Genomic DNA, 539,420 nt, shown 5'->3' with positions numbered 1-539,420 from the left:
ACCTCTGCACGTGGGGGAGGCGGAACAGGAGAGCCTGACCATTGCTCCCGCTCACTGTTCCGAGCCGCACTGCCGAGAATCCGATAATCAATGCCGTCGCCGTTCGAAATCAGCAACCGGCCCGATGGTGGGCTAGTTGTCTGTTGCTCCCCTGGGGACGATGGATCGCTGCATGTCGCGGAAAGTATCGCTGCCAATTTCTCAAACCGAGCAAGTGCGTCGTTCTTGAACGCGCCAAGTTCACCGGCAGATGCCGAGTGTTCCAAGCGCTCAATGATTACCTTCATCTCATTGTCCAGTCTCGTCTGCAAAGAGCGCACGTTGGATACAAGAGACTCCAGCTTCATGGACAATTCGGAAACTTGATCGGGCTCCTTCCGATTCTCAATTTCAAGCTTGATTTGTTTCCATATATGGTCAATCCGCGAAGACTCGGCCATGCGCTTGCCTTGCTCGACGCTGATGATTTCATGTTGTGCCTTGAGACTGGCCTCGAGATTTTCATAGTTGGCGGTCAGATGATCGATTTGATCGGAGAGACGGGCGCTGTCATTCATGTGATTCGACATTGAAGAGTTGACACTCTGTGATAATGCTTGTAGCTTTTCCGATAGTTGGTCAAGTGTCTCGTTTTTGGCCTCCTCATTCGCCACGTATTCCTCGAATTTAAGAACCTGTTGAGAAATTTTGCCAAAGTTCGTCAAAGCTTCATTCATCTTCTCCGCTTGCCCCTGGGCTTCCGGAATCAATTCGGCGAGTTCAGAAAAAGCGTCCGCGTGGGTCTGAAACTTGTTCTTGAACTCCCAGGTGTCTTCAAGTTGCTCTTTGAGACTATCGCTGAGCTGATTGACACTTTTCTGAAGATGGAGGAGCTTGGCATCGAGGCCCGTCTGAGCCTGCTCGAATCTCGAATCGACTGACGCGTGGAGTCTCTTTTCATTGGCCCTGAGTGCAGATATCTCCTGAGTACAATAAGATTTGAGCTGATGAAGCTGTTCCAAGGCTTGCGGCATACAAGGATACATCTCTGTCATGGCAGAGGCCATGTTCTTCACCAAGTTTTCGGAATTGATGTTGGAGTATCGATTTTCCAAAGAGCGCACAGCGGCAACTATGGACTCCTGCATAGCCAGACACTTGTGCACTTGCGGCATGTCCAAGAGCAGCTTATTCACGGTATTCCGTAATGATTTATGGCTGGTTTCAAGGTTCTCGACGGCGTTCTTGACATCATCAGGAAGACGACCTTTTGAGGCAGCGTTGCTCTGAGAGTTTCTGGCCGCGACCTCTTCCGTGCGAATATCGCTTGCAAGCTGATGAATCTTACCATCATGGCTTTGCTTGAATGCCATGAATCGAGAGTCCAACGCTTGAATTTTCGCGGTAATGTCTGGAACTTGCTGTAGAATTGACTCCGCGGCTTTCATGGTCTTCTCAAAATCTTGGCGAGAAGGAGAGTAAAGATCGATCGAGGTTCGTAGGGACGTAATTTCGCGTTGAATGACAGTGAGGCGATCACCCAACGCCTCCGCGCGCCTATGTGCCTCAACGGCCTTTCCGTCGGCCGCTTTCACGTCATGTTGGAGCGAGTCGAGATTCATAGAGTGTCCTGACAATGTCATGCCATGTCTTTCGTTTCCGCCCTCCATGTTCTCTCTCCATTCTTCTAGTCTTCGCAACTTTTTGTTGATCATTTGGTTACTCACGACCTGATTTTCAACGGACTTTTCAAGCTTCGAGATGGAAGCTGGCGACGCGGCGTCTGTCTTCAGACGTTGTTGCAGCATCTGATCTTTTATTTCCTGTAACTCGGCCTTAATTCTTCGATTCTCTGCCTCGAGCATCGCGACCCTGTTCTCCTCGTCAGGAGCAACATGAGAGACGAGAGCTAAGCTGGAGTCTGATCCTGGTTTGTTGGAAGAGAGCTCGCGTAAAGACTCATTCAGAGAGACCGCGACGGTTCGTCGCGCCGTCTCTGCTTCGTCTATCTTAGATTGCACTTTTCGCAACTTGAACTTCGAATTGGCTTCCTCGGCCTGCGCATTCTCGATTATGATTGGGAATGCGTCCCTGGATTGTGCCTTTTCAAGGCGCCGTTTGATGGAGACGTTCTCCTCCAGTAATGCCTCCTTTTCTCTCTCGTGTAGGGCTTTTGTAGCAGCAAGACCTGAAAGCTCCAGAAAGATTGACGCCAGGGAGTTTGGCTGTAAAGTGCAATCGCGCAGAGCTCCAGGGGCCGAAGTCCATTCGCTATTTTTCATACGCCCCAGAGACTGGGCTTGATCGGTGTTCTGTCCGGCGCAGTCGGAGGCAAGAGACGTATTGGGCGTTTCTGCTGGAGTCGCAACCTGCGATGCGAATGGGCTGTGAAAGGCATTCATGGACGGTCTCTGAGTCGCGCGGCGTAATCGAGGATCTCCTTGACAGGACTTGGCACTTGACGTTTGGTTTGAGTGTCCTGAATAAGTCGAAGCATTATCCATTATGGAGAGCAAAAACTTGGTCCTGGAGGTGTGTCCACTGGCTTCATTTTCTTCTCTACCGGGTACCTCAGGGATTTTCCATGTGTAGAAGGTACGTTTCTTCTCCCACAGCAAAGGTCCCAAGTTCGCGCAGTTTTCGAGGCCTAGCAGCCAGTCTCAGATGAGCTGAGCTCACGATACTACCGCGACTTGCAGTGTGCGTGAAGCCGCTAGATATTCGACGTGAAATTCAGCCAAGCAAGATTGAAGCGAACCAGCCGAAACAGCGCAGATTTTCTCAAATCGTCTGACTGATGAACACACCCGAGAATATTCGGTCAGAGGTCTCTAGCTCGTACTGTATTGAATGTCAAATCGACTGGCCAGGCAAGAACCTTTTCTTTGAGAGATAATTGCCGGGCGGTGAGGGGCGAAGGTTCCGCGCGGCGGTGGCTCAATTCTTCGGAGGAGCTCTGTTACGTTTTTGGATTCCAGTTATACCGACAGATTCAGCGAAGGCACATTCGCAACAAAGTATTTCACAATGGCTGTGGTAAGTCTCGCACTATCTCACACATGTATACGTACGCTGACGGATGAGCCTTTCATCAGCCAATTTCCACCGTCGCGGAAAGCAAGGAGCTCCGCGGTCTCAATCTTATTGCGGCCCATTCACACATTCGCGGTCTTGGTGTCGATGCCGATTCTCTACAACCTCGCGGTGTCTCTCAGGGACTTGTTGGGCAAGAGAAAGCGCGCAAAGCTGCAGCTGTCATTCTTCAGATGGTCAAGGAGGGCAAGATTGCAGGTCGCGCGATGTTGATCGCAGGACCCCCTAGCACTGGTAAAACTGCTATTGCGATGGGTATGGCTCAGTCGCTTGGGTCTGATGTACCATTTACAATGCTGGCATCGTCGGAGATTTTCTCAATGGAGATGTCGAAAACCGAAGCTCTTACGCAGGCCTTCCGAAAGTCAATTGGCGTGAGAATCAAAGAGGAGAGCGAAATCATTGAGGGCGAAGTTGTTGAGATCCAAATCGATCGCAGTGTCACTGGTGTGAGTGAGGCTATAAGAATTAAAAAGTTCCGATCGAGTGTGAGCACGCGCTGACAAGCCTAGGGCAATAAACAAGGAAAGCTCACGATCAAAACCACCGACATGGAAACGATTTACGACATGGGAACTAAGATGATTGACTCCATGACCAAAGAGCGTGTGATGGCAGGCGATGTCATCTCGATCGACAAGTCGTCTGGTAAGATCACTAAACTCGGTCGTTCGTACGCTCGCTCACGCGACTACGATGCTATGGGTGCCGACACCAAGTTTGTCCAATGCCCTGAGGGTGAGCTGCAAGTTCGCAAGGAGATTGTTCACACTGTCAGCTTGCACGAGATTGATGTGATCAATTCACGCTCGCAAGGCTTTTTGGCTCTCTTCTCCGGAGACACTGGCGAGATCCGCAGTGAGGTCCGGGATCAAATCAACACAAAGGTTGCCGAGTGGAAAGAAGAAGGCAAAGCCGAGATCATTCCCGGTGTCTTGTTCATCGACGAGGTCCACATGTTGGATATTGAATGTTTCTCGTACATTAACCGTGCGCTCGAGGCAGAGCTTGCCCCCATCGTTATCATGGCAAGCAATCGCGGCCAGGCCAAGATTCGCGGCACCACATACACATCTCCTCATGGTCTTCCTCTTGACTTCCTTGATCGCGTTGTCATTGTGAGCACACAACCTTACTCGGCCGACGAAATCCGTCAGATTCTGGCAATCCGTGCTCAGGAAGAGGAAATCGACGTCTCACCGGATGCACTCGCGCTCTTGACGAAGATCGGGCAGGAGTCAAACCTTCGTTATGCGAGCAACATCATCACTACCTCGCATTTGTTAAGTCAGAAGCGCAAAGCGAAGGAGGTCAGTATTGAGGACGTCCAGCGCAGCTTCAAACTCTTCTACGATCCCGGACGGAGTGTGAAATTCGTGAATCAGTACGAGCAACGGTTCATTGGCGATCACGGCGCTGTCAATTTCTCAGCTCCTAGCAACGGCGATGCCATGGAAATTTCCTAATTTAATGATATCGGACGCTCCACTCTGACCTTGGTTTCATCCAGGCAGATCTACGCAATTGGTTGAGCGATACAAGAGACATGTGCAGGATCCGGCGCTTGATTGTTTATTTGCTTCTTTCTTTGTTCCACATCTTCTGATGTATGATAGGCTTGGCGCTTCGTGCGGTTTCATTCGTGTTCGTCATATCAAGTTGAAGCTTGTTCTAACAGCCTCACTTCATCAAACAAAATTTGGTGACTGACTCCATTGTTGGGTGTCTCCCACCCGGCGAAATTCCACACCTTCTCCAAAATAGCCAGCGTCCTTCCAGGATTCCATAGTAGCAGTGTCGTACGGACCATGGGGATTTCCACCGTCGCGAGCGTCAGCCCATCGAAATTCCCACATCGTCGCGTTGGCCTCTGACGGGCCATCCTTCGATGTCACCGGTGGCTCTACCCAATCGTCACCGGTTTCGTTGCGATATTGCCGTGTCAAAAGCTCTCGCTCGGTGTCATAAATTTCGGGCTGACCCCGGCCCATAAGAATGTCGGCTGCTCCTGTGACAGCATCGATTGCTGTTCTACGGAGTTCATCATCGGGGTTTGCTTCCGTCATTTCAGCATCTTCTGAGGCCACGTTCTTCATTTTCTTTTTCTTGTTCTGCCACTTGGGCTTTCGCTGCAGGCCCTTTCCGAGTCGAGCCAAAGCCTCCAGTATCGTTTCACCGCGTTCAAGATGTGTGATTATTGTTTTCAGGGCGTCCGCTGTGAGAATATTTTCGTTGATGCGGTCCTGCTCCTTTCTCTCTTCCTCGCGCTTCTCGGCGGCTTCCTTTGCTTTTCGAATGTCCTTCTTAGACAGACCATCTAGCCAAGTATCGTAGACAGCATCTGGGTCGACGGCTTTACGAACGTAGTTGCCCTGGTCATCAAAACGACCCTCCTCTTGCTCCGTCCTCATGTTGAAGGCATCCAGCAATGGAGCGTTTTTCTTTTTGGCGCCTGCACCTAGCTCCTCGTCGATTTCTTCGTCGATCTTTGCGCGCTCTTCCTCCGCGACATCGCTCTCACTTTGCTCATCTTCGTCAACGTCGATTTCATCGGGACCTTTGCTCAAGTCTGCATGCATAGCCTTTCCGCCTTTGGAGGTCACATCTTGGCCTTCGATCTCGTCGTCGCGCAAGAAACGGACGTTCTTTTTGTTCTTTCGCAATGCTTCATCCGCGTCGATTTCCTCCTCACCAAAGTCATCCTGTAACTCCGCGAACATATCATCGTCCTCGGCGTCATGCTGTCGACGCTTCTGTTCGGACTTCTTTTCGATGCGCGCCGAAAACCCCTCGTTCTCACTGTCTGAATCGTAGCCGTCGATATTGACTGCCTTTCTGCGCACTTTTTGTCCTCTTTTTCCAATCTCGTCTGCGTCTAGAAATTGATCTTCGTCGAGTGTATCAGGCGCAAGCGCGGAAGGATTACGGAGGTCGAAACGAGGCTTCTTGCTGTCCGGGCTTGTGTCGTCATCTTGTGCATGATGGGTTCGCGTGAACTCCTCTCCTGCTCGTTTCGGACGAGGTTGAGTGCTGGCCATGACAACGTCGAGGCGCTTCCTGTCAAAGTTGTTCGTGGAATGAATGCGCCGAGTCTGGGCAAGCTCCAGGTGTTTGTCGTTTGGTTTGCAGCTCCGCCTGGGGACGGAACGGAACGGAAAATTAGCGCGGAGCCAACTTGCGTCACTCATCCGCGGCTTTGGCTAAGCTGTGACTAGCCAACTGCAAGAGCTTGATCCTTTACTGATCCTCTGATATTGCCAACGCACCCGTCCCCCACCTTGACGAGGTGACCAGCTTGAGATCTTTCCCTTGAATCATGGTGAGCTCAAAAAAATTATATATATGTGATTATTGATTCGCGCACCGCCTAACTGTTCCCAGTTTCGACCTGGTTATTGGCCGGACGACCCCATGGAGGGCGTCCTCGGTGGCAGTATGATGCGGCCAGGTGCAGCTCCCCGTCGCTTCGATGAATACTATCGGTGCTATCCCGTTGCCATGCTTCCCGGTCCTGAGCGAGAGAACGTCAACCATGGTGGCAAAGTCATCATGCCGCCAAGTGCTTTGGACAAGCTTACTCGACTCCATATCACATACCCGATGCTTTTTGAGCTTCACAATGGTGCCAAGGAGAGAATGACACATGCTGGTGTTCTGGAGTTCATTGCCGAAGAGGGAAAGATCTATCTACCATTCTGGGTAAGCTCCGTAGTTTCTCCCAGCCAAAGCGACGGGTGCTGACAACCATCTGCGTCTTCCAGCTTATGCAAACCTTACTTTTGGAGCCGGGTGATTTGCTACAAATCAAGTCGACCGACCTTCCCCGGGCCAATTCATCAAGCTTCAAGCGCAATCAACGGCGTTTCTTGACATCAGCGATCCCAAGGCCGTTTTGGAGAACGCCTTCCGCAATTTCTCCTGCTTAACGAAAGGGGACGTCTTCACCTTTGCATACAATGACCAAGTCTATGAGATGGCAGTATTGGAGACCAAGCCATCGGGAAGCAAAAACGCGATATCTGTTCTCGAGACCGATCTGGAAGTTGATTTTGCCGCGCCGGTGGGATATGAGGAGCCACAACGAACTAGTGGAGCTAGTACACCGGGAAGTGTTGTCAAGAAAGGAAAACTGCCTGCCGGAGGGCTGCTACATCATCAGGGTACCATGGCACAGTCGATCAACTATGCAGCCATTGCACCGGAGTCGACAGCTGCCGCATCTGGCGCCAAAGCTGTGTCCTCTAATTTCTTGTCCGAAGGTCAACGATTGAATGCCAAGAAGGGCAGCAAGGCACCAACTCCACAGGCTAGCACTCCCACTCCAGGCACTGCAAATCCCCAAAGGCCTCCCCCAACTCGTAGGACAAATGGCCCTCAACCTTTGCGACTACCCCCGAATCAGCTGTTCTTTGGATACGCCATCAAGCCACCAAAGCGCCGGGATGAGAACGGACGGTTAGTTCCTGAAGATCAACCTAAATTCCAAGGAATTGGACAAACCCTGCGTGGGAAGAAGAAGGATGAGGGAACCATGACCCCAACTTCGGGCAGTGAAGTCGACAGTCAGGCAGGCAAATCAAGCGGCCGTACACTTGGTCGCAGAAAGCGGTAAATGTGTGTGTCTTGAATTTTTCTATCTTTACCATTCCTTTTTGGAACACGAAATACGAAAACATCGCAAAGGAGACGCTCTAGAACGCGTGGTCGAGGGTTTATTTGCGCTGGCATAGCGAGGATTGGGCGTTTCCGGGTCTTTACGATATATTGATGAATTCACAAACCTCGATACTAGTCGAGATGAAAAGCTTCCATTGCTGTATCTAGCCCGTTTTTTCCGAGGGGCATACATGCCCCTAACTGGCGAGTCAAAGCGTAGGCATGCTATCTTGCTGTAGGCTCGAACCATTAAGCTTGTAGTTAATCCAGACTCTGCGATAAGTCAATCTGAGTCTATTTGACATATTGAGAAAAAGTACACACACACTGCCTTCAGGCAATTCCCTAGCAAATGATAGGACTGGATGTACTGGTTGCCGACTACTTTAGCGCGGACGGGAATACGACTAGTCTCGCCACTCGATTTATCCCCTTCTTACTTCTTCCATATACATCACCCAAATATGTTGGTAACAAGCGCTTCAGAGAGTTTGGTGGGTGATCCCCTGGCGCTTTTTGTTCAACTTGGCCCTTCGGTCTACATGCATGATCCGAAATCGGGCACTGCTCCCAATGATGGTCAGCCGGTGATCCTCCTTGCATTCTGGATGGATGCGCCCGCTCGTGCACTATCCAAATACGTCGTTGAATATACTCGCATAGTTCCATCCGCGCGAATCATATTCCTGCGCAGCGCATCCAATGATTTCTTCCTCCATGCAACAGCTAGAGCGCAGCAGGCTCGACTGGGGCCCGCGATCGCAGCTCTCCGCAGTTCCGTGACCCCCGACTGTCCCGTGTTTATGCATATCTTCTCCAACGGAGGTTTATTCCGGACTACACATCTGCTTAAAGCCTATCGTCAGGCTACAGGGAGACCACTTCCGATCTCATCCATGGTCATTGATAGCGCGCCCGGCACTGCGAGTATAATAGCTGCAATGAAAGCATTCTCCTTTGCAATGCCCCGATTCTGGATCTTGCGCTGGTTGAGTAAGGGCATCTTGTTGATGATGCTCGCCGTCATCAAGCTCTATCAGACAAGTTTCCGGATTCCCAATGCAATAAAAGTTGCCCGGGAGGAGATCAATGATCAAAACCTTGTTCAGCCTGCAAATGCAGAGGGAACACTCACTCGGTGCTATATCTACTCTAGTACTGACGAGCTCGTGGACTGGCGAGATATTGAGAGACACGCGTCAGATTCGGAGGCTTGCGGTTGGACAGTCCATCGCGAGAGATTCCACGGAACGCCTCATGTAGGCCACATGCGAGTGCAGCCCGAAAGATACTGGTCCATAATTCGGGAGCATTTGCAACTGAAGAAGCCTAAGCAATGACAGGCATTTGAGCATAATGGATGATAATCGAGCAACTGCGACGGGTTTCGGTACCCATTCTCCACCATTCTGCTGTTCTCTGAATCGACAGCGTCATGTCGGGAGCTTGGATGGGTGCGCTAGGACAAAGTTGTTGCGCTCTGGCTGGCATCTGGCACAGTGGCGAAACTAGAGTTATACTCCCCTGACGCTTTGGCCACTCACGATGCTAATTCGAAGCAAAAAAAGTACACTTGGACGTTGTCTGGCAGATCAACTCTGAGAGACCTGCTCGATCTATGCCGGATGTGAGTAGAGTGTTGCCGCAATGAAATATTCTCGAATTTTACCAGCGTTGAGCTTCTGTTCGGGCTTGGCTTGGACTGTGCCGTTCTCCTCGAACTGCAAATCATGTGCAACTCACGTCCAAGTGATCTTCTAGTGTGGAGACCCTGGAGTCTTCTTTGCGGTTTCTTCTTTAAACCCTGGAGTTAGTTGACTCCATCCACCGGAGCTGAAACCCGCTCCCTTGCCCAACCAACAGTCTTCGGGCCTTGACGTAGTCGGATGTCGGTAGAAGTAGACATGACGACGAAAGTGATACATCATTGATGGCGGAATCAGTTGAGAGATGACAAACTACTTTCCCTCGACGAGGCTCGTGCTGTTTTCCAGCTCTCCTCTCATCGACGATCGAACATCTCTGCCAATCCCTCACTTTTCTCTACGCCCTTACCCCGAGAAATTCAACCTTGTACCTGATTGTTTTTGCTCCCAAGCAGGCTTGGGCAGACGAGGTGATCCTTTCCCCCCACTTGTTGCCTTCGGAATCAATAGTGACTTGCTCACAATTCTGGCTTTCAAAATCTCGGTCAATCACAACCAGCACCATGTTCCAACACAGTGTCAACGGCGACATCTTCTTCAAGGACAGGAAAAGCAAAGGGAGTCGGCTTCTATTGCCTGGATATGGCCGCCCCCTGGACTTTTCGCCCACAGAGAAAAACATATACGGTGTTGAAAGCCGAAGCATGTTTCCGTCCGCTCTGGACGATCGGGACATCGAAAACGGCTATACGGAGTACGGAATGCTTTTGACTCTGTTGATGATGGAACCAGTACTGATTCATCCCAGACTACCGGCTCAGACGTTGCGTGAAATTGGGATGATGCGGGTGATGGAAGACTTGACCGATATACCTGAATGGTGGGAAAAGGTATGGTCATACACGAGCCTTTCTGCTTCAAGGCTGGCTATCTGTCACTGTAAATGACGAACTGACTTGCTCATTGCAATTAGATTAATGACCCACGTACTGCTGACAGCTGGAAAGAGAAGGCCTTGGATAGTGGAGCTGACATCACCCCGAACATGGCAAATTGGATTATTGATGAACTCAAATTCAAAGCCATGGTCTACGCTATGAGTCAAGCTGTCGGTTTATATAACGGTTCCATTACCAAATCCGACTCGGTCATGCTCCAGTCACTCCTTGAGAGATTGCGAATTGATGTCAGAGAACTGGATTACTCTGAGCCCGAGCTTCAATTCTTCCACCCAGGTATTTTGGGGAGGCAACGAGACCTTCTGGCAGTGGCACTCTACCCACTTGTGTACGGCAAGACTCGAATACTGCCGGACCGAATCCTGAAATTGGATGAGGCCTTGACTTTCGCTGGTCAGGGCGAGGTCATTGGTGTGCCTAGAGAGTCTGGGCTGACCCGAGAGGACATGGCCTGGCGAGTAGCGGCAAGAGAAGATATTCAAGTGCGGCCTTACAGTCGTAACTTTCAAATGTTGCCAGCAGACCTCGAGCTTGGAGAAGACAGTCGTTGGCATTTTGTTTCATATATCAACAATCTGCATCCGGAGAAACATCGCCATATTTATAAGCTCATTGAGGATGCATTTAACTGTATCATTCCGCAGTTGAACATGGCCATGACACCGCTCAAAGATCCCCTCCACTCTCGTGCAAGAATCGAGTATCGCAAAGCTGAATACCATCCCATCTCTGAGAATGTTCGTCATTCCGAGCCGCAAATCAAGCCCAAAGAAACACAAAGTGAGTTTGAACAACGATATGAAACGTGGAGAGGTGAGAATTTCGAAGCTGTTCAGCCTGATGTGGGCACCTTTATACCTTGGGCTGTGCCGCACGGTCTAGCAGGCAAGCTTCCTGCGGACTTGCCGAGCGCGGTTCGCATAGAGCGGGAAGTGTCCTTGAATGATGACTACGGAAATCGTGGACTTCAAGTCATCACAAGAATCATCAGTATTGATCTCAACCCGGGCGAGCCCTACTGGCAATCGGACTGGCACCTTGATGGGCAAATGGTGGGTACATGGAAAGAACCCGTCCTTCCGGAAAGGAGACTCAGGCTTGCAAAACTGACGGTGGGAAATTCGCAGAACGAACATATATGTACCTCCGCATACATCATGTTCGAAAATGATAACCTCGAAGATCCTGTCATCGAGTTTCGGAGCCATGTCGAAAGAGTCGCACTAAGCGAGGTCGAACACGATCCTCAAGACTTCATCTGGTTGAAGCAAGTCTTTGGTCTCTGCAATGGCGAACCGGCAATACAACGTCCAGGATCTATCAAATGCAGGGTAGGTCGCTCGGTCATATTTCCTAGCACTGTTCAATATCGATTCACCCACTACGAGCTCAAAGACAAATCGAGGGCTGGACATGCCCGTGCATTGGTCTTCTTCCTGATCGATCCCAACATCCGGATCATCTCGACAGCTAATTGCCCGCCTCAGCGGCTTGACTGGACTCTTGACATCCGAGGGGACGAGGAGGATAAGAAGGCGGCAATGGTTGCCATTGCTCTGGACAACCGTGACAAGAAAGACGCCATGCCAATGTCGTTGGATGAGGCTTTGAAGCTAAGATACGAGTTCTTGAGCGAGCTTATCGAGTTCACAAAGTACCAGCAGGTCGCATTTGAATCGCCAATCTTGGAGCTCTGAGACGGCGAAAGCTTGGAAGAAGCTGCAATGGCGTGGACGAGAAGGGCACGCTGTGATTGGACTCAATTGCTCGCGTGCGTCGGTTACCGGTTTCAACTTTCTGGCTCTAATACGCGTCCAAGGCTAGATGTGAAGCTTTACAAGATACTTTGTTTGAAGCCAATAGAGTGTTTAAATCTTCGAATCGCCGCGCTATGCCGTTTCGCATGGGAATATGTGTACACATTGAAAAAAGAACCTCCTCCATGCGCCTGTGGTTTGCAACGTTATACAAAACTTCAGTCGGGAACCCAAAGCCAAAGATTGTTGTCTTATTTAACAGCCCTTCATCTCAGGGAACTCGTCATCAAGCTTGAGGCGAGCAGCAACGTTCATACTCATCAGCTCCTGGATTAGAAGTTTCGCGGCGTAAGGGATGGTCATCTTCACGACAGACCGAGATGACTTGCACCCGGGACACCAATTGAGGTAGCCCATGAAGCCGCACTTCTCACAGATGTCGACTTCGTGAACATCAGAAGAGATCATCAGACGCTCTAATAGAAGCTGACTGGTTCCGTAGGCAATAAGACAGTCACGTTCCATCTCACCGAGACGGAGACCACCGTCACGCGAACGTCCCTCCGTGGGCTGCCGGGTTAATGTAGCCTTGGGACCACGAGCCCGCGAGTGCATCTTATCCTGCACCATGTGCTTGAGCTTCTGGTAATAGATAGGACCAGTGAAGACGTAGAAAGGCAAGGGCTCGCCTGTAATACCGGAGGTGAGCATGTCTTTGCCACCATAACTGAAGCCGTGATCAATCAAGATTTGCGACATCTCCTGAACAGGACTGCCGCCAAAACAGGTACCGTAACCGTGCTGGCCAGATAGGACACCGGCCTTGCCAGCGACCAGCTCCAACATTTTGCCGACTGTCATTCGCGAAGGGAAACCGTGGGGGTTCATGATGATATCAGGGTTGATGCCAGAATCAGTGAACGGCATGTCCACCTGGTCAGCAATAATACCAACCACACCCTTCTGTCCGTGACGAGAGGAGAACTTGTCACCAACTTCGGGGCGACGAGTCTGCCGTGTCAGGACCTTGAGCAGCTGTGTCTCACCTTCTGTGGCCGACACCATGACTTTGTCGATGTATGCTGGGTCGGGCAGTTTGTATGTCATGGGTGTTGCTTGCCAGGTGAGCGGCTTGTTTGAATCACCGCCCAAGCCTGTCGTATGAGCTGAGTCCGGGGTCACCTTGTTGATGTAGACCTCGCCACTCTTCACCTCTTCACCCACTGCAGCAAGACCGTCGCTCTCCAGAAGAGCGTGCTTACGAATAGGGGCATCGTTCTCAAACTCTGGTGGGTTAAGTCGATCCTTCAATCCGTTGGGATAACTCTTGAGATTTGTGACGTATTTCTTGTAGACCTGGCATCGACCGAATCCGCGGTCTACGGAACCCTTGTTCAAAACAAGAGCATCCTCAATATCATATCCGGAGTAACTCATAACAGCAACAGTTGCGTTCTGACCGGCGGGCAGTTGGTCGTATTTGACCAGCTCAATCGTTCGCGACTTGACCATCGGTTTCTGAGGATAGACCATGAGATAGAGAATGGAGTCAATTCGCTGGAATTGGTTCGAGGCAATCGCTCCAATCGCTTGTTTACCCATGGCACATTGGTAAGTGTTACGAGGTGACTGGTTGTGGTGAGGGTAGGGAATGAGGCCAGCTACGGCACCCAAGACCGTGAAAGGTTCGATTTCGAGATGAGTATGGGCCTCGTTGATATCTTTTTCGTAAATTGAAATATACGAATCGTTCTCTTCGTTCACGTCAAGATATTCGACAAGACCTTGTGCAAGAAAATCATCGAATTGCATCCTGCCGTCTCTTAATTTCTGCAGGTGGTGCCGTCGGACGCGTGACTTCCCATTCTCAACGATGATGAGAGGTCTGCAAATCCGGCCGTCGTCGGTCGCAAGGTGGACGGCACGCTGGTGGTGATTGATGTAGATACTGACAAATTCTGAAATTCGACCCATCCGACGAAGTCGACGGAAGGCATTGAGGAAGTATTTGGGTCGTCGTGTCAAGGCCGTTGGTGTACCATTAATGGAGATACTGTAGCTCCCCGGGGCGTAAATTTGCATTCCACTGACGGTTGAGATATCTTCGGCCCCGAGCATGAAAATTAAATTTCTCACGGGGCCTTCCTCGTCGTTGGTGGTGATATGTGTCATAAGAGCCAAGTTTTTGACCAGACCGCAAGCTTCACCTTCAGGTGTATCTGCAGGACAAAGCATACCAAACTGTGACGGCTGCAAGGCACGAGGACCGGAGACCTTACGGGTCTTCTCGAATTGACTGCTAATTCGGGTCATCATACCAAGCGCAGCGATATAGCTGAGTCGGCTAAGAACGTGGGTCACACCAGCACGTTCCATGCGGAAACGCTTCAGACTCCAGTTGCCTGTGGAAATTGCCCGATTCATGCCCTGCGTGATGTGATTTCCGTGCATACTGACAACACTCCACGCGTCGAATTGCTCCGCTCGATTGCGCTTGTTGAGGACCTTGTCAATGTTCATCTTGATATCGAAACAGAACTTTTTGAACAAATCTTCGAAGAGAAGTGCCAGTAATTGACCAGCCAACTCCAGGCGCTTGTTACCCAAGTAGTCGCGATCATCGACCAGAGCTGGATCATTCTTCGCCATCAGGACACGACGAGCCATGTGGGCCACGTAGATGGCCTTTGGACGGAAGTTCATGTCCTTGACTTCGATGTGGGAAATAATGACGGATGCGATAGCCTCAACCGCCTCCTGCACATGAGTGCGCCGGTATGCACCAGTCTTGCGGTTGATCTTGATGCGAGCTCCGATCCAATCCAAAGCCTGCTGTTGCGTGAAAATGCCAAGATTGAACGCTTCTTCAAAGTTGATGGCAAAGTCGTCCTGATACAGGCTGTCTGATCCGGCGACCAGCTGTAAAATTTCTTTGTCGGTGTGGATGCCCATGGCTTTGAGTAACACCACAATGGGAATGTCATCACTTAACACATTGTGTTTGACGTAAAGGCGATCCTTCTTGAGAACAATGTAACTCTTGGACTTGCGCTCGTTGGAAGAACTGGTGACTGAAGCTTGAACTATCTCTTTCTTGGGGTCCGTCTCGACGATGATTCGATTCTTGCTCAGCTGTTCCTGTACGAGAATGACCTTCTCGGTTCCATTCACGACAAAATAACCACCAGGGTCCAGGGGACACTCGTTCAAGACTGTCATCTGTGCAGGTGTCTTGTTCGCCAGAACGCATTTAGAGCTTCGCAGCATGATCGGCATACGGCCAATGGAGACTCCGCGACGGATGACGCGTTGCCGGCCACGAACATACTCAAAGTCGACCAAGATGGGCGCGGCGTAAGTGGTGTCTCGGAGGCGACACTCCTGAGGAGTGACGTCCGACTGAAAGTCAATGCCCGCGTCTTGGGTCTCGTCTGCACGTCGCGGAGATCCGACATAAATGTCCGTAAACTTGATGTAAAACTGATGGTCCACATCGCTGCGAATAGTAGAGCTGGACTCGACGATTTTCTTGAGCTGTACTTCGACAAAGTAGTTGTATGAGTCGATGTGCTGTTTCACAAGACCCTTCACCTTCAGAAACGCCGGCAACAGGTTCCACTTGTCCCTAGCCGTGTCAATCGGGTCTGTGAGCGATTTGTTGTAATAGAAGGGCTCCAGGAGTGCATCAAAGGGATCCTTGTGTTTGTAACTGGATCCCTCCTCTTCCGTCATTTCGGGCTTATTTGCGTCAGCCTCGACATCGGCTTCTCCATTTTCAGTCTCAGCGGCGGGCAGGTGGGATTCTTTGGCGATAGAAGAGCGCTTTCGCTGTGCTGTTGAATTAGGCGCATTCGGAGTAGCCTATTGTCGTGCAATCAATCTTCATTTAGCATGCTGCTATTTCACATCTAGCGCAGTTTGACGGAGTGGAAAAAAAAGTTTTGCTACCTCTGAGGACCGCCTCGGTTTGGCCGTTGGCGGGGCCTGTGGCCGCCTGCGTGCGGGTGGCATAGTCGTTGACTGACTGAGATATGAGGCCTGTGAATTTACGACTCTCTCAGTTCGTCAAGGACGTCGAGTAAGCCACTCAGCTTTTAATCAATTTGATGCTGGTGGAGGGGAAAGCCGACGGGACGGGGAGAAATTTGGAGATTGCTTTGCTAATCGATCAGCTATCACCCCGAAGCGGTAACAGGGTGCCCACTTATGTTGCCTGAGGCGACAAGCCCACCGCGAAAGCCTTATCGCTTCGACCAAGCGGCAACCGACGCAACTGATAGTCCTGTAGATGTTCGATGGCTGCGCCGAGGTATTTCTACGCGAGTCAGTGCTTGGCACTTCAATAGTATTTGGTCGTCTAGGATTTGCGAAAATCTGCAGTGAAATCTCTAAAAATAAGAGGAGCGTCGGCGTCGTGCCGCAACTCTTGATTATGTAACTAGGGAAGTCATTGCCAACAAGCATTAGCCACATGAGGTCATATACGTGTTTGGAATTCTGAAGAAAGTCAGACAATCAATCTCACGAATAAGGTATGTTTCGAGAGATGGCCTTGACTGATTCAAAATTTGCTTTGCCTTACTTGTGCTTGAATCGTGGATGCGTGGCCTCACCTGGTTACCAGACCTGGCAACATGCGCACTATTGGAATCGATCAGCTCACAGGGGCGTGTCTGGAATTGACTGATGAACGGCCATATGGTAGCATGGATTGAAGAAAATACCTACCCTACCTCAGTCTCTCGACCGTTTGCGGCCGCAAGATAACGATACTTCATGCTTTATACGATCTTGATGTCAGCACAGCGATTATGGGGCGTCCTTCGATATTTTGTCGATCCATCCTTTTTCCAAACTATTGGCCAGAGGGCCATCGAGTCCCGTCCACCTGCCATTATTGCTGATAAGTTACAGGCACCTAGATACTTGTAGAAACTTACCGTGCGTTCTCATCGTGTGTGATCAATCGGATATATTGGCCCTCGAGGTCAACCAGTCAGGTAGGTCCTTCAGTACAACGTATCAGTTCAAGTCGTGGCGTTTCGATCTTGGAACAAACAACTTGGTTGGACTTGTATCGAGTCTATCGACTCGGTCGCTTTTCAGAACTCCCTCACGTGGTATGCTTCCAATTCGTGCCGCCACATTTCAATATGGCTGCATCCCTGCGCTCCTTTCTGGGCTTTAACCCCGAAGTATGCACTGTTCGGGCCATCCGGTCTGAGACCTGTCACTTCCTCCACGGCCCCGGTGATTAACGTGCAGCTCTACGATCGTCATCCCCGAAAGAGAACACGATCGGTCAAAGCGGAATAGCCAAGCAAAACTACCAAGCTCCAGTGCCTCAACAGAATCGGTGAACTTTTCTCCCCGGAAGTAGCTGGAACTACTTTGGAAATGGTGGCCATACGAGGACCGGGCATTGTACAGTACTACAATCTGCGCTATGGCCAGTACACATTATTGAGGCAGTCACTTGACTCACTCAACACGACTAACTGATCGTGTTCCAGGATGGACGAATATCCCACTAAGTAAGTCACCGAGAAGTTCAAAGCTAGCCATGTCTTTAGGCCGACAGACAGCCATTTCTAGCATTCGGTCTCGATGCATGGCGTGTGTCTGATGTCTGTTAGGTGTCAACTGCATGAGTGTTAGGAAAGCCAAAGCCGGAGCACTGGGCCCGACAGCCCTAAGTATTCCCATATTGTACCCAACCGATTGCTTGCAAGATAAAGATTGAACGTTCTCCACAGTCCACAGTCCACACACTCATCAACTGTGCATTAGGACTTGAAACATTCTAAGCGATTAGAATAGAGGGGCTCTTGCCTCGCAATGGAAAAATCACATACAGAACAACGACAGTGATTGGTTGTGGCTGCTCTTCTCTTAGCTGGACTCGAGTTCCGCTGTTGAGGGTACTGTAGAAGCACAGAAGCAAAAGCGAACAACGAGGGGTTATCCTGCAGTATCTCCACCTGAAGTTATGCTCGTCATTCGGCGGATCGGGGAGCTCCAAGCGCCACGCTTAGCATGGATAACTGGCCTTGCTTTCACCGCTTGTCTGACTCAAGTGGAGGAGGGTTCTCATATGTAATGGACCATCAGTTGGCGAGAAATCCGAAGGTTCCAGCCTGTCGGACGCTCCAATGTGGACTTTCTACCGCACTACTACCGTATTCTTGCTTCGATGAGTGTACCGCAGAGTATCGGAGGAGCTTGTCGGCCGTCGAAGGGTCCAAGACCAGTTGTAATGGGTTGTCTTTGTTATTTTCCCCTGGGAGATCAGAGGAGCACCCGACCGCTTGTTCGGCGACCCTGGTCATGAACAGGGGATTAGCAATCCATGGTTAGGTCCTGTCTGTGTGGCAATCCACGTCCGCTTGGCTTGACCTTTCACGCCAACGACTGTACTCATGTACTGAGAGCTGCGGAAGCGAGTCTCCACGGGCGCAGCTCCACCACTGTCCAGGCCTCCAGGTTGTCTTCACTCTTCAGTCTCATGGAACTGAACACATCTGGACTATGAAAGAGTTGATTCAGGTAGACGACAAAGGACTATGAGATGCTCATAGACGAATTGTCTAGTGCTTTATAACATGATCTGTGTGAGAATCCGTGAAGGTTCGAATTGGTATATAGTGCCCACCGTTTAATTGTTCTAACCTTATTGCACTTCAGTGGCGTGGAATCAATATTACTTACATATTACAAATACGTGACTCCCGTATAAATCATCAAACGAGCTATATAAGTGCGACTGCATACGATAAGATCAACGTACTGTTAATACATTACAAATTTAGCAAGATCATAAGCGGTTTGGTGTCAAAAGTGGATTGAACAATAATCTGGTGGGCACTGTATACTCCTATTACCTACCTTAGTCAGGTAGTCATGCACTAGTGGCTCACACGTGACACGTCAATGGACCGGGAGGACGTGGCATACTTTAACGAAACTGCTTCGGCAACATAATATTACCTGATCGACTTGAACCCCCTCCTAGTCACGGTAAGCAGTTTCAACAGAACGGATACGAGGTTACACAGGGGACCTCCGATGTTTGAGAGTAAGACAGCAAATTCAGTTCATGTCAAATCTCAGTGGAAGTTATGATCTACAGATCTAGTACATGTTTTCAGAGACAATACCTACTAGTTATAACTTACCAGTAACTAACGTACCTATACTACCTCTTACTACTTTAGTACTTAGTATGTAATTAATACATGTATTTATATACATACCTACCTTACCCACCTACATAAGTGCTGTCACTGACTCACTCCTGTGTGAGTGTGTGCTAGTGTGGTATGTAAGTGTGTATAGGTACGAGGTTATGGAGCAGTGGAGCATTTGAGTGTGTTCTAAGCGCGCCCTTTGATCGCACTCGATCTAGAACTCAGGCTCTCTCTCTACCCCGGGCGTTGGTTCGTTCACTGGGTAGCCGTCTGACAAGACTAACCACGACTAAAAAGAAAGTGATCCGCCGTGATCTCTGCATCGTCGTTCTTGTTGGTCAACACCGTCTTACATTTGTCACACTCCCGTGGGTCTCCACTTGGGCGTGCAAAGAGTGAAACTCTTACTGTACTTGCAGCATTGAAGTGCAGTGGTGCACTACTGCAGCACACACGGGGTGACGGGGCGACCTAGCAATCACTAGCGGTCGTCGTCTGCTTTGAGTCATACTTCGACCGGACTCGAGTCGAGGCTGGCTGGTGTAATCGTACTGGCCACCTCGTCTACCACCCGGCAGGGCTGGTGACAACACATTCTGACGACGTTGTCGATCCCACTGGTGAATGACTGAGTTTCTGGTTCTAATGGTGTTCAAATTTTATTGTCTCGCTATGATCCTCATCACGAGATGTTATCACATTTAGATCTGTGCTTTTCTTGGATCCCGTCTGGGGTGGTGAAGGACCGGAGGATCTAAATACTTGTATCGAGTTTCCCCGGTCCCGGTAGTAGTTCATAACTTCATGGAAACGCAGTTTTCAGCAAGCACAGTAAATATCCACACGCAATCGAGGGCTGTATCTTTCAGCATCGCGGCTCTTCAGAAGGAGTGAGGTATTTCCCATGTACTAATCCCCTCGTTCAACACTCTCACAGCCGCCTAAAATTCCATGGAAGCTATAACGGTAGTATATTTATTACTTACTCACTAAGGTTACCCTCTACTATACTTTACGGCGTGAGCCTACTATACTCCAGTACTGCCCGCCACTCCTAGTCTTACTCTACAACCCTCTCGCCTCAAGCCAGGAGCAGCTCTTTCCTTGCGGCATAACATGCCCTGCGTAGGGCCATCTCCGATTCTATCAAATTCCAGTACAGAGACTGTAAATGGGCAAACCCCCAATGATGAAGCTAATCTCACATCCCGGCCAGGGTCAGGGAGGTGGTGAGCACCGCTTTGTTGTACAAGGCGGAACTACTCCAATCAAACTGCCTCGTTGGATGCCTCCGATCAGCTTCCGACAGCAGTAGAGGACGGACCCATCCAGCTGCAGTAACCGTTAGAATCTTGACCCTGTGCACAGGAAGCAGACAAAGACCCCCGGGACCTCACCAGACGAGAACCCATGCTTCATCAGGTGCCGCCATACGGCTCCATGACCGCATCGCCCTTCACCCCAGGGCCGTGGCGAGTTGGCCGGCTGTGCTGTAGGCTTAAGGCGTGATTGGAGAGCACGTCAGAGTCCCTTCTGTGTGTGAAAGGACTGAAACTCCATAGAATGACTACAGAATAGTCCATATTCAGTACTACTTTGCCAGCCCTCCTCTGGAAGCGATTGATTGATCTTCAAACAAAGGTCCGCCCGTCCCAATTCAGCGGCGGAGCGACCAACCAAGCCATAAGTCGGAGACTCACAATATCAGACTCACCAACACTGGCCAATATCGCCCTCCACCGATTGACAACCTCAGTAAAAGACGATCCGTCGACTCCAGAGGGGAAAAAAAGGGAATCACTTGTGTATGGCAATTGCCGAATAGGGTTGATCAGGTCTCCCCGCTTGCCGCCATTATTCACCCGATCCATCATCAACGCAGCTTTAGCCTTTTGGGTCCAATCTAATCTCTCCGCCCCCCCTTTCTCTTTCCTCTCGGCGCCGCTTTTCGTTTTTGTTCAACACCGTGTTGGCTGTTTCTTTTTCTGTATAGTGTGTGGACTGTGGATACTGTAGACCACTCCGACGACTCTCGGTGATTTTGCATCCCCTCTGACCCCCCCATTTTCGCCTTTCGCCACTCGCCAAAGGAGAGAACGAGGTAGGTTCAAGCTCCGGTCCCACACAGGGAGAGAGGCCTGCGGCTGATCTCCGCACTCCGCCAGGAACACACCGCGGCCGACTTTTGCAGCCCAACGATTCTCGCCTCCTCCCCCTCCTTCGATGACCCCCTCGACGGTCGTTTTGTGCGATTCTGGTCTGTCTGTTGGATCACTTGGTGTCTGTCTTTGGCCCTCGAGGCGTTCATCGTGTAAGACCTGCACTCTCGTGTCCTCCGATATCCCTCGCCAGTCGATCATTCAGACCCCTCAACCCCTCTCGACTCCCCTTGCGTGAGCCGAGACCCTTCCTCAACGAACACGCTCACCGCCAGCCTGCCAGTCCGTGCCAGCCATCACACATCACACTGAGCCCTAGCCTTGGTCCTGTCATTGCTGCTGCAGGCAGAAGACGCTATCTAAAGGGCTTGTCCGGCGCTGTGACGGTGGTTGCGGACTGGATCTTTCTGGTTGGAAAGAGGCCCTTGAGACAGATTGAGCGGCACAATCTGAAAGACATTCATACTGAGTGATCCGCGATGCTGACTGAATCTGCTTGCTCTTCTACACAGTTGGAACTTTCCACACCGTTGCCTACCATGGCCTTCAAACATGGGCTGAGTGAACGCCTCGATGAGCTTCGGTTTCCGTCTCCTCGCTCTCCGCCGTCGGAGTCGGTCTTTCCAGGATATACTTCGCTCTCCCCCGGTCATTCCAACTTTGGCTCGGGGTTTTCGCGACCATCGGCAGACGTAAGAGGTAACTTACAGCGCCGATTCACCACGGATTCCAGCAAATTGTCATCATCATGGAACTATCTCAGTTCTGGCCCTGCACAGATGCCAGATCACCTTGATCTGCTCTCTTCAGTGAGTGCCACCCCTGCTTCTGCTCCCAGGTTCCGTTTCTGCTTTCTGGTCCGATGCTCCGCCTTGCACTGGCTGGGAAGCCCTGTCTCAATCGCACAGCGGGTCTGAAGCCCATTGCCGTTGCGATGGACGATCCAATATGTCATGAATTTGCTGCGTGAATGATTGGAAGACATATGCTTGTCCTATATGACACGTCTCACATACTGGTGACCCGGCAGTACCATAGCTGCCGAGATCGGTCCTCTGCACCAGACATGCTGAGAGTGTCCCAATTGACACTGGCTTTGGACAATCTGGTTCACCCCATCTTCTGAAAATAGGTGCTTCGCTGTGGAGGCAGACTCGCGACTCAGTACGCCTCATGCTTTCTGACGTCCGAGACGCGTTGATCTTTGCGGCTCTTTGAGCCTATGTCCCTTGCCCGTGAAACTGAGAAGACCTGCAGCACGCGAGTGGATCTTGACCTCAAGCATATACTAAGATATTGTGGCTCAAGATCATGTTTGTTGTGCTTACAAGGCCTTTGCATATATCAAATCAGTCATGGTTGTTGTGTCGTATACAGAAAATAGGATCGTCCTCTGACCTTCGCTAGTTCGAGAAAAAACGCCAGCACATTGAATATATGAGGCAGCAGAAACGCCGTTTCGAAGAAGACATGAAGCTTCTAGACATGCAACATGAGAAGGAGAAGATCGAGATGGATCAGCTTGCCCGGGATTTGGCCAAAGCTGGGCTTTCCGGGCCAGTCAGTGAACCAAGGACCCCTCCAGAGCACTCGGAGTCTCTCGCTTCTTCCATTGCTCGCCCCGGACGGTTCGCCTCGTCGAGCGTGACCTCTTCCCCAGGTTTCTTCTCAGCGTTCGCTCCCTCTTCACAAGTCACGTCCCCTCAGGCTCTTTCCCAGCCAAATCACCAGACCGTTGACCGCTTTGCTGGCCACTCGCTGCCCGGTTCCCGTCGAAATTCAGAGAAGGAAGAGATTGCTATCGATAGCGGTCCCTTTCGTCCAGGACCATCGTAAGCCATTGCACCCCCGTTTGCTTTGATTGCCTTGGGTTACGCGTCCCAGATCGCTCCCCTTCCCCCGGGGTCATGCATCCCAGCTTGTTCCCTTTTGTCCCAGGCTGTTCATCTCACCCTCCCATCTTCTCGAGGAGTCCATCTGATTCCAAATACACAAACAATATCTGCGTGTCTGCCCTTGACGCGTACATTGCATGGGCACATGATACACCACTGACTATTTATTTCACGATTCCTCTCTTGGAAACTTTCTTCCTCCAAATTCCTTTCTGACTCCTCACTTTCGCACTCTTCTTAGATTACATCGATACTCACTTCCAAGCAATAACTTCAGCACCACCTCTCGACAGTCTTCCACCATGCCGGGGTATAAACCCAGCTCTGGTGTGGATTCTTTCGCTGCTACGAAGCATCTGTTCCCGAGCGAAGATCACCACTTGCAGGTTCTGAGAGACGACGAACGCCTGTCCACCCCTGATATCAAAGGATACATCAAGATGACGGAGCCGAGTGATGATCCGTACCCCGCGCTGACTCGAGAGACAGGTTCCAACTTGGTGAGTTCAACTCCATGGAACAGCTGTGCCGACGCATCTAACCAATCTACATCCATAGCTGGCTACATCCGCTGAGCCCCGGGAATTCGTCATGACTCGTGCTAACCCCAGTGGTGAGAGTTTTGCTCATCATAGCCGCCACCGCCTGAGTCACCAGAGCATGCCCAGCATGCCGCAAGACTTCATTGGCAACATGCGCTTTGATATGACGACTACTTCTCCTCCTGGGGACCGTAGCAGCGTAGCTCATGCCCGTCACATTTCACTGGAAGGGGGCGGCGCGAACGTTCCCTACCCGATTGGGCAATCCTCGCCTGCAGCCCTCGCTGCGCTCTCGTCACCTCGCCCCGCCGCGCCGCAGGGTTCGTACTCCACCAATGACCTGCCAACGGTCAAGGGAGGCTTCGATGCGCCAGTGATTCCACGTAAAAGAACCCTTGAGTCCTTCTACAGCCCTGGTCACCAAGGCCACTCTGCTACCGTTGGGTCGCAAGCCGCGAAGAATCTGAAGTCCGAGACCAGCAATGACCATATGTCAGCTCCAACCACTTTGCAAGCGAGCGCCGTGCCTTTCGGTCCCCAGTTGACAGCTGTCGTTCCCGGCCACGGTATGGCACAGGCCATGGTCCCTGCCGGGCTTGGTTTCACCCCGATGTTCGGCTATGGACAGTACACTGCCCAGCCCATGCAGTCTACCAACCAGCTCGCCGCGTTTGGTCAGACTGCTGCCTACGGGGCCTACCCCGGTCAGATCTATGCGCCAACTACGTATCGATACAATGATACTGTGACTCGCGCTGTCCCTGCTTCGCGTCGCCAGCTTGACAGTGATGCTGGGCAGGCAACTCGATACGGAAATTATCCCCTCGAGCATTACGAGGGTGAGTTGTACAACCTGTGCAAGGACCAGCACGGTTGTCGTTACTTGCAACGCAAACTGGAGGAACGCAATCCTGAGCATGTGCAGCTCATCTTCAACGAGACCTACATGCACGTGACCGAGCTTATGACTGGTACGTCTGATAATCACGTCCTCTTCAGCTTACTTCCCTGCCTACTCCTGACTCGCTAACCCGGTCACCTTCCGCCGCCGTCTATAGATCCCTTCGGTAACTACCTGTGCCAGAAATTGCTCGAGTATTCGAACGACGACCAGCGTACAGCCTTGATCAACAATGCTGCCCCACAGCTTGTTAGAATCGCACTCAATCAGCATGGTACCCGAGCCCTTCAGAAGATGATTGAGTTTATTTCTACCCCCCAGCAGACACAGACTGTGATTGCTGCCCTGAAAGACCATGTCGTCGATTTGGTCAAGGACCTGAACGGTAATCACGTCATTCAAAAATGTCTCAACCGTCTGAATGCGGAGGAAGCTGAATTCATCTACGAGGCTGTTGGGACGCACTGTGTTGTTGTTGGTACTCATCGCCACGGCTGCTGCGTTCTTCAACGGTGCATCGATCATGCGTCTGGGGAGCAGAAGGCTCGATTGATTGCGCAGGTCACCGCGCACTCATTCACTCTCGTGCAGGACCCGTTCGGTAATTACGTAGTTCAGTACATCTTGGATCTTGCCGAGCCGTGCTTCACCACTCCTCTGTGCCGCGTGTTCGCGAACAACATCCCCGAGCTGTCCAAACAGAAGTTCAGCTCAAATGTGATCGAGAAGTGTCTTCGAACTGCGGATAGCGACACTCGCCGAGCCATGATTGAGGAGATTCTTTCGGGCAATGAGCTGGAAGCGATGCTGCGCGACTCCTTCGCCAACTACGTCGTTCAGACCGCGATGGACTTTTCTGACGCCGAGACACGCCAATGCATCGTCGACGCCATTCGCCCGATTTTGCCGTCGATCCGCCAGACCCCCCATGGGCGCCGAATCGCCGGCAAGATCCTGGCAGCGGAGGGCTCTGGCCGATCAAGCACTCAGGGAAGCGGACAGGTGACACCGAACGAAGTGACTCCGTCCGCCCAGGCCGCGAACATGGCCTCCAGGCACTTCTCCGGCTATGCGGCCGCCAATCCCACTGGCGCCCCGCAAATGGCTGCCGGCACGGCCGCAGCGGGTGGACATGGCTACGCCCCTGCTGCGCCTGAAGCTACACATGGAGGTACCGTTGAGCGCACCGCAGGCTTGGGCGCGCCTCTTCCAAACGTCAGTGGACGCAGCAGTTCCAATCAAATGTACGCCGCTTACTACTAAAGTCCGACGTACCAGTCATGCCAGGCCAGTGCTCCCTACTGGCACAAATCACCCTGTACCCATATTCGACCCCGACAACAACCACGAAGCCACGAATTTTTGATGATTTAAACGGATTTACCATTCGACGCTGTCAATGTGCCCAGGCTACCTTGCATTTGGCGCTATTCCTTCGACTTCGGAGAATCTCCGTTCCTCCACCATGCATGTAGCAATGCGTCATGATTTCGCTTTTCTCCAGGCAATTTTCGCACGCGTGGCACACCCCGCACATCATTTGCCCCAGTGCAGCTTGCATGGTACAATCAGCGCCTCAGATCATCTTGTACCTTTAAGCATCTCCATCATGTTTTTCCCCGTTTCCCAATTCCCCCTTTCTGCTTCCCATCTTTCCCCTTTTTTGCTTTTTCTTTCTTTTTCTTTTGGCCGTTGATTCCCTTCGTTATTTGTGTACTTTTTCTGGACTTGCTTTTGCTGGTTTTCAAGCTTTACATGACCTCCCTACATGACAATTGAAGGTTCAGTATCCTTAGCTGGATATCGAGGCTTTCGACTGTTTTGGTTTTAGTTAGGCTTGGTCACTTCAGTCAAATGCCCTTCTTTTCCACCCTGTTCTTTCCCAATTTGCATGCTTCCAATGTATTCGCCTTCGATCCTGACCCCTTTTCCCCTGTATTTTGGCTCGAATTCTCACCACAATCGGAATGAAGTTCTGACAGATTTCAAGCAATGGTATTCAAACGACTTGGTGTAACTTTCCATATTTTTCCTCTCTAGCATCTGTATTCGTACAAACAAGTTGAGAACTAAACCATGCCTCACGACCAAATCAATGCTTTCAGTTCAATTTTTTTTTGTTACTCCGCTGCAGAGTTTCTACGCAACACGAATAGCTAAACACATAATAATGCAAAAAGGTCCTCGGGCGCTTCCAAGTTGGCGGCACATACATAGTCACGTGACACGTTGCATGGCCCAGGTGACTGGACAGGCACTTCATCGGGGCAACATTGGAAAGTCGATTCGTTTCTGAGCTCGCGGGTCTGTGGCTCGAGACGTGTAATTCACGGACCCTGATGCAGCCGGCAGATGTGGCTCGCTCACTGAGCGCGCAATGGCCCTGCCGTCAATCACAGGCGAAGCAGCTTGCAAGTTTACTGCATGTAAGTCAACAGTTTGCGGAGACCCTTGAGTTATCTCCGCATCCGAATGTCATCGGGTATATAGTTGGCTCTGGGACCAGTCTTACTCACACGCCATTTGTGATATAGCCGCGCATCCCTAGTGCTCCAACGCTGGTGGTACATGGTGTGTCTGCGACTTGCAAAAGCACCATTCTTCGTGGGGTGCTCCAAACACTGGAGGTGCCGCACGCCTTTGTCCGCAGCTCCGAATGTATCACGGCGCGACACCTACTCACCAAAATTCTCTGGAACACGCTTGACGCGCTCGGTCAGAGAGACAAATGGGAGCAATATGGAAAAGGCCGTTGTGAGCATGTCAGCATGCTTGCTGTCCTTCTTGAGGAGTGTCTTGCGGCGCGAGATGAGAACAAACGCGGGAAATTTGTCTTGGTGCTGGATGAGATTGATCGACAGCGAGAGGCGCCTCCGACGCTCTTATCCGCACTGGCGCGCCTGGGAGACATTGTACGTTTTGAACAGAAGCTGCACCATCCGATTCTTGAAAGTGACCAATTGCTTACCTGCATTTTTACCCGTTGCCTTCTTCACAGGTCCCTTCGCTTTCAGTCGTCCTCGTTTTGAGCTCTTCACCTCGACCACTTTTCCTACAGAATGCCGCGGTTCCACATATTCACTTTCCACCATATACCCGCAAAGAGGCAATTGACATCATGTTGTCGTTCCCGACGCCTGTCATTGAAAACCTGCCAGACGACGTTACGACGCGGGTTTACCCACACTTTGTGGCCACAGTTTACGACACCCTTGTCGGTCCAACGGCCGGCTCGATTCCAACATATCGATCAATTTGTCAACGACTCTGGTCTTCATTTGTGGCGCCTGTGGTCCAAGGCGAAGCTCCCCCCGGTGGCAACGCTGAATGGGACTTTACAAGGCTGCTGGTCAGGAACAGAGCTCTTTTCCGTCACCAGGGAGAAGCCGCATTAGTGCATCGAATCGTCACCGAGGATGCTTCACCCTCGGTCTCGGCTCCTGCGTCAAGTCTCACCCTGCAAAAGCCCTCAACGATATCAGCGGCTGCGTCCGCTCTCCCTCATCTACCTTACTTCTCTACGTTAATCCTCACATCGGCCTATCTGGCCTCTCACACCCCGCAGCGCTTAGATACCATCTTTTTCTCCAAATTCTCGTCAAGCTCACTATCTGCCCGAAACAAGCGCGCTCATCATCGCCGACGGCTCAAAGTCCTCTCCCAAGCTCAGGCCGAGGACCGGGCCGCTGCAGCTGACGACCCATCGACCCCACGCAAAGGCAAGCGCACCAAGACGCGAATCACCAAATCCACACTTTCCTCGGCCTTTGCAACATCGTCAGCCACCACATCAGCCGTGTGTGGTGCTGCAGGTATCACGGGCCCGTCCACCATTCTATCAGCTCGTCCGTTTCCCCTCGAGCGTCTACTGGCAATCTATCACGCTGTGGACCCCAATCCGCCCGAGAACCCGATCAACACGCCTGCTGTGGCTGATCAGATTTATGCGGAATTGGCGACTCTTCGCCGTCTGCGTCTCGTTGTCCCCGCCTCTGGACATGTTGGTTTTGCGAGTACGGGACCGGGGAATACCAGTGCGGATGCTGGAGAGAAATGGTGTGTGAATGTTTCGGGAGACTGGATTGGAGAGCTGGCCAAGGGTATTGGTGTCGAAGTCGGCGAGTGGCTTGCTGGTGGTCTGGATTGATGGAACTGTTGGATTTTTGAAATCTCACTGGCGTTCGAATACGGGTCAGTGGTTTGACTTGGGCTTCAAGGTGGATGCTTATTGGAGTTTTGCGAATTTCATCATGCTGCTGTGTGGTTGTCAATGTGGTATACATAAAGCTAGAGCTTACGTATCATAGACCGGCAGAAAGATGCATCGTTTATGTCGAAGCAAGATATCGCAGCTACCAATCGCCTTCCATGTCAACATACGAAAACAGCAAAGACAATTTTCACACGCCAAGGGTATCCCAAAACCAAACATCTGCTGCACGCCTCGACATGATAAAGCAAATGCAAGTAAAAGCCCAAATCATGCATAACACCACCCAGAGAGAAAAATGAAAAAATAAAAATAAGAGCCCTATCACCAGACCCACTGATCCACAGACCCTTGCGAACATACCAGCAAACTAGGCGTCTGGGGTCCATGCGAATTCATGAGCTCACCGGCTGTTTCGAAGCACATGCTCGTGATAGGCCTTTTGTATTGGAAATCTGAGAAAGATGATGGGACCAGTTCGCCTGTCTGAAGGGAGAATAGGCGCACTTTTCTGTCATGCGAGGCTGTTGTCGCATCTGGCGTTAGAAACATATTGGACGAGAGAGGTATTGTGAAGGAGGGAGAAAGGGAGGGTATAAATTTTACCGCAAGCTAATAGTCCCAACTCAGAGCTCACGTCTAAGTCGGGGATCTCTTCTGGTGTAAAGTCTTTGAAGGAGAGATATGGACGAGTGGAGTTGTGTGAGCCAGACATGGGCTTTGGTTTCGAGTGTAGACATTTGGCCACGTAGCGAAGATCGTACATTTCCACCTGCATGGAAGGAGCGTGAGCTGGATGAGAGGATGTGCGTAATTTGAAGAGATACCCATCACATACCGTATTATGACCTCCAACGACAATCCGCCAAGGATCTGCCTTTCGAATCTTGGTGACTGATTGGGAATGCTGCAATCGTAATGAACTCTCGCCGTTACGTACGTCGTAAAGAAACACATTCGAGTTGCGCAGGCCTGACACGACCACGTCTGGAGAGATCCATTCAACGGCTTGTACACTAGCATGCGAGGAATTGCCGTGTCGACGGAACCCTCGCGCGCCGTTACTGTCGTCTTTTCTGAATGGTTTCTGCGAGACAGTCCACATGCTCGTTAGACCCTCGAGGGTATGCAACCCGTCGGACGTGCCGATGGCGAAGAGGGCCTTGTCACCAACTGGACATGCGGCAGAGCACCAGAGGGTTTGAGGAAGATGTATTTTCAATGGATGATGGACTGATGTGAGAGAGAGCATGTTAGTTGTAATGTCCGTGGCCCGACTAAATGGGGAAAAGAATAGTGAGTCCAAGCAACGTACATTCAGATGGCCAGCGATAATCACCACCTTCATCGGGGTTTGGAAGAAGCCTTGGGGCCAAGAAGGAGTCTCCATCCGGTCCACTGTCCAATGTCGCTCTGTGACGCGACTGTTAGCGCCTCACGTAGTATTGGAGTATCGTAGTACCAAATACTAGATGGGATAACAAACAAGAGATACCCAGTATGGCTGAGCGAGATTGAGGATATCTGCCGATCAATATTTCAGTCTCGAGGCTCAGCCACTGTAAGGTCATCGAGTATCTTTTACCCTGTAACTCTCTCTCAGAAGGATTCGTTCCATCGTCCGGTGATATGTCCATTTGTCTCCATCATTGTCTGGGAAGCAGATACTTGGATCCATCAGCAACGCGACGGAATGCAGCAAAGCAGGAGGGGATAAAAAGCATACGAGACGGAAGATTGGCTTCCTTGCAAGCCGGCTTCATCGACAGTGAGGAACAATTAGTCAGGCCGTCTCGGATCAAGGGACTCCATGATTTCACGTACTAGTAATCAGCGCCCCCGAACGCGGATTCCGCAGCACATGTCGAATATTAAACGGACTGGGCCAGGGCTCAAACTTGTGCAGTTTCCGCCGTTTCAACTGACTCACGTACACCCGAGCCTGTCGTTCCTTCATCACGGCCGTTGAGGACCACCTGGATCCGAGCTCCCGCTCAACAGCCATGAGTGGGTGATGAAGAAGGCTAGGCTTGCGGACAGTTTCGCGCTCCAGTCGCTGGTTTACTTTGGCCCGCTTCTCTTGCTCCTGTAAAATGTTAGCCGCGAGCACCGCGTATTTGGCCATCGGTGACCTTGGTTGGAAACCAGCAAGACTTGCCTGGTGCTCATTACGCTTTCGCTTGACAGACTCTTTCGAGTACTGGGCACCAGGTGGTGCGACATGGTTGGCCTGAATTTTGAAGTATTTTTTCTTTTCAGGATCTATGTTGATTAGTTGGTGAAGAGGTCAGGAGGCATTTTTTTGATCATCGTGGTTCAAAGAAACACTCGTTTGGACGATCCACACTGCTTTTAATACTCACCATAGTAGAACCCGGGGATCTCGACGTTCATTGTGAATAGCCTGAGGCGCAAGAGGCGTTGCTGTGGGAGAACACAGTATTCACGACAGCCTCACAATGCCGTCAGAAAGTTGTCGAGTTGATAGCTCACAAAGAGTGATAATAGACAAAATCTGTTGTAAGTCCACTGCCGCAAATATCATCGAAATAATTGTTCAATTTTCATGTCTCCTATTATCAAGTCGACTTTTCTCGAATGCCGCTCAGGTGATGACGTTCCTAACGATTATGTAATCCTGGCCTTCGACTACGACCCGACTCGAAGTCAACCAGCCCGATGCCCGCCATGCACCAGCATAGAATTGGCTTTATACAGGCCTTCTGGATTTGACTATACGATGCAATCGGCGATAAATTCTAGAAATAGGAAACAATGACGGCGGGCTTCGTGTGAATTCCACTTGTACATTTGTGAGGTATAGTATAGCTGGAAGTGCGACTAACTACACAGCGGGCTACTGAAGATGCATTTAGCCAGAGGTACATGATGCTGACTGCAGGTGCCTCTTCGGAGGAGAACATTTAGGAACCAAGGACGTTCTAGACAGAGAGAGCAGGCTCACAGTAGAACCGCGCCGCGAAATCGGCCAATTGATCGTAGCAATTAATTGAGAGTAAAAAAAGGAAAAGGAGACGGAGAAGCAAAGGGGAAAGGAGAGAGATTGTAAATATCGCCAATGGGGATCAACAAGACAAAAGGAAAATATATTTGGATAATATGTGCAGAAATAGAATGATGGAAGTCGGAATCGAGAGCCACTACATCAAGCCTTGGAGGTCAAGTAGTCGACAGCCTGTTATATGTCAGTCATGCTTCTCGCGAGAGTCTCCCCAGTAGCAGCTTTTAACAAAGAGTGGCTCACCTTGTCAATGTTGTAATCGAACTTCTCCAAAGCTGCAAGTGAGTCCTCACGAGGGAACCCCATGCCCGTCAGTCGCTGCAAGAGAAGGTCATCTTCTCCAGTTTCAGTTCCGAGGGCCCAGCCAGGTGCCTTCGTGTTCGCGTTGCCGTCAGATTCCTCTGGAGCGGCCTTGGCGCCTTCGAGTGGGGCAAAGAGGGCATCCCAATCGTGTCCAGCCTCCTTGCCGTTACCTTCGTTGGAGGTAGTAGCATTTGTGGTCGTTGCGTGAACGGGCGCAGTCGAAGTATGGTCATCAAACGAGAAGAAGTTCGACGATCCGGCGTGAGCGACATCGCCGCTGGAAGAAGCTCCATGATGAGTCTGGGCCGGCGAGTCGAACGAGAAGTCAAAGTCATTGGCTTCCTTATGGTGAATAGCATCAGCTTCATCGTCTTCGTCATCATCGTCAATTTCCTTAGCGGGTGCGAGATTGAGTCCAGCAAAAGCCGCGTCGAAATCAGGTCCGCCGACCTTTGCGCCACCAGTCACAGGTGCCCCGACCTCAGGCCCAGATTTTTGCTGAGACTCATCAGGGATTATGGGCTCGCCGCTGCTAGATTGAACTGAATGAGGCGCATCCGGCGCAGTCGTGGGATCTGCGCGCTCAGGCAACAGGTCTTTGTACTCGGCTGGCAAATTGCTTGTCTCCCCAGCCGTACTATCTTCGTAATGAGGCGGACTGAGCTGAGCATCAGCCGCTGGAGGAGGGGCGGATCCAGGTGTTGGGAACGAGGCCAATTGAGCGGCATCAATTGCGTCAAGCTTCTTCTCCGCATGCGGGCTTGAGGGAGAAGCAGGGTTAAAGTTATCGTCAAAGCCAAGGCCACCCTCGTCATCTGAGCTTTCATCGTCCTCTTCGTCATGGTCCAGCTCCTGGATCGGGGGGAATTCAGAAGTCGAGGCGGCAGCGGCGGCTGGCCCGCTAGGTTTCTCGCCCGACTTCTGCGACATGGAAGCAAAAGCCTCTTCAAAGTCATTTTCTTTCTGGGACTCGGATCTCTTGTGTGCCTTGCTGCCAAATAGCTCATCAAAGGACAAGTCCTTAGTGGGTTCCTGATTTCCAGTGACATTAGGGGAGATTGAAGAGGGAGTTTGCTTCACGCCCCCAGCAGCAGCACCCGGTTCATCAAATGGCGAACGAGCGGGCGTGTCTTCCGACGCAGAAGGGGGAGCTCGGCTGTAGTCACTGGACTCGGCAATCGATGGTGTCCCGGCCCGATCACTGGCGTCCTGAGAAGGAGTCGCGATTCCCGTAGTATCAGGACCACCAAAACGACTGGCGGGCGGCGAAACCACGGTGGACGAAGTCACAGATTGATGGTCGCTTGATTGAGGGAAGCCTGGTGCAAGGTGACCGGCTGAACCAGCAAATGGGCCTTCAAACGTAGCATCGGGGAAGGCCCCCGGGACAGAGACTGCAGGCACCGGGGATGCAGACGGTGTAGGAACATTCGAAGTGGCAGGCGCATTTGCTGCGAACGGCGACTCGGCACGGAATGATGTTGGAGGCGGACCGCCAGTAGATTGAGACGCAATGGACTGACCGAAGAGGTTATCGAATGCCTTTTGCTGCTCGGTTGTGGTCTCAGGAGACATTGCCCGCTCACTCGAAGGGGCGGTTGTTGGACGACGGAAGAAGGGGTTGGTGTTCTGACTGGCAGTGGACAATGCAGGACTGGTGACATCCGCAGCCGAGCTGACAGGCGTTGGAGATTCAGTGTGCCGAGGAGTCTCTTTAGCCAAAGAGTCGATCTCGCCTTGAATCTTATCACGGTCACCCTCGACAGTGGCGAGCTGCTTTTTATTGATAGCAACAAGGCCCTTTTGCTGGCGAGCGTCTGAGCGAGCCTTTTCCAAAGCCGGTTTCAATTGAGCAACCTCGGCGTTGGCCTGGCGGATCTTCTCCTTCAGGCTAGCATTCTCTTGCTGATCAGTAGCGAGCGCGCTGGACACTTGACTGTACTGAGTCTGAAGGTCCTGGCGGCTCCCTTCAATCAACGCATACTCTTGCTGCAATTTGGCAGTCTCGGCTCTCGAGACCCGAAGGCGCTCTTCAAGAGCCTTGAAGTTTGCAACTTCCTGCTCGTACATGGCGCGAGCTTGGGCTAGACGTGCCTCAAAGTCCCGCTTCTGCTGAGAGGCTTGCGTAATGCTCTGTTCCGCTGAGGTACGCTTGCCCTGCACAGTATGCATCTCCTTGGCTAGAGAGCCTATCTGGTTAGAAAGATTGGCAAGATCACTGGTTTCTTGAGTAAGCTTCTTCGATTCCTCCGGGTCATTATCCCCCAGCAGGTCGTCTGAAGGAGGAGGCGGCGAGCGGATGGGAGCTGGTGTCCCTGAAGAAGCCCCCGTCATCTGGGGTTGCAGAGTCTGGCCAAAGCTTGATGTCGGAACAAAAGGCTTGAATTGGGTATTCGGCACTTGAGGCGAGCCTCGCGAAGCTGGGGAGCCAGGTGTCTGGAACGCAGTATTTGAGCCACCAGTGGATTGGGGGAATTGAGTCTGTGCAACTGGCTGCGGTGGAGAGTCAAGGCCAAACAAGTCATCCGCAGCCGACCGTGGAACAGGGGCAGGCGCAGGCGGAGGCATGGGAGCCTGCGGCTGAGCAGCAACAGACTGTGGAGCTTGACGGCGCATTTTCGGAGGGATGAGCGCTGGTGGCAGCACTTGGGGAAGAGGCTCCTTTCCACTCCGCTGCAGCCGCACCAGATACATGGCCACGGCAAACTCATCATGGTTGAGCTGACCGTCGGCATCAATATCCGCAAGATCCCAAATTTGCGCGAGCACCTCCTCAGGAAGCTGAGCCTTCATGAAAAAGGCGACAGCCTGGTCACCGGTAATTGATCCCAGCTTGGCGGTATCGACCGTCTCAAAGATAGTGTCAAAGTGTGCTTTCTCCTGGGGATTGATGAGCCAATCCCCTGTAGGCTGAGCTGGAATTGGGCCACCGAACGCTAGTCGGCCGGTATTATTAGGGCTAAGAGGAGTGCTAGCACGCTGGGGACCACTGAATTGCTTGGGAATATTGGGGACAGCGGGGACGTTCGCACGCGCACCAAAGGAACCACGCCCCGATCCTCGCCGAGCGGCAGCCTCGTACAAAGGTGGAGGCAAAGTTTGGGGAATGACGCGAAGAGTCCCGGCCTTGTAGGACGTGAGAAGGTGCATTGCGATGATGAAGTCAGTAGCGTCAAGAGCACCACGCTGTTTTGTATCTGCGAGATTCCATATCCGACCAAGGACCTCATTGGGTAAACGCGCGCGCTCAAAGATCTGTTTCGCGGTTTCACCTGTCATTGATTTGTCAGTACCTCAACGGGTTACTTTGGACGCCTATCGCTTTTGGTGAATGTCTCGTACCTGATATCATGCCATTGGGGGTATCTGACTTCTCAAACAGCGAGAGGAACTTGTGAGCATCTTCTGGCTGCAACGGTGGTACACGAACTGGAGGACCAGCACCAGGCGGAGGACTAGCAGTTCCAGATTCACTGGGTGCTGGAGTGTTGTCGACAACGATACCGTCAAATCGAGGAATCGGTCCAGCTAAAGCAAGGCCGACATTTAGCGAAACGATTCCGTGAAAGCTCGAACTCGACCACGGAGGTCCCGTGTCGAATATCTCAAGATATCCACTCACGCTGCAAAGCCAATTCATCGGAGGGCACACGCCCAGCTTGTGCATGTCCAATCAACCGAAGGACGATCCCGAAGCCAGAGGGAGTCAAGAGACCCCTGTTCTCTTTGTCTGCAAGCTGCCATATCTAGTAGAGGCGTTGCGCCAAATCGTGAGCTTGACTTCGCAATCTTGGTGGCAGCGCAACACATACCTCGCCAAGCACACTGGATGGCAGATGTGTCTTCTCGAAAAATGGCACCGCAATCTCGCCAGTGATCACGCCGAGGTTGGTCGTGTCAGCAGCCTGGAAGAGCTGGTAAAATACGCGCTTCTCCTCCGGCGTCAAATTTAGATTCGGGTGCCGTTGTGCTATATCGAAGTCGACAGTTAGCAATCAAATGTGATGGTTCAGAAGCCTTTGAGCAAAGGCACCATGCGCCTTGAACACCGGGCAGGGGGGGGGGGGGGGGGGTGGGCTCCATGACGAGGGTGACATGGGGATGGAGGTCTCGGGGACACGCCAGAGTTGCATTTGACCCATAAGACAGCCAATTTGACAAAGAAATTGATTTGATGAGATTGTGGGTTCACTTACGAGCATCAGCCATGATTACACGTCGTGGGGAGCAACAGCTCTGCGGTATTTGGGTGATATGCGAGCTCTCCGGAGCTTTCGGGGGTAAATGGCGTATGTATGGGGAAGCTGTCAGTTCAGCCACGGGCTACAGGCACCGAGGAGAGACACGCGCAAGTTTGACGATCACTGGTCAGCGGCCAAATAAAAGCATGCGCACTCGGCAATGCTACTGATAGACCACCGCAAGGTCAGACTGAGGTTTGAGGGGAGGGCAATACAGCTTCTTAACGGGGAAGCTGATGGGGTCGATGTCGTAAAGGCGCTGCCTTCCAGGGCGGTCAGTCGGTCTTAGCGTTCGTAATACCCGCCTGTCCAGACTCCAGTGTCTATGCAGGAGCACTGAAGCAGTAGTCTACCTCCTCCAGGGCTCACCCGGTTCAGGTTTGATAGAACAGCAATCATATCATGGCACGAACCCATGTCGTTTAGGAAATTAGACACTTGAGTAGCTATTGCAGTAGCGCTTGGGCCGTAGTTCTAGCCCATTGAAAAGGCGCCCGAGAAGTTCAATGGGGAATCAACTTATCAAGTCATTCCAGACTGGCAGACACAGGTCGCGATGCCCGCTGACCAACCTTAATACTTGTCAGATCAACCCTAGCCGATCGACGACCGGGGCCAATGCAATGAATGAGGGAATCCGATCCAAGTGTGAACTACTGATGCAAAGATATCAAATAGTAGATATCGCACAGCCTGGGCAGCATCATTCAGATTGACTTTGACTAGGGGTCTCACTTTTGTAATTACACGCTTGGTGGAGGCAGAAACGCCAGTGGTAAAAGAGAGAGCGGGAGAGGGAACATAGAACTGGTGAAAAACGAGTGGAAAAAAAAGACTTATCGCTGCTTCAGGGATATTAAAGACATATCGAACAACAAAACCAATAAGCATCATCGGACCTAAAACTAGACAATCCCTTCTATTTGCAAGGAGGTCCGGGAGATGTAGGCTAACAAAAACCCAACCCTCAGTGCCAGGAAGATCTGTTTCCGACAGGCGAAGGAACCAGACATCCGGACCTTCGGTGGCTGATCAAGAAGAGGAGATTGTTTAGTACTCGGGCTCCAAGTCCTCCTCCTCCAGCGAGTCGCTGGCAACCTCCTCGTAATCGCGCTCCAGAGCAGCGAGATCCTCACGAGCCTCAGAGAACTCACCCTCCTCCATACCCTCACCAACATACCAGTGAACGAAGGCACGCTTGGAGTACATGAGATCGAACTTGTGGTCGAGAGCAGACCAGGCCTCGGCGATGGCGGTGGTGTTGGACAGCATGCAGCTGGACAGAGAAGAATTAGTCAATTTACTTCCGAATCGGCAGAAAGAGAAAGCTACGAGGAAAAGAAGAAGGGATACATACACGGCACGGCTGAGGTTGGCAAGGTCGCCGTTGGGGACCTGAGCAGGGGGCTGGTAGCAGATACCGAGCTTGAAGCCAGTAGGGCACCAATCGACGAACTGGATGGTACGCTTGGTCTTGAGGGTGGCCACGGCGGCGTGAGCGTCCTTGGGGACGACGTCACCACGGTAGAGCAGACAGGTGGCCATGTACTTGCCGTTGCGGGGGTCACACTTGACCATCTGGTTGTTGGGCTCGAAGCAGTTGGAGGTGATCTCAGTGACGCTGTTGGCCTCGTGGTCGGCCTTGGCGGCAGAGATGACGGGGGAGTAGGCAACCAGGGGGAAGTGAATACGCGGGTACGGGACCAGGTTGGTCTGGAACTCGTTCAGGTCGACGTTCAGAGAACCGTCGAAACGGAGCGAGGCGGTGATGGAAGAGACGACCTGAGCGATCAGGCGGTTCAGGTTCTCGTAACCGGGGCGCTCAATGCCGAGGTTACGACGGCAGATGTCGTAGATAGCCTCGTTGTCGACCATGAAGGAGCAGTCGGAGTGCTCCAGGGTAGTGTGAGTGGTAAGGATAGAATTGTAGGGCTCAACGACGGAGGTGGCGTTCTGAGGGGCAGGGTAGACACAGAACTCCAGCTTGGACTTCTTGCCGTAGTCGACGGAGAGGCGCTCCATGAGCAGAGCACCGAAACCGGAACCGGTACCACCGCCGAAGGAGTGGAAGACCAGGAATCCCTGGAGACCAGCGCAGGAATCGGCCATGCGGCGAACCTTGTCGAGGACCTGGTCGATCATCTCCTTACCGACGGTGTAGTGACCACGGGCGTAGTTGTTGGAGGCGTCCTCCTTGCCAGTGATCATCTGCTCGGGGTGGAAAAGGGAACGGTAGGTACCGGTGCGGACCTCATCGACAACATTGGGCTCGAGATCGCAGTAGATGGTGCGAGGAACGTAACGGCCGGCACCTATCCAAGCACAAAGACCCAAGTATTAGAATCGCAAGTTGCCAAAGATTTCACCATGCTCTTCTACGGGTGGAGGACTGGGAAACGGGGACGTGAAACAAGCAGAGGCCGGAACTCTGGCATCATAATTCCATCAAGGAATCATTGAGCAACGACCATCATAGGATAGCCAAGGTCTGCTTTTCCTTTCGTGCTGGTCGCAGTCCCTTGTCGAGAGTTGAAATGATTCACGTACCGGTCTCGGAGAAGAAGGTGCTGAAGCCGTGGTCGGGATCGGCCTTCTTGCGCTCATCGGTGAGGTGTCCATCGGGCTATGATGAGTGTTAGACCATGACAATTCAGTTCCCGGATGCGAAGGTCAGGGGGAGCCATGCCGCCCCTCCTGTATCTGATGCCGAGAATAGGTCGAAATTAGAAATTTGCAACATACCTGAATACCATGCTCCAGACAGTACAGCTACACAATGGTCGAGTTAGTCCGTTTATCGTTCCCACGAGCACGCAAGGTCAATGGCGGAGGAAGCCTCACCTCCCAGCAGGAGTTGGCAATCTGGCAACCGGCCTGGCCGACTAGAGAGGGTCATATGTGTTAGCGCGTCTCAGGTCCATTTAATCACCCACGCAGATGGAAAGTTGGATTCGCCGTCAACGTGACCATACATACCGTTCAAGCTGATAATCTCTCTCATTGTGTCGAATGGGTGTTTTTTTGCAAATGTGAAAAAGAAGGAGGAGGGGGTGGTGATGGAAGGACCCAATAACAAACACGGGACCTGGGACACGATTCAGGGGGTGTTAGTGGCACGGTCTCGGTTGACCAATTTTGATACGGTCCGAGTCAAGATCTCCGTGGGCAAGATGACTTCACGGGATAGACGCCTGACAGGTGAAGAGGGGATGGGAGGGGGGGGGGAAATAGGAAGGGAGGCAGACTCACCAAGAATGGGTGAAGAATGGAATCACACTTCTCGTCGAGTCGAAGAAGAAGAGCAGAAATGTTGTGGAGGACGTCTGTGCAGCCCGCAGGCAGAGGGAGGGGGGACGTTCGTTGTTGATCCGTTCGTTGGGTCGCGTTCTGAGCTCTGATTGGTGGTCGGGCTGGCAACTTGGCCGGGGGTCACCGCCTTTTGTGGAAAGTCATGTGACAGGATCAACAAACAGACAGATCAGCAAATGTACACAGTCAGCATCACAATTGAATCCATCATGAACATGAAAGAAATTTCTAAAAGGCATTGTCCATGGAAATCACTCATCAGAGGCTTAGAGAGCTTGTATCAAACTAGCCACATGCATTCTTACTTGCTTCCTCGTCATTGAATACATCTCTCTAACTTAATGTAGGTCCTTGATCATGACCAAAGACCAGGGTGCTCCGGTCCTGCACGGGAGCTCTCACCGCCAAATTGTGCAGAGCTTAGAAGCACACGTCCCAGACTTTTGAGGGTTTCCGTATTACACGATTGTGCTCTATTGTTGTGGCCCGATCCCTCAGGCTTCCGTCGACTCGGGCATCCACATCCACATCCGCAAGTAACCTCCAGCTTTATGGTGTTTTTTATGAATGCCATTGAAACGTCTTTGGAAATCTTCAAAAGTTGACCAAAAGTACAGGGGAATTTTCAGTCACTGGAGCTTCGGCCAGGCTCACACACAGTGCTTGGCGAATAAGGCGACGACAAACCAAAACTCAGAACACCGAGCGTATTCGACCTTCGGTGATCTGCTAGTCATCCATTATCAGACGGGGTTCGTCGACAAAAAGCAATCCACACGCGTCGGCTCAAAAAGCCTCAATTTCTGCAAATTATGAAACGCAGTATTCCCACAGTTTTGAGCTTGCTCTCATTCTTCACAAGTGTCGCCCAAGCCAATGTTGAAAAGACCATCTTCTTGGGCCCACCCGCTGTCGCGATCCCTCCTGATACGCCGCACTTGGATCCTCTGGGCATGATGCACCTCTCGCCTCAGAATTCTGTTGTACGGACCTATTTGAATGCTTCATTCCCCACGGTCGAAATTCCGCAGGGGATTGAGTCATGGTTTTTCTTGGAGGATTTGACTCCCGGGCAACGATATGAAGCTCGCATCTGTTGGTTGGCGACGGTAATTCACCCTTATTCCAATTTGCGCATCCTGCTCTCGACTTTGCTCTATGTATACCCTACTGCTCGCCTCTTCTCACGTCGCTCGGAGACGGGGGCGTTGCTTTGACCATACCCCAACCATGAGACGGACCTCTTCTCGAAACCTCGTGGTGTATGAATCAGTTGTACCTTGATATCGTCCACTGATGGTCTTCGTGTCACTCCCTCTATCACGATCACAAACATGTTTCCATATCGCCAGCTTGGAAGATTCTCACTAACAATCATTTAGCAACCAACATCCTTCACTCTAACCACATACACCCTCTCCCAAGCAATGAATGACCCAATTCTCCTCTCCTCCCTAAGCAAATACTCAACCTCCCACCTCGCAGCACTAGCAGCATCAGCAGCAGCAGCAGCAGCGATAGACGACAGACCTGTCGAAACATCCCCTCTCACCCAACAACGTCCCCAAGAAACCACCCTCATCAACGACTCGATTTTATTTCTGCGCGTCCAGGCTGCCGCGGATTACTTCTCACCAGATCAGGCGTTGATGCAACGAGTCCCACCTGTGGTGGTGGATGTCATTCTTGATCCGTTCTTGATGAACGTCTTTCCAAGGTCCCTGGTGCCGACGGCGGCTTGGATGGGAGTGGTGGGTGTTGTGGCGGTGGTCGTTGCGAAGTGGGTGGGTAGGGAGCTGGGGCGGTTGATTGACGACGCGAGGGCTGAGAGGGATGAGGTGGAGAAGGAGAAGAAGGAGATTTGATGGGTGATTTCTTCAGTAACGGGGATTGGGTGTTTATAAGCATGCTGCTTGTGTATATATTGACTTCATTTGCACCCGGTCCAGTATAGTCACTGAGGCTCGTGACAAGCGAGTCACGACATTTGAGAGCAGCAACACGGATCACTGTTGCAGTGCGTCAGGATGAGTATTGGATTTGGCCCATTCAGCAAGGTGCCGGAAAAACAGACCACAACCTAATTGGGAGAAAGCCCCCCCCCCCCCCCCCCCCCCCAGTAGCATCAGGAGGTTTGCTTCTTCAATTGGGATTTGCTTCTCATCGATATCTATAGAGGCCTGTCTATCTATTACGGGTCTGACCATGGCGCAATATCCATCCTCCTGAAGTCCGCATACATGGACATTTCTCAAACGATGCGAAATGACATGAAACAACCCTCTAGAGCCCGTGCACATGTAAAGTACGAAAAATAGTATTCATTAAGCGTGGACGTGCAAAGATGCAATGGACAATTACAGTAGGGGGAATATTCGACCCAGACACTGAACGTAGCAATGTCGAGCCAGGGAACAAAATACGACACGTCAAAAGCCAACAAGGGAAGACCCATCAACAACAAGGAGCCAGGCAACAAGTGCCCATGAGAAAAGAGCGCCAGGACACGCCCGCGATCAAGCTAAATACAATGACAAGTCAAACGAGCCTGAACTCACTCGAGAGAACTTCCTTGATCATAGCTTCCTCTTTTGTCAACGGACCCCTCGCTCTAATCTATGAAAGAGGTCTCGCGCCGCAAAGTCGAGTCTCCGCCCGATCATTAGGTCGAGAGGAAGAATCGAAAAGAAAAAAATCAATCGGTCATGACATGCCATGAGTTCATGATCTCTTTCGAGTCGGCAAGAACGAAGCGAATTGGGAAACCGAGCGCGGGTGCGTCTAGTCTTCAAAGAAATTGAGAATAGCACGAATACCCTTGGAGCCAAGACCGTGCGCCGGGTAGGAGATGTAAAGCGGCTCCTCAGTCGCACCGAGCTTGGCGCGGAACTCGCTCTTCCGCACGAGATGGAATTGCTTGGCAAGAGCCTCGTAAGTACGCTCCAGCATTCGAATCTTGGCGCCGTGCAGGTTGTGACCGGGAGTCAACTGACCGGTAGCACCGGCACCAAAAGTCAGACCCTTGACGCCAAGTTTGCCGGCAGTCTGAATCGCCTCAGTGAGGATGTATTCAATGGCACCGTTGGGGGAGTTGGGGAAGTCCAAGCTGTACTTGACTTGCATGCCCCAGGCGGGTGAGATCATCACAAGCGCGACAAAGGCACAGATGGCGCCTTCTTTATCCACAGCATAGAAGTACCAACGATGCTCGTGATCAACCCAAGGACGGATCTCAGAGAGGTGGACCTGAGTGCCCTTACGGTTGGCGAGCCACTCGGCGATGCGCTTGTCGATGCTCTGGCGAATCTCCTCGGATGGCAGCTCGCCTTGGTTCAGCGAGACGACCTTGATGCCTTCATTGTCGGCACGGCGCAATTTCTTAGCCAATTCTCCATCGGAGGCAGCTTGGTTAGCGGAGGGCTCCACCCGCTCCTCTGCAATGCAGGACAAGCTACGCCATCCGAGACGTTCACCGAGAATGGTCTCGATCTCTGGAGAGCACAAGATCCAGATGGGTTTGAACTTGGTCTCCCGGCGAAGCCACTGCAGAAATTGCGTGATGGTTCGGGTGTACTGTGACGGGTCACAGGCTGGGTTTCCGGGGATGATCACGTAGTTGCTGCTGCTGGGCACGTAGGAAACGGCAGCACCAGTCATCATGTCTCGCCAGATCTTAAAGCGTTCATCGAACCAAGAGGTGGAAGTGGCGTCTCCGTAGTTGGCAATCAGCTTCTCCAAAGGCTGTAGCTCGCTCTCATTCTCGGCAAAACGGGAACGCTCAAGCCAGGGCGGCTCGATGGTGGAAGCTTCCGGATGACGCAGCGTCGAGACTGGTGGCTTGGCTGGGAGACTCTTGGGATCGCGATGGAAGAGAGAGGTGAGTCGAATGTTGCCCACCTTGAGCAAGAGCATCAGCATGCGCTCGAGACCGATACCGGCGCCGGCGTGAGGCGGGGCACCCCAGCGGAAAGCCTCCATGTACTCCTCCATGTCGTCCGGGTTGATGCCAACGTTGCGCATGTTCTCCTCGAGCATGTTGGCATCGTGAATACGCTGACCACCAGAGACAATCTCTTGACCTCGAATGAACATGTCGAACGAATTCGTGTACTTGTCATCTTCGGGGTCGGGCATGGTGTAGAAGGGACGCGCGCCGCGGGGGAATTTGTCGAGGACGTAGTAGTCGGTGCCGAACTTCTCCTTCACCAACTCACCGAGACGGATTTCGTCTCTCGTCGCAAGATCTTCGTCGAGGGGAAGCAACTCGCCCTCTTCGTTGCGCCAGCCCGACTCGTTCAGCATCTGAATGCCGTCCGAAAAGCGAATGATGGGTGTTTGTTCCAGCCACACAACATCATCCGATGGGAACTGATGCTTGATGGTTTCGATTTCGCGGCGGTATTTGCCGTAGATACCACTCAGGATATTCTTGATGGTCGCATCGAGAACTTCGAGCATTTCATGGTAATGCTCTTCGATCGCCATCTCGATATCGAGACCGGTGTATTCGGTCAAATGTCGATGAGTGTTGGAGTTTTCCGCACGGAAGACCGCACCGATTTCATACACACGGCCAAAGTCGGCCGCGATGGCCATCTGCTTGGCCAGCTGAGGTGATTGGGCCAAGAATGCCGGGCGACCGAAGTAGTTCACCTGGAACACGCTCGCACCGGACTCGGTGGCGGCGCCCTGGAGCTTGGGGGTGTGAATCTCGATAAAGCCTCGCTCATCCAGAGCAGCTCGGAAGAGGTTGCAGGTCGCGGACTGTAAGCGGAAGATGGACTGGGAGGTTGGGGTGCGTAGGTCCAGGAGGCGGTTGCTCAGGCGGGTACGATCCGGGATGTGACTGCGACGACCCTCGGCCTTGTCCTCCTCGTTGGTCTGAATCTCGGCCTCGTACACACTAAAGGGGACGGGCTCCTCTCGCTTGACAAGCAGGTGCACGGAATCGATTGCAAGCTCCACGTCGTGGATACTGCAACCCAGGACAGGGACTTCGGGCTTCTGCACCCGGCCGCGCACGCGCAGGAATGATCCCACTCGCAGGTGTTCGACCCAGGAGATCATGGCGATGGACGAGACGCCAGGCCGCTCATGCAGCACGGCTTGGAAGGTGATCAGCTGCTGGCGGAAGACGAGGAAGACCAACTTTGCGCTCATGCGGCGAATGACGTGTAGACGTGCGGTGAAGAAGATCTCTTGGCCCTCCAGCGCGGGCGTCACATCCTCCAGCGCGGTGCGCAGCTCGCGTGGCCGACTCTGCGATTGCATCAGCGGCAGTTCGCCATAGCGCGCTTTCATCTCGGCGGTCTCCTCTGCAGCTGCTTTGGCCAGTTCTTCTTCCTTGCGACGATGGTCGGCCTCGGACACGTGGTCCTCACTCAGGCGACTCCGCTCGTTGCGGCGTTGTTGGCGTGCCAGTCGCTTCTGTTGGTTCTTGCTCAGATTGCCCGTCGCGGCGGAGTCATCTGACTGATCTTCTGAGGAGGAGATGTAGTCTCGGTCACGGAAGAAGGTGCCCAGAATGCTGCGCCGAGGAGAAGCCGAGGGCGATCCATCGAGCGATTTTCGCGAATCGAGCGAGGTCGATGTTCGGGCTTTGGAGCGGCCCAGCGAGAGAGATCGAACGTGACTGCCTGACGAGGCGTCGTCACTGTCGGTGTTGCCCCGAATGGCTTTGGTGAACGCCCGTTTGATGGACATGGTGGGCAAGAACCGCCTCGGGAGGATCTGTGAGCAGGCGGGCAGTGGGTGGGTGTTGGGGGGGGGGGGAGGTTGATTTCCTAGATTGGCATGTGAGAGGGGCACTGGGCGAAGCAGGAGAGGCAAGGCGAGGAAGGTGTAGGGCACGATGCAGCGATCAATTGGGGACCCGAGTGAGATCTGACGAAGGGGTAAGGTGCGGGCCAGGTCCAATTGATCTGGCCACGGACTGTACACCACGACTTCTGAGGAAAGACGCCGCAATCGGGCGTTTCGGGAACGTCTGAAACGCAGGACCACGCCCAGACAGGCGGGTGAGCGGATTGTGCCACGGCTGTGGTAGAAGGCGCTTCCTGGAACCGGATGGCAGCACGAGCCGGCGGGGGGAATGACATGGGCAACAACGGATCCCCGGGAAGCTTATGACAGGCTCGACAAGGCTGCCAGCGGCAACCTTCTTTTGCTTCGGGAGGCACGCTACCGGGGCCGGACGGAGGAGAACGCTGGAGGCTCGACGTACCTTCTGGTCAAGGAGTGGGCTGCACAACGAAGTAGTTTTGACTGAGTACCTACTTGGCGCGTTCCCTCTGGTCAGGTCAGGTCCGGCGATGGTCAAGAAGGCGCAAGATATGGTCGGTCAAGCACCAGTGAAGTCGCGGGTGTAGAAGTGATGTGGTGATGCGACTAGGATGTGCCGGAGACCGGAAGAAGGAGGAGGAGGAGGAGGAGGAGGGGGAGGGGAAAGGAAAGTAGACACTAGATAAAGACAAGATGTCGAGGGGAATGTTTATCGGCGGGGCACTGGTGGCATTTAATGACAGTTCTTGCACGGGGCCCAAATGAAAGAAGTGGTCGCGACGAGGGACCAGCCGACGGGAATGAGTTCGTAACTTCGTACCGCAACAGGTAGGAAGAGGACTCGAGGAGTAAACCTGTCATGAATACACATACTATACGAGGATACTGGACTCATACACTCATGAATCACCCGCGCTCGACCCAAATCAGGCGGGGTGTCAGACCAGTTGAGGAGCTCAGTACGAACCAAACTCGGTCCGTTACAGTTGGGCGGAGGCGGGGTGTTCCGCTGGGGTCTCGTCCCAAAAGACCATGTTATGACATCATCACGGACCTTTCTGGATTTCCGGATTCGTCGCCGGATTGACTGCAATCCAATACAGCAAAAATATTACATGATCTGAAATAAGAATAACTGTTAGAGGACAACCTACGGTAAGCTGGATACCACACCGTGACAGGCAGCCGCAACGATCAGAGATATTTCTATTTGATATAGACCGAAAGATTTTCCAATCATTTGCTGTTCTTTTCTCGTTGATCAAGAGTGCGATGAGTAGATTTGTAGATTTGTAGATTTGTAGATTTGTAGATTTGTAGATTTGTAGATTTGTAGATTTGTAGATTTGTAGATTTGTAGTTTTGTGGTTTTTTTTTTTTTTTTTTTTTTTTGCTTGTGTGTGTAGGTCTCTCTGTAGCGACCATATCACCACAATGGCAGACTATCTTCCCACAGGGCATCCATAATTGCATGGAGCCATAGAATTACCGGCAGTGATGCGGACTGCGACTGGCGTGTCAATTGGTTCAGTCAAGTAGGTATGGTATTGTATCCTGCGAATCGCCGAATCGAAGGCCGAAAAGAGCCCGTCCATGATGGTCATGGAGTTAGTGTGGCTTCCCAGTCACAAGCGTTGATCTTCTCCTGGGGCCCTGTTCCGTCAATCAGTGGACCGCAATTATCTTGTCCCAATTGCATCAATGCCTGACAGCCTCATCGGTGGTCCTGGACCTCGGATGAGTGTTCTCCTCGTGCGTCCGGGGCATTCTGACTTGCTTCTCTGGTGGTCAGGACTCAGGACAAGGTGAGCTGGAAATGATCGCTGACCGTGGCTGAGGTCATGCAATCATCCGTCGGCCTGAGCAACCTCGGTATGTACCTCGAACCCTGGGTCAGGTTAGCGCCGACGGGGAGGTACCACCACGCGATTACCGCCACTGCCACGGCGCATGCAAGCAACGTGCGGGCATGCGTATTCCGCAAGTTTAATGACTTGTCTCCTAATACCATTAGATTGCCAATGCAAGAACAACGTCCATCAGAGTCGGTACTTTCCTACTATGGATGCCATCGCGATAGATTAGCCATACCGCACCTTCGTATCCTTATCTGATCGAGGGTGCCTCGCCCACTCTGCAGGACGACCCGACCGAGGCTCAGGAACAGCATGCAATGAATGACACACCGCATGGACTTGAATCCATGGGAATCAATCCTCAGACAATGTCAGACTCTATAGGTGCAGTTCAATCACCTACATCACTGTTCGTAAGCCATCGTCCACTGATTGATATCATGAGCCACTACCCTTGACAAGTTGACACAGATCCACAGCACGATTAGAGATGGATCTGTGCCTTGCGCATGGCGTAGGCCAAGACGGAACGTAGCCGGCTTCTCCGCCTTCGAGTCTGCGATTGACGGCGTGGGACCACACACTCTGCCGAACTGCACCTCTCACATAACTTCCACTTACCTGGGGGTCCCTCTTCAGTATATTGTTGTTCCTCGAATCAGGAGTTCAGGACGTCATCTCATCCCGGCAAACTTCTTACATCCTATTCTTTTAGCAAGTCTGATACCTGTCAAACCACGCAACGTCCCAGCTTGAGGTGCGTCCCACCCCAACAGTACCCACTACCCACTACCCATTACCCACTACCCATCACCACCGTAGGCGGCACTGCAGCTGGTATTCCAGGACCTTGACAACGATCCGGACTCAACCTGTGGAGGTCACTCAAGGCGCCGGACCTTGCCGGACGCTGCCCACTGCCCACTGCCCACTGCCCACTGCCCACTGCCCACTACTATCCAAAGTGCTCTCTCAAATGCCAGTGTCCTTCCCCATTCCTCGCTAACGGAACCGATTGAGCCGAGCCAGAGCCCCGGACAGTGGAATAGCAGTTGCCCGAAGCCTCGAGATAGCTTCCCTTCTTCGTCATTCAGCCAACATTACCTCTTTGTCGCGGAGGAGAAGATAGCCTTGCAGAACTTTGACTGGCAAGACATTGATTTCCAAACGTTTCTCCCCGTCGCGCTCTTGCTCTCCGCCATCTGGATTGGACTCATCATGGCTTCCTCGCGCTGGTGGCTTTACATCCAAGCCGTGGTCTGGCGCTTCCTCATGGGTATCGGCATGGTGCTGCACACACTGGCGCCGCCTCGACCTCCTCGGCCCACGTTCACTCGCACCCTTCACTCAGAAACCTCTACTAGTGTAGTGATCCATTTCTATTGCCCACCGGATTATCATCAACAGCGCCGCCAGGGTCATCGCTACCCCGTCGCGGTCAATTTCCATGGTGGAGGATTCACTCTGGGGTCTGCGACCGACGATGGCCGCTGGTCGGCCGCAGTCGTGGAGCAAGTTGGTGCTGTTGTCGCCAGCGTGAGTTATCGCCGCGCACCAGAGCATCCATTCCCGACCGCGGTCGATGATGGTGTTGAGGCTCTGCTTTACTTGGCTGCGAACGCCTCGGATTTGGCGTTGGACGTGAGTCGCGTGGCATTGAGCGGGTTCTCAGCGGGTGGCAATCTGGCCGTCACCGTGCCTCTACGACTCCGGGGTCGGATCGTGAGCGCCATCAAGGAGCAATTGGGCCGGGCGGACTCGACCCAGCAATTGATGAATCAGACCAACGAGCTCCGGATCGTGGCCCTCTTTTGCTGGTATCCGATTCTAGACTTCCTCGAGTCCCGTGACCATCGCCGTGCGATGAGCATCATGCCCAACAAGACATTACCCAAGTTCTTCACGAATCTCTTCGATGAAGCATACCTGCCCAACATAGAGGACCGGTCGTCTCCGTATGCATCGCCAGTGCGCGCATCTGATGAAGCTCTTCATGATGCCTTACCCGACGATGTATTTTTGTTCATTTGTGAGTGGGATATGTTGATGAAGGAAGGGCAAACTTTTGTGCGACGGCTGGAGGGGTTGGGTAAAAAGGTGCGGTCCATGATGATTGCTCAAGCGCAGCACGCGTGGGATAAATCCGCCAATCCCTTCAGGGACCAAGGCAGCGTGGACATTCACTACCGTGACGCCTGTGCTGACATGAAGGCCATCTTCGACCGGTGAATGGCTCCTGTTACTAAGTATTTTGTTCCGTTCGCATCGACTGTTCTCCGGCTTGGATCATAGCGTTTTTGGGTGTGGCATTCCCGGGAGTATATATTCGTGATATTAGTTAGCGGGTTGAACTTGTCGAAGGGACGTGCTCCCTTTGGCAGAGCTCATGTACATATGTTTCCCCCCCCCAGGCTGGACTTGGCAGCCCTGTATCAAAACGCCTGCAGGCCCTCGTGTGACTCGATTTGCTATGAGGATTTTTCCTATTTGGCAACGTCCTTTGCCCTGTGTTTGGCGATTATTTACGGGCACGTGTCCGGCAATCAGAGATGGAACACTCATGCCCTGTACTCTGAACTGACCCCTCCCTTCTCAATGACCCCAGAATATCCTCGACATTACAACTTTGAGTGAGACCTAGCCTTTTTAACTTTGAACGTATTGCGTGCGCCTAAGACCCTGGCAGATGCATGCGCTTATATCATAGGTCTGGCCAGCCCTGAGTGACCTAACGAGGAGATATCTTGAAAGTTATTCTCGTTAGGGACATAGGCAAGCGTTGGCTGTCGCGTGATTGATCTTCTCCCCGCACCAGTTCATCTTCCTGTGGAAACCCCGTGTTTTTTTTCTTTTGCGGGGGGGGGGGTTTCACCATCTCTCTCTGGAACAAAGCCCAACCTCATACTCATGAAATTATTTGGATGACAATTGTTTCTGGTTACATACGGAAGAGCAGCACCCAGCTTTTATTTCGTCTGACCCGCAGTATGAATACACTATCCTCTGTATAGATTATACCGCAGGACCATGATGTGGTCAATTTGATCCCAAGTGAATTTGACTGGTCCTGAAGATTCACGCACTGAGCCACACTGCCACATCCATTTTTGTAGCGCATTCCACTGTACAACTCATTGGCTGGCCTGACAGCCCGTCAGATCGGCACTGTCTAGTCTTTTAGTGTCCAGTCTCTTAGTGTTCAGTCTTTTAGTGTCCAGTCTACTGTCCAGTCCCGTCCTGGAGCCTCCCGGGCAGCTCCCCAAAAAAACAAAAATAAAAACAAAATTGAAACCCAAGCAATAACAGCCCTGTCACCCTTCATCCTAAACCTGCTGGGCTGTAGTCCCCGTATAATCAGCGCCTCAATTCTCATGGTCTAGGATGGGGACCACTACCCGGCCAGTGGGTAGTGGGTAGTGGGTAGTGGCTGGTGGTCACTGGCTATGTAGGTAGTGACTGCTTAGTGTACCAGTGATCAGATCATATCCCGAAGATGAGGTAGACATGATGTCATTCCTCATTTCTCTCCCGCGGAGATTTCCTCTCCTTTCCAAGGGCAGAATGAGCAAGAAGCTCCAGTAGTACCAGACCCGACAAAGAGGAGATGGCTTCAAGAACACTACAATTTTGAATCACCCAAGTGCAATCCACGCATTCGTGCTAGGGAGAGTGGTGGGCTCGCAACGGTAAGGTACCTACCTCTTTGCAATCTGATCAAGGTTGTTCCTTATAATATGTCTCAATAGGTAGAGATCTACGATTCCCGTCAACCCGTGGATGACTACAACCTGCAACCCTGCACCTTACAGTACCTTCCACCCCGTATACTGTATAGACCATAGACACTCCCAGGTCCTGCCCTGTTGGGTCGATTTTCTGTCCGGGACACTCTACCTATTGATGTAGCACACGGGTAGGCGTCATGTAAATAAATAAGATTATGCCAATATGCCATCCATAGCCCAGTGCTAGGCCCCCCCATCTAAAGGTACACGAGAAGATCCAGGACGGGAGATGCCCGGCATTCTGAAGAAATCGAACGGGAACAATAGATCGAACCAAGGAACAAGGAACAACGAACAAGGAACAAGGAACTTGGAAGGAACAACCCCAGAAAACACGAGTCCGCCACGGGGAAACCACCCTGTCCCCCATAACAGCGCAAAAAGACGTACTGTTACACTGTAGGTGCTTGAAGATGGTACCAGACCTAGTAGGTACAGGTAGGTACCTACCTTACCTACTCTAGCAACTCTCCAAGTCTCCATCGTACCCCTGCCATAAACCTGTCCACGCTTATGGATCACTCGACTGTGGCCGTGTGGCGTATCAAAGATGTTTATTCACCTGTCATATCGACGGATGTGGCTTGTCCCGAGCAGATGGCAAGGGATCCATTTCAGATTGCGCTGTTTGGTAGTTTCTGTTTCGAAGAACGCCGTTCACTCAGAGAGCATCAGGGTCCATGGTTTGGACATAGTGAGTTCTTCGTGTCAGAGCGGCTGTCGACTCGGGGATTCGCTCCTAGGTGGGTAAGTAACTACAGTAAGTAGTACATAAGTACTAAGTACTAGGTGGCAGGTGCTGACGGGCATACAAGACTGCACAATACACACAAGCTGAGGTAGGTACGAACCTCACCTCGTAGGTTCATGAGGAACTTGTGGCAAGGTTCCAAGATCTGGCAGAATCCTGTCAAGGTGCCAACCTTGGATCTGCACAATTACAGAGTCCATGAGTGTCCCGTTGAGGCACGGGTCAAGGACCTATAGGGAAGGGGGTTCCAGCCCGGACAATACGCAAAGCAACATTGGCACGACACGACATACCTCCAAAGTTTCCATCGACTGGAGTAGGTATGAAAGGCGCCGGTGATGAGGTCACGAGACGCGATTATATTGGTTGTTGCGGATTGACCCGGGAGTTGATCGAGCAGATTGGTGGTATATGAGTGTATATGAGACTTTGACTATCGTCGAGTTCTAGTTTGAGTGTCATTTACAGCATTGCTTGGTAGTGGCGGGCACTGGCCCCTCATTCGAGGAGCATAGAGGTCAACATGCAATGAGCAAGTTGACTACAATCTTCTACTGTGGATGACACTCTCGTTTTGGACAAACTTCATCGACAGAACACCCTCGATAGGATGCAAACACAACACGCCAGTGTAATATGTCTAGAAGCCATACGCGTATCCCAAAAAAGAAATCAATAAAAAATCAGAGCGATTCAAAGGGAATAATAGAATGGTATCAAGTATTTCCGAACAGCATGATGGAAAAAAAAACAAAAAAACAGAAGATGGAACCACCTAACCAGTCTCATTATCAGGCTGATGCATTCCAGACCCCAGACGCCGCGCTATGGAGATTGAAGAAATTTGAACTGCGCTCGCCGAATTTGAAGGAGCGCCAAACTGGCCCCATAACCCCTTGAGAAGGCGAAGAAAGACATGAGCGTAAACAATCGGAGTTTTGTGAGGCAGCGATGAACTATGAAACCGTGATGCATCAATCACTCCTCATCTGTCGCCGACTCATCGTCATCACCGGAGTCATCGTTCTCCGCATCACTGTCCGAGTCATCATCACCTTTGTCAAGCCCGGGAATGCCGCGCCATTCTACATAGTCCCCTTCCAACCAGCGCCGGCTTCGGGGCAGCTGGTAGGGATCAAAGGGGAAGTATGCATCGAGTTGATGCCCCTGCTGATCCCCGGCGCGGATCTCGCGTCCCATCTGAATTTGGCCGGAAGACATGCTCCGGAAAGCGCTGATGCGGACACGCTTATTCTTCTCGATGAGAGGATAAACGTAGAGCAGTTGGAAGTGATGAGCGATCCGGGCAAACTCATTCACAATTCCAGGCGAACAGATCTTCAGCGGGTTCAGACGGGAGTAGATCACCTTGCTCAGTGACTCCTTGATGTGTGGCGGGAACGCAATCTGGCTCGGCTCGAGCTCGTCAACTTCCTGTGGGCTGTCCCCTGCGATGGAGGCAGTGGTCAGGTCTCGCCATCGGAAGCAGAAGATGTACAGAACAGCTTGAGCAGTGGCGTAGAAGGCACCGTATCGACGAAGATCCGGACCGCGGCAACCTGGATCATGTTTCTCATGCATGTCCACCAATTGCGAAGCCATCTCGTTGAAAGTCTGGCGAACCACGCTACTGGGAATGTGAGCTCCTCGGGCAATAAAGCTGGCCAGGTATGCTGCTGCAGATTGACGGATGATGCCTGATTGAACTTTGCCGAAAATCAGGTCGGAAAAACAGGTCGTCGTTTTGGCGAGCAGATCTGGGTGTAGTTGCGAAAAGTGGAACAGGAGGAATTGCGAATGGCGAGATTTGTAAGTGGGGAGAATGATGGTTTGAAAGTGGCTGATGATGAGATCCAAGCTATTTCGCTTGTCGGCGAGGGTCCCTTTCGTGAAGGACAAATTGTAGAACCAGAACAGGACGTCAATCATGCCGTCGACTTTGTGGATGTTGCTCTTGATCTCAGCCACTCGAGAGTTCTCATCTACCTCGTCGTCACTGACATCAGAAGCGTCGTCGGCATCATCAATGTCGTGTTCCACGTCCGGATCTTCTGAGACACCATTGAGGAGGGTCTCACCAATCTCATCTTCAAACTCTTCCAAGTCGACCTGGATTTGAACGTCAATTTTGACAAGTTTCTCGGTGATGAGAGCGAGAATATCGGACTGCAGCTCGGGGGCGTAACCGATAATCTGAATGAGATTGCGCGTGTAGGCCACAAAGGATTGGGCAGAGTCTGCCTCGTAGGGAAAGGAATGGGAAAGCACCTGAGACAGCATTCCGCTGCCGGCTGGCACTTTGTTGATGATGCTCCGCAGGGCCATGTGGACACGAGAGTAGATTGCAGAAGCAGGCACCGCCGCATGTCCGGGCAAGGTACCGGTACCACGAGGGATCGCAGCCAGCTTTCCGACAAGCATCTTGAAGACGGGGCTGATATACGTCCCTTGTGCAACAGCAAGGAGCTCAAGGAAACCGATAAAAGTCTTCACATAGGCAAGATCCCGACCGAGCCACTCACTTTCGACAACCGCAGTGACAAGGCTACTGCAGCCGCGATCCAGGTCAATCACATGAGCACGGAGACCCAGCAAGTATTTCATCAATGTGGCTGGCTGGGGAAGATCGTATGCATAGACGGTGTCTTCAGCTTTCTTCGGATCGGCGGTGAACATCTCCTTGATTCGATCATAACCTTCGTTGTCTTCGCTGGTGACGGGATGACGGTGACGGTGAATGGCTCGACGGACATCTTCAGAAATCATCTGCACGTTCATGAGGTCGGAGTCTGTTTTGTTCGACTTCACCCAAGTGTACGTCTCGACCGTGGGGTTGAAGGTCACACGAGCACGTTTTTCCAAAGGCAGGTCCTCGACGGTGGGATGGTCCCCTAGCCAATCTTCGACGTCGGACATTTTGCGCTTCGAGCCGGCAGACTTGGAGCTCTTGAGGATCGATTTGGGAGATGAAGATGGCTGCATCTCTGATGGTGGCATGGGAGGAGGAGAGGTAAGCGCCGAGGGCTGAGGCATGGTGGCAACGGGAGCCATGACAGAGATGTCTTCGCAAAGCACAGCGCAGACGATGTATTGTTCTGAAAAAGTGTTCTATGAGCAACAGGATGAGAAAAGCGGACGGCTCGAATGTCCGCAAGAGTCAAGACAGACGAGCGGATGTAAAGACGGTGGCAGGAGCCAGCTTATGAGGCAACTCGACACACGACCTTGCTGGACCCTGGGATCCGGGAAAAGTCTAGGCTACAGATCTGAAAGGATCGACCACAGGAACTTGTCTGCACCCATCGGAGGATTTTCACTCGGTCAAATGCGCGATGATTTGGGCGCGGATAGTGGTATGTCGAGATTCAACAGACTGATCAAGTTGACTCTGCCGGAACGAAAAAAATTTCCCATGCGCTCGCTCCTTGTGGGGCTGCGGAGACCAGGCCGACGAGGAGCCGTGATGGATGAGCGCCCCAGCTGACGCAGTAGTAAGAGGATGCGAATCTCTTGGTCTTGGGTGTGATATTCCAGTGAATACGTCAAAGAGGTGATTGAGTCCAGGTATGAGAATCAATTTGGTAAGAAAGAACGTTTGATAGCGATAACGCCGAGAAAAAGTTGATGGAGAGATTGTAAGATGGTAAAAGTGTGGGCGGCGGAGGTAGAGCTAAGCCTAATACGGAAATGTTTGGCTCACCAATGTGATGTGTGGAAAGCCGGCCTCCTCGAGCGACTGGGCGCGTCATCTCGTGTCTGTCCCCTGGACCGACGCGACTTGCGACGGAGAAGCCTCGTTCAATGCAAAAGGGCAATGCCAGATACGCCAATACCATGAGTACCCACGTCACTTCATGAAGCATGACATGACTAAAGTGGCATTTGAATGTACTGACAAGAAAGATTTCATTTGAGCCAACCCGTGGCTTAAGGTGAAAAATCATGACTACTTTAATAAATGGAGTGAGTGGTGGGTCATCTTGGGGGTACTTTGACACGAGCGATGAGGAATAGGAATTCAAGGAATAGATAGAGATTCATCACCACCCGCTCTACTCCACACAATTTGGCATCGGAGAGTACCGAACGCGTGGTCGCTGGCCCAAGTCACTCGAGAGGTAGATACACACGAGTCACGAAGAGGATCGATCGTAACAAAATAATAATCAAACATCTCCAAAAAAAAAAAAAAAAAAAAGAAGCCCTGGAATGGCTCATCGCAAGACAGGAGGGGGAATAATCGAGGGTCGTAAAAGAAGGAATCAGAGTTGGTCGTCGAGAAGCAGCGCTCAGGGATTCTTCAGCCCCAGTCGTCATGCTCCGCATTATGGTTTGGTCATCGAGCCGCAGATGGCCCCCGGATCAACCGGAGTGAAGTCAGGCCCAGTTTCGCGACAAGTCGTAACATGAGGTGCGAGAATTGGGAAGGAGATTTACCCGCTCACAGCCACGCACTCACGCTGGCCGGCCCCACGCGATCATCGAACACGCTCCCATAGACACTTTCGATCTCACTGAGGTAGTCCTCCACACTAAACTTTTTCAGCCCCTTGCGCTGCAGGAGAAGTTCTTCCTCATCCATAATATGAGTAGCGCCAAACTCTTCGGCCACCTCGTTCACTTGCGCCAGCTCCTTACTGAATGGATGGTTGTCCGCAAAAAAGACATCCTGTGAGGCACGGATGGTCGGGTTACTGCGCGGGGCTGCCAAAGGCGGGGGCGACATTCTGTGCTGGGAGCGCTGGCGAGCCAACTCTTGGTGCGACCGCTTCGTGTGAGACAAGGCCCGCTGAGGAACTAAAGGGGCTTCGTTGGACGAGAACGAGGTGTTGGACGAACGAGGCTGGCTGGTCACAGTCGCGGAGCGCTTGGGGAAATAGGATCCCGCATTGGCAGCCACGGGGAAGGGGTCACTTGGCGATACATCAGGAGTGGTGATGGAGGAGGAGTAGCTCTGAGGGGATCCCGTGTCGTAATCGTCTCCCGATCGCAGCGAGGAAGATGAGGAAGAGGTAGAGGGTAGGATATCGGGCGCATCGTATGCCAACATGTTGGTCGTGGAGATTAGCTGCACGGGGCCTGAGATGTTGCTGCGCTTGATGGAGCCCGAGTTGAACCGCATGTGCCCTTCTTTGCGATAGGGCATGGGGGCGGACACCTCCGGTCGCTTACTCCGTTTAGTGAACGCGCGAGTCAGAGTCGACATGTTGACTTGACCGGAGTCTGGTGATTCTTTCTCAAACGATCAATGGAGGTATATGAACGGTTGAAGTGCGTCGATGTCCGATGCACAATTCTCTATAAATGCGAGCTCGTAGAGCGTCGAAGCTTCGAAGCTTTCGTCAAGAGCCGAATGAAAGGTACGGCGGTCCGATCTGACAGTCTCCGCTACGCGTGGCGAGATGGTGAGGAATGCGGATGACGGCCCGGTGGGTTCCCGAATATCAGATCGAGACTTGGACGTAATGGGGACCTTTGGGAGATGGACGAGCGACGTGTTGCTTGGAAGACAGATTTCGGAAGGAAGGTTGGTCGTCTTGCCTGGATATGAGGCTTTTTGCACAGCAAAAACGAATCGCAGACTTGGACAAGATGGACAAGGGGATCTCTTTCACGGTCGAGGATCCAAGGCCTGGAAGGGAAGGAATGGGGGCGTACAACCAGGACGCACTCCCTAGGGCAATCAAGATCGAAAAAGTAGGGAAAGAGGAGCCTGGGATCACAGATCACAGATCACGGATCACGGACGGCTGAGACTCTCTTTGATTGAGAACTGAAGAAGGAAGGAATGAAGGACTCCCGAGAAATGAAGGGCTCGTGGATGGAGGAGGGAAGAAGAGAAGATGATGCGGGCGGCGAGTTTCAAGAGGCAGGGGGGTGAGGACAAGACGTCCCTTACACCACAGACGGGGGGTTGCCAAACTCTGTGCTGGGCGCACATCGTCCCGGCGCCAGCAGAACCGAACCAACAGCGGCGGCGGTACATCGCGTGGTCTGGACTTTGCTTGAGTTTTTCTGGACTTTTGGGAGCCGTCGTGGACTCCTGGTACCCGGAACCCGCACTGTACGTGTACGGACTCCTGTAATAATGTGGTCCGTAGGCCGTAGGCCGTAGGGACTACTAGTACGGACTCAGGGAGTCTAGGGACCGCACGGTACTGGTACTGGTACTGGTACTTGGGCTCCGCTGGGCCGCTACCAAAAGGACTCGGCGCCTAAAGGAGGAAACGATCGAAACCCGGAGGGGGTTCCCACCCGACTCCACTCCGTCGACTCCGTCTGGTTCCTCTCAGCCAAACTCCTCAGATGTGAGTTTTTCCATCTCCATCTCCATCTCCACCAGTCAGACAGTCAGACCAGCGACGCAGACTCGTTCCCTTGAAGATCCCCGTCAATCAGGGGCCAGCGTCGGAGTGGGAAAGGAGTGGATGGGTAAATGCGCTACTGTTCGGAACCGCGACGGACGATCCAAAGGGACAAGAGGAGGTCGATAAAGGTTTTCATCCTTTAAGGTTTGGTTCAGTCCCCAGGAACCTTCTCTGCCTTTAGGGCTCTCGAACACTCGAATAATCGGATCCTCGAATAATCCGACGTTTCCTGCAATTTGCAGTTTGATCCGCATGTATCTTGTACAGTAGCCATGTAGCCATGGACGAAGTACTACTTAGTCAGTAGTACTGCTGTAGTACCGGAGTCTGTGAATCACGGCCCGTCTAACAAATGAGATTCTCTTCATCGGCTAGACCCGATACTCGACGACGTTCGTGGTGCGGTGGATCGTTCGATCGCCACCATAAATCCCAGACAGGATTCCAGGCCTTTCTCGTGTTCACATGGCATGGCAAAGGCCATATAGGCAGTGTCTGAGTGTAGTAGTAGTGCACCGTTCCTCAATAGTACTGTGATACCCTCGTAGATCAAGCGACTCAGGGCCCATGATGACCTCTGGTCAGCTCACCCACCCGGGACAAGCACCACGTGAACTGTCGATGTGGTAATCCGGCCGAATAATCTGGTTGAGGAATCATCTGGCCGCACAATTGGGTCGAATACTCCGCCGGTCGGTGCTGCGGAGGACAACTCGACTGCTGCAACGCTGGACTCCCACTTCGGGGAGCCAGTCCCGTGCCCAAGACGGGACTGAAGGGACCTCCGTGGCGCCACCTGATGAACACCAGTCCGTCCTCTATGACCCTTGGGGGTTCGCTCAACCCTGGCTCTGCCGTGCTTGACGCAGGAGGTACCTCTGTCCTCGGGAGGTTGGTACTAGGTAGGTCAACACGATTAGTAATAGGTAGGCATGTTTTTAAGACGTCACGTCACATCAAGGTCAAGGAAGGCATATCACTTTTATCTTTTATCCCTGGCGATCAAATTGGATACATCCATAAGAGTTGCTTCTCAGTGACAAGTGCACAAGCCAGGTGCCTCGCCCCACGTGCGTTGTGAGATGGGTCCGAGTCCCTCTACTATTCCGAAAAAGTCTTAGTCGCTCAGATATCTTATCCTGTTGCCCTGGTCTTTTACAACTGGCACATGCAACCGGAACAACATCACAGTAGCATATTAAAAAAATTCCGATGCTTGAAAGACAGTGAGCAGAGCCTTTCAGTAGTATGATACGTTTCCAGAAAAAAAGAAAAAAATCATCCGGAACATACAAGTTCTTAAGAGACTGTGAGGTAGTTGTTCCATTTATCCCACTTTGAGCGTTCATTAGTGGTGTCAATGCTTTCAGAACGCCGGAAATCTGAAACAGCCGGGGAAGAGTCCTTCCCCGCTTCTTGTCTCAAATCTTCGAGATCGTAATCCATTCGACGGTCGCACGGATATCAACTCCAAATAGGGACGTTTGGTTTCATCTTCAGACGGCGCATCCGACTCCATCGTCATGAAGGGACCCCTGTTACTGTACAGAACTTCACAGTTCACAGTTACACTACTACTAGTGACACTACCCTTACCACAGTACTGACTGTACTTGAGTTGTGCAATGGCTAGCGCCCAGAGACTACTACCGGATGAGAGTCTGGTACGAAGCAATGCTTAATTGACGGTGGTGCTATGTATTTGTGGCAAGGGCTCACAAATGACTGGAGTGATCGCAGTCCAGGACCTGGTACGTGACCGATAAAGGATTGAGTAAGCGCCATGCTTCAAGGTCACCACATGATCACACGACTGTTACAGTCACTCTATCTCGAGTTGGGCAGTGATTCCCACTAGAGATATTCCTTATCGTGTATGACTGTCATTGCTCTCATCATGCCGAATTTCCACGCCGGTCCGGTCCCACCGATGCCGCAAAATGATTCAATCAGATACATTCTCCGAAGCCCGCCGTAACGCTATCACGACACTCATGGAGATTCGAGATACCTTATGTGACAGGTACCGGTCATTTCAGGAGGAGATTCCCAGGTGATATGGCCTGCGCCTCGCAGACAACTGGCCCACATTAAGGTTGATGTCATACAACAGTTCATCCATTCAGTTGAACGCTTCTTCAGAAGTATATGTCTGGTCGCTCTTCAGACAAAGATTGCGCTTGGGTGACCGGCTCATTCTTTCGTAGGTTCTCCCGCCCGCCTTCGCTGGACAAGTCGAAAGGTGCAGTTTGATCCGAACTTCTTCTTATGGATCGGAGCACCTCGGGAGTACTTTCATGCAGTACAGTCTGCGAATACTGTGTACTTGGAGACAACGAGGGTGGAGCTTGGGCTCGGCTATGGGGAGGAGCTATCTCTTGTGACAAACGCTCATCAGCGATCCACGTGTGTGAAATGGCTGGCCCACGAGGATTAGAATCGAGACAAGAATCAAGACGGTTGCAGCTGTCTTGACTCTCCAAGAGTCCCTGAGTGATGTGTGCTTGACCTGATGGCCTCTTTGAAGAAGGTCCGGAAGCTGACTGATGTGCACGTGGGTCAAAGTGCGGCGATGCACCTGCCATCCAACGCTCCATGTCTGACCACCCATGAAGTGGTAGCCTATGCCATTCTAGAACACGATCTGCTTTCGATTTGGGAGACGATTTGTGCTGTGAAAAAGGGTGTGGTGTGGTAGGTGTCAGTCCATATTGTCGCAACGTCACTAGAGCGCCGTAGAGCGCCGCCTCGGTGTCGGCCAGCCGCTGTTCCAACTGGTTGAGGTATCCAGGAGGCAGGCCCCTAAAGGAAAGGTTAGAAAAGCGCGGCCTGGACTCGCTCCATCATTCCTGCGGTCAAAGTGAAAACGTGCCGCTTGCCACTTTCGTGATATACACATCTTGAGGGCTGACTGGAGCACTGTTTGCAGGCGGGTCTGATATAGATGTCAATTTCTGACCATCCTATCCAATGGCCTCGTGCGTTGCTTGCTCCGAACTCTCTTACAATTCACGATCGCACTAAAAGTAATTGTCAGTGCCCGATTGCATAGTGCTAATATCCACTCTCGTATACTGACTTTACATTTTCGCTGTCTACAAGGCTCACATGATATGGCACTTGAACCTTGAATCTCTGTGAGATTCCGTCTTTTGTCCGTGTATTTCTGTGAGAGTACCAATCACCAAGAAAAGACTTACCCAAACCTGACGACATGATGCAAACCCGAGTAAAACACCCAGCCCTCTTTTCGTTCGCGCTCAAATGCTCATGACGTTATGAGTAGTCCAAACACAGTAGCTGGCGCGGCCGGAGAAAGACACTCCCAGATCACGTGACCCAGAGCAGCGACACCCATTGTCTGATTGCTGAACTGGCTGATATTGTTCAAATTCGACCTGGCGACTCTTGCCAAGTTCAATCATCAAGGAGAGAAAAAGTTGTCAAAGTGACTGTCTGGAGTATTGGAAATGTGTCACGTACTATGACATCTCAGCCCTCTCCTCGATCACTTACGGAAGAGAGCGGCTTGGACTGGCACTATGAATCAAGCGCCACGAAGCGACGGCGGCGAACGTCTCCAGCGGAGGAATCACGACCCTCTCCTCGTGAAGTTGGTGTTATGAGAGAATCGAAGAAAACTGGCACCGCGACTTTCTTAGGTAGCTCCAGCGGGATTCATTTCATCCGCCATGTCTACAGTGCCTTTGCTCGACGATCGACAAATGTGCAGCAGAGTCAACAGCGTGGAAAAAGCTCTGTGCCTGGTGAAGACGATCAGTTACAAGGTGAAGGCCTCACTTTGACTGGAGAGCGTGGTTTTTGGAGTTCTCGCGAAGTGAATCCGGACCCCACTGTGAAATTCAGTTTTGATGATTTGGTAGCATGGACTCGCGACTTTTTTGAAATTTGGCATCCGTGTTTTCCTTGTCTCCACGGACCAACTGTTTTGAAAACTATGGAGCAGCTGGCTTTTCACAGTTCAGCGTCTATCAATCGCCTTGACATGGTTGTGATCCGCTCGATTCTCTCAATATCCCTCGCAGATAACCGACAACGTCGATTAGAATCTCCTCGAAGAGGGCCAGTTCCCTCAGATCTTGTTTTCAAAGACGTGACTCATGTGATGACGGAAAGTCATAGTCTCTTGTCAGAGCATACAACACTTCAAACTCTGCAGGCTGCATTCGCAGCTCAGCTAGTGCTTGTCTCATCCTTGCGCTTGAACGCAGCCTCTCGGCTCGGTGGTGTTATTATCCGCACGGCGTTCCACTTGGGTCTACATCGCTGTCCAAGCCGGTTCACTTGTTTTACTGTTGACGAGATCAACCTTCGAAGCCGTCTGTTCTGGTCCATCTATACACTAGACCGATATTTATCTCAGGCCCTCGGTATCCCTTTGGGAATTCGAGACGATGATATTGATGTGTGCTTTCCAAACGCCGAGAGACACGACAATCCTGACATGAACGTTGTTCGCGAGCCACGCTTGGTTCTGTTTTCTCATCTTGCCCGATTTGCCCAAGTGCGTGGGCTGATACTGGAGCTCCGAAACAAGTCGATATACCATAGCAATGCCACTCCAGCAGAAGTCTCCCGTGTGAACGGAGAGATTGCTAAATGGTGGAACCAGGCCTATGACGACGTGTATTCAGCGGAAGATGGCGCAGATACGCAAGTCAGCACGCCTTCAACCTTGAGACGATGTCACCAGTTGCTATTAGAGGTTTTGAGGCACGAGGCAATCATATCGATGAATCGCCCCGTGCTTGCTGTAGAGAGACCGAATCCGGAATACAAACTTGCTCTTCAGGTATGTATTGCATCCTCCCGTTCTCTGCTTTTGGCATTGAAGAATCACCTCTCTTCTGCTTTCGATGCTCCACTCGCTTGGCCATCTTATACCTGGATCACATGGATTGCTTGTCTCATTCTGATGTACGCCTCGTGGGAGGGTGAGATCTCTGTCACGATTGCTTCAAAGTATGCCAGGACCGCAATTCAGATCCTCGAGCATCTCTCGCTGCGCGGGAGTAGCTGGCCAGAAACCTGCATTGATGCCATCAAGAGCATGCAATCTAACTTGTCCGCAAACTCTGAGGCTGCTAGTTGCCGAAGTTCCAAAGAATCTGAGGGTCTGGAATTCCGAAGTGATATGAGTCGGGTCAATCAGGGCTTATCGACACGAGACTTCTCTCCCCGGAGCGAGGAAAGAACCCCCCATACTTTCGCTAAGAAGGCAGACCAAGCGCCAGAGTCTCGCGATTGTCGTGGCCATCAGACAGAGACCGTCTCCCGTCCTGGAAGATATCGTTCTGTTCCTGCATATTCCAGTTTCTCCGCACAGAGATCACTCCAGGATTTGGGCAATCTGTCAGCGCCTCAAAATCGTGATTTGCATGAATCTAGAATCTTCGCCAGTGAAGACCAGACGGTGGATTCGGCCCACGGTGCAGGACAGCTTGTTGGTGATCCGATCGATAACAGCGAATTGTTCGCCACGGGGGACTTTGGGTCTTCAGCATTTGCATTTTCGGATCCTTTCTCATTCACAATGACGGATGCTTGGAGCGTAGCTGATCGGCCATGGATGGTCCACGAGAATCTGTGGTAATAGAAACATTCTTTCCGAACCGTGCGCGATCAATTACCTGCAGGACCTTCTGAGCACGAAGAGTGGCCCAGACAGTCACTCTGCTTTATAAATGTTGTCATTCTTATTGTCCGCTCATCAGTCAACTCCCATTGGCTTGATCCAATGACTTCTGGTCCTCTTGAATTCTCGGGCGATACACATACATCCCGCAACCCTCGACCTGAGGAGGCTCATACTTCCCCGCCCGGACATGTCTTTGTCCGAGTGGGTCTTCTCCACGACAACCTCCCGCTCGATCGCCCGGACATTCATACCTCCGAAAAGGGTTGTAAGCTCAGTCCTATTGGTTTCACGACCGTGTGCTCACTTTCCAGAAATCGGATTGATGTGGATATATAAAGGCTCATTCGCATGCACTTTGCGTATACTGCGTTCTTTTTCCAGTATTGTTCGAATAGTTAACTTCACATTTGTCGAAAGTGGAAAATCCTCTTTCTCCAACAACCCCAGAGCCCCGCAATGTCTCCCTCAATCACATCTGCAAACCAGACGTACAGCATCGCGTCCATCCCGGCCGATGGTATCGGTCCGGAGGTCATCAGTGCTGGGATCACGGTACTGAAAGCCTTGACCGAGACTCTAGGAACTTTCAAGCTCAATTTCACAAACTATGACTGGAGTTCCGAAACGTACAAGAAGACAGGGAAATACATTCCCGAGGGGGGGCTTGAGGAACTGAAAAAGCATGATGCTATCTTCTTTGGTGCCGTAGGCGCCCCAGGTTAGTTTAATCACACTTAGCCAGGCCGCCGGATCTAGGATTCTAATTCTCTGTTGTGCTTACATGAGTGATCATCAGACGTACCCGATCACATCTCGCTTTGGGGTCTGCGTCTGGCCATCTGCCAAACCTTCCAACAGTATGCCAATGTACGACCAACCCGTGTATTCCGCGGTACCGAGTCTCCGCTCCGCAACTGCAAACAAGGGGACCTGGATTGGGTCATTGTTCGCGAAAACAGCGAAGGTGAATACGCCGGACAAGGCGGCCGTTCGCACACGGGAAAGCCATGGGAGGTAGCGACCGAGGTCGCGATCTTCTCTCGTCATGGAGTGGAACGGATCATGCGATTTGCCTTTGAGACCGCTCAGCAACGTCCCCGCAAGCTCTTGACGGTCGTGACCAAGAGCAATGCGCAGCGCAACGGGATGGTCCTCTGGGATGAAGTTGCCCAAGCTGTGGCGAAGGAGTTCCCGGATGTCACCATGGACAAGATGTTGGTCGATGCGATGACAACCCGTATGGTGTTGAAGCCGGAGAGTCTGGACACTATCGTGGCATCTAATCTGGTCAATCACCCGCTCCCCCCCCCCCTCTCCCTCGTCTAGCCTTTCATTGATAAGAACATTACCCCAGAAGGATTTCGAACCTGATCAGCTGACATCTTTCAATTGTAGCATGCCGACATTCTCTCGGACTTGGCGGCGTCGTTGGCTGGATCCATTGGCATTGCACCCACGTCCAATCTCGACCCGACCCGCGAGTATCCGAGTATGTTTGAGCCTATTCATGGCTCTGCGTTCGACATTACGGGGATGGGCATCTCCAACCCTGTCGCTACCTTTTGGACCGCAGCCGAGATGCTCGCGTGGCTGGGCGAGCAGGATGCGTCGAAGCAGCTGCTCGATTGCGTCGAAAACGTGTGTGAACAGGGCGTCCTCACCCGCGATTTGGGCGGAAAGGCAACCACCAAGGAGGTCACTGAGGCTGTCGTGGCTGAGATCGGAAAGCTTGCGACCAAATAGGTTTCTGTCCGATCCGAAGCTCCATCACTTTGATGACGACAGTCGTAAAGACGAAGTTTTCCAACTAGCGGTCCCACGTTCCCGCTATGAACAAAACACTTTTACGATGGCCTCGTTTATCTTGAGCAAAGTGCATAGAATGAGTATCTGCCGTCACCGGTGGTAGAAATCAAAACGGTACCAAACATAATGTCCGTACTATACATCTTACATCGTATTCCTTGAAAGACGTCAAACAGATTGGCTGTCCCAATGCAGACGATGTGTTGAGAACTTGGTCTTGGGATGATCCAAGACTTAAGTACCGACAACCGGGCGGACATCAGATGAGGTTCGGCTTCCCACTCTGCAACTACAAAGTACCCCTGCTAGTGCCTACTGCCTAGTGGACTCTAGACTCATTATCGGTCCAGTGGCTTCCAATTGCGACTGCGAGGTGTGAATTGAGTTTCAGGTTTGTATTCAGATTTTTAATGATCTTGGTCAATATTTTGCTCGTTTAATGCGTCAATGCTTCCATAGAAACACATAAGTTACTGCGGAGATGAACCCGTAGAACACGAATCGTGGGTTCCGCGGTCTATATACGAAGAGATGGGTCCTGGCTGTGTTCTTGCTGATTGCCAACTACAGCAGGAGTAACAGTGCATAGCTTGGACACTGTCAACAACCGAAGATCCAGTTGGCAGTGATGGCTGATGAGTAGTTATCCAAGACCCACACGGTGTGGTCGAGTCCTCCGTATATCGGCACTTCCATGACCCCCGAAGCTGTCAACGTGCCTCCGATGTTTACTCCACCACCCACGAGCCGCCATATCAAGACCTGGACCTTTGCAGCTCTCCATTTGAAATGTCATAATCGGCACTATTGCGCAGGACTCCACGGCGGTCGGTTAGTGGGCGCGGGATATTCTGGTGCCGTAGAACCCTCTTCTATTGGACGAGGGAAGTATGAGGGCGGCAGTCCCGATGAGCGTAACCGCGGGGAGGAGCAGTTCGGTGCGAAGGATGGGTTGCCGATTGGGATGATGTTGGATGCTCGGACCGAATTGACGGGGGTTGCTTAGATGCTAGCTGGTCTTATTCGAGGAGAAGGATCACGGCGATAGTGGATGCGGAAAGGATCGGGTGGTTGGGTTATGGTGCTTTCTACAGCTAAGCCTGCTTCAAGAGGGGCAATATGGCAGCCGTCTTGGGAGGAGGTGTTATAAGGGACGCATGTTCCGCCATTCTGGTGCTGGAGAGAAATTGGTTTTGTATAGTCAAGCTTGTTTCGTGGCCAAAAAGAAAGAGCGATCAGTAACTTGCCCGTGACGTTTGTGCTGAGATTTATATCAATCATACCAAGCAGTGAGATCTCGGTCCAGCATGGCGCCTTCAATCAGCGACATGCCCATCGCCAGCCCTCATGTCTCGGGCCTTTCTAACTGCAAGATTGGAATCAATGGATTCGGACGTATAGGTGGGTAACGTGGAAAGATGCATGAGACTGATACCTGGATCGACCGAATCTACTTACACTATTCTTATTGAAAACATCTAGGACGCAATGTCCTCCGTGCTGCCCTAGTCCGCTCAGATATCCAGATCACAGCCATCAATCACACATGTTTGACCGTTGAAGACCTCATTTACCTGATCCGTTACGACTCCTCCATGGGCAATCTCGACGAACGAACCAACATTCAAATCATATCCGACAATCTCATCACGATCGACGGGAAACAGATTGCACTCACCTCAGAGCGAGACCTCAAAAAGCTCAACTGGGCTGCTTTGGGCGTCGACTATGTGCTCGAATGCACCGGCAAATTTACAAAACGTGACCTCGCGATGGATCATATCACATCCGGTGGCGCGAAGCGAGTGCTCATCTCTGCGCCGAGCTCAGACTCGCCGACCTTTGTGTACGGCGTGAACACGGATGCGTACACGTCGGATGAAGAGTATCGTGTTGTGTCCAATGCGAGCTGTACGACGAATTGTGTCACTCCTGTCTTGAAGGTGCTGCACGAGACCTTTGGTATCACACAGGGCTTTCTCACTACCATCCACGCCGCCACTCGATCTCAACAGGTGCTGGATGGATATAGCAAGAAGAATCGTCGTTTGGGTAAGCAGCATAGAGAAGATCCATACCAAAGTCTGATTTGGATGAGCTTCACAGTGACAAGCAACTGACCTCTTTTTAGGACGCGGTGTCTTCAACAACATTATTCCTACTACCACAGGCGCAGCCAAAGCGGTTGCGGCTGTCCTACCCGAATTGAAAGGCAAAGTGACAGGTGTATCCATTCGCGTTCCAACGTATGTACAACTACCTCCAAAGACAAAAACAAAATGACCTTGCAGGTTACCTAGGACCATGGACTTCAAAGCTGATCGGCTATTCTATCAGGCCCAACGTCTCCATGATCGACCTGACCATCAGCACGGAAAAGGCCACTTCTCTCAATGAAATCCTCTCTGCTTTCCGGCTTGCTGCCAAATCCGATATGGCCGGTGTCTTGCAAGTCACGGACGAAGAACTTGTCAGTAATGATTACAACGGCAGTCCATACAGCGCGATCATTGACGCTCCCGCGTGCACCGAACTAAACCCCCAGGTAGGCGTCTCTCCCATCATGTAGAGACATTTGCGTCTTTGCTCACGACAAGTCTCTTCCAGTTCTTCAAAATAATGGCATGGTATGACAATGAATGGGGCTACTCGAATCGCCTTCTGGATTTGACCACCCTTGTGCATGCCAAAGAGAGTGCGTAAGGGCCCTCGGTTCCACGGATGGGCGTTTGGGTGCTGCAAATAGGCGTAGCGTTTCTGAGTTGGATATAGAATAATTCACGATACACATCATTTGAGAATGAGGGAGTCTAGTTTTTTTTTTTTTAGAGATCTTGCGCTACTGAATGAGGATGAAACTGTCGTGGTTTTAACCATTCACTTGCCGATTCTCCGCAGTGGGAGACAGTGTGCAAATTGTATGGCAAAACACGAGTATACTCGCTAGTGTCTATTTTATTCTGCCTTGCATCAACACTAAAAACTTCACGGGTATCTGGCATCGTCATCGGGCTCATCTCCTTCTCTCTCCTTCTCTATACAGTTAGTCCTCATCCATGGACTCCCAGCCGTCAGGCCCAGCGGCGGCACCATCAGCACCCTCATCGGCGCCCTCCTCATCATCAGAGTCGTCATCGTCCGCACCCACACCGGTGATGCGCTCGGGCACGTCTCCAGCCAAGTCGGGCATACGAGACACGAATGTTCGGCGCACAGCTCCGTTGGTGGAGGCATCCCAGATCTGGACAATACCCTTGCTGCCGGCGACAGCTAGGCGGAAGCTCACCTCCGGGTCGGGAGCAAAGCCAGTAGAGAAGACCTTGCCGACGTCGAGCTTTCGAGTGACGACGAGACTGGGCTTGTCGTTCTCGACGTTCCACAGCTTGACCTCCTTGTCCGTTGAACCGGTCACCAGGAATCCAGGGATACTGCGGTTGATGTCAAAAGACGAGACGGAGGAATCGTGGGCCTGCAGCGACCAGACGGGCTTGGACTCGGCCGGAGAGGCGGGGACGTTGCGGACATCATAGCGATAGACCATACCACCGTCAGTGGTGACGTAGAAGTAGTTAGGGTCATGAGGGTCCCAGCGCACGTTCTCAACATCAGTATCAACTCCCCAGCGAGCCTTGGCATCAGGAGCACGCATGTCGGCAGCGACCACGGTGCGATCATAAGAGCCACTGAGAAGGATTGTGGACTCTTTGGGGTGCCAGTCGAGCGAGCAGACCTTGTCGGTGTGGTGTGTGTATGACTTGGCGCAGCTCGTGGTGTTCAGATCCCACAGCTTGACTGTGCGGTCTGCAGAGGCGGATGCCAACAAGTTCCGATGCTGGCGATTGGCGGCAAGAGCCAGCACGGAGTCGATGTGGTACTCGTCATTGGCCTTGGACTTCTTCTTCGACTTCTTTTTGGACGAAGAGGGTGCGGTAGTGTCCTGCCCGCCTTGTCCCAAAATGGCGTTGGGGTACATGCTGTCCACCACATCCAAGTCCCAGATCTCAATGTCGGGCTCCATTGTGCCGACGGCAACAAAGTTTCCTGCCTCACGTCCCTCGCTGCCCTTGCCGACGGGGATGTCTAGCCATTCCACGCAGAGAGGAATACCTGGGAGCATGATATCGTGGTGAACGTAGAGATTGTCGGCACGGTCCTCATAGACGTAGACCTCGAGGTGGGCGACTTCGTCCTCGACTTTTCCGGCAAGGAGCAGGTTGTCTGTTGGCAGAATTTGAAGCTCCTCGCGCTCCTCATCCTCCTCGTCCTCGGGAATAACCAAGTAGGGATCAGCCTCGTTGGGCTGGTGGTAAGCAAGCGACTGTACGTTGCCGAAGCGAGTCACTTTCTCTCCAGACTCATCCACGTCATCGCTGTCGTAGTGATCCATGTCGAATTCCTTCAGAACATCGTCGTCACTGCAAGCCGCGCATCAGTCTGTGTCCCAGCTCGTTCTTTTGTAACGCTGAAACCTACTCTGTGATTGCTTTCGTCTCGTTTCCATCTTTTGTTTTTTGCTTCGCACCATCCTCTTCCATGCTATCACTGTCCTTCGAGTCATCTTCCATGGCGGCATCGTCGGCGTCGTCGTCATTCGTCTCGCCCGCCTTTGCGGCACTCAGGTCATCTTGCGCATCCTCTAGTTGCATTCGAGCAAGCTTGGAAATGCGATTCATCTCGTCCTCGTCGATTTCATATTTGGTGGGGAATTGGGCAGCGACACCCCGTCGCACCCACGCTGTGGTCGTAATCATTGACGACATTATGAATGACACCTGATTGTGATGAGGGGACTTCGATGTACTCTCTTTCTTTTTATCGGAGTATATTTTTTTTTTATCGGTGAGTGGGGAATCTTCCCGGCAGAATTGGATAATGTTTCTTACCGCCCCGGAGGTCGGGATTTGGGTGGGTCGATTGAGGCGCATCGGAATATGGAATGCTCTTCGAGGTAAAGATTAATCTCACCTGAACATCAAAGTTCGAGCCTCGAATCAAACCCGCAATTTCTCGCCTTGCAGCACACAGCTATACAAACCAAATCATGCATTCTCACCTTCACACTCCGTACAACGTCAGTAAGTCAGCTCAAACAGACCATCAACCTTCCATTATACCTTCCTCGATTCGCCGCAATCCATCACGATGCTTTGCTGACTATGCACAATATCAGACTGCGAGGAAATCATGACAGCCCTCGATGAATGTCACGCCCGTGGCTTTATGTGGAAAGCTCTCGGAAACTGCAATGACATCAAGATCGAAGTGAACAAGTGCCTCTCCATGGAACGATATGACCGGGCGAAGAACAACCGCGACAATGCACGTGATAAGCGGCGACGCATCGAGGACATCTGGGCCAAAGAGCGCTCTTTCAGTCAGCCAGGTCAGGCCTCCAACGCCGAGGGTGCACCAGATAGTGCCAAGCAATGATTTGCAATGGGCATCTCACAGACAAATCTATTCATGGGGAAGGAGTTTGGCGCTTCACTTTTTTTAGGCTGCCATGGTGGCCTGTCATCTTCCTCTCTTCTCTAAGTTCTTGTACGATGTCCTTTATTGGGGAGGTCATTTCTATATGATACGACAGATTGACTGTATATATACCTATCAATCTCTTTGTGGAGTCATATTCGCGTGGTCTGGTAGCAACAGGTGGTTCGAGCTGCACACTGGTAGCAACAGGACAGGAGTAGCTCAACGAACTTGATTGAGTGGCTTTCATTCAATGAGGTACCTTAACAGAATCTTGCCTACCTAGGTAAGTAGTAGAAGCCCGTCTGTTATTGTTTACGGTATACCTGACATTACCACCCGCCTCGTACTCACAGGCACAAGCTCATTCGGCCATTCGCAGCCACGTCGTTAGGTTTTGGATTGATTGGATATTCGTCTTGGGTTTGTGACGAGAATACGTATATGTGATCAACTTTTCGACAAAGAATGAAACATGCCCTAACGCCATGCCGGGGTGATATCGTTTGAGAAGTATTGATGCAAGGTAAACCAGCGCACTCGGAGAAGAGAGCCCACCGCTCAAGCCTCCAACTCCATAGCCTGAGCAGTCTCCGTAGAGTGAGGGCCAGCTTCGTTTCCCTCACGAGCTCCGCCCTTGTGATGACGCCGTCTCCTCTTGGTCTTAGGAGCATCGCCTTCTTCACCACCAGCCTGCTCAGTGGGATTGTTGTCTCTTGAGGCCTCCGTAGCAGCACCCTTTTGTGATGGCTTTGACCCTGTTGACTCAGCTGCGCGCTTCTTGGGCTTCTTCACACTGAGTGGGTTCGGTCCCTTTGCTTTTTTCAACCCAGGGATCTTCTTCTTCGCCGCACTTTCTTGCCCATCTTCTGGCTTCGACTCCGGCTGGGGCAAGCCCACGCGGAACTTGTCCCTCTCCACGCCTTCACGCACATTCTCTGATGGTGTACTCATAGGCTCCAGGACCATGACGGAACGCTTCACATAGATGATGGGCACACCGGGGATTGAGCGCGCACGAACGCGCAAGTTGCGAGCACGGCGCAAAGCTTGTTCTTCTTGTCGCTCCTCATCTCGCTTGCGCTTGCGTTGTTGCGTATCATTATTGTTGTCTGACTTTTTGACTGCGGGGTCGGCTGTTGCTAGAATATAATGCTCCTTGTTCTTCTTGGCCTCTGCATTGGGCGAAAGCAGCGAAAGGAGGCATTCGATCTCGTCAATAGGCTCCGAGGCTGGGTTGTGTGAGCAGTGTCGGAGGGGCAGTACTGTTGGCGGTGGAAGATGATAAGGACGGAACGGCTTTCCAGTCTTTGGGTTGATGGGCTGTGCAGCAGTGATGGCAGCCAGAGAGCATTTCGTCAAGACTATCGCAGGCGGTTAGTTTCTAGTAGGCCCCAATGACCGACATTTACAGAAGAAAAGCGCAGCTTAGTTCCAAATGAGTTCCTGGCTGAAAACTTACGTGGTTTGATCTGACCCTGCACTGTCCTCTCTAACGCAGGCATCAAGTCCATCTTGAAATTGTGTACCTGCTGCAGGAAATTCGAGTCCACTGGGCATTCCTGGGTCAGTATAAAGCTCGCAAGCATTGATCAGAGAGAAGCTTACCCAGGACTTGATATGGCTCACGGAACCCAAATGTGAGTTCATACTGGTGCATAAGCTTGCGGTACTTCTTTGAACGTTTCGCTCTCATTGTGTCGGACAAAGGCTCTTGTAGGCTTTAATTTGATTCCGTCAGAGCGTGTATATTGCCGCGACGCTGCTACGATGAAACTTTTTTTTTGTTCTGCCGGGCGGCATTTCAAGCGGTGTTTCGGATCGGGGCGTGTGGACAGCGGAATGTGGGAAGGCTTGCTAAGTTGCTACAGCCGACCGATGGCTTCAGCCAACCCGCGAGACCTACAATATGGAACCGACCTACTAGTTCATGTCATTTGTGACGATTGACTACTCTGCATTGTCCAGGTTTTTTTTTGGGCTTCATTTGTAAGAGAAGCTCAAGCTTTTCGCATGAAGCCCTCAGTTACACTTATCTCCATATAGGCATTTCAATGCAGTGGAAATCAGAACTAAGCAAGCACTTATTGTCTCCAGAAGTAAGTCTCAGCACGACATCAGGAGATAATATGAACATATCCGTATGCGATAACACACTGAACTATTGACTCGCGAGATCTTACGCGAAAATGTCCCGGCTTCAAGCGGTCACTGTGAGTCAACTGTGAGTCAAATGACAGGACTTTCCGGGATAGCATTGTAGTCATATGTAGATGGCAACCTCAAATTGAGCCAAGTGTGCGCACCCTTGCTAAACGGTAGCTTTCATAACAATTCCATCGCCATGTCTTAATAAGCTCGATGATATCATCACTGAATTATGATCCTTACCATTCAAGTATGGATCGGAATCCCGGGATATACGGTAGAATCACTATGTGGTTGAGAGCCAGCTCCGCGGATGTTACTTGCTCATATACAACACATGTGGAAACACGATATGTTTGACAGTATTCGTCGGAGGAACAGGCCGTTGCATCCCTGATGCAAGGCACAGGGCATGGTGAATAAGGGCTCTTCAATGCCACCACGTCATGGACCGAACTTGACTGTGGGTTGACCTGATCGCGGTTTGCAAAAACAATCGTTCATGTTCGCTCTCGGTAGAAGGAAACCAATTAGTCGATGTACCTCATAGACCGAGTTCATATCCAAGATATGCATGGTTGGTTGAGGGGGCGTGAGATTGGACTATTGGTCGTAGGTGCTTTCACCCGGCCCGTCTGTGGCAGGAGGCGATCACTACGGAGATGTCGTCCATCTTGCCTGTTTCCAAGTCAGCTTCTTTCGTGGCTCAGTGCAGTTGTGCAAAAGAGCCGGTTCCTACCTCCTTCGATGGCAAGACCCTCGTCCACCGCCTTTTCCATGAACGGACTCTCTGCGAATGGATCTCGAGCGATATTCAGGGCGGCATTGAGAAGTTCCCTGGCGGTATACACCATCCGTGGATCCGCAAGGTCAGACGTAGGAGACACATTCTGATTCTTGCAACGACTTTCGTCCCACTTCTTGGTGCTGTCCATGACGATTTTTAGTACCTCGTGCTCCCAAAGATTGTCCATGACCCCATCGGACACTACAAGCACGATATCATTCTCTTGAAGCGGAACCTCTGACAGGACAGCATCCTTGCGCGGAGTATCAACACTATTCGTACCCAACTGCATTGGGCAATCGAACCAATGCCACTGTTCCGCTGTCCGAAAGATAACTTTGTCTTCACTTGGCCGAATGACCAAGACCTTGCAATCGCCCAGGTTGGTCACGTAGAGGAGCGGTTGCAGGCTGCTCCCCTCATCTCCAGTGAAGTGTAAGATTGCTGTAGCCGAGGTTGTGGTGCCAAGCCATTTGGTTGGTTTTTCAGTGGCAAGAATTGTTTGTTCGTAAGCAGTCTGCAGGTATTGAATAGGATCCAGTGCGGTGTCATTCTCAGACACGAAACGCTCGACCTCGAGAGACCAGAAGTGAAGGAGAAGACGAGACCATAGTCTAAAGGAACTGGGTCAGAGCTATCGCAGCAATCCAAACGCGCACACTCGGTGTAAGAGGGTAGGCTTACGCTGCATGTCCATGAGGCTTTGTCGCCCACGCACCAACCCCATCGTCTACCCCCAAAAAAGTTTCCGCAGCAAGTATTGCGTCGTCTCCATTTGTCAAGCCACGAATGGGTTCACCCCGTACGGATAATCTCTTATCCTGGCTCAATGAATGCGTGGTCAAGGGATCGGAAAAGGACGATGAAGGGGGCGACAAGAAGGGCGGGGGAAATGGACGTGGCGGCCGTTTGGCGCAGAAAGCATATCCGGTCTCGAATCGAAAAGGCGATGGCGCAGGTCCAGCGCGCTGCCGATCAGGACTGGGTGTGGTGACACCGTAGGATGGCCACACAGCCGTGTGGAATAGCCGTCTGGACGGTTGGTGGACCAGGCTTCGCGCTAGGTGGATTGGGTCGCAGAGTCGAGAAGCTCTGCGACAAAGGAGACCTGAGACCGAAGCCCCAGTCACGTTCCCCACGATCCACCGTCTAGTCAGCCTTGGGAAGGATGAAAGATGTGAAGGTGGGACGCTGCCGACCGTGATCACCATCCCTAACTCGACGCCTCTCCGCAAACCCACTTGGAGCAAGTTGAGGGATGGTTGAGGTTCTGAGACGATCAAGTAGTCATGGCCTACACGAGGGAAGAACAGGGAGAGAGAAGGTTTTCAGCGACGAGGCTTAGTGGAGAGATGGTAATCTGCGCGCGAGAGTGTCAAGACACGAGCGGCATGGAGTGTAGAAGGAAAACTGTTGGCTGTGCTTCGCCGGAGCCGCTCGAGGTATAGCGAAGTCTCACGGGCTTGCCACACCGACACCTGTTCTGTGCTCTACATGGTATCGCGAGTCATAGCTTGCGTCAAAATGTCTATTTACTGCTCCACCAGGTGTCCTCATCATACGAAATCTTATGGCGATATATAACTTGACAACTTCTCGTGTTCCATGCCACATGCAAATTGGAAGCGGTCCGATGATCTTCCCTTGTTCCCGAAATTTTCGTGCGAAATCGGATGTGGCTCGATAGTATAAGCACTCGGATGGGTGACGGTGTCTGATTTACGAATTTATGCACGGCTGTGACTGCTTCCCGCAGGACGAAATTGGGCGGACGTGTACTAAAAGGGATATCTTAAAAAGTGTCAAAAGCTTGTGGTGAAGAAGAGAGTCATCATTGCCTCAGAACCATGTGTCACGTGTTAAGGGCGCATCGAAGTCGCTGTTGAGGTTGAAAGTGACTATATCTTCCGGACTTCCATGACCATCGCATCTGCGAGGAGAGGTCAAGAACAACAGCGTTTTTGCTCTGTGTGTGGAGGAGATAGATTATGGAGAAGCTAGAGTATGGATTATATTGGGTATCATTGCGTAATTGATATGCCTTGCCCGCTAATGCTGAAATCGAACTGTCAAACACGTCACCTCCACCCGAGATCTCACATTGTAAATGCCCGCTTACACCAAACAGTCGCAGCGGTGATCACTTGAAGGGTACCATTCACAAAGACCTGCCCCAACGCTCCTTCTGAACCTCGAGCTCGAAGACTGAGAACGTCTCGCTCCACTCGAACATGAGAGTCTCGGTGGATACATCCCGTCGAAGCATAGCAAGCCCTTGCCAGCATGCACGTGCTGCGGTGGTGGTGCGAATGCTGAATTGGAACCGACCTGGGCTCTTGCAGAGACGAGAAGTGATGAGGCGTACGTACCGCTCAGAGCATATGCAGGGCTTCTCAACTTCGATTGTGCAGCCTCGTGCACATCCACAAGTTGATGGGCATATGCATTTGCGGCATTTCGCGAGGTTCAAAAGTCGACTTCTTGGGTTCTCGCGTCGCACATCCCCGATCGACTTGCCTTCGAGACTCGCCAACGCTGCGAGGCGATAGTCTAGCACGAGGTCCTTCTCCCACAGCACTGGGTTTGCCACCCTGAGATCGGTGAAAGGCAGGTCAGACGCAGGAATGTCATCGGGCATTGTAGTCCGGTCAGCCACGGTAAACCATTTTTCAGATATTGCGATCAGAATATTTGGCGGGATCGAATAGAAAAATGGTACCATACTGACCCATCTAGTGACGTATTCTGACTGATGGTCAGATAGGACGTTGTAAGTGAACTGCCGATAGCCGATGACATTGTCAGGGTAGGAAGGTGAATAAAGCCCCTTCACGATCAAGCGTTGAGTCAGAACCTCTTGCCACATGCTGACGACCTCTTGGTCAACGTACCCACAGACATTGGTCTTGTCAAGAGTTTCCTTGCAGGCGAGCAAGAGTCTGTGGATGTGATCTGCGACGGGGAGGGTTGACAGTGGGGAGTACGCCGGAGGGACACTTCTTGGTGGATGCTCAGCCTGGTAGAGAGTGACAAGTTCAATCCCAGCCAATTCGAGAGTCACTCGCGAATAGAGTGCATAGAAGAGATTGTTCACATTCTCGACCAAAGTTGCGAGGTCACCAGTTCGGACCTCCTTTTCAGCGCGCTTGATCCAGAATGTGAGACTGAATTCGGTCTCGTCGAGTTGTTTTGAGTGAAAAGTGTTAGTATATCAAAAGATGATGTGAGGCCAAATTGGCTGGACTGTGAGCGAACCTCAGCGCCATAACTCAGACACATGGCCTGCACGACCTTGGCCATTGCGTACACCCTGGGGAAGACCCAGAGCAATCTCTCGAATGAAAACTGTCGCGACAACTTTGGCAGACTGTGGGCAGATATTTCCCCTGCAGAACAGCCAGGAAGGTTTGGTGTAGACGCTAGCCCCCCTTCATGGCAGCCAACCGCGAATGCAGAAGCATCCCAGGGACACGGCGCTTTTATGGTACCAGCCGCAGCTTGCGATTCCTGAAAAAACGGTTGTCTGACATGGGAGAAAGTGTCCAAGGACTTATGACCAAATGGGTATCCTACACCTGGGTGCTCTGTAAAGAAGGGCTTTCCGGTAGGCCCAACAGGGGGGTTGGGATCGTCATCTTTCGAATACAACGAAGACGAGTATTGAGTTTGATTGTCATTCTGTTCCCTCAAGGTGACTTGTGATACCCTGACAAGATCGAGGGCTGGAGAAGGACGTGCAGAATGAAAGTCCTCATCAGTACTGATGGCTGACTGCTTGCGGTACTTTCGCTTCAGCCGAGCCTTCCAAGAGGAGACGCTCCAGAAGCTCTTGGAGCTTGATCTTCCGGAGCTGGATCTCATCTTAGTGCTGTGAGCTCACACGTTTCTCTTGCGTATGTTTTAGGTGCGTTTGGTTTCTGGTGCGTATGATGTGCGTAATTCGAGCATGAAACGATTATCGGACCCGCGTCGAGGCTGAAGAAGATGATGTCGTCCAGGATAGCAAACGACGCGCGAACGATGCCATCGGGGTGGTGACTGATATTGCCTGGTGTGCCAATGGCGGTGACAGCTTTCATGACAATGGTCAGCGAGTGCATGTAGGGAAGGAACAGACATACAAAAGAGGAAGGTGCACATGCGTGATAGAGTATCTGAAGTGTAGCACCAAGCCCGCGTCCTTCCCATGGCTATCATACAACTAGACCTCGCAGAGAGTCGATCTCCCGCTTGGCATTCTGAAACAAGGAAATTTGTCACAGGCATGGCTTGCCTCAGACTTTTACTCAAAGACAATAGTAAAATATGGAATCGAAATGCTTTGCTGTCATGAACGCTCGCCTCCAGGGTGATATCACAATAGTCAACGAAGATTCTAGTTTTGAACACGGAATGTTCGCCCACTCGCTGTCTTACGCTCCCGATCTTCATTCTCAGGTCTAGCACGGTTGAGAACTGAATATTGTCAGATAACAGGCTGACTTCAAGCCCAAGAGACCACATACCTTGCAGGAAATCAGCTGTGCGCTTCCTCATGCGCGTGTGGATATAGGCCTGTCGTTTAGTGTCAGCGTCAGGGCGAATGTTGTGGCTTTCCAATGTAGTCGTATCAGCTTGTCTCACCTTGGATGCTTTGATGTGGTAGTGAAAGTAATCGCGGAAGGTCTGGATGTGGGAAATATTCTCATAACGGCGCTGAGGCGTCAGGTGTCGAGGGAATAGCACTGTTCAACCAACACTTAGTGCGCCATCTTAATAGCGAGGGGTCCATCAAGAATAGACTGACCGAAAGTGACGTAACTCATCTCTCCCTTGACCGCGTTCTCATGTCCTGGCAGGCCCTGCAGCTCAAGAGGTGGATCGCTGCGGAAAAGTACCTGAGGAGCGTTTTGCAATGTAACGACTCGGCGTCGCGCATCGACAAATTCCTTAAAAAATAAGAACATGTTTGCCGGGAAGAGAGGTGGCAAGATGCTTTGCAAGGACGAGGAGTATAATAGTTACCTGCAGGAAGACCTTGCCAAAAATTCGGTCTGTTTCCTCCCGGAACACAGTGCTGAAAATGACAGTCACACGGTCGTAGCTCGCCTTGATGTAGATAGCCTCCTCCTCACGGTAGTGAATTGCCATTACTTCTCCGCCTTCCTGAACGCCCTGCGGTGCTGATTCGGATGTATAGCGCGAAGCCTCCTCCTCAAGCTTCGCAAACTCGTCAAACGCGCGCTCAAAGGGAGCAGCCATGGCATTGCGCTTAAGCAATGCGAGTTTCATGATCAATTCATCTTTCGCTTCCTGTTCCGCGGGCAAGTTTTCAAGATCGACCTGAACCGAGAAGTCGTAGCCGGGTTCGGGAGAGACGATGTAGGGACCGTATTCACGCTCAAGTACTTCCTGGGCGCCATACTGGACAAGCTCCTTGAAACACTTGACATTGATCGAAATAAGAATTTTCGTCTTGGACTCAGGGGTGGAAAGGTGAAAAGTCACTCCATCGAAATCGGAGACCACTTGGTCAATGGAGACGGGGGGAGCACTGCGGGCAATCGTCAGCTAGGTGGGACGGGGTATCCATTGTGCACAATGAGTGGAAAGGTGAGGAGACACGCATGGAGGGGAAGTGAGCAAAGTACCCAGAGAAGCGCTCTGTAAGAAGAGACTGAATCAGTGCGTTTTGATAGTCTAGGAGAAGCATGATGGGCAAGTCAATGCAGCTTAATGCAGGATCACGACAACGTGTGGGCTGGGTAGTTTGGGGAAGGCAGCTATACGATCGTCATGGGCGGTGGGGGAGCCGGATAGGTCGCTGCCGCCGCCCGTAATAATTTTTGTGCTATCGATAGCAGATCCCAATCTCCAAAATTTTTCCCGACAACCCTGCGACGATGGTGAAATCGTACCTGTAAGTGGATCATTTAGAGGTGTGATGAGATCGATGGTCTAATCTTGCTCAATCTACAGAAAATTTGAGCAGTCCGAGACTTTTGGGCTCATTGCCTCAGCAACGTCCAATGCCATTTGGGCAAAGGATGAGCAAATTCCAGGCGCTGCTCGTCAGACAGGCGCCGGTCGGGCAATCGTTGGTGCAAGTGAACAGGTTTTATGCTGGGATGTGAAAAAAGGTGAACTACTTGGTCGCTGGCGAGACTCTGCCTGCAGGGCACAAGTGACCGTGGTCACTCAGAGCAAGACAGACGAGGACTTGTTCGCCGTTGGGTAAAACTTGTCACATCAATCGCCCCCATGCATTGAACACGCTGACTGATTGTATCTACCTTGAAATTAGATATGAAGACGGCAGCATTCGAATCTGGGATTCCCGCACGAGCACAATCATCATCTCCTTTAACGGCCACAAATCTGCTGTTACCCAGCTTGCCTTCGACAATGCCGGTGTACGCTTGGCAAGTGGCTCGAAGGATACCGACATCATTCTTTGGGATCTAATTGCCGAGGTTGGAATTTTCAAACTTCGTGGACATACGGATCAGATCACCTCTTTGAACTTTCTTTTTCCGTCCCAAGACCTTCTGAACGCTTCCGGCCTGAGCGAGCATGCTGGATTCCTCCTTACCACCGGCAAAGACTCCCTGATCAAAGTTTGGGATTTAGCCTCGCAACACTGTATCGAAACACATGTGGCGCAAACAAATGGCGAATGCTGGAGTCTCGGATTGTCTCCAGACCAAGGCGGTTGCATCACCGCTGGAAATGACGGCGAGTTGAAAGTATGGTCCATCAACGAAGGTGTGATGCTCGAGGTCTCAAGGGAAAAGGTAGCTCAGGAAGGACAGCGGATCCTCACGGATCGAGGAACCTTCTACAGGAATGGTAAAGATCGCACTACTGGGATTCGATTCCACCCACGTGCGGACTACGTAGGTTTTCATGGCTCAGAAAGAGCCGTGGAGGTTTGGCGCATCCGTTCCCAGACCGAGGTCCAAAAGGCCGTCGCCCGCAAGATGAAGAGGAGAAAGGAAAAGGAGGCTAAACGCGAGGGCAAGGACGACGGTGCCGAGGCAGAGCAGGTTATTTCCGAGGATCCTGCAGCGGCCCCGGTTACGGAGGTTTTCGTGCCTCATGTCATTGTGCGGACTACTGGCAAAGTTCGCTCTTTCGACTGGATGACTACAAAGATCAGCGGTCGCCTCAACCTCCTTGCCGCAACGACAAACAACCAGCTTGAGTCCTACACTCTGGTGACGGCAGCGAAGAAGAACAAGGAGGAGGAAGATGGCGATTACACCAGGACTCTTGCCGTTGAACTTCCAGGCCACCGTGCAGATATTCGATCAGTTGCGCTGAGCTCCGAGGATCGCATGCTTGCTTCGGCCTCTAATGGTAGCCTCAAGGTCTGGAACATCCGTACTGGCACTTGTTTGCGAACACTGGAGTGCGGTTATGCTCTCTGCTCTGCGTTCCTTCCGGGTGACAAGATTGTGGTGGTGGGTAACAAAAATGGTGAATTGGAAGTGTTCGATATCGCGTCTTCAACTCTGCTTGACACCATCAAGGCTCATGACGGGCCAGTCTGGTCTCTTCATGTTCACCCCGACGGCAAGTCCATGGTTAGTGGCAGCGCGGATAAGACTGCTAAGTTCTGGGAATTCAAGGTTGTGCAAGAGGAGATTCCCGGTACAAAGCGCACCACGCCACGTCTGAAATTGGCACATACGAGGACACTCAAGGTGAACGACGACATTCTTAGCCTGCGTTTCTCCCCCGACTCACGGCTGCTGGCCGTGTCTCTATTGGATAACACAGTGAAGGTGTTCTTCGTGGACTCTTTGAAGCTCTTCCTCAATCTCTACGGTCATAAGCTTCCAGTGTTGAGCATGGATATCTCCTTCGACAGCAAGATGATTGTTACGTGCTCTGCCGACAAGACTGTCCGACTATGGGGTCTTGACTTTGGTGATTGTCATAAGGCATTCTTGGCCCACGAGGACAGTGTCATGGCAGTCGCATTTGTCCCGACCAATCGGGAGCAGAATGGTCACAACTTCTTCAGTGCAAGCAAGGACAAGATCATCAAGTACTGGGATGGAGACAAGTTTGAACAGATTCAGAAACTGAGTGGACACCATGGAGAGATTTGGGCGCTGGTCATCAGCCACGACGGCGAGTTCATCGTGAGCGCCAGCCACGACAAGAGCATTCGTGTTTGGAAGCAGACCGATGAGGAGCTTTTCCTGGAGGAAGAACGCGAGAAAGAAATGGAGGAGGCATACGACAGCACTCTCACTGCCTCACTCGAACGGGATGAAGAAAATGAGGATGGTGAGAAGGCGGAGGCAGCAGATGCCGGTAAGCAGACCACGACCACCCTCATGGCGGGTGAGAAGATTATAGAGGCGCTCGATCTCGGCATGGAAGACCTCGAAATCATGCGTGAATGGCGAAAGGTCCAGGCTAGAAACCCCAAAGCCGGTGCTGCGCCACCCGACCGCAACCCAACTTACATCGCTCTGGGCAACATTTCTGCAGAGCAGCATGTGTTGAACACTGTGCAGAAGATCCCCGCTGCCGCCTTGCAAGACGCCTTGTTGGTTCTGCCGTTCTCCAAGCTACCCTCGCTCTTCACCTTCCTCAACATCTGGGCGGAGCGCGAGTGGAACGTGCCTCTTACCTGCCGTGTGCTTTTCTTCATGCTTAAAACACATCATCGACAGATTGTGACGAGCAAGTTGATGCGACCCATGCTTGACAGCATTCGCGTCTCTCTCCGGAAGGTTCTGGCACGCCAGAAGGATGAAATGGGTTTCAACCTGTCCGCTTTGCAGATTATCGGCAACCAAATTCGGGAGCATACTACAAAGGATTATGTCGACGAGGAGACATTCACACCTGTCCAAGAGAGCAGCGGCACCGGCAAGAAGCGTCAATTCCGGAATGTTGCCTGAGTTGGCCGATATTCTCGAGCATGTCAATAGGCGTTTTGGTTCACCCCGTGGTCATTTTTTCATTTTGGGAAGTCGTTTCTTGCATATTTCTTTCGTTTCACAAAAAGTCCTATATCCTTGCGAGTCTCGAGATCAAGATTATGGGATGTATGATACTGCATTATGGCCTGAACATATAACTCATTCTAATTCAGAATTACCCACGTCTCTGTCAGTGTTTATTGGAATAGAGTAGGGTTGTTCATTCATCATTTATGCTAAATTTCGAATCTATTTGAACCGAAAAGGGCATTCCCCCGCTTATCCTATACACACTCGCTCAGGCTGGTTTATCTCGAACGGTATACTTATTCACTGAAAAGCAACAGAATGTTAGCATGTTGCTGATCCCTTCCAACGGAGACAAGAGTTTGCCCGAAGACCACGGCAGAGGATAACTGAATCGCGAGTGTCAAAAGCTTCTTCAGCCGAACCATTATAAGCATCGACGACAGACGGTAACCACTTTGGGCCCTAACTGCCATACCTCTTCCGGCTCTTCCTAAAAAAATTCGGTTCATTGATAAGGTCTCATCATCGAAGCTTTTTCTTGACGTGCGAGTTTTCATCTTCTTTTTCCAGTTGTCCCATGCTTCGGTCTTCGTCAGTGACACATGCGATTGTGATTGTGAAACGTACCTTGACAGAGCTTGAAGCTTTAGGTCAGTGACTTGAGCATTATCAGTCATGATCCGTACTGCTTGGAGTATTCGGGAAAAAAGAAAGGGCACTCGGGAGAAGAAGAAGAGTCAAGGAAGCGAGGATTGGCGAAATTAATTGGTGGAGCTAGTGCGGATTAGTCATTGTCACTACTACGGCTGAGTACAGAGACCACAATGGGAAATCAATACATGCCTCGGCATTATTAACGGCTGTAATTGATTGCATGCAAAAGGGAGCCCTGAACGAAGCGACATGGTAGTCTAACTGTCTACCTCATTTCAAATTCCTTCTCCTGTCCAGTAACTGCGAGTTTTAGAATTTGACTCTACATATACGGAGTGTAGTCAATTTCCTATGTGATGTATTTGATGCAGTTTTCATCACTGGCTCGAGGGTACGTAGTCTTTGTCTACGAAGTTGTTGGGGCAGACTGCAACGTATATTATAGTAGCTGTATCAAGATTCCGACCACGCCCTCCAATTTCATGAATCTCAGTGGTCAATGCGCGGTTTATTGCCCAAATATAAGAATCGTGTGCACGTCCAGTATAGGGAGAAGGAGAGTGAACTCGTCAATTCGTGAGTCCGCGTCTAATTGATAGGCAGTATCATAGTATCATTATATCATATAGTACAAAGTGGGTACAGCCGAACTGAATACAATTAGGATGACACTTTCAATTTCCCACAAGCGGAACAAGTCCACCAGTGTGTCTCCATAAAGCTCCCACATCGATCGCATAGCCAGCCAAGTGGTCGCTTGCTCGTGTTCTTCTCGATTGAGAGTAAGGAATCCATAGCCCGAGTCCTGTTTTTGAAAGCAAAGTTTCCTTTTGCAGTGCCTTCATCTTTGCCTTCGTCGCGATCATCCTGCAAAGGTCGTTTCTTTGCGTTTTGAGTTGCCGTGGCTGGGTGTGAAGTTGCCTTGCTTTGGGTCACTGTATCTGCAATCGCAGTTGTAGTTGTAGTAGTTGATGGCAGGGGTCTTTCCGCGGCACACGCATCACAGCAAAGAAAACTAGGAGGATTCGTTAGAGTGCAAGTCGTACACGTCCACGGCGAATCATAGGAAATGTTGTCTGCACCGGAGCGCTGTGGTAGGGCTTGCTCTGGATCACGGGCCGGCCGTAGTTCGTCATCAGACGTCCCTGTCTCAGACTGATCTGCAGGATCATTCTCTCTTGGACCGGCGGGATTCTCACGGCTAGGAGGTATATAGGACTTTCCGTATTTCTCTCTTTCTTCCTCTTGGATTAGTTCAATGAAGGCTTGCAATATTGCCTGCTCATTGGCATCATCCTCTTCTGCTTTGGTTTTGAATCCATTCCGTGAAGCTTCTTCGGCAAGCTCGTCGCTTCGATCCGTGCCCGAGGCGCACCCATTCGTGACTTCGAGGCGACGTTGGGCTGCATCGGCACGCAGCTTGCGCATATCTGTGCCACGCAGAACCGGTGCACCACCGAGTCTTTTGCCAGAATTCTTGGCCAGAGCTTTCCGCTGCTCAGCAGCTGCACGTGCTCGTCGACGGGCTTCGTCAAGAGGAATTCTACTCCCACCGAGGCGCTTGCCTTGGGATAAGAATCCCTCTCCTGTATAGCCTTTCATGACGAGCTCCTCGTGCTCATCTCGAAGCTGATTCCACAGTGCATGAAACTTTCTGTCATGCGGCCCGTGTACAATGTGACATAGCCTTGGAAAGGAGGTTAGAAAGGAGTGCGGTGCCACGGCATTTTCGAGGGTCACTCACTCATGTAGCATGGTATCTACAACTTGCTCGATGGGTAAGAATTGCCGCTGGTCTGAGGAATACCGTAGCCTCAAACATATTTTCTGACCATGGTTGACATTCAGACCTAAAAGATTTCTCTGTGAAGGATAGAATTCGCACAGAGCGCCAACTCTCCATGACCGCTGACGCATGATCGGCTTGACAAGGGAGGCGACCTTGCGCAAGATGAAAAGTGCCTCGGACTCGCGCGGACGTTTTTTCTCATGGCGGTATTCTGATATCAGTGGATCCAACTCGAGCATCTTGCAGATGTGAAACGAGGTTCGGGAAGTTGACGATGAACGAGGGACCCAAAGTGTACTCTAGGCAAGCTCAGGTTCCGAATTCACAACGCAGCAGCATTCCTCGAATGACTTGAATGACCTAGATCTGCAACTCCAACAAGTCAGCAGACTGACTTGTCAAAGCACGCGGTGTGAGACACTGATGGCAAGCCAGGAAGAGAAGCTGCAGCGAGAAAGACCCTTGATTTCCTACTGAACGGGAAAATCTATGGGCGCTATATGAAGCTAGAAAAAGAAGCTTCCAGGAAGGAAGGAACGCTCCTTGAGGGAAGACTTCAACAGAAACATCTGAGAGGCTTCCGTCAGAGTTGAAGAAAGCCTTTGACAGGCTGCATGTCGGTGGCGAGCTGGAGCCTACGATCGTAAATCGACCTTGCTGGTATGTGAGGCCTAGTGCCTTGAGCCTCAGGCAGAGATCGCGGCTCTCATCAATGTGGGTCAGTAACCACCTGCATATGTACATCTGATCGGGCAATTCCAAGGTCTATTTCCAGGTCGCATGCAATTGGAAATACACTGTTTAGGTAAGAAATGCACTGTTAGAGACGGGGGACTGAGTTGAAGTAAATCATCGATTGAACTGAGTTCTTGTCTGATTCTCACTTGTACACACGTGACACTACACAGTCTATGTATATACTTGCACTAATGAAATAGGAGACACTTTGAAAAGTAAGGTAGGTACTTATCGCTCATGAGGTTCGTCCTTACCATTGACCTGGTCATGGATAATACCACTTTTTGTACTCTAAATTCTGGTGCTATCCATCCACACAGGTACCTGAATGGTGGTATTGCATTCGACAATACTATCTCCAAACTGCCAGGACGGGATTCACCACGTAATATATCTTGCCAGCGGGCGGCACCGAGTACCCATATCCGCATACTTTATGAGAACTAACTTCTGGAATAGCAGTCCATCATCGCTTTTTTTTCGCATGAATCTAATACTCAGCTCTTTGAAATTGCGGATTCGGACGCCTTCCAATGCTCAGAGTGTATCATGATCTATTGCCAGCACCAAGAAAACATCGTTCAAAGTGGTAGTTTCATTTTGGCTGATTATCGCGTGCGATGTCTCCAATAACATTCAAGGTAGATCACATGATGCGACGGCAAAGTGGGGATCTATCAACTTATCGGCCGCTTTGAGCTTATCGACTCATCGATATTTGCTCTGCATTCCAGCCAAATCACGATGACCAGCGACGACCAATTTTTCTTTGATTACGTGAGTAACTAAGGACCTCATCGGAGAGTTGAGAAGTATCCAGCTATATCTGACACCTGGTGGACTCGCAGCTAGCGTCTATACCCCATGACGTAAGACGATATTCGTTGCAAGTCGCCGACTCTATCGACCGCCAGTTTGACCGCGCCGCTGTTGTGATTCGAGAGACACTTGGCCAGCAAGGATGGCTTCCGGCTTCAGTCCGACCGGCTGTCCGCACGAGGGAGATACGCGCTGCATCTACGGGTCTGTCTGACCGCATACAGGATTGGGTGACTCGGCACCGTGCGCTGAGCTCGGCCCTTGTCGCATTCGTTGGTACTGGGTGCGTTTTGCTGTACGGAAGTAAAAAGTTGAACGGCAAGCGCAGAAAGGCTAGGAGAGCAGGCAACGGGTCACGGAAAGAGGTTGTGGGTAAGACAGCAAAGAACAGAACGATGCATAGGTTGATAGCAGGGGCGCGGGCTTGCTGACACAATGTACCAGTCGTATCCGGATCACCTCACGAGCCTATGACCAGAGCGATCGCAGCAGACCTAGAGCGCCGAGGATATATTGTCTACGTGACGGTCTCGTCAGCCGACGAAGAGATTGTTGTTCAATCTGAACACCGAGCGGACATCAAGCCCCTGTGGCTGGATTTGACTACGGTCGGTTTCTGCGCACCATGCACCAATTTGGGAATCGCGATTCTGACCACTTGCAAATTATTAGACAGCATCGAACTCATCTGACCTGCATCCCTCACTCCACGAGCTCCGAGCCCTCATCACACAGCCTCAATATCCCGTCCCCGGCGTCGCACCGCACACATGCCAGCTCAGCGGTGTCATCATTGTCCCCTCACCGAATTACTCAGCTGGACCTGTCGCTACGATACCAGCGTCATCGTGGGCTGATACCGTGAATGCCCGCATTCTGTCGCCAATCCTGACTGCCCAGATCTTCCTCCCTCTGTTGACCCTCCGCAGCAATAGCAGTGCGCTCATTTTTGCGTATCCCTCCATCTCCTCGTCCCTTTCCGCACCGTTTGCCGGTCCGGAGGTGACAACGGTACGGGCTCTTTCGGGCTTTGCAGCCTCGCTCCGCCAAGAACTTGCTCTTCTTGAGAAAGGCAACGTTGACGTGGTCGAGCTTCGGCTGGGCAATATTGATCTCGGCCCCTCATATAAACCCGGACAGAGTCAGGTCGCGGGGACCGAGGTGCTTGCGTGGAACGCGCAGCAGCGAGCGCTATATGGCTCCCGGTATCTGAACAGCGTTGAACAGCGTCCGGTTGCTTCCGCCGGACCGGCTGCTATCCGTGGATCCTCGGCGCGGGTCCTCCATCATGCTGTGCTGGATGCGCTGGAGCCGGCATCGAAGAATATTTTTGGGCGCCGTGCCCATAAAAGTGCTGTTGTCTACGTTGGTCGTGGCGCGCGTTCTTACAGTCTCATCGGGGATTGGGTACCCAGCGGCCTGGTGAGCTTGATGATGGGTCAGCGTAGCGCGAAGTGATGCGGCCCTATAGTTCCCACCGCGAGATGGAAATGTGGTGAGACCGACCCGAGAGATCACTCTGCCGGTGACGGATGTGACAGCTGTGCTGTTCTTGATTACATGACATTCTTTCAGCCCCAGGCAGAGAGACGCGGGTGTTTCTTCCCATCTACCCACATGGAAAGTCTTTCGGTTCCCCCATTATCAGATTGGAACTACCTATACCCCCACCCTTTATAGCCTTATAATACAGCAAATCTTCCCTCTGATATCCATGATGGGTCAAGATGATTCGACAAGGAGCGGGCAGCTCTCATAAATTAAAGCTTGATATTAGGGTAGCCCCAGGTAGCTGGTGGGCAAGGTATTTTAGGGTTGACAATTCACTAGCCTGACAGCATTCCACGCTTTTGGTCCAGTGATGGAGGAGGCGTCCCAACCCCGCATCCAGATTCTAGTACAGCTCCCGCCCTTGGACTCAATCGCGAGTTATCATCTGTTGTTCGATCCCACAACGTTCAAGCTCACATATTTTACACCGCCGAAGCCTGCTTCATCTCCATCGATGCATCGCGCAATCTCGTCGCATTGTCAAAGTCCCCCGGGCCATGGCGCAGGGGATCCCGCGCAGCACGCTTGATCCTGTCTCCGGTCAGATAGACGCGCAGACGGATCAGGCCCCACGAAACCAGGAACAGGATGAGGATGGCGACGAGGATGCCGAAACAGTAGCCGGTCACGAGGCCGCTCTTGTGGCCGTCGACGCCCGGGTCGAGGAAGGAGTAGGTGTAGAAGCCACTTGTGGCGTGGGTGATGTAGGCGACACAGAGGTAGAAGAGGAGTAAGAGGACGAGGACGGGGATTGCCATCCAGGGGTGAGGTGCGGTGGCGGGCAGGATGATTTCTACCAGGGCGTGGAGAGAATTTAGGCCATGTTGGGAGATCTAGGAGGGTTGTTAGTGAATGAAGACATCCAGATAGCATTAAGAGCTGTGGAGCATCGAGGCGTCGGCAGGTGCGCATGGATTCTCGGATCCTGGGAGATCGATTGGGAGTATCACGCGGGTGGAGGTGAATGTTCTGACGCAAGTGAGGATAGGTGTTACTCACGTTGGACCATCCAGGGAAAATCTCCTTGTAGAAAGGTGCCTTGAACAAGATCGCCCAGAACACGATCGTGACCAGGAACGGGAACGTCGTGATGGTCGCATAGAACAAAACATGCAAGACTCGAAAGACACGCGGCCAGCGATCAAGCAGCACTGACCGACCTGTACGCGCATAGAGTACGGTGTGAATGGTCGCCGTGAGATGATAGAAGCCCAGTCCCCAGTAGGTCAACCAGGTGAAGTAGCTGAAGGACTGGCCGATGGCAGAAGAGTCATCGTGCGATCCATACCAACCCCAGATGGTAAAGATCGTGGTGAAGATGTACAGGGTGGTGAGGGCACGCACTCCGGCCAAGGCCATGGGTGAGAGCAGCCATGAAGTCTCGAAGCGATGCAAGTTGTCGAGGCTGGGATCGGCCCCGAACAGTCGTGCCCAGGAGATGGTCATGATGGAGGAGATGTGCGCAATCCGAGTGTGCTCTTTTACTCCTGTAAATTATGTTTCACTGGATGGACTGGCTGTAGACGAGGCCTTTGGCGGATCTGGAACCCAAAAATGCGAACCAGCTCTGAAGCTCAGCTGTCTAGATCACCGCCCCGGTCTTATCAGCCTCGAGCAGTCAATGCCACCACACTCGAGAACTATACACGAGCAACAACGATGGTCAGTATTCTCTTCCGGCAATATGAGGAGCGAATGAATGGTTGATATAGGTGATCATATGCCGGTTGATCGACCATCGACGAGCAGAAGAGAGAGAGAGGGGGAGAGGACAGACAGAGACAAGGAGAAAAACGAAGTGGTCAGGCGACCATCTCATCGTGAATGCCTCGCAAGCCCCCCAAAAGAGCGCCGTTTCCCGTGGATTGAAGGGAAGCTAAGCCGCGGTGGCTACCGTGCAATGCGGTTTAGGTTGGTTCCACCCTTTGTGCGCCGCTCCAGTCCGGACATTCCATCTTGCAGAGAGGATTCGATCGAGATGCACCGTGTCGGAGGCGTGGTGGATAAGCTTTTCGAACTCTCCGGATCATTTCTCGTGAAGACACTTTGCCTGGCGGACCCATCGTGATAGTCACATGGGGCTCCAGGGAGGCAGGACTCGAGGTTTGTGGCATGTGGCATACATCCTTGCCAAATTCATGCTCTGGGGATAGATCTCTTTGACTTTGGTGTCAACCCGATGTCTTGGCGATTCTCGACTGCATCCTTTCACGGTCGCTTGAAGCCGACCGTTTCAGCCAAGTCGATTGAGACTAATGCAGGTCCGATCCATTTTGCACTGTCGGCGTGGGCCTCACGCTCGGGTGTAACCTCGATCGGGTCTGATTTCCGTCTCAAAGGACCGACCGTGTTAGAGGGAAGGAAAGGGTTTTTTTCTTCTTTTTTATCAAATAGAAGTTTTAGTGGTACGTGGACCATTCGATTGTTTTGCTCCGAGGTCGCTATTTCTAAGCAGCAAACACATGATTCAGGGGAACAAACAGAGCAATCCTCGGTAGAAGACCTGACGGCTACCTATAAAACGTGCTATTCTACTGTAGCCAGAGTAAAAACAATCTGTCTAGGTAGGAGGCAGAATCAGGTACCTTCTCCATGATGATAAGTAAGGTGGGATGTGCATTGCGCTTCCCATTCCTCTCTTACTGAGAACAAGTACAGTAGGAATGTAGAGTGACCGTTGCGCAAGCCTAATTATTTCAGAGTTGAAAGCAGGATGGCAAGCCTCCACGTGAGGAGATGAGCTGTTCTGAGGAAGAAAAGATGCTTGTGCTCCATTTTGCGAGATTCTTGGAGAGTTGACTCAAGTTGACGCGTGTATGTCAATATGGACTTGGAAAAAAAAGCTCGATGAGATGAAGCGAACGGTATAGTAGTACATAGTTAGTGGTACCAGTTTCTGACTGGCCACCGGAGAGCCGAGAGACCAATTTCTCAAGACTGCCTGCTACCATCTTCAACTCCGAAGGAGTCTCCGGACAGGATCCGGCGCTAACTGCTCAGTCGCAATCCAAATTAAGAACAACAATCACAGATCCAAGCGTGAAGAAGACAGACGTATCACAGTAGTGGTAGTTGTCGTCGGGCCAGCATGCCAATTGACCACGCGGGCCAGCCCCATGAGCCCTCAGCAACGCCAGCCTGGATACTTTGGACTCAGGAGACGCGTGGGGCAAGACTGCCATCGAGATGAGGACTGCAACTGGCTCTGCCCGCCCGAGGAGGACAACCTTTTGAAACCGCCCCATCGCCCGCGGTGGGAAGCGGGCCGAGGATGGATGGACGGGAAAGAAACAGGCGCTCTGGAAGAAGCATTCTCCATGTGCCTGATGTTGTAGACTAGGGGGAAGACCCGGTGGTCAATCATCACAATCACCTCTTGCTGTGCTTGGAACCGGTTGTTGACTGATCTGCCACACTCGTGGGTCAGATCTGACGTGATGACGAAGGCGTCGAGTATCCAACCTGTCAACATGGGATTGTAGACGGCACTCAGTGGTGCACCACTGCCCTGGAGCTTTCGCTCCTGCGTCCAGCGAAAGTGACGTGAGTGAACACGTACCACTCCTGATGTCAAGTACTCAGGAGTCAGTACACTGAGTACAGTACTGGCCTGGAATCTCTTCGATCGTGCCCGGTTATTGGTGCTCCTTTAGGCATGGACGGGCATCTCGGTCACAGGGAACTCTTGCCCTGCAATAAGGTCGGCTTCATTGAGGTGGTGAAGCTGTTCAGCGTCACTTGGTCTGGAATATAGTCCGTTAGTCACTACCCCGTGTGTACTACTATGTAATATGTGCTATTGTAGTTTGTACATACTCACTGGGCCATTACCCAGTACACTGAGTACTGTACTATAAAGTATAAACGGCCAACACTCCAAGAGTGTAGCCGCTCTCCAGTCTACACTTTATCGTAGTACTACTCCTAGTCTCCTCCTGAGTAAACAGAGTTTCAAGCCCTGAGCCGTGAGCCGTGAGCCGAGGGGACCCTTGCGCGGCGCGCGGCTCGATGGAATTCTAGAAGAATGCCGATCTTGCGTTTCATGCTCGAAATGACGGAGCAGATAGGAGGTGCGAGCCAGCGTCTCCACTTGATCACCGTCCCCAGAATATGACACGAAATGCAGTCTATCTCATCCTCAGTGCAAGTGCTGCGAGGAGCTGGTCATCAAGAGTGCGAGCATTTGGATCTCTCTCGTCCATGGGTACAGATGGCTGCGCAGTGGCCAAGTTATGGACCTGTGATGCGTATCGGTGGCGCGCCGCAAAAAAATGTCTCAGCGCCTCCAGACTGGTCGGCAAGACTCAAGGTTTTGTTGACTGGCTCGATGGGCCTTGAACTTGATGGAGGACCGACTCTATCGAGTCTCGAGGTGGAATTCGAGTTCGTCTTCATCCCAGTCCGCCCTTCTACGCATCCGCTCAGTGGTTCCCCTCCCAGTTGGACCTTGGTCACTCAAGTCAGAGTCACTAGTATTCAGCAATCTACTGACCTTTGCCATTCGGTACAGTGCAAAACATATTCCGCCCTCTCAGCCTGTAGGCAACATGTTGCATCGGGATAGCCTCGGAGGAGCGTGTTCCTCCAAGACACACCAAGCAGTGAAGCACTACATCCACTACACTGGAGGGGAGTCGTAGCGGATGGTGGAACAATAAGCGAGAGCCAACCGGAATGGCCCAAGAGGACATGAATCTTGGCAAACCACCCCTGAATGAGAGACTCCTGGGCCCAGACAACAACGGCGACCGCTTGGGATGTACACCAAGAAGGGGAGAGATCAATCGAAAGCGTGGAATTCACTCGACAAAGTATCTGGAAAAGCTCATAACCGGTCATAGTGGTCATCACGATATTGTGTCAGTACCACTACTGAGTAGAGTGACTCACTGACATACTACTGAGTGGTGGAAGCATCCTCCTTGAAGCTACCTAGTACAGTACCTCAGGGTAGAGGCCTGGATATCAGGAGTTCAGGACAGTAGCAGGACTACGACCCCCGACAGAGACGCTCTTGAGTGGACTTTAGACAACTAGACACTAAACACTAGTCAAATGGACCAGTGGACCCCCAAATCACTTCCGGTCACGATTTGGGATGTGAGGCGTGAGGCGTGAGGAGTTGAGGAGAATCAATCACAGCACAACAGTAGTGGTCATGTTCGTAGTCGTAGTAGTGTGGTGATGATTACCCTCCTTCTCTGCGTGGAGACCATTGCAGTCCTGATTAGAAAGAAAGAGAGAAAGAGAGAGACTCGGGGCTCACAACTACGACGAGGAACTTGTGGAGTGCACGGGACCATCGAATGATGATGACCTGACTCCCGCAGCGACTGCCTCCTCTTTGGTGCATCGGGGGATCGTCAGGGCCTCGACTGATTCTAACTTTCTGCCTACCGCTCGCCTCCTCTTTCTCGCTGCCCTCTTCGTAAACACGGCCACTCTTTCTTTGTGTCTCTCCCTCTTTCCCTTCTGCGCTAGAATCAAAGCGCTCTCGTCATCGTGCCTTGGGGTCATCTGCGAATTCGACTCGCAAATTATCCCATACTTGTTCAAGACACCTGTGCGACTCGACCCGCGCAAGTCGTCGTTGTCGACTCTACTGTCTTGCCGCCTCTCCCTGTCGTCTCTTCAGGGCTGTCATTCCTTTGGCCTCGTCGCCCTTCCCCGCCCAACGAATTCGACTTGGCCTCCCCCTCCCCCCCCCCTCTTGGCGATTCCTCAACGGAGACAGGAACTGCTCCTGAGTGACGAACGCAGAGTCCAGGGCTGGTGACATTCGCTTCGCCCAATGGGTCCCATGCATGAATCAGATCTTTCGGATTCCGGGTGATTCACGTTACTCAACCTCGTCTTCGCAACCAACCCTGACCCTGCCCTGGCCATTCTCGGATCCACGTGGAGAAGGCCGTACCTGAACGAGCCAACGATTTGGAGAACCAACACCGCACCAGACGTTCGGTCGAACTCGTCTCGACGAAACGAATCAAATCGCCCTTGCCTCTTTCTTCACCACAAATCTCCATGTCGTTCCGCAGGAACTTGGGCGACATCCGCTCCACCTCTCACGATACTTTGCGGGGCGGCTTGCCATCTCCGCGCATCGAACACTACGATGGGGAAGTCCCCCCACGCTATCACCGCTAGATGCCTTCGCAGCACAAGGCCGGTTACTCGCCAAACAACTGGATGAATCGCGCAGACGAGATCGGCGCATGAGCCGATTACCACCCTCGAGCGTCGCGCGATCGCTTTCCATCCCGCGACCGGGATACTTTCGCGCACCCTCGAGCGACTCTCAGGTGGACACCCTGACCCGAAAGCCGACATTAAGAGCTCGCCCCGATCCTGAAGAGCCAAAGTACAGACCCATCTCGGAACACCCCCGCTTCAGTTCCATCTCACACCCCAGTCAGGACGGCGATCCAGACGAGGAGGGGAAAGATGAGTTGGACCAGGACGGGAACGAGGACGAACAGCAGGACACTCCCCGCACTATTATGGTGCAGTCGAGCGCAATGAGTTTCGATATACCTCGCGCAGATTCACCCGAGCATGACCCTTCCTTGGCAACAGGGATAGATGGCGCCTCGCCAGAGTCGGAGGCCAACAATTCACGCATGTCGTCCACGGATTCAGTAGGCCGACTGCTGATTCCCCGCAACCTGGCACCGCCTGTATCTCCCGGTTCTCGTCCGCCGAGTAGGACTCGAGTGCTCAACACCGAAAGCTCCGATGATGACTACAGTAGCTCAAACGGTGGTTCGACGTTTTCAAAGCCGCGCAAACTCTCGTCGGGCAGCGCTGTATCGGCGCCGTACTCGCCTATGTCTAATTATCCCTTCCGGGTTCATCCACGCTCGCCCTCGTTGAGCTCAGAGACCTCTGTCGCGAGCTATCTTCCTCGCCCTTCATTCAATTTCTCACGACCTCTAAGTCGCTCAAGTACAAGTCTCTCAGCACCGGGCCCGTCGGCCACTTCCGAGCCCGCGACGACGCCGACGATGGGCTCACAGCACCAGCGTTGGGACCGTCAGTCTCAGCAATTGCACCGTCCAGGCAAACCGGCGCCCATAATAGTTCCAATAGCCTCCGATGGTACGCCCAAATCCCCTGGTGATGAAGACCAGCCCTCATCAGCCACCTATACCTACGCCAAATACGATCTTCCACGCGGCCGCGCCGTCTCACGCAATTCAGTGGTCTTTGCAGGATTGCAAACCCCTCATTTTGAGTGGCAGGAGCCTCTATTTGAGAATTCGCCGCCTCGACATTCCGAGGAGATTCCACGCTCCGCTCGTACGCCCCCTCCCTCTCACACTCGCGTCGAGAATTCTCCCAAGCCCCATTCCATGTACGAGGTTACAGCAGCTCCGGTGGCAGTGTCGGTGTCAGGCCCGTCACAGTCCTCTGGCGCTGCCCAGGCCCCGGAGTCCCCCCCGAGAGCCGCACCATCGCCCGCGATCGTTTCGCCTCCTCGACCATCGACCGAATCCGCTCGGCCCAAGACGAGTGAAAAGGACGAGACAGTGTCTTCGGCCGACTCAGCTAGCACCCTTCGCCCTCAAACGGCGATGACGCAGGTCAGCAAGACCAGCTCACTCACCTTGACTGCGGACGATCACGTCACCAAGGGTATTGAGTTGCACGAAGCGGGCTCGCTCAATGAATCGACGTACCATTTGCGCATTGCAGCGAAGCAGAACAGCCCGAGGGGAATGCTGTTGTATGCGCTGGCTTGTCGCCATGGCTGGGGTATGCGCGCCAATCAACAGGAAGGCGTGCGGTGGCTGCGCAAAGCCGTGGATTCTGTCGGGCTGGAAATGCTAGCGAATCCCGACGCCCCCGGTGCTTCCCAAGCCAAGGAGCTTGAAAAGGCTTTCAAGACCCAGTTCGCCCTGAGCATCTATGAATTGGGTGTCAGTCACCTTAATGGATGGGGCACCGAGCAGGATAAATCGCTCGCATTGCGATGCTTCGAGATTGCCGGTCAATGGGGTGATACGGATGCCATGGCGGAAGCTGGGTTCTGTTACGCCGAAGGTGTGGGTTGCAAGAAGGATCTGAAAAAAGCCGCTCATTTCTATCGCGAGGCTGAGGCTCGAGGAATGAGCATGGTCGGAAATAGCTGGTTTGTCTTCCGCTCCTGACGTGATTCAAGCACGAAATTGATGTCTGTTCCCTGGTCTTGTTCTCATACTAACGGTCGAACAGGATCTACAAAGCCAAGTATATGGGCGATAATGAGGCCCGTGGAGGACGCTCTCGTGGACGCACTGTCAGCAGTGAGAAAAAGTCAAATAGCGAGAAGAAACCACGCAGCAAGTCGCGCACACGTGGTTTGTTCCAGCGAAAAAAAGTCTGCCGCTGAAGCTTAGTACAGGAATTTCCAAAGCCCTGTATTAGCTTTTCTTTTTCCCACGATCATTCGACTTGACTTTTGTGCCGCCACAATCAGGCCCTCTGCATACGCGGGTCTATTATTTTCTGTTTTTTTATTTTCTGATCTGATGCTTTGTATTGCGCAGCGCTGTTTGTCTCTTCTGGAAACTTTTCAAGTCTTCAGTCGTTCCTTGTGAGATGACCGGTTGATTTTCTTTTCTTTTCACAATTGGCGGATTTATGCGCATCTTTCGCCTTTCCTTTCTTGTCACTTCTTTTTTTGTTTTTGCCTGCTCTCACCTTTTGTATTCATTCCATCCATCTTTATGGATCCTTTTCTGCAGCGCAGCGCTCGTCGAGACCGACGATTAGGGTGCGAGCTCATCGACGTTTTGGAGCGACAGTTATTTTCTTTCGATTCATCCTGGATACCCAACATATTTTGAAAACCCTTTCATCCTTACCCAATTGAGGGCATTGCTCTTCTTTTCCCTTTTCACTTTTCCATTTTGGCCTTCAATCTTGTCACTTTTCTATTTCCGAGACCTGTTGATTGGGATCCTCTTGATCATACTCGACTCCCTGGGACCTGCTCTTTCCGACTCCACATATGAATATTTTTCTTCATTCTCGGCCCTATTCTTTCGGCTCTTCTAAATTTTATTGCGAGGACCCTTCCCGCGAGTCGAGACATCGTTTGAGCCTTGTCGTATATTTCATCTCTTTTTTTTTTGTCGTTTTCACGGTGTGCATATACCTATTACCTAGTCCTTCGTGAAAAAAAATCTTCATCCTTTCATTTGCTTGGGCCGCACACTTTCTCAATTTTCAACTCGGGCCATCCATTCATCTATAATCGATAAGTAGAGTATACCTTTTGAGAGACACATCTCTCTTATAATGGACGAAGACTACGTTTCTCTATCTTTCCCCCGTTTACTTGACCGTTACATTGACGTAGATTGATATAGAGACTCTAGAATGCCACTATGGAAAGCCGACAGTACTGATGGTAAGTAGGGGCTTCCCAACCGAAATGAGGCCAACGTCCTCGATCGCCGATGGATCCTTAGCGCGATACTCAAGTCAGATCTGGCGACATGGACATGACATACTGCTACCTGCACAGGATCGAGGATATCCAAGTGGCGAAATCTGTCTTGATTCATCATAGGCTACCCGACGACCTGAACCTTCCGGCACATCGTCATGTGCATGCGGTGTGCACACGCATGGCAGTGTTCAGGCATGACATGCATTTCGGGGTAGTACTCCAGCTGGGATCATCGGATCACTCGGCGGTCACTTGAACTTTTAGTCGTGCGTGTTCTTATGGTGGATCTTTGGGCTAGACAATCTCTTTCTGGATCGGCGGTGGTGCTGCGTACAGTAGTGAGTAGATACTAGATTGAAGTGGTTATTTCAGCAAATATGCAGCAATTCGTAATCTAAGTACTTGGTGGCAAACTTCTCACTTCCAGCCTGGAGTATGAACATGGTCGTGAGGGTTGTTCCCGCAGAATCAAATTTCTTTTGGATTGGAGTGCCGCCTACTCCTAGTCCTAATGGTAATATGTACATGTATCGAGGTAAGAAATCTGGGGCGATGCGCGACGAGAAAGAAAGGCGTCCGTGGCGAGGATGTAAATTCAAAATTGTAGCGTCTTGTCGATCTGCTGGACTTGCCTACGGGAAGAAATTGGAATCCTCGCAAAAAGAAGCAGACCTTAACAACGTGCCATCGTGAAGAGATAATCCCCAAATCGAATGGATACCGACCGATTCATGTATGTATATACAATTGTACATACCAGATACCTACTACAGTACACACGGAGGACTCAGTCAGGCAGTAGGTACTAAGGTAGTCATGGCAGATCGTAGGACCACCGAGTTATCCGTGACAATAGCAAAGCTCCCGTCGGACAACAAACAACCTCCGGAACGATCTCTGGCCCCGTCCCTCGTCTACTTCTCCTCCCCTTCCCGACAAGCGAATGCCAGTCCCCTGTTTCCCAAACACCTACTGTGCTAGTCTGCAAGGACATGCAAAGACTCCAATGGGTCTATGCTTGCTCGCCCATTTGTTGTTTTTGTCTCTTCGCCGCCGACGGTTGCCCTTGGCGGAGCTCCACCCCATGCACATTGCAGTTTGCACGGTACACTACTGGGTGGTAGTGGTACAACTACATTGGGTACACCGACGGCTGTATGGTCCATGCCCAATGACAATCGATCATAGTTGAATCATTTCATCGAAACCCCAGAATGGTCGGTGCGACGACCAAGAGGAAGTGGAGAATACCATTTAGCGATGGGGGAAGACAGACTGGGGAAAGAATGATAGATTGAGCAGGACGTGTTCTTCAAATGCAAAGTGTGACATGGGACAAGTGACACTGACAGTAGGACTAGGAACGAGGAAGATCCGTCTCCCAAGCGCAGGCCGAGTCCGTTTTGACACTTGACAGTGGAAGGACCAAGTCAAGTTGGACGCTCTGATTGCCGACCTGCGTAAGCGCAGTGGGGTTGCCATGCGTGAGTCGTGGAAAAACCAAGTACACAATACACACGAGATACGATAAATTGTGAGTCTCAGCGCCACATGACCGGGTGCTGGAGAGGTCCTGAGTACTTCCAAGCTGTCATCCCAGAACGGTCGCTCAGTCCCCAGGTAGGTGACTTTCAAGGTGTGGTAAATGCATCTCATTCTCAATCAGTTCATTCTGGTGGCAAGTCCAGATCGATCCCTGTCAGACCTGCAAAGGTGGATCCCGAGCATATCCACCCCCCTACAGTCAGTAGAATCTCACGAGGACCATGATGGTTCTACCAGTCTGCCAGTGGTGTTTTTGATCTAAGCTAGACGGTCGGTGGCGACGGGCCCGGGTCCGTACGGCTGTTTCTTCTCGTTCTTTGCCTCCACGCTTGTCTCTTAGTGCTCACTACAGGTGCTGACGTGCTGACTCGTTCTAGGCACTGCTGTCAGTACTGCTATAGGACTAGTAGGTACTAGGTACTAGGACCAGGCACTGGGTAGCGGCGCTCGTTCGAGAAACTCTTGCACATGCAACTTGGCATCTGTAGCTGAGCCTATCTTTAAGCTTTGGGAAGGCGGACCGAGGTATAGACTGCCCGTGGGTGCTGTGTGCTTCACGGTCCCTACTGGGATCCTCGAGCTACGGGCTTTCTATCCCACGGTAGGTGTGACTTGGATCGATTTCGCCAGGGTCTTGGAGGGTCGGTCTGTCAAGGTTGAGGGTGACGGATGGTCGCCAGGAGTGAAGGAATGTAGATGTCAGTGATCAATGCGTAGCTAGGTATGAGATATCGGAGGACTGGAGAGTGTAGACTGTAAAGCGTATACTACTACTACTGTACAGTGTACACTGTACAGATCTGACAATGCAAGCTGCAGCTGGCACTCAGGTACGGTGCCTCGTGCGCAGTTAGCAGTGGTTCTTCCATGTGGATGTCTACCGCGGTCAGACTGACCGGTACCAGTGTCCTCACTGGGCAGCTTTGGCGTTCATAGAGCATCGAAGATGTTGTATTGTTCTAGTAGAAAGTGTATGTCCCTATACAACTGATGCTATGTCTGGCGTCTTGACCTACAATACAATGAATACATGGTGCCTGAATAAAAAGCCAGTTACTACTAGGTAGTAAGTACTAAGTAGTCACTACCAACTACTAATGGCATTGTATCTCTGAGTCTGACTACAGTTGGGCAAGAGATTATCAACACGGGCGGTCACGCGATTCCGCTGCGAGTCATTCATTCTTCGGCTGGAGGAGTCGCTCACGACACATCGTGCCAAGTTACCACCAACGGGGACCACAACAAGAATGAAATCCCTGCAAAGGACATGAATAGCAGCAGATCAGATCCCTCGGTCCCTCGTTTTAACGTTGACCGGAGACTTTATGTCTGCGTCACGAGTTGGTCGCCTCTCCCCCGCCTTCGGGAAATCAGCCACAGGGTGGAAATGCGGATGAGTCCATACTCCGTACTCCATACTCCATACTCCGTACTCCATAGTCATTGACATATCATAGACCCCTGGTTGGCATCCAGTTCAACCCGGATTTTGACTTTCCCCGCAATCGCGCTCCGAAACCTTCGTACGTGGTAGACCAGGAAATCCTTGGAAACTGGTCAACTAGGATGGAAAAGACCTCCTAAGTGACAACGAGTGCGAACCATGAAAAGTGAGCGACCGAGGCAATCATGTGCAGAAACTTCTCACGAATAAAGTGGATATCCTGCTACAGTACTTCTCAGTTGTCAACGGTCTTGCACGGTTTAATAGGTATACCTTGCTGACGCACACGCGCAGGTTACCTGGTGCCAGTGGTGTACTACTGCAATATATGCCCACCTACCGACTGACATCGAGCAAATCAGCAGTTCAAGAAAAAGGCAGCAAGATCAGAATATCATCCCAAATTACATTCTCGAGAACATCCAATCACCCTGGTTCCAGCACCGCTCGCTGCATGCACGACGGCGCCCATCGTCAAAGATGGTCTTTCCTCCGCGCCGGACCCTCCCCACTTGAGGCGCATACACTAATTTAGTTTCCCCTTGCGACTCCTGCGACTTTCCTGCATCGGCCATACTTGGTTACCTGCTCCATCCCGCTTGGACTCTCTTCGGGGGAAGAGACAGACCCACCATTGGCCAGCTTCTCATGCCCATTTGGTCTTGCTTCCCTCTTGAGCCTTTTCCGCCATTTTATCTCATTTGCCCTGTACCCAAGGGTGCGTAGGTGTGGGTGCATGACATGTGAAGATCTGCGCCGAGGGATGGTTCCGAGTGACCACGCAGCACAAGACCGCAGGAGGACTGCAGTTCAACGACTGTGCCACAACAGTCCAACTGCTCCAGTACTGCGAGTCGGATGGCCCCCCCCCCATCCATGTCAAATCTCGGTTCCGCAGAAAGAACCCATTGGATTCGGGCGTGGAATAACAATGGTGGTCTAGGTCAAATGGCATACATACTACCAACTTGTACCAAGTACCAACTAGTCAGATCCACGTTACTGGAGCCTCCCCCCAATTGGCAAAAGCCAAGACTGTGTCGACTCCAGAATCGGGTCTCCATCGCGCCGCTGCTGGCTGTTGGCCTGGCCTTTTGATAAAAAGGAAATGCTACCCTCCACGGGATGGCGACCCCCGGGTTGATCGGCTACTGGGAAAGCTTTGAACACTGAACACTGCAGACGGGGCAAAAGACGTCGGCAGATTACATGGACTATTCCGATCATCACCTTTTAGTCTCTGGAACCGTGTTGCCACTAAACTAGTGCTCTTTTCACTCTTGTACGATCCCATCGGCCCTATGCTTTCCTTCTTTCTTCCCTTCTTTCTTCCCTTTTGCTTTCGCGTCGCTCGTTTCACAGGGTGACCCGCTTCCTCAACCACCAGGCTGACCGGAGGGATTCAGGATACCAAGAATTTGAATATCGTCGCTCGAAGATTGACACGTCGGCTTTCCCAGGCAGGTGGACGACAAGAAAATGTCGACCGACAAGGGCGAAGTCACGGCGATGGAGTTCCCCACGGGGAGCTCAATGACAGCCAAGCCGAGCTTCGGGGCGCGGATGAAGGCGCATTTTAAGAAATGGTGGTGGGTGCATTTGATCGTCTTCATTGTGGTCTTCCTCGTGATCCTGTTGCCAGTGTAAGTGCTTCCATCTCGACGCTCAAGGTCGCCTGACCCTGGATATCACATTTTCCAACGTAGTTCTTCCTGTACCCTAGTCAAGTCATTGTCGCAGCTTTGCTATCAAAGACTTGATCGCTAATTATATTGCCAGAATCTTTGTGGGCTACCCCAACATCGCCCAGAGTCAAGTCAACGACTCTACACTCAACATCACGAGCATGGTCATCGACGATCCTACGCCCAAATCATTCCGCCTCATCCAGACCCAAGTTCTGGGCTCCCAGAGCTCATTCCACCCTAAAATCTACTCTTTCCTGGCCTCCGTCTCGCTGGTCGGAGCCGCCCATGCTTTCACCTCTGTCCAAGTTCCCGAAACCACCTCCCGCGACGGCGTCAAGATCAATCTCGACCAGACTGTCGACCTCAGCAATGCCAACGCTTTTGGCGACTTTGCCAAGGCGGTCATGCTGCAGAAGGATGTTGAGCTGGAAATTTCGGGTAAACCTGAGTTGCAACAGGGTTCCTTGCCCAAGACCACCGTCAACTATGATAAGACTGTCACCATGAAGGGTAAGTTCCTTGCATCAAAAAAATAGAAAAAGAGAAAAGGGCTGCGTTGGTCTTCGTGTCTGGATGGATTGACTGATCATTTGAATCCCAGGCTTGAACAAGCTGGATGGCTTCAATGTCTACGACGTGCATACCATGAATCCGCCCAAGAATGGCCATAACTTGCGTGGAACTGTCTACATTCCCAATCCGACGGTGATGACCATCACTATGGTAAGATAAAGCCCGTTGTTGTACTAAGACTTGCAGATGGACTCTGTCCTCGTCCCATTTGCCTTGCCATTTTGGTCGAAACTAACATGTCTCTGTGCTAGGGTAACGTGACTCTGAACCTATACCAGGACGGCACATTGATGGGCTACTCATACATCAACGATCTCATTCTCAAGCCAGGCAACAACACCCTGGAAATGACTGCTGAGGTCAATTACGCCAAAGTGCTTGGCCTAGTCCTGCCATCTTCGACTGCCAAATACGGCAAGACCGGTATCGCTCCCTTTACTATCACCGGTAACTCGAGCGTCTACAACGGCCAGGAGCTGCCGTATTTCTCCAACGCCTTGGCTGCCAACAACCTGACTGTTGATCTGAATATTCTCGCTGCCATTTAAGGGCAGACTTGGGGAAAATAACCATTCATATGGGGAACTTCCTTGATCCTTTTTTCTTTGCTTGTGCTGTTGTGGGATGAGCTCCTGTATGTTTTTTTGGGAGGTGAAAGCTATCGAGGTGATAGCTGAAGGGTGGAATGATTGACCAGTGACCGGATACCACTTTGTTTGATGTTTTGATGTTTTGATCTTTGATTTTGTTACCCTGACCTGTCTCTCCTTCTTCTTTATATTCTTTGGGCTCATGTGAAAGCCATCTTCTACAATCTAATTCTCTCGTTTGGGCTACAATAGTACTCAACACAAATTTGGTCCACAGATTTCTGCGTTGAAAGACTGGGCAAGGGCGATCTCTGCCCATGGTCTCAAGACCAACACGTAGCGGGTGCTGGACGTAAACCCACCACGCAGTGTCTCGGTGGGCATGAAGTCTGTGAGTCCGCCGGGCTATGCCGACCCCGTCACGTTGACATGGTTGAAGTCTTTGACAGGAAAGAAAAGAGACCTATGTGTCACTTCGCTTAGGGACGTAGAAGATACAGAGTTCCAGTCATCCATAGCCCTGAAGAATGTCTGCCAATCATCTATGGAATTATGGGGGAATACGGATCCATGTTACTGTCAGCGAAATTCAGTATAAAGTGTTCAAAGTCCCAGTCGATGATTGTTTTGCTGATCGGCTTTTCCATGTCTAGAAACTGAAACCCTCGCTGGTTTGAACTCGGCCGACAACGGCTGCTCGATACAGATATTCTCGGTACCGATCAAGGGGAGGGGTCTTCCGTCCCGGCTGGAAACTTAAAAACGGGACACCATCAGTAGGTGCGTCTATATTTGGATGATGAGCATCGAGATGAAACAAGAGAGAAAACACACTGACACAGTATATACGCCGATGCGGCGCTCGTGGGGCTACTCCAGATGGGGCTGGGTTGATGCCTCAGGTGGGAAGACTGACAGACGTTTGCCAAGGCGGTATGGAAAGCGAAGATACAATCGAAGATTTCTGGCAATTGGGTTCCGCCGAAGACGTGCTTTGATCTGTAAGCGGTTGCATCGACGATCGAACTCAGGTGCAGAGGGCTCAATCTCCAGCAGGGATTGTAAGGTTATCTGAGAAAAAGGACCAACGAGACCCGGACAATGCCCGTCGATACTCGGCAGACGGATACGCCGCACTCGTGTCCGAATGAGGCGGCCCCCACCGGGCCCAACTCGGCAATTGGCCTCGTCGACGAAGATGAAGTCGTCGACGAAACCACAGCTCTGCTCCGGACGAAGACATCCGGAACGATCAATGGATCTTTGCTGGATTCTCAGACTGACGCGTCGCAGGGGGACGAGCCACACGCAGAGGATAGACCACTGCCGAAGACTCAGGTATTGTTGCTCTGCTTTGCGCGGGTAATTGAACCGTTGGCATTCTTCTCCATCTTCCCATATGTGAACCAAATGGTCCAGGAGAATGGCTCAATCAAGGACACGGACGTTGGATTCTATAGCGGTCTGATCGAATCATTGTTCTCATTGACACAGGCCATTGTGATGATCTATTGGGGTCGAGCAGCGGATCGGATTGGCCGCAAGCCCGTCTTGGTGTATTCCTTGTTCGGGGTCACGCTTGCTACAGGACTGTTCGGCTTCGCAAAGACGATACCGCAGATGATCCTCTTCCGATGCATTGCGGGCGTCTTTGCTGGAACCATTGTGACGATTCGCACCATGGTTGCCGAGCATAGTACGTCCAAGACCCAGGCGCGAGCTTTCAGCTGGTTTGCTTTCAGTGGGAACTTGGGGATCTTCCTCGGTCCATTGATGGGAGGAGCTCTAGCTGAGCCTGCCACTCAGTATCCCGGAGTTTTTGGCGGTGTGAAGTTCCTGGAGAAATACCCCTATGCATTGTCCAGTTTAGTGGTGGCTCTCGTTGGTGGCATGGCCGCCATCATCAGTGCAGTCTTTATCGAAGAGACTTTGAAAAAGGAGCCGCTCATCGCGAATGAGGCAGAAGACGGAGAAGCCGGACAGCAAACCCCATCAAATCGCCGTTACACTCTCACGACTCGGGAGCTGATCAAATCACCCGGCGTCGGCATGGTTCTCTACGTCTACGGCCACATCATGACCCTGGCGTTTGCTTACACGGCCATCGTCCCAGTCTTCTGGTTTACCCGCATTGACCTTGGTGGCTGGGGATTCACGCCTTTACAAATCTCGCTGATGATGGGACTGAACGGTGCTGCGCAAGCATGTTGGCTCTTGCTGGTCTTCCCTCCCCTACAGCACCGCATCGGCACAAAGGGTGTGATTCGTCTCTGCGCACTCGTCTACCCCTTCTTCTTCCTGACCTGTGTCGTCGGTAATCTCCTCCTACGCGCCGGAACCGAAGCCTCGACCAAGGCCTTTTGGGTATTGGCGCCGATCATGCTTGCCATTGGCTGCGGCGTCAGTATGAGTTTCACCGCAATCCAGCTCTCGCTAAATGATGTGTCTCCTTCGCCGCAGGTTCTGGGACTTTTGAATGCTATGGCATTGACGGGTGTGAGTACATTAAGAGCGTTTTGTCCAGCGCTGTTTTCGAGTCTGTTTGCTGTGCAGCTGAACTTGCAATTGGTGCATGGGTATGCTATATGGATATTTTTGGCCGTGCTGGCTTCTGGGTTGTCCGTAGCTGCAAAGTATTTGCCCGAGCCCCCGGAGCGGAGATGAGAACGTGGGTTCAAAAAGACCCGGGCTGCTTCACACTTCTGTCTATTCAGCTGGTGCAGCCCCTATGTGGCATGTACATGTACATGTTCATGGTGACTCAAGCAATAAGATGCGATAAAAGTATATAAGAAGGGCTCGCCCGAGCTCTGATAATGGGAGAAATGTAAATCGACGACCTCCATTGGTATTATCAGATGATGAGAAACGGTGCATTTAATACCAGAAAGATAAAAGTTCCAATCTCAACCTCGACCACCTCCAGCTCATGGCTTTGAGCTCATGGCTTGGGGAGTTGCCCGAAGATCACCCTTACAACATCATCCGGGTGATCGCTAGGGAAATTCAAAGCCTCCGCCGCGGACACCAAACCTCCCTCCGCCTTATTGATTTCCTTATACAGGCCCCCCGCACTGTAAATCACCTCGCCATGCCGATTCTCATCCGCAAACAACAATGCCACGCTTTTCGCCACCGTCGCGGCCGATTGCACCGGAACCCCCAGATCGCGAATCGCTTGCGCCGGTATCATCCCCGTGTCCGTCCACGATGGAGCTATGGCATTCAGTCGGATCTCACCCTCGTTCTCCATCTTGACCATCAACCCGCGAACCATGCCGACAACGCCATGCTTGGCGATCGTATAGTCTCCCGCCGTGAAGGTTTGATATGAAGACGCCGAGCCCGCCAGGACAATACTCCCGGTCTTGTTTACTGGACGACGACTAGCGAGCTGCTTCATGTATGCCGAAGCCAGATTGATAGTGTACAAGACGCTGATGAGATTCACGTTGATCGTGCGCAGATTAGGGGGCTCGAGGTGACCCGCTTCATTAAGGGTCACGTCCAGGAAATCGGTGGTTGGGCCAACGCCGGCGTTGGCAAAGACGTGGTCGATTCCACCGAAGAGCTGGTTCGTCTGATCAAATAAATTGCGCAGACTTTCCCACGAGGTCACGTCGACTTGGATGAATTTGATGCGGTCGGTCTCTTGGAAGTCGGAGTTGGAGTCGGATGGAGGAGGGTTCAAGTCTCCGATGACCACTTTGGCACCTTGATCGAGACAGACTTGGGCGGTCGCTCGACCGATGCCAGACGATCCACCTGGTTGCGAAGATTAGGGTTTGGATGTTTCGATGTATTGTGGTTTCTCGGGGGCCAAGGAGACTTCGTCAACTAACCCGTGATCAAGATGACTTGGTCTTTGATGTTGGCAAGAACATCATCGGAAATAGTAAATTCGGCCATTTTTACCCTCGGGACACAAGATGGCGTGCACTGTTCAGTTCAGGTCTTGAAAAAGAAAGAGGAAGCATTGGGAACCCAGCGACGAAAGGGGCATATTTATCTTTAAATTGTCTACTATCCCCCGGTCCACGTTGTCAGCTGGCCAAGTCCTCGAAATAGTGATTTTGGATTATTGTTTTTATCTGTGTTTTCAGCCGAGTGTCAGCGCAGCTCCACAACAAGAGGGTTGTCAACGCCACAGCTGATTTCAGCCCAGCTTCTTTCTCTTAATTTGACTTTTAAAGAGAGAACAATCAATTCGCTGCTAGGAATAGAGTATCTCCAACAGTCGCGGGGCGCCTGGAGCGGGGTATGTGTTCTGAGGGAGGGGGCGGTTTGTATAGAGTTATGAGCCGTGTCACTCACGGGAGACTTTCGGACGATCTTTTGTCTGGCAAGTCGTGCCTCCTACTAGCCTTAATTGGTGGGACCTCCGAGAAGGCCACGATGCTTAGCTCTGGTCGGACTAGCATTGACGAGTTTGAAGGTGAATCGGTAGCGCACCGCTTGTGAGATACGGGAAATACCCTGACCGCAGTAGTCAATCACATCGACGTGAGAATGTATTTAGCGAAGAAGCCCCGACTCTAGAGATTACATGGACGCGAGTTGTCCGTCAACGACTCGAGAACACTGTACATGGTAGTCCTTGCTCGCTGGGCTTGTTCCGGGATATCCAGATCCCACAGCCATCGGAATCGAGACTGAAGAGCCGCTTTCAACCTCTCTTCATCGTCTTCCACTCCATCCAGGCACAGACAAAAGAAATCTGCACCCTCCCTGCTGCTACTGACCACTTTTTGGGTCCGTGGGCGACGGACATGGTCATACGCTTTGAAAGCAGCGACGGCATCCTGACCGGTCTTTACTCGCTCATCACTGAGAAGCTCAGCCAAGACATGGGCATCTTCGATGGCCTGGCCGGCGCCGGCACCCTGGTGCGGCGTAGATGCGTGGGCTGCATCTCCCATGATGGCAACCCGTGAGCGACAGAATGTGGAAATTGGAGGATGCTCAAAAAGAGCCCACTGTGAAGCATCGGGCATGTGCTAGAGATTGTTCAAGAGTGAATGTCAGCGCAAACAATAAACATACATATCCTGTCAACATTGCTTGAGAAACCTCGGGACCAAGTGGAAATTGATGTCTGACCTCGATTAAAGACCGTACAAATCGGCCCATGTTTGTCGCATCTTGCTGCATTCTCTCCCGAGTGACAGGCTTAACCCAGGTATCATGGTCCCAGGTTGGGTCAAGCACATAAAGTCCCGTATTGACTTTCTGTGCTCTCATGATCGGATATGAAATCGCGTAGGCTCCCTTGCCGATATAAATGCTCGAGACTCGAGCACGTTGATCACCGACCGCCTTCACCATCGTTTCCATGTCAAGAACAGCTCGATAGCAGTACATCCCGCTATACCTCGGCTGCGTGAGCATCGACTCCTCGGCCGACAACATGGAGTCTTTGACTCGAGACTTGATTCCATCACAACCCACGACCACATCGGCCTGTACAGCGGATCCATCATCAAAAACCAGTTCGACACCGTCCTGGTTCTCCGTGTAATGGTCCAATCGTTTTTTGAAATGCACAATCTCCTTTGGAATCAGTCCCACCAGTGCATCCAAAAAGTTGGCTCGTCGCAGCGTGGTCTGTCCCGAGGGCAAGGCCTTGAGATCCATCAGCACTTCTCCCTCTTTCCTCCCACTCGCCCACACGATTTCGAACCAGGTCTGTCGATACTCTTCATACCCGGGACTATCCGCATGCGTGGTCACCAAGGAATCGTAAATCTCTCGAATTTGCGGATCAATCAGGGGCATCGCACGATGCGCGGCCGGCCCAATAGACAAGCCTAGTCCGATTTCCGTGAAAGCGCTGGCGGCTTCGTAGATCTGAACAGGGACCTGACGTCGTAAAAGGCCGACTGCGAGAGTAAGACCACCGATTCCTCCACCGACGATGGTCACCGTGAAGGTTTTGTCCGAGGGGGCCATATCCTTGCTGAGTGATCACATAGGTTGGTTCGGATCGAGTGGGTTGTTTTGCATAGATTGTGAGAATAGAAGGGTTGCCTCGATTCCGCAGAATTGATATTTTTGACAGACCCTTTCGGCCCAGTCTCGGAGGTCCTGCTGTAATATGACAGACTTGCATTAGCTTGATCTTTGTCTTACGAATACTGCTCGTGTGGGGGGGTCTGTGAGTCTCTGGAAGGGGAAAAGTACCATGCAACATGCAGTAGAAAGCGGATGCTCGAGCGGGACGGCATTCGCTTCTAGAGGTTGACTAGTCTGAACCCTTGACAGGCGCTAGACTTTCAGCCAGCCCTGGTGCTGGTCGATAAGTAATCACAATCAGTATGTGAGATAGATCAGCGAGATTCAAGCCCATCGGTATTTGCCTGAGAGAATGCCTCTGTCCAACATGGGTCATGAACTTGAGATTTCGTATTTGCGATCGTCACTGGTGACTCGGCGAGAGAGGACCGAAACAGAATGCAGTTGATGAACAATGTATAAATTTCACAGAGATATCAGGTGATCGAGACAAACATGACAGTGTTAGGGTTACCTGACAGCAGGGTAGCAGAAGTGACATGTTTACATCTCCCCAAATATCAAGCTCAAATGTTGGTTTGAGCATCAGCTCCTTCAACCCTCCCAGATCGGGAAAATCTGCAACCTAATACTCCTGTAACCCGACATTGGCCATTCACAAGATTTATATATTTTTCAGTGAACGTCCACTCAGTTGCGGGCCTGCCTTCTCACGGACACTCCTCACAGTCTGATTCGCAGTCAGTGTGACACCCATTTTCACCCCCTCCTTCAAATCGCAAGTACGCTCGCAGTTGTCGTTCAGTCAGATATTCCGGCCAACTGGCGTACCAATCGAGGAATTCCAAAATAGAGTCAAAGCGTGCTTTTCGACCATTAATCACAGTCGCTGCAGGAGCTGATGGGCGTGCGCTCGACATATCACCATCGTAAATGACCACTCGCCATCCCCAATTGGCGATATTGGGCGCATCGGGGATGGTATCACCTTCGCAGGATACCTCGCCACTGTCCGGACTTTTTCGACAGTAGACATACGCACTGCACCACATGGGATGTCCCCATTCTTTCCTATAAGTGATGCCAGTCGCAAACCCGGCTCTGACCTCTAGATCCTCGTCCAACAAGAGTTGCAGGACCTCGAAAGCGCCGAAAGCATCGGTCTCGTGATCCACGCTCTGTTGTTCCAGGTACATTTCCAGTCTTTCTTGAAGACGATTCGCTTCCTCGTCTGGGTTCTCACCATGCACCCAATATGTACTGAGGTGACCATCTCCAGGAATGAAGGGTGGGATGTAGGAATAGCGAAAGTCGACATCTTCAACTCCACCAGCATACTTCAGAAATAAAGCCAGTTCGGTACATGGGGGAATAGGGGGCTCTTCGTCGTCGTCGTCATCGTCACCGTCCTCGTTCTCATCAACCTCGTGACATTCGCATCCCGCACGCTTGCAGACGGGGCAATAATCAGATTGACTCTGGCATACCCGCTGCATAGTGTCGAGAAAGACCTGCCGCATCTGGTCTGTCTTTAATAAGGGTGGGTATATGACTCCGTGGACTGGCACATCGGAGACCAGCCCCTTTTCAATCATTGACATGTCGATATCCTTGAACAAAGTATTCGCAGGTATCACAACGTCGTGCTCTCGCAGAGGAGTCGGATTCTTGTCGTCATTCTCATCTCCCCAGACGAGGTTGTGAATTCGATATTTCCGGATCAAATAATCGAACTTGGCTTTTTCAGTGGCCAAGCCTTTCCTTTCGATCTCATTGATTTGGTCCTGCAGAAACCTTTCATTTGCAGCGGTCATTCGGACCTGGAACCGTCTAATGCCTTGCCGCATGTTCTCATCTGTTTGGAAGAGCACTGGCTCTGGCTCCGGTGTTGAAGAGAGGACACGATTGCCCATGGTGACAGTAAACACGAATAATCTGGATAGAGGTGCGTTCCAATACGCGTGGAGTGAGAGAGAGAAAACGAAGACAAAAAACCCTGAGCCTCGTTCGAAGAGAAACCTGATCAAGCGATCGTGACCCAGTATTTTATATTGGGATTCCAGGATATTGGCTCCGTAATGGCCTCTCACTTCCTAGGCGACCAGGAATGCTGACCACAACTGGCAAAGTTAGCTCAGCACATGTGGACGGGGACGCTGAACATCATGGTGCAATTCAGCGCTAACAGGCAATCTGTAGGCTCCAGCGGGCTCGAACCCGCCGCCCGAAGCTCATCGTGGCATAGCTTCGACTGCGCCAAGAGACAGCCCCAGTAGATCTCTGGACGTCCAGACGGTCAGGCCAACTTGCGTGCCAATCCAAGGACTCTTGGATGGAAACAGATCGTGCTTTGAAACCATGTACAACATCAGCCAAGAGGCATCTGCTGTCCATTTCGCCTACCCCCAGTCCCTGATCTCGAAAGTATCTAAACAGGCTCGACCATCGGCTACAGCGTTGTCTTCTATTATTCGACAACCTGAATACCTATCGACACTAATCCCCATTGACCGTCCTTTGTGTACATGCCACTTGACATCAGTGATGAAACCGGCCCCGACGTCTAGGCCATCGTCAAATCATTTCGAACACTCCCTCGAGCGCTTCATAGCCTTCCGGCATGGAATGCAGATGCTGCTGCTTTCAGTCATCGTGCACAGTCTCCTGCGGGCATTGAAGCTCTTCGTCAGGTCTACCAGAGGAATCGAGAGGAATCAGCCGAGTCGACAGGGGTGAGTGGCGGGATATACGAAACAGAAGGTCAATATAAGTGAATGTATACTTTAGGAACAATGCGAGCTCCTCAGATGTAGCGATCCGAATGCAAACCGGACTGCCGTCCAGACACGAATCCATCGGCTTGCCTCTTACGCCATCGTTGAACGATTTCGAGAAACCCCCTAAATTCTGCCTTTGTGCTCAAGAGCCTGTTGACGCCATCCGACCGTCCCCATTCATCACGCCGAGAAAGCGCAATTGAAAATGCGCCGACACTCAAAATCGTTGACCGCACTGCAATGCCATACGAAGTTTGCGTCGAAAACGCGATCGATAAACACTTCGCCCAATTTTCGGAAATCAAAGTAGGAGATCCCCCATTTTTCTCTTTTCCGTAGACCCCTGGCTTCAACTCCATTAGTTCGACCCTGACGGAGCTTTTCGCTCGTAGCGGTCATTCGCGTTCAAGATCGACAAGTAGTATTGCGCATGATTTGATTCCTTAAAGTTTCTAAACCCCTCTTTTCTAGCTTGACTGGTTGCTGGTGGTCTGGTTCGCGTCCAGACTTGGCTTTGCGCCAGGCTGAGAGATATTAGAGGGGATTCGTGGTGTGGACCAGATCTAATTGACACGGCGTATCTGGGTCTTTGAACAAACAGGCCCCAGATTATGGACGTAATGAAGAAGCACCGAGCAGAAGCCGGAGATTCAACTCGCTATGCGCAATGGAGGTCGGGTCCCATACCACGTAGGGCTAGACTAGGTAATGATTACATGATGGGAAATATGGCGCGCAGACAGTGAATTTGCGCACCGGAAGCCATGCGCGTTTCTGGTCAACGAACTCGAACGATCATTTTTTTGAAGGAGGTCAAGGCAGCATAATAGGTCGCTAGACCCCGTCGACTGAAAAAAGTGCAATTGAATCATACTCGTTTACTACAAGTCATACTGTGAACGTCTCGGAGATCAGATGATTGACTGAAAGTAAGAATGTTTTTGAATATCATGAGAGTATGTTTATCAAACCCACTCGATTCAAAATATATTTCAACCCATTGCAGTCGTGGCAAGTCGCTTTCCGGGTGGACCGAGCTTCAGCTCTTGTACCCTGCCCTTTTCCCGATCCATCTCCCGCTCCCATTTCGGCGGTCCATAGGGATCGTAATCAGACTCGGTCTCATAGGCACTGTTCATCCCTTTCTCATCATTCGCCCGCCTGGGGGAACCACACTCTGATCCGTCTAGCGCCCGCCGAAAACGAAGGAACTCTTGAGAGTCGGCATTTGAGATGGGATACATGGTACCTCCCATCTCCATCGAGTGCAGAGCGGCGCGTTGCATTTGACGAATGTCCTTTTTGAGGCTAGACACCTGGCTCTCTAGGTTTCGACGGGCGGTCTGCTCGCGACGGAGCAGAGTAACCAGAGCACTGTACTGCTCGATAGAGATACCGTTGAAGTTGTCGACGGAAATGGTAGACAAGTCTGCGCGAGAAATTTCGGGCTTGTTCGGCTTTTCCGTGTCCGTGCGGTTGGGACTGGTGCTTTTGGGTTGGCCTTTAGGCTCAGTTGTGCTAGTCGTTGGGACTTTGGATTTATCACGGTTATTGGAGATGGAACGTGAGGACTGTTTCGGCACTTGCGGCAATGCTTTCTCTCTGCGCCGAGGAGTGCTTCGTTTGCGCTCTCGCTCTGGGTGTTTTTCGACCGTTGGCGTAGAGGACGTTGAGGAAGTCTGCATTCGTGCGATTGCGAACTCGAGGTCAATCATTTTCACCTCGATTGTGTTCAGCCGCTGTTCCACAGTGAGACTGTCGTCTTGCTGCATGGCTCGGACCAGGTTGGCCATGTTGGGGAGGAGGCTGACCCGATCTGGATTGATTTCCGGGAACGATGACGTTGGCGCCTCTGAGCCTTTGGTCTGGCTCGTGAAAGTCGTTCCTGTCGAAGGACGACGAGGCGCCCGTTCGGTCACGGGGATCTCTTGTTTAGGAAGAGGGGATTTGGGACCCTTCGTTGTCTGAGGGAATGATATGGTCCGGGATACCCAAGGGGAAGGACACCCTGGTTGTTCGCGTGTAGGGGAACGTAAGGCACCAATGCTGCGTGAGCGGCGCCGGTGTCTCAGCGCCGAATGTTGACTCTTCCGTGCGGAAGTGACTGACTGATTTTCTTGGGGGTCTGAGACCGCTGATGCCACACCGTAACGTGACTCGTCCTCGGAGAATATCACACTCGGCAAAGATGCACGTCGCGGTGGTAGGGCCAGGCCTGCCGGCGCGAGAGAGCTACTAACTAGACTGTTGGGCGACAGGCAATTCGTGGCTAATTGAAGATTGGCCTCTGATAAGGGGCTGTTGCACTTGGACGGCGGGGGGGACGGCGCTGCCAAAAAGGACTTGCCCACGATCGGCTCCGGAGAATTTCCTTGCAAAGAGAAGTAGGTCTCGGCGGGACCTACTATCATGCCTTCTCCCTGACTCTGTCGCTTTCGGTTGAAGATTTTGCGCATGACTGTTTTGAGGGTACTTCCCGTCCGGCGGTGCGTCGTGACAGGGGGATGTGCATGAGTAATTGGGGGAAGTGCGGTGTCGAAGGGATTTACCTCCGATGAGAATGACTTGGAATTGGATGCCGAGTGATAGCCCTGGGCAGAAGATGATCGTAATCTTGTACTGTTGTTTGACTCGCTGCCGGTGCTGGTGATAGAACGAGGAGGTGACTGTGACATGCTTAGGTAACTGCAACAATGGAAAGCGTCGAGTTTGATTCAGCATGTAATTGAACGATGACTGAACACGCTGAGAGCGGGAGGAGATCTGCCTAGTTCATCACAATGATAAGAGTTGTTGCGGGCAATGAGGATGTATCTTGAGAGACAAAGTGGCGTAAGAATCGAACTTTGGAACAATAGAGCGAATGGTCAGATGAAAGATCGAGTTGAGAAGATCACACAAGTCCGGCTTTTTGAAAACTCGAAATCGACCGAGAAGCACTTGAGACTGATATAGTCGGGACCGCACAGCGGAAGTGTCTCAATCGAGACGAGAGGAAATCCGGTGGCTGAATCAAAGCTGGGAAACGAAGGCGAAGAGCTGTCAAACAGAGTTAGTCTCAGCAGAAAAGCGCAGCCTGACAAACGGATGGGAGATGAGACGAGAAATCCTCACCACGTCTAAGTCGAGGTGAAACATGATACTCAATCACGGAAAGAGACTCGTGGTTGGAATGACGGACTGGCGTTTGCCTGAGGATCACGGGAACGGGAATGAGTAAACGTGCGGCGGTTGCGCGAAAGTGGGTAAGCGGAGATGAATGAGGATCTCGAAAAGAAGGTGGGTGGTAAGGGGCAAGGGCCAGAAGAGAATGTGCAATGTAGAAGCGAAAGAGACGACCCAGTCAAGTCGAAGGGCAAGAAAGAACGGTGAAGGTCAATGGGGAAAAGAAGACAGAAGGTGAGAAATGGAGAATCGAAAGACCATGACGAAGAGGTGAGGAGAGGATAAAAGGATAAAAAGGGAGGGGGATCTCGTGCAGCTTTTTTGGAGAGGTGGAGATCCGTTTCGGAGGTTGCCCTCGAGGAAGAGAGGTTCCCAGTTGGGACCTCAGAAACCCTTTGTGTACAGCGAGTTCTGGACCTTCGGAAGCACCACACGGGACTGATGCAAGTGGGGGTGCGCCAGCGGACGTGCTGTGGATCACAGAGTCAATTTCATATCGCCGTTGGCGGTATTACGGGCGTGGTGGTTCCAAAAGGAGTAGCTTGTGGACGTGGTGCTACGTACTACGAAGGTATACTACCATGTCAGGTTGAGATAACGACCTTGCTGTCCAAGCCGATCAATTAAAGCTGAGGGCACAGGCGTAGCTTGAAGATTTGACCGGGTACGTCGTCTGGGCTCGAATCAAGTAGAATCAATGAGTAGGCTCCTAGGAAGTCCTGTAAGGAGCAGGCTCTACTACTCCTCTAGTCTATCCAGCATGAAGACCAGTTCCACCGATGCCAACTGCAAGCTAAGGCACAAGCGCGGCGGGACCATCCTGTTCCGGGACTTGACCATGGCACTTTGCATCTCCACACTCGGGTCTTTGGTCTCTTGATCTCTGCGATTCTTAATTGCTATTCTCTTTTTTGAGACCTCATTTGAGGCACGTCAGAACCGAGCGTGGTTGTTAATTATTATCTAAGGAAAACTAATTAATGAGGCCGAACGAACGTTGTCTGGACTATGTCGCAAGCTCAGTTCAGAACCACGAATCAGAAGCGATCACGAACTCGACGAACTACATAGGTCGCCAAACTCCTCTCCTCCGTCGAAGAGCGATACGCAAGGGTAAGCGAACAGACCTGCCACAACAAGGCGGTCCCATGTGAATAGTCCCATGTGAATTAAGGTACTACTCTAGTCTCGAGCACACTGCAATGCGGCGACCGTGCGATGACTTGAGACTCGCGGCTTACATGCCATGACTGATCCCGGCCCACTGGAGGGTTGGATGATGATGCCCCGAGCGGCCAAGTGTAGCCGGTCATGGTTTGTACTTTGTTTTTGACCCTGGAGGTGTACCCAACTTCACATGCACGACAGAGTACAGACTACAGAGTGAGCCCTGTATCGAAGCAAGATTCCAAATGCCCAACCACCCAAGTATGTGACGGTAGCAAAGATGACGAGGGCAGGCAATGCCCTCGTCGTGGATCACAGTCAAGGTGAGGAGGGTCATCACGAAACCGGGTAAGAGACCCTCTCCGAGCAACGTTCCACGGATCACGGCAGGACCGGAAGTCTCCGTAGGGAAGTTAATCCAAATTGTCCCGCTGTGGCACCCAACTTTCAATCCCTTGAACAAGACTGCCTTGATACGGTCAAAAGGCGATCGTCAGACAACAACGACCGAGATAGAGCGTTGCCTTCTCTTCCCGTATATCACGATGATCCGCCGCTCGGGCTTAGTCATGGCCTGAGGTCGTTGTTCGAAAGCATTTCCCAGTGTCGCATGTGCGGCGCCGAGATGATTCTGCAGCTCAGGTTTGCAGTCGTCTTAGACAACAATGCCTGGGTTGTCTTGACTCTTCAGTGCGGATGCAAGGATCATGGAAGCCGTCGATTCGCCCGCTAGCTTGTCGCCTACTATCCCGTCCCACGTCGCTCGGAGCGAAGCAGACTCACGGATTATCAGACATAATCAGACTAGTCCAGGGGTCGGGGCAGATCGCGGCTGGTCAAACGATCGCTTTCCGTCCTTACTCGTTGAGGTACTGAAAAGTGTCCCAATCGGGCAGTAGCCGAGTCGTGCAGCTTGGGTCTTGCCGGTGGGGGGAGGTCCACGAGCCGAGACCGCCCTTGCCGGTGGAGCGGCGTGAAGGAGGCATGGCTGTTTCAAGATGCTTCTAATTCGAGCTTGATTCCAGATTTGGCTGCCGACGTGCCGCCCCACAGCCCGCGTTTTTCGTAGTGTACCACAGTAGTTCCTAGGAGTACTACTGTTAACTGTAGTAGTGTGCTAGTGTATGGCCAATTTCCCCGAGTGTTCAGGAGATGTGGAGTTGTTGTCAGGTAGGTAAGGTAGTCGCTCCTTTTGGCCTGATGTTCCTGCAAGTCTCCCCAGCGAGTCTTACAACCTTTCTGGATCCATTGCCGCTCGAGTCTTCCTTCCAACGTGGCTCCATTCTGAGTCGCGAAGAGCTCAACCACAGCTCAGGCCTGCCACACGGTTTGAACGGAGAAGGAGATTTTTCTGGAATTTGGACGTAAGACCGCCGTTCTAGGATCCCAAGCGCCGAGCCGGAAGCTTGAATTGCCTTTTCGGGGGAGATAGCACATCACGGAGAGCTCTTCTCAACCCGGTCGCTGAAAAACCAGTGCCGATATCCGACTACATACATGGCATCATGGCATCATGCCATGATGCCATGATGCCATGATGCCACCAACAAGGCGCAAATGACGAGAGACACATCTCAAGAATGGTCCGGAGCCGGAGCCGTCATTCTCGTCACGCTCACGCAAATCTGCGCTCGAGCCTGGCCAGAAGACATACCGACGACATGCATGGACCACCGTCTGCCTGGTAGGCTCGTCCTACTACTGGGTCAACCCAGCCTTCGTCCGTTTGTGCTGCGGGTCACTGGGTACATCACTCTCGGCCCTCCTCAGTTCGTACTCACTACCAACCGTTGCGGCTTGACAGCAAACAGAGACGCATCCCTTGACAAGGTCTCCTCCCTAGTGTTCCCAACCTATTACGGGTGATCGACAGGTACAAGTGCCGGAGATGAACTCACTCGGACCCTTGATCGTGAATAGACTTTGGAAGCCGTCGTACCATCGACCCAACATGAATCGAGCCATTCAATTGACGCAAAATTGAGATACCGAAGACGACCGCCGGCCCATCATCAAGGGTCCGCGTTTTACACCGCCTGCTTCTTTTTCCAGTCGTCCCTTGCAGAATGGTTGGGCGTGGAGGTGATCTTCCACGCAGACTACTGTGAGCTGCAAACTCAATTGCTGCCGCTTCTCAACTGTCCTGTATGCCTGCCTGTCTGTTTGTCGATCCGAGCACTGTATCGCATACAGTCATACTCCATCGTCTATACACGCTCGGGGTAAACAAGCGCAAAGATTACAGTCGCGATGGGTCGGTGGGAACCGCGCACGGGACGAGGCGGTCTCAGATCTGCCGCAGATTGTCTTGTACCCCGCCCTGTCGCCCCCAAATGCAGTGGTGGGACTTCGACGACGTCTCAAAGTCAGTCCAGTATCCGCTTCTCGAGAAGAAAAGTGGCTCGTGGAACACGACAGGATATGGCCAAGGTGTTGGTGAGAGGTCACGGAGCTTGTGACTGAGATGAGACGCTGTCAACGGTCCTGGTCCTGCCTCATTCTTTCTCTCTCAGAGAAGATCGCCGGCATCGGGATAGCGCAAGTCTGCATGTTCCTCCAAGTACTTCATCCAATGATTGAGGAATTCACTACCCCTGCAATGCGCCGCAGATCCAAAAAGGGTCAGCATCGAAGCTTTCAAGGCTTTACGCACAGACAGCGCACCCACTTACCGACTGATAGTCTCGGAGTCTCCACAGATACAAAGATGCCTTCTGGGGCGTGTCATGGCCACTAGTGAATGCGGCCCCGGATGGACCTCCGTTAGCCGATTTCATCTATCTCAAACAAGATGCAAAAATGGGGGTACCAATAGGAAATCCAGAAAGACGACAGAGCAATGGAGGGGTGTTTCCCGCACCAATTTGACGTACCATTCAATCGACGTTTCTCTCCTAGGAAGCCGACCTCGTGCTCGGGATTGCTTCGCACGAGACTCACGACCACGGCTTCCTTTTCCCGTCCTTGGAAGCCGTCGACGCTGCCTATTTCTAGGCCATGGTACTTCTCGCGCAACATCTGGGACAGCACTGCAAGTTGGCCATTGTAAGGCGTGATGACGGCAATGTCCTCTGGACGAATTCCCGCTGTGATCAGGTGATCCACATGACGGGCGACCACCAGCGCTTCCATCTCATTGCTTTTGCTATCTCCCAAAAGCGCTTCCTTCTTTCCCACATCACAGTCTTCGGTTCTTTCAGGGAAGTCGCCGCCCTGTGTATCCCAGAACACGAGTGGCTCCTGTGTATCGTCGGTACCGTGGACCTCGTATGGCAAGTCCGCCAGTAATCGATTCTTGACCGAGTCGGCGGCAATCAGTCTAGAGTCGTACAATTCATCTGAAGGAAATCGCATGATCATTTCATGCATTCGATATTGTGTCGTCAGCATCCGCTTGATCCCTGGCCCGTGCAAAGCCAACAGACGATCAAAGAGGGTTCGCTCCAGCGAGACGCCCTGCAGGATCTCCTTCTTGCCAAACTCTGCCAGATCCTGTTGCGCCAACCCTTTGCTCTCGCGATCTCGAGTATTGATTTTGGAGGACTTTACGGTTGGCGGCAATTGTAGATGATCACCTGCGAGGACAACCTTCTCCGCAGAAAGCAGTGAAATCCAGCATTGAGCCTCAAGGGCTTGACTGGCCTCGTCAATAATCACGACATCAAATTTCTGATTCTTCAGCTGATGGCCACCAGCGCCGTGAAGAGTTGCCAAAACCACGCTACTCTCGCGGACGAGATTGTCAACGCATTTGGATTCCCGTTCTCGGTATTCCTTCCGTAGAAGTTTCAGATCATCGTAAATAGCCCGACGCTCACGACCAGTCCGCGTTTTGCGAATGCTGGCCTGCTTCTCGTCCATCTCTTTCCGAACATCTTTCACGATGCCTGCCGCTTCGGAGGTTTGGGTGAGCACTTCCAGGGAGTGCTCCATCACTGAGGGGAGTAGACGGGCCGGATGGCCGATTCGGATCACGGGCACTTTTTTCAGCGCAAGACGCTCGACTATGTTGTCCACCGAGATATTCGAGGGCCCACACACCAGGATTCGCTTGTTCTTCTGGATCAACTGTGTGATCAATTCAATGAGCGTGTGGGTTTTACCAGTGCCAGGTGGACCGTGGATCAGAGCAATATCCCTGGCAGCCAGCGCGAATCGAATTGCATCCTTCTGTGAGTCGTTTAAAGTGGGATCGGTGAATTGGACGTCTCCAGTCCCCTCGTAGTCGGGTTGTAATGGGGTCGTGTGTCCGAATGCAACGCGCATAAAGTGTGTGTGATCCCCTTCGGTCATCTTGACCATCTTTTCCATGGTCTGTCGCATTCTAGTATCACTCAGTCTTGCATTCGTCGGGGATAGATAAGAAGTCAGTAGCTGTTCCACACGCACCGTCGATACGTCACGTCGTTCGCAAGCTTGATCCTAGAGAAGCATAGAACGTAACCATCAGTGACCTGAAATCATGCCCATCTCACATGGTCACACTCACGCCCAAAGCTTCTTCCCCCACAGCTCCTCAATCGCCTCATCGTCCTCTTTCGAACGACCACCACCACCACCACCTCTTTGTCCAAAGGCAATCCAAACCGCCTTCTCGCTCACTCTCGTAACCACACCCTCCGGACCTCCCTTCCCCCCATCCTTGCCACCCTTGCCCTTATCCTTATCCTTCCCCAACTTCTTTCCCGACCCCGCAGAAACATCATTCACCCGAACAACGTCACCGACCCGAATCCCATGCGAGCCCAGTCTTAGCTGTCCGTCCAAATTCCGCGCATCACCACCATTCGACCCTGTAGGCGCAATCGCAGGATCGGGCGTGAATTCGCCCACGACACGACCTCCCAACCCTGTACGGCATGAAGACAGGACTAGACCAGTCAATGCGTAGCCAGTGGCTTGGAGAGTTCGTCTTGTGGACGGCGAGACGGACGCTGCGGTGGATGCGAGGGAAGAGGAGGCGACTTCGGCTTCGTGCTCTTGGAGGAGGAGCTGGAGCTGGGTCTCGGCGAATGCGGAGATGGAGATGGGTGTTGGGGCGCTCATGGTTCAGCGCGGCGGCTTTGTATGCTTTGGGTTTTCGAGGTATGAGGGAACACTTGGAAAAGTGGAAGTTAATTGGGATGGATTCGTTCGCGACGATATGTGGCTTGCTTGAAGCTCTATAGACACGGGCCCTGATCGTTTTATGCAAGGCAGAAGGCCACATGCTTCGGTGATAAAAGTTGGTAAGCTCTGTCTATCCCCGCCGCGGCGGGATCCACATTTCGTCATCTGCCGCGGAACGAATTAAATAGTACAATGAACAAACCTTCAGACCATATAGTATGGATGAAAATCGTGTTTTCTAAATCTTGGTGTGTCGGCAGACCACCTGTTGTCTTGACTGCATTTATTTCATGAAACCGATTTATACGCGTGACGCGTTGAAGTACAAGTTTTGAGTTGTTAGATCGTGAGGTAGTTTTCGACGAGGATATATGTGAGCGATTCATACGTTAGTTGAAACCACAGATTTTTTTTCCGGACAACCTTGTATGTCTTTCTATTTATTTGGCCAATAAAGGCCAGCAGCCACTGCAAAGATACAGGGAAATGCGACGAATCCTAGAGTTATGAGATCATGGAATACATATACACAAGGAAATAATCATCAGGGACAACCATCAGACTCAAGATCAGGAGAACTTGATGCTCAAGGCAATGCCTCAACCTTGATCTTTGGCTCATCAAGCGAGGGACTCAACTTCAATGCCATCTCTCGCTTGACCGGACTCAATCCCTTGATCTCGCTCTTGCAAAGCTTGGTCCCTGCCAGATAACACTCCCCACACCTCCTCTTCACCGGCTGACAAGCAGTCTGGCCCAATCCAACCAGCAATTTATTGATTTCATGCCACTTGTCCCTGGGTAACCACGACTGCAGCGCAATCCTTGTCTCCTCGGGCGTCTTTGTCTTATGCCACCCCCACAAATTCGTGATGCGATGGACATGCACGTCGACGCCGATGCCTTCGTGTTTACCCCATGCGGCACTCATACAGAGGTAGGCCATCTTAGGGCCGACGCCGGGCAGCCGCATGAGGCCCTCTGGGGTCGATGGGATGTCACTGTTATATTCGTCGCGGAGAATGAGCGCGGCAGCTTTGATGTACTTGGTTTTGTTGTTGTGGAAGCCGACTTTGTCGATGAGTGAGTTCAGGTGGGTTGGGGAGACGGCGATGATGTTTTCCAATGTAAGGTCACTGTCCTTTTCAGGCACGGCGAGAATGTTGGCAGTCTCGTCGGATTCAGGCTTAATCTTGATCCTGTTTGGTGACACGGACTCTTCCTTTTTGACCGCGTGACTTCGATCAGGAAAGTCGTTACAAAGCTCAGTATGTAGGCGTTGCATCGCGACAGCAGTGACAGTGTCTTTCGTCTGAGATGAAAGCATCAATGCGATGAGAGTCTGAAATCGACGGTCCCTCGGCGATGAGGCTCGCCAGTATAGATCCGAACAGCCCATAGTATCCACCGGCGCGGTGGGATTGTCCTCCCGCATCTTCTTGACAATGTTATACATTGTCTCCCAATTTGAGGGTGGCTCAACCACAACTTCTCCGTCTGCGTCGCGAGTCTTTCGAGCCGGCATACGCCGAGTCTTTGACGAGGGTGCTGGTTTCTTGTCCACCGCTGCTTCTTCTTCTTCCTCTTCTTCTTCCTTGTTCACGGCTACCTTGCGACGACGCCTCAATGATGTTGTAGGAAAACCAGTGACTTGCTCTTCCTTTTTCACAACGACCTTGCGGGGAGTGCGATGCGAGGCTGATGAGCTATTCGGGGCGACGTTGGGTTTGCGACGCTTCGAGGGAGGCGCAATGTCGTCAATCACATCCTCAATGTCGGCGGTGTGTACGGATGAAAGGGACGATTCGTCATCGCTCCGAGGAGTCGATGTCATGGCCAGCGTTGAGATCTGCTCAAACTTGACGGTGGGATCGCTCTTATAGGCGAAACTGCTCAACGCCCCCGTACCGAGCGCCGAGCTTCGAGTCTGACGTCGAGTCGGAGTTGACAGGGCCTGCAGGACCCTGGCGGTGTCCTTGGATGCCCGTGAAGTGCGCATCTTGAAGACTTGGCGGGAGGTTTGATGGATGCGAAATGGTTTGAAAAAGACAATCGCAAGAAGATCGATTGACGCCTCGTCGGGGAAAATTCACATGTGGACTCCGATCCGTGGATGCGGTCTGGGGGGTGGCCGATGGGACCAAGTTTCCCGCTGGATCTCCAATCTTCCCCCCTCAGCCTCGGCGACGATCGCAGTGGACCGACTCCGACTCTTTTAGCTTCGGTTTGCTCGCCCGAGGCTCTTTCTCTCTTGACCTTCTGCACGTTCGCGTTGTGCTGCATATGCTTTGGGTCGCACCCTACCAGACCGGCACTATATACACCTATCGTCTCGTCGCACTTTAGATAGCCTGGGCTGACCTCATTGACCGCCACATTCTTCCACGATCCATCCACAGCAAGGTGGACACGCAGTATACATTCCCGAGGCAGAAATGGCCGCACCCTCCACCAATACGACGCAGCGCTTGATCCGCGAGTTGAAGGAATACTCCAAATCGCCCAACGAGGCCCTCTTACACCTCGGTCCTGTCGATGACGAGGATCTCCTCCGCTGGGAGGCAGTCCTGAAGGGCGTCAATGGGACACCCTATGAAGGTATGCGATGCGTCTGCGACGCGATACGAGAAGATCTCAAAAGGCAATCCATTTGCATATCATCCAACTCGCGAAGCGCCGACATCCATTCCATCTCTCTCAGTTTCTTGCCTCTGTTCACTGCACCTTCACGATAAGACTAACACATTGACTGAAACCCCCAATCTTCAGGCGGCCTATGGCATCTCCGGATCTCCATCCCACCCAACTATCCTCTCGCGCCACCCACAATCCACTTCACCACCAGGATATCCCACCCCAACATCTCCTTCACGACGGGCGAAATCTGTCTGACGCTCTTAACTACCGAACACTGGAGTCCCGTCTACACGCTTTCCTCCACGCTGACCGCAATCCATCAGCTCTTGACCGATCCGCAACCGGACTCGCCGCTGAATGTGGATGTGGCGGCGCTGCTTCGGGACGGCGATTTGCCCGCGTGGGAGAGTGTGGTGCGGTACTGGACGGGGGAGGAACGGTGGCAGGGTGATTCGGCTGTGGGTCGGTGAGAGGTTGAGCAGAATTGGAAGGGAAGACTGAGTAGAAATTTGGTTGAAATGCAGACGGCGACCCCCATCCGGGGTATAAGTTCTCGGGCCTGCCGCCAGTGCCCCCCGCCGGTATATGTATGAGATGATATAAGCATGTGTTTACCCGGTGCAACCAGAAGCGGACTTGATGAGCGGTAGCTCACTTCAGGGTGTGTGCATAGCCTGTTGTTTGTTTTGGCGATATACGGCTGATTTGGATAAATATGAAGAATCAAATCCTACACGAGCTTTTGAGAGAGGGTTGGAGGTTCACCGGTCAATTGAGCAGGAGCAGGAACGCCATGGACATTGAAAGCATCTTCGAGGGTTGGGGCAAATGAGATGTTCGTCACTCGCCCACTCCGCATCGAATATCTGTAATTTCATTTCAGAACCTCGCGCAGTTTCATACGCAGTAAGAAAAGACTAAGAAGCAAGATTACCCAGATGGCCCGGTCCCCAACCCAGGTATGCCCTAACGCCGAATAAGAGAACCAATCTGAATGGGAAAAGGAGAGACATGAGTAGGTATCATAAGGATCGTAGAGGGAACGACAAAAGGTCGCCATGGAGGAGAGAAAACGCTGCAGAATGTAAATGATGCACGATGCAAAGTAAGATCAGAAAACCAACTTTTCTGAAAGGGGGGGGCAAGTGGTGGAGATTGGATGACGGAAAAAGGTAGCGTTCCAATCAAGGGACGGCGGCCAGAAGGTTGAAGACCACAGGGAGTCGATTGGGAAATCAAAGAACATTTTCCCCGATTACAGTGCCATGACAGCTACCAGGGCGCCCCAGACCATGGCCATCACCTCCCAGGAACGATTGACGGTGTTGATGGACGCAGCACCGGTAGTCTGCAAGCCGGGGGCAGAGCCGGTCTTCGTAGGAGAAGAGCCAGATCCGCCTGTTGGACGCACGTGGACAATCGCGGTTGAGGTGATGGTTTCCAGACTGCCGTCGGGCTTGGTGGAAGTACTCTTGAAAGTCGTTGTGAAAGAACTATCGGTACTTTCGGCGGTGTTGGACGATGACGACGGAGCACGACTGGTGGTAGTGGAGAGAGTCGATTGCGTCGTGCTGGTCTCAGAGGTAGTGCGAGGAGCCTCTTGCGACGTGGACGTGGAGGAAGGCGCTTGCGCGGTTGTCGACGTGGTACTGGGAGCTGCCTGTGTGGTGGAGTCGTGAGTGGAGCTGGAACTGGAGGAGGTCGTGGTCGAGCTGGAGGACGTGGTGGGCTTGACCGTGGTAGGTTCCACAATTGAAGTCGTCGACTGCGTGGTGACGGGGGCAACCTGCGTGGTCGAGTGCGAAGTGGTCACTGGGGCGACAGTGGTGGTGGCAGATTCCGTGGGAGGAACTGCGGTGGTGATGGGGGCAGGCGAAGTGACGGGCTCTGGGGAAGTGGTCACTTCTGAGGTGGTGACCGGCAAGGGAGAAGTGGTCGAGTTGCTGTCACGCTTGGCCAGACTCAGCAGAGTTGCGATTCTCTCGTCCTCGGCTTGCATGGCTTCGGCGGCGTTCATGTCAGTCTCGAAAATGCCATGTTGAAATCTGCGAGACAGGACGTGCAGCGCCTCGTGGAGGGAGTTCGCGTTGATTTTGGCTAGAGCGTCCTGGAGTGACTCAGACTCACGAAGCATTGCGCGGTCAGTCGGTCGAGGATCTGTCGCGAACGCGAGCGACAGGATCGATAGCGACACGGTCAGGTATTGAAGCCACTGGATTCGAAACATCTTTGGCAGCAATGTCTGTGATCCGCTAAGATGACGGATTGGTGATTGGGACCAAGTCGTACCGAGAGCAACGGGGAGTCCACCGGATGTTGACTAAACAGCGATGCAATTAAGAAGGGGTGGGAGAACAGGATTGAAGATGGTATGAGGAAAGATGTAGGTAGGACAAGTGAAAGGTGGTGGCGAAGAGGGAAAATGCCGTTGAGAGGGGGACAAGGTACTAGATACAGAAAAGTGGGTACAAGAGAAGGGTAAGCGCAGGAACCACCTGGAAATGTAGCCAAGTAACACAGGGACAAACAACTTACATATAGGATCAAGCAGTATGAGGCACTGTAGCAAGGCGCAGAGGCACCGAGGGACACCGTCTGCAATGGAAACGCGAGCCACGAGAGAAAAAAAAAACAAGAGCCGTTCCCTGGAGCCACCGGATGAGGCAATCCGATGGAGCTTGACAGCTTCCCGGTTTTCGGGGCTGACCAGTGACTAGTGACCACTCTGGAAGGCAACTGATACCCAAAGTGGGACTTTCATTCAGGTCTGCAGCGAAACAGTCCAGTAATCCACAAGTGATGACGATACGAACAATAAGAATGAATAATCATCGAGTCATAACTCAGAGACATTGGCGAGCGGCAATGCTGAATCGCTTGGTCGATGGAGATAAATTTAGATATTTCTTCATTTTATTGTCTTACCCACCGAGGTTTGCACAGTATGTAGCAAGTATCCCATGTACACCCACGGTCTAGTGATAGGTACACAATCAAATGTCGAACTTACTGCAATCATGGATCAGGTCCCTACCAGAAAGACACATTGTCTTCTTCGCCGACCGAATTGGTCAAGCTTTCGATGGTATGGACGCACATTCCCCACGTATGACCGGTGCTCGTGTAAAATTGCAGATTGGGTACTTTTGTCTTTATCTTGAGCACGGTTTCTATTCTTCACATTAGTACTACTCGGTGATGTATGGGCGGCCAACAGAGACTAGTAGTACGTCCTCAATTCGATGCCGAGTTAGGTAAGCTACACCGAGGGAGCTCGCCGGGTGGCTGGGTAAAGCCTCGTTCTTCCGCCGTCGGGATTCGTCCACGAAAGAGCTCCGAGGGCGCAAGTGGACTCGAGAGTGGGGAACATATCGAGGCGATGCGATCAACGTCAGCCTGTGGGAAGTTTCGTGAATATCACAACATGGAATAGGCTGTCCGCCACGATCCTGTCGTTCGGTGCTGTGCTGATGGATTCTACGCATGTCCTATCAATTCTGAAGCCTACAAGAAAGAAATGGTTCCAGGTCCCCTAATTTGGATTTCTGTTTGTTGCTGGATTCTGATGAAAATTCTCTGCGCCCCCTTCATACCAGACGGCATCCGTGGTTAGGAACCCGAGTGTTTCTGCTCTTCAGGTCCAATCAGGGTTATGGTTCCGCATTACAAGACAAGATCGCAGTACCCATGGTTTTGCAAGGGAGTAGATTCCGCAAACTGAAAGGAACAATAGGATCAGACTTCAGAGTCCACCTTCATCGGTACGGAAAAGAAATCCTGCTAGATTCCTCGTGGCTCGTCCGTCAACCACGTTCCTCCAAGTGTATTGATCTCTGGTTTCACCCCATGATCGATTGCAGCCATAGAAAGATCGCGTTGCCTCCGAGAATTCTCACTAGGAATTATCCCGCTTTGATCTCTGTTCATCGCACGTTCCGAGGATTTCGATTTGTGTACACTGTGAGTACCAAGTACTAGGTAAGGTACTAACCACTAGTTTATGTACTACTAGTAAATTAGTAAATGCTAAATAGCCGGCCTGCTATTCCTTCGCTCGTCATTGGTTCAGTTTCAGTCTGGCGAGGCTGAAAATAGCGACGGTAGGCCCCACTCCGACTCGGCATGATGTTCGGTTCATCGGAGTCATGTTGTCATACGTGAAACTCTACACTCTTAACACTCTACAATTCTACATACACTGGGTCTGATGGGGCCTGTACGGATTGTAAATAGTGCATCGAAGTCAACCAACATAATTGGCAGCCGAAGGTTCGTTTGATTCTGAACTGACCTATGAGCATGCAATCTTACAACATCAGTCCATCTACTACTACATTCATATATTGTGCGTTTGTGATTGATGTCCAGTGAATTCGTATCTACCAGCTGGCTTCCCATGGAGGCTGGTTGAAAGATTACAGGGTCGAGCAATGTCAAGTTTACAAGCAATCTACCAAGGTTGATACGAAAGTTGTAGACAATAAAGACTTCCTGGTCGATGACTTTCCGATAAGTCTTACTCTATCGTGTATATGAGTTTGCCATATAATTTTGACTGGACATTTGTTTTCCAGGATCAAGGATCGTATTAACAAGTGCGACCACCGTGCGGCCTCACAATTGAAATGAGGCCACAATTGAAATGAGGCCCCCTCAAAGATAGTCTTACCTTAGTCGTGTAATTCGTTGAATCCACGGCTCCCTACCAGTGCATTTGGAATTTATTAGGGACCTCCCCAAGTCAGGCGTCATGCACGCAGCACTAGCGAATCTGGATACAGCGACTCTCAACATCCCCGAGAATGTCAACATGGAATGCAATTCAACATTGTAGACTATCATCAGCCTCGCGTAAACACTGAGAAGCGGTCAGTGCCACGAGAATACCATACACGGGGCCTCCAATTAAATCCAACATTCCATAGAAGAGAGCCTCTCCATCGGGAGAGATAACGTTGCCCCCCTCACTCAACCCCCAGGCAATACCATAGCCGCACCATAGAATCGATATGTCTAAGCTGCAAAGGAAGTACATCCGCTTCATTGAGTTCCCATGCCGCGACGCTAGCCGGTGCCCGTGAGCCAGTAAGGAGGCTATCCCAGCGCATGCAATGGCCCCGTAGAAACTGGTCCATTTGTTGTTAGCAAGAGCTTAAATGGAAATGGTGACAACAAGAAGTTTTGCGTACTAGTAGGCCCACTTGTATGTGCTGGGAATGATAGCCCCAAAAAAGCCAGTCCCCATCACAATCAGGATAAGGAATACATCCAGCAGAATCACCTCGATGGAAGCAGACACCAGCAGCAAAAGCTCGGTCATCAATAATGGTGTAGCAACAAGCCTAACAGTTCATCAGCCCCTGATTTTGTGAAGGTTGTTTCTCAGTGTAAACATACCACGATACGTAGCGAGCCCAGAATACCTGGCGGGTGGGATTGCTGCCTAGATTGGCGTGCCAGCCCTCACGCACAAATTCTACTTCCACAGCGACCCAGCCAAGATCCGCAGCCATGGCAAAGTAGCCCATGGAGATGACATAGCACGCCAATGCTGACAGATAGTAGAAAATTGGCAGGCTTTTCCTTTGGGTGAGGAGAGCCGCTGCCAGAAACAGAATCCCAGCGACGGCAAAGGTAGCTGTGAGTATCCAAAACCTATTGGATTGTTAGACCCGCTAAGGTGCGGCTGCGGTTGCACTGACCATATCTGCCCCCAGTGTGTGACTGCAATATCTGGTCGCTGTACGTGGACACTGATCGCTCGGCTGAGGAGAGAAGGCATATTTCCTTAATGTAGGACGCAGAATGAGATTCTAGAATGAGAGACGAAAGGGCTGTTAAGGTAAACAATAAGTTGTATATTGGACAATCTTCACCGCTTGTTGGGCCTAAGGAGGGATATCGAGAGATGCAGGACTCGTGGTGTAGTAAGTGAATGGTATATGTACACTGCCAATAATTCTTGAATGGAAGTCATCAAATCAGACCGTGAGCAACTCAGTACTTCTCTCCTTGCTCTAGACCTCTTGAGAGTACTCCTCATATCTGTCTGTAGACGGTGATATCGCTTCTTTTCTCCCATTCTAATGAGTGATTCGCACCGGGCGGCCCTGTTTAATATTAAATTTACACCACAGGTTATGCAGCCTCCATACAGAATCCTCTCTTTTTCCCTTCCCCTTACTTGATACTTTCTCCAACCACAGGGTAAAGCAACTACTGACTAGGCCCTCTAGCTGCACGCTATTCTATAGAGCACTGTGCCCTTGAAAGTCTTGACAATTCAAGCTCTCTCAATGCATGTAGCTTGTGCTACCTCAACTCTAGTTGGGATACTCAGTTGGGTAGATAGTCCCTCCTTTTATTCTGGACAGCAGGACAGTTCACACGCCCACATAATGAGAAGGCAGTTTTCGATGTGAAAGTCGTAACCCCAGTAGCATTTGACAGTCACTTGATTTGAGATTATAGAATTAGCAAAGAAGGTCCCATATACGCCCATTTTACTTGCAAGCGAAGACCATGTGGAGCTTTTCCAACCTACGTGGCTGCTATTTTGACTTTGCTGATTTTACCATCCGACTGAATGTTTCATTGCGCCTGCTACTGATGACGTCCAGGTTCCACTTTGATTGGACGAACCGACGCAGTCCTTCCCTTAGCCGGTGATTCTGGCTGTTTGCATATAGCCGACCGTCAAGGCACCTCCAGCTGTTCTTAGGATGGAGCGATTGGATTGGAGGTTCTGTCTGCCGAATTGCTTACTCTTCCTTGACTTCAAGAAATTGACTCTCCCTGACCCATCGCTTGGTCGCGGAGGCTTAATTGATGTTATAATGGTGGTCTGTCGCATACTTCGTTGAATGTATTGTGTACTGCACTAGGCAAATGCCGCGAGATACAGATCTACGACTCCACGTAATTACATCCAGTTGCCAACGCATCGGCCTTCGACCAGTCCCTGAGCTTACGCAATTTCTCCTCTTGGAGTGGTGGCCAATGGATCTCATCCCAGCCACCCACTGTCTTACATCTCCGCACCCACGCCGACCATTCCATGCGAATACCTTGGCTGGCCACCTGCACCTGCACCTGCAGTTGCGGAAGATTGATAGTGATGCATGCAAGTTGTGGAATTCCGCGGGTAGTTTTATCTCCTCCAAAAGTATCGTCCAAATGATTCCAGCTGACGTTTCAGATTGCTCGGCTAGGCTGACGAGGGATCAAATCTACATCGATGATTGTATGATAGTGCGTACCATAATCAGTCTTTGGTCTCGTTTGCCTTCCGGTGTGAGATGATCGAGGGTTTAGGATTGTAAATGTGAAACATTCTGCGTGTACATTAAAATTATATAATATGAAGTCACTTGCCAAGTTTCCAAAGCATACAACCAATGCTCTCTGGATTTTCGACCAGCATTCATCCATGCATGAGCATTACTCGAGCAACCCAACATCATCCTTCATACACATCAATCTCACGCCTCTGCGATTTCATGGATTTTGCTCGCTCATCTCTTCTCAGGTATACCGATAGCACATTCCCCCGTTCCATGGACTCATCACCTCGCCCACTGTTTTTTTTTCACCCAAGATCCCAAATTCCATCTTCATCCCAAGAGTCACGGGCTCTACCCAAGGGGGATTAAGTATGCGATTTGTCCCATTGACCGCGTACCGCCGATGCTCCTCGTCCGCAGTCTGCCAGATACCCCACAGACGATCGATCATCGCGTGGTGAAGCATAAACGCCGGATCCTGCGGCGAAGAGAACAGATCCTGCATGGTTGACCCAAGACTCAAATGTCCGCCACCATGCAAACCGAGCACTCCGCTCGGGCTGGCTGGCCAATGGTCCAGCGTCAGTTGGAAACTGGCAATATCTGGAGTTGCAAGAAGACTGGCGACATGGGCTTGATTGGTGAGATGGGCAGAGACGAAGTTGTTGAGGCTTCGGTTCAAGCATCGTGGGTTGTAGTCAAATTGAGGAGCCGGGATCTCGGTCAGAGAGAGGATGGTTCGAGGGAAAGGGCCCAGATTGATAATCGTGTTCTTGAATGGCCCGTCCTTGACACATCCTCCGCCGGAGCCTCGAGGAAGGGTGACGTCTCCACCGGAGATGTCCTGCTCGGCGGGATTGTAGCTCCCATCGCCAGACAGCGATGTGTCGCTCCCGTCAAAGAGAGGACTTTCGGCAAGTCTTCCTGCCCAGAGGGGCCAGTTCCAGTAGCTGCATCGAGCCGTAAGTATCAAGGACTTCACACGAAGGCATGATCAATGAGACATGAGAAGAACGTACGGAAGATGCGCCTCGAAGTTACATTCGTCTCGAAGGGCTTGCTCGAATAACCAAAGAAATTGCCTATGCCACGGTAGGAATAGACCACTATAGTGGCTGTTCAGAGTGTAGTTGATATGCGTTCTATGGCAACATAGTCAGCCTGTTGTCCATCGGGCATTATTCTCTCCATTGAGGCTTTCGCACGCGACAAAGTCGTCGAATCGGCTTCGGACACCGGGAAAGCTGCCCACAGCGGCCAACTTGGGCGGGAGACGCATCAAGCATCGGACAGCATCCGTGTAGTGAATTCTCTCGGCAGGAGAGAGCTCACCCCTTGAGATCAGCGCGAGGATCAGATTTGGCTCTGTATGCTTTGACACGGATCACTAGGGCAAGTTTCGCTCACCATTCCCTTCGAACGCTCATCTGATCCGGATCGCAGGGACATGCTTGCGATGATTGAAGTGCAAGACAAAACTCTATCGAGATGAAGATACAGAAGAGGATTCCCAGCTGCGCGCCCCGAAAGCCGAGTCTCATTTTGTCTTCAGCCCGCAATTAGTCAACGGATTGTCAGCTCTAAGAGGTACGAAGAATTTAAATTCATATAAGCGAGAGTGATCGAGCAAAATCTGAGCACATTGAGACGGCAAATATCACAGCATCGTTGCTCGAGCCCAGAAGAGTGCCGAAATAACTGGAATATGCAGGTTTCGTATTGCATTCGGCGTCGATTCCCGCCTGGATCATCCCGAATTCTTCAAGCACAATTGGAACCCGCTACAGCAGAATGACGACGAGCACAATGCGTTGTTCAACGGGTTGGCAGACCGGAGGGTTCTCTATCTACATAGGACATGATCGTGCTGATTTCAAATGCGACTTGGATCATCCCTGAGCAGGATAGAGTGCAACCCCCCCCCAATGGATGTGTCAGTCAGCCACTTCTGCGGCATTACTTTGTCAACTTCTTCACGTAAATACCAACCAATTGCTCCCCGGAACAATTGCTTATCGTCAAATTTCATGGCCATCTCCTCAGAGCTTGGTTCAGTAATCCATCTGGACCTGCCTTAGGTGAGCGGAGTGACCCAAAGACAACGTCATTGTTGTTCGAGATAGTGCTCCTATATCTCGGGGCTTGGGAGCACAGACCGCTCCAAAGCCCAGGGTTGTTCTCAGTCGATTCTCAAGGTCCACGTTGGTAACACGCGGCACGTTTCCGGATGCTACTTTCAAGGCTTTGAATGATCGGTGATGGCAGTAGTGCGTCGGGGTTCTCGGCGAACAGGAGGTACTGAATGGTTCTGTAGCCTGCTGTTGGTTAGTTGAGGGTTGGAGAATGGCCTGCGCCGTCGGCTGTCAGGTGATTCACGGGCAATCTTGATCCACTCGGACACACTCCCTCGCATTCTACTGGGAAATTTTTCTTGAATCGAAACAAGCGGGAGTTGGTCATGGTCTCCATATCGAGATGCCAGTACCATAGCCACTGATATTGGCCAGAAGGAGACAGATGGCATAGTCGATGTATTTCATCTTGAGTGTCCGAGAACCAGGTAAGTAGCAGGCTCCGTGTTTCGGAGTTCTCGAAAGAGTCTGGTCTCCGGGTCTTTCCAGGATAATAGTCCTTTATGGATAATCAGTGTGATGATCACAAGGTCCAGTTTTAGCATGTACCTACGAAGCAGTGAAGGGCTGCCAAACGAGCATGCGTGGTTGAGGCTGTTGTGATATCTGCTGACCTTCATGCAAGCGCACGATAGCGGCGCAGAATCGGTTCGTGAGTAGTGGATTCTTATTGCAGAGACCTTTCTTTGCATGACATCGTACTAATCAGTAGCCTTCTCCAAACAAGCTCGACTACTATGTTCGACTGCTCAACTCTTGGTTGTACGCTCGCACCAGACAAAGTTTATGAGTCGCGTTGTCTTTGTCTTCCTTTGCCCGAAGCTCATTTTGACCCGTGACCTGGCCTGATCTCTGTCAGCATCGCAAACGTACATTGATATGGACCTCGTCAGTGTACTCATCTCGTTGCCACGACTGTGTGGAATGTGTAGATAATGCGTCGTCACATGGCAGATCTCGTCCCGAGACCCGATCGTAGGAACCGGTTCGTAGCGGCGGATCCAACCCCAAGACGGGGCAGGCCGCATGGACCCTTTTTGTGGGGGAAAGGGAACCGAGGCTTCACAATTTAACTTTGAAGACTCGAACGTACTTGCAACGCTTGACCGCGGGGAAAGTGGAACAAGTATTTCTTTCTTCAATTGCATATAGCTGGGAGCACATCTTCCCCGCAGCAAGAAGAAGAATTGACAACAGCTTCCATGAGGACTTTTCGTCGTCGCCGAAATGGAAGCCGTTAAAGAATATGGCAGGCCATTCCTCGGGCCACTGACAGCCTTTTGGGCGGAGACGGTGGCCACATACTCTGCGCAGCGCATCGAGTTCGTAGGCACGTTCATGATTCAGATCCTGTTTTTCTGGCTGCCATCCATGCTGTATCTTTCCTTGGACGTTCTTGCACCTCGCTTCAGTCAGCACCACAAGATTCAACCAGCTCCAAAACAGCCCACCCGCAGCGACATCGTGCGTTGTTTCAGTGTGGTGACCCAGAATCAGATCCTCTCGTCAGCTCTGCATCTGGCTCTTATATATCTTAGCAAACGATCGGGATCAGGGACATCCTATCGAGTCACCACCGCCTTACCAACAATCACTGAATTTATCCGTGATATCGCCATCAGCCTCGTCCTACGCGAGGCCCTCTTCTACTATAGCCACCGACTGCTCCATGTCCCATTTCTCTACCGACGAATCCACAAGAAACATCACAAGTTCACCGCCCCTATTGCGCTAGCAGCTCAGTTTGCGCATCCCGTCGAGCAGATCTTTGCCAACGCGCTCCCGATCTCGCTTCCTCCCCAGCTATTGTACAGCCATATCTTGACCTTCTGGGCGTATCTCGCCTGGGAACTCTTCAATACAGCCACCGTTCATAGTGGATATGATTTCTTCCACAATAAGGCAAGGATGCATGATCTGCATCATGAGAATTTCAATCTGAATTATGGCTCGATTGGGCTTTTTGATTGGCTTCATGGGACCGATACTTTAGGTAAGACCCATCGTGAGTGAACAGGTGCAATGTTCCGAGATGATATCGAGGATGTATTGCACGAGACACGGAGGCAATGAAGGAAGCTCAAGTCTGGTGCTTGGTTCATCAGCCGAAGATTTCTTTGTGTTCTGTAAATAAATCACTTGTCTTTCAAAAAAGACGTTGGTCAAAAATGGCCTTTGCCGAAAATTGAAGTTTCTTCATGGTCGATTGACGAAATAATTTCACATTGACATTTCAAATTGATACTGACGGCTAGAAAAACAATTTTCAGGACAGATCTTCAGCAGGCCATAGAGACTACAAGTCGCCCAAGCATCTTTTAACCCATCAGAGCCCTTCTTCCGTTCTCTAGGTCTTGAACTTCTTTCCGAAGCTGCAGTCTTCTGCGCTTCGTTGCTGTAGATTCACCAGCCAACCTCTCAAGACTACTGTCCGAAAGACTGATGACCCAGGAAGGATTGAACAGGCGAAGAGGGGATCGCGGGCCAGTAATGAGATGATGATCAGACGCCTGCATACAGATGTTGTCAATAAACCGCTTGCAAGAGACCTTGTAGTAGGCGCGCAAAATATCGTGAATATCTTGTACGGTATGCTCCGAGTTGCTCATGTGAGACTGTTGTTGAAGATCACTGAGTTGGATCGCGGGGCCATGATGCTTGGAGGTAAAAACCTTATTGGACAACTCCTTTTGTAGTCTTTCCTGTCGGCTGTGGAACATGGTTCGATCAGTCTTTTTCGGGGAGCGCTCGATTCTTTTTCAGGAAAAAACTCACCTTCTTTGGAGGTTGTCATTGAGATAATGATTAAGCGTCATTGGAGTACCGGCTCTCTCAATATCAAGGAGGAAATCGGCCGCAGAGATTGCTCGACGGTATCTCTCGACCAACTCATCCATCATCAGGGACAAAACATTGGTAGACAGCTGCCTATCAGAACATGAGGCCAGCAGTGCCTTCTGAAGGAATGTGTGGACGTAAACAATAATATCACTAACGTAGCCGTGGACAAGAGCGGGCCACTTAGCCGACTGCCTTCTCATGAGGGTTGATAGCAAATTATGATTGAACGTTCCAATTTCAAACCCCTTCGAGTCCCTGTACAACTGGCTTATCCAAGAATTGATACCACTTATGACCGAGCATTCGATCTCTTCGTCGGCGGAAAGTATATCTTGCAAAGCCTCACAGCCGCCCGTTTGGCGAGTTGAGTTTGACGTTGGCTGGGCCGCGGGCTCCGAAGGATTGAGGCTGTCTTGAATTGATTCTGGCGTGGGGCTTGGAGGGGTAGCAAGAATTTCGTTCTCATTGGGAGCCTCAGAATCAGGTGAGACGTCCTCTTGAGAGCAACCAGTTTGAAAAGCATAAATATGTCCCCGAGTCAGAAAATCCTGCGCAAAAGATATGTTCCTGGAGACAATCAGTGTCGCCAGTCGCAAATCGGGATCATCAAATGCTTTCAGGGAACCATAATTGGCCGCCAGTGCGTGTTGCACGATTTGCTGGAAGTTTGAAATGACATCTAGCAACAATTGTCGCTGCTGCTCGGCGGTTTCCCGTTCTTTGCCCAGAGTCTGAAGAGCATCGCGAGAAGATGCAAGCTTTTTGCCTAGCTCGATGCGTACCTTTCAAGCAGTGCATGAGTCCTCGGCGTCAGAACAATCATTTTGGCTTCTCGATGTTGTACTTACAGCCGGAAATTCACGACGTGTGATCGAAGAATGAAGTTCCTGAAGACGATCTCTAAGTGCGTTGATACCGAAGCACCCAGGCGGGAGCTGATTCCATGGACTTGACATGAAAAACGTCCTTTCCTCCGCATCGCGATCAGTTTGAGGATTATCCAGTTGCTGCTGCCCAGGATTTCGGACTACAATCCAACCAAGCTTCACCGTCGTCGCTTGGCTCTCGAGGAAAGAGATAATTCTGCTTTCAGCTCCTTTATCAACCAGGTCAGGCTTAGTCAAGATCCCCAACGTTCTTTCCCCAGTTGGGTCGTATTCTTTAGCCAACTCGACAATTTCCTGAGTTGCAATGTCGACATTGGCCGGCACAACGGTCAACATAATTGATCGAGGATTTTCCATGTAACGAAGCACCATGTTTCGGACCATGGTAATATCCTCTTTTGTGGTCAATCCAGGTGTCGTGTTTTTGAAAATACCAGGTACGTCGATCACGCTGAGATGCTCTTCTTCCGGACCAGAAATTTGCAGACGCAGAACACTGTTGGAAAATGTTGGCTTCCCATCGTTTGGAGATGATGAGAGACCCATCAGCTCGTGTACCTAGTGCCAGTCAGAAAATTTTTGAAACCCAACCGGAAGACGATAGAATACTTCTTTCATCATGGATACAAAATCCTTTTGCTCAAGAGCCTCCGCACCAGACCTTTTCCACGCCCTTAACTTGTCTGCATCTGCTGCTTCAAGATCCGAGGACGGAATGATGGAGACTTCGATATCTCTCTTGCTCATATGCGTTTCACGCCGAAAGATAATTTGAGTCGCAAACCGAGTACAGAGGCCGCTGTCTCTTGGAAAACTAAGTTTTGTCAAACCCTCAAGAACCGAGCTTTTCCCACTCGACTGGTCACCGACAACGACAAGCTGTGGAAGACTGATGTACTCTCCCACATTGCACGCAAAGAGCTTGTCGATGATCTCCAGATAGGCTGGGTCGGCTAACAAGCTTCGCTTAGGAGGGTCAGAAGTCATCTTCGTCAGCTTGGTGTGGATATTCAGAGAGGCTTGAACGTGACTGAAGATCCACAGGAGAAACTAGCGGTGGGTATTTGGAAGGCGTTCGGAAAGGGGTTGGGGAAAAGGAAAGATGGAGGGAAGAGGGTAGCAAAGAGAAGATAAAGGGCGAGGAGGGCAACATCAGTTCGGCATTTCCCATGGTCTAGTATAGCTGCTCGCTCTGTGCCTACGTGACGACGCGGAGAAAGCCTTGAGACTCTCCAGTGAACCGGTAACTTCCCTTTGAATTGTCTGTCTCACGCGCCTCCTTGTGTACCTGGGGATCTGCCGTATGCTCGTCTTCTCCAAACTGTTACCTACACAAAGACGTCCTTCTCAAGTCTAGTAGTTCTTCGGCTCGTGACCTATGTAGTCTCAGGCATAGCTTCACAAAAGACATGTCTTGTCGAAAATGCTCCGGACTAATACTTGGCTTCATCTTATTGTTTTGGTGCCGAAGGGGGGTAAATAGAATGACTATTTGTGTGGGGCGGGAACTATTACAGCACCGCTCAAAGTTTGAAGTGATATATTGAGGTACGTATGGCTTGGATAGTAAATTGAGACCGATTTTGAAGGCACGATTGTAGCGCAGAACGCGGACTGTTTGGAAAGCGTTCCAAGACAAAGAGATGGCCGCAATTGGGGGGGGCTTTGAGGACATACCTACTCGCAAAAGGAATATAAAACATGGGGAGAAACAAGAAGAAGAACGTCTCATGAGTCTTGACTCCCAATCGTGTCGCGAACAGGAGCCGTTTGGGGATCATGATCCTCCCCAAACACTTCACAAGGATAAATGGCGCCATGAAGTTTTCTAACCCAGCAACAAAGCAGATATTGTTTGTCGTTCACACCAGGTGGAAGCTATGGTATTGCCAGGTGGTCAGAGTCACTCTATTACCCTCGGAGCGAAGGAAGCATCTATATTCGGCAACGTTCAGGATAGCGTGGACACATCCAGCCTTCTTGTTGCAGAGCTAAACAGACTTCTTGATATCATCGAGAGGGATATTTGATCCCCAATTTTAGCGTCGTTGGTGGCTAGGTTAGGTGATGTTAGCTGAGGATATAGAGAAGTCGAAGATATCAGTACTTACCTGCGTTGCAGCCGACTCTGTGTCTACTGTTGGCAGTAGTGTGCTGCCTGGAAGATCAAAATGATTGGACGTGCAGAAGATCCGTTAGCTTTCCATCTGAGCATCTGCATCTGGGATTCAAGAAAGAGAAACGGCAGTATAAGATGGAAGAGAAGAAAACGCGGCGAATTTGGAGCTCTCTCCGGTGGGCACTTGACTACCGGTCATGAGCAACACGAGAGCAACATAACCAGCAGCTGGAGAGAGAGGCAATGCTCTAACAAATCAAAAGATCAGCGTTGCTTTTGAACTATTGTTCATTGAGCGCAGATCATTTAAGTTAGTCAGTCATGGCCTTTTTGGACAATCTGCACCGTGGGTCGAGTAGGCTCCCAGGTACTTAGGTAGTATACGGGATCAAACTTGTACGACACAGGTCGGTGTGATTCCCTAGCTGTGGACCTACAGACTGGTGAAACCGCCCATAGTGGTGATCAGTCCCGGAAGACGCACGTGACACACACGGTATATCTTCCGATGCGGATTCAAGTTCTCGACACTCGCAACGGTCAGTACGTAACTATGAACTACTACAGTCACATGGGTACATACTGTACGAGTGAGGTAGGTAGCTCCTAATCATGACTCGGTCTCCATCAGTTGAAAGACAAACCTCCACCAATCCCACAACTCGATGGAGACGTCAATAGCAATGTGATAAGAGGTCATGGATGATCTCACGTATTGTGCTTGGAGAGAGAGAGAGAGAGAGAGAGAGAGAGAGAGAGAGAGAGAGAGAGAGAGAGAAAGAGTCGTCTATCATGATCAGCGGGCTCTCCACCTCTCAGCATGGACGATCCTATTCTCGATGGTTAAATGGTCAATACTGCAGAAGAGTACGCGTCCTCGAAACGATGATCGGCCCATCGACAACAATATCATCAGGATCCTCCTTGTCGGTTTGGCTTTTCGGCCGCCGTGGGGCGAGTCCTGATGGACATTTTTCTGATCAACCGCGCATGGATCCCCATGATCAAAGAGTTTCGATGAAACATTGACAGATTCCTAAAAATACCTCTCGCGTGTGACTGTGACCCGAAGCTGAGCGCTGTTGAACCACCAATTTCCACGGCCGACCTGTTCTACGGTAACTTTCCTGGACACTTACCATACGACACTGAAGACTGAATTTCGACTGAACTTCGTGAAGTAAGGTTTTGTCTGCTGCGATACAATCGTAGATTGATGTGGAGATGAGCTCGGAGCAGATTCTTCTCTCATTGATCTCAATGACCCTTGGTGGCTCCTCCCTGGGTGTTAATTACGGGGTCATTACAGGGTCCAGACAGGGTCCAAAGTTCTATGACAGGACCGTACCGAGATTGATTGGGTGAGCCCATCGAAATTCGAGGGGCCCCTGCATGTTGTGATTGTTGATGGCTTGGCGGCTCTTTGCCGATCGCTCAAGACTTTTCAACCCGGCCGAGCATGAGCTTTTCGTTCCACCCGATGCCCATTGCCTCTTCTACTGGATGATTGGGGGATAATTCCACGACGGCATAGTTGAGCGGGAGCGCAAGACGTCACGTCCTCGCCGCACTGATATACATTCTGAGTCTATCTCTGGACAAACTACTCTGCTTCAGGAGAGACCACTAAAGGAAGGTCTCGTGTTCACGGTGCTGCCCATTGCCCTATTGCCCTTTTGCCCTTTTGCCCTAATGCCCTAATGCCCTACTCTGCCGTGTCGCTCGATGCTGTCTCGGTGGTGGAACCATTGTCCGCCATGAGTCTTGGGTCCATGATTGACTGCGACCCAAGACTCTCCAAGAAACTCTCCTTGTTGTGATGATGTGCCAACCGGCCGTGGTGATGCCCTGGCAAAGATGGGCCTGGCCCATCTTTGCCTGTTTGAACGGCGACTCCACTGTACGCCACCAGCCGATCAGGGCCGGTGGGAGTCCACCGAGGACCCTCTTGGGTGGGCTCGTCGCCTCGTGGGACCGTCTCAAGTGGTGATTGCGATGGGTGGACGGTGGGTACCGGCCACTGAGGCAGTGCTGCTGAGATCAGGTCTTGGAAGGTCTTGGGCGAAGAGGGTCCCCTGCCCCCGTCATGGCAAATGGCAAGCGGCAGAGTCCTTCACCTCCCGCAAAGCCCCGGAAGACCCAAGAGCGTCAGGGACTGGTCCCTCCCGCCTCCGGACTCCTGAGTGGTGTGGTGGTGGGACTTATCGAAGGTGGTCGGAGTCTCCAGCCGCCCTGGCCGGTGGAGAGGAGAGAGGAGAGACCCTCTCTCCAACTCTGAAGGGTCCAAAATAGGGAAAGCTGAGACGCTGCAAAGCATCCAACGCCCACGTCCGCAACAGTAGTAACTACCTAAGGAACAGCGAGGTCACGGAGGTACCTGCTAACTGATCAGCTGCCCGCTTTTCACCTGACCTCATCATCCCTTTCCTTCCATCCCTTCGTTCTTGATCTTCCTCCTTCTCCTTCTATTTCTGCTTCCCACTCGCTCTTTCCCTCTTTCTGCTTTCCCATCCCCCATTCCTCAATCCCCCCCCCCCCCCCCCCCCTTCAACCCGTCATTCGTTTGGGTTTTTGATACCTTGACCTCTTTCGTCCTTCACTTTATCGACATTCGTTCACACTCACCAGGTGCTTCTTCATCATCACCTCGTCTTCAATTGCATCCTTGCCCACCTCCTTTTACGCCTCAAGACCTTTTAAGACACCAATCTAGACATCATGAAGGGCGCAATTTCTTCCGTGGCCGTGGCCCTCTCCTTGGGTGCTCAGTTCGTTCTGGCTGCCCCCTCCGACGTTGCCAAGCGTGGCAGCGGTGTGACCCCCATCACCGTCAAGGGTAACGCCTTCTTCAAGGGCAACGAGCGATTCTACATCCGTGGTGTCGACTATCAGCCCGGTGGCTCCTCCAAGCTGGCCGATCCCATCGCCGATGCCGAATCCTGCAAGCGCGATATCAAGAACTTCCAGGACCTGGGTCTCAACACCATTCGTGTCTACTCGGTCGACAACTCGGCCAATCACGACGAGTGTATGAAGGCTCTTGCTGATGCCGGTATCTACCTGGTGCTCGACGTCAACACTCCCAAGTACTCCCTGAACCGTGCCAACCCGGCCCCTTCGTACAATGATGTCTACCTTCAGTACATCTTCGCCACCGTCGACATGTTCTCCCGCTACGACAACACTCTCGCCTTCTTCTCCGGAAACGAGGTCATCAACGATGGCCCCTCCTCTGTGGCCGCCCCCTACGTCAAGGCCGTCACCCGTGATCTGCGCAACTACCTCAAGGAGCAGAAGCTGCGTCAAGTCCCGGTCGGTTACTCTGCCGCAGATGTCGATACCAACCGCCTGGAAATGGCCGAGTACATGAACTGCGGTACTGCCGACGAGCGCTCCGACTTCTTCGCCTTCAACGACTACTCCTGGTGCGATCCCTCCAGTTTCACGACCTCCGGCTGGGACCAGAAGGTCAAGAACTTCACCGGCTACGGTATTCCCCTCTTCCTCTCCGAGTACGGTTGCAACACCAACAAGCGTCAGTTCCAGGAAGTCGCCGCTCTCTATAGCACCAAGATGACCGGTGTCTACTCCGGTGGTCTGGTCTACGAGTACTCCGAGGAGGACAGCAACTACGGTCTGGTGACCATCAAGGGCAGCGATGTCACCCCCCTCCCTGATTACAAGGCTCTCAAGTCTGCCCTGGACAAGACCGCCAACCCTCAGGGTGATGGCAACTACAACAAGACCGGTGGTGCCAACCCATGCCCCAAGAAGAACTCTCCCAACTGGGATGTCGATTCCACCGGCTCTCTGCCCACCATTCCCAAGCCTGCCGAGAAGTACCTCAAGGATGGTGCCGGTAAAGGTGTTGGCTTCAGTGGCAAGGGCTCTCAGTGGGCCGGTACCGCCTCCAGCTCCAACTCTACCGGCAACGGATCCAGCAGCTCCGGTTCCAGCTCCGGTTCCAGCTCCGCCTCTACCACCTCCGGTGCCGCTGGTCAGACTTCCTCCGCTGCTGCTTCGGGTCTGGTCAAGCCCTTCACCGTCAGCATGGCTCCCGTTGCCGTCAGCCTGGTGACCATCGTCTCCACCCTATTCGGTGCCAGCTTCATTCTGCTGTAAAAACAAACCACCTTTTTTTGGATCCTTGACCCTTGCGCGGTTGCTCAGAATGTTGTGACTTGTCTTTTTGTGTTGACTCGTCTTTTCTTGTTTTTTTATAACGTGGACGTCGGACCCTTTTTTTTTTCTCGATCATTTTTCCCCGGCGTATTTCCCCATCGTTGTTAAGTTACATGGTCTTAAGTTCTTGACTCGAGGGCATAAGTGAAGAATCAGGCATTATTTCTATTTCAGAGAAAGCCAAAGCATGACCTTGCCCCGTCAAGTATGTGTAGATTTTGATGACGTTGAAGAGACAGCGCCGAATCTGTTCCGCGCAGGTTATGTCTGACACAGGCACGTGCAACCTTCTGTCCCGGAAGTAGATCTCAACCCACACAATTAGTAAAGACTTCATAATGGATCTATTTAGGTACATGTGACGAACGTGGACCCTGAGTCTAGAGTGTATGAAAACTAGTACACCATAGGGTCTCAGCACCCAGTACTTTTCAGGACCGAAGGCCTCCTGGATTCCTCCACCACCTCAAGTATCATGCTGGCGTTGAATCCCTCGACACATCAGTATCATTCTGCGGTTTGACGTGCGGTTGCTCATAACGCACTCCCTCGTCTGAGTACTCTCTGCGCCGGTGTATTGGAGGGAGAGCCAGTAATAGCCGGCTGTTCTTTTATGCCGTGGCTTTCTCCTTTCGCAGTGACAACAGTGACGCTATGCGTCATTCGTGGGCATGTTCGATGTGATGATCAGAGTGTGTTCCTCGGTGTCTTTACACACAGTGTGATTCCGAGGAATCTCCCGAGAACAGAGGGGGCCTGGGCTTCTGAGTCTACCCTTAGCCCTTGTCCTCGGCGTCGTGTGTGCTCCGTTAAATCGACCGGTTTCACGAGTCAGACGTCGAGTGCGAAGAGAGGGTCAGCGATTCTCGTCGATTAATGGAATAGGTGGCCCTTCCCCGCTGGAATACCGCCGCTCTCGCCAGTCGAGTCAACTATATCGGGCGATCTCGGGTGTTCCTCTCACACACGAACACTGCTACATGACGGTCTTCGCAGCGAGATCCAGGCTCGTGCCGATGATGTGGACTGCGGCTGGGACGAGGACAGTGCGGCTTTCTCCTGGTCGGGATCCTTGGGAGGAAGAGTTTGCGAGACGTTGTCGGTGGAGAACCGATTGTTTTCCATGGATGGTTTGGAAGATGAAGACATCAAGGTCCATTTCAGGGAGAACTGTGCGGGGATTGACATTGTGCATGGTGTGAATTTCGCCAGAGCATCGTTCAGACTCGACGTCGTGGTCGTCGTCGTCGGCGATGGCTTGTCTTGCGACATTCGAGTCTTGCACAACAAGGCCCTGCCGACTCGACTCGAATTGGTCTGCCCCAGCTCATTCGCGACCCATTCGCCTGCTTCGGCCAATTTCGTCAGATCGACACCCGTACTGATCCCCGCATTCTGGAACATATACACCACATCCTCTGTGGCGACATTCCCCTTTGCTCCGGGGGCATACGGACATCCGCCGAGCCCGGCGACACTGCTGTCAAATACGCGTACGCCGTATCGATACGCTTCCCAGACATTGGCGACTGCTTGGCCGTATGTGTCATGGAAGTGACCGGCTAGTCTGGTGATAGGGATATCATGGCCTGTCAGATACTCGAGGAGAGAGTGGACATTGGCTGGAGAACCAACACCGAGAGTGTCACCGAGGCTGACTTCGTGACATCCGGCGTCTAGCAGGGATTTCACACCATGAAGGACTGCGTGATGGGGTGTTGGACCATCGTAGGGATCTTCAAAGATGCACGATACATATCTGGTGTTGATTGAGTCAGTATATGCGGAACCGAATCATTGTGTCATCCAAAATCTGTGCAAGGTGTTGCACCGGGCTTGACTGACCCTCTCACTGCGAGACCGGCTTTAGTAGCGACACGAGTAACCTCCCTTGCTCTCGCTATTCCTTCCTCCACCGAACACTTGATATTCGCTTGACTGAATCCCTCCGTGGCACTGATAAAGACCGCGACCTCCCTCACGCCATTCTGCACGGCAATTTCCAACCCCTTTACATTCGGCACCAAGACCGGCCATCGCATCAAGCCAGCCTCCGGAGACGGCTGCCTTGGACTCGACAACAGATCTTGCACGAACGAGTGTCCGAGCAGATCTCGACAATCCGCCAATTGCGGGACCGCCCGCGGAGAAACCACCGAGGTGAGTTCTATCGCGGTGAGACCGGTCTCGCGTAGCCGTCGGATCAGCTCTATCTTGGTCGAAGTTGATATCTTGCCGGGAATATTCTGCAGACCGTCGCGGGGTCCGACCTCGACGATTCGGACTTGAGCAGGTGGAATTGCCATGCTGATTGAGGCTTATGCCTGGATAGAGAGAGAGACGAATGCAGTACAAGGCAAACAGCTCGTCGCGTGGACGTGGAATTTTCTCAGAGTAATACGGAGCGATGACACCACGCCCCAAACGTGCGATCTGCACTGCACTGCACGGTGGTGTTGAGTCGAGTCGAGACGAAAGGAATTAGGCGCCCTATCCACCCGTCCTACTTGTCTGAATACTTCAAGGAAGAATGAGATGAAATGCTACAAATACCGCGCTTAAAAAGGAGAGGAGAAGTTTGAAGAACAAAAAATGGGTAGAAAGAGCACAGAACAAGATGTCGCGCAAGTCGTATATATGACCTACGTGGTATTGGGTCAAGAGAGTACAGTCTAAGTACTTCAGTGAATCAGGACGGATAACGTCATGTCTTCCCGAACATTCCTCGTTTTCCGCGTGCGGTTGAATCAGTCGGGCCTCGGCTTCGGCTTGCGACTGGCGACTTGCGACTTGCGACTTGCGACTTGCGGCACTGCGGGAGAGGGCGAGGTGATTGATGAGCCTTAACCTACCTTACCTACCTTCTATGATGAACTCAAGAGATTTGTAGCTTATAAGTCTAGTGGAATGGTTGCGAGTGCGTGCTTATTCTCTGGAAAGCGCCGTTTCCAGGGAAGGTCTGTTGCCGATCGAGTGATAGACGGATGAATGCACGTCCCACGTGTCCACCTATATTGATTTGGTACACCTAACCATCGAGTGAAGAAACAACTTTAGTCCAAAGTCACATTGACAGATAGCCCGCCGGCGTCTGTCGGCTGGCCGGATAGACATTATTTGGGGATCTGGCTTTACACGGTGGAGACGATCGATTGCCCATGGGACAATGAATACCCCCGACCTACTATAGATGGGGACGGTGGATGTCCCTTCTTCGGAGACGAGACGAGATGAGCTAAGCTATCATTCAATACATGCATATCATTTGTTTTGAAAAGTCCTCTTTGCTCCATTCATCTCGAGAGATATTTCAATTCCGGTATGGTCGAGTCAGGTATAAAGTATTCAAGTCGGTGATTCCTGCGTGTCTACCTGAGTATCTCTCTGCGTGACCTAGCGGGCATTGAACCCCATCAAGACCAGACTTGGTCCACCTTACCCTTAGTAGCTCCCATTGCACCCATGCCGTATTTGCTTGCGCATCCGGATACCAAGGCTGTATAGATCGGTCAGTCCATTCGGCAGATACCTAATTCAATCGTTGTACCTTACTCACGCGCGGCAGCGCCGCGGCGCCGCCCATCGCTTTTTGCCTTCTCGTTTACCCTTGAACCACGTTGTCTCCTTTAAAGCAACCCGCTCTACGAATTCCCGTGGTGATCTCCCTATCGCGCGATGATTCAAAAAGATCTCCTGAACTTGTGCTTGTGAGCTCGGAAATCGAATTCGAGGCAAGGTTCCACAGCCATTCATGCCACGACATCGGCCAGCCAGGCTGTATTTGGTGAGTCGGGTAGGTATTGAGGTCCGAGGCGATCACCTAGCGAGTTGAAGAGTGTAGGTCAAATGAAGGCATCACCTCGAGTACTGCAGAGAACAGCTTCACCCTATCTATTCCCGTCTGTTCGTCGCCATTTTCCAAACCTCCAGCTTCCCCAAGTTTATACAAGCAAGAAACACCGGGACGAGCACGGAGCCTCTCGGTTGAGGCCGTTTTCCACGTGATGTACCAAGGTTGCATGAAGATGGAAGTAAAAGGTAAAGCAGCATGCTAAAATAGAAAACATAGAAGCTACCAGCATGAGACTTGGCGGACCTACGTTGGAAACCAAGATAGATGTCTTTCCTAAGTGCGAACAAGAATGGAATGAGCACGCGTGGGAGTTCATGACCACGAGACGGGACAGCCGGAGGAGATAATACTGTGAGATGGAGGTCCCGCTTCGACGCTAAAATCTCCAATTGAGTACTACCTAGGTACCTCTTATTTGATTACTCGCACTTATTGTGTCGCGCGGGTCGATCGGAAGGAATTGAAAGTCAGGGGCTGGTGGTCTTGGGTTTGTAGATTACATAGCTACGACCTGTGTGGTTTCATGTTTAGACTGGTGCTCTGTTTACTTGCGTTTTACCTTGGCTACTTCATTGTACCATGTGAAGGTACATGAACATGATTGATGATTGCGAATTGATACCTTTCGAGACAGACATTTACAAAAGAGTTCAGACTGCATTCGGAACGAAGGTATGGTTGAATCGATGTTACCAGGGCAGGACTGTAGGAAAGATGATTGGGTTTCCGACTAACATGGAGACTATCTGAATATCAAAAATGATAAAGTATGTTTGTGAAGGGAAAGAATTGCACGTCTTTGAGTTCTGTTCACTACATGGAACCTGTGATACTCTAGTATGGAAGAACCGTAGCTTCAACCTGAGTCCCGGTCAAATGAAGCCCGAGCCATGAGATCAACCATCATTTGTTACCTTGGTACACTTACATACCATGAATGGATGACCCCAGGAAACGGTGCTCTGCCCCGGATGCTTGAACAGCAAGGTTAACAATCCAGCCAACGCCGAACGAAGCCGCCCAATCAGATGACCCATGCAGCAACAACTCGGAGGCATCAGACCTCTGCTGAAAATATCTATCCCGTCCAGACACACCCCATCCCTCAGCCGGAAAAGGAGTCCTGATGCAGAGCTAGATCGGAGCCGAGACGTGGTGAAGAGCTTGATTGCCGGACGCTATGAATCCCGGTCAGCCACAGCCAGATCGCGGGAATATCCGGCAGCCATTCAGAGCTTCGAAAGACGCTGGCGGGACAGAATGCGCAATATATCTCCACGAACAAGATCCAGACTCTCGCGAGTTGGAGCCTGTACGCAGTCCTGGGGAGACGCGGATTCCTTGCGCTTTCGGGTATCATGTCGAAACGTATACATTGATTGACCCGCGTCCTTTTTGGACCGTTTTCTCTCCTCCCACCATAAAGATAAAGACGACCGCAGACATGCGACACAGAGTGAATGACCTCGTTCGGCTCTTGGCCAGGCCCCATTATGAGGAAGTTGAGAGCCAGTCCTTGAAACGGGAGAGCAACCTTGGCTGCTTCAGTCCCTTTGATCATAGCAAGTATCCCTTGCCGCGTGCGCCTTCGGCCGTGTTGGGATCATCCCGTGACAGCATATGGTGTTGACCGGAGGCCTCCGACACATTCGATTGAGGATGCGATCAGGTTGGATTTGGTAGATATCTCAGGGAAGACCTCTTGCCCCGAGAGGCACCGTCCTCGGTCCCCTGTGGACAAGATCGCGACATCTTTCGCTCGTTTCGGAGTGGCGGTCATTTCAGTCAGATCTGCTCAGAGATCCCTCGTCGCGTTTGACGTGACACAAGATGACCACCAACATGACCCGACTTTCGACTGCAGCTTGGTTGTGAGCACCGATGCTGGAGGTATTGGGAGATGGTCCTCGCAGATACCCCCTTCGAAGACGGGACCTTATCGACCGTGTGATGACACCCGCCAGCGAAAGAGGAAAGACGGTCGGGACTCTGCGCTCTCCGATGTCTCTCTCTCTCTCTCTCTCTCTCTCTCTCTCTCTCTCTCTCTCTCTCTCATGGAAAGCACATGTTTGTCTGTCCAAGCTGACAGCTGAAAATGGCCCCCTCCAGATCTCTCTGATCATGTCTTGCTGCGTTGGTTTGCATCCGCCGTGCACTAAGAATCCGTCTTTTTTTTTTCCTCCTATTTTACCTGGGGGGGGGGGGATTCATTGTCTGCCTGATTCATGGCTTTTTCCCGATTCCAGTTTTTCACACTCTTGGTCCATCCTTTCTCAACCCAATTCTCCGATGCTCGAGTGGATAGGCTGGGAAGAAAATACGGTGAAGAGAGGTTGTGAGGAAACAAGGCTGGCCCTGACCAGCAATTGGAACAGAAAAATGCCTCAGGTATTCAAAATGGCGCATACTGAAGAGAGACTTGTGGGAGTCAGTGAACGGATGCGAGTGGGGCCGTCCCTCGGTGACCTCGACTTTCCCCCCACATCGGCCAAGGACCTTCAGTCACGGGAAAGCTCGTAAGCTACTCCTGGAACCGCTGCCCCCCCCCCCCCAATCGAAGGACTGTAAGAAATGACGACCCTCTTCTTGTGGCCAATCTGGTGCTGAGCTTAATGTTCCTTAATTTTGCTTCGGCAGTTTCATTCGCTCCGGTGTCCAGATGGTCCGTTGTGATATTCAACCGAAGTCGGTGATCAGGAAAGGGGAACAGAACAAAAATGACACAGACCGCGGCAAAGGCACGTGGACGGCGCGATATACCAGGACAAGCCAGATCGATGATCCGTCTGTGCCCGTGTACGCGACGGATAGAGCATCAATACCTCGTCGTCGCGATAGAGCATCTTGATGCTTCCCAGGTGGGAAAGAGAACCCCCACGATGCGGACGGATGGCCCGAGCTGATCCTTCGAGGACGCTACGCAAGTCAAATGCAGAGTCAAGATTCTCTGAAGTTGGAAATGGTGCCTCCAGTCAGACGATCGAATCGGACTCGAGCTGGTGAAAGACAGGCAAGATCCATCTTGGGATTACAGAGGCTACTGCGCCTGTGTGGAAAAAAAAAAAAGAGAAGAAGAATCAACTGACGCCTAAACGAGGCAGTGGATGGCTCGTCGATGGCTTGATCTGACACCGCGAGCCTGGTGCGGTCAATCGACGCCACGAGATTGGGGACTTGCGGAGCACAGCCACCTTCCCAGGTGCATCGTCCTTTGTCCGGATGTTACATGCAGGTCAATGCATGGCGTCGGCAAAAGATCGCTTCCCTAGGGACGATCATCTCACGAAGCACGGCCAGAGAGAGGGGGAAAGGTCCAAAGTACGACTCTGATGACTGTTCCCCAACCGCCATGGGGTGGCCCGGTTCATGCTGACTGCAGAGGATGGCAGACCTCTTTTCAGGGATATTGCCCCGGGGGTACTAGTCACTTCGTCAGTACTGAGGTTCCTGACAAAGTCAAGACTGACCCTCAGGTACAGCCAGTCAGTCACCAGGTCGGGACCGAGTGCCCGCGTCGGTACGACTACCGGCGTGCTCACGGTGGTTCTCCTCGGAACCGCTGGAGCTGGGAAAAGCTGAACGTGACAATGGGAGATGGACGGATGTATGAGGCATTATCGGTCGGCCTCGTGAGAGTCGTTGGCGCTCTAGCACCGATCTGGCAGTCCGGAGGAGTCCGACCACCACAGGACCACTGCCAGTAGGTACTCGCATTTCAGTACGTACTAGTAGGCAGGCAGTCGTCGTCAACGCTTTCAACCCGGGATCATTTCAAACCAAGTTGCCGGATATGATGCATCTTCCAGAGGTGCTAGATTCAGCAATGATCTATTCCGGGACCTTTGTTCCACGATCGAGTATGGACGGGGCTGCCTTCGATCGCATCTTCTATTCACGCTCACCCATCGGCTATTTGGCCAGCAGTCCAGCACTGGAGCCTGCGGTGGCCTCAGGTTCTGATCTTTCATGCACGGGCAACCCGGCTTCTCTCAAGTTGGTCCAAGAGAAAATGGAGTCCAGCCGCGTGGGGAAATACTTCGATTTGACAATTTTATAGCAAAGAAAATCCCTCACACAAACACGATGAAGGAGTTGACCGTCGAAAATGATCGCAAGCACTACAGGTACTACTTGTACTCAGTCCACTGAACGGGGGTTTTTGTTTTTTCTTTTTTTCCTAAGATGCAATCTTGTTCCCTAATAGCTTATTGCCCATAGGCTTTCCGCTGAAGCCCAATCATAGCAATTTTCCTCCTCCCAACTGGCACCGGCACCAGCATCTGCACTGTGCGTGGTGCTCCGTGCCCACGGGACCCTGGCTACGGACCCACGCATCCACGTCCATATCGAGGTTTGAGGGGAGCCTAATTGCGAATGTGTCCCCAGAGAAGTAGAGGGTCGAGATGAGGGCATAGCGTGCCCTCCTTGAACTCCTTTTCCCAGTGACGAGAGTCTATGCTGAAACGGGACACCGTGAAGACTAAGGTACTCCTACCTACATAGCAGGTACCTTAGTTAACTGATGTACAAAGTACATACATCCAGGAGAACTCCCACCCCAAAATTATAAATTCGAAATTGCAGAAATCCCGCAATCACGCACCTTTTAGTCAACCGACCAAACCCTTGAAAAAAAAAAAAAAAACTCTTGCCTGGTCCAAGCTTTTCGCTTTCGACCAGGGCGGGAAATGGGGGCAAAGGCAGCCTGGGAGGATCCACGGTCTAGGGTACAGTGCCACACTGGCACACTCCGTTGCTGGGAGGGAGGATAATACCACCGAAGTTGATTCACCCGCATCACATCCTCCTTCCTTGGTTCTGACCACCTACCGTACTGGTACTGGACCACTGGTAATAGGACTTGGTAGGTACCTAGGTACTGAGTAGTGAGTACGAGAGTAATGCATATTCCTCACTAACATACTAAAGTATACATAAGTACCATGTCCTCTTCAACCGTCGTACCTTCAACCAATTCTGAACTGCACCGAGGCGCCATATCCTCGCCGCATGCACCGGCATTCCAAAGTACCCAAATCAACGCTCGACCCCAATTTCAGCGCGTTCATACTACCTCCCACCTATCTGCTTCTTGTCAAGCCTTTGTACTTTGGGCAATCAGCGCAGGATCACCTTCCTGCGTATGACTTTATGGCCAACACTATATCATCGTATGGATGCACATTCAAGGTCTGACGAGCGTTTCTGCCTCGCTTCTCTTTCTCAATTTGGAGAATTGTTGGTCATATCTCTGGAGTTCTGGACTAGTAGAGCTATCAGCATGTCCTGTCATCCCATAGTACTACCACATAAGTGCTAACAAGCTAAGTTACGTACTACGAGTACGCTATGTACTTATGTAATAGCTCGCGCGTCATCACGAATCCATCTCCACACCTTCAACTACAGTGCTTCTACTCTAGCAGCACAGTGAGTAGCGCGTCTCAAATAGTGTCGATGCCTTTTGTTGTTCTCTTCAAGTTCTGGATTTTCAAATTTCTGATTTCAGAGATATATTCCATTTTTCGTATTTCGATTGTTCCCATCACTACTATATCACCTTACCTACCGCGGTAAAAAAAATCCTCGTGGCAGTTAAAAACCTCCAACGTGAGCAAAACGGGTCGCACCATTCAATTTCCAGCAATCCGCCCGTTTCCCAAATGAGGTCAACCGGTCCCCTTTTGCCCCTCTCCCTCACATCCCAAAAGAGACCGAACAAAATAATAAAACGGCAATTCCCAGGTTGCCCAAATTTTCAAATCCTTATTTCCTCTTCCCAAAACGAGAGCACCCCATACCTCACACTCAAGAGTGACCCAAAGAACCTCGACCCATGGCGGTTTCAGCCGATTGATGGCGGGCTCCACCCCCCTCCCTCAAGCGTAGTATAAAGTCTCACGAGCCCGACCTCATCCTTTGCTTTCATTTCATTCTAACAAGGGATGCTCATCGACGGTCAGAAGTGGGCTTGTGAAGCTTGCATTCGAGGTCATCGAGTGTCCAGTTGCAAACATCATGGTATGTCTGAAATTGGAGTCCTTGCCACCCCGTCGAATAATAACGACCCGGAGGATGTCTGTTGTGTTCAATGTGGTCCAGTCTCCGGTGTTCAGATCCTCTTGGGTGGTTGCTCAACGTGTGGTCTCTGCGGTGTCACTCTTGCTATTGTGCCACAAAGCGTCAGGTTGCTGGAACGCTCAAGTCTGGACACTTCCCAAAGTTCTGAAATTTCCCTTTGTTTCCCCATTTTTACCACGATCTTGATCACCTCAAGCTCCTGCTGCATTCTTCTTCAGCTTGTTTCCCTTTCTAACCACTCGCCTCCAGATCGACCGTTGATTCGGATCAAGCGCAAGGGCCGTCCTTTTGCTACCTGCGCCATCTGCCACGCAACTCCGTGCGAGGCACCGTCGGAACATGCGCGACTCAAGCGCGAGGCGGAGCTGAAATCTCCATCCTCATCATCCTCAAAAGTAACGCAATTGCTCATCAAAGGGAGAGCGGAAAAGAAGAAGAGAAGAAGAAGCCAGTGGCCGCTTTTTGAACCTGTCCCCCTCAATCTTTTTTTTCTTTCTTCCCACTTCGTTGACTCCGGATGTCACCCTGACAGATGGACCGGATCGAGGGGAAAAGAGAAAGGGACAAAATCGAGGGTGGAACAAGAAAATCCAGACAAATTATATACAGATACGCATAAAACAGACACACGCACCTATGTGAAACAAAAGGATTCAAAAGCGGCACAAGATGGCATGGTGCTGATGTTACTCTTTTGGTTTCTTAGAAAGCAAGCCATGGCAGGCTTTACCCACGCCACCCCAGTTCCAACGGCTTCCTCCCCATCGCGCCACGACCCTCGGGCAAGTGTCGAAGCGCCAACAAAGAGGCCGGTCCATCGTCCGTCTCCGGTGCAGAAGTTTCCCCCTCGTCGGCCGCAGTCTCGCGTTCCGGGTCGGTCTCTGCGGCATCCGTGTCGTCGTCGTGCCTGACTCCTCCGATTCGCGGCTCGAAAGCTTCTTCGTCTCGTCGCCCCAAGACCCGCGGTAGCAGTGTTGGGGAGTGGTCCGGTTCCGAGGGTTCGGGCGCAGGTTCCGGTACGGAATCGTATGGCGAAAGTCTCGTTCACCTGTTGCCCTCGACTTCTTCCTCCATGGCCGGTGCCAGTGTGCCTCTCCCCGTCTCTCCACCCGAGATGACGAGTCGGGCTGGATCATCCGAAGCCATGGCTCGTCCTCCAGCAGCAGCTTCCTCCTCTTCTTTGGAGCCCACCACTTTGGATCATACCACCATGTGCGAAACCATCTTTGATCCCATGTACTCGCTGGACGCGACCACCTCGGCGGCGGCCGTCTCCGCCGGACTGGTCGCGACAATGCCCATGCTCAGTCCCATGGAGGGTGCCAATCCCTTTGATTTCCCTCTGGATCCATCGCTCCGTCTGGACGAGCAAACGCTCGGATATCTGGACGATTTGAATCTGGACGTGGATCTGTCCGAAGGACTGGCAGATGAAGTATTTGCCGTCGAGGATTGGTCGAGGTATATGTGGTCGCCGGAAAATGGGTTTGAGCATCTCGACACAGACTATCCCCCCGTGTCTCAATAACATTGGCTGTGCTGCCGATGTGGCAGACCTTGATGCTAATGTTATGACTGAACGATCACGAATATCCCCCCCCCCCCCTCTTCACCTTCTTTCTCCCTTGCATGTCCATAAGTGCTTCCATATTCTGTTCTCTAGCGATGACAACCAGATTAAATGAGCTTGAAACATGTCATTTCCGTTCGACGAGCGGGTGTCATCACCCCGTTGTTTTTGCGTCTTGAAGTCTTGAGTCCGGGAAACTTAGGATCCTGGGATTTTAACACGGAATTCACATCGACGGGGCATCTGGAGGAGAACTCCCAAAATATGCATGGCGACCGAAATCCTTCAGTATCTCCTTGACATAGCGTACATTGATGGCCCGAAGATTGTTCACCGACAGCCCGGAGACTGGAAGCACAGACAGGGACAATGTCTTCCACCTCGACGCTCATCGACTCAACGTCTGTCTCCTACTAGATGCCCGAGGAAGCTCACAGCACCGCCGAATCGAACAAACAACGGAAAAGAGACAAGATCACAGAGTTTCTATGTACACACACAAAAGCAGGGAAATTCTGACGGCTATGCCCTCGTGCTCTGTACCAGGCTGCCATGCACCGAATTAGACTTGTACACTGTCTTGGGTCAAATCCAGGGATGAAACTAACAAGGCGGTCCTTTGACCGTACTTGGTCCTATACTTCCTGGATGTAGTTGGCGGGAACACTCTTCGTGGTCCCACCTCGCTCGACATCTGCCCATCCATCTCCACTATCTCTATTTACCAGCACAAATCGATCTCCCTCCGTCATCGACCACTCCGCATCACTTCGAGCTTCGTAGTCGTACAGTGCCTCGACGTACTGCAGCTTCTTGGCGCCGCGCCGGGGCGCCACGGCTGGGCCTACGCGCTTGGTGGCGGCGCTGCCGGCTAGCGAGGCAGATGAATTGGAGTACGTTGAGCCCGGTCGATCGGTCATGCCGGGGCTGGCGGAGGGCACGGGGGATGGTGTCGGGGCGGCTTCGACGTATGAGGATGGAACGAGGCCCTCCTGGGAGCCGACGCGGACGCGCATCCAGCCGGAGCCATCTGGGTTTGGATTAGCTTGATAATCCACAAAATAGTTGGATGATGGGCATGGAGCAAGGGCAAAAGGTTGAACGTACCATCTGGCTCAACAATGCTCACGTCGTCTCCTTCTTGTACTGTCAACTCGTCGGCTCCAGTTGCTTGGAATGCGTAGACCATCTTTCCTCTGGGTTCTGAGGATTTGAAAGGCGAAAGAGTATCCGTATCTGCCGACGGACTCACGTATGTCGTCGGGGGCGGAGCAAGGACTCGGTTTCGCTTCGCACCACCGGCGGACTTGGCAGCCGGCGCGGGAGCTGGAGATGAGTCCGGCCCAGTCTCAGTAGGTGCGGTGGCTCCAACATTCAAGGTCGACATGGAACGCGCCGTGCTGGCAGCGTATCCGGAGCTGAGCGAATTCATCGTATTCTGCCGAGTGAGAGATGGTTTTGCGTGTGATTGAAGAGGAGACCCATTGTCTACGGCCGGTGCGGCACCTGCCTGTTCCTGCCGGATGACCTTGAGCTTCTTCTTCTCTTCCTTGGTTTGTTCCCCGGGACATTCGGCGGGGACTTTCATCTGGCATTTGCTGTGGCACGTGTAGCCACAGTCCAGACAATCAAAGCCCTTGGCGGATAATCCCCAGATCCTCTCACCACAGAGATCACAATTGGTGGGGATCTTGAAGGTCTGCGAGCGGAAATTATGATTCTTGGCGCCGAGAGAGAGATCTCCTGCCACGGAGATGATGGTCGACGTCTCAACCTCAGCCGTCACCCACTTGCGTTCAATCTCGTGCAGAGCCTCCTGCAGGTAGAAGATGCTTCGAACTGCCTCTACCTCGCTGCGCTTGTCCTTCCCTTGCTGAATAGCCTCGCGTGCCTTTTTACTATTCTCCACCTCGCGTTGCTTCTTGTCCGCCTCTACCCGCAACTCGCGGACGTGGGACTTGCTTTTACCCAGCACATTGCGCAAGAAGACTTTGGCTGCCTCGTCTGTGATGATGGAGGCGTCGTCGTGCCAGACAGGGCTGGGTTCGAAGCCCATATTGGCAGGCTCTTGAATTTGAGATACATTGTGCTGGAGGAACATCATAGAATCGAGGCGCGGGTCATTGCGAGGGATCTCGGTGAGCAGATTCGAGCAATGGTTGAGGCTATTTGTTAAAGACGATTTCTCTAGCTGCGCTGCGAGACACCACAGGGCATTCAGCTTCTTGACCCTGATTTCATTGAGATCTTGCAAACCCTGATTCTCACGCGTTAGAGCTAGTCTGAAAGACCGCGAATACAGAGTCAGAGCAAAGGATCAAGCTCACATTCAGAACATCGGGGACGTATTCGTGGAAGAACTTTTCCTTGAGCTTGTTTGTCACATTGATACGGATGAGGTAAAGATTCTGCATATCAAAATTAGTATGACGGCACAATATATTTTGCAATCTTCTCACTAGCCTCACCTTGTAGTTGTTCATTTCGAGAATTTGCTGTTGATATGCCGCCTGGGCTTTGACTTTCCCATGATCAAATGAGGACTCGGTCTTTTTACGTCGCGATTCGACTTCCTGGCATGCGCCATCGTATTTGCCCTTTGCCTTCTTCAGCTCCCCATAGGCCGCATCACGCTCTTTTTCGAGTTTGGCGTGGTAGTCTGCATGGGACTTGCGGATCTCTTCGAACTGAGCGGCGGCCTGTTTCAAGGGTTCGGCCACATGTCCCACCAGCTCCGTTGCATATTTGTCCCGTTCAGCCGCGTGCGATTCTATGGCATTCAATTGCGTTGTCCACGTTGTCAATGATGCGCTCTCGAGGGACCCGGGGGTCAACGTAGGGGTATCGCCAACGCTCAGGGAGCTGATCTTCTTCGATTTGCGGTCTTGGTACTTCCGGCATAGTCCGCTCAATTTGGTCGCATACTCCTTCTCAATGGCGCTGCGCTCACGGTAAAATTGCTGGATCTCATCGAGCCACGCGATACCATTAGATACCTATGCGACGAAAGCCGTGTTAGCTCCCAATCCGCACGAGGGATAGCGACACGAGGGGTCTGCGGGGAAGACGGCGCAAGGTGCGGGCAACTGACCCAAGCATTAACCGGTTTAAAATTGTCCTATGTCCGAGTCTCAGATCAATGACTTTGTTTGTGAGTTCAGAAGTTTGTGCATCAAGCATACCTTGAGCTCCGCCCCGAATTGGGGAGCAATGTCAGCTGCCGCCATGGCCGTGGTGAGGTCGCGATCCGATCACGCATGAGCTATTGCGCGAAGCTGAGGTGCTTTGGAGCAGATGCTATTCAGCACCAGTAGTCCCTGTTTAAGGCAATTTCTAGACTACGACGAGCCTCTTATCCCCAGAAGAGAAATGTGTCGTGTTTTGTTTGCCTTCAGTGCCAATCAGGACAGAGTGACGATGATCGCAACGCCCAGCTTGGGGAGAAGGCGGGGAACCTCGCGGGTGCCTGTAACCATACGATACAAGGATATTGACCGTCAGCACGGGCGTCATTGGGTCCGCTTTAAACTTTCGCAGGCAGATACCATACCGTTTCCAACTTTCCTAAATAGGCCAAGCTTAAGTTTGGTCCCTCGTCTCGCCGCTCGGCGTCATTTCTGCTCCGCCGCTGTTTGCTTCCGCGGATTGCAGGAGTCAGAATCGCATCGCGTGTTTTCCTCTAGATTTCCACTTTCGGGATTCAATTGTTTGGCTGCTGTCCTTGTTCTGTTGTTGATCTCTACCTCAGACTGCACACACCTCGTCCCTGCGGCAGAGTACAAGAGGCCTCGATTGTCCCCTTCAATCGCTCGCATCCTCTTCCTCAAATTTCCTTGCCCCGCCACTCACCCCTCGTTACCAAGTTGCGTCTCCGCAGTCACGACCTTGATAGCTCTCGCTACCTGTGTTTTTTACATCATCTGCTCGATATCTCGATAAAGTTACTCGTTTGAGCTTTCAAGATGTCTTCCGAGAACACTGAGACCGGCGGTTCCCTGGCTGATCGCATCACCAAGCCCGAAGAAGCTGCGCAGCCTGCTCCAACTACCGGTACGTATTGAAATTCCTATGCGCAGCGCATCTGAGCACATTGCGCCGACTCTCCCTTCACGCACTCTGTGTCTATCTTGTGTCCAACATTTGCTTGAATGGTTGTGTACGCCAGATGCGATAGAGCGGTCCTGCCTTGCGCTTTGCTGCGAACATGACGAGATTTGACATGCCAACTAACAAATTGCTTGATGGTACAGAGGTTCCCGAGGGCTCTTTGGTTGAGGACGGAGCTTCCAAGAAGACCCAGGGCTCCGGTCTGCAGGAGACCGACTACGATGTCGAGGTTAAGCTGAGCGACCTCCAAGCTGATCCCAACAATCCTCTGTTCTCTGTGAAGAGCTTTGAAGACCTCGGCCTGTGAGTCCATACTCAACAACGTCCTCTGTCGACGTGCATCACTGACGACTTGCGAGTCATATCTAGTGACCCTCGTATCCTGAAAGGTCTCGCCGCAATGAAGTTCCGCAAGCCATCCAAAGTCCAAGAGCGCGCCCTGCCCCTGTTGATGCACAACCCTCCCAAGAACTTTATTGGACAGTCTCAGTCTGGTACTGGAAAGACTGCCGCCTTTGTCCTGAACGTTCTCAGCCGCATTGATCTCTCCACCGAAGAGATGCGTCACACTCCCCAGGCCATCATCCTGGCTCCTACCCGTGAGCTTGCTCGTCAGATTGGCAGTGTCGTCAATGATATGGGTGCTTTCCTTGAGGGGCTGGAACTTCAGATCAGCGTTCCTGTTGAAATCGCCCAGCGACCCAAGCGCGTCACTGCTGCAGTCGTGGTTGGTACCCCCGGCACGGTCGGCGAACAGATCAAGCGACGAGTCCTCAACCCCACCGCAGTCCGGGTTCTTGTGCTCGACGAGGCCGACAACATGCTTGAAGGACAGGGCCTGCCCGACCAGTGCCTTCGTGTCAAGAACATGCTACCTAAGACTGTTCAAGTAGTTCTCTTCTCTGCTACATTCCCTACCGAAGTTCGCCTGTATGCCGAGAAATTTGCCTTGAATGCCAATCAGATCAGCCTTCGCCAGGAGGAATTGACTGTCGATGGTATCAAACAGCTCTTCATGGACTGCAATTCAGAGGAGGAGAAGTACAACAACCTTGTTCAGCTTTATGGATTGTTGACGGTTGGCTCGTCTATCATCTTCGTCGGAGTAAGTAACTGTTCCCCGAGGTTGCGAATGGTCCCTAGGAGTATTTGACTGACCTGTACTGTGAACCTTAGACACGTGCTGCGGCCGCCGAGATCGAAAAGCGCATGACCGCAGAGGGACACACTGTGGCTTCGCTTACTGGAGCCATCGAAGGCGCGCAGCGTGACGCCGTCATTGATGCCTTCCGCAGTGGCCAGGCCAAGGTGCTCATCACCACCAATGTGCTTGCTCGTGGCATCGATGTCTCCACTGTCTCCCTTGTCGTCAACTACGACGTGCCCGTGGTCTTTGACCCTCGCTCCCGCCACCGTGAGCCTGACTACCAGACCTACCTTCACCGGATTGGTCGTACTGGTCGTTTCGGTCGCATTGGTGTGGCCATCACCTTTGTGGCCAACCGGGAAGAGTGGGGCTGGCTGAACGATATCTCGAACCACTTCTCGTGCCATATCGACCGCCTGGACACGTCTGACTGGGATGAGGTCGAGCGGATGATCAAAAAGACCATCAAGAACACTCGGGCGCAAGCACGTTTTGCCGTTGAGCAGTGAGAGATGATGGGGTTGGTGCACGCTGCCCTGGGTCAAACACGTTCTTGATGTCATGTGATTTGATCTGAATGATGATTTTACGGTTCCTGCAGATACGAGGGGGGGCCTACGCGCCTCTATCTGAAAAAAAAATTTCAACAATCGAATGTTAATCCCACCATTCGCCTTCCTGTTCTACAAATTAGATGTAACGTGGGTTTCTTCATCAATGGGACGGAGAGAAGACACTGGCACCGACCACAACAACTCGGTTCGTTCGTTCATTCGACACTAGAAGATCGGCTATGACCCGTCCTGTCGCGAGTCTCTCCGTGGTGATGACCTGTGACTCGTGAGTCCGTAACAAGAGATGCGATAGGATTCATTCGCTCGCTTTCGGTTCATTCGTGCACACGCCAAGGAGAATCAGGGGAAACCTCGGGTGATGCCGTATGAGAGAGCGGGACCACCCCCGTAATTTGCGTCCATGCGGGTGAACTCTAAGCCCTGGTGGTTCCTGAATCAACCGGCCGTTCTTGGCGGACCTGAATCTCCAGGTTGCGCTAACTCTATTGAGGGCGGGAGCCGATCGCAAGCGCCGGGCTTGTCCTTTTAAGTGTTATACATCACAAGATTCACATTCGCTATGGATAAAGATCTCAATTGAAGAAGTACAGTATTGTGTATGCAGGATGGCGTTCAGGAAGAATCACCAACTCCTGTGTGGCCAGACAGCAATCATTCTCTCCTACACTGACTGGTAGCAGACTTGGTATCAAGTTATCTTCTGTGTACGCACTCAAATCTTATGACTCACAAATATGAGCAAGGTCACACCGGTCAAGCAAGCTAAGGCCAAGCGCCGCCCAAGCGACCGCCACAGTCCGCCCAGAGTCTTGGCATGGCATAAACTAAGACCGACCCTATAGAACCCCTTCGGTCTCCGATTAATAAAGCGGGACGCAATGCAATCTTGACCGAGCCAAGCTGCCCCAGCACTAGAGAATTCACAGTACAGACCCTGAGGGTGGAGCTAAAGCCGGACTAACGAGATATGGCCAGGGTTGCTATGACTAGGGACGAATTGAGATGGGAGAAGATAGGATGCTAGGAAGCCTAGGAGCTGCTGGTCATCTTAGTTTGCAGGGGGGAGGGAAACAGTTGGTGCCACCTCGGAGGTCCGCCGGTTGTATCTGGCTAGTCTCGATTTATGAGATTTGACCCTGACCGTAGCGTAGGGCTGCTCTATCTGGAACAGGAAGAAAAAGTTTTACTCCTACTGTATAAGAAGCGAGGAGACACCCAGCCTATCTGTCTCTCTGACTCGGCGGACTTTTCAATCGTTTTTGCTGAAACGTAAATTCTTCGTTTTTCTGACCGTCCGGGTCCAGCTTGTCGGGGTTGACCTACAAGATGAGGTTGCTCAATACTGGCGGAGTCTCTTGTCTCGCTCTGCTGAACCTTGCTACCCTGTCTCGTGCGTCACCGTGGTTCGGAACTCAATATGTCGAGCTCGTGGCCACGACCGACGCGTACTATGGATGGCCGGTAACCACCGCCATTCCAGTCAAGCCAACAGTAACGAACCCCGTGGTCTTGAGCACAATGACAGTATCTGATTTTGAAGATGATGTCACGGCCGTTGACCTCGTTGTGGCGCCTTCTGCTGCCACTCCAATCCATGAGAGTAATACTTATTACATGGTTCTGACTTTCACTCCACCAACGACATGCTCCTTCACACACGCACCTACTCCGACGACTAAGACTTGCTATGTCGATATACCCACGGAGGCTCAAGGGTTCGCTAGCCCAACCGCAATCGTCACATCGACTGCGACCGGCGGTTACTTCTCGGTCACCAAATCGCTGGTAGATCCAAGCTCCGTTCCTACAGGCGTATACGACTATTACAGTCTCGACTGTTATCCGTACTCCTGGAGAGGGTGCGACTCAAATACGGGCATTTATACTGGTTCATCTGGTACTTCTGGTACAGATAGCACATATGAACATTGTTACGATTTCACCGAGACACTGTTCGTCTCCACCAACGCGATAGGAGGTGGGCGGTGCTGCAATGGTGACTGCAAATACACCTGGGGTGTCTCGTTCCTTCAATTGATTCTGATTGTCGTTTTCTCGTGGACTGGGTTCTGGCTCATCATGAGCCTGTGGGAAAGCTGGGTGATCTTCAGACGTGCCATGGTGGGCAGGAAGAGTCGCCGCGGTGTTCCGACCTGTTTCATCTTCATCTGGTCCCTCCTGTTCTGCATCATGGCTCGGTGGAGGAGAAGGGTTCCTGAGAAGACGCCCGAGCAACAGGAATGGCTCACGGAGAGATGGAACGCAATGTCCCTTGGAGCCAAGATTGGTCTCTGGCTCAAAAACATGTTCAAGGTCACCGATCCGTCGGCTGCGCTCTTGAACGAGGCCGTAATGCGGTATACGCCTCCATCTCAGGATGCTCCCCTATCTTATCCTCCGCCCTCGGAAGCTCCTCCAGGCGGGCCCGGTGCCCCGGGTGCTACTGACCCTACCCTTCCTCCTCACCCTGCTTCTTCGTCTTCGCCGTCGATCTCCACCGATGTGAACCCCGGCGAGGATCATGCAGAGAAAGGTGCACATCTCACAGTGGCCCCGGTCAAAGATCATGATTCTGACAGTGATCGGACCTTGGAACCCAAGGATGAGTCCCGTGTTACAGCTGTCCCTGTCCGCGAGATTTGAGACACTCACGGAAACGCCACACGAGTCAACTGCGCTTTCCCTCTCTCCTCATGCTTTCTTGCGACCGGCGCATTTTGATGATCTCTGTATTAATATTGAATCAAGACATGTACATTATCCCTAATGAAGTTATCCCCTGCAACAAGATTATTGATTCTCAGAAAAGCCACTGGTTGTAGGCAACTCCGCAATCCAAGGAATCCAATAGGTCAAGACCATCCGCTGACAGTATCTGGTCGAATTCGAGGAACGAGGCATCATTCATGTGGCCTTCAATGCCCGGGTAGGAATTGTGTGGCTCAAGCACCTCATCGATGATTTCGGAAAATATCTTGGCGGCTCTTTGGAAAAGCGCATAGTTGGGGATATTTGGGCGGGCAAGCGTCTCCAAGTGGAACACGAATACACTGAGCTGGCGGATGAGGGCAGATCGGGAACCTTCATATAGAAGTGGTTCACCCGTCCTTTTTTGGTGCTGCAGTGCCTTGACGAGTAGACTCGCGCTTGGGAAGCCATATAGCAAGATCTGTGAGACATGTGCATTCGTATTAGTTACTCGCGATTCGGAACAACGAGTCCAAGGTCGAAAGACCTTCGTGCTAAGTGGAGATGAATCACTGACTGTCCACATGAGATCTCTGCGAATGAGACCGGCCATTTGCTCTCTCTGCGAGTCCATCGCCAGGATTGAGGACAGAATCTCCGAGCTCACTGCCAATAGCGCGGGGGAGCCACGTGGGTTTTCTCTCCCGGCCAGTAGTCTTTGAATGAGTAAGTCATTGTAAAGATGTGCCAAGTAAGACACGGAGAGCATAATGCGCGCAGCAAGAGGATGATCCGTATCCCAGCGTTGCGGAGTATATTGTAGATGAGCGGGTAGTGCCTCCCACGCGAGACGTGAGCGGCGAGAGATATCGCTTGAAAGCAGTCAGCCTGACCGACCTGAAACCGACTATTGAGTGAATCATGTTGCTTACTTGAGCACATTCACGACATGCGGGGTCATATTCTGCAGGGATACCTCAAGTATCTCTTCGCGGAAAGTGCTAACAATAAATCGCACCCGCAACCAAGATGCTCGCCGATATACGCCACGAACATTCCAGTTGTCAGGATCTAGATCGCTCGACCCATACTTGAGTTGAGCTTGATCAGACACAAATGCGTCATCCGGCAAGTCCAACGGCATGCTGCAATCTGAATATCGAAGAGGGATTCTCGTGGGTCGACCCAAAAACGTGGCAACGCTTTTGTCCAATTGGTAGGCTGCCGCAAATACTCTGCGTCTCGTTTCCATCAAGAATTGAGGAACTTTATCATGCTTTCTACTCTCTCTGTGAATACCCAAAGCAAAGATGTCTGTCGCAAGCTCGCCCAACCGGTTCCAGCATCTAGGGCCTGTGGGAATCAGTACTTGTACGCGCCATCAACCCGACTCTTAGCTTTCGAAACTTACTGGAGCTCCAATTGAGATTATCCGTCAACAGTAAGTTTTCATGTGCCAGCCATATTGAGAGATCGTTCAGAGGAGTGAGCATTTTGCATATTTGAAGAGCAGCGTCGCTTGCCGCGATGAATCTGCGAGCAAGATCAACAGTGGATGATCGACTTTTCGACTTGTCTGAGGCCAATCCCATTTTGCTCGCTCTACCCGCCACAGAGCAGATAACTCCGATGATCTCAAGGCGGATTGCAGGTCCTGTGAAAAGGCGATGAAATGTCCCTGCAACAGTCTCTGGTGGAACCGTGAACGGCTGGACGGTGTTTTGTATTATGCGAGCTGTCAGCGAGAAAGCTCCGTTTTCAGAGGCCTCAAGATGGGCGCGCTCTGTGCACAGTGCTGTCAAGGGGCCGATTGTGTTCAGAATCAATGGAGCTGGAAGTGAAGCGCTCTGGCATAGATCAAAATACTCATGGAGTAGAGACCCAATCAAGGAAAAGTCTCCCAGACTAGAGACAATCTCGGTCACCTTCTCGGTCCAGTACACGGGCAACACGCGCTGTGTAAATTCCTCTTCACACTCCCCCTGCTCCGCAGCAAGAAGGTCTACATCGTCTGTGAGTGGGGACACGAAGCTTGTCGGTCCGAAATAGCCTGCCAGTATCGGCTTTCCTCTATGTTCAGCGACTGGAGTCTGAATATAGTTGATGGATGGCGGAGTGTTAAGCACCTTCTCGGGCTCCTGAGCCGGCGTGCTAGACTTGCTATGTTGGATGAGCGCCGCGACTTCTAACCTGAACAGAGGTTCTTCTGCGACTAGAGTCATGGACATACCTCGCTCGAAAAGCTCGTTCGGGGGGGCCATCTTCTGTCACCGGGTCCGCGCGCCTGGCTTTTGCTCGGGTCATGGGTGCTGGATGGTACAGACACCGTGAAGATATCCCGCGAGCTTGACATCGGCTGCAGACCGGCAGGGCATGATCGCACCTAACCTTGTCATGACGGCAAGGCTCGCACGAGGCTGGCTTCCCATTTCTTCGACGAGCACTACTCCCGGCAGGTTAGCAGTTAATAATGCAACCGTTCCTAGTGTGCTTATCTTACCTCATAGCTTGATCTATGAATGTTGTCACGCTTATATGGGTGCTGGACTCTCCCACCTCGTGACATTGTCAAAAAGTGAACATGCTGTAATGCGTAAGATGTCTCAACACTACTTTGAAAATCGCGGAGATGGCCTTTCGGCGTTCCCAACTCCGGCCAGACTGAGCAGAGCGTCGAGGGTATCCACTTGAACTCCGAACGCCGAAGATCACAGCGGGGAGTGGATCGTCTCTCTGGGGCGGCCCCATAATAGCAACCATGAGATAGCAGCATCGGGTGGGACTGTGCCGGGAGGACAACAATAACGCCTATTGTCTCTCTTTCTCCAGGCTTGGTCTGCGTAGACGAGGACCCACGATAGCCATTGAAAGCAACAAGGAAGGTGATAACCTGCAGGGAGATTCCACCCTCGCAGATAACAACGCGGCGAAGGTGACCGCCGCTCTGTAAACGCTGCTGATAAGCTGATAACGTGCGGGGGAAGTCACCTGGCCTGCCCTCCCGTCGTGCTGCATTGCTACCCTTTGAAACCTTCGTGCAGTTCGTTTTGTTCTTAAGAAGCCCAACGGAGCTCTGACCATTCGATTACAATTCGACTTCAATCATGCTTGAGACTGAATCCATCCCCAAAATGCCAGAGCCAACCGTCCCCTCGTCTGTATCGCCCAAGTCGCATTATAGCAAACACATCATTGTATGTATGAGGTGCATGTTGATCGGATTCAAGTTCCGTAGGAAAACCCCCGACTGATCATCAGCAGTTGACTACTTATCCCGGTCAAAGTGGGATTGATCCTGTTCCGCTGGAATGGGGCGCTGCCGATGCCAAATCTCGTGGTCCGGTGGTAGTTTCTCGCAGCAATAACCTCGTCAAGCGCCGAAACGCGATCGGCGCTCATGGTGGAAGCTATAGCATCTACAATGCATTGGCCGTTGCTGCGGGCGAGCTGGATGCGGACTTCCGGCCCGATCTTCGCAACAGCCAACCCACGTTCAATTTCCCCTGGCAACAGGCATGGGGAGACAAGACGAAGATTGTGTCCATGGACCCTTTTGGCCATGACATTGTCAATCAATATAAAGAGGAGCTTGAGGCAGGCTGGGACATTCGGCCTACCATGGCCGTGACACGGGCCAACATGAAGTTGGCCGAGATTGCAGATGCCGTTCGGGACGGGCAGCTTGAAGTGGACGGCTCAATCGTGGTAGATTCGTCCGGTGAGGTGCGCGTCACAAAGGTTGCCGTTGAGCCGGTTTGGTATCTACCTGGAGTCGCCGATCGATTTGGTGTGGATGAGGGTACTCTTCGTCGCGCCCTGTTTGAGCATACAGGTGGCAGCTACCCCGAGCTCATCACTCGTCCTGATTTGAAGGTCTTCCTACCTCCCATTGGCGGACTGACCGTTTATATCTTTGGGCCCCCAGAGCGCGTGTCAGACGAAAAGGTCAAGCTGGCGCTACGCATCCACGATGAATGTAATGGTAGCGACGTTTTTCAGTCTGATATTTGCACATGCAGACCCTACCTCGCTTTTGGTATTCGCGAAGCAATTCGCGAGGCGCAGAATGGTGGAAGTGGCGTGGTGATCTATTTCCGAAAGGAAGGCCGTGCCCTTGGGGAGGTGATCAAATATTTGGTGTACAATGCGCGGAAACGGGGCGGAGATACCGCCGATAAATATTTCACCCGAACTGAAAACATTGCTGGTGTGAGAGATGTAAGTCATCCGTTGTCTTTTTCGACTTTGATCACTTCACCAATCATTGAAGAGTTTCTGACGCTGTCCGTTGGTAGATGCGATTCCAAGCTCTGATGCCGGACATTCTTCACTGGCTGGGCGTCAAGAAGATCGACCGAATGTTGTCCATGTCGAATATGAAGCATGATGCGATCGTGGACTCGGGCATCAAGATTCTGGAGCGAATCCCTATTCCCGACGAAATGATACCAAGCGATTCTCGTGTTGAGATCGATGCCAAGATCCACGCTGGCTACTTTACCACAGGCAAACAGGTTTCCGCGAGTGACCTTGCTGCTGTGAAGGGTCGTGGCTGGGAGAAATGGGAGGATGTCGAGGTACGTGCACTAAGCGAAAGGAGCTACGATGATGAGAATGATTCGACTAACCGACTGTTCAAGCACTAAATGATTTTCTGTATCTGCGTCCTCAACTCCAGCATCTAATTCTGACCCAATGGAACTTGTTGCTTGCAGTGCTTCCTATAGAACAACACGTCTACTGGTCCTTGGCCGTGACTTGGATCCTCGGATGCGGATGTGAACTGCATTTCATGATCTAGTTTGCCTCTTGGGAGCAGCAATAGTTTCCCGCACGTGTATCTGATTTGACTCGTGTCCGGTTAGTGGATATCAAGAACGTCTCCCGGTAAATGTATCTATCTCTTCAGCTCTTCATATCCCGAGTATAGGTCCCTTGGAATGGAATTATTATTCGTAAAAATGAAACCCTATGAAAATATGTTCACAGCCGCAATTCCATCTACAGACATGAGATGAACAGTATTCTCAAGAGGATTCAGTCCGAACCCGCTCAAGTCATAGATCTATTTCATCGAATTAAACCCGAACATTCTTCCCTCACTGCAGATGCTTCTTAAGCAACTGCGACAACATCTTCGTCATCTGCTGATACATCTCCTGTCTGTTGTTCTCAAAATTGGCAAATGCGTTCTTAGCACTTCCCACGGGGATCTGATCTTTCCCCTCACACAGTGCCGCCCACGCCTCCTCCGTGAACTCATCCAGCGGCATTCCGATCAAATGCCCATCCTTTAAATCCGGCTGATGCTTCGTATCGTGCAATTCAGTCTGCACGGCGGGCGGATACAACTCCATGACCTTGATATTGCCCGGCCCGCCTTCGAGCTGTGTGCGCAGCGCCAGAATGAAATGGTGCAGCGCGGCTTTGGTGGCGCCGTAGTTGGGGCAGCGCATCATGGGGACGAGAGCGAGTTGGGAGGTGGTGAAGCCGAGCATGGTCGGAGACGACTGTTGTTGGAGATGCGGGATGAAGGCTTTGGCGAGATGAACGGCCGAGGTGTAGTTTGTGGTGAGTTCGGTGTCGAAGACGTCCATGTCGACGGTGTCGGGCTTGGAGAAATCGAAGGGGCGTTGGATGCCCGAGTTGACGAGGATGCAGTCGAGATTGGGATTCTCAGCGATAATCTCGGATGCGAACTGGCGGATCTATCTCGTGAGAGCGGTGGTCGTGAACGTTAGCTTTCATCCGAGTGTGACGGGTGGATTTGATTTCTCCATCTCATGGACGTAGGTTCGATGCTGTTCACGAGCGAGGTGATAAAAGGACCGACCTTGTCCAGCTGCGTGATGTCAAACACCTTGGTTTTGACCTTGTCGGAATCATGCTTCTTCGCAAACGCGTCCAGATTCTCCTTGCGACGACCCGTGATAATCACCGGCGTACCATTCTCGACGACTTTGGCAGCCAGGGCTTCGCCAATGCCGGAGGTGGCGCCGATGATCAGGACCTGTTTGTACTCGAAAGGCATTGTGTGGGTTTGCGCTTCTTCGTCTATGTGTGAAGATGAAAGTGACGGTGAGAATAATGTGAAATGGAAGCTCTATCAGACCCTCTCTGCTTCCGGTCCCAAAGTTATACACAGACCTATAATAAAATTTAAAGTGCTTCCCACATACATTTTCTCAGAGTATTTGATTTCAAAGCAGGAACAGACCGGAAGAATCAAGTACCCCGCCTAGCTATGACTGACGACGCAAACTATGACATCCATTACATCTTTAGGCGTAAAGTGGGGCCGATAAAGGTAATCGAAAGCGATCCAGTGGGTCCTGAGGTCAGAAGTCACGCCTGAGCGTGGCGGCGTGAGTAGTGAGTAAGTCTTTGATGAGTTGGAGTCGAGTCATGAATTATCCGGAAAAGAATTAATGCGCCACCTACACCGACTACACCAAGAATTGTCGAGGAATTGAATGGAAGCTCTTAGCAATGTGACGAATCATGGATGGCTCTGTCAGCCATGCTTCGCTTTAAAAAATTAGCGTAACGAAAGGGATGTACCAAGACTGAAGACTGGGGAAAGACATTAGGCAATAAGCCCAGACAAGGCTTAAAATGTTAGCTTGGAACGGATGATAATGGAACACCTTAAGGATAGTGGCGGGGCAGTGTGCTTGCTACGTTTGCAGACTGTGAGTAGCAACGGTTGCATGGAGAGACTGATCTTCCTAGCCACCAAATTTCAATGTGATGATATGTATACATTCCAATGGGTATGTTCCCTCTGCGACTGTGCTCGGCTGTCGACAGTCACATACGGCACAGCGAAAATGAAGCAAGGGAACAGCCGAGACGAAGTGTTGATCAAGGAAAGATGAGGATCATTCAAGGGCAGGAATGAGGCTCTACTCTACTTTTGACAAGCTTGTTCGAGGAGTCGGTAGCCGAGTTTCCAAAAATTATAATATAGCACCATCGAAGAGTACGGGGAGTAATTCTCGTAAGAGAGGAAGTGAAAAGGTAGAAATAGATATCTTTATCGTTCAAGTAGGTCATAACTTCGTACCTGATACAGTTCAAGGAGTCTCGGAAACGTTGTAGACCAGCTTCTCACCACTGACCTTGTCCTCCTTCATCAACTTCATACCCTCAATGACACCCTTGAGGCCATCCTTGCCGACCTTGGGAGGGTGAACCTTGACCTTGCCCTCAGCCAAGAGAGTCTCCGCAATGGGCACGAACATCTTGGCGTGGGCCAGATCCTCTGGCTTGGCGGGAATGTCCATGTTGCCAAACTTGAAGGCCTCGCCCATGGCAGTGTAACCGAGAGTCGAGCGGCTGTTGACATTGTCGCGGGGTACCTTGACGGAGAGCAGAGCGCTGTATTCACCACCCTCGGTGGAGATGGCCTGCTCGCAGAACTTGGCGCTGGGCTCGAGGGAGATGCAGTCGAGGACAAGCTTGAGCTTGTTGTTGGTCTCCTCACGAATCTTGGCGGGCGATTCGGAATCCTTGTAGTCGTAGACGGAATCGGCACCCAGGCTGCGAACCAGGTCGAAGTTGTGCGGGGAGCAGGTGGTAATGACCTTGTAGCCGGACAGCTTGGCGTACTGAATGGCCAGGGTACCAGTGGCACTGGAGCCACCGTAGATGAGGATAGGGGTCTGATCCTTGATGGGCTCGGTGGGCAGAGCGAGCTTCAAGCTCTGGTAAAGAGCCTGGCCAACGGTGAGGGTGCCGACACCCAGGGTGGCGGCCTCCTGGAAGGTCAAGTTATCGGGAACCTTGATCTGGACGTCACCCTTGGCGACGATGTACTCGGCAAAGGCACCATCCTCGGGCTGGACAGCATTGCCACCGTGAGCGAAACCGCAGATACGGTCACCCTTCTTCCAGGGCTTCTTCACATCCTTGCCGACCTCCTCGACGACACCGGCAAAGTCGCAACCGACCAGGACACCCGGGGGGGACAAGAAAGCAACGTGCTTCCAGTCAGTAGGGTTCAAGCCAACACTGACGTTCTTGACCAGAACGTAGTCGTCACGCAAGGCGGGGATAGGTCGGTCGGTAACGAGACCCTCCTTCTTGGGCTCGACGACAATAACGGCTTTTTGGGTAGACATGATGAGGGAATTTGTACGTGAATTAGAGTGAAATCAGAAAGAGAATTGATCGAGAAGGCACAAGCGACGGATGGATTAAATAAAAAGCTTGCGAGGCGTCACCGATGGAGCCCACGTGCTCAGAATTAGAGCATTTGGAAGAGAAACGAGACTCTGACAAATCGCCGCTCAGACTTCCACCAGATTTCAAGTTGGAGAGAGGAGCTTTCACTCTCTCCGGCTGTCCCGCCGAGTGATGACGAAGTTGTGTTCCCCACGGCGATGGTCACCGAGTGGGTCTCTCTTTGGGAAAAAAGCTCCACCAAGCTGCACACCAAATCAGATCAACGATCTTCCACGCTTGAAGAATTGAAAGTTCAATTGGGCCAAGAGATGGGCAAGTCAGATGAATGGTAGGGTGTTGAGGGATTGCTGAAGGACCCTGTCCTTTCCACTTGCTGCCCCAAAGGAAGGTACCTACTTCCTCTTGCACGATCGTCCCATCTCGGCGTGAGAAAAAGCCTGGCGTCTCCGACTTGTTTCAATGAATTTTGGGTGCATCTCCAATTCTCCATCCAGCCCGGACACGGACGATCTATCGTCTCCATCAACCGGGACGACATTATCCCGGCGGACAGATTGACAGCTTTCAAACTGGAAGTAGAAGAATTCCTGAAACGTGCCTCGGCTGAGGACGTGAGCAACCAAAGGCGGTGAGCCACAGTTACACGGCGAAAGCTGCTACGACTCACGAGTACCCCACCAGGTCAATGGCAGAAAAGAGAGTGCTGAGTCGGGCTGACCAAGCCCCATCCGCAGCTGCCAGAGGTCCCGTCTTGAAGATTCTGCGGACGATTCGTAAGCAATCCCATTCGGTAACTTAGTCTCCAGACTATCATTTCCTCATGACTCATGTAATCAACCCCTTTGGATCCTCTCGATCCGAGGATGTGTGCAACGTCACAGGGATTCAATTCATAGAATCACCCATTCTTCGGCTTGTGAAACAATTCGGCCGCACAGCTCTGCCCGACCTCGATGCATTGTTGATTTTCGAGCTTGTGTTCGCCATACGGTTAGCGTCAACCTTGCGGCGATCGATCAGGAAGCAAGAGAGGCATACCAGGGTATTCAATCAATGACGGATTGCCTGTGCTCTGGTGGTGCAAGTGCTCTTTCGCCTTGTTCCACGATACGCTCTCAGCAAGTACCTAGAAACCCCAGTATAGATCGGAGCATGTTCCCATTATCATAACCAACCGCGCAGTCCAGGGCGGGTTGGACATGTGCTTCCCCCGGTGCGACCGCAAGCACATAATTCAATTGCCTCGTCAGATCAAGCTCCTGCGGATCACACACATGAACCACATCCAGACCTAGAATTTCCTGCCCAAAGTCCATGCATGATTCATAGAGAATCTCCAAATCGCCAACAGCCAGAATCAGCTTTTGACTGATTGAATCAGCGGGTGGGCCCGGGTATAGTTGCTTCCACACAGAAAGCAGTTTGTCTTTCTCGCATTGCAGAGCCCAGATGTCGTCCGTCGGCTCCTTGGCCATGAGATAGAAGTGCTCGATCGCGGTCCGGGTCAAGTAGTCGCCCTTTGCGGAGGGTAGTTGTTGGGCTTGGGGCCAGCTGAGTGATGCCCACGGGGACACGAGGACGATTGCTTTCAACTGTCGACCCTGGAGATCAAGCGAGGGGGCATACGGCGATGGAGAGATTAGATGTGTCAGAAGGCTCAGAATCAGATGGCCGCCGGCGCTGTCACCTCCTAGGATCATGTCTTCCACTGACAGCTCCTTGTCCAGGAGCAGATACCGGAGCGCTGCCACGGCCTGAATCAATTGACAGGGGAACGGGTGCTCCGGTGTCAGTGAGTATTCGAGCATAACGACTTGGCGTGCATGGCAAGCTGCTGCGCATTTTAGCACGAAGGGCATATGGGCTTTGGCTACAATTGGCTTGTGGAATCCACCCCCATGGAAATAAAGTAGCGTCGGTCCGTCCGGCTGTGGCTGTGGAGAGGCCACGAAATGAAGCACAGGAACGGGTGTATCGTGGGGATCTGCGCCGTCACGTCCAAATGTGCTTTTACCTAAAGGGATGGCCTCATGGTCCAAGCCATGGCTCTGACAGTATCTCTCGATTGCATGTCCAGTGAGCAGCTTGCGAGACTGTGCTAATTGAGCCGCTGACCAGACTTCTAGGTTCGCTTGCAGATGAGCGATAGAAAATCTCTGGCGCCAGTGGAGTCTGGCTACCGCTTGATGGGACAAGCTCAGTGCGACAAAGTTGGACAGTATTCGAGTCGCTGTGCTGAGCCGTCAGAAGTGCTTCACAGGATCTTGTGCGCGAATCTCATGTGATTTTGTCTGGACCGCGGGCTCCCGGCGGGGTGACGCGGATCACGATAGCTGGGCAGGACTAACCGAAAAGAGGATATCTCCATATCACAGACAGCCTGTCGATGATAGTTAAAGGCTCGATGACGAGATTCGTCGTTGGGGACACAGCCATCACGACAATGAAGGGCGCCGGCAGGGCTCTGGGTTTTCATTTCTTTTTTTTCCCCCACGACGTTTTCAGTCACACGGCGGGGTGTGAAGGGCGACGTCCGCTTTTATACATGTTCAGATATACAGCTCGACATGACGAGTGCGCTTGTGGCTTCGCCTTTATGAAGCAAAACAACTTCCGGTGTTTTGCGAGCCTCATGCGCTCGCTCATGCGTCTATGCATCTTCGATGTGTTATTTCGTGTAACGACCGGATCAGACAGTGGAAGTGGCCGACGCAGCATGACCTGGACGGGCCGAGCCATCGTGTGGCTCGCAAGGACTACCCAATGCGGAAGTCGTGGTTTGTATGAGACCGCAACCGTCCGTCACCAGCTGCACGACACATTGGGGCCAGATCATGGCTTTCGGAATGGATTCTTGCGAGAACGATAGAATTGCATGTGTCTCGGGGTCGGGATTCATCTGGAAGTCCGAACGCCGTGACTTGATTTTTGGTGATCCATGTATATACAGCGGCGGAAAGTATCACGTTCTCACCCCTTGTTGAATCGACATCTGACATCACAGCATGGATCACTGACTCGCGTGGTCTGCATGCTCTCAATTACCAGATCGAGTAATGAGTATGCAAATTGATGCGAGGAAAAAGCAAGAATCAAGAGCCTTTCCAGAAAACCCCACCAGATTTGAAGATGACTGATGGGGTCCATCCACCTGCATAAGCTGCATGTAGACCAGCCCACGGCCTGCCCCCTTGACGGGCAAGTGGACGATCAATTCAGCTGACAGGTCCAACCTTCTTTCAATCCACAACCACACACATCTACAGTTGTACATCGCACAACTTGACACACATCCTGTGACATTCTCCGATTGCGAACCCCCGACTTGAATCACGGGACCGTCAGCCCCAACATTGCAGGATGAAGGTTCTCTGTCTTCACGGAAAAGGCACTAGCGGCGCCATCTTCCGATCTCAGACGTGTAAGAGCAGCGCTCTGACTTGGAGCTTTGCCTCTAGAGCTTCTTTCTTCTTTACCCCCCTCTCTCCAAAATCCCTCTCCCCAATCTTCAATGTCCTTGCAACCCTCACAAAACATAGCATCAGAACCGAGCTTTTTACCTAATTCATGTCATCCTTGTCTTCCCCCCCTCCCAGCTTCATTCCGAGCCAAACTACCCGACCAGTCCATCGAATTCGACTTTCTCGATGGACCCTTTGAAAGCACAGCCGCGCCCGGCATCGACCTCTTCTACGATGGGCCCTACTACTCATGGTGGACCGGCGACACCGTCGAAGATGTCCGAGCCGCGGTCGCCCGACTCAACAGCCACATCGCCCAACATGGACCCTACGACGCCGCCCTGATGTTCTCCCAAGGCTGCGTGCTCGGGTCCGCAGCCCTACTCCTCCACCAGGAAGAAACGCCCCATCTCCCACCACCCTTCAGATCAGCCATCTTTATCTGCGGTGGCCCCTCGATGCCCGTCCTCGAAGAACTCGGATTCCAAGTAATGGCCGGGGCGCGCCAGCGCGATATCGCCTCGCGCAACGCCCTGGCCAAACAGGCCGGGAACGCGGCGATCCTGAGCCAAGGCAATAGTCGGTGGACAGGGCTGGATGCGTTGACGGGTGGGTTATCGGAGGAGGAGTTGCGGAGGGAGATTGAATGTCCGTTCCGAGTGGTGGTTCCGACGGTGCATGTTTATGGTTCCAAGGATCCGCGGTACTCGGCGGGGGTCCACTTGTCTGCGATCTGCGAGCCGGAGAAGAGGAGGTCGTTTGATCACGAGGGGGGACATGAGATCCCTCGTAATACGCGCGTTAGTGACTCGATCGCTGAGTTGGTGCAGTGGGTTCTGGGCCAGAGTGCCTGAGGCCTGAAGCGGGACGATGAGAGGTGCGTGCTCGCATGTGTTTTCTGAGTTCTTACTCAGAACTCAGCATCTCAACTTGCGTATTACGGGCTCGGTCATTGTCCAGGGCTTCACTCAGGATAGAAGTGTTCATGACTGCTCGATCTCAGAGGAATGCATCCCATGGGAAAGTTACAGTTTTGTTCTACTTCCTTGTATGTATGGCATGTCTCCAGGAGCCCATCATATAGCTAGCATAGATAGTCCTCTTAAGTTACGAGACGGACGAAGATCACCCGAAAGAACAACCCACAATCTGAATCCACAATTCCACACTCACCGAGCTTCATATGAAATCGTCAAATTCGAACGATTATTTATTAACATTATGCAGGTTTTGGAAAGATGCTCAATCCAAACCTTCACCATGAAAACGTCTCCTCGTAAAGGTCAACGATCTTCTCCCCCCTGAATATCCCGAACAGCATCCCGAACACTGTCCCCAAGACTTCCCGGCCCGCAAACACTAACCGCCATCGCACCAACCTGATCCTTTTGCTCACGCTGGACCAAGGTCTTCATATCCGGTCTTTCTTGGTCAATGGTGAGCGGAATATGTTTCGGTGCGTGAAAGACCCACGTGGGTTTGGAACCGGGCACGTAGTCTTCCAGGTCTTCTTTGTGTCCGGTGACATAGATGCTGATCGAGAGGGTGGCGCCGAGGTTTTCGCCAGAGGCCTGGGCGCCAGGATGAGTGGTGCGACTGAGCATGTCGTGGTTAAAGATCTCGTTCATCCATGGTTGGATCCACGTGAGATGGCCTGATGGAGGGATGAATTAGATCGCGATCGATTGGTAAGGGGGACAGCAATGGCCCATATAATGCGTGGTATCAGACTTACTCATGTTGCGGACTACCCAGACGAGGTGCATTCTGCGGGTGGCTGTTTTGTGGGAGCTAGAAGGGTCGTCGATCAACTTGCGCAGATAAGACACGGCATGGGTGATGCCAATGCCGCCAGCCACGAGCAGAAGAGTGCCATAAGACTCGAGAGAGTGAATTCCACCTGAGACCAGCCAATGCGCATTAGAACATCGTCGTATGCAAAGCCACTCGGGACAGAATGCGGATCTTGGGGGAAGCATCTTACCGAACGGCCCCTCGGCCAATGCAGTAGCCTGTAACCTGCCATCAAACGAGGCTTCAACTTTCCGATGTAGCTTCTTTGTAAAGCCATCTTGGCTCTTGATCAGGATTGACATGGTCTGCCTATCTGACCGATTGACCAAGGTAGCAAGGGAATCCTCAGAATCACGTTTTTCAAGAGAATGTGTCGAATCGGAAGACGCCCAGGCAACGGTGAATGGGTGTGAAGTCCAGAGGCCGAGACAAGGAAGATAAAGGTAGAGGTATTGCCCAGGCCGGAATGTCCAAGCTCGGCAGACTTCGATATCGACACGGGCAACAGAGCCAGGGAGGAGTTCCACGGTGGCGTTCGTGGGCCGTTTACCAAGGTTGCGCCAGAGAAGAACTATAAGACGACTTGCGCGCTGTGAGAATTGGTCAGCTATGCCGGCAAATTGACATTTTGCGGGAAGGAAGAGGATAAAACAAGACTCACGTCAAGTCCCCAAAGAATCAGCGTGCCTAATAACACGCGTTGCTGCAAGAGATTCTTCAGGTGATACCACAGCGCGACGAAGGACATAATCGCCAGAGCAATATGAAGGTGCAGGAAAAGCTCATAAAAGGCATGACGAACCGGCGACCATGACTGTAGGACGATGAAGACGAAACCGAGGACGGCGATCAACCCATAGATGTAGAAAGGCATGCGCCAAATTGTGTAGGCGATGTACTCTTTCCCGTCTGTGCAGTAGTGTCAGAAGCCCACGTTGTCAGGAAAGGTGTTCTCGCAATCCCGAGGCTGGAGGGGAAGTAGGTGAACTTACGCAAATACCCTTGGTTTGCCAGAACCGCGCTCATATGGACCACTGCATTTGCGGCAATCACGCGACCGACCCAGCGGTGCATCAGATTGAACGTGTCAAATGGGATCTCGAGCAATTGTATTAGCGGGTTGTTGCGGCCAGCGCTCAATACCAGACCCGGCGTGTTCATCACGGCCAAATGGCCGGCCGCAAACTTGAGCTGATACATCTTCTCCGAGTAATCTTCCCACCAGTCCACCATGACAAAGATGAAGATCAGATTGAGACCGAGGTATATTATGAGGAGTATCATCTCCAGTCGCAAGGGAAGAGTTCCCATGTGCAGGCGGCCAACACGAAGCTCTCGGCTGTGACGGGTGCCGTAAAAAGGAGCATAGGAAACATGCTTCTTCAATAGTGAGGTCAATTGATTAGTTCCCGCAAGTTGTATTTGATCAGTTTCTTGTTGAGCTCTTAGCCTTCGACGTCGATGTGCTATGCGTATGAGCATTCGCCAAAAGAACAAGATCGAAACAAATCCCGCCATGGCGTACAAGGGGACCGCCAATGTCGGGTTCATGGGTGCCTCGTCAACCCCATTCCCTTGAAGCTCGACACCCATGATGATGATCAAGTATATGAGACCCCGAAGTAGGCTGATTGGTGACTGGATTGACCTAGTACAGGTGAGTCGAAGTTCCCTCAAAGGGTACCTCTGTCTCGCGACTACGTACTGAGGCCGTCTTGATGTGACTCGAGGAGAAGGTGGCTCACTGGTAGACTTATGTGCGTTCAAATATAGGGCCGATCAACAATCACGAGGACAAGTGCTGGAGGTTATTACATCAGATGATTGAAACTTGTTTCCCCTTCATCCCACGTGGAGGTGTTCGACAAAGACTTGAAGAAATGTCAGTGAGGAATGCCGTCATGGACCCCCAGAGCACAGAGCGAACTTTGCTTATCCAGGAGATCTAGCAGATCCAGGAGACGAAGGGAAATGTTGGTCATTTTGTCATTGTGTCCCAGCTATTATCGCGAGACACTCTCTAGAAGCGAGCCCTGGAAAAAGGTACCAGTCAATGTAACCAGCCGCTTGAGGTGACTCTCCCTAAGCAGCTTTGACCTGAGGGCATGTCAAACTCAAGCGGTCTCTAGCGGCCCGAAGCCACGAGCCTGAGGATCATCAAGCTTATCCGATTGCACACAGGCAGTCGGTCTCTGGAGAAGCTCGTTCATCAAGGTGTCCAACTGGTGGAATAGCCTCTGCTAGCCCACATATCCTGTGGTGGCAGCCTGGTTCAATCGGTTGACGTAGCCAATGTGTCAGAGTTCTGTCTGGCATCCATCTCCATGGCAGGTCTGCTTCAACGGGCTCCAACCTCAACAAGATGAATCGCCCCGGTCTAGACTCTTGTCTATGTTCCAAATGATCTTTTCGAAGGCCGAATTGACATTGTTCTAACGCACATCCGGAAGCGGGCTTCGGCAACTCAAATGTGGTGATAGTGCGGAAACTTCAGCCTCTTCCGAAGCGCTACCGTTTTAGGTAACGTAACCCAAGGAATGTGTGACTCCACCACCACATTCCAAGGGTTCTCGCACTGACTTGAGGTGAATGTGTCAGAAGGTTCACCATTGGCACGCAATCAGCGAGTCAGTTGTTGTCGGTGTGAAGTGATAATCCCCAAGAAGTTGAACATGTCATAAATAAAGGACAGCAATCACACGATGTTTGCGACGTCACTTTCGTTCAAAAGTCATCGAGTCCTTGCGCGGACGACCCCAGAAACGTAGACCACAGATCGATGTGGGGAACATTTGCAACGCAACGGTAACGTTGCAAAAGAAGAATGGGAGGACAGTCGTCGAAGTTGCTTTGGTGGAGACCCGAAACATGACGGCATAAGTTCCAGTGCTGCAGGTTCGAGATTCTGGAGTGATGATGTTCTATGATGTCTACGTGAAGAGGTTCTAGAGTCTATAGTCTATACGATAGAGCTTCAACCCAGCCGAGATTCACGTGCGTGACAGCTGACGATGATCTGTTAAGCCAAGATGCACCTGGCTCGATCTTTGGGCAGATCGGCTTGATAAGAATAACCCTATATCATAAGTCATGGATTCTGGGCGCCGTCCACTCTTCACTTCAGTCTATTGTCTGCTCCTGAGGCGAGTGGGAAGAAATGGCCCTGGTTGCAGGGTTGCCAATAGCCTGATCTAGACCGCCGTTGACACACTTCTGTATTTCATTGCGATGACTGCTGTGGCAAGTCTCGAGTGTCCAGTGAGCTCGACGATAACATTCCGAACAATAAGATGTCATGCGCTCATACAGTGTACAGGGCATCTATGAAATGGGTTAGGCTGGGACTTGACTGGGGTTTTCATATCATCACGGGCAGCGGTACATGATTCTTTGAGTAAGTGGTATTCGTGTCCGTTCACCTAGCGATACATCACTGGCAAAGCTGCCCTACTAGTCCCAGAGCATGATCCTAGAGATTCATGGTAATGGATAGGTGGAGAATCACGAAAGCAGACTAGGTTCATGTATCTGTTCTCGTTCAACCTTTCGATAGGTCCAAACCCCCAGGCAATCCACGCCTGAGGAGGATCTCAATGTAGTTCGAGGACAATGATGTGATCTATAACACCGAAAGAGAATATCAAGAGGTCAGATAGGATATCTCATTGCGTTCCTGTGTCAGGCTTTGCTTCCTCCCCAGGGCTCAAGCTGCCATAACCGGTGTCGTTACTCGCGGACCTTTCTCGTCGTAGGGGCTTGCCAAGAAGCGACCCGCTCGCGTTGGGGCTCAGCTCTGTTTCGGAAAATCGACGCGTTTCACGTCGACGGCGACGTTGACGACGTTTTCGAGCTGGCACCGGCTCTGGAATCGCCTGTAGATAGTCTTCCACATTGACGCCTGCACGAGTGCAAAGCTCTGTGCAGGACTTGACGATGATCTCAACGAGACGCGACGAGAAGCCATAAAAAGCTGGATTGTAGGCATTTCGAGCCCAGTAAATGAGTTGCGCAGCGACATGAGCCAGATTGGGAAAATCTGCTACTTGAACAGCGGCTTTGCGCTTATGAGAGGTTGGCTTGACTCTTCTATCGTTGCCCGAGGACTCCGGATCAGACACCGATGATGCCGTGGCAGAAGAGTCTGACGAGGCGATATAGTCCACATCAGAGGCCAGGAAATGCAAAAGATGGTAGACAGCGGAAAATCCGAGCAAGCTCAGGTCAACAGGATCAACGGGCAACTTATTGAACCATTGAATCGCTTTGTGGACGCTAAAGGACTCGGGAAGAGGTTTGTCGCCTGGTTTGCGAGGAGTGACGAGCGCTAAAATCATGGCGCAACGAACGGCAAGAGAAATCTCATCACGGACAGAGATTGGCAGCGAGGAATCAACAAAATTGGCTGCATGACTCATTCCAGATTTCAAGCTTTCTCGAGGCAAAGTGGCAAGCACTGCACCGATATTCTCAGTACGATTGTTGTCAAAGAAAACAGCCTTCATGACAAGGGCGCGAGTGTATGCAGCAGACAGTTTGGGCGCCACGTCGAGGGCCATTCGAATCTTTTCCTTGAAAATGTCGCGGCTTCTCTTGGAAATTGATGCCCCCTCGCTGGCCTCTAGATATTTGAGTAGGGCGTTCTGCAGGAGATGGCTGGACCACCACGCTGCCAGGGCATCAACGGAGCACTGAATGGCAGGGTCTTCTTCGACGACATCTAGTAGAACTTCATCGTCGATAACACCCTCTTGCGTAGGTCTGTTCCAAGTTAAATTGGCAGCACGTTGAATAATACTGTCGATCATAATATCCTCGCAGTCAACGTTGACTAGAGCAGCCAGATGGCTAGGCAGCAGATCTGGATGGCCAGCAGGTAGGGCGTTGTTTATTGTCCGCGCAATAGCCCACTGATATTTGGCCAAGGCGCGTGCAGCATCATTGGACACTTGGGAAGTCCATGATCCCGGCTGGCCCACGTGCCACAAAAGGATACGGATATGAATAGCCTTGAGCATCATCCGCATGGGACTTCGTGGCAATGTTCCAGCCGCAAAGATGGTCAGTACAAGACGACTTTTGCTGATTTCCACGTCACCTCCTGTGAGCTGAGCATCGATGGCGATGTCCCATGTCTTGACACGGCCCTTTTCGTCCTCCTCCGTGATGCCAGTGGCCCAGGAATACAACTTCCAGCCCATGAGACATCGAAGAACGTACTCGAAGCATCTGGAGGTGACGACGTACCATTCTCGGAAGAATCGGTGACGTGGAACGCCAACGCGCTGCATGCTTGTGAGCCACGCCTGTCGCCGAAAATCGCTAGATGCGAATGGTGCGTGTTGTCCTCCGGAGACAGTCTTATCAGGACCACGCTGGGTCACGGGCTGCGCGTTGAAGAGATACACGAAAACAACAAAAGCACTTCCTACCACGAGGCCAGCCAAGACAAGCACGTGAAAGACGGCTCGCGTATGCCAAGAAGCCCACAAACTCTTCATGTAGAATTCAACATAGGGGAGTCGCAGGCGACTCAACAAGTTCAGCGGAAGCGACAACAATCCCTTTTGCTCCGTGTCTGACTTGTCGGATGCCAGGCCATCCAAGACCATGAGACCAGCTAGTGCGCCGATCATATACTTGTTAGGCATCCGAGATTTTCGGCGCGATCCTCTGTCCCCAGACTGACTTGTGGACCGCGTGGTGGACTGCATATATGATTGCGAGAAAATACCTCCACTTTTGGCACCCTCATCGCGTAAGCGCTTGAACGCATCCGGTACTTGAATCAGGCCCTCAGGAGGATGTGAAGTTGTTGATGTACTTTCATGATGTTCCTCAGGGTTGGAAAAGACACTAGGCGACGTGCTAGGATCACTAGACGCCGTGTAATTGCTTGGAGAGGAAATGGATCCGCACGAGGTTACCCCTTGGTCAGCCGCTTTATCGGATTCGCGAAGTCGGTTTTTCAAAGCAGTATTTTCGTCTTCCAACCGCCTGTTCCTGAGTTCTAAGTGCTTGATGTATTCTGTTGCTTTCGATAGGATCGATGCCTTGTTCAGCTTGTTGGCAGGCGTGTTGCCATCAGGTTCATCTTCATCTTCATTTGAATCACCCGCAGCATTTTTCAAAGCCCGAAGACTCGGCACACTGTCGCGAAGCTCGGCGATTTTCTCATTGAGATTGGCTCGATATCTTTTCTCGATGACATTATGCGCACGCTTCTTTGCGGGCATCTTCTGATTTGATCGAACTAGGCCCGTTGTGGGGACTGGCAGGTCGTCACTGCTCGTCTTTCGCTTTCTGTTCGTTTCATCGCTGCAAACCAGAGGAACTTGGCCACCCTGTCCCTGAGTTAGGACCGAAGTAGGCCTGGCAGAATCGTTCGTGTGGATCTGACTTGGTCCAGTTGGTGCGCTAAGGGGCATCTCCATGTGGCCAAGCGGTAGGTTGGGGGAGAAAATTATCGACTTGATCTGATCCGGAGAGCTGGAGGTTGTCTGTGGAGACGGAAAGAATCCAGACAATGATGAATTTGCATCCTTGAGATTATTGTCTGTGAATGTCGGTTCATCCCATCGCATCCACTGGGTCCAATCTTGACTGGCATCTCCTGGATGAGGATCCATCCCTAAATACTCATCCCCACCAGATTGGCGGCGGGGAGAGAACAATTCAAAGTCGTTGTCCATCCGTGGACAACCGCAAGATCAAGACATTCACAGTCGGGATTGCGGATGAAAACACAGTCGAATTTGTCCTGTCAAAACAGCAAAGCTGATGCAATATGAAATGTTAGAATGCAGGTTTGTCACAAATTACAGGGCAAAGATGAGTGAAGACGATAGTATGTCGAATAAGGCCAATCTGCAGAGACGACGAGGACAAGGGAACTTCGAGGACCGTGGATGACAGGCGTACTTACTTGTAGAGAGTGTAATTAGGATGGAATTCGCAGGATGAGGAAACGCTCGCAAGGGCAGTCAAAACTTGTACGAGAACTTCGGGGAGGGTGGAAAAGGGGAATCAAGATCTGGGGTCCAAAGTCCGCGTTCAATAACGAAGTACAACTGAGTCTGACAAGCGATGGATTGGCCTGATTGTCTCGATCACAAGCTGGCCCTGGCTTGGGCTGGGCAAATTATGGAGATCAGGTGGATTCCCCACGCACTTGGCCCTTCTTTTTCGGCCAGGCGGCGATCTTCAAAGTCTGCGAAGGAGCAGAGCGTTGAATGAGGAGTGCAGGATGTATTGATTGGCTTGTTCTCCAAAAGCAGGATGGTAGTAGGGAGTCAGGAACTGCCTATACGATGCCCAATAATCCGAGTCCACAGTCCACTGGTATTCGCTCGCCAAGATGAGATAATGTTAATGCTGAAGCCTGATCGTAGTTCTCTCCTTCGTCACGAAGCCACTCTGCGGCGTCGTATGATCGCGGCTCGCGGCACTTCCGGGCTGATGCGCCGAGAGAGAAAGCGTGACTGTATCGTATCGGTAACACTCCCGATCGCAAACACGGAACCCATATTGCAAGGGCCGTATATTTGGTTATACGAGCGTCTGGAAAGTAGTGATTATGATTGGTCAAGCTATACACGGCCCCGGAACGGAGCCGCGAAGCCGATGCACTTCCAAAGCTCCAAGTGTTTTGAATTGCAGTGCCCTTGTAGTCTTGCTGTAGTCAAGACTCAGCAGTGGTGCCTGGAGACCGTATAATCTACGTTTGGCCAAATTATCATGACGTTATCACATAATCACGAGAGAAGCGATCCCGGGGGGGGAGCCTTTGAGGCAATGCTTTGAATAGTCCGTACAAACTACAATCAGTATCAGGCTGACGTACCCCCGTCCGGTGCCGAGGAGTGGACTACCTGAAGGACTAAGTGAGGTCCGCTCTTTCATGACTCAGCTGATCTCACGTGAAGACTGGTAATTAAGGGGAGAGGTTTGGTCCGGTCGTGGTCGCGAAATGGCAGAACAAGAATGCCCTTGCACTACCCAGGGCGCCGACATTCGGTTCTGAATACTCAATGTACTCTTTGGAAGGGATTGAGATCTCGTCTTTAAGTCGTCAATTTGTTCAACACACACAGCGGTCGTCACGCTCAGTCCTAGCGTCATGAAAGACATGCTAACGGACATCATGTACCTGGCAACCTGCTGTGTCGCGAAGCGAAGCGGAAGCCTTCCGGTAATCTTATCTGATGGTGTTGGTCCCCACTACACTGATCTCGGAGGCCATACTCCCAAATTCAAGAAAACTCCACTGAACGGGGATCTTGGCTGGAAGAACGATGCCGCATGGATGATCTTGCAGTCTCGCCGGACGCTTTTATGGGTCTGAACAATGTGCCGTCGCACCCTACGCAATTGAAGAGAGGGATTCTGTTGGTAAATTCGTAATCACAAACCGTCAATACACGAAAAACCAAGATGACGAACATGTGGAGAGGTGCAAGTGATGGAAACGAATGACTCTTGCGGTGTGCTGTCCTGTTCTCCAGTCACAGGGAGGAGCCGAGTTACGTAGGCCACTCCGTTTCGAAGACCCAATCCGACAAGCATATGTTGAATAGCTCGAGATCTTCCCAGTTCCACCCAACCCGCGAGACAGGCTACTTCAGTTCGACACTGGCATTGGCACTCATCGACAGCGGACTCAAAGTATTCAGACCAGCACGATCCTCAGCATCTTCCAAAGTCATGATCGCAGTCTTTCCACTACCGATGCCAAACGCTCGCTTGATAGCCTTCCAACTTTCCACGCAGACGAGATACGCAGCTGTGCAGCCAAAGACGATTCCCCACTCCCAACCGATAGCATGGTGCTTGAAGACGAGCTCATTCACCACGGGTAGATAGATTACCGGGAAGGCAATCACAAATCCTGCCATCACAGCCCCAAAAAGGAACCGATTCTGCCAAACGGTGGGGAAAATGGAGAATCGATTGGGAAAACGGACTGGATTCATGTTGAAAAGCGATCGTGAGAAATGTTTGACCTCCCAGGCAGTCACCAATAGGAGGAAAGTCAGCGTGGCATAAGTAGTAGCACGCGCTCGAAAGACCGCATCGCACGTCGAGTTGTAACCCTCATTGCACCCATTGCCCAGGTCCGAGGTGCCGCTACCGACGGCGTAGATGACGCACACAAAGGACACAAGACAGAGCGTGCCCATGAATGTGCCATATACCATCTTGTCAACAATCAGTTCGGTCGTAAAAACACCGACTCGAAGATCGTGAGGTGGGCGGTACATAATGTCAGGCTGAGATTCTTCCAAGCCCAAGCCGACAGCCAAGAAAGACGAGGTCACCAGATTGGCCCACAGGATTTCCAGTGGTGACAATGGGAAGACTGAGTCGCCACCCGCGTCCTTGAATGCTAGGGCTATCAGGAGCAGAACGACTTGCGCAATGTTGGAAATGAGGAGATGCAGCAAAAACTAGAGATGATAGTCAGCTAAAGGACATCATCATCATCATCAGGTCTGGGGTAGAATGGACCTTCTGGATATTATCAAACAGACGTCTTCCTTCCTCGACAGCCGTCACAATCGACGAGAAGTTATCATCTGTAAGGACCATGTCGGCTGCCTCTTTGGCCACGTCACTTCCATTCTTACCCATGGCTATTCCTACGTCAGCTCGTTTCAGGGCAGGCGAGTCGTTCACTCCGTCGCCAGTCATGACACAGAATGCTTGACGGCGATGCATTGCCTCAACCATGCGGACTTTCGTAGCAGGACTGCAGCGAGCGATGACCAGAGGTAATTCTTCGATCTGGTCAATTTCTTGGTCCGACATTTTGTCAAATTCCTCTGCGGCCATGACCAGATGCTTGAACTTTCCATGTGCTGTGACTTGGTCAAGAATGCCGACTTCTGAGGCAATAGCTGCAGCAGTCTTGACATGGTCGCCTGTCAACATGTGGACTTTAATGCCAGCCATCTGGCATTTGCGTACTGCCGCTGCAGTCTCATTTCGAGGTGGGTCGTAAAGGCCGACAAGCCCCCCAAACTCGAGATCAGAGTCAGCGGCGCTACGAGATGATACTTGTTGCTCGTCCTGAAACTGTACCTTTTTGTAGGCTATACAAAGAACACGGAGGCCGTCTCCAGCCATTCGTTCAGCGGTCTCCTGAATGACTCTCTGCTGATCCTCGGATATTGACAGCAACGGGATGACAATCTCAGGTGCCCCTTTCGTGAAGATCTCGTTGACTTGTTCGGCTCGGTTTTTGTACACAACTGTCATCTTCTTGATTGCAGAGTCAAATGGATATTCAGTGTGCAGCTCAAGCCCTCGCTTCGTGATAACTTGGTTCTTTCCGAAGTCAAAGCGCATGGCAAGAACGTGCAGGGCTATCTCCGTGGGCTCTCCAATCGCACTCCACACACCATTTTCGTGGTGAATTGTTGAAAGATTGCACAGCGAGATGGCCGACAAGAAGGTATGTAGAGCCGGATGCTGACCCACCGCATACTCGGAGCTCCAGTCGATCGCGTCAAGTTGGACAACACCACTCGTCGGGTCAAATGGGTCAGTGGTCTGGCTTACTGCCAAGACTCCCACGTCAGGAATCCATGCCGAGCGAGCTATCATTTTGCCCTGTGTCAAAGTTCCAGTTTTGTCCGAGCAGATGTTGGTTACCCCACCGACGGCTTCCAAGCACTGTAGCTTGCGAACGATAACATTGCCGCGAGCCATCGCTTTAGTGCCTACGGAGATTGTAATTGTAAGAACTGCGATCAAGGATTCAGGAATCACGGCGACGGCCACGCAGATGCCATAAATGAGCACCTCGCCTTGAACATGCCACAGGTTGACTGAGAAGACAATGATGGCCAGGAGAATGGCGAGGGCAAACAGCAACAAGGCGAATTTGCTCAGCTTTACTTGCAGGGGCGTACCAACGAGACCTAGAATATTCATAGCCGAAAATTTGACTCGCCGCCAGAAGTAGGCAACGCGGCTTTTGTCGTCCACGGTGTCATTTGCTTGAAGTAACTGTGCAATCTTGCCAACCTCGGTGTTCATGCCCGTCGCGACGACGACTCCTGTAGCACGGCCTTGGCTCGTGCTGCATCCGGAGTATGCCATGTTGGTGCGATCCCCGATGGGGATATCGGCACGAGGCAGGGTCTCGTATGGGGTTTTCAGGACCGGTAGAGATTCGCCCGTCAGGAGTGCCTCATCCATGCTTGCGTTCATTCCCTCAAATAAGCGTAAGTCTGCGGGAACAATATCGCCCACGGCGAGCTGGACGACATCACCCACCACCAAGGACTCCGCCTTGACTGGGCTTACCCGGCCATCTCGAATGGCTTTGCAAACTGGTGCAGACAGGCGTTGCAGTGAGAGAATTGTCTGTTCCGCACGATAGTCTTGGAAGAAGCTATGGAATCCTGTCAGCTTCACCCCCGGTCACGAGTCGTACATCAGGGCAGAGATCACCTACCCAACAATGATGTTCAAAAGGATCACCGCAGTGATCACTCCCCCTTCAATGTAATCATCGATACCAAAGGACAAGGCCATGGTTATCAACAGGACCTGAGGTCATTATCAACAACCGGTGGAAGTACTACTTTCGAATCTGTCCCGACACTTACGATAGTCAAGCTGTTGGAGACTTGTCTTAGCAGTATCCCCCAGACGGAGACGCCCTTGATCTTTTGCAGGGCATTCGGTCCATGTCTCTGGAGGCGTTCCCTGGCGTCGACGGTAGAGAGTCCATTGCTGTTGTTGGGGAAAGAAGACGCAATATGGTCAGATCAAAGATGAATAGCGCGCGATATCGCGTTTGTGATTGCTCAAAGCCGCTCACCTCAGGCTTGTTTGAAGAAGCTCAGCAACTACTGTGGGCTCGAGAAGATGGCTTTGGACAAGAGTATCGCTTGAACTATGTCGGCGGTCGGGTGTCGCAGTTAGATCTCCGTCAATTGGTGCGTTGTCACCAGTGGCAGGTAGAACGACTTCCTTCTCGTGGGAGGTACAGAACTCCAGGGGTCCCTTCGAATGCTCCCGCTGGATTGAATTAGGCTCCTTTAGGGCACATATAGAGGGCTCTGCCGATTCCTCGACATCTGGAAGCGTGTCAATGCCCATTCAAGTATCGTTTGAAAAGTGAGGTGATCGGCAGGCCCAAGCGAATAGAGACTAGCAGAGAGTGATGGAGGGAGGAAAGAAGGAGAATGTTGATTTGCTTCCAAGGAACCTTGTCTGATGCTGAGATGAAATCCGTCCAGATTATATCGTCATGCACTTGATTCTCAATCAGAATCTTATCGCCAGGAGGATCTCAAGATCCGGGGAGGGGAAAAGGGTTCGCAGGGATATTGGTACCCTTCTGGGTTTCATTGCCGACTTCACCCAATGAGTTCGATGCAACTCGCAAGTGAGGGGAGCTGTACCGTCGCTCATGCGGGGGGTCAACACCTTTACTTGGTCCTGTCATCATCTCCTGGGGAAGACCACCAGCTCATTGGGGGCTGCGCGAGGCGGGAAGCTTGGCTATCCAACACACTCTCACGCCGAGCGGCCCATTCGCCCCCGTGGAGGAATCGATTGCAGGAAGATAACACACGATCTGAGGGTCGAGCGGAGCGGAGAAAGCATGATTGGGTGGCGGATGCTGGTGGAAGAGGTGGCTTCGTTCGCAGAGATACCAGGGAAGATTCAAGACACCCAGTCTGGAGTCCACTAGTTACTGAGTCCAGTAGTAGGAAAGTACTATAGTAGTACGGTGATACCTACGGTGAACTTCACAGGTTGCCCATGACTTAGCTAATTAGACGTACAGTCGGATACCAAGTCAAGGGGTGAGGCGCAGGATTCTGGAGTTTCCAAGACTCGGTCCATCTTGGAACTTTGATCACCTTGCAGCTCCTGTCGGCTCTCATTCCCAAATCAATTAAAGCGACTTGACTTGGGGCTCATCCTGCAGGATAACTTCGGGGACCTATATCCGCCTTCTAACGATTGACACTTGCCACAGCTCGAAGTGCCTTGTGCTACTAGTTAGTAGCTTTGATGGAATTTTAGAACCCACTGGTAGTCACTCCTATATTACTACGAGATCATCTTGATTCTTATCGATCATGACCATACGCATAGTACTTATCTACCAGTCTGACGCTTTTTCTATTCCATTAGGAGGAGGTACGTAGTTGTGAAGTGAGTACGTAGGTATACAATCACTCCTGGATAACTTACTCTCAACTTGCCCACAAAACTTGGGACCGGTCTATCTGGGTACATGCATCATTTGCGAAAAGGCGGCCAGTGAATGAATGGTACATGATTCAGAATGATTTCACGCTATCCGGAAAAAGACCATACGCGTCCTCAAGATTACGCGGTGCTAGCCTCGTGCATTGCCACGTTTCCAAGCCCTTGGCGGCGTCACAGACTCCGGGCCTCCTCCTGTGGATACTGGATGGATGGCAAAGCGAAGGCCTCATGATTCGACTTATTGAGGCAGGACTCAACTCTGACAGCAGGTAGACCGTAGACATATGATCGAGATGAATTTCGTGCTCCAGGACCGGGATCGCGAGGGTGTGACCATGGGATTCTGGGTGAATGTCTCTTTTCGTCCTACTATTCACCGCTACTAGTAAACGGCGAACACGCTCAGGCCTGGATAGTGTACCTCCTGGCAGGTACGGTACCCCTGCCGCCTGCAGTTCGAGAGGTACTGTAGTTCAGCAGAGGACTTATGAGGCCCTAGATCACGAGACCCCAACGCATATGATTATGTACAAGTCCAGACTCGGTAGTCGCTCTGCCGGCAGTCGGATGTTCGGCCATATGAGTGAGATCGATGCCAGTCGGATATTGGAGTACATTCAGTCTTGGTCCTAGGACACTGATAAGAAAAGTATTTGACATCCGTTGCCAAGATGATCATCAAAAGACTCCGTGCTCAGCGCATGGTGATCAAGATCAACGACTCCTTGAATGTTTCTGTACATGATCCAAATCAAAACAAAGAGATGTCCACAGAGATGAACCTCGTTCGTACTCTTACCTCAGGTAGTAAGTTAACTAGTTACTAGTAGTCACTTAGAACTTAATAAGTTACGGCTGTCCTAACTAACTCACAGTCTCACACTCTCGTGGTTTCCGATCTGTCCGCCAATCAGCGCATGTGGGGCCCGCGGTCGACGAAAAATCGCGAGAGCTTCTTTCACGACGCTGCTAGGCCATATGCTTCCCCATCCTCTCTACGCACCACGAGCAAGACAGACACTCGCTCTCCGTCTCGATAATCGAACTCCGGCCAAAGAAAACATCCCCCTTGGCTTTCTTTCCCACTCGAACTCTCATTCTCCACCACGATGGTCGGCCCAACTGCGTCCCTTTCCAACCTGAGCCGTGCCGATGGCTCGGCCTCCTTCAAGTGTCCCACAACAGGCTACAAGATCCTAGGCTCGGTCAACGCCCCAGTTGAGCTTCCCGGACGTCGCGACGCTCTGAAGCCGGAGGAAGCGACCGTGGAAGTTTTCATCAAGCCTGGAAACACTACTGCCGGAGTGGGGGAGCGATATGTGGAAGGCATCATTCGGACGATGCTCCAAAAGCTGATTCTGGGCCGCGAACGAGGCTTCCCCCGTCGTGGTGTGGTGATCACTTTGGCCATCGTCGGTGGTGGTGCGATTGCGCGAGGAGATTCGGTAAGCAGATGGCTCGGCATTCTGATGCCCACCTCTACGTGATGTACTGACTAAATGGATGGCGACAGTACCTCACCTTGCTGCCCTCATTACTTCACACTTCCTTACTCGCCTTGCTCTCTGGGGCCGTGCCCATGTCCATGACCTATTCCACCGCGTTAGTGGCCGTCTCCAAATCCAACGTCATCATCAGCAACCCCACCCTTGTGGAAGCCAAGGCAGCTTCCTCCTTGCACGTGCTGGCCTTTTCCTCCAAAGGCCACCTCCTTCTGAATGAGAGTCAGGGCCGCTTCGACTTTGATACCTGGAAGACCGTACAGCAGTGTGCCCATGCCCTGTGTCGGGGCGTCGACTTGCCTGAAGTAGACGGAGACATTGCCATGGAGGCCCAAGGCGACTCCGGCACTGCGGAGGGCTTTGTCCGTGAGACTGTGGAGAATCATTTGTATCGCGATTACGCGTGGAAAATCGACACCGAGTGAATATTTGTCTCTGGCGATCACATTCCGAGGCTCTCCAGCATACAGAGGGTTGATGTTGGAACGCCTTGACCACCCTTCGGCTACGAGTCCGGCGACCGCATCTGAGGCCTTCATGAAACAAATCGGATTACGTCAAGTGCGGAAACCCCAGTGAAACTGGGAATTTCCCATATCAACGGTGCACCGGGCAGGCTTTGCTCGAGATCAGAGGAACATTGACTGCCTTGTTCACCGCGACAATGGAACTCCTGAGGGGGGGGGGAAGGAGAGTCGTTCCTCGGTCTCACTATTTCCAACAACAAACGAGCAAAGTACTGGGACATGGGGCTACAAAGAGGCGTTTCTGATTCGAGTTAAGCCTTCCGGGCTTTGTCGCCATCATACACAGGGGCGAATGGGTGTTACAGAGATCAGGTGACGACTAGACGTCGACTCGCCGAGTCCGCCGAGGTGGCAGTTTGAGACCTCGATCGTTTCCTATTTGGCTTGGACAGTGCCGTGCTCAAGCCTCCCGATGTACGAGCGGTGCATCATCCGATTGAGGCCTTGTGCAGCTTATCCTCGACGCACCCAAAAATAGACATCAAATAGACCGTTCAATGGAAAAGCACTTACGTGAGTTAGCGAAGCATCTAGCTTCCACCTGAGATTACCCAACGCCAAGGTAGACAACTGAACTGAGTCTTGTTTACCACTGTCAAGGTCGTATTTCCTCCCTTGGTACCTAAGCGTAGACCAGTAAATAAGGTCCTTGCCCAGGTCTCTACAACGGACTTGTCTGAGGAATCTAGTGGTCACTTCACTCAGCATAGAGGCTGTACCCGTACGGCGACGATCACTTCAGTCAGGCATTATTCCACGAATGGCGGCTACGTTGCAGTGCAGCAGGATCTCTCAATGCTTGTCTGGCCAGTGTAGCATGTGCAGCATGATGCTGGACATCGAAGCTGAATCCTGCAAATGCTCCTAGCCTCGGTCTCTCGAAGCAATGAAAAATTATTGTGGCATTCGCGAATGTGGGTGGTAAAATGATTCACGTCCTTCTTATGCACGCTAAGTAGTCAGTACTGTCATTGCTTGAACAGCTGCTACCGCATGCAGTTGTTGGGATGTGAACTGATCGCGATCTGGATCCTGACCTGCCACGACTTGGTACTTCACGACAACAACGACGACGGCAGTCCTATTTCCTGGGGGGGGGTTTCCAGCCCCAGAATGAGGCCGATTCCCCCGTCATTGCCAGTCGGTGTTGATTTGAGTTATCTGGCTCTCCACTGGGGACTTTATCCGACGAATGCCTATTGGGGCTTCGACCTTCTCGAAAATGCCAATCTTGGGCGAGTCGGTCCTTACGCAGCTAATCAGCTACCGTGAAGGTTACTGCGGCCGGCAATCTCACTACACGAGGAAGCCACTGAAGAACCACGGTCGATGTTGGTGGAACTGGGCGGCCGGATGAAACTATCTTCTGTAAGTGTACCGCACTCGCTCGAAATTCCACGACTCTCCTAAACTGGGTCGTCGAGCGATTGCTCCCAGGATCGGGACAGATGACATCCAACCTGGCTTTGTCTCTCCTCAATGAGTGTCGCGCGCCTGGTAGTTCATCCGAAGGAGGTGCTGATTACTCTGTCTGACATGCAGACCACCGAATCATGCATGACCAGACAAGAACTGGGTTATTGATAACTTGATATTATCAGGATTGCGAAAGGGGCCCGCCCGTCGCGGTTTGATCACTTTTTAGACCTTCCGCAATCCCCGTTACGTCCGCGAGCCGGCTTCCGTGCTGGTTAGCGGTGCTTCCGCGACTCCCACGTCTTTGCATCCTCGCTGCCCGTTATCATCCTGCCAGATCACCGTTCTCTCCCACGAACGACGATTCTGTTTCATCTCATGGCATCGTCGACTAGGAACGGTCGCCAACCCGACTTGCCTGTGACACAGCCTGCCTCGTCCGTCCATCTCCCTGCCGTCAACACCGTCAACACCGTCACGGCCGAGGCCAGCTCTAGCGCAAGTGCCCCACCTCGACCGTCTCGAACGAGCTCGGCGACCGTCAGCGCGGCGCTCCTGCGCGACTATGCTCTGCACATAGAGCCATCGCAAACACACCACGAAATGTCCTTGCACGAAACCGCTCCCCAGACAGTCGACGATCCGACGTGTTGTGCTCTGAAGAGCGGTCCACCGACCGAGGAAGCTGCGGGCGTACAGCTGGCACCCTCGAACCTTCGGCGTTTCCACCAAAAGTCCATCGGCGGACCTCGGTCATTATCTACAGACTGTATACCCAGGCAGACCATCATGAAAGCCTTGGCTTCGCGCCCCTGTCTGCCCAGCAACAGCTCCAATCCAGGCTTCACCAATCCTTGGGCCAGTCTCATACCCACGAACACGACGACGACGGAAGCAGCAGCTTCCGCAACGTCATCAGAGGAGAGAGAGCGCCGAAGTAGCAACGCCTCCTCTCGAAAGCTATCAAATGCGTTGTCAAGTCTACAGATCAGTGGATATTTGGAACGATCCCCTTCGACCGCGCGGTTGATGCTCCAGACTCCGTGTTATTTCCATCAGCGTTTCGATGACGCTGTGAATATCAAGAAGGTGCTGGAGGAGATCGCGGATGATGAGTGGTTGTCGCATTCCCGTCTGGTGCAGACGGCAACGGGTGTTCGTGAAGTCTCTAAGCAACTACAGCGTCGGCCCATCAAACGCGCCGTGAGAACGATCATGATCGTGACCAAGGCACGAGACAATAGTCTAGTACATCTGACCCGTCAAGTGGCGGAGTGGCTGCTGGTAACCCCGCGATATGGAAACGATCTTGGGATCAATGTATACGTCGATGCGAAATTGCGGAATTCAAAACGATTTGACGCCGCGGATCTCATTGAGAAGGAGCCGCGATTTGCTCAAATGCTCCGTTTCTGGACCCCCGATCTCTGCTGGACATCCCCGGAAAAATTCGACTTGGTCCTGACGCTCGGGGGTGACGGCACTGTTCTGTTCACCTCCTGGTTGTTCCAGCGTGTGGTGCCGCCAGTGTTGTGCTTCTCGCTAGGAAGTCTCGGCTTCTTGACCAACTTTGAATTCGCCGAGTACAAGACTCATCTCAATGCCGTCATGGGCGATGTTGGCATGCGGGTCAATCTACGCATGCGGTTCACATGCACTGTCTTTCGGAAAGACCGAAGTAAGGGAGCTGAAGCTGATGCTGTAGAAGAAGGGGAGCAATTCGAGGTCTTGAACGAATTGGTGATCGATCGAGGCCCGTCCCCGTATGTCTCGAATCTCGAGCTGTACGCCGATAATGAGCTTCTGACCGTCGTGCAAGCCGACGGTTGCATCTTTTCCACTCCCACTGGGTCCACTGCATATTCCTTGTCCGCTGGCGGCTCGCTCATGCACCCATCCATTCCTGGCATCCTTCTGACTCCCATCTGTCCTCATACTCTCTCCTTCCGCCCCATGGTTCTCTCCGACTCCCACCTCTTGCGCATTGCCGTTCCCAATGCCTCTCGATCTACAGCCTATTGCTCCTTTGACGGCAAGGGCCGCGTTGAGCTTCGACAGGGCGACTATGTCACCGTCGAAGCCAGCCAGTACCCATTCCCGACCGTGGTCTCTGACAGCGGCGAGTGGTTCACCAGCGTTCAACGAGCCCTTCGTTGGAATACACGCGGTGCTGTGCAAAAAAGCTGGGATGGCGGAGACGGGGCCGACGCGGAAGATGACTGGGACATTGACACTGATGCTGGACTCACCGGTACAGACAGTGGACTTGGTCCCAGTGAGGACGGAGACTCTGTCTCGCCCAATCCAATGCGGCGCCAGATGAGTCTCTTGAACATGTGATATGTGATTTGTTCCAGTCAAAGTGTACATATGCATTGCTCAGCCACTTGCGCCGCCCTCGCGCTGCAAATCTCATCCACACATGAAATATGGAGTCGCATGTCTCTGAACTTCCAAGCAGAGGCCCAAAGCTGCCGCGACCAAATTTGCTACATTCTGCAACTCATTCTCCGGCAACATCATCTTCTTCCTTCTTTCTCTTGTTTTCTTCCCCACATTGAATCATTCCATCGGTGTTCTAGAATTATTGAGCGGTCATTACATACATGTATCTTTTTTTTCCTTTTCCCATGAACGGATATGCATCATTTTGCTTTTCTCTATCTATTTCTCTTCCCTATTCAACTATCCCCTACCTCCCTTTAGCTCTTTCCCAGGCACACACTTGGCTTGGATCCGGGACCGGACAAAGTCCTCTCGTTGCTCGAATAGAGGGGGAAATCATCATACAGTCGCTACCTGGCGTGGGGACGCACAACCCCACATGGTCTTTACACCCTTACACCCTTACCCCCCTAAGGCTAGCAAGAGACGAAGCCTGGTTTCACACACCGAACAAATTCCTTCCTTTCTATATTGAAGAATGCAGATCGCATGGCCTCATTCCCAAAATCGTGCTCAATGTCAAACCTATCAAGCTGTTTTTCCGGCTCATTATAAAGTCTACTCGAGTACACGCTCACTGGGACAGTGATACGGAAGTTATCTTTGATCGTGGAGCCTCCCCGTACTGCTGTGTTCCAGTTCTTGATGGATTATCGTTGCTTGAACTGGAAAGACTCACTCGAGTGTGCTTGGCTAGTGTGCACGCCTTATCGACATGCAATTGAATCTATGCGGTGGGTAAGTGTCAAGAGGTCAGAAAGACCAGTCTACAGCTGAGCATCACTTAGAAGAAAAAAGGGAGCAAAGTCCAGCAGTACCAACCATGTCAAATTTGTCACTCCAGTATGGAAACACCCGCAAGGTTTTCAATCAATAATGAGGAGGAGATAGAAGATGCAGTCGAGACCTGGAGAAAAGACTTCCCAGGCACATATCCACCAGAGTCACGTCGTTCCCACGGGCGATCACTGAAACGGAAGCGAGGGAGGAAATCTCTAATCAAAAGAGGAAAGAAAAAGAAAATGAAAAGAAAAGACAACTTTTTATCACGCGTTTCCCACACATAAAGACGCCATCGGTAGCCTTGTCAAGTGCTTTTTTTTTCTGGCGTTATTCTTCATCAAGACAGTCGTGTCGAAGTCATCTGGTCATGACACTTGGTTCTTTGCGATCGCGGTCGAACAGATATAATCCCGACCATATACTTTGCGCTCTGCAGACAGATGTTGTTCACCAGTCACAGCTCTCGGCAAGGAGCTCGGCGAGTTGCTCCAGATATTGCTGGTCTTCCTCATCAAAGCCTGATGGGAGTGTGCAATCGATATCGATGATGGCAACGGTCTAAAGAAGAGAAAGAAATAGAAGTGAGCACTGTTGATGTTCTGGACGATCGCGCCGAGAAAGTGAATGGATAACGAAGGACAGCAGCTGACAGTCACAAAAGGAAAAGACAACACGGCCCTTAAGCAGGAAAAGATACATACCTCTCCACGGATGATGATGGGGACCACAATTTCACTCCGACTATCGGCATCACAGGCAATATGACCCGGGAATTTCATCACATCAGGGACAATGACCGTCTTCTGGTTGGCCGCAGCGGTACCACAGACCCCCTTTCCGAAGCGAATCTGCTGGCAGGCGGGCTTGCCGTGGAAGGGACCCAGCAACAAGATTTGATCTTCGGGGTGGGCGTAAGTCGTTGAGATGGTTACACCACCGAATCCTGGTGCGCCGGGCAGCGGAGGCGAGGAGACGGGCGAGGCGAGGGCGGGGAACTTGTCATCACGAATGTAGAAACCGGTCCAGTTGACGGCCGAAGATGGGGACGGAAGAGCGGCGTAGGCGTGCCAGAGAAGGGAAGAGATGTTGGACAGGTTGCTAAAGCGCAATGCGAAGAAAAGCCATCAATGTCAATTTCCAGTTCAATGAATTGTCTTGCTCGCCGTGTCAGTCAAGGCGGAGCGAGTTGCTGCGCAATTCGGAGGTGATGATAGTCTTGAGGACATCCTGAGGTCATGTGCGAAGGAGGGATGGCGTAGAGCGTGCTCACCTGACCTGAAATGGTGACACCGAGTTAGCTTCGCATTGCCTATTCGGGGGGGTTGACTGATCCAGCAAGATCCATTCACGGCATCGAAGATATGGGCGTGGCAGATCGAGAAGATGATTGGGAGGGTTGTCTGTATACCCATCCATCCTCATCCAAAGCTCGCGCGCATATTCACACACTTACCCAATTGCGTTGGCCGTCGAGAAGACCTTTAGCTTGGTCCAGGAGTTGTGAATAGACCTCGGCTTTGGTCTTGCCCCAGAAATAGGAGGAATCGGCGTGAGGCTAGCGATGTGGAGAACCAGGTCAGCTTTGAAGTTGTCTCCATGCGGTTCGTTTTCCCATCTCTTCGTCTCCGACCCATCTGACAGTAGAGGCAAGGCACTCGGCAGTTGAACTCGCTGTCGCGCAGGGCTGCCAAGACACTGGCAGTGGCTGGCCAGCTGCATCTTATCTGTGCCCTCTCCCCGCAGCCAAGCCAGTGAGCGATGCAAGAATTGTCAACATACCATTGTGTTGGGTGGAGAAGACTCGACAAAAGAATGAAGACGAAATAGGTCAATGGCGCGATTGCGCGGTTGTGTTGCGGGATTGGATCGAGGCAGAGGTCTCTTTTAAGGTGGTCCAGAGATCCTCCACGACGAGCGCGCGGAATTGAGTGACGGGCAGATCCACCGGCGGAACGCAATCAAGCCACTCGAAAGGGAAAGGAACCCCCAAGAAGGCGAAGTCCAGGTCGGAGTATGGGAGGGGAAAAAAATAACATTACTTAACTTAGTACTGAAGTTGCTACTGACTACTGAGTGCTGACGGCCCCGAAAAGGAAATTCTCTCTTGACGACCTTGCAACCGTCAATCTCCGTCACACTTTGATTCCTCTCGCTCTCAGGATCATTATTTTGACATTTGCCTCATTCCCTTGATCCAATAATTCCGGCTCATGGAACTTGATCTCGTCGGTACGCCCGAGACAGGGTTGCCCGACATATTTCGAATCCGGATTGACTTTCCCAGCTGATGCAGAGTGCAAACTACGTGACCAACCGGCGCTTTCCCGGCGAGGCAATCGGCCGCCGGGTCGGGGACTGTCGCCTGCATCTCAAGTTCAAGTTGATCAACGGCTGCGGTTGTGTGCGCGACTAGCGCATCTGGTGTGTCTGACGGCGGTCCATGAACAATGATGATTTTCAAGTTTCGTTCAAAATGGGACTTTGGTCGACCCCCGCTCTTGGACAACCTTAAAGCGCCGCCCCCTCTTTTCGTCGCTGTTCGTGATGGGCAAAAGCCAACAAAAAAGTTTCTTGGGACCGAATGCCTCTTCGGTCTGTTCTTGAGGACGAGATCTGGCCAGCAATATCAGACCCGGCCAAACTCTGGAGCTGTTGAGCCGTCCAGCTGCTCCGGACTGTTCTCGTAACGGAAAGTCTAAAGCACTTTCGAGGTAATTTGGATCGGGACATGTCCATAGCTTTCTTCCCCGTTGACGAGGGTACACCACGGCACCACCATCACGAGGGCAGAGGATGATCTTACCGATTTGCGGCAGAACCTTCTAGCGATCTAGAATATTTGTTTGTCCCCGCGAGCTGCGTCGTTACCGCGCGCATCCATCCTCATCATTCGCCCGGATGGCGAACGGCGATAGAAAGTGATCGGCCGCGAACTGAACTGGGGACTGTCCTCGCCGCAGTTCCCCCCTCAAGATCGCTTGCCGGGGATTGGTCATACCGCAACAGAAGACGAATGCCAAGGATCTCGTTACCGGAGCTCGAAGCGACGGTTGCCGCCCGTCGGCGGGACTCGTTGTAGTGGAAATGCTTCTGAACCAGGTGCTGGACAAATCCAAGCATCTCGGCATGCAGAGGGCTCCGAATCTTCCACCACGACCATCGTCGAAGACGATCCAAGGTCGCCGGGGTCTGCCATTGCCACGATGGCGTGTATGACTCTAGGTGCCAAGAGTGGCAAGCCACGTCGGCACCCTTGGACTGATAGAAGTCATCTTGTATGTGAATCTCATCGGGATTGATGCGAACGATGGGGCCTGGTCATCTTGGTGGTCAGTTGCCGCCATCCGGCCCGAATTGCGCTCATTGCGATTGCAATCGCAACCGAGGAATTGCAACACTACTGACCATAAATTTGATGCATTCGATCAATCTCCTCGTCATAACTGGTGCAGCTCCATGCGATCCAGAAGACTTCGTAGAGGCCTGTCACCGCGGCCAGACGGGGGCCGGGCACTTTCTTGAGCGGGTGGACGAGGAGTCGGTAGAGTGCAATGATCAGACAACCGGCCAGGGTGCTTCCAAGGAGAAACCACACAATCATGATTGAGAGAGGTGATGCCGACCTCGGTATGGAGTAGCCGGCGAGCCCTCTTGAGACTACTAGAAGCAAAAGTGCTTTAGAGAGTCTTGCAAATGGGAATCGATCAGTGCCACGAGCCGATCTTTGGGTTTTGTGGTTTGAAGAAGTCGCCCAGGAGCTTTCAATTGTAGAGTCCTGGAGGCTTATAAGATCTTTTTTGTCTCCGCACGAGCTCGTCTACTACCTTCCAGTTTCCGTTCGAGCACTCCATAAATGCACTAATACTACTACACTACTACTGTGTGTGCTTCCCAATTTTCGCTTCCCATTCACCGACACTAGAACCAAAAGGAACGCGGGATGCGAACGGGCTGGGAGGGCTGCAAGGAATAAGCCCCCCCGGCCCCGCGGCCTCTTCCCTGACCTCTTTCCCCGGAGGCTCAGAGGTCGTCTGGCGATCACAGGCGAACCGTCATTCTCACCGGGGGTTCTCCCATTCTCATGCTTCCGAGTTGGTTTTTTCATTTTCTTTCCACAAAGACATAAAAAAAAGAAGTACTACGCAGTACGCAGTACGCACTCAGACTTTCGAGAAAGGGAGAGAGGGTGAAGACTCCCCGATTGGTTGGTTTCTAGAGACTACTTACTAGTATAGTAGTAGTAACTACCCACTTGAGGTAAGTATCTGACCGCTTAAAATCCGTTTTCTCTCCAGTAGAACTGAACACTAGAGTCTGCACACTTTTACTTGAACAAGCATACACAAGGGTGGGGAATTGAGTCGAATGACGGTAGAAAGTCTATGACCATGATCGGGGGCAGGGTTCAAGAGTGCAGCAGTGAAGCATCACTCTTACCATGGACAAGAACCTGGACCTTAGCAATCATTAATGTGAGCCTGACTTTATACAACGTTGAATGTTGATCCGCAAGCATAGTCAATGTTGAAGGTAGTAGTACTAGATAACTAAAAGATGGTAAGTTGGTCGGTACCTAGACTCGGTACTAGTAGGCTGAGGGGCTCTAGCTCATGATATCAATAGTAAGGTGCCCAAGACAGCTGACCGCTTACCAAGATACTACTGACTCACTGAGTAACTTCTCTCGAATGTTCCACGTCCAAAGTACACCGTAGAACCGGAGTATGACCCTGCGACTGTCACTGCGGTGTGCCCTACTGCGTATTGCGGGGGAGGACCCCAGCCCATCGGCGGCCGGGCCTCCAGCTCCACTTTCAAATCGGTAGAGAATGAGACCGGCCACGGTGTATGGGCCTTATGGGCCTTATGGGCCTTGCTACCTTACTCCCGGCCGAAGTAGCACCGACGGGAGTCACTACTACTGGTCGATCCCTTGAGTTGGGCATACCTTACCGCATCGTCGGAGGACTAGACCGCTACTTGATGTGGCGCTTGACGGGGTATGTCGATTGTCCACTGGTCCACTGGTTCACTGGTGGTTAGGGAACTAACTAGTATTTGGTAATTAGTTGGTTAACTAACTAGTGTTACTGAGTTATTAATACAAAGGTGGAGCATCCCATTTTTAGCTCCGGAGCCCGAACTAGGTAGATTACTAGATTCACAACACGAACAAGTCAGTATCACAATCCACTTATCCAGTGATTCCGGTCACTACTGTCGAGACTGTCGACTATCGAGTATCGAGTGATGCGGATGGATCACGATGTCTGACCTCGTACATGGTAGTATAGCATAGACTATAACTGAGATGCCTTCGACTGTCAGTCGAGGGGGGTAATACCACCCTTGACTTTTTGATAATCCAATCTCACTGGAACAGGTTGGGAAGGTGTGCGTACTCCGTGCTACTTGATTTTACCTAGTCAAGCAGTTTGTTATGTCTTACGAACTACGTAAAGGTGCTGGGAGTATTTTCTCATGGTCCACTTGACATGCGTCTTGAAGATGGAGCTCCACTCCAGCGTTGATCTCATAGATTCCAATACGACGACCACTACCACCCTGACGAATGGTCAAACCTCAATCTCGCAATCGGGCAGATAGGCAGACAGGCAGTTAGGCACATAGGCACTGATTCATTGACCCTTACGTCCCTCGCTCCCCGAATACACATCAGCGCCCTGTGCAGCATGAACATCCCGCATCGTGCTGCTCTGTCCCATCAAATAACTCAGAGTCCCGGGGCCCGGCAAAATTCCGCGGACCAGTCGTGAACCAGGCGATGATACTGATGAGACCAATGATACCAACTGCAGCACTAGTGTAATTCATTATGGATTCGGTGACGGGTGAAGTACTGGGGAAGTTGAACGTGATGGACGCGAATAGGAGGAAGAGCAGTCCGATGCAGTTGAGACCGATCGATATTGGGGTGAATAGTGCAAAGGGGCCCTTGGGCGTGGTGACGTGGCCGGTGAAGTATCCGACAAGGCGGCTGAACAAAGCCATTGCGTAAGAGAGATCTGTATGTTGTTTTGGCGGAGAAGAGCAGATGATGAGCACGTGCTAGCATCAGCCATAGCGGATAGATGGATAGGGATTTGCAGGACAAAGAAAGAAGAGGTGGTACTTCCAGAAGCCCGCCGTCGAAATTGAGACGACCGTCGGCAAGCCAGTGACAGTGCCAAACTCGATGGCGCCCAGAGCCAGTTGAACTGCCAAGGTAAGGAAGACGGCGTTCACGGGGACCTGGCTCTTTCTCTCCACCTTGCTGCAAGTGGGAGAAAAGGGCAGCCCGTGGTCACGAGCAAAAGCAAAAGTGGACCGAGATCCCTCTGCAAGAATGTTGACTCCAGCGACGGTCACGATCACTGCAATCAAACTGGCGAGAATACAGGTGGCAACTTTGCTCCCCGTGGAATCGTCCATGATCTGAATGACGGGAACTCCAGTACTGCTCTGTGCAGTGGCGGCAATGTCGCCGATGCAAAAGCACAGAGTGAGAGAGAAAGCAAACCCAGTGACCGTACCAAGGCACACGGCAAGGATGATCGTCTTGGGGGCCTCTGTGGTAGCCGAATTCATCTCCTCCGTCATGTGCGATGGTCCATCGTAGCAGCACATGCCGAAACACGCCTGCAGGATGCCAACGATCGCCGTCACGGCTGTTCCAAGGCCCGCGGTGTCTTTGGAAGTCTTGAAACACAAACGATACGGACTGCTTGTGATCGTTGAGGTCGTGGCGAGCAGAGTCACTGTGATGATGACAAAGGAGGGCACGTTCCAGATCAAGATGAACTTGGAGATCTTATGCAGCAGGTAAGAGACCCAAAGATTCACGCCGGCAGAAAGGAATGCCACACAGTAGGCTAACAGGACTGTATGCCATCTCTCAATGATATATGCAGGGTAGACCACATTTGCCATTCCAAGAAAGAAATTGGATGCGATGGAGTTGTTCGTGGCGCCCATCGCGAGGAGGCCTACCGTGGAAAATCCACAGTTATACACGGTTCTAGACGATCCCTCGAAATGGATGGAAGAATGCAAATCGAGTGGGTATGCTCGATCTTACCTATGAGAGTGGTGTACGACAAACCTCGAGCGAATCGAGGAGGTGCCGGGGCAGCCACTCAAGAGTATTGACCTTTGGCAACAGGATACATAGAGCACATCTCTGCCATAGGAATGGCAACGACCAAGGTAAGTAGACTGACGCTGATGAAAGCGAAGATCATGACCGGCGGACCTCCTGATGTCACGCCGACGATGAAGACTCCACTGAGTGCGGTCCATCTAGTAACAATGGGCGATCCGAAGCTGTATCACTTGGCGGCGTGCTCAAGGAAAATACAGGTGACTGACGATGTGACAACACTGAAGCTGAAACCGATCATAGACAATAAACCAAATGATCGCTTCAGCTCTGAGAAGTGATTAAGAGTCAGCCTTGAAGAACAGCCAGAACAAATTGTCACAAAGAAGCTTGAGTCAGAACATGGTGTGTACCTTGCTCATGACCTAGATTTTCTAGACGACCGTCCTCATCAGTCATATCTCCAAACACCTCCAACCTCTTCTGATTCTCTGCCATGGCTCCAACCAGCGTCGTATCTGCGTTATCATATAACTAAGAGAAGAGAAGTTCACCCTTGTGACATCTTGAGCGCAGTCTCCATGCATTGAAGAATCCGATGGTGGCGTTGACCCTCGTCCTCGAGGCGGTTCATTATCAAGTCGCCTTGATTCATAATGCAGTAACCCCATCTCCAACACCTTCCCGATATTGAAGAAAGTTGAGATTTACTTACTTATCGTAGAGATAAGGAACGATAGGCTCCCCGGATTTCCCAATCGAGAAGGTCTGCGCGACAGCACGAGACACTAGTCGGTCCTCTTTGGCTGGTGCAGAAACTTGATAGGCACTTCAACTGCCATTTTGCGGGGGTAACGTGCCCATCCACGACGAGGTTTGATAGCTGATTAATTGCGCAGCCGAGCCGATCATTGAATCAGGTAGTTGATGCAATAGAAAGAAGAATCTATGCAGCACTACTGCAGCCTATCAGTCGCATTGCTTCCTAAAAGAAGGTTTCGGGATTTTTGAGGTCCCCAGCACAGCGATCGGCCTTGTCAAACCGTCTCATCCAAATTCCATGCGATGACGGATTGAGGAGCATTCAAGTGTCTAGGGGTTGGCGCAGTTCATGAATCAGGCTTATCACCACCATCGCGTAGACGGAAACTAGAATACTAGATCGTATTTCCGTTGGAGGCACTAGGCACAGACCTCGTTCCCCGATTCGAATTCATGAGGGTCAACTTTGTCGACTAGCCTCGATCACAGACTCAACATGAGGAACACTGCGAGTTAACAGGAGCATTTGATAGCACCATATTTCATGATGCAGAAGCGACGAACAGTGTACCCTTTCCTCCGGGACCGAGCCTTTCAAAACCTATACATCTTGCAAAGAGCAAGATGACGACGACCCGGGAAAAGTCCCTCTGGCGAAAAGTGATTCGCCATAGCAGATCCAATTCGTGTGGTTTGAGAAAGCTTGCTGGTTCCAGCCATCACAACTCTATTTTTTGCACTAGAATAGTAGAGTAGGATATGAATTGGCAGGATGGTCTCATTTTTGAGGATTAAGATTGTTCACAGCTACCACACACGGAAAGAGGGGAGTAGTCCGGGTCAGGACTCAGTCCGACAGTAGTAGTAGTTCACTACTGCTATTCCAGTGGACACTGGCTAGTAGCTACTAGCCTACTAATCTCCCCCGATCTCGGAAGTCGGACAGACTCTGGCCGAAGCGACGGACGAAGCATTGACCAATATGGAAATAGGGTCTAGGGCTTCGGATGGGAAACGTCCGAGCAGGTGATCGAGTGGTGCGGCCTCAGATCTTATCTCCTGTAGCCTGGCCCGGAATGGGAGGAGTAAGGGGGGACGGGACGGGACGGTACTCGAGATCGATTCAGTCGGCAGTGGATGGCGGACGGGGCCCTTTGCGACGCTTCATGCATGGCCAAGTGGGCTGTCTTGGGGCTTGGCCGGAACCCCTGCTTTCCGGAGGAGACCAGACCAGGCTGAGTAAGGAGTGGTTTCTGCCTGTATGGCAGTCGTTGGTCAATGGCAGTACATATGTACACTCAGGTACAGTATGGTCGCCAAGTCGCGTTTCTACATGTGATCATGAAGCATTGGTGTTTAGTCTGTTCAATACTGTCTAGTTTCCAATTCCTGTTCAGTGCTGGCAATGGTTTCGTCGAGGCAATTCACTTGGGTACTTTGCTTTGGTTCTTCCAAAGTGTAACCATGAAGATCATCCATAGGTAGTTCCATAGTGTAACCAGTATTCACTTTGTATCTCCTTCCCCCCCCCCAGTCTGACACTCTCTTCCCGTCTGACACTCTCTTCCCGTCTGACAACACGGTCGGACAACAGATGAACAGACCACCTCCCGGAAGGGCCAATGGCCGAGGGCACGCAATGGTGCTTGTATAGAGCTCCAGCTACCTTTTGGTCGGGGGCACTTAGAACCAAGTTCCCGCAGTCAACGTGGCCACCTCAAAAGGGGGTCGGGTCCAGCGTGAGAAGGTGGAAGCATATATAAACTAAACGGCCCCGGGCTTTCAATCGCCCATCATCAAATCCAGCAAAAGATCTTTCCATCACCGGCGAGCTCACCTTTCCAAGGCCCACCGCACCTCTTCCAGACACCTCACACATTCCTGGCCCTCCTTGTACACTCAACACCATGTCGGAACAACTTCTCGCAGGCAAGACGTGTCTCGTCACAGGTGGAGCAGGCGGCCTAGGCAAAGCTATCGCCACGCATTTCCTCGACGCGGGCGCCAACGTGGTCATCTGCGATATTCACGAGGAACGACTGCAAGAGACTGCGAAGGAACTCTCTCCGAAGGGCCCCTTCCGCGCCATCAAGTCCGACATCACCCAGGCCGAGGAGCGGAAAAACTTGTTTGATTCACTGATTCAAGACTTCGGCAAGATCGACGTGTTGGTGAATAATGCAGGAATCATGGACCAGTTTGATCCCGTGGGCGATGTGAGCCTCGAACAGTGGGATCGAGTCATTGCGCTCAATTTGACGGCGCCGATGGTCTTGAGCCAGATGGCGGTACAGAATATGTTGCAGCAAACAAAGCCTGATGGACGCATCATCAATATCGTTTCTGTGGCGGGTCAAGCTGGTTGGGCTGCTGGTATGTTGAATTGCTGCTTGCTGCAATTTCGTTCCCGTCATATGATGTTGCTGGCAGTTCTTGTTTGACATCAGAACCGAAAGATCCTTTGCTAATCAACAAATACACTTAGGTGCGGCCTATACCGCCAGTAAGCATGGTCTCGTGGGCCTGACCAAGAACACAGCCGCGTTCTATGGCAACAAGGGCATTCGCTGTAACGCTTTGATGATGGGTGCGATGCAAACCAACATTGCCGATGTGTTCAAGACAGGCATGAATATGGAGGGTTACCAAAGAATGAATGCCGTCTACGAAGCCGTTCAAGCCCCCGCGTGCGACCTGAACGAGGTTGCCGGATTCTGTACAAATTTGACCTATGGCAAGGGGTCCAGCGTGATTAACGGGGCTTGTATTGCTCTCGACAATGGCTGGACCGCAGTTGTTGGTTGAGCATGGAGATGCTGAAGCTTGGATGAATTGTGAATATCCTTTGATTTTCGTATTTGATTGTTTTTTTTTCTGGTTCATTTTGAGTCGCTTTGATATCTCAAGCCTCGATGGGAACGAACGGAAAAGAAGAGAAGCTATCTGTGTGCCGCGGTGATAAATATAGATCTCTTTCTCTTCGAATAATTTTGTTTCCGCAACCTCAGCGAGAACGCGCACCACCTTTCTTTGTATATGGACGCGGTGGCTAGTTTGCTTTGGGTCGATATGATTCCGACGGCTTCTTCATGTAGCTTTGGCCATTCGGCACCGCGTGGCTGTGGACTTGATCGGGACCTGCATGAGAGGTTGTTATGCTTGGTCCATGAGGACTAAATCGCAAGACTCCATTGTGATTCTGGACGCACTCGGAAAGATTCACCTAAGATCCATCCATTCGACAAATCAGAAAGTGGGCATCCACAAATTCTCCATATCGCATCGAAACCTACCGACGCACACTGATGCACACCATCATGGTCGTTCAACTCCGCATGCAGCCAGGCCCCCTTTCCAGGTCCCTCTAGCGAGAGTCGAATGCCAGTAGCGCTGTGGGCGAAGCTGTGCCCTCCCCAGAAAAACGCGCCTATTCATAAGTAAAGGATCTGTTAATCTACACGACTCAACCGGATACCTCTAAAGCTAAATCCTGCTGTGCCAAGATCGAGCAGCAACACTTTGTACAGACCGTTTTCGTTGCCCAGACAGTGATTCAGATCGAGCTGGGAGAATGACCAGGTGCCATTTGGACGTTCGCAGCGACAGCACAGGGTGTGTTGTTGCCTGAGGTTGATGTTGACTGAATTCTTGTGGAATGCCATCATCTCTGTACGTGGTCAGGCCGAGGTGGGAAAACGTTGATGGTTTTCCAGCACGTCTGGAAGCTGGTGATCGGGAGATGAACTCAACTGGAACTATTGGGTGCACACCACAAGGTGAACCGGGTTATCCCATCTCGCCTCCTCTTTGTCGCTGATCTGGTGCCCTTCCGCCATTGCCTAGCTTAGCACACCGAATATGAGTTCATCATGATCTGATCCAATGTGACGATATGAGAACGTCAGATCGCATTTGTACAGCAACGATACACCATGTCTCAACAAGACCCACGATTTCTTTCTGAAGTGCTACTACCGATGAAGGACATTGGAACTTTGCTATAAAAGCGTTGCCTATCAGACCCCCTCGAGCCCAGAAGCCCATAAAGTGACCGGACAACGCTTCCGTTGGCCCTTGCCGAAGGACAGCACCGAGCGCATGACTTGAGTAAAGAGGTTCTGAACCGCTGCCGTTCGAGCACATGGCATCACACGTACTTTGAGTCCGTGGCTCATCCTATGTGACATCCGTCCGGCTCTGAGACCATCCGCTAAATTGTGAAATGCTTCCTCAGGGCTCTGCTCCGCGTATTAAGCACCGCGAGCAAAGTGTGTGTAGAAAGGTCGCTCACGAGACGATTCCCACAGGTTGATGACTGTTCACGTTTTGAAAGTTCAACGAGAGGCATCCATGAAACGTAATCAGGAGGCGCGAGTCGACATTTTCTCAGCAGGATGTTCGACGACGGTCGCAAAAGAGTGCGACTAGGTTCGGTGCCTGTCTGGATCATGAACTTCCGTTGCAGTGTATGAAAGCTCCCGTCGGCCTCGGAGCGTACGGATGGCTGCAGCCATCGATCGACGTGAACAGTCGACAGAGTGCAGTCCCAACTACATCTAAGATAGGTTTCTTCAGCATCCCTTGGCCACTGGAGGCATAGTTCTCAATGAGGAGTGGAGACCCGCAGAATCGCGTTGCATACTCCACACTCAGTGGACATGGACGACGTCCAAGCTACCCCGAACGCTCTCAGCTGATCTATCAGAGCAAGGAAATCCTCGACAGTGATCCAGATCAGGCTTTCGAATCAAGAGTTGCTGTCTGCTGCCGTGGTCGTCAGGTTCCTGTATCCATGTCTCATTCTGCCAAGCTCAGCCTCTTCCACCACCCTATCACGCTGGCTATCACCATCTTCCAAGTGACCATTTCCTCGCCCCTCGAGAAGCCAGTGGAGTCATATTGGATGTCTCGACTAGTGCAGAACTGGTAGTCGTGAGTCACTCGGTCGACAGATGACTGCAGGTAGTGCTCGCATGGTGTGTTGCATCTGAGCTCTCCTCTCGCCGCGACTAGTGTCGCTTGAAAGGGGAGGACGTCTGTAGAGAATCCCCGGTAGATCTGTTGATTGGGGGGGGAAAGATCCCCCCGATGATCCCGGGGTCCCAAAGAAGATAGATGTGTGTCGGAAACCAAATCCACTGGCCGTTCAGTAGGTGGTGGATACTAGCTAGTAGCTAGAAGCTAACTTACTAGTGAGTAGTTACACCCGCCAAAGCTTTCCCCATGTAACCAAAAAGAGCATACCCGCTGCAGTACGCAGGGGTCTGGAGAGGGGACGGTGCAAGAGGGAAGAGGGACGGGACGCTCAGACGCAGGATCGATATGCACGCCATGAAGACCATCCTTGCCACACCTTCTCGGCCACGGATGCGCATGTATATCAATACATGCAGCCGAGATCATGCACATCATCTTCAAAGGTGGATGAGTACAGAGCCAGATCCAAACACCGTAGTTGAACCCCCTTCTACTGCCCGGTCGTAGTGGCGGAATCAAGATGCTCAATATGATCAGTCATGATCCATCATTAGGTAAATTGAACATCTGCCTTGTACTGTGCCTTGCCTTTGGAGGGTGAGAAAGGGAGAATATTGCAGCCTCAAGACATGACTCTGTCTCCTGCCTCTGTACCTCCTGACTCGTGCCAGACCGCAATCTGTGTGGCTTGAAGGCGCGGGAAGGTTCAGAACTTCCACCTTGTCACCCTCCACTCGTCTCAAGGCAGTCATCCCCCATCCGAGACAAGTCCATTCTTGCGCCACTCTCTTGATCTGGGATAGAACCCTCTCTGCCGAATCACAAGGGAAAGGTCAAAAAGAGCCCAGCACAAAAGAAGAAAAAGACCACGAAAAAAGCAACCATCGAGAAGCAAACGACCCTCGCAGCGGTCACACAAGACATTCGAGACTTCGTCAGCGATCTCAGCCACTCAAAGGCACCGCACAGATGATCGTGAGGATGTTAATAGGTGCCGATCCGGATTTGGGGATCGGAGGGAAGGTGGACGGGTCTAACTCTACGGGGGAGGGGCGGAAGAGGGTGAGCTCCTACTTGAAGCTTACGAAGTTGGAAAGGTGGATGGGGAACTGCCCTCTGGTCGGCTGATCGCCTGCGCTACCGTCTATCTCCGGGGCTCTCGTTGGTCCCAGACACTCCATCCGAGAGTCCATTTGAGTTGACCTGTGCGTACTCGGTGCCGTTCTGTGGCAGTCTAGGGCCCAAAGGGGTAATCGCCATCGGAGACAAGGTTCTTTGGAGCGACGATTGCGAGTTTGTCTACGCTTTCTGTTCGGATTCGCATCCACGGAGAGACGCTGATGGTGTCGTCGACGCAGCTGGAACAGTCCGAAGTCTAGGTAGGAAGGCTACATGTGTCCATGGCATGTCTTCCGTCTACACGTCTGTCCTTCTCCCGGGCCACGACGTCTAGACGGTGCCGTGATCACTACAGCCTGGATGATGTTCCAGGCATGATCCAGGTCACTCATGACTATCGTACCTGGTCTTCCGTTGTGATCGCTGCAGAAGACAGGATGGTTGAAGAATTCCCTGATGGTCCCGCACTCCCGTTGCCCGCGATTGGGGAGCTCGGGAGGACATGGATGATCCCATCTCAAGGACGTGATAGCAAGCACCACTCACACGCTCGGCCGATGCCTTGGAACGGGCAACTTCACGGTGGTCACCAGGCGACGCCGCGTGGAGTATGTCTTTGTGCAAAAGGAATCCCGGCAGCGTGTCGATAGGAGCTCCAATCTGCGTCCTGCTAGATCTCGCTCTCAACTCGTATTCGATCAGAGAGAGGCGAAGACGGGAATAGATCCCTCCGCTAGTCATCTTCCCAGTGACTGGGGGGGGGGGGGGGGGAGTTCCTGTTTCACAGGTGCCTGACCCACGCTGTATGCTACCTCTGACTTGCACCTTCCAACCTTGTACCCTGTACAAGTGTACAGTGGGATGCACGGTGGTTGTGGTCGGTACTGTCCAAAAGAAGGGCATGACCATCACCAGTACCTGGTACCTAACCACTGATAGTATCGATATCTGACACATGGACGATCGGACTCAATATTACATTATAGTAGTTACTTACTTTTCTTAGTTATAAACTCACCGTCATCCTCCCTCTATTCACTTCCTTCTCCCTTTTTTCTTTCTCTTTCGCCCTCCTTATCTTCATGCCTCGATCTCCTCAGTACATGACGTTGCTTCAGGCCCGACTACAATCCAGCAAGTTCCAGTATCCGACCGTCGGAGAGCTCGCTCGATTCTGAATAACACCAGGCCACACCTCAACGCGAGACAGATTTGACCCTGTTCACATTTGGCAATCATCCCCGGTCCACCGAGTCTCCGATCTATACGATTGGACTGTCTAGTAGAACTATTCCCAACCCTTGCGATCACGACTGCGGCGGACCGATAGCACTCCATCCACCTGTCATCCTTCCTGTATGCCATTCGCTGCGACCGAACAGGAGTTGAAACCAAGTCTCTCGCGAGGCAGCACCGAGTGCCTCCGACCTCCGTGGAGGATCGAAGGGAGCGGGTATTCCTGCCGAGCGGATACCTTGGTATCGATCTACTGTGAAGGAGGATCACCACCGATCTGACAGGCCCGTTCAACGGTCAGTTCCTTTTTTTTTTTTTTTTTTTTTTTTTTCGCTTCCATTTTCACTGTTTGTTTTTTGTCTCTGGAGCAAGTTCCCTAGATGTCTTCCACACTTCCAGTCTTGTGATACATTCCATGATCATTCAAATACCCGGCCGTTCATGGCTGGTACCTCTTTTTGCTTCATTGCCCTGATCGAAGAAGCCCCTGGCCATATGTTCACTGGCTCTGCAACCGATGCCATCCGCGGCGAACCGTGGCATGGTGGGCGCCTCCAGTGGAGCCTCAAGATTCTTGTGCATCGCGTTTGACGATCCACATCGGATGACTTCACGGGAGGACTGGATCATGACCCCTTTTGGGGTGCAGCTTTGCCTTGTTTTCTTTTCGGAGGCTTGCTGGCTCCGCCAAAGGGGGAGGTTTCACGATTACGATCCTCCCCTATTTGGTGCCGGCCCTGGTGGCTGTTCTCATATTTCCTCAATTTTTCCTCATCTCAAGTCCACACCGTTCCCGTGTCCCTTGCGAATGACGACATGCCGCTGAGGCGGCTGGTGGAGTCCCCCCGCAGGACTCTACAGTCGACGATGCATTAGCGACCCGAAAAAATGGATCAAATGACTAACTTCTTCAAGAGGACAGTGGGCAAAAAGAAAAAGCAAGAAAGAGAGGACAGGACAACGGAACAGAGACACCCAGAGAAAAGCACACGAGACCATGCGTCGCAAACAATTAAAGTCGGAGTCCACCTCCCCTTTCTCATACTCTTCGTCTTCTTCCGCTTCCCGATATCCCTCGTCATTGAGCAGCAATTCCGACTATTCTGACAGTAAGTAGAAGTGCGCTAGCTACCTTAGTCCATGTTTCTCGGTTTTTGCATATGGCGCGAGATGACTGGATCTGAATCTGGGAGTGATTATCTTCTTCTCTTTGACTTCACCCTCTTGTTTCTGTCAATGGTTCCTGCCAATTTCTCAGAATGCATCCGCGCTTCAATGCCTGTCATGTCCTGCGAATATCATTCGTCTACCGACGAGTTGGAGGGACTGTGCATGCGCATGGATGGAATCAGTTCTGTGGATAAAGCCCAGTCGGGTGCTTTCCCAAGGGCCTTGTCCCAGTCACTCACCTGCTCTGCATGCTATACCACTCGGTTGTGTACGACTTGCGAGGGTACTAGTGTACTTTGTTCCCTTGTGCCAACGTCCATACTCTGGACTACGGAGTCCTCCTTCCATGCCTGCCCCTCTACTGCAGAGACATTGGCTCATCTCCCCCTCCACCTGCTATCCCAATTTGTCCTGCTACATTCTTCCACGGAACACGTGTGACATTCCGTCACCTCTCATTCCCACCCAATTCTCCCCCCAACGGAACGGCTGTCTGACACGATTCACCCTTGCACTTTTAGGCGTCTTCTCCGGATCGCGCTCTCGTTCGTCCTCGTCCCAGCCGCGGGACCATTTAGACCATCTGATCCTCAAACACGGCTACCCCACTCCCGTGTCGCTGTCGTCCCTTCGGGATTTGACGGCTACTTCTTCTGCATATAATCCTCCCACCTCGACTCACCTGTCTTCTTCTCCTCATTCTCGTCCGCCGCCTCGACGGTCGGAGTCCATACCATTTGATCCGGTTGATGCTCTCACCCTCTCTGCCTCGTCCACGCGACCCATTCCCATTCCTCGGCGCCGCATTGAATCCGATTACGACGATCATCTTCCCGTGACCCCGCTGACCGGTCGCTTTGATCACGACGATTACATTGAAGATTGGGAGCGTGCCTCCTTGTCTGCACGGTCTCGACATTTGCGTTCTCCGCCGCCCTCCTCGCGGACTAACCGACATCGTTCGGCTCCTACTGCCGCCACTGTTGCTGCTCCCACTGCTGCTGCTCCTACTCCTTTTGCCGCTGCGGCTTCTACTTCCTCTCGACATCATTCGCACAGATATTCCAGCATGCGTGCCGATCACTCCCCATTTTATTCGCCGGTTGCGTCTCCAACCATGTCCCCTCGTCGTCCGAGCTCTCCACAGCCTCCACGCTCACGGGGTCAAAACACTCCCACCAAGGCCATTCCTGGTTTCTCTCTGGGCAGTCTCCCCCGATTCCATCCAGCAGTCTATCAATCGAAGCCCACCAGCCATGCCAGCTCGGGCCAGCCCCCTTCTCCGCGCCAGTCCCGGCACCCAGCATATCGCACATCGTCCGGGTCTCGCGACATGAACATGAAATGGCAGTACGGGACAACGCTCATGGATGCGGCCACACAAAGCCCCTCGGCACCTCGTCTGGACCCCTTACTGAGTCCGGGGCCCGTCACCCCGCTCGCCCTCGAATCGGCCGATTACTTGACTGCCGGCCATTCCGGGACGACCCCCCACGGTCTCCGTGACGGTGTCGGTCAGCACTCTAGCCCATCTGCGGATCTGGTGGACAAATTGATCACACGGGAGAACGAGAAGGCCCGACAGAAAAGCCGTCAGACGGCCAAGGGTCGGTGATGAACTCGTCCTCCCGCATTCTGCAACCCGACGTGCCGCAGTCGACCAAGTTCTGCTCGTTCTCGTTCCTTGTCCCTGTCCATTTTTTTTTTACATGGGATGGTCACTGGCAGATTCTCACTCTTGAATTTTCCACATGAAACCTCATGCACGCTGAAGCTCAGATTTCCCCATGACATCCAAGGCCATTACGCCTTGCTCGATTATCTGGTCCAGAAGAGTCGGGTTGTCCTGTGTGCTCATCCACTGATTTTGCATATCTCAGTCTGTCCCAGCACCAGGCCTGGTCCTTATATATCATCCAGATCAGTGATGAGGCGGAGTTTGCGTTTCTGTTTTTTGCCCTCCATCTTTGCGTCACAAACTGCATCTTTATACCCCCAACGCTGGCACACAGTACAGCGATCATAGCTTTAGTCCTAGAAACCGTCTGAATTCTCGACATTCTTCATATGCATCTTGCATGCGCGTTATTTCCGTAGATAAGTTTGTTCTCAGAGTTTCTGTCAGTCATAGATATCTTTGCTGCCTCGTTCATGTATCTTGTTGGCCGTGGCAATGTGAAGATTGCTCGCCTAGAATAGAGATTCCCTCTACGCACCTCTTCATAGTGTCCCAGATTTACATACTTGTCTGTCAGACTACGCAGATTGATTAGGGCGTAAGTTAGTATAGATGTCTCTTGCCGAGCTGAGCACACTCAGCATGGTTGGAACGTAAGATCGGGGTGCGTCTGGCTAGGTACAGTGCCCGGTACCTCCTATTGTCACCCCTTCCCGACCATCGTCTCGAATTGTTCACCCATGTCACGTCTCGTAGCACATGACCCGCCTCTGATCTTACCAGCAGGGAAAGGTAAGATAGTCAGGTCATCTATCCATCTCTCCGATGATTCACCCAAATCTCAAAGGATCAAATCCGGATCTGAATACCAAGCTCAACTCCATCATTCGATCGATCGATCCGCCTCATGAACAATGAAAGGTGTCCACCGCAGCGGATCCCGGAGGAGAACCACCACTCCCCGAGCTCCGACAAGCTCGCGCGGACTGCGGGCTGCGGGGCTCTCGTTCAAGAGCGCGGATCATTTGCAAGCCTGTCCGATCTCGCCCTCGATAGGAACCGATACAGAATTTAGTATTTACCTTGAATCAATCTGGAGTGGAAGAACCTCGCCGCATATCTCATAGTTAGACCGATTTCCATTCGAGCAATTTTTACCCCCCCCCCCCCCGACTCTTTGCATCCTACCGTCCTTTCCAAAAAAAACTTCGCCAAAAATCCACCTACACAACAAAGCTACACTTTCGATTTAAGCTAAGCTCCGGTCGGCGCGACTCCGAACACGCGAAAACGCTTCCTTTCTCCCGCCTTGGATCTGGCGCCGCTGACGCACGCGTCGGCATCTTTCTCGCGCAAGTTCATTTGCAATGACATCGGCGCCGGCGCCTCTGAACATGGTGCCAGCACCTGCTATGACACAGTGCGACAACATTCAAGGCCCGGGAATCGGCGGGAATGGCACGGGCACGGGTATGAGCACAGGCAGGGGCGGAAGTGGAAGTGGAAGGGGGACTGGGAATCAAGCGCCCATAACACCGGCGTCGACGGCATCGAACAAGTCGAATTATAAGGGATTTGTGGCGGGTGTTTTTTCAGGAATCGCAAAGTTGAGTGGTGAGTTGAACGTTTTCACTGGCACATCTGTTGGCTTGGGGGTTTACTGTTGATTGTGGAGTTTTCTGTCGGTGGACGCAATGCGAGCTTAAAACTACTTCCGACTTTGGCATTGACTGACTGTTCTCTTCATGTTCGCGCAGTTGGTCATCCGTACGTTAATTCCGCGTCACTCTCGTTAGGAGATTAGCCGGGCTTTGTTGACTGATGATGGTATTCAAACAGATTCGACACTGTCAAGGTTCGATTACAAACGAGTCCTGATGCACATTTCAAAGGGCCGCTGGACTGCACGTTGCAAACGATTCGAAATGAAGGTGTCCGAGGACTATACAAGGGTGCATCACCTCCGCTGGTCGGATGGATGATGATGGATTCTATGTGAGTGAGAAGCCTCTACTCCAAGAGCACGAACATAGATTTCAGGCCATTTGTGGGAGGGATCTCAAAGTGCTAACGATCGCCTCTTTTTTTTTCGGCTCGCAGAATGCTGGGGTCCTTGACATTCTACAAGAGATTGTTACTTGAAAATGTTTTCTCGAAACCTGAACTTCGTCGATGGATGCCCTTTGCCAGCTATCAGACCGATCTTGCAACGTTGCCTTCCTTCGGTCACGGAATCGCCGGTATCATGGCCGGTACGACGGTCAGTTTCATCGCCGCCCCGGTCGAACACATCAAGGCCCGATTGCAAGTCCAATATGCGGCCGACAAGTCACAGCGCATGTACGCAGGGCCGATCGACTGTCTTCGCAAGCTTGTAAGTACATGGATATCGCACGTTTGGCGAAGCACTTGTATTGGCAAGACGGAACGTTCATCTAACGCAAGTCTCTTCCCCCGGGGGTTCACAGCTCCGAACACACGGCATCCGAGGGGTTTATCGCGGTCTATTCGCAACCATGTTCTTCCGTTCATTCTTTTTCTTCTGGTGGGGGTCCTACGATCTCCTTACGCGGTACATGACAAATCATACGAATATGTCTGCGCCTCTGGTCAATTTCTGGGCAGGTGGTATCTCCGCACAGGTGTTTTGGCTCACGTCCTACCCATCTGATGTGGTCAAGCAGCGGCTCATGACCGATCCCATGGGTGGATCCCTAAATGATGGACAGCGACAGTTCCACCGCTGGCGAGATGCGGCTCAAGCAGTTTGGAGAGAGCGTGGGATGAGGGGATACTGGCGAGGGTTTGTGCCTTGCTTTTTGAGGGCTTTTCCGGCCAACGCGATGGCCTTGGTAGCATTTGAAGGCGTGATGCGGACGTTGCATTGAATGGAGAGAGAGAGAGAGAGAGAGAGAGAGGAAGAAAAAAAAGGTGGGGGGAGTGTCCACTTGACCATGCCTCTTCACTCAATGGCTTTGTACAAACAGTAAATACCATTAGTTACGCCTCTATAGACCACACGGGAAGGGTGGGAGAGGGAGATGACCATCCTGAAAATCACCTACTTCACCTGAAATTTTCTTCGCTGCGTCCAGTTGATATTCCCGTCTGTACAGATCGAGTCCCTTCGCATGAGTCGATTGTGAGCAATTGTCTGTGCAACCAACCTTGGCAGTCAAGTGCACGCATCATATTGGGGCTAGACGGAATGTTGACGTGCCGCCGCATTCGGCCAGTACAACTTGCCGCGATGATCAGGTCGGACAGGGCTGTTTTAAGAAAGATAGAACAGTACTTGCAGTGTACCATTGAATCAAAGCCTGAATCAGCCAGCATGCAATGATGGTCCAATCCACTCCCAGATAGCGCATCGGCTGGCTGCATTAGAAAAGGTACAGGAAATGGAGTCGCACATGCAACGCCCAAGCTGGGACACGGCCTTCCCTGCTGGCGTTTACTCTTTCCGGTTGACAACCTTATCACGCCAAGGCTAACCAATCCAGATCTCCACACATCAGCCTCAGCAAAGAGACAGGGTCCCTCTGTGAGCCTTGTTCTCATGGATCAGTCACCCGACTCCAGCCCCAACATAGATTGATTGAGACTCGTACGGAACTACTGTGTCGTCGACACTGACATTGTAAGATCTCTCAAGTGTCGATTTGGCTCTCTCATGCAGCACAAGCACATTCCTTCGATTACCGCCAAGACCGTCGAGATCGTCCGCTAAAACACGCCATCTTGCCTGAGGCCGACCACGACGCAACGGGAATGGTGATTGGCTTCTCCAACTGCAGAGCTCCCTCGGGCGATTGACCCGCATCGTCACCTTGTCCTTCAACCAGCTTCATCACTTTTGACTCGGGTGGACGAAGAAGCAAAAAGCTTTCAATCGTAGAGCTGCTGCGATTTCCAGACTCGGCCATGGCCGTCGCACGCTCCATGCGCCGTACGAGTCCGATCAGCATTGTGCTGGCCGCCGTGCTTGCATTTGGCTTCATTATCTTCGTGCTGTCTCCGTCCTCGTCGTCCGTCTCCGCATCCGCATCCGCAACTTCGTCTCAACAGCGCCAGGACGACGCAGCCGAGCATCCGCTCTCGCCCCCTACAAAACCTTTCTTGAAAGACCAGCGTCTTCGCAGTGATGGTCTACGGGCAGCTCCTCCGGTCGTGCACTACAACCTGAATAATCTGACTAGCTCGAATAATGCGCTCGCCAATCGCGAGCGAATCCTCATTCTCACTCCCTTGGCGCGCTTTTATCCAGAATACTGGGAGAACTTGGTGCAATTGAACTACCCGCATGAACTGATCTCACTGGGCTTCATCGCGCCGAAAACCAAGGACGGTAATGCGGCGGTCTCCGCACTGGAACAAGCGATTCAAGTCACGCAAACGGGTCCCGTTGACAACCGCTTCGCCAGCATCTCCATCCTTCGCCAGGACTTCGAACCGCCCTTGCATTCACAGGATGAGAAAGTCCGACATCAATTGTCGTCACAGAAGGAACGACGAGAATCCATGAGTCGCGCCCGGAATAGTCTCCTCTTCACTACCATCGGACCGAGTACATCCTGGGTGCTCTGGCTCGACGGAGATATCGTCGAAACACCCGCTTCACTGATTCAAGATCTCACGTCGCACAATCAGCCCGTCATCGTTCCCAACTGCTACCAGCGATACTACGACACCAAAGCCAAGAAATGGGACGTCCGTCCCTACGACTATAACTCGTGGATCGATAGTGATCAAGCGCAAAACCTCGGCGCCCAGATGGGACCCGACGAGATCCTGCTCGAGGGCTACGCCGAACTACCCACCTACCGCACTCTGATGGCCTACCTGGCCAACCTGAACTCGTTGGATCCTCGTCGCATGATCGAGCTCGATGGCGTGGGTGGAACCGCACTGATGGTCAAGGCGGATGTACATCGCGACGGGGCCATGTTTCCGGCTTTTCCCTTTTACCATCTCGTTGAAACGGAAGGGTTTGCCAAGATGGCGAAACGTCTGGGATATACGGTTGCAGGTTTGCCGGACTACTTTGTACGTTTCTAATGTTCCAGCCACCCGATCCCCGAGAGTGTTGCTATTAGTTTGACTAACACTAGCTCTCTCTCTTTCTACAGGTATACCATTACAACGAGTAGTCCAGGGCCCTTAGTACCTAGGGGGCTTTCTGGACATGTTTCATTTCTGCCATTTGCGTCTTGTTTCGCCTCGCTTCCACATCAATAGGCTGGTTCTAACGTGGTTTATTCAACTCACGCTGAGCGTGAGACGTGTCTTATTTCTTATCAACTTCTTTGACTTTAGAACGCGCTTGTCTTCAGTCTCAACTATCGGACTGTCATTGTGCTTAGACTTGTTTTGACTGGCATTTCCCAATTGGCTCCGAAGGTCACCTTTCTGATTACTCTGCTGGACTTGTGATTCGAGTAATGATGTCTTTCCCCACAACATGGATACGAAGTTGTCCTACTCATGACGTGAGGACAGAGTGTTTCGAGCGACACCTTTAATTCAAATTCTTCGGCCCTGGTCTCGAAGTCTCCTTGCGAGTCAAGTAAATGCAGTCAAGCTACCTTACACCGTAGGTCTGGAGTGCAATGGTAGGTAAATGAACTCATCTTGCAAGATCATAGATGACGGTTTAAGGTTGGTTCTGGAAGCCAAGGTATCGATTGACCATGCACAAAAGACACACATTTGCGCTATGGAAGTGACGCGACTCTTGATTTCTGCGTCAGTCATACAAGTGATGTCTAATGTCTCTCGCTGTATATTCTAGTATTCCGTCGGGCGAGGGCTAGGTACAAGAGGAGACGACACAAACCCCTGGCCGGATCTGGACTGCCTCCATTGCAGACGCCAATGCCATAATCTATCTCCAAGTCTTGAACACTGTGACTATCCTGATTGCCCAACCCCTTGCTCCAGTCTGCCTCGTCCAGCTTTCGATCAAACACGGTTAGATTCCCATGTCTGAGAGGATCAATCCCAGGAGATCCTATATGCCCAAATTAGTCACGTCTGCTTTGTTTTTGTGATAGAGCCCTTCTTCCTCCTCGATACTTACAAGAGCATGATGCCGGCACCAACGGCCACGGCCAGGAATTGCGTCAAGGTCTTCCGCACCTCGGCGCCCTTATCTTTACCTGTCTCGAGCAACTCGGGAATGACGGCAACGGTGCCAACATACAGGAATGTACCCGCGGTAAATGGAAGCAGCATATCACCCCATTGGAGACTGGTACCCCAAATGCCCGCTCCCGCAGCGGCCTGGGAGACTGCACTGTTGCCTCCGAACTCCTGCACCGCAATACCGATAAAAGTACCCAGGAAGGCACCGATCGCAGTGACAAACTGAGCCCCCATGGCCTTGCGCTTTGAAAAGCCGGATTGGATGAGGAGTGCAAAGTCGCCCACCTCGTGAGGGATCTCGTGGAAGAACACGGCCACAGTGGTCGTCGCGCCGATGGTAGGAGAAGCGTAGAAGGACGAAGACAGGGCAAGACCATCGGTGATGTTGTGGGTGAAATCGGCGATCAGGTTCAGATAACCACCCAGTTTCACACTGGGATTGATATCTTTCTCTGCGGAGGAATCCTGCACGGAGAGCTCGGTCTCGGACTTGGGGGACTTGCGCTGCTTTAGTTCGCTGTTGGTGGTGCCGGTGAGTTGGGCGCTTGTGGTGCTTGCATTGTGGTCGTTACTGGCATGCGAGTCGCCGTGGGTATGGTCATGGCCGCCTTCGCCGCCGGTAGCAATGCGGAGAGTCTTGTCCATTGCGACAAAAGTGAAGAAGCCAACCATGATACCTAATCCAAGAAGGGGATTCTTGTTGGGCTCAACCATGACAAAGCTCACATGCTCTGGAGAAGCTTCACCCAAGAAAATCTCAGGAAGCAGATGGAACAGCGTATCGCCGAGCAGGCCACCCACAGCGAAGGCCACCATGACTGACAGGGAAGAGGGATCGATGTTCGGAGGGCATAATGCGAGAAGGAAGTCTGATCGAACCAGTCAGCTTTACATCCGATCGGTAGTTTCCAGCAAATGAAGCATTCGGTCGAGAAGGTTCGTCGCCCCAAGGGTGGTGTCTAGACATACTAGGAGGGCCAGAGATATACAGAGTGGCTAACAGAGCATTCACGGCTGGGCTTCCTGGGAACAAGACAGCGAAGATTCTCGCAGTGAAACTGGCCGTTTCCGGTGCCGAAGCTCTCTTATGCTCATTGAGAGCTTCGACTAGTGGACAACGCTGGAATCAGGTGTCAGCAACTGTCGGTCCATTTTCAAGGTGTGGACTCGGGGTCCGATCCACCAAGATACATGGTAGGCATCTTATACCTGCAATTGCTCCTCAATCTCGCCAACAGACAAGTCATCAACATGAGCTGACGCAGCTACTACAGCAGAGAAGAAAATGCATCCTGCAAGGAGCGCAAGCCCCGTCCGAGACGAATTCATCAATCGTGGAGCCATTGACGCCAACACTGAATCAAGAGGAAGATAGGTGAGGACAACAATCGATAAAGAGCAGCCCGCAAATAGATAAGACGAGTCTTATCGCCGTGGTTGTTTGTCCTCCCTTTCCCCCTAATCTTATCGGTGGAGAGCCCTTGGGAGCAAACATGCCAAGACTTCCGTTGCGGATGGAGCGCAGGTTTGCAAACATTTTCAAAAAAAAAAAGAAGTTTCGATAACGCCGATACTACTTTACATGGGAACCTCTGATTCAACAGCCGTGAACTTCTCCCTAAATTTAAGCGCAACGTCCCCTCCAGTCATACAATATGGGCAAGATCCTCCAAAAGAAAAAGGCGCGCTCTGGTCTTTCCAAGGCCAAGGCCAAGAACAACCGCCTGAAGAATGGCAACAAGAAAATTAACGTGCTGGGCAATCAAATTATCGCCCAGAATTGGTTTGTTCACTCTCGGATATCTCGAGGAGAAAGCACGGGGTTGCTAACAAAAACCTCGATCAATGTTCTCAGGGACCGTGACTTGACTCTTACGCAAAACTATAAAAGACTCGGTCTCCTGCACAAGTTAAATGCTCCCACCGGTGGCAAGGAACGTATACCCGGACGCAACGACCTCGAGGAAAAGTCAAACTCGCTCCACATCAACGGCAGTGCCGTCGACGCAGCGACGCATATTGATGTCGGCGAGACAAAGGTCGAGCGCGACCCCGAGACCGGGAAAATTCTCCGAGTCATCCACGATGTCGACGAGATCGAAGTCGCAGGCAAGAAGCGACCACGCGCAAACCCGCTCAACGATCCATTGAATGATCTTTCGGATAACGAGGACGTCGCCATCAAGGCCATGCCCGCATCGAAGGTGGTGCAACAGTTGGAGCGTCAGGCCGATTTGGAGGGCGTCGGAGAGAAGGCCAAAAAGCCCCGCCACCAGAGCACACGTGAGGGCGAATGGATCTCACGGCTGATTGAGAAGCATGGCGACAATTTGTCGGCCATGGCTCGGGATCGCAAGTTGAACCCTATGCAGCAATCAGAGGGCGATATTCGCAGGAGAATCAACAAGTGGAAGAAAAGCCAGCAGGCATAATGTCCTTTTTTGTCGAGTGCACATCATTTCAGCATCTGGATTAGGCGCGTTTGGCGTTGATTTTCTCATACTTCTCGATCCCCCTACCTTCAGCTCCCATATGTTATTAACACTGGGCTCTGTGGGCTGTGCTCAAAATGTAATCAACCATGAATATATGTTTTTGCAAAAAATCACAAGAGATCCCGAACATCGGTCTGTGTTCCCAAGTTTTACTGGTAGAGAGCTCGGTCTTCGGGTCACATTCGTCACCGTCTACATAATACAGGACTTTGGGTCCATTTCCGTGATGTCTGGTGTCCATGTGTCCTAACCCTGACGTAGTGTGGAATATGTAACGGTGCCTGTGCCCGAGACCGGACGAAGGTTCACACGCTGCACAATGCGCACCCACCGCCGACGTCGCCAGTCTCCCACACCGTAGAGGGCCGACGAAGCCTCTTCCCAATCTTTGGTAGGCCTTGCTCGGTGCTTGCCTTTGGAAGATACTGCATTCGTAGCCCTCGAGACAGTGCTCGATAGATCTAGATCGCCGTACTCTGAGGGAGTGACGCCACGATCTGGCTCATCGCGTCCCGTCGACTGCTCTTTGCGCAAATCCCATACCCATCCTCCAACCTCATCAATCAGAGCACTCGCGTTCGGGTCCGCTTCGGGAACCTCGAACCCTACGCCGGTGATCATTCGCTCGACTACCCATTCTCGACAGTCCATGTCAAGCTCCCATTTCTTGCCCTTCCACTTCCAGCCTGATGGAGCCTGGACGTCATCGAAAAATCGACATCCACGTGGCCGGTCACCTGCGATCCGTGCTGGCGACAGAGGGTCATATGGCTGGGGACTAAAGATGAAGGTTTCCCAACCCGGCTCGGCAGACTCGAAAGCGCGATGCTGGAGCTCAAAAATCTCCACTTCACGCTCCTCTGGTTCCGTGTCAAGTGATATGTCTGCCAGCTTTTCCAACGCAGACATAGCAGCAGAGGGATCCTGCGGGATGGATGCCACAAATCCAGCTGGGCCCTCCAACGCACCCTCGTTTCCGATGTCTTCTTCTGGGCCCTCGCCTAACACATCGAAAATCAACGCCTTAGCCATACTTCGGATCCTCGGATTGATGGAGAGAACAGCGGCGTTCCCAACGGCTAGCATGATCAACTTGAGGGGCAAGAGATGCGCCATGAGAAAAAGCACGGCCGTGGCCACCGTTCCACCGAGGAAGATGGTTGACGACAACTTCTCATTGGAGAAGTTTGTCAAAGGCGCAAAAATGCCGATGATCGCATCGTGGGCGTCCGAGAAATCTGCCATCACGTTCTGGAGATCTCGCATGTTGCGGAAGAAATCTTTCGAGGTCTCCGAGGCGGGCTTGATGGTCTTTGCTGGCGCCAATGCGGGACCATCGTAGGAATAATAAGGGATGGTGCTTGAAGTGGATGTAGAGGGTGGCGGAGGATGACGAGCAACAAACGCTGGTACCATGATGAACAATAGAAACACCACGAGCGGTAGAATGAGGATCAGGTGCGGATCCAAGCAGATGAATGAGTACACAAACAGGAGAGATATTGTGTGAGATGGGGTTTCCCAGCTGAGTACCTGCTCAACCTGGGTTTGAAACAGAAATACTACGCCAATTCTGAGGATGTCAATTAGCCCTGATCTTTCTAGTCTGGCTGCGGGAATGTTTGATTTGGATTTGGTCATTCGCTCACTTACCTTGCATTGAATCTTCGGAAATTGTTAGACATTGCCGGTAAACTGAAAGGCGGTCGATGGGACGATGCCACCGAGGCATCGTCGTCTAAATCCGCCCCATCGTCATCGTCTTCAGCTGGGATCACTTGCTCTAGAATCCTGTATTCACATCAGTCAGACATTCGATGTGCGCCTATAAGATCGAAAGAGGGACCGATTGATTTACTTGGAGAACAATCTGTCTTGTATTGAAAATTTTGATTGCGTTGACATCCGCGACTGCGTGCTGTCCTCAGAGCCGCTTCTGTGTCGCCTCGGCCTCTTGATACCGAGCATGGACACCGCATCATCACGGGTTTTGAGGATCTCGGAGGTCAACTGGCTCATGATGACTGGCAACTGATCATACTCAATACTGGTTAGCGATCAGACTGATGTAGGAGGCGATCTCGAGAAGATCAAGGTGATCAAACTCGGGGAACCGAACAAGGCCCATCAGTTGCAGCGGCACATGCAGAGAGCATGTGCTTTTGTTGATGCCTGCTCAATCAGGCAGTAATATTATCATTTTGTGGGGAAAGGTGGCCGACTGACAGCCTCCGGTGATTGGTGGCGTAATTGCGTGTGGCTAACCTAATTGAGCTGGGGAAAACATTCAGGGTTTCGGTCGCCGATAGCGGTCATTCAAGAGAAGGAGCCCAGGCTCCCCTTTCCAAATAAGGGAGCATGATACATGAGATGATCGGTGGCAGTAACTAGCAGTCTGTTGATTCGATGGATACCACATTTCATTGCGTCTCTATCCTTACGTACAAAGGAAGCCGTCCTGTTAGTCTGATATGCACTCATATCGAGGGAGGAATCGGTTGTCTTAAAGCTCTGCGAAAACTCTGGTCCATCCGCTTACAATCTTAGATCCCCTGAAGGGCTGTTAAAGTCAAGGTTGATATAACGATCATGTCGGTCCTGAGGTACCGCATTCGCTTCCAGTCACAGCTTGCCTCCTTGCCATGAACGGGCTTCGCTTCATACTGTCTATGTATACTTGTATACGATATCAGCAAGCTCAGTGAGGTATTTCAGGGCTCTCGGTGCATCTTCCCGGATGGCCGCTATCATTAGCCGTATCGAGCATCGCACTACCAATAGGTCATGCCGCAGGCAAAAGGAACGGCAAGAATAAGGTAGCGTACTAATTCGGCAGGACGTAGTACTGATCGCAACCAGCGGAAGTCGGACGGGACCAGCTTGGGAGCTGCAGCTCCCTGGACTCGAATCTTTTCAAGTAATTTTCATGTACTCTTTGATCTTCATTCACGGGTGACCTTGCTAGGAATCTTTCTCAAAATCATTTCACCAAGTGTCAATCTAAGTCTTTTTCGGTGTTGCTTGGCTGGTGGTGGACCCTCTTTTAATTATTTCATCGCGACCGCCTTGTGCTCTTGCCCCAGCAACACGTTTGGGAAAGCTACGCCGAAATTATTTGCCCAGCAGGATCGAAGACGAAAGGAGAACAGCCCACCAAGCACTTTTCCCCCTCTCCTCCCCCGGCCTCGCTTTTCAGCCACCTCATCCATCTATCTCGCTTTCACAATGGAGCGATAACCGCCTGTCGACGGGTCGCGCAACATCGCCAACGGCTCTTTCGGTCTCCTTATCGTTGAAGAGGCCCGCTTTCTCCTGAATGTTCTTGTTGTTGAATTTGACTTCACCTGCGTGTCTTCCGTAGCGGGCGGCCAGTTCGACACGAAATAGTCCAATTCTCCAGCTTCTTCCTTTTACGCTTTGATTATGGATTCCTGGGCACTCCCGGCCAAGCCGGCACAGAATGCAGCGCGAGTTCCGACAATGCCGTCCCTCTCTCACGCATCTAGCCCATCTACATATGACGATCCGAGCTCTGGATGTAAGGACCAAAGACTCCTCCGCGCATCGACAACAGGTCAACATAGCTAATGCTAAAACCTAGTGGATTCCTCAGCCCGCAGACGCCTGCAAAAAGCCGCATCAACAACCTTCCACATGAATACCACCAACTTTGAGCAACAGTCCCAAAGAGGCGTCGCCGGCATGCGCTCAGGGGATCTAGGTGGAAGAAGGCTTTCGATTAAAGGGCCCAGGGCCCCTCAAGGACCTCGCCCCCAAGAATCTCCGCGCATGAGGTGAGCCCAAACCCGGACATACTTGGACCAGTCTCTTTCCCCTTTTTCGGTTTCCCACCAGAGGCCGAGCGAAGGAGATTGGAGCCGCAGCAAGCTGACCTCGATTTGTAGCAAACTTCCTGCGACCGACTTTCATTCCGAACCTTTTCCACCGAGCTCCATGCAATCTTCGACCAAGGGCCTGAATGATCGCTCCGTCAGTATCGGGAACCTTGCCAAGGTTGACGCATGCCAGCAAGCCACGGCGACCGAGCGAGACGATTTTCTTTCGCCCATCAGCTTTGACGACTTTCACAACAGTATAATGGCTGAGCCAAGCCTGAATCATCTTCCCATGCCGGGGTCGGCGAGTAAGCCAAACGAGCTTTCTATCGATACTTCATGGATTCACCAGAGCTATGACAGCTCTGCCTCAGAAAGGTCAAAGGGTCCAGCATCCCGGCGCAAGAGTGAGGTCAATCGGTTCAACGGCCCGCCTCCGACAAACTCGAGCTCACCGAGCGTCTCTGTCGGTAACCGAAACCGTCGCCAAAGCCTCGCTCAAAATGCTGCCGGTGCCGCTCTGGGTGCGCGCAGTTCTCGCAAGTCCATCAGCTCGGGTGCCGTCGCTCCCACGAACGCGTCGGCGAGGCGTGCTAGTCTCAGTGCTCGAAAGGCCAGTGTTGACACCTCGCGATTGGACATGAATAATGTCCTTCGTACACGGACTCAAAATATGGACCTTGGACGGGATGAAGGCAAGGTCCCATCAGCAATGCGCAGTCTCAAAGCAAAGTCTTTCCAGCCAGCACCCCGCGAGCCTCGAAGCACATTTTTGACCACGACTCAGACTATAGATCATACACGATCGTCTTCAACAAACGCAGTCCGCACACCTGTCAAGAACACTCACGGTGTAGAGACCGTCGGTGAAGGTACAGCTGTACATACAACACCTTCCTCGTCTTCCAAACGCGTGTCCACAATGCCACATGCGACTGGTTTAGGGGCGCGAACAATAAGTCCGACTGACGCACGTCGAATGAAACGCATGTCCGTCGCCCCGACTGCTCCCCCTATGCCACATACGCCTCCCATGCAAACGGAGCCTCTGCCCACAAGGCCCGTATCGACAAACCAATCTCCATCCTTGATTCCGAGAAAAAGCGTTACCCCTTCATCAACCCGGACGACGCCTGATCCAAATCGCAAGTCATATAGCTCCGGCTTGTCATTATCATCTACCACCAGCTACAATTCTATTCGGAATTCTAGCCACTCCTTGCAACCTCGTCTGTCTCAAAATTTCTCATCCTCACGATTACCAACTCCCAAACCCCGCACGGAGCAGTCAACAAAGGAAGGCGAAGAAGTACCACCTGTCCCTGCTATCCCGAAGGCGTACGAGTCTCCTAAGAGTGAATTGGATGCGCCTTTATTTCCAACTTCTCGGAAATCCAGCTTGACAACCGACTTTGTTGCCCCCGCTGTTCCGCAGGATAATGACACAGCTGCTGTTGAAATCAACGACAAAAAAGCGGAAGACCTACGCGGGCGTGCTACAAAAACACCTGATTCACGGGTGCGAAACACCACGGTGCTCGGACGGAAGGGATTGCAGCCGTTGAAACTACCCCCTCTCAATTTACTACCATTAGGAACACCAATGACGACTAAGATTGAGGCGCTGAGAGACAGAGAAGCTGATGAACGGAATACTCACACCCCCTCTCACCAGATCCTTTCCAAGACTCCGAGCACTCCCATGACTGCTTCGAAGGCCAATTTCTGGCAACGCGGAGATGACGAAAAAGTGTCAGCTACGCAAATTCGCAGCAGCACCTCTCATTTTGGTCTCAGCTCAATCTCATCCGGCGGTCTGCGCACCTCTAGTAGTACTGGGACATTCGGACAACCAGATGGGCCTATTGCAACCCGCAATATCTCACCTTATGCCTCGTCCACGCTGCCAAAGCCTAGCTCGGACTTGAGCTCCCTTCACCAGCAAGCTGGCGAAGATTATACCAATCATGTCTCGCAGGCCCACAAGATCAATGGGCCCCGTCCTCAGACACAGAGCGCTATCTTCAGCCCGTCTTCTGAGACTCTTAGCCAGATATCGACGCCGTCCGAATCTGAATCCACCACGGTGGGGGCTAATGCTTCTCTTAAAGATCGAATAAATGTTGCCCGGCTCCGACGCAACTCAAAGGCTCAGCTTACGTCCGAGATCGATACAGACCGCACCAAATATGACAATATGCCGCCTCCAAAGCTCCCAGCCTCAGCAACGTGGAACAATCTCTCCGCTGTGAAGTCAAGCAGCCCCGTCACGAAAACGTCCTATTTGAAGCCTCGTCGCCAAGCCTCTGTGTCAAGTATCACCAAGCAGACGTCGCCTCGAAAGCCAAGTGTCAGCAGTGACCGTAGTCTGGTTCTCGAGCACAGCACTACGAATGAGTCTGTTGGTAGCGATCATTCACAAGTGCGTGCAAGCAGCTACGCTTCTCCCGTCCATAGGATTATCAACACTGCCAGATCTAGCGCTGCCATTAATCCACGATCCGTGGATGTGGGTGTTGACGCGGACATTGCCGTTGCAGATGAAGAGATGAGGCGTCTTGGTGCGAAACGAAAAGACTTTGAAATTGCCGCGAAGCAGCTTGATGAGTTGCGCCGCAAGGCCGAGCCCAAGGATCGTGTTGGCCCTGCCCATGCTCTCAAGATGGCCAATTTGAATATCTTTGAGCGCGGTGAAATCATCGACTATCGTGATATCTTCTTTTGTGGTACTCAAAACGCGAAGAAACACGTTGGAGACCTACACTCTTCAACTGCAAACTTTGGTTACGATGACGACCGCGGCGATTACAGCATCGTCATTGGCGACCATCTTGCCTATCGTTACGAGGTAGTTGATGTTCTTGGAAAGGGAAGCTTTGGACAAGTCGTGCGCTGCGTTGACCACAAGACCGGTGCGCTGGTCGCAGTTAAGATTATTCGCAATAAGAAACGCTTCCATCAGCAAGCTCTCATTGAAGTGAATCTACTCAAAAAGCTCAAAGAGTGGGATTCGGAACGTCGACACAGCGTTGTTGCTTTTGACCAAAGTTTCTACTTCCGTGGTCACTTGTGTATCTCAACGGAATTGCTGGGCATGAATCTCTATGAATTCATCAAAGCGCACGACTTCCGCGGATTCTCGCTCAAGCTCATCCGACGGTTCACAAAGCAGATGCTCAGCAGCCTGGTGTTGCTGCACGCTAAAAAGGTCATTCACTGCGACCTCAAGCCGGAGAATATTCTACTTGTCCATCCACTAAACTCAGAAATCCGAGTCATTGACTTTGGCTCCAGCTGTTTTGAGAACGAGAAAGTTTACACCTACATTCAAAGTCGCTTCTATCGCTCCCCTGAGGTCATTCTGGGAATGTCATATGGCATGCCTATCGATATGTGGAGTCTGGGTTGTATTCTAGCCGAGCTTCTTACGGGCTATCCCATATTTCCTGGTGAGAATGAACAGGAACAGCTCGCCTGCATTATGGAAGTCTTCGGTCCGCCCGAGAAGCACCTGATCGAGAAAAGTTCTCGCAAAAAGCTCTTCTTTGATTCTCTTGGCAAGCCACGCCTCACGGTCTCGTCCAAGGGCCGTCGCCGTCGCCCCAGCTCCAAGGAATTACGGCAGGTTCTTAAGTGTGATGATGACGCTTTCCTTGACTTCATTTCCCGCTGTCTGCGCTGGGATCCCGCTCGTCGGCTCACGCCCCATGATGCTCTCAAGCACGAATTCATCACCGGCGTCAAGCTCACAGCGCGACCGCGCGTTTATGCCACCACGACTCCCTCCAAGCGTGGGGTGTCGGCCTCCAATGCGCGTCCACTCCCTGAACCCCCAAGCGGAAGTCTGAAGAATATTCGTACTCGCGATGTTTCAGGGACTTCCCCTGTGAAGGGTATGAATGGGAAACGCCATTCGACTGTTACTGGTTTGCCGCCCGGTAGCCCTGCTAAGCGAGGCTCGACTCTCTCGGCTGTCTCCGGCACTGGTTTGCCCCGTGCCTCAGCACGCAGTATCAGCGGGAAGCCTGATCTCGCGACGGCAGCGGCGGCCACCAGTCTGGTAAGTCGAGGACCTCCGCTAAAGCGTGTCGAGAATCATCCTGACAGTTAGTAGAGGAGTAAATGAGCAGTTTTGACCCCGGTCTGGACTCATTCTTCTCATCTTGGTAATGAGAAGGCTTCTTCCATCTTCTGATCTTCCCTGTCTCTTGCCGTCCTCCACTCACTCCATAACCTACCATGATATCCCTCTGCCTTCTTGCACACAAACTTGTAATAATAATTGCCTTGTGTTTTCCTTGCTCTGTTTTTTTTATTGCCTTGTTTATCTGCATATGTCGGTTTGTCATATCATCTTACGTTGGTCAGGTTCAGGTGAGCCCATGAGGATGAAGCAAAGACGACATGCATCCTATACCCATTTTATGTTCTATGATAGCATTTACATCTGGGGCCTGATATGATCATTTTCGGCGGTCATTACAATCATGCCCTCCAAATTCCTTCACATTCGCTTTGTCTTTCGCTATTAACGACCCTCCTTGCATCTCCCCCTGGACCCATGGCTGTTTGATACCTGAGTTTAATCGATTGTACATTTTGTCCCGATTCAATCTTTGCATATTCCCGGGAGGACATCTGCCACTCCGGTCAAACTGAGGCGTTTTTTTTTGGACAAGCTCGTCTGGCTTTGCATTCACGCGTATATTTTTTTCGACTTGTGAAACAGCTTTGAGTAGCTCTATCGCAATATTGTTGCTGTAAAATCGCAACTCAAACTCTAGATTTATCATGCATCCTGTAAGACTTCAGTGTCAATGGACCGGTAGTGGTCTCTGAAGGAAATGCTGCATATCCGGAAGTTACGTAGTTTACTGGCCGGTATTTGCTCACCAACTGGCCGATCATGCGGCAATCGGGCTACTTGGCCACATCGCCTTATCTAAGTTCCTGGCTCCACACCTCAAAGCATTCCCCAACTTTCTTGACCTTCGGTGACAACTGTCTCCCTTCATGTCGTTGTCGCACGTATAGAATTGAAAATGAATGGGTATGAGCCTAAAGGTCTCGATGAGGACGCCTTTGGGGACAAGGGTACACAGTCTGGACTGAAGACCTTTGATGCCTTCCGTAAGTCTTGTTTACCCAGATTGTATCCTATACTCGGCAACACCAGCGCAGCACAGGGACCAGAAACCCAAAGTGATCATTGTTCGTCGCTCATGCGGGCGCAGTTTGTCTCTTTCGTTCGCTCAATTGAACGTGCTCTCTTTACTGACCTAAAATTTGTCTCTTCTTATTAGCCAAGACCAAAGCGTCATACACGACACCGACCACACGCGGTGGGCAATGGACGGTGCTGATCCTTGCAATTTGTACACTCCTCAGCTTTAACGAGCTGCGAACATGGTGGCGTGGCACGGAGCAACACCAATTCAGTGTCGAGCGGGGCGTTTCTCATGAGCTCCAGCTGAATCTGGATATGGTCATCCATATGCCTTGCGACACCCTCCGTGTCAACATTCAAGACGCTGCAGGTGATCGCATCCTTGCCGGTGACCTCCTCCAGCGCGAAGAAACGTCCTGGAAGTTGTGGATGGACAAGCGCAATCACGGCTCGCATGAGTATCAGACTCTAAATCATGAGGAGGCCGATCGACTCAGCGCGCAGGAAGCAGACGCACATGCACACCATGTCATTGGCGAAGTCCGACGCAATCCTCGGCGGAAATTCCCCAAGGGTCCCCGGATGCGCTGGGGTGAGAAGGCGGATGCTTGCCGGATATATGGAAGCTTGGAAGGAAACAAGGTACAGGGTGACTTTCACATCACCGCGCGTGGACATGGATATCGTGAATTGGGCGAACATCTGTCGCATGAAGGTCAGTGTCGCACTTCTTTGACTTGGCGGACATGCTCTCTGGTCAATTCTGTCGTCTTTGAACTTTGACTGACAGTTTTTCGGACGCCAGTTTTCAATTTCTCCCACATGATCACCGAGCTATCTTTCGGACCACACTATCCTAACTTGATGAATCCACTCGACAAGACCATTGCCGAGACCGAGAACCACTATCAGAAATTCCAGTACTTCCTCTCCGTCGTGCCAACGCTTTATACAAAGGGTAGATCTGCCTTTGACGCCTATACACGCGATCCATCCTCGCTCGCCGTTCGAAAGAATCGCAATGCCATCTTCACCAATCAATACGCGGCGACCAGCCAGTCTACACCTATCCCGGAAACCCCATACTTGATCCCGGGCATCTTCTTCAAATACAACATCGAGCCGATCATGCTGCTAGTCAGCGAAGAGCGGACCGGATTCTTGACCCTTTTGATTCGAGTCATCAATACCATTTCTGGTGTGCTGGTCACTGGTGGCTGGGTCTATCAGATCTCGGGCTGGGTGGGCGAGTTCATGGGGAAGAGACGCAGACAGAGTGAGGGAGTTTTGACTGGAAAGCATTTCTCGGATTGAGGGGGGTGATACGGTTTGGCATGTGTCCTAGATCCTGACCATTTAAGCTGGAGTTTGATTTGATTTTGCAATTTGAGATTCAATCTACATTTCGAGTGCCTTGAAACTGTTCGATTCCATGTGCCTAAGGGGCATTCCATTGCCTCTTGGAATGTCGCGTGACTGGTGCTAAATCGTTGTAACTTTTCAGTATATTGTCGAACCTCGCTCCCATGCTCAGGCTGCATGGAGATAAGGACAGCCCGCACTGTAGAATCTTCAGCATCATTCGGGGTGTGAGATCTACAAGCAATACCAACCAGCAACGTGTTATAGGTTAGCGTCAATTACAAAGTACATCGTTTCGGACCCGCCACCTCGATTTCGAACATCGTGATACTTGTCATTGACCGATGACGACGAACCATTAACCAAAAAGTCGCATATCTAAACCTCAAAGATCTGACCCAAGGCCAGCCCCGGTCCCTCTGCACCGGCGCGGCTATCCACAAGATCCAAGCGCCAGCCCTGCCAGTCACGTAACTTGCGTTTAACCTCACGAACCCACTCCACTCTCTTGCGTGCCTCCTCTTCAGCTTGGGCACGGGCAAACTCAGCCTCGTCAAACTCATCCTCCAGATTCTCCTCCGAGAGCAACTCCAGACTACCACGAGTAGCAGGGCCATGCGGGCGCGGTGGGTTGCTCGAGCCCGATCGCGCACGATTACCACCTGCAAAGGCGGCCAAGCCGCTGGATATTACATCGGTGAACGAGGAATGCTGCTGCTGCTGCTGTTGTTGTTGCTGCTGCTGCTGCAAGGCCATGCTTCGACGCCGAGAGTGGTCAGGTCGACCACCGACCAGGTCAACATCATCGAAGGCGTTGGCGCCAGGATCACCAGTGCCCGACAACTCATCGTCCGCGTGCTGTTGTCCAACTAGCTCCGAGCGTCTCTCTTGCCAAACGCCGCGACGCAAGTCGAAGTTCTCGCCTTCGAGTTCACGAATTCGACGCTCTAGGCGTTGGCGCTCTTCATCTTCAAGCTCATCGAGTGCGTCATCATCCGTACCACCGGCATCGCGCTTACGCATGCGATCAAGTTCCTCATGTAGACGAAGATTTTCACTTTCGACTGTCGCTAGCTTTTTTCGTAAGATGGCAGTCTCTTTTTCCGCCTTTTCAATCTCGCGTAGGCGAGTCTGATGCCGAGTTTCGGACTCTTTGTGCAGATTCCCTAGTGCCAGCAGTTTCTTTTCCAAGGTCTCGATTTTCTTCTCGCTTTCGGCTTTCTCACTCTTCAGCTCCTCGACTTCGCGCTCGAGGGACTTAATCAACGTCTCGGTCGATGTCTTGTCCACGCCTTCCTTCACGGCTTTTTCGGAAGCGCGATTCAATGCTTGTTTGGTGTCATCGAGTTCGCGATGAGATTTTTCAAGAGCCTCTTCCGCCTTCGCAAGCTTGCTTTCGAGAGCGGCAACTTGTGTTTCGTGTGAATCATGTGAGGATGTAAAAGATGTTACTTGAGCGCGCAAATTCGATATCTCCAGCTCCATGGACTCAATTGTGGCGGACTTGGACTCCAACTGTCGTACGAGATCTGCTGGCGGAGATTGCGAAGGTGGGGGTACTGAGACGCTGGCATTGCTGCGATGTGATCGAGATTGAAGCTGTGAATTTTGTCGTTGGAGTGATGCGACCTCTTCTTTCTGCCGAGGTTGTCAGTCAACTGTTATACGCCAAATCAGACGTGCAATATTAAAGACCAACGTACCAATGCGTCAATACTCGCGACCTTCTCCTCTGCCTGTCTCAGCTTTTCCCTCAACTCTGCCCCGTCCACACTAGCCTCTCGCAGATCTTCAAGTTGATCCTCCGTCTTGCGCCAGCGAGCGGTAGCATCCGAAAGCTCTTTTTCGAGCCTCCTTCGATCCGCCTCCAATTCCTCGATCTTCGTTGACTGTTTCCGAAAGACCTCGTGAACTGACTCGCCATCTCCTGTGAGAGGAGGCAAAGGATGCGGGGGTGATTTCAGAGCAGGTGGTGATGGACCCCCTTGAGATATCGACGATTTTCGAAATGATGATGATCGAAGCTTTGACTGAATCGATAGAGAGGGTTGGCGTGCGTGCCCAGCTCGAGGGGTATCTGTCTCCAAGCGCGCAGGTGGTGATTCCGTCTCGCCTTCAGGTGACGTGGGAGCCGGCGGCATCGGCTCAGTATGTGATTCACCAGATTCTTGTTCGTCGTCTGAGACTTTCTTAGAAGCGTCCTCTGCGGGTTGCTCTGTGGTCGCGATGTCTGCGGGCGTCTCTCCTTGTGGCTTCTTCTCCGCGGGGTTTGCCTCCGAGGGAGCAGCTTCGGTGGTTGTTTCGGGCGAGGCATCTGGCGTAGATTCTGACTCTTTGGTGTTCTCTGTCTCTTTGGCAGCGTCTGGGGCGGTCGAAGCTTTTTTACTGGCCTTCTTCTTTTGTTTCTGAAGCTGAGCCACCTGGAATGTTGTAAGAGTGTCAGCCCATTAGTCGCAATGACTATGTAGACGGCAGATATGACGCACCCTTTTCTTAGCGGCGGCCAGCTTCTCGGCCTTGATGCGCTCTTCCTCGTCAGCCATGATGCAGTATTCAATAAGAAGTGCAACAGATGTGAGTCTGTCTTGGGAAAGTTGACTTGGGACGAAGAACGGACAGCTTTCCCCAATACATGGCGCACGGGCCACCCCCGAAGTACATTCAATACTGGAGCACGGCTGGTCGGAAGGTATGAACGTCAAAGGGTATCAGCTTCGTTCAACGAATGGTCCAACTCAAGTACCAGCAAGACATGCAGAGGCTCTCCTGAGCGGCGCTACTTTCTTTTGCGTAGTTCATTGCAAGTCAACCCTGCACGATTCAATGCCAGCAAGGGAAACATTTTTGAATCCTAAGAGGAGGGTGAAACAAGCTTAATCAAAGGTGGTATTAGAAACTATTCAGAGCTATTGAAAAATGGCATATCCCCAAGTCACAGGAGACGGCTAATGGCAATCTTCGTTACTGGTCACGTCTCGCATCGTGACACTTGTAGAATGGAACCGGAGAGCTCCAGGGCGCGGTGCTTCACGTCTCGTGGCCCCAAGGCCCCAAGCCGAAAAAAAAGAAACAAGCCAAACGTAGGCAAAGTGATAATTGATGAAAAGAGAATCGCCGATCAACGGGATCTGAACGAAGTGAAACACAAGCGAACTAGATAAAAAGCAGAATTGCCAATTGAAAGAAGAAAAGGGAATCACGAACGGCACACATCAAATTTCCATCATCTCCACGAGCTCTTCACTCATCGCCCGCACCATACCCCTGCTTCCCCGACGGGAATGATTTTCCTCGTCACTGTGGATATATTGATCGTCATCTTCCAGGTTTTCAGCGCGATGCAGCGATGACTCTGTATGGGCTCCAAACCAGTACCGGGCTCGCTTGCTGGAGCTCAGATCTGGGGTCAGGTACCCATCGTCGAACGTGCGCTTGCCGATCGAAGTTGAGATGAGTTCGTTATCTTCGGGAGGCGTGTGGCTCAAGATTGGGATCGCACGAAGGTAGAGATAGCAGACTCGCTTACGTAGCGGATTGAAGAAGAAATAGTGCAAGCTCCAAATCGCACCATCATCGGCATCAGAAGGGTCTTCTTCGGGAGAGTACGAGTAGAGGGCGCACTCTTTCAGTGACATGTGCTCATCGATACTCTGCCACATCCGAGAGCCCCACGTGGTCGAGCCGGAGTTGTACGAGCCCGGAAGAGTACCCGGTGATGAAGGAGACATGTCTATTGACTCTCGAGGGCGAAGATTGAACAATGTGGAGTTGACTGTGTTCATCACGCGTTTGAGGTGGCGCTCCCGTCGAAAATCCGTAGGTCTTAGCACGTGCGAGAAGTCGTAGTCTGAATGGCTCGCGTTGAGCGTGGCGATGAGGTAGGCAAACGTACGGCGGCTGGAGTGCTCGCTCAGAGGGCCGAACGGGCTTGATCGCGACAGGTTCAGTGTCTCGGCGGCATCATGGGCATTGGGTGGAGACAAAGAAGCCGACAGGCGAAGGATGGATTCGTATTGAGCCTCCAACGACTGTTCGATGTGATTGTACAGTTTCCGGTCGGACCGGGCGGCCTTGGTGGTGTACAGGTCGCAACCTCCGGTGATGTGGCAGTCTGCGGTATCGAAATTCAAGGAACTCGTGATATCCTCAAATTCAGGGAGCGGTAAGAACTGAGCATTCGGATGGACACGTTAATGGTCACGTTAGATCGACGATGGCGTGATGAGCCGTATCATGGCTACCCCCACGGCAATCGAGGATTGACGAAAACCAACCTTCATCTTGTAGGTAGGAAAATGACACGACGACAATCAATCGATGTAGCGTGAGCTTCGGGTTCAAGAACGCGCTGAAATTGATCCGGATGCGCAGTCACCTCGCTGGCGCAATGAAGTGACGGTGAGATCACAAGGAGCGGTCGCGCCGGAGACGGATATGGGGCCGATCGGCGATAACCGTAACAAAGAGAGATAAGGGGAATTCCGGGGAAGAGCGTGCCTCCACGACTCAGTTCAGGATGAAGCCGGGGATGTTCGAAGAGTCCAGAAGTGTCTCGTCGCAGGCGGATGGACTAGAGAAATGAAGGGTCGATACAATCTGCCTGACCCGATCCAAAAGGCAGGGGGAGGGGACGAGGGAGCATGAGTTGCGATCGAAATCACGTGTTGGGATCCGGGGGGCCAGTGAAATGGCGCAGTGACCTCACGGGCGGGCCAGACCTTGGGTGATCCGGTCGGATTCGGATTAGAACTCCCAGTGCCCAGCGATCATACATCTCGTGGGGCAATCTGCGTAGAATGAGTGGCCGGAGGATCCAGCGTTCATCCGGCTGTTGGTAGACTGCATCAAAGACGTAAAGAAGCAAAGATGAAATGAAAGCAAGACTTGCTGAGCCTCGGTCGGAGGGCAGAGGGGGGCATTCTCATTCCAGTCAGGCCAAGGCTAGGGTCGGCGGCAGACAACAGGTGGTCTGAGCCAAGCGTCCGAAAGCGGGCGGATTCAGCTTGCCTCATAACATGTCATAATCCCACACGGTCCAGATTGCGTGACATCTCATCCGAGTCCTGACAAGCCCACCACGAAAGGAGGATTAGTAAATGAAATAGTGCAGGGAAGACGCTACGCTTCACGGATGAAAAAGAAAATGTCTGAAACGACGCCATGTCGAAAGTCACAGCAAAACCAAACTCCCAACCCCCAAAGCAAATTGCCAAGTATACGAAGAACAAAAAGAAGATAGTGGGTGCGAATCGCTACATGATCTTGGTGACCACGTCTTCCTCAACCTGGGGGCGAGGAGCATTAGCCCGATTGCGCCTGGGGATGGAAAGAAAGCCGCACAGGGCCCATGGGAGAAAGGGAGAGGGAGAGGGAGAGGGAGAGAGACATATGATAGCCATGCGCCGACGGAGGTTGATCGCGTGTTGTTTGCGCCAACTACCGCGAAGGGAAAGCGTGGAAGGGCAATAAAGAGAGGATGCGGTCAGTAACTTACCTCCATGTCTTCCAAGCTGTCCTGCTGACTGATGCATCGAAGCACATTCTTCTTGCTGCTTTCTTGCATCTCGCCTGCAAGTAAGAGCTCGTCGAGGATAAAGTAGGCTTTCTGGAAGTTGAAGATAATGTCCAACTCGCACACGTTTCCGTAGTACTTGTCCATCTGTTCCACGTAGCGATGGACGATTTCCAAGGTGATCAATTCATTGTCGGTCGATGCGCAGCCGGCGATGAAGAACAGGGATGCATAGCGGCGATAGACAACTTTGGAATCTGGAAGCAAAGGATTGCGGTCAGTAAACTGCTCGCTGGGGACTGCAAGGATCGCGAAGCGAAAGTTGGGTACCTTTATATTCGAGAAAGTTGCACATCCGCGTCCGACGTGAGAGCACAAGTTGAGTCACATCCTTGATGATCTTCGCTTTCTCCTTGGGTGACAGGGTCGTGAACCATTTGGCGAGACGCTGAATGAGGGAAGAATTGGGTAAGCAAATGTTGAGGGGGCGCAAATCTCAAGACGGTCGATGGGATCGGGGTGGGTGACGAGGGGGCGAGGGACGTACCACTTTGCCCTGTCGGGACAACAGAATCAGGTAGCTAGATCGTATAGATATTAGTATAGGATATTCGTATCTAGTCTGATCTGCATCGCCTCACCTAATGGGCATGTTGAATGATGTAGTTGGGGGGTGGTCGAGACGATTGAAGGAGAATCGTGAACAATCAGGAGGATGCAAGTAGCTGTCCGAGGGTTTCGGAGATGACGGGCGGGAGCTTCTGGAGAAATTCTTCTAGTGGAGCATAAGGGAGCTGCCCCGCTAATGAGCCCTAATCGTGAAAGATCCGGACATGAATATGGTGAGTAGGGAGGAAGCGAGTCGATCAGTTCGGCATGTGAGCAATGAAAAGGGAACCAAACGGCCGCTTTAGCACAGATGAGTCAGGCCGGTTTGAACCTCGATGATGGTGAGATCTTGTTTCGCGGCGCCGGCAACAAGCGTTGATGTACCTGTCGCGACTAAGCAAGTACCTCTCGCTCTCGGAATCAAGCTTAGAATCGGAAAGTACGTACAGGTACTAACTGTTAAAACAGCACGAAATCACTAGTAAATAATCGAGAGTAGTACTACTGCCGTTGTATTCTCGTAATCCAGATTTTATATACAATACTAACGAAAGCCATAGCTGCTATTCACAGTTTCACAGCAGGCTCAGTACCGTACCGTCAATCGGACTGAGTACCTGTGTCTGAATTTGTCGTACAATTCAAGCATGCCCAGACGAGTCCACCCCAGATATTGACCAAGGCGCCTGTTCAATAACAAGTCCCGTGATGAAAGAAAGCCTGAGCACAGTTTGAGACATGTCGACAAGCGACCGTCAAGAAACATGCCCTGAACCCTGGTGGGCGAGAAACAATCTTGCCTGAAAGCCGAAACATGGAAGTGGACCGACCTGCCAAGAGCCCAGACTCGGAAAGCATACTCCGGCCTCAGGCAACAATATCCGTCCCAATGGGTCGGGCCGTGTTCTCACCGCCTGCCTAAACTGTAATCATCGCATCAATTTTTGGAGCAAGCAACTAAGCGCATGGTATCTCCGATATCCCGACGCGTCTACCACCTCAATTTTCCATGCCCGGAACGAGTTAGAGGGTTTACATTCCTCATGCTCTCGCGTGGCTGCTCATGTCTAAGAAGGCCTCTGTCTGCCGCCTTGGATGCTCTCGCGGCTAGCCCCGATGAGCCTCTGCTCTTCCTCTACCCCCGATGGGCTGCCTCGGCAGTTCGCCGAAGACGCCCTCTTTCTACCGTCCCAAGGACTTCACCCCTCCGACTCGAAACGCGAATCCCATGCAGCGCAAAGGTGCACACAAATTCTGGCGGGAACAAAGGTAGTCGCCATCTTTCAGTTCGCGGGATCGCTCATCATACAGCCTCAAGTCGGATCGAGGCCGATCCCAATGAACTTGCAGATGATACAAAAACCGAAGATGGTCAGAGGAGCGATGTACAAGTCAAATTAGGTTCGCCAACGTTGATTCACACCCAATCCAGCCCGGAACATCCAGCGCCGCCTTCATCTCAACTCAGCCGCGTCGTCGAGCGAGCAGGCAAGAAGCCGAAGCGACAAGAATTTCTCGAATCTGATCCATGGCCGATGACACCGGGCTCTCGCGTCCGTGTACCCAAGAATCTGTGGGAACGAAATTTATCGCCTCGCAATCGGAGGCAGATTCGGTACGGGGAATTCATTCTTGCCAACGAGAATCGCGGGGGAATACCCCCCGATTCAAAAACATGGCTTGACATGCGCGATCTTTTGAACTCAATTCAACGTCAGGTCAAAGGTGTCAATCGAAGGGGTACAAAGTTCAAAGAGATGCTCGTTCCCGAGGAAACCGTCGCCCTCCTGGCGGGTGCGACCAGTCCAGGCAAAGCCGCCGAGGAGAATATGTGGCATCTGCCCGTCCGTCATGGATGTCTAGTGCAAGTGTTACCGGCAGAGAAGGGTGATGGTATCTATCGAAAGATGGTTCTTCATGGCTCAGAAGGTACACTGGAAGCAGTTGAGGAAATGGTCAAGCGACAACAAGAGCGACAAGCAAAGGGGGATCCACTTGTCGAGATTCAAAAACCCCCTGTACCTATCGTTGCCTCGACCCAGAAGCTTCGCAAGCTGAAGCGGCCCGTACCATTGGTTCGTGCAGTGTGGACGACACCGCATGACGATCAACAACCGCTCGACATTACGAAAGTCATGGAGCAGAGCTCTACAATCTCGTCCGTGAAAGACTTCGCTGATCATATCGAGGATCTGACTTCTGCGAAGATGACGCATCCCGTTAGAGCAGCTCGACTGGAAGGCCCGACTGCAATCCCTCTCCCAAGACGAGTGGCAGAGCATATTGGTCGTTTGTTTCGACGGGACTCTCTCCGCAAGTCCTTGTCGACCGCTGCTCTGAATAATGCCCTCCGATATCTCTACAAGTACGAATTCCTTCACATTGCCCGAGATGTGTTTGGTGCTGCAGAGTATCTAGCCACGGTAGATTCATACAATGTCCTGTTGCGGTCCGCGGCCTTGCGACAGGATCGTCGAATGTTTGAATTTTTCCTGCAAGCTATGGCCAAGCGTCGAATTAGTCCCAATTCAGACACTTGGTTGGTACTGCTGCAAGCCATGCTCACCCAGAAGTCCAAAGCTGCTATCATCAAGGAAATGGCAAAGAAGGGTTATATGAAAGATATCAACACCACACGCAGCGCCTTGCAATTGACCATTTCTGACTCGTTCTTCGTGCACTTGGAAGGGGGTCAGGATGTTTATAGCTTCTTCGAGCTCATGGTCAAGACGAACGGGGCCGACTGGTTTACTGCGTCCCTATTGAGCCAGATGTTGAACGTGACTGTCCGACTCAAGAATTACTCCGCGATGCAGGAGTTGCTCGACATCTGTGACAAATACCGTCTCGATATGAACAGTTCTTGTCTCATGCAAGTCTTGCACATGACCTCGGATGACATTTTCACCGCTTTGGAACATACGCTCAAGATCATGAAGCGATCGAGCTTCAAACTCAATCGCGAAGCTATGTCCAAGCTTTTTTCAATTGCGTTTGACGGCTTCCACTACAATATATGCCGTGTTCTCTGGCATTATGCTTGTCTGCAGGATCTCGTGACCCAGGACATGCGCAATCTTGTTTTGGACTCGCTTGTCCGTAATGCCTCTCTGGAAGCGTCCTCGGACGATATTCGCAAGATCTGGCATGTCTGTGCTGGAAAGGTGGTTATCCGCCGTGACTCACGCGCCAGGTTCAGAATCCAGCCGGAGTACCTCCAGAGACTCCCCTCTGAATTCCATGAGAATCCCTTCCTCTACTTGGTGTCCGGCTACAAGAGCTTGGGTCCTGAGCGAGCTCTCCAGCTCCAGCTTGCCAAGATCTTTGTCAATCGTGATGTTCTAACCAATTCTCGACCCAAATTCCCCTTGCCTCTCATGCTGGAAGCTGCCGCCGTCATGGATCAGGAATGGCGCGGCAAGCCATGGCCTTTGGCATGGATGCTGCAGAACTCGATTGGTATTCCAACCACGAGGCAGGTTTGAATGGTCAGCAGTGCTCTGCCTCCTACTCCCCTCCTTCTCCGGCCCCTTATTGCTTCTTCTGCTTTCTCAGCGTTGTGCATAATATATCCCATTTCACGATTCTGAATATCGTCCCGACCATCACCTTGATCTCACTCTTGTACCAACACTTCTGTACATCAGCAATCTCACCTGTATACCACCAGTCACTAGAATATAGAAAGAGCCGCGACCTATCTCCGTGACGGGCCTGTTCACATCAGACCTCAACGTATAAGTTCCCTCAGTCTCGTTTCCTTTCCGTCCAATTGGCTTACGACGCGTGCGGTCCGAGCAGTGTCGCTACTGAGCTTGACTCAGCAGGGGTATGCCGCACCGTCGAACAGCAACCATCAGCCCTTTGCGCTGCATTCAACACCGTTGGAAAGTCACGCTCGCGCTACGGACGATGGATCTCGGACATCGGGGCTGTTGATGGGCACGGCCCTCGTGGTACCTTTTAGACGCAACGAGATAGAAACGTGACAAATCTTCAATGAGCGATACCATCCATTTAGAAGCAACGAGAGGGAAGCGTCGCAAATCCTCAATTACCGTAGCGAATATGATCCATTTTCTCGTTGCCATTAATCGCGGAAAATTGCACGTTCAAACCTCGTAAGGTTGTCGATTAGATTAGTCCGTTTCACACATCCCCAATGACCCTTTGCAGACTGCCACGCCACCAGCACATGCTCTGGACAATAGAGACTCGCGGGTACTGCGGCATCGAATCAGGCAACCTTGAAAGAAAGTGAATGACGCAGGATAAAGGAAAGTAGAGCCCTAACTCCGAGGTCCCACGAACCCTCCATACCTCGTGGCAACGCGCTAAGCTTTTTTCCAAGCGTTCCATTACTTCCAACAAGGCTTCTAGCTTCCACTGGGCATGAATCGTGCTATCCGAGTGGCGCCTATTCCCAACTGGATGCATTGTTCCAATCAGCGTCTGCGGCGTGATCAGTGTGCCTCCGTGACAGGCGAGGAGCTCTCTACACTTTTTGCAGACTGGTGTGGTCTGTCGCCACACGTGTGTGTGACCAACGCCTTCTCACCTCCACTTCAGTTGGAGCTCGAGGTCCCACAACCTTACCACACGAGTGTACGTTTATATCACTGGTTCCTGTAACCACATCAAATCAGTACATAACTACATAGTCATACTACATACATAGGATGCGTGGATCATTGGAGTAGTCAACTCCGAGGGCTCAAGCGACCATCGACGTTGCTTGTTCTTGATCGTCAAACGAGAAATATTCCCGCATTTTTCAAAGGCTCTGATCAGAGAAAGCGTCCCCCGAGCTATTCGCGGTCTTTTGGTGTCGTTCAATCGCTCGAGTCTTTTTGAGCATGTGGTGTGGACTGTGGTGCTCGTGGAGGCTTTGGAAGTCGTGGACGTCCTCCATGAACACCTATGGAGCTACCTAATATTTGATTTTGATAGCGGAGGCCTCGACTGGGGCACATTTTATCAAATGATCGCTCTCAAGCAACTCGAAAAAGGAAACTCAGATGTCTCCTCTCCGAAGCCTGGTCAATCTTTAAACTACTGTACCACAAGTCTGATCGTTTACCCACCATGAGGTTCATCCAGCCATGGAAGTAATCAGTCACTTCAAGGTTCGGGGCGTGAAGAGAGCCGCGCAGTCGATGACCGCTATGCTGGGTTGGTGTTATGGGAGGGGCAGGATGATTCCCCTGCGCCAACGCCATCACCTCATGCATTCTACAGTCTACAGTGACACGTACTTTGGCGTCCTCTATGCCCATACATCGATTGCCTGTTATGCACGTTGAGACTTCTCAGACTCATATCGTTTCGGTGTCGTTGGTCTAGAAGGGAAAAGGTGACCGGTAGGCAACTGTACTGGACCAGTGGACACTGGACGCAGCTCCGCGGGGGTCCAGCGGGAGGTGGTAGGGGCGTGGTCCAGTATATGCAGTTGATTGGGCTAGAGCCCAGTAAGATGTTCCCATCTCTGATGATCCCGAGAACAACCTCACCACGTCTTGCGTGGAAGAATGCGGGAGGAGGGAAGTACAGATGGTTCAGCCCGGTGGAGTGGAGTGGATCAGTGGAGTAGCAGTGCTTCTGGTCTCCACCCATGACACGGCTGTATCCGAGCACGGGGTCTCAGCTCGCTGCATGATTGGCTTCAGTAACAAGGTTAAATCGGCGGGACATTTGCGCATGGAGGCTATTGAGAGCATGTGCTCATTGCCCCGAAGTGACGGGCCGAGAGCAGACGTGATTGATTTTTTGGGGTTGATGACCGTGGATGCGATGGTTAGGTATTTTCCCTCGCAGAAAGCGTTTGGCGTGTCCCCTTGTAGACTCTTACGCCGAGCCCAAGGCAAATTGGAACTACCCCCGAGGAAGCGACACCGGTGGATCCATGTAGATGGAGACTGTCGGTATGCTGTACACTAATACACTTGTACCGCTGCTACCGCACTGCTCTGGGCTCTCGGTGCTCTCGGTATGATGACACATGAACTGCTCTTCTGTGAGACGCGACAAGCAATGCCCAGACGACGCCGAGGCAGTGCCCAGCCTGCCACAACCATCACCCCAGCTGCGGCACCAAAGGCTTGTCTGGGTCGCCAAGTCTTGCTCGTCCCTTATCACGTCCACAAGAGGCAAATCGGCAGAAGACAGTGATATCGACGGCCAGCGTCAAGTTCGAGGTCAGGTCAGAAACTGAAGATCCAGTTGAGCGCTGGGTGCAATCAACAGTCACATCACTCTCATCGAATGAGATGGCATAAAGCCCAACTGCTGGGGAAGGATGAGACCCCGTACCCAATAGGACCCACGTAATGAGAGAGCGCCCTGCTACCGGCAGCCTCGCTTGACTATTGTGAACTTTGCAACCCTTTCTGGAACCATGCTTTATTGCGTTGTAGCTTGTCTCCTCTCTCACCAAAGGAAAGGTGCTTCCTCCATCACCCACCTTTGGTTTTAAATTTGGTTTTTTGGTTAATTTGCGTTTTGTTTTTTTTAAAGTTCTTTTGTACAGGATTACCAATACCAAGAGCATCGGGATAGACAGGAATGATCGGTTGGGTTCATGCGCTCGTTCACCCTCGGCTGGACGGAGTACGGACTACGGGCTCGTCGGGGCCCTAGTTGAATTTTCACATCGCCTGGCCCGGCAAACTTGTTTCACTGGACAGGCAGAGTTCAAAGTTCTTTTTTTTCTGGGCTTCGGGATGGCTCGATGGAGCGCTCCACCCACGCGTGCCAGATGGATCCGGTCATTCTCCTCGGTCAGTGCACCCGAGATGCAGAGAAGCCCCACGAGCGACGGTGGTCGTGAAATTCGGATGGTCAGGGGGGTCCACTGGCGTAGGATATCGTGCGTGCTTCAATGCCTGTCATAGGGCAATCTCATCGCAATACTTTGGCGTACCTACTCTTCGTGTCGTGCGCTTGGACCGACTGCGCATTTCCTTTCGTCGAGGGTGGCGTTTGTTAGTCGAATGGATACCGACCTACTTGCCATGGTCTGTCGCTGACTACCATTGTCGAGCCGAACACCAACGATCGGTCCAGGACAGCATAAATAAGATCTCTGGTGCCGCTCACCGTCGATCTTTCTTTTCTTCGTCGCCGTGCTCGAACCAAAGCCTCTTCGCTCTCCGATCAGAGTTGACGTCCAAGTGTAGTCTCTGAACCGTGCCAAGTTCATTCACTACCGTCAGCCATGGGTTCTGTCAACAAGGAAGCTCTTCGCTTCGACGAGATGGAGGTCCAGGAGAAGGCCGCCTTCGACGATGTCATCCGCCCCAAGGACTGTTATGCCGCCGACGGCACCTACTGGGCTGATCTGCCGCTGAGCCAGCGCATCCGATTCTGCATGGATCAGGATCGCACTGAGGCCCGCAAGGAGTTCTCCTGGCTCTGGACCGAGTTCAAGAACGATCCTCTGTCCCCCATCTCTCACTACTTCAAGAACTTCGTTCTTCCCGGTGCCGGTCTGGGTCTCGAAGGGTATGTTCATGCTCTCTCAGCTTGCCCCGGAAACAGTGATGAGGTCTTATATAAGAGACATGAGAGGGTCCCCATTTGCTAATCGGTGATTTCTTCGCTGTCACAGTTACGTCCTCTTTTCCATTGGTAACAACTCCGCTCTGTTCAAGGCCTCTTTCAAGAGCTGCTGGACAGGCAAGACTTGCGACCCTAACTGGATTGCTGCTGTCAACTATATGGAAGTTGTTGGTATCTTTGTTGGTCAAATTCTCGTCGGTTATCTGGGTGATGCGTATGTCTCTCAATTCGTTCTCCGCTCCTCACACTCTACCTTCAGAATCCATCCACTAACCCTCGTCGCTTGTGTCATTTAGTATCGGTCGTCGCTGGGGTCTGATTCAGGATGCCGGCATCATGTTTGTGGGTCTCCTCATGCTGGTCGCTGCCTGGGGTGTCACGGAAAATGGTTGGATTATCTGCTACGCCTGGTCGCTCTTCTTCTACTCCATCGGTGTTGGTGGTGAATACCCCATGACTGCCACCATCGGTATGGAGAATGGCTACGGCTCCGGCAAGATTGTCACGTCGCAGGATCGTCTGCACCGTGGCCGCTCTGTGGTCGGTGCCTTCATGATGCAGGGTTGGGGTCAGTTCGCCAACCAGGCTATTCTCATTCTGCTTCTGTTGATCTTCCACTCCGGCTCCGGTTCCCTGCCCATCTCGGCCACCACTACCCAGTGGACCTACCGTGTGTCGTTTGCCATTCCGGCCGTGGGTACCGCCTGGCTCGTGTACTACCGTACCTACCACATGCGCGCCGCCAGCAAGCAACTGGAGGCCAACAAGAAGAAGTCCTCCGTGACTGGCTACGATACCGAGTCTCTCAAGCTCACTTTCCGCCACTTCACCCCGCGTCTGATCGCTACCGCCGGTGGCTGGTTCGCCAACGATGTCTTCTTCTACGGTAACAAGCTCTTCCAGGGTAACTTCATCAAGGTTATCAGCCCTGGCCACAGCAACAATGTCATCACCGACTGGCTCTGGAATCTTGCCAATATCGGTGTCAGTCTGGCGGGCTACTACTGTGCGACCTGGTTCGTGGACACTAAGCTCTATGGACGCAAGTGGATGCAGATCGTCGGTTTCCTGATGTGCTTCATCCTCTTCGTGGTCCCCGCCTTCAACTTCAAGTACTATACCGAGCCTGCCCACATCCACTCGTTCCAGGCGATGTACTACCTGAGTTCGTTCTTCAACCAGTTCGGACCTAACTGTATCACCTTCCTCGTCGCTGCCGAGTGCTTCCCTACCCCCATTCGCGGTACCGCTCACGGTCTCTCTGCTGCCGCCGGCAAGCTCGGTGCCCTGATCATTGCCATTATTGGCTCCTACACTACCACCCAGCAGCAGTTCTACATTGTGCCCTGGTTCGGACTCCTCGGTGTCTTGGTCACCTGGCTCTTCCTCCCCGATACCACCGGTCTGGATCTGCGTGAGCAGGAGCGTCGCTGGCGATACATCCGCGAGGGGCGCGAGCACGACTACCACGGTCCCGCCGTGCACTCCAAGCACTTGTCCGTTTGGGAGCGCTGGACCGGTAAGGGTAAGCACTACGATGCTGATCTCGACTACCAGATGAAGGTCGAGGAGTTCCGCGCCGAGTGGGAGGCCGCCATGGCTGCTCGCGGTGAGGAGACCACTCTCTACGATCTGGATGACGTTGATGAGAACATCCTCCACGGTGACATGCACAAGTACTTTGAGCGTACTAGCCCGGAGATCCGCGGTATGCGCAAGGAGATGCCAGAGCCTGTCAGCCTTCCCGCTGCTATGGCTTCTTCCACTGAGGACCAAAAGACCCTCGGCGAGCACTAGATCAAGTGTGAAGAAGGTGGGAATGAATGTTTCAAAAACTTGATGTGAATCTCCTGATGTTGAACATGTTGGCCCTGTCGAGTGTTGGATGATGGCCTTTTTCTTTTTCTCTCTTCTTCTCCCTGTTCAAGATTACTCAAGACGGTTATCTTTTTTTGAGCTGTTCTGAGCCCCATCTTCACTGGCGGATATTACTACCCCTCTTGCATTTTAATTTCCTCCTATTTCCCTTATGTCCTCTTTTCCTTGTCTTCATTATACCATACCATACCCTTGTGACTCGCTTTTACAAAAAATGAACTACTCCTGCCACTTTCTTCAAGAACTATTAAATATTGATTTCGATATTCTCACTTCCCACATATTGTCCCGCCCTAGAGCTAGTTAGTCTCATTATCTGTAGGCCCCTCTATTCCAGTCACAAAAGTCCTGTCGATTGAAGCTCGGCTAAATTTCTCAAAGCTTTCGTCCTCCCGCCTGGGTCGCAGCATCGTGAATGATTGGCCGCCCGAGCCTGGATGCTTAGTCTGGACGGAGGGTCATGAATGGATCCTGGCAGGTCTCACGGTATGTTAGGTGGTTGATAGCCCTCAGGGAGCTTAGTCTATCCAAGGTGCCATGGAGCATTAAGTTGGGGGGTATCAGTCCACGGACAATATGATCAGGAGTCAACGACAAGTCACTGAATCGAGTGGAGGGCTTGGAAGTCAGGGAATCTGTGGCAGACCTCATTGATGGCTCTCACATGCGATCACAAGTAGGGCTATAATTACTTCCAGTCACGTCGCCCAAGTAAATATACACACGTGTCTCACTGAGAAAGAATTCCAAATTGGATCTCACTGTATAGCTCAATTTCAGATAACCCATTGAAGACGGGAATATTAGAAAGCCTAACACTGTCTCGGCGCATCTCATCATCATGGGTCTATACGCAACGGAGGAAGTCAAACGACCAAATTGATCAGAATTTGCAAACAATACCCATTTTGATACCTCATTGTTGTTGATTTATTCACCTGCTCCAATCTGTTGCTAGTTTGTGCAGCTCGAGCCCAATTCCCCTCGTGCTTAATTCCTGATTGAAATATCAAAGGCAAGGATGCCCAACTCCCACATCACGCGAGGTGGAGAGATAACTTAGGGCAGGTGGACATGTGACATGTGAGACGTGACAGGCTGACTATCGGAATAACCATGGCACCGAAGAGTCCCCACACCAGCCTGGCCTTCCTCCAGCTTCTCCGGGTTCTCTGGTCGAAAAAGTCCCCCTCAGATCGAACAAAAGTGCCCAGCTTCAGGATTTCCCCATTCTGTCAGCTGATGTCTCCCGGGTTATCATCACCAAATTTGCCATCGCCATCATGAAATTCTTTGAGAACGTGTTTACCTACGACTACTCCTTCCCTGCCGTCTCTCTCGCCTACTTCCTTCGCTATCCTAATCCCTACTCGCGCCATGTGTTGACGACCGACGTGATCGATCGTTATGTCGATCCCCAAACCCAACGCCTGCACACCGTTCGATTGCACTTGAAAAAATCCAAAGTGCCCTCCGGAATCCTCAAACTTCTTCCCAAGGGAATGAGTGGATCCGACAGCTCTGGCCAGAGCTACATCCTCGAGACCACCATCGTGGATCCCATTGAGGGCTGGATGGAGACCGAGTCGCGTAACATGGAATGGACAGGCATCTTGAGTGTCGTGGAGAAGCAGCGATACCAACGCCAGCTGACTGATGGGAGCGAGCAAACTCTCGACGGTCTCTCAATCGATAAAAAGGAGCAGACGACCGTGCGAACAACCGTCACGTTCTTATCTCGCCTCGGTCAGGGCAAGTTGCTCACACGCAAAAAAGCAGACTCTGCGGATCAGTCGGACTCGGAGGAAGAGGCGCCCAAGAAGGGATTTTTCTCTTCCCTCTCCACCGCCGGCATTCAGCGGACCATTGAATTGATCGGCGTCAGTAGGACTCGGGACGCGATTGTGAAAAGCAAGCAGGGCATGAATGTGGTCCTAGAGCGACTGCGCCATGGTGGCATCGTTGGTGTACTTGAAGGCATGCGTCAAGATCGCGAAGCCATTCTTGGGCCAGATGGACCATGGAAACGCGTGTGGATGCAGGGCAATGGTCGCGTCTACAATGATGATGACGATAATTGAGACCTCGACCTCTACTCACGGCCGCTCTTCACTGATTTCTTCACCTGAGGTTTACTCTTCCTTTCTTGTATCTCTTTTTTTTTCCCCCACTTCTCTTTGCCATTTCGCATTGCCTCAACATGTGGCACGAGCGCGTTATCCCTATTTCTTTTTGCATTTTCGATTTCCAAGCGTGGCGTTATTGGAGCACCGGGACACTGTTCACTGACACTCTCCCACGATCTTTTTTTCCTTGTTCCTCATTTCGTTGACTTTCACTTGATTGGACTCCAAGGTTGGAGTCCATGGTGTAGCTGGTCCCCCAGCACGGAGCTTGTTGACTTCATTTCTGTATATTAGGGCTACGGAGGAGGGCGACTAAAGCCCTGCTCATTGTGCCATCTGTACATTGATCACATGCATATATCAATCATTATTGATTATTCAACGTGAGCTTTACTCAAGCTCGTACCGACATGATTTCCCTTCCAGTTCGGTTGAGAACGCTTGTATTATAGTCATACAATGGCCGGTCTCAAGCCTTCTAGCTGGCCAATTAGCCTGGAGGAGCCTCGAATGCAGAGACATAGAGGGGGTGCATACAGAAAATTTGCCCGACCCAGCCTTGTACTCGGTGTTGAATTTTTGGAACATCGCGCCCGCAGATGGACACTGTGGGTGCACATCCTATAGGGGTAACTGAACAGATAGAGCCCCTGAGGTCGAGTTCGAGGTGCATTGTACATACAGGCACAAGGAGGCACGCCGTGTAGGTTTTCAAGTTATCTCCATGTCAATGTCAACCACGGATCCTCTCGTCAGATTGTCTACAGTCCAGAGTCTACTGTCTACTTTCTAGCGTCTGCAGTTCCGCACGTTCGAGGGGCCTGTAGGCCTGTACAGTGTACAGCGTACAGCGTTCCTGCTAGACTGCCCTTAGTCCCGACCTCGCCGGCTGGGTGTATTCTGCGTTTGAGAAGCTCCACCTGCAGGTCCAATAAACTCCTACCTGATCCATAATTTGGATTGAGTATAGGTCACGATAGTTTTGCAGACCAGATTCATTTACCTGATTGACATTGAGTATCAAGTTAATCAAGGGATTGTTGCCAGTTTCTTACCAGGAGAATATCTTCCTTGTTCCAAGACGAGTACAGTACAGTACTTCGCCGACAGGACGATATCCGCAGATCTCACTGTGGATCGCACCTTGGCGTTTGGATCTGCAAAGTTGAGTAAGGAGAAAACTTCTTCCAGTCACATGCCCGACGGCTCTCCGTCTCTCTTTCATTATGCCGATCTGTGGGTGCCTGGATGCAGTGGATGGAGCTGGAAGGTGTGTGACACTCTGGTTTGGGAAGGGTGACACTCTGGTTTGGGAAGGGGAACCTCAAGAGTCCCACGATTGACCCTCCGGTGGAGGCTTGCACTATCTTGGGATAATAGAATTGGCTTTGGCTTTGGAGGGAGAGTCACATTCAAATCTTGTCATTCATTTGATCCAGGGCTCGTTTGTGGATTTGAATGATATGCTGTCGATGACTGGAGCCCGCGAGGGGATACCTACCTAGTATTAGGTGCAGAAGGAGATCAACAAGCTTCAATGGATATGATGTGATTGATCTTGATATGAAAGCAGCCTGATAGCCTACTACTCTGTACTTTCTGTAGTCTGTTTTTAGCACTCGAAACTCAGTCACTGCGATATTATGTAATGAGCCTTTAGTCATTTGACGCCATAACTAACTATAGGGGGTACCTTCTCAGGTGCAGTATTAGGTAGGCCGGACGACGGTATCCTAGACTTGTACACAACTACAATTGACTATCACATACATGATACTACATACTACATACCGTTATTAGAACGCACGAGCATAGAGTCATCTTCGTCTCTCTTCTTCCCTTCTCCAGCCTTCTCTTTCCCAAGTGTTCCCAACAAGGGTTTTCCCATTCTCGAGATCCCCGTCCAGAGACATCTCCCGTCTGTCTCCCTGGCACGGTTGGAATTGTGCGTCGATGTCATCGGCCCACCGGGACGAGGGGATTAACCAATGGAGAGGTCCAATGACATGGTCTGGGTGGCGCAGATATGACATCCAGCTATCTCCATTCCTGACACACAGACCTTCCATCACCCAATTCTGGGTATGAGATCGTCTCTTTTGGAACTCTCTTCGACTGGGAGCGCACGGTTCTGCCTGGCATTCAGGGTCGCTTTTTTGAGAGTTCTCATAAGGCGTGTCAAGCGAATGTTGTCTGGTCGGAAAACCACCAGATGGAAGGAGGTAAATACTCATAACTACTCAGTGTAGTATATAGTATACAAGTGACTACATAATACATGCACAATGGACATAAGCGATCAGAGCGAAACATCACAGCCCCAATATGGATTGTCCGATGGACTGAATCGATCACTCATGGAGAGTGGAGAAGTGTATGGAGAGGAGTGATTATTGATCATCAGACTCCCCTGGACTTCCACTTGTGTTTCAAGTGATAGGAGCCACAGGCTCATGTGCTCTTTGCTAATCAATTATGCTACATGACTGTGACTATTAGTACATATTCAAGGGGTCAGACTCTCCCTGAGCACTACAGCAGTGAGCACTAGCAGTCAGCCTTCGGGTACGTTACCTGACCATCTCTCTGGCGAACCTGAGGCCAAGGGGATCTGCTTCGCCGAGGACTCACGAGTCACGACTGCCAGGAGCCTTCAGTCTCGACCAATTTCTACTGACCCCAGCTGAGTGGAGAACATCTCAGCTGCGGCATTCAGGGATGGGGGTCTGCTATTGATGATCTGATGGACATGAGGGTTGCATCAATGCATACCAGGGCACTACTGTTATGGCACAAGGATGCTGTTCCGGCTATAGAGCTCTACCAGTACCTAGTAGTCTAGTACTACCTTAGTACTCCTACTAACCTAGTGCCCAGTGTAGTGAGTGTACCACAGATCCTCCAGCTCCTATTGAGGATTGAAGATACTGTACTACTGACCTACCGAGAAACTCTAGGTACACATACCTACTGTACTTCATGGATCCGTACTATACATGGACTTGGATCACTCTTGTGGTATCCTGGACTCAATTAACAAAGTAGCAATCAGGGGACTCCAGTTGTCATCTGCTCTCCACCGATCGCTGATGAGTTGCAGCATCAGTAGGACTCCATACCATACAATAGTTATGATCCTGATTGATTGTGAACTTCAATTTCTGGAAACTTTGACTCCGAATCTGGCCTCGATGGTCTTGTGCCAAGCCTGCATCCGCACCTCCCCAAGTTGCTACCAGGTATCATATCCATCGGATGCAGTACGACGATCCACTATGTAACGTGAGGGCATTCTGCACTGCTATCCTGGGGATTCAATGGATCATCCACTTCCCATCCCCCCAGCGCTTACCAGGTAGAATGTCAATACTCATGAATTGAACTACACATGAGTCCCGTAAACCCGGAACAGCGATCACGCCCTTTCAGTCTGCAGGAATCTCTCGGTTGCTGCGAGACAGCCCCTCAACTCCTTGGCATCGGTCCACGGCAGAGTCCTGCGCATCGGTGAGTCGTCGACCGCCGATGGAGTCGGTCCAGTGCCCCACGCATCTGCAACCAATGCCACCGGGTCGCAGAGCAACTTCAACTGTGCCAGACGTTCTCCCTTGGAGTGTGTTGAATCTCAAGAATGGTCTGCTGCACAGATAACGGTGACACCGGTCCTCCTCCGAGTCCTCCCCCATTCATTAATTCCCCAGGGAGCTCAGGCATACAGAATCGGCTCTGCGTGAATGCCTCTGCAAGTCTGCACGGCCAAAGGTGGTCCTACAAGAAGTCAGCAACACGGGAAAGCTATCTCCGATCGTGCTGCATTCGACATCCACCAGCTCCTCCTTCAGGGACCACAGGGACCTTATCTCTCCCTCACACACAGACTCTCTCTCTTACACACACACACGGACTTTCTCTCTCTCTCTCTCACTACTCTCCCTCAGTCTTCTCCCTCTCCTGATCTCTTTGGGAGAAACGGAGCCCCGTCATTCCCCGCTTGAGGGCCTCCAATTGAATTCCCTCAAAGGTTCCCAAGGTCCCCAAAGAGGATCCTGCCGCGACGAAGGTGCCAAAAACAAAACGCCCTGCCCGTTTAGCGCTGCGGGGCGTGTTTAGTCTACACTCGACAGCGCCGGGGGCTTGGGGGCCTACCAATCTCTGTCTCGCACGGAAAGATTGAAAGGGCCCAGGGTCCTGCGAGGAATCCGGTTTGGGTTTGGTCGGTCGCCTGGAGACTGGACTACTCATAATCTCATACAATCGGTCCCCAGGGACTTTGGTAACACTACTTGATTACACCACCACGAGACTGCTCTTGTCACTATTGTGCCCACGAATCAGCATTTGTCTCGCTTCCTGCTCTCTTTCCTTCCCTCTCCCTCTTCGTCGCCCCTCTACCCCTACCTCTCTGCTCTCGACATCTCCCACATCGCTCGGTCTGTCCGTCCGACCGACGGCCTCAAGACCGATTACCCATTTCGTCGAGGCCGGTCCCTGACGACGAGAGCCCTCGGTAGCTTTCCCCTGATTCCCGCCATCCAGCCCTGTTATCCTGCCGGACAGCTATTCTCGATATTGAACCGGGCGATCCGTCGAGCATGCGAGGCGAGTCTGGCCAGAGACCTCCGTCACATCTCGTGTGTGTCCTGTAAAAGCTCATCGGAGCTGTGTGTTACCACCTTCTCATCTCGTCACCTTCAGAAGCGACCGGGCATTGATTGACCCTTGGTCCAGCACAATGATGGCCATCCGCTTAATCTTTCAGCGTCATCTTGGGCTCCTGTTACTCCTTCTTCTCCCGGGCGGCTGGGCGCAGATGTGCTCCTTCTGGGAAACGGCCTGCATCGACCCTCTCGCCCAAACGGCAGTGCCTCTGGATTTCTCGCCGCTGTTCCCAGATCCCGTCACCTTCTACTACGGCTTTGACGAATTGTCCACTGGAAAGGGCCGGGGCCCCATGACCAAAGCCGGCTTTTGGTTACGATACCGTAATGAAGGAATCAACATGGCCGTGGTGACGTCAAATCGTACCTCCGAGGTGGCTTTGCGGATCGGCAATCTCACAGGCACCCCCTCCGGGAACACCAACGGCTGCGATGGAGTCTGGGGGCGGTCCTGCTCAGGTGATGTCAAAAGTGCCCTGCGACACGCCATCTTCAACCTCATCTCGTCCGGCGAGGTTTATTCAAAGCCCCTGGAGGCTGCGTTGAACCACATGATGCATGATCATCCCCGAATGCCCAATTGTGGCGCCCCCATTTTTGACGTTGCGTCCATTCCGGTGTCAAGTATGTAATTTGATGCTCTACGTGCCATTCCATCCGGATGAACAGGTCGTTTGGTTGTGACAGTTTACGCGGACCATAGAAGCTAACATGTTTATCTGCCAGCTTTCGTCAAAGAGAGATATCCAGCCTCTCAGCCCCCTCAGGTCAAACCCGCCGGTTCATGGTGGCACCCCTGGAAGGTGTGGTACATCGATGGCATGACCTCGGATCAGCAGGCCTCCCAAATCGCGGTCGGTATAATTGCTCGTTCTCCGGCATACGGCAGTCCGCCTCCAGCGTCTCCGGATGACATTCAGATTGAGCTGGTGTGTCTTCAGGCACCGCAAGGTTCTCCTGTCACATTCTCAAAGGGACCATGATCGATCCACCGCCAACAAGCACGCGACGACATGACAAAAGTCGCTTTGACTCAACGCGCCATCAAGGCAAGCGTACAGTTGACAGTTGACGTGGTTACCACTGTACGTCCACCGCCTGTGATGAGCAATGAACGTGACTCAGGATCACTCTGCTCAGCCTCGGTGCTCCGACATGAGTGGGTCCCCCTACCTCAGCAGAATGTTTCACCTCGTCCTTATCCTTACACAGCAAGTTACGAGTGATGAAAACTATCTTTCGACCAGGGCCGGGAAATTCAAGCAAACGTACAATCGTGTATGAATTCTTTCCACAAATATCTTACACGAGCCCCCGCCCCTCTGTCGGGAGAGACCGTGGGCACTTATTGCCGGTCGAACAACATTGGGTGACGCTGTTGACTCAAAGGGTAGGCATACTGTTGTCGATGGGTTTCAGGTCGCCCGGCCCACGGAAGTCCTTCACGAGATCGGCTTGCTCGCTCAGCATCACTCGATCGGCCTGAGTCCCCAACTTGGCAAGACCACGCCATCGGTCAAAGTCTGCTTGGTTTCTCTTATCACCATGCGCATCTCCTGCCTTTTCCCAATGGCCCTTGGAAAAGGCAATCAACGAGGTGATGTGCTTTCGTGGGATGTCGAAGACCAGCGAGCAGACGGTACCCGTCTCCTCCAGCCAGTTGCATTGCCACAGCTCGCCAGGACGAATGCACTGATAGTCGGCGGTTTGATAGTTGATGCGGCCCGCCATAGGACCGCCGTGAATCGCGTAGTTGATGCGGTCTTCATTCTGGAACCACATCTCATATCGCCATTTCTCTGGTCGTCCTTCGCTGTCTTGAGCTTCATAGTCATACATCAAGTGGCGATCGCGGATGTCCGCGTCGAAGGCATCCTTGGCAGAGGGTGGATGGATTCCCATGATGAGATATGTGGGAAAGAACTTTGAACGAGGATTGATGGCAAGCTTAGGGAAATGAGCAGTTTTCTCTGATATATTGGAGTCAGAAGTGGCAAGGGATTGGACGTTAGTTATATGACCTACGACGTCTAGACTATATATAAGAGACATCAAAATCCTGTTTCCTATGAGAAACTTCTAGGTACTACCCACGCGAACCAAATGATCCACAGTGAATCCCTTCTACAAAAGAAGAATCTTGAATTCCGTCCGACCCGATCAGCGTTCGACGTAATATTGAAACATCATCACCCTGTTCGTCTATGGGCAACCGTACTGTTCCATTCTCCATCGGCTTGTTCCATGCTGAGCTCGAAACGTACCGAGCCGAGCCAGTGACATCATCCAGCCAAATCGGCCGGATGCGACCCGAGCCCCAACTCTATTCTCACCTACCCAATCACGGAGGAACAAGAGGGGGACAAAAAAAGGGGGCGTTCTGGACCGAACACCTGACTGCGCGGTGGGCTATGAGCTGGAGTTCATCTGGCGCGAGGTCGATTTTGTAAATGTTTTTATTTCGAGTGTATGGACGAATGTACCGAGGTGTCAGAAGACATTGTGTATTTTATCGTGTTCGATACCGACTTCATCGGCAAGGTACTTCGGCTTTGTACCCGACTTTCGGGGGACGCATGTCGACATCATGATGTTGGTTCGCGGATGGGCGCGGGTTTAGATTCCGTGGATTTTTTTGACTTGAGAGGCTCACCTGTATGCATTGAGTCTCGTGGGGTGTTCTACAGTCTACATGGAATCACCCGTACCGTTGCTCACATGGTATTACCATTAGACTAAAAGGTCTATGCCAAACCATTCGATAGAATGGTTCGCCATGCAACGGTATATATAGTCAGTTGATCCCGCACCCGTATTACGGCATTACGGCATGCCTCTGGGATCACATACACTCTATAGTTGGTACTTAGGTATGTAAGGTACAATGTGAGTTTGTGTTCAAATATGACCGATGGACATTGTACACTGTACAGCCCGTTAACGCATGGAATGAAAAGGTCTCATGCTGTTGTATAACTCGTGGGCTAATCGGCTATTGATCCGATTACAATCGCTTAGTGAGTTTCTTGGATACGGACCCGTGCACTGCCCACCGCCAGTGCCGATCAACTGTTGGAGGTTCGCTGTGCACATCGCGTAGGGCATATTGCAAGTTGGTAGTGTATATCCACCGTCTATGGCTGCCATACTACGAAGTCATGAGAGAGATGTAGGCGAGTTGTTGCACGACTCGTGACTTTCAAGTATGAATTGCTCATATGACATATAATAGTCCGTAAACAAGGTCGTTCATTGATATTGCATGTCTCTAGACTACTTAATTCATGATATAGTAGTGTGACGGAATTCGCACCAAGCGTGCCTCGCCATGCCCATAAGTCTTCACTCAATTTGTCATAGGAAACTGTCATCGTGACTTGCAGACGTCTTCATGCAGAGTATCACCCCTCAGAAAGCATCGACAAGCATCGTGGCAAGGCGTTCATTGCTCAAGACTCGAAAGAAACTCTGTGCTGGCGAACATCAAGAACGGCGACATTATGGCGGTCCTTACAGGACGCGGTTGAGACTGCACTGGGCATTCAGGTCCAAGTTGACGAGACCGATCTGATTCAAAAAGACGCTTTCTTAGCATGAAGCCCCCACGTTGTGCACACCTATGTCTCCGCAAATCTTACCTGGTTGATCTTGTCGGTGGAGCAGCAGTAGACATCGCCAGCGGCGCAGTTCTGGCCGAGAACACCGGGGAGGACGTTGCCCAGAGTGATCAGGCCTCCGTTGCCCTGGCCCTGGCAGACGACGGTCTCGCCGTTCTTGCACACGCCGGCGTTGGAGTTGGCCATGACCATGGCAGCGAGGGTAAGGATGATGACGGGAGTCTGCATGTTTACGATTTGAGGGGGGTGTGGATTTTTTCTTGAAGAAGAAGAAAGATAAGATGAGGATTGAATGGATGTTTTGAATGTGAGCTTTGCGTGATGGAAGTCAGACCCGGTCGTGGTGGTTGAGGGCCTTTTATAATTCCCTCGACTCCTCGACAGCCTGCCCAACAGATGCACTCTGTCTACCTGATCGCCATTTGAAATAGTCCACAGCTTGCATGGCAGGTAAGGCGCATAGCGTTGAAGCTCGACGTGAGCTCACCGTTTCCAAAACTGGCCAGTATACGTCAACAACAATGAAGGCAAACCTGCGGGTTTCTGTCACAGTGCGTCTACTGTCCAAGTATACCATGGCTGCCTCCTGCGGAAATAAGCTTGGATCAACATTCCATTGGTCTTCTTATGCCTCGCTCGTTCTTGGAGCGGTCTATCCCTCGGTCAAGGCCCCTCCCGCCAGGAAGTGGAGTGCAAAGGGAAGGGAAACAATGTAAGGACGTACAAGGAGTCAAATCAGCGACAGGAATTCCCCGGAAACCGGTCATCAGGGTCTCTGACAGGCGCTTAGGTACTTGGGAACTTGCACGCCCTTGCTGTCTGTCAGTTATACGGTGAGTGGGGAGAGGGAGGGAGAGAGAGCGCGAAAGTCCCGATGTTGCGGGCAATTATTTGAGTTTCCATTCTTTTCGTATCTACATGCACAGAGTAGTATCAGCTACAATAGCACATCCTCCATGGGAGCGAAATTGATACAGTCTAGGTTGTTCGAGTGATGGTGAATGTAATGGGAGCCGCGCTCTTCATTTTCAGCGAGAAATTGAACGAGTAGAAAGGTAAGGGGGAATATAGTCAACAAAAAGAAACGTGGGCCAGGGGAGGCTCGAACTCCCGATTTCAGCTAATATTATCATGTCACATCCGTGTTACGGACCATAACATAAGAGCCACGCCTTAACCAACTAGGCCACAAGCCCCGCGTTGTACCTCTTTTTTCTCCCCAGGTTCCTATATTTTGCTTCGACCCAGTCTGCATTCGTGACCCTGAGAATACCCGTTCTGATTGGGTGTGGAATGCTTTCGTCAAGGTCAGATCTCCAGTCATTGCAGAATTGCACGGTCGCAAATGTTAAAGACAAGGTGAGAAATCGAGAGTCTGCAGTATTTCTCCATGCTGACATCCCTCTGCGAGACCCCGCTCCTACTCCAAAAAAAAAATCTCAGGAGGACATGAGAGTCGGAAATTGAGTCGCGCTTATTCCACTCTGAAAGGGGGATTTTTTTTTCCTTCGCGATACCATCGATCACGTGTCCCGTGGAACATCAATGATCCGCTGCCTAAATCGGAGGCCGTTTCAAGTGAATCGTAACCCAATCGAGACCAATGCGTATATTGCATAGTATGTGTGTTTAATGTCCAACGGTACTTGAAGTTTGATCAAGATTCGAAATGAGTTGATGCGAAGCCTTTCTCAGTCGTGCGCTGTTTCTGCGACATGCTGGTGGATGTTTCGCAATCATTCCGATAAAGGATGGATTTTACTCTACTTTACCACCCGATATTGAGATGCTCTTGAAGAACACTCGTAGGCCAATGCCCCGGTCCCAGAATAGCTGCAGGTAGATCACGGGAAAGGTATCTAAGTAAGATACTACACTATCGAGACCAGTGGTACTGTAGTAGTATATGCTTGTCTCCAGGGCTGGAGACATGTTTGTCTCGAGCGGAATCCTCTGTTCATGTCTCCGTCCTATGGCGATGTTCAGCTGGGTCCCCCGTTCCCAACCCCCTGCGTCTTCTTCCCCACGTGGGCTCCTCAACGGAGAGCGCCATCGACAACACCTTGAAGCTCACCATTCCCCAGCCGCCAACATGCTTCATCCAAATAATACGGTTCATACTGATCCGTCAGTAACGTGTGGCTCCTTCACTTTTGCTCATGGCTCAGGCATTGCTGGGAGACCTGCTACCCAGTACCATGGCATCCTCAATGCCCGGGTTGGCCTCATATGTTGCAGGTCCAGGCTTCCCAACCGCGGCATTTGGGTAGGCCATCCTTCTCCCCCCGGTATCTCAAGATACCTGGCATTTGGCAGTAACTCACCAATGCCGTAGATCATACTATGAAGCTCCCGCACTGCCGACTCGGGAGCCCCAGCCGATCATTTACGATCCAGTCTTGGATGTTACATTTCCTTATGAGCTGACGAATCCAGACAACATCCCTAAAAGCTCGGACGAAGTGCCTTTTCCGTTGCCGCAGGAAAAATTGGAAGCTCGTGAACAGCAATTGCTGGTTGACGGAGTCATCGCGAACGTCGCGGGCATTATTAATTCTCGAGAGATTGGGTCACCCTGCTTGAAATGCAAAAGAGCACTGATCGTAGCAAAGCCGGCCGCTCAGTATGCTCCACTTCTCGTACCCGATGCTCTGATCAATATCTGCAAAGCCTTTGGCTATCAATCCGAGACTGCCTGTGAAGATAATTTCTCGCCGCAGGCCTTTGGTGCAATCTGGACACAGGTGCTAGCTTACGCAAATGTCGATGGTCTCGATGGGCAATACATCTGCCATTATCTCAGCAGCGACTTCTGTGAGCAACCAGAGACTCAGCCCCTGGATGTGTCCAGTCTGTTTCCCAAGCCAAAGCCAGCGAACGCTCAAGTTCCGAAGGCCAGTGGAGAGCGTGTCAAAGTGCTGCATATGTCTGACTTTCATCTCGATGCGCGATATGCTGTCAGTGCGGAAGCCAATTGCACGAGTGGGCTGTGCTGTCGTGCAGACAACCATCATGGAGACCACGAGAACTATGCTTCCTTTCCGGCTTCGGCGTACGGGGCCTTCAAATGTGACACTCCCTATGATTTGGCCCTGGCTGCTCTTCAGGCTGTGGGGCCATTGACCGGCACTGGTCAAGGTGACGAGGAAGAGTCCTTGGCGTGGACGCTTTATACCGGCGATTTGATCTCACATGACCCGAAGTCTCAAATGTCGCGCGAGTACGTCGAGTACACCGAGACAAGTATCTTCCACATGTTCAAGACGTATCTGTCCGGACCTGTCTTTGCGGCTCTAGGTAATCATGACTCCAGTCCGGAGAACATCGATGCTCCGCATAGTCTTCCTGGACGTTTGGGCCAACAGTCGTCGTGGAATTACCAGCATCTAGCCGGTCTGTGGCAACACGAGGGCTGGATCAGTAATAAGACGGCTGAAGAAGCGCGAACGCATTACGGGGGATATTCGATCAAGACCCATTTTGGACTACGTGTCATCTCTTTTAATACAGGTACTGTTCCGAGATCAAAAACTATCTGGCAGACTGGGACAGTTTATCACCCGTGCTAATCAGTCGCACGCAGACTTTTGGTATCGGTCCAATCTACTAAATATGATCAATACCACCAACCCGGATAACTCTGGCATATTCTCCTGGGTGATCGAGGAGCTTCAGGCAGCCGAGGACGTCGCGGAGCGAGTGTGGCTCGTAGGCCATGTCCCTAGTGGCTGGGATGGATCCAATCCAATTCCAGACCCCACGAACCTCTTTTACCAGATCGTAGACCGTTACTCTCCGCATGTCATTGCCAACATTTTCTTCGGTCACAATCATGAGGACCAATTCATGGTCTACTATGCCAATAACGGCACTGTTCGAAACGAGTCCACCGCTCTTGCCACGGGCTGGATCGGTCCAAGCGTTACACCGTTGACCAACTTGAATAGTGGCTTTCGATTGTACGAGGTTGACACTGGAGATTTTAATGTTTACGAGGCATATACCTTCTACAGCAATGTCTCAGACTACTCGGCTCTGCGTGGGACTGGTCCCACCTATCGCTTTGAATACTCGACCCGCGATACATATGGACCTGCTGCCGCTTGGAAGCCGGATGCTCCTCTCAACGCTACCTTCTGGCACCGGGTGACCGAGGCCATGGAGAAGGAGATCAGTCTTGTCACACTTCAGAATCAACTGCAAGGTCGTCTCAGTGTCGAAAGTCCTACCTGCGACTCTGCGGCTTGCCAGCAGGCGAAGGTGTGCTATATGCGAAGTGGAAGTGTTGCGCTGGGGCGTCAGTGTCCACAGGGGTGAGTCTGTTCTATTTTGATGGATTTTCATCATCGGCTACATCTCCTGATCTATTGATGGCACGCTGACTTTGTTGCTCTGCGACATATAGATATGGTTCCGTGCAGAGTCCATTCCAGCCGAAATAGTACTTGTTCGATCTCCGGTAGTGAAATTCGTATCTGAACATTGATGATAATGTCTGCTTTGGAGAGAATGTGTAATTCGTCGTCGTCCGGTCAGTCAGTCTCTGCTATACAGACGACTCTGGGGGTGGGTCGCTAGCCAAAAGAATTGACACTGGGATTTGACTTTGTAAACTACCTTGGGGCTTGGGGATCGCTCTCTTTCTTCGTGTGGTACTTGTCCTGCTTTGTGATAGCTGCGGTGAACGTAGGACACCCCTGTAATTGTCCATATCGTGTGGAGTTGGGGCTGAACTTATTCGTGGGCAGTAGGTTTACAGAGTTGGTTGGAGGCACACAATCTCATCTCTAGGTAGTATGCAGGAATGTACACGCTCGTGCGAGTGAGATATATTCGGGATCCGGAGCCGAGTGGCCTCCTCATTACCCGTGAATCATGACTGGCGGGATCAAACCTCTACGAGCCTCGCCCTTGATTGAGTACCCGAAGAGCTGGGAAACACACTTCATTTACATCTCTACTATCGACACATGAAGGCTTCACTCCTTCTGTAGACCTTCTCGTATCACAGACTACACTCTACGCTTTACACCCTCAAGCAGACAAAATGAGGGTGAGTGTCACGTGTAGGACGCTGCGTAAAATTGCCAATACAAGTATGGTGTCTCAGCTCCTCGGGTCCGAAGGCAAGCGGATCCTCCGACCGCCGCTTTTATGAGGACGCTCAGAGTAGTAGTGAGCAAAAAGCGGCAAGGTCTGAGCGCTAAAACGGAAGGGGAAAGCCAAGAAGTGTAGCAGAGAAGTTGCATTATATAAGTAAATGGATCCTCTTCCAACAACGGTTCCATAACTCAGTTGGTTAGAGTGTGGTGCTAATAACGCCAAAGTCGAGGGTTCGACCCCCTCTGGGACCATTCCTTTTTGTTTTTTCCTGTTCTCCTATCACTGAATATATTTAATCAAGTCAATTTAGAGAGCCACCTGTTTATAGCGTGAGGGGATTGTCATCAATAGCCGACGTAGGTACTTACATGATTGCTGATGTGGTAGCTGATAACTGGTATTTTAATGAGGCTTGAAATTAATGTACCGGCTATTAGTACTGTGCCGATACCCTGTATTATACTGTAACTTCAGGTTTTGATTTCCGCTCAACCGCCTACATTCGTTCGAGTCGAAAATACAATTTTATCCACTCACTCTGCAAGTACTCCTTTGTCCGACTAGCACGTGTATCGACTATGTAGATCGACAGAAATTAGTTTTGTCAAATCTCCTACTAAATCTCGTATTTTTGCCTAAGGTTGAATATTGCATCCAATCGTGTCCTGAGTTCAAGCCGGGGAGGGCTGACCTCTTTATTCACATTGCGAAGATCTTCGCGACCACGGTTAGGAAACAAGCGGTGAGAAACAGCAGAATAATATACCTAGTACTGTAAAATGCTGTAATGCTCTTTCTTCATCGAAACAAAAGAAACGAATGTTTGTACGACTAGGTCATGCCGCAATACCACACCGAAATCGACCTCGTCAATATATTAGGTCTTATTCGATTGCCGGCGCGTGAATAAAAAGGCAGATGAAAATACGACAGAAAAAAAAAACACAAAGACAAAAATGAATGGTCCCAGAGGGGGTCGAACCCTCGACTTTGGCGTTATTAGCACCACACTCTAACCAACTGAGTTATGGAACCGTTGTCAGAAACCTCAACTATTTGGTTATATAGACTACTTCTCAAATTTGACACATAATTAGCCCTCAACAGCCTTAGTCCCAATTTATGATTAGTCCAATCTCTCTGAGCTATTCCTGTCTCGTCTTAGCCCGGTCGACAGTCTTAGAGCGACGATGCGGAAGCAATATGCATCCACCTGCAGTGACATCCAGCGACCGACAGATTCCTGACTGCCAACTCCGCTATATTCATTGATCTAGCCTTATCATGCTAGATGGAAATGACTAGTCTGCTTGGGACAGCTACGCTACTCTCGTTACTACACCCTGCAGCACCACACCATCGTCGGATCTGTACAATACTGTACCCCATCCATGCCCCGTTCCAGCCCTATGCCTTCGATTGAGGAAATGCCCGATGGATGGTCTTTGCTGCACCCGATCGAAATAAACTCCAGCCGGGCCCCACGCCAGATCATTCACGGATCACCACCGGCAATGCTTTTTGAGCAACACTACATCATTCCTACATGGCTGCGGCCCCTCTTTTGCCACACGGGGAAAAATCTCCTACCTCACGTACTCTGCAGTGATCGTCACTCGTCAGTGACGAGAAGCTTGGAAGCTTAGAGCTGAAAGCTCCAAACTCTGGTGAAGTCAGCACCAGACAGAAATACCTGGTGAAACCGCGGGTGCTTAACTGACATTCTCGTGCTTTGTATGCACTATGCATGCGATGCACACTCCTATATAGATGACATTTGCACCTCTTCACAATGTTACATCCATACAGACATAATTGTATGACTGTAGTATTCATTGGGTTAGAGCCGGGCCCGTCCGATCAGCTTCTCCACCTTTCTCATTGGCTGCGTCAAAAACCCAGCGCATCGTCGCATCGCGACTGACGATGACTCGTTACCCCGAAAGACGGAATGGTCCAGTCAGTCCTGGACCCGTCCTTGCACGACAGTCCTTATACTGCACCACTTGTACGCATTCGAGGACCCACGACATGAGGCCGACTGGTGACCGATCTATGGTTCGCCGAATGTAAACCCTTTTTTTTTTTCCCGCCCTTCTCCTTCTGTGCTCTGTCCTTTCCACTGATGATCATTGACCCTCCTTAATTGCCCCCGATTCGTGTGGGTGCCGCCAGCTCCCGAGCGCATCGGTGCATGACGTAGGAACGATACTCGACGGCCCTGTCCATATCGTCATCACCATACTCCGACTGATCCGTGACCCTTATATGTGCAATCAGGGGCCCAAGACCTTCTGACAAGTAGTTACTCTATTCACATTAGCTCTCTCTCCCTCTATCCCTCTCTCTCTTTCTCTCCAGTCGCAACGATCTAGCTGCAGGCCTATTCTACCGCCGTCCGTCGTCGCAGCCTATATCCGACTTGTGCGACTACTCCTAAAAGGCTCTTCTATTCCTAACTCACTCTTCACCAAATTTGAGTTGCCAAGAGACGATTTGATTTATCAAAATGGGTCTCAACATAGTTCAGACCGGCCTCCGGGTCTGGCAGGTTAGTGGCACTACACTTCCGACTTTGAGATACTATGCGCTATACACTATGCGGTGTACAGTGTAAAGTGTATAGTATACTCCATCGCAGTTCATGGCCCTGGCGCTAACTTCCGCTGAACTATATAGTTCATTTGGACTTTGCTCATCATGGCTCTTGTGGGCAACATGATCGATACCGCCATGGCTGGAAACCCATCTGTAGTCAACTACACGATGTTCGTAGTGGCCTTCTCCATGTTCTCCCTCTTTTACTTGTTCCCGGCTTCTTTCAACCCAGACTGGGCCATTAGCCCCATCATCATGATTGTCGTCGATGCCCTCAACATGATCTTCTTCTTCTGCGCCGCAGTGGCACTCCCTTCCTACCTGCATGTCCACTCGTGCAGCAACGCTGTAAGTTGATCCTCTACTCATTCTCCTCTTCTCATGAGGAATTCTCCCCCCGACTCGAGACCCACAAGCTGACCGGAACCCTTTACCGCAGGGCTACCTCGCCAGCAACTCCATCACAAACGGCTCGTTCGACATGGAGAAGCGCTGTCGCGAGGCTCAAGCCTCCACTGCGTTCCTGTGGTTCGCCTGGGCGGGCTACCTCGCCTCACTGATCATCTCCATCCTCATGTCTCGCTCTGCCGGCTCCAAGCTCGGCTCCGGCGGTGGAAGTCGCCGCCGTCCCAACATGGCTCAGGTTTAAATGGAGCTCTTGGGCTCGTGGGGCTTTTCGAATCGAAAAGCTGTGACAATGCACTGTTGTGACATCGTGCGGTTGTGAGACTGATCATCGAGATGATCTATTTCCAGCTGGGTCTTTGGATCAGTCTCGAGGATCTCCCATCACGAGATATGACGTATGAGATGGTGGTGATGTAATGTCACGTGAAGTTTTCCAGTTGGTAGTCTCGCTCAGTGTGAACAAGAGTCATTGGGAGTCGATGATTGATTGATGACTTTCAAAGTGATGAGCTTGAGGCACAAGCGAGTCTTGGGGTTATCGGGCGGTCGAACAAGAAGATGATGGTGTATGCTTTTCATCTCTGGTTCGTGTGGACCGACGTTGTGTTTATGATGTAATGTTTTTCGTTCCGATAATGTCCTTTGATTCTAATATGACTTAATAATTCAATCCTTTTCATCATCGTTCTCTTTCTGTGTGAATGTGCAAGATGTCCACTATAGTAGAAGTAGGCAGGTCTCGGTTTCTATGCGATGTCGGAAGCGTCGAGGTACATTGAACGATCTTGAAATACTGCTTTCCATTGCTAACGGTCTACTACGGGCTGACGGATGGGCTGGTATATATGATTTTCCCTCCCGACCTGTGCCTCCTTCGGGATCCCCTTAATCTCGCCCATCTGCGTCACCTTCAAGGGCTGATTCGTGCACTGGGCACGCTTCGTCAAGAGACTGTCCTGCCTCGAGGCCGGGGTCAAATCCAGGAGCTGCGCGGCCGAGTTACTTTGATCCTCAGCCACCACGTCCGGCCCAGTGACATGCTGTTTCCCAGCTTCGACGGCTCGAATCAGGTTGTCTCGTTTTCGTTCCAGCCGATCCCGGTCCTCGCTACTCGAATTTGAAATTTGCCGATTGAGATCGTAGATGGTCTTGTTAAGATACGTGATGACTTGCCCTCGAGACACTTGATAGAGGAACATGGACATGATCTCGAGCATCTAGGTGACGTAAAGGGGGGAGCAGGTCAGCAAAAAAAAATTAACAAAAACACAGGACGTAGACCCCGCAGGCAGAGAGGTCACGCGAAACAAAGACGGGGTGGCAGCAAACCTTGTCTGTCAAATAGTATAGCTCCTCACCACCATCATTGATAAACTTCTTCAGTGCGTCGATCCTCTCGCGATCGATGGACGTCATCCTCATGGCCCGAAGTAGACTGGGAATGTCGACCACTTCGTCGGCTTGAGGTTCTCCCAATTTAGTGTCCGCCCGACTCAAGAACCCAGACTCCACTCGAGACAAGTCGGCAAGACTCTGTTCACGGCCAAGCTGTTTGGAGGAGTGAATCGTGAAATAGTCCTCATTCAGCATATGCGCCTGTTCAAAGCCCAATTTGCCGCGACATCGTGGTTGGAAGGCCTTGGTCCGCAGTCGCACCCAGCGCCGCCGTCGCACGAACGAATGCAGCCAGGGGTGTGTGCCGTGCCACTTGGACGTCGAGAAGGAAAAGGCATACTGCCAACCTTGTTCATCCACGTCCCCCGACATATCCACGTACCATGTCCGCCATGCCCACTCCCAACTTGGGTCAGGGACCTGCGCGTTGGTGATATTGACGGCGCTCGCCCGTTTATCTTGTGTCATCCATGCGGGCGGGTCGAAATTGAGGAGAGAGCTGTGTGAGTAGAGCGGGATACCAAAGAAGAACCAGCCTCGCTGATTCTCATAAAGTATATCGAGCTCGGAGTGTTTTTGGGGTCGTTGTGTTGGGGTGGACGTGATCGTTGTCGTTTGGCCGAGGCCATTGTTAGCCTGGTCTGCTGGGTCGGTCGTGGTGCGGTTGCGAACGTGCGTCGAGCCGGCTCCTTCATGTTCGGGTAAACCTGTATTGGCAGCAGGAATGCTACTATTCCTCTGCTGTGAAGATTGTCGACTGGTCGGCCCACTCGAGCTTGAGGCGGAGAGTGGTCGTCGCAAGCGAGACCTTTCCCTGCTAGGGGAGCGTTCCGAGTCGGAGGTCAAGCCCAGTCTGTCCGGTTGCCATTTCGCGTATTTCCTCCTTGCTAAACGATCGGATACGGCGGTGCGACTCAGGTGTTTGGTTAAGCTGATCTGACGGCCGACGGTGGAGTGTTGTCTTGATGATGATCCGCTTGATGGTTGTTGCGCGGGGGCTGTGTTGTCCACGAGGGTGATACCGCTGCTGTCGGCCATAGAGATGAGGAGGAGGGAGTGGATTTGAGATGGCCAAGTCAATCACAGCGGACCTTGATCGAGGCCGCCGAAGCTCCTGGTGTGTTGTGCTTGTGCTTGGAGGCCGAGAAGGAACAAGTTCGCAATGAGCTAGGTGCTACAGTTGATTGCATCACTCAAGCCTCAGCCACACTTGGGAGCCCTGAGTAGTCCTCGGAACAAGTTTGGACGATCCGCCGGAAACTGTTGGCGCTCACAATGATACAGCAAGGCAAAAACGAATCAAACGCAATGAAAAAGTAATGCAATCAGAGCCGATCACTTATAGCCAGTAAGCTTGCCGAGTAAGTTAGAGATTCAGAAATAAAAAGAAACACAAAATAGGACCACAAGATCCAGGAGAGACAAGTCCAGGAGTCCAGAAATTAGAGTGTGAGGCGCAGCCCCGATGACGAAGTGCTTTTGCGGGGAGAAAAGAGGAGCTCGGGCGGGAATCTTCGCCAAAAGCGCAAAAAAAAAGGTGGCTGATCCTTGCCAAGCCTGATTCAACTCCTCCTCCTCCTCCTCACTTCCGTCTTCGTGAAACGCGTCGGGTAAGTCAACTGACCGAATTGAGCGATCAGATCTCCCGCGATTACAACACAACTCTACCACTCGCGCGACATAACAAGTCATCCAACCCGCTCCAATTAGACCACACATGACTTCAGAGCCATCATCATGGCTGCACCTCACTATCGCAAAGTTGAACTTCAATCGCCAGCCGATTTCACCTATCTATACGCCAACACGGTCGCTCTGTCCCGGCAAAAGATAGATCTCAATCTCCCGCCCTCCGCAACAAACGATGATAAACCTGATCCCATGCGCGAGCGCGTACGCGAATTAGTCGACGAGGTAGGCGTCCCCTCGACTCAAGTACAAGTCCTCATCATTCTCCTGCCGAGGCTTCAACGGAGGACAATCAACTTGCCTCTTCCCCTCCACCCCTTACCTCGTGTGGGAATTTCTGGAGAAAAAAAAAGAAAATCAAATGCTGACGCCACAATTGTGATCTATCTATTCATATAGTACATCACCCGAACATTTACCACAGCCTCCTCGTCAATCAGTATCAATGGCCTTGATTCCACATCGCCTGCGTTCCCGTTCCCTGCGGCTTTCACGGCACCCGAGACGGTTGAATATGAACCGTTTGACTCGGACCTCGCGTCGCGCGTCAGTACTCTGTACGCCCAATTGGAATCTCTCACGACCAGTGTCGCGCAATTACGACGCGACGCCCCCCGAAGAGCGGCCAGGGCCTACGCTAGAGAATTGGCTGGCTTGATCGATGAAGAAACAAAGACAGAAGACGAAAGTGATGAGGATCATGAACAAGACAAAGATCAACAACGAGAGTCCCTCGACAAAGAATCCACAGAAACTCAAGATATGGAAGTCGATCAATCATCCGAATCCCGAGCCTCAAAACGACGTCGCATTGATCGGGAACCTCTCAGCAACCACCCCTCATGGAAACTAGACGTTTCGCTAGGCACGGAAGAACAAGCCGAGCGTTGGCGTAATGGAGACGTCGCCGAGGTCTATGAGAATGCCCTACGAACATTACAGCGTCTTCAGGGTGAAGCGGACGGTGAAGCAGATGAACAGCCGGGCTCAGAAGGAAATGCCCTGGCGACGACGGTCGGAAAGGCCGAGAGAGCAGGTAGAGCTGCCGAGGTGGTGGAGAACATGTGATTGTCACACAGATCAGACTCTCTTCTTTTTTTCCTGCGGTACACAGTGCCAGACTCTGGAATGGACAACAGGCTCATCTCAGACCTCTGCATACCCCACGATGCACTTTAGCATGGCGATGGCGGCATTTGGAATCCATCTGTTCAGGTGCCCCTCATACTTGAAACTGTCCAGGGCATTTGGATTGCGAGTTTGGGCTTCTTTTTGATGATGATTGTTTCTATTTTTTGACACCCTCGCATGTCGAGGATTATGATACCAATTTGATATTTGACTTTCTAGGGCTTTCATACTACATTCTGAACGGTAGACACGGATACTGTATTCATGACTGGAGCCGGAGGTTGTAAGACTAAGCTCTGCCTGTGCACTTGGGCAAAGAGCATGGGCCCGGATGTTAGCAGGTCCTCCGAGGTTGGAGTATTCCCGAAAATCATCCTGGTCAGCTTAGAAAGGAGCGATGTTGTATAATTGACTGATTGAGATATATTTGATCCGGCGCAAAGCGGGGGGTCTCTTATAGAAGGATTGCAGATACACACTGGGTAAGCATAATTCATGAATGCTCTGCTGAGATGTTTGTGATCGCGACGGGTGACCGACCAGCTAGGTAGCTGGAAGTTTGTACAGAGATTGTGAAGAACGGAAGATGAGTTTTGATTTGAAAAAGAGGAAGAAGAAAAAAGAAAAGTATGACACTTTCTCTATAGATTGCTTTGCTTTGCTTTGATATCGCTTGTGCACACCCTTTGCTATTTCTCCACAATTTATGCAGTAGTCGTCTGCACACCTTCCTGACCCTCAACATCCTTCTTCACGTAACCGGGGTCCTCGTTCTGGATCACAGCCTCAGCACCCTCCGCCTCCTTCTTGGGGGCCGGGTTAGCCCAGGCAGGTGTGCGAACCCACTCAGACTCTTGCCAAGGACCGGGGTCGGCAAGCTCACAGCCACCGGCGCACTTGCAAGTGCCGCCAAACTCCTCGGGGAGGTTCTCGGCAGGGACCTGGGCGAGAAGCTCCTTCTTGTATCCGGAGCCCAGGACGTGGATCTTGTTCACAGTGACGGGGTCCAGGAAGCCCTTGACCACGGAGAAGACACTGCTGAAGCCCCAGGGGGCGTTGATCAGGTATAGCTTGCCGAGACGCTCGGGGTAGTAGTTTTGGGAGATCTCCGAGGCCTGGCGCACGTAGCCGTAGACAGAGGGGATGCTGGTGACACCCACACCCTTGAGATCCATGATGGTGCAGCAGGTCTCGAGGAGCTTGCCGGCCTTACGGGAGCAGGCGGGCAGGCGAGGGTCGGCCACCTTTTCGTATTCACAGACCAGGTTTTGCAGCATGCGCTCGGCGGTGGTGATCTCATACATCTTATTCAAGTCGATCTTGCCCAGCTTTTCGATATACACAGGACGGCCATCCTGCAGAGTTGGCAAAAATGATACATGTTAGTCAGGGTTTCTCTCACTCCCCCCAAAAACCGTGGGGACAGCGGGCTGGCAGTGCTGGAATTGCAGTGGCAAGTGATAGATGGATGCAGAACTCGTACCTTATCGGTCTTGTGATAGTACTGAGGGTAGAACTTGAACACCTCGGGCTTCTCGGGGTACTCAAAAGTACGAGGCAGATCATCCGTGCCGAACTTCTTGCGCCACTCTTCACAGTTGATGAACCTATATAATAAGGACGCACCTGCGGTTAGCTTCAAAGATACACGCTCGGTTTAACGTTCAGCTTCAGCTTGCGATGAGAACAAGAAGAGAAGAGCGACTATGCGCCAACTCCCGCGGCAAACTTGCGGTCACCAAAAAGGGCTTCCAGTCTCTCTCTCTCCCTCTCTTCTCTCCCGATCTCCCCCACAGTACGTCACGTCGAGGTGGTAAGGAAAACAACATACATAGCCTTGGCCAATTCAACGTTGAACTTGCGGGCGCGCAAGAATCGCAGCAGAGTCAGCGTGTCCAATCGCTCTGTGAAGCCTTGCTGCTCGAGCATAGTCCGCAACTGATGCACCTTCGCATCCTGTTCCGGAGTAGTGTGGCCAGGGTGACCACTTTGCGGCTCCGGCGCAGTGGTCGGGAAGTCGTAGTGATCGTACTTGGGATCGGTGGGCAGCTTGGACTCGGTAGCGGCCGCCATGTTGATGACGATGAGGGGGGGATGTTAGGAAGAGGGGGTAGGGGAGGGGGGAAGAAATGGAAGAAAAAGGGAAAGAATAGTCAAATTGCACTAAGGACAGAGGAGGTGAAAGAGACTGAAAAAAAAAACCGAGAAGGAGAATGACAGGGAGTCTTTCGGAGGGGTAGAGGAAAGTAAAGGAGGGAGGAGAGTTTAAGGAGCAGAGTTGGAGTGTGGCTTGGGAGGCGGGACTGCTCTGGTGGCCACTACGGTCGAGGGACGATAACAACAATGACAACAATGGCTGAGGATGCCTCACAGAAGTCGTTTTTTTTGGATCGAAAGACTGCCCGACTGACTCTGCAGATCAAATTGCTTTAGATACGTCTGTCATTCTCGCGCTGACTATATCTATCAGCGCATGGCCGAAGGTGAAGCCACCTCTCTAGTACATATGACCGAATCCATCCTCGGCCTAAGGTTGTTGTTACTGTGGCTTGGTCGCTACATCCATCCTAATTCGAGTCGAAGCGCATCTTGGCGTCATTCATATAGATCGTCGTCCGTGTCGACATTCTGATTGACCTTCTCGATGGCTCCCCATCCTTTCCAGCTCCAGCTGCAATTGGGCACGGTGAACGGTGGCAACTTCACTGATGAAGACTCTGGGGCTAATGGGGTTCTACCGGGTGATCGACAGACCGGCGTAGAGCGAAGTACATCACAGTCAGCACTGAGCAGTAACGAAGTAAGAATTGTCGCCTGGGTTGGATTTCCAAGCCGCCAATCAACGTGACTCGCTCTATGACCTCTGCGCAACGTGTTCAAGCTGGGCAGTGATCGAATTCCAAAAACTGGACCAGTGTATTTGAAGACCAGGTACCGCGACTCCGCGAGTGCCGAACGTTCTCAGGAGACACGAGGCGGTGTCGGGAAGATATCCACTCGAGGAGGCGCTAGGACGCAATTGACCGAAGAAGAGATCCATGTGCAATCTCACTACTGAGTAGTGAGTACTGACTGCTAAGTTACCCGGCTACTTCTTGGTATATCACAACGTTCTAACCTCTGCTCGGTCTAAGAACAAATCTGAGCTCATGAAGATGGGGCTGAAAGCCCACGGGCAGATTTGACGACCCGCGTCATTCCTGGTCCATAGATGTCAAAGCGTATAGAAAGTAGCGCTAGGGGTGATGTCAGTGTTCGGAAGTGGGAAACTCTACAGTTTACTACTATCAACGCGGCTGGTCTCATATCTTGGTCAGGAGGAAGTTCTACCTATCAATTTGCTGTCTGCGCCCAGACGAAGGAGAAGAAAGGCACATTGTGCTTCGACAGTGGGCTAATAAGAAGCAGGGACCGGATCTGTGATGATCAAGGGACCTGGTGCACCTCGATATATGGGTGGATTATCCCAGCCGAGGCAGGGATACTAAGTAGAGTCTTATCGTGGAACACGTAGCAAGAGAGGTTTGATTATATTACAATATCCAGGGTAAGTCACGAAAGTAATATGACTCGGTCGGACACGAACGGTCCTGCTGCACAAACGAGTCAAATAATTAAGAGACAGAACCTCCGTCTCAATGGAGCTTTGCATCGTCAACCACGGTTTCGATCAATGGGACATGACCGAGCGGGGGAGGTCGAAGAAATAAACACGGGCAGCAGACAATACATCATGGGGGAGACAGCGTCGGGATACATAGACATCTTGCGTTGGGTATAACAGGCCATTAAGATCAGGTGCGCACAAATATGGTGACTCGACAAAACGATGAAGATGAGAATCAAGCATTGGAACGCGGGAGAAAGGGTACGAGGAGAAATAAAGCAATCGAAAACATATCTTGTCATGCGATCATTCGATCATTCAGAAGAATCGGTCTAAGGATCTGAGCCAGCAGAAGTCCCTGACCTTTCATCTTCCATCAGCTGAGCTGTATTCCGTCAAGATTCATTTCCACAGTCAGAATGAACGACAGTGGCCAGGAATCCAGCACCGGTTGTGCCCCAGACCGAGATATAAAAGACTCTGAACTGGGACGGCTACCCACGCAAGTCCGACTACGCGCATCAATCCCACGCATTCGGTTCGTGGGCCGTGGACGGACGGTTATATCAACATATCTCAGTGATGGCTGTATACCGATGAGAGATCGTAGTACGGACGTACTTGACGGAAAAATTGATGAAAAGGGCTTGCAGAGAGGATGCAGTAGGATCATGATGCCCCCTGTCCTTCAATACCCCCACGATGTATACCATTAGTGTCCCAGAGGACATGCGTGTGTTTTCGAGGCAAAGAAGGGGACGTAAGCATGATCGTCGGTACGGTTGATTCACCATCCCTTCTTGCGTGCAAATCGTTTGTTCAGTAAGGCCAGTACTTTGGTCACGTTGAACTGGACATACTCCAGGTCAAGGTCCTCGAGGTTGTCCTTTTGCATCTCCAGGAGATCGTCAAGCTTGAGATCCAGCTCGAGCAAACCACGAGCGCGACCTGATATCCTGTCAGTAATCCCCACTTTGACTTACGCGCTTTGTGAAAACAATGACTCACCCTTATAATGGAGGCTGATCACAAAGGTTCCGGGAAGCGGGCTCTTGAACATGAAGTAGATGTTTGCCCGTCGATTCTCCGGCACGTTACTCCGTCTAATGACCCCCTCCTTTTCCAATTGCTGGTGGGTGAACTTGTATGGCCCCAGCTCCTGTTGCTTTTGCTGTTTTCGGTTCTTGCCCTCGGATTGACTGCGGACATTATGAAGATAAGACTTGTACGTGTCCAGCTGCCCAACAAGATACTCGTTGTGATCACGAATGGTTGCAAACACATCTTCCAGCTTGCGCGTCTCTTCGAGGACGTGATGCTTGAGAGAGCCGAGATGCACCAGCTCCTGCTCAACCTCATCCCGGAGCAGACTAAACTCGTCGGAGCGATCAATGACGCCCATGTCTTGCAATTGACTCAGTAGCTCCATGGTCCGGATTCCCTTCCGGACCATCACCGCGTCATTTTTAAGCGTAGCAGCAGCTTCGGCGATCCGATCCAGGCGCAAGGGACGGCGAGCCACGGAAGAGTTGGGAGGCAGGGAGCGCAGGATCTGGACAAATGTGGACTTGGCTTCCATAAAGAACACTTCCTCTTGAGTAATGTCCAGCGCGGCCGTCAGGTCATCGAGAGCCGTCTCCCATCGGCTGAAGAGAGGCACTGTGATGGTACGGTTCTCCTTACGGGGCACTTGCGGAGGCGCCGCACCTAGCTCCTGCAGCAGCAAAGAGAGATGGGAGTTCTGGTCCTGAGCCAATGCGAGACTGTGCTTTTCCAGCAGCGCGTGCGTGGCGTACATTTCGTTCAAGGTAATTTGCAGCTCGAGATCGCGCTTCGAGAGGGCCACGTAGTTGTCCATCTCCAGACTCTCGTAGAAATCCTGCACTTCGCAGAGGTCCAAGAGGAATTTGTTCACCCGCTCTTTGTTCTCCTCGATGAAAGGTTGCAGACTGACCATATACGGTTCCTTGGCGTAGGAGGGTTTGTTGGCCAAGTTTTGGAGCATTTTGGCAATTAGGGTCAGAGTCCGGCGCGGCTTATCGGTGGGGACGGCATCGATCAGCATATACGAGCGAGGAGTGACGATTGCGGGGTTGATGAAGCGAAGGAAGAAGAAACCGCCGATCAGAGTACAGATGGTTCGATCCTGCGCATCCGGATACTTGCGACGTGACAAGCTGCGAATCTGTTTGCAAATCCAGCGGATGCCGTATGGAGCCTCGTCTACCGATTCGATGATGGTGGTCAAGAATCCATTGGCAATGTCCGTCAACATTTTCAGGCGAGGCGCAATAATGGCCTGTACCTGTTCATTCTCGGCGGCAACCTCTGCAGTGACCGAGCGAGCCAGATAGTCTGGAAGCGAGCCCGTCTCCTCTTCGATTTGCTTCACCATGCTCTCGTAGACCTTTAGGGGGTTGATCTCCAGGTCCACATCTTGCAGTTCGATCAACGAGTTGATGCGCTCCGCCAGAATCTGTTTGAGATAGCTTTGGCCCGGACCACGACGCGTGTATGTGGTCATCATCCGGGAGACGGGAGTGTTCTGGCGCAGAAGCGAGGAGTGCTCGGGGGTATTATCGAATTGGTAGGTGAGAACAGACTGGAACATGGTGAGCAGCAGATGCTCTTCGCGGCTCTCATATTGATTTCCATAAATGGTGAACATGACCGTTTGCAGGAGGGAATCGATTTCTGCCATGGAGACTAATCGGCAGAGGTGCGCGATGTGACGTGGTTCGGATTGGAGAAGAAAAAGCAGATTACCGTACTTTTGCGTTCGCTCGTCGTTCGGAAAGAAACCCTCTGCTGGGTCGGCGGTGTCGTCCAAGTGGCTCGCAACTTCGTTTTGCTGTTCCACCATCAGATTGATCAACGAGCTGGCCAGGGATTGAAGCTGAGGAAACTCCGCCCGGGGTTGGGGGGCTGTTGTCCAGGGAATGGCACGGAAATTAATGTCCTTACCTCTTCCAACGCCATCCGATTCTGAATCAGCAGGGCAATGCGCGAGTCCAGATACCGCACATCCTTCTCCAAGACGAAGTTTTTCTTGGACTGCGAGGAGATCTTGGATTTGAGTTCGCGAAGATATTTCTGGGCTGTAGACTGGTGTCAATTTTCTTTCCTGCATTGCTCACTGTAGTCATTCTATCCTGGTCGATGACTGTATCTCGATGGGCACATACCTCGAGCTAAGTCATCTGATATTTCCAAATCGCGATCCTTTGCGGACATGGAAAGGTAGAGTGCGGTCACGGACATCCGCTTGGATTGGCGAATGGATCGCGTGTCGTGCGAGGACATGGTGTTCTGGCGCGCGACGGGCTGAAATGACGAAGATGAAGAGGAGGAGGCTCGAGACATTCTCGAGGCTGGTTGAAGCATGGTCGCGACGGACATGGTGTGACCCGCCGAATGTGCCTCGTGTAGAGTGAAATTGACGAGATGATGGGAGAGTGGGAAGTGACTGTTGTGCAAATCGATCAATCGCTCCGCAGGGCGACCTGGTGCGAAAAGCTCCGAACGAAAGGACACCACCGGTGGATCGGCAGCGGATCTATACTGATCGACCGTTCAATTACGGCTGCCTTGGATAGAGAGGCAGACTGACAAGAGCGAATTCCAGCGAAGAGACGGCAAGGCGCGCGCGCTCGTAGCACCACCAAGGGGTGAGGAAGTGCGTCGACAGGCTGTCGGCAAAGCGGGAACTTTCTGGCGCGGAGGAGGAAAACGGAGCCTGAAAAAGAGCGGGCCAGGGACCAGACAAATTGGTCTGGGCGGATATGCCGATATACACAATGGCCCGAAGAAGGGGATCAGGGGGGGGGGGGGGGGGGGATGAGTGGGGTTAGGGCCGGTAATGATATTCGTCTTGTCGAAGGAGCAAAACAAGTTATCAAGTCCCAAGGCAGGATTCTCAAGATGAACAGGTCGCTTGACTGACTGAAGTAATGAAGAAGGTAAGAGACACCTTGATCGGTGGACAGGTGGAGGGGAGGAGGAAAGTAGAGGCGAGAGAAAAGAGAGGGGCCAAAGGGGGTGTGAGATAGAAAAGGTGAATGGGATGGAGAGACGTCTCAGTCCCGTCACTCCCTCAGATCTGTCCCACTGTGATCAGGCAAGGTACCAGGTACCGGTCTCGAGAGAATTGGCGGGAAAAGTGAAACTGGCGCTGTATAAATATAGTAGGGTGGTGGTGTACTTTTGTAGGTTCTTTAGACAGGACGTTTGTACATCTGTACACTTCCAATCGATCCTGAGAAGTCTCCTCGGTCGCTGTCTTGGTTGCTGGCTGAGTATGGTACTCAAGAATTCAAGTCGGACTTGGTGGACTCGACACTGTACAGCACGTCCAGGAGAGCGTCAGCCAAAGTGAAACTACTGTAGAGGAAAAAAGTAAAAAAAAAAAAACCCCCCCCTAAAAATCTGAAGAAACATACAGTAGGAAGAACGGGTGGGAGTGGGCAATCGGTGGAGTAGCAGAAAAGGGGGACCCGATCATTTATCGATCAGTTAAGGATGAGCAGCAGAATCTTAATCGAGAGGTTCATGCGATTTGGCTTGCATTGACTAGTCCAACCAGGACTGGGGAGGACATCCAGGATTACAGTCTATAGAGGATAGAGATTAGAGTATAGTCTTCGTTTGTACACTGTACATTCAATCTTCTGATCAATACAGATCAGGGATGCTGAGATGGGTAGGGCACCACGACCAAGTACCAACAATAGGACTACATATGAACCTTCTTACTCGACTGGCAGAGTCCTCCACTGCTTCAAAACCCGGGATCTGAACAAGTACCATCCGACATGTAAATTGTGCCTATGTAAAGACGAACAGTACAATAACCCAAGTCCTGAGAGTCGGAGACTAACTGACAATGACATATCTAGCAGAAAGATTCTACTCATTCTCGTACTAATTGCCGTGTTCGGGTGGGCCCTGGCCTTTTTTTCCCTCTTTTTTTGACCCCCTTGTGGATACAAGTGGTCTTTCCTAATTCCTCAACCCATGGTCGAAGCGTTGACCCCTGTCCTCATCCTCCGATCGTTCGACAGAGGCCACAAAAAGTGAGGATGGAGATGAATGGTGTAGACTGTAGAGTACTACAGTAGAGCCACAGAGTGTTCAGTGTACTGTGTTGGCACGTACAGAAATCTCATGCGGCGTATAGGGTATGAATCGTACCCTTCTATCTCCCACCTCTTTTTCCTCTTTCCCCCTTCACATGCAAGGGGGTCCGCCGCTAGATGCCAACGCCAGGTACCGTGTGTACCTTCGAACCGGTTTCTCCTCCCCAGGCTGCGCGACCGATAAACACCATGAATCTTCCTCCTCACCAGACCAGTACTGTAGCCCTAGCCTGACAGTTTTTCTCCCAGTCCCACTCCGATGCCAACTCTCCATTCGTCATTCTTGCCTACTTGCCTCTAGACTGCTCTGGATAGAGTACCCCTCTGCACTGCTGCGGTGTCTGCCCCCCCCCCCCCCATAAAGGTATGAAGGTGATAAGATTTGTAGACGTGCATACACTAGCGGCTTCATGATTCGATCGCTCAAGCCCTCACCTCTTCCAAGGTTGGATGGGAGTGATTTTGCGCCCATACCCCCTCCCCCCCCCCCCCCCCCCCCCCCATTCATTCATGCCGATCGTCTTTCCCCTGAGCCAGTCCAGTCCCGGAGATTCGATTGCCGTTGAAAGTTTGCCACTTGACAAGCCAGTCATCCACGGAACCAACCCGATCGTGGTACAGGCCTACAGGGTCATGGAAGGACTGAGACAACTGCGTAGTCAGTAGACAGTTGGGTACAAGAATTCAGAGTCGGATCTATGAAAATGAGTCGTCAATCTAGGTCTGGTTTACGGGTTGTGTGAAAAGTCGTCCACACAGTCCCAATCGCATATAGATATATCCAAGGTGCAGTGCAAAATGATAAGAGGTGCGGCCGTAATCTTTTCCAGGAGAATCTCATCTAGGTAGTTGTATGGACTTGAGTATACTCGCTCAAAGCCTCAACGTACTAGTGGTACCTGAACAGTGGCCACTGGCCACGCTTTCCAGGTTCACACGGGAGCACTTGGCCGCTCTTTCCGCGCTTGATAAACTTAATTGTGCATTGACTTGGATGGGGCCATACACTGCGAACTCTACGACACTAACTTTCAATCTCCGTTATGAACCCCGGAGCTGTTCCATTGCTGCGACCCCATGTTCTTCCATTGCCTTGGGATCCGGACACATGACATGACTCATGGTTGCGCGTCAGGCATCCGACCGAGCACGTACCTCACCTACAGTACTACAGTACGAATGGATCATGATGTACTCTGTACATCCATACATTGGCAGGTGTGTTAGTTTGTCAAACACTACCTGATCTGATAGGTGTCGGAAATTGGTTTGCATTGCGCAAGTTCGGAGGGCAATTGATTGCGCGCTGCGCAATACTTGGCGCCGATCAAGTGATTATCCGGATTTCAGATAGATCACTATCTCGAGATTATAGATCTTGCTGAGATTCCTCTTGTGTAGATAATTGATGATCCACATGTCCGAACGAGTCCGCCTCGCATATGAAGTTGGTCGACTGACTAGGTAGTGGTACTAGGTAGTAGGTACTGGTAGTGGTTCATCCTATGCAGGACGTACTCCATACTCTTTGAGTCCATAATCATAGTGTCTCGTTCCTGCAGAGTGTCGCGGCGTATTACATTTCACATCTCCGCTGATCACCAATCATGTCAATCAAGCCAAGTGTGACCCGGGAGTCAGCCGATCAAGATGCATTTTTTCGGGTGCATGGCTCGTCATATTCAGGATAGGTAGGTTCGGTCCCTCAATTTTAGCCACCCATCCCATTCCTTATTTCCAGATGACAGATGAGACGCTATCAACATTCACCAGCGGAGTTGTGAAAGTTGGAACAATGACTACCGTGAGTGGTAGTACCGTCTGTCTGTCTCTCCCTCTCTCCCTCTCTCTCTCTTTCTCTCGTGTCGGGCAGTCTTCAATGCACGCTCCAAATCTCGCAGCAACTCACCGCTTGGTTGGTGCTCTGAACGTTCACGCTCTGCACGGCCCACTGGTACCTGCATCCGAGGAAGCACGACTGGGGAAAGGCAAACGGGGCCGCAGTCCGCACTGACTCTGTCTCTCCTCAAATGACAACAGGGCCGGTGGAGAATCTGCGCCCCCCTCTCCAGTCTCATAAATCAGGAGTAGGAAAGTGAGACGAGTTGGGATTCGACTGTAATGTAATGGGGTGAAGGAAGAGTATTCAGTCTAGTAATACTTAGCTGGTAGGTACTACTTACTAACTACCTACTACCTAGTAAGTAGCCGGGCTACTCATAGAAGAAGAGATCAGATCCGGTGTGGCCCGGCTTATTGTCGCAAATATAATCATGTACAATACACTATACAGTGCAAGACAGGGCTTTTTGGCCGAGTTAGACTTTCGTCTTCCGTGTCCACGAGACCTCCATGTGGGACGGAATGTCCTTGAGTAAGGTACCTGCCTAGTCAGTCATTCTAAAAAGGTACTATCGTACACAGGATGCCTACTGTCTTTGACAAGAAGATGAAAGAATGAGGGGGTACAGTCAAAGGTCCGTCAGTGAGATCGAATCTCTACCGTCCTAACCTTGCACCCTTTTTTCTACAGATACTGGTGCTGACCTCGCCTGGGAGGCTGGTACCGGTACAACTTTCGAGTATACAGTATACACACCTAAATATAGGTACACTCAGCGGCACCCCAGATAGTAACGTGAATGGTGGAAATACCGGATTGTGAACGAGTCGAGTCAAGGTCCATCTCTGAACTACCTAGAAGCCTGTATATGCATAGTCTGCATCTGTATGCATACGCATCGAACCCCTCCTCGATGGACTGGGAACGGGGTCTCAAGGCCGACCAGATGAAGTGACGGGCAGTTTCAGGTTGAGTTCGAGCAGGGCCAGCACGCCTTGCGAATGGTCCACGCTTGTCAGATCGACAAGACCCGCCTCGAGTGGATCAGAAAAAGGTCGATGATGATGATAAGAAATCATACGCAGACGAATCGTCGTCAATCAGAGCCTGATTTGCTAGGCAACAACTATTGAATTATCGCAGTTTCATGTACAAATGTACTCCCCTTGTACCCAGTTAGTACTAAGTTACTAACTGCCCACTGCCAAGTAACTTGGAAGGAGCTTCATACGGTAACGAGTGAGTATACCCGAACTCGCCCTGAGCACGTCCCCGACCATGACCAGGTTTTCGATCCGAGTTCCATGCCATAAGAGCATGGCCATGCTGATCCGGCACTCCATGCCAGAGCCCGGCACAGTGACAGGTGCGACGCTTCTTCGACGCTAGTGATTCGTATGTCTCACAGGTGCAGGGGGATCTTGGCAGCAGCACAACATACCTGCATGTGGTAGCGCTCACTCGGGCAGAGAAAGTCCCGAGTCTATGATTATGCCCCCTCACGTCCCTCTCGGACATTTGGAGTAGTCTGAGTCTGACAAGCCACCAACCCCAATCAATAGGATTGTCTGAGCTCGAGGGGAGTAGCGGAAAAAGCAAATCAGAAGAAGGCATGAAGTGGGCAAACCTAGACAGCAGAGTGTACTGGAAGGGAAGCCCCTCGAGAGTCGAGCGTGCTATCTCTCCGTGCCAAACCATTATCATAAGCAGTGAACAAAATCCATGCTCAGAGCAAGGTATTGTAGGTACGTCCCAGCGCATCCCACCCAGCATACCGGCTCTGGCCCCTCTCTCACATGATCTGGATCTTTTGACTCTCCGAGAAAAGAGACTTGATGTCCCAATTCACGAGGCACCAGAACGTATCTGAACACAGCGCATTCTTGCCCTCATACATCGATTCTTCCCGCTCCCCCGAGCTCACTGCGCCTTTTAAACAGCAAAATGCTTACTACCGTGCGACGCAGCAAAGATTGTCGACTCACCTCCATTGCGTCCACTTCCATGTCTACTCAACTCACCTACTTATTATAGGCACTTTCAAACAGTCCAGAGTCCCTTTCGACTCTGCCGTCTCATCCAGCGCAGGGTTGTCATCCCACGCAGCTACAAGTTGACTCGCGAGAGACATGGATGCACATGCAAAGGGCCGCTCAGCCAAAATAGCAACCACCTGCATTCGGCCTCGAAATTGTCTTTTGAAACATATCCACTGCAAGCCACAAGCCACGGTGCATAGCAGGCGTTGGAAAACTCGAATTTTGAGCACAATGATGTGAAGACCTAATTTTGGAACTACAGTCTCCTCGGTCATTCGATGAATTTATATTCAGCAAACCCCTCAAGCATATCCTCCACTCGACCAGACGCAGATCATCGTGCATCTGGATTCCCTCACCCCGATGACTTTGAAGCCCGTCTTTGCTCATCATAAACATACATGTACTAAGCGCTTTCGTAGATCAGTCCAAGCGTTGGTGGCACCGAGACAACTATGTACAAGCCCGCACAACACCTTTCGGCATCGCTACTGGCCCAAAGGTTGATACCTATTCACGAGTTAGATAGGCACACAGTCTGAGCCGGCAGATCTCGTATTCGGAAATAGCTGGGCAATTGTTTTCTTCTAGCTTCCCATCCGAGTCATGTGCACTGATGCTCGCTGGCTATCCAAGAGGCTTACCCGGCAGGACCTTTATAGAACCTGCCGGAAAGAGTGGATCAGATAACCCAGGGGGTGAATCGGCTTGAGGCAATTCGGTGTTTCATTTACTTTCAAGCTAAGCTGCCAAGCCCGGAATGGGCCTCTCGAGAGACGTGCACGTTTGCCACGACCATGATCACTCGTCGACACAATATCTGATCGTTCAACTTCCACGACCAGAGAGGAGAAGACATCGGAACACGCACCACATTCAAATGTGGAAGTGCAAGCTGAGAAGAGGCGCACTTTTTCAATGCAAGATGCCTGCTTCGTCTAACATTCTCACTCCGCGGCGAGGAGGAAACTGCGTCTCGAGACGAGAGTCGCACAGGCGTTGCGGGAGTCCCGCTCCAAAAACTGTTGACAACTTCAATTTCCTCCTCATGCTCGGTTGCAAGACTCCCTCTCCTGCCCAACTTCGTCTTTGCAGCCAGCTGCCCACCCTATACGTGTGTGGAAGAAGCATGAAGAAGACTTTTCATATGCAAGACTCAAAGGCTGCCTGGAGGGGAATGGAAAGTGAGGAAGATAGGATGTCTGGGTTGCCTCGGAGAGTCCCAAGTTATTGAACGCCGTGGGAGTTGCATGCTGCTCCAAAGGGCCAAGTTCCCCCCCCCCCCAACGAGTAAAGCGACAAATCGATCGTAGCATTCGGGCTTCGCGTTGGGGACGACAACACAGCACTTGACCAGCATCTGAGCGGTAGCCCCAACTCCCGATGCTGTCCATTCTCAATCCACCTCTCATTGTTCATTCTTCTCATCCCCATCTCCTCCGACCGCCTCCTCTTTCTCGCTCTCCTTCTCGCCATCCTCGGTCTTCGCATTCAACGCCCAAGTGCGCATGATCACTCCACCAAGGAATTTCCGGTCCAGGAACTTGATCAACCCGTAAAACACCCAGCCCCAACCCCAAAGCGAAACACCCATCATACTAGCCACCAGCAAGACCGGTCCCAGGATCAGCAGCGCCAACACAATCCACAGCAACACCGCAATGATCGCAAACAAAAACACGCCCAGCAAGAAGACCAGCAACGGCACCCCAAGACAGATCATCTGACAGATGAGAAAGGTCGAAGCGATCGGACGCTGCAGCATCTTCTCGTACATTGCGGCCTGCTTCGGTGCCGGGAAGTACTTATTGATCAAGCCCTGGACGAAGATCTCGAACCAATCAAAGGCCCACGGCACAAACGATGCGAACCATGCTTTGATAGATGCCCAGATACCACCGGCGCTGAAATTGGGCGGAGGTGGGTCAGGCCTGCGAGGTTCATTCTCCTTGGGAAATCTCCCGGGAATGTCGGGGTCGCTGGTAACGGGTTTGGCGGTCTTTTGAACTTTCTTGATCGGCTTTTTGGTGGTGGATTTGGCTGCGCTGCTCGCTGTATTGGTCGCACCGGTTGCTGTACCGGTCGCTGTATCGCTGGCTTTGCTGGCGGAGCCAACACCGCTGGAGACGGGGTCGATAGGCATGATGATGGTCGGTCAATATAATTAGGCGAATGATGAAAGGAACCGGCGTTCGATGTCAAAAATCTCTCCAAGATTCAGTCGCAGCGTAAGACGGAATCGAGTTAAAAGATCTGGGTGTATTATGATGCCCCCCCCCAAAAGATTCGAGCCCTCCGGTGATCTTCACGGTCTCGGAGAATTATCAACACTCAAACTAGGGTGTCTGGTAAGCTTATTATTGTTCCGATCATGTTGATCTCCACTAGATCCAAGCTCCCAAAAGTTAAGTAACCTTCACGGCCGATGACGTAAGGGGCTGCACATAAACTTGATGTCTATATTAAAAAAGTTCGTGGCATCTGTTCGACCAACGAAACAGGACACACAATGCTGGATGATATGGTGAACAGTTTCCGCTACTGATGATCTGAATCGTTACGCAATATGATGCGTATATTCAGCCACAGTGTGTGACATTGGAACCCTGGCGAATCAGTTGACGCCATGGCGCAGCTGAATATGTGTTACCTCACATGGTGGCAGACGCGCTCAATTTGTCGCCGGCTCTTGCTCCTGTGAATCGATGGGAGATCACTTGTGGAAAATACCCTAGTACTTAGTTGTCTGATTAATTCTCCGGCGCAACCTCTTGGTGTTTCGAGTCATTTACTCTCCACAGGAACCGTTCTGCGCATTGGAACAGACGGCATGGCATATCGACGTCACTCAAACAATGACCTGTACGCAGCGCGTAGATGACCTCATGAGACAGCTTTTGCCCTTAGGGATGCAGCCTATTGTTGCAGAAGTTCTTGTGAACAGACGGAGGCTTCCAAGTCTCTCATGCAGTGTCTGTTATTTTGCAACGAGGGACCCTCCCCCAAAAGAAAAGGGAAAGACGAGCAACAATGATATTCACCGAGTCGATAAACGATTCTGGAAGCATCAGTACGAGCTTCGCCTGGTGTCATTAAGATACAGGCATGTGGCGAGAACATGCAATAGTCATCTCGAATGATCTTCATGCTTTTCTTCCGACAGCCACAACCCGCGGCATGGACAAAGCTACACCGTGCACTGCCTCCACGGCAACATCCTTCAGCAATTGACGAATATTCTGCGCATCCTCCATCATGTTCTTCTTCTCCAATGACAATACAAACTCATCCATTGTCGCCAAATGTTGTTCTCCATTTGCCGTAGACAGCTCAATGCTGTCATCAAAATGCTCCAGTCGCGTGTCCGTAAACCCATTCTGCGCCAACAGTTCCGGCAAGTTGAGCACCCAATCGTGGCGTCCATTCGAATAGACGAATTGGCGGAGACGGTCGAACGCCGGGGCCTTCATCGAGGGATTGGCCCTTCTGATATGGGTACCGGGGTAATTGAGGTCGTCCCACTGGACATAGCCCCCAGGCTTAAGCAGACGGGCCACATTTTGGATAACCGGGGTCGGATCGCTGTTCTGCACGACGAGAATGAGGAGGCGGAGGTGAACTACGTCGTATTTACCAACCATGTGGTCAGGGACTGGTGTGAAAAGATCCCAATGGTGAAGGTGGAGGCGTTCTGGAAGCCATTCCCTGGGTGGACTATTGGACAAATCGACATCGTAGCCGTCGAGCGTGGCCGTGGGAAGCTCGCGTGAAAGATTGATCAGCCAAATGCCAGTTCCAGTGCCGAGATCTGCAATGACAGGGTTGGAGCTGATGGGGATGGAGGGGTGGATGTTGAATCTCAGAGATTCCTTCCACAGGAAGAATTGGAGATTGAGACGACAGGCTGCACTGTGTCCTCGACCAAGCATGTAACCATTACTGTCAGCAAGATGGAATCCAGCCTCGATGGTTTCAGACATTGTGGACAAAAAGGTGGACTGATCTGATGCAATGTCAAAGCAATGCAATCTGGATGGGGCATTGGTTCCCTCAAACCGAGGAAAAGTGATGTTTTTACGGCGGGGGAGGAGGGGGTTGGAGAGTGACGCCGCATGACATGCTCAAAGCTATCAAGGACTCAAGAGGGCCCGGCGTTCCTCTATCTCGCCCATGGCCGAGTTTTGAGACACATCCCAAAGCGCCAAAGGCCTCTTAAGTGAACCGCCCCCAACTTTTTTTCCAACAATCTGGAAATCGCAAGGGTCCGACTGGCCGATCAGTGAGAAAGTGGCTCAATTGAACCCCTCACTGCCCGGTCTTCACTCACGATAGCGTCTGCAGCGGCATCGGCATCGGGCTCACCGTGATTCGAGGCCCGTCGAGTTGCAACGCCAGAATCCTGGCAGACAACATGTATAAAAAGTAGAGCCGGTGCGAAAGCACTAAGGATATTCTTCGTTCGATTAGTATTCCCCATCGATCATCCCATCATGCGTTCTATTCTGGTTGCATTGGCTGTAGGCCACGGCACGGGTCCTGAATTGTTGGCCGTCTTTCAACAGGTCATTGTGGCACTGGCAGCGCCATACCAACTACAAATTCAATTCGTCACATCTCCACGAACTTACCATTCATACTCGTCCCTGTTGGCCATCAACGACACCGATGTCGTGAGCTCAGAGACGCTTCTAGATGCCGATCATTATGAAGAATATTGCCGCCAGGTCGTTGCCCGTGGAGCATGCGCCATCTTTCGCACATCTATCAGCGCGCAGGCGCTGTACATGGTGCGAGACCGGCTGTTTGCCGTCAAAGTCGAACACTTCGAGCTGAATCCGTCTACATCGATCTTGATGATACGAGACCAAGCACAAGGGTTTTACTCTGGATTGAACACGATTGATGCTGCTCAAGAGACGGTCTCACGGTCCACTTACTTCAACAAGAAAGTCTTCGAGCGAGTTCTTCAATTCGCTCTTGCGCGTGCTCGTGAGACTTGGGGCAATGAAACCGAGATCAGAACAGTCACGTTGGTATACAAGTTCCACCTCTTCGACGGGCTGTTCTACACCTGGGCCAAGGAATGGCAAAACTCCCTTGGCGTGGAGGTGAAGTTTGTGCAGGGTGATACCATGAACCGAAACCTGCTAGCCTTTGGAGTCAAAGGTCGACAGCTCTGGATCTGTGCCAATGAGTATGCCGACATCATGCAAACAATGCTTCTGGATCGCTTTGGCTTCGGCGCGCAAGAGATGGCGTGCGCCGAGAATGTCTATCTCTCATCCGCCGTTGGTGGGGCCCTCAGTGAGTATCAGACAGCGCATGGCTCCGCAGACGACATCACCAACAAAGGTGTGGTGAATCCCTCCGCGACCATTCGCGCGGCGGCCGCGCTACTGGAGCGCCATGGGGGCTGCCCGGGGGTCCACCACCAAATGGACGTGAGTCTGGACGAGCTGCATGCCAAAAACATACGAACGCCAGATCAAGGTGGCACCACCAGGACGAAGGAGTTTGTGGATGCAGTGCTGCAGACTATCGGCCCGAATCTCCCTGTTAAACCCGGGGATCCGCAGGGGTCCGCCATGGCTAGGGATCTGTTCAGCCCGTCGTGGGTCCCTCGCGGGAACAAGACGTGTCTGCTTGTGGTGGATTTCCAAAACGACTTCATGACTCAATATAAGAACCCACGAGTCATGAATCGTGTCAAGGAAAACGTCCCGCGAGCGGTGGAGTGGGCGCGACGGGAAGGGATCGAAGTCGCTTGGGTGCGATTCCTCGGGGACGAGAAATACCAATCGGCGACATGGCGACAGCGTAATCAAGTGCAACGTCGGCGGGCGTGGTGTCAAGAAGGGAGCTGGGGCGCCGAGATCGCCGACTGCGTGCAATCGCAAGCACATGAGCGGGTCTTTGACAAAAAGGCCTACTTCGATCCCTTCCTGGGGCCGGACTTTGCCAGCTACACGGCTGACTTCCAACAATTTGTGGTGGTGGGCCTGTTTGCCGACATTTGCGTGGACGCGGTGACTCGTGGCGCCTTCCAGCGAGGCTTATGGACGACGGTGATCCGCGAATGTACCGCTGGCTTACATCTTCCGGAGGAGCAGAGCTTTGCGTACATGCAGCTTGTGTATGGAAGCGAGGTGGTCGGGATCAACCAGCTGCTATCGACAGGGCCTATGGCGAGCCTGTAGGGAAGCGGAATCTTGGCGGAGATGCATGTGGTGCAGCGGTGCTTGTCACTTTTTCTCAATGCAGATGTCACATGGGGGCCGATTTATGGAGTCTCGACTGCATGTGGCTTACCCGCCCACACGACTCAGATTGTAGTCGTGATGATCAGTTACTTTACATTCGAGGCCGACAGCATGGTTGACATCATCTGAGCTTGTCTCCTGTGAATGCAGTACTGATTCTCGTCTTTTACCTGGTCCATCACCTTCGTACAGTCGTTGATGGGCGATCACTGGCTGGCGGGTGACCTGAACGCCGAGGTCTTTCATAATCTTAATTAGTTAGTAGTTAACGTTAGTACTTTTGTTCTGACTAAGTGGCTTACTCTAGATTCGCACTAGTGACTGGCTGGCCGAAAGGAGCACGAGCATGCTACTCTGTAATTTGCATTGGTCTTGGATCATCTTCCATTCCGCGTCTCTTCCCTTCTGGCTCTGGGGACAGTATCTGTTCCAAGTTGGGAAACCCCAGCTCCGACAGCTGAACACTGCCAGCATCGAATCATTTCAGATATAGGACTAGAACGGCTGAGCTACAGTACTCAAGCAGCTCGAAAGATCAAATACAGTCGCGTCGGGTAGTTGTGTACTCTACCTAATAGATAATGAGACTAGATACCGATAGTAATACCGACTCTTAGTCTGTAGTCGGTACTCCGTACCCTATCTTGGCCATTTGATGTTTGGCCTACCTGGTTAGACTTCCCGTTTCGCTTCGTCATGTATTTCGGAATGTACTTCTGTTTCCAGCATTAGTGTCGAGACAAATATTCTGTTCAATGATGAAGTGACGCAGACACGAACAGAAGTTGGGGGCTGAACACTAATGCAATGGGATGCAGATACGGTTGGTTTGCCCATATCAGCTATGGTTGCTTGTCCAGGGATGATGTCTCAACGCCCACTCCACCCGTGAGTTGAAGCGGTAACAGTATCGCATAAAGCACTCTGGCAAGCACAAACGACCCTGCAAGAAGGACCAATGTGCCCAGATTCTCTATCTCTGCGCGAGGAAGATGACTGGCATTGACACTTCGGTCTGGTTCCAGCCCGAGATCGGCCCTCGCTTGCAGCCCAGCATTCAATTTGTCTTTCGCCAATGGAGCGGCCTGACAGACGAGGAATTGAAATCACACCTGCATCGAATTGTGAGTTCGCATGTCAGACACCGAGCCCTCCTAAAGATGCTCACTTCCACCCCACCCACTCTTCACCCCAAGCCCACCATGCGTCACTGACCGCAAAGTCTCTTCTCTGCAGCGTGAGCAAGCATGGCCGCTAGGAGAGTTTCCCTGTATCGGCCTTTGGATGTTTCTGCTCCCGGGCATCGCAGCCTTTCCCCAATTCCCCCAGATCCTCGAATTTGCTCGTCGGCCAGAGAGCCGAATCGTAGATCTCGGGTGTGGACTCGGTCAGGATCTGCGATTACTGGCCGCACATGGCATACCTACGGAGCGCATGTGGGCGCTGGATCTGGAGCCCCATCTATGGAGGCTGGGCTTTGAGCTATTTCGGGATGAGGGGCGGTTGCAAGCCTCGTTCATTCACGCGAATTTTCTCGAGGCCGACGTGAATGACGATGATCGATTTGCTCCGCTGATGGGCCAAACAGACTTGGTCCTAGCGTCGCAGTTTCTGCATCTGTTTGACTGGGATGGTCAGATTGCGGCCAACCAGCGAATCGTCGCGCTATCTAAGCCCGGCACTATGCTCGTGGGGTTTCAGCAAGGACGCAAACAAGCAAGAGCCTACATCCGCCCCTGGGGCATGATGTATTACCATAATCGGGACTCGTTTCTGCGCATGTGGGAGACGATTCAGCAGCAGACCAACACACGGTGGACGATCGACGTCAGTGCAGTTGCATTGCAGCAGTGGGGGATGCAAGATGAGGATTTGGAATGGATGCCCGAAGATCGCATGGGATTAAACTTTGTCATGACGCGAGAGACGTGAGATTTCTCCCTCCATCATGATGGGGGCCGCTGATTACTCATCTATGTATGCACATGATCGACGACAATTCAAGGCGATGATACTGGATGTTTTGGATCTTCCTGTCTTCTTACCCGCTAAACATGTGCTCTTCGGGTACAGGCCCTACCCCTTTAGGAATTTCCTCTGTAGTTCAGTCTCACAGGCACTAGTAGTACATCACTGCATAGTCCATACTCATAGTCAAACTTAGGCAGTCCTTCGGCGAGCTAAGGCCCTGCCCCTGTATCCTCCGGTTCACAATGAAGGGTCCGTGCAATCTGCAATCTACAGCATCTTGTCAAGGATCTCCCGTGTCAGAGCCACCGTATCATCGATCCGATTCAGGAAAGGTGCACAATGACTGGCCGGCAGCTCTTTGACGATCCACGGCTGCTGCGTGGCTGCAATCATGCCGAGTTGCGCCTCCTTCGGCACGGCACGGTCTTCCGTGAGAACCACAGATGCCAAGCGTCCCTTGAATTCATCGTCCATCCAGGCTGGATGGGGCTGGGGGGAGGTGAAGGACAGGGTCGCATGTGGTTTCGAATGTGCAGTCAAGGACTGGGCCAGAGTCCCCTCGACATCCGCGGCAAAGTTGTTGATCGGGTCATCTGCCAGATTCAGATTCGCCGAGGGCTTGTCCCGCGTCAGCACTGATTGATCCTGCAAGCAAGGGGGAGTCTTGTCTTCACGTGTGTAGTGACATTATAAGCGATGTAATGCTGCACCAGCGCACAGTAGTGGTATACATACCTGGTCAAGCAAGATCCACGGGGGCAGATTTCCGCCCTGGAGGCCGGCACAGCTGAGACCTTCTGGCACGACAAATGCGCCGACAAAAAGCAATCCCACGACGCCACCGCGTTTGCCCTGTTGCACCCGCTGTGTCTTTGCCAGGCCGGTTGCAGCTGCTGCGCCGGGCATGCCAGCGTACGAGTGCATGAGTACCAGGACGTCTTTCCCTTCCTCCTCCACGAGGGGCCGGAGCACCGCGGCAATGGCCTTGCTGTCAGCGTGGCAATCGAAAGCGGTTGGGTCCTCGGGGTCCAGAGAGGGATACTCGGCGAACTGAGCATCATAGCCAGCTTCGGTGAGTGCTTGGAGGAATGGCTCATAGAAGGCCTTGGTGAGCCAGGCCCCAGGAACAACGAGAACAGTAGTCATGGTGATTTAATTTGAGCTTGCTGGTGCGGTCAAAGGCCCTGAAGGATTTCGACGGTGAATCCAGAATCCAATGTTGACAGGCGGATGAATCTGGTCAATATAACCCATATTGGGCGACTCTGCGACCCCTCCTTGTAAGGTCGTGTCGAGTACTAGCTCGCATTTTCGGGTCGTTTCATTTCCACCAGACAGGGATATGCTTCCAGAAAGAGAATCTGGTGCTCATGGTAGTGCAGCGTGTCTTGCAGCATTGGCCCCCATTTCCACCTACCACCCGTTTACATCACCGGCCGATTACTCTCACCACACATGGCGGAGTTGTAGCGATCGGTATGCAAGGTGGGGGCATTGACAGGAAGATCAAATGTGAATCACGGGCATGCTGGTCAGTGATCTCAAAAGCGGATGTAATCGCCAAAGGGTAGTCAGCATATTAACACGCCAGTCCTCCGACGGTCCGGTGTCGTTTGCTTTGTTCTCTTCAGAGACTCTGCAAATCAACCGATGGACTGGCTTGCGAGTCTCTCTTGGTCTCCGTCAGTTTCTTTCACTTCACAATGGATCTAACCCCGCCGCCAGGCATCGACCTCGATGCATCCCACCAAAGCGGGTTAAGAGCGACATATTCGACAACTTTTGGTCTAGCCGTATCGGCTGTGGCTCTGCGCCTGTTCTGCAGACTAAGAGTCTCCAAGACTCGACTATGGTGGGATGATTATTTGATCTGTGCTGCACTGGTGAGGATTCCCTCCATTGTGTCGACTCTTTGGCGAGTCTGCTGGATGTTGACAGATGCCTTTACTGGAGTCACCAACAAAATCCACTTCAAGACTGATAATGATTGTTCATGCCAGGCATTTGCCACGGGGAATTTTATCGACATGATGATCTGGATAGATCGGGGTGTCGGCACGCATATCTATCGCTGGGGACTACCCGGCGTTTCACATTTCTATATCAACCTTTTCGTCTGCGAAATTCTATACACATTATCGGTTGTCTTCACGAAATACTCCATCTTACTCTTCTTTTGGCGCATCTTCAGTAGCACCAACATTCGCGTCCCCATCTATATTATTGCAACAATCACCACTGCTTGGGGACTTGGCGTGGTATGTTTCCCTTGGACCATCTTCCAACCTAGTGCCCATATACCGGAATACAATGTGTTATACCACGACAATGTATGCTAATGAAGGACCATCTCCACACCCCCCCCCCTCGCCAGATCCTGACAACAGTTTTCCAATGTGTACCGATTCAAGGACTTTGGGACTACTCGATCAAGGCGCACTGCGGCGTCAACATCAACTCCTTCTTCATCGGCAATGCAGTCCCCAACATTATCACAGACTGGTCTCTTTTGATCCTACCGCTGCCATACGTGTGGAAGATTCATCAGACCACCATTCAGAAATTTGCTCTCAGTGCCGCATTCATCATGGGAGGCTTGTATGTGTCGATCACCCTAGCACTTCTACTTGTCCAAAGTCGTCGTGTGCTAATGAGTCGCAGTATTTGTATCATCTCGATCGTTCGCCTGATTGTCATGCTGGAAGCATACAAGACGCCCTCTGTGGACGTGACCTGGGTCTTCATCGGCCCTTCCAGCTGGACTGCAGTTGAGACCAATCTTGGGATTTTGTCCGGTGAGTCGATACTCGGTCTTTACATTCATGTCCTGCAATACGTGTATATCTCTTTGTACTAATCCGTCTAAAGCTTGTCTTCCCTCTCTCCGACCATTCCTCCGACTAATAGGTGGGAGCGAGCGCAAGAGGCTAAGCGACAAAGACATCCACAAGCTGTCCAATTGGTATGGAAGATCATACTCGTCGGCAAAGAGTGGTTACCGTCCCCACCATGATCCCGACAGTCAAGTGGATGGCATTGATGTGACGACGAGTGTGGATATCGAGACATATCCCCGGCATCTAGAGCATCAGCCACATTACTGAAGCTCATATCATTCTTTTACTAATAAAGATATTTCCTTTCTTTCTACCTGAAAAAATATCCAATCTCAGCCCGCTAGAGGTAGTCCACATACATTGTCTTATATGACAAGCCTGCGGTTTACTGGAAAGAACTATGTGGCATGATCAGTTTCTGTTGCTATCAGTTTGATCAGATATTAGTAGGTTACTCGGTACCCGACATATCAACAGACTTTCGTAGATGACATGCATTGGCGATTCGACATACCACGTGGCCTGTCTCTAAGTTTGAAGTCATCTTCATGTCCAAGTCAGAACGTGATCATTGAACAAAGATCTGCAGATGTCAAGCTTCCTGCCAAAGTAGCTGGTTGTTGTCAGATGACGAAAATTCCAAAGCTAGGACCAATGCTTATTTAGAGGCTAGAACATCAGTCTGCTAGGTTTCAAATGGAGCACATAAAATAACATGCCATTCACTTTGAACTATACGGTGTCGCTAAGCCCAATCTCCATGGCCTCAAGCTTCGATTCGATTCAGTTTGCTCTAAACAGATCAGACCTCACAGGATGATGAATCGCCTACTTCATACATATCATATATTTCACTCTCAGATGTTCAGGTCTCATGTCGCCTTCCAATCAGCCCGCCGAATTCATCGTCGAGGACAACTCCTGGGGTTGGTCCATGGAATAACAGGCCCTTGAAGTTGGCTTTGACGTTGAGTGTGATAAAAACTCTTCTCTTGCACATGAAAAGAGGGCACGGCGTGTTCCGTAATCCTGTGTTACTGATGAGTGGCCTGCCTTGGTGCAATGATCGTCATGTTTGCCATATGTCTTGAGGTCAGAAAGATCTAGATCATGTGATCAAAGCCCCGACCACCGAGTGGGCTGCTCGTGATGATCTGGACCGAAAGGCAACGAGCCAGCCCTATTCACGCCACTCTGGACGGCTCCAGGTTTTCCCTCATTCGTGAGATGACGAATTCGGCTGACGTGTGACGCAAGCAAAAGGAGCATCCAGTGAGCACGGTGATCAGACGTCTCTATTCACTCGGATCATTGTCTGCCGAGATTTGAGCTCGCGCTCTGAGCCCGAACCAAATTGCACGTCGTGACGTGTGGCCGATTCGATTCATTCAGCTACCATTTCCTTCAGCAGTGGAGGTACTGTGCTGCTCTATCGGATACGGCGGGCCATATGGGTCGAACGAGGTTCGAATGGAGCCAACTCCTTCTCGAAGGTAGAGGACGAGCCGGTAGGCAGAGTTGCCATTCAAGTAGTACCGGTGAAGTCGTTTGCTGCGCAAGAAGCCCAGTCTTTCGTAGAGCTTCATCGCAGCAGTGTTGGTAATCTCGGTTTCGAGAACAATCTGTATAGGATATTCCACAGTAAGTCATTGAACCGGGCCAATGTATTGTCTCGCTTCCTCGCTCATTCGATCAACGAGATGCGTACCTCATCTGCATCCCTCTCGATCATGGCATCGATGGCCATGCGAACTAATTTGGTCGCAATACCCCGACCCCGATATTCCTCGCGGACAGCCAACATGGCAATATACCCACGGAGGGGCCCCCCACGGTGCTGCTCCAGCTTCGAGACCACGACGCCTACCATCTCGTCCTTGTCATCCATGGCAAGAAAACAGAGATCTCCCCATTGGTAGAGGAAGTAACGGTAGACGTAGATGCTGTATGGCTCCGACAAGTCTTTGGAGATCAATTGGCGCATGGCGGCGACGAATTCGTTCTCCCGCGCACTGTCATACCGCACGTAGCGCAACTCGGACTGATCATTCTGACTCATGTTCGCAGCCTTCTGAAGTGGTTGCAGCCGGATGGAGGCGCCGATGATGTTGTGTGTGAGAGAGAGGGCAGCACTGCTTCTTCGAACTGGTAGGCAATTCCAGCTGTTGTCCTGTGACAGTGCTTGTTCAACCTTGGGTCAAAGTGTGGGATGCTTCGGCGAGGGTGGATTGTGCGGAAGAGATGGGCGCTCCGATCGAGTGGAGCAAGCAACTGGCGGAGTAACTCTAGTCTCTGTGAAGTGTGAACCCCCCCCAGTCAAAGTGGTCCGTTCCTCACGGCGGTCGGAAGCTGTGCAAGTCGGAAGCGGAACTTCAAGGAAAAGGTGGGAAGTCTAAGTGACGCCAGGAAAAGGTACCCAAAGTCGGGCTGCCGATTTTACCATGTGACGCCCGCGGTTCCACGTTCCTGCACCAAGGGAGGTGCAGGTACACAACTACACACACATGTACGAATTTCTTGCTTCTCCAGGCAACCCGTCTTGTGACTGTCGCTTCTGTGTTGAATTCTCAAAGAGTCGGCTGAATATCCTCCTTCCCCACTTCAACGTCATAGCAGGCTCATTGGAGATTCTGGTGAAAGCTCTCCGTGATAGTTCGGGCCTCTCTTTCGCGGTCGCAACATGCTGCGCCGTCGCGCGGGCAAGGATGACGCCGCATCAGGCGATAAGAGCGATGAGCAACACAGGCCCAAGTTGAACCGGCTCAAAACTGAAGAAGATAAGCTACGCGAAGAGTTTGGGGGTGCAAAAGTCAAGCAGCTTGTGATTCGACCACGAAGCAAGCGTCGCAATGGGTTCATCTTTGTGCTCGGCGGACTGTTTGGTGTTTTGGTCGCCCTGTTCTTCGCAAATCAGCAGGAGGTCATTAGCCTGGAATCGCTGATGGACTTGAATTTGGAGTCCCTGATCGATGTGATGCCCCAAGGGATCGTGCGCGACGCGAAGGCCTTTTCTGTGAGTCGATAGTTTTTGATCTTCAAGTGGCTGCGTTCGGTCGTATCTTCTTTTTCTTTTCTTTGGGTTGGTTCAGGAAATACCCCAAGTCGAGTACTGATCGTTTTGACATTCAGCAACGCGAGCGCGAGGCAGTCAACTATGATTCATTTTCCGTCGGTCTACATCTTCAGTCGCAGGGGATTGGCGCCAAACACCCGGTCGTAATGATTCCGGGCGTTATATCAACAGGGCTCGAAAGCTGGGGAACGAGGGAGAACTCACGCCAGTACTTCCGCCGTCGGCTCTGGGGCAGTTGGACGATGATGCGTGCTTTGGTCCTGGACAAAGCAGAATGGAAGCACCACATCATGCTGGATCGCAAGACGGGTCTTGACCCACCCGGCATCAAGCTGCGCGCCGCTCAGGGATTTGATGCGACGGACTTCTTTATTACGGGATATTGGATCTGGAACAAAATCCTCGAGAATTTGGCGACCATCGGATATGATCCTACCAACGCCTTCACGGCGGCCTATGACTGGCGGCTTTCCTATCTGAATCTGGAAGTTCGTGATAAATACTTCAGCAGACTGAGATCCTACATTGAGACTGCGGTCGAGACTGGAGGCGAGAAAATCTCTCTGGTCTCGCACAGCATGGGCTCGCAAGTCGTGCTGTACTTTTTCAAGTGGGTGGAAAGCGAGGATCATGGCAAAGGTGGCAAAGACTGGGTTGACCGCCATATCGCCTCGTGGATTAATGTCAGTGGGTGCATGCTGGGCGCTGTCAAAGGCTTGACGGCCGTCCTGTCCGGCGAAATGCGAGATACGGCGCAGCTGAATGCATTCGCGGTCTATGGACTGGAGAAATTCCTGTCCAAGGAAGAGCGTGCAGAGATCTTCCGGGCAATGCCTGGAATTTCCAGCATGTTGCCCAAGGGCGGCGATGCCGTCTGGGGCAACGCCACCTGGGCCCCCGATGACCAACCTGGGCAGGCGATGAGCTTCGGTAACCTGATCAATTTCCGGGAGACCAACTCATCTTGGACTCGGCGCAACCTCACCACCTCGGAGAGTCTGCAGTACATGCTCGATCAAAGTGAGGACTGGTACCGTGAGCAAGTCCTGAGTAGCTACTCGCATGGAGTTGCCCACACCAAGCGCGAGGTGGAGGCGAATGAAAAGGACCCGCGGACATGGCTGAACCCGCTCGAGGCCCGTCTCCCACTTGCGCCAAACATGAAGATATATTGCTTCTATGGCGTTGGTAAACCTACGGAACGGAGCTACTTCTACCAAGAGGATCTGAACCCCCTGGTGAATCTCAACGTCAGCATTGACACGACCGTGACCATCAACGAAAAGATCGACCACGGCGTCGTCATGGGCGAAGGCGACGGGACGGTCAACCTGCTCAGCACAGGTTACATGTGTGCCAAGGGCTGGCGCATCAAACGATATAACCCCGCTGGGTCGAAAATCAAAGTCTTTGAAATGCCTCACGAACCAGATCGCTTTTCTCCTCGAGGTGGACCCAACACAGGTACGTCGAAATTCAAAAGCCCCCAAGGAACATCTCCACTTGCTATCTGGAAATATAATGCTCACATTGTTCTTGTTCGCACACAAATAGGTGACCATGTCGACATCCTCGGCCGGTCCTCTCTAAACGACCTCATCCTCCGCGTGGCCGGAGGTCGAGGCGACGAGATTGAAGAGACCTACTACTCGAACATTCGTGAATATGCAGACCGAGTGCAGATCTTCGATGACGAATAAAGTTCCGACCTGGAAGTTCATAGATAGGATCCATAATTGTCATGACTTGTACAGGGGCGTTTTGGGGGTACAGGGCGGCGGTCTCATTTGGTCGTTTCAACGCAGACCTTGTATGTTACATTCTTGATCACATAATGTCGTGTTATTGGAGAGTCATTGGTGGCAGGCCATACTGGCGCCAGTCAGGACGAGGGTTCTATCCAGCCCTACAACAGGGATCCAGGGCTGGGGGTACTGGCTACGTGTAAAAAGGGTCGTTTGCTCACATCCGAATGAACACTATTGACGAGACTGACTCCTCAAAGAACTACACTACACTATCGTTCAATTAAGGAAAATGATTAATGTAATGATATAGAATTATTTCATAAGTTCATGCTAAGAGGTAAGGATGATGTAAGTAATCATATCCATTGCCCGAGCTCCCAGTCCCGAAGCCACATTGGTCGCAAAAGGTCTCTTCAGTTTGATAACCCTCAGCCGAGCAAGGTGTCAACCAGAGCCAAAAGAGCTATCACCACCAACACGCAAATCCGGAGAAAAGCAAGGGCGGGAAGGGAACGCAACATTAGGGGGTCGTAACATTAATTCGTTTGTGGCAGTGTGAAAAGACTGCAATTGGGCGGAGCGGGTGCAGATTTCTGGACAAAAAAAGGTAGCGGGTGGATTTTGGAAGACCTTTTTCACGGGACGCAACTGTCCTTTCGAAAGGTTTCATTCCACCCTCTCCTAGTCGAGTCGCTCGGACCGCCCACCTCATACACGGCCAAGCCGAGAGATTGAGCACGCCTTGATGATCGAGCTTTGGCAGAACTCGTGTACCGCGATAATATCGATGCCCGGCCTTGGGTGGTGCCGGAGATAGATGGCACGACCGTGCGCTCCGCCTTCTATTGTGTTCAAAGAATGGAGCTTATGTGCTCCAGAGAATCCAATGTCCAACTCAGGGTCAGACTTCTAATGCACAGCGAGTGATGGTGCAAAAACCAGGCGCCGAAACCTTAATTTTCCAGTTCCCGTTGACCGTATATGCGAAAGTTCCAGGCGCCTTTTGTGTAAGCGATTGACACGAATGATAAGAATGTGTGTGTACACCCGACCGATTGTGAAGAAGGATAAAAGATGCAGTTCGATCGGGGAGAAGAAGTCGTAGCGAAAGACATGTGCGAGAATGGGGTTGCCAAAAGTGACCAGCCGGCTCGACGAGGAGGACCACGAAGCAAAAGCGTCGAGTCGGATGCCATTTCTCTATGCAAGCGAAGGTGTCCAGCAGCGAAGAGGCAGACGAGGTCGAACTCGCAGAAGATTGACCTGGCGAGCGAGCTCGATCGCGGGTATTAAGATTATAAACGGGAAGGACACTTCATCGTCGTAACGATTGACAACAATGATGTACAGCCGAAGAGGGAAAAAACCCCCCCGGGCAGATGAGGTTGCAGCGCAGCGGCATTCGAAAGCCCATGCTGTGGGACCTCGCGATGAAGAATCATTAAAAAGTAATAAAGTGTCGAAAGGGCTTGATGCAAATGGGAATGATCTCGATATTGATCATCCATGGTGTAAACGCCGTGTCTCAAGGGAGGAAAAAAAAAAGCGAGGAATTGCGATGCAAGAAACGAGAAGCGGAGACGTAAGCAAGCTTAACGGCCAGCCTCAAGGTCGTGATTTGAGGTTAGAGTCTCACTTTCCCAAGAATAGTGATCATCCACGGGACTAAGGCTGCCGGAGCTCACGGACGAGGAAGAGCCCACAGTCCACTCATCACTGTCTCCGTTGAAATCACCGTCCAGACTAGCGAGATCATAACCGAACTCAGGGGAGGCATCGCCGATCTCGACATAGTCGTAATCCCAGCGGAAAGTCTTATCGGCCTGGACACGCGGAAGGAATCGAGTCTTGGCGAAATAGAAAGCCACGGTGGCAAGCAGACCACCACAGACCAAGTCCACCGCGTAGTGGTGAGACAGATACATCGTGGCCCACCACATCCACAGAGTGTAGGTGACCCACAGGGGCTTCAATCGGGGGAAGACGTGACTCATGAACAGCGCGGCCAAGGTGGAATCCGCAGCATGAAGCGAGGGGAAGGCGCCGAAGACGACCGGAGACTGTTTGAATCCCGAGGTGTACAGATCGATTCCAAGAAGCTTGTCGATCCGAGTCAAGCCAGCCGCGTTGCCCTGCATGGAATAATCGGCCGGAGCAAGCCCGTACAGATTCTCATACCAGGGGGGAGAGCACGGGAAGACCAGCTGCACGGTGACGGCAAACATACTGATGTATCCCAGAGTCCGCGCAAAGAGGGGGGTCGTTCCGGGGGGGCCAAAGATGAAGAGAAGAATGGAAACCACGAAGGGTGCTCCATAATGGCAGAGGCCATAAGGAATCCATGCTAGCACGTCCAGCACGACATTCTGATGGGCAGACAGAATGTTGCTGATGTTGGCTCCGTAGAGAATGTTCTCCAACGCAGGCAGCACTCGTACCCAGATCGCCGGGCGCCAATCGCTGGGAACGAATCTATGATAAGCAGGTGTTAGTAAATTTGCACGCATTGCGAGGCCCCCGTAGACACTTTCTGTTATCCGCCTCGTGCACCGTCCGAGGTTGTCCAGAACCCCGGAAAAGTGTCCCGACCGCCTCTTCCGTCATGAAAGAGGCGAATCAAGCCATCCAAGGGGTGCCCGAATTGTTGACCAAGGCGGCACCGAACCGGCAATTTTGCAGAGGCGCTGGAGATGGGAGAACGAAATCGACGGAATGCTGACTTACTGGCAAGCGTAGAAGAAGATGAGCCATCCAGCGACGGGCAGAAAGGGCAGGAAAAATTGCCTAGTGATGGGCAGCAAAAGGGAACAGAGTAGCAGAGTCGCAATCGCCGTCTTTGCCAGTGGACCGGGAGATTGGATAATGGTCAAAGAGAAGAAGCCGAGAATGAGCAGGAGCAAGTATTGAAAGTCATACAATGTCCATCGATGCGATTGCAACGATCGCAGCGTGTCGACTGGTGAAAAGGAGGTCTGCAGGGTGGAGATGGAGGAGGTGGGTGAGAGACGACTGCGCAATTTGGAGCGAATCTTGCGTCGCATGCGATGAGGCACGAGCATCTGAAAGGATTTCCATGGCACCTGAATCTGGAGCTTGCCAAACTGATTCTGCGAGCGGTCTTTCCACGAGGGAAAGGTCGACATGTCGGGTGCGAGCGAGGATCTCCGCGGGGAGACCGTGGTCAAGGGTGTGGGGGTTTGTTGTTCTTGCCAAAGTGATCACTCGCGCTCAGGTCAAAACGGGGGATGACCGCAGGAGAGATAAGAGCACCTTGATCAGAGAGGACGCGATGCGCGGAGCCAGAGGTATAGTATAGGGAGTCGACCGGAGAGGATACGACTCCGACAGGCGAGGGGCAGAGGTGCACGTCAAGGTGTCAAGCGGATGAGCATGGATGAGCAATATTTTCAGAACAGCGACAGACGCTCGTAAGCGAAGGATCCTAGGGTCGACTGAGCGGACGCAAGGCGGCTGGCGAGTGCAGCTAGAGACGGAGCCCGGCGATGCAGAAGAACGGGGGGGGGGGTGAGGAGGAGGAGGAGGACAGTTGGACTGCTGTGATGAGATCGACCAGCACCGACGAAGGGTAAGGGGTTTGGCAACGGAGGAAGGGAGTGGTGGCAGCGAAAAGTCGAAGTGAAGAAGGTCGAGAGAGCGAGGGAGAGCGTCAGCCGTAATTATTCCGACGGGGCCGACGATGCAGTTGGCGGAGTGCGAGTGGGACTCTCGGACGAGTTCTCTGGGTGGGCGGTGGGCGGTGGGCTCGTAGTCAGTCACGGTCTCTTTTTCGATCGACCCAAATTGGACTAACTGGACTTTGCGTGGGATTATTCGATTATTGTCTGATGGGCTCAATTTGGGAAGCGCGGGACGCCGGGCAGTGGCACGGATTGGCGCCGAGGCGTATCGTACCATCGTACCATCGTACCAGTCGTATCCGCTGTATTGGAACACGGGAATACTGGAACTCCAGACGGTCCTGGCGCGGCAGCTCATCGTGAGTTCATCGGGGAGCTGACGGTCAGATTGGTATTGCCGGGGTTCCCAGCGTTCCGGGACCCCTTCGAGGCCAAGTCCATGGCGTCACAGGGGAACACTTTCCAGTCTGGGGGCGAATTCTCAGTCGTTTCAGCCCAGCCGGTCATCATAATCGGATCATGCCATCATGATGCAATGATTCATGATGAAGGGATGCCATATCCACGAGGTCTGCCCGAAGGCGCTACGCTACGACCGTTCAGCTTGGGCGACCCGAGTACCTGACGACCTGCTGGGGGGACAAACTGTGCCAGAATGACGATGTGCAGGTCGTGGAATCGAGACAAAAGAGGCTTAGTCGCTGTCCGATGTGACCTCGCCATGACTGCGATCCATCGTTCAGGTATCGATCTCTGGCCGCTGCGCTCTGACGATGTCAAAGCATGTACTGTTGTACTACTGTTGTACACCACTACTGTGCTCCATCGAGGATTTTGTGGCTGTGAGCTGCTACTGCAGCAGCTGCTGCAGCTAGCCTGCTACAGCCGACCACTACCGAGGACCGACTCTATGACAGCATAGCTTGTCAGGACTCAGGACTCAGGACCAGTGCTGTAATCGAATTGTGGTTGTAAGACTTAAGGTGGTCTCTATCTCTATAGAATCAAGCTGGATATAACTAGACAAGGTTTGCTTGAGCAATATCCCTCCAACAGGAAGAGTATCAATGGACAATAGTACCCTACAGGATCGTTGGTTTGTCCAATTCCTTCCCATTACCACATCTGGAAGCTGACCTCGTGGTGCGGGTGCGTTCACGTTCCCCGTGACTTGATGTGACTTGTGTAGATCACATCATCATGCAGATCCAGAAGGGCACTCACGAGTCACTACTATGCTTTATCAGTTAGTCTATACTCTAGTGAGAGTCCGACTACGCATGCTTGATGATCACACTCTGATTGATTTATTCTCTACAAGAATGATCTGTATTCTACACTGCTGCACTCTCTGTCTCGGAGTCTCCATCGAGATTACAAAGACTGAACCGAAAAGCCGTCTTAAACTTATCTTCACTGTCATATATCCACACATGTGTTCCCTTCAGGGCTTCATAGCCTCGACTCCATCATAGGCATCCGGGTCGATCTCTGCCCGGGCGGATGCGACGGAACGGACTGGACGGAGGCCGATCGGGCAGAGCAGCACGCGCGATCACCGAGCTGACTCGTGCACAAAATCTACTGCACAACATCCATCATGCGCATAACCTTCAAAATGGATACTTGTACATGATCAAATACGGATCGCTATGAACTTTGAGAAGTGCCGTGCTCATCCTATCAGCAGTGGTCCTTATGCCTCTCCACGATCATCAGCCACAATCCAGCGAGCTCACAATTCATGTCCATGGCTCACCTAATTCACAAATCAGCTGCCCAGTCAAGTAAGCCGCTTCAGCTATCGGAAAGTCCAAGCAGCCCGAGGAGTTCGAGACCAGGACGTGTACCGTAAAGGTTGACCTCCAAGGCCGAGATCCTGCGCGCTAGACTTACCCGGACATGAGAAGAGATTTACCTTGCGCGCCATGGTTCTCCCGTTGGTCCTTTTCAAGGGGTCGTGTCAACAATACCGAGATGAGCGCACTGCGCTGAATCTTCATTGCAGATTTTTTCTTATCCGAGGTTGATTTCGGGGCAATGCTTGGGTGCCAGCAACGGAGTAATGGATGGGACCCGATCCACTCTTTTTACCCATCGTTGGGACCCATCCGCCCGGTGAAACTATCGTGAAGCGATGAAGAATCGATCTCCTACAGTATCAGACTACCAGTGTACAACTGTACATTGTTGTGATCTCGAATGAGAATAGTGATTGACTTCCGACTTCTGCATAGCTCAATCACCACTACTCTACCGTGCACATGGACATGTCGCGTTGTATGTCCCGCCACACGAGAGTCTGCATACTCTGAGATGGCATTATCCGCGAGTAATCATCAAGCCGGGTACTCTCTTATTCAAGTTTGATGAGCGCACAACTCAGCCACAGTGTGATGATACCCAACCAGAAAGCCGCAAATCTGGTCGGCAGGGCTGGCCTGCCATTGTGACAGGTACTTACTACTTACTACATGTAGGCCCTCCATCCAGGAAGATGGGCTCATGGAGCGCTCGTTATAGTTAGTCATAAGAGAGAGTACCCATTACGAGATTACACAGATGTCATATGGAGAGTCATTTAGCGACTCACCAGTCATCTACCTCATCATCCATATTCACTCTGAATCCCAGACATTTAGCTTTCACAACGTATTCCACAGCAACCTTTTGTACTGCCAAGTGCCAAGGACGGATTGACTCGCGACCTCTTGTTTTGGACGATGCGTGTATCGTATTACGAACACAAGTGCAAAAAAGTTTTCATCACTAGTGTTCCATTGTTCCGTAGTACAAATATCCACCGTGACTCAATGGGAGTCGATCATTGATGGTACCTGATTTTCACCCGTCCCGTGGATTCTTCTCGGCCGCGTCTCTTTCAGCTTGCGGGAAGGTGGAAAAAAAAAAAAAAAATTAAAACAAAAAAAATATGATCATATCCACACTATTCGGATGTCTAATCGTTCTATCGTCTCCGAGAGCCCATGTTCAGCACATCACATGTGATCCATTTTGAGGTGTGAGTAATTAGAATCCTGAAAACACTTTTGTAGTAAGCTTGGCATGATATGTGTTTGGATGGATCTGCTACACAGTACACAAGACACCATGCAATTCATACAGTACTGCAGTGATGCAGTCAAGATTGAATCTCGTTGCCAGGGAGTCCAGACGCAAGGGAACCTTTTCGTGTCATGACTGAAGACTTCGAGTGTGACTGGATCTACGGCTATTCGAGGGATTCTGTTGAATGGTGAAAGTCGGATTTGATCATTGAGTCAGACGCTGCGGATTCCTGTCCAGTAGGACTCTCCCTACACTGTCGCCTGTCCAGTACGAGATTTGATGGCTCCAAATCCTTTTAAATCTTGAATACATACCTCCCATTACACAGGAAAAGATCCCGTCGGCACGGCCGGTTGCCGACCAAGATGGATCGGGATCAGATATGATCCTCTAGTGTCAGCCTTCTGGGTACCCGAACCAAGGCTCACGGCGAGTGCATCAAAAAGTTTTCAACCCGATCAAAAAGTCCAAGAAAAAACGCCGCATAATCACGGAGGTCGTGCAGCACGATATGTTGAAGATCCCAGGATCGACAGTCCGTCCGGCCCTTTTTTTTTCCAGCGCAAGGCCACTGCGAGCTTTTCTTCTTCGACGCTAGCTGCCTGAACTGGGGGTTCGGCTACCAGAGCAAGACCCGGGGAAATGAGGATGGGCAGTCCTATTGTTTTGACGTCTCACACTCTGGACTCTGGAGCTCCTCCATTCACACTCACACGGCAGTCTTTTCTTCGTGCCGACTGGCGTTGACCAGGGCTTGCCTTGGCCGGGCTGACCCCCCCCTTAAGAAATCGGACTGGAATGTGAAGGTGTGGAACCCTTTTCATTCAGGGGGGGACACTTCCTGGGGGGGGGGGAGATCCGCGAATCGCGACATCTTCGTTCGTCCGGCCTTCCTTTGGTACAATTGTTCGACCTGGTCGGTGCGCTTGGGCCCAACGCTTCATTGCTACACTAGTCCCAGTCCCAGGTACAGAACGCAATTTTGAAGTGTCCAATTGTGTTGCCGCGTATCCCCTCCTCTGCGTATTCGTGTCGGCTAAGTCCTCTGAGCCGTCTGACGCTGGGTGACAACTGATGGTCGCTGACCAGCCCGTACAAGGGATGACCTTGCGTCCTTCCACTTTCACTTGACTCCTCGATGTCAATACGGATCTCTACAGAGGACAGACTGTACAGAGTCAAAGTAGTGCACTTGTAAAGTGAAACGTGCTGTCGCAGACTCGCAGGACCTCCTTCAATGCTCCACCGTTGGTTCTTATCTAAGCGGCTCGTCCAGCCCGGCTGCTCGAGAAGCACTCAACCACCACGGAAACGTTGTACGGTGGCTAAGCGAGGCATGACTTGGAATCCAATCCACGGTGGTAAGGCTCGTGTCTGATGTACACAGACAATTATAGTGTATCCAATGAATACGAGATGAAATCTCCCTTTACCGCACCTTGTAGTACATACGAGATAGGTACTGTAGTAGTCATGATTCTCTTCCAGACTCACCAATTTGACTACGGCAACACGGTGAATCACTGAATATAGGCATTTCATCTGAAACCATGTCCAATAGAACATAGTGATGGACCCAGCCTAGCGCTGTGAACCCCAGCCATCAAACAGTAGAGGATAATACGAACTCGAGGTTCCCATTATAGTCCATTTACTTGGTTAGCGCTCTCACGTCGTTACGGCCGTTCAAGGGTCCCTCAACAATCATCTCCGTAACTAGTAGCACAGTAGCACTAGCACCAGCCCATGTCTCGTATGAGGGCGTGGGAGTGCAGTCTCGGATCACCGTTGAAGACATGGGGGCCTTAGCGCTTGTGACTGATGCGAATCACCGGCGCCGCCCCGTGCGCTTCGAAATAGTGGACGGTGACAGTATCACTATCCATTGTATCTAATGAGTTCATTGGATTATCCTGATTATACTGGTTATGAGCAACTACCGTATAGTCGTATAGTCGTGCATAGCAATGAAACTGACGAGATGCCTAGGCTGTCCATTCACGCCCAGCCACGTCTATTTCAAGCACATGAGATGATGAGGCTGTAGGCTACTAAGCTGTGTGAGGCTGGGAGCTAAGCAGAGCTTACATACCGACGAAGGTGGGGTGGAGGAAAGGGGCTGGGAATCTGGGGCCCGTTGTTTCAGAATGGAGTCATGGACAAGCTGGTGTACTGTAGGTTTGACATGTGGGAAAACGGTTCGATCATCAAAGTCACGATCATACCTGACTAGTCACAGTGGAAGGGCGAGTCTGGGAGTCTGGGAGGAGAATGTTTGACTTGGAACGAGATTTCAGGTACCTTCACATCTGTCTGACGGCTGCTTTTCAGAGTTCTTGTGCAAAAGCAAAGTATACTGTGTTTTTATTGTGGCTGCGTTGCTCAACGCTTGAGCTGTGTTCACTTGTGTCGGAAATTCAGTCATTTAGCGGTCACTTGAGGCAATCTACAGAGCCACCTACTACCTATGTACCTACTATCTACGTACCTAGTCCTAGTGATCTACTACCCAAGCATGACAATTCATCAAAGGTCGACTCGTTCACTATTGCAGCGGGTGCCACCATAACACTTATTCAATGCGGCAGCCTCGAGACGGGGAGACGGGAATCTTCAGCTCTGGCTCACCCATGTCTGCACACAAGAACATACTTCAGGAGGGCAACTTGGCATCTCTCTCCATGTCTATTTTGGTACTGGAGTCAAATGTTCAATCTTACGCATTTGAACAAAATGAAAGGCAAAAACACACTGTAACAAAGCGAACTGTCTACTACCAGAGGACCACCCAGGCTGCCAGCACTACAACAACTCGATAAGGAAGTTGACGCCGTATATAATTAGATCAATCCGCCAAGTCTCACCCATATACCTGCAATCTAGTCAATCCAAGCCTTCACGGCTTAGTTACTTCTTCTTTTGTTCGCGGCCCCCTGTCAAGGTTGACGGCTGCCTAGTACTACTACCTAGGTCAGTACGCGGAGTGGATATCGGATACACCTTGCTGCTTTGCGGAGTGGGCGGTGCAACCGCGCGGGATTGCGACTGTTCGAGTTGGTCGAGGTAAGGATTGAGCGAGGGCGCGGATGGTTTCTTTGCGAGGCTTATGTTTTTTTTTTTCGGCTCGTTCTTGCACATTGGCACGCTCTGCATGTTGACCTTGGTGCAGTGACTGCCTCGGACTGTTGGAGAGGGATCGGCAAACAATGACTGTGGTACGGTTGTGGTGAAATGACTCGTCAAGTATGTGCCCTTGGCGCAGGGGCATGACAAGTTGCGTGGATTCGTTGGGTTAACCTTGCGTTGTTTAACCGCAGAAGCTGGTGGTGATCCAAAGTCATCCTCTTCACCGACGAAGGATCAATCGCGACTCGGAAACAAACTTGGATTGTTCTATTGATTGCCGAGTTTTGATCACAGGACAATTGCGGAAATATCAATTTCTTCCAAGTTCTTTTAAGCAATAGGTAGGTACTCTTCATCCATCGCCACCCTGGTCGTCGGTTTTAAGTGTTCGAGAGCAGCAGTCGGGTATGAAGAGAAAGATATTAAAGACTATCGTCGGTGGACATGTTTGCAGACTGCGATAGAGCCCGAGGCGCTCGTCATCCATCGAGCTGCTACTTCCTCTGTGGATACATAATGTATACAGACTCTGTGACAGACAGCCGAAATAAGGAGATGATATGATGCTCACGCTCAATTGAATGGTATCGAGACAAAAAGAACCATGATCACGTTCAGAATAACCTCGCTCCGAGTCTCCCCCTTCCATGGCATCCAGGTCGTGTGACCATTCACTGATCAGGATACATTTCAGACCAAGTCCAAGTACCGAAAGGTACAGTGTATGATCAGAATTTCAGAACCTCTCATGCATCTTTGCAAGCAAGGGCTCCACGACAGCAAGGCAGAAACTCCTGCAACATGGAGAAACCGGCCTCATGCGAAGAGGCGAAATGCTCAACTTGCATCCAGTTATCGTGAGGCTGTTTTACTGCAGTCTCAACCGCTCCAAAGCTCTCTCATGGAAATGCTCCAAATTAACGTCATATGACGCTAGTGTAGGTTGCGATGACGGCCCTCAATCCTGACGTAGGATGTTCCCCATCGTAGCCAGTTCGTTGCTGCATTTCTCCTTGGGTCAACCTGTAATATACTTCTCCATCGATCTTGTGTTCTCGTGAGTGGATCACGCAAGATTCCTGGAGACTTTCGACACATACTTCATGGATGAGATGGACAGAGCAACGAGAATTATGGCCTTTGTTCACCCTAGAGCCGAGCTCGGACTGACCAGTACTGTCATAGCCAGCGTGTCTGGCATACAGCCTGGGCCCGACACCAAAATTGCCAGCAGATATTCGGCCAATTCGTTCAGCTGATGCATCGCCCAGCTCTCGAGCGCCAGTTGCACCGACCCGCCACGGAGTCTTCATAAAAGACCTGCCATGGCCCGGGTCAGCTCTTCATTAGCAGCATCCAGGTTGTCAAACGCATGACTGGGCGACAGTGGATTCGCGGGGACCGAAAAGAATCCCATATCAACTCCCCGTACCAGGGATGCATCTGCGGTGCTCGACGCCTGCACGCTTAATGCCAAATGAGGATCGAAGAAGTAATCACCTGCGTTCTCGAAGAAGCTGCTTAAATCTTCACACACCCTGGAACCGTCTTCAATCGTGCCAAGCGAAGTGTTCCAAAGAGCTGATGAGCGGTCGTGGGTCAGGTTCGGATTTGGTGTTGCAATCGAGTTGCTTGCCAACAAATGTCCGCTCGCAGAATCCCATCCATAGCGAGGGGTGGCTGTAGCTACCAACGACATTTGATCTGGTAGTCGTGACCGCTCAATTGCAGGGCCATGACTCCCAGGATTTTTGTAATCATCTTGACGAACGCGAGAAACAGCCTGGTGATCGAGACTTCCTTTGGGTAACTGAACATGCTTCAAACGTCTGAGTAATTTGTGTAACCGCCTAGAAGTTCGTGCACGAGTTGCAGAGCGACGCACGAGTCTTATCGCTGTGTAGAATTCCGGTCGGCAGACATGGCTGAAGCGATTCGGAGCATGCGACACTGCTAAGAGAAGAGCAGCTAGGGCAGAGATCAAGAAGTAGTTGAATGGCTCCGGTCGATCAAAGTAGATATTCGACTCGCTGCTGTAATCTTCCAGCATGTGAATTGTGTTCTTGGCCGTCTCCACCGCGATCATTGCACCGGCCGGGTCTCCAGCAATCCGTTCCTTGCTTTGCAGATTTTGTCGATACACGAGAATGCGAAGCTGATTTCCTTGCAGCGCGAGAAGGACCTGCAACATTCTCATACGATCTTGCTGCGGTGACCGCTCGGCTTGTGCATCTGCAGCGGACGACCAAGTCGGACTGAAGCGAAGTTCGGGCGGAATGGACCAAATCCATTGTCGTACCTCAGCATCAAGCTGGGCGCATTGATCTGCCGTCGTGGAAGGGCAGTGCTCTGGCCATTCCATCACTAGACCCCAGATCTTGGTGCTCAGTCTCGCATGCGAGATCAAGCAAGCCAGATACGGCGTGGAGTGTCCCGGTTCGGGAATGTTCGTGTCAATGTCGGTGTCCTGCATGCCAAATGGCAGCCCACTGCCAAACGACCACTTCCGATCAAGGACATAGACGCACCAGAACAGTCGCATGGCCCACCTCCATGCCAGTTCACCTGGGAAGACACCACCAGTCTGTCGCCATGTCTCTTGACGGTGAAGACCAAGTTCCATGCACGCGCTTGTCGCAATACGGGTCATTCGCCAGGATATGACTTCGTCGTCTCGATAGGAATGAAATATAGACTTGAGACCGAGTTTAGTATGTGACGGTAACTAAGAAAAGGGATTTGGGACATCAGGGGGTTCACTCAAATGTCCTCACCGGGGCTATCAACTCACAAGTAAGGTCATGATCAGAATCTCCTTCATATCTACCTCAGCCACCTTGAATCGCGGTGCAAAGTGGTCTTCCACACTGTCTGCAAGCTGCGCAGCCAGTTCGCTACGGCCATGAGATTCGGCCAACAGGGCGGTGGCAAGCAGCAGCTTCAACACCTGAATGTCCCGAGCAAAGAACCAGTCTTGATCCTCGGAGCTCTGATCTTGCAGGTCATCGGTACTGGTTGTGATGATTCCATGAGACCGATAGTAGTCCTGCGCATACACTCGAACACTTTCCATATCCACACAAGGATACATCACGCCCACCAAATCCTCATACACCTCGAGTAAGCGTAAGACTTCTTCTAGGTGGAGACTCACTCCGCTACCTGGATGCGGCATCGAGCTTCTTCCCGCTGAGTTGGACACAGGCTCATCTTCATCCGTGTCATATGCACTCTCTGGAGGGTTCAGGGAGGATTGATGCTGCCGAAGACCAAATTCAGCGCTTGTAGGCCCTACATATGTTGGGGTTTTAGGCGCATTCAGGATGCGATCGAGTTCCTTTTGAGTGTTGGACTTTGCTGGCATGGAAGACGCTGGACTCGACGCCTCTAGCTCTCGTAGACGGGCCGACATAGATCGCATTTCTTGCTGGAGAGACTCAAGATGTCGATCAATTGCATCGAAGCGGGGGCCGACTCTGTAGGTTATCAGTGACCTGCTTCAGATACCAGTCGGTTGCCAATGAACCGTCGGCTGTGTTCAAGGAAAAAGTGATACCGTGCATCTTTAAAGTCGGCATCCTGGATCGGAATCCGATCGGTAGAGTATCTGCAAAGAGCCTTGCCTTGTGCACAGCGTGTACATGGGCTTCCGCCACTACATTTTATCTTGCGACGTTTGCACTCAGTGCTGGGAATTTTCAGTGTTAGGGGCCAGTATAGATAGAATGTGTATTCGATGGCCACCGTGCGGGGATAGACGAACCAAGCGATCTGAGTGTATTTGGCACGTTTTCTGGCGGGTTCTGAAAGTGATGACACAGCAGCTTCATGGGCGGGACGCATATTGAAGCATGCCAATATCCCGTGTCTTTGGTAGACTAAGGCACGTCAAGCTTGCGCCAGTCGACAAAGACGAAGATGGCAGCAAAAGGGCGGAATCGGAAACGTCCTTCCGAGGGGAGGCCGATGTTTGCAGGGGCTGTGTCACTGTCGACCAATTACCGACGGGACTGAGATAAGCTCGCCAGTGACGAGGTCAGCACTGGGCAATAGATCTTGAAGGTCTGAGGGTTAAATAGTACCGGCGCGAACTCGATGCTGTCAAGAAGAGATCTCGCATCCAATCCAAGCTATACCTCTCAGCCTGATCCAGTCGCAGGATTCATGATGCATACATCTTAAGGCCTGCAGCCCGCGAGATTTGATGGTAGAGGATATGCTTTAACGTGAGCAGCCCAAAAGAGAGGAGGAGTATGGGATAGTGAGATTATTGTGGGTGAAGAGTAGCTACCTCGGCTGGAGTTGCCAGAATCACATGATGCTATCATGTGCCAGGTACCAAGTAGCATTCATCGAGTAGCCTCGTTGAGCTGCTTCTGTATGGATGGCGTTTCACGGGAGAGGCTCGCTCGGAATGATTTCGGGTATCGAATATCCCCGGCCGTGGCAGACTATCATGCGATGACAATTGATCGAACCAAATCTGACTATGAAAGGATGGAATAACTTGAAGGATTGAACTGAGCCAGGTGGTTTTCCTAGGCTTTAGTCAACCGGTACGAAAAGTTCGTTACCTCGGACCTCCTAGGCTGCTACAGTATTTCAGGCAGTATGCCTTCTCTCAGTCGTGAGTCTTTATCAGCGATTATTCGAAGCCCGCTCAACGTCATGGCTCAGATGAAGTCTACCTCCAAGAGTCAATCCGTCTTGTAGCCAAGATAGCCAGGTATCAATAACAATAGCCGCAGGTCCTGTGCAAGATGCTCACACCGTGAAGGTAGGAGGCTGAGGATTTCTTCACGATTTTAGAAACGGCGTACACATAAGCATAGGACCGAGCGATTGAAAAGCCCACTGTATGAGAAGAGGTGTGGTCCGAATATCGAATGGTTCAAGTGGCTTGTACTTCTCTATTGCGCAATAGAAAGCAGTACCCTCTGATATTTCACCTATTGGGTAAAGGGCTGGCCAACAACTGTTCAGAAGAAAGGACGAGACGCCGGAATATCCCAAGATGACCCTAATCAGAACGCCGTGTCGTCAACGCCGTAAGCATGAAGATCCCCCCAAAATCGTCGTAGAAGGTGAAAAAGAAAAGACATCAAGTATTTACACATGACCCATGGCAAGTCAATCAGTGCTCAAGCTGAAGCTGGAGGACCTTTTCACTCCTGCTTGGCGTGACCGGATCCATTGGCCCACAACTGGAAGACTTTCACAAGTCCCATCGCAGAACCGGCAGCCACACCACCCACCAAGACCATTTGGAATCCACCGATGACTCCCTTGCGCACGTTCCGCCGTCCAGCCCATCCGCTCACAAAACAGGTCTTGCCATATCCGAACAGGAACAGTGCAATCGCCATGGTGGCAATTGACCAACGCAGTGCGATGAAGGCGTCCTCGGGGCCGACGAAAAAGTAGGGTAGCAAAGGTACAAATCCGCCAATAAAGTAACCCAAAGCGATCGTCAGAGCGCACATCACTGCCCGAGAGTCTGAGGGTTCGGGAAGAGTGTGGTGGAAATTCATAAGGAATGATGGAAGCATTGGCGAGGCAGACAGGTGAGTTTTGAGTTGAGACACGAGTTCGGCGGGTAGCTCATAGGGCTCGAAGATATCCTCGATGGTAGTCGAGACCGAGTCGGGATCAACCATGGTCTGATTTTCCGTCTCCTTGAGCGTGGCCTTGTAGGACTCTCTAACGTCACCAAGCAAGATTAGCTCCTGTCAATGTCCACTTTCGAATGAGGTGGCGGTGCTGTTGACACTCACTCTTCACTCTTGGCGCCGAGGTAACCGCCCAAGCCCATGGAGATGGCACCGGCGATCAACTCGGCCATGCCGCCAAAGACGACCACCTTGGTATCGCCCAGCGCGGACAATCCTGCGGTCAAGGCAAAGGGCACGGTCATGCCATCCGAGAGACCGATGATGGCATCGGAGACGGTTCGGCCATCGATCCATCGCGAGGCCTTCTTCTCCGTCGCACCGGACCGACGTTGCTGATTGTCAGCTGCTTCGACATCACGTGGCAGCTTATAAGCCATGTTCTTTTCATTCTCCTCGTCGGTGGATGCGCGACCGTCTGACAATCGAGAGTAGCGCGACATGAGGCCGCTGGCAGAGGTGATTGACATTGTGGTCGGAGAAGGTGGCTTGGAAAAGACAGCCGAGATAGTAGATGTGTTGGTGAGTAAGATCTAAATTGACAGAAGCACGTTCGTATCCCTTGCTGAGCGTCGGCGCCACGGACCCTTGTCAAACAAAAGCTTCAAGACAGGGCAAAGTGACAAGTCGAGGAAGATAAAAAGGATGGAACATGCTTGTAGGCCACTTAAGATTAGCTGCGCGACCACCTGCGCAGCATGTGCTTTTTCTCCTCTCGCTTGACCGCGTCACATCATCGTCTCTCGTCTCCGAACTTTCTCTCTGTCTCTCTTCTCGACTTATGCCCTTCGTGTTCGCCGCTGGTGCGGAGAAATTCAAGATCCTTGCACTCCGAGGGCCGTTGGCCCAACAGGAATCCCATGTGCCCCCGCTGATCGCAGTGCATCCCAGCCAGTTAAGGCACAACGTGCTTGGCAACCATGCCGGTGTGAGCAGGCACGTGTCCTTCTGATTCGCAGAGGGTCAGCTGGGCGGGTCGGCGGGGGAAGGCGGTGGAGTCCTGAGGGACGCCCGATGGAGCTCGTTAGTGCTTAATTCCCCAGTTGACACCAATCCGCGGGGCTTGATTGCATTTCGCCTCGACAGGATCGAGTCAGCTTGGTCTGCACGGAGGAATTCAGCCGACCTTGTGCTTTTGTATCGAAAGCGGTAGGCGGATTTGGCTTGGTGGGAGGCAGCAGGACGAAAGAGTGCAAGGATTGTGGAGCAGTGGACCAGCTAGGACAGTGCTACTGCCTGGTACCGTGCTAGTAGTTGTAGACTTGTAGTACTTGTACTATGATAACTACCGTATAACCAACCGTACTGCTACAACTACTTACCTTCCCAACTTGTGGCCAGGTACCAAATCAAATCCCCTTCCCAGATAATCTCACTCCCTGAGTCCCTATAGCATTGATGCACGGTCGTACTGTTTTTTTTAAAAGAGAGTCATTGGCCTCAATTCCGATGGCACAAACCGCTCAGATGGAGAAGACTCCAACTCTGGGCTTGATGGTTAGAGAGAGTTAAGTGGCCAATTTCCGAGATCAACAAATTCCTTCACCTGCAGATATGGAGTGCAAATGAGGAGCCAGTCACGTTCATAGATTCTACCATTAGCCGCACTGGTCCGCGTGCCGATATCATTAGTCTCGGTCATCTTGCCGTGTGATCCGACGATAATCTCGGCTTGCTCACTCAATCTCCCAGAACAGGCGGACAGCTTCACCCGCACCTCGGTGCTCCTGTTGATGCTTGATAATGCAGGGTGCAGAACAGCTCTCTGTTTTTGATCTTCAGCAGATCGCTTGAAAGCTCACATCAATAGTAAAATACCCACCGGGTCTCGCAGCTTGGTCGTGTCGATCTTTTGCCTTTGTCACGGCGCCGCCCAAAGATCAGTTTGTCAGTTTTAGCAGGTCCAACGGCTCGATCGCTGGCGTCCGAACCAGGAATTTTCGTAAACGCCTTCCGGCAATGTCGTAAAGAAGACGAACAGGAAGGAGGCGATAAAGGTGAAGAAGATCGTGCGACTTCCTAGGCCGTTGATAGGGCTGGGATCCAACAGTCATGCCAAGTAGTCCACCAGTTGCATGCGATCTGCGCCTTCGCCTGCAGATTTAGCGTCGCGAGTGGACTTGCAGCCAGATGATTAGACTCAAAGCTGCATTCTTGCAATCGAAGCTCCATTTGGAAGGTGCCGACAGGATCAATTTCAGCACAGGAGCGAAGCCAACCCGTGTAGACCAGCGGGAGGATTGTCGCGAGATTCGCGTGGGACTATAAGAATGCTAAACGGTTGCCCCCCTCCCATCTTGAATGCTTCGATTCCAGGTTGTCAGCTCAGTGAGGTTGCATGTTGCATACATCCGTCTTGCGATTAGACGAATAGACCTGTCAAGGCACAATGAAATCAATCGTGACACTCGCGGCCCTGTCGGGCCTCATGGCAGCCACATCGGCGCTCCCTGCCGATCATAACAGCCGCACGTGGGAAAAGCTGCGCAACAATGTCAGTATCGAGAGTCTGCTGAGAGATGGCCCAGAGAGCTCTCAATGAGAGATTTGCTTGCAGCCCACTGATACGGCAGAATTCCCCGTACAGATCAAGCACGTTGTCTACCTCACCCTTGAAAATCACTCCTTCGATAACATTGCCGGTTACTGGGACTTCAACCCCCACATTGACAACCTGCGCAAGATCGACTATTGTAACCAGTACACCAACCCCAACTGGACTGTATGGGGAGAGCCGCTCGAGATCTGCGCTGGTCCCTTTGAGACCGAGGTTCCTCTGGTCGATCCGGATCACGACTTTGCCGGAGTGACTTATCAGATCTTCCGCAAGTGGAACATCACCAATGATGATGCTCCCAATATGGCTGGCTTCGTCGAACGGCAGTCGGAGAAGTACAAGTCGACGCCGGGGGATGCTGCCTTTGTGATCAAGGCGTATGATCAGAAGAAGACGGCCGTGCTGGCCCAGTTGGCGCAGAACTTTGCCTTTTTCGACGCTTATGTGAGTGGAGGATGAATCTCCCTGCCAAGATCCAAGTTCAACGGAGACAAGAATTGGTGCTGATTTGAGCGATAGTTCGCGGAGCATCCAGGCCCAACGAACCCAAACCGACAATTTGCCACCTCTGGGTCAACTTGCGGCTTTGTTGACAATACTGACCAGTCTGCTGGATTCTGGAACAATGTCACGGGCACCACTTGCGCCACTTCCATCTTCGAGTCGTTGAGCAAGAAGAATGTCTCCTGGAAAAATGTGAGTGAGAGATATCGAGATGTGTTGTAGTGTATGAGAAAACCGCTTACGAATGGTTTCGCAGTACTACGAGACAGACATTGTCGATGCCTTCATGTACAAGGTAAATGATCGTTCTCTTCTACATCATTCCATCCATTCATTCTTGCAGTCATGCTGACTTTTTGATAGTGGGTTCAAGACAACGCAATGGATCATCTGGCCCATGCCGATGAGTTCTACCGTGACTTGGAACAGGGCACACTGCCAACATTCTCCTACATCAACCCTGAATGCTGCACGGTTGACTCGATGCACCCGACTAGCTCCATGGCTCCCGGTGAACAGATGGTGAAGCACCTGTACGATGCGATTCGCCGGTCCAAGTACTGGGATAATGTGTGAGTAAGCCCCGTCCCCAGCGATGACATTTGGGCGCCTCGAATATCTAATTGCTTCCGTCATAAGTCTTCTCATCATCAACTTCGATGAGCACGGTGGCTTCGCCGACCACGTGCCCACTCCAATCAACGTACCGCAACCCGACGACAAGATAAGCTTCACCGGCAAATCCGAGGGCCGTGCCGTGACATACGATTTTACTCGACTGGGAGTCCGGTAAGATACTCCTCATTTCAAGACTCGAGAGTATCAACAAGAGGGAGCAAAACTCTAACGAAGAGAATTCCAGAGTCCCCGCCTTCCTCATCTCCCCCTTCATCTCCGCCAACACATTGATTCACCACGACGGTACCTCCTACGCCGACGACAGCGCCTACACCCACAGCTCGATTCTGCACTTCCTCCAAGAGCTTTGGGGTCTCGAAGGTCTGAACAACCGTGTACAGTGGGCCAAGACTTTCGAGCATGTGTTCAAGGATCATAAGCGGGATGATGCACCTGAGAAGTTGTTGACTCCTAGCTGGGAGGGAGGCAGCAACCAGCCCGAGCCCAAGCCCTTTTACAAGTTGAACCAGGACTACAGCTACTATGCTAGTCTGGATTGATCAGGGGATCAGGGTGATCTTGTAGGTCCATCGTGGGGTGTATGTCGCGTGGCTCCAAAAAAAAAAAGTGCCCGCTTTTGATCGTGGTTGCTTGACTCCAAAGAGTCACCGCGATTGATTGAATGTGAGAATCGGACTTTCGGTCATTCTCCAACCTCGATCAACTAGATTCTCACCATTTAAGCTCACTTGCATGTGTAGGGACTAGGGTTCGGGAGTCGGGATAGCTCACTGGAAGACAGTGGCGCATTTGATTCGTCTCGTGTAGACGCTCATGAACCTCGGCTTGTATCATGGCTCTTAAGTAGTGCGAGGTAAGAGCAGCCACGATAAAGGAGAAAGAGATGGCGAGATTGCTACGGCTGAGCGGGATAGAGGTTTTTCCTAGTAAGTTAAAGGCCGTCATGGGACATGCAGTCACATGTTCTGGCAATATCAGATAAAAACCTCCAAGCAATGGACCAGACCAAGGCTCGACTGCGTGAGCGTCTTGTGATACGACGAAGATGACACGGAGGGTTTCCGAAAGACAAGCTACAAGGTTCTCATTATCTTATCTACTTCATTTATCCAAGACGTATGTCATGATAAGAAGGTCCTGTATCTAGGACCTACCTAGCTAGGTCCCATTATTTCGGCAAACGTGCCCGTTGTTCCAAGGATCGCCCTGAGTACCTAGACCTCTTCTAACACATGCTGGCAACAGGGTAGAACCGTCACATCATAATCAAATTCAGCTAGGCTCTATACTTTTTTTTTATGTATATATATTGGTAGAAATGTTCACGAGTTTCAGCCTCGAAATACCAGGATGTCGTCGTGAACAATCAAAGATGTTCAATAGAGAAAGGAGTGAAGGCAATACTGTATAAGCCAAAAAAGATAAAAGGAGCGGACCTCATGAGAGAGTAATGTAGTCCCAAGATAAAAAAAAAAAAAAAAAACGAGAACAGTATTTCCATCTATCATTAAAAAGAATTTCATGTAAACCTCTCTCCTTTCCTCAAAAAACGAAACCAGAAAGGAAAGGAAGAGAGCCAATTGATCCTTGGCGTTGATTTACTCACACCAACAAAAAGATACACAGATCAACAACCTCTTTCACACATGTACACAACCCACAACCGCAACAACCACCCTACTTCAGACCACATCCACTCGAGGCACAACGAAGCCCTCCCACCTCAACTTGCGCATCATGATTCATACTGAAGAAGACTTTCGTTATCTCAATATTTACAGAGCGAAAGCGAGGGCACCAGCAACGAGGCCGAGGGCGGCAACGGGGCGGACAGCAGCGGCGGCGTTACCGGTGGGGACGGCAGTGCCGGAGGTGCCGCTGGCGTTGGCACCGGAAGTGGAGGAACCACTGCCGGCGGCCTTGGTGTTGGTGGTGGTGCCGGTGGCAACGGAGCTGGTGAAGGTACCGGTGGTGGTACCGGTCAGGGTCTGGGTGCCAGAGGTGGTGGTGAAGGTACCGGTGGTGGTGCCGGTGGTCATGGAGTACTGGGTGCTGGTGGCAGTGGAGGAGGAGTCGGTGGAAGCGGAAGCGGAGGTGGAAGAGGCAGAAGAGGCAGAAGAGGACGAAGAGGAAGAGGAGCTCTGGGCAGAGCTGGTCACGTTGAACTGCTGAGACTGGGCGAGGATACCAGTGTTCTGGGTCGAGTCAGACTCAAGGTTGACCTGGTAGCCGTGGCTGGTTACAAAAAAAAGAATTGTTAGTATCGGAGATGCTCAAGGGGTTCCTGGGGACATGGCGAAATGGGTCGCCTGTCTTGGTAGTTGAGATGTGAACTCACCCAGCGGTCAGGCCGGACAGGTCCTTGATGGTGTAGGTGTTGTCCGAGGTCTTGACATTCTTGGCAATCTCCTTGTTGACGGGGGGGTAGACGGTGTTGTCAACAAGGTAGATGTTGAAGGAGCTCACGTCAGTGCTGTTTGAGAAGTGACTCTGGTCAGTACATGATCATAACCCCGTGTCGGGTGTGCAGCGCCCGCAAAGGGTGCGACATGGGGTGGAATACTCACTTGACGGAAGACCACTTGACAGTGATCGAGTCGGAGGTCTTGAACTCCTCACCCTTCTGGGGCTGGGTGACCTGCAGGGCTGGAGATTGAAAAAGACCCAAATTAGTCCACGTTCTGACAATGTGCGAACGAGGTGGTTGTCCGTTCAGCGCTGAACTCCCGACAGCGCGACGCGAGAGGAGACATACCAACGGCGAGGCCGGCCAGAGGGATCATGGACAGAGTAGCGAAACGCATGTTGACTGTAGCGAGTGACGAGTGATTGAACACTTGAAAAGGATGCAAAGACGGGGAAAGGGAGCACTGAGAGAAAACAACGGTCTAGGGATGAAGAGAGAGAGAGTGTGTGTGAGGAACAGAAAAAAGAGCGATGAGCAAGAAGTTGCCTGAAAGATATAAATTCTCTACGAAGAACTGATTCGAAACCCAAACTCCCAATGACGATCCAAAATCAACCATCTTTTCCGCAACCGGGCGGCGCAGCGCAGCTAAGACATGGGAAGGCAAAAAAAAAAACATATTCTAATAATATCCGAGTCAAATGATGACCCAACCCGGGTACAGCACGAGTAGTCATACTACTATGTGCCAACCTGACCGGGAAAGTCCTCCCAGAAAAATTCCAAGACATCTGATTGCTTGTCAGCGACCTATGACATGGGCCAAAGACAAAAAGCAAGTGTTGCTATTGCAGGAGTTTTGGCTGCGCGACTCCTCCACGAGCCTTGGAATGGAGAGATATCCATCTTGACCCCATGATATGGGGGGGGGGGGGGGGGGGGCGCGAATCATGGAACGCGCGCTCCAGTGGAGGGCACTTGTACAGTTCTACTGATTGCAGGCACGTCGCCCTGAACCGGGCACAACAAACAGCTTGATCTGTGGACTACTGTACCTGGGTGTACCAGTGTTGAGCGTGAGTTACCATCGGGTACCGAGGAAATACCGAGTTGGTTCTCAGGGTTTTGGCGGCCCAGGGCTCCAGTCGGACCAGTACAAGTTATTGTTATGGGGTGTGATCTGTACAGGACATTGCATAAGCACTCACAAAGCAAAGAATAATCCGCATTCGGAAGGGGTGTTATTTGTTTGGCAAACGCGAAAGGGAAAAGAGACCGACAATACCAATTACCCACCTGGGGCCAGCCTCTATTGAATCCACAGGAACGAAGGACTCAGAGCCGTGATTGGCATTGTTCTCGCCTATTCATGGAAGATGTCTCGCCTCGGACAGATCCTTGCCCGAACTTGGGAACCTCTTGGGAGACCCCTTCGGGGCGGCGAAAGTGTAGCGGCACAAGGACGACCCACCTGGTTTTAGGGGAGTGCCGCTTCCAGCTTTTCGTTTTCCAGCCTCACGCTGGACTGTGAGCTTGGACGCTTCTATGCTCATGGCCCAGAGAAGGAACCTCTTGGCTCTTCCAAGATTTTTTTACATGACCTCGTGTTATTGTGACTAACAATGGAGAAGATATGTAGCTCTGTCAGTTTTTTTTCCTTTACTGTTTCGTTTTTTTTCTTCAATTCCATCCAAGTATCACAGCCAGTATCCTTCGTGCCGTATCATTTCCATGTAAGTTACCCAACAACCGCGACTCACTCGGGCGGCCTTATCCTGAGAGGAAGTTCGACGGGAAGATAGGGTGTTTGCCGTTTGCACTGTTGCAGTAGCCCGATGTGGTCTGTGATCATCCATGTCTTGAACTTGCGCCGCTCAGCAGTCCATATCGGACTATCTCAACACCTGATTGATACCAATCGGGCCAGTCGGACTCAGCCGCGGATGCGCTACCGGCACACGCCCCGGTGGGGCTGGTCGCTTGGGCGGAGATCGATCACAATTGGATCCTGCGGGTGGTGGCCGTGGACTCGGGATCCCCGGCTGTGGTTGCATGTTACCTGACGACTTCGACGAGGGTTTGGTATTGATACTGTAGATGTATTGTTGGAATGTGAGGGTATGTATTCATGATGTATTATACTGATTTGCAGTCCGAAAATATTCAAGGTACATACATACAGTCATTCATACTTCGACTAATACAATAGAGTTTACACTTTACAGTCACACACGTCCAAATTCGATATTGCTAACTGCAGTAGCTCGGTATATACAATGTACAGTACATAATTTTCTAGAGTTTACGATATGCTGGAAAAATATTATTTTTCTGTAGTGACAGGCTACAGCAGACTTTCCTTGATCACCTTATCACAATACACACCATCATCGAGAGCAAAATTACACATAGCACTCCGATGATACGATCATCACTGAAGTTGAATAATTGCAATACCCCCCCCCCCCCTGTTCTTTGGTCCATTTGCCTTCCGAGTTCAGACACATCATCTTAGTCTTCCAAGACCACCACCTCCCTTCAGGGGTAAATGAGATTTGATAGCCCCAAGGCCCAATGACCAGTGATCCCAGGTCCCTTCCCCTGCATGCCCAGGCCCTTTTATTTTACCGTTGCGTGTCCATTACCTCATTTGAATCGCGACGGTCAGGGCTGCGACGCAAACGGCCAACGCCCTGCAGGAGGGGGAGGGGACAGGAACGGAGCTGGCCCATTGCTTATTCGGTGGACACTGTCACACATAGAGACATGTAACGTGCAGTCTCTGTCTCAGAGTCTCAGAGTCTGAGACTCTGAGAATCTCAGTTAGTCGGTCAGTACTCAGTAGTCACTGGTCAGTACTTTTTTGATCTTTCGAGGTTACCCTCAATGTCGCGCCGTGGGGGACACCTGCTGCGGCCAAGGCTGATAATGTGATATTATTCAACAAATACATGTTGTATTATGGGGATCGTACAATAGCCCGAGGATGTGGTTCTGGTCCTGCTGGAACTTGCAAGTCTGGAACTGTACTGTATTACATTATGTAATGTCACTGATGTGTGAGTTTTTAACTTTCACAAATACTGCAGTACCCATCCACGTTTTTACTTCCGTCTTACAGTCGTGCTCCATCACAGACGACATTGTGGACCACCTCTCGTGTTGGAGACTTTCCAGAAAACGGTCATCCAAAGCGAGGGATTCAGCCGAAAGACGCTCGTCTTGGCAATCAGGGTCTGCCAAGTTGTCAGCAGACTCAACGAGTCAGCAGTGAGCGTGAGACTGTGAAAGAAAAAAAAAAAAAAAGACACTGGTACACCGGTACAACATTGAACATATGGTACAATGATACTGCTGAGAAGATTACTGATTACTACGAGTGATTACTGAATCCTCGGTAAGTTCATGTAGCAAATATCAGCCCCCAGAAACTCTGTGGGATCGGAGTCGGTACCTGCCACCTGGTACATTCTAGCAAAGCTGGGTAGCTAGCTGGGGCTGGAGACTACTTGGCATATCAGTGCTCATCTAGGTTTGCGATTGCCTTTTTGGCTGAATTGTGAACCATGGACGATAGAAAACACAGGAGAGTGAAGAGTCTAACGGGGGTCTCGCCTTTTTGCGCTTTAAGATCGACCTGAACAGTGCAGTAGTGCACCATTCTGTTTGGTGGGTTGTAGATTCAATAGAGAGTGAGAGACAGCGTGTAAACCTGGACTCCAGTTGAATAGATCTACAAATGAAGCAACAGACTCTCTATGTGAGGTTACCCTCGGGAAAGTTCTATGGAGACTCGACTCAACGGGGCGGAGTCATCCATCCGACTGATAGCAACACATTGGGTGAAGCTCTTCGTAGTTCGGACTGGAGAATTCTTTCATGAGGTGATCAACGTGTATCTGTTAAATGTCCTCTAATATTGATCATTTGATAGCGGGACTATCGTGGAGATGCTATGTACAATCCAAGACATCGAGCCATGTTACTCCATATGATTCTAATCGATTTCTATTTTTGCTCTCTCCGGCCCAAAGCTGGATCCATGCACCGGCAACCGAATACATAGAGGGCCGACCCATTCAAGAAACGCTCAGTATAAACATGAACCATGGACATGTCCGGTGGCACCGGTGGTGGAATTTATGGAACCATGCATCATTCGTTCATAGACAACCTTACCTATGGAAAGGCCAGGTCAAGTGGACTCACTGTACCTCGACGCGCGATCTGTTCAATGCTCGGTTCGCGCTTCCAGTCAGGAATCAGAAGGATTGAGCGATTGACAATTTGACACTCATCAGGATATCAAGTGGGCTGGGCTGCATATGGGTTCCACCCCCTGCCAATGTCTCACCGAGGAAGAAAGGCAAAAAGATGGACTGGTTCAGGGCAGGATCGGCGTCAGGTACAGTAGTATAATAGTACCAGCCTACCAGGTGTGGCAGCCTGGCAGGTACCAACTACCAACTACCAACTACCAACTACCAACTACCAACAAGAGTGGTGGTCGACCTCGTTACAATCGTGCTGGAAAATATAGCAGTACTAGTCGCCGGTCGGTATAGTACTCAGTACTCACCACTCGGTAGTCGGTGACTCGGGAGTCGGTACAAGTCTGAGCTCATGATCATCAGGGTACCATTCACACTTCACAGTGCCATGAGGATTAATGTGACGAGCTGACTAGCGTGGGGTTTTATATCCACTGTCCACCCGCTTAGTGGCTGCTTTGCACAATGTCTCATCCTTTGCGAGATGGCTTTCTATTTCCCCATTCAGGGAGTCCTCCAAGAGTGCATCACTGGATTGACATTCCAGTTTTGAGTTGATCCTCTCCATTAGAACTGTCTCCAGTATGACGATCTCTAGTTCAGGTGCTGTTGGGCGCGATAAGAGGGCTGTTCGAGGTCGTTACTACACTGATCTTCCTGCTTGGTTCTATGAATATGAAAGGACTGGATGAGGCCGTAGAGCAAGAGCTGGAACTGATCAACGCAGGACAGTCTATAGGGTCGTCAAATGCTACAACCTGGGGGGGCAAAGGCGGTAGCGGTCGACCTTTGATTCACGATATATTCGACGTTGAAAGACGGTGGATGTGGACGGTTCAGACCCGCTGGTCGATTATTAAGATAGGGCTGAGCGCGGGACAAGGGAGCTGAATACACCTCAGCTCCTACACCGGGTTCTTAGTAAGAAAGAAAGGCATGGATAGATGGAGGTAGAACTAGGCGAGGATGCAAGATGCAAAGTGCTCAATGCTCAATGCTCAATGCTCAATGCTCAATGCTCAATGCTCAATGCTCAATGCTCAATGCTCAATGCTCGATATGATGGAACGTCTCGAGAACTAAAGGCTGCGGATGCCTTCATTGTATATTCTTTTTCACTCGAGTAGAGTGTGCACAAGTCTATATGGTGTACGACTGCACGTACTGCGTGTCTGAAAGTTGCTCACAGATTGTTCGGATGTCACTGATTTCTTTCTCACTCCATGCGAGGGACTTCGGGTCCCTCTCCGTTCTCAATTGTATATCTCTGGCAATGAAGGACTAGGCCTCCGAGTTCGTGTGTCGTTCCCATCGCCTTCCCCCCCCCCCCCCCCCCCCGGATCAGTATTCATAAAAGTTCAGATTGCTAGTGAAAAAAAAAAAAAAGGTGTTAGAGACCAAGGCCAACCCGATACATGCAGATAAACAGGGTCAGGATCGTGATGGGAGCAATAAAGGCAAAGGCAAATTGTCAAAGGAAGCGTTCATACTTCCTTGACTTTCCGGGACACACTCACAGTTTTTCGCGGGTGTTCATCCCACCGGAGACGACGGCGGCTGATTCGACCCAGACACTGGCACTCATTCCATCCACCGTGAACATTCCATAACCCCATTTGTCAATGATCACTAAGCCCGGTTGATTCCCCAAAATGTCAACCCACTCTTGACCTGTTTTCGGCCGACCGACAAACATGCGCTTTTTCGAGGCACCTGCATTGCTGATGATGCATGCGAGACCGGAGCGGTGACGCGCATTGCCATATCGAACAAATCCTGAGTAATACAGGTGATGATCAGTCAACCATCGACGTAGACGGAATGGTTCAGGGGTATACTGCGAGGTCAATGCATAGAGATGGGGGGGGATATGGGGGCGAGACCCAATGGAAAACAAAAAGATTAGGCAAGCATAGATGACACTCACCTATGCAATTTGGTTGGTCAAAATAATCCTCTTGCTCGCCATATGCATATAATTTCCGAGCGCGAGTCAACAAGGGAATTTGTACATTGCAGGGTGGCGCGATCGGACTCGCGTTGTTTCCACCTAGAATGCCGTAAATGTCGCCGTAGAAGACACACGGACGGCCATCTTTGCGGAGAAGGGTCAATGCGTAAGCCAGCAATTTGAAAGCCGGTTTGACGGGGGTCTCATTAAGAAGTCAGTACGAGTGTTTGCCAACAGAGATAACAATGCAATCCAACCAATCTGGTGACATTGATTGACTTTGAGAAGATCGCTTACCTCGAGCATTTGTCCTGGTTGCTGTTTACGCCCAAAGAGTCACGGAGTCAGTTCGGGTCCATCCAATCAGAATCGAGGCGGGTAAGCGCCTCAAAAATCAAGCTGTTGGTGTAGACACAAGGTGAAAGGGTCTGGCACAACGCCACTTACCGTGTCATGGTTGCAAACGATTGTCTATTCTCAAAAGTCAGTGATCTTGCTCATTTCACCCGCAAAAGCAATGACAGAGTGTGTCGGTCGCGGTAAGGGTCACATAGACAAGAGGGGGGTAGACACTCACCACAGCCTGGTCTGGTCGACGCTGAACCAGAGTATCTCGGAAAATTCCACGAAGATCTGCTTGCCGGATATGCGAGATCCTGGAGAATCGTTCCACCAAGGGAACATCATAAGCCACGACAGTGTTCTCACATTGGTCCAAGTACTTTTCAATGGCCTTGACGTCCCCCGTCCAGTATTCTCCGATCACGAGAAGATCTGGATTCGCAGTGCGGCGAACGTGGTCCGCAAAGTCTTTTTGAAATTTGGCCGAAAAGTGCTTGGCTGCATCGAGCCTCATCCCACCAAGCGACAAGGTCTGTGTGATCCAGGTGCCCCAGTTCAATAAATCATCACGAACTTCACGGTCGGAAAGATCCAGATTGGCGAACATCAGATAGTCGTAGTTGCCCAGTTCTGGAGAGACATCGGTCGCCCAGTCCTTGTTCGGAGCGTGAACCTTGTAAATGGCTTGCTTCTCACGCTTCTGGTCCCAATCGACGCCGGTGAAATGCTGCCAGCGATATTTCATCGCACTGTACACATCTCCTCGCCCTTGGAAGTCAAAGCCGACCCAGCCTTCGATCTCCAATGGCGCAGCGACTGCAACATCTCGTCCTAGAGATACGGTAGAAAAGGTCAATCAAGAATTTCAGTCAACCCAGTCATGGAGCGAGCCTAGCAGGGCAAGTTGTCCGAGGGCGACCTCGCACAACCCAGCAGGGTAATAAATAATCGTAGGGATCGATCAACGTCTTCAAACTTACTCTTTGAATCAACTTCCACAGCCGGAAATGCCTCTGGGAAATCAGCACCGGCTTTATGGTTGAGCACGGCGTCCCAGATGATTTTGATCTCCAAGGCTTCGGCCTCGCATATCAGATCCTCCAGCTCCTGTCGGGTGCCCCACTTGGTCGCAACGGCTCCCTTTTGATCAAACTCCCCCAGATCCCAAAGGTCGTAGATATCATACCCATTGCCCAACGGGTCCATCCCCTTACAGCCGGGGGGAATCCATAACTGGTCCACGCCTATGGTTTTAAAATCCGGCAGCGCCGCTTTTAAACGCTTCCAATGGCACCGGTCCGCGGGGACGTGCCACTCGAACGCCTGCAGAATTAGCGTGTTCTCGTCCGGTGCGTCCCAGGAGGGAAGCTGGTCAAGATTCTCTGCGGCTTCTGTGCATATCAAACAGGGGAATAAACACCAACTTGAAAGTTAGTCTGCGGTCCGTTTGATACTGGGGCGGGAGAAGAGGGGATCGGAGGTTCCAGAATTGAGAGGGAAAGGCGAAATCGGGAGGATGTTCATATTGACCTTCTTTCTCTTTCCACACTTGCTGTCCCCGCCGGCGGAGCGGACTCCAGCACGAGAATAAGGAGAGCATCGGGGGCGGCGATGGGATGTAGGATCATAGGATGTACTTGGTTGGGTGCACGCAGCCCAAGTGGACTGGCCACGGAAGTAATCCTGTACCAGACGAGAGCAATGATCAGATTCAGATCATGTGAGGCTGCCGATCAGATTGGTTTCGAATGAAGATGATCGAGGAGGCAACAGTGGTGCACTGCTGCCAGGGTGGCTGTCCACAATGGATGCTCAATCTGTCAACAATCTCGGAGATGATGTCCAGAGACGATCGACAGTTCTGTTCAGGAGTCTCAATTTGATATCGATGACCAAAGGTAGCCACTTTAGGAGACTGTCCACCGGGATTAGACAGCTCTGCGATCGGGGGCGGCGGAGTGGAGAAATGCAGGGCCGCCCGACGCCTGGAAAATTTCCACCAAAGTGGGGACAATTCCCCCTCCCCCTCGGCAGGGACGAGTCCTCTTTCGCCTCGGTGTCCAAGCCTTGGAAGTGGTACAGTACAGAATTACCGGGACTCTCTAGCTCGGTCACACAGGATTGTTCCGGGGTCCGCACAAATTACCTGCATCCACCAGTGAATGAACTAGTTTGAGACAGTGAGGCTCAAGGACAGGTTACACGCAACGATGATCGGGCAATGTCCGGATCTATCGGGCTTGATTCACAGTGAGACGTGTACCCTAGTCCTCCGTGGAGAAGCAAAAAGGGAAGAGAGCAACGAAGGACGAAGGGGGGGGGCAAAAAAAAAAGAAAAAGAGTCAAAGGATGATTTCATGTCAAGTATATACAAGAAGACCGAATATGATTTGGACAAGGGCGCAGACGGTACGATAGTCCACGGTCGATGGAAAAAACAAAGGTAGAAAGAGAAGCGCAATCAAATGACAGCGCGCGACCGTATGTGTGGCTAAGAAAGACAAGCGAGACGCGAGAGAGGGGGACTGGACGATATCACAGTGTCGGGAGTATCAGGAAGAACGAAAACGGATCATAAAGGGGACTCGCGCTGGATGCAATGACGCAGGGACAGGTGCCATTTCAGTCAGGGAGGAAAAATTACAAATTGAGCAGAGCCATCACACCCAGCATGACGGCCACCAGAACAGCAGATGTGGAAGACGAGTCGCGCAGGAATCCAGTTCGCAACGAGGATCCAGACGAGATGGTAGTTGACTTGTGGCCCGTCTTCAATTCCGTGTAGGACTGATTTTTGTCGGAGAAACCACACAGCCCGGAGCCGGGCATCAACTGGGTCGGGAAGAAGACCCGGGGCTCTCCCTTGTTCATGTTGACCACCAACTCTCCCTCAAAGGAGACGGTGTAGTTTGTGCAGCTTATGATCTCCGTCACACCGGTCATGGCATTGAAAGATGCGGGCAGCAGGAGCGTGTACGCGCCGCCTTTCTCACCCTGGTTGGTCAGAACCGTGACAATCTGCCGACCTTGCACACCCTTACTGATGGCAATCTCACTGCCGCCGCGATAGATGGGATAGCTTGGGATGTTGACAAAGTTGGGATCCAGGGTCAGGGCGTGGCGTCGAATGGCGTTGAGAACTTTGGTGAGCTGGTACAGCGGGGCTTGGGTGTCGAACTTGGTGAGCCAGATGGCTTCACGATTCAGGGGGGTGGCGATTCCCTTCAAATGCTGTTCTTGGCCTTGATAGACCATGGGAATACCGTCGAACAACAGAGTGAACGTGAGGATGGTCTTGGCAATCTACCGCAGCAATTCTGTCAGTGAGGGGAACCATGGACCAGGGAGTGGGTTCAGCTTACGGCTAAGTCACTTGTCAATCCGCCGATACGAGCAACATCGTGATTCTCTGAGAAGGAGACCATCTCCGTGACATCCGAGCAGAGGTTCTTCATCTCTTCGATTTGGTCGGCCAAGCTGGCGATTTTGCCTTGGGTGAAGGCGTCCAGCATGGAGAAATACATGGGATAATTGGGCATGCTGCGAATATAGTCGTGTTGCCATTGGCAGATGATGCTGGAGTTCCGCTCATACTCCTCTCCAGTCATGAAGCCTCCCACCGTGTCACCGAATTTTCGGACAAAGGACGGGGTCACCGACTTGACGGCGTCGATTCGGAGACCATCGATGTTGAACTTTTTGATCACGCCAGTCGCCCAGTCTTCCAACAGTTTCTGCACGTCCTCATGCTCGGTGAAGAGATCGGGCAAGGCGACCTGGTTATCACCAGTCTGACAGAGCTGGGCATCCGTGTAGTTGTTCCAGTTCGTGATCTTGCAGTATGGGTGGAAGAAATCCTGGTTGTTGAAGGGGGTAAAGACCGAGTAGTCAATGTGGTCCGCCGGATTCTGGCCGTGGGTCATGTAGGCCATGTTGTTGATGACGGTATCCATGAGCACGAACATGCCGCGCGCGTGGACTTCCGTGATCAGATCGTGCAGATCCTGCTCTGTGCCGAAGTGATCGTTGAGGGCGTACAGATCCAGGGGCCAATATCCGTGGTAGGCTTCACCGTACGACACTCGGCCGCCGATGTTTTTGACGATGGGGGAAATCATGATCGCATCGAATCCCATGCCTTGGATGTAGTCCAGTTCCTTGATCGTTCCTTGCCATGTTCCTCCGCAGTAAAGACCCGCTGTTGTGTTACACGGTGCCGTTACTGAGCCATCGGGCCGGGAGAATCGGTCGGTCATGGTTTGATACACGGATCGGGTCTTCCATGCGGCCATGTCGGCGGCGAGGATGGGGTCGAGGAGGCATGACAGGGTGGTGAGCCCGGCCACCCAGCCGAGGGAGGATTGGAGGAGCATGACGAGGGAAAAGCCCTTCCAGACACGCCGACGGGGGGGGGAAGGGGAGAGACGCTTGACCCAGGTCACCGACACAACACGCGAGAGGGAACAACGATCGGAAGACGTGCGCGGGCACACACGAACGTTTACCTAGCGATTAACGAGAGACAGGGGGTGGGCAGAGAGTGAGAGGAAACGAATGGAAGAGTAGCACACGCGAAGAGCAGATCCCCGAGGTCAAAAGAGTGAATCTGGATTGGGGGCAGTCAGAAGAAAGCGGGCCACGGATGGAGGAGTCGAGTCACATGGACGAAAAGAGAGAGTGTGTGTGGACGTGATGTTCGGGCCAGGAAAGTCTGCAAAGGAACGGAAAGACTGGGGAAGAACGGAAAAGGAAGGACTGAGGTCAGAAGGGGGAATTGGGTGGACAGCGAGGGCGTTCGAACTTTGGGGGGGGGGGCGACGGAAAAGGCGAAGAGGGTGGAATCAAGCTTAGTGTATTTCGGGGGGGAGAGAGTTCTCACTCGGTCTCTCAGGACTGGATCAAGACTTAGGACTGCCAGTAGGTACGAAGGGAGTCGTTCCACCCTTGTCCACCTCGCCCACCTTGTCCCATCCACTCTGGGTCGCCATGAATGGAAACGGCCCGGAGAGGCGGGGCGAGTCAGCAAAAAGCGTGCCAGTGGCGAGGCCGGCGAGGCCTCAGGAGTGCCGGGAGCGTCGACGGTGTCTCTGTGGCTCTGGGGCCTCTGTGCTCCTATGCTCCTATGCTCTTGGGGATTGGGGATTGGGGATTGGGGATTGGAAGGGCGCACAAAGACGGAGGGGTCCAGTGACTCGCCCCAAGTGGAGCGGATAGCAAGCAAGGCACGAGAGACAGAGATCCCAGAGATCCCAGATGGGAGAAACCGGGCCCTGGCAGTGCCCGGGTGCCCAGTGCGGTGCCCAGGACCGACTATCACCATGATCCGTCTGCCCAGGAACCAAGCTGGAAGCCGCACAACAGAGAGCTGCAGGACTGCAGCCTGCAGTCCTGCGCTTCTGCGGTTCTGCTCAGGTACCCAGAGTTTCCCCGAGAGGAACCGCCCAGGACCGCAGCAAATGAAAGCCTCGAATCCGTCACCTGGCTGCTCCTCCCGGCAAGGCACCAGCCCAATCACGGGACCGCAACCGAGCTGGAAATTGTTGTCGGTTGATGCCCGCGAGCGGCGGGTCGGCACTAGTCCCCATTCGGGACTAGTGCCTGCAGGACCCCACCCGCGAGAGAGTCGGTTGCGGTCTAGCGTCGTTGGTTGTCGAGAGGCTAGTGGATGGCTAGTCAGGATGGGAGCAAGTTGGCTGCCAAAGTTAGAAGGTCACATTGCTTCCCGGAAGAAGGTACTCTTTTCTTCCATCCCCTTTCCCGTCCCCTGGATTTGTATTCTCGACGCTGCACCCAGAGGATACTCAGTGCTGAAAGGGCAAGTTTCATGTATGATCGTCTGCAGATGGATGGTGCCGAGACATGGGCAGGTGTGCGGAAGGTGCGCCCCTCATCGCGGTGAGGGCGCGGGGAATGCAGTCGTGGCTCTAGTGGGCGCCATCGAACCCGCTTGCCGTACTCTTCCATGTTTGGGACGGGAGGACTTCCAGGATGTCCTCACGAGGGTGCGGGGAAAAGCTTCTCTGTCGAGCTAAACCCGTGTGCCGATGCGCCGCTGTGCTTGCAAACCCTAACTTGATGGCGCAGGCGATCCAACGGCAGTTCACGGATGCGCGAGAATGGAATGAGGATGAATCCATGCTACCGAAGTCAGAGGGGGATCACCCCGGGCCATAGAGTACAATAATCAAGACGGTGTCGCGTGGCTTATTGTATACTGTAATTCTGTATTGTGTAGACTCAGTAGCCCTGAGTGTACATAGTCAGTGTACTGTGTAACGGTGTATATCCAGATGATCCAGGACGGAGGTGAAGTCCTGGATTGCGCCGTGGAACTCAACTCCCGTCTCGAGTCATGGGAATCCCCCTACGTTTATGCTTGAAGAACAACCTCCCAGTCGGCCGGTGCGTGAATCATGCCAACCGCACCGACGGGGCTAGACTGTAGTCTATACGAATGACACGCATTGAAATGCAGTCCGGCGCGCCTAAAAGGCTTACACCCGACAGCATGAGGACTCGCTGCTGGAATTATCATCCCGGCCGGGACGCAATCGGGAGGTTGCGCAAGAGGATACCTTAATAATGGATGACGGTGATGACGATGACCGACTCATTCACCACCAGTATTTCCATATTGTGCTTCTACATCCGTGGTCAAGGTCAAGCAGTGTAACGTCAACATTGGCCGTGGCCCCTAAGCAAACAGAATACTTAACCGAGCCACAAGGTTATCGACATCGATGTAATGGAATTATGGAAGGATACCTACCTCATCACCTGTAGGCTACGACGGATTGATCTCACTCGAGGAAAATTGGGGGGATATCTTTGCCTAACGTAATATTCAACAGCCCGAGCTCATTTTTCATCTCCCAAATATACAGATAGGCATGGAACTATCTTGGTCTGTTTACCCCGACTTCCAGGCAGTCATGTCAATTAGACAAAGTTATTGCGACATATATTCACTGCGCGAGCGCCTTCCATAACACCCTCAGCCTCCAAATCACACCCATGGACATGGCCACTCGTCTTGAATACATCCACAACATGGAGCAAGCAGTATAAGACATATGTCGTGGCTCGAGTTTCTAAATTCAACAAATTGATGTCTCCATCACACCGGACATGCCCAGTTCCAAGGTGCGGGTATGGTGGTTCCATCTTGATATAATTAGTACCTAGCGGGCGGTGGGCGGTGGTCGAATGATCCATCCACCCATCGCAAGACACGCGATCGGAGGAACCTTGAGCCGGTGGTTCCGAGACACACCCGCAAATCCGTCTGCCAAAGGAGACCAACCACCCGATGGAATGACCACCGACTGAATCCATATCCAAGGACAGCAAGCAATGCCAAAGCTAATTCATCGAAAACTCTGTGTATCTGGTTCACCATGATCGTCACTTCTGGGGCATCATAGCAGCCCTATTGCGGTTTTTTCCTTTTTCCTCGCTCTTTTGATCGTTTGTTTGGGTGATTGTGTTCCCGGTTCTATTCCTGTATATTTCGAGGATCAGCGTTTCTCCGTGATGTTGATCTTTCGTTGTGCCGGTTCTCCCGGACCGAGGGTCGATCATTGCTATCCATAATCAATGCTCTCGGGAACATGATTCAATCGTGAGAGATTCTTCCGCTCGCGATGAATAATACCGGGGGTGGCCGAGAGCTGGATGTGTGCTCCACTTCACTCAATTGTACAACCGAGAAGAAATCATTCAGTAGTCAGTAGTAGAACTAGACTCAGTACTCCGTACTCAGTACTATTCAAGGTTGGCGATTCGTGGGGTTTGTACATGGCTACATGCCGCTCAGTAGTACGTACACTGGTGATACTAGTACTAGAGATCTAAATCCGTGGTCAGCCCCATATGGAGTACGCAGCATTGAGCTCACATCTGCCCGTTATGCTCGAAGGATTGAGAAGCCTACACCAAGGGCCACTAGAGCAACTAGGGTCCCTCAATCGTCGTAGTACCACTGGATTGGTAGATAGTAGACAGTCCAGATGGGCGAGTAGAACCTGCGCCATTAGATCGGTAGAATCCAACTCGTCGATCTCAATTCTTCATCCCCCATCTGCAGAGTAGTGCAGAACTGCAGACTGAAGACCGGGGTGTGATCGGCACTGCACGAGAGATGAGTGCTGTCCACAGCGAGAGAAGATGGAAAGAGTACTGCAGTAAATTTTCATAAAACAGAACAAAGGCACGAGTCCTTGTTTACGTAGAGCATCATGATCCACACTCCAGACTACAAACGACCAAAAAAGGCTGCCGACAATAGTCATTCAACCGAACTGCCTTGACATGGCCGCTATTGCGATCTCACGAGGCCTGAGGAATATGACAATTGGGACTGCAGTGCGAGCCTTCGAGGAGCTCGATGAGGTCACGTGTGCAACCATCCCAGCGGGCCCGATGGACATGGCACGATCCCCCGATTTCCACCCCCGATCAGCCCACGGGACCAGATTGAAAGATGATGAGAGATCAGTCGAGCTCGACAGCGCCAAAGCCAGAGCCATCCACTTCCACCCAGCAGTAGCAGTGTAGCAGTCACGTCTATACAGCCCACAGACCCTAGACCCCTCAGTGCCTCAGTGCCTCAGTGCCTTAGTGCCTCAGTGCTCTAGAGTTAATCCCGATCATTTCAACACACAGTCTTCTGTAGCGTGGAAAAAAAAAACGATCAACTGGAGAGACCCCGCCCCCTTTTCCTGGCTCGCCAATGGAGAACGAGCGGAACAGCAACGACCACTCGTCACGTACCGGGTTTTTCACGTACGTGGCTCCAAACATTTGAGACACCACAATCACTTGGGAGAAGGTGTCTCACATTAATGCTGGCGCAGGCAGGGGGCAGGGCTCTTCACTCTGACGAAGGTCTGCGAACGGACTCGGGGCTGACTTTGATCTTACAAATGCATGCATCGCCCATCTGGAACGGGTGTGATATCGAGAACGCGGCGTGATCTTCTGCGCAGGAGATACACACAGTATGTAAAGGCAGCTGAGCTACGGACATGAAGTAAGATTACATTGTCTTGCCTTCCATGAGCATCACAAGTGTTCTGATCACCCCAGCACACTCGTCACCTCGTGTATGCACCGGCAAAAAGCCAGAATCCCGTGGTCGAGATCCGTTGTTTCAGCCGAGTTTGGCCAAGTCGTGTGTGCTTGTGGGGGCAGCAGGTATGGTCACTGGTTTGAGTTTCAAAGTACATTACATAGCGCCATACCGTGAATTGAAACTGTATGGTACGATGGAATTTGAATAACGTGATGTATGTACTATACCTGTACTGTATTGAGATACCAGCGCTTCATGCTAAAGGACCGTCGAGTTGCCAACAAGCTTGAAGCAGCTGAAGTGAACTGTATAATACACGGAGATCTAACACGGACCCACGCTGGCCAGGCGAAAAAGGATCCGCTTCCACAGCCTACCGAAGCGCTAGGTCTCATGTACCGAGAAGCCATGTTTCTGCTATCGGCGAGATGTAAGTGGTTGGGCTCACTGGCGAGCGCCCTGCCCTCCTTGTGCTATACATATTACATACAGCATGGACGGGGTATGAATTGCATCGCCGCACCAACCGCACGACTTTCGTACTGTATGTACATTGTACGTGGTACAGGACCTCGGATTTCTCCGATGGAGTCCGTCTCGATCGAGACGAGCTGAGTGGGAGGCTTGACGCCTCTAATGGGGTGTAAAAGCGGCCGGCATAAGCTTGTCAAGCTACACTGCTACAGTACCGGGTCGATTTTGATAAGCGTACCGTACTACACTGAGTAGTGACTCGTGGGCAATACATACAATTCGTTGTTTCTAGGCAATTCACTTTGAACACCCTCAAAGTTCTTCAGGTTGGGTCTTTTGGAAGGCAAGATTTGCTGAAAAGATGTAATTTACTGTACCCCATGGAACTTTGTACAGTACGAGCAGGGGGCCACAAAGTGGGCTCGGCTGTCCCATCCAGCAGAAGGGACTTTATCGCGAGTGGAGCAAGCCAAGCGATTTTGCTGTTTTGTACAATAGAGATTGCGGGAGCTGAGTTCAATTTAATTCTTTTTTTCTCTTACAGCATCGATAGATCTAGACAGCTCTACAGTACTGGAATCGGCATCGCGGAGCACAATCCAACGGAACCCTATTGACTGTCAGGGATTAAGAGGCGAAGAAGCTTTCTTAATTGTGATACGAGGAAGACTACTCTTATTTGGGCAAAGGCCTCTTTTGGGCGTTGATCCATCGAGCCACGAGTGGACTCTTGGCAGCGGGTCTGGTGCTCGTGGTTTGCTGGCTTGCTGGCTCAACCGGGTTGACTCTTTTTTTTTTTTTTTTTTTTTTTTTTTTCTCTTGGGACATGGATAATGTATCGACAAGAATCTCCTATTCGGTGAATAGAGAGTACAATCATCACAGTGTCGGAATCGTGTGATAGGAAATCAGTCTTGCCCATGCTCCAGCCTCCCAGTCAGTACTGGATCCAGCGAGCCAGTGGTCCCCTAATTCAATTATCGGGACAACAGAATGAAATTTTGAAGATAATTGCGGTTTGCGGTCTAGTGCCAACTGTCGGCGTAGACTTGGATGAATCCAATCATTCCATCGAACGCATCCACAGGCCACCCGCAAACGGACATTGCCCACCACCCGCCAGTTTTCTTGATTTTTAGGCGGGTTGAATTTGGGTCTCAATTACCGTAATCAGCCTCATTACTTTTTTACATAGAGGTTTCATATGCTCCAGAACACTGCGTCCTCCTGTCTTTCGTGTTTATTTTTATCCTTTCTGAATCTGTGCGCCACTAAAATAATGGCCTCGCATTTAGCTTAGTCTAGCTTCGTGATCTGACCCTTTCCCACGACTACGGTCGGCCTTTCTCTGTTGTATCTTCCATCATCTCTCGTTTTCGATCCCCTAAACCTCATCGCCACTCGACTCTCATTGCGTTCTTTGGAGCGTTGTCCTTTCGTTTCCTGCAGTCTATCGTTGTCGACCTGGATCGTGGATCGTGGATCGTCGGAGGGTGTTGGGTTATCACTGGACAGCAATCCCAACCAGCCATTATATCGACTCCGCGCATGTTCCTCTACATCTGACGAGCGGCCTCATCATTTGTTTTTTTTCCCTTCACTTGTTGATTGTTCCTATTGAAAGCTCTTTCGATACCCTCGACAGACGCTGCGGAGAGCCATCAAGTCACCAAAACCCTCATCATGAGGTGGCTGCTCCCCGGTGGGCTTTTCGCCCTTTTGGCACCAACGGTAACCGCGTGGCCGTATGAGGAGCAATGGAAAGACTTCAACCTCAACCAAAACAAGACTGCGATCGACCCTGCATTCTACAACGGAACATGGGAAGGGAAAGCCCCAGGTGATTACCACCCTTCTCCGGATAACTGGCGTTTTCCGTTCTACACATTATTTTTGGATCGCTACGTCAATGGAGATCCCACCAACGACAACATCAACGGCACTCTTTTCGAGCACGATCTGTCTTCGACTCAAATGCGCCATGGTGGTGATGTCGCTGGCTTGGTTGACACGTTGGACTATTTGAAGGGCATGGGTATCAAGGTACGCCGATGGCCGAGGCTTGGTAGGATGGTTGCAGCATGTTAACAAGATCATAGGGTATCTATATCGCAGGAACCTCATTCATGAATCAGCCGTGGGGTTTCGACGGATATTCGTGTCTTGATACCACCCTTCTTGACAGACATTATGCCACTATCAAGGTGTGGCAGAACGCAATCAACGAAATTCACGCCCGGGACATGTATGTCATGTTTGACAATACAATCGCCACGTAAGTACAACCCTCGAAAACCCTATGTCAATGTCGTGTGTCGATGATCATCCTTTCTCTAACATCGTTCTCTATGCTTGGGCAGTATGGGTGACTTGATCGGATTTGAAGGCTACCTCAACTCGACCACCCCGTTTTCGGTCAAGGAACACAAGACTGAATGGAAAACGTCTCGTCGCTACGTAGACTTCGACATTGGCAACAACTATAATACCACCTGTGATTACCCTCGCTTCTGGTACGAAAACGGATACCCGGTGAATGCGACCCTCATAGAGGGCCTGGTTGGCTGCTACGACAGTGATTTCGATCAATATGGTGATATCGAGGCCTTCGGTGTCTTCCCTGATTGGCAGCGTCAGTTGGCCAAATTCGCGTCCGTCCAGGATCGTCTGCGTGAATGGGTGCCTTACGTTCGTCAAAGACTAATGCAGCATTCCTGTATGGTCATTCAGACCTTGGATATCGACGCTTTCCGATATGATAAGGCGACCCAGGCTACTGTTGACGCGCTCGGGGACATGTCCTCTGCTTACCGAGAATGCGCCCGGAGACTTGGAAAGAACAACTTCTTTATCTCCGGCGAAATCACAGGTGGTAACACTTTCGGTTCCGTTTATCTCGGGCGAGGCCGACAGCCAAATCAGGGCCCAGGAGCTCCGGGGAGCGGCCTGAACACCTCGGAGGCCTTTAACGCTGCTGTTCAATTAACCAACACATCCGAGGCGCAGAATTTCCTCCGTGAACAGGGCAAGGAAGCAATCGATGGCGCTGCTTTCCATTACTCTACGTACCGTGGCTTGACCCGATTCCTTGGGATGGACGGCCAATTAAAGGCAGGATTCGACGTACCCGTGAATTGGGTTCAGGCGTGGCAGGAGATGGTGATCACTAATGACCTGGTCAATGCTGACACTGGCGTGTTCGATCCTCGACACATGTACGGCGCGACTAACCAGGATGTATTCCGATGGCCAGCCATTCGATGGGGTCTTGAACGTCAGATGCTCGGTTTGTTCGTCACTACTTTGGTGATGCCCGGTATTCCGCTCCTTCTTTGGGGTGAAGAGCAATCCTTCTATGTGCTCGATGCTACTGCCTCGAACTATATTTATGGCCGTCAGGCCATGTCCCCTGCCACCGCCTGGCACACGCATGGCTGTTTCTCGCTTCAGTCCTCCCAGTACTATAAATGGCCTCTCGAGAAGGCTTTGCATGGCTGCAGAGACAACAACGTCACCCAGGATCATAGAGACCCGGCTCATCCTGTCCGCAATACCATCAAGCACATGTACCAGATGCGAGAGAATTTCCCGGTTCTCAATGACGGCTGGGTATTGGATCAATTGTCAAACCAGACGCAATATATTTACTATCCTGGTTCGAACGGAACTGGGACCGAGACTGGAATTTGGTCCGCCGTGCGCAGAGCCTGGGCCGATCCTAAGGGGTCGAACAAACAAGATTTCGGCAGCGCCGAGAACAACTCTCCAGTCTGGCTTGTCTACCACAATGCCAATGCCACTACCACTTATAAATTCAATTGCAACGACAAAAACCTCGCCTTGATCTCTCCCTTCGATTCGGGCACTACGGTGAAGAATCTTTTCGCGCCATTTGATGAGATCACGTTGGTGGATGGCCCGGTACAAAGCACTTTGGCCAATAGCACGGCCAAAGCTGGTTGCTATCCTGAGATCAAGGACTTCCAGCGATACGGCTTCCGTGCATATGTGCCCAAGAAGTACCACAAAGGACCTCGGCCATCCATTACCCACTTCTACCCGGGTCACGACGTCCCTCTTTACTCCACTGTTCAGGCAAACGGGACCGAGAGCGTGCATCTGAAATTCTACTTCTCTGAAAGCATGAATTGTGCCTCCATCACCAACAGCATCTACGTCAACTCGTCGGTCGAAGACAAGACTGCGAGAGCCTCTATCGACACTGGTTCCGTGCATTGCTCAACTGTGACCGCTGCTCAAGATCCTGTCCCCGCCAATTTCACCGGTCAGCTTCCAAACAAGTTCCTCTGGGAGGGCGATCTTGTTGGCGTTCGCAACGGTATTCACCGGATTACTGTGAACAACGCGACCAACGAGAACGGCGATGCCTCCACCAATGCCGTGGATCATTTCTTGGTTCGCATTGGCCAGTTTGATAACCCAATGGTCTTCTTCACCGCAAACTATTCAAGTAGTTTGCTGCACCAATATGAAGGCAACAACTCCCTCTTCATCAGACATCACGCAGCCGGTGCCGACAAATGGCGGTACTCTACCAACTGGGGATCCTCTTTCTCCAGCTGGATTGACTATAACGGCGGCGGCGATGTCGCGATCGACCGCTTAGAGTGGTCTGGTACCAAGAAGCAGGAGTGGGAGGGCGACCACGTCCGTGTTGAATACTGGAATCGATGGACCGGTAGCAGCGACTACGTGCAAGAGGGAGATGTTAACTGGGCCACTAATGTCGAGAAAACGGACAAAATGCGTCGATTCCCTCACGTCTTCTGGAATGGACCGTACAACCAATACGGTTACGATGCTGGTCTCGATAATGTCGTCGATCTGGACATTCAGAGTGATCGGTGGAACTATCATTTCACGTCTGAATGGCCTGCTGTTGGACAGTTCAACATTTGGGGTATCGATCCTGACGGAACTCCAGACCAAAGCTGGGTCCTTGGTGATATGGATAATGACAGTGTGCTGGACCGCATGCCTCCTTCCTCGCTTTCAAGCACGTTGCTCAACATCACAGAGCCTCCGCCATCGCCTTACCTGGCATGGAAACTCCTGATTGACGACGGCACTCTTCGCGTCAGCCTTCTCCCTGTTGGCAACCAAATCTACCAGATTGTCATGTTCGTCCTCTTTTGGATTGTTCCCGCCTTGACTGGTGCCGCTTGTGTCTACATTTTCATGGTCTCCTTCTACAAGGTCAAGTTCAATGAAGTCGGAGTGAGCGAGAAACACAGTCTATCCCCCTTGGTCTTCTTGAAGAAACTCAAGTCTGGTCGTTCGCCCAACCCGTCTGCCAACCCCTTGATGCGTGTTGCCAACAAGGCCGGTTTCATGCAAAGCACCACCAACTTGGGTGGTCTGGGTGCAACTGGCAAGCGCCGTATGGTATTGATTGCCACTATGGAGTACGATATTGAGGATTGGGCCATCAAGATTAAGATCGGTGGTCTTGGTGTCATGGCTCAGCTTATGGGGAAGACGTTGGGCCACCAGGACCTGATTTGGGTTGTGCCTTGTGTCGGTGGTATCGATTACCCTGTCGATGAGGTGGCGGACCCTATGGAGGTCACGATCCTTGGCAGCACATTCCAGGTTCAGGTTCAGTACCATCGTCTTAACAACATCACCTACGTCCTTCTTGATGCACCAGTCTTCCGTCAGCAATCAAAGAACGAACCTTATCCCGCTCGTATGGATGACTTGGACAGTGCTGTGTACTACTCTGCATGGAACCAGTGTATCGCCGAAGCCATCAAGCGTTTCCCGATCGATCTCTACCATATCAACGACTATCACGGATCCCTTGCCCCTCTCTATCTCCTTCCTCAGACCATCCCCGCCTGCCTGTCCCTTCACAATGCTGAGTTCCAAGGTCTTTGGCCTATGCGCACTCAAAAGGAGCGCCAAGAGGTCTGCTCTGTTTTCAACTTGGACGAAGAGACTGCTCGAAAGTACGTGCAATTCGGTGAGGTCTTCAACTTGCTCCACGCCGGTGCCAGTTATCTGCGTGTCAATCAACAAGGATTCGGTGCTGTCGGTGTCTCAAAGAAGTATGGTAAACGTTCATACGCTCGTTACCCCATTTTCTGGGGATTGCGCAAGGTTGGCAATCTGCCGAACCCGGATCCTTCTGATATTGGCGAGTGGACCAAGCAGCCCAACGCCGAGGCGCAGGTTGATCCTGACTTCGAGGCTGGCCGTGCCGAGCTGAAGCGTCAGGCCCAAGAGTGGGCTGGACTGGAACAAAACCCGGACGCTGATCTTCTCGTATTTGTCGGTCGATGGTCTATGCAAAAGGGTGTGGATCTGATTGCTGATGCCATGCCCGCTGTACTGGAAGCCCGTCCCAATGTGCAATTGATCTGTGTTGGTCCGGTGATTGATTTGTACGGAAAGTTCGCCGCCCTGAAGCTCAGCCGCTGTATGGAAATTTACCCCGGCCGTGTCTTCTCGAAGCCCGAATTCACTGCTCTCCCGCCGTTTATCTTCTCTGGAGCCGAATTCGCCTTGATTCCATCTCGTGACGAGCCTTTCGGATTGGTCGCCGTCGAGTTCGGTCGTAAGGGTGCGTTGGGTATCGGAGCCCGTGTCGGGGGTCTGGGTCAAATGCCTGGCTGGTGGTACAACGTGGAATCGACCTCAACATCCCACTTGCTCATGCAATTCAAGCTCGCAATCGATGCTGCCCTGAACTCCAAGACCAAGACCCGTGCCATGATGCGTGCCCGTTCCGCTAAGCAACGTTTCCCTGTCGCTCAGTGGGTGGAGGACCTCGAAATCCTGCAGACCACGGCCATTACTGTCCACGAGAAGGAAGTCTCTAAGGGCCACGGACGTCCCATGACTGCTTCTGGCACTAGCACTCCCAACGGACCAATGCGAACTATTGGCATGGGCGCTCCTCCTCCTATGAGCCCCCTCGCCCCGCCTGGAATGAACTCTGGTCTTCCTCACTCCCGGGATAGCAGCTATTCGAGCTTCAGCCAGTTCAACGATCTTGGCTCGCCTCGCATCTACAGCCGCGATGCCAATGCGTCAGAAACCGAATTACCTAAGTCTGGCCTGAGCCGATCTCTCTCTCTGGGTGTTCGTTCTGGACCTGGACATCGTGCCCGGGCTCGTCGTCACGGACAGACTGAAAGTGACATTCCCGAGTCTGGTGACAGCAGTGGCGCGGAGGAGTCTGACGACGAGGACTTCCGCACTCACAGCGTGTATGGCGAAGATGAATACACACTTACTCCTGCACAACTGGAGGAGAGCCGTCGCGCTCAGGCTAATTCCAAGGAAGTGGTCTCCTACTCATCGCCTCTGTCCTCTCCACGACGTCGTCCCAGTGACGAGTCCCTTCGCCCTCAATTCACTCACACACCAGCCAGTCCCGGCACACCACCTCCCTCGGATTCTCTGCTCCTTCCTCCACGCCCCCTCGGCGACAGCCACCGGTACAGTAATGCATCGGTGCTGTCCCTGGATTCCGTTGTTGGTGGCAAGAAGGACTTCAAGTTGCAGAAGGTGGATCCATTCTTCACCGACGGTACTGGCGAGTATTATCACAACTTCGAGCAGAAGTTGCAGGCTCTCAATGGTTCCAACTCCGAGAATCAGCTTTGTATCGAAGAATTTCTGGTCAAGAGTGAACAAGAGTGGTTTGACCGATTCCGTGACGCCAAGTTGGGTCGATTCAAGTCTCCCACACCTTCTATCTATCGCGCAAAGCACAATGCATCGCCGGCCGGTGAGTCATTCAACGACGCCCTTTCTCATATCGCTCTAAGTGACGAGCGTGACTCCGAAGATGACGAGTTCTTGCTGGGCAAGGACTACGTTCCCCCGACTGGTCTCAAGAAGTGGATGCAGATCAAGATTGGAGATTGGCCGGTATACTCGCTCTTCCTCGCCCTAGGCCAAATTATCGCTGCCAACTCGTACCAGATTACGCTGTTGACTGGCGAGGTTGGTCAAACCGCGGAGAAGCTGTACGGTATCGCGACCACGTACGCCATCACATCAATCCTCTGGTGGCTCATGTTCCGGTACTTCAAATCTGTTGTGTGTCTCTCGGTTCCCTGGTTCCTGTATGGCCTTGCCTTCCTTTTGATTGGCTCTGCCCACTTTGAGGCAGGCCAGCTCAGCCGCGCATGGATTCAAAATGTTGGTAGCGGATGTTACGCTGCCGCCTCCTCTAGTGGTTCCATCTTCTTTGCCTCCAACTTTGGTGATGAAGGCGGTGCCCCTGTGGAAACCTGGATCTTCCGCGCCTGTGTCATTCAGGGTATTCAGCAAGCCTACGTGATTGCACTTTGGTACTGGGGCTCAACCCTCAGCAAGGCCTCCAGCGAGGGTCTCTTGACAAATGACAACAACATCGCTAACACCTGGAAGATGTCGTACGTATCCCTTCGAAATGAAAGCACCCCCTGATGAGATGGTATTGAGGTAACTAACAAATGTTTTGCTGTGATAGGGCAATCTGTTACCCCATTGTGGCCTTCCTTTGGGCTGTCGGCATTCTCTTGATCTTTGGTCTGCCCAACTACTACCGCCAGAAGCCTGGCAAGGTTCCTTCCTTCTACAAGTCTCTCCTTCGTCGAAAGATTGTGTTGTGGAACTTTGTGGCCGTCATTCTCCAGAACTTCTTCCTCAGTGCCCCCTATGGTCGCAACTGGAGCTGTGAGTCCCCCTCCCCCCTTTTCCTGCTCATCTGCGGTCTAGCTAGAATCGGTTATGACTAATCTGGTGTCTTGATAGTCTTGTGGAACTCGATTCACACCCATCCATGGCAGATTGTCATTCTCTGCGTCGTCTTCTTCGGATTCGTTTGGTGCATCTTTTTATTCATCATTAGCCGATACTCCAAGACGCACAGTTGGTTCCTTCCTGTCTTCGCCTGTGGTCTGGGAGCGCCTCGATTTATCCAGATATGGTGGGCCATCTCCGGCGCTGGCTACTATCTCCCTTGGGTGGGCGGTTACACCAGCGGTGCACTTGCTTCGCGTAGTCTCTGGCTGTGGCTCGGTGTAATGGATTCGATCCAAGGTCTTGGTATTGGTGTCATCCTGCTCCAAACTTTGACCCGAGTTCACATGCTGTTTGCTCTGATTGCTTCGCAAGTGCTCGGTTCCATTGCGACCATCTGTGCTCGTGCCTTTGGACCCAACGCCACTGGTCCAGGACCCATCTCTCCTGACATCACCAAGGGCGCCAGTTCTCTTGGCAATGCTTGGTTCTGGGTCGCCCTGTTCTGTCAATTGCTAATCCCGTGAGTCTCAAGCTTGTCATGATTTCTCGCCATGGTCTTCAACTAATCATTTCTTTCTAGTGCCGGCTTCTTGCTCTTCTTCCGTAAGGAGCAGCTGTCCAAGCCTTAAAAAAAGGTCCCCCTTCTCCAGGACCACGGACCTGGGGAAAAGGCCTGGAGAGTCTTCTTGTCTTATATGCGTCGTCCGTCTTCGGCTGCGCCCCCCCCCCCCCCCCCCCCCCCCCCTTGCCTTTCTTTCTTCCCCCTGTTGTACGAGTTCAGTGTATACGTCTTACATACCCTCTGTCTCTCTCTCTCACTCTCTCTCTCTCCCCCCTCTCTCTGTATCTTCCTCCTTTCCCCCGTTCTCCTCTGCGATTTGCTCCCCTCATTGACCATTGCACTCTTGCGTCCTGCGTGACTGGGAATGATCTGGAGCTATCCATATGCTTTGTCCCATCACGCGTTCCATGACCATTTCTGAGCTCGGACTGAGCTCGGACTGAGCTCGGACTGAGCTCGGACCATCATCCCGTGCCATCGGGGGTCCGTTTCTTCCATTCATGGCGCACCTTTTTGTCTTTCCATTGATCGGCGTTCTGTACCTTGGCCACCAGCCACATTTGGGATCGATCCATGTTTGGATAATAGATACGAGAACATATCACCGAGCGTAATTGTTCTTTGCTGAATATACATGACTCCTGGACGGAGCTTTCAGATTATGATCATCTTCTTCTTGCATCATCTTTTCACTCATTGTTTAATGTGCCGTCACCAGCTTTGTCCAGCAACCTGGGACGGTCCACTCGTACTAAGTGACCCGTCACACCGAACGAGTCATTGCTGTCTGTAAATTTCCCGGCATCTTATTTCTTTCATTGCCGATTCCAGCCACGACTCGCTGCGCCGGCACAGCCACAGCCACAGCCACGGTTTCAGGAGTGGCTTCCCTGCGCTCGGCAGTCGACGGGTACATCCGACAAGGGGGGGGGGGAGGGGGGGGAAGGATACTTGATTTGACTTGGCGGATACCTGATACACACAGTCTTGAGGTCTCGGACCGGAGACTTCGCTGGTTCCATGACCCCCCGGGCCTGCTAAAAGTACACTGTAAAAGTGTACAGTGTACTCGCAACGCAAATGTCCATCTTCTGCCTGATAGTACTCTTGAGGTACATTCTGGTACCTTTTGATTTTGCTCTCTCACGGTCCCGGTGGACAGTACGCAGTACTGAGTGCATAGCGCGTTGCTAGTAGATTTTATTAGCAGGACATGGCTTTGCTTCCAGGGAGTCGACACACTCTACAGTCTCGTTCTACACTGTCGAGTCTACAGTAGACTCTACCGTCCACAGTCGGCAGGACTTTCGCCTTCATTGCACTGTAATTGCTGCAAAGAGAGTCCCCTGAACCAGAGTTGCGCGGAATCGGAGACTTGCTCGCAACCCATGGAACCGGTACATCATCTCTCGTGGTTTGGCCTCGTTTAGGTCCGAGTAGTAGTGTTGAACCCATCTTCTGGCATTTTGAGTACCTTCCAACCTTGGCGCAGTTTGTCGGTTCGCCAGAATGCAGCTACTATAGTCGGGTACTCAGTAGTGACTCTCATCTCCGGCACCTATGTCTCCTGCTCACTTGAAAATGAGTATGCCTCAAGTCAATTCTCCACCGACGGCCGTTTCGCAAGGCAGCACCATTTTTGCTACGTCGAATTCCAACTGCTGCTCCGCTCAGTACGGATGCCAAGCACAGCGTCCGCTGATCCGCTCGGCCCACAGGCCTGCACTGGATGCACAGCCTGATCGGATCGAGTGACCATGGCCATCGCGAATCATCCCCCCTCCACTCACTTTTAACCCAGCTGACTTGCACCTCCTGTGGTAATTCGAACTTCTGGGGTCTTCTCAACACGCTCTTTTTCTCTTCTCTTCTCTCCTCCTTCACGTCTCCACGACTTTGCCTTCTCTGGGCCATCGCCCGTATCATCGACAACAGTCACCGTATAGACCCTGCTAAAAGAGTGCCCGGGTTCTAGTACCTACCTCACAGGCTCACCCTCCTTCACACTCGAACGCCATATTCGGATCTCGCCCCCGCTGCCAACTTCTCCTCTTTGTGACAACCCTTTGACCGATTGGATCGACCCATCTTTTGGCATCATCCTCGTGGTCGGTTTTTATCCCTTCACCTTCACCTTCGTTCTAACAGTCCGCCTTTCCGACTCCAAACCTATCTACCACTTTCCCCACATCGAAACAACAAAGCCGCAACCATGGTCAAGTCCCACAGCAAAGGCAGCAACCTGCTCCCCCTCATCCTCCTCCTCATCTTCGTCGCCGTGCTTGCCGTGGTCGGCTATATCGTCTACAGCATTGTGCAGGATGTGGGCAAGAACACCCGCGCGAAGATGGAACGGAAGAACATCGCTATTACCAAGGATGGCGTGAAGGTGCAAGTCCGAGAGATTCGCGACGAGCAGTACAAGGACAAGACGCAGAGGTGAGTTTTCCAAATATATGGAGGATCCTGTCTTGTCGCAGTGAGGATCCATCTGGCTTGCAAATCTATGCACCTCCGCTCGAGAGGTCATTCTCGACTGACTGTTTGGGATTCGGTCCAGCGTCCTGGTCAACATGTGGAATCATACGAAATTCCCCGCGTACAAGAGTCGACTGTGGAGTAATGCGGGCCAGGAGTCTGAGAGTGCCGCGAAGCGCAGGTCGTGATTTTGACAGTGAAGGAGAATCAACCCACCAGGGCCGATGTGATTGCGTCCATCTGGCATGGGGTCGGATGCAGAGGAAGTTTCCTTCATTTCGACTCTGCAACGACCATCTGAAGGCAGTCGATGGAACAAACAAGGTTCGAATTTCCATTTACTCATTTCTGCGATCGGATCGCATTTCTATCTGTCAACGGACCCGTTCGCGCCGGTTCCGCATACCATGTCTTTTTCGTTCTCTCCAAATTGCACTGGAATGTCGGCTCGCCTGGAATGGCCGACTGGCTGGAACCGCGAGGCACTTATCGACTGACAATCCCGAGTTGAATTTCAGAGTCATGATCCCTACCCGTTTGCCATTGCATTCAGCGTTTCTTTTGCTTGCCCGATTATTCTGCCATGTCAATAGCTTCTTTTGCTCCTTCTCTCTTTCCATAAATCAAGATTCGCGGGGTCTCGAAACTCGAGCTCTCAGTCGGTCGGCTGTATAGAGTGCCTCTTGAAGCTTCCCAGTGCATGATGAAATGCCCTGGCAACGTCGATGGTATCAAGATGGGCCTCTTGAGGGTATCAACTCAACCGGACTGGTTTTCCAGTCCCGCCTCCAAGGACAATTGAATGCGACTAGGGTGATTTGCCCTCTTTTTCCATGTTTCGTAGTATCTTTTGGCCCCTCTTCACATGAGTCCCCTATCCATTGACTTGAAACAGTCAATGGTTCAAATACACTAGCGTCTTGCTCGGTCGAAAGCAACGGCGTTGGACCTCAATCGCAAGGTCTCTCGGTAGGTACCTTCAACGACTCAGCTAGCCGTTGCTCTTTCAAAGACAGCTTGATCTCGTGATAGAACTTCACCATACGTTTCAGCACTCGTCCCTGTTCAATCTCGTAGCGACCGAGCTGAGTTCCTGCTCAACTTCTTCAATAGCCCGTCCAACCGCCGGCGCGGTTTGCACCGCAATTCAATCGATTCGAGAATCCTTCTCGAGTCAGACTCTGTGGTTCCGCCTTGCCCTGGCTTGTCTACTCACTCCCGCCGGTCTCACAGCCACATTGGACCTAACTAATTGAGGGTTCATCTACTCACTTCGATCTGATCTCATCTGATCGGAGCCATCCGCTTTTCTCCCACCTTAATTGAATCAAAATAATCTCCATGCAAACCGCTCCTTATCCCGTGGAAGGGGTCGGGTCCATCATACATCGCACATCGCACATCAAGCATCAAACATCAAGCCTTTGGCGTCCGCTCTCCACACCGGCAGACCTCCGGGTAGAGAACCCAACCCCGATTCAAGTGCGTCATCATGATCCGATCGTCATCTTTCCTCCACCAGCACATGCTTGTGCAGTGACGGTTCCACCTCCAATCGTCTGGGATCCTCAGTCTGAGAGTCTTGGAAACCTGCAGACGAGGTACCGCTCTTTGCGACCATATAGGATCCAGCCCACAGCGCCATGAGAAGACAGCCTGAACCTTTCTACCAACAAGACCATTAAAACCCGTCCTCTTCCCACCCACTGTATTCACCCTGCCTGACTCGGTTCTCCGCAAGCGAATTCCTGCCAAAGCTCATCAACAAGAGAACTCATCCCTCGGGGGAAGGTTTATTTTTTGGGGTTTTTTGGGAGGGGGGTTTTGGCTAGCAGCATTCACCTGCAGTCTATACTCTACACTCTACACCATGTGTGACGCTCCATTCTTTTTCCCCATCTGCATCCAATGTGGCACCGATCAGAATCCCTGTCGGTGTAAAGTCGTCGGACCTACACTCGGTACGTAACTGGAGTAATAACTCTCTCCATGACACACACAAGCACACTTCACGAGCACTTCTCATCAACCTAGAGTCAAAGCTAATGATAACTCTCGCTTTCTGAATCCAGGATTCCTATGCACTATTGTCGCCGCTGTAAGTCGAAGAAACCTCACCACAGCCCCAACCCAACAGTCCTGGAGTCGCATGAAACCATCCCCCCCCCCCCCCCCCCCCCTCCCTCTTCGTCCCTCAAGAACCGGATGTACCTCGATACAATGAACACCTCCAAGACATCTTCCCTCCAGCTCAGACTCCAGTGCTAGATCATGCTCTCCCCTCTTCATACCTCAACCGCAATTAAGATCTAAAGATCTAACCCCCCCCCCCCCCCCCCCCTCTACTGACACAATTTCCCCAATGGCCTCTAGGTCATCTGCTGGCCGGCATCGATCTTCTGTGGTTGCGGATGTACACAAACGGGCAAAGAGTAAGTCGCGCCGAGGAGTTATCCATCCTAGTATCTCACAGGACAAACCAGGCGTGAGATGTCACGCGTTGATGATGGTGCCTTTTTGTTTTGCTTTTTCTGACTGATATACCTCGATGATGTCTAGTGTGTTGGGATACCCGGTGAAATTGAATGGGCAAGTGAGCAATGCGATACCTTTCTGACCCCGGGTTGGAAGGAATGGAAATCCATGGGAGATGGAAGCGGATGAATGGACTTCTATGACGACTTCTCCTGGGTCTACTTTAAGCCCCTGCGGGTGTTTGTTTGCGGGTTGGAGTTTGGACCATTGGTCTCTTGTAAAAGACAGTTCAGTTTCATCATGGTAATAACGAAAGTTTCTAATGTCTCAGCAGGGCCTGACTGCCAGCCTTGCAATGCACGTGGAAGAATAATTCCCTATTTCCATTACAGTGTGATTAAGCTATAGAGTCATGATCGGCAAAGCGGACCACGCTGGAGCCACAAGTAATTAGGTACGTTGGAATGGTCGCGTGCGAATCCAATATGAAACAAGAGAGCCTGCTGGAACACAACGCGGAGAGACAGCAGTGCAGTGCAAAGGAGGTATCCAGGTCGAAACCAAAAAAAAAAAAAAAAAATCATCAAGTGTCACAAACTCACAGAGAAAAGTTTTCCAAGCGCACGCGTAAAAGACTTCAACCGGGCATAGCGAATTATACCGTCCCGACAAGGAGCGGAACAGCAGGGAGTACAGCAAAGGGGAATAATGAACTGGCGTTGGCGTGGATACTTTCGAGTTCGAGACTACTCGAATTGGGAACTGGCCCTCGTAAGAACAGAGGACCGCAGGCCACTGAATATTGACAGAGGAGACATGGGCCCTGCAAATGTCAAAGCACCGCCCAAGTCAACAATCTAATAACCGATGACGAGGCCGCATGTAGACTAGCCAACATCAGAAGCCAGCCGTCTACTTCAGCTTCTCCTTCAGCTTTGAGAAGAACCCACTGAGACGCTTCTTTTTCTTGTCATCCTTCGGGTGAAGTTCACCAGAGCCAGAGGTCTTGGCAGACTGCTGCGCAGAATCCGTGGGCTTGCTGGGAGTAGACTTGGCCGCGGCCTCAGATGACTCCACACCAGTGGTCACGATGGGGGCCTCCTGTGTTTGAGTAGACTGGGGAGCGGAGACGGGCGCAGCCGAGGTGGGAGCAGCGCGACCAGGGGGAGGGGTCGAGGTGGGGGAGACATTCGAGGAATCCACTGGAGGAACAGACAGGGAGCCAGCGCCAGGAGCGACAGCCTGGGTCGCGGCGGTAGTGGCGGGTGCAGGAGCACCAGCAGTCTCGACAACGGGGACAGTCTTCTGCAGTTCGCTTTCCATGGCCTGCTTCTCGGCGACGGCCTCTCGATTGGCGGCGGCTTCGGGCCCCTGGCTGGATTCAGCAATAGACTCCTTCACGACCTCGGGGACATCCTTGGCGGGCTCTGTAGCGCTGGTGGCCGTAGCCGTAGTCGCTGCAATGGCTGGTGCAGGAGTACCGGTCGATTGTTCGACGGGGATAGTCTTCCGCAGCTCGCTCTCCATGGCCTGCTTCTCAGTCACGGCCTCTCGGTTGGCGGCGGCTTCGGGCCCCTGGCTGGATTCAGCAATAGACTCCTTCACAACCTCGGGGACACCTTTGGCGGGCTCTGCAGCGCTAGAAGCAGCAGCCGCGGTGACAATAGGTGCAGCAGCACCAGCCGACTGCTCAACGGACACACGCTTTTGCAACTCATCCTCCATTCTCAGTTTCTCCTTCACGGCCTCCTCATTTCCTGCGGCCCCAGGGAGCTGGTGGGATTCGGCGATCGACTCCTTCACAATCTCGGGGGCGTCTTTCGCGGCAGTGGTTGGTGCAGGAGCGCCGGTGGATTGTTCGACGGAAACGCGCTGATGCAACTCATCCTCCATCGTGAGCTTCTCCTTCACAATTTCATCGTCCCCAGCCGCTCCCGGAAGCTGATGGGATTGGGCGATCGACTCCTTTACGATCTCGGGGACGTCTTTGGCGACAGTGGTCGGTGCATGGGCGCCGGTGGATTGCTCGACTGACACACGCTTCTGCAATTCCTCCTCCAGTCTCTTCTTCTCCAGCACAGCCTCCTCATTCGCGGCTGCCTCCGGGCTTTCGTGCGATTCGCCAATCGATTCTTTCACCACCTCGGGCACATCCGCGGCCGGTGCGGCGGTGCCATTGGAAAGCTTGGACTCCTCAAGAGGGACCTCCGCTGCCAAGGCAGCAGTGGTAGAGGTTGGTGCCGCTGACTGCATGGTGTAATTCAAATCGGCCATGGCCGCCTGTTGAGCGGGGCCACCCATGGGGAGACTCGACTCGGGGATGAGGTGAGTCGTATCAGCAGGCAGAGCAGAGGTTTCAGTGGCGGCGCTGGAACCGGGAAGGCCGGAGCTACCCAAGGGCAGACTATCACTCTTTTCGTAGGATTCCTTGTCCAGCTTCACGGTTGAGTCCACGGTGTTGGTGTGAATGGAGCTGGGTTCCGGGACCTTCTCGCCGGGTTGCAATGTGATGGGATTTCCCAGGCCACCAGAGGCAGGAATGGGGTTCACGGAAAGCAATTTCTCAGTCTCCTGAACGGGGGTCTCGGGGAAGGCACCGGGGAGACCACTATTGGACTCTTCCTTGGGAACCTCGGCGGCAAGCGCAGCCGTGGTGGAATCGGGAGTGACACCTGACATAATGGCGGGTGCGGTGGAGTTCAGGTTGTCGCCGAGAGCCTTCGGAGTGTGGTTTTCGGTCGAGCTTTGCGCCTGAATATCCTCAGGCAAGAGCACGTTGTTGATGTTGTCGTGTCCGTCGTTTTCTTCTCGCGCGTGGCTGTCGGTCGTCCAAGTGCCGTCAACAACAAACTTTTGCAGGGGTTGGGTCAGCAAAGATCACCCGCGCGGGAAGAAAGGGCAGGTAAGAGTCGGAAAACAGAAGAAAATGCGAGATTGAATAAGCTCCGATGTCCCACGTGTAATACCTGGCCGATCCTTCTTATACGTTCCGACCGTGGCCAAGGCGGAGGGGGGAATATTAGATTAAAAAAGGGGTGTCGGTGACGTCAGCGGTAAGCTCAGCCTATGGAGGCGTCATCGCCCTGGCTCAGCTGGTCGCCGGCCGTTTCATTTCATGTGGTGGCCTGAAAGCGCAAGGCTCCCACCAAAATTGACCGTTCACCGCATTGACAGAGGAGGGGGACCCGAGGATCCATACAAGCCACCGCAAGGACACTGGGTCCAGCAGCGAAAAGGATATGACAATCGGGTCCGACTCGTGAGGCTCTTTCCGGGTGACCGCCCAAGCCTTTGAGATTTCTTGAACAGGCGCGGCAATTGGATGGCGAGGCAACAAACATGAAAGGAAGTGATTAGGAGGAAAGAAGAGGCTTACCTTGTATTGCACTTTCTTATCTGCGGGCAGAGAGACCTCCTTCATGAAGACGTCACCCACACGGTCCAATTTCACCGTTTTACCCCAATCATCAAAAGTGCCGGTCACGAACACCTCGCTGGCGCTATGAGGCCTACATGCAAATGCGAAAAAAGGATTCGTCAGTGTCTTTATTCGCGTGTGCGCTGCGCGCTGGGTGGTCGAGGGGCGGGAGAGGGAATCAAGCCGAGTTGAGTTTATTGCATGCGAACGGCCTTTTCGTCGAGAGGACTTGACTGTCTTGAGGCGCTAGAAGAGCTGACAAGCAAGCCCTCTCGATGGCCCCGCTCGCGCCAATTGCTCAGTAGGACGCACCATTTGAAGGTAAAAGTCCCCATCATGACTGTATGGGGAGGGGGTGTGCTGTCTTGCAACAGAGGATGGGTTGTACTTTGCGAGATAATCGGAGCGAAGAGGTTGAACAGGAGGAGGAGGAGAGACAAGAGGGGAGAAGAGGTTATGTTGGGTGGACGTCGGCGGTGATGTTTCCAGGCGCTTCGGGCCTTAGTTCGGGTGGGGAGGGGTTGGAGCGTGACACAGGCCCGATGCCCGTCAACCAGCCCCTTATTATTCTGTCTGTCGTTAAAGCTTTTTTTTTTTTCTTTTGGGTGGATGGTCAACTCTTCTAGATCGGGCATGTCAGAGAGGCAACTGTCGGGACCAGCCTCCGATTACACAAAGATGTCTGAGTCGCTCACAGAACCAGGAGTGACGAAATTTTGCGATAATCATCATTTCCTACGTGGCTAAGCTCGGACTCTCTCACAAAATCATGGTGATCTCTGACGACCTTGAAGTTGAATCGGAGGATGCCATAATCACGACAAGACATGGATGGGACATGAGGTTCGCTGTAGGCGCCTGTCTCAATGGCGCATGGATGCTGACTGTTGAGCCTGTTCTTGAACTATCCCAGAACGAGCATCATCATGCGCGGGCCTCGCTCGTCCTATCTTCACACCGAAAGATCTTCCTCCGGGCTTGATTTTTTTTTCGCTTCACGCACCCTTCCTGATGTGGCAATCAGCCTAGGGCTCATCCTGCGCAACCATGATCGCCGAGATCCCTCGAGAGCTCGGGTCCCTCAATTCCGGGCGCCCTGGCACGGGCTATGGCGAATGTGGCGTACACACTACGCCCTAGTTCTCGGGACGATACCACCGCACTGAGAGGTTGGTGATCAGTGCTGCTGCGGTCGGGTGTGATGTTTTTGGCCTGTGGTGACTCGAACGCCCACGACAAGTCCAGGAGGACACAGCTACGCACAACTACGCTCAACACTGAGTCGTGAGTAGCTGCTATTTCTGTATGGAGCGACATGAGACCAAACAGGCCGACGGGATGACGAACAGGCAGGGGAAGCATGAAGCAGACGTTGGAGACGACGATCAGGGGTCCAGCTCTCTCGCAACTTGGGCAGACGTTCCTCATGCAGGTCGTGCCAGTTCAGTTCCTACAGCCGGTCGCAGGGCACGTTCCCAACCTTGTTCCCAAATGGCAAAGCTATCACACCGCACAACTACTACTACTGGGACTGGGAAGGCTCGATACTCGAACGGTCGGGACTCGACCCTCTCTGCAGCGACTCTCGGTCCGAGCGGTCTGCAAGTCTCTTAGAGTCTAGACAGCCAGACATGCACCTACACCACAAGTGGTCTGGAAGGACCCAGTCCCCCATCTCTCCCTGGTCTGCGGATGACTGTAGGTGGACGGATTGATCTGAGATCGACCACAGCTGCAACAACGGTGCGCTCACAGATCCGCTCAGGTGGATTATCATCCATAGCTTTCAGAGTTCGCACATGGATGGCTGAGGGTCCAGTGGACCCAGCTTGCCGAAAACGGCTCGGTCGGGTCGACAGTCATGATGACTTCAAGAGTTCGGAAGTTGACGAGACTTCTGCTCACGTCTGGGTAAGCGTACCACTATTACCACATTTTGGAATGACCGCTGCGAGGGCTGGCGCAGTCTTGAGCTTCCATAGGACGATGAGTTACCAGTAACTACCGAACCACTACTAGGTAGTACCTACTACCTAGTAGGTACCTACAGTCCGTGACTCAGTACGGCATAGAAGGGTTCTCGAGTCACGACTGCACCCGTACGTACATACTGTGACTGGTCTAGTAGGACTACACCTTCCCTGATAGCCTCTTGTTGAAATTCACCTCAAGAGAGCCTCTCAATGTGGCCTGGTTGAGGCTCAATCCTTATGCACTGAGGCGTTCGGCCTCCATCCCGGGCCTCCATGAGGTTACGGTCCTGGTCGAGCGTAGAGCGTAGAGTGAAGACGCGGGTCTCGGTGGACCTTTGCCACCGTCACATTGCCCCCCTTTCTACCACACACGTTTCGCGTCCACCCGTGAGCTTCCTTGGGCATCGGCGGGTATTCTAGAAGACGCCTGGAACCTCCCCCTTTCGTCTCGAAGCTCTCAAGGTTACAGGATAAGGTCGTGTGATTCACCCGTGCCAACTACTGCCACCCGAATGGCTCATTTCGAGCTCGGTTAGAGTTTTACGCCCGGTCATTCTTGTGATGAATCAAACAGACTCATAATCAAGTCCTTCTAATGACGATGGACGATGAGAGCACCCGTCACTTTGGAAGTGGCCACTTTTCCCAGTAATGGGGACACTCGAGGTTGTCGGGAAGGTGGGAATCAGTGACGTCGATCATCGCATCACCATATTGTATTTGGACGACGTGCAAATTACCTTCGGAGCAGCCAAGCTAAGAAGAGCAGGTACGTTACGCTACGACAGCCTCGATCCTCCAAGTGGCGTGTGAGCCTCCTTTTCTGCACCAAACATCAGAGTATACTACATAGTATCGTACAGTGTGTACGCCTGTACGGTGACTTGTAAAGCGATGGTCGAAATGGAGAGGGAAGCGGCTGGTAGCCCTGTACTCAGTACTGGAGTGAAGACCCGTAGGGCGAGAGAAGCTCCAGTAGACTGTCCGTCTTCGAGAAAGACGTATGGTTATCCGAATCACAACCACAGAAAGGACGGTCAGAAAGAACCATTAAATGCGCAAATCATGGCGCCTCGCACTATCAGACGATGGAGTCCATCCCTGCCCATCTGATCGGAGTGCAACCGAGGTCAATGGGTCACTTGAAGAGGACTATTGATTGCCGATGAGAGGAGAGAGAGAGAGAGAGAGAGAGAGAGGAGAAAGGGATGATCGACGAGAGAAGAAGCTCAGACCAACCGGCCCCAACTTTACTCCTCCTTGGCTTACCCCTCCTCTTTCGTCTGTCCTGTGACTCTTGTGACCGTGACCTTTGACCACATCTTCCACACCTCTCTCGTCTCGTTATTTGGTCTGGCGTTGTAGTCTCTTCATCTCCCTTTCTTTCCATATCTCGGACCCCGTTCCTACATCTCCTTGGTGCTCGTGGCCACTTCCGTCTGAAATCTGGCCTGCATTTCCCGGCCCGTCGCACAAGCTCGACGTCCATTCCCGTTCAGACCATCCTAGTAAGTCCAATCAAGACTCTGTCCTTCTCTGTTGGGATTTCTGTATAGGGTCTCGGTCTCTGGGGCGAGAACCATTTGCGATGCACCTGTCCGACTCCAATAGAAAAGAGAATCTGTCAGCGAGCTATGCTGGGATCCGCACAGCGTGCTGGAGTGGCCTTGGTTTCCAATGAGAGGCTGCAATGAGCCGTCCTTCACTGCAAGCTAGGCTGCGGATTACCCCTCCATCATCTGCAAGCTATAACCTTGGTTGAACGCCACGCCGACTGCTCATCCTCCGTGCCCATCTCTTTCCCCCTCCCCAGAAATTCTCCCCCCCCCCCCCCGCCCAGGACTTCCTGAACTTCCTCAAATCTCATACCTTGTCGCTTGGCATTTGACCCATTGCCGTACTGTCTCTCTAGGTTCAACATTTCATCTTCTTACACCGTCTCTCCCTCAGAATCAAGAATCTTATTTTGTTCTCTCTTACAACCACTACCCGCAGCGTGGTTTCCGATCGACTTCGTCGTCTCTTCCCCACCCTACACCCTCCGTTTTCAATACGCCTTCCGTGGCCGGAGTATCGGCCTCTCCGGCCTGTTCAGCCTCAACAGCAATGTCACAAAATTCTTTCCCGGGGACGAACCCCTTCATCAACACCACTCTGAAAGAGAAGCCGACCGCAGTCGACCAGATTGCAGAGGAGGATGAATTCGAGGTGACGTCACCAACTGACTTGACCTTCAAAAATGCCGCCGGTCCGTCGATCTTTGGAGGTAGCGCGTTCGCACAGCATGGCTCGGGATCGGGCGAGGGCAATGAAGCCTCGCTGTTCGGTCGAGGTCCCTTTGACACCGGTCCTAGTGAAGGCGCAGACAACCCCGACACAGAGCAGCTTGCAGCGCTTCCTACGGGTACGGTGCAGCAGGGCTTCCCGAACAACTATGCTCTGGGCCGCCGAACTTCCGTCTCTGCAGAGTCGCTGAACCCCACGTCGGCGGGATCCGACAGCTGGAGCCCTCCCCATCATCCCAAGACGGAGGATCAGCTGGCCCGTCTCAGGACGGCAGTCAGTGGCAATTTCCTCTTCTCCCATTTAGATGACGACCAGTTCAAGACTGTGCTCGATGCGCTGGTAGAGAAGCCCATTCCCGCCAAGGATATCAAGGTGATCTCGCAAGGAGATGCGGGTGATTACTTCTACATCGTTGAGAACGGGCATTTCGACATCTATATTCACCCGGCTGGCTCGGTACAGCCGGGCCCCGATGGAATGGGCAATAAGGTGGCCTCCACCGGCCCTGGAGGCTCCTTTGGTGAATTGGCCTTGATGTATAACGCCCCTCGTGCCGCCACGGTCATCTCCACCGATGCCAAAAGCACCCTGTGGGCGTTGGATCGAATCACCTTCCGCCGCATCCTCATGGACTCGGCCTTCCAGCGCCGCCGCATGTACGAAGCCTTCCTGGAAGAAGTGCCTCTCTTGTCATCCCTCAAACCCTACGAGCGTTCCAAGATTGCCGATGCATTGGAGCCCATCAAGTTCCCCGCGGGATCGACCATTATCAATGAGGGTGACCCCGGCGACGCTTTCTATCTTCTCGAGTCTGGTGAAGCCGAGGCCGTCAAGAACGATGTGACCGTCAAGCAATACAACCGAGGGGACTACTTCGGTGAACTGGCTCTGCTGGATGACAAACCACGCGCGGCCAATGTGGTCACGAAAACCGATGTGAAAGTTGCCCGCTTGGGTCGCGATGGATTCAAGCGGCTCTTGGGGCCGGTCGAGGATATCATGCGTCGAACAGATTACAAGGTGGAGGACGTTAAATCTCCCGTGTCCAAATAAGCACGGGCCGTCAACCAGCTCGAGCATGTGTTGTGAGATGAGGAAATCGAAGGAGAACGGGAGATCGACGAGTGATACTATGCGCTTGACTTGGGCGCTCTCACTTTGATGATATGTTCCATGATTGTCTCTAAATTTCAGAATCTATCCTGCCAGATGATTATCGTTTCACCAACCTTTCTCCCTGCTGGAAGCTCAATCCGGGCTCTCAGACAGTGCAATCCCCCCTGTACCTGTCATGAGGACTGGTCAGGTACACCGCCTTCTGCTGGAAGGAGCACCCACCGCCGGTTGTTGTACTTATTGAATATGCTTTTTGTTTTATTTTGCTCGACCTTGGTTTTTTTTTGGCTTTATTCACCGTGCGAAGCGGAGTACTTCCTGAGGCCCGAGGCGGATTGACTGCCCAGGGATGTCACTGGCGGGGTTCGCGATTTGCCGACCCGATACCTGAATCATTCCATTCCACGACTTCCTTGCAATACTCGGTTGGTAGGATTCCCATAATCCATGTAGAATTTCAATGTATTTTCATGACTCAGAACTTGACAGTGTAAGCCTGCACGAGACGTTCACCGTTCACCGTTCACCCATCGTACATTTTGAACACGTACAAGAGACATGTATCCTCTTCTAAGAAACGTGGAATTGCTACGCTCTCTCTCTGCCGTGAAGCTCGTCTATAACTAGATGAGTGTAGAGCTGTATACGAGCCCTCTCCAGTTTAGACTCTTGTCTTAGTAGGTACTGTACTCATAAAGCTCGAGTCACCTCATGGAAAGCATTTCCACCTAGTGCGGCAGCATAAAAAAAAAGGAATGACTGGCAGGAATCTTAACAGCCCTCTCCCGTCCCTGCCAACGTGGCTCGCTATCTTTACGCCTCACGCTTCGAATGTGCCACTCCGTTCAACTGTGCTGTGCTGAGCGGCCTTCCTTGTCCTAAGCCATGCCCTCGTCATGATGTGATTGTACCTTTTCCACGCGACGCCGATCTCCCTCTAAGGGAGTCAAAATCCATGGAACTCAGATAGGGGAAATGATCCTCGTGTCCTTCAAAACAACCCCCTCGGTTTGATACTTACTGCCCCTTCACTTGCCCTAGTCCTCTTCGATAACGTCCTACCTCTCCACGACCAAATCGCTCCGAATCACCCACTTCTCCCCGCCGGTCACCTCCCTCCCCTCATGCAACATACAGCGATCCCCATGTCGATGCAAGAGCGCCATGCCCGCCTGCGGGGCCACTTCGATCGGCGAGGGCCGGGGATGTGCGCGTGAGGGATCCGGATAGAAGACCGTTTCGCCTCCGTCGCAGCTGGTGAGGTAGATGAGGAGAGTCCAGGTGGTGCGTGCGGGGAGGGGTTTTGTGGTGGAGGCGGGCAGGAAGGTTAGAGTGTTGGATTCGTCGTCTGAAGGAGAAAGATGAAGAAGAGAAGGAGTTGGATGACATGTTAGATCATGGTTCATAGTCATATTGGATTGGAACCTGGAATGAATGGTGGGAAGTGTTGGTTCCCGGGGGGGGGGGGGGGGGGGATGTTTGAATGTGTTTGCTTATATGTTCAGGAATGGACACACATCTGAACACTGGAATGAGGGAAAGGAGAGAAGCTCGGGGCCGAGACCTACAATGTTGCGCAAAGAATTGACCCTTGGAATAGCGATAGATACGAATATTAGGGTTCAACCCAAGTGGTACGCCCCCCCATGTCTCCCGCAGTCGTTGCTCTTTACCCTCGCCGACGACCCTCTCCTCTCCATGGCCATCCTCATGCTCTTCGTCTCCCTCAACACCATCATCTTCCCCGAATCGCTCCGTGACCAAGTCCCGTAACGCCGTCCCATTCCACAGTGTCTCTGCGAACCGCTTATCTTCCACCTGAAAGCGATCGTTCACCCGCACCGCCTCATCTTTCTTCGGTCGGCCGGGCGTCGTCGTCAACGGTAAAGAGGAGAGAAAGGCCACGTAGGTCTTGCAGAGACTGGACGGTAAGAAGTTACGGATGAGGTAGATCTGGTCCTGGACCAGGGGAGTGAGGTGAAGGTCGGCGGCCGGGAGGAGCGGACGGAGGGGTGGCCAGTTGGGCGTGGGGGGTTTGTTGCTGGTGCTGGTGTTGATGTTGGTGGTGTTTGACGGCCGGGCCTGAGTCTGGGCCTTTGTTCTGAACTTGGGCATCGCGTTGTCGGACTATTCAGATGGTGGGATGGGGGCCGTGGAATCTTCGGGGCTAAGGATGGACTGGCCAAATCCAAAGGGTGCAGGGACCAAGCGTGAGAAATACGGAGGATGGCGGGGGAGAAGCGGTATCGAGTCTATCGAGTCTATCGACTATGGAGGGGTTCCCAGATCACGGGTACTGATGGTGATGAGCCTCGGCGGTCACGGGTCGAGGGCAATGGTCTTTTACGACCGAATGTATAGACGACATGGCTAATTGATCGGGAACCCATCAGTCTGGTGATAACAGGGTGATACTAGCATGCGTCGCTATCGATATTTTAGTTCAATTCAATTGATGAGGGAGTGTAAGTAATCAATCAAGTACTAAGTTAGTCTTTATACCTAAGTTACTACTGAGTATACAGTCCCTCACTGGTGACTAATTACCAGGTACTAACTTACCGAGTAGGTAGTATACTACTATACTACTTTAAGCGTACAGTAGTCGTACTACTACTGTTCTCGAATCCCGAGCATCTCGTCTTTGCTCTCTCCTCTCTGCTCTCTGCTTTTCCGATTGCCTGCAACACTTTGGAGGTTTGGCCCAGGGTCCTACTACTCTACCCGGACATCCTAGGCTGCAACAGCTCCCCTCAACTGAATGCCCTAGCCATACTGCAGAGTACAGACTGTTCCTGAAACCACCAGAAAACTGGCAATGCATAAAATTCCCAACCCAGCAGCGTAAGCCAGCCGCTGGACTTGCGAGAGAAAAACGACTCGAGAGTAGAGACTGACAAAGAGGGGTCGACTCCACTCTATGTCGGCTTCGACATGCAAAGTCCGGCATCGATCAACTGGCACCAGTGGAAAGAGAAGAAGAGGCAGGAAGGACTCGACGCTCAAGATCCAAGATGTGATCACCTACAACCGCCCTAGAGTCTCTACCACTGAGAGACCAACTCGATGACTGGAATTGTTCCATGCTCACACCCAACCTACACTACTTCATCTACCTTGCCAGATGTACTGTAGTGCTTAAGCTCCAATCGGTGAAAGACACCACCCGAGTGGATCGGGACGAGCGGGGCGGTAAGAGAAAATTTATCCTGTAGGATCGTCTGGTTCCAAGGGACTTCGAGACGGGAGTACTTGCTCAAAGTACGGAGCCAGGAAAAAGGACGAAGAGATAGATCATCGAGGCTTTTCATTCAATGCAATCCATCAAGGACTCTTCAAGTCCACCTGTCGACTGACTCGCGCGGTGAGATCTTTAGCCTCATGTAGTCAGCTGATTTATTGATAAATCACAGGTGTAGAACCTAAAAGCAACCCAGATGTGATTTGAGAGGAAGAACAAAAGGGAAACAAAAAAAAAAACTGGCCCCATCACCTTTGCTTGGTACGGCATTCTGCAGCCACCAGCCAGGCAATCAGCCGTCACCGCCCAGTCTCCGATAGTGAGAGAACTTCAGCTTTTGTTCCTCTTTCCTTTCCTCGCCCTTGTAGAGCCATGTCGTCGCAGACCATGACGGCGCCAGCAGTGGGCCATCGGCCGCCAGATCCAGGCCCCGATACGCCCATGTACGACTTTGGCGGCTCTCAACCCAGCAACGCCTCGACTCCGACCGAGCCTAGGAGCGACTCCGCAGTCCGCGACCTGCATAATTCTGCCCCAGTCTCTCATACCCAATCTCAAGTTGTCGCCGCCTCTCCAATCGATATCAAGAAGGAACCTGTCGACGATCAGGATATGGTCGGCTCGGAGGCACAAAACACCATCAGCACACAAGCTGCGGCAGGGGCGCTGCTAGCGCAACTGCTCAAAAACCAGCCTGCGACCACGGGATCTGACCCAGCGCCATCGTCGATTGAACCCTCAGTCGAGACCGGGGCGGCCGACTCGACGCATCAAGATCCAGATGTACAAATGGATGATCACAACGGTACACCGGAACAGAACCCGGACATCACTGCGAACCCCCCACCCAACCCAAGTCTCTCGAACGACGGAGAACAGACCTCGGCTGCGCCAGAGTTGCCAAACGAATTGAATGGAAACAAAGCTTCCGAGGATATCTTTCCCCCCTTCGACACAACTTCGCAAGCAGACAAGTCCATCGCCCACCCAGATGTTGACGTGATGCATCTATCGAACCCGCCTATGGGCCAAACAACCGGTGTAGAGGAACCGCCGTCCCTACTTCCTCCTTTCGACTTCAATGCGACTCCAAAGGATCCCTTGGCGAACCTTCAACAGAACGATATGCTGTCAGCGGCCTACCTGTCACAAGGCCCAGATCTGTCGGCCATGGGATACCAGGATGGTTCGGACTCGGTAGCTGGTTCCGAGCCTCGGATCAAGGCCTTTGCCAAGCTGGAGTTTGATGACGGCCATTTCTACTGCAACACCTATTCTTTCATTCTGGGCCGTGATGTCCGCGCAGCCCGTGCTGCCCACCACCGAGAGTTCCAGTATCGGCAGGCCGTGCGCCGAAGCTCTCGCGCAAAGAGCTCAAGTGGCGGCTACCACTCCCACACGCCGAATCGGATCAGACGGGAAGGAAGTGTCGTGATACCGACGAGTGTGGTCAGCGACCGTGGAGGCATCATGGGCTTCGATCCTGACGTACCTCCGAATATCTCAGGCAGAACTGTGCGTCGCGAGACCCAAATCGAACTTCCATCCAGGCGCACTTCCTTTTCCACCGCCACGGCCGCGCTGCACGCCAACCCTGCACATTTGCAGACGTCGATCAATTACAATTTGCTCGCCATGCAGTCCCTAGAGAACCCAAGACCTGACCCTCGATCCGTGGATGCCTTGACGTTGCTTCCGTCTCCTTACGCCTGTCCCACGATTCCGATCCACCCTCCCGCGACGATGGACGGGTTTGCAGCAGGCCACCGAGGTATCTCCCGCCGCCACGTCCTCATCACGTACAACTTCGACCGCAATTTCTTCGAGATGCATATCATAGGCCGAAACGGAGCGTTCATCGGGGCTGACTGGCTCTCTCCTGGCCAAGTCAGACCACTGCACAGCGGCGATTACATCCAGGTTGGCGGTGTTCGTATCCGGTTTCTGCTGCCCGATGTCGCTATTGGGGAGACTGGTGCGGATCGCATTGAGGAGCCAGTCGTGGAAGAGGACGAGGCGGATCGCGAATCCGTTGACGCTGAACATGAGATTGATGATATTGACCGGCCAAACAGCGACAGTGAGAGCAAAGAGCCACCCTCGAAGGTGACCAAGCTCATCCTTAAAACAAAAGAGGCCGAATCTCCCAAAGCGTTGCCCTCTGTTGAGACCGGCGGGGAAAGTGGCCAGCCACAGCGGCGGAGGGGTCCAGGACGACCCCCCAAAGATGGCATCATGTCGAAGCGTGAGAGGGCAGAACTGGCTCGAGAGCAGAAGATGGCCGCGAAGCGTGAGGCCAACGGTGGTATCACTCCACCCCCACCGGCGATGCCTATGAAAACCAGCGGCAAGGGAGGAAAGACTATCAAAGAGTCGGTCACAGCGGAGTCGCCGCCGTCTTCTGCCAAGCCAGCGGAGAAGCGCAAGTACACGAAGAGGAAGAAAGGTGAGGGGATGGATTTCCCACTGCCATCCACGGAAGGAGGCCACTTCACGACCGAGCAACGGCCTGAGGAATATGTCAAGCCGCCTCCAGTCAAGAAGCGCAAACCGTCGCGTTCTCCATCTCCCAATTATCCTCCGGAGTCTGCTTACAGCCCGGAGGACCTGGCTAAGCCGCCGTACAATTATGCAGTGCTCATCTTTGATGCTCTGACGGAAGCTGGCAACCCGATGACGCTGAAACAGATCTATCGGGCGCTTAAGCTGAAGTATCCTTACTTCCGCTTCAAGTGTGAAACAGAGGGTTGGACATCAAGTGTGCGGCACAATCTGAATGGTAACAGTCATTTGTTCATGCACGCCGAGCGAGATGGCAAGGGCTGGTCCTGGCAACTTCGACCCGGAGCATCGGTCGAGAAGGAGAAAAAGAGACGTCCCTCGCCTCCTCCGCCGCAGCCACAAACATCGGTGCCTCCACAGCAGCAGTACATGCACCCAATGGCCCATCCTTATGCTCCCCCTCCGTCGGGCACACCGGGTTCACTACAGAATCAGCACCCTCATTTGCATTCTCAATCTCTTGCACAACCCCACCCACATCAGCAGCACCAATTTCAGCATCAACATCAGCTGCAGCAAACGCAACCCCAATCGCAGCCGCAATCGCAGCCGCAATCGCAGCCGCAATCGCAATTGCAAACTCAGCAGCAGCAGCCGCGACAGCAACAGCACTTCCAATTCCCCTCTATTCCTGCCTCTAGTTCATTTTCTGCATCTTCAGCGCCTCCCCAGCAACAGCATTCTAGTCCCTACACCTCTACAACCGTGTCGTCCGCGCCTCCTCCTCCTCTTCCTCCTAGCCCACACCCACCCCATCCTCATCCCGCGCCTCCAGCTTCGGCTGCCGCTCCGCCTTCTGATGCTTTGGCTACTGCTCCGGCTCCGACTGCGCCTTCTGTGCCCACTCCAACTCCTACGACCGCTCCGACTCCTACGACCGCCCCGGCCGTTCCTACTACTGCTCCTGCCGCTGTCACTCCGTCTGCTCCGGTACCTGCTCCTGGACCTGCTGTTCAGCCGGCATCTGTGCCAGCATCGGCATCAACCTCAGCTCCAGTAGTGGCATCCACGCCAACTGCGGCGCCGATGTCATCATCAGCTCCACCCACCACCGCTGCTGTTCCTCCTCCTATGCCTGCACCTGTGCCTGCGCCTGTGCCTGTGCCTGCTTCTTTTCCTATTCCCAGTGCCCTTCGTGGCAATCTTCCCGCTGCATTTGCTCGGACTACTCCCCGGGCGTACACATCCCCGTACGCCTCTAATCCTGCTCCACAAGCTCCCCAGCAGCAACAACTGCCTCCGCAATCAGCATTCCCTCGAGCACCCTCACACTCATCGCCAGGAATGTCAGGACAGCAGCTTCCGCAGCAATCACAGCCACAGCAGCAGCAACAACAGCAACAGTCGCAGCACCGTTCTCCATACCCGCCCACCCCCAAATCTCAACATACGTCTCAACCGCCCCACAACTCGCATCCTCAGGCATATCCTCCACCAAATATGCCTCAGTACCAGACTCCACATCCACCGGGGCAGATGCAGCATCCGTCAAATCGGCAGCATCTGCAAAACTCCCACCCTCTATCTCCATCACACCAACATGTTCCGGCACAGCATCACCAGCCTCATCAAACCCATCACCACCACCCTCCTCCTCCCCCGCCGCCTGGACCTCTCAATCATCATCACCATCAGCCCCTTCCGCAGCACCAGCCTCAGCACCATGCTGTTTCTGGCGGCCTGCCTCCACCAGCTCAGCCTGACTCGCCGTCATTCACTGAGCGGGCGAATAAAGCCATTGATGATTTTGAGAATGTTCTTATGGAGGATTATGAGGACAAGAACTACATCCGTGAGGTCCTTCGAAGTGCTCGTGCCCGTGTCCTGGGCAATGCGACGGAGAGCTCTTTCCCTGGGGGTGAGCCCAAAGATGAAGCTGTCATCATGAACGTGTTGCGCGACCTGGTGGGAAGTCTGAAGGAGCAAGGAAGAGACTGATGTGTCTCTGGAGTGGGGTTGGACCACCCCTTCCATCTTCAATGACCAATAACATGACTATTTGAAGGGGTTCACCTGGGTATCTGTCGTCGCCCCTTGTTGAGTATCTTTTTGTCTGTCATACCGACAACGAGGTGAATACTTCGATGCAGGCTACGTCTGGAAAGTAGAGAAGCTGGCTCTCTCGAACCCACACGGCTCAGGTAGGAGAGACGGGTCTCGAGAGAAGGCAGACATGAATCTGGCCTCTCGCAGCCTCCTCACATGACGATTTCACCGAGTACACGAGTGTATGCCTTATCTCTTGTTATTGCCATCTGTTTTTCATTGTGCACTTATTATTTGTTGAATCACGTATGATATCCCTCTGTTCTGGCCGGCATATGCCCGAGCCGATTTCTGGATTTTATTTCTTTGTCGTCCAATTCCCGTCCTGGTTAGTTTGTATCATGTCAAGAGCAAGCTTGATCACCCTTTCGCCTTCTTTACCCCTTTGTCGGGGAATCCGGTTTGAGGGCTGTTCCGGCTCTTGCTTGATTTGAGATTCGCCATAGAAAAAGCTGGATTTGGGCTCTTCTGAGGTTTTCGAGACTACGCTGGTCTCTCGTTTGATCTCTTCTCATTCTCGCATACGGCTCTCCTTGAAGGGAAGCATTTCTTCCACCTTCCTGATCCCGGATCTGAGTCCGGTCGCGTCCAAGGTCCAGCTACAAAAGCCTGATTAGAATAGACAGCCACAAAGTTCGAGTCTTCACAAGGACGGGTCCTTCTTCCAATGAGCTGTATTGTCAAGCCTGGCTTGCGGTGGCAGTGTAGCTTTTGCCTCGTAGCTCAGCAAGGTCTCGGTTTTGGAGCATCACGTCTCCAGCAGAAGACAATCAGCGCTCTCCATACTTCAGTAGACTCGTCAAGCCAATCTCACTCTCTATACAAGATGGAGACCTCAATTGTCTGTCCCCTGCCATGCTCTTCTGGCTCAGGATGTTCTCACGTAGGAGAAGGTCATTCCAGATGACTGCTCCCTTCCTCTTCGATGCTGGAGTCTGTACCTTGATGCATAAGGTACTCTCCTATAGCGGTGTGAAACTGTCTTCGTGTGTAGCATGGGTACTCAACCTTATAGGTAGTGAATACTACGATACGTGCCCAGTCTATACCGATGCAGGACTCTTTATGAGTTGCATGCAGGCGGGGCGACGGCTGGTCTCACGGCCGAAGACTTTACACGTTTAGTAAAGGGGATGCCGTCAACCTTGGATAGTCCCTGGACATTCACGGAGAACCTGCTATGTGCCTCTGTCGATCTCCACTTCTAACACTGTAGAAGCCTAGAAAGTAGCTTAAGGGAGATAGTGCGTAGGTCAGTGTAGGTAAGCTGTTTCCTGCCGATGAACGTGTACTCCGCACTCCGCAGTACGTGGCAGCCCACGTTCATGTATTTCGCTGGAAGCTCACAGTCTGGGCCTTGTGTGTCAAATCACTCTTTTGAATGTGACTTGGGCATGTGGAACGGGCGAAGGGAAATAGAGTTTGTGACTTGGACTTGGGCCGAAACTAGCCGATGCTGGGAGCAGGTGTCTCGATGTGCTCCACTGGTTGGGCAGGGACGGGTGACGGATGAGATGGATATGCGGGGGTTGAATGAGGTGGAGGGTGGAGGGTGGAGGGTATAGTTTGTACTCTTGCAGGAGGTGAGTGTTGAGTGTGAGGTCATGAAGTTGAAACGAGACTGCTGTGACATTGGGAAGCATGGACTTCTAGAGATTGAAGGTGGAAATAAAGAGGGTTCGTCTTATTTGAGGTCATCAAACGGGAATGAAGGGGTCATGTAAGTTGACATAGAGATAGAGATAGAGATATCCTACCTAGCCGGTAGTGTATGATCTTGAATATACTAGAGGGGACTCAGGGGAGTAATAGTTACCTCACAAAGAACAGAGAACCCGATGTTGTACAGGGAGGTTCTTTAAGGGACTCCCGTCGACAAGTATATACTTATTGTAAGTAACTTAGCTATTTACTTACCTCTCATAGTTTGTCGTGTGCGACGGTATATTCATCAGTCTGGTCTGTGCTTGCTATAGTTTCACTCACTTCCATTGAGTCTTTGACATAGGATGATGATGGCTTCAAGTAAGGCCCGTCATCCCCCTAGAACCCCATCCATGCTTTCTATCATCCAAGTTCGACCACGATGACCACTCCTGCTGAGCCCTGTCAGATGGAAGGCAGCCGTCTCTTGAGCATACAAGTACACAGCCGCATCGTCATCTCCCGATGCGAGGCGTAGTACGACGTAGGTTTTTGCCCCCCCTAGTCCTGCGTCCTCCGTCCTCCGCCTTCTCCGCCTTCTCCTACCCCAACAATAGGTGGATTCCCCTTGGTGTCTTCTTCTGTTCCTCTCACCGGACACTGCAGGGGTCTCAATCTAGTAGGCACTGCAGTGGGCAGTGGTCATAGGGGAGGGACATGGGTGGCCATGCGGCATGACGCTATGCGCCCTGCAGGAAGGAAAAACCATGTTCTCCTGCCCAGTGCAGCTTCTAGACTTGGTGACTCACGAGAGGCTTCGGCGCTTCTCCCAAGAGTAAAAGATTTCCCCTTCCCGGGCTCCTTTGCCCGAGACTGAGCCCGGGATCACTATGAGGGGCAGGTCTACAGTACAATAGTAGGGCGTGTGTCCGAGTCGCTCTCCTACAAACCGAGATGCGCACCTTTTTCCACCCGAGTCGAATTTGTCATCAGGACTTGTTGTCTCCGGGAATGGGGAGGAGGAAAAAGAGATGCACAGGGCACTGGCGGGAGTTTTGTTGTGAGTCGGACAGGCTGCCCGGCGAGACGGGAGATCCAGTTTCAAGCATCTGGTCCACTAGACTGGGTATGGTGCACCGGCCCTTGCGTGGTTGTACGGGGTGATGAGTGATGCGCGAGTACAATGCCATCTACTTACTGTTGGACGTCAAGTCATGAGTCAGGACTCACTAGTCCTGACTCACTGAGTAGTTATTAGTAATGGAACCACATGGATCGAGGTCAAGGTCATTATAGTGAGTGATGAGAGAGTTTCGAATGGCCGGATCATCTGTATGGTAAAAATGGACCTTAGACGGCCCCGGAATGTCAATGATGAAAATAGGTCGCAGTCAGAAGTTGAAGGGTCTGTAGGTGCCATAGGGTAGCCCGGGAGATACTGGATGATATCGATGGTCAACCCTAATACCCACAGGATGCTGTCGGCCAAGTTGAAATGACTTGCTGATGAACTCTCACTAACCCTGTCAGATAGGACAGGAATGGCTCAGGTCTGAACTGCTGAAGAGTCAGGTACTGTGAGTGTGAGAGGGTCGATGATTGTACCTCTTGTACCACCGATCTGGATATAAGGGCGTTGGGTTACAATCGAGTCATACAGTATGGTAGGAGTCAACAGCTGGATATAGATCAAATCAGCTATCGGATAACCCTTTGATTCCAGCAATTGGATACTTTTACTGACTGTTTAGTGTTTACTTTGTCCAGACTTGCGCAGATATGACCCCACGGAATGAAACCCCTTGGTATTCCTGAATCTCTGCAGTCTATAGTTCTACACTGCGGCAGTGTATTCCCCGGACGCGCTCAATAACCTTCAACTAGTTGAAAATTAGTCAAACTGCTCATTACTGTGACTTTGTGCTACCTCTGTGCGGCATTTAACCAACTTACGACTAACGTATATCCTTGTACCTTCCATCGACTGTAGCAGCAGCACTGATTGTCCGGCCGACCGGTGCCAGCGCATGGCTTAGTCCAAGTGGAGCGTTGCGGAACTCCTGCACGAGTCTCTGCTTGTCCGCTTCAAGCACTACGTTCGTGCTGCTTCTGTTCCCGGTCCCCTTTGGGCTCATTTTTTTCTCATTTTTCAATTTTTTTTTTTGGGGGGGGTTCCGAAATTTTCCAGTTTCCCTAGCCGTTCTTTATTTAACCTTCTCGACTCCTTTTTCTTTTTTTACTTTTTCTGCCGCCCCTCCGACGCTAGTTCTCCGTGACACAGACGTTGCATCACCAGCTTTCTGGACCCCGATCGCCTTCCGGAGGAGGCCACTTTAGCAGGGAAGAGGCAACTGACGGAGGATCTGCGGGGGGGTGAATGACCCATCTGAGAAGGGGAAACCCAAAGTTCTATGTCATGTGAATATAGGAAACCAGTCAATCACTCTAGGGAAGTGAGTGAATAGTCATAGTGTGGTATCCAATATATCATATTTGAATATACTCACAAACGCTATCTGACTCGGCGTTGCTCGTGTTGTGGGTATGGCCACCCGGTCGTTCATGACTTCCGCTCCATCGGGCAGAATAATACAGTCCGACTACGGGGTCTTCACACGCTCACACTAGTGCCGGTGTCATTAACAACTCTTTCGCAGGCAGCACTGAGCACACGGCAGCTGGCACTAGAGTATGTCATAGGCTGGTGTGGCTCCATGGTCACTGACAAGGGCCGAGATCGTCTCTGAGGACTCACTATGACTACTACACTGACTATGGCCTTTTCATGAGTACGGGAGAGGCGCATGAGTACCTTAGTAACTTTAGTAACTTTGCATACATACCTACACATGTACCTACCTACACACCCATAGTACTAAGTGAGGAGTAGACTAGTAGTATTATTTGGGTCAATTCCGCCAACCTTGCTGTCCCCGGTCATGCTGACGCCGTGGCCATGTCCTCGGCTGGACTTTTAGTCAGAAAGGCATCGTGAGTGCGCAATCTGTTCTCGATCAGACTAGGAGAGGCGATGGCACCAGGCTTGATCATTCTTCTTTGTCTGTCAGACTGATCTCATACTCACGGATAACCTCAGTGCTGAGTCTTACACTTGAAGCGTACCGAAATCTCTAGTGCTGGACTGCGATTCCGTTTGGATGAAGCATGTATATGTACCACTGTACATAGACGGGAGTATCTGCCATCGTATCAGTGTATCTACCTATCTGGTCAGCCGGTTCAAAATACGGAAATGTTGATCTGTGGTAGGTATCATCGCTACCTGTGTAGGACTGACTGTAGGGCGTCAGATTACTCAGGTAGGCCTCTTGCGCATGGGCATTGAGCGTCGGTGCATTCATGCATTAGGGTAGGAAAGAGGTAACGTAGTGTAAAGGTACTGTAAAGAGGGTAAATTATAGAGCGTGACCACCCACAGCCACCAGTGACCCTCTTCATGTGGATCTCTACCACAAGCCATCGCGTGCTGTCTTCGAACTGTGGTCTTGCCCTATTCTTACATGATCGGTCTTGAGGTCTACTAGTACTAGTAGTCTAGTCCTGTTTGAGTGGGAAACTTCCTACTGGGCTATACTACTATGTCAGTGAGTTTGACTGGAGTATATACTTATGGTAGGTCACAGACATCACCGTCAACTCTGCTTCTGCATCTGTGTATCGCATGTTGTGACTTGGGTTTCCTCGGTAATACCTATTGGACACTGTGGATTAGGTGGTGAACCTCACTATGTTGGTACCCACTTCATTCCGCTGTACCCAATGGTGCATCACCTGATGTCCCCACTATCCGAGAGAGACCAACCTGAAGCGACTTTAATTATTAATAATGTACATAACGGAGATGGTCTTCTGAGTACTCCTAGTCCTGAGCCGTAATACTGAGAGTACTCAGAGTACTGAGAGTAGTACTTGATAATCACAAAGACGGAAATCCTATGAGAACAAGAATTAAGGACTGAGGATCCGACTAGACTTCCTAATCATAGGTATCTAAAGAGCAATCATGAGCGGTGGTAGAAGTACTATAAAGTAGATAGTGAACAGGGTAGACTCCGAGACTGTAGGGTCATAGGGTGTAAACTGTAAAGTAGACGGTAGATGGACAGGGTGTCAGAAACTCCCGGTGAGAGCCCTGAGCGAGGGACGGATTCGTGGAATTACGACGGAACTCTGTATTCGAGAAGGAGGAAAAGAACGGGTGAACCACAGCCAAAAAGGAATGAAAAATCCATCAGCCGCCACTCAGCAGACCTCAGGTGGTATTCACCGCCTGAATGTTTCGACGGGGTGAGTCGAGGCCAACGGGGCCACGAGAAAATGAGGAAAAGAGGAAAGTATGGTATGGTATCGATGTTACGTATTAGTCAGGCTATCCATCCTCAACGCTGAGCGCACCCACTCTGGAAGTCACACACACGCTCTCATAGCGAGCGAGGAGAGTGTCCGACCGAGAGAGAGAGTGCAGGCCCAAAGGAGTCCCACCCCCCCCCCCCCCCCCAAAAAGTGGTTCTCTACACCGGCACCAACCCTCTCTCTCACTTCTTCTGCAACCCTCTCACCCACTCTTCCTCCTCCTCCCTTCGAACCACTCACGCTCTCTCTACTCCTTTCTCGACCTCACAACCTATTTTCCTCTCCTATCCCTCTCCTGTTGCACCAGTCACCCTCTCCCCTTCCCTGTTCCAACGAGCTTTTCACTAAGTGTCGTTGCTAAATCTCCAATCGTGAGGTTTGTCCTTGGGTGAGGGAATTCCTTCCTCTTTTTGTTGATCTACATTGTTCTCGTGGTCTCCGGTTCGAACAATTCCGCTGCGTCCTGCCTTCTGAGTCGTCCACTGAAGACTTCACGTCTCCCTTTCTGGCGCCGAACACGTATGATCACCAATCAGCCATCTTCTTAATCATACAGTTTTTGTGTGCGCGCTGCCGGGTGTTGCTTCACATCCTTGAAACTCTCCTCGTCCATCCTCTGTGGGTCATCCTTGCATCGCCACGATTGCTGGGAGAAGCGCGAGGTCAACCCCCCCCCCCACACGTCGAAGGCTTCATCCGCGACCGCGTCTCCACGTCGTCTGTGATAGTACTCTGTTGATCTCTCTCGACTCCCTCGGTTGAAGAGCCTCTTTCAATGTCATTCAACTAGAGATCGTCCTCGAATCGACACTAGAGCAGCACGCTCCCAGAGCATCGCTCTCCTCTCTTCGCCCTCTCCCCCTTTCCAGGCTCAGGACCTGGTGAAGACGTAGACGGTGCGTGTCTCAGCCTTGTCCCCTTACTCTACAGGTCGTGTCGCGGTGCCAAACAGCATACATTTACCCAGTGATTGTCCTTTGGCCGCGTCTCAAGGTGAAGCGCATTATGCTGATTCTCCAGGGACGAACAGGATCAAGTCTGCTCTTCCCACCTGAACTGGAATCCCTCCCTTCCCCCTCTCCTCGCAAGATGCCGTCCTTGCTGGCTGCAGGCCACGGCCTCCCGCCCACGCCTCCTCATGTCAACAATGGTGGTCGTCTGGATGAACCTACGTTCTATCCGGTTGGTCACACCGCATTCCCCCCTCGCTACCACCAGAGCGGCTCTGAGTTCATTGAACAGTATTCGCAATCGCTGATCTACTCGAAGCCCCATGCCATGGGGGTGTATCCGGGCTCGGGACACGCCATGCATGGCGTCCGGGACATGCACTCCATGGGCCACCAGCAGCCCATGTATGGCCCCGCCGCGACCTCGCTGCCGCCAATCCGGGCCAACATGCAGCTTCCGCCCATGGATAACGCGATCTCATCACAATACCGTCGTCACGATATGGCTTCGACCCACCAGCACGCGCACCAACACCAGCACCAGCAACACCCTTCGCAGCGACAGCAGCAGCAGTCTCGCAAGGAAGAAAAGGCCACTGGAGGTGTTGCTGCGCACCTGGACTATGAGATGGATCGAATGTCCGATTTTGTCGCAGAGATGACTCAGGGAATGTATGATTTGTACAACACCAAGATCACCCTTTCAGATATTGACTTCGCGCGAAGCATTTCCCCAGGAACTTCCGTCCCCCCGCAGTTCCGAAAATACGTCTACCAGATTCTCTCGTCAACCCGCCTCCCCAGCTCCACCATCTTGTTGGGTCTGTTCTACATGTCTAGCCGTATGCGCATCCTCTCTGCCCAGCGAACATTTCACTCCAGCAGTGGACAGATTTACCGTATGTTGACGGTGGCTCTGCTGTTGGGCAGCAAGTTCTTGGATGATAATACCTTCCAAAACAAGTCCTGGGCAGAAGTGAGCAACATACCCGTGGCTGAACTGAACAAGATGGAGCTGGAGTGGCTATTCGCCTTTGACTGGAAGATCCATGACCGCATTTACGACCAGCAGGATGGGTTTGCCTCCTGGCGTCGCCACTGGGATAGCTGGAGTGCCAAGGCCAATGCGAGAGCCCACGAGTCTACTCGCCAGACTCTCGCACCCTTGGACACGAACGTTGCCCGCCACCACCAGACCGTCTCCAAGCCGCTCATGTCTCCCGAAGGTCCCATCCCCCCGCAATATCAACGCGGTTCGCATACCGAGAGCTCATGGCTCAACCCTGCTGCCTCTGAGTACTCCCCGCCGTCGGCTCCCCACAGTGGTCCCAACACCCCGGATTACTATCCGGCCGGTCCCTGGGGATTTGCGAACCCACCACCCCCTTATTCGCAAGGGACATGGATTCCACCACCTCCGCGTTATCTTCCCCAATCCGCTCCTCGGTCACAGCCTCCATCCTACCACCACACTCCAGCTTATGGTTTACCATTTGCTCAGAGCGTGTGGACTGGTCACGGCTCCTCCTGTGGATGTGTGTATTGTGCGAAGCACATGGAGTTTTACATGCCCCACGGCGCCTTTCCCCCACTGCACCCTGTCATCGCGGGATGAAATTGTGCGGACGTGCCGCTCTGCTTGTTTGATTCCCATTGCATTTTTGCGCCATTCTCTTCTCATCTTCATTTCTCGGCTTGGAGGCACAAGAGATTGGAGATTACATCCTTCCCTTGTGTGATGATCAGGCACAAGTTCTGACTATCTCCGATTGGGTGTAACTCTTCACCTCCCTAAATCCTCTCTCAGAGTCACTCTCCCAGATCCCTGCTCATCATGGCTTCCCCCCGGTCGCCTGAGAGCACATCTTTTTGATTCGTTCTGTCTGTTACTTTGTCAACTTTCTGCAACTTTTTTTTCGACACCATGATACCGTTCTATCTTTTTGCGCTTATCTTTGACGCAACATTTTACGCCATCTTTCGTCATGCAATTCTCACCTATACTCTTACACGTGGACGCGCTGCTCCACTCTTTCAGGTCCAGTCCCGCCGCTCCGTCTTCGGTGATTGAAAAGTACACACTTCCCTTTTTTGTTTTCTCTTCTCGCGTCCTCCACTTTCCTCGTCGACTTAGCGCAACAATCTTTCCAAAAAAAACCTATTTCCACCAAAAAAAATTCGGAAAATATGCTATCCGCGGCGATCCTGGCTTATTTTGAACCGCTCAACCCAATGGCCTAGGCCTGCGCATGCTGGGGAAAGCTCCCCCAGCGTTGTGGCGTCAAGGTCTAAACAAAAGGCAATTGGCCAGGACTGCAGTCACGATGATCACGACTTTTCAAAATTTGCCATCCTTTCACCACCTATGCCATTCGGTCTATACCTTCGGCTGCTCTTCTTTCCACCGCATCGTTTTGTGTCTTTTCGCCTCGCTTTCCTCTCCTTGGTGGATTCTATAGAGTATTGTTGCATCTGGATTGTCCGGTTCTTCCTTCTTATCGATTCTGTTTCTTGCCTTGTTTTCTTCATCATATACCACCAGCATTCGGATGTGTACCTCCGTCGATGGCATCACCGCGTATGCCTCCACACTCGAATTGCAGTGACGCAGACCCAGCCCGTGCGCGTCTGTCGCTAATCTCTTCTCTTCAATCATCGACGTTTGACCAATCTTATTATTATTGCCACGATCTTGCGCCTTATTCACCATGAATCTACCAAAAACAACTGCAGCTTTCAATACCACTTTCTCTCTTTTTCCTGCAAACGCTGACGAACTTCTTCGACTGCGCTTCTTTGACCCATCTGATATCCCCAAACTTGCAATAAACATGTTGATTTTACCTGTATGAAGTTGTTCTGACTCTCACACCACTCTTCCCATTTTTTCTCAAGGGGTATTCTGGTTTCTCTTTCTCCCACATCTCTGCTTTCTTGGGCGAGATCAGGCGCAGTGAGGCGGATGTTATTGCGGCGTGGGGTGAGGTCTGCAACCTCGTTCTCGTGGTTCCCGCCGCTGTCGCTCTTCATACCGTCCTTTGTCATTATTTCGTTGGACTTGTCCGGAACATGAAGAAAATTGCCGCACAGGCCGGTTCTGCCCAAGTGGGTTGAAGCCACCGTGCTTGGGCTACCCCTCAACGCGCGATTTCCCCTGACTGATCGTAGATTACTGCTGCTTCTTGGTGCCCAGTAGACATCGGGTCTGGGAAATCATATGTGATTGCTTATTGCGATGATCATTAAATCGAATCAGGCGTATGGCTCCGGGCTCCGTAGATTGGGGCAATAGTCGAGGGACACGGCATGGGTGCGGGCAGTCGATCATAGACTACGTGACTGATGGACGACACTATGCTGGAATGTCTCTTGACAATTTCTAATCGCATATCAATAAGACACCGTCACTTGCAGTTACCCACCGGGTTTTCAACATCTTTCGTTCTATATCAATGACGTGATCTCATTCTCAATCATGTACTCGTATAACATCCTCCGTGAAAGTTGGATATTCTCCACTGAATGCCAAAAATACCCCTCGCCTGTTTTACAGACTTTTTGCCTTCTCTTTCCAACATGCAAGCACAATCCTGCATTTGAGGTCCCGACCCTTTCTTCCACTGGCGTTTTGGCAGATCTGACAGGAGATAGACGGGTATAACTTATACCGCTTCCCTGATTCGAAAAGCATCTTGATTTAATAGACACTCCCTTGTATGCTTTGATCCTCCCGGCGTTGCGTCTCCAGGTCTTGGTCCTCGGATGAAGGGTCTGGTTGGCCTTGCTGAACTGGTGGCGTAGGATTCTCGGCAGTATGCGCGTTTTGTTCATGCGAGTTGGGGGTCTCATCATCTGCGTCACCGAGCATGTTCGCTCTTGGGCGTGCAGCAACGGAAGGAGTGGATGTTGTGTCTTTTTCAAGCGGGAAGTTCCCGGTATCAAGGCTGGGATTCTGTTGCTGGGTATGGCTTGGAACATGATGGGAGCGTTTCTTGTGTCCCTTCCTTTGATGGGAGCTCAACTCGTCGTCGCCGTCGTCCTCGGCATCCTGGGATGAAGCGGGCAGGGAGACTGCGTTGGGGATGGCGTCCTTTTGTAAATGAAGAACCTTTTTATGAGTGGCGGTCAATTCAGGGCTGCTGACATCGTTGCTGTGATGCGGGTGGTGATGGTGATTTTGATTTTGATGATGGTGATGACCATGAGGGCCGTGATGGTGGTGAAGATGGTGATGGTGATGCTTCGGGGACTCCTCGTTGTGATCGCCTTCATCCTCGGATGGGACGAGACTGTTGGCGCCGCTCAATGAGCCACCTCCGTCTCGCCCGCCCAGATGAAGCAGAGCTAATTTGAGATTTGCTGTCGCTGAAGCTGAGACTGGAGGATGTAGAAGATGGTCCTCACTATCGCGATGCAGGCCCAAACTTGGCCGAACAGGGCGCTTGCGAGTATCGGAGCTGGAGGATTGCCCCATATTGACTGCATTGATCTCCTCAGGAGAGAAACGGGACTGTTGAGACCCAGCGGAAGATGAATGAAGAGCCGCGATACTTTTGTCGTTGGGGAAGGGGAAGGACCCCTCTATGCTGTCAGCTGTCGAGGCGGTCTGCTTCAGTGGTGATGGTTGATCAGGGTATGTATCACTGCTACCCCGAATGTGCCCACTGCTCCGATGCATGGATTCCATTAATTGCGCACGAAGTGACTTTTGGACATCTCCAGTCATCCCGTGCGTGCACCCATCTGGACAACCACCCCATTTTCGACGGAGGGGGACATGTTCTGAGGAATTCTGACGAGTAACAATTTGCCCCTTGTTATCACGTTCCTTTTCCGCTTCTTGTTCTCTCTCCTGTCGTAGGTCCGACCATGTGCGCAGTTTGTTTTGAAGAGTATATTTGCCGTTATCGGGATTCAGGGTCATGATCACAAACTCGCAGTGGTTGATGTTCCGAAGGTCCTCGAAGTATTCCACACTCCAGTGGTACCATTTCATGAGAAAGACTCGGGTCATAAGACCGTGTGTAACGAGCACACATACACTGGCGAAATCTTCCTCTCCAAAAAGTCGCCACAGGGACTCATTGAACCCGCTGACGCGGTCATATGCATCCGCGGCGGATTCGCCGTTGGGTATTCGGTAGAAGAAGTGACCGTAGTCTGCCCGTTCCATCCACATTCGTTCCATTTCGGTCGAGCATGGCTGGAAATTACCAAAGTCTTGTTCTCGAAGTCGGGGTTCCTCGTAAACCTTGATTCCGTGTCTCGGAAACGGAGAGGGGGAAGGGTCGTCGGAGGTTAGTGATTGCAGGATGCCTTCGGTTGTTTCTCTTGTTCGACGATACGGAGACGTGAAGAAATGGAGGGTATCATCAGGGCGAAGGATATTGCGTAGCCGCTGTCCAGCTTCTAGGGCTTGTCGGTGACCTTCGGAAGTAAGCTTCACTCGATGGTCGGGTGTTGTTTGGTGAATGTCGCGATTCTTATTGCCTTCAGATTGCGCATGGCGAACAAGAATGATCATCTGAATCACTCGGTCAGTCTCGGGTCTGCCAAAGAATATCACTCTACACAATTTACGCAGACTTACTCGTGGTTTCCCCATGGCTAGAAGCGCATGTGGGACAAGGCCGCTAATGAGGCAGATGCGGGGTATAAGTTTTAGGCAAGGCAAGTGTTTGTGGGGGAAAAAAAACACCTCTTTGAAGGGCCTTTGAGTCTCAAAGGTCAAGGCAGAGCCTTGATTGGGGATCCCTAAGGATATGTCCGAAAACAGAAATGATGGAGATGTAAAAACAGAAATGGGTGATCTGGGCCTGGTTCCAGAAACACACTGCGGAGATGCGCAAACTGGCCGCACAGGCCACCGTACTGCCTTCCTTATCGTACGCTCTACTCCGCGACCACGCCCGCAACTGTTCTCCACGTGGGTACACTCCTCACTCCTAAGAGCTCGACCAGCCGATTTCTAGGGGTCAGACGTCTAGCGATCATGGCTGACTCTTTACTGGAGCTCCTGGCTCCGAAACTCGACATCGACAAGCCCCAAATATCCGACAGCACAACGACACAATATCTGAATCGGCTGCCGACTTTGTCCTTGGATGCATTGCAAACCACCGAACCGCAATCGTTGGCACAGTCCTCCCACTCGTCGCTCCTTTCCCTTCAAGCGCTGTCAAATCGCTCCCATCGATCTTTTGTCGCCTCAGCCGATCATCTCTCCACTCTAAGCGCATCAATACCGCAATTGAAACTGGAGGCGCATCAGTTGCGCGATGCTGTCCCAGAGCTCGATGAGGAAGCCGTCAGGTTCTCCACAAAATACAGCAAGACCACAGATAATGCAGCACTAGAGAGGAGGAAGAAAGCCATGCAGCTAGCTCGCAACGTGGATCGATTGTCAGACATCCTTGAACTGCCATCCCTTTTGTCCGCCGCGGTTTCTGCGGCGTCTGCCAACTCAGGCGCATCAGTGGCCTCTACAACATATTCCTCAGCGCTTGATTTACACGCACATATCAAGCGCCTTCAGTCAATATACCCGGGCTCACCATTAGTTCAGGACGTCGCCTCGCAGGCAGAAGATGCCATGAAAGAGATGACGACCAACTTGATTGCAGGTCTCCGAGCCCCGAACCTCCGGCTAGCAGCCGGTATGCGAACCGTGGGCTGGCTCCGGCGCGTCGCACCAGATCTTGAAACTCTTCGAAGTGAGGGAGCCATAGGTTCGGGAGAAGGAGCACTGGGTGCTATTTTCTTGATCTGTCGCTTGGCGCATCTGGTATCTACCCTGGAGGCCTTGGATCCATTGCGAGAGCTTGCCGATCAAGAGTCACAGCGGAGGACAAGCAGTGGAGATTCATCCGAAAGCTGGTCGGGTGGTCAGCAGACAGATCGCTATCTCAAACGATACATCGAGATCTTCCGTGAACAAAGTTTTGCCATCATCTCGCTGTACAAAAACATTTTCAACTCTGAGCAATCTGACCTTGAGTCTGGGGTTCCCAATATTCGAAGCCTAGACATCTCCAAAATTTCAAATCAAACACCTCGACCGGATGACCCATTACAGACTCTTCCTTCGGCCCTGGCGACCTTCCCAATGCACCTGGTGCAGTTGTTGACGGACACAGTGCGCACATACCTTCCCAATGTCCGGGACCGCAGCTCAAGGGAAAGCCTGCTCACTCAGCTGCTGTACTGCGCCGCTAGCCTCGGTCGACTTGGAGGTGACTTTGGAATGATTCTGACCGAGCTGGATGAAGAGGAAGGCATTGCATATGAATGGGAAGACGTAATGCGAAAGCATCGAGCTTTGGCTGGTCGTCTGGAACAACTGACGAGTCGGGTACCTGTACACTAGCGCAGCTCTTCATATATAAACGAGCACAAAGCCCATAGCACGTGAAGCTTTTTGTAATGTTAAGACCGCAAGCTGATCTCAAAATAATCTTCTATGCCATAGACAACTGCAAAAATGACTCAGGTAGTACAGGGCTATAATGAGACATTCTGATCAGCGTACTCGAATCACGCAATATGAGCACTAACTGTAAAACCACTCTGCAACGGGCAATGCAGTGCAATAATCACCTCGGGATGCTGTACCTCAAATTGCCAATTATTGTTTGCATGACCACTAGCGACATTGTTGTGCTACCTTTGTTTGGGCCCATTTTCTTTGATCGGCGCTCATCGGCAGGTCATTTCCACTTGAGCTTCTCCGCCTTTCCCCATACTTGCGATAATCCTCACTCCACCACTCTGTTTTACTCTCACCCCCTCTCTCAGACCTTTGAGCGATTCTAACAAACTGCCAAATTTTTGATCTCAAAGTAACCACTCTTCTCAATCTACACTACCACGCTTGGCCTCGCGTGTCCCTTCCTGGCTTGCGCCTTTGGCAAGATCGTTTGCCAACAAGTGCTTGCCGCTGTCTGTCTGTTTCCCGGCGCGGAGCCTTGGGCTGGCCGTCCCCACGATGTCCACCATGATCGACCCGACCAAACAGGCTGAATATCCCATCGTCCTGGGGAACAGACTAGCCAAAAATACCGCTTCAGGTCGTCTCGTGAATGTGAACTACAATTACAAATCCAAGTCTGCAACACCTCAGCAGCGATCTAAAATCACTCGATCTACCCTCTCGCGAGACCTCTATGACCTGTCCGTCACCGATAAGCCCTCGAATGCCGACCACACCATCACATATTCGTATGTCGGAAGTGAGGATCCCTCCGGGGACCAGTCGCTGGTTCTGGTCTTTGACCCAGAGCGCAAGGTGTTTGTGTTGGAACCGGTTTCCACCAAACTGAATTTCAATCTACGATCCGCTCCTGGGAAGACGGAGAAGCAAGTTCTGGAACAGTATGAACAGCTGCGGATATCACATGAGGGAGACAACACATCCACGGCGGATCACAATGGGGGAAATGAGACTGAGGACGAAGGACCGGCTGACGAGAGCAATCCTTATGACTTTCGGCACTTTTTGCCTAAAGAAGGCGCAGAGGATCCCAAGGTCCCTTCGAGAACTTCAACGCCGGAGCCAAGTAATACCAGCAAGACCGGCACACCTAATCTCCCACCGAGCCGACCCACAGTAAAGACGGCACCGCAACCGAGGGCGCCAAAGGCTCCAGCGAATCCGCTACGGGAAGTCAAGCGTGTTCAGAAACCCCCTGTGAAGCCGAAGGTAGCTCGAGAGAAGCCCGCGGACCAGGCTCCTGAGCCGGTGCCTCCTAAAGACCTACCGACCGAGCGAGATGAGTCTCGGATGTCAGAATCAGATGCCGGCACGGCAAACGGCTCGCAGCAGTCTGTCCAGTCTCCCGGCTCAAATATCATCATCGACGGCGAGCTCATCATTGATATGGGCTCGCCCCCTCCCAAAAGGGCTTTCAAAGTCAATCCCTCTTTCTTTTCCTCGAACAACACGCCTAGCGACGACCAAGAGGCGAACGACTCTGAGGTGGATATTGAGTCATTTGCACTGCCCTCTCCAGCTCGGGAAACTCAACCTGCCCCCCTGCGGGCTCTGTCGGGACTGGAGACGATATGGAGGAGGACGATGATGACGCATTGGCCGCGGAGATGGAAGCTGCTTTCGAGGCAAGCGCACGGGAAGAAGAAGCCCTTGGTCACAGATACGGAGAAGGCAACTACATCGTGGGCATGGGTAGCGATGAGAGTGAAGTCAGTGAAGAGGAGTAGTGCTTGATGGCCTCATTTGATATCCTCTTCGGTCATGGAAACTCTTATTGTTAATCAGCGTGGCGTTTTGGTGTACGGCTCGAGATACCACTCCACTGTCGAACTAAGAATTCGTTCTTCACTTTTCTATTTTGTGTCCGCCATCCGCAAGAATAACACTTTCTTCTCAGCGAGGTTTCTAGTTGCTGTACTGACATCCAGTGCTTGACATAGATTCTCCATCAACACTGACCCGAATACAAAAATTCATTTGATGTAAGCTATACAGTAAGCAGGAAAGATTCTTTAGTAGATCACGTCCTCACTTGTGAAGACAGTGTCGAGACTCATTCACTATTGACAGGAGGTACAAGGCTTGAAGACAGTCGCCATTACACTGATGCAATCATCAATTCCGGGTCAGAGTTAATCCGCCCCGAGCATGTAGCCTTCCACTTTGTCGCATTCGCCGAGCGTGATCCTCGTATGGACATAGATCATTTGCTTTCTCGTCATTGTTGGTCGATCATATGTGCATCATCCTTTGACGAAAATTTGAGAAACGCCGATACTCATCTTTCACTGGCTTTTTAGTGTGGAGTGAGGTGTTTTGAATCGCATCTAACCGACTGGACTAAACCGCCTGAGATTGGAAACCACTGAGATTCAATTCCGCAAGAGCGCGCTGGCGCGCTGAGCCTTGATAGGCCGCAGCGACCAAGATACAAGCAAGCAGGAGAAATCAAAAATAAACAAAGTTAGCGACCAATCGTCAAGGAGATTCACCTTGACCTGCCTATCTCTTTGCTGATCTACTCCTCTACCCACCCACTCCGATCCCTCCTACATTACCAATCTCTCACCCCACGAACTCCTCTTCTCACCTCCCGACGCTTCGTTCTTCTCTCGCTTCAGACGACCATATGGAAGCTTCCACGTCTCAAGCATCGACCAAACGCCGCATCCCCGGCCTTCCCAATCCGGTGATTGCGGCGACACAGCAGAAATGGCTCTTCACAGATGAAGAGCTCGAACGGACACCATCGCGGATCGACAAGATTGACCGTGAGAAGGAGGATTACATCCGGCATCGTGCCGTGGAGTTCATATGGCAGGTTAGCCTGATGCTCAAGATGCCGCCACAAACATCAATGACTGCGACGGTGCTCATGCATCGCTTTCTCATGCGCTACTCCTTGCGGGGACAATATCCAGAGGTTGGCGCGGATCTTATGCACCCCAAGGTCATCGCAGCCGTGGCGCTGTTCGTGGCGTTCAAAGTGGACGAGACCATGCGCCGCATGAAGGATTTTGTGGTGGCCTGCTGCCGTGTCGCCATGAAGCAACCGGAGCTAGTTGTGGACGAACAGTCCAAGGATTACTGGAAATGGCGTGATTTAATCCTTCAGAATGAGAGTGTGATGCTTGAATTCCTGTGTTTCGACCTCCAGCTCGAATCACCTTATCGCATCCTTTGGGACTATTCCCTCTTCCTCGGTTTGGGCGACAACCGACCCCTCCGTCACGCCGCATACGCCTTTCTGAACGACTCTACGTACACCGTTCTCTGCCTGCAGTTCCAGCCCCGTGTCATTGCGGCGGCCGCCTTGTATGCCGCGGCTCGTCACTGCAAAGTTGCTTTCCCAGATGACGCAGAGGGACGTCCATGGTGGCGACAATTAGATGTCAATGTGGACGAGCTCATTCGCGCCTGCAAATTGATCGTCAAGATTTACGAACGCGTGCAGCAAAACCTGAGCAAGGGTTATCCGGACTTTACATTCTCGGACGCGGATGCTAATGACCCTACCCGTCTTTTCAACAATAACCCCATTGCCGATCCTGTCCTCACTCCCAGGCTCGATACGACTGGCGATCCATCAAATGCGATAAATGGTCGCAAGCGTTCCAGAGAGCCCGAGTCTCACTCCGACGAACACAGCCAACCTACTCCACAAGTGCAAGACCCTTCTTCCTTGAACGGAGATCGCTCGACGAAACGTCAGCGCACCGTTTCTCCACACTCTGCCGCAGCCACAGCCTCAGCTGCATCTCCCTCAGTTACAACGCGTCCACGAATTCCTGTTCGAGCTGTAGAAATTCTGCACCAAAACAAGGCCAACGACCAAACACAAATGGACAATTCGGACCAGAACCCCGCCCCTCCACCTTCGTTCTCCCACAATCCTCCGCAATCTCGACCTGACGAGACCAGCGCTGAAGAAGGCGAAGTCTCAGACGACAAAACCGCCGATACTTCTACAGTCGCACGTCCAAGTATCTCTAAAGCTGATGTTAAGACGCCAACGGAGGTCAACGGTGTCAATAGCGGCGAAGGAGAGGGAAGCGAGGAGGGTGAGATCTAAATGCAGAGGTTCGCATCCGAAGATGCACTTCTCATTCTGTAACTTTATCAATGACCGTCAATGAACATCTCTTGATGAATGCTGGAAAACCAGATGCTGCTTAATAATGATGTGAATGAGCCTGCCTAGTAGGCTGGCAGGTCAGTAGCTAGTAGCCAGTAGCTACTAGCTACTAGCTCTTCTTTATACTAGTTGGCTCAAATATTCTGATCACATGAATATTCAACAGATTTAACAAGGCTTAGAAGGCGCGCGAAAGCTTTTTGGTTTAGTGTTCAAGGAACAGAAACAGGCTACTGAGAAAGATGATGTCCAGCATCGAGCTGGCTTACTAACCTATTGTAGTCAAGCCTGCTCGGAAAAGAAGTAGAATAAGTGGAAGGAACAAATCTGTTATGACCAGCCCTTGCTGAAAGTCGCGAACACAAACAGGACCATGATCTTGATTTTCAACTTCAACGCCGTGCTAAAACCCATTCTCTAATAACCCGCGGTCATCGCCCCCGCCCCGTGATCGAAGAAGCTGCTCGAAGCCACGTAGCTGAAGCCACCAAAAGGATCGCCTTCGCCTGATGCGTGTGCGTTGAGACTCGAGGACATGCACGATTGGCCTCTGGCATACAGATCGTCAAATCCACTGTTAACCGTTGGGCTGAGCGGGACCTGCGTGAAGTCGGCTGAAAAATTCTCTGCCAGAGCCGGATCGGTAACGACAGGTTGGATGGGCGGGTTGAGCTCGCGGCGCTCAAGAGCTGCCCAATCAATCTTGCGGAAGAAGCGGTGCTTCTTGATCGTTTGTAGATCCTTGGGCATGTGGTAGCCGAGTCGCTTGGCGGGATCCTTGCGAAGAAGTCGGGTGAGCAGATCCTTGGCGTCAGGCCCGAGGTAATAGGGCAGCACTAGCTTCTGCTTCACGATCTTCTCTTGCATCTTCGCGTGATTGTTGGCGCGGAAAGGGGGCGATCCAGTCAAGAGGTCAAAGCCGAGCGCACCCAGAGACCACCAGTCGCATGCCTTGCCGTATGGTTTACCCTGGACCACTTCTGGAGCCATGTAGTCAATCGTGCCCAGCGAGGAATTGCACCGGTCATCGTCGTTGAGCGCGATTTTGCTCAGGCCAAAGTCGGTTAGAAGCAGGTGACCCTCGTGGTCCAGAAGACAGTTTTCGGGCTTGAGATCTCGGTACAGCACACCGACATTCTGGTGCAAGTGCACCAGGGCGAGGACCATCTCTGCCATATAAAAGGCTGCAGCATCTTCTTCGAACATGCGCTCCATGGCGAGATGGTGGAAAAGCTCGCCGCCCTGGGCATATTCCAAGATCAAGTACAGCTTCTCGTGATCCTGGAATGCGTAGAACAGCTTGACCACGAATGGATGCCGGTTGACACTTTCCAAGACCATGCGCTCAGTCTTGGTCTGCTCCACAAGCTTCTTGTGCACAGTTATCGAGGCCTTCTTGAACTGCTTCTGGGCGTAGAGTTTGCCAGTGACAATGTGTCGAACCAGCAAAACAGTTCCAAATGATCCCTTCCCTAGGCAGAGCAACGTTTCGAAATCCGCGGCACTCATCTTTCGGCAGAGCTGACTCTTCATGTCAGGTCCATTTGTCTGGGCGACAGGACTCGCACTGACCGAAGGCTCATCTTGGCCTGCGTCCGCACTGACAAAGTCATGTTCGAGCGGGACTTCGTAGCTCGTAAGGATCTCAGTTTGATCGCTGTCAGAGCACGCGCTGGCATTGCTCGGGGTCGCGGAGCAAGCAAATTGGATCCGTGACTTTGGCTTCTCGGAGAGACTCAGCGAATCCAGTTGAAGCTTCAGCGCGCTAATCCCGTGCGCGGTGCTTGGCTGAGCGCGTGGACTCGCTCCACCGATCGCTTCCATTGGGTGCGACTCAGCTGCTCGGGAGCTTGACACAGAAAAATCCGAGTCCTCATCGGCAGAAGCCAAGGGTGTAAACCCACGGACGGTAGACGGTGCCGGGTCCGCCGCCACGTACTGCTTCTTCTTCTTGGCCTTGCGCCGCTGCTTGCCCGACAAGAGATCCGGGTGGAAAGTCGGCGGGGGCATCATCTTGTCTGCCTGGGGAGCTTGTTCAGTGACCAGATCCGCTGGTGTCTCGGCGCGGGAAGGCTGCGCGTTGTCGGCCTGGGGGTGAAGATGTCTGCGACAGCGAGATCGTCAGGCATCGTAGGTGTGGCCATGTCGCTGCTGCGCGGTGATCAGCGATTTTCGAGCACGTCCGGGACAAGAGCTGCGAATCAGGGCGTCGGCCAGATTCGCGACAGCAAAGCGAAGTGAAAGTGATCCCCTAGTGACACGGTGGTGACAGCGACCACTACGTGTTGGGGAGTAGAGTTGATTTCCTGTCATGAGATGTTCAATCAGCATCAGAGAGCCGCAAATCGAAAATAATTTGGGGACTGATACGGTGGAGGGGTACGCAGAGTCTTAGCTTTGAGGAAGTTGCCCCACTCAGCAAGGCCAAGGCCAAGGCCGCGGAAGACAAGAGAGACAGGGAGTGAGAGCGCGAAGTAAGGGTCAAAGCAGAAAAGAGAACTGACTGTGATGTGAGACCTGAGTGACAGTCTCCTACGGCCTGGTGCCCAGCAACTTCACAGAGTTGTCAGCCTTGTTAAGTGTCCGCCCTGATTCAGGACGGACTCGGGACCCCTAGCCAAATCACCTTGCTGGCGGCGAAGTCAGTTGGCAAGGCAGACGCGAGCGAGCGAGGATATGCTGTCGAGCGCGCTGACTTGGTGGAGTCACGAATGGCGCAAATCTGAGAGAGGGAGGAGGGAGGGTTGGCCAGAGAGCTGGTCAGAGGAGTCGCAACGGAGAGGAAATTTGGCGCAGGCAAGCACATAGAGAAATCGCGTGTTGGCTGAAGCTTGGATTGTAAAGAGTTACTTGCGTCGCTTGTTTTGATCTTGATGTCAAACAATGAGGAACCAACACGAGTGTTTCCTCAATGAACGGAGTTGTGGAGGGAAGATCAAAGAATTGGAGAAACCGAGAGCGCGGGAAGTGGAATAATCGCTCATCTTTCCGGGCGGACCTCCGGGGCCTAGACTAAGCCCAATTAGGACTTCACGTGCACAACATGGGCTATCTTTGAACGATGAATGGTTCCTCAAGGGGATAAAGTGCAGCCTTTTTTGGAAATCTGATCTTGTAAGTAGGCACCTGCAGTCTTTCTCAGAAGGCTTGTCGAACTGGTACCTGTGTACAGTCAGGCTGTCAGCAGGACCGACGAGGACATCAATGCTACGAGCCTCTCCCCGAGCAGCTAAAGTAGTATGAGAAAGCCTTGTCGAAGAGCCTCAAACTTGGATCTGAGTGGCCTAGCTACGTCATCGCTCATCCGTAATTTGCACAGACGCGCAAGAAGAACTCATAAAGTCGAAAAGGATGCCGCTGCACTAATTGACGGATTCTCACTGTCATACTTGTTACACAACCATGTTTTCTGAGATGCTCAAGAAGTAAAAATTTACGCATCGGCCGCGGCTATGCGGGCGCACCCGCGCCCAGTCAGCCAGCATTTGTCGATCGATCTTAAGACTCCAGATCCCCAGCCTCACCGGTGCGCCACCTCGTGGCTTTGGAAGAATGCTTGGGTGCGAGTAACTTCCACGCCAGAACGCTGGACAAAGGCCAGAGCGCTCGGTTTCTCAACGCGCACTGTCACACGCTCATTGCCAAAGTCGACGGTCACGATGCGTGCCACAAAGGTCGCAAGTGCTTCGACCGTCTGGAATGTCGTCTCATCGACTTTCTATTTCTGTCTGTTAGAGCATGCCCTGATTTGAAGCACAGCCAAGGCAGGGTATCACCCAGCCGCCATGAGTGGGAAATTGGCAACATACCTCTGCAACAGCACGCGTGAGAGCAACATAGGTGTTCACCACAGTTGATCCCCAAGCCAGCTGACCGGGTCCCTCAAAGCCGAGAGAGATGATGACAGCCTGCTTCTCAACGCGCTCATGGGAATTCACGCCGAGGATGCAGTAACATCGAATACCCTCAATTCGGAACTCTTCTTCCAAGACCACAGGAGATCGGGATTCCGATTCGAGAGCATCTGCACCAGCCTCGTCATTGTAGCCCCATACCGTGACACTTCGATACTTGAGCCCCTCTTCGGCGCGCAGCAAAGCCTTGGGCAGATGCAACCACACTTCACACCGACCGTATTCTGCCGTAATGGGAGCTGGACCGGCATCTGCAGACTGTGGAGCAGGCGGCGCCTGCGAGCCGGAGAAGCTGTTGCGAGGGCTCTGGCGAAGGTGCGACATACGGCGCACTCCAGCGGCAGTCTCATCCAGTAAGCTCAAGCCACAGTTTGCAACAATACCAGCAGTCACCCGTGGATCCTGTCCAACTGCACTCGCTTTCATCTCCTCGCGTCGTGTGCCTTCAACACTGACCATGCGGTGATGGGGATGCTCCGGGGAGCTGGTATGCTGAGCCATCTCGCGGACATCCGTTTCTAGGCGACGGAACAGCTTGCCGTAGTCAATTGATAGGGAGACGTCATCTTTCTCGGCAGCAGCGATGGCAGAGGAGTAAGAGAGCTTCAGACTTGCCGTGCAGGGTTGCGGCTTGCCTGGTCGATGCCATGGGTCAGGCGCAGCGGGAAGTGGAAGCTGAATGTCGCGAAGACGGACGCTATCAAGAAATGCTGGGACAGCTGGGATGTGCATCGTGGACCGGAGGGACATTGTGAGTCAAGTTTTCGGAAGTAACGACTGCTGGGTAGATCGAGAAGCTGGAGGGAGCTTAGCTCCGATTGCGGGGTCGATTTCCGCGTGTCCGGACGCGCGAGCCCAGGAAATTTTGCGGACTATACTTGCAAAGACACCTTCCAAGCAAGCAGAGGATGTCGTGTGAACAAGAAGTAATGGGAAAGACTTGCGGCTACCACAAGGAAAAGAGATGTGTGGGCGTAATGTGGGGTGATTCTTTGAGAGAGCTCCCGGGGGGGTTTTTTTCTCTATTCGAAGTCGAAGCGGGGGTGGGGCCCGGTAAGTACTGGTATGACCACATCTTAAAGGATGCGGAACCGCTCATCAGATCATGACCCAACTTTTTCTCCAGCCGTGAGGGACTCTGGTGTCATGAAGGTGAAACGACAGTTCTGAGTCGACATGAAGTACCTGTTTGACCTTTTCTCGACGAGAAAGTCTAGAAGATCAATTTAGTATGGCAGGTGAGCTCTGACGAAGACAGCTAGAACCCTCAGCGGCGCGAACACCCCATTGATGTCTCCATGATATCATCTTAGCTGAGGATCAAATAGGAAGCTGATAAGAAGGTAGCTCATCGGCCCACGGGGAACCAAGAATGGGATACGTTCGAAAGAGGGTGTCTTGAGATTTGAGTTCAATTCGGGGTAATTGAGACAGCAAACTCGATCGACGAAAAAGTGCAAGCCCGATCTTAAACACTTGTCGCTGCCCTGCTGCGATCCATCTGATCCTTGGAAGATGTAACACAGAGTTTCCTTGCCACAAATTCAGAATGGAGCTTTGCTTCCGCCAGACGCAGACAATTCCATACTACTCCATCTGGTAAAAATCCAGCACATGTCTCGAGACACAGGAGTGACTCAAGCCCAGCCATACCAATGCAAGTCTAACTTGGGTCGCGCGGCTGAAAGTGAGACGTGAAGTCCTCACGCAGAAAAAGAAGCTCACGCTACTACAATTGAGGTCGGGAAAGTATTCAACATAATTCAAACCAGTACAGCTAACATAGGAGAGACGTCGAACCGGGAACAGAAGGGGACTCGTAAAGGACTAGCCGGCGGGTGAGCATCTACCAGTATCTTGGGGCACGCTCGTAGGCGACATAGTCACCTCGTGGAGGGGAGCGAGGACGACCATAGGGCCGAGCAGCCAGGTAAGGGTCATCGTAATGGCGGGGAGGAGGTGGAGGCCGGGGATCATAAGGGTCCTCATAGGGGCGGCGGGGGGGTCCATATTCATCCATGCGAGGGCGAGGAGGGGTCCGGCGTCCGTATCCATCGCGGTCATAATAGCCTGGGCGCATTGGGACAGGCGATCGCTCCCGGTAGTGGTCTCGGGGGCTGTATCCACGAGGTGCTGGAAAACGTCGGTCATAGTCGTCCATAGGAGGGTAGGGCCGGCGGGGAGAGCGGGACCGGTAGGGATCTCGGTAAGGACGGTCCTCATAGGGTTGAATCTGGAAGAAGGCATGAGATGCGGGTTTCTTTTGTCGGACCAGCAACCAGAGCATGTGACGGTCGAGGTATGGAGGGTCAGTATCTTACATCGGCAACACATGTTACGCGAGAACCCTTGAACTCATTCTGGTCCAGTTTCTCCACGGCAGTTTTGAGGTCGTTGGCGGTCTCAAACTCGACGAATCTTGGGTTACCTTGTCAATGGATGTCCAGGTGGAAATCGAAGATGAAGACCCCGCGGGGGCTGAGCGCGGGTCTTTGCTCTTTGTGACGGAAAACCTACCCTCTTCCTTGTTCACGGCCGGTCTCAGAATAGACTACGTCCAGGCCCGATTGGCGAGCAAAGTCTTTCAGGTCCTAGAGAAAGGCATGGTGAGTCCCACTCTTGTAATCAAAGCAAAGGAGATGGCCAGTCCCATCCCAAGGGGCAGACGTGAGCTCGAGGAGGCACTATGGCAAGCGACAAACTCCGGTGAAATGGCATCGTGATCCGCAAGGGCCTGGCTGAGATCCAAGGGCCTAATTTGGTGGTCAACAGCCGATATGCTGGTCTGGCTTCGGTATCTTGCAGTGATCTCGAAAGAATACTGCGTAATGCCTCTTCCACATCGGTATGCCATGAAGAAAAAAGATCCAGCGCCCGCAAGATCACGGCATTCAGGTCCCAGGGGCCACGAAACATGTACCAAAGGGATGGCGAGACACAGTGCCGTCCAGTCCAAGTTCCAGAGGGGGGGGGGAAAGTTCCAGATAATCCGAGGAATAAAAAGGACTTGCGCTGCTAACCTGCCAACTAGTTTCAGGAAGACCGGAAATTTGCATCCGGAACATGGTGCGACGGGGTCGGGGCACCGCCGGGCGATCTGTTGGACCAGGGAAGTTTTCCTTGCGGGTCTTACCACGAGCGAACTGCACAGTCAGTCGCTCGCCCTTGAAGTCGCTGCCATCTGTTTGAGTGGTGAGTAAAGCCCAGTGGCAATTCTGGCGAGCATGATATGGAAGTGAACCTGGATCACGTACGGAAGGCTAGAACGGGAAGATCCGAAAGTTAACCATGTCCATACATGAAAGAATGGTTCGGCCGCCACCACGTTGTCAACCCATTCATGTAGGCATGACGATCAGGGTGGCTCAACCAGGGCAAACCTACCTGGCACAACATCCCGGGCATCCATGGCGTCCTCATACTCGATAAAGCCGAACCCATTCATCAGCTTGATTTCAGTAATCTTTCCAGATCCATGGGTACCGAAATGTTCTTCGATATCCTGTTTTGTAACTGCGGTTTCGATCATAAATCATCTTAGCTTAGTCGAGCCTTTAAGGGAGGAGGGTTGTAGCTTCCCCAGTGATACCAATAGCTCACAGACTCCCTCTCTTCCGCTCAAGTGGCCCAACCTAGTCCGTGATGTCCCGGCACAACTTCACCGAATGAACTGCGCCTCCCGAAGGACTGTACGAAGGGACCTCAAGAGGAAGTACCAAGGCCACAGGCATGACTTTGGAGGCGAGTGAAGACCATCATGGTGCATTTGGGAAATTAGGAAGATGTAAGCCTACCATTTCGGGGAAGGTTTCCCAAATAGAGACGGGTCGATGAGACTTCCGTCGCCATGGCCGCCATGGCGGTCAGTCAGACGATATGGTGAGAGTAGTGAAAGGTTACAAGAGAAGTGACCAGAATGGATCCAGAGCCGAATGCCTGCGAATCAGGTAGACCCGACCGGGGGCCTCTGGAGATCCGGAACACGAAAAGGGGGAGAGGAGGACTGAGATTAGGCTTCTGGGCTTCGCTCGTTAGGCCGACACACTCTGATTCTGCAGAGCACTGCAGGCAAGGATGAAAAGAGGAATCAAAGTGATGCACGGAGTGCAAAGGAGAAAGGGAGAGGAGGAGGATGTGATGGGGAGAGAGCAAAAGATGGCGGTGGGCGAAGCATCAGCTGGAGACTCAAGGCGCCTCACTTTTGGTGTTGCTGTTCCATGATCCACGTGGTTTACCGCCGAACAAACACGCTGAAACAGGTACAGGGCACAGTACCGTTGGAAACATGGCCTGATCTTCGGACCTTTCAAGTGACCTTTGTTATATTCTTCTTTGATGTTGATCGCTCCATACTACTTCGAAGTCTTACCTACCATCAGCACGCCACGAGGTTCTTTTAAGGGGCTGTTTCTGTTACCAATAAATTTGGCTTGACGGGCAATGACCTCGTGGTCCTCCACTTGCATTCCACGGTTCCGATATCCGCAAACCCTCCCCGTGGGGATCGTCGTCAGTACAGTATATTTTGATCATGATTATTAAATTGAACCTCATCTAGGAGTCGCTGTAAGCGCACATATACATAAGGCTATTTGCGTGTCATTCTTTTTCGAGTCTACTTCTGCTGTTGAATGAACTGAATGACAGGAGCCTGCCCAACTACATGTAAGAGCAAGGGAGCCATGAAAAGAAACAACGCTTGCTCTTTTTGGTATTCTGGCTACTATGTACAAATGCTTGGACCACCCTGCCTGTCATCATCTAAACCCAGGCTTGTTGGACCCGTTGCCCAAAGAGTGAAAATCGAAATAGCTTACGTCATGACGTACTTGGGACCCTCGCCGCCCTGCGGAGTTTGCCAGTTGATATCCTGCGTTGGTACCTTGATATCGCAGGTCTTGCAATGAATACAACTGCAGAAAATCATGCGTTAGTGCACGTACTGGACATTTCGCTTGATCCAGCAGCCCAGAGAGGGATGGTGAGACCGATGGATAGTAAACTTACTTTTGCGCGTTGATCTGGAATCTGACACCATGCTGCTTGCTGGGATCTTCAACGTACTCATACACACCAGCTGGGCAGAAGCGATTTTCCACACCCTTGTATACCGGCCAGGCGAGATCCTTGTGGGCCTCCCAATCCTTAACCTGGAGATGAACAGGTTGGTCCTCTTCGTGGTTGGTACCAGTGCGGCTCACGCTGGTCAGAATGTCGAATGTGATCTTGCCATCGGGCTTGGGATACTCGATCTTGTTGCACTCCGAGGCTGGCTTGGTGGCAGCGGCATCGGTGCCGTGATGCTTGAGCGTCCAGGGCACACGACCGCGGAAGATCATCGCCTCCAGCCCAGAGTAAAGCAGACCACCCCAGAAACCGAGCCAGCTGTTGAACGAGGGCCGGATGTTGCGCACCTCGTACAATTCCTTCCAAATGGAGGACTCACGGAGAGCCTTTTCATAATCAAAGAGGAACACCGTTCCCTCGTCCTTACTTTGAAGAGCAGAGTAGGTAGCTTCGGCGGCCAACATGCCTGACCTCATCGCGGTGTGAGTACCCTTGATCTTGGGCACGTTCAAGAAACCTGCCGTGTCTCCGATCAAAGCACCCCCGGGAAGGCGCATCTCGGAATTGACTGGAAGCCGCCCTCGTTCAACGCACGCGCACCGTAAGAGATGCACTTGCCGCCCTCCAGCACTTCCCGAAACATGGGATGTTGCTTCATCTTCTGGAACTCCCCGTAAGGCGACAGCCATGGGTTGGGATAGTCCAAGCCAACCACTAGTCCAATGCTGACCATGTTGTCACCAAAGTGGTACATCCAGGCTCCTCCGTACGTATCCTTGGGCAGCGGGTAGCCCATCGAGTGAGTGATTTCACCCGACTTGAACTTCTCCGGCTGAATCTCCCAGATTTCCTTGATTCCCAGGCCATATGTTTGCGGCTGGCTATCCCGTCGCAGGTCAAACTTCTTCACCACCTGCTTGGTCAGGCTGCCGTGACAGCCTTCGCCGAGGAGGGTGACTCGGGCGTGAAACTCCATACCACGTTCAAAGTTGTCCTTGGGACGGCCGTCGCGGCCCAGACCGAGATCGTTGGTCGCAACTCCCTTGACTGAGCCATCGCTATTGTAGACCACCTCGCTGGCGGCGAATCCGGGGTAAACCTCGACGCCAAGCTCCTCGGCGCGCTCGCCAAGCCACTTGGTCAGTTCGTTCAAGCTAATGATGTAGTTGCCATGGTTGTGCATTTGGGGCGGCGTAGGCAGAGGGTAAGACGATTTCTCGGTCAGGTAGCGCATTTTGTCGCCTTTGGCCGGAGTCGCACCTTCGAAGCGAGAAGGGTTATCCTCCGCAAGCCAGTCGGGAAAGAGCTCATTCATGGCAGTGGGTTCAAGGACGTTGCCGGAAACGATATGAGCGCCCAATTCACCCGCCTTTTCCAACAGTATCACTCGAAATTCCTCATTACCAGCATCGTTTGCAAGCTGCTTCAACCGAATAGCAGCAGCCAGACCAGCAGGACCTACACGCATACCGGAAGTCCTCTCAATTAGCAGGCCAAAAATTGCCAAATATTGAAGCTCAAGGAGAACACTGCTGGTGACATACCGCCGCCAACGATACAAACATCCACCTCATCGGACTCCCGTTCGATTGAACGGGGGTCAAACTGGCCATCATCCTCAGTTTGTCGGCGGATTACTGACTGCGAAAACGCGCGAATCTGTGTAGATGGGACCAATGATGGCGAGCGGCGAGCAGTGCGGGGACGCGCTGTCGCGGTATATGTGGAAGGAGCGCGACCAGGACCTGTGAAGGTCGTATTTACTCGCGCGAGACGGGATGATGAGCATCGCATCTCCCGCCTCAGCAGCGGCAAGACGCCGGCTCTTGACGCCATGGCGAACGTGATCTGATCAGATAAGAATTTTCCAGTGATGAATTGTCGGTGCACAGATAGAGGTCTCCTCTCAGCGAACTAGTTGTTGGCCGGGATAGCCGCGTTAGGAATTGGAGGTGTCTTGTGAGGGGGAAGCCTTCCAGCGGGTTGTAGTAAGATGGAGGTTGAGCCTTGAATAGCCGAGTCTGGTGGCAGGTGCTCCAGAGCGCCGAAAACCGCCCGGCCGAGGCTCGGCTACCAATCACAGGGCTTGTGAATCGAATCGGCCGTCGACGGTCGCGTTCCATTTTTCCAGTCACGGGCCGCCGGAGATCTTCGGAGATTTGCAAGAGCTCCCCAGGTGGCAGGAAGACTACAGCAATGGTCCCGAGCGATGGGTGTCTGGAGGGTAAGTTGCTGGATCAAGATCGAGAAGAGGTGACTTTTACCCATGAGGACTCACGCTATATCTGAGTCCACGTGTCTAGGGTGAATCTGATGGGGACGGCTTGAAATGATATCAGCCTTGAACCACATGCAAGGCTCAACGCGGGAGAGGTAATATTCCCCGTCAAGTACGGATCATTAGTCGGTGGTGTTGAATGTTGACATCATCAAATGCCACTCCAGCTGGTTCATGTGGAAGTATACTGAGAGCTCAATCATACCGGCCACTTGAGGCATGTGATGACAAACTTATATCTTAGATTGAGTATAGGAAATCCCTCCTCAAAGGGTCAATGCCTGCTACATATATTGAGTATGTACTAGGTAGTTAGATACATTGCTGTACCTATTATCTATGCCCGTTAGTTGGAGATCACATCCATGGAATGTATGGAGACTAGAGAATATTCCGATGGAGATAAGTACCTACCTGACTATATATATAATCCAACCTCAAGCTAGTTAAGCAATTTTCGATTCTATTCGAGTTTAATCGATCTGACCACCCCATGACCTCCATCCCATGAGGTTTGAGGTTTTTAAAAAACTAAAAGAAACCGGTAACAATCCAGTTAATTCGAGTAATTACCACCCCATGACCCCATCCCCAGAGTCCAGTCCCCGCGTATTAAGCTTATTTAGATGTGATGTTTCAGTACAACAGTAGCGGGTCCTCTAGTATCCATGTACTTTCGACCGCTCTGGAGTACTTCACGAGAACGCAGCAAGACGCAGATACCGAATTCGATCAAGAGCACAGATGCTCTGAGGCATACATCAAATGATGGGATCGGAAACATACGGAAACATTTGTACTTTACAGGGACACAAGGAACCCGACGTTATCAAGCTGTGGCTTGAAAGCACAGCAGCAAGTGGCCTACCCTCATACCGTCCAACTCCTAGCTCTATACAGGACTCGGGGAATCTCTGATGAACAGTAGTATCCTTCACCATCATACCCGGCTCGCTCCATAGGTGCTCTCCTGGCTACACCTTCTACATGTACGACGGTTCGGGTGTAAACGGTTGCCTTTGTATCAAGCAGCACATTTGATCAGATAACTCGAGCCGGAGTTGGAATGCGACGGTACTGTACATAGTAAATACAATCTAATGAATCCACAGTTCCATACCTCTTGCAGCTGCCTGGCGGCAAGGCCGGGTATGCCGGTATGGCATTCGCCCCGGTCCACCAGAGCATTATTCTAGAGAGTGGAATGCTCGGCATCCGTGATCGCCGCTGGAAACCGTAATGCAATAGTGCATAGTTCGAACACTCCTAACTTTAGCAGTACACAGAACAGCTATGTGTCTACAAAGTCTGGCTCTGCCCTTGACTCAAATTGACACACATAAGTGAGCTACACTTACCCTCTATATTTCTAGCAGTGAGGACAGTATTATTGGCCAAGATCATGGAATGATCCCTGCAAGACCACGTCTCTCGACTCATCGAGTCATCGCCCATCATGGAGGGAGGGTTGGTCACTCACGCAGCAGGACGAGCAGACGGAGGCTGTCACATTCTGGCAAAAGGCAGCCACTTTAGTGACTCCATCAGTAGAGAGGTCCATGATCTGCATGCCAACAAATTCTGTCTGGAAACGCCCATGCATGTGGTCATGCTGATGTGTCCAATTGTTGGGCATATGTGATTTCCATTCTATTTGTATTTCCTTTTGGGAATCACAGATGTACCGTAGAAGCCTAAGATACCCAGGGGATGCTCTTGGCGAACGAGTGGATCAAGATCTGCGACAATCAGTCCCGAGTCTCGACAGTCGTCCTGTAATCTCCCCCCGGACACCATTCGACCTGACAGCCAAAGCCAGAATGATCTCCCTCCTCAGTCCTCACTTCTCTCTGCTTACACGATGCGCAGCCACCTAACCCGAAGACTGTCAAGATGCAAGGATGGAGGTCACCGTGAAAATGTGATCGCTTGACTACATACCATGTCAGAGGCTTTCTGCCGCACGGGTTCGTTTGACAATACCGACCAGCGCGCCCGTCACGGGTGTCACGGAGAGACATGACTCATCATACGCGTGCTGCTACAAGCCAAGGCTCAACTCATCCACCAGGTATGTGCCAGCAACCTCTCTTCGCTGCCCAGGAGGCACCTTGTTCAGCAGTGGCTTGAGAACGAAGAGAAATTCATCTTGGGATGATTAGCACGATCCATCCGATATGGTGATACTGTGTTGGTGCAACTTGCACATTTCACGCTTGCACAGTCACTATTCCTGGGGGTGCTGGCACTTGGATGAAAATGATCGGTCGATCCCCCCAAGTTGACTAGGGGGAAGCACGTAACCATGCTCGCACCTTCGTTATCGGCTTCAGGCAGCAAGAGGGAGCAGCCATGTCGTGGTGGACTCTGCTGATTGGACCAGGGGCCCCAGACAGGATGAGACGGGTCCAAAGTCTCCCAAACTGCACTCACACAGGATCCGAGTATCACTATCAACTGCAGGAGGCTCACGAACCAGTGACTGGCTGCAGCCGCGGTACCGCGCAAGACGACTGAGAGAGTCAGAATCATCGAGGGTCTAGAGGGGAGCCACGCAAGGGCGTCACGACCAGTCACCGCGCCGCATGAATCAAGGCGGGTCTCGTCACCACGAATCATCGACTCGTAGGCCGGTTCCCCGGTATCATTGGAGTCGCTGACCAGTCTCCACGCCGCGACCGGCAATAGAGTGGAGTTGTGTGTAAGCTAGTGGCGGAGGAGTGGATGCTGAGTGGTGCTTAGCGGCCATGGGTGGAAATGGGTGGAACGGAAAGGCATCTCTCGCTGCTGTTGCCGCCACTCAGGCGGGCCCCAGCCTCCCCTGACGCGGACAGTGTGTCAGCACTATATAAAGGGCCTCCCTCCCGCGCCCGTCTGCCTGGGCGATTTTTGGGATTTCCGTCTCGGTCTTGGCATCTACTGCATCTACCTCCCAACGCTTCCCTTTCCTCCTCTCCCCGATCAATCTAGACGCTTGAGTTCATTTTAGAACTTCATCGTCTTTCGGGAAGCTGCTCATATTTCTTTGATTATTTTTTTTTCTTGTGGAAGAAAAAAAATCAATCAGAAGAACGAGCCCACTCTACCTCAGGCAGTTCACCGAGGTTATCCGTCTCCCACTGCAAAGGGTCGTGACCCGATATTGGAGGCTTACCTAATCTGGAAGTCAACTCCCTGCTCACCCACAGGGTCTTGCTATCCACCACTTTCATTCAGATAGACACAGGATCTCATTCCTTCTCAAAAGAAAAAAAATACCAGAGTGCATGAGAAAGGGCATCATCTCATCAAATCCTTGAAACACGCAAAAAAAAACACTTTTGGCTGTTCTCACTTTGTGATCCCTGAACCTCACTTTCCCGTCATACAGAAAACACTTGAGTGTGCTTTTCTTGATCTACTCTGCCATTCTCCCATCCTTCGTGGTCGATTGCCAGTGCATCTGAATTTTTGAATTTACGTGATCGTTGTCGTCATCCTTGTTGGTCTCGACGGACTTGCTCTTTCTGGGGGACACATTCACTTGTTCATCTCCCAAGTATCGCTGGTGAGCCTTTGCCTGATTCATCCCGAGTTTCTTGTTGCGACCGCCTTCACCACCGCCTTGTTGATACTCGGTGTTGACATGTCACGGTCGCCCCTCCCGCGAGTCCACTCTGCTCTCAACAATAATCACCTTCCTTACTGACGCTGCCATCCCCCATTCAGTTGAGACGCGATCCAAATCATCGTCAACTCAGGTTTTCGAGACTTTACCAGCAGACATCTGTCAAGATGGACTCGCTGACGACCCATCCGTCGAACGCGCAGCAGGCCCGTGCCTTCACTTCGCCTTCTTCGCTCTCCTTCCCTGGTGGAGCTGGTGATCTCACTCCACCTTCGTTGGAGAAAGAGAACCAGGGCGCCCAGGGCCAGCAGTACGCCGGAGCAAATGCCACTGACGGCAACGGGGTGACGCCCGCGACTCCGGCTGCGACTCCTGGTGCGGCCAACCAGAACAACCCAAGCGGCATCGTTCCCACCTTGCAGTGAGTATTCTCTATTGTTTTTTTTTTTTTGAAGCCCTGTGTCTCTTTGTGTTTCCATTCCAAAGAAATCACCGGCTGAGATGTCTTCTCTCCCTAAAAAGGAACATCGTGGCCACTGTCAACCTGGACTGCCGCCTTGATCTCAAGACTATTGCGCTGCACGCGCGCAACGCCGAATACAATCCCAAGGTAGATATCACACCTTCCCTGAAATTGTGTAAAACATTCAGGGTACAGTGTGGCTGAACTGGTTCTTTTCCTTTGTCTGCAATAGCGTTTCGCTGCCGTCATCATGCGTATCCGAGAGCCCAAGACCACCGCTCTGATCTTCGCCTCGGGCAAGATGGTGGTTACCGGTGCCAAGTCCGAGGATGATTCGAAGCTCGCTTCCCGCAAGTACGCTCGTATCATCCAGAAGCTCGGGTTCAACGCCAAGTTCACGGATTTCAAGATCCAGAACATCGTCGGTTCTTGCGATATCAAGTTCCCCATCCGCCTGGAAGGGTTGGCCTCTCGTCACCACCACTTCAGCTCTTACGAGCCCGAGCTGTTCCCTGGTCTGATCTACCGTATGATGAAGCCCAAGATTGTGCTCCTGATCTTCGTCAGTGGTAAGATCGTGTTGACTGGCGCTAAAGTGCGCGAGGAGATCTACTCGGCGTTCGAGCTGATCTACCCTGTGCTGTCTGGTAAGTGTCCAGCATGCTGGTGCTACACTGTCCCGATCATTTTGGTATGGGTCTAACCCCAATGTCTTAGATTTCCGCAAGGTCTAGGGTGTTCTCACAACGTCCATCCTGACCTGGAGCTCGTCGCGCCCCCCAACAATCTAACTTCCTTGTACCAACACTTTTACTCTTCCTTGCCCTTGTTCTCTCTCGCGCGCGTCACAAGCACATCGTCAGCTGGCGTCACACTTCTCCCTGCTCTGATGAGGTGCGTGCTTGCGTTGACTTGGGCTTATTCGGCTTTGTTCACTTTATCTTTGTTTTTTTTTTCCATCTTTTACTGGAGTTGTGGCTCCCTCACGATTTTTTCACGCAAGCATTATTCGGCGTCTTAGCGAATCAGGTACTATGGGTCCTTTTTTTTTTTTCTTTTACTCGTTTACGCGTCACTCCCCGAACAGCTTAGATTGCTGCGTGATGCAAGAGGGAGATATGGGCGTGTTTTGATGCGCTGGCAGGACAGCATTGTCTTCCTGCCCTTTGGCTTTTCTGTTCCCATGATGAATGCAACCACATCATCATGCCATGGGCCTCAAAAAAAATAATGAGATGTTCCTCGAGAGTTTTTTTTGCTTTACAATAATCTCCCTTAGGAACGTACAGTTGCACCTTGAAAGCCATCTCGTTTCTTTGAGTGCTAGCCAAGTCAGCAGGTTACTTGACAGTCTATAATGTCCTATTGCATGATGTGTCCTCTGCCCGCTCAGCTCCAAGTCTCTAATCATGGGTGAGACACGTAGATCGAACCATCAGGATGATGGTACACAGCTAGCTGCAGTCCACTATCTATCAAGGCACGGCGATAATAATTCGAATTTTAACTGAATATCCTGTGCATCTATGTCGATGAGCGTTTCCAGCCCAGCCCTTTTCTGTCTATACATAGCATCAACCAGAAAGACACCTACAATACACTCGTCCGACTTGCTTTCGCCGTCTTGGCCAACTCATCCTTCAGAATCGAGTCCCTTGCGCCAGACCGACTGCCGTCACCATCGGGAATTACATCCGTGGCTGCCTCGGTCGAGACCGGTTCAGTCCACGTCCACATGTCTCGCAGCTCGGGTTCTAGCGTGCCCTCTAATGCATCCACGATCTTGTCTCCGATGACTGGGAAGAACTTGTATCCGTGTCCACTGCCGCCCGTGGCAAGGAAGAGGCCGTCGTACTCTGGATGATAAGAGATGATAAAATCGCCATTGGGACTGTCTGGTCTGTTAACAGTGGGACTGAGAAGGATGGGAGAGTGCAGGGGCGACCCGTTTCTTCTTCTTGGCAGTCCGTTCTATTGAGAAGATGCCCTTCCCGTATAGTCCGGGACTTACCGCCAGGATGGAGGAGAAACAAAACCCGCTCCAAAAAAGGGAAAAAGATGCAACGCAGGACAGGGACTTGAACTTACGTGTCTGTGTACCAGCACAGGCGAGTCGTAACAAATGGTCGGTCCACGAACCGTGGCAGCAATTGCTTCAGTGCATCGCGGAAGGCTTCTTGGCCCTCCAAAGGAACAGGTGCATGTGTATCGGGCATGCTGACCTCCATACTCTCACCGGATGAACGGTTGGCGCCAGGAACCGGCAGTGTGACGGGGTTTCGATATCCGTAGGCATGTCGCGCAATTTTGAGCAGATTGTTCCGCGGTGGGATGATGAAGATGCCCGTTGCAAAATTGAGAATGGTCGGCAGGTTTTCCAACTCTCTCTGTTCCGCATCAGAGATCTTGATATATGCAATCGCTTGGCCTGTGGCAACGGCTTTGCCTCGCATGTCGACCAATCTGCCTGTCCATGCTCCCGTGGCCAGGATCACCAAGTCTGCATGGAGTGTTTCACCACCGACCAGGGAGACACCCTTGACTTTGGGCTTCGCCGTCGAGCTATCGTAGAGCAACGATTCCACCTCTCCCCTCTTGAATTGGACCCGGCCATCTGTATCGAGCCGCTGTTTCGCAAAGCGAACTCCGGCAGCAGCATCGCTCCAGCCAGATCCCCAGTTCACGTACCCACCCGCCACATCCAGGTCCTCGCCGTACGCTGGCACGACGCCCAGAACATCCCTTTTTGATGGCAGGAAAACCACATTCTCACCCTCCAGAGCTCTAACATTGGCATAGCTTTGGCGTGCATAGGCCTGGGCGCTCGCGCTGTTCTCAGGGTACACCAGCAGAAGGCCATTCTGTGTGTATCGGCCCTCTGCTCCCCATGCGGTTGCGCGCCAGCGTTGGATGGCGGCGTTTGCAAGCTTACTATATGCAGCGCTTGCATAGTCGGCTCTCACGATCCGTGAGGTGTCCACGGAAGAACCATGGGGATTTGGGATTGGTGCTGATTCGACCACGGTGATTTGGAGCGTCGGATGACGCTCGCGGAGAGAGAGCGCCGTAGATACTATAGAAATTTGCTGAGCGAATGCTCACATTCTGGAAAGGATGCGCGTGCACGACTACCCGGCTCCTTGAGCTACATGTGGTGGGGACACTATTGCTGCTGGATGTGGAAAGGGAATGAACTCGAAGACTTACGGCCAAAGACGCCTCCGCCGACGATCAAAATCTTCTCTGGTAGAGTCATTGTTTAGTCTCTGGTTGAGGGGGAGATGAGAAGGTCCCAATGCAGTCAGAGGATAGACGCAGGCGACATGAAGTAAATGCAGGTGATTTGTCCGACTCTGCACCCTGAGTCAACAGCCGATAACGGAGATCCACCGGCTTCTCCTCTTCATCGGGCGCACTTGGTGACTGTTTGGGGAGCGTTTTTCGTACGCGCCGGTTGTCTACTGCCGGGAAACCGGGACGTTGCCGACCTGAACCGAGTCTCGGGCCTCAGGTGTGTTTCTCTGCCATCGCGTACGCTTCTCGGCCGTCCGTTCTAAACTACTGAGGATCGACTGGACTCAGCACCACGTCTGCCGACGGAGACTAGCATCGGTAACCCGGAGTACCCCACAATATTGAAGGCTCCCGTGCCGCATACGCAGGGTTCTTGTTTTATCCCAACTCGAACTCGGACTAGTTGGCTTAACTGGGGCCGAGCGCCTCGTTCCCGTCCAGCTCGGTGATTGTTATCATCCAAGAATCGCGGATGCCACCTTGATGCCCATTGACTTGGGCCAGTCACTGTGCTCTTGAAACGCATAACATAGAGAGACTTTGCGCAAGCACAGAGCTTGCAGGCTTCCCCCCGCTATTCATCATGCTTGCGACGAGAGTACGTCCGGCAAAGATAGGGCGACAATGCCCTCCTACTTGTTGTACCAGAGGCATTCAAAGCAAAACGCGTCGAACATCGCCAACAATGTAAGTTCTGTGACATCTTCTCCATTTGAATCATATTGACCTTGAAGTCGAGAAAGCTCACACTTCCACAGTAGCAGAACAAGCCCGTCACCGAGGCAAGCAGCTCCCAAGTCTGAGCTGCAAAAATTTCAGGAGCGCATGCGCGCCGAATCAGCCGCGGCCTCTCCACGGAAATCTTCCCATGGGATTCCACCGCGTGCACTGACCTTCCTCGGCATCACCGCCTTGGTCATCAGCACATACACCAGCTACCTCTATGCTTCGTATAAACGAGAAGTGTCCAAAGCGCAGTCCTTGGACGTGCCGACCGACGTCTCGGATCGGTACAATTCCACCGCTCGGACCTTCGATGCTGAGGTGGAATTGTCCGAAAGGGTCATGCGCATGGGGAGTAAGCGGGCTGACTTGGTGCGGATGGCGCGCGGCGATGTTTTGGAGGTGAGCTGCGGTACGGGGCGCAATTTGGAGTATTACGAGCTTGGCGAGCGTCGAGGCGTGGATACAGAGGGGAAGAGCACTGTTCGAGGCTGTCGATCGTTGACCATGATCGATCTGAGCCCGCAGATGGTCAGCATTGCCGAGGACAAGTTCCGGCGTCTGAGACCTGAGTTCACGCGGGTGTTGTTCCGTGCTCAGGATGCAGCAACGGTGACAGTTGAAAAGCCGACCTTTCCATCGGGGGTAGAGTCAACGAGTACGAGGCAAAGCGCGCTAGGCCGTCCAACACGCCAGGATGGGTACTACGATACGATTGTTCAGACGATGGGACTGTGCTCCATGCCTGATCCAGCGGCCACTCTTCGACATTTGGGTTCGATCACGGAGCCGGAACGCGGTCGCATCCTGCTTCTCGAGCATGGACGGTCTCACTACGACTGGTTGAATCGGATACTGGATAACTTGGCGCCGTCTCATGCAGATCGACATGGGTGTTGGTGGAACCGGGACATTGGCGCGATTGTGAAAGAGAGTGGGTTGGAAGTTGTGGAAGAGAAACGGTGGCACTTTGGCACTACGTGGAAGTATGTCTTGAGACCTCGGCAGCATTCAGCGAGGGAAGCAAAGAAGGAATGATAGGGCTGCTTGCGTTGTCAGTGGCTAGAGCTTTTCCATGTTGGGGGCGCAGACATGGCCTCGGAGTTTAACCATGGTGGGACTTTCGAGCCAGAATCACCTGTTGAAGGAATGTACGATATGATGCGGAAGAACACACAAGAAGCAAAAATTATCCCCGGGTTTCTTTGGCTCAAGCTGATCGTCTCCACGGACCACATCTTTTTCCCAATTCCTCCGCATCCCTCTCTGAGATCACCCGAACTATCATGGCAGGGCTACCTCAGCATGGTGTGGCAAGCTAGATGTTTTCGCGCAGAAATCATCTATGCTTCATATATCCCTCGCAAAGGTCGATCCCTAAATGAGTCGGTCTCTACATCCGTGCTGGCCCTGCTATCCTGCGGTGTGCCCGTTGGAGTGCAAATGCTGGATCGCCCTGGATATGGACACCTATAGGCTAGCTTTCATTGAAGGCGGAAATGGAAGAATTTTGAAGTTCCATCTCAGCTCGGGTCGCCTGGCATTGAGTAACTGCTATTAGGGATGCTCTCATCTGCTACCATGGAGAACCTGGAGATGAAGGATCGGATAACTATGGCCTGAGGCGAGTATCTCTGTGCCGGAGGTGGAGGTGGTAACAGGTACCTATCAATCGCTCTATCAACCCAAGGAGTCAAAAGCTGGATTCACCCAATTTATCAGCACGCCAGTAGCAGAAGATCAAGTTATGCAGGTCACTTCATCAAATCAGACACTAGTAGATTCGGCCAGGAGGATCTAAGAAATGAAGCTCTGGCTGAATTCTGGGAAGAGAAAGTATCTACTGGCGCTTCCACATGGACCACTTTTACCAAAGGTAAAAAGCATGAAATCAATGGGTCTTTCGTACTTTATATGGAACAGGAATCGATAACACCCACTATCTAGTGTCTAGACTCTAGACTGATCGTCTCGAACGAGGACGGGACTTCGTGGCCGAGAACAACCCGATTGACTGTCCTTCCATTTCCCCGACTGATTCCAAGGCGCATCGCATCCATAGTGCACGGTTGGTCTTCCCAGAGATCCAAATTCCGGATTTTTGGACGATGTCTTGCACCAAGGTTGGCCGCTACTACTGGCTGATGGCCCAAAACTTCAAAAGTGTATTGGCGAATCATGCGATGCGGGGTCAGTAGGAAAACCGGACCTGAAAAGAGTTTCAATTGGGATCCTCGGCTGCTCATCAACCTGCTTTTCTTCGCTGGAAAGGTGTGTCTGTCGATAACGTAGGGGAGAGGTGAGACTCGTGTACATCGCTGCCATTGAACAGTCACTCCGATGGGTAACCTCCATGATGGAGTCGGCTCGACCCATCTTCTACCTCGACCTCATTATTGGACTCTGACATGCTTGAATTTCAGCCGGTGGCACAGACCATTCATGTAGACTTTCTTTGCCGAGTCTTCGTACTCCGCAAGTGAGTGTGTCTGCAAGTCTTCATAGCCGGTTACCGGTGCCACACTTAGGAGTCGAGCCCGTTCACTAGACCCTTCTCACTGCGTGGTTACTTATTTGTAGGTGCTCGTGGACGTATGAATGACGGTTATGTCGAGATTTGGTACTATCTATAAATACTACTGAATTATGTGCACCTTCATGAGTGCCAGAAGTTTGATATCTTCAATGTATTGTTACAGTGGAGTCGGACGAAGATCGCTTGTATGTTTCATCATGGATCTTCCAGTTAGCCCACATGATTCAGTACTACTACCCGGCTGTGCTGACGGTACTTCTGTAGCCCAAGAGGCTCCCTTTGTTCTTCTGTGGGGATGCGGAGAAATACCTACCACATGTCCCAGTCACAGTCATGCACTACTCCGTGACTACTGCACGATGGATAGCCTAAACTTAAAAGAGGCTATCAACTAACTAGCTCCATGTCACCTACGTAATCACAGAGACGATCCAGTGAATCAATGGCTCAAGGGTTGTGTGATTCCTTTTTAGGCTTTTCAAGACAGGCACTTTTGAGGATTAAATGGGGAACATCATCAGCAAGAACTATATCTAAGTACGACAGAGGAAGTTCCGTCATTCAAACGACATCATAGGACACTTAAGATTTCATGATACTGATTAAACTGGAGGATGGACAGAATGTGCAATAAAGACCTCATGTTCCGTTTAACTGTAAACAATAGAATCCTATAACAAAAACTCAACTACTATCGTATTCAACTCGGAGACGGATGGCTCAGTGGCGTACCCGTGGTCCAGAATCGGGCGGCACGAGTCGATCCTATCAGAAACGGGGTCGAATCCTTCGAGAAAGATGTCATACACCCAAAGTTTACTAACTGTGCAATGTGCATGGTATCCCATCGTGACGGAGTGCTTCATTGAAAACGACATCAGAGGACCAATTGATCGGGTCAACCATGTCCAGTAGATCCACAGGCGCAAGATTGATGAAAGCTCCCTCTGCTTCGGCTAGGCTATGTGGGTGGGCACTGGGCAGTGGCGGGGATTCAGGATCATTGAGGGGTACTACTGTCAATAGAAACATGGGCACAGCACGTAATTGTATGAGATGAGCTCCAGCAGGGAAGAAGATCGGCGTGTACTTTGCTGATTTTGGAGGAATTGACTTTTTGCCAAGGGTACGGATTTGATCCGAGTTCATTCCAGTCTCACGTTTCGCAAGGCTTTCTACATATCATCTGCACCACACTTTCGTGTTCATTATCACGCCATAAGGAGGTACTCCGTACACATCCTACGACGTCATCAAGGAGATATTGGAGGCTTCTGGGAAGCCTCTCCCAAACCTTATGCTTATCTAGACTTTTGGTAGGAATTCACTTGCGCCCTGGTACACAAGCTTCGATCAAGGAGGAGTTGGAAAGGAGAATCCAACGGGGTATCCGCGCCTAGTAGCACCAACAACTGTAGGTCTAAAATGTTCGTATGACATGTGATTCTGCCGCTCACCACAGTCCATAGATTAGGTAGATTATCTCCCCCTCAGCAATCTCACTCCTCATCCCTCTCACACGTCGATATTGCTGCCCCTACAGTAGCCGTATCTCATCATAAAAGAAGGAGATGACTTTCTATCGCAGAAAAAAAAAACACTAAGACTAAAGAACCAATAGATGATCATTTAAAGTTGTGCACACTGCATTAGTGTATGCGACCTTTGAAGCTAAGAGCGAGATGGGCGAAGAATGCGGGAATGATGTATCGACGACCTGACGCATCTGTCATCATCTCGACGTTGCTTCATAGGTTGATGTAGGTGGTCGACCCATCGGGAAAGTCGCGTGTGCGTTCACGCTACTGGATAAGTGAGTAGTCTACTTTACCTTCTACAGTAGGTACCAGGCTACAAAGATATGCGAGAGACAAATGTTGTGACTTACCGGGGCCGCTTGAATATCATACCATCCGAGCTCTCTGGTTCTCGATTGCGAGCAGTCTTGTTCTCGTGGCGAGACAACCTGGAAGTGGTCATCCCTGAGATGTGACGTGTAAGATTGATTCTATTCATACGTAAAAGCGTCAAGCAATCGAGGAGATTGCTCTATATATTCACGAGTGCTATCTCATGAGCATAAGCAGCCTGATTAGATACCACGAACCGAATCTCTGATGGCTTTGCCATCCTTGACGTAGTCAATGTCTGCTAATTGCTGCACATCTCCTGTGTAGTCCAAGCTGCCATGATGCGAGAATGAGACGCTAAGCCATTGCTTCTGGAGACGCATCATGGCAAGAAGAACTTGAAGCTTCTGGGGTAGCTTCAAGGGATTCCGGACTTGGGACAGCGGAACACCCTCAATCTTATCCATGATGACAAATTCGGCGCCCACGGGATGCGATCTTGCCTGCGAGTTCCATGAGTCTACGCGTGGAGCCGACGTCTCAAGGATTTTTCTGGCCTCCCAAATCTGTCGTGTTAGTGTTGGGAGGTGGCTACAATAGATGCAGCATCACCATAGGTGAGAGGGATGAGGTGTGAGATTGCAAGGGAGGAGAGATTCTGTCTAGGCTATGGACTGCGATGAACGGCAGAATCACATGCCATACAAACAGTTAGCAAGACTCGTTGTGGATGGAAATCAATATGAACATTCGAAGTCCATAGTGGCGACTTCACTGGCCGTGGTAATGTGTGTGAAGCCAGCATTTGGGTTGGGCACCTTGACTATGACTTCTCGGCCATCATCCATAGACATGAGAAATGCTTTGTTGAACATGCCGTCGGGGTACTTCTTGATAGAGCCGCATCGAGAGGCGCCGACCGAGTCTGCTGCGACGCGTTGGGTGCGAGCCTATTGATGACTCCCAACCGTATTTCTTATCCTGGATCAACCATGTTTCCTCCTTCCAACACTTTTTCTGTAGCACTTCTAGAATCTAACGCGTCAAATCTGATTGATAGCGCGACCATTTGGTCCGGACCTCTTACTTTTTTCAATTCATCATAAAGCAAAGTCCCAGAATGCAACTACGATAGGATTGGTAACTTAGTCTTTTTGACCTTTACCAACCTCGCACCAGCAAGAATGACACAAGAGACCACATACAGTACTGAGTCTGTGAGTACACCACCAACTGATCTCGCTCGTGCGCTGTAGTCATGAACGGTTTATTTCAGTAACGGAAGGCTTTCCAAATCCAAATGTGCCATAGATTGGATTGTGGCGAGGGAAAGTACGCAGCCGCAGGAACGGAACATCTGATTCGCGCATATCATGGGAGTCTCGATAGGGAGTTGCATACCTGCTATCTAGGGGGGGGGGGGGGGGATTTTTATTGTGAGGGGGAGAGCCAAGGATGATTGGTACAGTGAATGAGTCTCTGGCTTAGTGATGTGCCCAGGACCAGCGGTCAACGCAGGAGAGACGACTCGTCACCCGGCAACCGGGGGCGCTTCAGATAAATATTGACGGATCGCATTTGCTGCGATCAAGACCCGAGGCGCAGGCCAATCATTGCTTGCTTATCCAGCGCATAGTTGCAGGTTTGCATATTACTGCCCCGGTAATTTCAGGATTGCACCCACACATCTTGTCACCATGACCTTTCGTGACTAGATAGACAAGGTAGGACCTGCGGAAGCATTGCGGCGCAAAACATTGAATTTGACTGATGCGCTTTCCCTCGTCGAAAACGCGCCGAAACAGAGGCGAGCAGAGACAGGGCTGTAAGGGCAAGATCAAAAGCAAGAAAAAGAAAGAAAAAAAGAAACAACAATCCGACTAACCAACACAACCTCCAACTCCACTGTCTAGGGCTCTGCAGTCATCGCCAATCAGGTCAGCCAAACATAGTCTTCTTATTCATGACATCGACGGTGATTAGCTCCGCCTAGCCATGTCGGTGCCACTACCACGGTCAACATCGCGAACAGGAGAACTAGCGTAGTGGAGCTGGAACGGCCAGTTTGGGACATGGGACACATGGTATGGCCCACTTTGACCGCCCTGGTACTTTTTTTTTTTCTTCGACGAGGTCCACTTGCTCTATCGTCTCCTTCCCTTCCGCTGGTATGCAGTGATGCACTATACACAGTATGCAGTATGCACTACAGCCGAGGATGGAATGGAGGAGTGGAGCGCAGCGACGACTGGGCGACGGCATCTTCATTTATGGGGCCACTTGCGGTGGTCTGTTTGGCTCCGATGGAGACTAGTCGAAGACTGATGATATGGAGATGACGAATTAACCTAGCCTCCTAGGTAATCCTGCCTCCTAGCTGCAGGCGACTAGCTCCACTGACCAGCTAGAACCCATCCCCCCCCCCCCAAAAAAAGCGAGGGAGCGAAACGGGAGCAGGGTAAAAGTTGGAATTTGGGTGTTTGGTGTTGGAGGCGTTAGCAAACTTATTCGTAGTGATGTTGTACATGATTAAGACAGTAGTAGTAGTAACTTAGTTAGTATGAGTATCTTCCTGAGAATTTTTCTACCCTGCGAGCAAGCACAGACCAGAGAAATGATCCTCCATTGCGGTCAAGGAGACCCCTCCAGACGTCCACTTTGGAACTTATCGAGCCAGTTGTGCTCTCAGGCGCTGTGCACATTCAGACGATCCAGATATGTTGATCGTGGAACCGCGGTTTGCCGCCGTTGTACATGAATAAGAAGTGGCCAGAGACAGCCAGGGCTTGGCGTAATGGTACAGTACTTTGCTGGGTTGTCCGGAAAGCCGGCCGGAAACTGTCGAGTCTTGAGCCAGAGCCATGGATGAGGAGGATCAAGAGTTGACCAGTCGACTGTCCGGACTCGAAGGACCCGTCGAGAATATGGAGACCATCCGAAAAAGATTATCTGTAATGTCTGTTACAGTACTGTCAGGCCATCGATGACTGATCAGTGATGAGCGCTGAGCGATGCGCGATGGGGCCGGCAGAATAATTGTGAAACCCGATCGAGCACATGAATTATTGGATGATAGTAGTGCCTCACTGCCTGGCGGGCGGTCAAGAAGTCTTCCATAATACGGGACGGAAGAGAATGAAACGGTAACTTGTCTCCCGAACGGTAAAGGATGAAATACCAAAAGGGTGGAAACGGGAAGGGAAAGGCACACGGAAAAAAAAATAATGATAATGGAAAATCCAGAAAATTGGACATCGCACTCACATTAGCCACACACGATCATCTCACTCGAGAAGAAAAAGCGAAACAGAAAAAAGGAAAAATTGCAAATCCGAGCGACCCAAATCCACTCTAGTCGAAAGTTCCTCAGGCCCCCGTTGGACGGAGCAGAAACTCTCGCAGAGCTCGTCGCATCGTCAATGACCCCTTCTTCCCTCACACCCTCACATCTTCCTGCAACTTTCATCAGCGCAACTAAAAAGTTCCATCTCATCTTCCTCATTTCCCAACTCTGTCCCTCTCCCAGATCAAATCATCGATCTCGCCTCCCCTCTGTACTTTGTTTTGATATTGCCTTTATCTCTACTATCTTAGTTTTCCACATTCCAGTATCAGGAAAGACTAGTGTGCCTGACCATTACTTTGACCTTTTTATCCTGTCTCTCCTTTTGCTCTACTCCAACTCCAACTGCCCTTCCCGCCTCTCAACGTTCGCGTGCCGCCTCACGGTCTAATAATTTCCATCATGCCCTACAACACTCGTCGCAAGTCGTTATCACTGCCTTCCCTCGGTATTCAGCTTCCAAATTCCTCACGCCGCTCACCCTCCATCTCAAAACTCGCCGCGACTGATGATGTGCCGCCCGCGAAGAAAGTGAAGCGATCGCACCCCTCATTATCACCCGAGCCCTCGACGGATCGCAAGGAATCGCTTGGGCGCGCTGGCCGACGGGCCATTGAACACACACCACCTCCTTCGCCTATGGACGGGAGCGTGGCGCCCAAGATCGACACCGACGGTATTAACGACGATATTGTTGTTGGGGTGATTGAACAGTTGGAGAAAACGGGGAACCGCCCTCATCTGGTGAAAGAACTGGCAGCGGTCCTTGTCACGATGAACACGACTGTCGCAAAGTGAGTTCAACCCCCCTCTCGTGATCTTTGCCACCACTCACGCCGCCTCTGGAGTTCGCCATGTCCCAACCCTTAGCACCTCTCTCACCACCCATTCTGGCTTGTGTTTGCTAACCTTCTTTCGCCACAGCTCCGCAAATCCCGCGGCGCTACTGTCGTCGCGTCTAGCGGCCTATATGAAACGACCTTGGACGGCTCTCTCGCCATGCCCCATGGCCAAAGAGCTAATTCCGATTCATCCGCGCAAAGTTTACTATTACCTGACGACTTACCCTCGTCAGACGATACCTGATTCCTCCGATGATCTGCTTCTTGGCGGCGATGGGAAAACCATCACGCCCAGTGTGTCAAGTATGGATCAAGACGAGGAGGAGATGGCCGCACGCCAGCGCAGTCCCAGTCCGGAAGTCGATCTGTCGTCGCCGGATTTCGAGGACCACCCTCATACCGACCTCAATGATCCTGCTGGTCGACGGGCTGCCAGCGACCAATATCCAGACCCTTCGAGCCACACTCGTTTGGTGCACTCCAACCGTGCTGCTTCCCCACCCCTGGAGGGTGATGAGAAGGAATTCACCCAAACGGCGAGTGCGGTCCGTGAGCGTGCGTCCGAGGAAAAGGCCAGCCAGTCGGCCCGTGGTCACTCTGTTCTGTCTGAGCGCCTCAGCTCGGGCGATGAGGAGATGAGCATGTCCAGTCTTCCGGACAATGGTGACTCTCTTCCTTCGTCGAACAATCGCATGTCGGAACAGGAGTTCAGTGACTACTTCTCCCACATGAACTCGAGTGCGAACCTTGACGACGAGGTTGCCGCTGCCGCCTTGTTCGGAACCTCGCCCTCTCCCTCGTTGACATCTGTGGCATCGTCAGTCTCGTCTGGCACGAGCGCCGATGCTGCCTTGGTTGACGAGAAACTTTCCCCCTCCGGCGGCTCCCCAGATCAGCTTGCCTGATGTGGCACCTGTCTCGACTCTCAAGCGCTCCCTTGACATGTTGAACAGCGGCCTTCCTGATGTGGACATGAAGATGTCTGATCTGGCCGAGTCGCATCAAAAGCTTACCCTCGGTCCCCGATCGCTCAACGGCACGCATAACAGTGACTCCACTTTTGATTCCTGGCGAGAGCTGCGGAATCCGGAGACTGTCGAGTTTGATGAACTGGATGAGATGTTTGGCGAAATCTAAACCTTCTCTCCGTTTCTGCACCTCCGTTGTCCGATCAGGGACATCGATGCGATATTGGTCTTTGCTCGCGCGATGGCCCTTTTACCGCTCGTTTCTTTTCTCCGCTCCTTCGGGGTTGAGTGTCGCCCTCCTTGTTATACCCCATCTGGTCCTTGGGACCCTGTATATGTCGACCATCATCTCTTACGTCGCTTGTTCTTTTTGATGCTTCTTCGTCAACCCTCTCTTCTTGTATATATACATATATTCTCCGTTTGTTGTTGATCTGGAGCTCGCCCTGGACGGGCCTGAGAAAATGGTTCTCGGCACTGGCCGAAGTCTCTCCAGTTGATGACTGATTTCTTTTTGTTGGGAAAAGCGGTCTGACTTTTTATTAATAAGTTTGAAAAACTTTCATCAAATGCCAGTCGCGATGAAGCATTTGCAGATGCTTGTTATAAAGAGACCCGCTGCTCGTACTATTCCTCTGCCACTTAAGGTAAGAGTCAAGTCATGTATGGATACTTAGCCAAGCAGGCAACGTGTATCCTCGTTGCGACGGCCTGGCGCACCCGTCCATGATGGATATCGGTATAACATCCCCAGACGACTGAACTGCATGACATGTAGTCGGACTGTGACCCTGTGCTCTAGACGTCATACGCACATGAAGTCCCTCATCGAGTTCGATTCACATTGCCACTTTTCCTTTGAAATATTCAATACCACTTCCATCTTTGCGCCTGCTGCACTCAGTAAACGCTGTTTCTGCAACGCTGCAGCTGTATAGTCGCCTTGTCAGACAATTAATTCATGGGTTCATCGACCTATACTTATAGCTGCGATCGTCTTGGCAGCTGCAGGGCGCCACTTACTTCAGGCAAAATTCCAATCGGGCGGTCTCGAGCCGGGCCCATTTCTTGCGCTCGCTCGCTCTCCACGTCCCCGCCACTTCCCTTCAATGCTGTGTTTCGATTTCATTCGCACGCACACCAAGCGCCTCGACTGGGAAGATCTTATCTTCTGCAGTCGAATCTGTATGGATATTGACGTACGCTAGACCATCCCGGTCACTTTCCCCCGATCGCGCCGAGGACGAGTTTTTGCCTGCTATTGTTTGATTTTGCGCCGACCGCGAACACCGTGTACACCCCCCTACGAGATAACCGTGCCCCTCCGCTTGTTTTCCCATTGTGGCGATCTCCATCGACTTTGAACCACAGTCATCGTCGCCGCCGGGGTCATCCGTCGCAAATATGACCATGATGCTTCAGATGTCCTCCGGGGATCAACCCATCATCGAAAATGGCACCAAAGCCGACGTGGAGAGTATTCTACCGCCGCCGCCATCTCAACCTGCATCTGTTGCAGACTCCAAAGGCTCCAGGAATCAAGCCAAAGTCGCCATTCCACGATCTCGCGCGGGAATCGCCCCAAGATACAACCGTCGAGTTCCTCGCGCATGCGAGTCCTGCCGCGCCCGGAAAACAAAATGCAGCGGTGACACACCGGTTTGTCGCCAATGTCGAGAATTACGAGTGACTTGTCACTATCCAATCGGATGGAAAGAGAGAACCAAAATGTGAGCGGCGCCATATTCGAATTACTCCTTAGCGCTTCTATCTGTGCTTTTGATTTTTCAAAATGCTGCATGAGTGTGCCTTTCAATGACCTGGTCGCTAACTTACGGCACTTGATAAAGACAAGTCGACAATCTCTCCGAAAAAGCGCACGACTACGAGAATCTACTGAAGGAGCTTGGCCATGTGGTAGAAGGCCGTACTGCAGAACGTATCAAGTCGCTGCTGGATAAGGTTCGACTATCTCGATCGATCTTGGGGGAGACACCTTTCCATGTAATGCTGGGAACTGACATTCACGTTTTCAACGACAGCACGGAACGGAACTCGAAAATTCTTCAAATAGTAACAGCAATCAGTCGCATTCCGTCACGCCAAATGATGAGGTCGTCGAGGAAGATATGGAAGAGGTCACCTCACCCTCGTCAATCGGCTCTCTTGAAGCCATTGATCGAGTCGAGGAAGATCTAAACCGGAATGAGAACTCCAGAGCCACCGGGTTCATGGGTAAAAATTCGGAGGTGACATGGATGCAACGACTTCAGCGCGAAGCTGAGCACCGCTCTAGGGGATTACCAGGCTCCTTAGAGCCGGGCCAGAGCAAGAGACAGGACGATGACCTGGCTCTTCACGCCGTAAGCTATCACCTCGATGATCTTGACATCTCTGTGCCTGGACCGGTTGAACTCTACGCTATGCCGTCCCGAAACGTGGCCGATCAACTCTTTGAGGATTATCTGAGAACCGTTCATCCATTATTCCCAATCATCAATCGACCCTTGTTCACAGCGCAATACCGCACCTTTTTCGATAGTAATGCGCAGCCTGGAGACAAATGGCTTGCAATTCTGAACATGATCTTTGCAATCGCCGCGAAGCACGCTCACTTACTAGAGGCCCCATGGAAGGGGGAGGAACGTGACCATCTGGTGTACTTGACCCGGGCTAGGATACTCAGCATGAACGGAGACGTGCTCTTCAGTCATCCTGATCTCCAACAAGTGCAGGTGGAGGGTATGATCGCGTTTTATCTGCTTGCCTCCGACCAGATCAACCGGGCATGGCGGATTTCAGCGCTTGCGGTTCGCTCCGCTGTCACCCTTGGAATCAACATGAAAAACAGCAGTCCCACGACACCGAACATTTCGAAAGAAGCTCGATATCGTGTCTGGTGGTGTTTGTACACGTTCGAGCACATGCTTGGAGTTATGACGGGTCGGGCGACTTGCATTCTGGATGGTGTTTGCACCACGCCCCTTCCAGTTCCTTTCGAGGAGGAGCAGTTGCAAGAAGCCGCGGCCGCCGAAATCGTGAATAACTCTCAACTCCGGGACGAGCGGATCAACGAAGTCATGTCGAGTGCTTGGGTACGGCACATGCCTCTCAATGCAGCCAACAGCAAGAACCCTGCCAACACCCCTCGCACGAACGAAAATACCTGGGTCAAGAGCCTCCCTTTTAACACGGGCCTATGCTACCTATTCTACTGTGATCTGGCAGTCATTGCCCAAGAGATTGTCAACAAGGTCTACTCTGTTGACTGTGCCATGGTTCCGTGGAAACAGATTGAGAATCGAATTGGCGAGCTGCGCACACGCATCGACCGTTGGTTCCAAAGTCTTCCGACGTATCTCGACTTCACGCGCAAGGAAGATGAAGGTTCAGATTTGCTTCGATGCAAGCTCGCCCTCGCTTTTCAGTACTATAGCGCGCGAATTACCCTAGGTCGTCCTTGCCTTTGCCGACGAGATGCGAGAAAGACCACACCCGAAAAGACTAGCTTCAGCCACGAAATCGCCGTGCTCGTACTCGAGTCAGCTGAGCGCATGCTGGATTTGATACCCGATGAGCCCAACGCAGTGCAATTATACGAAGTTGCCCCCTGGTGGTGCATTCTTCATTATATGATGCAGGCCACCACGGTTCTGCTCCTTGAGCTGTCTTTTGGTTGTGTCCACATGCCAGAATCAGAGCAGCAATTCCTCTTATTAACCAAAAAAGCTGTCTGCTGGCTCCATGCAATGTCTGAGCACAGTGTTGCCTCACGCCGTGCGTGGCAGCTTTGCGATACTGGACTGCGGCGTCTCGCTGCTGGCATGAAGCACGACGTCAGCGATATGCCTTATCACCCATACCATCCTATCACCTCCTCCGATCTCTCTGTTTCCGAGCCTCAGTATCTGGAGCAAAATTCCACGGAAGGCTCCAATAATTTCTGGGGACCTAATTTCGAAAATTCATGGTCAGGCAATGCTGCCTCCGGTACGCATCCAAATCAGGACTTGAATCTTGGTGATCCCCATTACACAGGCTCTGCCTTTTCGATCTTCTCTGATATGCCTAACAACGAATTCATGAATTCCAACAACGAAAATTCAGAGGATCTCTACTTTCCCTACGACCCCATCAGTGGTGAATTCATCCGTGCATTCTTCCCTCACGCTTACGGCGACGGAAACTGGGATCCTAATTGAAAGTCCAAGGACATTGAGTACCCATAACAAGGATGAGTGGAACGCACGGCAAGCGTCACTGGCACTGTGACGGGCCAAGCAGAACCTGTACTCTGTCGTTTTTTTCACCGATTGTGGCATCACTGTTAGCCACATGTGGCCGTGCGCTCTTACCTCTTGTTGACCAGCTTTCTGTGCTAGCCACTGACAAACCTCAAATTATCTCGACTCATTTTGATGGTTACGGATCACATCAAGTCTCCAGCCAAATCTTTCTCTGAATCAACACTATAACGATGGTAATTGCAGCCACAATGAGCTCATTTGACTAATATCGCAATTTGAAATTCTTTGCGTATATTTTTGACTGCTGAATTTCAACAATTATTGTTCTTCTCTTGGGAGCATAATTTGAAACCCCCTTCCATGTCATACCTCTGCTTTGCACGCTTGTGTCGCACACGCACGTTATTGGTCACTCACGTCAGAGCTCATTCGCGGCACGTTTATAATTCTCGAAACGACTTGTCCAGCTTTTCGCTGCGCAATTATCTCACCTCACAGTCTGGGTGTATTGCAATGAGATGGGCGTACTCTTATCGTCTTCTCTTTTTCTGTTACTGTGAATCGGAAGCATGTTTTATACCAAAGCTTGCCAGGCAAGATACACGAGTGCCCTGGCAATGCTGGCCACTCACCCATTCCCCCTGAGCCCTTGGAAGCGTTCCAGACCCGTCAACAATCCAAATCGGAGGCATCGCGCACCTTCTCATTTAGGCTTTTTTCGAGTGCCCTCTGAGCTGTTTCTCGGTGCTCTTCCTGTTCTGCTCCAGGTTGATTGGCTCGTTCACGTCACGTCGTTAGCGCCATTTCTACTACATGTATAGTTTTTCTATTCTTTTGTTATGCGCTTGCTGGTCTGATTATGCACGGACTTTGATTTTGATCACGGGCGTGCCTGGCTGCAGTCCTTTTGATTTCTTTCTATAACCCAATGGTTGGAAATTTGAGAATCCAGTACGATTACTACCTTTGCTTTCTCGCCGAATACATGTTATCCAATCTTCTGATTACCGTCTACACTAGACCTCAGTCCGGCAATCTCAGTTGTGATTTCCCGACGCACTTACACAAAGGTATAGTACTGTTCTCCACTTCTACACAATCCTGCTCCGCATAGTAGTAGCCTTCTTTGGGTGAAGAGTCCGGAAATGGAAATATCAAAGTCTGCTGCATTCATTTAGTCCGAGACGCCGTTCTATCCTTTGGATATCGTCCTATATTACAATCATGAAAAAGTCAAACAGATGATGTACATGCCCGAGCTGATTCAAGGATTCGGGGTTTTCTTGAGCTCCTTTGTAGTGTCCCCGTTCCCAGGCTGCCGCTTCCAACGGCTCACTTTCCATGATGGACCCGACTTCATGAATGGATCCTGCTGGATCTCGCAAATGCGATCTCGTAATCGCTTGTCAGGGTTGTGAAAGACCCCGCGATTCCGCATCCGGGCTATGTAGCCTGGGATTTCTTGGTCGATCTGGTCCTGACTCATGCCCTTTCGAAGGAACATCCATACTGCAAAGTCGAGGGAGGCCTCGGCGGGCGTTTCCGGGGGTTTGCCGCCACTGACAGGGAGGCCGTTGAATTCCAAGCGGGAGATGAGTGGTTTGTATACACGACCCCGCGCAAAGAAGGGGAGTTCCTGGTGTTGAGGAACAGGGAAGGATGAGTGTATCGGGTCGCTTTCGATTTTCTCTGGATGTTGTTCCATTTCGAATTCACGCATTGCGGCGTGCGCGATGATGCGGATGGTGTTGTAGTTGGGTATGACGGCTCGTTTTTGTGTATGTTCGAGCCACGACGGGCTAAAAGTTGGGTCACCTTGAAGCCACGTCAGTTCCTTGCGAGCAGGTAAGCGAATAAGACCACCCTCACGCTGACGAACACGGTCCGGCGGTGGACGATGGATACACCATCTGAACCACATCTTCAAACCAAATGTACTACCGTGCGTGTCCACCACGGCAGCCAGAATACTGTGAAAGGAGACGGCGGGGATGTATTTGAGCTTCAAATGGCTCGGCGGAGGCACTTTGAGATCGGCCTGTTTGGCGAGTTGGGATATATGACCGGGAAGTGTTCGGAAAACGGAGAGGAGTCGCACGAGAACGTTCTGTTGAAACACAGTGACGCGGCGATTTCTACTGGGAGGTGTGTTGAATTCCATGCGATAGAACCGGAGAAAGAGATCGTTTGCACGTTCCAGGCTTCGGACAAGTGCTTCGTCCGCAGATGCTCCCTTGGTCTTTTTATGACTGATAAAAGCATCTAGTCGAATGATTTTCGCTGCCAGGGCAGTAAGATTGCTGAACCCCCACGACTTTAATCTATAGTCACGAAGATACTCCAATGTGACAATGGCGCGATCCCAATTTTCCATGTCAATATATGAATTGACCAAAGCCTTGAGCATGTTGACCGAAAGTGGCATACTGAGGGATGAGATGACCTTTTCGCAAAGCGTGGTATTTTGTGAGGCAGAGGCAAAACGAAGAATCGAGGGCGCGATGACCTGATCCCCGTAGACGGACGAAGGGATTGCGGGCCCATCAATGCCATCATTGAACAGTAGCCAATTGCCAAAATCGTAGGCTCGGTTTGCAGCAGCCAGATCCAGAAGTTCTGCCAATGTAACATTCGACACCTGGGGCAAGGATGACGTGTCACGCTCGTGCGCATCGAATCGTCGAGAGTCGAAAAATGGGAGTTTCTCCGAGGTTGAAAGACTGAGATGTTCAAAAAACGCTCGGATGTGATAGGCCTTGCTCGCGTCGACAATGTTTTGTAACCACGCATACTGATAAAACGCACGGCTAGCCTGGCGTTTGTAAGCGTAAGCTTTTATGTTGTGTTCTACCAGCCCAGCTATCGCGGCAGTTTCATCATAAAGTTGCGCCCTTGTCATTTCACCCAACTTTTGATCAGATGCCCCGCCATACCCTGCCCAAGGCGGAACGACATGCTGTGTGGACCGCAACAGGCGTTCGAAGAGAGTAGGGTCCTCGTGAGGTTGCAAGCATCCTGATTCGAGAACCCTGATCAGATGCCAGTTCATGGCCTTGTTCGTTGGTAGAAGATCATCCGGGGCAGTGGTAGGTTCAAGCAACTCGTTCAATGGTGCAGAAGCTTGCAGAATGTCGGATGGAGTTGCACCATGAAAGCCGACGCCATTGTATGCCTTGTTAACCAAGCCACTGCGTAAATTGGCGACTACTTCTGCACTGATAGTCCTTTTGCCGAGACCATGGAAAGGGGGCTTTGCTGTGCGTTTGGGTAATTTTGGCGGATAAGGATCACCAGGACGACGCCAAAGAGATTCGACGCTGATGTTGGTCTCTTGTACAGCATCAAGATCTCGGATAAGGGGTGACCAACTCTCAATCTTCCAAGCCTGGTCTCCGGTCCGCTGTTTCATTTCTCTGAGAAGCAAGGCACCTTGCTTCGAAAATCCATGCTCAACACAACACCAAAGAATGAGCTCAAACCACACCTCTGGACCGAGCTCACGAACGCCCACTTTGAAAGGAATGAAAGGGGGTTCTTCCCCAGCTTCTTTAGCGGCCATTGCCAAAGCAGCCTCATGCTCAAGCCAAGCAGCATCCGACAAAACGCTCATGATATGGCTTGATAGCAAGTTTAGACCAGGAGGTCTGAACGATACCTGACTTGGATCATTTCTCGGATATTGGTACACTCGGTCGGAGATCAAGCCAAGGTGGTGCAAGCGCGCAAGGATTCGGAAAGTCAGAGACATAGCCAAATTCGAATCTTGTCTGGACGAGTCGGCTGCCCTCAGTACGATCAGGCCAAGATTCAGAAGGACTTCGCCTAGAAAGCGATCCCCCAAATCCCGCGCAATTGGCCGTTCAGTTAGAAGGTCCAGGGGTACAATGTCAGTTGGTGAAAGGGGCCTCATTGATTGAGAAGGCCTTTGAAAATCTCTGGTGGTGAGCTCATCCAGAGACAATTCGCTAACATTCCAATCGAAGCCCTCGAATGCATTTTTCGAGGCCATGTATGGAGTCAGAGTTTCGAACGCATCCACGAGTTGACCCAAATATCCGTGTACTGCAGACCACTGCTGAAGTTCAAAACCAAGATATCCCAGTAAGTCTAGTTCGAAGTTTGTTCTCGCCAACCACAAATATCCCATCAGCGCATGGGACCTGCGAAGTTCCTTTTCATACTCGACGAGCGGTTTCACTTTCTCTTTGGACTCGATATGGATTGTATGGGTTTGAGGTTTCGGAGGCCGCACTATAGCACATTTCTGCAATATAGGTATCCAATTCTCATGGACTGATTTCTGTGACGGGTCGAGAGGAACGGATGGAGGCCCATTGTAGGAGTAGAGAAACCGGTATTCATCGTCGGTAAGCGTTCTCCGTTCCGCTGTCGAGACGAAGCGGTGTTTGTATCGATGACCCAGAAGTGAAATGACAGGCGAATGTAGCAGGGATGGTACACGACCAACTTGCAGAAGCTGGCCGGAGCGCAAGCACCTTCTCATGGCACGGCGATCAGCCTCGGGGAAGGCGCCTGCGGAAGAAACAAGGTCTCGAGGGAGGTGAAAGTTGAAGGCGCATTTCGAAGCCGTTCACGGTTTCCGCATGTCGCAGTAATCCTTCCAACCAGACACACGACGCGTTTTTAGCCACAGCTGAATACCACGACTGGTCTTCGCTTCAAAATTACGGAAAATGTCACCAAAGCAGATGGAAAGATGGTCAAGGAGCTGGAAATTTGGTCACCCGCGGGTCAGAATGATGACTCAGCACTTACAGCACCAATCAAAAGCTGCTCATTTACTTCCGTTTTGGTCTCCAATCTACAGATCGCGAGTGAGAGACACGTTCAAAATACAAGATATATTGATGATAAATCTGCTGGAAAACACTGATAGACAGAAGCAGGAAACAGCAAGGACACCTGCTGGTCATAATAATAGAGAGGAAGAGGTTTCTCCTTGGTATTTGGCCACTTCCGCTGACTAAATCAAACTTCGTCTGCGAGTTAGGTAATTATGGAATTTACTTGGAAGACATCCATTTGCGGTAAGAAAAGTCTATTGTATGGATGACTGAGCCAGCGGTCAATTCATATATTGTCGAAACCTTGTAAGGACGGTGTTAGGAATCAAATCCCCGAGTCTCGCCATTTAGGCTTGGAAGGGCCGAATCTGGCGGGCGTGCAAACGCTTGAATTGCTGCATGCCTTGGGAGGTCTCGCCAGGCTCCCGGCCACCGAAGCCACCAAAAGTACCAGAAGGAGTGCCCATCGCAACGGGATCATTGTTGGCCCCCTGACTAAAGCCTCCAGATGGTCCAGAGGAAGGAGCAGAAGGAGGAGGACCACCTGCACCACCTTGACCGAAACCACCGAACGGAGCGGAAGGAGAGCCACTAGAAGCTGGGCCAGCTGGACCACCCTGGCCACCCTGGCCAAAACCTCCGAATGGACCACTTGGGGGAGCATTGCCACCAGCCTGAGATCCCTGGCCGAAACCTCCAAAAGGAGGAAAAGGCGGAGCACTCGGGGCTGGACCAGCTGGTCCACCCTGGCCAAATCCTCCAGATGAGCCAAAAGAGGGAGCGTTGTCACCACCCTGAGCTCCCTGGCCGAAGCCTCCGGGTGCCCCAAATGGAGGGACAGGAGGAGACGCATGGCCATGGCCACCTTGACCGGAGCCTCCGAAGCCTCCGAAGCCCCCAAAGCCGCCTGGAGGATGGAATCCTCCAGCAGAGGCACCGCCCTGGCCACCCTGAACACCTTGGCCGCCGTGGTGACCACCCTTACCATGGTGACCGCCTTTGGGATGGGCACTGGCTGAGGGCAAGGCACTAGAGGAGGGGTATCCTCCATAGCTATAGCCACCACTGGGAGTCATGCTGCTAGGGGTACTGGAGGGGAAAATGCCGGAGAGCTGGCTGCCGAGCGACTGGACGATGCCGCCATCAGCACTGCTCGGGGTGGCATATGAGGGTGCAGCATTATACGTTTGAGTGGCACCTTGCGGGTTGCCGAACTGCAGTAGGAAGTTTTGTCAGGAATCATTTATCGCATGATGAAATAGTCCTACAGGGAATCTTTGTTTCTTACAGGATCTTGAGCATGAGCAACAGGAGCCAGAATCATGCCGGCAGCCAGGCCGAACGAAATGTTGAACTTCATGATGGCGAGAGGAAGTGTGAAGACGAGGAATAAACTTGGTAGTGCGAAAAGAATGGATGACCAAGTCAATCAATGACTTTAGATCTCACAGTTGTACAGGAAGAAATGAAAAAGCGCACAGCACTGTGATTCTAATGTTGATTCGAAGGCGCTTTGTGAGGGTTTATATAGCCCTCTGCCAGGTGTCGTCGACTTCCAAGTGGAATTGATCCTCCGGGTCTAGACCCGAATTGCTCAAGCGTTGTGAGGATTCTCAAGGCATCGCCATAGCATCCGAGGCCGAGATCGTTGACGATCTCCAGAATGATGCATCGAACTTTCAAAATGCCAAAGACAGCTGTAGCACCCAGCAGCCGTTGAGCTCTCGAAAGGGTCCAACTCCTGTCAATTCGACGCGTGGGAGCTCATGGTCCGTCAACAATGACCGTGAAAACCCGTCGAAACCACAGAGTATTGGTGCAATTGGGTTTCATCTAGCGTGTTGCCGTTGTAAGACTTTGATTAAATCCTCCAAAGACGAGGCGAGACGCATGGATGGGATGAGCTCGACCATTCAAGTGACGGCTTCTGCAGCCTGCAATTGTAAGACAACCTGAAGCACGGGACAGGGTCCAGAAAGAGATACCAGGCACCGTGTGAGTGGCTTCTGTGGCGTTGATCCAGGGACCCCGCCGTTTGATGTTCTGTGAGGAAGCCAGAGGTGAAACAAGGCCGAAGAAGCCCTGCTCGAAGATTCGTTCCGACCAAACCGTCCCCCAGAATCGCGGGACCGTTGCCTGTCGATCGCATGGACAACGTGATTTGAGCTGGAACTCGCTGGAAAGATATTCAGACCCTAGCACTTGATCATGAACAGTGGCCGGGCCTCAATACCCGGACTCAAGCCCTGTCGATGATGAAGAGACTTGCTCTGGCCAGGGGCTTCCAAGGGGCAAGGGACCGCTAACGGATAGCATGAAACATCTTGAGGGATGCTGCGATATTCCCATGCTATCACTGTGGCTGATCGGCAGTATAATTGTATGCCTACTGCTCAAAGCAGGGATCGCGTTCGTCTGAATGAATAGCTCAGCGCAAAATTTTCCGACTTTGCCTTGAGTTCAGGTTCCCCAGTGCGAGATGTGACGGGTGGCATCTGGCACGTGCTTACACAGAATAGATACGGATTGACTAGGTAGATCAGGCGACCAAAAAGGACAATCAACCGCGCTCGCACACGCTCATGGCTTATTATGAAGCTTGTTCTATAGCTGCAGTCAAGACATAGCATGACCTCGAATTTCTGGGAAGCTAGAGATGGTCGTGTCGGAACCACACCCAGGTGGTCGACTCGTCGAACCTACCTATAGACAGACAGCCGGTGTGCCCATTTACCTCGGAACACTTAGGTAATGTGCGTTCAAAATTCGATCATCCAGCTCAGATATTGCAATGCTCGGGAGAGCTGAAGCGTGCCTGTGACGCAGGAATAAAGGTTCGAAATATGGCTCGGGGTATGTTACACGGACAGGATAGAACTCCAGAGGCACTAAACAAGCAGAAACACAAAGAAAAAAAAGCCCTTTCAACGCCAGGACCCGTCATCAATTCGTAAAGTTCAAAAGCGTACGCAAATGTTCACTTTGCCGAGAACGCCTCAAAGCTCTTCTTCGTCTGCGGGCAACTCTCCACCCAACTCCTGTTCAACCTCGTCGACCACAAAGCTCTCGTAATCTTCGAGACCTTTCTGTACATGAACTTTGAATCGAATGACATCGTTGAGCATAGTTTCCACATTTGTATGGAGTTCCTCTCGAAGGGCATTGGCCCGAAGAGTCAATTGCTCGTATTCAATGTTAGTATTCATCTCGCGCTGTTCCATTAACTGAACGCTATCACTCAGCGTGGCCCGCATCTTGGCCAACTCTTTCTCCATCTTCTCGATCTGAGCATCGGATGCAGTTTTCTGTGTTGTTGTAATTTCTTTCGTCCGTTCGAATTCCTCCTCCGCTGCCCGACGTCGGTGTTCCAAGGCTTCAACCTCACTTCGTTTTTCGTCCATCGCCTCCTTGATGTTGTCGAGTAGGTTTCGGCGATCCAAGTCATCATCAATGGCCTTCTTTCGCCGCTCATTGATATCCTTGCGCAGTGACTGTAGACTGTTGCGAATAGAGCCCCGCAGGTCGAGATTTAGTAAATGCGCCGGGTGGTAGCCCGTGTATGGCTCAGCGAGAAGGCGGTCACCTTCTGATGAAATGCGTGTAGAGGCGTTTCCGATCTGACTAGAAGAGAAATCGTTTTCGTTGACATTGAGCGTGAGTTCAAAGTCGAGCCCCCTGGCATTCTCAGCAGAGGAAGGAATCAAGCTAGTCTGGTACCCGAGCGTATTGTAGGCCTTCACAATCTGCTCTAGGTCTTCCAGCTTCTGACTAGCTTCTGCCTCCTTGTCCATGACCCGGGCGTGCGTCTCCTCCAAGCGAGCCATGCTGTCTTCAAGATTCTTCTGAAGTCGCTCCCGCTCGGTGTTCATACGGTCAATATCTTGGATGGTGATGCCTTGGCGGTCGACGCTCGCCTGAAGTTCAGCACGCTCGCTTTCGGTCGTTTGAAGCTCCCCGTCGGCTTTTTGGATCTCAGCCTCCAAGAATTTAATGCGTGTCTCGTACTTCTCGATTTTGCCCTTCACATTCTGGTTGTAGTCCTCGAACTTTCTCGTGTCGTCCTCGAGGATCCGGAAATGCTGGTCAAGCTTGGCCATGTCCGGCGCGTTCTTCTCAATTTCCTGGATCTGCTCCAGGAGCGCCTGACTCTCTGATTCCAGTGCCTCCATTTGCTGAACAAATTTCTCATTCCCACGCGCAAATTCCTGCGACATTGCTTCAATGTGTGGAATCAATCTTTGCTCCGCGGTGTCATCGTCCTCATCTTCGCCGCCCTGGAGCCAATCATGATATGCTCCCGTGAGAAAGCGAAAGATGATTCGATCGCCAGTCACATCAACACCTGCCTCTGCGCATGCTTCGTCGTACTCACCATTGCCGAATCGCTGCATCAATTGCGCTAATTGCATGAGCCAGTGTAACATTCCCAAGAAAGTAGACCAATTTTGACCCCCGACTGCGGAGATTTGCGATTTCGTTATACCCTTTTCGAATGGGTAACGTAATTGTTTCAAGATGGGCGGCACTTCTGCGTCCATGGACTTTTGAAATTTGTAGCCGGGATCGATACGATGGTAGAGAAATTGAAAGATGTAGTTGAAATCTTTTTGCGTAGGCGAGCGTAGAGTATTCTGTCCCAGGGAATGCTTCATTTCCAACTCAAAATTGTTGTGTGTCAAGTATTCCAGTAATTCCTGTCCGATGCGCGCTTGAAATGATCGGTCGCGGAGAGGACGCGGATCCCGTGGCACACCTGCTACAGCCGGTACCGAGTTGAAGAAAGACTGATGTCCCATGGGACCCCCGACTGAAGGGCGCGAAAAGACACTGCTGCGTCGTTGTAGATTCGGCTGTGACATGGAATTGGACGAGAGTGAGTTGGGCGCAAAGCTTTGACGCCCGGCATTTGCGCCATGAAACATGTTACTGGACACAGATCGGCGCACCGAAGACAGCCCAGCTTCAGGGCCGGCCATCGACATTCGAGTGAAGTTGGGCTGCTGGGGCCGGCTCGTTGAATTGAGTAGCGAGTTTGAGCGCACATGCTGTGAGGTGTAAGGAGGATTGTTGAAGCCGATCGAGCTCGCACGTTTCATGGCAGAGGCAGGCTGAGGTATCGCCGAGTAGTTCTGTACGCTACCGAGAGTCTGTTTGCCAGCAATTAACAACAATTTTGACTTTGCGACAGTCAATCCAGCATTCGTCCTACCTCTCGAGGCCGCCTGATACTGAACAGGCCAGTATCTTGCGACATGGTGGCGAACTCAATCCAAGTACAGTAAAGCTTGTGTGTGTATTTCAGCAGTATAGGACAAGAGGTGTTCAAATGTCGGGTGATGATTCGTGAACGGAAGACACGCGGCGCATACACAATCAATGAGGGGAAGGCCTGTTTTTTTGGCCTCGATCGGGCGGGAGGATGTAAACAAGACTCCAGGCTGAGCAGCTTCCGGAAGCGGAAAGCGGTCACCACGTACGGGAAAAACAGTCGCTCCGGAAGACACCCGATAATGTACGTGTAGCATCACGAGACTTTTTGGGTCCGGGGAAGTGAGGCTTGGCGGCCTTCGATGTCCCGAGGTCCACGGCCGATGCCGATGACGGGCCATTTCTCCCATCTCGGCATTCTCCAACCTTCTACATTCTCAGTGTTCTCGATACAGCTTACGCATCATGGCGCCTCGAGAGGATCTGATTGCCTCAGCGGTAAGAACTAATCTTGGAGAACGTTGAATACCTGAATGGACTTTCTTGATTGCTAACAGTTGCTCTTTAGGTAACTTGTACGACCCATCGCCCGTTTCCGCGATCTCATTCGTGTGGAGTACCAATCCGCTGACTTTCCGTCACAGTCTTACAGGATCCCTCGGTAGCCTCGTCACCCATCGAGAAGAGGGTTGCGTTTCTTCAATCCAAAAACCTCACACAAGAAGAAGTCGATCTGGCATTATCGCGAGTCGGCGAGGATCCAGCAGCTGCAGCCGCGGCTGCGGGAACTGTATCTGCGCCCCCACAGAACTCCTACCCTTCGCAACAGATCGCGTATCGGCAACCACTCCAGTCACCTCAAGGATACGGCTACCCTGCCTACAATCAATGGCAACCGCCCCCAGAGTGCGTGCCAAATTTCCATGCTTTTCATATCTGAATCTGAACTGTCCCGAAGCTAATACCATGCAAGGCCGCCCAAGAGAGACTGGCGTGACTGGTTCATTATGGCCACTGTGATGGGAGGTGTTGGCTATGGTTTATACTTTGTTGGCAAGGTAAAGTTTTAGGCTACAATTCCTCAATTTGGGTTTCGCTCCAGCTGACGTCCGTCCCCCAGCGCTATATTTCTCCATTGATCGCGCCTCCGACCCCACCCCAGCTCGAGAAAGACAAAGAGAGCATCGACGAGCAATTTTCACGTGCATTTGATTTGATCGAGCAGCTCTCGACAGATACTGCAGCCCTCAAAGCTGCTGAGGATGCCCGCACTGAGCGCCTGGACTCTGCGCTGAAAGATGTGGAGAACCTGGTTGCAGACTTGAAGAATGCCTCGCGACGCAGAGATGATGACACCCGCAGGATCAGTGATGAAGTCAAGGCATTGAAAGATGCGATTCCTAAGGCTCTTGAGGGAGCTCGTGAAGGCAACGAGAACCGCCTTAAGGAGCTCGGATCAGAGCTGAAGAGCCTAAAAGTCTTACTTGGAAACCGCTTGGGTGGGAGCACTGCTGGTCCCACTGTTGGTCGTACCCTCAGTAGCTCTACTGTTCCATCTGCCACCCCATCTCAGGCGAGTGGCGAGACCTCTGGCTCTGCTCCGTCGGCCAGCAGTGGTCTGCAAGCTACAGTGACCCCGGCTGAACAAGAGCCACTGTCGGCGACGGTCGCTACGTCTTCCCCTGCGCCCGCTGCTGAAAGCCCTCTTGCCAAACTCGGTCGTTCTGCTTCAATCCCTGCTTGGCAAATGGCCGCTTCCAACCGGTCCAAGACTTCGTCGCAATCGAACGCATCCACGACAACTGACCAGCCCTCCAACGTTGAGCAGAACGCACCATCCAGCTAGATTCTCGCTCAAATTGGACCAACTCTTGACTGTATGTCTCTTGACTTGACTGTAATTATCAACGAATAATATTTCACTTCGATACTAGCGGGACTGTGTCCTGCTGGAATGATGAAGTCGCCGATGCCTTGAACTTGATCACCTCTTCGCCAATGCTTGCGGCGAGATTCCCCTGCATTGATCTAGTTTCGGATTGCACTGTGAATCTACGGAATAAGATGTCCTGTACGGCGTATTATAGTATTGCCTTGGCCTCGAAAGTCTTTTACACCACCCTCGCCGTGTTGTCACTCTCGTCGACACAGCATTTTGGCGGGCAAGCTAGGTACATTGTATGATTGTACGGAGTACAAACTACGGAGTAAGGCGAACAGGCCAAGACCGACGGCTTATCTTTTCTGATAAGATAAGGAGTGTAAGACCCAACCTCTGCTCGAAACGTTTGCAACTTTTAAGAGTCAAGGGCAAGCAGCAAATCGTCGCGAAATTCAGGTCATAATGGAATCGTCTTCGAACAGGGACAGGCAACGTTCTCCACGGGGAGTCCACGAGTCCGAGCGGCGACATCGCCGAAATGAACCAAGAAACGATGAATCTCATACACACTCACACTCACATTCTCATCGACGTCGGCATCGGCACCGCAGTCACTCACGCTCACGTTCTCCTCGCCGATCAGACCGCCATCGCTCTGAGCGTCATCGCACGCATGACCGAGATCGCCATGGCCGACCGGAACGAGGGGAGCGCAACGCGCACAAGGAGTCAAAGACCGATGCCCCCCAGACAACCTATCGTCCTCCCTTACGAGGCACGAGAGCTATCTCGACGCGATCTAGAAACATACGAGCCCATGTTTGCAATGTACCTGGACATACAGAAAGGGAAGATCCTTGAAGATCTATCCGCAGAGGAGGTCAAGGGACGGTGGAAAAGCTTCGTGCGAAAATGGTGTGTCCGATTGTGTATGGCTCGGTTGGAGAAACGTTGCTAATGGAACAGGAACCACGGCGAGCTTGCCGAGGGATGGTATGATCCAGACACTTTGGAAAGGGCCCGCCAGAACGCTGCTGAATACGCCTCTGCGCCGATAGAGAGGGCATCGCCAACCTACGAACGCGAGGACTCAACGGTAGTTGCAAGCGCAGGTCACCCAACAGCCGAGAAGGAGGACGATGGCGATGAAGATGGAGAGGAATATGGACCAACAGTGCCAATTTCGGGATTAAGCAAAAACGTCACACATCCGGGACCAACGATACCCAATATGCAAGACCTCGAGCTCAAGCGTGGTAAGTCTGCCAAGCATCCCCGAACTTGGTCCGTTCAAGACAAGGATCTGATTACTGGGAAATGTAGAACTCGCGGCCGAAGATGCTATTGCTGCACGCGAAGACTCAAGGCAGCAATACCGCTCAGAGCTCCGCTCACATCGGCAAGAAGTTCGTCACGTTGAAGACGAAATTGTCCCTCGAGCTGAACCAGGCACTCGAGAAAGGCAACTGGAGAAGCGTCGCGAAGCTGCTGCGGCCAACCGTGCATTCGCTGATGCGCGCGCGGGATCCCCTGAAGCAGCACCTGACGCAGAGCTTATGGGAGACAGTGACCTGTCAACTTTCAAGAAAGAAAAGGAGAAGGAACAACGCAAGAAGAATGAGAGGGAGATTCGGCGCGAGGAGATTATGCGTGCTCGTGCTGCCGAGCGTGAAGAACGAGTGCAGAAGTACCGAGAGAAGGAACAAGAGACTATCGGATGGTTGCAAGCCTTAGCTAAGCAGCGATTTGGCTGATAATGAGGATCTAATAAACCGCATGACTGCTTTTATTGCGCCTACGTCCGTAAGTGCATAATTTGTTTATACTTGACGAAATGGCGCCTCTGTGAGAAGAAGCTGATTCCTTGCGAGTGCAACAGTGTGAATCGGACCTTTTTCTGTTTCCTGAAAATGCTCTACTCAATTGAATCATCTGGTCCATGTGTCCTTTTCAGCAGTCTAGCATCTTCCGAGTCGAAGGGCTATTTTGTCTTGTTATGTTTCCTTTCCCGTCACGATTCCGCGGAAGCGCGAATCTCGACAAGCGAGTGCAACTGCTTCCCTTCTGCATCGAAATTCCCTGGATCCAACCAAGTTTCAAATGCGAGTTTCACATGCGGCCATTCACCATCCAAGATTGAGAACCACGCTGTGTCCCGGTTCCGACCCTTCACGATAAGATGCTGGCGGAAGACCCCTTCCGCCTTAAATCCAAACCGAGTTGCAGCCCTCTTGGATGGCGCATTGTGATTATCGCACTTCCACTCGAACCGACGATAGCCAAGGTCCTCAAAGACGGTACGAGCAAGCAGATACACAGCCTCGGTTGCTGCGGTGGTTCGTTGCAGCAGCGGAGAGAAAACAATGAACCCGATCTCAATGACGCGATTTGTTCGATCAATACGGAGAAGGCTGAAGAAACCCACGGGCGTTTGGGTCTTCTTATCGATGACGGCGTAGTAAAAGGGATCTTCAGATTGCACATTCGCGATCATGAATTTTGTAAAGCTGGTTTTGTCTGTGAATGGTCCTTTGGAGATATATGTCCATAGCGCAGCTTGGTTCGGGGTTCCGATCAGAGGATACAAATGTTCGATATGTCGAACCCCCAACGGTTCCAGTTCGACTGAGCGGCCCGCAATCTTTGTCGACGGCGGCGGCTGAGCCTGTTTAACTTCCACTCGTGGTCCAACGGGGGATTTAATCGACGACATGTGGCCGGGATGTAGCTTTGCACAGTTGTCTGAGACTTGAATATGGTCGAAAGGCACAGCCGTAGGGTGTAACTATCTGGTCTTCGTGACAAGAAAGCGATTGGGGCAGTGAGGAAAGGTGAAAGCACTCAATTTGGTCCTTTCCATCCGCGATCTCGTACGATGAAGTGAAATAAGAGGGAAGTTGACCAGCGGACACAAATGTGGGCTGTAATGACTCACAGTCAACTAGGCAAGCACGCTAAGTTGAAGTTGAAGATCGTATAATTGCGTGCCCTCCCGTAGCCCGCCAATTGCAGTTCGACTGACGAGCAACGCTGACACGCCAACATGTGATCGAGTCGAATCCCATTGACAAGAAGAGAGGTCTTCGTTGTTCCACCGTGTCAAGATTAGCATCGCTAGGAGACATACCTCGGGACTAGTAGGCTCAGTCAAACGATAGCTTGCTCAGCCTTTGAATCGTAACAGTGACCTTCTGGCCCGATTTACGGCGCAAACAAGATTCCGATCCTCGGCCCCGAGTACCGCGCACTACTGAGCTGAAGGCCGACGAAGGACCTGCAAGGATGCCACCGGCAGGCAAGCGAATCTTTCTTAAGGGTTGGAAAGACGGGCGTGAATACATACAGAAATGCTAGTCATTCAAAACGCTATGCGCACCTCATTGAGAGAATTGCGGACTCCAATAACAGGGCGGCGCTCTCTACGCACCAAACAGAACGCTCTTCCAGCAGCCTACTATCGTGGCGGTACATCGCGAGCTGTCTTCTTCAAGGAAGAGCACCTGCCTCACGACCGCAGGGAATGGTCTTCAATCTTCAGAGGAGTCATTGGAAGCCCCGACCCCTACGGTCGACAGCTCGACGGTCTTGGTGGCGGCATCTCCAGCCTCTCCAAGATCTGCGTGGTGGGCAAGTCCACTCATCCCGATGCAGACGTCGACTACACTTTCGTTTCATTGGGGATCAAAGACAAGGATGTGGACTATTCCAGCAATTGCGGAAACATGATCAGCGCGGTGGGCCCCTTCGCGGTGGATTCTGAACTGATTCCAGTTCCACTATCAGAAGTCGGAGAGACTGACGAGACTGTTTTGGTGCGCATTCACAATACGAACACGGGCAAGATCATTCACTCACATTTTCCCGTTGTTGATGGTGAGGCCGCAACGACGGGCGACTTTTCAATCGATGGAGTGGCTGGCACATCGGCGCGAATTCGACTCGACTTCATCAATCCTGCAGGGTCGGTAACGGGCATGTTGCTGCCGACAGGCAGCGTCACAGACAAAATTGATGGCGCGATCGTCACCTGTCTCGATGCAGGAAACCCGTGTGTCTTTGCTGACGCGGCTGCTCTAGGCGTGAATAGTGATTTATCGCCCCAGGAGATTGCTACGCATCCTACGCTTCTGCCTCGGTTAGATACCATTCGTCGTCAGTCCGGCGTCAAGATGGGTATTGCTTCGACAGTCGACAACGTTCCAGGCAGCATTCCCAAGATCTGTCTGGTAGGTAAACCCACTTCAGCTGGAGCTCGAGATAGTCAGCTCGGACAAGACGGTGGCCAGGTGGATATCTTGGCTCGTGCTCTCTCTGTGGGCCAGCCGCACAAGGCTGTGCCCATCACGGTTGCTCTTGCGCTGGCGGCTGCGGCGAGGGTCCCTGGGAGTGTGGTTGCTGATATTGTTGGGGATCAGCGACGCGTGGATGACGCCGGCCTCATAATCGGACATGCGAGCGGGAACCTGCTGGTGGGAGCTAATTTTGATGAGAAGGGTTGCTTGACCTCAGCTACGGTGTTCCGCACTGCCCGGCGGCTATTTCAAGGGACAGTCTTCTGGAAGAACGAGTCCTCTATATGAAAAACTGCAGATCCTCTCTCTTTCTATGGCCGGGAACTGCTGAAAAGCCTCAGTTTCCAAGGTGCCCGCGTAGATTCTTCCTTTTGGGCCCTGCAAAGTTCTTAACGTTCGACACAGTATACGGCTTCAAAGGACCTTATTCGTACATTTTGTTTCCATCCTCTCGCCAGACGCCGTCATAAATGCAACGGTGGAGACACAGGTCTCTGCAGACAAAGCCTATGCGTGCCGTCCCAAATCCAGGTCAGCAACGAGTTTCATGCCCCCTTGGCCTGCACCTTTCCCTAGGCCAAAGAATGGTTTCACAGCAACGTCGACCACTTCTTCGAATAAACGCCCAACAACGACCTCTTTCAGATCTTCACCTGTCTGTCCGAAGTCAGGGAACGCGTTGAACTCAAGCAACCACGCATTGCCAGTCGCATCCACCAGGAAGTCCACGCCAAAAATCTCAAAAGCATTGGGTAGGGTCTGAAAATGCACCATCATGCCCCGCGCAGCGGCCTCAAAGACCTCTCCTGTAACAGCACAGATCTGGCTGAAGATTTGCTCCTTCCAGTCTTCGGAAAGTCCGGGCACGTGGTGATCCAGATCCCAGAAAGCACGTACGCTACCCTCGTTGGAGCTGCCGCCCTCTTGGAAACAAGTATTGGTCAAATGCCGGGCCAGATCTTTCACCTCATCCTCTTCTTCGTGAGGTGCACAATACGTCTTAGCAGCGAAGAGAGCGAGCATCTCTTTGAACACATAGACTTTAAGCGACCCCGTCGCAAGGACGTACGCGCGGATGTGGAATTTGCGATGCGAGGAGGACGGAAGGAGCAACGGAGGATCGATGTATGGCTGAGCCATGAAATGACGCAATTGAGAGGTGACCAGGCCATCATCGTGAGCGGACGCGGAGACTTGTGTAGGACCATCGGCCTCGGTATCACTCTCCTCGTCGACATCTGATTCTTCGTCCCATTCCTCAAAGATCGCACGCAGTTCATCCTCTGTGCTGAACAATCGAATGCCCTGTCCGCGGTCACTCATTCCGGGTTTCAAGATCCACCACTCTTTCTCAGAATCAGGTCGCTCTTCGTTTTTTTCTAGACTTTCGCGCAATTCGTAAGCCTCGAGAAGCGCTTCATCGAGGAATTCAGAGTAATCAAGTTCAAAGTCAAAGGCGGGCTTGAAGTGCTTGCGCAAGATGCTGTTCGGGTGCTTGGAAATCCAATTGGCAATCGTGTTGGACAGGTAATGCTTGCGAATAAGTGCTTTGCGGATGACGTATGCGTTAACGAGAGAAGTCGAAGGATGCGACATCATATGATCGAAGTCCAAGCGTTCGTATTCGCAGTACTGGAAAATCGGGGCTTTCGAATCGGCAAGTTCAGATAGATTGTCAATACGCTGACTGCGCACATCACCGTCGAGACGGCGACTGAGAGCTCGCTCGACCAGAGCTTGAACATAGGGATCGTCACAGTCGACGACGGAGAAGACCGTGGACTGCTTATCAGATCTACAAAGGCATTGCCTATCAGAACCGTCACGAGGAATTGCCAGTAAATTTGCAAACAGTAGTAATCAATAGCTCAAAAAAGAAATTCAACCAGCAACGATCATAAGGGAAAAAATGGGGCCATCAATGAAATCCAATCCAGCTAGACCAGACACGTCATGCAAAACGTCGTACTTGTCGCAGCAGAGAAACTTTATTCATCACCACGTCCAGGGGCTACTCACAGCTTGATCTCTCCCGTCAGACCGGGCATGTGCTTGAAGCTCGCCTTGAGGGGGGTCACACTTTTTTTTAAGATCCAATAGTCAGCGGCATTCCTCATGTCCAACCTTGGGAGAACGAAACCAACCTTGTCATTTGCTCCTTCACGACCCAGCCATCATTGCCAGCAGGGCCTTCCTCGACACTTCTATACACGTCTTGAAAGCTAGGCGCCCACTTGAAGTGCTTGTGTTTGATTCTGGGTTTCCCAACAGATTTGTCCGCTGAAGTCTCGGCTGCTGCCGGCTGGTTTCCAGTCATCTCACCCTCGTCACGCAGTCGCTGCTCCTCAAGTTCTGGATCGTTCCCAGTGTTTGGATCAGCTGCTTGGAAACAGCTTCCGGAAGACCACTTGTTCTCCAGCATTTCCGTGTAGAGCACCTTGTTCTTGCTCACACCAGGCTCCAGGGGAACGTTGACACTGTACAGGTCGACGCCCTCAACCCAATTCGCGCAAAGATACTCAATCACCTTCACGGAGTGTTCTGAGGCTTCTGAGATGATGACAGGGTCATGGTTCCGAGAGCTGAAGGCATACGACAGGGCGATCGAGCGCTTCCCACACACAGCACCCTCCATGGCGCCACCAATTGTGCCGCTAGACAGCGCGAAGAGCGCCGTCGTGTTACGGCCATAATTTGGACCAGACACGACAACATCAATGGGTCCCTTGTCTTGGAAGTAATGATAAAGACCAATCTGCACACAGCTTGCCGGGGTCGAATCAATCAAGATCCACTCGTCGCCGCCGTCGTCAGGCTCGCCGTTGCTTCCCTTCGGCAAGTGGTGTGTGGTTCCATCCTCCTGATGCAAGGTGCCCGGGCGAAAGTATGTAGGCTTGACGGATGCACCCACGATGTGCGCCTTGCCAATCCATGATCGCTGCTGATGCGGAAGCACCACAGAGACTATATGGCCCGCGGCTTGAAGCGAGTGCACCAACGAGTGCACGTAGGGCGAGGATTGGTTCGATGGTGGACCGTCGTCATTTGTGACCTAAGGCAGATCAGACACACATTCAGGCCAACGAAGGAACTCAAGGCTGTACTAACCAGAATATGCATGTTGTGCTGAGCTGTGCTACGAAACCCGATGATGGAGGGGGAAGAGGAGAGAGAATTTGGAGATGTGCGGGGCACGTCGGGACATCTCCCGGTTCAGCCATCCATTCCTACAGTAATCGACTCATCCACTTGCTCTTTGACGACACCGCAACCACAACACCCAGAGAGAAGACGGAGTGAGTAGGGACAAACACTAATTTCCCAATGGAATGATTCAAAAGTCATCCAATAATGAATATTGGCCGGGCTAGTGACTTCTTCGTTTCTGTATCCCGTATGCCTCAGCCTTTTCCCGTCCAGACCCTATGCCCGCATAATCAGCCTCGGGAGGAAGGCTTTGGAGCAACTGGGGCTCTGGATCTTCCCTTTTGATCTTGACGGACTCAGTCATGTAGCTTCGGTCCTCGGGTTCATCTTTGATCCTCTCGGTTCGCTCAATCTCTTCCTTAATTTTGGTCTTGCCTTGTACCAGCTCGGACTGCATGACCCAAGTCAAAATGAACCACGTCAGGCTAGCCGAAGCTACCGAGATGGTCCAAAAAAGGGTACCGAATATCACGAAGGAGGTCAATCTCCAGCGATACATAGCCCACCTAGATAAGAAACGGTCAGCAAAGCGATCGCTATTTCCACCCACAAATCACGCAGATCAGGTCTGGAGACACCTACCGAAGCCCGGATAATCTGGCACGAAATTCGACATGCGCCGAATAGATCTGCATTTCCTGATCACTCTGGATCTCAAGTCGCAAACTCTGGGGTCGATTTGTAGTGCCCCGCGAAAACTCCAGTCTCTCCATCATAGATACCTCCAACACCTCGGCTTCACGGCGCCAGCCACACACGTAAAGCGGCAGACGAAGCACCTTTCGCGCAATGTCTACGAGTCCGGAATTGTACGTCATAATCGCCGGTCGACGAGACCGCATGATTCGGTTCTGTGCCTCACCCGAGGTAGGAAGGACCGACAAGGGTTCAGGACCATAGAGAGTAAGGTCAATCATGAAGTTACCCACGCCGCGATTTGTAGGCGTAGAGGGTAGATCGAGCGTGACTGCGACATCGTACGGCTGAGAGGAGACAAATTCCGACTCAAAGGATGCGATGCCCCAGGGATTCCCATCACTGTATAATGCGCATCAGCTCATGGTCCGGGAACAATGCAGGAAAGGTGACGCCGGCGGACTAACCCAAATTGCAGGTGGATTTCACGGCCCACTCCCACTGCAGGAATAAATCTGAAGTAGAACAATGCGTATGCGATACCTGAAACACCCAGGAGAAGCAGAGTAGCGCCCAAGAACAGGATCACGTTCAAATATATGCGTAAGGCGGTCTTCGACACCAGCGCGCGGAATGGCGTCAGGATCGCGTCCTATGGATCATCACATGTTAGACGGAACATGTTTGAAGAAAGGGTCATCCTGACCATGATCACCATCTGTGAGTATGAAGCACCACCATATTCGGTCTCGTCATCGGTGTATTCTGATTCTGCCATAGCGTTTTCTCCGAGAGGATAGGCCAGAGGGGTTTGTTCGCGGTCAAGCAAGCCCGACGTTCCCCGGGACCTGGTGGATGATAGTCGACGGCGTGTGACGTGGGGCCGCTGGGGGAGCTTTGCGGTTGATAACGGGCTTCCTTCCCCCTGCCAAAATTGACAACAGATGGTCTGCTGGCATGGCCTATCTCGAGAGTGAGTTTATTTCAGTCTGACCGCACCTCTGTTACCTCGGTTGTTTATTGTTCCAATGGTCTACGTTCAGAAAAATGGATATTCAAGTCAAGTTTGAGTATTACCATGCTAAAGCAAACCTAACCCGCCCGTGACATGGGTGATTCCTTCCCGCCGGTGATGCATAGAATCAATGAAATAAAAAGCAAGGCCCATCAACTCCAGCTTTTACAATCTTATCATTACAGGTCGCGGACCGGGAGCGAAAAGGGGAGGAAAGGAAATGTCATGTAATCTCGGGTCATGCCGTCATCAGAGGACGACTCAATAAAGAGGTATAGAAAAATGCATGCCATATTCACAGCAAATCCGGGCCGTAAATAGAATGAGACGTAATAGTGGACGTGAAAAAAAAGATGACCAACGCCGTGAAAAGTACATCGAGAAGAGAAGAGGAGATTGCCGAACGGTTTTGGGGAAGTGTCGACAGCGGAGGAAGGAGTAGGAAGGTGGGATTGAAGAGAAGCAGCGCCTAGGCGACAGGACGGGGGCTTTGCTGCTGGATGTGCTGGAGAAGAGCATCAAAAAGGCGACCGATCTAGATAGGAGATGAGTCAGTGAGTGATTAGACTAGGCAACCAAGGAAGGAGACAGTATCGTACCTCGGGGGCCGCCTGAATGAAGGGGAGGCGGAAGAAAGAGTAGCTTCGGTTTTGGAGAAGCTCCTGCAGAGTGATGATGAGGCCCCATGGGTGGGGACGATGGACGATCAATCGCTCTAAAAGCACACGGATAATCTGCTGTCGGATCGCGGAGTCATCAGAGTCGGAGAAGTCCACTCCAAACAAGCGCAGGATTGTGAGGGTGAAGAAGTATGTGTGGCTATTGGGGTATCGAAGCTGGTTGGCCATCGCACTCAGCAAATAATAGCGACCCTCGGGCTGCATCACTTGAGCAATCTTCTCCAAGAGTGCAGCGTGGGCTGAAGTCTCAAAAGCGTGGCGCGCGTTGCTTTTCATAGCGTGCTGCTCGACGCCCTGCTGACCGATGTACAGAGTCATCGCGTTGATGAGAACGACATCCACGTTGATGGGAACATAGAAGAGCGCAGTCTCCTTCGGCTCAGCCACGAGAACAGCATCGCAAATCCGCTGCACGGCGACATCAGAAATGCTGTCACTTTGAAGAGCATCGTCAATGACGTGCTTGATGTCAACACTCTGCAAAGGCGAAATGATGTCGCCAGCAATCCTGGGGATCTCTCGCATCTCTTCGAGCCGCTCGACCTTCAAGCCTTCGCGGAAGGGATCCGGAAGCTTCTGGAAGGAGGATGGGTAGGCGCTGAGGACCAGATTGCGAAGCTGTGCGCAATGCGCCGGGATCACATTGCAAAACTCAAAGTGGTTTTCCGCAACGAACTCGGGGAAGTCGTGGTGAAGAATCAACAGAATGCGGAGAACACCCTTGTAAAGATCTTTGGCAACATAGTGAATCTCGGCAGCTTTGAGCTGCTCGCCGATGTAGGAGAGAAGCGCTTGCATGATCTCGCAATAAGGAGCCCATCCCTTGCGGTCTGGCATGTTCAGCATGTCAGACATGAACACCCGATGAGAGATCAAAGAAAGCCATCCGTAAACAAAGCCAGGCACAAAGAGTGGCTGAAGGCTAAGGAACTTGTTGGCAAGGGCAAAGATCATGCCCTGGTGCTGCTCATGATCTTGAAGGCCTGCGATCGAGTACTCGCAAAGAATGGTGGAGAACAAGCGGAAGAAAACCCGCTGATTGAAACCTTCGCCTCTCATAACATGATGATTATTTAGCACTAAGATTAGTGCGGAGAGGATGGAGTTGAAGTAGGACGGTTTGTCAGCCCTAACAGCACCAGTAGCTTCGCCTTGATACTTGATGAGAAGGACAACGAGCTTCGCAAGAGCATCAATGTAGAGGAAAGCCTCGTCAAGACTTCCGTTGGGGTTCTGAGACTCGTTCTCAAACATAACGACCGAAATATCAATGCTGAGGCGGAAGAAAAGGACCGAGTCTTCTTGAGTATTCATCACTTGGCGGTTGTGCATGTCCTGGAGGAAGGACAAGTAAGTACGCTCGCTAGCGTTTGACCCCCGGTAGACACCAATCCATTCACTGAAAATGTACTCCATCTGGTCACGCTTGGATCGAGCCTGGTCTGTGAGCAACGGAGTGACCACTTCAGGGATACCAGCATCGCGAAGTTTGCGAACAATATCAAGGGCGGGGGCAACGTTCCCATCCTCAGCCAGCCATTGGCTGATTGCCTCGAGACTTCCAGCGAAGTCAGATCGCAGCGCAGTGGGCTCATCATTGAACAGCAGGCGACTCATCAGGTTGTCAAGTAGTTCAATGGCGTTGATATTCTTCTGCAGGATTAGACGATTTATGACCATGTCAACTCGGCGGATATCCATGAGGCCGGCATCAATGAGAGCAACGGTCACGGGAATGTTGAACATGTGCTCATCATCAACCTCCGAAAGCAATGCCCAAGTGTATCTTGAAATCAAAGTCGACATATCACCCAGCTTGGCGAGCAAGTGAACAAGCACTTCAATTTCCAACGAGCTAGAAGATTGAGAGTACAGGGTAGTGCAGATCTTCAGCGAGGTCAGACGAGCAAGCTCCTCTCCATTTGGTGAGGTGAGAATAGCACGCAAAATCTGGTTGTATTCCTGAAGTACAGTGCTGTCACGGCCAAGGTCTTTGACGTGCTGCTCAGAGGCATTCCTGCAGGACATCTGCAGCTCGGAAATCATAGCATCCACACGTTCGCGGGGGCTCTGAGCCTCGAGGAACCCATTCGAAGGGAGACCCATTTGGGTCACAGCATTCTGAGCCTGTGGAGTTCGGTGAGGAACAGCTGGTTGCTCGGCTGGTGTCGAAAGATTGGGGATTGGGGGCGGGAACGCCTCTTGAAGCACATCTGGAATTTGGCGGCCAGAATCCGCGGACACGTTTTGGGGATGAGCAGGAACTGGTCCACGAGACTGACGCGCGAATTCCTCGTAGATCGCGAGTTGTTCTTTGTTCAATCCTCCTGGCATTTGACGGTATGGTTCTGGAATGAAGAGACCCCACCTGTTCATGGACGGGTCCAAGAAAGGTTCATTGGGTCGGGTGGCAAGGTGACGACGGCGGGCCTCAAGTTGTGGCTCAATAACTTTCTCGATTTCCGGCAATGACTTTTCTTCGGCGGCCTTCTCCACGATACCGCATGCAGCATCCAAGTTGTCGTTCACGCACATGAGAACGAGGCCCTCGGGCATTGGCTGGTCAGAGTATTCCTGCTGCATCACGCGAATGTAATTTGTCATGCTGACCTTTAGCGGCTCTTTGCAGGTGACAAGGGCAAGACTCCCAGCCAGCTGTCGAACCATGATACCAGCAGCCTGGCGGACCTTCTCCTCGTCGGGCTCTGTGGCAAAGTCTTTGGATACCAGCTGAACGGTTGAAATGGAAGCGATGGTGACTGATCGTTCCACAACTGGTGTGATGATCTCGGCAATGGCACGTTCCACTGCGGTGTGGACGATTTGTCGGAGAACGCTGGCATCAACCATGCTGCTAGCGGAGGGGGAAGGACAAGAATTTTCTCGAGGCTCGGCAAATTCGACATAATCGCAGCGGGCGACAGACGTTCATTTTGAAGTCCTTGACTGAGAGGACCGATGGATAAATCATTGAAGGGCTCAAGTCCATCTGCGATACCGGCCGGGGCGGGAATCACGCCTTCATCACTAACGTGGGCGCTGCGATCACGAATAATGATAGCAGGCGCAATAGTCTTGTGGTCGAGGTCGAGATCCTTGCAAAGGACTTCGATTTCAAACTTCAAGTTCAGTTTGAGCTCTGCAAAGTGATATAATTCCAAAAGAAGACCCAGTATATCCATCAACCAAGGATTTGGGGGCCTGAAGACCTTGGACTTTGTCGCTTGCACGAGGACCTTGCAGGTGAACGGGATCGTGACCATCAAGCGCTGCGTATCATATCCTTCAAGAAGAAGGCCTTTGAAGTAGACATTCTTGTGCTTAATGGGTTTGTCCTTCGCAATCGTCAGCGACCCCAGCCAGGCTCCAAGGTTCTTCAGATGGCTTCGATCAGTGGAAGAGGTCATGGTAGCTTCAGAGTTCAGAAGCCGAGAAAGGCTGACGTAGGTCTCCCTCAGAACCTCGGCCCAAAGAATACGATCACCAATTCTATCCAAAAGATCGAGGTAGAGTTGCTGGAAGTTCGGCTGCAACTTTGCCCGCTCCTCCACGAGATACGCGGCAAACCACTGATGATGGTGGTCTCGAAGGACGTCACGCAGATCTCGAAGCTTTTCGTCGATATTCTGCTCGGAGACGTTATTCAAAACAAACAGAATCTTGTCCTGAATGTCTTCATCAGGATCCCGATAAATCTCTGAGCGCAGTGGGGGGTCGATTGAGATTGAGCGGAACTTCCTCATGCTACCATCAGGCACCGACAACTCGTCATTGTTGCCGTTTGGTAAATTCGTGGAACCGAACTCATCGAGCCTTTCACTATCCCCAGGCTGTGAGCCTTGTTCACGCAGGACCTCTTCAGCCTTTTGGAAAATGGGGGTTCCTTGAAGGGTTGGAATTTGCAGGAGAAGATGACAGAACCCAGCCCACTCGCTCAGTCGGTTGATCAATTGCTCGATGGCTTCTACGCCAAACTTGAACATCGGATCGTGCACTTCATGCTCCCGGACAGCCTCGAGAATCATGCCAAGGCCAACTTTGAGTGTTATCCCATCCACGAGTCTGAAGTTAATGATACCACCGAACATGACAGCTGTTTTGGTCAATGCCTCGAGTGGATACTCATGGTAGCAATGGTATTCATCAATCAAGCCATGCACCATGCAGGCAAAGAGATCTTGCTCGGTGGGGTTACGCGACGATTTATACTGGCGCATGAGTTCCAGCATCTCGCGCAATGAAAGCTCTTCGTGGTACATCTTGCCGAAGAGTTCTTGCATCTGCTTGTCGATCGCCTCTGGGAGGGAATTGCCAGATTCGCCATTCGCATCGATTATATCATCAAAGCCTTCCCCATAATTGATCAATCTTGGGTAGGTCTGGATGCAGATCCGTTGAACAGGGGTCAAGTTCTCGCGATCTCCGACATATTCCTCCAGGACGGATAGTAGCGTGTAGACAGTCTTCACAGAGAGGCTGACCATCTGTGGGGCCGGCTGCTCTTTTCTCTGCACGTGAAGCTCATCTTCGGCTTTGATCCGAAGGAACTTCGAAAGAAGATCACCCATATTCACGTGGTGGCCCTTCTGGGCGGCGTTGCGAACCCAGTGCTCAAGGTCAAGATTGTTCTTTCGGTGGCAGTAGCAGGCCAGATCGAGAGCCAATCCATTTGAGAATGTAAGGAGATATTCGAGCCATCCATACTCAACCGCATGCTCATAGATCATTGCCGTGGTTGTAGGATCTTGAGTGAAAGCTTCAAAAAGCTTCGCTGCAACCCATTGCCTATCCTGACGCCACGCCCCATCAAGCGCGAGCTGGTAACCCTCTTCTTGCTTTCCAAGAAAAACGACAAAGGTACGAACGACGAAGGTGGTTTGAACATCAGTCCAAGGCTGTTTCATAGCAAGAGCCGAAATCAGGAAGATGGGAAGGTCAAATTGAACCACAGCCTTGATGAGAAGCTGGCTCTCTGCCGCAGCCCACGAAGACTGTGAGAACAAAGCAACATCAAAGATTGCCTTGATTGCGTCCAAGCATCGAAGCGGCGACTTGGCAGCGCGTTCAGAAAGCGCCTTGACGGTCTCTGAGCTACTCTCAAAGAAATCTTCGGGGAACGCAGGGCGTAAATTGGGTATGAGTGACGGGTCCGCGCGCGAAACAATGAAGGAAGTCAAAAGAGACATTTGCGCGTCCCGATGTTCCCAGTCTCCGCCAAACAGCTTCTGCAAGTCCAAGGATGAGTTCTTTGCGGCAGCCGTAGCCAGTAGGTCGAAGAGCTTGGAAAACTGCTTTGGGTCCAATCGCAACCCCTCACGGTCAAAGTTCCGAAGAACCAATTCCCAATTAGGTGATTTTCCAATATAGGCACTGAAAAGATTTTCAAGTGAGAATTGCTGCCAGTACTGCGACAGAACCATGAAAAGCATAGCACTAGCGAAGTTCTGCTCGTTCCAACTATCCTGACCCGTGGCATTGATAAGGTCTATCAGCAGCTCTGTGCTAGCTGACGCGCGAGGGCCCTTCGCATGAAGCTGTCGCACCAGGACATAATCAGGGTCAACAAAGAGGAACATCTGCAATGCTGAAGAAACTTCGAAAGGCATATCCAAGGCGAGCTTTTGAAACCTCAAATTGGTAGCATATACTAGCTTGGCCTTGATTTCGTTGGTGAAGTTTCGAGGAGGATAGAGGATGAACCGCTCGATGGTCATTCCGAGGAAAGAGTGCGGGAAATCCTTGGTCGCATCTGAAGGATTCGCCAAGCTAGAGAGGAAGGGCGTGAGGGAGTTTGAGAGGATTGCATCAGCTGAGTTGGAGAATCAAGTTAGCGAAAGGTCCACCTCTGTTGACTGTAAAGCCTCTCAACATCAGGACAACCTACCTTTGGCTCGAAGGTCGGATTTGCTCGTCAGCTTGAAGGCCAACGCTAGTGAGACTTTCACCACAGGGTCGAGGCGGAAATGGTCCAAAAATGTGGACAGGTCAAAGTCGCGGAAGATATCGCCCTCTGAGGTGTCTACGGTCTCGGCAATTTTCTGAGCTTGCTCGATATCCAGGGCAACTTTCTGCATTTCCTGCACCAAGAGCGGATAATTGCTTGCATTCTCGACAGACTTGTTTACGCCAGGGAAGATCTGCGGGGCATTGCCAGTCAACAGACGGCGGAAGTACTTCGAAAAGGCCTCCATTCCGTTCGACGAGACAAGCTTGAAGGTTCCAGAATTAGCAATGGATAGAGATGTTCTGGCGTAGATGCTTGCTTTCAAGTTGACCTACTTTGTGAATTTGAGCAGCTTTGGTTTCCCACTTCTCTTTGCCTTCTTTCTCTGATATTGAGTCCAGCAGGAGGAAGACCTGAGCGATCGAAATCTTCGTGAGAGAAGATTGGCTCGAGTGCGCGGCTGATGAGCCTGCCTTATCCGAAGCGAAGCCTGTGGGAGAATTGACGGTTGTGCCGGACGACAAAGGTGAGAACGCAGCACTTCTAGAAGATCCTAGACCACCGCCGGGTCCGGTTCCTCCGCTGGCTGTTACGGAACCTGTGGTGGCAGAAAAGTGGGAGCCTGAAGGTGTGTGGGCACGGAATTTGGGTGAAGCGACAGATTGAGCTTGCTGCTGTGAGCCCGACTGCAGCGAAGTGAAAGCGGAGGAGGTGGGCTTTGGGCTTCCCCCGAATAGACCTCTGGAAGCGCTCAGCACAGCGGAGAACGAGGAAGGAGTTGATGCCCCCGGACCTGCGTCCAACCCCCGGGCAGAAGCGGGCGGAGCTGTAGATGAAGCAAGATTTGTGGCGAGAGGAGTCAATCCACGACGAGTCCCAGACTGAGAAGAGGACCGGCCCCAGGCACCAATATCGGTCCTGGTCGAAGAAGTTTTATCGGTGCCAGAAGCAATCGACGATTGGGCGGAAGGGTGAGGGGGAGGGAAGGTCATCTAGGAGACGCGATCATTTGATCTGGATGGTCCACGGACAGATGATCGATGGATGTAAGAGATGGAAGATTCCGAGTTCAGGTGCTGAGATTTCAATGAAGAAGCTGTGATTGAAGCGGAGTGCGAATGCAACAAGTGAATATTGAGTGGGGGTTTGAGAAGAAGACGAGGATGTCGATGAAGAGAGGATAGAGGGATGCAGGTGGTGTGCGAGGTGTCGGAAGTGTGGGTGCCTCAGGCTCTACCTCACGAGCGTGGGCTTCGGGCAGCTCAAGCATGGGCGGCGGACGGCCGGGGGGTGGATGCTTACGCATGGCCGTTTAAGGTGGCAGAATTAGTACTAGTGGCTTGTGTGGTTATGCTAGCGTCGGTCACAACTCAGGGAAATCACCACAGCATCACACATTCGGCGCATGCTTATGTAAACGCTCTCTTTCCTTCACCTTCAGCCCAGTCATTGAGCCTTGTGGCTGCATGTATTTATGCTTGCTATTGAACTATGAGACAATCATCGAGTTTCTTGGGTCTTACCGGAAGGGTCTGTCGAGTTGAGTCGGGTCAACTAACAGTCTTGACAAGTTGACACTGCTGTGACAGTGCTGTCAGGTTCAGACGGGTGCAATCGAATCCTAACATTCACAGCTTTCAGGTAAAAGCTCTTGAACTGACCAACTACGCTTCGATGTCTCACCATTTTGAGATTCTGTCCTCCAAAGATGTTGGTACACTACACTCCTGTTGGTACACTACATTCCATATGTACATCCAAGCTTTGACGTAATTGATCTCCATTTCATTCCACTGTCGTCTTTCTGTCCGATGCTATTGAATACGAGAGCAGCAGATGTCTGCTGCAAAGCTACTCAATTTGTCAAGAGACGAGCGAAGGAGCATCTCCACCGACACCTTGGGACAATAGAGGCTTCGTGAGGTACCTAGTTCGGTTTTGAACCTCCGTATCCACTTTCCCGATTTCAATTGTTTCCTATCTTGAATGGGCAGAGGTACGTACAGTAAAAGGGTGATCCTGTAGTCAGCGCCAAAGGAAGAATATTGTTCCTCCAAACCTATTCGGTCGATGAGGCTGTTTGTTGTTTGTGGTCTAGAGAGACGGGATCAGTCACGTCCCCGTACATACTTACGGTCAAGTTGATAAATTTGGGCATTGGAGCAGACCAGTATACAAGCGGGCTTCAGCATGCTTCGTTACTCAACCATGTCAGGACCTCATACCTACTGACTCCACGAATGTAAGGTGTCGTGGGAATTCCACTAATTCAGAAGCTCTGGTCAATCGTAGGGATCCTAATCGATGCCCTTAACATCAGGGTATATGCCCACCTTGTCTCTCACATGTTTTCGAGATAATACCTTAGAACCAGCGGGCATCTGACTCGTCTTGGTGTGTCACTGCATGAAGCTCAACTAGGATATTCCATATTGAGCAATGGCTTCCTGAGATTTACTGCCTCGATAACTTGAACCTTAGGACCACTTTCTGAGGCCAGATGGAACTGGTGCTGCGCAGTGCACACTGCATGACTGTACAGCCAACAGTGTATACCATAGTTACTGGAGTAGGTTGCCTTTTTCTGGAACCGAGGAAATCTAGGGACAATACAAATTCAAGAAGATTCACGTACATTCCTAATCCTTTTTGGAATAGATTTGTGACAAATTTGCTGGTATTTGAGACTGACAGGAAGATATGATCGATGAAACTGAAGAAGAAGATGATGATGATCATTGACACGTGATCTGAAGACAACGGAAGACCTCATTGATGGATGGTCGACGCCAAGCCAACGCCGGAAAAACACCCAAGCTTACTTTGAAATGTTGAGGACAAACACGCTTGAACGCCAGCAAAATAATGGAAAACACTAATCAGTCGTCGACAGACAATAACATGGAGTCGCAAATTGCGCCTTGGCGGTGTATGTTTGACGAGCGCCGTTGTCCGCGTTCGTGTAGGTTGTTGTAGGAGTAGGCTCTCGTTCTTGGATCGTAATGATCTGACTCTGAATAGGTCCCTTTACACGGCCATCAGGACCAATTTGCATCTGCTCGCAGTATGGTTGCTGGATTCCTGCAAAATCACGCCGCTCTTCGATCTTGATCTTCCTGGGAAGATCAAGAAGGCCATTCACGCTTGGAGTTGGGGATGGACTCGCCGTGACAAGGGTCATATCCGTGGAGGCCGAGGCACCGTTCGTGATTGCAGACGCTGTAAACTGGTCCACATAGATGAACATCTCCATCATTGTCTGGTTCCAATAGCAGAACCAAGGCTTGTCGCCAGGCTGTGCTGTTTGCATGCGATGGATTCGATCAAATAGATGTCCGTCACCGTTGAGTGACCGTGCGGAAACGGAGCCTGCCGACTCGAATTGAGTTTCAGGGACTATGACAAGCTTATCGAACTTGGCAAAAAGGAAAAGGGCAGGACCTAACCCGGTCTCACTTGTGTCAAACGCAAAGCTGAGGGACTGTGTCGGGGTAGGAAAAATCGGCGGTTGGGCACCGTAAGTGAGGCTAGACGTGGGACCGGCATTGTTGAACACAACGGAGTGATGATGGCCGTTGTCGCCACCAAATCTGATGTCGAAATTCGAGGGTTGATCCATACAACTCCAAGCGTGCCGAAATTTGTTGTCATCAATGCACATGCGGGAGAAGTTGTGTAATTGAGCTGGGACGAGATACTCTCCCGTGGGCAATGGCTTGAAGTTTGTTGGAGAACTTGTCATTGTCGAATAATCCATTGATGGCGTTGCAGTCACCGTGACTATTTTAGGGCCATGAGGCGAAGCAGCTGATTCACTCTGATGATCGGCAGCCTTTTTACCCCCAATGATACCTCCAATGGCACCACCGATTGATCCACCAATTAACAGAACTGTAGCGACCAGGACAATGGTCCAGATTGGTAATCCACAGCAGACAGTCTTCTTGCCCTTGTGTTTGAGCTTCTCTTCGAATGCCATAATACCCGTGGTCGGCGCGATGCATTCTCTGCCGTCTTGGGAGTCATTCTCCACTGCCGTTGTGCTACCTGAGGAATGTGGTGCCAAGGCATGCGCAGAGTTTTCGGGGATATGATGATGTTGAACTGGAGACACTGGATGAAGATGCTCGGCCTCTGCGACTGCGGTCACATCAGGCTCAGACTCGCTCCCTGGGGGCTTGGGGACTACTCCGGTAGGGTATCGTGAATAAGGAGGCAATGGCTCAGCATGCCCGTCGGCTCCGATAATATCCCCGACATCATTGTCCCGACGGCCCGATGGCGACTGATACGACGGATTATGACCGGGAAAGCCAACCGGGATCACGGTCTCGTCCATGCCCTCGTCGACAACGTTTTGCGAATACATTGCGTACGGATGCTGGGGACCGCCTGTTCCCTCCGGCAGCCGATCGTGCGGGCGAATTGTGGAGGTACTGACCACGCTGGGCGAACGTGAAACGCCAACCTGAGGATACATCGCGTAGGGGTGGCTCGGTCCGGTCGCTCCGGTATATGGACTCATGGCACGAGGCAACGAAAAGCGAGAAGAGACACTATGGGTTCGCTGAACAGCAGCGAGACTATTGTTGACTGAAACAATCGACCCGCGATTGGTAGAAAAGCCCGCCATACCTTTCTGAGGGAGGCTTGACCGATGGGGCTCCTCGGTCGAGAGCCGGGCGTCATCCCCGAAAGGATTCTCATTTTCGGTGGTCGCCTGACTCCCTGTTTTCTGGTTGGGATGGAGAGAGCGAAGGGTCGTCGAGGATGAGATTGATGAAGAGGAAGGCACCCGTTCGATGCGGTCGTCCGCCTGGATAGGTTCTAGGGAGTACTCATCGGAGAACACGTTTGGGTTGGAGACACGAGCAGCGCGACCGAAGGAGTGACGAGTATCCGTGGCGTACGTCTGACCACGAGACGACCGAGGATCTTGCGAGGATCTTGAGCCTGAGCGAGAATGGTCAAATGAAAAGTGCCCAGACATTTTCCTCTTATGACTGGCAGCCCTGTCGGGCCACCTCCTGGTTCGGGTTCACTATATCACTGATCGAGGCAGAAGAAAAGCTATTCCACGATGATGACGGCCAAACCCTTCTTGTTGTCAGACTCGACAGACAGCAGAGTAGGGCGTTCGTCCGAGACTGGGAAGTGAAAAAAAGCAAGTCGAATCGAATATGGTATCTGTTGAGGATGGAGTTGGATGGCGGAGCGGGCGAAGAGCGGGAAATCGAGAGATGGGGTTTGTTCCCTGCGACTTGGAAATTGGGGGTGGATGAATGGTAGGTTTGTTTGACAACTGGTGTGACAGCGGTAATACATCGGAGGAGAGCGCACTAAGCGCAGTCAACGCACGGTCGATTACCTGAGTCGACAAAGGTTCCGAGTCCCGACTCCCGACTCGATGTCACGTAATGTAACTGATAAGGGCTGCAATTCCATACGATACAATGACCAGTAAAGTGATACACATGCCATGATGCCACTATATAAAGTTGTCCTTGTGATCATGTCAATATTAAGGTATCCACTCCATTGTTGAAGTGTTTACTGCCCACTGCCCAGTGGTGTTTATGAGGGTTACATGCTACTGTAGTGAAAACGGGAAATCTTTCTCGCGGGGTTTTACCATGTTGGACCAAAGCCTCGGAGTAGGCGGGTACAAATGTTGATACGCTTAGCGAGTGGTACTTTACATTTGTATAAGTGTAATAGCGTATACATAATTACGAATTTTGACTATGGTTACGTGGATACACGGTATGCTCCGAGACACTGTGTAACGGTAACGGTGTAAGCTCCGTATCTTACACTGTATTATGCCTTGACGAATCGAGGACATCACTCAAAGCCCGTAATGATTGGTTCAAGACGAAGCTCGCCAGGTTTATGGCATGTCCTGTAAGTTACAGTATGTACTGTACAGTGTTGTCTCCTGTACTTCTGTAGTATCATGGTATGTAAGTGATGTACACTTTCAGTTTCGTCATTGGATGAGACATAGTTACAGACTACAGTACCCGAAGCTCATGTATCATGTACTCATGTACAGACATCATGACATGTAGTCATTCACTGTACTTAGTACTGTAGGATCTTTAGGGTCGAAGCACGGCAAAGCGTTATTTGCCACCAGAGTTCTCCAACTAAAATACCCGATCCTACGGCTTGCAAATTAGAGTTACTAGCTAGTAGCCATTATTATTATGTACTTGCTTGGCAAGCTTTGCGTCGCCGGGGATCTCCTCCAGAGTCGGCAGGTTGGCTATAGCTACACTTTCTGCGCGATCGGGCCGTCAGTCGGAGAAAGCGGAGTATGGGGCGCATGGTAACAAATCCACTCGGGGCTCACCTAGACATGTGAGCTTTCTGTAATTAGCTTTGGAGTCTTGTTTATCGCCACAGCCAGTGGAACTTGGGCATCTTGAGTGAGAAAGCGCAGAAGAGCCTGAATTAATGAAGAGGCCATCAGCCAGATTTTCAATATCTGTCAAGCACATTGAGCGCCACAGTACGGTACCCGTATTCGGCACCTCTTTGACTGGCTCGGTCTGCTTACATTAGAGCAACTTCACTCCGGTGACGCTTTCCCGGGGAGCGACTAGAGACCGCCTCGCCCACCGCCCGCTGTAGGGTGCAGAATGTTGATCTTGGAAAGGAAACGAATCCAAGCTATCTAACTTCAAGGATAGATACAGCGATTACATCGGAAGAAGTGAGGTTCGTGAATGCATGTGCCCTCTTAAGCATGTCTGATGATCGTAGAGGAAAGGGCTTCCCGGATAGGGAGTCTACCTCGTCATCATTAACCAAAAAATCCCCATTCGAGAAAGCGAAAGCCGAAGCCGAAGCCAAGCGCGCCCGTGAAAAGGCCGAGACTGCTGCCGTGTACGAGGATTTCGTGAAGTCTTTCGAAGAGGATGCATCTGCACCTACTAGAGGCTCAGACGGACGACAAGGTCATTTTGGGGGCAGAGGCGGTGGACTGGGAGGAACGCGGCCGTCAAGACACTTCTCAAGCTCCGGGACTCGAAACAGCGGCCCTGGGACACTACCACCACCGCCTTCAAGTCTTGCATCGCGAGGTGGTCTGAGACCGTTCGGACAATCTTCACGCAGCCGGGACCCAGCATCCGGTGTCTTGGGAAATGACTCGTCCTCTCCTGTCCCAACCGCCGCACGATCCGCATTTCGAAGCACCTCGGACGACGAAGATGAGCGCAGGGCCGACGCAAGAGAGGCAGAGAAGGCGGCCTCAAGGTACACCCTGTGTCTCGAATCGCTGCCGTTGGGTACATCTCCTTCTGTGCTCAAATCCTTGATTCCCTCCTTCCTCACGGTTGACAGTGTCAATATCATACGGCCAACCAGTCAATCGCCCACCGAGCGAAAGTCCGCAGCCGCCATCATTACCCTCGCAAGTGAAACGCCGCTTTCAGATGTCAACTCTGCCATCAGTCTCCTGGACAAGAAGTACCTTGGCCGAGGTCATTATCTATCCATACACAAGGGTCATTCTTCGGCTGCGATCAATTCAACGATGCCACAAACCATCGGCACGACAACATCAAAGTCACTTCCATTTGGAGCAAAAGCTGTTCAGCAGAACTACGGTGAAAGCCTCAGCCGTGCCCCGCCTCCAGGCCCCCACCGTGGATTTGCACCTCCGGACTCATATGGATCAATCGCAGGAAGAGCCGGAAGCCGCACGAGAGTTGAGGTCCAAGCACCGGGGGACATCAAGCAACTACGATTGATTCACAAAACCCTGGAGACGCTTCTGAAACATGGACCAGAATTTGAAGCCCTTCTGATGAGCCGTCCGGAGGTACAGAAAGAAGAGAAATGGGCTTGGATATGGGATGCACGAAGTCCCGGTGGTGTTTACTATCGATGGAAGTTATGGCAAATCATCACCAATCCTCGAGCACGCAGTAGTGCTAGAGCTGCCGGTCGGCAATCATGCTCTGTCTTCGATGGTGGACCCATCTGGACCTCGCCCGACACAGGTATCAGATTCGAATTCACTACACGACTGGACGAATTTGTTTCGGAGGATGATTACAATTCGTCAGAAGAAGAGATGTCTGACGGCGAGGAAGAGAGGCGTAATCTTGGAGGTGGCCCCCCATCAGAGGGAACAGCGTCTCATCAGGACAGTGCGGGTTATATGAACCCCTTACAAAAAGCAAAGCTCACACATCTGCTTGCCCGTCTACCCACAACCCATGCCAAATTACGGCGTGGTGACGTTGCTCGGGTGACAGCCTTTGCTATCAAACATGCAGGGACAGGTGCTCGCGAGGTTGTTGACATGATCATACTGAATATCCTGCGTCCCTTGGCATACACGGGAGCCAATCCAGGGCGGGAGGGAGAAAAGGATGCTGCTCGACAAGACGAGGAAGATGGCGAAGGCCAGCATACATCCAGGTCGAAAATTGACATGTCCTCGGCCAAGCTGGTGGGATTGTATTTAATTTCCGATATTCTCGCTTCGTCGGCCACCAGTGGGGTTCCTAAAGGGTGGCGATATCGGTCTTTGTTTGAGAATGCTCTGCGCTCGCACAAGGTTTTTGAACACCTCGGCCGCTTGGAGAAAGACTTGAACTGGGGCAGACTTCGTGCTGAGAAGTGGAAGCGCAGTGTGGGAGCTCTTCTGCATCTGTGGGAGGGTTGGAGTATCTTCCAGCCCTCTAATCAGGAACACTTCCTCGAGGTTCTTGAGCATCCGCCGTTGACCGATGAAGAACTGCAGAGAGGATCAGAAAAAGCCAATACGGATCGATCTAATCAGCAAGCTTTGAAGACGAAAAGTCGATGGAAAGCTGTTGACGATGATACGCCAATCGAAGGACCTAAAGACGGTTCGCCTTCCGCGGCGCAAAACCAAAACCCTCCTTCAAGTACACTCCCGATTGTGGAAGACGACGATGTGAGCGATCTAGATGGTGTTCCAATGGAAGATAGCGATCTTGAGATGCACGACGATGACGGCGATGATGAAGATGAGGATAATGGTGAACCGATGGAGGAAGATCCGCCATCACATGATCAAGCTGGTGCTCAACACGCTGTGCAGCAAGAGCAAGAACAGCACCAGCATCGACCTGAGGGGCAGATCCAGCGAGGGCAACGCAAGCCAAGGCCAAAGGCTGAGGATATGTTTGCATCCGAGTCGGAGTGATATGTCTAGCCGTGCTGAAAGAAACACACAATTGACGAGTGAATGAAGTAAAAACTTCCCACCGGGTATTCCTCTGTGATCGTTGTCTAGATTTGTTTAGTCGAAGATACTGCTGAGTCTGACCGATGAACCTGACTGCTGGGAGGATTTCTGTTCCGTCAGTGAATACTGTTGTCGGCTAATTAGCGCTATTAGCCATGGACTTTGCCGAAACCATTGCGTTGATTTGAAAAGACCTGACAATCTTTGCACGCTGGTCATAAGCTAGTCATGTCTTCCTGCAGTTAACCATGATCAACCACGACCGCGAGGCTGTTCCTGTCTGGTTGGCGCTATGATCGTGGATAAGGCACCAAGGCAGCAACGACCTTACCTCTTGTGCCTCTGGCGGCCTGGCCCTCTGTACCCCACCTGAGGATCAACAATTTTTCCTGTTCGAGTTTCGCCGCCACCTCGAAGTCGCTAGTGACTGCGTCCGAACAGATCAATTCTAGCGTTCTGTTATTCTACCTGGTCAGTTTCGACATCTTTTTGTGGCCACAAGTCAATCAAAATCATCAAAATGGGCGGTTCCAGCAGAGAAGGTCAGTGACGACCACGCGCTATCGCATCCACGTCATGATATGTGCTTCGCTGACAGTTCACATGCAGGCGGCAAGGCTAAGCCCCTCAAGGCGCCCAAGAAGGAGAAGAAGGATCTGGACGAGGATGACCTTGCATTCAAGGAGAAGCAACGTGCCGGTAAGTTGGTGGAGCTGCCCATTTTCCTCTCGCTGTCGCCCGAGTATGCTGATACTCATCGTTTCCAATGCAGACGCTGCGGCCAAGAAGGCTCTCCTCGAATCCACCAAGGGCAAGAAGGGACCCCTCAACACCGGCCAGCAGGGTATCAAGAAGTCAGGCAAGAAATAAGCAGGCGGATTGACATCATTCTAGCCCTCGGGGCATTCGTCTACCCACATTGCGACTCCGCGGTCCAAATTTTAACGACTCGAACGAGCCATGTTCCGACGATACACAGAAACAACTTGCATTTGTCCACATTAGTAAAGTTATGTCCCAGCCTCAATTTAAGGGTGGACTTCTATGCATGTTCTCCTATTGAAGAGCACTTCGTCAGGCGCATGCACGTTTCGCCCTTGGCGTCGGGAGACAAGCCATGCTAGCCGGCTTCTGAATAAGAGGTTTTAGCATTCATGACAGTAGCGTGAAGTGTATGTGGCGTTGAGGTCCAAAGTGGTGCGTGTTAGGTTGTAAAAAAAACTTTCAGGAAGGCTGTATTTCTTTTCAAGAGACCTGCCTACATCATTCTGAGTGGCCCAAGGCTTCTTATCACTCCTTTTATGTATTGAAATGGTGCTATCTAGACTACAGCATTAGACAGAGTTCAATCATAACGATAACATGCACAGGATTGGGTGTCTGTACAGATCCAGCGTGTACAGAACTGACTAGTGACTGAACTGACCAGCCGGGTTTCCCTATATTAAATCACTACAGACCGCGATCCCGTCGAGGAAACGAGGCTGATCTGATCCGTATCACAATATCTATCATCAGTTCATCAAGGTCCTCGACAATCAACTCGGTCTCGACCGACAACCCGCAATTGACGGCCTGAAACTCGAGCCTTGGTACCTGAGACTTTTGCCAAGCCCGCCCACAAACACCCCACTACACACACTAGTACCAGTCTCCTCTCGACTCTTCCTCACCTGCATCATCAAGTACTCTGTGTCTTTGGTCCTCCAGTCTCAGCCCTTTTCTTTGCTATACAAACCTGCATTCTATAACCACACAAAATGGCCGGTAAGTCAAATTCCGCTCCGTCTCCGCCTCCTTGTCTCTCAAACTCTCCGCCATGGATCGCTGCTGGTCTTCCATTGCTCGGCGGGGTGATAGAGCCGGCATTGCGCCATATCAATAAGATCACAAAGCGCATCGAAAACGCTTCTTTCAAGGTTTCTTCGATTGCTCGATGGCTAACTTGGGTGTTTTAGACTTCAACACAATCGCTCGTACGTTGCCAGACTCCTCTCTCTTCCTCTTCGCGCCCACGCTTCCCCAGATACGCTGCCTCGAGGGGCAGCCCCGCACCTCCTGCAGCTTTCTAGCTTCGCGGTGATCATCGAAACAGTTGCACTCGACTTCCAACTTCATAAGAGATGCTGTTCCCCTTGGCCTAACCCATGCAACGCCCCTTTCATAGAGCAATTCGTTGAGTTCTACTACAACACCTTCGACAGCAACCGAAGCGGTCTTGCCAGCCTCTACGTAAGTTGAGCTCCCATGCGCCTCTTGCTCACTGTCGAGAAGATGAGTAGGGCAACAGTTGCTACGAAATAGATCTCTCGAACTAACCTCATCTACTTTCTATGAAACCAGCGCCCCGAGTCCATGCTCACCTTCGAGACCTCCTCTGTGATGGGTACTGAGCAAATTGTCGAGAAATTGAACGTATGCGCCCCCTTTACCCCTCCCGTGAAACCTGACGAGATTTCAAGCCGACCGTCTGGAAGTGGTGAGCGAACGAGACTTGCTGACATCGGGTTCCTTTTCCATCTATGTAGGGTCTTCCATTCCAGAAGGTGCGCCACCAGCTCGCCACTCTCGACGCCCAGCCGTCAGGCGAGAACATCATCGTTCTTGTTACCGGTGCTCTCTTGGTACGTAGATGGACTTTTCCTTTTCTAATGGAAACACAAACCAGCATGACTCGCGCGGGAAAAAGTTAACCTTGGTGTTCAAATACAGGTCGATGATGAGCAGAAGCCCATGAACTACACCCAGCTCTTCACACTGAAGCCCCAGGACGGAACCTTCTTCGTTCTCAACGACGTCTTCCGCCTGATCTACGCTGCTGCTTAAATACTGTCATTCAATATTCAGATCTCCAATCAATGAGTGCTATGAGACGATGATGCCCATTCGGTTGAAATAGAGGCAACGATGTCATTTCTGTTGATTTTCTTTTTCCTCCTTTTTTCCCCTTCTCGTTCTTTTTCTTCTTCCTCGCCTGCTTGCGGGAGGATTTTTCTCCTTCGTATTCCCGAAATGGCAATTTGCATGACATCCATCGTTTTTGGCTTGGACAAAGAGAGCGCAAATCCGGACTTTCTACTCCCTAGACGAGTTCCGACAATAATTCCCAATTTAGTACACGGCCTTTTTTTTCAAGGTAGGGGGGTCTGTCTGAACACCGTTGTCGAAAGAAAGGGGAGGATGAAAAGACAGAAAGTGTTCGCGTCTGATTCTCCCCGTCCTCACGGTTCTGGTCCGCCCTCGCACACGAGTCAGTCGATATATGAGCAATCGACCACGGAGAATCAAAGGGTCCGCACCCATACACAGTGTGTTGCTTTGCATCACTCCCCTTGGAGCAGGGGCGTCTCCTCGGACGGACGCTTGGTGGCCTTGGAGGAGGGGTTTTGTAGAGGACACATCGCCCGCAGACGCATCCTCACCAGCTCCATTGGCCTGGCCGTCCTGCTCGTCCTCATCCAAATCCTTCTGCTTACTCTTGGAATCACCAAAGTACTTGAAGTAGACAGCCATGCTCAGCAGAACACCCTGCAGCACGGCCGTGACGACAATCACACCCCAGATACTCCAGCCCTTGATACCCGTTCGGGCGGCCAGACTACCGGCCCATAGCAAGCCGCCGGGTGTCTGGATGCACATCATGGGGATACTGAGACTGCCCACTCCGCGAATGCGCCAGGTGGTGTAGATCTGGGGGAAATACTGGATGGATGCGAGGACTGCGGCAAAGACCCCGAGGAAGTTGGCCCATCCTTCCAGGGCAGAGGGTCTGCGCATCGCCAGGGCGACGGAGATGATGGCGGTCAGCAGGGTGTAGAAGACGCATGTTGCGGTGACGGCCAGCGCGGTGCGGTAGGTTGGTCCTTGACCTTCTGGGGCGGCGTCTTCCGACCGGGTGGGGTCTGTGGATGAGGTGGCGCGGGGGAAGTAGATCACGTAGAGGAGCAAGCTAAGCAGTTGGGATGTCCGGTGTCAGTGATGAGGGATCTCTGTACCTCGAAGAAAGGGGGCCGGAGGGATGTGAATCCACCCAACCTCTCTTTCTCTTCGACCGCCAAGACCATCAAGCAAACACCTACATGATAAAGAAGCACAGCCATTGCATGCCCAGCTGAATCACTCCGAGCAGGCCTGCGAAACAGGCAAAGCCGCTCACCTCTCGACAACAGCCGACATCGACGGCCGTCTTGGGGAAGCTCAGGATGTTGACGAATGCAGAGGTTCCGGATGTGGTGCCCAAGAGGACAAACCACGGCGATATACCGAAAGACGTTCCCCGAGTAATGATACGAATATGTTGCGGTAGGTATGAAATGAGAATACCGACAATGATGATTCTGCGAGGTTGATCAATCAGTCAGTAATTGGGCTTTTCAATCCTTCGATTCGCCTTTTTGCTTCTTCGTCCGCCATGAAATGGCTGCTGAAAGATACGCACACGGAGATCAATGGCTGGACCCAGCCTGGATAGGCCAGGTCCGCGCATGTTGGAGATAAAGAACCCATTCTCGCTCGATAAGGGACCAAGGGAGATGGTCGGCGTGGAGACCGTTCACCTTTGCAACCGGAGGTGGTTGGGTGGCGGTCAGGTTTGATCCGTCTTGAACTTGCAGGGGGTCTCGAGTGTTCAATGGTCGATATACAACGAGGAGCCGGGAACTCCAACACAAGACACACACTCTCTCTCCTTGACACAGCCCGGTCCCGATAATCAAGACGGCAAGACTTGAACGTTTGGGGGTGGGGAGAGAGGCGGGAACGGTCGATCAGATAGATGGGGGAAATGGGTATGGGAAAGCTGATGAAAGTGATCCGGTGACCCGCACGACTCTCGATTTCAACAACTTTGCAAGGAGAAATGGAATGGCGAAAGGAAAAGGGGCATGGGGAAGGAAGAAGAGATAGCACCAGGTAGAAAAAAGAACTCCAAACTAGAATGGGAATGGGGACGGTTTCGAGAACCCAAGAATGACCTGCTCACGCAAGGGTCAACGATCAAAAGGGATAACGTTTGGAGTCGAGAGTGCCAACTTTCCAGAAAGGGTGGCCAAGCAGACCCCGTTAAGATGATGTGTGATGCACAGTCCCGTAGTTTCGCGCGTCTAGGTTGTCCGGAGTGGATACAACGTCTGGGAATCCCGAGTGAGTGTCGGATCGTCCTGATTTGGGGGAGTGATGATATTCAAGAGGTCGGGTTGTGCAGTGAACCACGTCTTTCTCCGCACCGATCCACGGACTAAGCAGGTTTGGGTTCCTGACGACTTGCGGCGCTCAGACACGGTCGAGTCGCTTTTTCGACACACTAGGAATACTCCACAGTCAATTGTCGTGCATGGTTCATGTCAGTAATATGGGAGTGCACTCTGTACAGTCCAGGGAAAAGTGAGCACTGAATACTAAGTAGTGGTAGTAGTAGGTGATTGAAGAACGTCGTATTGGAGCACCAGGTCACAGCGACCACGCGAGGGCTGGAAATTGGCAAGTGTACGGTAGACGAGAACCACAGGATGCAGTGGAAGGTCCAGGTTAACCCGATATATTCGATCGATCGAGTCGGCAGTTTGAGATCGCCAAAAGTGAAGAATCGGTCAGGCCAACCCTACCAGCGTCAGAGGCAAAGGTGGTTCACGTGGGTGAGTGAAGGGTTCCGGTTCCTTGAAATCTGGGGGGGGGATTTCCAGTTACAGCAATGATGGGACTCTTTGTTCGCTGGAAAAGGGACGTACATCATGATCATCGGAAACAATCACCAGACAATATCAGCCTTGGAATCGTCGATCCGTGAGTTGGAGCACAGTATTTTCTTCTGCACGGGTGGCCCCTCGAACGAATGTGACCAAGACACTATCAAAGGGCTGCTGGGAGCCTAAGACGGGGATGTATGTGTAGAATGAGGCCTTACCGTCTGGCGGTCGGTTATAGCTACTTAACTAGTCTAATTCTTATACCAGCTTATAATGAGATTGAGATCTGACGGGGTAATTTCTATGATCCCTGAAAGGAGGCTGTCGTCTGGATGGTGGACCTCTACGGTCAACATGTTCCCAGTGACGTGAGTCTAGACTCTAGAGTGGCTACCCGATCATCCTCTAGCTTGAGGCAAGAATGCGTCTCGAAGGGGCCTGGGCCTGGGCCTGACAGAAGAAGGCCCAGGTCGACGCCTGCGTCCGACTCAGACGCTGCAGAGTGCAGACCAGTGGCAGCTGCTTCAACCTTTCTCCCATGCAGTCGAATGTAGGCTGGAGGGTTCAGTATGAATGACGTTCAGTCTACAGACTTGACGGAGGTAGGTAACTACCAAAGTAGGAAGCAACATCCGCTCACGTGAATGGAAAAAGTCCAACAATCTCGGGCTTCCCTTTGGAGAATTGGGAAAGTAAACCAAGTCGCCATGGAACCGTACCTACTCATTCTTATGGAGATGGTCATGTGATACCCTTTCTAGGTTTCTACCCCGATCATTCAATCATTACAATTCCTGGATGGAATATGCACTCCATCAAAGACAAGTCTCGGTCAATATTCACTACAACCATCAACAGATGGCGAATTGATGCGGACGGGTACTCACCACCACTTAGTAGCGCTGCACGAAGTCGAGATTGCTTGTACATGAAAACCCTGGCACGTCTTCCGATTGGCCAGATCGGCTCTGCTAGAGCCGATCGTGCATCGGAAAACACAACCATCATGGAAAATAGCGACGGATAGGATGCCCTCAAATAGTCACAGCTATTTGATCGCCGACCTCGATTGCGCGAGGACTCTGGAGAGAGAGAATTTGGTAAAAACTTCCACAAAAGAAAACCTCTCCCTCGGGGAATCGAACCCCGGTCTCCCGCGCTTATCAGCCAAGATGACAAGCGGAAATCATGACCACTAGACCAAGGAAGAAAGGATGACCGAGTTACTGCTCGACCACTTGGTGCTGATTGATGACACCATGAAGAGTAGTTGATTTATGAATGCTGTTTTCTTGTAGACGATCGAAACATTCAAGCTCGTGTTGTCTCAGGCCGCTGATTGGGCTCACATATAAGATGACGTTTTGCAACTCCGCAAACCTAAACCACAGACACATCCGGGTCTAGATTAACTGTAGCAGTAGACGATCATATACAGTAGTAAGTTAGTCGTAGACTCGTAGTGGTCAACTTTTCGTCACACTCCAACTTGCAATCCAAATCTTCACCTCGAGGCTCACTAAGAACTACCCGTCACGGGACGCGGGATTACTCCTAGTCTACTGCTACTATGGCCTACGTATTCTTAGTACTTCGACCCACCCACTACCGAAGGTAGTGGGTGGCACTGGTTGCCTCACCTTAACCGCCATCCTCACCATCTCTAAGACCTACTACCCCCTTACACCAACCACCATGCCTAAGACTAAGAAAATCAGTGAGCGGCGTCTCTCTGAAGCTATTTAAGCCTACCACCAAGATGAAAAGCCAAATACAAGCGCGATTGCGCGGCGATATGGTATACCACGTACTACCCTACGTGATCGCGTTATTCTTGGTGTAGGACCTCGAAGTGGTCGAAAATCTACTACTAGGGCCCCACTACCTCATCTGGAAGAGGCCTCGATACGCTGGATCCAAATCAATTACATCAACTGCATCAACTCTATAGAGCTGCATCGGCTGTATCAACATTCAACTCTATAGAGCTGTATCAAATTCAACCGCATCAAATCTATACTACTTTATCTATTAAATTAGTACCAATTCCTTTTAACTAGGCAAGCCCCTTGGCAAGAACCAATTTCTTCACATTACCGGTCAGATCCGGAAGACTGTAGTGAATCCGCGCGAAATGACTACGGCTAGAACTCCGCTCCGCGACTCCGCGAGCCGGCATCTAGAGTTCTAGACGCCAGCTTAAGTCTATGATCAACCATGATAAAGGTATATCTCTATGCGATATAACGGATATTATTTAGGCCATAAAAGAGCGGGAGGAATCAGCTAGGCAAAAAAAGCTGCAAAAGGTATTAAAATCGATATAGCCTCTAGAGCCTGCTGCCTGATTCAACACTATTGAAGGCACTCCAGATAGCCAGTGAGCTATTCAAAGACCTAGATAACGCCGAGGGGTTTGAATTTTGAATGGATCTAGGCTAGATTGGTAGCCGAATCAGGTCTGTATATAATGATCATATCAAATTGGATATCTCGTTGATGGGATTGAAGTTACTAAAGTCGTGCAGATTTTGGTGGAATTGGCGGTTGAGGTGAGGCCTCCCACTACTCAGATTACGTAGGCCACAGGTACCATGTAGCTCCCAAGCTATCTTACCAAGGCCCCGAAGTCGTTAGTTACAAGACATGAGCGAAGAGATTCATAGATAAGCCTTGCGTCTGATGCAGATGATGGTGGCGGTTCGGTGCCCGTAACTCAAACTCATGGCTACCCATTGGCTTCGGAATTGAAGAACAATCTCTGCTCCTCTCCGGCACTGCAATGAAATCGTCGGTCCAAATGACCTTTGTTTGCAATCATAGTGGTGGGACGAAGTCACGCCCATAGGCGCAAGTATTGGCGTAGACCATAGAATGGGGTGGCTCCGGTACCTAGAAGGTACCACCTCTAAATTAATGTAGAGAGGAGGAGGGAACGCATAATGTTGTTCCAAACACGCGACAATTTTCAATTTCCAATCTTCCATCTTCCATCTTCCCTAGACCTTCGCTATCCCATAGTTGGTTTTCGTCTTCAGACTCAGAACACAATTTCTTTGCACAGGCTCACAACCACATTGCCATCATGCCCAAGACTCGCAGCAGTAGACTCCTAGACTCAACCGCAAAACCGCAACGTCTCCCGAGTCGTTGGTATGGAGTGGGAAGCACCTGATCAGCCATATCACCTGATTACCAGGGAACATGACCGGGAGATAAAGGGTAAAGAGACAGACTGGTCTAGTGTCATCCTGGCTTCTTAATCATTTCATCAATCAATTCCATTTCTGTTTACCTGTTCTCTATTTATGTACTATTATACAAGTTTTCCTGAAGTCGACTCGTTGAACTGGACTAAATTTCTTCTCTTTCCCTAGCCGGGTAAGAAGGCTTCGCCTTACGCCGGGACTGGCGCCGCCTGCAACGGGCAAGACAACATCATCGTCGAACCCTTGGCCGAATCCCGCCAGTGAGGGGCAATGGTACTGTCGTGCGTTGAGGCTGCCTCGCACTCGGGCGATGGCTGGTAAGTCTGAGACTTCGGTCCAGCTCATGTCTTTTGGTTGGATCTGACATTCATCTTACATGGGGGAGAGGAGGAAAGTGGAAGCGCATGGCGCAGTTCGCCGTAAGTATTCCTAGTGCGACGTTATCACGTGGCATATATATAAATATTATTCAAAGAGGTCATTTCCAGATTCGCAAACCCCAGGGTAACTTAATGCTTGTCGGAGTTTGTCATGCCGTCAATCTTAGCACGTGCCTTCTTGAAGAAATTCTCGCGATCTTCAGCAGTGGTTCCGGTGTGAGGCACATCCACACCCTTCTGCACAGCGGGTCGCTGCTCAATCTCATCGACCCACTTCTTCAGGGCTGGGAATTCAGAAAGACTAATCTCAAGGGCACCGGGACCGCTGCGCACCCAGGAGAAATTGGCAATATCGGCAATGGTGTATTTGGAACCTGCCAGATATGGGCTTTCCTGCAGGCGGGATTCAAGTACAGAGTAGAGACGCTTGGTCTCATCGATGTAGCGCTTGATGCCGTAATCAGAGTGTGCACCAGCAAAGAGACGGAAGTGGTTGGCTTGGCCTAAGGAACATCTGCTGTCAATCACGGGATCTTTCTCGCTATCGTCATCAGGCAGGTCACGGGAATCACGTACCCTGCATGGGACCCAGTCCACCCATCTGGAACATCAACCAGGATACCTGCTCAATGTACTCGGGGGTGCCGGGAGCGTAGCTGATCTTGCGATCAGTGTCATATTTGTCGGCAAGATAGAGCATGATTGAACCACTCTCAAAGACACGCTGGGAGCCATCCGTCATTGCAGGAATACGACCATTCGGGTTAATCTTCAGGAACCAACTAATTGATGGAAGACTGTGAGCAATACCGCACTTGAGTCTGCTCATTCAACGTCGTGGGTTCTTACTCTTCCTTTTGCCGATTGGAGGTAATGTCGATTCCCTCGGTCTTGTAGGGAAGACCAAGCTCTTCCAAGGTGATGGATGCTTTGATACCATTGGGCGTGGGCCATGTGTAAAGTGTAATGTTGGACGACATGGCGGAGTATGAGGCGCGTAGAGTCGTAGATAAATTGGACGTAGGTAGTCGAGATCTAGCTTTGAGGGAGCTGGTGGTGAAGTAACGATAAAGCATATCAAGAGGTGTTAGATTCCAGAGAATTTAAGCTTGAGCAGCTTCATGTACTAAAGTACCGCATGCATAATTCCCCACTCCATGGTTCCATTTGTCAGCTTCCCCAGCTATCCGCAACGTTCAAATGCCTTGATGCTACGGTCATATCGGGGTCGCTCCGCGATCGAGTGATGTCATTTATCAGCATTTTTGACTTTGCGGGTAGCCGAGGCCGAGCCCGTGGATCTTCTCCATGCCGTGGCTTAACATTGACGCATGTAGGTAGGGCTTCTAGGATATTGTTCCAACAAGACCGGCTTACCAACCAAATGTCATCCTGTAGCTAGGTCATTCTTCCGATGTGGGTTCAGTTTCTTGACAAGGTACTTTTTCAAGTTTGTAGGTAAGTACCTGTTGTGTAATCTTACATTCAGTAGTCATATATTTAGTAGTCATATGTACATCACAACCTACCTATGTAGGTACCTATATGCGCGGTTGCCTACAGGGGCCACTGATCGATCATTGTAACATCCGGAGGTACCTAGTGGGTGGACGGGCGTGGTAGTGGTCTACTAGTGACTACCTAGGTTTGCTGATCAGAGTAGTCTATCCCTATGCTCGACCTATTCATCATAATTAAATCACATTCATCCTTTCTGGTTCCCCATACCTATATCAAGTGTAGCCACCAAGCCACTGGTGACCGCGCAGATATTTTAGCCGCAATCATAGTATAGAGGGGAATGCTCAAGGCAGTCTGATCTCACCAGACAGGTCGAGTCATAGAGGAACCAAACCACAACCACCAGCACGCACGCCCAGAGATCTCCCAGCCCGACCGTACAACACCTATCCGTAGGATGTCAAGAGGCACAGGTGAAGATCAAAAGGAGTGTGTCATTGCAATGAAAAAGGAACCCGACTGTAAAGACTGTACTGAACTCCCACTTCCCATGAAGCCGTTCAATCCTCTGGTTGCTTGTTGTCTTCCTTGGGTGGTCAAGTTGATTGACTCCCTCTCGTCATGTCCAAACAGCCTCTTCCCGACTGTAAGGCCACCATCAGGCACACGCACCTCAGCAGACTATCCGCTCTATGTACATGCAACCGGATTCCCTACTACAATAGGTACCTATGCGGGTATCGATCTTTATGTACGACCTGATAGCACACTGTAGGTTCGTGGTGTAGTTTGTGTCTTGCCGCTACATGGCAGCCAGGTGTGATTGGTCACTGGATGAGAATCACGGTCTATACCTAGTAGTTCATGGGGTGTATAACCCGTGGTGTAGATCTCTTGGGCAGTATGTGGCATACAAAGCTCCATACACGACGGATTAATAACAGACGCTGCTGTTTTGGTAGCATTGAATGTAGAATTCTGCTAGTGTTAAGCTTCGTGAGCGCCGGGCGGCTCCACATCGGGGGCAGCCCTTAAGTTATGACGGATGTTTGTTCACACTCACAGGCACTCATTAACTATAGGACTATCGGCAGGACTGTTAAATAGTGATGGGACAAGAAAAGACCAAAAAAGCATCAAGAAAGATTTTTGCTCCCACATTAAGAAAAACGTTGCACACAAAACGTCACGGATGATGTTGGGGAACAGGTGTGGGAGGGAGGGATGGCCGATCGGGAGAGGGAAAAAAGAATGTAAAAAGATAGCAAACCCTGGTTTCGATCCAGGTACCTTCGGGTTATGAGCCCGACGCGCTTCCTATGCGCCAGCTTGCTTGTTGCATGAGGATACATTCAATTTTTGACATTATAACCTGATTTTCATTAATGCTGAGAAATCCAGCACATTTCCACACGCCAACAATCACATCTCAACCAATACACAATTCCAACCTATCTTACATATGTACCAGGCTATCATATGCTCCGACAGAGATTAATGCAAATATTCTCGATAGGTCCAAAAGTCTAAAACTGTTACTGAGAAACAGAGTGGCCTTCGTTCCTATGAGCGCCAGTGCGACAGACCACAATTTCTCCTATTATCTTATGATATGTTATGACCTGCTGAACGTGATGCCGTGAATCTGTTATAATGTCACATGCGACGATATTGACATCAGTGCTTACCCTTATCTCTAGGATACAGATACTTTCAGAATGAGCACAGGTGACCCCGCAGGTGACCCTTCCCATAGACCCTTTGGCTCAGTCTACAGACCTGCTGAGGTATCCAAGACAATATTTTTTTTGAAAAAAAGATTCAAGCAGAACACGGGATCTACTCCGCCCAGAGAACATCACGGACACCCATTGATCTTAAAGACCGGTATTCATTCGTCTACCATGGACCGGTTGGTTTTGGCCCAAAACTCACTCTGACTCGTCGGTATCAAGAACGGTCAGTATAAGACTTTGCCAATCCGAGTTCAACGCCTACCATCACAGACAGAAATGATCTCTTCCCGAAACACTAGAGCCTGGCGGATCAAATTCAATAATGCCCGTGATACGGTTGCCATCTACAACGATTATGCAGGGGTTCGAATCACTATGTGTGAATACCTTTGGCTTGTCCAGGGTAGCTGATACGAGATCCCTTTACACCAAAAACCAGTCCCTCCGTGAGCTGTGCGTTAGGTCCAGAGTATCAGAGCGCCTGGACTACCGCTTCATTACAATTTTTCCTCGTCGAGAAGGGCCCAGGTCGCTAGAAGCTTGCTCCCATGGGTAGTGAAAAAGCACATACTCACATAGACTACCGTCGACAGCACTGAAGAAGTGCCCTACCCTCTGGTGCCACTGTCGAATGAGACCGCCTAAGTGTTAGACAAAGGATCTCCCCGTCTCCTGGGGCATGCCTACCTAGTCCTTGGCTAGAGTGGCATCTGGGACTTGAGACATCACAATGAGTCCAATGTTGCTGATCGTATAAGCCCTGAGATGATCAGGTACAGGAACCGAGGGCCTTTATTTCACGATTTTACGGCCTTTTACTTCCCCTATGCGGATACATGGCTCAACAGTGAGCACCCTAGACCCCAAGATCTCGAGTACCTGAGAAGGTGCCCGGCCACGAGGCTGCAGAGCTCTCGTATCTTGTATCACCTCTAGCGAACGACCAGATGATCATGTTTCTTGAAAGAGGATATCGTCCGTCCGCAGTCGGAAAAGCAGATACGCGATATAGTTGGACATGTCCCACTCGGATGGCTTGCCGAGGGTCAGAAAGGAAACTGGAATGAGGTTGAAAAGGTCTCGTACTGGGCTACTCATCCAAGGTTGATCATCCAGACTCAGGGAGCACAGTCCAGCTTGTCGACACTCGAGGGCAAACCCCCGTCTTTATGAAGCGATTCGGAAATGTTCTCTATCTCTGCGGGAGCGGAACAAAGACTGTTATACGTGGCGTCCAGGCCCCTTACTGCATAAGAGAACTGGCCAGGCTCCTGTGCTTCTCTAGGCTGATAGCATGAAGAGTGACTTGCCTTAGCAGACGTGGGAAATACATTCCCTATACACAGACAATCCTGAATTGGAGTATCTCTAATATTCAGCGGTCAACTCAGTAGCCGCGGGAGAAGAAGCCCCTGGAGACCTTGTTCTGAGCGCATGGAACACTTCACATATCAGGACCTCTCTGCGACGAGCCATACCGTCATGGATAGATATCTACCTAGCTACCTGTCACAGTTACAGTATGGGCACATCGCATGGTGTTTGTGTCATGTGAGCGTTAGTACATCGAAAGTCGCCCATCACACAGCTACTGGAGGGCTACAAGGTGACGATGTGGTATCATGCGTCATGGTCAGATTCCCAATGTACTTACATGGCAATTTATCAGTAGTATACCTAATTTCAACTCGGGTCAGGTGATGAGAGGAATCAGTATATCCTCGAAGCTCGAAGTTGCTCAAGTCATCACGAGGTCTCATGGATGAGAACATGTGACATCCGCTGCCTAAAGACAAGGCGGCCTGACCTTGGCAATCAGAGGGAACCTTTGGAGAAAAGATGTTTCTCCATTTCCGAGTTATCAGACCATTCCGTCGAGGATCAACGTCTTGTACAGGCCTTCATGATGGTGTCTACTTGGTGCGTACATCTGAAGCCGAAACGGGGACAAGTGGGCCATTCCCGACTGTCACGAACCGTTTCATGAATCAGCGGTCTCGAGCCTTTCGAACCTGCTGGAGGATCGACACCAATTGGTTCAAGAACATCTCATCTGCAGGCGACGCTTTGGCTCATGACTTATTCCTATCAGTAGCAATCATCCTGTCGCCGACGATCACTCGCCGAGTCCATGAGTCCATCGTGCACTGCACGAACGAGCTGGCCACCCATTACTGATCCGCTGGTTCACTCATCACCGGGTCCACCTCCACCCGCCCCGAAGAAGTCATTCAACAACACACTTCCAGTGTGGGCATCTCCAGCATCTTGATCGGCTTTCGTCTCCGTTTCACTGCGGTGCATCTCCACTGATATCGGCCCAGAGCCAAGATCATTTCGATAACTGCTTCCCATATCTCACCCGACAAAGTTCAAGATCCCTTCTCGAACAAGGCCGACTGCCTCACAGTTCATGCGCCCGACCAGCTTCGCCGAGCCTTGCGTGTCTTCAACCCCGGCAACAATCGACCTACAGTGGGGTCCCGACCCAATCGGTTGCTGGGTGCTCCAAGTCCGCCATCTTGCAGCGCTACTTTGACCGCTTCTTACCCAAACAGCCCAGACGCACCTCGTCGAGAGCCTCAGACCGAGAACAAGGGCAAAAAAAGGGAAGGCACAAAGTCGCTGCCATCTGAACATCTTGGACGACGGTGTGCGCTGACTTCTCTCTGCTTCGCGATCGAGTTGCTTTGCCTTCGATTCTCTCTATCTTCCCCTCCTTTCTGGTGGCCTCGTTGTCTCCGCCGAGGGGTAATAACACAATTCATCAAGAGCGTGGGGTGGTACCCCCCTCCTCCCCTTGCCTTGTCTAGATTTTTCCTGATCACTCCACATCCTGAAGCAACCGGTCTTAGCCTTTGAACCCAATTTTTTCTCGACGACTTCGTGATGCCGTGCTTCAAGGGCCTCGCGGTGAGCATCCACACGCCGGATGGCCCCATCTCCGAATACTCCATCCAGCGCCAATCTCGAGCTTCGCGGATAGCATGCTTCATCCCCGTTCCGCCTCCCAAGGTTCCAGACGCTTCCTCGACAGGGAAAGCGGAACAATCCACCTTTGCCATCTCTATCACACTCTTGAATCCCGGACAAGATGTCCCATATTCGACCCCCAAGCCGACCGCGGATTGTCCTGATCCTAAGCCCAAGGTAGTCGGAGGCTTGCCCGGCCAGACCGGCGAGCGCGGACAGTATTCCGGTTCGGTCGCACCCTACCAGTCCTTAACCAATTCACCCAGCGAGACAGTCGCCGCCTACATTTACTTTGACGGCAGGCAAAAGGAAGAGGTGGCCACACTGCTGCGAAGAGGGGAAGAGACCTGGGTCAACTCACGATGGGTGAGCGTCCCGGAGTCCGAAGGCGGCGGTATCGCCGAGCGCGAGTTCCTGTTCCGTGAAGTGGGACTGGAGCGATGGCTCAACGGCCTCGATCTAGAGGGTAAAGATGTCGCCGCCAAAATTGAGCGACGGCGGCAAAAGATGGAGAAGCGCCGCGCTAAGCGTCTGCTGGATGACGCGAACGGCATGGATACGGAAGCTAGCAGTTCTAAGCCCAAGGACATCATGCGCTACGGGAATGATGAGAAGTCGCCGCTCGAGACCATTTCCGACGACGACCTCTCCTCGGATACCGATGACGATGATCCGATTCCTGAGACGGCCGGTCAGATCAAGGTCGCATTGTTCCGCGTCTTGGCCTCGGGCGAGATCAAGCGGGGTGAATACTCCCCGCAATTTGACGCTCATGACGATGACGAAGAAGGTGGCCAAGGAAACGGAAGCGGGAATGGCGACGCTGACGTCGATCACACGACCAGTTTTGCGAAGCCTAAGACTCTGGATCCCAAGTCCATCAGTACTCAGACCGTCACTGGAATCGACCCTACCGACAAACCCTATGCCACGTTCACATTCATGTACCGAGGCGAAAGTAAGTGGATCTCTTCTCGTTGTCAAATCCCTTCCTAAGGTGGTCTTTCGCTGCTCTTCCTGGCGAGGAGGACAGATCGATAGTGACTCAATGATGGGAAGTCAGAAGGACATCATCAGGTGCTAAAACGTGTGGTCGACTTCTAGGGCAGCTCCAGAAGATGGGGATCCTCCAAGACCCCAAGGTCCAGGATACGCCTGCCGTGAAGCGGAAGTCCCTCCAGGCGGACTTTGCTAGTCTCGGTCCCTTGAGAAACGAAGGCACAGTTGGGTTCTTGAACTTCCGGGATCATGATACTCGCGCCAAGGGCAAGAAGGGCGATGACGATGAGATGGAGAGTGATGACGAGGATACCGACAACCCTATCCTGGGCAAAGCGGATGATGAGGAGGCCAAGGATGATGGGCGCTTCCTTTCTCCTGACGATATCAAGCGCCAGGGAGAACTAGCCGAGGGCGTTGAGAGGATTCGTGTAAGCTTGCATTATCTTTGTTTGTGAAGGTCGTGTGAAAGATAAGTGTGTGAGTTCGGGGCTAACCTTTGACCACAGCTCAAGCGCCAACACTCTGCCGAGCCCGTCACTAGCAACAGTGCTTCGATGACGGAGACTTCTGCGTCTGCCTCTGGGAGCCTTCCTCCTGTCAGTGAAGGATTGTCCACCACGCCGCCCAAGTCCACTCCGGTAGAACCCACCGAACCCGCCCCGTCAGCCACTGCGGATGCTACGGCCGGCTCTTTCATTGGCAGCCCATTGAAGAAACAACGGGCCAGTGTGTCGGGTGCCGACGAGAATGCACTTCGTCGTCGGATTGCTGAATCCTCGGGTCGGATTAATGAGGTCCTGGGAGATAACAGCGACAAGACGATGTCGACTGTCACTGGTGACAACACTGTCGCCTCCGAACCAATGATGACCGCACTCCCAAATGAGGATGAGGAACTCTGATGACCGGAGTCAGAGAGCACACGCGAATGATTGGGATACCTTTGATCGCCGCGTCAAAAAAAAGGGCTCGAGGGCGCTCACCTCCCTCTGCAATCCTTGGTCTTGTTGGTCGTCTGGGCACAAACCTCGTCCATCCGGAGGATCTGCCGTTGCGTCTGGTCTCAAGGCAAGGCATATCAGGTCCGACAGGGAGAGAAGGGACGGTTTTTTGTTCTCTCTTTTCTTTCTTGGGATATTTAGGGATATTTAGATACCATTTCCTCTAGATTGGAACTCCGATGTCGATGGGAGGACATTTTTGGTAGCTTTTTCGCGTTTCGGCACTGCTGATATGGTGGTGTCATGGTCCGATGCTCTGGGGTTTCCGTCCGGGGTAGATGACGGAACACACATTAGGTTGAGCTGCCTGAAGGCGGCATCTTTACGAAATGGTCACGAGATTATATGAACGATTGTACCCCGGGGAATCGGTCTTGAAGTTCTTGATGATCGTAGTCGCCAAGATGTAGAATGATCCTTGAGCCAACGTCTAACTGTCGCGAGACAGGGAGCAAGTAAGTCGATCAAACCTTGAGGAATGCAGCTACCGAGCCTCCAGTCCGAATTACTTGGCCTTAGGCCTGGCGCCTACCAGGACCTAAACTGACGATACGTGCCGCCATTCAACAAGACTTCAATACTGTCTCATTTTTCATCTCTCTGTCCCACAGATACCCTGACTGCTGTGTTCTCTGGCTCAAACATTGTAGACCTGGAAGCGACGAAGGATGCGATGCTTCTTCCCTGGACGTTACGTGCTGGCTCAGGTCCCACGCGTCAATGTGTTGCGGCACGAAGACTGCTCAGCCGCCGCGGCGGTTGTCTCCACCAGGTGAAGAGGTCCCGCGACTCCCGCCTATCCACCACCTCCATCGCGACGAGCCACAGGCCCAATATCAAGATTTTGTTTCTTGCGAAGAAGGTGTGTCGCTGCCCAGAGGCAATGAAAACAATAGAACGAGAAGACCACCTCGCGTCTATGGTGTGACAGCTAACGACGTTGGCTTTTGTCCCTGTTTCCTCGACCTAGTCTTCCTGGATTCGACACGTTCACACTCGACTCACCATGCCACTCGCTCGATCAAACGACCCTCTGGTCTGGATAGACTGTGAGGTACGTGAGTGGTCTTGTTGTCTCCTTTGTAAATTCCCATCTCTCTTCATCCACTCGACGTGTGCTTGGCCCTTTTTTCCTCTTCATCATCGCGCCACGGCAATATGCTTTTCCCTTCTTAAGCTCACCTATCCATCCAGATGACGGGTCTTGACCCAGACCACGACACCATCCTCCAAATCTGCTGCATCATCACCGATGCCCAGCTGAACGTGCTCGACCCGCAGGGCTTCGACGCCGTCATCCATCACTCGGACTCGGTGCTGAAGAACATGTCGGCCTGGTGCGTCGACATGCACGGCCGCACGGGCCTGACGGCCGCCGTCCGGGCGTCGGCCACCAGCGCCGCCGAGGCCGCCGACTCGCTGCTGGCGTATATTCGTCGCTTCGTTCCTGCCCCACGCACGGCGCTGCTGGCGGGCAACAGTGTCCACGCCGACAAGGCCTTTCTGGCGCGGGCGCCCTACGCACAGGTTCTGGAGCACTTGCATTATCGTCTGTTGGACGTGAGTAGTCTGAAGGAGGCGGCGCGGCGATGGGGCAGTGAGGATTTGTTGGCGCAAGTTCCTGCGAAGCGGGAGGTTCATTTGGCGCGCGATGATATTCTGGAGAGTATTCAGGAGATGCGATTCTATCGGGAGAAGTTGTTTGGACTGTCATGACCGAGGTTGTTTGCAGGGATCGAGGAGGCAGATCTCAAGTACCGTATTTGTATCACTATCTACTACTCAATCTACTAATCTAGTATCATTATTTAATGATCTACTACTACTACTACTACTACTACTACTACTACTACTACTACTACTACTACTACTACTACTACTACTACTACTACTACTACTTCTACTACTACTACTACTACTACTACTACTACTACTACTACTACTGCTGCTGCTGCTGCTGCTGCTGTAGTTGCTCATTACCGTACCATGCATGATCGCATCGAAGCCAAGCACGCACACACCTCATGGAGAAAGCACTTGCATTGTACACTGTACAATACCCCAGGTACAATCCTTGCTAATCAATTAGTCTTGTCGCCGACTCGCCACTGCTCGACGTGGATCTGTGCTGCCTCAAGACTTGAACAGAAGCTGGATGGGCCGATTGAGTCCCCACCTGCAACAGTCGAACATAGGCCAGTCGAATTCTCAAAGCGACCTGCCACGGAGCAATGCGCTCCTTCGAGAGCTTACAACCTACGAGTAGTCTAGTAGTCGTGACTTGTGAGTACTTGGTACGGAGTCAGTCTCTTCCCAAGGTTGACTGAGTTTATACCTGGCACGTCCACCGGCGGGATCTTGACCGCCGAGCGATTTTCCCGTCGACCAGGTCCAGGCGGGTCCTGGCCCCTCCTTTAGCGGGTCGACCAACTTGCTTAAGCCTGAAGGGGAAAAGGCAGACCAAAATAAATCAAACAAGAGCTCGGCGGTAAACACTAAACACTACCGCTTCAAGAGTACCGCTACCAGATCAGTACGCGCGAGTACCTTGACTCCTTGAGCCTTCCAAGAAAGAGCCTGGGCCAAACTGGGTCTTTTTCCATTTTCTTCAACCCAGACCGAGTCTCGAGGGGGAGGGGGGGTTCCTTCTCTCGTAGCAGTGGTGGAGTAGGTAGTTTCTGTTCACGGCTTTTCCAGGTACTTGACGACTGAATGTTCGTGCTCCATGCAGTGCTGTAGTGTACACTGTTGACTGTAGTCTGTACAATTTTCACCTCTCAATATACTTACCTCAGGTACCTTACAAGCACTGCACCTGTACGGGCTCCAGACTGGTGGGATGATCACCACATGACGCCAAATTGATTCTTCCCCCCCTTCCCCCCTTCCCCCCTCCTCCCCTCCCCTCCTCCACCTCCACTTCCTTCTCTTCCTCCTTTTGTTGACGACCTTCATTTCCTACTCTCACTACTTCTCTCCCTCTGATTTCTCGCCGTCGTTGCATTTTTCGCAAATCCATTGCATCATGTCGGTTCAGACCGTCTCAATTCAACCCTTTGCCGACCAGAAGCCGGGCACGTAAGTAGCTCCCCCTCTCTGCCCCTCTTCAACTGCTCCCTTCATTCTTCTGCCCCTCCCTCTTGGAGCTGCAGCAGCTTCGGCAAGGAACCCAATGGGCATGAAAAAAAAAACAATTGGCATGATAAGAGGGCATTGGAAAACAAAACAATTGAAACATGAGACCATGAGAGAAGCTAATCTTTCCTGCCTTTCCCGGCTACGTACAGTTCTGGTCTCCGCAAGAAGGTCAAGGTCTTCGAACAGCCTCACTACTCCGAGTCCTTCGTCACAAGTATCCTGCTCTCCATTCCCGAGGGTGTCGAGGACTCATTCCTCGTCATTGGTGGTGATGGCCGATACTACAACGACGTGGTCATCAACAAGATCGCCAAGATCTCCGCCGCCTACGGTGTCAAGAAGCTGCTGGTCGGCCAAAATGGTATCATGAGTACCCCTGCGGCCAGCAACCTCATCCGTGTCCGCAAGGCTACTGGTGGCATCCTCCTGACTGCCAGTCACAACCCCGGTGGTAAGTGGACGATGACAGATCCCACAATCTCCCCACCATTGGTGTCGGTCATCTTTCAGTGATACGCAATGACCCATTTCCTTCTATTCCACCGTAAACAAATGGGAGCGAGGACACCCTTCAACTGACTTTGTTGTGAATCTGCTGCAGGTCCCGAGAACGACTTTGGTATCAAGTACAACTTGGCCAACGGTGCCCCCGCCCCCGAAGGTGTCACCAACAAAATCTTCGAAACCGCCAAGTCCTTGACCTCTTACAAGTATGCCGACATCCCCGATGTCGACCTTTCCACCATCGGCAGCAAGACCTACGGTCCTCTAGAGGTCGAGGTCGTTCACTCGACCGCCGACTACGTGACCATGATGAAGGAGATCTTTGACTTTGACTTGATTAAGGACTTCCTCAGCACCCACAAGGACTTCAAGGTCCTCTTCGATGGTATGCACGGTGTCACCGGCCCCTACGGCGTTGACATCTTCGTCAAGGAGCTCGGATTGCCCGCCAGCAGCACCATGAACTGCGAGCCCAAGCCGGACTTTGGCGGCGGTCACCCCGACCCCAACCTGGTCTACGCCCACGAGCTGGTTGAGGCCGTGGACAAGAACGGGGTGCACTTCGGAGCCGCTAGCGATGGTGACGGTGACCGAAACATGATTTACGGCGCCAAGACCTTTGTCTCCCCTGGTGACAGTCTGGCCATCATCGCTCACCACGCCAAGTTGATCCCCTGGTTCCAGAAGCAGGGCGTTTACGGCCTCGCCCGTTCCATGCCCACTTCCGGCGCCGTGGACCGTGTGGCAAAGGCTCAAGGCCTGCAGAGCTACGAGGTCCCCACCGGCTGGAAGTTCTTCTGCAACCTGTTCGACAACAAGAAGATCTCCATCTGCGGTGAAGAGAGCTTCGGTACCGGTAGCAACCACATTCGTGAGAAGGACGGCGTTTGGGCTGTCGTCGCCTGGCTGAACATCATCGCTGGTGTCGCCAAGCAGAAGCCCGAGGAGACCCCCAGCATCGCTTCCATTCAGAACGAGTTCTGGAAGACCTACGGCCGCACCTTCTTCACCCGTTACGACTACGAGAACGTCGACAGCGAGGGTGCCAACAAGGTGGTCGGTACCCTGGCCGATCTGGTCAACAGCGGCTCCTTCGTCGGCTCCTCGGTCGGCTCCCGCAAGGTGGTGGATGCTGGCAACTTCTCTTACACCGACCTTGACGGTAGCGTGTCGAAGAACCAGGGCCTGTACGCCAAGTTCGATGATGGTAGCCGCATTGTCGTTCGCCTGTCCGGTACCGGTAGCAGCGGCGCCACCATCCGTCTCTACATCGAGCGCTACGAGGATGATGCCTCCAAGTTTGGCCTTAGCGCCCAGGAGTATCTGGCCGACAACGTCGCCTCTGCTCTAAGCCTGCTCAAGTTCAAGGAGTATGTTGGCCGTGAGGAGCCCGATGTCAAGACCTAAGCGGCGCAACGCTTTTCTTCTGATAATCGTTGCGTGATCCGCTGGATGGGGAGCGCGATGGTCTGTTTACCTTTTTGTCTGTTTTATATTCACATGCCCAATATCCTCTATAAGCTGATGCACCCTGGAAGACGGGAAATTTGGGTGCCATAAACCGATGGTCTCCACTCCAGCTTCGCTTGTTTCTGAGTGTTGTGATGGGGCCGTATGAGATAGAAACCTCTTATTTGATTAATACAAAATGACTTTGAAGGCTTTAAACGTGTGTTTCTCGGAACTGACTTGAGACAATCACTATTTTGGTTTTTTTGTTTTTTTGACGAAAAGAAAAAAGAATTGATTCGCAGATGACGTGTCGTTTAGGGAGCTCAAGCGAGACGATCATGTACCTTGGAACTTGGTATACACAGGCAGTTCAATTCAGTTGAATCTCAATCGGCGCCTGCACAAGGAACGGATGTTCTCCCAGCCTACGGGTTGCAAAAATCAGGATGATTCCTCCAACTTGCTCTGCCACCATTCATCCCACCTGACTACTCGTTCCTCGCGTCTTGCCTCCTCTGCCGCAAACACCATGGCATGACTCTGCACCGCTTCCTCAAGTGTACACCCGATGAAGCGCGCCTGCGCTGTCTCAACATCCAACTCCCCATTCACCACTGCATCCACCGCACGAACAAACTGTCCAGCCAGACCATAATCGCCACCTCCATGCGACTCCGCCCTCTCCGGCGACGGACGCGGAATTTCCAGGACAGACCTTTCTCCCGTTTGAAAATCATAGACGGATATCTTGCAACTGTCGTACTCGATCTCTCCCTGCGTTCCGTAGATCCGCCCCCGTCGCTTACATTGACTCTCCGTGGGCGCAACCATATGGAAAGTGGCCGTTTTGGCTAGTCGCCACGGCGCAACTTGTTCATCATCCCAGGCAAGAGTCACGACTTGGTCGTCGCAGACGGTGTTGTCGGCTTCGTAGACGCACCGGCCGTACCATGGTTTGGAGGCGAGCGCGGCATCCGGTTGCTCGCCTACGGTGTAATCTTCGCTGAGACGCGAGAATAGGCTCTCGCGAGCGGCGTCTGCGCCCTTGGTACGGTGAACGTCTTCAATGTCCGGACAGACGATGTCGACGGGCCAGGCGCGATGACCCTGCGCCAGATGTCGATCATGGTAGATTTTGACAGCGCTGTAATTGCATTCGCGCTCAATGGGGCAGGAGAGACAGTTGGTGGTTGAGTCGCCCGCGCCAGGAGGTTTTCTAGCTCGACGGAACTGCGTCAACGAGCCGGCTGAGGAGACGGAACGTGGGAAATGCGGCTGATGGCCATGGACTCGCGCATCTTCCAGGGATGCAGGGGAGCAGAGAAGCCAGAGAATAAAGTCGATGTCATGGCAGGATTTGGTCAGGAGGGATCCGTCGCCGAGGGATGTGGCGCGTCGCCAGTTCCCGCGCACGTAGCTGTGGGCAAAGTGCCACCAGCCCACGGGCTCGGTGTGTTCTAGGGAGACGATGTCTCCAATGACACGGTCTGTGAGGAGAAGTTTGCGGAGAGTGGTGTTGTGCGGACTGTAGCGAAGGACGTGGCCGATGGAGAAGATAGTCTGTGGCGGAGGCGCAGCGGAGTGTTGATTCTGACTGTCTGCTGTAGGCGTTGGCGACGCAGGCTGGAGAGTGCGATACACAGTCAGACAGTCGTTCAAGGATAGAGCAAGAGGCTTCTCGCATAGGATATGGAGGTTCAGCGGGGCAATCGCTTGGATAATCTCCACGTGTGTCTCGTCCAAGGTGCAAATGAATACACCATCCACTCCTCCTGGATTGGATCGTTGAGCCTCCACGGACGGCGACTTCATGTCCTCGTCATCGGCGCGGAGGGCATTGGGGGCTGTAGCCCTTTTGCGGCGCTCCGTTTCCCATCGAAGCCACTCCCTCCAGTCAGCGAATTCCTGACCTTCTTGGGGAGAATTGCCCGCACCCCAGATGAATTTCTGGCCGAATTCTCGCCTTTTGAACTCATGAGGCTCAGCCACAGCATGAACAACACCTGCGGTGGTTGTTTTCACGGCGCGTGCGTAGGCATTTCCCCGGGACCCAGCTCCAATGACGATGAAGAGGGGTGCTCTTTGGCCAGAAGATGGAGAAGTAGTGGTAGCCTTTGGGACTTCACTCGACATGTCGGTGTGCTCTGCAAGGTCTTCGGTCGCGCAGATTGAGGCTTTTTGAGCTATAAGATTGGAACAAAGTGCTAAGAGAAGCCAACGGGATACTTGAATATTCGAAAGTACCTAGGTTGAGAGGCTTTCCCCGCCAGGTAGCTATGCGGGATAAACAAATCGACGGGTTCGAGAGAATTTGCCCGACAAAGAGAGATCTGGAAGGAATTCTGAGCAACCAAGAGAAATCAAATTTCTCACACTGCAAGTTACAAGGATAGGGTTGTTTATTACAAAAGAAGCACCTGCAGAAGATAACACAGTGTCGTGGCTTGCGTATGATGCGTCGAGCAAGTCGTGCGGGGAAAAGGTGAGGCAGATGGAAAGGGTACAGCGTGGGCGACCAAAGTCACTTGACTGGCCGGAGAATTGGGGTCCCTTGTTCATTTATATATTCAGTGGATGAGAACGGACGTTATTGATAGAAAAGTCCAATATTAAAAAGGATAAGTGAGAAGAATCATTATCAAGTACGAACCGAACTGGAGATTCAGTTACGATCTTTGGAAGGCCGAGTATCCTCACTACCATAAGGTACATCGCTCGTCGAATACTCACAGTGGAGCAGAAAGTCCACACCTGACAGGGTTTCGCGACTGACACAAGGCTATAAATGGGTCCTGGAGATGAATTTCACTACAAGCACACGCAAGTCCAAGTCAAAGGAAATCGATGTTCATGTTATACAAGTCAATTTGTAGACATCTCAAGTCAATCAAGCGCCCCAGTGCATCTTACACCGAGTGTGGCCAAAGCGAGGAAGACGCACTCAACAATGCAAATGCTCGCAATCAAACAGTGAGAGTCAGGAAAATAGCCACAACATCAAGAAAGAGAAGAGACAATCATCATAACATAAAAAGAGAGGGAAGGTCATGACCGATATCATAATAATGAGATTTGATTAGAGTTAAGTGAGGCGCGAGTGCAAGACATGCGCCTCAATGCAATGTGATCGAGATCGAGGGAAACGATCGATACGGACTTTCGCATCCTTTCCCCATAATATAAGCAGAGTGACCAAAGAAGACGCTCTGGAGAGACGGTCGAAAGGGGCAGTTGTGTCCGTTTGGTGCTGTCCGACGCAGACACTAAACCTTCTCTGTGGCGGTGTGGATCTCCTGGGAAACCTCACTAGATTCATCGCTGACTATGTCCTTGCGATCAAAGATCATGGAGATTTCCTCGAGAGTCCTTCCTTTGGTTTCAGGGAACAGGAAGTAGACCGTGACAAGGAACCAGGTCAGACACCCAATATAGACCAGGTAATATCTCCAATGCAGCGCTGCGAAGGCGACCGGGTTCACGTATTGATTGAAGAAGCAGGCCACCGCGTCGGTGGTCAAGGCGATCGCCATTCCCTTGGCGCGAAGGGGAAAAGGTAGAATTTCCGCAGCGTAGGCAATGAAAAGAGGCGAATAGGCGATATTGAAACCGGAGAAAAAGAGGAAGATCATAGGAATCATTGCCATACCAGCGGCGGCGATGTGCATTTCTTGGAACACGCCGGCCACGATGGTCATCATGCATAGGAAGAAAAGCATGATCATGGTTCCAACCAGCCATAGTGGACGGCGACCGTATCGCTCAGAGGCAATTGCTCCCGCCGAAGAGAGCAGCAGATTCCAAAATTGCAGGCCCAGATTCACCGATGCTTGGTCGGCAGCTCGGGTCACTCCAACGGAGGCCAGGATCGGTGCGAGATAGTATGAGATGATGCCTGCAGTATAGGTAGTCAGCATACGAAAGCCACAAATTCACGATGATTGCCAGTCACAGTCATCAAGTGCAGGCGATCTTACCGTTTCCAGCCCATTCTTGCATCAGACCCAACATGATACAGATGATCAGGCGGTGCATGTCGCCGCGGGACGAGAAGAACGAGCCCCAGCTTCTTGGCTCCAATGCCTCGATGTTGATCGTCTCGCATATCTGGTGGAATTCATGTTGAACCATCTCATCCTCCTTATCTCCATTGGCGTGATATTTGATCAGGATTGCCAAAGCCTCGTCATTTCTCCCTTTGGAAATTAGCCAGCGTGGACTCTCTGGTACGAAAGCCAGGCCAATAATTTGGACAATTGGGAAGAAGGCCTGAATCACACACGCCGCTCGCCATGACCAGTGGGAGGACATTGATAAAGTTCCGAAACAGACGGAGGCCGATGTGATGGAGCCCAGCGCCCAACAGGCATTATACAGGGCAGTAGCCGTCTGTCGTTGACGGTGATGCGCAATCTCCGTGGCCAGCAATGGTGCTGCAGTCTGGGCGGTGCCAACACCAGCTCCGGCCAGAACCCGACAGCCGAAGAAAGCCCAGTGTGTCTTCACGAATATTTGCAGGAAGGCGGATAGGATGACGAGGGAAGCTCCCACACGAACACACCATTTCCGTCCGAGTCTGTCGGCAATGTACGATGCTGGAGTGAAAGCGCAAAAGGCCCCTAACGAGGTCGCCGCAATGAGTAGTCCGAGAATGCTGGGTCTCAAACCACCGGTGATCATGGTAACTATTCGAATCGAAACAAAACAATCAGCACGTCGCCTCTACTTTGAGGAAGTTCTCCTGTCTCTTGTGTGCTCAACACTGGTAGAGCAAAAAGCAAGACGGAGCAAAGCAAAGACGTACACTCTGGTAGAACGAGCAATCCATTCATAAGGCTTCCATTGTACCCCGTGCCAGCCGACGACATGAACATGCAGAAGATGCCCAGATTCAGCTTCCTCAGACCCGGATCTTTGAGCCAGTTCTGATGTCTCTTGCTGGGTCCAACCTTCAACTCCTCCACGCGAGGGCTTAGATTCGTGGATGGCGCCATCTTTGTTTGGCCTGCAAAGTTAGTATAATTATCACACACACACCCTCACGAGACATTGACCTGGTCTCATCAAGAGCTGGTCGAAGCTCTTATACATCATCATCTCTAGCTTTGCCAACAAGCTTTTCACATCCACAGCTCCGTAATCTGTGACCCTCCTAAAAATTCCGCGGAACAAGGGAGCTCTCCACATTCCTGCCAGTATATCCCCGGACAGGTCTGCTTCTCCGCAGGATGTGAGGTCAACCGACGATCCACGGACAAGCGCCGAGAATGAAGGGGGGAATGAATCAAGGTCGGTTCACCCACACAGCATCCGTACAGAAGGCCCATCATCCAATGAGCCTGATGATGCTATGACTGGCGTAGTCGTAAGCTCCAAGAATAGAGCTGGCCTGCGCATGACACCATATCATTGCGAGGAAATAATCCAAAAAAAGAGAATCCAAGTGGCCACCATCGATCGTTGTTCACCACCCATCGCAATGACAGAATCAGGGTCAAAGGGAGAGAAAGTAGGTCCGTAAGGAGGAAATCGTCAATGCATCAAATAGATAGATAAGCCAAGGTTAGCGATGCACATAGAAAAAGCGTCACAAGAAAAAGTGGAATCGTGATTGAATCATGAAAAAATTCGCTATGAGCTATGCCAGCCCTAGCTCCATAGTCTACTATCTCTCGTCTCCTCCCTCCGCACTCCCGATCAGCGAAGCATACCTGTTTCCCAGTCCACAAAACCCCTCGCACCGGTCTCCAATTTCTCGATCTTGGCCAAGGACCTCTTCTAAGCTCCAGGCGATCCTTTCCGCTCCAAGCCTGGCACCTTCAAGATTGGGAGCTCCGGGACCGAGTCGCAGCCCTCCTAGTCGCCCTGTAATGTATAATGGCACATCATCACGCCACATGAGATCATCCGTCAGGCAGGGCAGACCTCCGATGGTTTCTATAGGATACTGTTTGTGCATGTTACTTAATAACGGCATTTCACGGATATCGGATCGAGCTCCTGTCGCAAAGTAGACATAGTCAACGGGCGGCAAATTGGGGATCGGTGGATCGGTGGAGAGCGTCCACAGTTGTGTATCAGGATTGAAGGAGTGCGATGTGATCTCTGTGTGAGTGTGTACGGAGGCTCGATGACGAGAAACATGCTCTTTCACGATCTTGGTGTAACGTGGTGTGATGCTTCCGCCATTGCGAGCATTGATGATCATCTCGAGACGTTCTGCGAAGGAAGGCATTAGAAATATAGGTCTTGTTTTCGAAGGCTCGATTCGATTCGATTCAACAGGGTATACGCCTCGTCCTATCTCTGTGGACCTTGGGACCACACCCTTTTTCTCCTTGATGGTATGCAGACGTACCTTCATCAGTGTCAGCTGACCAAAAAGCCGCCTTCTCCCAATTTTTATACTTTCCCATCCAAGGCAAGCTGATATCAAAGTGTTTGACTGGCCACTCACGGCACATTAGCAAGGCACATTACGCGTTTGGATCAAGTCCGAAGTACAGTGGGATCTCACCTTTAAATTCCGATCGCATCAGGAGCCACACTTTGGTAATGCCTTTCTTGATAGCCATGTCGAGGATCTGAGCGGAGGAGAGTCCGCCACCGACAATGACAATGTGTGTTTCCTGTCGATGTTGAATCTTAGCTTGCACGCGAGGACTAGGAAAGGTCTTGATATCCATGCTGTGGCAACAGGCATCGGTGCCCTCAGCTGAGTTTGATGGCTTCCATGGGTAGATTTTCTGAATGCCTGCTCCACCGGCACCCATGGCGAGTACAGCAGCCCGACTGTAAACTTTCTCACCGGTCGACGTAATTAAGGTGAAAATCTTGCAACTAGACTGCGTGATGTCCAAATTGTCAGGGAGATAGTCGTATGCAATGTCGGTCACCTCGGACTTGAGAATCTGATCTGGATGATCTAAACCGTAGCGTCGGATGATGGATTCACAGTATTCGGCGAAGAGATCGGTTGAGGGCGAGTAGTAATCTTTGCGATCGCGCTCGTCAATTTCGACACCTATAGTTCTATTGACATGACGAGCACCTGATTAGCACTCAATTCCCGTCGAACAAATAGAGGACCGCGATCAGTTTTTGTTAGGACTGGAAAGTCAATCCTCCCTTGCAAGCCTGCCCCCGGACACCTGTGGTGGGCGGGTATAGATTCCAATGCTGCTCCAGGGAAACGTACTGAGGCTTTCCACTTTGACGTCTCTTCTTCTTTTTATGCTTGCTCATTTCCTTCCCAACACAACCGGAAATCTCCCACAAGTCATTCTCTCGCCCAACTTCTTGCGTATAAGCCAACATCCCATCTCGATCACCGGGGTCCACGTGAAAGAACATTGGGCTGCGCAACTGTTTAATCTCCAAGGTACAGAACGCGTTGTTCCACCGCTGCATCCAGTGCTGACTCGTACCGTCGAGAACGAGAACAGAAGTTGAGCTTTCAGGCAAGGTGGACCTGTCTGATGACAGCGAAGGTACCGAGGAGATTGATCCAGACGATCGACGCCGTGATGGGGGAGCATCTGCTGCTGGACCTTCGCAAGAACACGGCGGCTGTTCTCCACGATTCCACTTCTCAGCTCGGACACCGTTCTTTTTACAGCGACCAGCTTGAATGAGCTTCATCTTGCTTGTATGTTTTTTGATCCAGTGATATCTCTGGTGCTCTTCGTCTGTGAAAACTGCCGAGGGCGTTTGCTCGTGAATTCGTGCCGCGACCGCAAGTCCACACGGTCCGGCACCGACGATGATCACGTCGTGGATTGTAGGCAATGTGGTCGACATCGGAGGTGCAAGTTGAGTTCCCTCTGTGATTTGAGATGTCCTTTAAAGCTTTTTCAGACCGAGGTTCGATGTTCAAGTATCATTCAAGAGTCATCGCTCGGGTCTGGGAATCAACCCCTTCAAATATAGTGACTCGAAGAGCACCACCATCTGCAGCCAGCATCTTGCCTCCGTCCGCAAGGTTGGAGGCCATCGAGGTACTCGTGCACCAAGGTCCTTACCTCCGATTCCAATCCAGGTGGGTGGAAGTCAGACAACTACACAGAGACTCAAAGAGAGGTATTAGCTTAGAGCGCTGAGATTAAATCCTCTTTCATTTGCTTTTTGAGGACCTGGGGTGCATGTGTGGATGAGCTGCTTGTCGATCGGTGGCTGTTCGCAGTACTTTCAAGACAGACACAAGCAAGCCGGCATTGGTTACTTTCGTAGACTCCTGGTCCTCAACACTCATAATCTGCATTTTTTCTGGTCGGGGAAAGAGTGCAGCAGTGTGAATAGAGGGCGATGTTGGAGGGGCAGGTTGTCGAACATGACGGGACGATAGGGCGGCGGAGATGGGCAAGGATCGCGTCTGTGGGCCTGCTATTGTTTGCGCAAAACTAATGCTGTTCGATTTGGTTCTCGATATATTTGTCTATGACTGATGATCGATGCCCTCCTGGAGCGTTGAAACAATACTTAGGGTCAAGAAATTGATTAGAATTGATAATGTCAAGAGATAGAAAGAAATGAATAGAATCGGAAAAATAAATATATCAAATGACCTCTCATCACCCTGGGAATCTCGTTAGTGTAGCGCAATAAGTGACGAGCAAAACCGCTCCAGAAATGGATGAACGAAAGACAAGAAAGTAGAGAAAAATAGCCCCTTATTCTGCCAGCTGCGATCAGACTGATTCCCCGAAGAATGATAAAGTCAAGAATAGAATAGAGTATTGCCCATACAAAAAAGCCCCCAGGATACCAACGCCTTCCTGTGATAGAAAAAATGATACGAAATTATTTTCACTGCTGCCACTTCTTCGCGGCTCTTGTCCGTGGGACACCACCACCTTCCCGGCGATGCCATGCATCAGTAGGCCAGACCCAGCCTCGAACCCGCTTCGCGTCGCGGCGCTCACCAATTTGTGGCTCTGGAATCCATTTGTCCTTGGGCTCAGAAAGAATTCGCTGCCGGGTAAGTGCGCCTGGTCCACCAACGTTGAGGTGGGCAGATGGTTGGTGCGGTAGGGGCACGGATTTGGACAGCATGAGAAGGAAGTACAACGCCATGCTCGCCGTCATGGGAGTATCGAAACCTTCCTCTGAACTCTCAGGGCCGGGCGAATCCGGGCGCGGGTATTGCGAAGATCCATATGAGGAAGACGAGAAGGATCGTGCGCTAATCGGCGTTCCCAAGGGAGGAACTTCTAAGGATCCAGTGTGTGAGGTGTTCACGGCTGTTTTGAGAGGGATCGGTGTGGCTATCTCGAGATAGCCAAAGTAAGGGATATCGTCACCGACATCGCAGCCGGCTCGCACGCAGACGAGCTCAATCTCGGTGATAATAAAGCCATATCGACATGAGTGTTCGCGCATGCAGCGCTGGAGATGTGCCAATCCGTTGAGATACTCGACCCGTCGGTGTGGAGCCTCGTTGCGCATACCGGAATTCCACCGATCAAAGCTCTTGACGATGCCCACCAGCCGACCGCGTGGGAGTCCAGCGCTAGTGTGTTCCGTGTCCGAAGCGTAATTGGCGAGAAAGTGCGGGTGACCGTGATTCTTATGACCGGTGTGTCGAATATCCGGAGCAGCGTAAAGCCGCAGATGCTCCGAGCCCTGGGACACTGCAAGTGCGGCGTTCACACGCGGAGCATAGAGATCTCTGATCAGGCTGACCAGAGCAGGCTCTGACTCTGGTGATAGTCGACTGGGAAGAACACTGACGGGTGGAACAAGAGAGCTCGCAATCTCGGTTTTCAGTAGTTGAGTGAGACCGCGAATAGAATCAAAAGTTGGAATCGAGAAGGAAGTCCAATTGCGCAGGTTGCGAATATCCCACCAGAAGTAGTCATGCATACCCCTAGTGGGCACAACACTCACATTGCGAACCAGATTGATTGCTTGGGTGGGGGAAGTCAAATACGAGATCAGGTTTGTCGACGGCGGAGTAAGGTCCTCTTGGGGGCTCAGCAGCGCCACAGGCGACTGCTGACTTTCGGATGTGTGGAGCAATCGGTACTGAGGTGGCTGGACAGTCAAGGGGTTGGGAGCTCGGACCGGCGAAAGCTGAGGTACTTTGATTGTGTGACGTTGGGAGTAAGAGGGATGAACAACGATGTTGGGGGTGACTGGGGTCACTGGAGTAGCAGGTGTGTTGGGCACCGTCTGCGATTGCGGCGCAGGTACGTACTTGGGAAGCTGCCGGTAGGTTGGGTAACCGTATCTATTCAAAGTGGCCTCATCGATCCCGGAAGTCGACATAGACCGGGAGTGTCCTCCACCTACTTTCCGCCTCTGAGACGGATTGACCGTCACCGGGGAAGACAGAGCTGAGTAGCTACCATGGCCGCTGGTGACAATAGGGGAGATCGGAGAAGCCAAAGGAAGCTGCTCCGGCGCATATTCTCTGCGGCGCTGAACTGGTGGCCGACTGGGATATGGCACAAATCCAGGTGGATTGCGAGTGTTTGACAGCACTCGGCGATTTCGTATGGGTCCTCCGACAGAGATTGGCTCGATGATGATGTCCTGAGGGCGGATCTTGGGAAGGAGAGCGGGCCCATGATGGTGTCGAGTAGGTGAGGTGGTGGGACTAGTGTTGCCCGTCATGGTAGACCACGGAGAAGAATCGTTGGAATAAATTGACGAAGTCGACAAATTTCCACTTTGGGCCAACTCGATCTGCAACTGAAGCGGCAACGTCGGGGGAGTGGTAGGCTGAAAATGACCGAGCTCGAAAGACATGACTGTATCAACCGTTTCGAATGTCGATATCAATGGGAAGGATAATACGATGTTGGCGATAAGTGACGATGCGCAGCGTGAATGACTTTCAAGGAAGTCAAGACGTCGGCCCTGAGATGGCAAGGTCGATCGAGTATCACAATCGTCCGAGTCAAAGACTGTGAAATCGCACAACAACGAACGTGTATCGAAGCCAATGTCGACAAAGCAAAGATACTGTTCAAGATCGAAAACTGATGATCAAGACAGACTCTGAAACATGATCCGGAAAGAAAGAGCGTTTTGGATGTTCGAAGCTTTGTCCGTGAGGCAAGTTTCAGAGCGATGAAGTTCGTGCCAGCTCAATATAAACGAACTTCACGAAGAAGATTCACTGACGAACCCATGCGGGTCCTGGATAATCTGAAACATGGAGAAGCACCCATGATGACGCCAAAAGAGGCTCCTATTCTTTTTTTGGGATCCTAGCTCAGATCCTGACAGCTCTCCAGGCGATGAAACGCGAAACTGCCGACCATGGTACCTGAGGTCGCGCGATAGGGACCAGTATCCGGGTCTGAAACTCTGGCTAAGGCCTCTTTTGGGGTGACTTCGTCTCGGTATAGTGGTGTTTCAGCGGACAGTCGCGCGTTAAGTGTTGCTATATTTTGCTACAGCTTCGATGTCTTTCTTCAGATGCCGAGCTGGGTTTAGCGGACTGCAGTGTGAGCAAATACTTCTAAATTCAGCAACAATTAGGTCCCATTTCTTGGTTAATTAACGGCCTCTCCGACTAGCACAAGTGACCAGAAGGGAAATGTGCCATGCCTCAGGAATCGCCTGGTGATCGGCGGTTACTAGGGCTCGATGGGGGAGAAGGCAGATTAAAAATAGCCCGGCGTGTGCTGCAACAATGCATGGGAGAGCTCCTTGGAAGGACTCCATGCGTAGAAGTTTTCTGTAACAGGTTCGAGTGGGCAGAGAATCCGGGCGGTGGACGCGAAGTGTTTGTCTGAGTGGTGAGTGCAGAAGGAAGAGAGATGTGGAGGTGTGATACGAAGTGGCCGGCGGCTACAGCTGTATGGCGAGTCTCAAATACGCGCCGAAGGGTTCCTTTGTCACGCACATGGTTTTGCACAGAACGCAATCACGCTGGCAAGTCTTCTCTGCATGTTCTTCGGTCCCATAATTAGCAAAGATTTGCTTGTTGTTTCAAGATTGAAGATTGATCGATTGGTCCAATAGCAGAGAATAACAGGACGAAATGTTGGCTAGTTACTCTAAATTAACACCTGCGGACTAGAACTGGCCCGTGATGAGGGGAGGACTATACCTTGTTACCACCCACAGTAACTAGCAGTAACTGCTCCGAATTGTGAACTGACGAGACTAGAGTCGGAGTATACAAAAGAAGCGTATTTGTTAGTAGTGATCACAGAAAACTTGCTATCCAGACAGAGTCTTGGCATCAAGTGTGTAGAACGGCCCTCCTCACTGTGACAGTAGAGTTGGGGTCTTCTGTGAGCGGACCTTGCGTCCTTTACATGGGCAGCTCAGACTTTGAATCTACGGAAGTTGTTTTCTGTACACTGACAGTCCTTTACAGTCCCTGCTCAAGAAGAAGTCTGGTGGCGAGGACAACAGTCAAAGAAGTCAAATCTGGGGGTTGCGCGATAGACAGCTGGAAGTTCAAGGTTCAATGGAAATAATCTGCTTAGCTCATCACATTCATTGTCGCCCTGACTAAGCAAAGTAGGGCGAGCCTGGATTAAAATAAAATAGTTCTCAGTAAATTGAAGAAGAAGCAACCCTGAGTCCAAGTCATAGCATGGACAGAGGGAAGGGGAGATGAACACCATGTGCAAAGACTCTGAGACTTCGCATGATCGATAGCCAAGTGCGATCCCACGTGAAGAAAAAAAAAAAAATCAAAATGAACGCTAAATGGGGGGAATCTTTTTCGGAAACCGTCTAAAAATGGTCATATCCATCTGCTGCAGCTGCAGCGCAAGATGAAAAAAAAAAGGGCAAGGTTGTCGCGGTCCATCTTACTCCTTGATGGCGTACTGGCGGCGGAACATGTCATCAACCTCAGTCAGGTAGTAGACACCCTGTTGGATCGTCTCAACCTGGCCGGAGGGCTTGAAGTTCTTCTTCAAGTGAGCATGCTCGCGCAGCTGGCACATCTCATCGTAAGCCTTGGGAGTCAAGACGGTGCGGGCCTCCAGGCGGTGCTTCAGGTCGAGCTTCTCAACCATCTCGGAAACGTCACCGACGATCTTGGCGCTGAACATGGACGAGGCCAGACCACTGCCGTAGGAGAAGAGAGCGATGCGCTTGGGCTCGCTGGGGGAGAAGGTGACGTGGCTCAGAAGACTGGCAAGACCGGCATAGACGGTGGCAGTGTACATATTACCGCACAGAGTGGCGACCTGAAGACCGGGCTGCACACGCTCAGCGAAGCGCTTCTTGGTCAGACCCATGAAGGTCTTCTCGACGGCCTTGTCGGTCAAGGAGGCGGTGTAATCAAGGTCACGCAGCTCGGGGGCGACCTCTGCAAAGGCGGGATGAGAAGGGTTGTTCAGGAAGTCATTGTAGAGCATGCGGGCATAAGACTTCTGGACCAACTTGCAGGTAGGAGCGTGGTAGAGAATGTAGTCGAAGCGGTCCAGGGCAGTCTGAGACTCATCCGCAGCACCGTTGGTGCCGTTCTGGTCGGCCTTGAGGACCTTCTCACGAGCGTGGTAAGCCTTGTAGCAGGCGTCAACGGCCTCGGTGTAGCAGCGAAGAGAGTGGTGACCATCAACAACGGGATATTCACTGGTCAGGTCGGGCTTGTAGAAGTCGTAGGCGTGGGTGAGATAGGAGCCACGGAGACCGGGCTCGAAGACAATGGGGGCGTCGGGGCCAATGAGCATGGCAACACATCCAGCACCTCCCGTGGGACGGGCAGCACCGGCGGCGTAGAGGGCAATATCACCGCAGACCACGATGGCGTTACGGCCGTCCCAGGCGGAAGACTCGAGCCAGTTGAGACTGTTGAAGACGGCATTGGTACCACCATAGCAGGCGTTGACGGTGTCGATACCCTCAATGTTGGTGTTGCCCGAGGGAGCGAAGAGCTGCATCAGAACAGACTTGACGGACTTGGACTTGTCCAGCAGAGTCTCAGTGCCGACCTCCAGGCGGCCAATGGACTTGGGGTCGATGTTGTACTTCTTCATCAGGGAGGAGAGGGTGGTCAGGGCCATGGAGTAGATGTCTATTCGGAAATACCATCAGCATGCTTTTCGTGCACACGGTCATCCTTGCTAGAGCAAGCTCGACAAAACTCGTTTTATCACGGGAGATTGTACGTACCCTCGCGGTCATCGCAGAAGCTCATCTTGGTCTGGCCGAGACCAATGGTGTATTTTCCAGCGCTGACGCCATCGTACTGCTCGAGCTCGGCCTGGTCGACGCACTGGAAGGGAGCGAATCACCAAGTCAGACAGATTGCCCAAGTTGAATGGAGTGTTTTGAGAACAGCCATGAGCTCACCTGAGAGGGGAAGTAGACCTCGATGGCCTTGATGCCGATGTTCTGGGGACGGGCAGACATGATGTGGGGGAGGGGCTGCGAGTATGGAAGCTGTAAGGCGTGAGAGAAAAAGAAACCGGCACCACACAGGCGGAGAGGATAAATAAGGGGGAGATGAAAGTTGAGAGGGAAGAGTGAATGAGGGATTAGAAAGCTTTATACAATTCAATCAAGAACTACCATGTGCTATCGTAGTGCCGCCGCGAAAAGGAGACTGTTGTGTACTCGGATCTACAGTGTACGATCAGTCACTTGCACTTTTTTTTTTTCATTTACGCGGCGGTGGACCAAATTAGGAGACTGGACGGCTGGTCTTCCATTAGGCCGAACAGAGAGATTAGAAGATCTCCGTCTCAGCAATCTATGTGAATAGAGTTGAAGCTAGAACGCGACGAATGGCATTGGAATTCCTAAATTCAGGGACTTTGACTTTTCGATTTTTCGCAATACGCCCCGGGTGTTGTAGCTTAGCTACTATGGCTATGCCCTGAGCGAGATAATGTCTGCAGTACTGCGACCAAATGTTTGACGTAGGATGATCGGTTCCAGTGGTCTTGTGCTTTCGCCCTCGATGTGAGAGCGTGGATGATTTCCAGTCATGTGCATCAAGACCACGATCTACATGGTAGTTGTAGTACTTCGGTGATGTTCTCTGTTCTGCTGTGCTTGATTGAGTCCACCCACCAGGTACCCGACTGCAAGTGTAGAGGTTGTAGTCTGAGGTACCGACTGTGTATCACAACCTGCCAGTGGCGTACTCCTACTCCTACCACTCTCACGCTAATATTACTCCTTCGTACCATTCCAGTGATTCTACCTGGTCTTGTGGATTCCATCATTCTATTGCAGTTTCCCAAGCAGACTTCAATTGTATGGCGAACCACTCGAAAGCATAGTAGGAGGCCATGTGTACCTCCTTGACATGTGCAGGTACCTTAGTGGTACTGTGGTACAGGTACCCGCCAGCACACCGCTCTCATTGCTGCTCACAGGCTGTAGATCTCCTCCCGCATCCCACTAGCCTGAAGTAGCCTCACCAGGCCTGGACCTTGACCGCTTTGGGGTCGTCCTGCCTGCCGTTTGTGGACGCTCAACTGCAATAATGCCGCCTTAAGTCCTTGGATGTATGTAGTCTACGTAGTGCCACGTTACTGACTTCCTACGGCTTTGAGGGGGGATTCAGTACCTTGCTGCACTTATGTCATCCTGCTGGAGGACAGGTCCGTACTTGTGAACAACCAATTTCCATCTATTTCCGCTCTGTTGGCTGGTTGACTTGGTGTTTTGCGAAGCTGGCACTGTGAAGTAACAAGCTCCATATAGGCAATTGGGACTTGAGGTTCGCAACTTCCGCCAGCCTGCAGAGCTCCAAATGGGCCTGGAGTTGAATATGTCAATCCACTACGAGGTTCGGCTCCACGTATAAAACAAAGTTGACTGTCCAAATTCGATCGAAACCGATACCTATCCAGGTAGGCGACTCTGAGATGTTCAAAGATATGCCAACGAGTGTTGAACTCATCACATGCAGACCACCTGTGCGTGGAAGATCGCTCTGGGATTATACAGTCTTGATGGATCAACAGGAACATGCTCCCTAGATAGAGGATGCCCGCTAGCCAGAGCACAAAAGCCAGGGAGTGGATGATAAAGGGTTAGAATTACATTTGCCATCAATATTGCCATGCAATAGCAGACTGACTAGAGGCTTTCGGTCTGCCTTGGCGTGATCACCACATACCGTGTTTCATGCTGATGGCTATTGGCGCTTCGTGGGTTGGATCGAGCATCAACTGCATCAGCGCATGCCTGTATGGAGGCCACTATCTCTCGGATGAACCACTCAGCAGTGACATGGCGTAGCAGTACATTTCACCTGAGTTGGCTCACCAAAACATGGTACTCCGCGCAAGTCTATCAAAATTCTGTCTGGAATAAGGAGAGTTGAGACCAGCGGGCTAAGCTTCTTCTCCAAGCAGCCGGACAAGCCGACCGATTGATGAAAAAGGTGATTCGCGTCGATCGGGGGTAGTGTAAGCCCGATGACACCGTGCGACGAGGCATGCGCAAGCACAGAGGCCAAGTCGCGAGATCCAAAAATGAGAATAATCAATGTTGTTTTCCATTGGAAAACTTTCAGAGATTAAACTGAAAAGAACAGATACTACACTTGATCTAAGCCAATTGGCAAAGAGAGCTGGAGAAGAAAGGAAGAAGAGGAAGGATGGCGAGGGGGGAGAGATATTTATACCCATGGAGAGGTGGGTCCCTGCTAGCAAGTTCACTAGCGTCATTTAAGCGGACCAATCCAGGGCTACTATGTGGGACTAGGGAGTATCGAGCCACATCACGTGCCCAGCTTCTCGTGATGGGCATCATGTGACTGCCATCTTCGACCGTAGACCTCCTGATCACCTGACTGAAATAGCCCCAAGCCCTCCGTATCACTCAATTGGGCCTAGTCCACACCAAATCCCGGCGGATACTGGCGAATTTGGATTGCAAAACGGGCTCCACCATCGCAAATTCCAACTTCTCTCAACTATCCCTTTCGCCGGCGCAGGATAATCACCTCTTTGCGACCAACTTCAACTTTCCCCAACCCATCCACCCTCTCCCCCCCCAAATCCTTTACAATGGCTCCCGCTGCTGTACGTTGAAAGAAGTCTCCCAAACCGCTTTGCTGTTCCCCCCTCAAGAAAGTCAGTGTCGACGAACTCGAATGATCTCGAAAATGTCGGCTGCTGGATATTGAAAAATCTATTCGAGCGGCCGTCATTGGGTCTGATCCTCAGTCTCTCTGACACTGCTTTCGGGGCTTTCCAAAAACAATGGAGCAGTAGGCTAATCAAACAATTTTTCCCTTTGGCAATAGACCCGTGGCCGCAAGGCTCAGAAGGTTACTCAGAAGGTATGCTCTCAAGACTGTCGATTCGGTCCGATCCGTTGAATTGCAAGTTGAGGACATCGAAGACTAATCATATGTTGCGATCAACAGTTCATCATCAACGCTTCTCAGCCCGCCTCTGACAAGATCTTCGATGTCTCCGCCTTCGAGAAGTTCCTCCACGACCGCATCAAGGTCGAGGGCCGCGTCGGCAACCTGGGTGACTCCGTTACCATCTCCCAGGTCGGCGAGGGCAAGATCGAGGTCGTTGCTCACATCCCCTTCTCCGGTCGCTACCTCAAGTACCTGTAGGTCTCCAATCGCTCCGAGTGACTGTGCTCGCGCAACCATCTGCCCAGTCACATCATCCACGGCTCCAGAGTCAATTCACTGACGTTGGTGTTTTCAATCACTCAGGACCAAGAAGTACCTCAAGAAGCAGCAGCTCCGTGACTGGCTCCGTGTCGTCTCCACCTCCAAGGGTGTCTATGAGCTCCGCTTCTACAACGTCGTCAACGACGAGGCTGAGGAGGATGAGGAGTAAATTAGCTCATCGGGCCTTTGAACTACTTTGTCGATCACTCGCACGAATAAAGTGGGGGATCTTTTGCGCATGTTGAATTGGTTGGATCACCGCCGAGTCACATTGTGAGGGTCACGACGTTCTCATCGTCGGATGATTTGTGGGAATAGACTAGACTACTTCACTGTAGCCTATGAAAAAAAAGTTTATATCCTGAGACTTCTTTTCACAAGTAGATTTGATACTTTTGTAATGTGATTTGGCTATGTAGAGTATGTATTGCGTCCAATGTGGCTATATCAGATTCCTACACCCGTAGAAAAGAACCAGGTCATACTGCAACTGGAGACCCACGATTATGAGATTCTAGACAGGTTGATCCGCATCCGACATGGCTGTCTCGCTCTTAATCAATCTACCAGTCTGTCGGTGACTAGATCGTTCATCACGGGATCCACATGTATGATGTGGGAACATGCTCCCGTCTGGTTCACTCTATTCTCAATGACTATTTACGACCTATGCTCGTGCGAGACAATGTCCTGTGGGTTGGAGCCTGCACCGTACGTTGCTTTTCATGTCTCAAGACCTAACACCAACACGAAAAGCCCCTTTCCCACCTAACTCCGGAATCAACATCCCTCTTTGACCATGCACTGCCCGTGCCTGCTTCGAGTGAACTTGTCCTTGTCCGGAGGAGCAACAAGGCGATCCCCTTCAAACCGCCAGCCATACTGCTTGTGACTTCGCCACGAGTCTGCGATCAGACGTCGCACCAAGTCTCCCGTAGCAATGGCATCCTCCTTCGAATCATGACCCTTGTCGCCGCCAGTCTGGATTTCCCGAGACAGATACTTGCGTGTCAATGTCTTCAGACTCATGCGACTGGGCAGACCACCCCTTGGCGCAGGGTACAGAATGACCGTGTCGATGATCGTGGGGTGGATGATCCGGCAGACATTTAGGTCATTATCGATGGCGTGACCGATAAGCGGGGTCTCAGGCTGAAGGAAGCCAAAAAGAAGAGATCGCGCGGCGGCTGGTGAGTCCACCACCAGCATCGGACCTGGATGGTGTCTCTCGTTTCCGGCAGTCCCAGCGGCAGCAGGCGAGACGGGTCGTGACCCGTAGGGTATTGCGTTGGCAAAATGCTCCGGGAACACTCCGGAGAAGCGTGAGTTGAGATCCAAGATCTCGCCCATGGGTCTGACCAGGATGTCGAGAAGTTCACGGCCTTCGGGCCAGCTGACAGCCGTGAGGCGAATCAACTCCAGACCTTGAGTTGTGAAGCCCATCTCACAGTCAAAGCACACGGGAGCAAGGGGCCCCTTTTCTGGCTGTGCAGGAGTCGTCTCGAATTGCAGAATTGAGGCCAGTCGTTTGGGTTCTGAGATCTTGAAGACATGGTGTGCGGCCTTGGTGCAACCAACGGAACCCCCGATGGATTCACCGCAACACGGGAAGTAGGACTCTGATGATCCAGTGTAGCCATCAGTTCTCTTGCGAGGTGGGGTGATAGGTCGGTTGGGGTGATAGACACACTGGCCGCCGGTGGTTAAAATACCATCATCACGCCGACCTGGAAATACCTGGAAGCGACTTGCACAACGGTCACACTTCTCCCAGCCCTTTGAGTCCGCGACGCCCTGTTTGGCTGTCTCTATCTCCGCCTCTGTGGGTGCCTCGGTGACATAGCCATACTCCTCTAGGCCATTCAGTGGGGTTATCAAGTTTTGAAGAACCGCAATCTCTTGCTCGCGTGTCAGCCCCGTCTCTATTGCTCTGGTTGGATCAGAAGTCGTCTTAGACGATACGGGAACATGGTAGTATCGTGAGTTGAGGTGCTTCATTACTTCTTCAGCCCATGCTTCCTCGCTCATTTTGGACAGCTTCACAATGCGAAGCTTGATAATGTTCGAATAAAGCTCGGGGTCGCTTTTCGCCACGGCCTCTTCATCGTCTAGGGCCATGGTGATCAACTCATCAGGTGTGAGGACCAGGGATGCCCTTGAGTGATCTTTGCTTTGAGACAGATTCTGATTGTTGGTCACGATGACGGAGTGCAACTTCTTCAGTATGGCAGTGCGGGTGGCATGGGAAGAGGGAGCCTTGGGCAGCATGCGTGGGTTGAGAGTTTCCTTTGGTGCCTTCCTGGGTGGGAGTCTGGATGGGCCCGGCTGGGAGGCAGCCTTCTTATCTGTAGTGATGATCTTCTGAGACTTTGTAGCCGAGAGTGGCGGTGAGGCCGATGCGCCTTGAGCAAGGGAAGCTTTAGGTAAAGAGCCTGACAATGTGCTTTTCTCGTCTGTCCGTGGAGGCGACTGCTGACTTGGGCTTGCGCTCGAGCTTGCAGAGGCAGTACTTGTACGTACTGATACCTTCCGGTCCGGTGATAGTGAGGTCGAGGAACCGATCATATTGATCGACTCTGAGAGTTTCAGCTTCTTCCGGGGATGGGCTTCCAGTGTTGGGGCTCGGCTTGTAGGATGCACTGCCACTGTGGTCGTAGGAGAATCATTGGCGTCTTTGAGACGACTTGAGTGTGAGAATAGGCAGTTCAGGAGAGAGCAGCCCTCGCCTTGGGGACAAGCCACCTGGATGAAGAGGCCGAGGCTCGTAAACATGATGAAGGTAAGAATGCACAGTCAGGAAATTGTGATTTCGGCTGAGACCCTGATAGATCTCGTGAGAGAGCTCACTGCTGTGTGAGGTATGAATGAAAGCTGATACTTGGACTCAGAAGTCTCAAAATGGAGCGAGTTTGCTTGTCTGTAAGTGGGTCGAACAGCGAGGCTCTTCGAAGTCTGGACTCTAGAGTCTAGACACATGCAGCTGCCAAGCTGCGCAGTCTGATCGCGACCACCTAGCGTCGGATGAGCACGCCGATCAGCGCAGAAAAGTTCAAAAACTGTATCGATATGTTCAAGCAGGTCGATGTTCTCAATATGGATTGGCAAATGCGGATGTTAGTCATTCGAGAACGTGTCTTGGTGAGAAGCAGTGATAGATGCAATTCGATAGTCCTGAACAAGAGTGGGCCTCCTAAAGGTGTTTGGGCGGAGTCGGTACTCGCAAACATGGCAAACCAAACCACCTGATACGAGTCCAACTACATACAAGTACTCGGCACTGAGCGCCTGCCTCCAGCGCACGTACCATTCAGCCTACTCGTTGCAAGCATACTATAGCTTCTGGTGGCCTGTCTTCAATCTCTCTGGTCGACACCCACTGAATCCTCATCCCCAGATCGGTCGTATAATCTCTGCCTGGATCGTCAGGTGTTCACGTCAGGAAAGTCTATCGCCGGGCTTAGCGGAAACCGGGCCATCAATCAGCCCGGCGGTTGCAGGGCTTATCTCCGAAGGGCAGTGCTTGACTGTTTGTAGCTGACCAGGTTGGGACTGGGGGGCCTTTCAGCTAGATTGATTGAAACAGTCTACACATCCTTCTCTTCCATGTAGACAAGAACCAAAACCTCAAATAATACCACACTTACTTTCGTACAGCGCGATGTCTACAGAACCGAAGAAAGCAGATCATCTCTGCGTCCTCGTGCATGGGTGAGTGATCTTCCTCCTTCCAGCCAAGAACTGCCCGATGACGCCAAAGTCCCGCCCGTGGCTCTGAACACCCCATAACTGATCCGCTGTCTGACCTCAGTCTTTGGGGAAATGCATCACATCTGGACTATGTCGCGTCAGCTGTGAAAGAGCGCTACGATGAAGACAGCGTCTACGTCCACTGCGCACAGAATAACAGTGGACACTGGACGTATGATGGTGTCGAGGTGGGCGGCGAGCGCCTCGTACATGAAATCGAGGAGACGCTAGACCGGTTAGATCAGAAGGGGTACCAGATCAAAAAGCTCAGCATTGTCGGATACTCGTTTGGTGGACTGGTGTCTCGATATGCCATCGGCCTATTACACGCGTCTGGATGGCTAGACAAGCTCGAGCCAGTGAACTTCACCACATTCGCCACACCCCATGTGGGCGCCCGCACGCCGCTCAAGGGAACCCTAGGCGACATATACAACACTCTGGGATCTAAGACCGTGTCAAGGTCGGGTCAACAGATGTTCATGGTCGACACATTCCGAGATACAGGTCGACCTCTATTGAGCCTCTTGGCAGATCCATCGAGCATTTTCATCCAAGGGCTAAAGAGGTTCCGGAATCGCTCCGTATACGCAAACATCGTCAACGACCGGACAGTCTTGTTCTACACGTCCGCAATCTCAAAGACCAATCCCTTTGAGGACCCGGAGAAGGTCCGTATCAACTATGCTAAGGGGTACGATGACGTGATTATCGATCTGGACAACTATTTGCTGCCCGATAAACCAAAACAATCAGATGCCGCAGAACCGTCACAATTCTGGAAAAGGATCAAGAAGAACGCCTACCAGGTTCCTCTCTGGATTGTTGTCGCACTGGTGGTGCCCCCTGCCATTACGATCTTCTTCGCCAACGCGGCGGTGCAGACATTCCGCAGCCAGCGGCGTATCCGCCTACATTCGGAGGGTAAAAACGGCCTGCGTTTCGGAAGATACAAAGTCCCTCTCGTGGTACAAAATGTCCAGCATGTGATGGAAGAAGCCTACGAGACTGTGGGTGCTCATCAAGAACCGGACTACCTCTCCGCCACCGAGGAGGACGAGCGATCCAAGTCGGCAGTCCCAGAGCAACAGACTAAGTTTGAAGGTCAGGACCGCTCCGGGTCCGATTCAGCACTGGATGAAGAGTCGTCAGGGGATGCGCACGAGGGGAAACATCTTCTTGGGCATCAACCAACTTTGGCACTGACTGAAGATCAGTTCGGCATTGTGGATTCGCTCAACGAGGTCGGGTTCCGAAAATACTGCGTCTACATTCATAATCACCGGCACAGCCACGCGGCGATCATTGTCCGGTCGCGCAAAGATGGCTTTAACGAGGGCAAGATGGTTATGAAGCACTGGCTTGATCATGAATTCGAGGTTTAACCATAGAGTCACCCTGTATATTATATCGCCCTCGACTGCGGTCTTTGTTTGGGAGGGCGTATGGTGTTCTTTCCCAAGACATGAGCGCTCTTTGCTGTTTTTCAAAGCGGAGGATTGCCATTCCTCAAGCCAGAACTTCCCGTGTATAATTAATGGACAGAAATGAAATTTGCTCGCCTGAAATGATATCGCAGAAAAGGAAATATAGCAGTTGGAGTCAAACCTCCAACGGCACGTCATAGGACACCCGACTGATACCCTTTTGCCGACTGATCTTCCGGATCGTGATGGGTCCAACTTTTTGTGTAGAAGGCACATGAGTTCCACCACAAGGATTTCTATCCAGCCCACCAATGCTGGCCACGCGAACAGGACCTTCCCTCATTGCGCCCTTGCCCTCCAAATCAGAGCCATCTTCAACCCAGGAGATCAAGACGGGTAAATCCTGCTGAACCAGCTCATCCACCTTGGCCTGAATCACAGGTTTCTGCTCATTATAGAGCAGACCCTCGTACTCCATGCACGCTTCCGCGGGGAAGTGGTTCGCCTTGACCTTTTTCATCTCCGGATACAGCAGCTGCATCGCCAAGCCAACAACATGTCCTCCTGTGTGAAGACGAGAGTGATAGTCGCGCTTGGCACCATCCACTCGCTGAACCACACGCTGGTCTTCCTGGAACAGCGAACCTGGCTGTGTACTCGTCTTGCCAAAGTGGAGAATCCGACCACTGGGTGCTTTGCGCACCGTAGTCACTGTGAAAGTGGGCTCTTCGTCTACTATTGCAAGAGAGCCCGTGTCGCTGGGCTGGCCTCCTCCTTGAGGATAGAGGACTGTCTGGCGCATGGTGACGACCGACATTTCTGGGTCAGTCGCACCCTTGTACAAGCTCTTCTCAGGTTCTTCCAGCGCTGAGACGAGCTGGTGAGAGATGACCTCGGTAGCCAGGGTTCTTAGTGATGCATCGTGCAGATACACTGCTTCAGTTTCAGACGAGGCCTGGCAAGTGGAAAAGTCAATTGAGCTTGCCCTCTCATAGATGGCGAGGTAATGAAAGATATCCACCGTACCATTGTCTGGCGCTGTCAACGAACTCAGATTCCTTAGATTCCTCAGATCGGACTGATAAACGGCTATGTACTGAGTCCAACCGCACAGCTCTTCCGCCTCTCTGTTTGCCTCGGAACCCAAAGGGACTTTGTATCGCCGACTTGTCCAGTGACAGCTTTGGGGGTAGAGTTTGTTGAGGCTATGGGACTATTGGGGTCATCTTGGTTGCCTGGCAGATCGGGCAACAATCATGCCATCTGGCCAAGCCAGCAAATGATCCACGGTCCACTCCACTGCGTTGGGAAGCATATGAAAGGGTGGCCTTGGTAGACCTAACTTGACCAGGCTTCAGCTCGTCCGTATCGCCTTTCCATGATGTATGCGCATGAGGCTATTTTCCCGACATACCCCTTGATTCGACATCATCGGCAATGGGGAGTGATCATTGATCCGAATGACGAACCTTCTCCGATGTGATGAATTACAGATTTGGGTTGGGGATGGGCCATCTCCAGCTAATCGCCTGAGGAACCTATACTACACAATCGTCAACGCACTTTGCAAAATTGCAGATTGTTCGATTACAAGCCCAGTCACACACACACACACACACACCGTCTGGCGCTGGAATTCCGAAACATTTTCGTTATGCAACAGATGCCATCTCCCGTGCCCAAACGAATCTTCATTTCACTCCATTAAAATGTGGAATCGGGAACAGCTTGAGAACTTCCTCCGAGAGGATGTCCACAAGGAGGTTCTTGTGTGGTCAAGGACAAATGACGCTGTTAGTCTGAAGTGTCGAAGAGACCACACTGGTACCACTGAGCATGATTTTTCCTAACGCTCAATTACTACAGGACGAAGTCATCGATGCGACCCGCAAGTTCAACACCTTGATGGCGGAGGCAGCGAAAGAAGTTCCAATAGGAGGATCCTCGCTATCCAGGGCCGTGGAAGGCCCTGATGACTCTGCCGTCCTTGCCAGGGCATGGAGCACAAAGGTAGGTTGTCCTGAGTTGCGCAGCTCGCGTCCCTGGCTGTGAGATTGGAAATGTCTACTGATAACTGGACCATTTGAAGGTATGGCGCTTCATTCGCGAAGGGCTCGAGCATGCCTTTGAAGGGGCCACTCTTTAATGAAGGCTTTGTTCCGTTGAATGTGTTTCGTGATTTGATCGAGAGTCGTAACGCCCATGCCACGGTAAGTTTACCTAATCTCTTTTGATAGCCTGACGATGGTATTGACGGTCATATCAGGGACTTGTGAGTCTGCTCTGTGCACTTAGTAGCAGATTGCGTGCGACAAGCGTGGGGATAATGAACATCGATATGAAGAATGAGTTTCAAGTCTATGAAGAGATGATTGATGAGAAAGCTGGACTGCAGACATAAATGTCAACAAATGACACCGCTGCGGAAGTCAAAGATCCTTCCGTTTTGAAATCACAAAACATGCTTGCCTGCGCCGTGTTTGCAATAACGTAGCTGAATTAGTTGTGAAGTTTCAGGAATATTTGTGTATATTATCACTTGAGATTTATATCATCGTCAACGTACCGTGTGGACACATTAGGTAAGCCGTAGAAGTAAAGGTTACTCACCTCCAGTGTCTATGAGTGTCGATGCTAATTCCATCTCCCTCCTTCCAGTTTCGGGACAGACCTTTATTCTACCCAGTACATTGTAGGGAGTTTCAAATGGCTTGGGAACATTCTTGAAAAGCCCGATATCTGCCAAAATTACTTCAGTCTCGAAATTCACAGACAAGGATGCTAATTTTGCCCTCTTCAAGCAGTCCATCCTAGATGTGCTTGGAAACCTTGATGCCAAGTCGACATGGAACGAGCACACTGCTTCGACCCGCAAGTTCGATTCTTTGATTTCAGGGGCAGATAGATATGAGCGAGTGGGCCGTGTTGGGAGGTGGCTACAGTAGGTGCAGCGTCACAATATGAGAGAGGAATGAGTGTGAGATTGACTAGCTAGGAGAGATTCTATCTCGGCTATGGACTGCGACAAGACAGCAATATCACATGCCGTATTCATCTGCGTCTACCTCTACCTCTACCTCTGCCTTTTCCGGTATCATGAGTCGCAGAGGTTGCAGCGATAGCTGCGTTGATGGCTTTATCATTGGATACCCATTCGATAAACCTTCCGTAGATATGATCAAGGAAGCTCTCACGATTTTGTGGTGGCTCATAGGTATTGATGAAAACCTTGACGCTTGGGTGACCTTGGACTGCAAGCTTGAACATGGCCAAGGCTAATTCATGGCTGCACGGGTGATCAGGCATACTAGCGTTGAGCTCCTCAAGTGCTGTACGCCACTTGTGAACGAAGGTATGCGGATTACCACCGGTGTATTTGATCGCTTGTAAAGCCATAAGCCTATTAGTGCAGGCAGTGTGAGTGGCGGTGCCATAGGCATTGTGAAGGACTTCCATACACTCATATGAGTTAGAGCGCTCGGCGATGAAGTTTTTAGCTGCCTTATTGGTCGTGACATAGATCAGACGGTTTCCAATTCGGTGTTTAGCTTCAAACCACTCGAATTTCTTGTTAGGTTCTTCAATGTTCTCAGCGATCCACTGCTGAAGTTCTTCTGGAGTAGGATCCCTGTCGAGCTGGGCTTGCAGCTGTTCGCACATGACTTGAATTGATGGTTTTTCTCGAAGGCTCCTAATGGGACACTTCTTTATGCCAGTCATGACTGGCCATAGATCTGGGTCTATGGTACGAGCTGCATGAGCGACTCCTTTCTTCCATTTTTCGTAGTTCTCCTGTCCCTTGAGGGTAGGGATCTGTTTGGATAGGTCAGAAATGGCTTTGATGGCATCGATGAACTCCATTTTGTTGAATTTGATATGCTGTATTTGCACTCGAAATCCCCGAATATGTTGTGTTGGTTTGTGGTTTGTATTTTGGTTGATACGTATCGAAAGGCTTGAATACGCGTTTGATTCGACCGTAGTTTTGATGAATCCTTTGCGGACCAGTGGCGTTGAAAAGCCAGTAAGGAATTTGGGATTCTTGTGTGCGCCGGGGCGCAGGGGCCTGTAGGCCCAAGGCCTTGAGTGGCCCCAGCAGGGGGGGGGGGGGGGGGGGGGGGTGGCTTTGCGCCGAATCTGCTGCAGGGTATGCAGGAAGTTGAAAATGTGTTGACTTTGTAAGTTGCTGTATAGGCAGCAAGGAAGTGTTAATTTCCTCACTTTTGGCACTCGACAGGGCTCATCATCTGTCGGGAGGTGGCGACAGTAGGTGCAGCAGCATCACAGTATGAAAGAGGGATGAGTGTGAGATGAACTAGCTAGGTAGGAGAGATTCAATCTAGGCTATGGACTGCGGTGAGATGGCAGTATCACATGCCTCACGAACAGGCCGTATATGAGCTCTCCGTATAGTGGAAAGGTCTTGAAGATATGGAAATTCTAGCTAATTTAGTTGACTGATTTGTCTGGCTCGATAATCATATGGGGAAAAGGCTTGATAAGGCCATCCTGAACGTGCTCGTGAATTTGGAGGCCTACTTGCAGCAATTCACTGTGTTTGATATGTGCAAGAAGCCCAAGGAAGGGATTCAGACATACACAAAGATGGTTGACGAGAAACTGTAGCCGGTGCTAAGAAATCAAGTTCAATACATTATCACTCTGGCGGCCGAGGTGTGCACAAACATATATACCTGGTGTATACCTATGGATCTGACGATACGCTTTGAAGATTTCTCATCTGAATGACTTCTGTTTTGATGCAATCGCCGTTGTATACGCTGGAATTGACCCGCAGTGTGCTCCGTATTCGAGGGCTCTCGCATTATCACGGTCTTACTGAAACTCTGCAGCCTTAACCTCAGTTTACCCTACTCGCCTTAGTCTTCTACCGGACCTTATCCTCGGGCATGGATGTACTTCCCCAAGCGAGTCACTACGAAGTCCACTCATAGGACAACACTCAGGTTGTTGTTCTTGTCAACCGTCTCCGGAATTCTCCTCATTTGCAAACTGCCCTGCTGACAGTCGCGAGACTCGGGATCCCGCTTATAACTTGTTGATAGAGCTGGGTAGCAGGACATGGTAAACGCCTGTACAAGCGGATCTATTCCATGCATTTGACCCGCTCGACGCCGACGCCGACGCCGTGCACCACCGCACAAACTGATCCCCGTATTCAAGCCCGCGCCACTGGAATTGTATCATGTATGGCACCATTTCCCAAGAAACGACTTGTGGATACACTGAACAGTGACCAGTCAGTTGCAAACAATTCCACCGCCCCTCGAGGACAGTACCGGATATTTTCAAACGTCGACGGCCAAGCCTCCGATTGGCAAACATGGATAGTTCCGGTTAGCTCCTTCTTTCGCCGGGATAACACGGGAATACAATCCGCCCGCGCGTTATCACCAGGCAAAGCAAGCAACTCTTGACTCGTACTGCTAGGAGGTGACTAATAACTAGTAACTAACTAGTGCGCATGGCTCATACACTAGTAAGACTAAGTAGTAATCATTACGCGGGGTAGTAATATGGAGTATCTACTCGGCCATCGGGTCCACCGCGGGGCATCCAGTTACTAAACGTGCTACTACTGGTACCGAGCCAAGAAGTGGTGGAGCACTATGTAACGAGTCTCTGCCTATTACTGTACCTGCCGATGCGCGTGCTTACATGCCATGTCCACACTAACAGGTTTGATCTGATTACCTCCTTGAGGAAGCTTATGGTGATTGGGTCCTAGAAAGATCATCCTACGCTTAGTCTAACGACTAAGTCTGCACTGACCTCTGCTTGAAGTTAGCTAGTCCCGCAGATATGGTAGGTATCGCGGACTCCCAAAGAGGGAATGCCGGCGCGTGGATGCGCATGTCGTGTTTTGAGGGATTTCATATTTTTGGGGCGGGGGGACCATTTTTAGTCGCCGTCGGTTTGTAGTCGGTACTCTGTAACCCCCACTAATTCTGATTTTCCCCAGGAGATGTGCTCCGGACGCTGTTAGGTTTGCGGGGGAAATTGCGACGTCTATGTGGGGACAAGAGTTCATGTGTGTGCCTCGGAACAAAACGGGATCAGGACGGATTAGGACTAAAATGGTAGCGAACTGAAACTTGGGCAATAGTGCAAATTGGATGAAGACGCGGGTAGAAGTTACTCTTTAGGAAGTATTGTAGAGCAGGAATTGATCATATTCTTCCTCGTTGTCATTCTAATACCATATTTACTCCAATAGATGCGCATTCATTCATTCAAACAAGAAGCCGGACGCCTTGGTTGCAAAGTTGTCAAAAAGGGAAAGAGAGACGAAGTAATGCACGCAGGTCATAAGGGTAGTAGTGGTCATGATAAAGTGGATCAAAGAGGGCGCGACACCCCCGAGGAGGAGGAAGGGGGGGGGGGGGGGGGGGGGGGGGGGGGGGGAAATCAATCGCATGGTCTCATATGATCCAAATAGAAAAGAGGAAATCAAAATAAAAGAGATGACTCCAATGGAAAGGAGATAAAAATGTCAACCAGTTGACAGTGTAGAAGTAAAAGAGAGGGTCGTGGGAAGAAGACGTCGGGGAGAACAAGCAGGGCGGGAAAAATCAACGTCTCAAATCAAAGTGATCTGAACAACTAAGCCTTCGCCTCAGAGTTAACGAGCTGATCGGTCTGGCCAAGCAGGGCAGAGTTCTTCTTGGAGTGAATCTTCTGCTGCTCACGCTCGACCGCATACTTGACCGCATCGAGAATGTTGCCCACAATCTTCTTGGGAGGGAAGCGGGGGATGGTGCCCTGTTGCCAGACACCAGTGCTGACCAGAATGGAGTACCATTCATTCTCGGAAATCTCGTTGAACTCGTTGGTGCCTCGGATGTCAGATTCGGGAGTATCACCGACAAAGTAGACGGTCGAGGGAGGGTGGGCAATGCCGTGAGAGTCCTTGCGCCACTGGCCCAGGAGGCGAGTCGCAAATTCGAAAGTGCCCATTTGGGGCTTGCCAAAGGCCACGGTCTTCAATTCCTTGCCGGTGATAGCCTTGTACAGAGCCTCAAGCGAGGCTCGGAGAGCACCCATGCCAATCCGAGAGTGTTCGTGGGAAGTGGCCCAGACCACGTCGTTGTGCGAGAAGAAGATGGGAGGACCCTGATCGAAGGTCTCCGAGCGAGTGCCCAACTGGCCATTGACCGACATCAAGCAATCCAGAATGATCTGCTGATCACCAGCCCAGTCGCGGCTGTCGGCAAAGACAAAGATGGCGTCAATGCGAACCTTTTCCATGTCCAACTCACGGGAGTTTCGGTACTCCTCGTCGGTCAACTTGCGGAACGGAGTGGTGTCATGTCTCGTCTTGATGATGTCTCCGGGTGTGATGACATTTTGGAACCCGTATTCCTCAGCAACGATGCGGCACTTCTCGCCTTCACCACCAACGACCAGAACGGTCTCGTAGCGCTCAGCCATCTCCCGCATGGGAGTGTGGCCACAGATGAACTGTCCAGGGCAGACTTCATAGTCTAGCTGACGGCTGAGGTCCTGGCAACGCTCCTTTTCAGTCTTGCCACCGCCGTTGGTCAGGAAAATATAGGGCCTAGTGATCACATGTCAGCAAACAAAGTCTCTCGCTTTTCACTAGTGACCGGTCGTAACCAAGAATGGGGACGTTAACGTACACTTGCACGCCGTATGGGTTTTCACCGTTGATATACTTGATAGCTTCCACCGCCTCCGGGATGACCTCGCCACCTTTGATCAGGACGCCGTCGATATCAAAGGCCAAAGCAAAGTCATCGCTCACGGTCATTTGGGGCATGGTCATGGGAGTGGCCAGGGCATCCTCCTCCTCTGAAGAAAGAACATCATCTTCAGATGAGCTGCGGTCTGATTCAACATCCATGGCGGGGACCTTGTCCAAGGGAGAAGCCATCAAGTGCTTGGGGGGCATCGATACACTTGGGCCGCCGTACAGATCTGCTCGCTCCGCGTCCATGCTGGAGAGGCGGTTGACCTTTTGGGTCCCGAAGCCTTGGGTTGTAGCCATGGTGATGAGGTGATACGACCAAAGAAGATCAACAGGGGGAAGTGAAGATAGAGTGGCAAAATGGATCAAAGAATTGCTTCTCAAGTCCTTTGGAGACTGTTGACGATTGCAAAGGTATTTAGAAGATTTGAGGACGTGCAGGTGGATATAGATGGAGCACGTTCAAAGTACACAAAACTTGGATAGACGACTTGAGGATGCGTGCGTTTGGTCACGGATGGATTCTGATTCCACGACGATCAATGGAAGGGAAACAAGATGGGAAGAAGTGGATTATGTTGTAGTTCTTATCGAAAAGCAGACTAGAATACTGGAGCAAGTGGGGGAGGACGAGGCCATTAATATGACATCCTCGACCTCATTCACAGGCGCTGTGGCCTACATCGATGGATGCTTCCTTTCTGGTTGCGCGCTCGGATTACGATCCATGGCGGGTCCACTTTTCTGTTTCTCGCGTTGGTTCTCCATGCGCTCTCTTTCTCCATGGGATGGATGTTTCTTTTGCTCTTGCGTAAAAGCAAAAAACCCCTCGTCATCATTCCGGATGCCTGCGTGCTTTCCACGGGTGTGACGCTCGATCGATCCTCATTCGGCGTCTCCTTCGTGATTAGTGTGTTCTCAGGGCTCCACCGCAACGTGCCCTGGGCGCGATGACCCATTACCCACGAGTCTATCTGCTGGCGCTGATTGATTGCATGAGGGACCATCTTCCACCCTCGTCCACCACATACATAAGACAAGGGTTCCGAGGTTTGGCGGAGTGGAGTCGTCCGGCTTGTCGTTACCGAGTGTGAGTGGACCATTGACGTCGCGGGGAGGGGCTCAACCTGTGAAGAGGTTTCGATTTGGAAATAATTGGTTTCCATTTTCTTTTCCCAGAATGTACTTCACCCCTCGGGTGGACTTGTGGAGTGTGGATTGTCGTTCTGTGTGGTCTTGGAGATGTCGTAGGATTAGTCTCCCGACGATGATGACATGGGCCTCTTTGCGACTTTCTCCGCCCCTGGCCGAGAAGCGAAGGAGCTGTACAGGTGGAAATTGCCGCCGAGGGAGGGGAACAGAGGCCCAGGGAAACCGGGGGTATCAACAGACTCTCGAATCTTCGAGTTTCTGTGCGGTCAAACGGGTTTCTGGAAGCGATCAGTAGTGTTCCATCACAAAGAATGTTTCCTTTTCTTCATGGACACTGAAAGAGGGGGTCGGTCGGCCCTTGCGAATTCTCGGTGTGGCGTTCATTCGGCACCGTGAGGCCTGCTCCTAAGGGCAGGGCCACCAGGGCATCTTCGGGTTCGCCTGTGCTGTGCCTCCTCGCTTTTTTCCTGGCGTCGAGGGGCGGGCGGGCTGGCGTTCAGCGGGCCCTGCGTGTGCCGCATTTCTCAGTCGTCCTCGCATCCAGGAAATTGCGATGATATTCCCGCACTGCCGATTCGATCAACTTCACCCGTGGGTTTCCCCTGGCCTGGCCGCGCCGTCAGCCATCAGCCATTTCCGAAGAGAGACGGAGACGGTACGTCGTGGGCGGCGGAGGGGGTCGAATCATCGCCCTTTCACGTGCTTGGGCCCGCATCATCGCGGGGACGCATCGGGACATGACGTCAGCCAGTAACTCAACATTTCCGTGTCAATCCATTTGGGGACTAGCGTACTACTAGTGTACTACTGGTACTAAGACCCAGTAAGTTGACTACTAACGTATACCGAGTTACTCTTGTACACTTTGTATAATTGGTAGGTAGTTTGTAACTTTCAATGTGCAGTCAACTCTGATTTACTCAGATGCCAGATGGCAGATGGCAGATAGTATAGTACAGTATGTACTTTTCTCAAAACCTGTAAGACCCTATACTGCAACAATCAAGTATTCTTGTTGAATCTTCAATCTTGAGTCCATCTTGATCTACTTGAGGTTGAGACTCGAGACGCTCATCACATCGACACTGTCACTTGAATCCGTGGTTCTTCTCGCGGCACTTCAAGGAATAACATATCGAAGCTGGAGTCCTCAACATACAGTATACACTATACAGTATGCAGTGGCACGGATTATGAAGTACTGTACTGATAGAATATCAGACAATCACACAGTCTACCTAATTGTTGTTCTGTAAGATTCATCAAATGTACTGTACAATGTACATCCTCGGTGACTCTGGAATGTACAATATAGTACACTCGATGCGGCATTATTATTGACTTCAACGGTGATGTACACTCCTGCAAACATGCGCATGTCTCCAGCTGAATGGTGTCTAATCCCCGCCTCATAGGCTCAGCTCCCATTCACAACCGCCTTTGAGCCGAGGGAACGGCCAGGAGGCCGGGACACCGAGACAATCCTGTCAACTTGTCAACTGCCAAGAGAGAAGTGTACTTACATCGGTGCTCGATCAGAGTTCACGTCCCCTCAATTTTGATCCCCAAATTGATCAAATTGGCCCCCAGGTCAATGCGTATCACATCGGATTGGCTCAACCATGTTGGCAGATTTTCCAAACTTCAGTCTTTTGCGTTCCATTCCTTGGGGGATTAGCCCGCGAGGAAGCGTGCTCTCCTTGTACAAACTACGCCCTCTCCGGGCATGTTCAGGCAAGGTCGGTGTGTCAACAGTACATACGGCGTGGTTCTTTTGTACATACAGCAGTTATAGTATCAACTACCTAGTAGGAGGTACATGGATTGCAATAATTGCTGCATCTTACAGTATTCAGTAGAGTTCTGTTGTTTTGGACGCGGTGAGGCGGGTTCAACCCCTCCGCTGCGGCCCGATAAGCAGCGCTTTCTCTTCTTGAAGGGGATGCGAGGCATGCCCGCTAAGGCATTTTCGGGGTATGTGGCGTCGCGCATGGACGTTGAGGATACGACCGTGCTGTACGACAGCCGCCCTATCTTTCCGAGGAACGAGCTGACAAAGTGCGACGGTAAGAATGTACCTCCCAGTGAAACCATTCCGACACATGTCTCCTGCATCACCGAATCACCCAATCACCCAATCACCCACGCATCGACACACTCACGGACTCATGGTTGACGAGGGCAAAGGAGGCGGGTTGGGTTGACGTTGATGCGAAGTCCTCGAAGCGGGTCCAGCCACCACTGCAGCCATCCGACCGAGGAAACCCTTTTTGACGCATATCACCGAATAGTGGGATGCTTTAGCTTGAATATGTCCGATGTGCCAAGGGCTGCCCGGGGGGAGGTCTGTCCGATGGTGGTAGCTTAACTGCGCTGATATTATTCCCAACACGTCGATGGGATCCTTGACTGACAGGACACGGACATGAAAGAGCGCAAGGGGGCGCAGTACTTGTAGGTTACTACTAGTAGATTACTAGTAGGTACTACGTACGGCAGTGATGGGTCATGCTCGAAAAGGAGGATAGCATTGCAGTTGGCTGTGAGGACTAAGGACTGCTGGTACCTGTGAGTAGTACTACTGCCTGCCATGAGACACAATGACTGGACTATACTGGACGACAAAACAGGTGTGAATAGCGCAAGCTTTTGTTCTAAAGACATCCTCGCCCATCGATCGATCCACATGTCAGGCACGGTAGAGTATGGATTCACATTTGACATTACTTGTTGATGATGTTGATGATTCAGGGAGTTACCTCTTTTTGTTTTGGGTGGTGAGCGCATATCTGTACTCTGTACTGATATTCTGTACACTTTGTAGTTTGCACACTACAGTGTTCTGCCAGTCTCTCCACACAAACTGACTAGAGAGGCAAGATGCGTTGTGCCCCTCCGTGCTATTTCCCACTCCCCCCACTTGCCTGCTCAAGCCTGATGCTAGAACACATCCATACCTTTGCGGACTGCAAATGCGGTCACTGTGCATTGAGATTTGGACCCATCCGATTTCCACTCGGCCCCTCTCCAAACCAAAGGAGAAAAGCAGAAGAAAAGAAGAGAAGAAGAAAAGAAAAAAAAAGCCGCAGCGCAGCATGCAAATGACATTCGCTCATCCATCATGTCATACAGTATTCCATGCAAGCCCAGATCCAGCGATATGCAACCTGCAAGCCACTAGAGCAGCTGGCGTTAGCTGTCGTCAATCGTCTTATCTCTCATCTCTGGTGGGGGAAGGGGAACAATTTCGATCTGGGGATAACTTCGAGGCACTTGGTGATTTCCAGTTGCGCGCGCAGAGGTGCAATCTTGCAGTAGCGGATTCCTCGCTCTGGGTCAGATTTTTGAAACAAAGACTTTTCTTTTTCTTTTTTCGGTTTCTTCCGATGACGAAGCTGAGGCTGTGAACCTGTTAGTCTTCTGGAGGCCGGACGGCCCCACTGCCATGAAGTAGAGAAATATGGAGCCCGCCTACGCTCATGACGGACCGTCAACAGGAGGAAAGACTAGACAGACTGCAGAGCACAGACTACAGCATACTACAAACTTGAGTAGTAGGGAAGTGGTCTACGATCATCTGCAACTATCAGCTTGAGACTCCCAGAAAGTTCCGATTCTCTTGGAACGGTTAGGCTTCGACCGCGGTCAGATGGGTCCGATATCTTCCACAATCAAGTCTCACAATGACAATGGTGATCACAACCATACCATGAACGGGCAAAGCCATGCCCGAAATCACGATGATCGCACGATCATCGTTACTCCACACGTCAAGTAGTCTGTGATCGACAACGTCAAATTCCATCGTCATAGCTCTACTGCAGGCCTAGGTCCACCGCAGTACATCTGCAATCGAGAATGCCAATGCAGACGCAAAAGCAAAAAAAAACACTCAGGAGAAAAAAAGAAAGAGAGAGAGAAACAGCCTGCGTCACGCCAAATGCCCAAGGCAGCACAAAATCGGGTCCCCCAAGTCCAAACCGACGCCACACCTTGATTCGATCTGCCAGTCAAAGAGTGTACACCGCTTTCTATGATTGACGTCCATATGCCCGCACACATCCACGGCTTCAGGTGGATGTGCACTGGCGAGCCGTGGGAGTGACGAGGTAAACCAGAATGTGAGAGTCTTCAAAGCTCAAGAGTCTAAGCTGTCACGTTGACAATCTGACCCGCGACGCACTGACGCGGATAGAATCTGGCATTGATTGATATCATTTGGGAGATCTGCGGAAAAGAAGACTGGGGAATTACAGTGCAGCAGCATATCCGACACCCAACGCATGGGCTTAAGATCACATGCCAGGATGTTTTTGGGTTTACCGGCTCACCATTTCGATGCAGACGATGTCGCATCTCTCTCAACTCAAGACCCAAGGGTCTTTGCAAGATCAACAAGGATGAAGAAACCAACCAGCTACCATGCGCAGCCGCCGCCAGACAATGTCCTAGCAAGTCAACGCGGACACATTCCGTTTAGGCCTCTCGGCAGCGCTTGAGCCGACAGACAAGTGGAACCCCTCCCCCCCTCAAAAGCATGATGCATACCCGGCTCTCCAGAGCTGCTGTGGAGGAGAGACATCAGTCTGGTATAGGCTCAACACGCCCACAGTTGACAGTAAAGTACACAACTACACATACTGCTCGACGAGTATGCGAGCCCGTGGGTGCAACCCCGCTAATCTGGGGCTATTGTATGCTGTAGGGCGTGGAGTCTTCAAAGTCCAAACAACCGTGCAGTGCTACGCTAAATGTGGAAGAGCAAATCACCATCACGGACAGTTGGACACTACTTCCTATTTGGCAGATATTCTCAATTGACAAGGCCAGATTCCCAGCGGAGACAGAGAGTCACGGCATGATCCCCGAGACTCGATCAACATCGTTGGGTGTCAGGCCCTCGACACGAGTCTCCAGGTGCAAACTCGCGTATGGATGTGGGGAAGCATGCAAGACATGACTGAAGTAGCAAGTGGAAGGGTCTGAGGTGTAACGTTCGTAGGGATGTTGATGCACATGGTAGCAAAGCGCTCATGATCGTAGTTATCTTCTTGTCTATACTTCGGGCCGAGTCAACTGAATCTGCACGACTCACCCCAAAAAAAAAAAAGAGGAGGATGATTGTTCGCTTCACTGATAGTCACATACGCTCATGGTAATTGATACTCAACGAGTCCATTTGGCATCCATCAATAGTATAATGTTCTATTCCAACCGAGTGTGTCCGGCTATCCAATACGAAAAAGCCGGACACAAGAGTCGGGAAAGCCTGAGTCAGCCGTGCATGACCAGTTGACATTGCAGTATCACAACTTGAACATTCTACACCACAGAACTCAAACCGATCAACTGCAAGTAACCCGAGCAATCTCGATTATCATCAAAAAATAAAAATAAAACACCACTATACCCCTCACTATCCGAGCCTTCCGCCCCAAAGAGCTAGAGCTGGCGCCACACAGTGAACTCCACACACCAGCTTCATTCCGCTATTACTTTGACAAGGACGAGGACGAGACGCAATGACCAAACCCGTGGGAAATATCCCCTCCAGAAAAAGGAACTATATTGTTCCAAGGGATGAACCACTCAAACGTCAAGCGTATCCCATCACTAGCGTCTGCCGCTGACTGACGCGGAGGGGCGTGATGTTCCTTGTTTGACGGAAGAAGCGTGACTCCACCCATTTTTGAGATCATTGCCCGATTCCGGTATGCTTTCCATGTGAACTGCCCAGCCGGACCCAAGATCTGTCATCCGAGATCAGGATGAGAGGAAGGAAACTTTGCCGAAAACAGGTGGGTGGTCTGATGATTGCCAGTTCTAGACTGGGTCAGATGTATAGTTTGTGGGTTCAGGGTCATACCTGATTGCATGTTGCCTAGTGAAAAGTGTATCCTTTGAAGTAGACTTGGGAGTTTCTGGCTCATGGGCTTTTTCTCTGATTTTTAATTCCTGTTTTTGTCCCAGTATCTTCTCCGCTCGTTGCTTACCGGATTGAACTGGGTGTTGCTTTCATCGGCGATAGAGGCTCATCAGAATGGGGTAACAAGTTGTTAGGTTGCTGATCAGACATGTCATAGTGGATTACTTTCTTCTGGCTAGAACACGTTGGACGGGGTTGGTGGATAGGCTAGTAGTAGTAGTAGTAGTAGTAGTAGTAGTAGTAGTAGTAGTAGTAGTAGTAGTAGTAGTAGTAGTAGTAGTAGTAGTAGTAGTAGTAGTAGTAGTAGTAGTAGTAGTAGTAGTAGTAGTAGTAGTAGTAGTAGTAGTAGTAGTAGCGTCCACATTGAGGTTCCACAAGATCATGTGCCGTCGAATTTCTTCTATCTGCGATCCTGTCTAGAAATGATGAGACATACACATCTCGCCGTCGAACATCTACGGGTTGGACTTCTCACCTCAACATACGGACCCCATACACTGAGACCATCTTGTGATTCATTTTCCACGGCACAGATGGATGGGATCACCTCGTCAAAGAGCATTGAGAGCATCATCAATGAGGATAATGTACAAGAAAGAAACATTTCTCTGTCGACAGAAGGAACTTTTGCCGCTGTTCAACTCAGGTGCTTTGAATTCTAATCGACTCGAAGAATCAGATCGTTCCCCCTCTTTGATGGAGTCAGGCTCCGTCCAGTAGCCGATAATCTCTGCGCCCGTAGGTCCATCGGCCTCTTATGCGGACTCTCCGGATACACGGCCTTTGCAGAGGTCATCTCGGACGGGTAGGGCAGTTCCTTCATCGTGTTGGGCGCGGGGGCTCGACTTCGGCCTCGCTCGGGCCACAGGTCGTCCGGACAATAGGGGGCCACGACCTCCCCGGGAATACGTGGACTACTGCGGATTTGGACGTGCTTGATCTCCTCGGGGGACACGATGCGCGGTTGTGGTGACCCGTCTGTGCATGTGGAGAGACCGAGAGCGCTTGGGGTCCGAGTATGATCGCGTTGCATCTGTGAAGGCCTGATTGTTTGCAAGGGTCTCCTGGACATTCCTCCGTTCTGAGCGGAACTTGCACGGGCATCGAAACCACTGCGGAGAGATGGACGTGATGGGTGTAAGTGTCTCATGCTCGTATTACGTTCCTGGCCACGATGTGCCTGCTCTTGGTTTGGAGCGATCCCGACTGGGATACTCGCCGACCCGCGAGATGATGATCCCGAAGTGTTGTCTGAAGAGCTACTGGGGTTCGGCGTTGGAGAAGCTCGGAAAGCCGTTGTAGAGAGGTTCAGTCCGACCATTCTGCCATCTGACACACCATCCCCCGGAGACAAGCGATTTCGTGGGGCGGGGCCAGTGTGCGGCTGCGGCAAGGCACGGGGATATTGTGATGGTCTATTTCCATCCTTGAAGGCACGAGGGTTGGCCGGCAACCCTGGCAATGCACGCACAGAAGGTGTACCCGGCACGCCGAATGGATGAGAAAGTCTCATCTGCTGAGGGTCGTCTTCTTCTTCGAATAGAGTGCCACCACTGTCCGGTCGATGACTCCATTTCAACGGCTTGGGATGTAATGATGCCGTTGTCGTCGAGGGAGACTCGGCGTGCATCTTTTGCGATGTCAAACTCCGCGGAGAATGGGCCCAGCCATCTCTCGAGCTTACAGCAACCCCAATAGGCTCCCTGTCGTGCAAGTCCTCCGTGTCTACTGGGTCACTTGGAAGCAGCCTCACAGTCGGTACCGTGGGTTGGCTCTGCCACGTCGGCGTTCGAGTAGTAGGCAACTCGGACATCTCGTCACTCCCGTGGTCATATGCGTTGGTCAACGGCCCACCGGGTCCGCCATGAGGCCCCGAGGGTGAGAGACGAGAGGGAGATCGGGAGAAATCCGGGGGCTCAGACATTGTACCGCCAATTTCGAAAAAGTCATAATGACTAGGATTCGCACCAGCATCGTTTTTGCTCTGACGCCGTCGCTTGCAACACAAGAAAACCGCCATTCCAATGAGGAAGACACCGGCGACGCCTGATGCAACGGAGATTCCAATGACGGTACTGGAACTTACAGGAGACACAGCACCCTTTGATTGTGCCGATGATGAGGCAGGACTGTTCGTCGCTGTGATGGTCGCTGTGAGCAGGCTGCGTCCACCGTCGCTTGACGTCGATATTGACCCGGAAGTTGACGCTGTGGTCTGAGCGACTGTATTCGTAGACCGTGTGTTTCGAGAAGGGAAGGACGAAGAGTGCGACGATGAAGAGGAGGATAATGGAATCGTCGGCCCCGCAGACGGGGACGAGGCCGTATTTGATGGAGCATACGTCGTGACTGACGAGTCCGTAGTCTTGGTCAACCCTGGAGGAGGATCGAAAGTGGTGGCTATAATGACCGAGTGGGTTTCCGCAATAGCGCCCTGCACTGGACTACACATACGGTAGACTCTACTCCCTTGGCTGGCGATATCCGTCTCTGCGCACAGCGCATACAAGCAGCTGAGTCCGGCTTCTCCCAAGGTAAGTCCGCTCGGTGTCTTCGTCCTGCAAAGACAAGTGATATCGGATCCCGAGGTGCATTCTGCCGAGTTGTATTGACCCTCGATGAAATTCTGCACACACAACTTGGCACAATCCGGTACAGCGCTCCACAGAGCGGCGTTCGAAGGGTCACTTGAATCGACGGCCGAACCAGAGTCGATCAAGGAGAGGAGGGCGATGAGGATGCTGCGGATCAGATGGCCGAGCATGCTGCAGGTATCGAGCTAATCTGACAAGGAGTGGCGTATGATGCTGGGGTCTTCATCATCTTCAACCAGACCGTCACAGATTGTCGAGTCTCACTGTCTAATCCTCGACGTTATGTGATCCTTGTGATTACCATGATCGGACAATGGAGCAGGCGGCGTGAGGCCAGACGGAAAGCGGCAGATGACCACGAGTCGTGTGAGGTTGAAGAGGAAAAGAGCGGAATGGCAAAGTATACATTCAAGGGCATGTCTGCGAGTTCCGTAGAGCCCAGGGCCTTGTCGCAGTTGAAGCGTGGCCCGACATCAGGGATCATTACCACGAAGCGCGAAGCCAAGTCATCATTGCTAGCGCTCGGAAAGTAGTCGTATACTCGCCGATGTGCTTCGGCGTCTTCATGCATCTTCTGAAACACGGCCGGATGGTCGATCTAGTATTAGCGCCAGCCTGCCAGCTAAAATGACATCGGAGGGGCTATTTGTCGATCGTCGTATACTTCCGCGAGGGAGGCTCAAGGGCAGCACGTCGGTCTCGTCGGGCGTTGATTGGATGATGATCACTTTAGCGCCCTCATATACGCGCCCGGGGGCGGCGCGGGCGCGGGCGCTACAGTACATGACATTAGCAGTCCTTTTCGAGGCTTCGAAGATTGATCCATATTATTCGTGAAGATCATATAAGCATGAAGCATGCAACCTCCTATGATGGATTTGAAGTCAAGAACGTCACACTAGAAGTAGTAGTTGTAAGTCAAGTGAAGATCACATGACATGCAATGATGTTCCAGGGGCGCGAACAGCTGTTTTGCTTCGCGAGCTGACTGCATGATTCAAAACTAACTTCGGAGCATTCTTCTGGCCGGTTGCTGTGCTTGCGGTACATTTGAAGGAGATCGATGCTCGATAAGCAGAGGAACGTTAGCTGATCTCTCTTCAGACACTCTCAAGTCTGCGACATCATGGAACGTACAGACTCAGTAGTAGTAGGCTCGTGTCATATGATGGTAATCACATGATGTCGATCACGAACGTCATGCTTGGCGGTTCCACCCGCGCTAGGGGCCAAAAGAGGGCTTTCGCTGATATCTACATATCCAAGTGACCAGGTTAAGGAAGGAGAACTAGCTAATTCCACAGGTTCAGAAAGCTTTCAAACAGTTGCCATTCCTTCAATCATAAAAAGCTAATTGACATTCGGGTGAAGCGCAAGCCCGCAATGGTAATACAATATGGGGGCGGTATCATTTGAAAGGCAAGAACACATCGCACAGAACTCGAAAGACGCAAGTCGGCATGATCGTCAAAAAAAGAGAAAGAGATATCGTAAACGGCAAGAGCTGAAGCCTATGCCACTATTAGGGGAATTATGGAAGGAACCGCTTTCCGGCCACGCCGGCCGAGAGAGAGACTGCAGGATTATCGAGGTAAATGGAACACAGCACCACCACACGCAACTGGGCACTCGATCGAGGGAGCACAGTCATGAATGCAACAACAAATCGCTCAGCCTCAGAGTGTGAGGTAGACGATAATAAGGTTGTGTGGAGTCATGAAGTTTTTTCGGAGGAGAGCGACCGGCGAGACAGCGCGGTAGGTGGACGGGAAGGTCATCAACGGCCTCAATATTTGAAAATAATGTAACTGGATTCAGTGTGAGCATGAGGTCACGGCGCATAGCACCACCGAGCGGCAGAGGTGTTGACACATACAGGGCGTGGATGATTCCGGGAAGCCAACCGAGAATGGTCAGGAGGATGTTGATCAGGAGATCAGCACCGCATCCGCGCTCCAGGAAAACACCCAAGGGAGGCAGAATGATGGCAAAGATGATCTTGCAGATATCGCTATTGAGGGATCGCAAATTGTGGTTAGCGACTGCTGACAGTGCGGACGCGTGGATGTGAACTGTGAACTGAAGTGGACCGGGACGAGCAGCGCTAAGCTGACGTCTCCATGTAATTGGGGTCCTGTCACAGAAACCGGCCTCGTCGGAGATGGTAAAAGGAGACTTACGAAGCAGTGAAAGGCATGGTGACAGTAGGTGAGCTGGGCGAAAGATTTTTCTGAAAAGTGGTGTCGAGAAAAGTGGCCGAGAGGGTCTTCACGAAGGGGGCAGAGTCTGAAAGGTTGGAGATGAAGAAAAGAGTCGGGCTGGCGTAAACGCGGAGACGGCTGTATTTAAGATCGGGTCGACTGCTATGCCTATTGCCCACTTGCCCAGCACTCCTGCCAGCCCGTCAGGCGTCAGTTCTCCGTACGCAGTAGTACCACGCAAAAGCCAATGGGTCCCAGGCAAAAAAAAAAAAGAGAAAAAAAAAAGAAAGGCGTAACCGCTGGCCGGTTTCCTTACCCGTCCCAGCAGCTCTCAGTTCGATGTCTGCATTGCGTCATGCATCCGCCATAACGTGTGGCTCACCGGATCCAACCTTGAACAGAAAAAACGTTCATTCGCCTACAGCACCACTAGCCTCGCGGTTGTGGCTGGGCTCGGTCTTCATGACGCTCATGTCGGGCTCTCCGCCCAGACAGACGGGAGTGATCCTCGAGGTAATCTCATGCAGCGGTTGACTTGGTCAAAGTACCTGTACTCCGGTGTACATCAAAGTGACTGCTTGGGAGACGGCTGAACCACCCTGATGGTGTACTTACACCCTGTACACAGTACATACTATTTACAGTTATACATGGTGACATCCTCCACAGAACTTCGTCATCGTTCCTGTCTCTACCTCACAATGACTCGATATGACAGCCACTTTGATACTGCCACATGAGCCTCGACATACCCCTTGTTTCCCGAGCTGTTACATACGGTATCTTGTGTCCCGTTGGTCTTCCCAACCCTGCACCAAATGAAGAAATGGATAGGGGGAACATATGAAACCTCTTCAACCTCTTCAACCTCTACCAGGCAACAGTAATCATAATAGCCATGGTACGGTCAACCCTGGGCTCGGTCGGCAGAGGTGCCAGTGAATTCATACAGGCCAATCATTCGGACAGGTACAGTGACATTTGTCAATGATATGGGGCGACCGTATGTGAACCCATTCTGCGTCAGCCTCCTGAGTCCACTCGAGAGCTTGAGCGGTGCCAAGATTGGCAAGTCTCGTATCCCTTCATGATTAAATGACCGAGGTTTCGGACCTTTTTATGATGGTACTAGTGAGTAACTGAGTACATACTATAGTTAACACCTGAACAACTCAACAGTATATCATGATTCTGCACACAGTACTCTGACCTTGTTCTTTTAGAATGATTTCTTTCATTCCTGCAAATGCCTACGGAAAGTAAAGAACTCCGCCTAGTCCCATTTTCAAGCGATCCTGTCCGCATCCTCCGTTTGCTGGCTGCCTAGCAGATCGGGCTTGGCATTCCATTCGGCCGTTCACTTCGATACTGCAGTACTGACTACTGTGACAGTGTAGAACTATGATGGATACAGTAAATGATCTACAGTACCATACAGGAGGACAGTTCATATTTTCATCACTTCCCTCAAGTTTCAGTCCTTTTATATCTTCTTGGTACCGAGTAAAGGTATGATTGCTACATGATGAAACCCTAAGCCGGCAGATATAGTACGATTCAAGTCTCACAAACTCTAACATGTGCGTTGTTACATAGTATACGCCTAGCCATATGGCGTAAAGTACACTTGATGGTGCATAGCTCAGCCACTTTCGGGCCGAGTGTCCTAGCCTCCGGGACTCCTTAGTTCACTGAACGCCTGTCACCCTGATTATACGGGATGATGTTGAGGATACTCAGGACAGTGGCTGATATATACCGTCGTCACTTCTTTGCCTCTCCAAAGCTTGGCGGGGCCTGTGCAGCACCACTGATCTCCGTCGTAAGGTGAATGGCCAGTCTCGCCCTGTAGCCTCCGGTAGTAGTGGTTTCGTACCCCGTGTAACGAGCATGATCGCGTTGTCTTTGACCATCATTTTAGGTGACCTGGCATGACGTCTGTGTATTACAATTCAAGTACAACGCCCCTACCCTTGGTTAAATTGAAATGCAACGTTCTCCTATGTATATTCATTGTATAAAGTTATGACCTGATAGCTTCCCTAGAAAGTCTATATGAGTCTTAGAGGGCTATCAGTATGACTCTTGACTTCAGTAGTTCGTTGTTGGAGCTCCCTATTTTTATTAAGAACTACGACTCAGCCTTACATAAGTCCTGGAACTGACAGTACTCCTGTGTCTAATTGTCTGTGGCCTAGGCCTACGTCACATGTTAAAGCTCCCGTGATCTACAGTACTTGTCATCAACAGTAGCACCGCCACGAGGTTGCGGATTCGTGTTTTCGAGGAGAGCCAACTAGTTTAGGTGGCTAAGCCCTGCCCCTTACACATGAAAAGCCTGTACTGATTCGATGAATGCCCAAATGCGGGGGGTGACCTTGTCGGTGTCCTAATTATGTCAATATACATGGCTGGCCGTAAGGTTGCTGAAGCATGCTCGATTCTGAAAGAGCTCCTACCAGGAAAGGACTAACACGACAAAGTTGTAGTCATATACTTGGAAGCTTGTGTCCTGTCCAGTGTCCAGTGTCCAGTGTCCAGTGTCCACGGCCTAGTGGACATGGATTGCAGGCTTGTTCCTTGCCGCTCTCTTTATTCATGAAGCACTGTAAAAGTATCCACACTTGTCCTCTTTGAAAGAGCAGATATGTCAGGCCCTATCTTACCTGGAGGCTCCTGATGGCTTTCCAATGGCGTCACTATCGAGGTAAAACCATGGATGTACAGTTGTACACTAGATCAATGCCAAGCGCCCGACCGAGTGAGATCTCGTGACCCGCCAGATCACCAGGTATTGTATGACTGTAGGGCTGAGAACTTGTGGGTGCCCAGAAACCATTCCAAAGGATTTCCCACTTAGCGCGGTTCTTCTGGAACTACACAAACCCTCCGTGAAGGTGTGAACTATTAGCTTCCCGGGTGCACTTCTTGCAGAAGCGTATACGTAATACCAGCCCCCTTACAGCAGCATACAGCAAATACTGTACGTTACGGCTCAGACTGCGGAAGTTGGAGAAGCTGGTCTTCCCCGCGCTACAGCACCGCTCCAATTTGATTCCACCAGGATATGCCCCGGTGACTGGCTTTTCTTCCTTGCGACTGTCAAGCTCATTTCCTCTTCATGGCGACTCGATTGAGTCTCAAGCCGCGCGCCCTGCGAATCAGGGGCGGCTGCCCCCAGGGTGGACTCGGCTTCTGCTCTCCGAGAAGACAATATGCCTCTGCCACTCATCCTCCCTTTGCTTTCACGTGGCTCACCAAATCGCCAGAAGCAGTCGTAAGTCTTGGCTCTATCCAATCTATCCATGTGACGAAGCGCAGACAAAAAGATACTAAGACACTTCCAACAGAACCCGCATGATATCCTCTCGTCGATTCCCTCCCTCCAGACATTTCAATACACCAGCAATCCTGTTCCATTACTTCTCGTCACCCCCAAATTCGCGCACTGGCTCAACTCTCCCCATGAGTTTCTCCGCCACTTGGTCCAAAATGTCTACACCGGTGCCTCCAGAGCCGATCGGATCTATGCCGTGGCCGCTGTAGTCGACAAAATCCCATCCCCTTCAACGCCGATCGAGGGAGGCAGCACAGAGAGCACGGCTGGAAATGCTTCCGAGTCAGAGGGTCTTTCGCTCTTGGTCATTGGCGAGCAGGACATCAGGGGAAAGCCAGTACCCCCACGCCGGTTTGGTGGTCCTGCTGATGAGGAGACTGATCTGTCATTTTCATTTCGCAAGGACCAGACAAGCCGGGGCTCCGCGGACGGAGCATATCAGGTCGGCTTACGCCTTGCGAATACCATCTTCGTGAACGGGAAAGAGTCTACATTGTTTGGCATGCAATGGCAATTTGACAAGACATCAGATTCGTTTACGCTTGATCGCACCATAGACTTGACCAGTTGCGCAATCACCTCCCCGAACGCCTCCGGCAGCATCAGGCCCCGTGTAACGCTGCCTCTTCACCCTATCGGAGAACGCAAAAGGGTCCTTGCTAGTATGGGCAACATTCTCCGACAAATCTCCAAGTCCACCGATCCTGCTTCAAATGACCCTATACCAGCATCATCAGATCTGGAAAAGATCCTTCCTCAGTACATCAAGGATCACAATGTGTCTGACCATAGGGTTTCGGTGTGGGCTCTGGTCGGGAAGCCGCATGTCAAAGTGACAGACTCCAGCTTGTCTACGCGGGAGTACCTGGCTGAGAGTCTACGACAAGGAGGCAAGCTCCATCGCGTGGTCAGCGGCGGAGGTGGCTGGGGCAAGAAGCAGGGGCTTCTTTCTTTGGATCCCGAAGTTTGCTTTTTCGGATCGGCCAACCGAGGAACTCTACCTGGGCTTGAAGAGATCTTCAATCCAGGTGAGAACGCAAACTCGAATATTGCAGCACTTTCGGCAGAAAGCTTGGTCGGTGACGATTTGTCCTTGCTGTCCCAGGTTGCCACATCCGGTGATTATATCCAATTTTTCGTCGCTAGAGATCCCTCGGAGATTCACGACGAAAGCTCTCTCGACTTGCAGTCCGTGGCCAGCAATGTCACCTTCACCTTTGGTATGGTATCACATCTTGAGGAATCCTCTCCAGCAGATGCGTCATCTGAGAAGACGGATCTTGAGTTTGTGCCAAATGTCTTTGGCGCGCTCTCCGAAAAAGCCATTTCCTTCAATCAGCCCGTGGCGGCGGCCGAAGGATCGTCTGAATCCAGTACTAAGCTCAATATCTCCGGCTGCCGGGTGAGATTGGGGTGGTAAATTCACCGGGGGGCCCTTGTACCATAATGTCATTTGAATTTCACAATACAACAATCATCCTCTCTCACGGGGAAGTAATTCGATACTGTCTTTATGCTCCACGATTGAGTTATATCAGAGTACTGCGATCAATACCTGCCGGGCGCAACGGGGTTTGTGCCTGAAATGATTTTGATATTCGAAATCACTGTGATTTTCCTTTACGACAGCGATGTCTGTAACAGTGTCTCATGGATCTTCAATTACCCATAGGCAGTCTCGCTTGCCCGCTTCCGTGTCCTTGCATCTTCTTCGGTTATAGCTTATCTTTCGACTTCTGCGGCCTCTCGTCTAAATGTGTTCGAGGTCGAGGCTATCAATGAGGGGGCCCTACCGCATGGGGCATCGTAGCTGTGTCGGCTATGTTGAAGTACCTGGGAGGCATGTCGTCGGTATATGAGGCCTGTAATGGAAGCTTGGTCGCTGCAAGAAGTTCTTCGATATTGGCACTTCCATCAGAGGCAAGTCTACCAGTATCTTCAAATTTCCTAACAATGGAATTGAGGGCTTGTCTAGTAACCCCATGTATTGTTCCCAGTACCAAACAGTCTCGCTTGTCCGCTTCCTTGTCCTTCCATCTTCTTCAAATGTAACTTTTCTTTCGGCTTCTGGGGCCTTCCGTCTGTACTCGAGGTCGAGGCTATCTATGGGGGACCCTACCGCGTGGGACGTTGTACCTGTGTGGGTTGTGTTGAAGTAGATATATTGTTGATATATGAGGCTTGTAATGGAAGCTTGGACGCTGCAAGAAGTTCTTCGATATTGGTACTCCCATCAGAGGCAAGTCTCCCAGTATCTTCAAACTTCCTGAGAGTTCTGTCAATCGACTCTGCCTGGCCACTCATATGGAGGAAGGTCCCGATAGCAGCATGTATCTCAAGAAGTCTCGGATGCGGGAGCTCCCATCGTCCTTGATGAACCCGAAATGTGACAAGCCGACTCTCAGGTAAAAAGAAGGACTACGTCAGAACAGCCTTGAAGTGTCTTGACGCGGTATTGATGCGCGGTATCAGTTGCTCCAAGAATAAGCTGGAATCATCCAAATGCCTTATGAACAAAGTCAGTTAGCATCATGATATTCATTTCAGAATTAATCTGCTCTGAGGTGAAGGATAGTTGACGGAGAACTAGAAAGTAGCGACTAAGGTTGACCAATATCTGTGCGTGTCTGTCTACTTCCTCGCGACGGGTTGATTTGGAGGATCCGAGGGCAAAGGGAATAATATGCGCTGCTTCGAGATCGGTATACTTCGCGTTTACCGGACCGCGATAACCAGAACTGTAATAATTTGTGATTAGACAGTGATAGCCATCCCTCTCTAAACAGTGAGACCGGAGCGAAGATTGAAGAGCCCTTGTGATAGGTTCGATATTCAGGCTTCTAAGGTTTTCGATTGAATCCTCAATACCAGCGCGCGGGTTGGGAGTGATTTCAGTAGGTGATTTACCACCCTGCGACTTGAGAGGAATCAACATCCCGGTTCTGATGCTTTGGAGTAGTTGCCGGAGTTCTTCATCTTCTTTGCAACCTGAGACGTCAACTGCCAAATTCGCTTTGCCTGCAGGAGAAAGGGCCTTGAAGAATTCAAGGTAGAACTCCTTGGTCGTATCGGCGGGTTCAAGTGGGCTGTAGCTTTACAGCTTTCGATCTAGCTTCTAGCCGAAGTATAAGATTTTGAACAGATAATTAGACACTAAGGGGCTTACCGTCTTCGAATTTGAGAACATTTCGAGCCAGATCGGGTGCAGCAAAAATGGACTATATTGAGTGATGCGAGGCCAAAGAGGTGTTCCACGCTAGCCTGCAATGGGTTCCGCAAGGATGGCTTGCTTCAGACGTTCAGAGTGATCTGCCGGCAGGGAAGTGCCAAGATCACGTGATGATACCACCAGCCTGTGCCTCTGACCTCGTTGACCTCTCCAACCTCTCCGGGACCTGCAACGCTATCATCCACAGCTCGACCAAGCACACCGCGAGTCGTCCGCCATCAAACAACGGCTACCGACCCATTTCATATATCTCCTTTGAGCTTCTAAACCGCCAAAATGGTCTCAGAACTCTGGTAAGTCGTAGCCGACTCTCCGTTCCACCAAACCAACCCCTAGGAAGTGGGACAGTTGGAAGCTCAGCCTCGCTCTCTCACCAACGAGCACCCGCTTCTCGAAGAGCCCCTACTGATGTTTTTTCTTTTACAGCCCCGTCTATGCGGTACGTCAAGTCATCTGCCCGCTTCCCTCATGCTGAGGTGCTCGTAATCAATCAAACACCTCCGCTCTACGATAGCTTCCCCGGACTCTTCCCACACCGGTTGTCGTATCCACGCGGCGAAGCTTTACCAGAATATTGACAATGTATCTTTTCAGCCCTTCTTCGGTGCGCTTGGCTGCACGTCTGCCATCGTCTTCACCTGCTTCGGCGCTGCCTATGGCACTGCCAAGGCTGGTGTCGGTGTTTGCAGCATGGGTGTCCTCCGCCCTGACCTGATCGTCAAGAGTATGTTCGAGCGGTGTTGATCTCAGCACCTCATGGGCCGCTATATAACATGTCGGCTGATTCTTTGAACTCGCAGACATCGTCCCCATCGTCATGGCTGGTATTATTGGTATTTACGGCTTGGTCGTGTCCGTCCTGGTCGCAAACGACCTGACCCAGGAGCTCCCCTTGTACACTGGTTTCATCCAACTTGGTGCCGGTCTGGCCGTCGGTCTTGCTGGTCTCGCCGCTGGGTACGTATATCCGAAGTGGTACACTTCCACGGGGTGAGATCAATCGCTAACCTCTCGGCCGCCCATGCTACAGTTTCGCTATTGGTATTGTCGGTGATGCTGGTGTCCGCGGAACAGCTCAGCAACCTCGTCTCTACGTCGGAATGATTCTTATTCTCATTTTCGCTGAAGTTTTGGGTAAGTTTGCAGAAACTCGGTGAACAACATTGCATGGGTCTAACTAGTGGTTTTCTTTCTCAGGTCTGTACGGTCTTATCGTGGCTCTGCTCATGAACTCGCGTTCTAAAGCTTCTTGCTAAATGACGTATCCGCCGTCACATCTGGAAAGCGAAACTCGAATCGGTCAAAACCTTTGCGAAAAGGTCGACCGGTCCAAGCTTCTGATACCCTCTCAGTCGACGGGCCCCTCGTCCTGTGACGGGCAACTTTCAAGATCGGTGGCAAAAGCCAATAAGAACTGTATGGTCTGCTACGATGAACTGACTCGATGTGGGGAGGGGAGAGTGGCAGTGTGTTTGCAACTCTGTCGTGTTGTAGAAACCTTGGGAGCGGGATGCTTGACAACCGCTTGCCAAATTCTTGGTGGAATTAACCTTGTTCGGTAGATATTTGCTCTGTTCTTTATCTCCTCGTTTCTCTTATACTGCATGAACACGCGTTGGACTATTGTACTTTATACGAGTTTTATCTTCGTTTGGAAACCAAAATTAATTTTGTTTCCACTTTCTTTCATGAGTAGGTTGCAGTAAGCATGACGAGCGAGTTGCTATAGTAGTGGCAATGTCCCATTACGTACTCATTCACTCTCGACATTCATTCCAATGATCAAAGTACGACTAGGTCTTTACGAAAACGGGTATTCAACGACGCGCTTCGATACCCCCTCAAACACAGAAGGCCGCCAATGCCGATAAAAGTCTCTATTCATACAACAGCTCTTGGTTCTCAGAACGAGAAACAGTAAGCATTTCTATACGAGAAGGTAACCCAACACAATATCATGGCATGGTAAAGCAAGTAGGAGGGCGATGTGGACTTGAGACTGAGCCATGGACGAGCAAGAATTAAGTTACAAAGCCTCGTTTCAAACTTGAGCCATCATTATTCCTTTGTCCCAGGACAATGCAAGATGAAGGCCAAAAATTCACATGCAGAATGCAACCGACGCGAACCAATTCAGGCTGGAGCACTGGGGGGACGATGGATGGGAGAAAGACACAGAGAATGGGGAGATAGGGTGACCATTCTCGGGAGTGTAGCGGTGAGAAATCCGAGGAGGTAGGAGAGAGAAGGGTGAGGGGTGGAGAGGAACTGCAGGATAGAGACGGTGGAAGGAAAAGACAAAGGCGAGATTCTTCTACGCCTTATCAAGTTTCCGCCTAAGGGTTCGTGTCCTCCGCATGAGCTTCTTGAACTTGTGCTTCTTCATCTTGATCTTGCGGCGTCTCTTGGTGCTGAGAGTGTGCATAGTTCGATTGTGGTGGACACGCTCGATGTAGGTCATGCCCGAGGTAGAGCCCGTGGGAGCGTCGATGGTGAATCCATGTTGCGGATCTTCAACATCACTGCGCACAAAGGGTCCCGTGGAAGCCTCGTAGGTCTTGCGTCCGTCCGCGTGGCGTTGTTCGCGAATGGTCAGGACGGTGGAGTAAGTTGAAGTCTCTTCCTCGGCGATGTTGCTGAGGTGGGAAGCGGAGTTGGTGTTCATGTCCATGGGCACTGGTGGAGGAGGAGGATTGAATGGTTGCAGACGGCGGGTGTATTCTTCAATGCTGAGACCAATCTCATGGCCATCGTGCATGCGAAGCTCTCCATTCACGTCAGCGGTAAAGCTTTGCTGAATTTGACCGAACTGGTCTTCCGACTCGCCCATGGCAGGCGTGGAGTTTTCCATGTTCTGGACGGTTGATGATAGAGTGAAGATGACATCTTCGGGGTTGTTCTTCAAGGCTTTCTTGGTAAAGATGGCCTCGAAGGCTTCAGGTGTCGAGATTGGAGGGACGGTGGTGGTCACGGAAATAGGACGGTGAATAGAGAAGAAGGACGCAACGTGAACGTCTACAGCCCACAGGTCAGCTAAAAGCATTCCAACGCAATAGATCTTTACAAACAATTGGAATGAAAAGACTTGAAAAGGGGGGGCGAGAAATCTAGAGAAGCTCCAAGGAACTAACCATGCGGCTGGCGGTGCTGGGTGGAGGGGACACTCGGGAGCTTCAAGAACGCCGCATTTTGCTGGTTAGCTTTTGACGAGGCGCCCCGAGTGCCATTCTCCTTCCCACGTCGGCGAGCAGATTTACCCTTTTCGCCAGACGCATTCACACCCTTCGCCGGGGTCGAGGTATCCAATCGGCGAGAGCCATCGCTGGGCGGTACCGGCGGTTTTGAAGAGGAAGAGGAGTACTGACGCTGGTGCAAAGATCGGGACGCGCCGAGCACGGAGGAAGGAATCGGCTGCTGTGTGACTCGTGAGGAGCCGAATAGAGGCGCCCACGCAGCTCGGCGCAAGGACGTCGACATCATGGCTAGTCGCAGCGTACCTCGCGGTTGTATCAAAGATGAAGATGAGTCTTAATCAGAGGCGAAACCGTCGGGTTGGGATTCGGAGTCGGCAGGTCGGATGATCATCTGAGCTTATGTCAGCCACGTATGCCTCAGGTATCAGTATCACTATCCATCCTTCTAGTAGTTAGACGTAGTATTAGATACACATGCGAGCATAATCGACAACCATCCGATGCGTTACTCTTCCATGGGTCGAAACAGAAGGCAGAGCTCTTCATTCTGCGTCAGAAGAAATTCCATTTCTCGGCTTGTGTGCATTGTCCCAACTGTGTGCAATGTCCCAAAGCGTAAATGGGTATCAGTGTAGTACATGTAGCCGCCGGGAATTCCTTGATAAGTCAGGTAAAAGTTATTTCAAGAACTGTATATCTAGCTGTAAAGTATGGTACAGAAATAGTCACTGTGACCATTTTGTTTCATCTGCGGGCATAAAGCAAGTGGTATCATCCTGCAAGATTAACGCGAGAAAAAACGAATGAAAAAATAACCGGATTGGTGGCGTGAGGCGCGCGCGCGCGAGAGAGAGATTGTGTGTGTGTGTGTGTGTGTGTGTGAGTGGCATGCAGTCGCTGTAGGCAGATTATGAAACACAGGTAAAGTTTCAAATGCGCTTTGTACTGCGAAAGTGTATAGCCCAAAGTAGGAATCGTGTCAACAATAGAGGCTCCTCCTGCCTTGTATATGATGCCTCGAACAAAGCCAGAGGTCACCTAATATCAAAGTCCCGAGAATTCGACGGTCTCTAACATTCAAGGGGAAGAAAGTGGCCGGAAATTCGTTGCCAAAGAAAGAGGGAAAATGCGTCACATTTCCCACATGCCAGAAACAAGAGGGAGGAGCGAGGAGCAAGGATCAATGAAAAGTAAGGAGGAGGGCTTATGCTCTGATGTTGAGAGCGAGACCGTGAGAATTCATGATGAAGAGAGGGAACCAGTATTCCAGGGATAAAGCTGCAAGTCCTCACAGGATAAGCGTGTGCAGGTTCTTTTGGATGATCATGTCTTGCACTGAATCCATTGTGGCCTTGAGCAGGGTGGTATCAGTGGCGTTGGTGTGATGGATATAAATTTCACGATCAGGTATCCGATTGATGCCACGGAATCGATCAGAAAAGTATCGCACGGCGGCATCGAAGTCCGTGTCTGAGCCGGTATAATCGGGAAAGTGCTTTGAGATCGAGGAAATATCGAGTTTGCCTCGGAACAGATCCATCTTGTTCAAAAAGAGGATGATAGGCTTGCGCTTAAACCACTCGCCGTTGACGAGTGACTCGAACAACATCATTGCTTCATGCATTTGATTCTACCAAGGAAAGTTCATTAGTATAACAGAATGGCAAAAAGACCGCAAACCGTCGAGAAAATTCTATATCTGGGCTTGACAAACTTACCGCATTCTGATCTTCGACCAGGCATTGGTCGTATCCTGACAGGGCGACCATGAAAAGCAAACATTGCACACCTTCAAAGCAGTGAATCCATTTCTTTCGTTCCGATCTTTGTCCTCCCACATCCATCATGCGGAAGTTCATCTGGCCTAATTCGAACAAAGTTTCTGTGATACCCGTCGTCCGAAGACGGGCCTGCAGCATGTCCTGATTGTCTGGAAGCCAATTTGGCTTGAAGATACGATCTAGTGATTCGTAATAACTGGATGGCAAAACACATGTCAGAAAAGGGACTCGCCCACCACGAATTTGGACATTATGACTCACTAGTAAAGGTTGTCGTGAAGAGCGAATTCGTGTCCACGCGCGACAGCCTTCTGGACGCCCGAGTCGTTCCACATGTTTCGCATCGCGTCGCGGACCTTGAGGTTTGAAAAAGCTTCATCTGCGCCCACGTCTGGTTCAGTTCCTTCCAACAGATCCGCAGAGGCCTAGATTGAAGCGCACGGAGTTATCAGTACAGCTCACTGCTACATAGATCCGACCGAGTGGAATTTTCGCGCTTACCTTCGTGCCCGAATGCTCAAAAGAAATGCCTTCTGACGCCATGATGTCAAGCAGTACTTTAAAGGCAACGACCAGATTGGAGAAGATGACCGCGCGCGTTTGGTAGCGTTCTTCCTCGGGGAAACCTCCACTGTGGATAATGCGCATTTGTTTGATGATGGTTGACTTGCCCGATTCCCCAGCACCTGTCGCTTGGTAAGTAATCTGTTTACGGTAGTTGGCACTTTGCGACAGGTACAGTCAAGCGCACCTAGTAGCAGAATTTTGATAGTTCGATCCATGTTCTTTTTATCATTTTTGATCACCCGCTCGATCCGAGCATTCCGCGACAGAGCTTCCTTGTCCGCCTCGGCGGGTTTTGAGCTTCCGCAGCCCATGGTGTATAGAGATTGATTTTACAAGATCCGTGATTGAAGTGTATCTAAAGCAAAAGATTAGCAGGGTCCTGGGTCCTCCGACAATGGTTCATGCTTTGGGGGAGGAGGATTGGACTAGGGTAGGTTGGCAATCATCGGGGCTCTGAATCAGGGATGCAATAGATTGCGCTCCCGAGTCTCGACCCGCATACCCGCGACACCGAGTGCCGGACGGACTCGGCGCAACGAGGCAGCCAGAAGGCGAAGATTTCGCTGCAAGCCTACCCACGCTTGTTGCCTCGGAAGAGCGCATACCAATGAATTGTTCTCTCGTACAATGCACCTCCAGCACGTTCCACACGGCGATTCTTGTTTTCGATCTTTTCTCCCTTCCCACTACGGTCGCACTGGACGGCCTGCCGATTGATAGTTCTGGTTGATCTATTCCCCGCACCCCGGTCCTGCCACGTTCGAGGATCTCTTGTCCAGGTCGCGGGATTCTCAATTGGACTGGGCGATCTGCTGCCAGAGTAGATCGCGGCTGCGAGTCACAATTTGCGACGGTGGGCAGGCGGTCGAGCAAAGTGATCGTGGGCGAGCGGAAATCGTCGTCGAGTTCCAATGATCCGTCCTTATCGTGATCCGAACAAGATTACACTTGGAAGTGAGGGTGGGTGGATGCTGTGGCACCACTGCAGCAGTTTCACTTGATGGTAAACCGGCGAGCTTTCGCAGGAGACTAGTTGCGAGGGCGATTGTGAGGAGTTTCTCTGAGGTGATGATGTATCCGCGAAGAGAAGGAGAGAGAAAGAGCAGGAGGAGCAAGGGAAGCAGAAGATAATGGGAGTGGGGAGGGGCTTCTTTAGGGGAGGGGAAAGAGGAAACAGGCAAGATGGTGAAACGATACGAATATTTCAGTCGATTGAGATCATCAGCGAGAAGCCCACTTGGAGCTCCCGAGAGGGTGCGCAGATGGCTAGACCGTCTCTCGTCTTCAGGCGCTCTTCTGGTTTAGTCTCCCTCGGCAGCCGATGGTTGTATCCAGCCATGACCGAGCCGCTCGATCCATTGCGGAGGATCCGAGGACCAGGGCGGGTTTTTAGGGGATGAACCATGCTTTCGACTATGGAACCTTGAGCTTTGCCAGGTGTAGTGAAGATATGTGCGACCACGATAGGGAGGAAAGGTGGCCATCGTGAAGAAGATGAAGATTTTGAGGTGAGCTGAGATTCCTGTAGTCCAGCACCAGCTTCACCTGCCACGGGCTAATTGAGGGAGTGGGCTCTTGACGAAGAGAAGAAATACACATGTCTGCAGAGGTATCAATGTGTAGAGAATCCCTGCTCAATACAAATGAACAGTTACAGAGACTACACACTCGAGCCTCAACGCAGGAGACAAATCTGCGAGGTCCTTCTGTGAGGCCAGTCTTCATGCTCCTTCAGACGCACTATTCATGAAGAGTATCCATTCTGAACATCAAGGGTGCCTCTTCACATCAATAGCTGAAAATCAGGCTTCCTCTCTCCATCTGAATAATGATCGGGAATTCTCCATCTTCCTGGGTCCAGCGGAAGAAAAGTTTCAAGCATTTCCGGAAGAGGAAACGGGGCCTTGTTCTCAAGTTCTCCCGTCCGAATGCGACGCCTCGATCAGTTTACTGCGTAGTTCGGGTCGTCCCCGCAGCCACGCCTTCCGAAGTGCTCGCTTGTGACGAGGCTGAAAATAATAGCAGAATCAGCAGTGGACTCCAGTGATCATGCATCAATGTGTGGCAGGGGCAAATGAATGAAAAGAGAAAAAGAAAAAAAAGTACGACAATCCTGCACTATACCCTGAAAATGCTTTCCACGCGCATCATTGTCAAGGTTACCTCGCGGAAAGCGGAGCGGATCAGGAAAAAGCAGATGCATCAGCAATTGCATACTCCTCGACGGGAGCACGGTCAGTCGCTCCACCCAGGGGCAGTAGTGCGACCCATCATGGAATCATCCTTCTCCCACTCGTTGACGGGCTTTGAAACCCGTGGGGCGGTCGTGCACCGGAACTTCATCGAGTGTGATGCTGCAGAACGTCTACCACCACGGGGCGGCTTACTAGTGAGATCCCAGAGACTGGGAGGCGACAGGATTGAAAAGCTCATGTGGGATCAGATACTACAAGGATGAACTAAGACCTTGTTGATATGCCACATTGGTTGTCGAGCTGGAAAAGGCCCGAGGAAAGACGAGTGAGGAGGAGCGCTACATCTGTGTGCCTGTGTGCGAGCACGTGTTCAGGTCCAGTGACATACCATAATGCGTGCCTGACCAGACTTCCTACTACGTTAGTGTATAAGTGTACTACACCCTCACAGGAGTGTCCGTTGGATCATCCTCATCCATCGTCACCGGACAAATCTGACAGCAATGCGACTCGTACCTTGTGTTGACAGTAGCAGTAAACCTCCATTGTCCGCTATTACTTATTGATTGCTCTTTCTCGGTGGCATTACGGAGCAGGAGCAGCCAGGCGGTCATTCAGGCTAGCGTGAACAGACAGCCCACGAAGGAATCTGACGCCCTCGCTTGAACAGTCGACATGCATCTTAGCTGCATACACCTCTGCCAATCTACGCTCAACCCCTGCTCGAGGCAAGCCCTCCGTGCACCGTGCATTTCCCCAACGAGGTTCGGGCGTTTCATCTTGACATTGTTGTCCCGACTCCCGACAGGAACAGCGACATGGGACGGAACGATCAATCACTTCCCATCCGCCGTTTTAGATTTAGACCCTTGCACGGCCCAGGACTTTCGATGAGAGATCGACTCGGCTCGTCTTCCGCCATCACGGTTACTACAGTACTATATGGCATATGCATGATGCACTAAGTTACCATGCACCCTCTTGTCATCGTCTGTTTGGATGGCGGCCTGGTGGCCGGTCGGATGTCATGCTACAAGAAGGGTGCTTTTGTGCTAGGGACTTCAATATGATACTGACACATCTCCCCTGTCTGTGACATGAAAAAGCTCATCATGGCGCAGATGTGGATGACATGTGGTTAAAGAACCACAGCCTGACAGACGAGTGGTTAGTGTTACCAGTCCGTGTTCCGGTCACAGAGCGTTTGATACCTGTCCAATTCCATCTATGATCCCCGACATTCATTGTTTCTGGGACGAGAGGCGCCATTCGGTCTCTCTGAGTCTCTACACATTGCTGGTCCACGAATATCTTCCATCCTGTGTGGATACGTCGACCGTGGCGCCGCCCGCTTTGTCAGATTCTTGGAGAATCTCAAACCCTCAACATTCGTGTAAG

General features: G+C 51.7%; 175 protein-coding genes across 175 annotated transcripts in view; 80 read left to right on the top strand and 95 right to left on the bottom strand.

Annotated features, from left to right (window-relative positions):
* Positions 1-2,483, bottom strand: part of N7539_002146 (uncharacterized protein) — a gene marked incomplete at both ends in the record, with an annotated part of 2,952 nt that extends 469 nt beyond the window's left edge. Inside the window, one exon of the mRNA XM_056931749.1 lies at positions 1-2,483. This exon is cut by the window's left edge and continues 469 nt beyond it. Within this exon, the coding sequence (XP_056793780.1) occupies positions 1-2,483 (2,483 nt within the window).
* Positions 2,484-3,006: 523 nt separating this feature from the next.
* On the top strand, positions 3,007-4,538 carry rvb2 (RuvB family ATP-dependent DNA helicase reptin; the record flags this gene model as incomplete). Its single annotated transcript, XM_056931748.1, has 3 exons — positions 3,007-3,015; positions 3,075-3,521; positions 3,585-4,538. 3 exons carry the CDS (start codon positions 3,007-3,009, stop codon positions 4,536-4,538), a joined length of 1,410 nt encoding a protein of 469 aa, XP_056793779.1.
* Positions 4,539-4,760: 222 nt separating this feature from the next.
* N7539_002144 (GYF domain-containing protein) lies at positions 4,761-6,110 on the bottom strand (the record flags this gene model as incomplete). Its single annotated transcript, XM_056931747.1, has 1 exon — positions 4,761-6,110. The coding sequence occupies one exon, from the start codon at positions 6,108-6,110 to the stop codon at positions 4,761-4,763; it is 1,350 nt and encodes a 449-aa protein (XP_056793778.1).
* A 278-nt stretch (positions 6,111-6,388) lies between these two features.
* Positions 6,389-7,684, top strand: N7539_002143 (polyubiquitin-binding protein UFD1; the record flags this gene model as incomplete). Its single annotated transcript, XM_056931746.1, has 4 exons — positions 6,389-6,391; positions 6,454-6,771; positions 6,834-6,861; positions 6,921-7,684. 4 exons carry the CDS (start codon positions 6,389-6,391, stop codon positions 7,682-7,684), a joined length of 1,113 nt encoding a protein of 370 aa, XP_056793777.1.
* A 508-nt stretch (positions 7,685-8,192) lies between these two features.
* On the top strand, positions 8,193-9,068 carry N7539_002142 (TMEM53 family protein; the record flags this gene model as incomplete). The annotated part of the gene is made up of 1 exon (XM_056931745.1): positions 8,193-9,068. The coding sequence occupies one exon, from the start codon at positions 8,193-8,195 to the stop codon at positions 9,066-9,068; it is 876 nt and encodes a 291-aa protein (XP_056793776.1).
* Positions 9,069-9,344: 276 nt separating this feature from the next.
* Positions 9,345-9,634, bottom strand: N7539_002141 (uncharacterized protein; the record flags this gene model as incomplete). The annotated part of the gene is made up of 2 exons (XM_056931744.1): positions 9,345-9,449; positions 9,557-9,634. 2 exons carry the CDS (start codon positions 9,632-9,634, stop codon positions 9,345-9,347), a joined length of 183 nt encoding a protein of 60 aa, XP_056793775.1.
* Positions 9,635-9,937: 303 nt separating this feature from the next.
* N7539_002140 (DUF4246 domain-containing protein) lies at positions 9,938-12,030 on the top strand (the record flags this gene model as incomplete). Its single annotated transcript, XM_056931743.1, has 3 exons — positions 9,938-10,128; positions 10,183-10,264; positions 10,348-12,030. The coding sequence occupies 3 exons, from the start codon at positions 9,938-9,940 to the stop codon at positions 12,028-12,030; spliced, it is 1,956 nt and encodes a 651-aa protein (XP_056793774.1).
* Positions 12,031-12,345: 315 nt separating this feature from the next.
* N7539_002139 (DNA-directed RNA polymerase III core subunit RET1) lies at positions 12,346-16,101 on the bottom strand (the record flags this gene model as incomplete). Its single annotated transcript, XM_056931742.1, has 2 exons — positions 12,346-15,951; positions 16,039-16,101. 2 exons carry the CDS (start codon positions 16,099-16,101, stop codon positions 12,346-12,348), a joined length of 3,669 nt encoding a protein of 1,222 aa, XP_056793773.1.
* Positions 16,102-21,975: 5,874 nt separating this feature from the next.
* On the top strand, positions 21,976-26,037 carry N7539_002138 (uncharacterized protein; the record flags this gene model as incomplete). Its single annotated transcript, XM_056931741.1, has 5 exons — positions 21,976-22,245; positions 22,844-23,268; positions 23,573-23,831; positions 23,890-24,844; positions 24,932-26,037. 5 exons carry the CDS (start codon positions 21,976-21,978, stop codon positions 26,035-26,037), a joined length of 3,015 nt encoding a protein of 1,004 aa, XP_056793772.1.
* A 1,076-nt stretch (positions 26,038-27,113) lies between these two features.
* On the top strand, positions 27,114-28,921 carry N7539_002137 (origin of replication complex subunit 5 family protein; the record flags this gene model as incomplete). The annotated part of the gene is made up of 3 exons (XM_056931740.1): positions 27,114-27,200; positions 27,309-27,686; positions 27,773-28,921. The coding sequence occupies 3 exons, from the start codon at positions 27,114-27,116 to the stop codon at positions 28,919-28,921; spliced, it is 1,614 nt and encodes a 537-aa protein (XP_056793771.1).
* A 577-nt stretch (positions 28,922-29,498) lies between these two features.
* Positions 29,499-31,378, bottom strand: N7539_002136 (uncharacterized protein; the record flags this gene model as incomplete). The annotated part of the gene is made up of 4 exons (XM_056931739.1): positions 29,499-30,217; positions 30,300-30,395; positions 30,809-31,246; positions 31,348-31,378. 4 exons carry the CDS (start codon positions 31,376-31,378, stop codon positions 29,499-29,501), a joined length of 1,284 nt encoding a protein of 427 aa, XP_056793770.1.
* A 772-nt stretch (positions 31,379-32,150) lies between these two features.
* Positions 32,151-36,518, bottom strand: N7539_002135 (EF hand domain protein; the record flags this gene model as incomplete). Its single annotated transcript, XM_056931738.1, has 6 exons — positions 32,151-32,180; positions 32,250-35,581; positions 35,652-35,837; positions 35,932-36,055; positions 36,122-36,279; positions 36,506-36,518. 6 exons carry the CDS (start codon positions 36,516-36,518, stop codon positions 32,151-32,153), a joined length of 3,843 nt encoding a protein of 1,280 aa, XP_056793769.1.
* A 1,082-nt stretch (positions 36,519-37,600) lies between these two features.
* N7539_002134 (tubulin alpha chain) lies at positions 37,601-39,551 on the bottom strand (the record flags this gene model as incomplete). Its single annotated transcript, XM_056931737.1, has 6 exons — positions 37,601-37,826; positions 37,908-38,862; positions 39,098-39,173; positions 39,293-39,319; positions 39,392-39,432; positions 39,527-39,551. The coding sequence occupies 6 exons, from the start codon at positions 39,549-39,551 to the stop codon at positions 37,601-37,603; spliced, it is 1,350 nt and encodes a 449-aa protein (XP_056793768.1).
* A 1,120-nt stretch (positions 39,552-40,671) lies between these two features.
* On the top strand, positions 40,672-41,724 carry N7539_002133 (uncharacterized protein; the record flags this gene model as incomplete). The annotated part of the gene is made up of 2 exons (XM_056931736.1): positions 40,672-40,968; positions 41,242-41,724. 2 exons carry the CDS (start codon positions 40,672-40,674, stop codon positions 41,722-41,724), a joined length of 780 nt encoding a protein of 259 aa, XP_056793767.1.
* A 916-nt stretch (positions 41,725-42,640) lies between these two features.
* erdS (aspartyl-tRNA synthetase, cytoplasmic) lies at positions 42,641-45,562 on the bottom strand (the record flags this gene model as incomplete). The annotated part of the gene is made up of 1 exon (XM_056931735.1): positions 42,641-45,562. One exon carries the CDS (start codon positions 45,560-45,562, stop codon positions 42,641-42,643), a length of 2,922 nt encoding a protein of 973 aa, XP_056793766.1.
* Positions 45,563-48,714: 3,152 nt separating this feature from the next.
* Positions 48,715-49,725, top strand: N7539_002131 (alpha/beta hydrolase; the record flags this gene model as incomplete). The annotated part of the gene is made up of 1 exon (XM_056931734.1): positions 48,715-49,725. The coding sequence occupies one exon, from the start codon at positions 48,715-48,717 to the stop codon at positions 49,723-49,725; it is 1,011 nt and encodes a 336-aa protein (XP_056793765.1).
* A 3,285-nt stretch (positions 49,726-53,010) lies between these two features.
* N7539_002130 (rDNA-binding RNA polymerase I transcriptional factor) lies at positions 53,011-55,083 on the bottom strand (the record flags this gene model as incomplete). The annotated part of the gene is made up of 1 exon (XM_056931733.1): positions 53,011-55,083. The coding sequence occupies one exon, from the start codon at positions 55,081-55,083 to the stop codon at positions 53,011-53,013; it is 2,073 nt and encodes a 690-aa protein (XP_056793764.1).
* Positions 55,084-56,473: 1,390 nt separating this feature from the next.
* Positions 56,474-57,238, bottom strand: N7539_002129 (uncharacterized protein; the record flags this gene model as incomplete). The annotated part of the gene is made up of 1 exon (XM_056931732.1): positions 56,474-57,238. The coding sequence occupies one exon, from the start codon at positions 57,236-57,238 to the stop codon at positions 56,474-56,476; it is 765 nt and encodes a 254-aa protein (XP_056793763.1).
* Positions 57,239-60,912: 3,674 nt separating this feature from the next.
* Positions 60,913-61,098, top strand: N7539_002128 (uncharacterized protein; the record flags this gene model as incomplete). The annotated part of the gene is made up of 1 exon (XM_056931731.1): positions 60,913-61,098. One exon carries the CDS (start codon positions 60,913-60,915, stop codon positions 61,096-61,098), a length of 186 nt encoding a protein of 61 aa, XP_056793762.1.
* Positions 61,099-61,884: 786 nt separating this feature from the next.
* On the top strand, positions 61,885-64,014 carry N7539_002127 (CeGAL family transcription factor; the record flags this gene model as incomplete). Its single annotated transcript, XM_056931730.1, has 1 exon — positions 61,885-64,014. One exon carries the CDS (start codon positions 61,885-61,887, stop codon positions 64,012-64,014), a length of 2,130 nt encoding a protein of 709 aa, XP_056793761.1.
* Positions 64,015-64,515: 501 nt separating this feature from the next.
* On the top strand, positions 64,516-65,802 carry N7539_002126 (putative tartrate dehydrogenase; the record flags this gene model as incomplete). The annotated part of the gene is made up of 3 exons (XM_056931729.1): positions 64,516-64,777; positions 64,856-65,379; positions 65,455-65,802. The coding sequence occupies 3 exons, from the start codon at positions 64,516-64,518 to the stop codon at positions 65,800-65,802; spliced, it is 1,134 nt and encodes a 377-aa protein (XP_056793760.1).
* Positions 65,803-66,559: 757 nt separating this feature from the next.
* N7539_002125 (uncharacterized protein) lies at positions 66,560-66,871 on the top strand (the record flags this gene model as incomplete). The annotated part of the gene is made up of 1 exon (XM_056931728.1): positions 66,560-66,871. One exon carries the CDS (start codon positions 66,560-66,562, stop codon positions 66,869-66,871), a length of 312 nt encoding a protein of 103 aa, XP_056793759.1.
* Positions 66,872-67,172: 301 nt separating this feature from the next.
* N7539_002124 (type I glyceraldehyde-3-phosphate dehydrogenase) lies at positions 67,173-68,568 on the top strand (the record flags this gene model as incomplete). Its single annotated transcript, XM_056931727.1, has 5 exons — positions 67,173-67,266; positions 67,348-67,917; positions 67,997-68,111; positions 68,203-68,410; positions 68,473-68,568. 5 exons carry the CDS (start codon positions 67,173-67,175, stop codon positions 68,566-68,568), a joined length of 1,083 nt encoding a protein of 360 aa, XP_056793758.1.
* A 340-nt stretch (positions 68,569-68,908) lies between these two features.
* N7539_002123 (rRNA-processing protein PWP1) lies at positions 68,909-70,625 on the bottom strand (the record flags this gene model as incomplete). Its single annotated transcript, XM_056931726.1, has 2 exons — positions 68,909-70,280; positions 70,339-70,625. 2 exons carry the CDS (start codon positions 70,623-70,625, stop codon positions 68,909-68,911), a joined length of 1,659 nt encoding a protein of 552 aa, XP_056793757.1.
* A 281-nt stretch (positions 70,626-70,906) lies between these two features.
* N7539_002122 (COX assembly mitochondrial protein) lies at positions 70,907-71,295 on the top strand (the record flags this gene model as incomplete). The annotated part of the gene is made up of 2 exons (XM_056931725.1): positions 70,907-70,940; positions 71,036-71,295. 2 exons carry the CDS (start codon positions 70,907-70,909, stop codon positions 71,293-71,295), a joined length of 294 nt encoding a protein of 97 aa, XP_056793756.1.
* Positions 71,296-71,898: 603 nt separating this feature from the next.
* Positions 71,899-73,033, bottom strand: N7539_002121 (rRNA-binding ribosome biosynthesis protein UTP23; the record flags this gene model as incomplete). Its single annotated transcript, XM_056931724.1, has 3 exons — positions 71,899-72,701; positions 72,800-72,889; positions 72,946-73,033. The coding sequence occupies 3 exons, from the start codon at positions 73,031-73,033 to the stop codon at positions 71,899-71,901; spliced, it is 981 nt and encodes a 326-aa protein (XP_056793755.1).
* A 1,074-nt stretch (positions 73,034-74,107) lies between these two features.
* Positions 74,108-75,483, bottom strand: N7539_002120 (PP2C family serine/threonine-protein phosphatase; the record flags this gene model as incomplete). The annotated part of the gene is made up of 3 exons (XM_056931723.1): positions 74,108-74,163; positions 74,225-74,886; positions 74,957-75,483. The coding sequence occupies 3 exons, from the start codon at positions 75,481-75,483 to the stop codon at positions 74,108-74,110; spliced, it is 1,245 nt and encodes a 414-aa protein (XP_056793754.1).
* Positions 75,484-76,430: 947 nt separating this feature from the next.
* N7539_002119 (uncharacterized protein) lies at positions 76,431-78,133 on the bottom strand (the record flags this gene model as incomplete). The annotated part of the gene is made up of 2 exons (XM_056931722.1): positions 76,431-77,436; positions 77,517-78,133. 2 exons carry the CDS (start codon positions 78,131-78,133, stop codon positions 76,431-76,433), a joined length of 1,623 nt encoding a protein of 540 aa, XP_056793753.1.
* A 514-nt stretch (positions 78,134-78,647) lies between these two features.
* On the bottom strand, positions 78,648-80,033 carry N7539_002118 (actin-related protein 2/3 complex subunit 2; the record flags this gene model as incomplete). Its single annotated transcript, XM_056931721.1, has 5 exons — positions 78,648-78,727; positions 78,778-78,996; positions 79,059-79,200; positions 79,277-79,805; positions 79,903-80,033. Coding segments are annotated over 5 exons (1,101 nt in total), but the record flags the coding sequence as incomplete, so codon positions are not given.
* Positions 80,034-80,154: 121 nt separating this feature from the next.
* Positions 80,155-83,172, top strand: N7539_002117 (snoRNA-binding rRNA-processing protein DIP2; the record flags this gene model as incomplete). The annotated part of the gene is made up of 3 exons (XM_056931720.1): positions 80,155-80,171; positions 80,231-80,485; positions 80,556-83,172. The coding sequence occupies 3 exons, from the start codon at positions 80,155-80,157 to the stop codon at positions 83,170-83,172; spliced, it is 2,889 nt and encodes a 962-aa protein (XP_056793751.1).
* Positions 83,173-84,537: 1,365 nt separating this feature from the next.
* Positions 84,538-85,905, bottom strand: N7539_002116 (metalloendopeptidase WSS1; the record flags this gene model as incomplete). Its single annotated transcript, XM_056931719.1, has 2 exons — positions 84,538-85,564; positions 85,622-85,905. The coding sequence occupies 2 exons, from the start codon at positions 85,903-85,905 to the stop codon at positions 84,538-84,540; spliced, it is 1,311 nt and encodes a 436-aa protein (XP_056793750.1).
* Positions 85,906-87,148: 1,243 nt separating this feature from the next.
* Positions 87,149-88,681, top strand: N7539_002115 (DUF1776 domain-containing protein; the record flags this gene model as incomplete). The annotated part of the gene is made up of 4 exons (XM_056931718.1): positions 87,149-87,181; positions 87,253-87,595; positions 87,668-87,831; positions 87,896-88,681. 4 exons carry the CDS (start codon positions 87,149-87,151, stop codon positions 88,679-88,681), a joined length of 1,326 nt encoding a protein of 441 aa, XP_056793749.1.
* Positions 88,682-89,196: 515 nt separating this feature from the next.
* Positions 89,197-90,220, bottom strand: N7539_002114 (uncharacterized protein; the record flags this gene model as incomplete). The annotated part of the gene is made up of 2 exons (XM_056931717.1): positions 89,197-89,607; positions 89,774-90,220. 2 exons carry the CDS (start codon positions 90,218-90,220, stop codon positions 89,197-89,199), a joined length of 858 nt encoding a protein of 285 aa, XP_056793748.1.
* Positions 90,221-93,829: 3,609 nt separating this feature from the next.
* N7539_002113 (tetratricopeptide repeat protein) lies at positions 93,830-97,145 on the top strand (the record flags this gene model as incomplete). Its single annotated transcript, XM_056931716.1, has 4 exons — positions 93,830-93,881; positions 94,105-94,337; positions 94,729-96,905; positions 96,989-97,145. 4 exons carry the CDS (start codon positions 93,830-93,832, stop codon positions 97,143-97,145), a joined length of 2,619 nt encoding a protein of 872 aa, XP_056793747.1.
* A 5,536-nt stretch (positions 97,146-102,681) lies between these two features.
* On the top strand, positions 102,682-104,011 carry N7539_002112 (DUF3712 domain-containing protein; the record flags this gene model as incomplete). Its single annotated transcript, XM_056931715.1, has 4 exons — positions 102,682-102,845; positions 102,982-103,400; positions 103,492-103,613; positions 103,715-104,011. The coding sequence occupies 4 exons, from the start codon at positions 102,682-102,684 to the stop codon at positions 104,009-104,011; spliced, it is 1,002 nt and encodes a 333-aa protein (XP_056793746.1).
* Positions 104,012-105,154: 1,143 nt separating this feature from the next.
* Positions 105,155-106,717, top strand: N7539_002111 (MFS transporter; the record flags this gene model as incomplete). Its single annotated transcript, XM_056931714.1, has 1 exon — positions 105,155-106,717. One exon carries the CDS (start codon positions 105,155-105,157, stop codon positions 106,715-106,717), a length of 1,563 nt encoding a protein of 520 aa, XP_056793745.1.
* Positions 106,718-106,994: 277 nt separating this feature from the next.
* On the bottom strand, positions 106,995-107,962 carry N7539_002110 (uncharacterized protein; the record flags this gene model as incomplete). Its single annotated transcript, XM_056931713.1, has 2 exons — positions 106,995-107,818; positions 107,896-107,962. The coding sequence occupies 2 exons, from the start codon at positions 107,960-107,962 to the stop codon at positions 106,995-106,997; spliced, it is 891 nt and encodes a 296-aa protein (XP_056793744.1).
* Positions 107,963-108,588: 626 nt separating this feature from the next.
* N7539_002109 (uncharacterized protein) lies at positions 108,589-110,002 on the bottom strand (the record flags this gene model as incomplete). The annotated part of the gene is made up of 2 exons (XM_056931712.1): positions 108,589-109,050; positions 109,097-110,002. The coding sequence occupies 2 exons, from the start codon at positions 110,000-110,002 to the stop codon at positions 108,589-108,591; spliced, it is 1,368 nt and encodes a 455-aa protein (XP_056793743.1).
* Positions 110,003-110,775: 773 nt separating this feature from the next.
* N7539_002108 (uncharacterized protein) lies at positions 110,776-111,978 on the bottom strand (the record flags this gene model as incomplete). The annotated part of the gene is made up of 1 exon (XM_056931711.1): positions 110,776-111,978. The coding sequence occupies one exon, from the start codon at positions 111,976-111,978 to the stop codon at positions 110,776-110,778; it is 1,203 nt and encodes a 400-aa protein (XP_056793742.1).
* A 1,856-nt stretch (positions 111,979-113,834) lies between these two features.
* On the bottom strand, positions 113,835-115,517 carry N7539_002107 (uncharacterized protein; the record flags this gene model as incomplete). The annotated part of the gene is made up of 1 exon (XM_056931710.1): positions 113,835-115,517. The coding sequence occupies one exon, from the start codon at positions 115,515-115,517 to the stop codon at positions 113,835-113,837; it is 1,683 nt and encodes a 560-aa protein (XP_056793741.1).
* A 4,420-nt stretch (positions 115,518-119,937) lies between these two features.
* N7539_002106 (putative DNA helicase) lies at positions 119,938-122,220 on the bottom strand (the record flags this gene model as incomplete). Its single annotated transcript, XM_056931709.1, has 3 exons — positions 119,938-121,498; positions 121,564-121,596; positions 121,664-122,220. 3 exons carry the CDS (start codon positions 122,218-122,220, stop codon positions 119,938-119,940), a joined length of 2,151 nt encoding a protein of 716 aa, XP_056793740.1.
* A 649-nt stretch (positions 122,221-122,869) lies between these two features.
* On the bottom strand, positions 122,870-124,282 carry N7539_002105 (endonuclease III domain-containing protein; the record flags this gene model as incomplete). The annotated part of the gene is made up of 1 exon (XM_056931708.1): positions 122,870-124,282. One exon carries the CDS (start codon positions 124,280-124,282, stop codon positions 122,870-122,872), a length of 1,413 nt encoding a protein of 470 aa, XP_056793739.1.
* Positions 124,283-124,718: 436 nt separating this feature from the next.
* pex4 (putative ubiquitin conjugating enzyme (UbcJ)) lies at positions 124,719-125,390 on the top strand (the record flags this gene model as incomplete). Its single annotated transcript, XM_056931707.1, has 2 exons — positions 124,719-124,881; positions 125,053-125,390. 2 exons carry the CDS (start codon positions 124,719-124,721, stop codon positions 125,388-125,390), a joined length of 501 nt encoding a protein of 166 aa, XP_056793738.1.
* Positions 125,391-126,175: 785 nt separating this feature from the next.
* On the bottom strand, positions 126,176-127,147 carry N7539_002103 (putative GPI anchored cell wall protein (Dan4); the record flags this gene model as incomplete). Its single annotated transcript, XM_056931706.1, has 1 exon — positions 126,176-127,147. One exon carries the CDS (start codon positions 127,145-127,147, stop codon positions 126,176-126,178), a length of 972 nt encoding a protein of 323 aa, XP_056793737.1.
* Positions 127,148-129,742: 2,595 nt separating this feature from the next.
* Positions 129,743-130,702, bottom strand: N7539_002102 (uncharacterized protein; the record flags this gene model as incomplete). Its single annotated transcript, XM_056931705.1, has 4 exons — positions 129,743-130,046; positions 130,110-130,262; positions 130,318-130,575; positions 130,623-130,702. 4 exons carry the CDS (start codon positions 130,700-130,702, stop codon positions 129,743-129,745), a joined length of 795 nt encoding a protein of 264 aa, XP_056793736.1.
* A 1,806-nt stretch (positions 130,703-132,508) lies between these two features.
* Positions 132,509-133,652, bottom strand: N7539_002101 (tyrosinase family protein; the record flags this gene model as incomplete). Its single annotated transcript, XM_056931704.1, has 5 exons — positions 132,509-132,554; positions 132,602-133,153; positions 133,223-133,345; positions 133,409-133,568; positions 133,625-133,652. 5 exons carry the CDS (start codon positions 133,650-133,652, stop codon positions 132,509-132,511), a joined length of 909 nt encoding a protein of 302 aa, XP_056793735.1.
* A 1,910-nt stretch (positions 133,653-135,562) lies between these two features.
* On the top strand, positions 135,563-136,348 carry N7539_002100 (sterol desaturase family protein; the record flags this gene model as incomplete). The annotated part of the gene is made up of 1 exon (XM_056931703.1): positions 135,563-136,348. The coding sequence occupies one exon, from the start codon at positions 135,563-135,565 to the stop codon at positions 136,346-136,348; it is 786 nt and encodes a 261-aa protein (XP_056793734.1).
* A 305-nt stretch (positions 136,349-136,653) lies between these two features.
* N7539_002099 (dynamin family protein) lies at positions 136,654-139,050 on the bottom strand (the record flags this gene model as incomplete). The annotated part of the gene is made up of 4 exons (XM_056931702.1): positions 136,654-137,044; positions 137,111-137,958; positions 138,025-138,621; positions 138,673-139,050. The coding sequence occupies 4 exons, from the start codon at positions 139,048-139,050 to the stop codon at positions 136,654-136,656; spliced, it is 2,214 nt and encodes a 737-aa protein (XP_056793733.1).
* Positions 139,051-142,268: 3,218 nt separating this feature from the next.
* Positions 142,269-142,460, top strand: N7539_002098 (uncharacterized protein; the record flags this gene model as incomplete). Its single annotated transcript, XM_056931701.1, has 1 exon — positions 142,269-142,460. One exon carries the CDS (start codon positions 142,269-142,271, stop codon positions 142,458-142,460), a length of 192 nt encoding a protein of 63 aa, XP_056793732.1.
* Positions 142,461-142,900: 440 nt separating this feature from the next.
* gel1 (1,3-beta-glucanosyltransferase gel1) lies at positions 142,901-144,304 on the top strand (the record flags this gene model as incomplete). The annotated part of the gene is made up of 1 exon (XM_056931700.1): positions 142,901-144,304. One exon carries the CDS (start codon positions 142,901-142,903, stop codon positions 144,302-144,304), a length of 1,404 nt encoding a protein of 467 aa, XP_056793731.1.
* Positions 144,305-145,324: 1,020 nt separating this feature from the next.
* Positions 145,325-146,670, bottom strand: N7539_002096 (hydroxymethylglutaryl-CoA lyase; the record flags this gene model as incomplete). Its single annotated transcript, XM_056931699.1, has 2 exons — positions 145,325-146,123; positions 146,210-146,670. The coding sequence occupies 2 exons, from the start codon at positions 146,668-146,670 to the stop codon at positions 145,325-145,327; spliced, it is 1,260 nt and encodes a 419-aa protein (XP_056793730.1).
* Positions 146,671-151,804: 5,134 nt separating this feature from the next.
* Positions 151,805-152,274, top strand: N7539_002095 (uncharacterized protein; the record flags this gene model as incomplete). The annotated part of the gene is made up of 2 exons (XM_056931698.1): positions 151,805-151,917; positions 151,950-152,274. 2 exons carry the CDS (start codon positions 151,805-151,807, stop codon positions 152,272-152,274), a joined length of 438 nt encoding a protein of 145 aa, XP_056793729.1.
* A 1,888-nt stretch (positions 152,275-154,162) lies between these two features.
* On the top strand, positions 154,163-155,826 carry N7539_002094 (uncharacterized protein; the record flags this gene model as incomplete). Its single annotated transcript, XM_056931697.1, has 2 exons — positions 154,163-154,693; positions 155,005-155,826. 2 exons carry the CDS (start codon positions 154,163-154,165, stop codon positions 155,824-155,826), a joined length of 1,353 nt encoding a protein of 450 aa, XP_056793728.1.
* A 677-nt stretch (positions 155,827-156,503) lies between these two features.
* N7539_002093 (putative actin polymerization protein Bzz1) lies at positions 156,504-159,095 on the bottom strand (the record flags this gene model as incomplete). Its single annotated transcript, XM_056931696.1, has 6 exons — positions 156,504-156,898; positions 156,976-158,125; positions 158,196-158,276; positions 158,337-158,864; positions 158,960-158,986; positions 159,051-159,095. 6 exons carry the CDS (start codon positions 159,093-159,095, stop codon positions 156,504-156,506), a joined length of 2,226 nt encoding a protein of 741 aa, XP_056793727.1.
* Positions 159,096-159,830: 735 nt separating this feature from the next.
* On the top strand, positions 159,831-161,631 carry dbp5 (ATP-dependent RNA helicase DBP5; the record flags this gene model as incomplete). Its single annotated transcript, XM_056931695.1, has 4 exons — positions 159,831-159,918; positions 160,119-160,278; positions 160,345-161,080; positions 161,152-161,631. 4 exons carry the CDS (start codon positions 159,831-159,833, stop codon positions 161,629-161,631), a joined length of 1,464 nt encoding a protein of 487 aa, XP_056793726.1.
* Positions 161,632-163,023: 1,392 nt separating this feature from the next.
* N7539_002091 (uncharacterized protein) lies at positions 163,024-164,340 on the top strand (the record flags this gene model as incomplete). Its single annotated transcript, XM_056931694.1, has 1 exon — positions 163,024-164,340. One exon carries the CDS (start codon positions 163,024-163,026, stop codon positions 164,338-164,340), a length of 1,317 nt encoding a protein of 438 aa, XP_056793725.1.
* Positions 164,341-164,497: 157 nt separating this feature from the next.
* On the bottom strand, positions 164,498-166,646 carry N7539_002090 (transcription factor domain-containing protein; the record flags this gene model as incomplete). Its single annotated transcript, XM_056931693.1, has 3 exons — positions 164,498-165,257; positions 165,318-165,738; positions 165,797-166,646. 3 exons carry the CDS (start codon positions 166,644-166,646, stop codon positions 164,498-164,500), a joined length of 2,031 nt encoding a protein of 676 aa, XP_056793724.1.
* Positions 166,647-167,489: 843 nt separating this feature from the next.
* On the top strand, positions 167,490-169,031 carry N7539_002089 (putative GTP cyclohydrolase II; the record flags this gene model as incomplete). The annotated part of the gene is made up of 4 exons (XM_056931692.1): positions 167,490-167,579; positions 167,647-168,603; positions 168,681-168,962; positions 169,026-169,031. 4 exons carry the CDS (start codon positions 167,490-167,492, stop codon positions 169,029-169,031), a joined length of 1,335 nt encoding a protein of 444 aa, XP_056793723.1.
* Positions 169,032-169,484: 453 nt separating this feature from the next.
* N7539_002088 (putative short-chain dehydrogenase/oxidoreductase) lies at positions 169,485-170,416 on the bottom strand (the record flags this gene model as incomplete). The annotated part of the gene is made up of 2 exons (XM_056931691.1): positions 169,485-170,093; positions 170,219-170,416. The coding sequence occupies 2 exons, from the start codon at positions 170,414-170,416 to the stop codon at positions 169,485-169,487; spliced, it is 807 nt and encodes a 268-aa protein (XP_056793722.1).
* A 1,045-nt stretch (positions 170,417-171,461) lies between these two features.
* Positions 171,462-172,508, bottom strand: N7539_002087 (zinc-binding alcohol dehydrogenase family protein; the record flags this gene model as incomplete). Its single annotated transcript, XM_056931690.1, has 1 exon — positions 171,462-172,508. One exon carries the CDS (start codon positions 172,506-172,508, stop codon positions 171,462-171,464), a length of 1,047 nt encoding a protein of 348 aa, XP_056793721.1.
* A 1,179-nt stretch (positions 172,509-173,687) lies between these two features.
* Positions 173,688-174,380, bottom strand: N7539_002086 (alpha/beta hydrolase; the record flags this gene model as incomplete). Its single annotated transcript, XM_056931689.1, has 1 exon — positions 173,688-174,380. One exon carries the CDS (start codon positions 174,378-174,380, stop codon positions 173,688-173,690), a length of 693 nt encoding a protein of 230 aa, XP_056793720.1.
* Positions 174,381-176,083: 1,703 nt separating this feature from the next.
* N7539_002085 (putative EF-hand calcium-binding domain protein) lies at positions 176,084-176,887 on the top strand (the record flags this gene model as incomplete). Its single annotated transcript, XM_056931688.1, has 1 exon — positions 176,084-176,887. One exon carries the CDS (start codon positions 176,084-176,086, stop codon positions 176,885-176,887), a length of 804 nt encoding a protein of 267 aa, XP_056793719.1.
* Positions 176,888-177,316: 429 nt separating this feature from the next.
* On the bottom strand, positions 177,317-179,420 carry N7539_002084 (ferric reductase family protein; the record flags this gene model as incomplete). Its single annotated transcript, XM_056931687.1, has 5 exons — positions 177,317-177,687; positions 177,769-177,933; positions 178,018-178,417; positions 178,489-178,736; positions 178,820-179,420. The coding sequence occupies 5 exons, from the start codon at positions 179,418-179,420 to the stop codon at positions 177,317-177,319; spliced, it is 1,785 nt and encodes a 594-aa protein (XP_056793718.1).
* A 2,069-nt stretch (positions 179,421-181,489) lies between these two features.
* On the bottom strand, positions 181,490-184,516 carry N7539_002083 (basic helix-loop-helix domain-containing protein; the record flags this gene model as incomplete). The annotated part of the gene is made up of 1 exon (XM_056931686.1): positions 181,490-184,516. One exon carries the CDS (start codon positions 184,514-184,516, stop codon positions 181,490-181,492), a length of 3,027 nt encoding a protein of 1,008 aa, XP_056793717.1.
* A 1,923-nt stretch (positions 184,517-186,439) lies between these two features.
* N7539_002082 (putative potassium/sodium P-type ATPase) lies at positions 186,440-189,935 on the bottom strand (the record flags this gene model as incomplete). The annotated part of the gene is made up of 5 exons (XM_056931685.1): positions 186,440-187,270; positions 187,332-189,222; positions 189,286-189,380; positions 189,440-189,566; positions 189,655-189,935. The coding sequence occupies 5 exons, from the start codon at positions 189,933-189,935 to the stop codon at positions 186,440-186,442; spliced, it is 3,225 nt and encodes a 1,074-aa protein (XP_056793716.1).
* A 2,234-nt stretch (positions 189,936-192,169) lies between these two features.
* On the top strand, positions 192,170-192,987 carry N7539_002081 (putative exosome complex subunit Rrp46; the record flags this gene model as incomplete). Its single annotated transcript, XM_056931684.1, has 2 exons — positions 192,170-192,505; positions 192,574-192,987. 2 exons carry the CDS (start codon positions 192,170-192,172, stop codon positions 192,985-192,987), a joined length of 750 nt encoding a protein of 249 aa, XP_056793715.1.
* A 1,896-nt stretch (positions 192,988-194,883) lies between these two features.
* N7539_002080 (putative NAD+ kinase Utr1) lies at positions 194,884-196,845 on the top strand (the record flags this gene model as incomplete). Its single annotated transcript, XM_056931683.1, has 1 exon — positions 194,884-196,845. One exon carries the CDS (start codon positions 194,884-194,886, stop codon positions 196,843-196,845), a length of 1,962 nt encoding a protein of 653 aa, XP_056793714.1.
* A 1,335-nt stretch (positions 196,846-198,180) lies between these two features.
* Positions 198,181-199,515, bottom strand: N7539_002079 (GAF domain-containing protein; the record flags this gene model as incomplete). Its single annotated transcript, XM_056931682.1, has 4 exons — positions 198,181-198,291; positions 198,435-198,831; positions 199,179-199,288; positions 199,513-199,515. 4 exons carry the CDS (start codon positions 199,513-199,515, stop codon positions 198,181-198,183), a joined length of 621 nt encoding a protein of 206 aa, XP_056793713.1.
* A 1,104-nt stretch (positions 199,516-200,619) lies between these two features.
* Positions 200,620-201,334, bottom strand: N7539_002078 (uncharacterized protein; the record flags this gene model as incomplete). Its single annotated transcript, XM_056931681.1, has 2 exons — positions 200,620-201,047; positions 201,139-201,334. The coding sequence occupies 2 exons, from the start codon at positions 201,332-201,334 to the stop codon at positions 200,620-200,622; spliced, it is 624 nt and encodes a 207-aa protein (XP_056793712.1).
* A 2,075-nt stretch (positions 201,335-203,409) lies between these two features.
* Positions 203,410-203,745, bottom strand: N7539_002077 (uncharacterized protein; the record flags this gene model as incomplete). Its single annotated transcript, XM_056931680.1, has 1 exon — positions 203,410-203,745. One exon carries the CDS (start codon positions 203,743-203,745, stop codon positions 203,410-203,412), a length of 336 nt encoding a protein of 111 aa, XP_056793711.1.
* A 63-nt stretch (positions 203,746-203,808) lies between these two features.
* Positions 203,809-204,708, bottom strand: N7539_002076 (uncharacterized protein; the record flags this gene model as incomplete). The annotated part of the gene is made up of 1 exon (XM_056931679.1): positions 203,809-204,708. The coding sequence occupies one exon, from the start codon at positions 204,706-204,708 to the stop codon at positions 203,809-203,811; it is 900 nt and encodes a 299-aa protein (XP_056793710.1).
* A 353-nt stretch (positions 204,709-205,061) lies between these two features.
* Positions 205,062-205,330, bottom strand: N7539_002075 (uncharacterized protein; the record flags this gene model as incomplete). Its single annotated transcript, XM_056931678.1, has 2 exons — positions 205,062-205,162; positions 205,246-205,330. 2 exons carry the CDS (start codon positions 205,328-205,330, stop codon positions 205,062-205,064), a joined length of 186 nt encoding a protein of 61 aa, XP_056793709.1.
* A 2,171-nt stretch (positions 205,331-207,501) lies between these two features.
* Positions 207,502-208,399, top strand: N7539_002074 (uncharacterized protein; the record flags this gene model as incomplete). Its single annotated transcript, XM_056931677.1, has 2 exons — positions 207,502-207,967; positions 208,080-208,399. 2 exons carry the CDS (start codon positions 207,502-207,504, stop codon positions 208,397-208,399), a joined length of 786 nt encoding a protein of 261 aa, XP_056793708.1.
* Positions 208,400-210,200: 1,801 nt separating this feature from the next.
* Positions 210,201-210,524, top strand: N7539_002073 (uncharacterized protein; the record flags this gene model as incomplete). The annotated part of the gene is made up of 1 exon (XM_056931676.1): positions 210,201-210,524. The coding sequence occupies one exon, from the start codon at positions 210,201-210,203 to the stop codon at positions 210,522-210,524; it is 324 nt and encodes a 107-aa protein (XP_056793707.1).
* A 3,918-nt stretch (positions 210,525-214,442) lies between these two features.
* N7539_002072 (uncharacterized protein) lies at positions 214,443-215,711 on the top strand (the record flags this gene model as incomplete). The annotated part of the gene is made up of 1 exon (XM_056931675.1): positions 214,443-215,711. The coding sequence occupies one exon, from the start codon at positions 214,443-214,445 to the stop codon at positions 215,709-215,711; it is 1,269 nt and encodes a 422-aa protein (XP_056793706.1).
* Positions 215,712-217,141: 1,430 nt separating this feature from the next.
* On the top strand, positions 217,142-218,662 carry N7539_002071 (uncharacterized protein; the record flags this gene model as incomplete). Its single annotated transcript, XM_056931674.1, has 5 exons — positions 217,142-217,244; positions 217,532-217,541; positions 217,614-217,769; positions 217,875-218,148; positions 218,243-218,662. 5 exons carry the CDS (start codon positions 217,142-217,144, stop codon positions 218,660-218,662), a joined length of 963 nt encoding a protein of 320 aa, XP_056793705.1.
* A 1,036-nt stretch (positions 218,663-219,698) lies between these two features.
* On the top strand, positions 219,699-220,924 carry N7539_002070 (mannosyltransferase complex subunit MNN9; the record flags this gene model as incomplete). Its single annotated transcript, XM_056931673.1, has 2 exons — positions 219,699-220,820; positions 220,904-220,924. 2 exons carry the CDS (start codon positions 219,699-219,701, stop codon positions 220,922-220,924), a joined length of 1,143 nt encoding a protein of 380 aa, XP_056793704.1.
* An 844-nt stretch (positions 220,925-221,768) lies between these two features.
* N7539_002069 (Zn(2+) transporter YKE4) lies at positions 221,769-223,262 on the bottom strand (the record flags this gene model as incomplete). Its single annotated transcript, XM_056931672.1, has 4 exons — positions 221,769-221,784; positions 221,854-222,787; positions 222,888-223,038; positions 223,128-223,262. The coding sequence occupies 4 exons, from the start codon at positions 223,260-223,262 to the stop codon at positions 221,769-221,771; spliced, it is 1,236 nt and encodes a 411-aa protein (XP_056793703.1).
* A 311-nt stretch (positions 223,263-223,573) lies between these two features.
* Positions 223,574-224,350, top strand: N7539_002068 (nucleolar protein 16; the record flags this gene model as incomplete). The annotated part of the gene is made up of 1 exon (XM_056931671.1): positions 223,574-224,350. One exon carries the CDS (start codon positions 223,574-223,576, stop codon positions 224,348-224,350), a length of 777 nt encoding a protein of 258 aa, XP_056793702.1.
* Positions 224,351-224,659: 309 nt separating this feature from the next.
* N7539_002067 (PEX28-32 family peroxisomal membrane protein) lies at positions 224,660-226,432 on the bottom strand (the record flags this gene model as incomplete). Its single annotated transcript, XM_056931670.1, has 3 exons — positions 224,660-225,986; positions 226,067-226,204; positions 226,272-226,432. The coding sequence occupies 3 exons, from the start codon at positions 226,430-226,432 to the stop codon at positions 224,660-224,662; spliced, it is 1,626 nt and encodes a 541-aa protein (XP_056793701.1).
* Positions 226,433-227,836: 1,404 nt separating this feature from the next.
* N7539_002066 (putative protein kinase) lies at positions 227,837-232,360 on the top strand (the record flags this gene model as incomplete). The annotated part of the gene is made up of 3 exons (XM_056931669.1): positions 227,837-227,951; positions 228,015-228,207; positions 228,319-232,360. The coding sequence occupies 3 exons, from the start codon at positions 227,837-227,839 to the stop codon at positions 232,358-232,360; spliced, it is 4,350 nt and encodes a 1,449-aa protein (XP_056793700.1).
* Positions 232,361-233,291: 931 nt separating this feature from the next.
* On the top strand, positions 233,292-234,730 carry N7539_002065 (endoplasmic reticulum-Golgi intermediate compartment family protein; the record flags this gene model as incomplete). Its single annotated transcript, XM_056931668.1, has 3 exons — positions 233,292-233,379; positions 233,553-234,131; positions 234,207-234,730. The coding sequence occupies 3 exons, from the start codon at positions 233,292-233,294 to the stop codon at positions 234,728-234,730; spliced, it is 1,191 nt and encodes a 396-aa protein (XP_056793699.1).
* Positions 234,731-235,156: 426 nt separating this feature from the next.
* N7539_002064 (uncharacterized protein) lies at positions 235,157-237,321 on the bottom strand (the record flags this gene model as incomplete). The annotated part of the gene is made up of 3 exons (XM_056931667.1): positions 235,157-236,416; positions 236,482-237,198; positions 237,265-237,321. The coding sequence occupies 3 exons, from the start codon at positions 237,319-237,321 to the stop codon at positions 235,157-235,159; spliced, it is 2,034 nt and encodes a 677-aa protein (XP_056793698.1).
* A 669-nt stretch (positions 237,322-237,990) lies between these two features.
* Positions 237,991-239,058, bottom strand: N7539_002063 (RNA polymerase III-inhibiting protein MAF1; the record flags this gene model as incomplete). Its single annotated transcript, XM_056931666.1, has 2 exons — positions 237,991-238,947; positions 239,053-239,058. The coding sequence occupies 2 exons, from the start codon at positions 239,056-239,058 to the stop codon at positions 237,991-237,993; spliced, it is 963 nt and encodes a 320-aa protein (XP_056793697.1).
* A 972-nt stretch (positions 239,059-240,030) lies between these two features.
* N7539_002062 (AP-1 complex subunit sigma) lies at positions 240,031-240,942 on the bottom strand (the record flags this gene model as incomplete). Its single annotated transcript, XM_056931665.1, has 5 exons — positions 240,031-240,063; positions 240,273-240,620; positions 240,679-240,738; positions 240,838-240,871; positions 240,932-240,942. The coding sequence occupies 5 exons, from the start codon at positions 240,940-240,942 to the stop codon at positions 240,031-240,033; spliced, it is 486 nt and encodes a 161-aa protein (XP_056793696.1).
* A 1,000-nt stretch (positions 240,943-241,942) lies between these two features.
* N7539_002061 (uncharacterized protein) lies at positions 241,943-244,384 on the top strand (the record flags this gene model as incomplete). The annotated part of the gene is made up of 1 exon (XM_056931664.1): positions 241,943-244,384. The coding sequence occupies one exon, from the start codon at positions 241,943-241,945 to the stop codon at positions 244,382-244,384; it is 2,442 nt and encodes an 813-aa protein (XP_056793695.1).
* A 3,728-nt stretch (positions 244,385-248,112) lies between these two features.
* N7539_002060 (uncharacterized protein) lies at positions 248,113-250,253 on the top strand (the record flags this gene model as incomplete). Its single annotated transcript, XM_056931663.1, has 3 exons — positions 248,113-248,399; positions 248,506-248,670; positions 248,753-250,253. 3 exons carry the CDS (start codon positions 248,113-248,115, stop codon positions 250,251-250,253), a joined length of 1,953 nt encoding a protein of 650 aa, XP_056793694.1.
* Positions 250,254-251,617: 1,364 nt separating this feature from the next.
* Positions 251,618-252,415, top strand: N7539_002059 (MSF1 domain protein; the record flags this gene model as incomplete). The annotated part of the gene is made up of 1 exon (XM_056931662.1): positions 251,618-252,415. One exon carries the CDS (start codon positions 251,618-251,620, stop codon positions 252,413-252,415), a length of 798 nt encoding a protein of 265 aa, XP_056793693.1.
* Positions 252,416-257,192: 4,777 nt separating this feature from the next.
* N7539_002058 (uncharacterized protein) lies at positions 257,193-258,101 on the top strand (the record flags this gene model as incomplete). The annotated part of the gene is made up of 2 exons (XM_056931661.1): positions 257,193-257,742; positions 257,845-258,101. 2 exons carry the CDS (start codon positions 257,193-257,195, stop codon positions 258,099-258,101), a joined length of 807 nt encoding a protein of 268 aa, XP_056793692.1.
* A 400-nt stretch (positions 258,102-258,501) lies between these two features.
* On the bottom strand, positions 258,502-259,020 carry N7539_002057 (uncharacterized protein; the record flags this gene model as incomplete). Its single annotated transcript, XM_056931660.1, has 1 exon — positions 258,502-259,020. One exon carries the CDS (start codon positions 259,018-259,020, stop codon positions 258,502-258,504), a length of 519 nt encoding a protein of 172 aa, XP_056793691.1.
* A 1,608-nt stretch (positions 259,021-260,628) lies between these two features.
* Positions 260,629-260,963, bottom strand: N7539_002056 (uncharacterized protein; the record flags this gene model as incomplete). Its single annotated transcript, XM_056931659.1, has 2 exons — positions 260,629-260,685; positions 260,757-260,963. The coding sequence occupies 2 exons, from the start codon at positions 260,961-260,963 to the stop codon at positions 260,629-260,631; spliced, it is 264 nt and encodes an 87-aa protein (XP_056793690.1).
* A 1,970-nt stretch (positions 260,964-262,933) lies between these two features.
* On the top strand, positions 262,934-265,052 carry N7539_002055 (PPN1 endopolyphosphatase family protein; the record flags this gene model as incomplete). Its single annotated transcript, XM_056931658.1, has 3 exons — positions 262,934-263,001; positions 263,071-264,245; positions 264,319-265,052. 3 exons carry the CDS (start codon positions 262,934-262,936, stop codon positions 265,050-265,052), a joined length of 1,977 nt encoding a protein of 658 aa, XP_056793689.1.
* Positions 265,053-268,347: 3,295 nt separating this feature from the next.
* N7539_002054 (MARVEL domain-containing protein) lies at positions 268,348-269,085 on the top strand (the record flags this gene model as incomplete). The annotated part of the gene is made up of 3 exons (XM_056931657.1): positions 268,348-268,389; positions 268,518-268,784; positions 268,876-269,085. The coding sequence occupies 3 exons, from the start codon at positions 268,348-268,350 to the stop codon at positions 269,083-269,085; spliced, it is 519 nt and encodes a 172-aa protein (XP_056793688.1).
* Positions 269,086-269,650: 565 nt separating this feature from the next.
* N7539_002053 (uncharacterized protein) lies at positions 269,651-271,277 on the bottom strand (the record flags this gene model as incomplete). Its single annotated transcript, XM_056931656.1, has 2 exons — positions 269,651-270,061; positions 270,174-271,277. The coding sequence occupies 2 exons, from the start codon at positions 271,275-271,277 to the stop codon at positions 269,651-269,653; spliced, it is 1,515 nt and encodes a 504-aa protein (XP_056793687.1).
* A 699-nt stretch (positions 271,278-271,976) lies between these two features.
* On the top strand, positions 271,977-272,996 carry N7539_002052 (uncharacterized protein; the record flags this gene model as incomplete). The annotated part of the gene is made up of 2 exons (XM_056931655.1): positions 271,977-272,153; positions 272,328-272,996. 2 exons carry the CDS (start codon positions 271,977-271,979, stop codon positions 272,994-272,996), a joined length of 846 nt encoding a protein of 281 aa, XP_056793686.1.
* Positions 272,997-273,763: 767 nt separating this feature from the next.
* On the bottom strand, positions 273,764-275,132 carry N7539_002051 (SEC14 family lipid-binding protein; the record flags this gene model as incomplete). The annotated part of the gene is made up of 3 exons (XM_056931654.1): positions 273,764-274,414; positions 274,543-274,666; positions 274,891-275,132. The coding sequence occupies 3 exons, from the start codon at positions 275,130-275,132 to the stop codon at positions 273,764-273,766; spliced, it is 1,017 nt and encodes a 338-aa protein (XP_056793685.1).
* Positions 275,133-277,453: 2,321 nt separating this feature from the next.
* On the bottom strand, positions 277,454-280,065 carry N7539_002050 (Ras GTPase activating protein IRA2; the record flags this gene model as incomplete). Its single annotated transcript, XM_056931653.1, has 4 exons — positions 277,454-277,614; positions 277,675-279,517; positions 279,631-279,764; positions 279,852-280,065. 4 exons carry the CDS (start codon positions 280,063-280,065, stop codon positions 277,454-277,456), a joined length of 2,352 nt encoding a protein of 783 aa, XP_056793684.1.
* Positions 280,066-287,091: 7,026 nt separating this feature from the next.
* On the bottom strand, positions 287,092-287,826 carry N7539_002049 (seipin co-factor family protein; the record flags this gene model as incomplete). The annotated part of the gene is made up of 1 exon (XM_056931652.1): positions 287,092-287,826. The coding sequence occupies one exon, from the start codon at positions 287,824-287,826 to the stop codon at positions 287,092-287,094; it is 735 nt and encodes a 244-aa protein (XP_056793683.1).
* A 1,000-nt stretch (positions 287,827-288,826) lies between these two features.
* N7539_002048 (uncharacterized protein) lies at positions 288,827-289,663 on the bottom strand (the record flags this gene model as incomplete). The annotated part of the gene is made up of 1 exon (XM_056931651.1): positions 288,827-289,663. One exon carries the CDS (start codon positions 289,661-289,663, stop codon positions 288,827-288,829), a length of 837 nt encoding a protein of 278 aa, XP_056793682.1.
* A 510-nt stretch (positions 289,664-290,173) lies between these two features.
* Positions 290,174-291,880, top strand: N7539_002047 (isochorismatase family hydrolase; the record flags this gene model as incomplete). The annotated part of the gene is made up of 1 exon (XM_056931650.1): positions 290,174-291,880. The coding sequence occupies one exon, from the start codon at positions 290,174-290,176 to the stop codon at positions 291,878-291,880; it is 1,707 nt and encodes a 568-aa protein (XP_056793681.1).
* Positions 291,881-293,018: 1,138 nt separating this feature from the next.
* On the top strand, positions 293,019-293,875 carry N7539_002046 (class I SAM-dependent methyltransferase; the record flags this gene model as incomplete). Its single annotated transcript, XM_056931649.1, has 2 exons — positions 293,019-293,067; positions 293,166-293,875. The coding sequence occupies 2 exons, from the start codon at positions 293,019-293,021 to the stop codon at positions 293,873-293,875; spliced, it is 759 nt and encodes a 252-aa protein (XP_056793680.1).
* Positions 293,876-294,181: 306 nt separating this feature from the next.
* N7539_002045 (uncharacterized protein) lies at positions 294,182-295,060 on the bottom strand (the record flags this gene model as incomplete). Its single annotated transcript, XM_056931648.1, has 2 exons — positions 294,182-294,559; positions 294,650-295,060. 2 exons carry the CDS (start codon positions 295,058-295,060, stop codon positions 294,182-294,184), a joined length of 789 nt encoding a protein of 262 aa, XP_056793679.1.
* A 557-nt stretch (positions 295,061-295,617) lies between these two features.
* N7539_002044 (putative integral membrane protein) lies at positions 295,618-297,018 on the top strand (the record flags this gene model as incomplete). Its single annotated transcript, XM_056931647.1, has 4 exons — positions 295,618-296,172; positions 296,259-296,512; positions 296,576-296,709; positions 296,783-297,018. The coding sequence occupies 4 exons, from the start codon at positions 295,618-295,620 to the stop codon at positions 297,016-297,018; spliced, it is 1,179 nt and encodes a 392-aa protein (XP_056793678.1).
* A 1,121-nt stretch (positions 297,019-298,139) lies between these two features.
* On the bottom strand, positions 298,140-298,810 carry N7539_002043 (peptide alpha-N-acetyltransferase MAK3; the record flags this gene model as incomplete). The annotated part of the gene is made up of 2 exons (XM_056931646.1): positions 298,140-298,373; positions 298,460-298,810. The coding sequence occupies 2 exons, from the start codon at positions 298,808-298,810 to the stop codon at positions 298,140-298,142; spliced, it is 585 nt and encodes a 194-aa protein (XP_056793677.1).
* Positions 298,811-299,431: 621 nt separating this feature from the next.
* N7539_002042 (phospholipid:diacylglycerol acyltransferase) lies at positions 299,432-301,524 on the top strand (the record flags this gene model as incomplete). Its single annotated transcript, XM_056931645.1, has 2 exons — positions 299,432-299,764; positions 299,881-301,524. The coding sequence occupies 2 exons, from the start codon at positions 299,432-299,434 to the stop codon at positions 301,522-301,524; spliced, it is 1,977 nt and encodes a 658-aa protein (XP_056793676.1).
* Positions 301,525-303,164: 1,640 nt separating this feature from the next.
* N7539_002041 (phosphatase PAP2 family protein) lies at positions 303,165-304,715 on the bottom strand (the record flags this gene model as incomplete). Its single annotated transcript, XM_056931644.1, has 2 exons — positions 303,165-304,044; positions 304,297-304,715. The coding sequence occupies 2 exons, from the start codon at positions 304,713-304,715 to the stop codon at positions 303,165-303,167; spliced, it is 1,299 nt and encodes a 432-aa protein (XP_056793675.1).
* A 360-nt stretch (positions 304,716-305,075) lies between these two features.
* Positions 305,076-305,835, top strand: N7539_002040 (uncharacterized protein; the record flags this gene model as incomplete). Its single annotated transcript, XM_056931643.1, has 3 exons — positions 305,076-305,097; positions 305,147-305,340; positions 305,437-305,835. 3 exons carry the CDS (start codon positions 305,076-305,078, stop codon positions 305,833-305,835), a joined length of 615 nt encoding a protein of 204 aa, XP_056793674.1.
* A 1,172-nt stretch (positions 305,836-307,007) lies between these two features.
* N7539_002039 (uncharacterized protein) lies at positions 307,008-307,213 on the bottom strand (the record flags this gene model as incomplete). The annotated part of the gene is given in 2 exon segments (XM_056931642.1): positions 307,008-307,089; positions 307,107-307,213. 2 exon segments carry the CDS (start codon positions 307,211-307,213, stop codon positions 307,008-307,010), a joined length of 189 nt encoding a protein of 62 aa, XP_056793673.1.
* Positions 307,214-312,714: 5,501 nt separating this feature from the next.
* On the bottom strand, positions 312,715-315,248 carry N7539_002038 (transcription factor domain-containing protein; the record flags this gene model as incomplete). The annotated part of the gene is made up of 3 exons (XM_056931641.1): positions 312,715-314,100; positions 314,197-314,881; positions 314,962-315,248. The coding sequence occupies 3 exons, from the start codon at positions 315,246-315,248 to the stop codon at positions 312,715-312,717; spliced, it is 2,358 nt and encodes a 785-aa protein (XP_056793672.1).
* A 1,322-nt stretch (positions 315,249-316,570) lies between these two features.
* N7539_002037 (VIT1/CCC1 transporter family protein) lies at positions 316,571-317,544 on the bottom strand (the record flags this gene model as incomplete). Its single annotated transcript, XM_056931640.1, has 2 exons — positions 316,571-317,105; positions 317,180-317,544. 2 exons carry the CDS (start codon positions 317,542-317,544, stop codon positions 316,571-316,573), a joined length of 900 nt encoding a protein of 299 aa, XP_056793671.1.
* A 1,919-nt stretch (positions 317,545-319,463) lies between these two features.
* On the top strand, positions 319,464-321,313 carry N7539_002036 (uncharacterized protein; the record flags this gene model as incomplete). Its single annotated transcript, XM_056931639.1, has 7 exons — positions 319,464-319,568; positions 319,632-320,075; positions 320,151-320,327; positions 320,392-320,430; positions 320,499-320,707; positions 320,775-320,924; positions 320,998-321,313. 7 exons carry the CDS (start codon positions 319,464-319,466, stop codon positions 321,311-321,313), a joined length of 1,440 nt encoding a protein of 479 aa, XP_056793670.1.
* A 1,236-nt stretch (positions 321,314-322,549) lies between these two features.
* N7539_002035 (GPI anchored serine-threonine rich family protein) lies at positions 322,550-323,578 on the bottom strand (the record flags this gene model as incomplete). The annotated part of the gene is made up of 4 exons (XM_056931638.1): positions 322,550-323,009; positions 323,113-323,247; positions 323,342-323,420; positions 323,530-323,578. The coding sequence occupies 4 exons, from the start codon at positions 323,576-323,578 to the stop codon at positions 322,550-322,552; spliced, it is 723 nt and encodes a 240-aa protein (XP_056793669.1).
* Positions 323,579-328,793: 5,215 nt separating this feature from the next.
* Positions 328,794-331,167, bottom strand: N7539_002034 (alpha-amylase; the record flags this gene model as incomplete). The annotated part of the gene is made up of 7 exons (XM_056931637.1): positions 328,794-328,818; positions 328,970-329,228; positions 329,380-329,605; positions 329,701-329,721; positions 329,851-329,874; positions 329,981-330,576; positions 330,726-331,167. Coding segments are annotated over 7 exons (1,593 nt in total), but the record flags the coding sequence as incomplete, so codon positions are not given.
* Positions 331,168-332,385: 1,218 nt separating this feature from the next.
* Positions 332,386-334,118, bottom strand: N7539_002033 (alpha-amylase; the record flags this gene model as incomplete). The annotated part of the gene is made up of 2 exons (XM_056931636.1): positions 332,386-333,048; positions 333,108-334,118. 2 exons carry the CDS (start codon positions 334,116-334,118, stop codon positions 332,386-332,388), a joined length of 1,674 nt encoding a protein of 557 aa, XP_056793667.1.
* A 4,955-nt stretch (positions 334,119-339,073) lies between these two features.
* N7539_002032 (uncharacterized protein) lies at positions 339,074-339,465 on the top strand (the record flags this gene model as incomplete). The annotated part of the gene is made up of 3 exons (XM_056931635.1): positions 339,074-339,248; positions 339,311-339,362; positions 339,387-339,465. The coding sequence occupies 3 exons, from the start codon at positions 339,074-339,076 to the stop codon at positions 339,463-339,465; spliced, it is 306 nt and encodes a 101-aa protein (XP_056793666.1).
* A 1,510-nt stretch (positions 339,466-340,975) lies between these two features.
* Positions 340,976-348,684, top strand: N7539_002031 (Cell wall alpha-1-3-glucan synthase ags1; the record flags this gene model as incomplete). The annotated part of the gene is made up of 6 exons (XM_056931634.1): positions 340,976-341,335; positions 341,392-341,567; positions 341,653-347,703; positions 347,781-347,986; positions 348,065-348,575; positions 348,636-348,684. The coding sequence occupies 6 exons, from the start codon at positions 340,976-340,978 to the stop codon at positions 348,682-348,684; spliced, it is 7,353 nt and encodes a 2,450-aa protein (XP_056793665.1).
* A 1,725-nt stretch (positions 348,685-350,409) lies between these two features.
* N7539_002030 (uncharacterized protein) lies at positions 350,410-350,635 on the bottom strand (the record flags this gene model as incomplete). Its single annotated transcript, XM_056931633.1, has 2 exons — positions 350,410-350,566; positions 350,613-350,635. 2 exons carry the CDS (start codon positions 350,633-350,635, stop codon positions 350,410-350,412), a joined length of 180 nt encoding a protein of 59 aa, XP_056793664.1.
* A 194-nt stretch (positions 350,636-350,829) lies between these two features.
* N7539_002029 (uncharacterized protein) lies at positions 350,830-351,283 on the top strand (the record flags this gene model as incomplete). The annotated part of the gene is made up of 2 exons (XM_056931632.1): positions 350,830-351,056; positions 351,178-351,283. 2 exons carry the CDS (start codon positions 350,830-350,832, stop codon positions 351,281-351,283), a joined length of 333 nt encoding a protein of 110 aa, XP_056793663.1.
* Positions 351,284-352,965: 1,682 nt separating this feature from the next.
* N7539_002028 (uncharacterized protein) lies at positions 352,966-353,712 on the top strand (the record flags this gene model as incomplete). Its single annotated transcript, XM_056931631.1, has 3 exons — positions 352,966-353,056; positions 353,469-353,544; positions 353,655-353,712. The coding sequence occupies 3 exons, from the start codon at positions 352,966-352,968 to the stop codon at positions 353,710-353,712; spliced, it is 225 nt and encodes a 74-aa protein (XP_056793662.1).
* Positions 353,713-354,482: 770 nt separating this feature from the next.
* On the bottom strand, positions 354,483-357,323 carry N7539_002027 (carbohydrate-binding module family 48 protein; the record flags this gene model as incomplete). The annotated part of the gene is made up of 3 exons (XM_056931630.1): positions 354,483-356,420; positions 356,947-357,079; positions 357,301-357,323. 3 exons carry the CDS (start codon positions 357,321-357,323, stop codon positions 354,483-354,485), a joined length of 2,094 nt encoding a protein of 697 aa, XP_056793661.1.
* A 3,744-nt stretch (positions 357,324-361,067) lies between these two features.
* N7539_002026 (cyclic nucleotide-binding domain-containing protein) lies at positions 361,068-362,300 on the top strand (the record flags this gene model as incomplete). Its single annotated transcript, XM_056931629.1, has 1 exon — positions 361,068-362,300. The coding sequence occupies one exon, from the start codon at positions 361,068-361,070 to the stop codon at positions 362,298-362,300; it is 1,233 nt and encodes a 410-aa protein (XP_056793660.1).
* Positions 362,301-363,421: 1,121 nt separating this feature from the next.
* On the bottom strand, positions 363,422-364,478 carry N7539_002025 (uncharacterized protein; the record flags this gene model as incomplete). The annotated part of the gene is made up of 2 exons (XM_056931628.1): positions 363,422-363,711; positions 363,932-364,478. 2 exons carry the CDS (start codon positions 364,476-364,478, stop codon positions 363,422-363,424), a joined length of 837 nt encoding a protein of 278 aa, XP_056793659.1.
* A 1,498-nt stretch (positions 364,479-365,976) lies between these two features.
* On the top strand, positions 365,977-370,104 carry N7539_002024 (forkhead domain protein; the record flags this gene model as incomplete). The annotated part of the gene is made up of 1 exon (XM_056931627.1): positions 365,977-370,104. One exon carries the CDS (start codon positions 365,977-365,979, stop codon positions 370,102-370,104), a length of 4,128 nt encoding a protein of 1,375 aa, XP_056793658.1.
* A 7,215-nt stretch (positions 370,105-377,319) lies between these two features.
* On the top strand, positions 377,320-378,795 carry N7539_002023 (uncharacterized protein; the record flags this gene model as incomplete). Its single annotated transcript, XM_056931626.1, has 1 exon — positions 377,320-378,795. The coding sequence occupies one exon, from the start codon at positions 377,320-377,322 to the stop codon at positions 378,793-378,795; it is 1,476 nt and encodes a 491-aa protein (XP_056793657.1).
* Positions 378,796-379,557: 762 nt separating this feature from the next.
* On the bottom strand, positions 379,558-380,225 carry N7539_002022 (uncharacterized protein; the record flags this gene model as incomplete). The annotated part of the gene is made up of 2 exons (XM_056931625.1): positions 379,558-380,024; positions 380,051-380,225. 2 exons carry the CDS (start codon positions 380,223-380,225, stop codon positions 379,558-379,560), a joined length of 642 nt encoding a protein of 213 aa, XP_056793656.1.
* A 652-nt stretch (positions 380,226-380,877) lies between these two features.
* Positions 380,878-382,704, bottom strand: N7539_002021 (acid phosphatase DET1; the record flags this gene model as incomplete). Its single annotated transcript, XM_056931624.1, has 1 exon — positions 380,878-382,704. One exon carries the CDS (start codon positions 382,702-382,704, stop codon positions 380,878-380,880), a length of 1,827 nt encoding a protein of 608 aa, XP_056793655.1.
* Positions 382,705-383,172: 468 nt separating this feature from the next.
* N7539_002020 (Dor1-like family protein) lies at positions 383,173-384,546 on the top strand (the record flags this gene model as incomplete). Its single annotated transcript, XM_056931623.1, has 1 exon — positions 383,173-384,546. The coding sequence occupies one exon, from the start codon at positions 383,173-383,175 to the stop codon at positions 384,544-384,546; it is 1,374 nt and encodes a 457-aa protein (XP_056793654.1).
* Positions 384,547-385,164: 618 nt separating this feature from the next.
* N7539_002019 (ELL-associated factor) lies at positions 385,165-386,396 on the top strand (the record flags this gene model as incomplete). The annotated part of the gene is made up of 2 exons (XM_056931622.1): positions 385,165-386,165; positions 386,189-386,396. 2 exons carry the CDS (start codon positions 385,165-385,167, stop codon positions 386,394-386,396), a joined length of 1,209 nt encoding a protein of 402 aa, XP_056793653.1.
* A 902-nt stretch (positions 386,397-387,298) lies between these two features.
* On the top strand, positions 387,299-388,741 carry N7539_002018 (uncharacterized protein; the record flags this gene model as incomplete). Its single annotated transcript, XM_056931621.1, has 1 exon — positions 387,299-388,741. One exon carries the CDS (start codon positions 387,299-387,301, stop codon positions 388,739-388,741), a length of 1,443 nt encoding a protein of 480 aa, XP_056793652.1.
* A 480-nt stretch (positions 388,742-389,221) lies between these two features.
* On the bottom strand, positions 389,222-393,468 carry N7539_002017 (kinase-like domain-containing protein; the record flags this gene model as incomplete). The annotated part of the gene is made up of 3 exons (XM_056931620.1): positions 389,222-390,908; positions 392,329-392,522; positions 392,614-393,468. The coding sequence occupies 3 exons, from the start codon at positions 393,466-393,468 to the stop codon at positions 389,222-389,224; spliced, it is 2,736 nt and encodes a 911-aa protein (XP_056793651.1).
* Positions 393,469-394,564: 1,096 nt separating this feature from the next.
* Positions 394,565-396,576, bottom strand: N7539_002016 (uncharacterized protein; the record flags this gene model as incomplete). Its single annotated transcript, XM_056931619.1, has 5 exons — positions 394,565-394,978; positions 395,040-395,146; positions 395,639-395,899; positions 396,103-396,231; positions 396,513-396,576. The coding sequence occupies 5 exons, from the start codon at positions 396,574-396,576 to the stop codon at positions 394,565-394,567; spliced, it is 975 nt and encodes a 324-aa protein (XP_056793650.1).
* Positions 396,577-397,531: 955 nt separating this feature from the next.
* Positions 397,532-399,621, bottom strand: N7539_002015 (electron-transferring-flavoprotein dehydrogenase; the record flags this gene model as incomplete). Its single annotated transcript, XM_056931618.1, has 4 exons — positions 397,532-397,631; positions 397,726-398,311; positions 398,386-399,243; positions 399,330-399,621. The coding sequence occupies 4 exons, from the start codon at positions 399,619-399,621 to the stop codon at positions 397,532-397,534; spliced, it is 1,836 nt and encodes a 611-aa protein (XP_056793649.1).
* Positions 399,622-403,837: 4,216 nt separating this feature from the next.
* N7539_002014 (TBP family protein) lies at positions 403,838-404,867 on the top strand (the record flags this gene model as incomplete). The annotated part of the gene is made up of 4 exons (XM_056931617.1): positions 403,838-404,091; positions 404,193-404,280; positions 404,366-404,780; positions 404,851-404,867. 4 exons carry the CDS (start codon positions 403,838-403,840, stop codon positions 404,865-404,867), a joined length of 774 nt encoding a protein of 257 aa, XP_056793648.1.
* An 856-nt stretch (positions 404,868-405,723) lies between these two features.
* On the bottom strand, positions 405,724-407,389 carry N7539_002013 (NAD(P)/FAD-dependent oxidoreductase; the record flags this gene model as incomplete). Its single annotated transcript, XM_056931616.1, has 3 exons — positions 405,724-406,033; positions 406,222-407,206; positions 407,341-407,389. 3 exons carry the CDS (start codon positions 407,387-407,389, stop codon positions 405,724-405,726), a joined length of 1,344 nt encoding a protein of 447 aa, XP_056793647.1.
* Positions 407,390-408,051: 662 nt separating this feature from the next.
* Positions 408,052-409,188, top strand: N7539_002012 (class I SAM-dependent methyltransferase; the record flags this gene model as incomplete). The annotated part of the gene is made up of 2 exons (XM_056931615.1): positions 408,052-408,114; positions 408,226-409,188. 2 exons carry the CDS (start codon positions 408,052-408,054, stop codon positions 409,186-409,188), a joined length of 1,026 nt encoding a protein of 341 aa, XP_056793646.1.
* A 3,590-nt stretch (positions 409,189-412,778) lies between these two features.
* On the bottom strand, positions 412,779-413,003 carry N7539_002011 (uncharacterized protein; the record flags this gene model as incomplete). Its single annotated transcript, XM_056931614.1, has 1 exon — positions 412,779-413,003. One exon carries the CDS (start codon positions 413,001-413,003, stop codon positions 412,779-412,781), a length of 225 nt encoding a protein of 74 aa, XP_056793645.1.
* Positions 413,004-416,281: 3,278 nt separating this feature from the next.
* N7539_002010 (uncharacterized protein) lies at positions 416,282-417,858 on the top strand (the record flags this gene model as incomplete). Its single annotated transcript, XM_056931613.1, has 3 exons — positions 416,282-416,673; positions 416,804-417,538; positions 417,675-417,858. 3 exons carry the CDS (start codon positions 416,282-416,284, stop codon positions 417,856-417,858), a joined length of 1,311 nt encoding a protein of 436 aa, XP_056793644.1.
* Positions 417,859-419,093: 1,235 nt separating this feature from the next.
* On the top strand, positions 419,094-421,891 carry N7539_002009 (Zn(II)2Cys6 transcription factor; the record flags this gene model as incomplete). The annotated part of the gene is made up of 3 exons (XM_056931612.1): positions 419,094-419,419; positions 419,540-419,651; positions 419,732-421,891. 3 exons carry the CDS (start codon positions 419,094-419,096, stop codon positions 421,889-421,891), a joined length of 2,598 nt encoding a protein of 865 aa, XP_056793643.1.
* A 1,309-nt stretch (positions 421,892-423,200) lies between these two features.
* On the bottom strand, positions 423,201-426,440 carry N7539_002008 (uncharacterized protein; the record flags this gene model as incomplete). Its single annotated transcript, XM_056931611.1, has 1 exon — positions 423,201-426,440. One exon carries the CDS (start codon positions 426,438-426,440, stop codon positions 423,201-423,203), a length of 3,240 nt encoding a protein of 1,079 aa, XP_056793642.1.
* A 648-nt stretch (positions 426,441-427,088) lies between these two features.
* N7539_002007 (extracelular proline-glycine rich protein) lies at positions 427,089-428,101 on the bottom strand (the record flags this gene model as incomplete). Its single annotated transcript, XM_056931610.1, has 2 exons — positions 427,089-427,955; positions 428,030-428,101. 2 exons carry the CDS (start codon positions 428,099-428,101, stop codon positions 427,089-427,091), a joined length of 939 nt encoding a protein of 312 aa, XP_056793641.1.
* A 1,636-nt stretch (positions 428,102-429,737) lies between these two features.
* Positions 429,738-431,995, bottom strand: N7539_002006 (kinetochore-associated Ndc80 complex subunit NDC80; the record flags this gene model as incomplete). The annotated part of the gene is made up of 2 exons (XM_056931609.1): positions 429,738-431,888; positions 431,951-431,995. The coding sequence occupies 2 exons, from the start codon at positions 431,993-431,995 to the stop codon at positions 429,738-429,740; spliced, it is 2,196 nt and encodes a 731-aa protein (XP_056793640.1).
* Positions 431,996-432,414: 419 nt separating this feature from the next.
* pex14 (putative peroxisomal membrane anchor protein (Pex14)) lies at positions 432,415-433,795 on the top strand (the record flags this gene model as incomplete). Its single annotated transcript, XM_056931608.1, has 5 exons — positions 432,415-432,447; positions 432,518-432,524; positions 432,594-432,855; positions 432,923-433,007; positions 433,070-433,795. The coding sequence occupies 5 exons, from the start codon at positions 432,415-432,417 to the stop codon at positions 433,793-433,795; spliced, it is 1,113 nt and encodes a 370-aa protein (XP_056793639.1).
* A 574-nt stretch (positions 433,796-434,369) lies between these two features.
* Positions 434,370-435,585, top strand: N7539_002004 (uncharacterized protein; the record flags this gene model as incomplete). The annotated part of the gene is made up of 3 exons (XM_056931607.1): positions 434,370-434,746; positions 434,798-435,087; positions 435,155-435,585. The coding sequence occupies 3 exons, from the start codon at positions 434,370-434,372 to the stop codon at positions 435,583-435,585; spliced, it is 1,098 nt and encodes a 365-aa protein (XP_056793638.1).
* Positions 435,586-435,842: 257 nt separating this feature from the next.
* On the bottom strand, positions 435,843-436,544 carry N7539_002003 (GNAT family N-acetyltransferase; the record flags this gene model as incomplete). The annotated part of the gene is made up of 1 exon (XM_056931606.1): positions 435,843-436,544. The coding sequence occupies one exon, from the start codon at positions 436,542-436,544 to the stop codon at positions 435,843-435,845; it is 702 nt and encodes a 233-aa protein (XP_056793637.1).
* Positions 436,545-437,199: 655 nt separating this feature from the next.
* N7539_002002 (DUF453 domain protein) lies at positions 437,200-438,411 on the top strand (the record flags this gene model as incomplete). The annotated part of the gene is made up of 1 exon (XM_056931605.1): positions 437,200-438,411. The coding sequence occupies one exon, from the start codon at positions 437,200-437,202 to the stop codon at positions 438,409-438,411; it is 1,212 nt and encodes a 403-aa protein (XP_056793636.1).
* A 219-nt stretch (positions 438,412-438,630) lies between these two features.
* On the bottom strand, positions 438,631-441,243 carry N7539_002001 (uncharacterized protein; the record flags this gene model as incomplete). The annotated part of the gene is made up of 4 exons (XM_056931604.1): positions 438,631-439,918; positions 440,143-440,202; positions 440,268-441,175; positions 441,232-441,243. The coding sequence occupies 4 exons, from the start codon at positions 441,241-441,243 to the stop codon at positions 438,631-438,633; spliced, it is 2,268 nt and encodes a 755-aa protein (XP_056793635.1).
* Positions 441,244-441,490: 247 nt separating this feature from the next.
* Positions 441,491-442,744, bottom strand: N7539_002000 (seipin; the record flags this gene model as incomplete). Its single annotated transcript, XM_056931603.1, has 4 exons — positions 441,491-441,836; positions 441,913-442,368; positions 442,434-442,618; positions 442,673-442,744. The coding sequence occupies 4 exons, from the start codon at positions 442,742-442,744 to the stop codon at positions 441,491-441,493; spliced, it is 1,059 nt and encodes a 352-aa protein (XP_056793634.1).
* Positions 442,745-443,450: 706 nt separating this feature from the next.
* N7539_001999 (CCR4-NOT core subunit CDC39) lies at positions 443,451-450,597 on the bottom strand (the record flags this gene model as incomplete). The annotated part of the gene is made up of 5 exons (XM_056931602.1): positions 443,451-443,516; positions 443,581-446,468; positions 446,588-449,470; positions 449,546-449,870; positions 449,941-450,597. 5 exons carry the CDS (start codon positions 450,595-450,597, stop codon positions 443,451-443,453), a joined length of 6,819 nt encoding a protein of 2,272 aa, XP_056793633.1.
* Positions 450,598-452,480: 1,883 nt separating this feature from the next.
* Positions 452,481-454,595, bottom strand: N7539_001998 (uncharacterized protein; the record flags this gene model as incomplete). Its single annotated transcript, XM_056931601.1, has 1 exon — positions 452,481-454,595. The coding sequence occupies one exon, from the start codon at positions 454,593-454,595 to the stop codon at positions 452,481-452,483; it is 2,115 nt and encodes a 704-aa protein (XP_056793632.1).
* Positions 454,596-456,356: 1,761 nt separating this feature from the next.
* N7539_001997 (uncharacterized protein) lies at positions 456,357-458,795 on the top strand (the record flags this gene model as incomplete). The annotated part of the gene is made up of 1 exon (XM_056931600.1): positions 456,357-458,795. The coding sequence occupies one exon, from the start codon at positions 456,357-456,359 to the stop codon at positions 458,793-458,795; it is 2,439 nt and encodes an 812-aa protein (XP_056793631.1).
* Positions 458,796-459,357: 562 nt separating this feature from the next.
* On the top strand, positions 459,358-459,707 carry N7539_001996 (translation machinery-associated protein 7; the record flags this gene model as incomplete). Its single annotated transcript, XM_056931599.1, has 3 exons — positions 459,358-459,379; positions 459,447-459,536; positions 459,610-459,707. The coding sequence occupies 3 exons, from the start codon at positions 459,358-459,360 to the stop codon at positions 459,705-459,707; spliced, it is 210 nt and encodes a 69-aa protein (XP_056793630.1).
* An 890-nt stretch (positions 459,708-460,597) lies between these two features.
* On the top strand, positions 460,598-461,663 carry N7539_001995 (nuclear transport factor 2 family protein; the record flags this gene model as incomplete). Its single annotated transcript, XM_056931598.1, has 6 exons — positions 460,598-460,604; positions 460,796-460,813; positions 461,005-461,069; positions 461,181-461,252; positions 461,366-461,461; positions 461,550-461,663. The coding sequence occupies 6 exons, from the start codon at positions 460,598-460,600 to the stop codon at positions 461,661-461,663; spliced, it is 372 nt and encodes a 123-aa protein (XP_056793629.1).
* A 285-nt stretch (positions 461,664-461,948) lies between these two features.
* On the bottom strand, positions 461,949-463,343 carry N7539_001994 (uncharacterized protein; the record flags this gene model as incomplete). Its single annotated transcript, XM_056931597.1, has 3 exons — positions 461,949-462,786; positions 462,917-463,174; positions 463,276-463,343. The coding sequence occupies 3 exons, from the start codon at positions 463,341-463,343 to the stop codon at positions 461,949-461,951; spliced, it is 1,164 nt and encodes a 387-aa protein (XP_056793628.1).
* Positions 463,344-468,239: 4,896 nt separating this feature from the next.
* N7539_001993 (glutathione S-transferase family protein) lies at positions 468,240-469,090 on the bottom strand (the record flags this gene model as incomplete). Its single annotated transcript, XM_056931596.1, has 3 exons — positions 468,240-468,613; positions 468,687-468,892; positions 468,960-469,090. The coding sequence occupies 3 exons, from the start codon at positions 469,088-469,090 to the stop codon at positions 468,240-468,242; spliced, it is 711 nt and encodes a 236-aa protein (XP_056793627.1).
* A 5,106-nt stretch (positions 469,091-474,196) lies between these two features.
* N7539_001992 (uncharacterized protein) lies at positions 474,197-476,184 on the top strand (the record flags this gene model as incomplete). Its single annotated transcript, XM_056931595.1, has 3 exons — positions 474,197-475,238; positions 475,385-475,710; positions 475,789-476,184. 3 exons carry the CDS (start codon positions 474,197-474,199, stop codon positions 476,182-476,184), a joined length of 1,764 nt encoding a protein of 587 aa, XP_056793626.1.
* A 1,105-nt stretch (positions 476,185-477,289) lies between these two features.
* On the top strand, positions 477,290-477,999 carry N7539_001991 (oligoribonuclease; the record flags this gene model as incomplete). Its single annotated transcript, XM_056931594.1, has 2 exons — positions 477,290-477,337; positions 477,478-477,999. The coding sequence occupies 2 exons, from the start codon at positions 477,290-477,292 to the stop codon at positions 477,997-477,999; spliced, it is 570 nt and encodes a 189-aa protein (XP_056793625.1).
* A 1,309-nt stretch (positions 478,000-479,308) lies between these two features.
* Positions 479,309-481,332, top strand: pgmA (phosphoglucomutase PGM2; the record flags this gene model as incomplete). Its single annotated transcript, XM_056931593.1, has 3 exons — positions 479,309-479,361; positions 479,571-479,872; positions 480,023-481,332. The coding sequence occupies 3 exons, from the start codon at positions 479,309-479,311 to the stop codon at positions 481,330-481,332; spliced, it is 1,665 nt and encodes a 554-aa protein (XP_056793624.1).
* Positions 481,333-481,818: 486 nt separating this feature from the next.
* Positions 481,819-483,510, bottom strand: N7539_001989 (Gfo/Idh/MocA family protein; the record flags this gene model as incomplete). The annotated part of the gene is made up of 1 exon (XM_056931592.1): positions 481,819-483,510. One exon carries the CDS (start codon positions 483,508-483,510, stop codon positions 481,819-481,821), a length of 1,692 nt encoding a protein of 563 aa, XP_056793623.1.
* Positions 483,511-484,640: 1,130 nt separating this feature from the next.
* On the bottom strand, positions 484,641-486,368 carry N7539_001988 (uncharacterized protein; the record flags this gene model as incomplete). Its single annotated transcript, XM_056931591.1, has 3 exons — positions 484,641-485,269; positions 485,352-486,059; positions 486,179-486,368. 3 exons carry the CDS (start codon positions 486,366-486,368, stop codon positions 484,641-484,643), a joined length of 1,527 nt encoding a protein of 508 aa, XP_056793622.1.
* A 671-nt stretch (positions 486,369-487,039) lies between these two features.
* N7539_001987 (FAD binding domain protein) lies at positions 487,040-489,174 on the bottom strand (the record flags this gene model as incomplete). The annotated part of the gene is made up of 4 exons (XM_056931590.1): positions 487,040-487,593; positions 487,733-487,819; positions 487,892-488,406; positions 488,573-489,174. 4 exons carry the CDS (start codon positions 489,172-489,174, stop codon positions 487,040-487,042), a joined length of 1,758 nt encoding a protein of 585 aa, XP_056793621.1.
* A 1,005-nt stretch (positions 489,175-490,179) lies between these two features.
* Positions 490,180-491,988, bottom strand: N7539_001986 (uncharacterized protein; the record flags this gene model as incomplete). The annotated part of the gene is made up of 1 exon (XM_056931589.1): positions 490,180-491,988. The coding sequence occupies one exon, from the start codon at positions 491,986-491,988 to the stop codon at positions 490,180-490,182; it is 1,809 nt and encodes a 602-aa protein (XP_056793620.1).
* A 2,162-nt stretch (positions 491,989-494,150) lies between these two features.
* Positions 494,151-495,702, bottom strand: erg13 (hydroxymethylglutaryl-CoA synthase; the record flags this gene model as incomplete). Its single annotated transcript, XM_056931588.1, has 3 exons — positions 494,151-495,364; positions 495,463-495,565; positions 495,643-495,702. The coding sequence occupies 3 exons, from the start codon at positions 495,700-495,702 to the stop codon at positions 494,151-494,153; spliced, it is 1,377 nt and encodes a 458-aa protein (XP_056793619.1).
* Positions 495,703-498,317: 2,615 nt separating this feature from the next.
* Positions 498,318-499,132, top strand: N7539_001984 (60S ribosomal protein eL22; the record flags this gene model as incomplete). Its single annotated transcript, XM_056931587.1, has 4 exons — positions 498,318-498,332; positions 498,557-498,592; positions 498,680-498,876; positions 498,986-499,132. 4 exons carry the CDS (start codon positions 498,318-498,320, stop codon positions 499,110-499,112), a joined length of 375 nt encoding a protein of 124 aa, XP_056793618.1. The 3' UTR covers positions 499,113-499,132.
* A 591-nt stretch (positions 499,133-499,723) lies between these two features.
* On the bottom strand, positions 499,724-501,715 carry rex3 (putative RNA exonuclease Rex3; the record flags this gene model as incomplete). Its single annotated transcript, XM_056931586.1, has 1 exon — positions 499,724-501,715. One exon carries the CDS (start codon positions 501,713-501,715, stop codon positions 499,724-499,726), a length of 1,992 nt encoding a protein of 663 aa, XP_056793617.1.
* Positions 501,716-502,601: 886 nt separating this feature from the next.
* On the top strand, positions 502,602-504,075 carry N7539_001982 (lipase ROG1 family protein; the record flags this gene model as incomplete). Its single annotated transcript, XM_056931585.1, has 2 exons — positions 502,602-502,651; positions 502,752-504,075. 2 exons carry the CDS (start codon positions 502,602-502,604, stop codon positions 504,073-504,075), a joined length of 1,374 nt encoding a protein of 457 aa, XP_056793616.1.
* A 217-nt stretch (positions 504,076-504,292) lies between these two features.
* On the bottom strand, positions 504,293-505,146 carry N7539_001981 (uncharacterized protein; the record flags this gene model as incomplete). The annotated part of the gene is made up of 2 exons (XM_056931584.1): positions 504,293-505,072; positions 505,144-505,146. 2 exons carry the CDS (start codon positions 505,144-505,146, stop codon positions 504,293-504,295), a joined length of 783 nt encoding a protein of 260 aa, XP_056793615.1.
* A 680-nt stretch (positions 505,147-505,826) lies between these two features.
* Positions 505,827-506,518, top strand: N7539_001980 (uncharacterized protein; the record flags this gene model as incomplete). The annotated part of the gene is made up of 4 exons (XM_056931583.1): positions 505,827-505,910; positions 505,984-506,165; positions 506,207-506,327; positions 506,384-506,518. 4 exons carry the CDS (start codon positions 505,827-505,829, stop codon positions 506,516-506,518), a joined length of 522 nt encoding a protein of 173 aa, XP_056793614.1.
* Positions 506,519-510,741: 4,223 nt separating this feature from the next.
* N7539_001979 (phosphatidyl synthase) lies at positions 510,742-512,146 on the bottom strand (the record flags this gene model as incomplete). The annotated part of the gene is made up of 2 exons (XM_056931582.1): positions 510,742-511,696; positions 511,779-512,146. 2 exons carry the CDS (start codon positions 512,144-512,146, stop codon positions 510,742-510,744), a joined length of 1,323 nt encoding a protein of 440 aa, XP_056793613.1.
* Positions 512,147-519,131: 6,985 nt separating this feature from the next.
* Positions 519,132-519,495, bottom strand: N7539_001978 (uncharacterized protein; the record flags this gene model as incomplete). The annotated part of the gene is made up of 2 exons (XM_056931581.1): positions 519,132-519,328; positions 519,414-519,495. The coding sequence occupies 2 exons, from the start codon at positions 519,493-519,495 to the stop codon at positions 519,132-519,134; spliced, it is 279 nt and encodes a 92-aa protein (XP_056793612.1).
* An 87-nt stretch (positions 519,496-519,582) lies between these two features.
* N7539_001977 (uncharacterized protein) lies at positions 519,583-522,089 on the bottom strand (the record flags this gene model as incomplete). The annotated part of the gene is made up of 3 exons (XM_056931580.1): positions 519,583-521,324; positions 521,379-521,703; positions 521,820-522,089. 3 exons carry the CDS (start codon positions 522,087-522,089, stop codon positions 519,583-519,585), a joined length of 2,337 nt encoding a protein of 778 aa, XP_056793611.1.
* Positions 522,090-523,165: 1,076 nt separating this feature from the next.
* N7539_001976 (YqaE/Pmp3 family membrane protein) lies at positions 523,166-523,715 on the bottom strand (the record flags this gene model as incomplete). Its single annotated transcript, XM_056931579.1, has 2 exons — positions 523,166-523,529; positions 523,699-523,715. The coding sequence occupies 2 exons, from the start codon at positions 523,713-523,715 to the stop codon at positions 523,166-523,168; spliced, it is 381 nt and encodes a 126-aa protein (XP_056793610.1).
* A 3,125-nt stretch (positions 523,716-526,840) lies between these two features.
* N7539_001975 (uncharacterized protein) lies at positions 526,841-528,476 on the top strand (the record flags this gene model as incomplete). Its single annotated transcript, XM_056931578.1, has 2 exons — positions 526,841-526,996; positions 527,070-528,476. The coding sequence occupies 2 exons, from the start codon at positions 526,841-526,843 to the stop codon at positions 528,474-528,476; spliced, it is 1,563 nt and encodes a 520-aa protein (XP_056793609.1).
* Positions 528,477-530,561: 2,085 nt separating this feature from the next.
* On the top strand, positions 530,562-531,541 carry N7539_001974 (H(+)-transporting V0 sector ATPase subunit c; the record flags this gene model as incomplete). Its single annotated transcript, XM_056931577.1, has 6 exons — positions 530,562-530,578; positions 530,712-530,724; positions 530,880-531,009; positions 531,086-531,242; positions 531,316-531,419; positions 531,483-531,541. The coding sequence occupies 6 exons, from the start codon at positions 530,562-530,564 to the stop codon at positions 531,539-531,541; spliced, it is 480 nt and encodes a 159-aa protein (XP_056793608.1).
* A 1,058-nt stretch (positions 531,542-532,599) lies between these two features.
* Positions 532,600-533,765, bottom strand: N7539_001973 (mitochondrial 37S ribosomal protein mS38; the record flags this gene model as incomplete). Its single annotated transcript, XM_056931576.1, has 2 exons — positions 532,600-533,300; positions 533,417-533,765. 2 exons carry the CDS (start codon positions 533,763-533,765, stop codon positions 532,600-532,602), a joined length of 1,050 nt encoding a protein of 349 aa, XP_056793607.1.
* A 1,002-nt stretch (positions 533,766-534,767) lies between these two features.
* N7539_001972 (guanine nucleotide-binding protein subunit alpha) lies at positions 534,768-536,138 on the bottom strand (the record flags this gene model as incomplete). Its single annotated transcript, XM_056931575.1, has 5 exons — positions 534,768-535,109; positions 535,198-535,456; positions 535,522-535,685; positions 535,762-535,946; positions 536,012-536,138. The coding sequence occupies 5 exons, from the start codon at positions 536,136-536,138 to the stop codon at positions 534,768-534,770; spliced, it is 1,077 nt and encodes a 358-aa protein (XP_056793606.1).
* Between the last annotated feature and the right edge of the window lie 3,282 nt (positions 536,139-539,420).

Source organism: Penicillium diatomitis (genome assembly GCF_028827545.1).
Source record: "Penicillium diatomitis strain IBT 30728 chromosome Unknown utg000002l_segment0_segment0, whole genome shotgun sequence".
NCBI lineage: Eukaryota > Fungi > Ascomycota > Eurotiomycetes > Eurotiales > Aspergillaceae > Penicillium > Penicillium diatomitis.
Note: the sequence above shows the minus strand (reverse complement) of the source record. Positions and strands in the feature narration are given on the sequence as shown.